Source organism: Diceros bicornis, assembly GCF_020826845.1.
Source record: "Diceros bicornis minor isolate mBicDic1 chromosome 30 unlocalized genomic scaffold, mDicBic1.mat.cur SUPER_30_unloc_1, whole genome shotgun sequence".
NCBI classification, from domain to species: Eukaryota; Metazoa; Chordata; class Mammalia; order Perissodactyla; family Rhinocerotidae; genus Diceros; species Diceros bicornis.
In genome coordinates this window covers 7416333-7993048 of record NW_026690899.1, presented here as the reverse complement: position 1 = coordinate 7993048, position 576716 = coordinate 7416333, and positions in this window count along the sequence as shown.

Sequence of the window (576716 nt, the reverse complement as noted above, 5' to 3'; positions counted from 1 at the left end):
AAACTTGTTCCTACATAGTAACTTGCAACTTTGAATGAGAATGTGCTTGCTTACAGCAACGTGCTATATGTTCTGAATGCCCGAATTGGGAATCTGTGTCAAAACTTTGTTAGGAATTATGTGATCCTTACTAGCTGGAAGTAAGGGAGTTGGGGCATGAAGTTATTTCTAGAGGTTGGACACATACTAAGTTTAGCTCAGTTCTGGGCATCTTTGAAATACCTATACAAACTTGTTACTACATAGTAACTTGCAACTTTAAATGAGAATGTGCTTTCTTACAGCAACGTGCTATATGTTCTGAATGCCCGAATTGGGAATCTGTGTCAAAACTTTGTTAGGAATTATGTGATCCTTACTTGCTGGAAGTAAGGGAGATGGGGCATGAAGTTATTTCTAGGAGTTGGAGACATACAACGGTTAGCTCAGTTCTGGGCATCTTCGAAATACCTATACAAACTTGTTCCTACATAGTAACTTGCAACTTTGAATGAGAATGTGCTTGCTTACAGCAACGTGATATATGTTCTGAATGCCCGAATTGGGAATCTGTGTCAAAACTTTGTTAGGAATTATGTGATCCTTACTAGCTGGAAGTAAGGGAGATGGGTCATGAAGTTATTTCTAGGAGTTGGAGACATACAACATTTAGCTCAGTTCTGGGCATCTTTGAAATACCTATACAAACTTGTTCCTACATAGTAACTTGCAACTTTGAATCAGAATGTGCTTGCTTACAGCAACGTGCTATATGTTCTGAATGCCCGAATTGGGAATCTGTGTCAAAACTTTGTTGGGAATTATGTGATCCTTACTAGCTGGAAGTAAGGGAGATGGGGCATGAAGTTATTTCTAGGAGTTGGAGACATACCAAGTTTAGCTCAGTTCTGGGCATCTTTGAAATACCTATACAAACTTGTTCCTACATAGTAACTTGCAACTTTGAATCAGAATGTGCTTGCTTACAGCAACGTGCTATATGTTCTGAATGCCCGAATTGGGAATCTGTGTCAAAACTTTGTTAGGAATTATGTGATCTTTACTAGCTGGAAGTAAGGGAGATGGGGCATGAAGTTATTTCTAGGAGTTGGAGACATACATCGGTTAGCTCAGTTCTGGGCATCTTTGAAATACCTATACAAACTTGTTCCTACATAGTAACTTGCAACTTTGAATGAGAATGTGCTTGCTTACAGCAACGTGCTATATGTTCTGAATGCCCGAATTGGGAATCTGTGTCAAAACTTTGTTAGGAATTATGTGATCCTTACTAGCTGGAAGTAAGGGAGTTGGGGCATGAAGTTATTTCTAGAGCTTGGACACATACCAAGTTTAGCTCAGTTCTGGGCATCTTTGAAATACCTATACAAACTTGTTCCTACATAGTAACTTGCAACTTTGAATGAGAATGTGCTTGCTTACAGCAACGTGCTATATGTTCTGAATGCCCGAATTGGGAATCTGTGTCAAAACTTTGTTAGGAATTATGTGATCCTTACTAGCTGGAAGTAAGGGAGATGGGGCATGAAGTTATTTCTAGGAGTTGGAGACATACAACGTTTAGCTCAGTTCTGGGCATCTTTGAAATACCTATACAAACTTGTTCCTACATAGTAACTTGCAACTTTGAATGAGAATGTGCTTGCTTACAGCAACGTGCTATATGTTCTGAATGCCCGAATTGGGAATCTGTGTCAAAACTTTGTTAGGAATTATGTGATCCTTACTAGCTGGAAGTAAGGGAGTTGGGGCATGAAGTTATTTCGAGGAGTTGGACACATACCAAGTTTAGCTCAGTTCTGGGCATCTTTGTAATACCTATACAAACTTGTTCCTACATAGTAACTTGCAACTTTGAATCAGAATGTGCTTGCTTACAGCAACGTGCTATATGTTCTGAATGCCCGAATTGGGAATCTGTGTCAAAACTTTGTTAGGAATTATGTGATCCTTACTAGCCGGAAGTAAGGGAGTTGGGGCATGAAGTTATTTTTAGAGGTTGGACACATACCAAGTTTAGCTCAGTTCTGGGCATCTTTGAATTACCTATACAAACTTGTTCCTACATAGTAACTTGCAACTTTGAATGAGAATGTGCTTGCTTACAGCAACGTACTATATGTTCTGAATGCCCGAATTGGGAATCTGTGTCAAAATTTTGTTAGGAATTATGTGATCCTTACTAGCTGGAAGTAAGGGAGATGGGGCATGAAGTTATTTCTAGGAGTTGGAGACATACCAAGTTTAGCTCAGTTCTGGGCATCTTTGAAATACCTATACAAACTTGTTCCTACATAGTAACTTGCAACTTTGAATGAGAATGTGCTTGCTTACAGCAACGTGCTATATGTTCTGAATGCCCGAATTGGGAATCTGTGTCAAAACTTTGTTAGGAATTATGTGATCCTTAGTAGCTGGAAGTAAGGGAGATGGGGCATGAAGTTATTTCTAGGAGTTGGAGACATACCAAGTTTAGCTCAATTCTGGGCATCTTTGAAATACCTATACAAACTTGTTCCTACATAGTAACTTGCAACTTTGAATGAGAATGTGCTTGCTTACAGCAACGTGCTATATGTTCTGAATGCCCGAATTGGCAATCTGTGTCAAAACTTTGTTAGGAATTATGTGATCCTTACTAGCTGGAAGTAAGGGAGATGGGGCATGAAGTTATTTCTAGGAGTTGGAGACATACAACGTTTAGCTCAGTTCTGGGCATCTTTGAAATACCTATACAAACTTGTTCCTACATGGTAACTTTCAACTTTGAATGAGAATGTGCTTGCTTACAGCAACTTGCTATATGTTCTGAATGCCCGAATTGGGAATCTGTGTCAAAACACTTTTAGGAATTATGTGATCCTTACTAGCTGGAAGTAAGGGAGTTGGGGCATGAAGTTATTTCTAGAGGTTGGACACATACCAAGTTTAGCTCAGTTCAGGGCATCTTTGAAATACCTATACAAACTTATTCCTACATAGTAACTTGCAACTTTGAATGAGAATGTGCTTGCTTACAGCAACGTGCTACATGTTCTGAATGCCCGAATTGCGAATCTGTGTCAAAACTTTGTTAGGAATTATGTGATCCTTATTAGCAGGAAGTAAGGGAGATGGGGCATGAAGTTATTTCTAGGAGTTGGACACATACCAAGTTTAGCTCAGTTCTGGGCATCTTTGAAATACCTATACAAACTTGTTCCTACATAGTAACTTGCAACTTTGAATGAGAATGTGCTTGCTTACAGCAACGTGCTATATGTTCTGAATGCCCGAATTGGGAATCTGTGTCAAAACTTTGTTAGGAATTATGGGATCCTTACCAGCTGGAAGTAAGGGAGTTGGGGCATGAAGTTATTTCGATGAGTTGGACACATACCAAGTTTAGCTCAGTTCTGGGCATCTTTGAAATACCTATACAAACTTGTTCCTACATAGTAACTTGCAACTTTGAAAGAGAATGTGCTTGCTTACATCAACGTGCTATATGTTCTGAATGCCCGAATTGGGAATCTGTGTCAAAATTTTGTTAGAAATTGTGTGATTCTTACTAGCTGAAAGTAAGGGAGATTGGGCATGAAGTTATTTCTAGAAGTTGGAGACATACAACGTTTAGGTCAGTTCTGGGCATCTTTGAAATACCTATACAAACTTGTTCCTACATAGTAACTTGCAACTTTGAATGAGAATGTGCTTGCTTACAGCAACGTGCTATATGTTCTGAATGCCCGATTTGGGAATCTGTGTCAAAACTTTGTTAGAAATTATGTGATCCTTACTAGCTGGAAGTAAGTGAGATGGGGCATGAAGTTATTTCTAGGAGTTGGAGACATACAACGTTTAGCTCAGTTCTGGGTATCTTTCAAATACCTATACAAACTTGTTCCTACATAGTAACTTGCAACATTGAATTGAATGTGCTTGCTTACAGCAACGTGCTACATGTTCTGAATGCCCGAATTGGGAATCTGTGTCAAAATTTTGTTAGGAATTATGTGATCCTTACTAGCTGGAAGTAAGGGAGATGGGGCATGAAGTTATTTCTAGGAGTTGGAGACATACCAAGTTTAGCTCAGTTCTGGGCATCTTTGAAATACCTATACAAACTTGTTCCTACATAGTAACTTGCAACTTTGAATGAGAATGTGCTTGCTTACAGCAACGTGCTATATGTTCTGAATGCCCGAATTGGGAATCTGTGTCAAAACTTTGTTAGGAATTATGTGATCCTTAGTAGCTGGAAGTAAGGGAGATGGGGCATGAAGTTATTTCTAGGAGTTGGAGACATACCAAGTTTAGCTCAGTTCTGGGCATCTTTGAAATACCTATACAAACTTGTTCCTACATAGTAACTTGCAACTTTGAATGAGAATGTGCTTGCTTACAGCAACGTGCTATATGTTCTGAATGCCCGAATTGGCAATCTGTGTCAAAACTTTGTTAGGAATTATGTGATCCTTACTAGCTGGAAGTAAGGGAGATGGGGCATGAAGTTATTTCTAGGAGTTGGAGACATACAACGTTTAGCTCAGTTTTGGGCATCTTTGAAAATCCTTTTCAAACTTGTTCCTACATAGTAACTTCCATCTTTGAATGAGAATGTGCTTGCTTACAGCAACGTGCTATATGTTCTGAATGCCCGAATTGGGAATCTGTGTCAAACTTTGTTAGGAATTATGTGATCCTTACTAGCTGGAAGTAAGGGAGTTGGGGCATGAAGTTATTTCAAGGAGTTGGAGACATACCAAGTTTAGCTCACTTCTGGGCATCTTTGAAATACCTATACAAACTTGTTCCTACATATTAACTTGCAACTTTGAATGAGAATGTGCTTGCTTACAGCAACGTGCTATATGTTCTGAATGCCCGAATTGGGAATCTGTGTCAAAACTTTGTTAGTAATTGTGTGATCCTTACTAGCTAGAAGTGAGGGACTTGGGGCATGAAGGTATTTCTAGGAGTTGAACACATACCAAGTTTAGCACAGTTCTGGGCATCTTTGAAATACCTTTACAAACTTGTTCCTACATAGTAACTTGCAAATTTGAATCAGAATGTGCTTTCTTAGAGCAACGTGCTATATGTTCTGAATGCCCGAATTGGGAATCTGTGTCAAAACTTTGTTAGAAATTATGTGATCCTTCCTAGATGGAAGTAAGGGAGATGGGGCATGAAGTTATTTCCAGGAGTTGGAGACATACAACGTTTAGCTCAGTTCTGGGCATCTTTGAAATACCTATACAAACTTGTTCCTACATAGTAACTTGCAACTTTGAATTGAATTTGCTTGCTTACAGCAACGTGCTACATGTTCTGAATGCCCGAATTGGGAATCTGTGTCAAAAATTTGTTAGGAATTATGTGATCCTTACTAGCTGGAAGTAAGGGTGATGGGGCATGAAGTTATTTCTAGGAGTTGCAGACATACAACGTTTAACTCAGTTCTGGGCATCTTTGAAAGTCCTATTCAAACTTGTTCCTACATAGTACCTTGCAACTGTGAATGAGAATGTGCTTGCTGACAGCAACGTGCTACATGTTCTGAATGCTTGAATTGGGAATCTGTGTCAAAACTTTGTTAGAAATTTTGTGATCCTTACTAGATGGAAGTAAAGGAGATTGGGCATGAAGTTATTTTCAGGAGTTGGAGACATACAACGTTTAGCTCAGTTCTGGACATCTTTGAAATACCTATACAAACTTGTTCCTACATAGTAACTTGCAACTTTCAATTGAATGTGCTTGCTTACAGCAACGTGCTACATGTTCTAAATGCCCGAAGTGGGAATCTGTGTCAAAACTTTGTTAGGAATTATGTGATCCTTACTAGCTGGAAGTAAGGGAGATGGGGCATGAAGTTATTTCTAGGAGTTGGAGACATACAACGTTTAGCTCAGTTCTGGGCATCTTTGAAATACCTATACAAACTTGTTCCTACATGGTAACTTTCAACTTTGAATGAGAATGTGCTTGCTTACAGCAACTTGCTATATGATCTGAATGCCCGAATTGGGAATCTGTGTCAAAACACTTTTAGGAATTATGTGATCCTTACTAGCTGGAAGTAAGGGAGTTGGGGCATGAAGTTATTTCTAGAGGTTGGACACATACCAAGTTTAGCTCAGTTCAGGGCATCTTTGAAATACCTATACAAACTTATTCCTACATAGTAACTTGCAACTTTGAATGAGAATGTGCTTGCTTACAGCAACGTGCTACATGTTCTGAATGCCCGAATTGCGAATCTGTGTCAAAACTTTTTTAGGAATTATGTGATCCTTACTAGCTGGAAGTAAGGGAGATGGGGCATGAAGTTATTTCTAGGAGTTGGACACATAGAAAGTTTAGCTCAGTTCTGGGCATCTTTGAAATACCTATACAAACTTGTTCCTACATGTTAACTTGCAACTTTGAATGAGAATGTGATTGCTTACAGCAACGTGCTATATGTTCTGAATGCCCGAATTGGGAATCTGTGGTAAATTTTGTTAGGAATTATGTGATCCTTAGTAGCTGGAAGTAAGGGAGTTGGGGCATGAAGTTTTGTCTAGGAGTTGGACACATACCAAGATTAGCTCAGTTCTGGGCATCTTTGAAATACCTATACAAACTTGTTCCTACATAGTAACTTGCAACTTTGAATGAGAATGTGCTTGCTTACAGCAACGTGCTATATGTTCTGAATGCCCGAATTGGGAATCTGTGTCAAAACTTTGTTAGGAATTATGTGATCCTTATTAGCAGGAAGTAAGGGAGATGGGGCATGAAGTTATTTCTAGGAGTTGGACACATACCAAGTTTAGCTCAGTTCTGGGCATCTTTGAAATACCTATACAAACTTGTTCCTACATAGTAACTTGCAACTTTGAATGAGAATGTGCTTGCTTACAGCAACGTGCTATATGTTCTGAATGCCCGAATTGGGAATCTGTGTCAAAACTTTGTTAGGAATTATGGGATCCTTACCAGCTGGAAGTAAGGGAGTTGGGGCATGAAGTTATTTCGAGGAGTTGGACACATACCAAGTTTAGCTCAGTTCTGGGCATCTTTGAAATACCTATACAAACTTGTTCCTACATAGTAACTTGCAACTTTGAAAGAGAATGTGCTTGCTTACATCAACGTGCTATGTGTTCTGAATGCCCGAATTGGGAATCTGTGTCAAAATTTTGTTAGAAATTGTGTGATTCTTACTAGCTGAAAGTAAGGGAGATTGGGCATGAAGTTATTTCTAGAAGTTGGAGACATACAACGTTTAGGTCAGTTCTGGGCATCTTTGAAATACCTATACAAACTTGTTCCTACATAGTAACTTGCAACTTTGAATGAGAATGTGCTTGCTTACAGCAACGTGCTATATGTTCTGAATGCCCGATTTGGGAATCTGTGTCAAAACTTTGTTAGAAATTATGTGATCCTTACTAGCTGGAAGTAAGTGAGATGGGGCATGAAGTTATTTCTAGGAGTTGGAGACATACAACGTTTAGCTCAGTTCTGGGCATCTTTGAAATACCTATACAAACTTGTTCCTACATAGTACTTGCAACTTTGAATGAGAATGTGCTTGCTTACAGCAACGTGCTATATGTTCTGAATGCCCGAATTGGGTATCTGTGTCAAAACTTTGTTAGGAATTATGTGATCCTTACTAGCTGGAAGTAAGTGTGATGGGGCATGAAGTTATTTCTAGGAGTTGGAGACATACAACGTTTAGCTTAGTTCTGGGCATCTTTGAAATACCTATACAAACTTGTTCCTACATAGTAACTTGCAACTTTGAATGAGAATGTGCTTGCTTACAGCAACGTGCTATATGATCTGAATGCCAGAATTGGGAATCTGTGTCAAAACTTTGTTAGAAATTATGTGATCCTTACTAGCTGGAAGTAAGGGAGATGGGGCATGAAGTTATTTCTAGGAGTTGGAGACATACATCGTTTAGCTCAGTTCTGGGCATCTTTGAAATACCTATACAAACTTGTTCCTACATAGTAACTTGCAACTTTGAATGAGAATGTGCTTGCTTACAGCAACGTGCTACATGTTCTGAATGCCCGAATTGGGAATCTGTGTCAAATCTTTGCTAGGAATTATGTGATCCTTACTAGCTGGAAGTAAGGGAGATGGGGCATGAAGTTATTTCTAGGAGTTGGACACATACCAAGTTTAGCTCAGTTCTGGGCATCTTTGAAATACCTATACAAACTTGTTCCTACATAGTAACTTGCAACTTTGAATGAGAATGTGCTTGCTTACAGCAACGTACTATATGTTCTGAATGCCCGAATTGGGAATCTGTGTCAAAACTTTGTGTGAATTATGTGATCCTTACTAGATGGAAGTAAGGGAGATGGCGCATGAAGTTATTTCTAGGAGTTGGAGACATACAACGTTTAGCTCAGTTCTGGGTATCTTTCAAATACCTATACAAACTTGTTCCTACATAGTAACTTGCAACATTGAATTGAATGTGCTTGCTTACAGCAACGTGCTACATGTTCTGAATGCCCGAATTGGGAATCTGTGTCAAAATTTTGTTAGGAATTATGTGATCCTTACTAGCTGGAAGTAAGGGAGATGGGGCATGAAGTTATTTCTAGGAGTTGGAGACATACCAAGTTTAGCTCAGTTCTGGGCATCTTTGAAATACCTATACAAACTTGTTCCTACATAGTAACTTGCAACTTTGAATGAGAATGTGCTTGCTTACAGCAACGTGCTATATGTTCTGAATGCCCGAATTGGGAATCTGTGTCAAAACTTTGTTAGGAATTATGTGATCCTTAGTAGCTGGAAGTAAGGGAGATGGGGCATGAAGTTATTTCTAGGAGTTGGAGACATACCAAGTTTAGCTCAGTTCTGGGCATCTTTGAAATACCTATACAAACTTGTTCCTACATAGTAACTTGCAACTTTGAATGAGAATGTGCTTGCTTACAGCAACGTGCTATATGTTCTGAATGCCCGAATTGGCAATCTGTGTCAAAACTTTGTTAGGAATTATGTGATCCTTACTAGCTGGAAGTAAGGGAGATGGGGCATGAAGTTATTTCTAGGAGTTGGAGACATACAACGTTTAGCTCAGTTTTGGGCATCTTTGAAAATCCTTTTCAAACTTGTTCCTACATAGTAACTTCCATCTTTGAATGAGAATGTGCTTGCTTACAGCAACGTGCTATATGTTCTGAATGCCCGAATTGGGAATCTGTGTCAAAACTTTGTTAGGAATTATGTGATCCTTACTAGCTGGAAGTAAGGGAGTTGGGGCATGAAGTTATTTCAAGGAGTTGGAGACATACCAAGTTTAGCTCACTTCTGGGCATCTTTGAAATACCTATACAAACTTGTTCCTACATATTAACTTGCAACTTTGAATGAGAATGTGCTTGCTTACAGCAACGTGCTATATGTTCTGAATGCCCGAATTGGGAATCTGTGTCAAAACTTTGTTAGTAATTATGTGATCCTTACTAGCTAGAAGTGAGGGACTTGGGGCATGAAGGTATTTCTAGGAGTTGAACACATACCAAGTTTAGCACAGTTCTGGGCATCTTTGAAATACCTTTACAAACTTGTTCCTACATAGTAACTTGCAAATTTGAATCAGAATGTGCTTTCTTAGAGCAACGTGCTATATGTTCTGAATGCCCGAATTGGGAATCTGTGTCAAAACTTTGTTAGAAATTATGTGATCCTTCCTAGATGGAAGTAAGGGAGATGGGGCATGAAGTTATTTCCAGGAGTTGGAGACATACAACGTTTAGCTCAGTTCTGGGCATCTTTGAAATACCTATACAAACTTGTTCCTACATAGTAACTTGCAACTTTGAATTGAATTTGCTTGCTTACAGCAACGTGCTACATGTTCTGAATGCCCGAATTGGGAATCTGTGTCAAAAATTTGTTAGGAATTATGTGATCCTTACTAGCTGGAAGTAAGGGTGATGGGGCATGAAGTTATTTCTAGGAGTTGCAGACATACAACGTTTAACTCAGTTCTGGGCATCTTTGAAAGTCCTATTCAAACTTGTTCCTACATAGTACCTTGCAACTGTGAATGAGAATGTGCTTGCTGACAGCAACGTGCTACATGTTCTGAATGCTTGAATTGGGAATCTGTGTCAAAACTTTGTTAGAAATTTTGTGATCCTTACTAGATGGAAGTAAGGGAGATTGGGCATGAAGTTATTTCCAGGAGTTGGAGACATACAACGTTTAGCTCAGTTCTGGACATCTTTGAAATACCTATACAAACTTGTTCCTACATAGTAACTTGCAACTTTCAATTGAATGTGCTTGCTTACAGCAACGTGCTACATGTTCTAAATGCCCGAAGTGGGAATCTGTGTCAAAACTTTGTTAGGAATTATGTGATCCTTACTAGCTGGAAGTAAGGGAGATGGGGCATGAAGTTATTTCTAGGAGTTGGAGACATACAACGTTTAGCTCAGTTCTGGGCATCTTTGAAATACCTATACAAACTTGTTCCTACATGGTAACTTTCAACTTTGAATGAGAATGTGCTTGCTTACAGCAACTTGCTATATGATCTGAATGCCCGAATTGGGAATCTGTGTCAAAACACTTTTAGGAATTATGTGATCCTTACTAGCTGGAAGTAAGGGAGTTGGGGCATGAAGTTATTTCTAGAGGTTGGACACATACCAAGTTTAGCTCAGTTCAGGGCATCTTTGAAATACCTATACAAACTTATTCCTACATAGTAACTTGCAACTTTGAATGAGAATGTGCTTGCTTACAGCAACGTGCTACATGTTCTGAATGCCCGAATTGCGAATCTGTGTCAAAACTTTTTTAGGAATTATGTGATCCTTACTAGCTGGAAGTAAGGGAGATGGGGCATGAAGTTATTTCTAGGAGTTGGACACATAGAAAGTTTAGCTCAGTTCTGGGCATCTTTGAAATACCTATACAAACTTGTTCCTACATGTTAACTTGCAACTTTGAATGAGAATGTGATTGCTTACAGCAACGTGCTATATGTTCTGAATGCCCGAATTGGGAATCTGTGTTAAATTTTGTTAGGAATTATGTGATCCTTAGTAGCTGGAAGTAAGGGAGTTGGGGCATGAAGTTTTGTCTAGGAGTTGGACACATACCAAGATTAGCTCAGTTCTGGGCATCTTTGAAATACCTATACAAACTTGTTCCTACATAGTAACTTGCAACTTTGAATGAGAATGTGCTTGCTTACAGCAACGTGCTATATGTTCTGAATGCCCGAATTGGGAATCTGTGTCAAAACTTTGTTAGGAATTATGTGATCCTTATTAGCAGGAAGTAAGGGAGATGGGGCATGAAGTTATTTCTAGGAGTTGGACACATACCAAGTTTAGCTCAGTTCTGGGCATCTTTGAAATACCTATACAAACTTGTTCCTACATAGTAACTTGCAACTTTGAATGAGAATGTGCTTGCTTACAGCAACGTGCTATATGTTCTGAATGCCCGAATTGGGAATCTGTGTCAAAACTTTGTTAGGAATTATGGGATCCTTACCAGCTGGAAGTAAGGGAGTTGGGGCATGAAGTTATTTCGAGGAGTTGGACACATACCAAGTTTAGCTCAGTTCTGGGCATCTTTGAAATACCTATACAAACTTGTTCCTACATAGTAACTTGCAACTTTGAAAGAGAATGTGCTTGCTTACATCAACGTGCTATATGTTCTGAATGCCCGAATTGGGAATCTGTGTCAAAATTTTGTTAGAAATTGTGTGATTCTTACTAGCTGAAAGTAAGGGAGATTGGGCATGAAGTTATTTCTAGAAGTTGGAGACATACAACGTTTAGGTCAGTTCTGGGCATCTTTGAAATACCTATACAAACTTGTTCCTACATAGTAACTTGCAACTTTGAATGAGAATGTGCTTGCTTACAGCAACGTGCTATATGTTCTGAATGCCCGATTTGGGAATCTGTGTCAAAACTTTGTTAGAAATTATGTGATCCTTACTAGCTGGAAGTAAGTGAGATGGGGCATGAAGTTATTTCTAGGAGTTGGAGACATACAACGTTTAGCTCAGTTCTGGGCATCTTTGAAATACCTATACAAACTTGTTCCTACATAGTACTTGCAACTTTGAATGAGAATGTGCTTGCTTACAGCAACGTGCTATATGTTCTGAATGCCCGAATTGGGTATCTGTGTCAAAACTTTGTTAGGAATTATGTGATCCTTACTAGCTGGAAGTAAGTGTGATGGGGCATGAAGTTATTTCTAGGAGTTGGAGACATACAACGTTTAGCTTAGTTCTGGGCATCTTTGAAATACCTATACAAACTTGTTCCTACATAGTAACTTGCAACTTTGAATGAGAATGTGCTTGCTTACAGCAACGTGCTATATGATCTGAATGCCAGAATTGGGAATCTGTGTCAAAACTTTGTTAGAAATTATGTGATCCTTACTAGCTGGAAGTAAGGGAGATGGGGCATGAAGTTATTTCTAGGAGTTGGAGACATACATCGTTTAGGTCAGTTCTGGGCATCTTTGAAATACCTATACAAACTTGTTCCTACATAGTAACTTGCAACTTTGAATGAGAATGTGCTTGCTTACAGCAACGTGCTATATGTTCTGAATGCCCGAATTGGGAATCTGTGTCAAAACTTTTTTAGGAATTATGTGATCCTTACTAGCTGGAAGTAAGGGAGATGGGGCATGAAGTTATTTCTAGGAGTTGGACACATACCAAGTTTAGCTCAGTTCTGGGCATCTTTGAAATACCTATACAAACTTGTTCCTACATATTAACTTGCAACTTTGAATGAGAATGTGATTGCTTACAGCAACGTGCTATATGTTCTGAATGCCCGAATTGGGAATCTGTGTTAAATTTTGTTAGGAATTATGTGATCCTTAGTAGCTGGAAGTAAGGGAGTTGGGGCATGAAGTTATGTCTAGGAGTTGGACACATACCAAGATTAGTTCAGTTCTGGGCATCTCTGAAATACCTATACAAACTTGTTCCTACATAGTAACTTGCAACTTTGAATGAGAATGTGCTTGCTTACAGCAACGTGCTATATGTTCTGAATGCCCGAATTGGGAATCTGTGTCAAAACTTTGTTAGGAATTATGTGATCCTTATTAGCAGGAAGTAAGGGTGATGGGGCATGAAGTTATTTCTAGGATTTGGAGACATACCAAGTTTAGCTCAGTTCTGGGCATCTTTGAAATACCTTTACAAACTTATTCCTACTTAGTAACTTGCAATTTTGAATGAGAATGTGCTAGCTTACAGCAACGTGCTATATGTTCTGAATGCCCGAATTGGGAATCTGTGTCAAAACTTTGTTAGGTATTATGTGATCCTTACTAGCAGGAAGTAAGGGAGATGGGGCATGAAGTTATTTCTAGGAGTTGGAGACATACAACGGTTAGCTCAGTTCTGGGCATCTTTGAAATACCTATACAAACTTGTTCCTAAATAGTAACTTGCAACTTTGAATTGAATGTGCTTGCTTACAGCAACGTGCTACATGTTCTGAACGTCCGAATTGGGAATCTGTGTCAAAACTTTGTTAGGAATTATGTGATCCTTACTAGCTGGAGGTAAGGGTGATGGGGCATGAAGTTATTTCTAGGAGTTGGAGACATACCAAGTTTAGCTCAGTTCTGGGCATCTTTGAAATACCTTTACAAACTTGTTCCTACATAGTAACTTGCAACTATGAATGAGAATGTGGTTGCTTACAGCAACGTGCTACAGGTTCTGAATGCCCGAATTGGGAATCTGTGTCAAAACACTTTTAGGAATTATGTGATCCTTACTAGCTGGAAGTAAGGGAGATGGGGCATGAAGTTATTTCTAGGAGTTGGAGACATACCAAGTTTAGCTCAGTTCTGGGCATCTTTGAAATACCTATACAAACTTGTTCCTACATAGTAACTTGCAACTTTGAATGAGAATGTGCTTGCTTAGAGCAACGTGCTATATGTTCTGAATGACCGAATTGGGAATCTGTGTCAAAACTTTGTTAGAAATTATGTGATCCTTACTAGCTGGAAGTAAGTGAGATGGGGCATGATGTTGTTTCTAGGAGTTGGAGACATACAACGTTTCGCTCAGTTCTGGCCATCTTTGAAATACCTATACAAACTTGTTCCTACATAGTAACTTGCAACTTTGAATGAGAATGTGCTTGCTTACAGCAACGTGCTATATGTTCTGAATGCCCGAATTGGGAATCTGTGTCAAAACTTTGTTAGGAATTATGGGATCCTTACTAGCTGGAAGTAAGGGAGTTGGGGCATGAAGTTATTTCGAGGAATTGGACACATACCAAGTTTAGCTCAGTTCTGGGCAACTTTGAAATACCTATACAAACTTGTTCCTGCATAGTAACTTGCAACTTTGAATGAGAATGTGCTTGCTTACAGCAACGTGCTATATGTTCTGAATGACTGAATTGGGAATCTGTGTCAAAACTTTGTTAGGAATTATGTGATCCTTACTAGCTAGAAGTAAGGGAGATGGGGCATGAAGTTATTTCTAGGAGTTGGAGACATACCAAGTTTAGCTCAGTTCTGTGCATCTTTGAAATATCTATACAAACTTGTTCCTACATAGTAACTTGCAACTTTGAATGAGAATGTGCTTGCTTACATCAACGTGCTATATGTTCTGAATGCCCGAATTGGGAATCTGTGTCAAAACTTTGTTAGAAATTGTGTGATTCTTACTAGCTGAAAGTAAGGGAGATTGGGCATGAAGTTATTTCTAGAAGTTGGGGACATACAACGTTTAGGTCAGTTCTGGGCATCTTTGAAATACCTATACAAACTTGTTCCTACATAGTAACTTGCAACTTTGAATGAGAATGTGCTTGCTTACAGCAACGTGCTATATGTTCTGAATGCCCGATTTATGAATCTGTGTCAAAACTTTGTTAGAAATTATGTGATCCTTACTAGCTGGAAGTAAGTGAGATGGGGCATGAAGTTATTTCTAGGAGTTGGAGACATACAACGTTTAGCTCAGTTCTGGGCATCTTTGAAATACCTATACAAACTTGTTCCTACATAGTACTTGCAACTTTGAATGAGAATGTGCTTGCTTACAGCAACGTGCTATATGTTCTGAAGGCCCGAATTGGGTATCTGTGTCAAAACTTTGTTAGGAATTATGTGATCCTTACTAGCTGGAAGTAAGGGTGATGGGGCATGAAGTTATTTCTAGGAGTTGGAGACATACAACGTTTAGCTCAGTTCTGGGCATCTTTGAAATACCTATACAAACTTGTTCCTACATAGTAACTTGCAACTTTGAATGAGAATGTGCTTGCTTACAGCAACGTGCTATATGTTCTGAATGCCAGAATTGGGAATCTGTGTCAAAACTTTGTTAGAAATTATGTGATCCTTACTAGCTGGAAGTAAGTGAGATGGGGCATGAAGTTATTTCTAGGAGTTGAAGACATACAACGTTTAGCTCAGTTCTGGGCATCTTTGAAATACCTATACAAACTTGTTCCTACATAGTACTTGCAACTTTGAATGAGAATGTGCTTGCTTACAGCAACGTGCTATATGTTCTGAATGCCCGAATTGGGAATCTGTGTCAAAACTTTGTTAGGAATTATGTGATCCTTACTAGCTGGAAGTAAGGGAGTTGGGGCATGAAATTATTTCTAGAGGTTGGACACATACCAAGTTTAGCTCAGTTCTGGGCATCTTTGAAATACCTATACAAACTTCTTCCTACATAGTAACTTGCAACTTTGAATGAGAATGTGCTTGCTTACAGCAACGTGCTATATGTTCTGAATGCCCGAATTGGGAATCTGTGTCAAAACTTTGTTAGGAATTATGTGATCCTTACTAGCTGGAAGTAAGGGAGTTGGGGCATGAAGTTATTTCTAGAGGTTGGACACATACCAAGTTTAGCTCAGTTCTGTGCATCTTTGAAATACCTATACAAACTTGTTCCTACATAGTAACTTGCAACTTTGAATGAGAACTTGCTTGCTTACAGCAACGTGCTACATATTCTGAATTCCCGAATTGGGAATCTGTGTCAAAATTTTGTTAGGAATTATGTGATCCTTACTAGCTGGAAGTAAGTGTGATGGGGCATGATGTTATTTCTAGGAGTTGGAGACATACCAAGTTTAGCTCAGTTCTGGGCATCTTTGAAATACCTTTACAAATTTGTTCCTACTTAGTAACTTGCAACTTTGAATGAGAATGTGATTGCTTACAGCAACGTGCTATATGTTCTGAATGCCCGAATTGGGAATCTGTGTCAAAACTTTGTTAGGAATTATGTGATCCTTACTAGATGGAAGTAAGGGAGATGGGGCATGAAGTTATTTCTAGGAGTTGGAGACATACCAAGTTTAGCTCAATTCTGGGCATCCTTGAAATACCTATACAAACTTGTTCCTACATAATAACTTGCAACTTTGAATTGAATGTGCTTGCTTACAGCAACTTGCTACATGTTCTGAATGCCCGAATTGGGAATCTGTGTCAAAACATAGTTAGGAATTATGTGATCCTTACTAGCTGGAAGTAAGGGTGATGGGGCATGAAGTTATTTCTAGGAGTTGGAGACATACCAAGTTTAGCTCAGTTGTGGGCATCTTTGAAATACCTTTACAAACTTGTTCCTACTTAGTAACTTGCAACTTTGAATGAGAATGTGCTTGCTTACAGCAACGTGCTATATGTTCTGAATGCCCGAACTGGGAATCTGTGTCAAAACTTTGTTAGAAATTATGTGATCCTTACTAGCTGGAAGTAAGTGAGATGGGGCATGAAGTTATTTCTAGGAGTTGGAGACATACAACGTTTAGCTCAGTTCTGGGCATCTTTGAAATACCTATACAAACTTGTTCCTACATAGTACTTGCAACTTTGAATGAGAATGTGCTTGCTTACAGCAACGTGCTATATGTTCTGAATGCCCGAATTGGGAATCTGTGTCAAAACATTGTTAGGAATTATGTGATCCTTACTAGCTGGAAGTAAGGGTGATGGGGCATGAAGTTATTTCTAGGAGTTGGAGACATACAACGTTTAGCTCAGTTCTGGGCATCTTTGAAATACCTATACAAACTTGTTCCTACATAGTAACTTGCAACTTTGAATGAGAATGTGATTGCTTACAGCAACGTGCTATATGTTCTGAATGCCCGAATTGGGAATCTGTGTCAAATTTTGTTAGGAATTATGTGATCCTTACTAGCTGGAAGTAAGGGAGAGGTGGTATGAAGGTATTTCTAGGAGTTGGACACATACCAAGTTTAGCTCAGTTCTGGGCATCTTTGAAATACCTATACAAACTTGTTCCTACATAGTAACTTGCAACTTTGAATGAGAATGTGCTTGCTTACAGCAACGTTCTATATGTTCTGAATGCCCGAATTGGGAATCTGTGTCAAAACTTTGTTAGGAATTATGGGATCCTTACTAGCTGGAAGTAAGGGAGTTGGGGCATGAAGTTATTTCGAGGAGTTGGACACATACCAAGTTTAGCTCAGTTCTGGGCAACTTTGAAATACCTATACAAACTTGTTCCTACATAGTAACTTGCAACTTTGAATGAGAATGTGCTTGCTTACAGCAACGTGCTATATGTTCTGAATGCCCGAATTGGGAATCTGTGTCAAAACTTTGTTAGGAATTATGTGATGCTTACTAGCTGGAAGTAAGGGAGATGGGGCATGAAGTTATTTCTAGGAGTTGGAGACATACCAAGTTTAGCTCAGTTCTGGGAATCTTTGAAATACCTATACAAACTTGTTCCTACATAGTAACTTGCAACTTTGAATGAGAATGTGCTTGCTTACATCAACGTGCTATATGTTCTGAATGCCCGAATTGTGAATCTGTGTCAAAACTTTGTTAGAAATTGTGTGATTCTTACTAGCTGAAAGTAAGGGAGATTGGGCATGAAGTTATTTCTAGAAGTTGGAGACATACAACGTTTAGGTCAGTTCTGGGCATCTTTGAAATACCTATACAAACTTGTTCCTACATAGTAACTTGCAACTTTGAATGAGAATGTGCTTGCTTACAGCAACGTGCTATATGTTCTGAATGCCCGATTTGGGAATCTGTGTCAAAACTTTGTTGGAAATTATGTGATCTTTACTAGCTGGAAGTAAGTGAGATGGGGCATGAAGTTATTTCTAGGATTTGGAGACATACAACGTTGAGCTCAGTTCTGGGCATCTTTGAAATACCTATACAAGCTTGTTCCTACATAGTACTTGCAACTTTGAATGAGGTTGTGCTTGCTTACAGCAACGTGCTATATGTTCTGAATGCCCGAATTGGGTATCTGTGTCAAAACTTTGTTAGGAATTATGTGATCCTTACTAGCTGGAAGTAAGGGTGATGGGGCATGAAGTTATTTCTAGGAGTTGGAGACATACAACGTTTAGCTCAGTTCTGGGCATCTTTGAAATACCTATACAAACTTGTTCCTACATAGTAACTTGCAACTTTGAATGAGAATGTGCTTGCTTACAGCAACGTGCTATATGTTCTGAATGCCCGAATTGGGAATCTGTGTCAAAACTTTGATAGAAATTATGTGATCCTTACTAGCTGGAAGTAAGTGAGATGGGGCATGAAGTTATTTCTAGGAGTTGGAGACATACAACGTTTAGCTCAGTTCTGGGCATCTTTGAAATACCTATACAAACATGTTCCTACATAGTACTTGCAACTTTGAATGAGAATGTGCTTGCTTACAGCAACGTGCTATATGTTCTGAATGCCAGAATTGGGAATCTGTGTCAAAATTTTGTTAGGAATTATGTGATCCTTACTAGCTGGAAGTAAGGGTGATGGGGCATGAAGTTATTTCTAGGAGTTGGAGACATACAACTTTTAGCTCAGTTCTGGGCATCTTTGAAATACCTATACAAACTTGTTCCTACATAGTAACTTGCAACTTTGAATGAGAATGTGATTGCTTACAGCAACGTGCTATATGTTCTGAATGCCCGATTTGGGAATCTGTGTCAAATTTTGTTAGGAATTATGTGATCCTTACTAGCTGGAAGTAAGGGAGAGGTGGTATGAAGGTATTTCTAGGAGTTGGACACATACCAAGTTTAGCTCAGTTCTGGGCATCTTTGAAATACCTATACAAACTTGTTCCTACACAGTAACTTGCAACTTTGAATGAGAATGTGCTTGCTTACAGCAACGTGCTATATGTTCTGAATGCCCGAATTGGGAATCTGTGTCAAAACTTTGTTAGGAATTATGGGATCCTTACTAGCTGGAAGTAAGGGAGTTGGGGCATGAAGTTATCTCGAGAAGTTGGACACATACCAAGTTTAGCTCAGTTCTGGGCAACTTTGAAATACCTATACAAACTTGTTCCTACATAGTAACTTGCAACTTTGAATGAGAATGTGCTTGCTTACAGCAACGTGCTATATGTTCTGAATGCCCGAATTGGGAATCTGTGTCAAAACTTTGTTAGGAATTATGTGATCCTTACTAGCTGGAAGTAAGGGAGATGGGGCATGAAGTTATTTCTAGGAGTTGGAGACATACCAAGTTTAGCTCAGTTCTGGGCATCTTTGAAATACCTATACAAACTTGTTCCTACATAGTAACTTGCAACTTTGAATGAGAATGTGCTTGCTTACATCAACGTGCTATATGTTCTGAATGCCCGATTTGGGAATCTGTGTCAAAACTTTGTTGGAAATTATGTGATCCTTACTAGCTGGAAGTAAGTGAGATGGGGCATGAAGTTATTTCTAGGAGTTGGAGACATACAACGTTTAGCTCAGTTCTGGGCATCTTTGAAATACCTATACAAGCTTGTTCCTACATAGTACTTGCAACTTTGAATGAGGTTGTGCTTGCTTACAGCAACGTGCTATAAGTTCTGAATGCCCGAATTGGGTATCTGTGTCAAAACTTTGTTAGGAATTATGTGATCCTTACTAGCTGGAAGTAAGGGTGATGGGGCATGAAGTTATTTCTAGGAGTTGGAGACATACAACGTTTAGCTCAGTTCTGGGCATCTTTGAAATACCTATACAAACTTGTTCCTACGTAGTAACTTGCAACTTTGAATGAGAATGTGCTTGCTTACAGCAACGTGCTATATGTTCTGAATGCAAGAATTGGGAATCTGTGTCAAAACTTTGTTAGAAATTATGTGATCCTTACTAGCTGGAAGTAAGTGAGATGGGGCATGAAGTTATTTCTAGGAGTTGGAGACATACAAGGTTTAGCTCAGTTCTGGGCATCTTTGAAATACCTATACAAACTTGTTCCTACATAGTAACTTGCAACTTTGAATGAGAATGTGCTTGCTTACAGCAACGTGCTATATGTTCTGAATGCCCGAATTGGGAATCTGTGTCAAAACTTTGTTAGGAATTATGTGATCCTTACTAGCAGGAAGTAAGGGAGTTGGGGCATGAAGTTATTTCTAGAGGTTGGACACATACCAAGTTTAGCTCACTTCTGGGCATCTTTGAAATACCTATACAAACTTGTTCCTACATAGTAACTTGCAACTTTGAATGAGAATGTGCTTGCTTACAGCAACGTGCTACATGTTCTGAATGCCCGAATTGGGAATCTGTGTCAAATCTTTGTTAGGAATTATGTGATCCTTACTAGCTGGAAGTAAGGGAGTTGGGGCATGAAGTTATTTCTAGGAGTTGGACACATACCAAGTTTAGCTCAGTTCTGGGCATCTTTGAAATACCTATACAAACTTGTTCCTACATATTAACTTACAACTTTGAATGAGAATGTGCTTGCTTACAGCAACGTGCTATATGTTCTGAATGCCCGAATTGGGAATCTGTGTCAAAACTTTGTTAGGAATTATGTGATCCTTACTAGCTGGAAGTAAGGGAGATGGGGCATAAAGTTATTTCTAGGAGTTGGAGACATACAACGTTTAGCTCAGTTCTGGGCATCTTTGAAATACCTATACAAACTTGTTCCTACATAGTAACTTGCAACTTTGAATGAGAACTTGCTTGCTTACAGCAACGTGCTACATGTTCTGAATTCCCGAATTGGGAATCTGTGTCAAAACTTTGTTAGGAATTATGTGATCCTTACTAGCTGGAAGAAAGTGTGATGGGGCATGATGTTATTTCTAGGAGTTGGAGACATACCAAGTTTAGCTCAGTTCTGGGCATTTTTGAAATACCTTTACAAATTTGTTCCTACTTAGTAACTTGCAACTTTGAATGAGAATGTCTTGCTTACAGCAACGTGCTATATGTTCTGAATGCCCGAATTGGGAATCTGTGTCAAAACTTTGTTAGGAATTATGTGATCCTTACTAGCTGGAAGTAAGGGTGATGGGGCATGAAGTTATTTCTAGGAGTTGGAGACATACAACGTTTAGCTCAGTTCTGGGCATCTTTGAAATACCTATACAAACTTGTTCCTACATAGTAACTTGCAACTTTGAATGAGAATGTGATTGCTTACAGCAACGTGCTATATGTTCTGAATGCCCGAATTGGGAATCTGTGTCAAATTTTGTTAGGAATTATGTGATCCTTACTAGCTGGAAGTAAGGGAGAGGTGGTATGAAGGTACTTCTAGGAGTTGGACACATACCAAGTTTAGCTCAGTTCTGGGCATCTTTGAAATACCTATACAAACTTGTTCCTACATAGTAACTTGCAACTTTGAATGAGAATGTGCTTGCTTACAGCAACTTGCTATATGTTCTGAATGCCCGAATTGGGAATCTGTGTCAAAACTTTGTTAGGAATTATGGGATCCTTACTAGCTGGATGTAAGGGAGTTGGGGCAAGAAGTTATTTCGAGGAGTTGGACACATACCAAGTTTAGCTCAGTTCTGGGCAACTTTGAAATACCTATACAAACTTGTTCCTACATAGTAACTTGCAACTTTGAATGAGAATGTGCTTGCTTACAGCAACGTGCTATATGTTCTGAATGCCCGAATTGGGAATCTGTGTCAAAACTTTGTTAGGAATTATGTGATCCTTACTAGCTGGAAGTAAGGGAGATGGGGCATTAAGTTATTTCTAGGAGTTGGAGACATACCAAGTTTAGCTCAGTTCTGGGCATCTTTGAAATACCTATACAAACTTGTTCCTACATAGTAACTTGCAACTTTGAATGAGAATGTGCTTGCTTACATCAACGTGCTATATGTTCTGAATGCCCGAATTGGGAATCTGTGTCAAAACTTTGTTAGAAATTGTGTGATTCTTACTAGCTGAAAGTAAGGGAGATTGGGCATGAAGTTATTTCTAGAAGTTGGAGACATACAACGTTTAGGTCAGTTCTGGGCATCTTTGAAATACCTATACAAACTTGTTCCTACATAGTAACTTGCAACTTTGAATGAGAATGTGCTTGCTTACAGCAACGTGCTATATGTTCTGAATGCCCGATTTGGGAATCTGTGTCAAAACTTTGTTGGAAATTATGTGATCATTACTAGCTGGAAGTAAGTGAGATGGGGCATGAAGTTATTTCTAGGAGTTGGAGACATACCAAGTTTAGCTCAGTTCTGGGCATCTTTGAAATACCTATACAAACTTGTTCCTACATGGTACTTGCAACTTTGAATGAGAATGTGCTTGCTTACAGCAACGTGCTATATGTTCTGAATGCCCGAATTGGGAATCTGTGTCAAAATTTTGTTAGGAATTATGTGATCCTTACTAGCTGGAAGTAAGGGAGATGGGGCATGAAGTTATTTCTAGGAGTTGGAGACATACAACGTTTAGCTCAGTTCTGGGCATCTTTGAAATACCTATACAAACTTGTTCCTACATAGTAACTTGCAACTTTGAATGAGAATGTGCTTGCTTACAGCAACGTGCTATATGTTCTGAATGCCCGAATTGGGAATCTGTGTCAAAACTTTGTTAGGAATTATGTGATCCTTACTAGCTGGTAGTAAGGGAGTTGGGGCATGAAGTTATTTCTAGAGGTTGGACACATACCAAGTTTAGCTCAGTTCTGTGCATCTTTGAAATACCTATACAAACTTGTTCCTACATAGTAACTTGCAACTTTGAATGAGAATGTGCTTGCTTACAGCAACGTGCTATATGTTCTGAAAGCCCGAATTGGGAATCTGTGTCAAAACTTTGTTACGAATTATGTGATCCTTACTAGCAGGAAGTAAGGGAGTTGGGGCATGAAGTTATTTCTAGAGGTTGGACACATACCAAGTTTAGCTCAGTTCTGGGCATCTTTGAAATACCTATACAAACTTGTTCCTACATAGTAACTTGCAACTTTGAATGAGAATGTGCTTGCTTACAGCAACGTGCTACATGTTCTGAATGCCCGAATTGGGAATCTGTGTCAAATCTTTGTTGGGAATTATGTGATCCTTACTAGCTGGAAGTAAGGGAGATGGGGCATGAAGTTATTTCTAGAGGTTGGACACATACCAAGTTTAGCTCAGTTCTGGGCATCTTTGAAATACCTATACAAACTTGTTCCTACATAGTAACTTGCAACTTTGAATGAGAATGTGCTTGCTTACAGCAACGTGCTACATGTTCTGAATGCCCGAATTGGGAATCTGTGTCAAATCTTTGTTAGGAATTATGTGATCCTTACTAGCTGGAAGTAAGGGAGATGGGGCATGAAGTTATTTCTAGGAGTTGGACACATACCAAGTTTAGCTCAGTTCTGGGCATCTTTGAAATACCTATACAAACTTGTTCCTACATATTAACTTACAACTTTGAATGAGAATGTGCTTGCTTACAGCAACGTGCTATATGTTCTGAATGACCGAATTGGGAATCTGTGTCAAAACTTTGTTAGGAATTATGTGATCCTTACTAGCTGGAAGTAAGGGAGATGGGGCATAAAGTTATTTCTAGGAGTTGGAGACATACAACTTTTAGCTCAGTTCTGGGCATCTTTGAAATACCTATACAAACTTGTTCCTACATAGTAACTTGCAACTTTGAATGAGAACTTGCTTGCTTACAGCAACGTGCTACATGTTCTGAATTCCCGAATTGGGAATCTGTGTCAAAACTTTGTTAGGAATTATGTGATCCTTACTAGCTGGAAGAAAGGGTGATGGGGCATGATGTTATTTCTAGGAGTTGGAGACATACCAAGTTTAGCTCAGTTCTGGGCATTTTTGAAATACCTTTACAAATTTGTTCCTACTTAGTAACTTGCAACTTTGAATGAGAATGTCTTGCTTACAGCAACGTGCTATATGTTCTGAATGCCCGAATTGGGAATCTGTGTCAAAACTTTGTTAGGAATTATGTGATCCTTACTAGCTGGAAGTAAGGGTGATGGGGCATGAAGTTATTTCTAGGAGTTGGAGACATACAACGTTTAGCTCAGTTCTGGGCATCTTTGAAATACCTATACAAACTTGTTCCTACATAGTAACTTGCAACTTTGAATGAGAATGTGATTGCTTACAGCAACGTGCTATATGTTCTGAATGCCCGAATTGGGAATCTGTGTCAAATTTTGTTAGGAATTATGTGATCCTTACTAGCTGGAAGTAAGGGAGAGGTGGTATGAAGGTACTTCTAGGAGTTGGACACATACCAAGTTTAGCTCAGTTCTGGGCATCTTTGAAATACCTATAAAACTTGTTCCTACATAGTAACTTGCAACTTTGAATGAGAATGTGCTTGCTTACAGCAACGTGCTATATGTTCTGAATGCCCGAATTGGGAATCTGTGTCAAAACTTTGTTAGGAATTATGGGATCCTTACTAGCTGGAAGTAAGGGAGTTGGGGCATGAAGTTATTTCGAGGAGTTGGACACATACCAAGTTTAGCTCAGTTCTGGGCAACTTTGAAATACCTATACAAACTTGTTCCTACATAGTAACTTGCAACTTTGAATGAGAATGTGCTTGCTTACAGCAACGTGCTATATGTTCTGAATGCCCGAATTGGGAATCTGTGTCAAAACTTTGTTAGGAATTATGTGATCCTTACTAGCTGGAAGTAAGGGAGATGGGGCATGAAGTTATTTCTAGGAGTTGGAGACATACCAAGTTTAGCTCAGTTCTGGGCATCTTTGAAATACCTATACAAACTTGTTCCTACATAGTAACTTGCAACTTTGAATGAGAATGTGCTTGCTTACATCAAAGGTGCTATATGTTCTGAATGCCCGAATTGGGAATCTGTGTCAAAACTTTGTTAGAAATTGTGTGATTCTTACTAGCTGAAAGTAAGGGAGATTGGGCATGAAGTTATTTCTAGAAGTTGGAGACATACAACGTTTAGGTCAGTTCTGGGCATCTTTGAAATACCTATACAAACTTGTTCCTACATAGTAACTTGCAACTTTGAATGAGAATGTGCTTGCTTACAGCAACGTGCTATATGTTTTGAATGCCCGATTTGGGAATCTGTGTCAAAACTTTGTTGGAAATTATGTGATCCTTACTAGCTGGAAGTAAGTGAGATGGGGCATGAAGTTATTTCTAGGAGTTGGAGACATACAACGTTTAGCTCAGTTCTGGGCATCTTTGAAATACCTATACAAACTTGTTCCTACATGGTACTTGCAACTTTGAATGAGAATGTGCTTGCTTACAGCAACGTGCTATATGTTCTGAATGCCCGAATTGGGAATCTGTGTCAAAATTTTGTTAGGAATTATGTGATCCTTACTAGCTGGAAGTAAGGGAGATGGGGCATGAAGTTATTTCTAGGAGTTGGAGACATACAACGTTTAGCTCAGTTCTGGGCATCTTTGAAATACCTTTACAAACTTGTTCCTACATAGTAACTTGCAACTTTGAATGAGAATGTGCTTGCTTACAGCAACGTGCTATATGTTCTGAATGCCCGAATTGGGAATCTGTGTCAAAACTTTGTTAGGAATTATGTGATCCTTACTAGCTGGTAGTAAGGGAGTTGGGGCATGAAGTTATTTCTAGAGGTTGGACACATACCAAGTTTAGCTCAGTTCTGTGCATCTTTGAAATACCTATACAAACTTGTTCCTACATAGTAACTTGCAACTTTGAATGAGAATGTGCTTGCTTACAGCAACGTGCTATATGTTCTGAAAGCCCGAATTGGGAATCTGTGTCAAAACTTTGTTACGAATTATGTGATCCTTACTAGCAGGAAGTAAGGGAGTTGGGGCATGAAGTTATTTCTAGAGGTTGGACACATACCAAGTTTAGCTCAGTTCTGGGCATCTTTGAAATACCTATACAAACTTGTTCCTACATAGTAACTTGCAACTTTGAATGAGAATGTGCTTGCTTACAGCAACGTGCTACATGTTCTGAATGCCCGAATTGGGAATCTGTGTCAAAACTTTGTTGGAAATTATGTGATCCTTACTAGCTGGAAGTAAGTGAGATGGGGCATTAAGTTATTTCTAGGAGTTGGAGACATACAACGTTTAGCTCAGTTCTGGGCATCTTTGAAATACCTATACAAACTTGTTCCTACATGGTACTTACATCTTTGAATGAGAATGTGCTTGCTTACAGCAACGTGCTATATGTTCTGAATGCCCGAATTGGGAATCTGTGTCAAAACTTTGTTAGGAATTATGTGATCCTTACTAGCTGGAAGTAAGGGAGATGGGGCATGAAGTTATTTCTAGGAGTTGGAGACATACAACGTTTAGCTCAGTTCTGGGCATCTTTGAAATACCTATACAAACTTGTTCCTACATAGTAACTTGCAACTTTGAATGAGAACTTGCTTGCTTACAGCAACGTGCTACATGTTCTGAATTCCCGAATTGGGAATCTGTGTCAAAACCTTGTTAGGAATTATGTGATCCTTACTAGCTGGAAGAAAGGGTGATGGGGCATGATGTTATTTCTAGGAGTTGGAGACATACCAAGTTTAGCTCAGTTCTGGGCATTTTTGAAATACCTTTACAAATTTGTTCCTACTTAGTAACTTGCAACTTTGAATGAGAATGTCTTGCTTACAGCAACGTGCTATATGTTCTGAATGCCCGAATTGGGAATCTGTGTCAAAACTTTGTTAGGAATTATGTGATCCTTACTAGCTGGAAGTAAGGGTGATGGGGCATGAAGTTATTTCTAGGAGTTGGAGACATACAACGTTTAGCTCAGTTCTGGGCATCTTTGAAATACCTATACAAACTTGTTCCTACATAGTAACTTGCAACTTTGAATAAGAATGTGATTGCTTACAGCAACGTGCTATATGTTCTGAATGCCCGAATTGGGAATCTGTGTCAAATTTTGTTAGGAATTATGTGATCCTTACTAGCTGGAAGTAAGGGAGAGGTGGTATGAAGGTACTTCTAGGAGTTGGACACATACCAAGTTTAGCTCAGTTCTGGGCATCTTTGAAATACCTATACAAACTTGTTCCTACATAGTAACTTGCAACTTTGAATGAGAATGTGCTTGCTTACAGCAACGTGCTATATGTTCTGAATGCCCGAATTGGGAATCTGTGTCAAAACTTTGTTAGGAATTATGGGATCCTTACTAGCTGGAAGTAAGGGAGTTGGGGTATGAAGTTATTTCGAGGAGTTGGACACATACCAAGTTTAGCTCAGTTCTGGGCAACTTTGAAATACCTATACAAACTTGTTCCTACATAGTAACTTGCAACTTTGAATGAGAATGTGCTTGCTTACAGCAACGTGCTATATGTTCTGAATGCCCGAATTGGGAATCTGTGTCAAAACTTTGTTAGGAATTATGTGATCCTTATTAGCTGGAAGTAAGGGAGATGGGGCATGAAGTTATTTCTAGGAGTTGGAGACATACCAAGTTTAGCTCAGTTCTGGGCATCTTTGAAATACCTATACAAACTTGTTCCTACATAGTAACTTGCAACTTTGAATGAGAATGTGCTTGCTTAGAGCAACGTGCTATATGTTCTGAATGCCCGAATTGGGAATCTGTGTCAAAACTTTGTTAGAAATTGTGTGATTCTTACTAGCTGAAAGTAAGGGAGATTGGGCATGAAGTTATTTCTAGAAGTTGGAGACATACAACGTTTAGGTCAGTTCTGGGCATCTTTGAAATACCTATACAAACTTGTTCCTACATAGTAACTTGCAACTTTGAATGAGAATGTGCTTGCTTACAGCAACGTGCTATATGTTCTGAATGCCCGATTTGGGAATCTGTGTCAAAACTTTGTTGGAAATTATGTGATCCTTACTAGCTGGAAGTAAGTGAGATGGGGCATGAAGTTATTTCTAGGAGTTGGAGACATACAACGTTTAGCTCAGTTCTGGGCATCTTTGAAATACCTATACAAACTTGTTCCTACATGGTACTTGCAACTTTGAATGAGAATGTGCTTGCTTACAGCAACGTGCTATATGTTCTGAATGCCCGAATTGGGAATCTGTGTCAAAACTTTGTTAGGAATTATGTGATCCTTACTAGCTGGAAGTAAGGGAGATGGGGCATGTAGTTATTTCTAGGAGTTGGAGACATACAACGTTTAGCTCAGTTCTGGGCATCTTTGAAATACCTATACAAACTTGTTCCTACATAGTAACTTGCAACTTTGAATGAGAATGTGCTTGCTTACAGCAACGTGCTATATGTTCTGAATGCCCGAATTGGGAATCTGTGTCAAAACTTTGTTAGGAATTTTGTGATCCTTACTAGCTGGAAGTAAGGGACATGGGGCATGAAGTTATTTCTAGGAGTTGGAGACATACAACGTTTAGCTCAGTTCTGGGCATCTTTGAAATACCTATGCAAACTTGTTCCTACATAGTAACTTGCAACTTTGAATGAGAATGTGCTTGCTTACAGCAACGTGCTATATGTTCTGAATGCCCGAATTGGGAATCTGTGTCAAAACTTTGTTAGGAATTATGTGATCCTTACTAGCTGGAAGTAAGGGAGATGGGGCATGAAGATATTTCTAGGAGTTGGAGACATACAACGTTTAGCTCAGTTCTGGGCATCTTTGAAATACCTATACAAACTTGTTCCTACATAGTAACTTGCAACTTTGAATGAGAATGTGCTTGCTTACAGCAACGTGCTATATGTTCTGAATGCCCGAATTGGGAATCTGTGTCAAAACTTTGTTAGGAATTATGTGATCCTTACTAGCTGGAAGTAAGGGAGATGGGGCATGAAGATATTTCTAGGAGTTGGAGACATACAACGTTTAGCTCAGTTCTGGGCATCTTTGAAATACCTATACAAATTGTTCCTACATAGTAACTTGCAACTTTGAATGAGAATGTCATTGCTTACAGGAACGTGCTATATGTTCTGAATGCCCCAATTGGGAATCTGTGTCAAATCTTTGTTAGGAATTATGTGATCCTTACTAGCTGGAAGTAAGGGAGTTGGGGCATAAAGTTATTTCTAGAGGTTGGACACATACCAAGTTTAGCTCAGTTCTGGGCATCTTTGAAATACCTATACAAACTTGTTCCTACATAGTAACTTGCAACTTTGAATGAGAATGTGCTTGCTTAAAGCAACGTGCTCTATGTTCTGAATGCCCGAATTGGGAATCTGTGTCAAAACTTTGTTAGGAATTATGTGATCCTTACTAGCTGGAAGTAAGGGAGATGGGGCATGAAGTTATTTCTAGGAGTTGGAGACATACAAAGTTTAGCTCAGTTCTGGGCATCTTTGAAATACCTATACAAACTTGTTCCTACATAGTAACTTGCAACTTTGAATGAGAATGTGCTTGCTTACAGCAACGTGCTATATGTTCTGAATGCCCGAATTGGGAATCTGTGTCAAAACTTTGTTAGGAATTATGTGATCCTTACTAGCTGGAAGTAAGGGAGATGGGGCATGAAGTTATTTCTTGAGTTGGAGTCATACAACGTTTAGCTCAGTTCTGGGCATCTTTGAAATACCTATACAAACTTGTTCCTACATAGTAACTTGTAACTTTGAATGAGAATGTGCTTGCTTACAGCAACTTGCTATATGTTCTGAATGCCCGAATTGGGAATCTGTGTCAAAACTTTGTTAGGAATTATGTGATCCTTACTAGCTGGAAGTAAGGGAGTTGGGGCATGAAGTTATTTCTAGAGGTTGGACACATACCAAGTTTAGCTCAGTTCTGGGCATCTTTGAAATACCTATACAAACTTGTTCCTACGTAGTAACTTGCAACTTTGAATGAGAATGTGCTTGCTTACAGCAACGTGCTATATGTTCTGAATGCCCGAATTGGGAATCTGTGTCAAAACTTTGTTAGGAATTTTGTGATCCTTACTAGCTGGAAGTAAGGGAGATGGGGCATGAAGTTATTTCGAGGATTTGGAGACATACAACGTTTAGCTCAGTTCTGGGCATCTTTGAAATACCTATACAAACTTGTTCCTACATAGTAACTTGCAACTTTGAATGAGAATGTGCTTGCTTACAGCAACGTGCTATATGTTCTGAATGCCCGAATTGGGAATCTGTGTCAAAACTTTTTTAGGAATTATGTGATCCTTACTAGCTGGAAGTAAGGGAGATTGGGCATGAAGTTATTTCTAGAGGTTGGACACATACCAAGTTTAGCTCAGTTCTGGGCATCTTTGAAATACCTATGCAAACTTGTTCCTACATAGTAACTTGCAACTTTGAATGAGAATGTGCTTGCTTACAGCAACGTGCTATATGTTCTGAATGCCCGAATTGGGAATCTGTGTCAAAACTTTGTTAGGAATTATGTGATCCTTACTAGCTGGAAGTAAGGGAGATGGGGCATGAAGATATTTCTAGGAGTTGGAGACATACAACTTTTAGCTCAGTTCTGGGCATCTTTGAAATACCTATACAAACTTGTTCCTACATAGTAACTTGCAACTTTGAATGAGAATGTGCTTGCTTACATCAACGTGCTATATGTTCTGAATGCCCGAATTGGGAATCTGTGTCAAAACTTTGTTAGGAATTATGTGATCCTTACTAGCTGGAAGTAAGGGTGATGGGGAATGAAGTTATTTCTAGGAGTTGGAGACATACAACGTTTAGCTCAGTTCTGAGCATCTTTGAAATTCCTATACAAACTTGTTCCTACATAGTAACTTGCAACTTTGAATGAGAATGTGCTTGCTTACAGCAACGTGCTATATGTTCTGAACGAACGAATTGGGAATCTGTGTCAAAACTTTTTTAGAAATTTTGTGATCCTTACTAGCTGGAAGTAAGGGAGATGGGGCATGTAGTTATTTCTAGGAGTTGGAGACATACAACGTTTAGCTCAGGTCTGGGCATCTTTGAAATACCTATACAAACTTGTTCCTACATAATAACTTGCAACTTTGAATGAGAATGTGCTTGCTTACAGCAATGTGCTATATGTTCTGAATGCCCGAATTGGGAATCTGTGTCAAATCTTTGTTAGGAATTATGTGATCCTTACTAGCTGGAAGTAAGGGTGATGGGGCATGAAGTTATTTCTAGGAGTTGGAGACATACCAAGTTTAGCTCAGTTCTGGGCATCTTTGAAATACCTTTACAAACTTGTTCCTACTTAGTAACTTGCAACTTTGAATGAGAATGTGCTTGCTTACATCAACGTGCTATATGTTCTGAATGCCCGAATTGGGAATCTGTGTCAAAACTTTGTTAGGAATTATGTGATCCTTACTAGATGGAAGTAAGGGAGATGGGCCATGAAGTTATTTCTAGGAGTTGGAGACATACCAAGTTTAGCTGAATTCTGGGCATCTTTGAAATACCTATACAAACTTGTTCCTACATAGTAACTTGCAACTTTGAATGAGAATGTGCTTGCTTACAGCAACGTGCTACATCTTCTGAATGCCCGAATTGGGAATCTGTGTCAAAACTTGTTAGGAATTATGTGATCCTTACTAGCTGGAAGTAAGGGTGATGGGGCATGAAGTAATTTCTAGGAGTTGGAGACATACAACTTTTAGCTCAGTTCTGGGCATCTTTGAAATACCTTTACAAACTTGTTCCTACATAGTAACTTGCAACTTTGAATGAGAATGTGCTTTCTTACAGCAACGTGCTATATGTTCTGAATGGCCAAATTGGGAATCTGTGTCAAAACTTTGTGAGGAATTATGTGATCCTTACTAGATGCAAGTAAGGGAGATGGGGCATGAACTTATTTCTATGAGTTGGAGACATACCAAGTTTAGCTCAATTCTGGGCATCTTTGAAATACCTATACAAACTTGTTCCTACATAGTAACTGCCAACTTTGAATGAGAATGTGCTTGCTTACAGCAACGTGCTATATGTTGTGAATGCCCGAATTGGGAATCTGTGTCAAAACTTTGTTAGGAATTATGTGATCCTTACTAGCTGGAAGTAAGGGAGTTGGGGCATGAAGTTATTTCTAGGAGTTGGAGACATACCAAGTTTAGGTCAGTTCTGGGCATCTTTGAAATACCTATACAAACTTGTTCCTACATAGTAACTTGCAACTTTGAATGAGAATGTGCTTGCTTACAGCAATGTGCTATATGTTCTGAATGCCCGAATTGGGAATCTGTGTCAAAACTTTGTTAGGAATTATGTGATCCTTACTAGCTGGAAGTAAGGGAGATGGGGCATGAAGATATTTCTAGGAGTTGGACACATACCAAGTTTAGCTCAGTTCTGGGCATCTTTGAAATACCTATACAAACTTATTCCTACATAGTAACTTGCAACTTTGAATGAGAATGTGCTTGCTTACAGCAACGTGCTATATGTTCTGAATGCCCGAATTGAGAATCTGTGTCAAAACTTTGTTAGGAATTATGTGATCCTTACTAGCTGGAAGTAAGGGAGATTGGGCATGAAGTTATTTCTAGGAGTTGGAGACCTACAAATTTTAGCTCTGTTCTGGGCATCTTTGAAATACCTATACAAACTAGTTCCTACATAGTAACTTGCAACTTTGAATGAGAATGTGCTTGCTTACAGCAATGTACTATATGTTCTGAATGCCCGAATTGGGAATCTGTGTCAAAACTTAGTTAGGAATTATGTGATCCTTACTAGCTGAAAGTAAGTGAGTTGGGGCATGAAGGTATTTCTAGGAGTTGACACATACCAAGTTTAGCACAGTTCTGGGCATCTTTGAAATACCTATACAAACTTGTTCCTACATAGTAACTTGCAACTTTGAATGAGAATGTGCTTGCTTATAGCAACGAGCTATATGTTCTGAATGCCCGAATTGGGAATCTGTGTCAAAACTTTGTTAGGAACTATGTGATCCTTACTAGCTGGAAGTAAGGGAGATGGGGCATGAAGTTATTTCTAGGAGTTGGAGACCTACAAATTTTAGCTCTGTTCTGGGCATCTTTGAAATACCTATACAAACTTGTTCCTACATAGTAACTTGCAACTTTGAATGAGAATGTGCTTGCTTACAGCAATGTACTATATGTTCTGAATGCCCGAATTGGGAATCTGTGTCAAAACTTTGTTAGGAATTTTGTGATCCTTACTAGCTGGAAGTAAGGGAAATGGGGCATGAAGTTATTTCTAGGAGTTGGAGACATACCAAGTTTAGCTCAGTTCTGGGCATCTTTGAAATACCTATACAAACTTGTTCCTACATAGTAACTTGCAACTTTGAATGAGAATGAGCTTGCTTACAGCAACGTGCTATATGTTCTGAATGCCCGAATTGGGAATCTGTGTCAAAACTTTGTTAGGAATTATGTGATCCTTACTAGCTGGAAGTAAGGGAGATGGGGCATGAAGTTATTTCTAGGAGATGGAGACATACCAAGTTTAGCTCAGTTCTGGGCATCTTTGAAATATCTATACAAACTTGTTCCTACATAGTAACTTGCAACTTTGAATGAGAATGAGCTTGCTTAGAGCAACGTGCTATATGTTCTGAATGCCCGAATTGGGAATCTGTGTCAAAACTTTGTTAGGAATTATGTGATCCTTACTAGCTGGAAGTAAGGGAGATGGGGCATGAAGGTATATCTAGGAGTTGGAGACATAACAAGTTTAGCTCAGTTCTGGGCATCTTTGAAATACCTATACAAACTTGTTCCTACATAGTAACTTGCAACTTTGAATGAGAATGAGCTTGCTTACAGCAACGTGCTATATGTTCTGAATGCCCGAATTGGGAATCTGTGTCAAATCTTTGTTAGGAATTATGTGATCCTTACTTGCTGGAAGTAAGTGAGATGGGGCATGAAGTTATTTCTAGAGGTTGGACACATACAACGTTTAGCTCAGTTCTGGGCATCTTTGAAATACCTATACAAACTTGTTCCTACATAGTAACTTGCAAATTTGAATGAGAATGTGCTTGCTTACAGCAACGTGCTATATGTTGTGAATGCCCGAATTGGGAATCTGTGTCAAAACTTTGTTAGGAAGTATGTGATCCTTAATAGCTGGAAGTAAGCGAGATGGGGCATGAAGTTATTTCTAGGAGTTGGACACATACCAAGTTTAGCTCAGTTCTGGGCATCTTTGAAATACCTATACAAACTTGTTCCTACATATTAACTTGCAACTTTGAATGAGAATGTGCTTGCTTAGAGCAACGTGCTATATGTTCTGAATGCCCGAATTGGGAATCTGTGTCAAAATTTGGTAGGAATTATGTGATCCTTACTAGCTGGAAGTAAGGGAGATGGGGCATGAAGTTATTTCTAGGAGTTGGAGACATACCAAGTTTAGCTCAGTTCTGGGCATCTTTGAAATACCTATACAAACTTGTTCCTACATAGTAACTTGCAACTTTGAATGAGAATGATCTTGCTTACAGCAACGTGCTATATGTTCTGAATGCCCGAATTGGGAATCAGTGTCAGAACTTTGTTAGGAATTATGTAATCCTTTCTAGCTGGAAGTAAGGGAGTTGGGGCATGAAGTTATTTCTAGGAGTTGGACACATACCAAGTTTAGCTCAGTTCTGGGCATCTTTGAAATACCTATACAAACTTGTTCCTACATAGTAACTGCCAACTTTGAATGAGAATGTGCTTGCTTACAGCAACGTGCTATATGTTGTGAATGCCCGAATTGGGAATCTGTGTCAAAACTTTGTTAGGAATTATGTGATCCTTACTAGCTGGAAGTAAGGGAGATGGGGCATGAAGTTATTTCTAGGAGTTGGAGACCTACAAATTTTAGCTCTGTTCTGGGCATCTTTGAAATACCTATACAAACTTGTTCCTACATAGTAACTTGCAACTTTGAATGAGAATGTGCTTGCTTACAGCAATGTACTATATGTTCTGAATGCCCGAATTGGGAATCTGTGTCAAAACTTTGTTAGGAATTATGTGATCCTTACTAGGTGAAAGTAAGTGAGTTGGGGCATGAAGGTATTTCTAGGAGTTGACACATACCAAGTTTAGCACAGTTCTGGGCATCTTTGAAATACCTATACAAACTTGTTCCTACATAGTAACTTGCAATTTTGAATGAGAATGTGCTTGCTTATAGCAACGTGCTATATGTTCTGAATGCCCGAATTGGGAATCTGTGTCAAAACTTTGTTAGGAATTATGTGATCCTTACTAGCTGGAAGTAAGGGAGATGGGGCATGAACTTATTTCTATGAGTTGGAGACATACCAAGTTTAGCTCAATTCTGGGCATCTTTGAAATACCTATACAAACTTGTTCCTACATAGTAACTGCCAACTTTGAATGAGAATGTGCTTGCTTACAGCAACGTGCTATATGTTGTGAATGCCCGAATTGGGAATCTGTGTCAAAACTTTGTTAGGAATTATGTGATCCTTACTAGCTGGAAGTAAGGGAGTTGGGGCATGAAGTTATTTCTAGGAGTTGGAGACATACCAAGTTTAGGTCAGTTCTGGGCATCTTTGAAATACCTATACAAACTTGTTCCTACATAGTAACTTGCAACTTTGAATGAGAATGTGCTTGCTTACAGCAATGTGCTATATGTTCTGAATGCCCGAATTGGGAATCTGTGTCAAAACTTTGTTAGGAATTATGTGATCCTTACTAGCTGGAAGTAAGGGAGATGGGGCATGAAGATATTTCTAGGAGTTGGACACATACCAAGTTTAGCTCAGTTCTGGGCATCTTTGAAATACCTATACAAACTTATTCCTACATAGTAACTTGCAACTTTGAATGAGAATGTGCTTGCTTACAGCAACGTGCTATATGTTCTGAATGCCCGAATTGAGAATCTGTGTCAAAACTTTGTTAGGAATTATGTGATCCTTACTAGCTGGAAGTAAGGGAGATTGGGCATGAAGTTATTTCTAGGAGTTGGAGACCTACAAATTTTAGCTCTGTTCTGGGCATCTTTGAAATACCTATACAAACTAGTTCCTACATAGTAACTTGCAACTTTGAATGAGAATGTGCTTGCTTACAGCAATGTACTATATGTTCTGAATGCCCGAATTGGGAATCTGTGTCAAAACTTAGTTAGGAATTATGTGATCCTTACTAGCTGAAAGTAAGTGAGTTGGGGCATGAAGGTATTTCTAGGAGTTGACAAATACCAAGTTTAGCACAGTTCTGGGCATCTTTGAAATACCTATACAAACTTGTTCCTACATAGTAACTTGCAACTTTGAATGAGAATGTGCTTGCTTATAGCAACGAGCTATATGTTCTGAATGCCCGAATTGGGAATCTGTGTCAAAACTTTGTTAGGAACTATGTGATCCTTACTAGCTGGAAGTAAGGGAGATGGGGCATGAAGTTATTTCTAGGAGTTGGAGACCTACAAATTTTAGCTCTGTTCTGGGCATCTTTGAAATACCTATACAAACTTGTTCCTACATAGTAACTTGCAACTTTGAATGAGAATGTGCTTGCTTACAGCAATGTACTATATGTTCTGAATGCCCGAATTGGGAATCTGTGTCAAAACTTTGTTAGGAATTTTGTGATCCTTACTAGCTGGAAGTAAGGGAAATGGGGCATGAAGTTATTTCTAGGAGTTGGAGACATACCAAGTTTAGCTCAGTTCTGGGCATCTTTGAAATACCTATACAAACTTGTTCCTACATAGTAACTTGCAACTTTGAATGAGAATGAGCTTGCTTACAGCAACGTGCTATATGTTCTGAATGCCCGAATTGGGAATCTGTGTCAAAACTTTGTTAGGAATTATGTGATCCTTACTAGCTGGAAGTAAGGGAGATGGGGCATGAAGTTATTTCTAGGAGATGGAGACATACCAAGTTTAGCTCAGTTCTGGGCATCTTTGAAATATCTATACAAACTTGTTCCTACATAGTAACTTGCAACTTTGAATGAGAATGAGCTTGCTTAGAGCAACGTGCTATATGTTCTGAATGCCCGAATTGGGAATCTGTGTCAAAACTTTGTTAGGAATTATGTGATCCTTACTAGCTGGAAGTAAGGGAGATGGGGCATGAAGGTATATCTAGGAGTTGGAGACATAACAAGTTTAGCTCAGTTCTGGGCATCTTTGAAATACCTATACAAACTTGTTCCTACATAGTAACTTGCAAATTTGAATGAGAATGTGCTTGCTTACAGCAACGTGCTATATGTTGTGAATGCCCGAATTGGGAATCTGTGTCAAAACTTTGTTAGGAAGTATGTGATCCTTAATAGCTGGAAGTAAGCGAGATGGGGCATGAAGTTATTTCGAGGAGTTGGACACATACCAAGTTTAGCTCAGTTCTGGGCATCTTTGAAATACCTATACAAACTTGTTCCTACATATTAACTTGCAACTTTGAATGAGAATGTGCTTGCTTAGAGCAACGTGCTATATGTTCTGAATGCCCGAATTGGGAATCTGTGTCAAAATTTGGTAGGAATTATGTGATCCTTACTAGCTGGAAGTAAGGGAGATGGGGCATGAAGTTATTTCTAGGAGTTGGAGACATACCAAGTTTAGCTCAGTTCTGGGCATCTTTGAAATACCTATACAAACTTGTTCCTACATAGTAACTTGCAACTTTGAATGAGAATGATCTTGCTTACAGCAACGTGCTATATGTTCTGAATGCCCGAATTGGGAATCAGTGTCAGAACTTTGTTAGGAATTATGTAATCCTTACTAGCTGGAAGTAAGGGAGTTGGGGCATGAAGTTATTTCTAGGAGTTGGACACATACCAAGTTTAGCTCAGTTCTGGGCATCTTTGAAATACCTATACAAACTTGTTCCTACATAGTAACTGCCAACTTTGAATGAGAATGTGCTTGCTTACAGCAACGTGCTATATGTTGTGAATGCCCGAATTGGGAATCTGTGTCAAAACTTTGTTAGGAATTATGTGATCCTTACTAGCTGGAAGTAAGGGAGATGGGGCATGAAGTTATTTCTAGGAGTTGGAGACCTACAAATTTTAGCTCTGTTCTGGGCATCTTTGAAATACCTATACAAACTTGTTCCTACATAGTAACTTGCAACTTTGAATGAGAATGTGCTTGCTTACAGCAATGTACTATATGTTCTGAATGCCCGAATTGGGAATCTGTGTCAAAACTTTGTTAGGAATTATGTGATCCTTACTAGGTGAAAGTAAGTGAGTTGGGGCATGAAGGTATTTCTAGGAGTTGACACATACCAAGTTTAGCACAGTTCTGGGCATCTTTGAAATACCTATACAAACTTGTTCCTACATAGTAACTTGCAATTTTGAATGAGAATGTGCTTGCTTATAGCAACGTGCTATATGTTCTGAATGCCCGAATTGGGAATCTGTGTCAAAACTTTGTTAGGAATTATGTGATCCTTACTAGCTGGAAGAAAGGGAAATGGGGCATGAAGTTATTTCTAGGAGTTGGAGACATACCAAGTTTAGCTCAGTTCTGGGCATCTTTGAAATACCTATAGAAACTTGTTCCTACATAGTAACTTGCAACTTTGAATGAGAATGAGCTTGCTTACAGCAACGTGCTATATGTTCTGAATGCCCGAATTGGGAATCTGTGTCAAAACTTTGTTAGGAATTATGTGATCCTTACTAGCTGGAAGTAAGGGAGATGGGGCATGAAGTTATTTCTAGGAGTTGGACACATACCAAGTTTAGCTCAGTTCTGGGCATCTTTGAAATACCTATACAAACTTGTTCCTACATATTAACTTGCAACTTTGAATGAGAATGTGCTTGCTTAGAGCAACGTGCTATATGTTCTGAATGCCCGAATTGGGAATCTGTGTCAAAATTTGGTAGGAATTATGTGATCCTTACTAGCAGGAAGTAAGGGAGATGGGGCATGAAGTTATTTCTAGGAGTTGGAGACATACCAAGTTTAGCTCAGTTCTGGGCATCTTTGAAATACCTATACAAACTTGTTCCTACATAGTAACTTGCAACTTTGAATGAGAATGTGCTTGCTTACTGCAACGTGCTACATGTTGTGAATGCCCGAATTGGGAATGTGTGTCAAAACTTTGTTAGGAAGTATGTGATCCTTACTAGCTGGAAGTAAGCGAGATGGGGCATGAAGATATTTCTAGGAGTTGGAGACATACAACGTTTAGCTCAGTTCTGGGCATCTTTGAAATACCTATACAAACTTGTTCCTACATGGTACTTGCAACTTTGAATGAGAATGTGCTTGCTTACAGCAACGTGCTATATGTTCTGAATGCCCGAATTGGGAATCTGTGTCAAAACTTTGTTAGGAATTATGTGATCCTTACTAGCTGGAAGTAAGGGAGATGGGGCATGTAGTTATTTCTAGGAGTTGGAGACATACAACGTTTAGCTCAGTTCTGGGCATCTTTGAAATACCTATACAAACTTGTTCCTACATAGTAACTTGCAACTTTGAATGAGAATGTGCTTGCTTACAGCAACGTGCTATATGTTCTGAATGCCCGAATTGGGAATCTGTGTCAAAACTTTGTTAGGAATTTTGTGATCCTTACTAGCTGGAAGTAAGGGACATGGGGCATGAAGTTATTTCTAGGAGTTGGAGACATACAACGTTTAGCTCAGTTCTGGGCATCTTTGAAATACCTATGCAAACTTGTTCCTACATAGTAACTTGCAACTTTGAATGAGAATGTGCTTGCTTACAGCAACGTGCTATATGTTCTGAATGCCCGAATTGGGAATCTGTGTCAAAACTTTGTTAGGAATTATGTGATCCTTACTAGCTGGAAGTAAGGGAGATGGGGCATGAAGATATTTCTAGGAGTTGGAGACATACAACGTTTAGCTCAGTTCTGGGCATCTTTGAAATACCTATACAAACTTGTTCCTACATAGTAACTTGCAACTTTGAATGAGAATGTGCTTGCTTACAGCAACGTGCTATATGTTCTGAATGCCCGAATTGGGAATCTGTGTCAAAACTTTGTTAGGAATTATGTGATCCTTACTAGCTGGAAGTAAGGGAGATGGGGCATGAAGATATTTCTAGGAGTTGGAGACATACAACGTTTAGCTCAGTTCTGGGCATCTTTGAAATACCTATACAAACTTGTTCCTACATAGTAACTTGCAACTTTGAATGAGAATGTCATTGCTTACAGGAACGTGCTATATGTTCTGAATGCCCCAATTGGGAATCTGTGTCAAATCTTTGTTAGGAATTATGTGATCCTTACTAGCTGGAAGTAAGGGAGTTGGGGCATGAAGTTATTTCTAGAGGTTGGACACATACCAAGTTTAGCTCAGTTCTGGGCATCTTTGAAATACCTATACAAACTTGTTCCTACATAGTAACTTGCAACTTTGAATGAGAATGTGCTTGCTTAAAGCAACGTGCTCTATGTTCTGAATGCCCGAATTGGGAATCTGTGTCAAAACTTTGTTAGGAATTATGTGATCCTTACTAGCTGGAAGTAAGGGAGATGGGGCATGAAGTTATTTCTAGGAGTTGGAGACATACAAAGTTTAGCTCAGTTCTGGGCATCTTTGAAATACCTATACAAACTTGTTCCTACATAGTAACTTGCAACTTTGAATGAGAATGTGCTTGCTTACAGCAACGTGCTATATGTTCTGAATGCCCGAATTGGGAATCTGTGTCAAAACTTTGTTAGGAATTATGTGATCCTTACTAGCTGGAAGTAAGGGAGATGGGGCATGAAGTTATTTCTGGAGTTGGAGTCATACAACGTTTAGCTCAGTTCTGGGCATCTTTGAAATACCTATACAAACTTGTTCCTACATAGTAACTTGTAACTTTGAATGAGAATGTGCTTGCTTACAGCAACTTGCTATATGTTCTGAATGCCCGAATTGGGAATCTGTGTCAAAACTTTGTTAGGAATTATGTGATCCTTACTAGCTGGAAGTAAGGGAGTTGGGGCATGAAGTTATTTCTAGAGGTTGGACACATACCAAGTTTAGCTCAGTTCTGGGCATCTTTGAAATACCTATACAAACTTGTTCCTACGTAGTAACTTGCAACTTTGAATGAGAATGTGTTTGCTTACAGCAACGTGCTATATGTTCTGAATGCCCGAATTGGGAATCTGTGTCAAAACTTTGTTAGGAATTTTGTGATCCTTACTAGCTGGAAGTAAGGGAGATGGGGCATGAAGTTATTTCGAGGATTTGGAGACATACAACGTTTAGCTCAGTTCTGGGCATCTTTGAAATACCTATACAAACTTGTTCCTACATAGTAACTTGCAACTTTGAATGAGAATGTGCTTGCTTACAGCAACGTGCTATATGTTCTGAATGCCCGAATTGGGAATCTGTGTCAAAACTTTTTTAGGAATTATGTGATCCTTACTAGCTGGAAGTAAGGGAGATTGGGCATGAAGTTATTTCTAGAGGTTGGACACATACCAAGTTTAGCTCAGTTCTGGGCATCTTTGAAATACCTATGCAAACTTGTTCCTACATAGTAACTTGCAACTTTGAATGAGAATGTGCTTGCTTACAGCAACGTGTTATATGTTCTGAATGCCCGAATTGGGAATCTGTGTCAAAACTTTGTTAGGAATTATGTGATCCTTACTAGCTGGAAGTAAGGGAGATGGGGCATGAAGATATTTCTAGGAGTTGGAGACATACAACTTTTAGCTCAGTTCTGGGCATCTTTGAAATACCTATACAAACTTGTTCCTACATAGTAACTTGCAACTTTGAATGAGAATGTGCTTGCTTACAGCAACGTGCTATATGTTCTGAATGCCCGAATTGGGAATCTGTGTCAAAACTTTGTTAGGAATTATGTGATCCTTACTAGCTGGAAGTAAGGGTGATGGGGAATGAAGTTATTTCTAGGAGTTGGAGACATACAACGTTTAGCCCAGTTCTGAGCATCTTTGAAATTCCTATACAAACTTGTTCCTACATAGTAACTTGCAACTTTGAATGAGAATGTGCTTGCTTACAGCAACGTGCTATATGTTCTGAACGAACGAATTGGGAATCTGTGTCAAAACTTTTTTAGAAATTTTGTGATCCTTACTAGCTGGAAGTAAGGGAGATGGGGCATGTAGTTATTTCTAGGAGTTGGAGACATACAACGTTTAGCTCAGGTCTGGGCATCTTTGAAATACCTATACAAACTTGTTCCTACATAATAACTTGCAACTTTGAATGAGAATGTGCTTGCTTACAGCAATGTGCTATATGTTCTGAATGCCCGAATTGGGAATCTGTGTCAAATCTTTGTTAGGAATTATGTGATCCTTACTAGCTGGAAGTAAGGGTGATGGGGCATGAAGTTATTTCTAGGAGTTGGAGACATACCAAGTTTAGCTCAGTTCTGGGCATCTTTGAAATACCTTTACAAACTTGTTCCTACTTAGTAACTTGCAACTTTGAATGAGAATGTGCTTGCTTACATCAACGTGCTATATGTTCTGAATGCCCGAATTGGGAATCTGTGTCAAAACTTTGTTAGGAATTATGTGATCCTTACTAGATGGAAGTAAGGGAGATGGGCCATGAAGTTATTTCTAGGAGTTGGAGACATACCAAGTTTAGCTGAATTCTGGGCATCTTTGAAATACCTATACAAACTTGTTCCTACATAGTAACTTGCAACTTTGAATGAGAATGTGCTTGCTTACAGCAACGTGCTACATCTTCTGAATGCCCGAATTGGGAATCTGTGTCAAAACTTGTTAGGAATTATGTGATCCTTACTAGCTGGAAGTAAGGGTGATGGGGCATGAAGTAATTTCTAGGAGTTGGAGACATACAACTTTTAGCTCAGTTCTGGGCATCTTTGAAATACCTTTACAAACTTGTTCCTACATAGTAACTTGCAACTTTGAATGAGAATGTGCTTTCTTACAGCAACGTGCTATATGTTCTGAATGGCCAAATTGGGAATCTGTGTCAAAACTTTGTGAGGAATTATGTGATCCTTACTAGATGCAAGTAAGGGAGATGGGGCATGAACTTATTTCTATGAGTTGGAGACATACCAAGTTTAGCTCAATTCTGGGCATCTTTGAAATACCTATACAAACTTGTTCCTACATAGTAACTGCCAACTTTGAATGAGAATGTGCTTGCTTACAGCAACGTGCTATATGTTGTGAATGCCCGAATTGGGAATCTGTGTCAAAACTTTGTTAGGAATTATGTGATCCTTACTAGCTGGAAGTAAGGGAGTTGGGGCATGAAGTTATTTCTAGGAGTTGGAGACATACCAAGTTTAGGTCAGTTCTGGGCATCTTTGAAATACCTATACAAACTTGTTCCTACATAGTAACTTGCAACTTTGAATGAGAATGTGCTTGCTTACAGCAATGTGCTATATGTTCTGAATGCCCGAATTGGGAATCTGTGTCAAAACTTTGTTAGGAATTATGTGATCCTTACTAGCTGGAAGTAAGGGAGATGGGGCATGAAGATATTTCTAGGAGTTGGAGACATACCAAGTTTAGCTCAGTTCTGGGCATCTTTGAAATACCTATACAAACTTGTTCCTACATAGTAACTTGCAACTTTGAATGAGAATGTGCTTGCTTACAGCAACGTGCTACATCTTCTGAATGCCCGAATTGGGAATCTGTGTCAAAACTTGTTAGGAATTATGTGATCCTTACTAGCTGGAAGTAAGGGTGATGGGGCATGAAGTAATTTCTAGGAGTTGGAGACATACAACTTTTAGCTCAGTTCTGGGCATCTTTGAAATACCTTTACAAACTTGTTCCTACATAGTAACTTGCAACTTTGAATGAGAATGTGCTTTCTTACAGCAACGTGCTATATGTTCTGAATGGCCAAATTGGGAATCTGTGTCAAAACTTTGTGAGGAATTATGTGATCCTTACTAGATGCAAGTAAGGGAGATGGGGCATGAACTTATTTCTATGAGTTGGAGACATACCAAGTTTAGCTCAATTCTGGGCATCTTTGAAATACCTATACAAACTTGTTCCTACATAGTAACTGCCAACTTTGAATGAGAATGTGCTTGCTTACAGCAACGTGCTATATGTTGTGAATGCCCGAATTGGGAATCTGTGTCAAAACTTTGTTAGGAATTATGTGATCCTTACTAGCTGGAAGTAAGGGAGTTGGGGCATGAAGTTATTTCTAGGAGTTGGAGACATACCAAGTTTAGGTCAGTTCTGGGCATCTTTGAAATACCTATACAAACTTGTTCCTACATAGTAACTTGCAACTTTGAATGAGAATGTGCTTGCTTACAGCAATGTGCTATATGTTCTGAATGCCCGAATTGGGAATCTGTGTCAAAACTTTGTTAGGAATTATGTGATCCTTACTAGCTGGAAGTAAGGGAGATGGGGCATGAAGATATTTCTAGGAGTTGGACACATACCAAGTTTAGCTCAGTTCTGGGCATCTTTGAAATACCTATACAAACTTATTCCTACATAGTAACTTGCAACTTTGAATGAGAATGTGCTTGCTTACAGCAACGTGCTATATGTTCTGAATGCCCGAATTGAGAATCTGTGTCAAAACTTTGTTAGGAATTATGTGATCCTTACTAGCTGGAAGTAAGGGAGATTGGGCATGAAGTTATTTCTAGGAGTTGGAGACCTACAAATTTTAGCTCTGTTCTGGGCATCTTTGAAATACCTATACAAACTAGTTCCTACATAGTAACTTGCAACTTTGAATGAGAATGTGCTTGCTTACAGCAATGTACTATATGTTCTGAATGCCCGAATTGGGAATCTGTGTCAAAACTTAGTTAGGAATTATGTGATCCTTACTAGCTGAAAGTAAGTGAGTTGGGGCATGAAGGTATTTCTAGGAGTTGACACATACCAAGTTTAGCACAGTTCTGGGCATCTTTGAAATACCTATACAAACTTGTTCCTACATAGTAACTTGCAACTTTGAATGAGAATGTGCTTGCTTATAGCAACGAGCTATATGTTCTGAATGCCCGAATTGGGAATCTGTGTCAAAACTTTGTTAGGAACTATGTGATCCTTACTAGCTGGAAGTAAGGGAGATGGGGCATGAAGTTATTTCTAGGAGTTGGAGACCTACAAATTTTAGCTCAGTTCTGGGCATCTTTGAAATACCTATACAAACTTGTTCCTACATAGTAACTTGCAACTTTGAATGAGAATGTGCTTGCTTACAGCAATGTACTATATGTTCTGAATGCCCGAATTGGGAATCTGTGTCAAAACTTTGTTAGGAATTTTGTGATCCTTACTAGCTGGAAGTAAGGGAAATGGGGCATGAAGTTATTTCTAGGAGTTGGAGACATACCAAGTTTAGCTCAGTTCTGGGCATCTTTGAAATACCTATACAAACTTGTTCCTACATAGTAACTTGCAACTTTGAATGAGAATGAGCTTGCTTACAGCAACGTGCTATATGTTCTGAATGCCCGAATTGGGAATCTGTGTCAAAACTTTGTTAGGAATTATGTGATCCTTACTAGCTGGAAGTAAGGGAGATGGGGCATGAAGTTATTTCTAGGAGATGGAGACATACCAAGTTTAGCTCAGTTCTGGGCATCTTTGAAATATCTATACAAACTTGTTCCTACATAGTAACTTGCAACTTTGAATGAGAATGAGCTTGCTTAGAGCAACGTGCTATATGTTCTGAATGCCCGAATTGGGAATCTGTGTCAAAACTTTGTTAGGAATTATGTGATCCTTACTAGCTGGAAGTAAGGGAGATGGGGCATGAAGGTATATCTAGGAGTTGGAGACATAACAAGTTTAGCTCAGTTCTGGGCATCTTTGAAATACCTATACAAACTTGTTCCTACATAGTAACTTGCAACTTTGAATGAGAATGAGCTTGCTTACAGCAACGTGCTATATGTTCTGAATGCCCGAATTGGGAATCTGTGTCAAATCTTTGTTAGGAATTATGTGATCCTTACTTGCTGGAAGTAAGTGAGATGGGGCATGAAGTTATTTCTAGAGGTTGGACACATACAACGTTTAGCTCAGTTCTGGGCATCTTTGAAATACCTATACAAACTTGTTCCTACATAGTAACTTGCAAATTTGAATGAGAATGTGCTTGCTTACAGCAACGTGCTATATGTTGTGAATGCCCGAATTGGGAATCTGTGTCAAAACTTTGTTAGGAAGTATGTGATCCTTAATAGCTGGAAGTAAGCGAGATGGGGCATGAAGTTATTTCTAGGAGTTGGACACATACCAAGTTTAGCTCAGTTCTGGGCATCTTTGAAATACCTATACAAACTTGTTCCTACATATTAACTTGCAACTTTGAATGAGAATGTGCTTGCTTAGAGCAACGTGCTATATGTTCTGAATGCCCGAATTGGGAATCTGTGTCAAAATTTGGTAGGAATTATGTGATCCTTACTAGCTGGAAGTAAGGGAGATGGGGCATGAAGTTATTTCTAGGAGTTGGAGACATACCAAGTTTAGCTCAGTTCTGGGCATCTTTGAAATACCTATACAAACTTGTTCCTACATAGTAACTTGCAACTTTGAATGAGAATGATCTTGCTTACAGCAACGTGCTATATGTTCTGAATGCCCGAATTGGGAATCAGTGTCAGAACTTTGTTAGGAATTATGTAATCCTTTCTAGCTGGAAGTAAGGGAGTTGGGGCATGAAGTTATTTCTAGGAGTTGGACACATACCAAGTTTAGCTCAGTTCTGGGCATCTTTGAAATACCTATACAAACTTGTTCCTACATAGTAACTGCCAACTTTGAATGAGAATGTGCTTGCTTACAGCAACGTGCTATATGTTGTGAATGCCCGAATTGGGAATCTGTGTCAAAACTTTGTTAGGAATTATGTGATCCTTACTAGCTGGAAGTAAGGGAGATGGGGCATGAAGTTATTTCTAGGAGTTGGAGACCTACAAATTTTAGCTCTGTTCTGGGCATCTTTGAAATACCTATACAAACTTGTTCCTACATAGTAACTTGCAACTTTGAATGAGAATGTGCTTGCTTACAGCAATGTACTATATGTTCTGAATGCCCGAATTGGGAATCTGTGTCAAAACTTTGTTAGGAATTATGTGATCCTTACTAGGTGAAAGTAAGTGAGTTGGGGCATGAAGGTATTTCTAGGAGTTGACACATACCAAGTTTAGCACAGTTCTGGGCATCTTTGAAATACCTATACAAACTTGTTCCTACATAGTAACTTGCAATTTTGAATGAGAATGTGCTTGCTTATAGCAACGTGCTATATGTTCTGAATGCCCGAATTGGGAATCTGTGTCAAAACTTTGTTAGGAATTATGTGATCCTTACTAGCTGGAAGTAAGGGAGATGGGGCATGAACTTATTTCTATGAGTTGGAGACATACCAAGTTTAGCTCAATTCTGGGCATCTTTGAAATACCTATACAAACTTGTTCCTACATAGTAACTGCCAACTTTGAATGAGAATGTGCTTGCTTACAGCAACGTGCTATATGTTGTGAATGCCCGAATTGGGAATCTGTGTCAAAACTTTGTTAGGAATTATGTGATCCTTACTAGCTGGAAGTAAGGGAGTTGGGGCATGAAGTTATTTCTAGGAGTTGGAGACATACCAAGTTTAGGTCAGTTCTGGGCATCTTTGAAATACCTATACAAACTTGTTCCTACATAGTAACTTGCAACTTTGAATGAGAATGTGCTTGCTTACAGCAATGTGCTATATGTTCTGAATGCCCGAATTGGGAATCTGTGTCAAAACTTTGTTAGGAATTATGTGATCCTTACTAGCTGGAAGTAAGGGAGATGGGGCATGAAGATATTTCTAGGAGTTGGACACATACCAAGTTTAGCTCAGTTCTGGGCATCTTTGAAATACCTATACAAACTTATTCCTACATAGTAACTTGCAACTTTGAATGAGAATGTGCTTGCTTACAGCAACGTGCTATATGTTCTGAATGCCCGAATTGAGAATCTGTGTCAAAACTTTGTTAGGAATTATGTGATCCTTACTAGCTGGAAGTAAGGGAGATTGGGCATGAAGTTATTTCTAGGAGTTGGAGACCTACAAATTTTAGCTCTGTTCTGGGCATCTTTGAAATACCTATACAAACTAGTTCCTACATAGTAACTTGCAACTTTGAATGAGAATGTGCTTGCTTACAGCAATGTACTATATGTTCTGAATGCCCGAATTGGGAATCTGTGTCAAAACTTAGTTAGGAATTATGTGATCCTTACTAGCTGAAAGTAAGTGAGTTGGGGCATGAAGGTATTTCTAGGAGTTGACAAATACCAAGTTTAGCACAGTTCTGGGCATCTTTGAAATACCTATACAAACTTGTTCCTACATAGTAACTTGCAACTTTGAATGAGAATGTGCTTGCTTATAGCAACGAGCTATATGTTCTGAATGCCCGAATTGGGAATCTGTGTCAAAACTTTGTTAGGAACTATGTGATCCTTACTAGCTGGAAGTAAGGGAGATGGGGCATGAAGTTATTTCTAGGAGTTGGAGACCTACAAATTTTAGCTCTGTTCTGGGCATCTTTGAAATACCTATACAAACTTGTTCCTACATAGTAACTTGCAACTTTGAATGAGAATGTGCTTGCTTACAGCAATGTACTATATGTTCTGAATGCCCGAATTGGGAATCTGTGTCAAAACTTTGTTAGGAATTTTGTGATCCTTACTAGCTGGAAGTAAGGGAAATGGGGCATGAAGTTATTTCTAGGAGTTGGAGACATACCAAGTTTAGCTCAGTTCTGGGCATCTTTGAAATACCTATACAAACTTGTTCCTACATAGTAACTTGCAACTTTGAATGAGAATGAGCTTGCTTACAGCAACGTGCTATATGTTCTGAATGCCCGAATTGGGAATCTGTGTCAAAACTTTGTTAGGAATTATGTGATCCTTACTAGCTGGAAGTAAGGGAGATGGGGCATGAAGTTATTTCTAGGAGATGGAGACATACCAAGTTTAGCTCAGTTCTGGGCATCTTTGAAATATCTATACAAACTTGTTCCTACATAGTAACTTGCAACTTTGAATGAGAATGAGCTTGCTTAGAGCAACGTGCTATATGTTCTGAATGCCCGAATTGGGAATCTGTGTCAAAACTTTGTTAGGAATTATGTGATCCTTACTAGCTGGAAGTAAGGGAGATGGGGCATGAAGGTATATCTAGGAGTTGGAGACATAACAAGTTTAGCTCAGTTCTGGGCATCTTTGAAATACCTATACAAACTTGTTCCTACATAGTAACTTGCAAATTTGAATGAGAATGTGCTTGCTTACAGCAACGTGCTATATGTTGTGAATGCCCGAATTGGGAATCTGTGTCAAAACTTTGTTAGGAAGTATGTGATCCTTAATAGCTGGAAGTAAGCGAGATGGGGCATGAAGTTATTTCTAGGAGTTGGACACATACCAAGTTTAGCTCAGTTCTGGGCATCTTTGAAATACCTATACAAACTTGTTCCTACATATTAACTTGCAACTTTGAATGAGAATGTGCTTGCTTAGAGCAACGTGCTATATGTTCTGAATGCCCGAATTGGGAATCTGTGTCAAAATTTGGTAGGAATTATGTGATCCTTACTAGCTGGAAGTAAGGGAGATGGGGCATGAAGTTATTTCTAGGAGTTGGAGACATACCAAGTTTAGCTCAGTTCTGGGCATCTTTGAAATACCTATACAAACTTGTTCCTACATAGTAACTTGCAACTTTGAATGAGAATGATCTTGCTTACAGCAACGTGCTATATGTTCTGAATGCCCGAATTGGGAATCAGTGTCAGAACTTTGTTAGGAATTATGTAATCCTTACTAGCTGGAAGTAAGGGAGTTGGGGCATGAAGTTATTTCTAGGAGTTGGACACATACCAAGTTTAGCTCAGTTCTGGGCATCTTTGAAATACCTATACAAACTTGTTCCTACATAGTAACTGCCAACTTTGAATGAGAATGTGCTTGCTTACAGCAACGTGCTATATGTTGTGAATGCCCGAATTGGGAATCTGTGTCAAAACTTTGTTAGGAATTATGTGATCCTTACTAGCTGGAAGTAAGGGAGATGGGGCATGAAGTTATTTCTAGGAGTTGGAGACCTACAAATTTTAGCTCTGTTCTGGGCATCTTTGAAATACCTATACAAACTTGTTCCTACATAGTAACTTGCAACTTTGAATGAGAATGTGCTTGCTTACAGCAATGTACTATATGTTCTGAATGCCCGAATTGGGAATCTGTGTCAAAACTTTGTTAGGAATTATGTGATCCTTACTAGGTGAAAGTAAGTGAGTTGGGGCATGAAGGTATTTCTAGGAGTTGACACATACCAAGTTTAGCACAGTTCTGGGCATCTTTGAAATACCTATACAAACTTGTTCCTACATAGTAACTTGCAATTTTGAATGAGAATGTGCTTGCTTATAGCAACGTGCTATATGTTCTGAATGCCCGAATTGGGAATCTGTGTCAAAACTTTGTTAGGAATTATGTGATCCTTACTAGCTGGAAGAAAGGGAAATGGGGCATGAAGTTATTTCTAGGAGTTGGAGACATACCAAGTTTAGCTCAGTTCTGGGCATCTTTGAAATACCTATAGAAACTTGTTCCTACATAGTAACTTGCAACTTTGAATGAGAATGAGCTTGCTTACAGCAACGTGCTATATGTTCTGAATGCCCGAATTGGGAATCTGTGTCAAAACTTTGTTAGGAATTATGTGATCCTTACTAGCTGGAAGTAAGGGAGATGGGGCATGAAGTTATTTCTAGGAGTTGGACACATACCAAGTTTAGCTCAGTTCTGGGCATCTTTGAAATACCTATACAAACTTGTTCCTACATATTAACTTGCAACTTTGAATGAGAATGTGCTTGCTTAGAGCAACGTGCTATATGTTCTGAATGCCCGAATTGGGAATCTGTGTCAAAATTTGGTAGGAATTATGTGATCCTTACTAGCAGGAAGTAAGGGAGATGGGGCATGAAGTTATTTCTAGGAGTTGGAGACATACCAAGTTTAGCTCAGTTCTGGGCATCTTTGAAATACCTATACAAACTTGTTCCTACATAGTAACTTGCAACTTTGAATGAGAATGTGCTTGCTTACTGCAACGTGCTACATGTTGTGAATGCCCGAATTGGGAATGTGTGTCAAAACTTTGTTAGGAAGTATGTGATCCTTACTAGCTGGAAGTAAGCGAGATGGGGCATGAAGATATTTCTAGGAGTTGGAGACATACAACGTTTAGCTCAGTTCTGGGCATCTTTGAAATACCTATACAAACTTGTTCCTACATGGTACTTGCAACTTTGAATGAGAATGTGCTTGCTTACAGCAACGTGCTATATGTTCTGAATGCCCGAATTGGGAATCTGTGTCAAAACTTTGTTAGGAATTATGTGATCCTTACTAGCTGGAAGTAAGGGAGATGGGGCATGTAGTTATTTCTAGGAGTTGGAGACATACAACGTTTAGCTCAGTTCTGGGCATCTTTGAAATACCTATACAAACTTGTTCCTACATAGTAACTTGCAACTTTGAATGAGAATGTGCTTGCTTACAGCAACGTGCTATATGTTCTGAATGCCCGAATTGGGAATCTGTGTCAAAACTTTGTTAGGAATTTTGTGATCCTTACTAGCTGGAAGTAAGGGACATGGGGCATGAAGTTATTTCTAGGAGTTGGAGACATACAACGTTTAGCTCAGTTCTGGGCATCTTTGAAATACCTATGCAAACTTGTTCCTACATAGTAACTTGCAACTTTGAATGAGAATGTGCTTGCTTACAGCAACGTGCTATATGTTCTGAATGCCCGAATTGGGAATCTGTGTCAAAACTTTGTTAGGAATTATGTGATCCTTACTAGCTGGAAGTAAGGGAGATGGGGCATGAAGATATTTCTAGGAGTTGGAGACATACAACGTTTAGCTCAGTTCTGGGCATCTTTGAAATACCTATACAAACTTGTTCCTACATAGTAACTTGCAACTTTGAATGAGAATGTGCTTGCTTACAGCAACGTGCTATATGTTCTGAATGCCCGAATTGGGAATCTGTGTCAAAACTTTGTTAGGAATTATGTGATCCTTACTAGCTGGAAGTAAGGGAGATGGGGCATGAAGATATTTCTAGGAGTTGGAGACATACAACGTTTAGCTCAGTTCTGGGCATCTTTGAAATACCTATACAAACTTGTTCCTACATAGTAACTTGCAACTTTGAATGAGAATGTCATTGCTTACAGGAACGTGCTATATGTTCTGAATGCCCCAATTGGGAATCTGTGTCAAATCTTTGTTAGGAATTATGTGATCCTTACTAGCTGGAAGTAAGGGAGTTGGGGCATGAAGTTATTTCTAGAGGTTGGACACATACCAAGTTTAGCTCAGTTCTGGGCATCTTTGAAATACCTATACAAACTTGTTCCTACATAGTAACTTGCAACTTTGAATGAGAATGTGCTTGCTTAAAGCAACGTGCTCTATGTTCTGAATGCCCGAATTGGGAATCTGTGTCAAAACTTTGTTAGGAATTATGTGATCCTTACTAGCTGGAAGTAAGGGAGATGGGGCATGAAGTTATTTCTAGGAGTTGGAGACATACAAAGTTTAGCTCAGTTCTGGGCATCTTTGAAATACCTATACAAACTTGTTCCTACATAGTAACTTGCAACTTTGAATGAGAATGTGCTTGCTTACAGCAACGTGCTATATGTTCTGAATGCCCGAATTGGGAATCTGTGTCAAAACTTTGTTAGGAATTATGTGATCCTTACTAGCTGGAAGTAAGGGAGATGGGGCATGAAGTTATTTCTGGAGTTGGAGTCATACAACGTTTAGCTCAGTTCTGGGCATCTTTGAAATACCTATACAAACTTGTTCCTACATAGTAACTTGTAACTTTGAATGAGAATGTGCTTGCTTACAGCAACTTGCTATATGTTCTGAATGCCCGAATTGGGAATCTGTGTCAAAACTTTGTTAGGAATTATGTGATCCTTACTAGCTGGAAGTAAGGGAGTTGGGGCATGAAGTTATTTCTAGAGGTTGGACACATACCAAGTTTAGCTCAGTTCTGGGCATCTTTGAAATACCTATACAAACTTGTTCCTACGTAGTAACTTGCAACTTTGAATGAGAATGTGCTTGCTTACAGCAACGTGCTATATGTTCTGAATGCCCGAATTGGGAATCTGTGTCAAAACTTTGTTAGGAATTTTGTGATCCTTACTAGCTGGAAGTAAGGGAGATGGGGCATGAAGTTATTTCGAGGATTTGGAGACATACAACGTTTAGCTCAGTTCTGGGCATCTTTGAAATACCTATACAAACTTGTTCCTACATAGTAACTTGCAACTTTGAATGAGAATGTGCTTGCTTACAGCAACGTGCTATATGTTCTGAATGCCCGAATTGGGAATCTGTGTCAAAACTTTTTTAGGAATTATGTGATCCTTACTAGCTGGAAGTAAGGGAGATTGGGCATGAAGTTATTTCTAGAGGTTGGACACATACCAAGTTTAGCTCAGTTCTGGGCATCTTTGAAATACCTATGCAAACTTGTTCCTACATAGTAACTTGCAACTTTGAATGAGAATGTGCTTGCTTACAGCAACGTGTTATATGTTCTGAATGCCCGAATTGGGAATCTGTGTCAAAACTTTGTTAGGAATTATGTGATCCTTACTAGCTGGAAGTAAGGGAGATGGGGCATGAAGATATTTCTAGGAGTTGGAGACATACAACTTTTAGCTCAGTTCTGGGCATCTTTGAAATACCTATACAAACTTGTTCCTACATAGTAACTTGCAACTTTGAATGAGAATGTGCTTGCTTACAGCAACGTGCTATATGTTCTGAATGCCCGAATTGGGAATCTGTGTCAAAACTTTGTTAGGAATTATGTGATCCTTACTAGCTGGAAGTAAGGGTGATGGGGAATGAAGTTATTTCTAGGAGTTGGAGACATACAACGTTTAGCCCAGTTCTGAGCATCTTTGAAATTCCTATACAAACTTGTTCCTACATAGTAACTTGCAACTTTGAATGAGAATGTGCTTGCTTACAGCAACGTGCTATATGTTCTGAACGAACGAATTGGGAATCTGTGTCAAAACTTTTTTAGAAATTTTGTGATCCTTACTAGCTGGAAGTAAGGGAGATGGGGCATGTAGTTATTTCTAGGAGTTGGAGACATACAACGTTTAGCTCAGGTCTGGGCATCTTTGAAATACCTATACAAACTTGTTCCTACATAATAACTTGCAACTTTGAATGAGAATGTGCTTGCTTACAGCAATGTGCTATATGTTCTGAATGCCCGAATTGGGAATCTGTGTCAAATCTTTGTTAGGAATTATGTGATCCTTACTAGCTGGAAGTAAGGGTGATGGGGCATGAAGTTATTTCTAGGAGTTGGAGACATACCAAGTTTAGCTCAGTTCTGGGCATCTTTGAAATACCTTTACAAACTTGTTCCTACTTAGTAACTTGCAACTTTGAATGAGAATGTGCTTGCTTACATCAACGTGCTATATGTTCTGAATGCCCGAATTGGGAATCTGTGTCAAAACTTTGTTAGGAATTATGTGATCCTTACTAGATGGAAGTAAGGGAGATGGGCCATGAAGTTATTTCTAGGAGTTGGAGACATACCAAGTTTAGCTGAATTCTGGGCATCTTTGAAATACCTATACAAACTTGTTCCTACATAGTAACTTGCAACTTTGAATGAGAATGTGCTTGCTTACAGCAACGTGCTACATCTTCTGAATGCCCGAATTGGGAATCTGTGTCAAAACTTGTTAGGAATTATGTGATCCTTACTAGCTGGAAGTAAGGGTGATGGGGCATGAAGTAATTTCTAGGAGTTGGAGACATACAACTTTTAGCTCAGTTCTGGGCATCTTTGAAATACCTTTACAAACTTGTTCCTACATAGTAACTTGCAACTTTGAATGAGAATGTGCTTTCTTACAGCAACGTGCTATATGTTCTGAATGGCCAAATTGGGAATCTGTGTCAAAACTTTGTGAGGAATTATGTGATCCTTACTAGATGCAAGTAAGGGAGATGGGGCATGAACTTATTTCTATGAGTTGGAGACATACCAAGTTTAGCTCAATTCTGGGCATCTTTGAAATACCTATACAAACTTGTTCCTACATAGTAACTGCCAACTTTGAATGAGAATGTGCTTGCTTACAGCAACGTGCTATATGTTGTGAATGCCCGAATTGGGAATCTGTGTCAAAACTTTGTTAGGAATTATGTGATCCTTACTAGCTGGAAGTAAGGGAGTTGGGGCATGAAGTTATTTCTAGGAGTTGGAGACATACCAAGTTTAGGTCAGTTCTGGGCATCTTTGAAATACCTATACAAACTTGTTCCTACATAGTAACTTGCAACTTTGAATGAGAATGTGCTTGCTTACAGCAATGTGCTATATGTTCTGAATGCCCGAATTGGGAATCTGTGTCAAAACTTTGTTAGGAATTATGTGATCCTTACTAGCTGGAAGTAAGGGAGATGGGGCATGAAGATATTTCTAGGAGTTGGACACATACCAAGTTTAGCTCAGTTCTGGGCATCTTTGAAATACCTATACAAACTTATTCCTACATAGTAACTTGCAACTTTGAATGAGAATGTGCTTGCTTACAGCAACGTGCTATATGTTCTGAATGCCCGAATTGAGAATCTGTGTCAAAACTTTGTTAGGAATTATGTGATCCTTACTAGCTGGAAGTAAGGGAGATTGGGCATGAAGTTATTTCTAGGAGTTGGAGACCTACAAATTTTAGCTCTGTTCTGGGCATCTTTGAAATACCTATACAAACTAGTTCCTACATAGTAACTTGCAACTTTGAATGAGAATGTGCTTGCTTACAGCAATGTACTATATGTTCTGAATGCCCGAATTGGGAATCTGTGTCAAAACTTAGTTAGGAATTATGTGATCCTTACTAGCTGAAAGTAAGTGAGTTGGGGCATGAAGGTATTTCTAGGAGTTGACACATACCAACTTTAGCACAGTTCTGGGCATCTTTGAAATACCTATACAAACTTGTTCCTACATAGTAACTTGCAACTTTGAATGAGAATGTGCTTGCTTATAGCAACGAGCTATATGTTCTGAATGCCCGAATTGGGAATCTGTGTCAAAACTTTGTTAGGAACTATGTGATCCTTACTAGCTGGAAGTAAGGGAGATGGGGCATGAAGTTATTTCTAGGAGTTGGAGACCTACAAATTTTAGCTCTGTTCTGGGCATCTTTGAAATACCTATACAAACTTGTTCCTACATAGTAACTTGCAACTTTGAATGAGAATGTGCTTGCTTACAGCAATGTACTATATGTTCTGAATGCCCGAATTGGGAATCTGTGTCAAAACTTTGTTAGGAATTTTGTGATCCTTACTAGCTGGAAGTAAGGGAAATGGGGCATGAAGTTATTTCTAGGAGTTGGAGACATACCAAGTTTAGCTCAGTTCTGGGCATCTTTGAAATACCTATACAAACTTGTTCCTACATAGTAACTTGCAACTTTGAATGAGAATGAGCTTGCTTACAGCAACGTGCTATATGTTCTGAATGCCCGAATTGGGAATCTGTGTCAAAACTTTGTTAGGAATTATGTGATCCTTACTAGCTGGAAGTAAGGGAGATGGGGCATGAAGTTATTTCTAGGAGATGGAGACATACCAAGTTTAGCTCAGTTCTGGGCATCTTTGAAATATCTATACAAACTTGTTCCTACATAGTAACTTGCAACTTTGAATGAGAATGAGCTTGCTTAGAGCAACGTGCTATATGTTCTGAATGCCCGAATTGGGAATCTGTGTCAAAACTTTGTTAGGAATTATGTGATCCTTACTAGCTGGAAGTAAGGGAGATGGGGCATGAAGGTATATCTAGGAGTTGGAGACATAACAAGTTTAGCTCAGTTCTGGGCATCTTTGAAATACCTATACAAACTTGTTCCTACATAGTAACTTGCAACTTTGAATGAGAATGAGCTTGCTTACAGCAACGTGCTATATGTTCTGAATGCCCGAATTGGGAATCTGTGTCAAATCTTTGTTAGGAATTATGTGATCCTTACTTGCTGGAAGTAAGTGAGATGGGGCATGAAGTTATTTCTAGAGGTTGGACACATACAACGTTTAGCTCAGTTCTGGGCATCTTTGAAATACCTATACAAACTTGTTCCTACATAGTAACTTGCAAATTTGAATGAGAATGTGCTTGCTTACAGCAACGTGCTATATGTTGTGAATGCCCGAATTGGGAATCTGTGTCAAAACTTTGTTAGGAAGTATGTGATCCTTAATAGCTGGAAGTAAGCGAGATGGGGCATGAAGTTATTTCTAGGAGTTGGACACATACCAAGTTTAGCTCAGTTCTGGGCATCTTTGAAATACCTATACAAACTTGTTCCTACATACTAACTTGCAACTTTGAATGAGAATGTGCTTGCTTAGAGCAACGTGCTATATGTTCTGAATGCCCGAATTGGGAATCTGTGTCAAAATTTGGTAGGAATTATGTGATCCTTACTAGCTGGAAGTAAGGGAGATGGGGCATGAAGTTATTTCTAGGAGTTGGAGACATACCAAGTTTAGCTCAGTTCTGGGCATCTTTGAAATACCTATACAAACTTGTTCCTACATAGTAACTTGCAACTTTGAATGAGAATGATCTTGCTTACAGCAACGTGCTATATGTTCTGAATGCCCGAATTGGGAATCAGTGTCAGAACTTTGTTAGGAATTATGTAATCCTTTCTAGCTGGAAGTAAGGGAGTTGGGGCATGAAGTTATTTCTAGGAGTTGGACACATACCAAGTTTAGCTCAGTTCTGGGCATCTTTGAAATACCTATACAAACTTGTTCCTACATAGTAACTGCCAACTTTGAATGAGAATGTGCTTGCTTACAGCAACGTGCTATATGTTGTGAATGCCCGAATTGGGAATCTGTGTCAAAACTTTGTTAGGAATTATGTGATCCTTACTAGCTGGAAGTAAGGGAGATGGGGCATGAAGTTATTTCTAGGAGTTGGAGACCTACAAATTTTAGCTCTGTTCTGGGCATCTTTGAAATACCTATACAAACTTGTTCCTACATAGTAACTTGCAACTTTGAATGAGAATGTGCTTGCTTACAGCAATGTACTATATGTTCTGAATGCCCGAATTGGGAATCTGTGTCAAAACTTTGTTAGGAATTATGTGATCCTTACTAGGTGAAAGTAAGTGAGTTGGGGCATGAAGGTATTTCTAGGAGTTGACACATACCAAGTTTAGCACAGTTCTGGGCATCTTTGAAATACCTATACAAACTTGTTCCTACATAGTAACTTGCAATTTTGAATGAGAATGTGCTTGCTTATAGCAACGTGCTATATGTTCTGAATGCCCGAATTGGGAATCTGTGTCAAAACTTTGTTAGGAATTATGTGATCCTTACTAGCTGGAAGTAAGGGAGATGGGGCATGAACTTATTTCTATGAGTTGGAGACATACCAAGTTTAGCTCAATTCTGGGCATCTTTGAAATACCTATACAAACTTGTTCCTACATAGTAACTGCCAACTTTGAATGAGAATGTGCTTGCTTACAGCAACGTGCTATATGTTGTGAATGCCCGAATTGGGAATCTGTGTCAAAACTTTGTTAGGAATTATGTGATCCTTACTAGCTGGAAGTAAGGGAGTTGGGGCATGAAGTTATTTCTAGGAGTTGGAGACATACCAAGTTTAGGTCAGTTCTGGGCATCTTTGAAATACCTATACAAACTTGTTCCTACATAGTAACTTGCAACTTTGAATGAGAATGTGCTTGCTTACAGCAATGTGCTATATGTTCTGAATGCCCGAATTGGGAATCTGTGTCAAAACTTTGTTAGGAATTATGTGATCCTTACTAGCTGGAAGTAAGGGAGATGGGGCATGAAGATATTTCTAGGAGTTGGACACATACCAAGTTTAGCTCAGTTCTGGGCATCTTTGAAATACCTATACAAACTTATTCCTACATAGTAACTTGCAACTTTGAATGAGAATGTGCTTGCTTACAGCAACGTGCTATATGTTCTGAATGCCCGAATTGAGAATCTGTGTCAAAACTTTGTTAGGAATTATGTGATCCTTACTAGCTGGAAGTAAGGGAGATTGGGCATGAAGTTATTTCTAGGAGTTGGAGACCTACAAATTTTAGCTCTGTTCTGGGCATCTTTGAAATACCTATACAAACTAGTTCCTACATAGTAACTTGCAACTTTGAATGAGAATGTGCTTGCTTACAGCAATGTACTATATGTTCTGAATGCCCGAATTGGGAATCTGTGTCAAAACTTAGTTAGGAATTATGTGATCCTTACTAGCTGAAAGTAAGTGAGTTGGGGCATGAAGGTATTTCTAGGAGTTGACAAATACCAAGTTTAGCACAGTTCTGGGCATCTTTGAAATACCTATACAAACTTGTTCCTACATAGTAACTTGCAACTTTGAATGAGAATGTGCTTGCTTATAGCAACGAGCTATATGTTCTGAATGCCCGAATTGGGAATCTGTGTCAAAACTTTGTTAGGAACTATGTGATCCTTACTAGCTGGAAGTAAGGGAGATGGGGCATGAAGTTATTTCTAGGAGTTGGAGACCTACAAATTTTAGCTCTGTTCTGGGCATCTTTGAAATACCTATACAAACTTGTTCCTACATAGTAACTTGCAACTTTGAATGAGAATGTGCTTGCTTACAGCAATGTACTATATGTTCTGAATGCCCGAATTGGGAATCTGTGTCAAAACTTTGTTAGGAATTTTGTGATCCTTACTAGCTGGAAGTAAGGGAAATGGGGCATGAAGTTATTTCTAGGAGTTGGAGACATACCAAGTTTAGCTCAGTTCTGGGCATCTTTGAAATACCTATACAAACTTGTTCCTACATAGTAACTTGCAACTTTGAATGAGAATGAGCTTGCTTACAGCAACGTGCTATATGTTCTGAATGCCCGAATTGGGAATCTGTGTCAAAACTTTGTTAGGAATTATGTGATCCTTACTAGCTGGAAGTAAGGGAGATGGGGCATGAAGTTATTTCTAGGAGATGGAGACATACCAAGTTTAGCTCAGTTCTGGGCATCTTTGAAATATCTATACAAACTTGTTCCTACATAGTAACTTGCAACTTTGAATGAGAATGAGCTTGCTTAGAGCAACGTGCTATATGTTCTGAATGCCCGAATTGGGAATCTGTGTCAAAACTTTGTTAGGAATTATGTGATCCTTACTAGCTGGAAGTAAGGGAGATGGGGCATGAAGGTATATCTAGGAGTTGGAGACATAACAAGTTTAGCTCAGTTCTGGGCATCTTTGAAATACCTATACAAACTTGTTCCTACATAGTAACTTGCAACTTTGAATGAGAATGAGCTTGCTTACAGCAACGTGCTATATGTTCTGAATGCCCGAATTGGGAATCTGTGTCAAATCTTTGTTAGGAATTATGTGATCCTTACTTGCTGGAAGTAAGTGAGATGGGGCATGAAGTTATTTCTAGAGGTTGGACACATACAACGTTTAGCTCAGTTCTGGGCATCTTTGAAATACCTATACAAACTTGTTCCTACATAGTAACTTGCAAATTTGAATGAGAATGTGCTTGCTTACAGCAACGTGCTATATGTTGTGAATGCCCGAATTGGGAATCTGTGTCAAAACTTTGTTAGGAAGTATGTGATCCTTAATAGCTGGAAGTAAGCGAGATGGGGCATGAAGTTATTTCTAGGAGTTGGAGACATACCAAGTTTAGCTCAGTTCTGGGCATCTTTGAAATACCTATACAAACTTGTTCCTACATATTAACTTGCAACTTTGAATGAGAATGTGCTTGCTTAGAGCAACGTGCTATATGTTCTGAATGCCCGAATTGGGAATCTGTGTCAAAATTTGGTAGGAATTATGTGATCCTTACTAGCTGGAAGTAAGGGAGATGGGGCATGAAGTTATTTCTAGGAGTTGGAGACATACCAAGTTTAGCTCAGTTCTGGGCATCTTTGAAATACCTATACAAACTTGTTCCTACATAGTAACTTGCAACTTTGAATGAGAATGATCTTGCTTACAGCAACGTGCTATATGTTCTGAATGCCCGAATTGGGAATCAGTGTCAGAACTTTGTTAGGAATTATGTAATCCTTACTAGCTGGAAGTAAGGGAGTTGGGGCATGAAGTTATTTCTAGGAGTTGGACACATACCAAGTTTAGCTCAGTTCTGGGCATCTTTGAAATACCTATACAAACTTGTTCCTACATAGTAACTGCCAACTTTGAATGAGAATGTGCTTGCTTACAGCAACGTGCTATATGTTGTGAATGCCCGAATTGGGAATCTGTGTCAAAACTTTGTTAGGAATTATGTGATCCTTACTAGCTGGAAGTAAGGGAGATGGGGCATGAAGTTATTTCTAGGAGTTGGAGACCTACAAATTTTAGCTCTGTTCTGGGCATCTTTGAAATACCTATACAAACTTGTTCCTACATAGTAACTTGCAACTTTGAATGAGAATGTGCTTGCTTACAGCAATGTACTATATGTTCTGAATGCCCGAATTGGGAATCTGTGTCAAAACTTTGTTAGGAATTATGTGATCCTTACTAGGTGAAAGTAAGTGAGTTGGGGCATGAAGGTATTTCTAGGAGTTGACACATACCAAGTTTAGCACAGTTCTGGGCATCTTTGAAATACCTATACAAACTTGTTCCTACATAGTAACTTGCAATTTTGAATGAGAATGTGCTTGCTTATAGCAACGTGCTATATGTTCTGAATGCCCGAATTGGGAATCTGTGTCAAAACTTTGTTAGGAATTATGTGATCCTTACTAGCTGGAAGAAAGGGAAATGGGGCATGAAGTTATTTCTAGGAGTTGGAGACATACCAAGTTTAGCTCAGTTCTGGGCATCTTTGAAATACCTATAGAAACTTGTTCCTACATAGTAACTTGCAACTTTGAATGAGAATGAGCTTGCTTACAGCAACGTGCTATATGTTCTGAATGCCCGAATTGGGAATCTGTGTCAAAACTTTGTTAGGAATTATGTGATCCTTACTAGCTGGAAGTAAGGGAGATGGGGCATGAAGTTATTTCTAGGAGTTGGACACATACCAAGTTTAGCTCAGTTCTGGGCATCTTTGAAATACCTATACAAACTTGTTCCTACATATTAACTTGCAACTTTGAATGAGAATGTGCTTGCTTAGAGCAACGTGCTATATGTTCTGAATGCCCGAATTGGGAATCTGTGTCAAAATTTGGTAGGAATTATGTGATCCTTACTAGCAGGAAGTAAGGGAGATGGGGCATGAAGTTATTTCTAGGAGTTGGAGACATACCAAGTTTAGCTCAGTTCTGGGCATCTTTGAAATACCTATACAAACTTGTTCCTACATAGTAACTTGCAACTTTGAATGAGAATGTGCTTGCTTACTGCAACGTGCTACATGTTGTGAATGCCCGAATTGGGAATGTGTGTCAAAACTTTGTTAGGAAGTATGTGATCCTTACTAGCTGGAAGTAAGCGAGATGGGGCATGAAGTTATTTCTAGGAGTTGGAGACATACCAAGTTTAGCTCAGTTGTGGGCATCTTTGAAATACCTATACAAACTTGTTCCTACATATTAACTTGCAACTTTGAATGAGAATGTGCTTACTTACAGCAACGTGCTATATGTTCTGAATGCCCGAATTGGGAATCTGTGTCAAAACTTTGTTAGGAATTATGTGATCCTTACTAGCTGGAAGTAAGGGAGATGGGGCATGAAGATATTTCTAGGATTTGGAGACATACCAAGTTTAGCTCAGTTCTGGACATCTTTGAAATACCTATACACACTTGTTCCTACATAGTAACTTGCATCTTTGAATGAGAATGTGCTTGCTTACAGCAACGTGCTTTATGTTCTGAATGCCCGAATTGGGAATCTGTGTCAAAACTTTGTTAGGAATTATGTGATCCTTACTAGCTGGAAGTAAGGGAGATGGGGCATGAAGTTATTTCTAGGAGTTGGACACATACCAAGTTTAGCTCAGTTCTGGGCATCTTTGAAATACCTATACAAACTTGTTCCTACATAGTAACTTGCAACTTTGAATGAGAATGTGCTTGCTTACAGCAATGTGCTATATGTTCTGAATGCCCGAATTGGGAATCTGTGTCAAAACTTTGTTAGGAATTATGTGATCCTTACTAGCTGGAAGTAAGGGAGATGGGGCATGAAGATATTTCTAGGAGTTGGACACATACCAAGTTTAGCTCAGTTCTGGGCATCTTTGAAATACCTATACAAACTTATTCCTACATAGTAACTTGCAACTTTGAATGAGAATGTGCTTGCTTACAGCAACGTGCTATATGTTCTGAATGCCCGAATTGAGAATCTGTGTCAAAACTTTGTTAGGAATTATGTGATCCTTACTAGCTGGAAGTAAGGGAGATTGGGCATGAAGTTATTTCTAGGAGTTGGAGACCTACAAATTTTAGCTCTGTTCTGGGCATCTTTGAAATACCTATACAAACTAGTTCCTACATAGTAACTTGCAACTTTGAATGAGAATGTGCTTGCTTACAGCAATGTACTATATGTTCTGAATGCCCGAATTGGGAATCTGTGTCAAAACTTAGTTAGGAATTATGTGATCCTTACTAGCTGAAAGTAAGTGAGTTGGGGCATGAAGGTATTTCTAGGAGTTGACAAATACCAAGTTTAGCACAGTTCTGGGCATCTTTGAAATACCTATACAAACTTGTTCCTACATAGTAACTTGCAACTTTGAATGAGAATGTGCTTGCTTATAGCAACGAGCTATATGTTCTGAATGCCCGAATTGGGAATCTGTGTCAAAACTTTGTTAGGAACTATGTGATCCTTACTAGCTGGAAGTAAGGGAGATGGGGCATGAAGTTATTTCTAGGAGTTGGAGACCTACAAATTTTAGCTCTGTTCTGGGCATCTTTGAAATACCTATACAAACTTGTTCCTACATAGTAACTTGCAACTTTGAATGAGAATGTGCTTGCTTACAGCAATGTACTATATGTTCTGAATGCCCGAATTGGGAATCTGTGTCAAAACTTTGTTAGGAATTTTGTGATCCTTACTAGCTGGAAGTAAGGGAAATGGGGCATGAAGTTATTTCTAGGAGTTGGAGACATACCAAGTTTAGCTCAGTTCTGGGCATCTTTGAAATACCTATACAAACTTGTTCCTACATAGTAACTTGCAACTTTGAATGAGAATGAGCTTGCTTACAGCAACGTGCTATATGTTCTGAATGCCCGAATTGGGAATCTGTGTCAAAACTTTGTTAGGAATTATGTGATCCTTACTAGCTGGAAGTAAGGGAGATGGGGCATGAAGTTATTTCTAGGAGATGGAGACATACCAAGTTTAGCTCAGTTCTGGGCATCTTTGAAATATCTATACAAACTTGTTCCTACATAGTAACTTGCAACTTTGAATGAGAATGAGCTTGCTTAGAGCAACGTGCTATATGTTCTGAATGCCCGAATTGGGAATCTGTGTCAAAACTTTGTTAGGAATTATGTGATCCTTACTAGCTGGAAGTAAGGGAGATGGGGCATGAAGTTATTTCTAGAGGTTGGACACATACAACGTTTAGCTCAGTTCTGGGCATCTTTGAAATACCTATACAAACTTGTTCCTACATAGTAACTTGCAAATTTGAATGAGAATGTGCTTGCTTACAGCAACGTGCTATATGTTGTGAATGCCCGAATTGGGAATCTGTGTCAAAACTTTGTTAGGAAGTATGTGATCCTTAATAGCTGGAAGTAAGCGAGATGGGGCATGAAGTTATTTCTAGGAGTTGGAGACATACCAAGTTTAGCTCAGTTCTGGGCATCTTTGAAATACCTATACAAACTTGTTCCTACATATTAACTTGCAACTTTGAATGAGAATGTGCTTGCTTAGAGCAACGTGCTATATGTTCTGAATGCCCGAATTGGGAATCTGTGTCAAAATTTGGTAGGAATTATGTGATCCTTACTAGCTGGAAGTAAGGGAGATGGGGCATGAAGTTATTTCTAGGAGTTGGAGACATACCAAGTTTAGCTCAGTTCTGGGCATCTTTGAAATACCTATACAAACTTGTTCCTACATAGTAACTTGCAACTTTGAATGAGAATGATCTTGCTTACAGCAACGTGCTATATGTTCTGAATGCCCGAATTGGGAATCAGTGTCAGAACTTTGTTAGGAATTATGTAATCCTTACTAGCTGGAAGTAAGGGAGTTGGGGCATGAAGTTATTTCTAGGAGTTGGACACATACCAAGTTTAGCTCAGTTCTGGGCATCTTTGAAATACCTATACAAACTTGTTCCTACATAGTAACTGCCAACTTTGAATGAGAATGTGCTTGCTTACAGCAACGTGCTATATGTTGTGAATGCCCGAATTGGGAATCTGTGTCAAAACTTTGTTAGGAATTATGTGATCCTTACTAGCTGGAAGTAAGGGAGATGGGGCATGAAGTTATTTCTAGGAGTTGGAGACCTACAAATTTTAGCTCTGTTCTGGGCATCTTTGAAATACCTATACAAACTTGTTCCTACATAGTAACTTGCAACTTTGAATGAGAATGTGCTTGCTTACAGCAATGTACTATATGTTCTGAATGCCCGAATTGGGAATCTGTGTCAAAACTTTGTTAGGAATTATGTGATCCTTACTAGGTGAAAGTAAGTGAGTTGGGGCATGAAGGTATTTCTAGGAGTTGACACATACCAAGTTTAGCACAGTTCTGGGCATCTTTGAAATACCTATACAAACTTGTTCCTACATAGTAACTTGCAATTTTGAATGAGAATGTGCTTGCTTATAGCAACGTGCTATATGTTCTGAATGCCCGAATTGGGAATCTGTGTCAAAACTTTGTTAGGAATTATGTGATCCTTACTAGCTGGAAGAAAGGGAAATGGGGCATGAAGTTATTTCTAGGAGTTGGAGACATACCAAGTTTAGCTCAGTTCTGGGCATCTTTGAAATACCTATAGAAACTTGTTCCTACATAGTAACTTGCAACTTTGAATGAGAATGAGCTTGCTTACAGCAACGTGCTATATGTTCTGAATGCCCGAATTGGGAATCTGTGTCAAAACTTTGTTAGGAATTATGTGATCCTTACTAGCTGGAAGTAAGGGAGATGGGGCATGAAGTTATTTCTAGGAGTTGGACACATACCAAGTTTAGCTCAGTTCTGGGCATCTTTGAAATACCTATACAAACTTGTTCCTACATATTAACTTGCAACTTTGAATGAGAATGTGCTTGCTTAGAGCAACGTGCTATATGTTCTGAATGCCCGAATTGGGAATCTGTGTCAAAATTTGGTAGGAATTATGTGATCCTTACTAGCAGGAAGTAAGGGAGATGGGGCATGAAGTTATTTCTAGGAGTTGGAGACATACCAAGTTTAGCTCAGTTCTGGGCATCTTTGAAATACCTATACAAACTTGTTCCTACATAGTAACTTGCAACTTTGAATGAGAATGTGCTTGCTTACTGCAACGTGCTACATGTTGTGAATGCCCGAATTGGGAATGTGTGTCAAAACTTTGTTAGGAAGTATGTGATCCTTACTAGCTGGAAGTAAGCGAGATGGGGCATGAAGTTATTTCTAGGAGTTGGAGACATACCAAGTTTAGCTCAGTTGTGGGCATCTTTGAAATACCTATACAAACTTGTTCCTACATATTAACTTGCAACTTTGAATGAGAATGTGCTTACTTACAGCAACGTGCTATATGTTCTGAATGCCCGAATTGGGAATCTGTGTCAAAACTTTGTTAGGAATTATGTGATCCTTACTAGCTGGAAGTAAGGGAGATGGGGCATGAAGATATTTCTAGGATTTGGAGACATACCAAGTTTAGCTCAGTTCTGGACATCTTTGAAATACCTATACACACTTGTTCCTACATAGTAACTTGCATCTTTGAATGAGAATGTGCTTGCTTACAGCAACGTGCTTTATGTTCTGAATGCCCGAATTGGGAATCTGTGTCAAAACTTTGTTAGGAATTATGTGATCCTTACTAGCTGGAAGTAAGGGAGATGGGGCATGAAGTTATTTCTAGGAGTTGGACACATACCAAGTTTAGCTCAGTTCTGGGCATCTTTGAAATACCTATACAAACTTGTTCCTACATAGTAACTTGCAACTTTGAATGAGAATGTGCTTGCTTACAGCAATGTGCTATATGTTCTGAATGCCCGAATTGGGAATCTGTGTCAAAACTTTGTTAGGAATTATGTGATCCTTACTAGCTGGAAGTAAGGGAGATGGTGCATGAAGTTATTTCCAGGAGTTGGAGACCTACAACTTTTAGCTCTGTTCTGGGCATCTTTGAAATACCTATACAAACTTGTTCCTACATAGTAACTTCCAACTTTGAATGAGAATGTGCTTGCTTACAGCAATGTACTATATGTTCTGAATACCCGAATTGGGAATCTGTGTCAAAACTTTGTTAGGAATTATGTGATCCTTACTAGATGGAAGTAAGTGAGTTGGGGCATGAATGTATTTCTTGGAGTTGGACACATACCAAGTTTAGCACAGTTCTGGGCATCTTTGAAATACCTATACAAACTTGTTCCTACACAGTAACTTGCAACTTTGAATGAGAATGTGCTTGCTTACAGCAACGTGCTATATGTTCTGAATTCCAGAATTGGGAATCTGTGTCAAAACTTTGTTAGGAATTATGTGATCCTTACTAGCTGGAAGTAAGGGAGATGGGGCATGAAGTTATTTCTAGGAGTTGGAGACATACCAAGTTTAGCTCAGTTCTGGGCATCTTTGAAATACCTATACAAACTTGTTCCTACATAGTAACTTCCAACTTTGAATGAGAATGTGCTTGCTTACAGCAATGTGCTATATGTTCTGAATGCCCAAATTGGGAATCTGTGTCAAAACTTTGTTAGGAATTATGTGATCCTTACTAGATGGAAGTAAGAGAGATGGGGCATGAAGTTATTTCTAGAGGTTGGACACATACAACGTTTAGCTCAGTTCTGGGCATCTTTGAAATACCTATACAAACTTGTTCCTACATAGTAACTTGCAACTTTGAATGAGAATGTGCTTGCTTACAGCAACGTGCTATATGTTGTGAATGCCCGAATTGGGAATCTGTGTCAAAACTTTGTTAGGAAGTATGTGATCCTTACTAGCTGGAAGTAAGCGAGATGGGGCATGAAGTTATTTCTAGGAGTTGGAGACATACAACGTTTAGCTCAGTTGTGGGCATCTTTGAAATACCTATACAAACTTGTTCCTAGATAGTAACTTGCAACTTTGAATTAGAATGTGCTTACTTACAGCAACGTGCTATATGTTCTGAATGCCCGAATTGGGAATCTGTGTCAAAACTTTGTTAGGAATTATGTGATCCTTACTAGATGGAAGTAAGGGAGATGGGGCATGAAGTTATTTCTAGGAGTTGGAGACATACCAAGTTTAGCTCAGTGTTGGGCATCTTTGAAATACCTATACAAACTTCTTCTTACATAGTAACTTGCAACTTTGAATGAGAATCAGCTTGCTTACAGCAACGTGCTATATGTTCTGAATGCCCGAATTGGGAATCTGTGTCAAAACTTTGTTAGGAATTATGTGATCCTTACTAGCTGAAAGTAAGGGAGTTGGGGCATGATGTTATTTCTAGGAGTTGGACACATACCAAGTTAGCTCAGTTCTGGGCATCTTTGAAATACCTATACAAACTTGTTCCTACATAGTAACTTGCAACTTTGAATGAGAATGTGCTTGCTTACAGCAACGTGCTATATGTTGTGAATGCCCGAATTGGGAATCTGTGTCAAAACTTTGTTAGGAATTATGTGATCCTTACTAGCTGGAAGTAAGGGAGTTGGGGCATGAAGTTATTTCTAGGAGTTGGACACATACCAAGATTAGCTCAGTTCTGGGCATCTTTGAAATACCTATACAAACTTGTTCCTACATAGTAACTTGCAACTTTGAATGAGAATGTGCTTGCTTGCAGCAACGTGCTATATGTTCTGAATGCCCGAATTGGGAATCTGTGTCAAAACTTTGTTAGGAATTATGTGATCCTTACTAGCTGGAAGTAAGGGAGATGGGGCATGAAGTTATTTCTAGGAGTTGGAGACCTACAACTTTTAGCTCTGTTCTGGGCATCTTTGAAATACCTATAGAAACTTGTTCCTACATAGTAACTTGCAACTTTGAATGAGAATGTGCTTGCTTACAGCAATGTGCTATATGTTCTGAATGCCCGAATAGGGAATCTGTGTCAAAACTTTGTTAGGAATTATGTGATCCTTACTAGCTGGAAGTAAGTGAGTTGGGGCATGAAGGTATTTCTAGGAGTTGGACACATACCAAGTTTAGCACAGTTCTGGGCATCTTTGAAATACCTATACAAACTTGTTCCTACATATTAACTTGCAACTTTGAATGAGAATGTGCTTGCTTAGAGCAACGTGCTATATGTTCTGAATGCCCGAATTGGGAATCTGTGTCAAAATTTGGTAGGAATTATGTGATCCTTACTAGCTGGAAGTAAGGGAGATGGGGCATGAAGTTATTTCTAGGAGTTGGAGACATACCAAGTTTAGCTCAGTTCTGGGCATCTTTGAAATACCTATACAAACTTGTTCCTACATAGTAACTTGCAACTTTGAATGAGAATGTGCTTGCTTACAGCAACGTGCTATATGTTGTGAATGCCCGAATTGGGAATGTGTGTCAAAACTTTGTTAGGAAGTATGTGATCCTTACTAGCTGGAAGTAAGCGAGATGGGGCATGAAGTTATTTCTAGTAGTTGGAGACATACCAAGTTTAGCTCAGTTGTGGGCATCTTTGATATACCTATACAAACTTGTTCCTACATATTAACTTGCAACTTTGAATGAGAATGTGCTTACTTACAGCAACGTGCTATATGTTCTGAATGCCCGAATTGGGAATCTGTGTCAAAACTTTGTTAGGAATTATGTGATCCTTACTAGCTGGAAGTAAGGGAGATGGGGCATGAAGATATTTCTAGGATTTGGAGACATACCAAGTTTAGCTCAGTTCTGGGCATCTTTGAAATACCTATACACACTTGTTCCTACATAGTAACTTGCATCTTTGAATGAGAATGTGCTTGCTTACAGCAACATGCTTTATGTTCTGAATGCCCGAATTGCGAATCTGTGTCAAAACTTTGTTAGGAATTATGTGATCCTTACTAGCTGGAAGTAAGGGAGATGGGGCATGAAGTTATTTCTAGGAGTTGGACACATACCAAGTTTAGCTCAGTTCTGGGCATCTTTGAAATACCTATACAAACTTGTTCCTACATAGTAATTGCCAACTTTGAATGAGAATGTGCTTGCTTACAGCAACGTGCTATATGTTGTGAATGCCCGAATTGGGAATCTGTGTCAAAACTTTGTTAGGAATTATGTGATCCTTACTAGCTGGAAGTAAGGGAGTTGGGGCATGAAGTTATTTCTAGGAGTTGGAGACATACCAAGTTTAGCTCAGTTCTGGGCATCTTTGAAATACCTATACAAACTTGTTCCTACATAGTAACTTGCAACTTTGAATGAGAATGTGCTTGCTTACAGCAATGTGCTATATGTTCTGAATGCCCGAATTGGGAATCTGTGTCAAAACTTTGTTAGGAATTATGTGTTCCTTACTAGCTGGAAGTAAGGGAGATGGGGCATGAAGATATTTTTAGGAGTTGGACACATACCAAGTTTAGCTCAGTTCTGGGCTTCTTTGAAATACCTATACAAACTTGTTCCTACATAGTAACTTGCAACTTTGAATGAGAATGTGCTTGCTTACAGCAACGTGCTATATGTTGTGAATGCCCGAATTGGGAATCTGTGTCAAAACTTTGTTAGGAAGTATGTGATCCTTACTAGCTGGAAGTAAGCGAGATGGGGCATGAAGTTATTTCTAGGAGTTGGAGACATACAACGTTTAGCTCAGTTGTGGGCATCTTTGAAATACCTATACAAACTTGTTCCTAGATAGTAACTTGCAACTTTGAATTAGAATGTGCTTACTTACAGCAACGTGCTATATGTTCTGAATGCCCGAATTGGGAATCTGTGTCAAAACTTTGTTAGGAATTATGTGATCCTTACTAGCTGGAAGTAAGGGAGATGGGGCATGAAGATATTTCTAGGATTTGGAGACATACCAAGTTTAGCTCAGTTCTGGGCATCTTTGAAATACCTATACACACTTGTTCCTACATAGTAACTTGCATCTTTGAATGAGAATGTGCTTGCTTACAGCAACGTGCTTTATGTTCTGAATGCCCGAATTGGGAATCTGTGTCAAAACTTTGTTAGGAATTATGTGATCCTTACTAGCTGGAAGTAAGGGAGATGGGGCATGAAGTTATTTCTAGGAGTTGGACACATACCAAGTTTAGCTCAGTTCTGGGCATCTTTGAAATACCTATACAAACTTGTTCCTACATAGTAATTGCCAACTTTGAATGAGAATGTGCTTGCTTACAGCAACGTGCTATATGTTGTGAATGCCCGAATTGGGAATCTGTGTCAAAACTTTGTTAGGAATTATGTGATCCTTACTAGCTGGAAGTAAGGGAGTTGGGGCATGAAGTTATTTCTAGGAGTTGGAGACATACCAAGTTTAGCTCAGTTCTGGGCATCTTTGAAATACCTATACAAACTTGTTCCTACATAGTAACTTGCAACTTTGAATGAGAATGTGCTTGCTTACAGCAACGTGCTATATGTTCTGAATGCCCGAATTGGGAATCTGTGTCAAAACTTTGTTAGGAATTATGTGATCCTTACTAGCTGGAAGTAAGGGAGTTGGGGCATGAAGTTATTTCTAGGAGTTGGACACATACCAAGTTTAGCTCAGTTCTGGGCATCTTTGAAATACCTATACAAACTTGTTCCTACATAGTAACTTGCAACTTTGAATGAGAATGTGCTTGCTTGCAGCAACGTGCTATATGTTCTGAATGCCCGAATTGGGAATCTGTGTCAAAACTTTGTTAGGAATTATGTGATCCTTACTAGCTGTAAGTAAGGAAGATGGGGCATGAAGTTATTTCTAGGAGTTGGAGACCTACAACTTTTAGCTCTGTTCTGGGCATCTTTGAAATACCTATACAAACTTGTTCCTACATAGTAACTTGCAACTTTGAATGAGAATGTGCTTGCTTACAGCAATGTGATATATGTTCTGAATGCCCGAATAGGGAATCTGTGTCAAAACTTTGTTAGGAATTATGTGATCCTTACTAGCTGGAAGTAAGTGAGTTGGGGCATGAAGGTATTTCTAGGAGTTGGACACATACCAAGTTTAGCACAGTTCTGGGCATCTTTGAAATACCTATACAAAATTGTTCCTACATAGTAACTTGCAACTTTGAATGAGAAAGTGCTTGCTTACAGCAACGTGCTATATGTTCTGAATGCCCGAATTGGGAATCTGTGTCAAAACTTTGTTAGGAATTATGTGATCCTTACTAGATGGAAGTAAGGGAGATGGGGCATGAAGTTCTTTCTAGGAGTTGGAGACATACCCACTTTAGCTCAGTTCTGGGCATCTTTGAAATACCTATACAAACTAGTTCCTACATAGTAACTTGCAACTTTGAATGAGAATGTGCTTGCTTACAGCAACGTGCTATATGTTCTGAATGCCCGAATTGGGAATCTGTGTCAAAACTTTGTTAGGAATTATGTGATCCTTACTAGCTGGAAGTAAGGGAGATGGGGCATGAAGTTATTCCTAGGAGTTGGACACATACCAAGTTTAGCTCAGTTCTGAGCATCTTTGAAATACCTATACAAACTTGTTCCTACATAGTAACTTGCAACTTTGAATGAGAATGTGCTTGCTTACAGCAACGTGCTATATGTTCTGAATGCCCGAATTGGGAATCTGTGTCAAAACTTTGTTAGGAATTATGTGATCCTTACTAGCTGGAAGTAAGGGAGATGGGGCATGAAGTTATTTCTAGGAGTTGGAGGCATACCAAGTTTAGCTCAGTTCTGGGCATCTTTGAAATACCTATACAAACTTGTTCCTACATAGTAACTTGCAACTTTGAATGAGAATGTGCTTGCTTACAGCAACGTGCTATATGTTCTGAATGCCCGAATTGGGAATCTGTGTCAAAACTTTGTTAGGAATTATTTGATCCTTACTAGCTGGAAGTAAGGGAGATGGGGCATGAAGTTATTCCTAGGAGTTGGACACATACCAAGTTTAGCTCAGTTCTGAGCATCTTTGAAATACCTATACAAACTTGTTCCTACATAGTAACTTGCAACTTTGAATGAGAATGTGCTTGCTTACAGCAACGTGCTATATGTTCTGAATGCCCGAATTGAGAATCTGTGTCAAAACTTTGTTAGGAATTATGTGATCCTTACTAGCTGGAAGTAAGCGAGATGGGGCATGAAGTTATTTCTAGGAGTTGGAGACATACAACGTTTAGCTCAGTTCTGGGCATCTTTGAAATACCTATACAAACTTGTTCCTACATAGTAACTGCCAACTTTGAATGAGAATGTGCTTGCTTACAGCAACGTGCTATATGTTGTGAATGCCCGAATTGGGAATCTGTGTCAAAACTTTGTTAGGAATTATGTGATCCTTACTAGCTGGAAGTAAGGGAGATGGGGCATGAAGTTATTTCTAGGAGTTGGAGACCTACAACTTTTAGCTCTGTTCTGGGCATCTTTGAAATACCTATACAAACTTGTTCCTACATAGTAACTTCCAACTTTGAATGAGAATGTGCTTGCTTACAGCAATGTACTATATGTTCTGAATGCCCGAATTGGGAATCTGTGTCAAAACTTTGTTAGGAATTATGTGATCCTTACTAGATGGAAGTAAGGGAGATGGGGCATGAAGTTATTTCTAGAGGTTGGACACATACAACGTTTAGCTCAGTTCTGGGCATCTTTGAAATACCTATACAAACTTGTTCCTACATAGTAACTTGCAACTTTGAATGAGAATGTGCTTGCTTACAGCAACGTGCTATATGTTCTGAATGCCCGAATTGGGAATCTGTGTCAAAACTTTGTTAGGAATTATGTGATCCTTACTAGCTGGAAGTAAGGGAGATGGGGCATGAAGTTATTTCTAGGAGTTGGACACATACCAAGTTTAGCTCAGTTCTGGGCATCTTTGAAATACCTATACAGACTTGTTCCTACATAGTAACTTGCAACTTTGAATGAGAATGTGCTTGCTTACAACAACGTGCTATATGTTCTGAATTCCTGAATTGGGAATCTGTGTCAAAACCTTGTTAGGAATTATGTGATCCTTACTAGATGGAAGTAAGGGAGATGGGGCATGAAGTTATTTCTAGGAGTTGGACACATACCAAGTTTAGCTCAGTGTTGGGCATCTTTGAAATACCTATACAAACTTCTTCCTACATAGTAACTTGCAACTTTGAATGAGAATGAGCTTGCTTACAGCAACGTGCTATATGTTCTGAATGCCCGAATTGGGAATCTGTGTCAAAACTTTGTTAGGAATTATGTGATCCTTACTAGCTGAAAGTAAGGGAGTTGGGGCATGAAGTTATTTCTAGGAGTTGGACACATACCAAGTTTAGCTCAGTTCTGGGCATCTTTGAAATACCTATACAAACTTGTTCCTACATAGTAACTTGCAACTTTGAATGAGAATGTGCTTGCTTACAGCAACGTGCTATATGTTGTGAATGCCCGAATTGGGAATCTGTGTCAAAACTTTGTTAGGAATTATGTGATCCTTACTAGCTGGAAGTAATGGAGTTGGGGCATGAAGTTATTTCTAGGAGTTGGACACATACCAAGTTTAGCTCAGTTCTGGGCATCTTTGAAATACCTATACAAACTTGTTCCTACATAGTAACTTGCAACTTTGAATGAGAATGTGCATGCTTACAGCAATGTGCTATATGTTCTGAATGCCCGAATTGGGAATCTGTGTCAAAACTTTGTTAGGAATTATGTGATCCTTACTAGCTGGAAGTAAGGGAGATGGGGCATGAAGTTATTTCTAGGAGTTGGACACATACCAAGTTTAGCTCAGTTCTGGGCATCTTTGAAATACCTATAAAAACTTGTTCCTACATAGTAACTTGCAACTTTGAATGAGAATGTGCTTGCTTGCAGCAACGTGCTATATGTTCTGAATGCCCGAATTGGGAATCTGTGTCAAAACTTTGTTAGGAATTATGTGATCCTTACTAGCTGGAAGTAAGGGAGATGGGGCATGAAGTTATTTCTAGGAGTTGGAGACCTACAACTTTTAGCTCTGTTCTGGGCATCTTTGAAATACCTATACAAACTTGTTCCTACATAGTAACTTGCAACTTTGAATGAGAATGTGCTTGCTTACAGCAACGTGCTATATGTTCTGAATGCCCGAATTGGGAATCTGTGTCAAAACTTTGTTAGGAATTATGTGATCCTTACTAGCTGGAAGTAAGGGAGATGGGGCATGAAGTTATTCCTAGGAGTTGGACACATACCAAGTTTAGCTCAGTTCTGAGCTTCTTTGAAATACCTATACAAACTTGTTCCTACATAGTAACTTGCAACTTTGAATGAGAATGTGCTTGCTTACAGCAACGTGCTATATGTTCTGAATGCCCGAATTGGGAATCTGTGTCAAAACTTTGTTAGGAATTATGTGATCCTTACTAGCTGGAAGTAAGGGAGATGGGGCATGAAGTTATTTCTAGGAGTTGGAGGCATACCAAGTTTAGCTCAGTTCTGGGCATCTTTGAAATACCTATACAAACTTGTAACTACATAGTAACTTGCAACTTTGAATGAGAATGTGCTTGCTTACAGCAACGTGCTATATGTTCTGAATGCCCGAATTGGGAATCTGTGTCAAAACTTTGTTAGGAATTATGTGATCCTTACTAGCTGGAAGTAAGGGAGATGGGGCATGAAGTTATTCCTAGGAGTTGGACACATACCAAGTTTAGCTCAGTTCTGAGCATCTTTGAAATACCTATACAAACTTGTTCCTACATAGTAACTTGCAACTTTGAATGAGAATGTGCTTGCTTACAGCAACGTGCTATATGTTCTGAATGCCCGAATTGGGAATCTGTGTCAAATCTTTGTTAGGAATTATGTGATCCTTACTAGCTGGAAGTAAGGGAGATGGGGCATGAAGTTATTTCTAGGAGTTGGAGACATACCAAGTTTAGCTCAGTTCTGGGCATCTTTGAAATACCTATACAAACTTGTTCCTACATAGTAACTTGCTACTTGGAATGAGAAAGTACTTGCTTACAAGTGCAGGCGTGGGGTGAGGCCATGCCTTCTCTTTCCAGGAAAAAGTGAGCCCCTGGCCGAAGAAGCAGGCCCAGACAGAGCCTTGAGCTTGAAGCCCAGTAGGTCTGTGGCCCTCAGGGCCAGAGCAATGCTTTCAAGGCAGGGAAGCGGCCTGCAAGCTGAGTGGGAGTGGGGGAGGGGAGGGAGACAGCTGAAGCCTAGTCCAGAAGGGCGGCGATGGAAGAGCTGCAGCTGGGTCAGAGCCTGGAGGGAGGGCGGGGCATTCACTGAGGACCCCCCCCCAGGCCAGACCTAGGCCCCGGCGGTCGCGCATGCGCCCTTGGACTTTGCGGTGTGTGGGGGCTTGAACCCAAGCCCGCAGGGCTCCCGGAGCGGCCAGAGAAAGAAGGGCCCATGGATAGGTAGGCTTGGTGGGTAGGGGGAGCCACCTTACTCTCCTCAGCTCCCTGAGGGAGAGAGAGAGAGACAGAGACAGAGAGAGAGATCCATGACCTCTGAGTCTCGGCCTCTACCGCTGGCTGGTGCCAAGTCACGCGCCATCCCACTTCCAGCCATCACCCCCACGCCTGCCTTGGTGCCAGCCCCACTATGGAGAGGCCGGTTGGTTCCTGGTCACCTCTGTGCCATACCTTCCCTACCTGACCCCAGTGCAGAGGACAAGCTTCAGACAAGTCTTTCCATGTCCCTCTGCATGACAATAGACTTCCTCCCCTCTCCCATTCCACAGGCCCACCCGGGACATCCACCTTGGTCATTAGCTCAGGAGAGGATGCAAGATGAGAATCTCTGCTATTGTGTGGGGAGACTCAGTTTCCCGGGTTTCCCCCATGGACACATGTTCTTCAGCTGGGTCTGATTTTCTCCAGACAAGCTGTCTTGGGAAGGATTTGGCCAGCCCTAAGAACCTGAAGGGAAAGGGCGGAGGGAGGTTCTCTCTCTGCCCCCGACAGCCCTGAGCTGGGTCGCTCCCTCAGACCTGGCCAGGGGCAGCCCATCCCCCGGCGCCCTTCCCCGGGGCATCCAAGGGCAGGCTCGGCGCCAGCCCCACCAGGCTCGCCACTGCCCGACCATCGTCCTCCCACGGGGGGCCTGGGCAGGACAGGGACCCGGCTGTGGGAGGCCTCCAGATCTCAGGCCTGGCACACCGTTTACCAGGCTGCTTCCTCCTCTGACGGGGGCCCAGCACACGCCCCAGGAGACTTGGCAGCCGCCCCCAGGGCTCTATCCTCTGGAACTCGTCCCCTTGGAAGGGGCCTGGCCCAGGTGCCAGGTTCGGCTGGTCGGCCAGCCTCCTTTGGAGAAAGCAGGGAAGCCGAGCCAGGCTTGCAGTGGCCCTGGCGTGACACCTGCCACCTCAGGCAGAGGGCCTCCCGCGTGCCCTCCATGGCGGATTTCTCCCCGGAGCCGTGGCCTGGGCACTAGGAAGGCCGGGCCTCCCCGACTCCCGGGAGGAGCGCTAGCCCAGTTACGCCCTGGCCCCCAAACCCTCTGGTGCCATCTGCCTGTCTCGGCACTTCTGACTCCACAGAGCCTTTCCTACACCTGGGCTGCCTGCCGTGGCAAAGTGCAGGCGTGGGGTGAGGCCATGGCTTTGTCTTTCCAGGAAGAAATGAGCCCCTGGCCGAATCAGCAGGCCCAGGCAGAGCCTTGAACTTGAAGCCCAGTAGGTCTGTGGCCCTCAGGGCCACAGCAATGCTTTCAAGGCAGGGAAGCGGCCTGCAAGCTGAGTGGGAGTGGGGGAGGGGAGGGAGACAGCTGAAGCCGAGTCCAGAAGGGCGGCAAAGGAACAGCTGCAGCTGGGTCAGAGCCTGGAGGGAGGGCGGGGCATTCACTGAGGACCCCCGAGGTCAGCCCTAGGCCCTGGCGGTCGCGCAGGCGCCCTTGGCCTGTGCGGTGGGTGGGGGGTTGAAGCCAAGCCTGCAGGGCTCCCGGAGCGGCCAGAGAAAGAAGGGCCCTTGGAGAGGTAGGCGAGGTGGGTAGGGGGAGCCACCTTACTCTCCTCAGCTCCCTGAGGGAGAGAGAGAGAGACAGAGACAGAGAGAGAGATCCATGACCTCTGAGTCTCGGCCTCTACCGCTGGCTGGTGCCAACTCACGCGCCATCCCACTTCCAGCCATCACCCCCACGCCTGCCCCGGAGCCAGCCCCACCACAGAGAGGCCGCTTCCTGCTCCCCTCTGTGCCTTCCCTTCCCGACCTGACTCCAGTGCAGGGGATAAGCTTCAGACAAGTCTTTCCATGTCCCTCTGCATGACAATAGACTTCCTCCCCTCTCCCATTCCACAGGCCCACCCGGGACATCCACCTTGGTCATTAGCTCAGGAGAGGATGCAAGATGAGAATCTCTGCTATTGTGTGGGGAGACTCAGTTTCCCGGGTTTCCCCCATGGACACATGTTCTTCAGCTGGGTCTGATTTTCTCCAGACAAGCTGTCTTGGGAAGGATTTGGCCAGCCCTAAGAACCTGAAGGGAAAGGGCGGAGGGGGGTTCTCTCTCTGCCCCCGACAGCCCCGAGCTGGGTCGCTCCCTCAGACCTGGCCAGGGGCAGCCCATCCCCCGGCGCCCTTCCCCGGGGCATCCAAGGGCAGGCTCGGCGCCAGCCCCACCACGCTCGCCACTGCCCGACCATCGTCCTCCCTCGGGGGGCCTGGGCAGGACAGGGACCCGGCTGTGGGAGGCCTCCAGATCTCAGGCCTGGCACACCGTTTACCAGGCTGCTTCCTCCTCTGACGGGGGCCCAGCACACGCCCCAGGAGACTTGGCAGCCGCCCCCAGGGCTCTATCCTCTGGAACTCGTCCCCTTGGAAGGGGCTGGCCCAGGTGCCTGGTTCGGCTGGTCGGCCAGCCTCCTTTGGAGAAAGCAGGCAAGCCGAGCCAGGCTTGCAGTGGCCCTGGCGTGACACCTGCCACCTCAGGCAGAGGGCCTCCCGCGTGCCCTCCATGGCAGATTTCTCCCCGGAGCCGTGGCCTGGGCACTAGGAAGGCCGGGCCTCCCCGACTTCCGGGAGGAGGGGCTAGCCCAGTTACGCCCTGGCCCCCAAACCCTCTGGTGCCATCTGCCTGTCTCGGCACTTCTGACTCCACAGAGCCTTTCCTACACCTGGGCTGCCTGCCGTGGCAAAGTGCAGGCGTGGGGTGAGGCCATGGCTTTGTCTTTCCAGGAAGAAATGAGCCCCTGGCCGAAGCAGCAGGCCCAGGCAGAGCCTTGAGCTTGAAGCCCAGTAGGTCTGTGGCCCTCAGGGCCAGAGCAATGCTTTCAAGGCAGGGAAGCGGCCTGCAAGCTGAGTGGGAGTGGGGGAGGGGAGGGAGACAGCTGAAGCCGAGTCCAGAAGGGCGGCGATGGAAGAGCTGCAGCTGGGTCAGAGCCTGGAGGGAGGGCGGGGACTTCTCTGAGGACCCCCCAGGTCCAGCCCTAGGCCCCGGCTGTCGCCCATGTGCCCTTGGCCTGTGCGATGTGTGGGGGGTTGAACCCAATCCCGCAGGGCTCCCGGAGCGGCCAGAGAAAGAAGGGCCCTTGGAGAGGTAGGCGAGGTGGGCACGGGGTGCCACCTTACTCTCCTCAGCTCCCTGAGGGAGAGAGAGAGAGACAGAGACAGAGAGAGAGATCCATGACCTCTGAGTCTCTGCCTCTACCGCTGGCTGGTGCCAACTCACGCGCCATCCCACTTCCAGCCATCACCCCCACGCCTGCCCCGGAGCCAGCCCCACCACAGAGAGGCCGCTTCCTGCTCCCCTCTGTGCCTTCCCTTCCCGACCTGACTCCAGTGCAGGGGATAAGCTTCAGACAAGTCTTTCCATGTCCCTCTGCATGACAATAGACTTCCTCCCCTCTCCCATTCCACAGGCCCACCCGGGACATCCACCTTGGTCATTAGCTCAGGAGAGGATGCAAGATGAGAATCTCTGCTATTGTGTGGGGAGACTCAGTTTCCCGGGTTTCCCCCATGGACACATGTTCTTCAGCTGGGTCTGATTTTCTCCAGACAAGCTGTCTTGGGAAGGATTTGGCCAGCCCTAAGAACCTGAAGGGAAAGGGCGGAGGGGGGTTCTCTCTCTGCCCCCGACAGCCCCGAGCTGGGTCGCTCCCTCAGACCTGGCCAGGGGCAGCCCATCCCCCGGCGCCCTTTCCCGGGGCATCCAAGGGCAGGCTCAGCGCCAGCCCCACCACGCTCGCCACTGCCCGACCATCGTCCTCCCTCGGGGGGCCTGGGCAGGACAGGGACCCGGCTGTGGGAGGCCTCCAGATCTCAGGCCTGGCACACCGTTTACCAGGCTGCTTCCTCCTCTGACGGGGGCCCAGCACACGCCCCAGGAGACTTGGCAGCCGCCCCCAGGGCTCTATCCTCTGGAACTCGTCCCCTTGGAAGGGGCTGGCCCAGGTGCCAGGTTCGGCTGGTCGGCCAGCCTCCTTTGGAGAAAGCAGGCAAGCCGAGCCAGGCTTGCAGTGGCCCTGGCGTGACACCTGCCACCTCAGGCAGAGGGCCTCCCGCGTGCCCTCCATGGCGGATTTCTCCCCGGAGCCGTGGCCTGGGCACTAGGAAGGCCGGGCCTCCCCGACTTCCGGGAGGAGGGGCTAGCCCAGTTACGCCCTGGCCCCCAAACCCTCTGGTGCCATCTGCCTGTCTCGGCACTTCTGACTCCACAGAGCCTTTCCTACACCTGGGCTGCCTGCCGTGGCAAAGTGCAGGCGTGGGGTGAGGCCATGGCTTTGTCTTTCCAGGAAGAAATGAGCCCCTGGCCGAAGCAGCAGGCCCAGGCAGAGCCTTGAGCTTGAAGCCCAGTAGGTCTGTGGCCCTCAGGGCCACAGCAATGCTTTCAAGGCAGGGAAGCGGCCTGCAAGCTGAGTGGGAGTGGGGGAGGGGAGGGAGACAGCTGAAGCCCAGTCCAGAAGGGCGGCAAAGGAACAGCTGCAGCTGGGTCAGAGCCTGGAGGGAGGGCGGGGCATTCACTGAGGACCCCCGAGGTCAGCCCTAGGCCCTGGAGGTCGCGCAGGCGCCCTTGGACTGTGCGGTGGGTGGGGGGTTGAAGCCAAGCCCGCAGGGCTCCCGGAGCGGCCAGAGAAAGAAGGGCCCTTGGAGAGGTAGGCGAGGAGGGTAGGGGGAGCCACCTTACTCTCCTCAGCTCCCTGAGGGCGAGAGAGAGAGACAGAGACAGAGAGAGAGATCCATGACCTACGAGTCTCTGCCTCCACCGCTGGCTGGTGCCAACTCACGAGCCATCCCAATTCCAGCCATCACCCCCACGCCTGCCTTGGTGCCAGCCCCACCACGGAGAGGCCGGTTGGTTCCTGGTCACCTCTGTGCCATCCCTTCCCTACCTGACCCCAGTGCAGAGGACAAGCTTCAGACAAGACTTTCCATGTCCCTCTGCATGACAATAGACTTCCTCCCCTCTCCCATTCCACAGGCCCACCCGGGACATCCACCTTGGTCATTAGCTCAGGAGAGGATGCAAGATGAGAATCTCTGCTATTGTGTGGGGAGACTCAGTTTCCCGGGTTTCCCCCATGGACACATGTTCTTCAGCTGGGTCTGATTTTCTCCAGACAAGCTGTCTTGGGAAGGATTTGGCCAGCCCTAAGAACCTGAAGGGAAAGGGCGGAGGGGGGTTCTCTCTCTGCCCCCGACAGCCCTGAGCTGGGTCGCTCCCTCAGACCTGGCCAGGGGCAGCCCATCCCCCGGCGCCCTTCCCCGGGGCATCCAAGGGCAGGCTCGGCGCCAGCCCCACCACGCTCGCCACTGCCCGACCATCGTCCTCCCTCGGGGGGCCTGGGCAGGACAGGGACCCGGCTGTGGGAGGCCTCCAGATCTCAGGCCTGGCACACCGTTTACCAGGCTGCTTCCTCCTCTGACGGGGGCCCAGCACACGCCCCAGGAGACTTGGCAGCCGCCCCAGGGCTCTATCCTCTGGAACTCGTCCCCTTGGAAGGGGCCTGGCCCAGGTGCCACCTTCGGCTGGTCGGCCAGCCTCCTTTGGAGAAAGCAGGCAAGCCGAGCCAGGCTTGCAGTGGCCCTGGCGTGACACCTGCCACCTCAGGCAGAGGGCCTCCCGCGTGCCCTCCATGGAGGATTTCTCCACGGAGCCGTGGCCTGGGCACTAGGAAGGCCGGGCCTCCCCGACTCCCGGGAGGAGGGGCTAGCCCAGTTGCGCCCTGGCCCCCAAACCCTCTGGTGCCATCTGCCTGTCTCGGCACTTCTGACTCCACAGAGCCTTTCCTACACCTGGGCTGCCTGCCGTGGCAAAGTGCAGGCGTGGGGTGAGGCCATGGCTTTGTCTTTCCAGGAAGAAATGAGCCCCTGGCCGAAGCAGCAGGCCCAGGCAGAGCCTTGAGCTTGAAGCCCAGTAGGTCTGTGGCCCTCAGGGCCAGAGCAATGCTTTCAAGGCAGGGAAGCGGCCTGCAAGCTGAGTGGGAGTGGGGGAGGGGAGGGAGACAGCTGAAGCCCAGTCCAGAAGGGCGGCAAAGGAACAGCTGCAGCTGGGTCAGAGCCTGGAGGGAGGGCGGGGCATTCACTGAGGACCCCCGAGGTCAGCCCTAGGCCCCGGCGGTCGCGCAGGCGCCCTTGGCCTGTGCGGTGGGTGGGGGTTTGAAGCCAAGCCCGCAGGGCTCCGGGAGCGGCCAGAGAAAGAAGGGCCCTTGGAGAGGTAGGCGAGGTGGGTAGGGGGAGCCACCTTACTCTCCTCAGCTCCCTGAGGGAGAGAGAGAGAGACAGAGACAGAGAGAGAGATCCATGACCTCTGAGTCTCGGCCTCTACCGCTGGCTGGTGCCAACTCACGCGCCATCCCACTTCCAGCCATCACCCCCACGCCTGCCCCGGAGCCAGCCCCACCACAGAGAGGCCGCTTCCTGCTCCCCTCTGTGCCTTCCCTTCCCGACCTGACTCCAGTGCAGGGGATAAGCTTCAGACAAGTCTTTCCATGTCCCTCTGCATGACAATAGACTTCCTCCCCTCTCCCATTCCACAGGCCCACCCGGGACATCCACCTTGGTCATTAGCTCAGGAGAGGATGCAAGATGAGAATCTCTGCTATTGTGTGGGGAGACTCAGTTTCCCGGGTTTCCCCCATGGACACATGTTCTTCAGCTGGGTCTGATTTTCTCCAGACAAGCTGTCTTGGGAAGGATTTGGCCAGCCCTAAGAACCTGAAGGGAAAGGGCGGAGGGGGGTTCTCTCTCTGCCCCCGACAGCCCCGAGCTGGGTCGCTCCCTCAGACCTGGCCAGGGGCAGCCCATCCCCCGGCGCCCTTCCCCGGGGCATCCAAGGGCAGGCTCGGCGCCAGCCCCACCACGCTCGCCACTGCCCGACCATCGTCCTCCCTCGGGGGGCCTGGGCAGGACAGGGACCCGGCTGTGGGAGGCCTCCAGATCTCAGGCCTGGCACACCGTTTACCAGGCTGCTTCCTCCTCTGACGGGGGCCCAGCACACGCCCCAGGAGACTTGGCAGCCGCCCCCAGGGCTCTATCCTCTGGAACTCGTCCCCTTGGAAGGGGCTGGCCCAGGTGCCAGGTTCGGCTGGTCGGCCAGCCTCCTTTGGAGAAAGCAGGCAAGCCGAGCCAGGCTTGCAGTGGCCCTGGCGTGACACCTGCCACCTCAGGCAGAGGGCCTCCCGTGTGCCCTCCATGGCGGATTTCTCCCCGGAGCCGTGGCCTGGGCACTAGGAAGGCCGGGCCTCCCCGACTTCCGGGAGGAGGGGCTAGCCCAGTTACGCCCTGGCCCAAAACCCTCTGGTGCCATCTGCCTGTCTCGGCACTTCTGACTCCACAGAGCCTTTCCTACACCTGGGCTGCCTGCCGTGGCAAAGTGCAGGCGTGGGGTGAGGCCATGGCTTTGTCTTTCCAGGAAGAAATGAGCCCCTGGCCGAAGCAGCAGGCCCAGGCAGAGCCTTGAGCTTGAAGCCCAGTAGGTCTGTGGCCCTCAGGGCCAGAGCAATGCTTTCAAGGCAGGGAAGCGGCCTGCAAGCTGAGTGGGAGTGGGGGAGGGGAGGGAGACAGCTGAAGCCGAGTCCAGAAGGGCGGCAAAGGAACAGCTGCAGCTGGGTCAGAGCCTGGAGGGAGGGCGGGGCATTCACTGAGGACCCCCGAGGTCAGCCCTAGGCCCCGGCGGTCGCGCAGGCGCCCTTGGCCTGTGCTGTGGGTGGAGGGTTGAAGCCAAGCCCGCAGGGCTCCCGGAGCGGCCAGAGAAAGAAGGGCCCATGGAGAGGTAGGCGAGGTGGGTAGGGGGAGCCACCTTACTCTCCTCAGCTCCCTGAGGGAGAGAGAGAGAGTCAGAGAAAGAGAGAGAGATCCATGACCTCTGAGTCTCTGCCTCTACCGCTGGCTGGTGCCAACTCACGCGCCATCCCACTTCCAGCCATCACCCCCACGCCTGCCCCGGAGCCAGCCCCACCACAGAGAGGCCGCTTCCTGCTCCCCTCTGTGCCTTCCCTTCCCGACCTGACTCCAGTGCAGGGGATAAGCTTCAGACAAGTCTTTCCATGTCCCTCTGCATGACAATAGACTTCCTCCCCTCTCCCATTCCACAGGCCCACCCGGGACATCCACCTTGGTCATTAGCTCAGGAGAGGATGCAAGATGAGAATCTCTGCTATTGTGTGGGGAGACTCAGTTTCCCGGGTTTCCCCCATGGACACATGTTCTTCAGCTGGGTCTGATTTTCTCCAGACAAGCTGTCTTGGGAAGGATTTGGCCAGCCCTAAGAACCTGAAGGGAAAGGGCGGAGGGGGGTTCTCTCTCTGCCCCCGACAGCCCCGAGCTGGGTCGCTCCCTCAGACCTGGCCAGGGGCAGCCCATCCCCCGGCGCCCTTCCCCGGGGCATCCAAGGGCAGGCTCGGCGCCAGCCCCACCACGCTCGCCACTGCCCGACCATCGTCCTCCCTCGGGGGGCCTGGGCAGGACAGGGACCCGGCTGTGGGAGGCCTCCAGATCTCAGGCCTGGCACACCGTTTACCAGGCTGCTTCCTCCTCTGACGGGGGCCCAGCACACGCCCCAGGAGACTTGGCAGCCGCCCCCAGGGCTCTATCCTCTGGAACTCGTCCCCTTGGAAGGGGCTGGCCCAGGTGCCAGGTTCCGCTGGTCGGCCAGCCTCCTTTGGAGAAAGCAGGCAAGCCGAGCCAGGCTTGCAGTGGCCCTGGCGTGACACCTGCCACCTCAGGCAGAGGGCCTCCCGCGTGCCCTCCATGGCGGATTTCTCCCCGGAGCCGTGGCCTGGGCACTAGGAAGGCCGGGCCTCCCCGACTTCCGGGAGGAGGGGCTAGCCCAGTTACGCCCTGGCCCCCAAACCCTCTGGTGCCATCTGCCTGTCTCGGCACTTCTGACTCCATAGAGCCTTTCCTACACCTGGGCTGCCTGCCGTGGCAAAGTGCAGGCGTGGGGTGAGGCCATGGCTTTGTCTTTCCAAGAAGAAATGAGCCCCTGGCCGAAGCAGCAGGCCCAGGCAGAGCCTTGAGCTTGAAGCCCAGTAGGTCTGTGGCCCTCAGGGCCAGAGCAATGTTTTCAAGGCAGGGAAGCGGCCTGCAAGCTGAGTGGGAGTGGGGGAGGGGAGGGAGACAGCTGAAGCTGAGTCCAGAAGGGCGGCAAAGGAACAGCTGCAGCTGGGTCAGAGCCTGGAGGGAGGGCGGGGCATTCACTGAGGACCCCCGAGGTCAGCCCTAGGCCCTGGCGGTCGCGCAGGCGCCCTTGGCCTGTGCGGTGGGTGGGGGGTTGAAGCCAAGCCCGCAGGGCTCCCGGAGCGGCCAGAGAAAGAAGGGCCCTTGGAGAGGTAGGCGAGGTGGGTAGGGGGAGCCACCTTACTCTCCTCAGCTCCCTGAGGGAGAGAGAGAGAGACAGAGACAGAGAGAGAGATCCATGACCTCTGAGTCTGGGCCTCTACCGCTGGCTGGTGCCAACTCACGCGCCATCCCACTTCCAGCCATCACCCCCACGCCTGCCCCGGAGCCAGCCCCACCACAGAGAGGCCGCTTCCTGCTCCCCTCTGTGCCTTCCCTTCCCGACCTGACTCCAGTGCAGGGGATAAGCTTCAGACAAGTCTTTCCATGTCCCTCTGCATGACAATAGACTTCCTCCCCTCTCCCATTCCACAGGCCCACCCGGGACATCCACCTTGGTCATTAGCTCAGGAGAGGATGCAAGATGAGAATCTCTGCTATTGTGTGGGGAGACTCAGTTTCCCGGGTTTCCCCCATGGACACATGTTCTTCAGCTGGGTCTGATTTTCTCCAGACAAGCTGTCTTGGGAAGGATTTGGCCAGCCCTAAGAACCTGAAGGGAAAGGGCGGAGGGGGGTTCTCTCTCTGCCCCCGACAGCCCCGAGCTGGGTCGCTCCCTCAGACCTGGCCAGGGGCAGCCCATCCCCCGGCGCCCTTCCCCGGGGCATCCAAGGGCAGGCTCGGCGCCAGCCCCACCACGCTCGCCACTGCCCGACCATCGTCCTCCCTCGGGGGGCCTGGGCAGGACAGGGACCCGGCTGTGGGAGGCCTCCAGATCTCAGGCCTGGCACACCGTTTACCAGGCTGCTTCCTCCTCTGACGGGGGCCCAGCACACGCCCCAGGAGACTTGGCAGCCGCCCCCAGGGCTCTATCCTCTGGAACTCGTCCCCTTGGAAGGGGCTGGCCCAGGTGCCAGGTTCGGCTGGTCGGCCAGCCTCCTTTGGAGAAAGCAGGCAAGCCGAGCCAGGCTTGCAGTGGCCCTGGCGTGACACCTGCCACCTCAGGCAGAGGGCCTCCCGCGTGCCCTCCATGGCGGATTTCTCCCCGGAGCCGTGGCCTGGGCACTAGGAAGGCCGGGCCTCCCCGACTTCTGGGAGGAGGGGCTAGCCCAGTTACGCCCTGACCCCCAAACCCTCTGGTGCCATCTGCCTGTCTCGGCACTTCTGACTCCACAGAGCCTTTCCTACACCTGGGCTGCCTGCCGTGGCAAAGTGCAGGCGTGGGGTGAGGCCATGGCTTTGTCTTTCCAGGAAGAAATGAGCCCCTGGCCGAAGCAGCAGGCCCAGGCAGAGCCTTGAGCTTGAAGCCCAGTAGGTCTGTGGCCCTCAGGGCCAGAGCAATGCTTTCAAGGCAGGGAAGCGGCCTGCAAGCTGAGTGGGAGTGGGGGAGGGGAGGGAGACAGCTGAAGCCGACTCCAGAAGGGCGGCAAAGGAACAGCTGCAGCTGGGTCAGAGCCTGGAGGGAGGGCGGGGCATTCACTGAGGACCCCCGAGGTCAGCCCTAGGCCCCGGCGGTCTCGCAGGCGCCCTTGGCCTGTGCTGTGGGTGGAGGGTTGAAGCCAAGCCCGCAGGGCTCCCGGAGCGGCCAGAGAAAGAAGGGCCCATGGAGAGGTAGGCGAGGTGGGTAGGGGGAGCCACCTTACTCTCCTCAGCTCCCTGAGGGAGAGAGAGAGAGACAGAGACAGAGAGAGAGATCCATGACCTCTGAGTCTCTGCCTCTACCGCTGGCTGGTGCCAACTCACGCGCCATCCCACTTCCAGCCATCACCCCCACGCCTGCCCCGGAGCCAGCCCCACCACAGAGAGGCCGCTTCCTGCTCCCCTCTGTGCCTTCCCTTCCCGACCTGACTCCAGTGCAGGGGATAAGCTTCAGACAAGTCTTTCCATGTCCCTCTGCATGACAATAGACTTCCTCCCCTCTCCCATTCCACAGGCCCACCCGGGACATCCACCTTGGTCATTAGCTCAGGAGAGGATGCAAGATGAGAATCTCTGCTATTGTGTGGGGAGACTCAGTTTCCCGGGTTTCCCCCATGGACACATGTTCTTCAGCTGGGTCTGATTTTCTCCAGACAAGCTGTCTTGGGAAGGATTTGGCCAGCCCTAAGAACCTGAAGGGAAAGGGCGGAGGGGGGTTCTCTCTCTGCCCCCGACAGCCCCGAGCTGGGTCGCTCCCTCAGACCTGGCCAGGGGCAGCCCATCCCCCGGCGCCCTTCCCCGGGGCATCCAAGGGCAGGCTCGGCGCCAGCTCCACCCCGCTCGCCACTGCCCGACCATCCTCCTCCCTCGGGGGGCCTGGGCAGGACAGGGACCCGGCTGTGGGAGGCCTCCAGATCTCAGGCCTGGCACACCGTTTACCAGGCTGCTTCCTCCTCTGACGGGGGCCCAGCACACGCCCCAGGAGACTTGGCAGCTGCCCCCAGGGCTCTATCCTCTGGAACTCGTCCCCTTGGAAGGGGCTGGCCCAGGTGCCAGGTTCGGCTGGTCGGCCAGCCTCCTTTGGAGAAAGCAGGCAAGCCGAGCCAGGCTTGCAGTGGCCCTGGCGTGACACCTGCCACCTCAGGCAGAGGGCCTCCCGCGTGCCCTCCATGGCGGATTTCTCCCCGGAGCCGTGGCCTGGGCACTAGGAAGGCCGGGCCTCCCCGACTTCCGGGAGGAGGGGCTAGCCCAGTTATGCCCTGGCCCCCAAACCCTCTGGTGCCATCTGCCTGTCTCGGCACTTCTGACTCCACAGAGCCTTTCCTACACCTGGGCTGCCTGCCGTGGCAAAGTGCAGGCGTGGGGTGAGGCCATGGCTTTGTCTTTCCAAGAAGAAATGAGCCCCTGGCCGAAGCAGCAGGCCCAGGCAGAACCTTGAGCTTGAAGCCCAGTAGGTCTGTGGCCCTCAGGGCCACAGCAATGCTTTCAAGGCAGGGAAGCGGCCTGCAAGCTGAGTGGGAGTGGGGGAGGGGAGGGAGACAGCTGAAGCCGAGTCCAGAAGGGCGGCAAAGGAACAGCTGCAGCTGGGTCAGAGCCTGGAGGGAGGGCGGGGCATTCACTGAGGACCCCCGAGGTCAGCCCTAGGCCCTGGCGGTCGCGCAGGCGCCCTTGGCCTGTGCGGTGGGTGGGGGGTTGAAGCCAAGCCCGCAGGGCTCCCGGAGCGGCCAGAGAAAGAAGGGCCCTTGGAGAGGTAGGCGAGGTGGGTAGGGGGAGCCACCTTACTCTCCTCAGGTCCCTGAGGGAGAGAGAGAGAGACAGAGACAGAGAGAGAGATCCATGACCTCTGAGTCTCTGCCTCTACCGCTGGCTGGTGCCAACTCACGCGCCATCCCACTTCCAGCCATCACCCCCACGCCTGCCCCGGAGCCAGCCCCACCACAGAGAGGCCGCTTCCTGCTCCCCTCTGTGCCTTCCCTTCCCGACCTGACTCCAGTGCAGGGGATAAGCTTCAGACAAGTCTTTCCATGTCCCTCTGCATGACAATAGACTTCCTCCCCTCTCCCATTCCACAGGCCCACCCGGGACATCCACCTTGGTCATTAGCTCAGGAGAGGATGCAAGATGAGAATCTCTGCTATTGTGTGGGGAGACTCAGTTTCCCGGGTTTCCCCCATGGACACATGTTCTTCAGCTGGGTCTGATTTTCTCCAGACAAGCTGTCTTGGGAAGGATTTGGCCAGCCCTAAGAACCTGAAGGGAAAGGGCGGAGGGGGGTTCTCTCTCTGCCCCCGACAGCCCCGAGCTGGGTCGCTCCCTCAGACCTGGCCAGGGGCAGCCCATCCCCCGGCGCCCTTCCCCGGGGCATCCAAGGGCAGGCTCGGCGCCAGCTCCACCCCGCTCGCCACTGCCCGACCATCGTCCTCCCTCGGGGGGCATGGGCAGGACAGGGACCCGGCTGTGGGAGGCCTCCAGATCTCAGGCCTGGCACACCGTTTACCAGGCTGCTTCCTCCTCTGACGGGGGCCCAGCACACGCCCCAGGAGACTTGGCAGCCGCCCCCAGGGCTCTATCCTCTGGAACTCGTCCCCTTGGAAGGGGCTGGCCCAGGTGCCAGGTTCGGCTGGTCGGCCAGCCTCCTTTGGAGAAAGCAGGCAAGCCGAGCCAGGCTTGCAGTGGCCCTGGCGTGACACCTGCCACCTCAGGCAGAGGGCCTCCCGCGTGCCCTCCATGGCGGATTTCTCCCCGGAGCCGTGGCCTGGGCACTAGGAAGGCCGGGCCTCCCCGACTTCCGGGAGGAGGGGCTAGCCCAGTTATGCCCTGGCCCCCAAACCCTCTGGTGCCATCTGCCTGTCTCGGCACTTCTGACTCCACAGAGCCTTTCCTACACCTGGGCTGCCTGCCGTGGCAAAGTGCAGGCGTGGGGTGAGGCCATGGCTTTGTCTTTCCAGGAAGAAATGAGCCCCTGGCCGAAGCAGCAGGCCCAGGCAGAGCCTTGAGCTTGAAGCCCAGTAGGTCTGTGGCCCTCAGGGCCAGAGCAATGCTTTCAAGGCAGGGAAGCGGCCTGCAAGCTGAGTGGGAGTGGGGGAGGGGAGGGAGACAGCTGAAGCCGACTCCAGAAGGGCGGCAAAGGAACAGCTGCAGCTGGGTCAGAGCCTGGAGGGAGGGCGGGGCATTCACTGAGGACCCCCGAGGTCAGCCCTAGGCCCCGGCGGTCGCGCAGGCGCCCTTGGCCTGTGCTGTGGGTGGAGGGTTGAAGCCAAGCCCGCAGGGCTCCCGGAGCGGCCAGAGAAAGAAGGGCCCATGGAGAGGTAGGCGAGGTGGGTAGGGGGAGCCACCTTACTCTCCTCAGCTCCCTGAGGGAGAGAGAGAGAGACAGAGACAGAGAGAGAGATCCATGACCTCTGAGTCTCTGCCTCTACCGCTGGCTGGTGCCAACTCACGCGCCATCCCACTTCCAGCCATCACCCCCACGCCTGCCCCGGAGCCAGCCCCACCACAGAGAGGCCGCTTCCTGCTCCCCTCTGTGCCTTCCCTTCCCGACCTGACTCCAGTGCAGGGGATAAGCTTCAGACAAGTCTTTCCATGTCCCTCTGCATGACAATAGACTTCCTCCCCTCTCCCATTCCACAGGCCCACCCGGGACATCCACCTTGGTCATTAGCTCAGGAGAGGATGCAAGATGAGAATCTCTGCTATTGTGTGGGGAGACTCAGTTTCCCGGGTTTCCCCCATGGACACATGTTCTTCAGCTGGGTCTGATTTTCTCCAGACAAGCTGTCTTGGGAAGGATTTGGCCAGCCCTAAGAACCTGAAGGGAAAGGGCGGAGGGGGGTTCTCTCTCTGCCCCCGACAGCCCCGAGCTGGGTCGCTCCCTCAGACCTGGCCAGGGGCAGCCCATCCCCCGGCGCCCTTCCCCGGGGCATCCAAGGGCAGACTCGGCGCCAGCCCCACCCCGCTCGCCACTGCCCGACCATCGTCCTCCCTCGGGGGGCCTGGGCAGGACAGGGACCCGGCTGTGGGAGGCCTCCAGATCTCAGGCCTGGCACACCGTTTACCAGGCTGCTTCCTCCTCTGACGGGGGCCCAGCACATGCCCCAGGAGACTTGGCAGCCGCCCCCAGGGCTCTATCCTCTGGAACTCGTCCCCTTGGAAGGGGCTGGCCCAGGTGCCAGGTTCGGCTGGTCGGCCAGCCTCCTTTGGAGAAAGCAGGCAAGCCGAGCCAGGCTTGCAGTGGCCCTGGCGTGACACCTGCCACCTCAGGCAGAGGGCCTCCCGCGTGCCCTCCATGGCGGATTTCTCCCCGGAGCCGTGGCCTGGGCACTAGGAAGGCCGGGCCTCCCCGACTTCCGGGAGGAGGGGCTAGCCCAGTTACGCCCTGGCCCCCAAACCCTCTGGTGCCATCTGCCTGTCTCGGCACTTCTGACTCCACAGAGCCTTTCCTACACCTGGGCTTCCTGCCGTGGCAAAGTGCAGGCGTGGGGTGAGGCCCTGGCTTTGTCTTTCCAGGAAGAAATGAGCCCCTGGCCGAAGCAGCAGGCCCAGGCAGAGCCTTGAGCTTGAAGCCCAGTAGGTCTGTGGCCCTCAGGGCCAGAGCAATGCTTTCAAGGCAGGGAAGCGGCCTGCAAGCTGAGTGGGAGTGGGGGAGGGGAGGGAGACAGCTGAAGCCGAGTCCAGAAGGGCGGCAAAGGAACAGCTGCAGCTGGGTCAGAGCCTGGAGGGAGGGCGGGGCATTCACTGAGGACCCCCGAGGTCAGCCCTAGGCCCTGGCGGTCGCGCAGGCGCCCTTGGCCTGTGCGGTGGGTGGGGGGTTGAAGCCAAGCCCGCAGGGCTCCCGGAGCGGCCAGAGAAAGAAGGGCCCTTGGAGAGGTAGGCGAGGTGGGTAGGGGGAGCCACCTTACTCTCCTCAGCTCCCTGAGGGAGAGAGAGAGAGAGACAGAGACAGAGAGAGAGATCCATGACCTCTGAGTCTCTGCCTCTACCGCTGGCTGGTGCCAACTCACGCGCCATCCCACTTCCAGCCATCAACCCCACGCCTGCCCCGGAGCCAGCCCCACCACAGAGAGGCCGCTTCCTGCTCCCCTCTGTGCCTTCCCTTCCCGACCTGACTCCAGTGCAGGGGATAAGCTTCAGACAAGTCTTTCCATGTCCCTCTGCATGACAATAGACTTCCTCCCCTCTCCCATTCCACAGGCCCACCCGGGACATCCACCTTGGTCATTAGCTCAGGAGAGGATGCAAGATGAGAATCTCTGCTATTGTGTGGGGAGACTCAGTTTCCCGGGTTTCCCCCATGGACACATGTTCTTCAGCTGGGTCTGATTTTCTCCAGACAAGCTGTCTTGGGAAGGATTTGGCCAGCCCTAAGAACCTGAAGGGAAAGGGCGGAGGGGGGTTCTCTCTCTGCCCCCGACAGCCCCGAGCTGGGTCGCTCCCTCAGACCTGGCCAGGGGCAGCCCATCCCCCGGCGCCCTTCCCCGGGGCGTCCAAGGGCAGGCTCGGCGCCAGCCCCACCACGTTCGCCACTGCCCGACCATCGTCCTCCCTCGGGGGCCTGGGCGGGACAGGGACCCGGCTGTGGGAGGCCTCCAGATCTCAGGCCAGGCACACCGTTTACCAGGCTGCTTCCTCCTCTGACGGGGGCCCAGCACACGCCCCAGGAGACTTGGCAGCCGCCCCCAGGGCTCTATCCTCTGGAACTCGTCCCCTTGGAAGGGGCTGGCCCAGGTGCCAGGTTCGGCTGGTCGGCCAGCCTCCTTTGGAGAAAGCAGGCAAGCCGAACCAGGCTTGCAGTGGCCCTGGCGTGACACCTGCCACCTCAGGCAGAGGGCCTCCCGCGTGCCCTCCATGGCGGATTTCTCCCCGGAGCCGAGGCCTGGGCACTAGGAAGGCCGGGCCTCCCCGACTTCCGGGAGGAGGGGCTAGCCCAGTTACGCCCTGGCCCCCAAACCCTCTGGTGCCATCTGCCTGTCTCAGCACTTCTGACTCCACAGAGCCTTTCCTACACCTGGGCTGCCTGCCGTGGCAAAGTGCAGGCGTGGGGTGAGGCCATGGCTTTGTCTTTCCAGGAAGAAATGAGCCCCTGGCCGAAGCAGCAGGCCCAGGCAGAGCCTTGAGCTTGAAGCCCAGTAGGTCTGTGGCCCTCAGGGCCAGAGCAATGCTTTCAAGGCAGGGAAGCGGCCTGCAAGCTGAGTGGGAGTGGGGGAGGGGAGGGAGACAGCTGAAGCCCAGTCCAGAAGGGCGGCAAAGGAACAGCTGCAGCTGGGTCAGAGCCTGGAGGGAGGGCGGGGCATTCACTGAGGACCCCCGAGGTCAGCCCTAGGCCCTGGCGGTCGCGCAGGCGCCCTTGGCCTGTGCGGTGGGTGGGGGGTTGAAGCCAAGCCCGCAGGGCTCCCGGAGCGGCCAGAGAAAGAAGGGCCCTTGGAGAGGTAGGCGAGGTGGGTAGGGGGAGCACCTTACTCTCCTCAGCTCCCTGAGGGAGAGAGAGAGAGACAGAGACAGAGAGAGAGATCCATGACCTCTGAGTCTCTGCCTCTACCGCTGGCTGGTGCCAACTCACGCGCCATCCCACTTCCAGCCATCACCCCCACGCCTGCCCCGGAGCCAGCCCCACCACAGAGAGGCCGCTTCCTGCTCCCCTCTGTGCCTTCCCTTCCCGACCTGACTCCAGTGCAGGGGATAAGCTTCAGACAAGTCTTTCCATGTCCCTCTGCATGACAATAGACTTCCTCCCCTCTCCCATTCCACAGGCCCACCCGGGACATCCACCTTGGTCATTAGCTCAGGAGAGGATGCAAGATGAGAATCTCTGCTATTGTGTGGGGAGACTCAGTTTCCCGGGTTTCCCCCATGGACACATGTTCTTCAGCTGGGTCTGATTTTCTCCAGACAAGCTGTCTTGGGAAGGATTTGGCCAGCCCTAAGAACCTGAAGGGAAAGGGCGGAGGGGGGTTCTCTCTCTGCCCCCGACAGCCCCGAGCTGGGTCGCTCCCTCAGACCTGGCCAGGGGCAGCCCATCCCCCGGCGCCCTTCCCCGGGGCATCCAAGGGCAGGCTCGGCGCCAGCCCCACCACGCTCGCCATTGCCCGACCATCGTCCTCCCTCGGGGGGCCTGGGCAGGACAGGGACCCGGCTGTGGGAGGCCTCCAGATCTCAGGCCTGGCACACCGTTTACCAGGCTGCTTCCTCCTCTGACGGGGGCCCAGCACACGCCCCAGGAGACTTGGCAGCCGCCCCCAGGGCTCTATCCTCTGGAACTCGTCCCCTTGGAAGGGGCTGGCCCAGGTGCCAGGTTCGGCTGGTCGGCCAGCCTCCTTTGGAGAAAGCAGGCAAGCCGAGCCAGGCTTGCAGTGGCCCTGGCGTGACACCTGCCACCTCAGGCAGAGGGCCTCCCGCGTGCCCTCCATGGCGGATTTCTCCCCGGAGCCGTGGCCTGGGCACTAGGAAGGCCGGGCCTCCCCGACTTCCGGGAGGAGGGGCTAGCCCAGTTACGCCCTGGCCCCCAAACCCTCTGGTGCCATCTGCCTGTCTCGGCACTTCTGACTCCACAGAGCCTTTCCTACACCTGGGCTGCCTGCCGTGGCAAAGTGCAGGCGTGGGGTGAGGCCCTGGCTTTGTCTTTCCAGGAAGAAATGAGCCCCTGGCCGAAGCAGCAGGCCCAGGCAGAGCCTTGAGCTTGAAGCCCAGTAGGTCTGTGGCCCTCAGGGCCAGAGCAATGCTTTCAAGGCAGGGAAGCGGCCTGCAAGCTGAGTGGGAGTGGGGGAGGGGAGGGAGACAGCTGAAGCCGAGTCCAGAAGGGCGGCAAAGGAACAGCTGCAGCTGGGTCAGAGCCTGGAGGGAGGGCGGGGCATTCACTGAGGACCCCCGAGGTCAGCCCTAGGCCCTGGCGGTCGCGCAGGCGCCCTTGGCCTGTGCGGTGGGTGGGGGCTTGAAGCCAAGCCCGCAGGGCTCCCGGAGCGGCCAGAGAAAGAAGGGCCCTTGGAGAGGTAGGCGAGGTGGGTAGGGGGAGCCACCTTACTCTCCTCAGCTCCCTGAGGGAGAGAGAGAGAGACAGAGACAGAGAGAGAGATCCATGACCTCTGAGTCTCTGCCTCTACCGCTGGCTGGTGCCAACTCACGCGCCATCCCACTTCCAGCCATCAACCCCACGCCTGCCCCGGAGCCAGCCCCACCACAGAGAGGCCGCTTCCTGCTCCCCTCTGTGCCTTCCCTTCCCGACCTGACTCCAGTGCAGGGGATAAGCTTCAGACAAGTCTTTCCATGTCCCTCTGCATGACAATAGACTTCCTCCCCTCTCCCATTCCACAGACCCACCCGGGACATCCACCTTGGTCATTAGCTCAGGAGAGGATGCAAGATGAGAATCTCTGCTATTGTGTGGGGAGACTCAGTTTCCCGGGTTTCCCCCATGGACACATGTTCTTCAGCTGGGTCTGATTTTCTCCAGACAAGCTGTCTTGGGAAGGATTTGGCCAGCCCTAAGAACCTGAAGGGAAAGGGCGGAGGGGGGTTCTCTCTCTGCCCCCGACAGCCCCGAGCTGGGTCGCTCCCTCAGACCTGGCCAGGGGCAGCCCATCCCCCGGCGCCCTTCCCCGGGGCGTCCAAGGGCAGGCTCGGCGCCAGCCCCACCACGTTCGCCACTGCCCGACCATCGTCCTCCCTCGGGGGGCCTGGGCAGGACAGGGACCCGGCTGTGGGAGGCCTCCAGATCTCAGGCCTGGCACACCGTTTACCAGGCTGCTTCCTCCTCTGACGGGGGCCCAGCACACGCCCCAGGAGACTTGGCAGCCGCCCCCAGGGCTCTATCCTCTGGAACTCGTCCCCTTGGAAGGTGCTGGCCCAGGTGCCTGGTTCGGCTGGTCGGCCAGCCTCCTTTGGAGAAAGCAGGCAAGCCGAGCCAGGCTTGCAGTGGCCCTGGCGTGACACCTGCCACCTCAGGCAGAGGGCCTCCCGCGTGCCCTCCATGGCGGATTTCTCCCCGGAGCCGTGGCCTGGGCACTAGGAAGGCCGGGCCTCCCCGACTTCCGGGAGGAGGGGCTAGCCCAGTTACGCCCTGGCCCCCAAACCCTCTGGTGCCATCTGCCTGTCTCGGCACTTCTGACTCCACAGAGCCTTTCCTACACCTGGGCTTCCTGCCGTGGCAAAGTGCAGGCGTGGGGTGAGGCCCTGGCTTTGTCTTTCCAGGAAGAAATGAGCCCCTGGCCGAAGCAGCAGGCCCAGGCAGAGCCTTGAGCTTGAAGCCCAGTAGGTCTGTGGCCCTCAGGGCCAGAGCAATGCTTTCAAGGCAGGGAAGCGGCCTGCAAGCTGAGTGGGAGTGGGGGAGGGGAGGGAGACAGCTGAAGCCGAGTCCAGAAGGGCGGCAAAGGAACAGCTGCAGCTGGGTCAGAGCCTGGAGGGAGGGCGGGGCATTCACTGAGGACCCCCGAGGTCAGCCCTAGGCCCTGGCGGTCGCGCAGGCGCCCTTGGCCTGTGCGGTGGGTGGGGGCTTGAAGCCAAGCCCGCAGGGCTCCCGGAGCGGCCAGAGAAAGAAGGGCCCTTGGAGAGGTAGGCGAGGTGGGTAGGGGGAGCCACCTTACTCTCCTCAGCTCCCTGAGGGAGAGAGAGAGAGACAGAGACAGAGAGAGAGATCCATGACCTCTGAGTCTCTGCCTCTACCGCTGGCTGGTGCCAACTCACGCGCCATCCCACTTCCAGCCATCAACCCCACGCCTGCCCCGGAGCCAGCCCCACCACAGAGAGGCCGCTTCCTGCTCCCCTCTGTGCCTTCCCTTCCCGACCTGACTCCAGTGCAGGGGATAAGCTTCAGACAAGTCTTTCCATGTCCCTCTGCATGACAATAGACTTCCTCCCCTCTCCCATTCCACAGACCCACCCGGGACATCCACCTTGGTCATTAGCTCAGGAGAGGATGCAAGATGAGAATCTCTGCTATTGTGTGGGGAGACTCAGTTTCCCGGGTTTCCCCCATGGACACATGTTCTTCAGCTGGGTCTGATTTTCTCCAGACAAGCTGTCTTGGGAAGGATTTGGCCAGCCCTAAGAACCTGAAGGGAAAGGGCGGAGGGGGGTTCTCTCTCTGCCCCCGACAGCCCCGAGCTGGGTCGCTCCCTCAGACCTGGCCAGGGGCAGCCCATCCCCCGGCGCCCTTCCCCGGGGCGTCCAAGGGCAGGCTCGGCGCCAGCCCCACCACGTTCGCCACTGCCCGACCATCGTCCTCCCTCGGGGGGCCTGGGCAGGACAGGGACCCGGCTGTGGGAGGCCTCCAGATCTCAGGCCTGGCACACCGTTTACCAGGCTGCTTCCTCCTCTGACGGGGGCCCAGCACACGCCCCAGGAGACTTGGCAGCCGCCCCCAGGGCTCTATCCTCTGGAACTCGTCCCCTTGGAAGGGGCTGGCCCAGGTGCCAGGTTCGGCTGGTCGGCCAGCCTCCTTTGGAGAAAGCAGGCAAGCCGAGCCAGGCTTGCAGTGGCCCTGGCGTGACACCTGCCACCTCAGGCAGAGGGCCTCCCGCGTGCCCTCCATGGCGGATTTCTCCCCGGAGCCTTGGCCTGGGCACTAGGAAGGCCGGGCCTCCCCGACTTCCGGGAGGAGGGGCTAGCCCAGTTACGCCCTGGCCCCCAAACCCTCTGGTGCCATCTGCCTGTCTCGGCACTTCTGACTCCACAGAGCCTTTCCTACACCTGGGCTGCCTGCCGTGGCAAAGTGCAGGCGTGGGGTGAGGCCATGGCTTTGTCTTTCCAGGAAGAAATGAGCCCCTGGCCGAAGCAGCAGGCCCAGGCAGAGCCTTGAGCTTGAAGCCCAGTAGGTCTGTGGCCCTCAGGGCCACAGCAATGCTTTCAAGGCAGGGAAGCGGCCTGCAAGCTGAGTGGGAGTGGGGGAGGGGAGGGAGACAGCTGAAGCCGAGTCCAGAAGGGCGGCAAAGGAACAGCTGCAGCTGTGTCAGAGCCTGGAGGGAGGGCGGGGCATTCACTGAGGACCCCCGAGGTCAGCCCTAGGCCCTGGCGGTCGCGCAGGCGCCCTTGGCTGTGCGGTGGGTGGGGGGTTGAAGCCAAGCCCGCAGGGCTCCCGGAGTGGCCAGAGAAAGAAGGGCCCTTGGAGAGGTAGGCGAGGTGGGTAGGGGGAGCCACCTTACTCTCCTCAGCTCCCTGAGGGAGAGAGAGAGAGACAGAGACAGAGAGAGAGATCCATGACCTCTGAGTCTCTGCCTCTACCGCTGGCTGGTGCCAACTCACGCGCCATCCCACTTCCAGCCATCACCCCCACGCCTGCCCCGGAGCCAGCCCCACCACAGAGAGGCCGCTTCCTGCTCCCCTCTGTGCCTTCCCTTCCCGACCTGACTCCAGTGCAGGGGATAAGCTTCAGACAAGTCTTTCCATGTCCCTCTGCATGACAATAGACTTCCTCCCCTCTCCCATTCCACAGGCCCACCCGGGACATCCACCTTGGTCATTAGCTCAGGAGAGGATGCAAGATGAGAATCTCTGCTATTGTGTGGGGAGACTCAGTTTCCCGGGTTTCCCCCATGGACACATGTTCTTCAGCTGGGTCTGATTTTCTCCAGACAAGCTGTCTTGGGAAGGATTTGGCCAGCCCTAAGAACCTGAAGGGAAAGGGCGGAGGGGGGTTCTCTCTCTGCCCCCGACAGCCCCGAGCTGGGTCGCTCCCTCAGACCTGGCCAGGGGCAGCCCATCCCCCGGCGCCCTTCCCCGGGGCGTCCAAGGGCAGGCTCGGCGCCAGCCCCACCACGCTCGCCACTGCCCGACCATCGTCCTCCCACGGGGGGCCTGGGCAGGACAGGGACCCGGCTGTGGGAGGCCTCCAGATCTCAGGCCTGGCACACCGTTTACCAGGCTGCTTCCTCCTCTGACGGGGGCCCAGCACACGCCCCAGGAGACTTGGCAGCCGCCCCCAGGGCTCTATCCTCTGGAACTCGTCCCCTTGGAAGGGGCTGGCCCAGGTGCCAGGTTCGGCTGGTCGGCCAGCCTCCTTTGGAGAAAGCAGGCAAGCCGAGCCAGGCTTGCAGTGGCCCTGGCGTGACACCTGCCACCTCAGGCAGAGGGCCTCCCGCGTGCCCTCCATGGCGGATTTCTCCCCGGAGCCGTGGCCTGGGCACTAGGAAGGCCGGGCCTCCCCGACTTCCGGGAGGAGGGGCTAGCCCAGTTACGCCCTGGCCCCCAAACCCTCTGGTGCCATCTGCCTGTCTCGGCACTTCTGACTCCACAGAGCCTTTCCTACACCTGGGCTGCCTGCCGTGGCAAAGTGCAGGCGTGGGGTGAGGCCATGGCTTTGTCTTTCCAGGAAGAAATGAGCCCCTGGCCGAAGCAGCAGGCCCAGGCAGAGCCTTGAGCTTGAAGCCCAGTAGGTCTGTGGCCCTCAGGGCCACAGCAATGCTTTCAAGGCAGGGAAGCGGCCTGCAAGCTGAGTGGGAGTGGGGGAGGGGAGGGAGACAGCTGAAGCCGAGTCCAGAAGGGCGGCAAAGGAACAGCTGCAGCTGTGTCAGAGCCTGGAGGGAGGGCAGGGCATTCACTGAGGACCCCCTAGGTCAGCCCTAGGCCCTGGCGGTCGCGCAGGCGTCCTTGGCCTGTGCGGTGGGTGGAGGGTTGAAGCCAAGCCCGCAGGGCTCCCGGAGCGGCCAGAGAAAGAAGGGCCCTTGGAGAGGTAGGCGAGGTGGGTAGGGGGAGCCACCTTACTCTCCTCAGCTCCCTGAGGGAGAGAGAGAGAGACAGAGACAGAGAGAGAGATCCATGACCTCTGAGTCTCTGCCTCTACCGCTGGCTGGTGCCAACTCACGCGCCATCCCACTTCCAGCCATCACCCCCACGCCTGCCCCGGAGCCAGCCCCACCACAGAGAGGCCGCTTCCTGCTCCCCTCTGTGCCTTCCCTTCCCGACCTGACTCCAGTGCAGGGGATAAGCTTCAGACAAGACTTTCCATGTCCCTCTGCATGACAATAGACTTCCTCCCCTCTCCCATTCCACAGGCCCACCCGGGACATCCACCTTGGTCATTAGCTCAGGAGAGGATGCAAGATGAGAATCTCTGCTATTGTGTGGGGAGACTCAGTTTCCCGGGTTTCCCCCATGGACACATGTTCTTCAGCTGGGTCTGATTTTCTCCAGACAAGCTGTCTTGGGAAGGATTTGGCCAGCCCTAAGAACCTGAAGGGAAAGGGCGGAGGGGGGTTCTCTCTCTGCCCCCGACAGCCCCGAGCTGGGTCGCTCCCTCAGACCTGGCCAGGGGCAGCCCATCCCCCGGCGCCCTTCCCCGGGGCATCCAAGGGCAGGCTCGGCGCCAGCCCCACCACGCTCGCCACTGCCCGACCATCGTCCTCCCTCGGGGGGCCTGGGCAGGACAGGGACCCGGCTGTGGGAGGCCTCCAGATCTCAGGCCTGGCACACCGTTTACCAGGCTGCTTCCTCCTCTGACGGGGGCCCAGCACACGCCCCAGGAGACTTGGCAGCCGCCCCCAGGGCTCTATCCTCTGGAACTCGTCCCCTTGGAAGGGGCTGGCCCAGGTGCCAGGTTCGGCTGGTCGGCCAGCCTCCTTTGGAGAAAGCAGGCAAGCCGAGCCAGGCTTGCAGTGGCCCTGGCGTGACACCTGCCACCTCAGGCAGAGGGCCTCCCGCGTGCCCTCCATGGCGGATTTCTCCCCGGAGCCGTGGCCTGGGCACTAGGAAGGCCGGGCCTCCCCGACTTCCGGGAGGAGGGGCTAGCCCAGTTACGCCCTGGCCCCCAAACCCTCTGGTGCCATCTGCCTGTCTCGGCACTTCTGACTCCACAGAGCCTTTCCTACACCTGGGCTGCCTGCCGTGGCAAAGTGCAGGCGTGGGGTGAGGCCATGGCTTTGTCTTTCCAGGAAGAAATGAGCCCCTGGCCGAAGCAGCAGGCCCAGGCAGAGCCTTGAGCTTGAAGCCCAGTAGGTCTGTGGCCCTCAGGGCCAGAGCAATGCTTTCAAGGCAGGGAAGCGGCCTGCAAGCTGAGTGGGAGTGGGGGAGGGGAGGGAGACAGCTGAAGCCGACTCCAGAAGGGCGGCAAAGGAACAGCTGCAGCTGGGTCAGAGCCTGGAGGGAGGGCGGGGCATTCACTGAGGACCCCCGAGGTCAGCCCTAGGCCCTGGCGGTCGCGCAGGCGCCCTTGGCCTGTGCGGTAGGCGGGGGGTTGAAGCCAAGCCCGCAGGGCTCCCGGAGCGGCCAGAGAAAGAAGGGCCCTTGGAGAGGTAGGCGAGGTGGGTAGGGGGAGCCACCTTACTCTCCTCAGCTCCCTGAGGGAGAGAGAGAGAGACAGAGACAGAGAGAGAGATCCATGACCTCTGAGTCTCTGCCTCTACCGCTGGCTGGTGCCAACTCACGCGCCATCCCACTTCCAGCCATCACCCCCACGCCTGCCCCGGAGCCAGCCCCACCACAGAGAGGCCGCTTCCTGCTCCCCTCTGTGCCTTCCCTTCCCGACCTGACTCCAGTGCAGGGGATAAGCTTCAGACAAGTCTTTCCATGTCCCTCTGCATGACAATAGACTTCCTCCCCTCTCCCATTCCACAGGCCCACCCGGGACATCCACCTTGGTCATTAGCTCAGGAGAGGATGCAAGATGAGAATCTCTGCTATTGTGTGGGGAGACTCAGTTTCCCGGGTTTCCCCCATGGACACATGTTCTTCAGCTGGGTCTGATTTTCTCCAGACAAGCTGTCTTGGGAAGGATTTGGCCAGCCCTAAGAACCTGAAGGGAAAGGGCGGAGGGGGGTTCTCTCTCTGCCCCCGACAGCCCCGAGCTGGGTCGCTCCCTCAGACCTGGCCAGGGGCAGCCCATCCCCCGGCGCCCTTCCCCGGGGCATCCAAGGGCAGGCTCGGCGCCAGCCCCACCACGCTCGCCACTGCCCGACCATCGTCCTCCCTCGGGGGGCCTGGGCAGGACAGGGACCCGGCTGTGGGAGGCCTCCAGATCTCAGGCCTGGCACACCGTTTACCAGGCTGCTTCCTCCTCTGACGGGGGCCCAGCACACGCCCCAGGAGACTTGGCAGCCGCCCCCAGGGCTCTATCCTGTGGAACTCGTCCCCTTGGAAGGGGCTGGCCCAGGTGCCAGGTTCGGCTGGTCGGCCAGCCTCCTTTGGAGAAAGCAGGCAAGCCGAGCCAGGCTTGCAGTGGCCCTGGCGTGACACCTGCCACCTCAGGCAGAGGGCCTCCCGCGTGCCCTCCATGGCGGATTTCTCCCCGGAGCCGTGGCCTGGGCACTAGGAAGGCCGGGCCTCCCCGACTTCCGGGAGGAGGGGCTAGCCCAGTTACGCCCTGGCCCCCAAACCCTCTGGTGCCATCTGCCTGTCTCGGCACTTCTGACTCCACAGAGCCTTTCCTACACCTGGGCTGCCTGCCGTGGCAAAGTGCAGGCGTGGGGTGAGGCCATGGCTTTGTCTTTCCAGGAAGAAATGAGCCCCTGGCCGAAGCAGCAGGCCCAGGCAGAGCCTTGAGCTTGAAGCCCAGTAGGTCTGTGGCCCTCAGGGCCAGAGCAATGCTTTCAAGGCAGGGAAGCGGCCTGCAAGCTGAGTGGGAGTGGGGGAGGGGAGGGAGACAGCTGAAGCCGAGTCCAGAAGGGCGGCAAAGGAACAGCTGCAGATGGGTCAGAGCCTGGAGGGAGGGCGGGGCATTCACTGAGGACCCCCGAGGTCAGCCCTAGGCCCTGGCGGTCGCGCAGGCGCCCTTGGCCTGTGCGGTGGGTGGGGGGTTGAAGCCAAGCCCGCAGGGCTCCCGGAGCGGCCAGAGAAAGAAGGGCCCTTGGAGAGGTAGGCGAGGTGGGTAGGGGGAGCCACCTTACTCTCCTCAGCTCCCTGAGGGAGAGAGAGAGAGACAGAGACAGAGAGAGAGATCCATGACCTCTGAGTCTCTGCCTCTACCGCTGGCTGGTGCCAACTCACGCGCCATCCCACTTCCAGCCATCACCCCCACGCCTGCCCCTGAGCCAGCCCCACCACAGAGAGGCCGCTTCCTGCTCCCCTCTGTGCCTTCCCTTCCCGACCTGACTCCAGTGCAGGGGATAAGCTTCAGACAAGTCTTTCCATGTCCCTCTGCATGACAATAGACTTCCTCCCCTCTCCCATTCCACAGGCCCACCCAGGACATCCACCTTGGTCATTAGCTCAGGAGAGGATGCAAGATGAGAATCTCTGCTATTGTGTGGGGAGACTCAGTTTCCCGGGTTTCCCCCATGGACACATGTTCTTCAGCTGGGTCTGATTTTCTCCAGACAAGCTGTCTTGGGAAGGATTTGGCCAGCCCTAAGAACCTGAAGGGAAAGGGCGGAGGGGGGTTCTCTCTCTGCCCCCGACAGCCCCGAGCTGGGTCGCTCCCTCAGACCTGGCCAGGGGCAGCCCATCCCCCGGCGCCCTTCCCCGGGGCATCCAAGGGCAGGCTCGGCGCCAGCCCCACCACGCTTGCCACTGCCCGACCATCGTCCTCCCTCGGGGGGCCTGGGCAGGACAGGGACCCGGCTGTGGGAGGCCTCCAGATCTCAGGCCTGGCACACCGTTTACCAGGCTGCTTCCTCCTCTGACGGGGGCCCAGCACACGCCCCAGGAGACTTGGCAGCCGCCCCCAGGGCTCTATCCTCTGGAACTCGTCCCCTTGGAAGGGGCTGGCCCAGGTGCCAGGTTCGGCTGGTCGGCCAGCCTCCTTTGGAGAAAGCAGGCAAGCCGAGCCAGGCTTGCAGTGGCCCTGGCGTGACACCTGCCACCTCAGGCAGAGGGCCTCCCGCGTGCCCTCCATGGCGGATTTCTCCCCGGAGCCGTGGCCTGGGCAGAAGGAAGGCCGGGCCTCCCCGACTTCCGGGAGGAGGGGCTAGCCCAGTTACGCCCTGGCCCCCAAACCCTCTGGTGCCATCTGCCTGTCTCGGCACTTCTGACTCCACAGAGCCTTTCCTACACCTGGGCTGCCTGCCGTGGCAAAGTGCAGGCGTGGGGTGAGGCCATGGCTTTGTCTTTCCAGGAAGAAATGAGCCCCTGGCCGAAGCAGCAGGCCCAGGCAGAGCCTTGAGCTTGAAGCCCAGTAGGTCTGTGGCCCTCAGGGCCACAGCAATGCTTTCAAGGCAGGGAAGCGGCCTGCAAGCTGAGTGGGAGTGGGGGAGGGGAGGGAGACAGCTGAAGCCGAGTCCAGAAGGGCGGCAAAGGAACAGCTGCAGCTGTGTCAGAGCCTGGAGGGAGGGCGGGGCATTCACTGAGGACCCCCGAGGTCAGCCCTAGGCCCTGGCGGTCGCGCAGGCGCCCTTGGCCTGTGCGGTGGGTGGGGGGTTGAAGCCAAGCCCGCAGGGCTCCCGGAGCGGCCAGAGAAAGAAGGGCCCTTGGAGAGGTAGGCGAGGTGGGTAGGGGGAGCCACCTTACTCTCCTCAGCTCCCTGAGGGAGAGAGAGAGAGACAGAGACAGAGAGAGAGATCCATGACCTCTGAGTCTCTGCCTCTACCGCTGGCTGGTGCCAACTCACGCGCCATCCCACTTCCAGCCATCACCCCCACGCCTGCCCCGGAGCCAGCCCCACCACAGAGAGGTCGCTTCCTGCTCCCCTCTGTGCCTTCCCTTCCTGACCTGACTCCAGTGCAGGGGATAAGCTTCAGACAAGTCTTTCCATGTCCCTCTGCATGACAATAGACTTCCTCCCCTCTCCCATTCCACAGGCCCACCCGGGACATCCACCTTGGTCATTAGCTCAGGAGAGGATGCAAGATGAGAATCTCTGCTATTGTGTGGGGAGACTCAGTTTCCCGGGTTTCCCCCATGGACACATGTTCTTCAGCTGGGTCTGATTTTCTCCAGACAAGCTGTCTTGGGAAGGATTTGGCCAGCCCTAAGAACCTGAAGGGAAAGGGCGGAGGGGGGTTCTCTCTCTGCCCCCGACAGCCCCGAGCTGGGTCGCTCCCTCAGACCTGGCCAGGGGCAGCCCATCCCCCGGCGCCCTTCCCCGGGGCATCCAAGGGCAGGCTCGGCGCCAGCCCCACCACGCTCGCCACTGCCCGACCATCGTCCTCCCTCGGGGGGCCTGGGCAGGACAGGGACCCGGCTGTGGGAGGCCTCCAGATCTCAGGCCTGGCACACCGTTTACCAGGCTGCTTCCTCCTCTGACGGGGGCCCAGCACACGCCCCAGGAGACTTGGCAGCCGCCCCCAGGGCTCTATCCTCTGGAACTCGTCCCCTTGGAAGGGGCTGGCCCAGGTGCCAGGTTCGGCTGGTCGGCCAGCCTCCTTTGGAGAAAGCAGGCAAGCCGAGCCAGGCTTGCAGTGGCCCTGGCGTGACACCTGCCACCTCAGGCAGAGGGCCTCCCGCGTGCCCTCCATGGCGGATTTCTCCCCGGAGCCGTGGCCTGGGCACTAGGAAGGCCGGGCCTCCCCGACTTCCGGGAGGAGGGGCTAGCCCAGTTACGCCCTGGCCCCCAAACCCTCTGGTGCCATCTGCCTGTCTCGGCACTTCTGACTCCACAGAGCCTTTCCTACACCTGGGCTGCCTGCCGTGGCAAATTGCAGGCGTGGGGTGAGGCCATGGCTTTGTCTTTCCAGGAAGAAATGAGCCCCTGGCCGAAGCAGCAGGCCCAGGCAGAGCCTTGAGCTTGAAGCCCAGTAGGTCTGTGGCCCTCAGGGCCACAGCAATGCTTTCAAGGCAGGGAAGCGGCCTGCAAGCTGAGTGGGAGTGGGGGAGGGGAGGGAGACAGCTGAAGCCGAGTCCAGAAGGGCGGCAAAGGAACAGCTGCAGCTGGGTCAGAGCCTGGAGGGAGGGCGGGGCATTCACTGAGGACCCCCGAGGTCAGCCCTAGGCCCTGGCGGTCGCGCAGGCGCCCTTGGCCTGTGCGGTGGGTGGGGGGTTGAAGCCAAGCCCGCAGGGCTCCCGGAGCGGCCCGAGAAAGAAGGGCCCTTGGAGAGGTAGGCGAGGTGGGTAGGGGGAGCCACCTTACTCTCCTCAGCTCCCTGAGGGAGAGAGAGAGAGACAGAGACAGAGAGAGAGATCCATGACCTCTGAGTCTCTGCCTCTACCGCTGGCTGGTGCCAACTCACGCGCCATCCCACTTCCAGCCATCACCCCCACGCCTGCCCCGGAGCCAGCCCCACCACAGAGAGGTCGCTTCCTGCTCCCCTCTGTGCCTTCCCTTCCTGACCTGACTCCAGTGCAGGGGATAAGCTTCAGACAAGTCTTTCCATGTCCCTCTGCATGACAATAGACTTCCTCCCCTCTCCCATTCCACAGGCCCACCCGGGACATCCACCTTGGTCATTAGCTCAGGAGAGGATGCAAGATGAGAATCTCTGCTATTGTGTGGGGAGACTCAGTTTCCCGGGTTTCCCCCATGGACACATGTTCTTCAGCTGGGTCTGATTTTCTCCAGACAAGCTGTCTTGGGAAGGATTTGGCCAGCCCTAAGAACCTGAAGGGAAAGGGCGGAGGGGGGTTCTCTCTCTGCCCCCGACAGCCCCGAGCTGGGTCGCTCCCTCAGACCTGGCCAGGGGCAGCCCATCCCCCGGCGCCCTTCCCCGGGGCATCCAAGGGCAGGCTCGGCGCCAGCCCCACCACGCTCGCCACTGCCCGACCATCGTCCTCCCTCGGGGGGCCTGGGCAGGACAGGGACCCGGCTGTGGGAGGCCTCCAGATCTCAGGCCTGGCACACCGTTTACCAGGCTGCTTCCTCCTCTGACGGGGGCCCAGCACACGCCCCAGGAGACTTGGCAGCCGCCCCCAGGGCTCTATCCTCTGGAACTCGTCCCCTTGGAAGGGGCTGGCCCAGGTGCCAGGTTCGGCTGGTCGGCCAGCCTCCTTTGGAGAAAGCAGGCAAGCCGAGCCAGGCTTGCAGTGGCCCTGGCGTGACACCTGCCACCTCAGGCAGAGGGCCTCCCGCGTGCCCTCCATGGCGGATTTCTCCCCGGAGCCGTGGCCTGGGCACTAGGAAGGCCGGGCCTCCCCGACTTCCGGGAGGAGGGGCTAGCCCAGTTACGCCCTGGCCCCCAAACCCTCTGGTGCCATCTGCCTGTCTCGGCACTTCTGACTCCACAGAGCCTTTCCTACACCTGGGCTGCCTGCCGTGGCAAATTGCAGGCGTGGGGTGAGGCCATGGCTTTGTCTTTCCAGGAAGAAATGAGCCCCTGGCCGAAGCAGCAGGCCCAGGCAGAGCCTTGAGCTTGAAGCCCAGTAGGTCTGTGGCCCTCAGGGCCACAGCAATGCTTTCAAGGCAGGGAAGCGGCCTGCAAGCTGAGTGGGAGTGGGGGAGGGGAGGGAGACAGCTGAAGCCGAGTCCAGAAGGGCGGCAAAGGAACAGCTGCAGCTGGGTCAGAGCCTGGAGGGAGGGCGGGGCATTCACTGAGGACCCCCGAGGTCAGCCCTAGGCCCTGGCGGTCGCGCAGGCGCCCTTGGCCTGTGCGGTGGGTGGGGGGTTGAAGCCAAGCCCGCAGGGCTCCCGGAGCGGCCCGAGAAAGAAGGGCCCTTGGAGAGGTAGGCGAGGTGGGTAGGGGGAGCCACCTTACTCTCCTCAGCTCCCTGAGGGAGAGAGAGAGAGACAGAGACAGAGAGAGAGATCCATGACCTCTGAGTCTCTGCCTCTACCGCTGGCTGGTGCCAACTCACGCGCCATCCCACTTCCAGCCATCACCCCCACGCCTGCCCCGGAGCCAGCCCCACCACAGAGAGGCCGCTTCCTGCTCCCCTCTGTGCCTTCCCTTCCCGACCTGACTCCAGTGCAGGGGATAAGCTTCAGACAAGTCTTTCCATGTCCCTCTGCATGACAATAGACTTCCTCCCCTCTCCCATTCCACAGGCCCACCCGGGACATCCACCTTGGTCATTAGCTCAGGAGAGGATGCAAGATGAGAATCTCTGCTATTGTGTGGGGAGACTCAGTTTCCCGGGTTTCCCCCATGGACACATGTTCTTCAGCTGGGTCTGATTTTCTCCAGACAAGCTGTCTTGGGAAGGATTTGGCCAGCCCTAAGAACCTGAAGGGAAAGGGCGGAGGGGGGTTCTCTCTCTGCCCCCGACAGCCCCGAGCTGGGTCGCTCCCTCAGACCTGGCCAGGGGCAGCCCATCCCCCGGCGCCCTTCCCCGGGGCATCCAAGGGCAGGCTCGGCGCCAGCCCCACCACGCTCGCCACTGCCCGACCATCGACCTCCCTCGGGGGGCCTGGGCAGGACAGGGACCCGGCTGTGGGAGGCCTCCAGATCTCAGGCCTGGCACACCGTTTACCAGGCTGCTTCCTCCTCTGACGGGGGCCCAGCACACGCCCCAGGAGACTTGGCAGCCGCCCCCAGGGCTCTATCCTCTGGAACTCGTCCCCTTGGAAGGGGCTGGCCCAGGTGCCAGGTTCGGCTGGTCGGCCAGCCTCCTTTGGAGAAAGCAGGCAAGCCGAGCCAGGTTTGCAGTGGCCCTGACGTGACACCTGCCACCTCAGGCAGAGGGCCTCCCGCGTGCCCTCCATGGCGGATTTCTCCCCGGAGCCGTGCCCTGGGCACTAGGAAGGCCGGGCCTCCCCGACTTCCGGGAGGAGGGGCTAGCCCAGTTACGCCCTGGCCCCCAAACCCTCTGGTGCCATCTGCCTGTCTCGGCACTTCTGACTCCACAGAGCCTTTCCTACACCTGGGCTGCCTGCCGTGGCAAAGTGCAGGCGTGGGGTGAGGCCATGGCTTTGTCTTTCCAGGAAGAAATGAGCCCCTGGCCGAAGCAGCAGGCCCAGGCAGAGCCTTGAGCTTGAAGCCCAGTAGGTCTGTGGCCCTCAGGGCCACAGCAATGCTTTCAAGGCAGGGAAGCGGCCTGCAAGCTGAGTGGGAGTGGGGGAGGGGAGGGAGACAGCTGAAGCCGAGTCCAGAAGGGTGGCAAAGGAACAGCTGCAGCTGTGTCAGAGCCTGGAGGGAGGGCGGGGCATTCACTGAGGACCCCCGAGGTCAGCCCTATGCCCTGGCGGTCGGGCAGGCGCCCTTGGCCTGTGCGGTGGGTGGGGGGTTGAAGCCAAGCCCGCAGGGCTCCCGGAGCGGCCAGAGAAAGAAGGGCCCTTGGAGAGGTAGGCGAGGTGGGTAGGGGGAGCCACCTTACTCTCCTCAGCTCCCTGAGGGAGAGAGAGAGAGACAGAGACAGAGAGAGAGATCCATGACCTCTGAGTCTCGGCCTCTACCGCTGGCTGGTGCCAACTCACGCGCCATCCCACTTCCAGCCATCACCCCCACGCCTGCCCCGGAGCCAGCCCCACCACAGAGAGGCCGCTTCCTGCTCCCCTCTGTGCCTTCCCTTCCCGACCTGACTCCAGTGCAGGGGATAAGCTTCAGACAAGTCTTTCCATGTCCCTCTGCATGACAATAGACTTCCTCCCCTCTCCCATTCCACAGGCCCACCCGGGACATCCACCTTGGTCATTAGCTCAGGAGAGGATGCAAGATGAGAATCTCTGCTATTGTGTGGGGAGACTCAGTTTCCCGGGTTTCCCCCATGGACACATGTTCTTCAGCTGGGTCTGATTTTCTCCAGACAAGCTGTCTTGGGAAGGATTTGGCCAGCCCTAAGAACCTGAATGGAAATGGCGGAGGGGGGTTCTCTCTCTGCCCCCGACAGCCCCGAGCTGGGTCGCTCCCTCAGACCTGGCCAGGGGCAGCCCATCCCCCGGCGCCCTTCCCCGGGGCATCCAAGGGCAGGCTCGGCGCCAGCCCCACCACGCTCGCCACTGCCCGACCATCGTCCTCCCTCGGGGGGCCTGGGCAGGACAGGGACCCGGCTGTGGGAGGCCTCCAGATCTCAGGCCTGGCACACCGTTTACCAGGCTGCTTCCTCCTCTGACGGGGGCCCAGCACACGCCCCAGGAGACTTGGCAGCCGCCCCCAGGGCTCTATCCTCTGGAACTCGTCCCCTTGGAAGGGGCTGGCCCAGGTGCCAGGTTCGGCTGGTCGGCCAGCCTCCTTTGGAGAAAGCAGGCAAGCCGAGCCAGGCTTGCAGTGGCCCTGGCGTGACACCTGCCACCTCAGGCAGAGGGCCTCCCGCGTGCCCTCCATGGCGGATTTCTCCCCGGAGCCGTGGCCTGGGCACTAGGAAGGCCGGGCCTCCCCGACTTCCGGGAGGAGGGGCTAGCCCAGTTACGCCCTGGCCCCCAAACCCTCTGGTGCCATCTGCCTGTCTCGGCACTTCTGACTCCACAGAGCCTTTCCTACACCTGGGCTGCCTGCCGTGGCAAAGTGCAGGCGTGGGGTGAGGCCATGGCTTTGTCTTTCCAGGAAGAAATGAGCCCCTGGCCGAAGCAGCAGGCCCAGGCAGAGCCTTGAGCTTGAAGCCCAGTAGGTCTGTGGCCCTCAGGGCCACAGCAATGCTTTCAAGGCAGGGAAGCGGCCTGCAAGCTGAGTGGGAGTGGGGGAGGGGAGGGAGACAGCTGAAGCCGAGTCCAGAAGGGCGGCAAAGGAACAGCTGCAGCTGGGTCAGAGCCTGGAGGGAGGGCGGGGCATTCACTGAGGACCCCCGAGGTCAGCCCTAGGCCCTGGCGGTCGCGCAGGCGCCCTTGGCCTGTGCGGTGGGTGGGGGGTTGAAGCCAAGCCCGCAGGGCTCCCGGAGCGGCCAGAGAAAGAAGGGCCCTTGGAGAGGTAGGCGAGGTGGGTAGGGGGAGCCACCTTACTCTCCTCAGCTCCCTGAGGGAGAGAGAGAGAGACAGAGACAGAGAGAGAGATCCATGACCTCTGAGTCTCGGCCTCTACCGCTGGCTGGTGCCAACTCACGCGCCATCCCACTTCCAGCCATCACCCCCACGCCTGCCCCGGAGCCAGCCCCACCACAGAGAGGCCGCTTCCTGCTCCCCTCTGTGCCTTCCCTTCCCGACCTGACTCCAGTGCAGGGGATAAGCTTCAGACAAGTCTTTCCATGTCCCTCTGCATGACAATAGACTTCCTCCCCTCTCCCATTCCACAGGCCCACCCGGGACATCCACCTTGGTCATTAGCTCAGGAGAGGATGCAAGATGAGAATCTCTGCTATTGTGTGGGGAGACTCAGTTTCCCGGGTTTCCCCCATGGACACATGTTCTTCAGCTGGGTCTGATTTTCTCCAGACAAGCTGTCTTGGGAAGGATTTGGCCAGCCCTAAGAACCTGAAGGGAAAGGGCGGAGGGGGGTTCTCTCTCTGCCCCCGACAGCCCCGAGCTGGGTCGCTCCCTCAGACCTGGCCAGGGGCAGCCCATCCCCCGGCGCCCTTCCCCGGGGCATCCAAGGGCAGGCTCGGCGCCAGCCCCACCACGCTCGCCACTGCCCGACCATCGTCCTCCCTCGGGGGGCCTGGGCAGGACAGGGACCCGGCTGTGGGAGGCCTCCAGATCTCAGGCCTGGCACACCGTTTACCAGGCTGCTTCCTCCTCTGACGGGGGCCCAGCACACGCCCCAGGAGACTTGGCAGCCGCCCCCAGGGCTCTATCCTCTGGAACTCGTCCCCTTGGAAGGGGCTGGCCCAGGTGCCAGGTTCGGCTGGTCGGCCAGCCTCCTTTGGAGAAAGCAGGCAAGCCGAGCCAGGCTTGCAGTGGCCCTGGCGTGACACCTGCCACCTCAGGCAGAGGGCCTCCCGCGTGCCCTCCATGGCGGATTTCTCCCCGGAGCCGTGGCCTGGGCACTAGGAAGGCCGGGCCTCCCCGACTTCCGGGAGGAGGGGCTAGCCCAGTTACGCCCTGGCCCCCAAACCCTCTGGTGCCATCTGCCTGTCTCGGCACTTCTGACTCCACAGAGCCTTTCCTACACCTGGGCTGCCTGCCGTGGCAAAGTGCAGGCGTGGGGTGAGGCCATGGCTTTGTCTTTCCAGGAAGAAATGAGCCCCTGGCCGAAGCAGCAGGCCCAGGCAGAGCCTTGAGCTTGAAGCCCAGTAGGTCTGTGGCCCTCAGGGCCACAGCAATGCTTTCAAGGCAGGGAAGCGGCCTGCAAGCTGAGTGGGAGTGGGGGAGGGGAGGGAGACAGCTGAAGCCGAGTCCAGAAGGGCGGCAAAGGAACAGCTGCAGCTGGGTCAGAGCCTGGAGGGAGGGCGGGGCACTCACTGAGGACCCCCGAGGTCAGCCCTAGGCCCTGGCGGTCGCGCAGGCGCCCTTGGCCTGTGCGGTGGGTGGGGAGTTGAAGCCAAGCCCGCAGGGCTCCCGGAGCGGCCAGAGAAAGAAGGGCCCTTGGAGAGGTAGGCGAGGTGGGTAGGGGGAGCCACCTTACTCTCCTCAGCTCCCTGAGGGAGAGAGAGAGAGACAGAGACAGAGAGAGAGATCCATGACCTCTGAGTCTCGGCCTCTACCGCTGGCTGGTGCCAACCCACGCGCCATCCCACTTCCAGCCATCACCCCCACGCCTGCCCCGGAGCCAGCCCCACCACAGAGAGGCCGCTTCCTGCTCCCCTCTGTGCCTTCCCTTCCCGACCTGACTCCAGTGCAGGGGATAAGCTTCAGACAAGTCTTTCCATGTCCCTCTGCATGACAATAGACTTCCTCCCCTCTCCCATTCCACAGGCCCACCCGGGACATCCACCTTGGTCATTAGCTCAGGAGAGGATGCAAGAAGAGAATCTCTGCTATTGTGTGGGGAGACTCAGTTTCCCGGGTTTCCCCCATGGACACATGTTCTTCAGCTGGGTCTGATTTTCTCCAGACAAGCTGTCTTGGGAAGGATTTGGCCAGCCCTAAGAACCTGAAGGGAAAGGGCGGAGGGGGGTTCTCTCTCTGCCCCCGACAGCCCCGAGCTGGGTCGCTCCCTCAGACCTGGCCAGGGGCAGCCCATCCCCCGGCGCCCTTCCCCGGGGCATCCAAGGGCAGGCTCGGCGCCAGCCCCACCACGCTCGCCACTGCCCGACCATCGTCCTCCCTCGGGGGGCCTGGGCAGGACAGGGACCCGGCTGTGGGAGGCCTCCAGATCTCAGGCCTGGCACACCGTTTACCAGGCTGCTTCCTCCTCTGACGGGGGCCCAGCACACGCCCCAGGAGACTTGGCAGCCGCCCCCAGGGCTCTATCCTCTGGAACTCGTCCCCTTGGAAGGGGCTGGCCCAGGTGCCAGGTTCGGCTGGTCGGCCAGCCTCCTTTGGAGAAAGCAGGCAAGCCGAGCCAGGCTTGCAGTGGCCCTGGCGTGACACCTGCCACCTCAGGCAGAGGGCCTCCCGCGTGCCCTCCATGGCGGATTTCTCCCCGGAGCCGTGGCCTGGGCACTAGGAAGGCCGGGCCTCCCCGACTTCCGGGAGGAGGGGCTAGCCCAGTTACGCCCTGGCCCCCAAACCCTCTGGTGCCATCTGCCTGTCTCGGCACTTCTGACTCCACAGAGCCTTTCCTACACCTGGGCTGCCTGCCGTGGCAAAGTGCAGGCGTGGGGTGAGGCCATGGCTTTGTCTTTCCAGGAAGAAATGAGCCCCTGGCCGAAGCAGCAGGCCCAGGCAGAGCCTTGAGCTTGAAGCCCAGTAGGTCTGTGGCCCTCAGGGCCAGAGCAATGCTTTCAAGGCAGGGAAGCGGCCTGCAAGCTGAGTGGGAATGGGGGAGGGGAGGGAGACAGCTGAAGCCGAGTCCAGAAGGGCGGCAAAGGAACAGCTGCAGCTGGGTCAGAGCCTGGAGGGAGGGCGGGGCATTCACTGAGGACCCCCGAGGTCAGCCCTATGCCCTGGCGGTCGCGCAGGCGCCTTTGGCCTGTGCGGTGGGTGGGGGGTTGAAGCCGAGCCAGCAGGGCTCCCGGAGCGGCCAGAGAAAGAAGGGCCCTTGGAGAGGTAGGCGAGGTGGGTAGGGGGAGCCACCTTACTCTCCTCAGCTCCCTGTGGGAGAGAGAGAGAGACAGAGACAGAGAGAGAGATCCATGACCTCTGAGTCTCTGCCTCTACCGCTGGCTGGTGCCAACTCACGCGCCATCCCACTTCCAGCCATCACCCCCACGCCTGCCCCGGAGCCAGCCCCACCACAGAGAGGCCGCTTCCTGCTCCCCTCTGTGCCTTCCCTTCCCGACCTGACTCCAGTGCAGGGGATAAGCTTCAGACAAGTCTTTCCATGTCCCTCTGCATGACAATAGACTTCCTCCCCTCTCCCATTCCACAGGCCCACCCGAGACATCCACCTTGGTCATTAACTCAGGAGAGGATGCAAGATGAGAATCTCTGCTATTGTGTGGGGAGACTCAGTTTCCCGGGTTTCCCCCATGGACACATGTTCTTCAGCTGGGTCTGATTTTCTCCAGACAAGCTGTCTTGGGAAGGATTTGGCCAGCCCTAAGAACCTGAAGGGAAAGGGCGGAGGGGGGTTCTCTCTCTGCCCCCGACAGCCCCGAGCTGGGTCGCTCCCTCAGACCTGGCCAGGGGCAGCCCATCCCCCGGCGCCCTTCCCCGGGGCATCCAAGGGCAGGCTCGGCGCCAGCCCCACCACGCTCGCCACTGCCCGACCATCGTCCTCCCTCGGGGGGCCTGGGCAGGACAGGGACCCGGCTGTGGGAGGCCTCCAGATCTCAGGCCTGGCACACCGTTTACCAGGCTGCTTCCTCCTCTGACGGGGGCCCAGCACACGCCCCAGGAGACTTGGCAGCCGCCCCCAGGGCTCTATCCTCTGGAACTCGTCCCCTTGGAAGGGGCTGGCCCAGGTGCCAGGTTCGGCTGGTCGGCCAGCCTCCTTTGGAGAAAGCAGGCAAGCCGAGCCAGGCTTGCAGTGGCCCTGGCGTGACACCTGCCACCTCAGGCAGAGGGCCTCCCGCGTGCCCTCCATGGCGGATTTCTCCCCGGAGCCGTGGCCTGGGCACTAGGAAGGCCGGGCCTCCCCGACTTCCGGGAGGAGGGGCTAGCCCAGTTACGCCCTGGCCCCCAAACCCTCTGGTGCCATCTGCCTGTCTCGGCACTTCTGACTCCACAGAGCCTTTCCTACACCTGGGCTGCCTGCCGTGGCAAAGTGCAGGCGTGGGGTGAGGCCATGGCTTTGTCTTTCCAGGAAGAAATGAGCCCCTGGCCGAAGCAGCAGGCCCAGGCAGAGCCTTGAGCTTGAAGCCCAGTAGATCTGTGGCCCTCAGGGCCACAGCAATGCTTTCAAGGCAGGGAAGCGGCCTGCAAGCTGAGTGGGAGTGGGGGAGGGGAGGGAGACAGCTGAAGCCGAGTCCAGAAGGGCGGCAAAGGAACAGCTGCAGCTGGGTCAGAGCCTGGAGGGAGGGCGGGGCATTCACTGAGGACCCCCGAGGTCAGCCCTAGGCCCTGGCGGTCGCGCAGGCGCCCTTGGCCTGTGCGGTGGGTGGGGGGTTGAAGCCAAGCCCGCAGGGCTCCCGGAGCGGCCAGAGAAAGAAGGGCCCTTGGAGAGGTAGGCGAGGTGGGTAGGGGGAGCCACCTTACTCTCCTCAGCTCCCTGAGGGAGAGAGAGAGAGACAGAGACAGAGAGAGAGATCCATGACCTCTGAGTCTCTGCCTCTACCGCTGGCTGGTGCCAACTCACGCGCCATCCCACTTCCAGCCATCACCCCCACGCCTGCCCCGGAGCCAGCCCCACCACAGAGAGGCCGCTTCCTGCTCCCCTCTGTGCCTTCCCTTCCCGACCTGACTCCAGTGCAAGGGATAAGCTTCAGACAAGTCTTTCCATGTCCCTCTGCATGACAATAGACTTCCTCCCCTCTCCCATTCCACAGGCCCACCCGGGACATCCACCTTGGTCATTAGCTCAGGAGAGGATGCAAGATGAGAATCTCTGCTATTGTGTGGGGAGACTCAGTTTCCCGGGTTTCCCCCATGGACACATGTTCTTCAGCTTGGTCTGATTTTCTCCAGACAAGCTGTCTTGGGAAGGATTTGGCCAGCCCTAAGAACCTGAAGGGAAAGGGCGGAGGGGGGTTCTCTCTCTGCCCCCGACAGCCCCGAGCTGGGTCGCTCCCTCAGACCTGGCCAGGGGCAGCCCATCCCCCGGCGCCCTTCCCCGGGGCATCCAAGGGCAGGCTCGGCGCCAGCCCCACCACGCTCGCCACTGCCCGACCATCGTCCTCCCTCGGGGGGCCTGGGCAGGACTGGGACCCGGCTGTGGGAGGCCTCCAGATCTCAGGCCTGGCACACCGCTTACCAGGCTGCTTCCTCCTCTGACGGGGGCCCAGCACACGCCCCAGGAGACTCGGCAGCCGCCCCCAGGGCTCTATCCTCTGGAACTCGTCCCCTTGGAAGGGGCTGGCCCAGGTGCCAGGTTCGGCTGGTCGGCCAGCCTCCTTTGGAGAAAGCAGGCAAGCCGAGCCAGGCTTGCAGTGGCCCTGGCGTGACACCTGCCACCTCAGGCAGAGGGCCTCCCGCGTGCCCTCCATGGCGGATTTCTCCCCGGAGCCGTGGCCTGGGCACTAGGAAGGCCGGGCCTCCCCGACTTCCGGGAGGAGGGGCTAGCCCAGTTACGCCCTGGCCCCCAAACCCTCTGGTGCCATCTGCCTGTCTCGGCACTTCTGACTCCACAGAGCCTTTCCTACACCTGGGCTGCCTGCCGTGGCAAAGTGCAGGCGTGGGGTGAGGCCATGGCTTTGTCTTTCCAGGAAGAAATGAGCCCCTGGCCGAATCAGCAGGCCCAGGCAGAGCCTTGAGCTTGAAGCCCAGTAGGTCTGTGGCCCTCAGGGCCACAGCAATGCTTTCAAGGCAGGGAAGCGGCCTGCAAGCTGAGTGGGAGTGGGGGAGGGGAGGGAGACAGCTGAAGCCGAGTCCAGAAGGGCGGCAAAGGAACAGCTGCAGCTGGGTCAGAGCCTGGAGGGAGGGCGGGGCATTCACTGAGGACCCCCGAGGTCAGCCCTAGGCCCTGGCGGTCGCGCAGGCGCCCTTGGCCTGTGCGGTGGGTGGGGGGTTGAAGCCAAGCCCGCAGGGCTCCCGGAGCGGCCAGAGAAAGAAGGGCCCTTGGAGAGGTAGGCGAGGTGGGTAGGGGGAGCCACCTTACTCTCCTCAGCTCCCTGAGGGAGAGAGAGAGAGACAGAGACAGAGAGAGAGATCCATGACCTCTGAGTCTCTGCCTCTACCGCTGGCTGGTGCCAACTCACGCGCCATCCCACTTCCAGCCATCACCCCCACGCCTGCCCAGGAGCCAGCCCCACCACAGAGAGGCCGCTTCCTGCTCCCCTCTGTGCCTTCCCTTCCCGACCTGACTCCAGTGCAGAGGATAAGCTTCAGACAAGTCTTTCCATGTCCCTCTGCATGACAATAGACTTCCTCCCCTCTCCCATTCCACAGGCCCACCCAGGACATCCACCTTGGTCATTAGCTCAGGAGAGGATGCAAGATGAGAATCTCTGCTATTGTGTGGGGAGACTCAGTTTCCCGGGTTTCCCCCATGGACACATGTTCTTCAGCTGGGTCTGATTTTCTCCAGACAAGCTGTCTTGGGAAGGATTTGGCCAGCCCTAAGAACCTGAAGGGAAAGGGCGGAGGGGGGTTCTCTCTCTGCCCCCGACAGCCCCGAGCTGGGTCGCTCCCTCAGACCTGGCCAGGGGCAGCCCATCCCCCGGCGCCCTTCCCCGGGGCATCCAAGGGCAGGCTCGGCGCCAGCCCCACCACGCTCGCCACTGCCCGACCATCGTCCTCCCTCGGGGGGCCTGGGCAGGACAGGGACCCGGCTGTGGGAGGCCTCCAGATCTCAGGCCTGGCACACCGTTTACCAGGCTGCTTCCTCCTCTGACGGGGGCCCAGCACACGCCCCAGGAGACTTGGCAGCCGCCCCCAGGGCTCTATCCTCTGGAACTCGTCCCCTTGGAAGGGGCTGGCCCAGGTGCCAGGTTCGGCTGGTCGGCCAGCCTCCTTTGGAGAAAGCAGGCAAGCCGAGCCAGGCTTGCAGTGGCCCTGGCGTGACACCTGCCACCTCAGGCAGAGGGCCTCCCGCGTGCCCTCCATGGCGGATTTCTCCCCGGAGCCGTGGCCTGGGCACTAGGAAGGCCGGGCCTCCCCGACTTCCGGGAGGAGGGTCTAGCCCAGTTACGCCCTGGCCCCCAAACCCTCTGGTGCCATCTGCCTGTCTCGGCACTTCTGACTCCACAGAGCCTTTCCTACACCTGGGCTGCCTGCCGTGGCAAAGTGCAGGCGTGGGGTGAGGCCATGGCTTTGTCTTTCCAGGAAGAAATGAGCCCCTGGCCGAAGCAGCAGGCCCAGGCAGAGCCTTGAGCTTGAAGCCCAGTAGGTCTGTGGCCCTCAGGGCCACAGCAATGCTTTCAAGGCAGGGAAGCGGCCTGCAAGCTGAGTGGGAGTGGGGGAGGGGAGGGAGACAGCTGAAGCCGAGTCCAGAAGGGCGGCAAAGGAACAGCTGCAGCTGGGTCAGAGCCTGGAGGGAGGGCGGGGCATTCACTGAGGACCCCCGAGGTCAGCCCTAGGCCCTGGCGGTCGCGCAGGCGCCCTTGGCCTGTGCGGTGGGTGGGGGGTTGAAGCCAAGCCCGCAGGGCTCCCGGAGCGGCCAGAGAAAGAAGGGCCCTTGGAGAGGTAGGCGAGGTGGGTAGGGGGAGCCACCTTACTCTCCTCAGCTCCCTGAGGGAGAGAGAGAGAGACAGAGACAGAGAGAGAGATCCATGACCTCTGAGTCTCTGCCTCTACCGCTGGCTGGTGCCAACTCACGCGCCATCCCACTTCCAGCCATCACCACCACGCCTGCCCCGGAGCCAGCCCCACCACAGAGAGGCCGCTTCCTGCTCCCCTCTGTGCCTTCCCTTCCCGACCTGACTCCAGTGCAGGGGATAAGCTTCAGACAAGTCTTTCCATGTCCCTCTGCATGACAATAGACTTCCTCCCCTCTCCCATTCCACAGGCCCACCCGGGACATCCACCTTGGTCATTAGCTCAGGAGAGGATGCAAGATGAGAATCTCTGCTATTGTGTGGGGAGACTCAGTTTCCCGGGTTTCCCCCATGGACACATGTTCTTCAGCTGGGTCTGATTTTCTCCAGACAAGCTGTCTTGGGAAGGATTTGGCCAGCCCTAAGAACCTGAAGGGAAAGGGCGGAGGGGGGTTCTCTCTCTGCCCCCGACAGCCCCGAGCTGGGTCGCTCCCTCAGACCTGGCCAGGGGCAGCCCATCCCCCGGCGCCCTTCCCCGGGGCATCCAAGGGCAGGCTCGGCGCCAGCCCCACCACGCTCGCCACTGCCCGACCATCGTCCTCCCTCGGGGGGCCTGGGCAGGACAGGGACCCGGCTGTGGGAGGCCTCCAGATCTCAGGCCTGGCACACCGTTTACCAGGCTGCTTCCTCCTCTGACGGGGGCCCAGCACACGCCCCAGGAGACTTGGCAGCCGCCCCCAGGGCTCTATCCTCTGGAACTCGTCCCCTTGGAAGGGGCTGGCCCAGGTGCCAGGTTCGGCTGGTCGGCCAGCCTCCTTTGGAGAAAGCAGGCAAGCCGAGCCAGGCTTGCAGTGGCCCTGGCGTGACACCTGCCACCTCAGGCAGAGGGCCTCCCGCGTGCCCTCCATGGCGGATTTCTCCCCGGAGCCGTGGCCTGGGCACTAGGAAGGCCGGGCCTCCCCGACTTCCGGGAGGAGGGGCTAGCCCAGTTACGCCCTGGCCCCCAAACCCTCTGGTGCCATCTGCCTGTCTCGGCACTTCTGACTCCACAGAGCCTTTCCTACACCTGGGCTGCCTGCCGTGGCAAAGTGCAGGCGTGGGGTGAGGCCATGGCTTTGTCTTTCCAGGAAGAAATGAGCCCCTGGCCGAAGCAGCAGGCCCAGGCAGAGCCTTGAGCTTGAAGCCCAGTAGGTCTGTGGCCCTCAGGGCCACAGCAATGCTTTCAAGGCAGGGAAGCGGCCTGCAAGCTGAGTGGGAGTGGGGGAGGGGAGGGAGACAGCTGAAGCCGAGTCCAGAAGGGCGGCAAAGGAACAGCTGCAGCTGGGTCAGAGCCTGGAGGGAGGGCGGGGCATTCACTGAGGACCCCCGAGGTCAGCCCTAGGCCCCGGCGGTCGCGCAGGCGCCATTGGCCTGTGCGGTGGGTGGAGGGTTGAAGCCAAGCCCGCAGGGCTCCCGGAGCGGCCAGAGAAAGAAGGGCCCTTGGAGAGGTAGGCGAGGTGGGTAGGGGGAGCCACCTTACTCTCCTCAGCTCCCTGAGGGAGAGAGAGAGAGACAGAGACAGAGAGAGAGATCCATGACCTCTGAGTCTCTGCCTCTACCGCTGGCTGGTGCCAACTCACGCGCCATCCCACTTCCAGCCATCACCCCCACGCCTGCCCCGGAGCCAGCCCCAACACAGAGAGGCCGCTTCCTGCTCCCCTCTGTGCCTTCCCTTCCCGACCTGACTCCAGTGCAGGGGATAAGCTTCAGACAAGTCTTTCCATGTCCCTCTGCATGACAATAGACTTCCTCCCCTCTCCCATTCCACAGGCCCACCCGGGACATCCACCTTGGTCATTAGCTCAGGAGAGGATGCAAGATGAGAATCTCTGCTATTGTGTGGGGAGACTCAGTTTCCCGGGTTTCCCCCATGGACACATGTTCTTCAGCTGGGTCTGATTTTCTCCAGACAAGCTGTCTTGGGAAGGATTTGGCCAGCCCTAAGAACCTGAAGTGAAAGGGCGGAGGGGGGTTCTCTCTCTGCCCCCGACAGCCCCGAGCTGGGTCGCTCCCTCAGACCTGGCCAGGGGCAGCCCATCCCCCGGCGCCCTTCCCCGGGGCATCCAAGGGCAGGCTCGGCGCCAGCCCCACCACGCTCGCCACTGCCCGACCATCGTCCTCCCTCGGGGGGCCTGGGCAGGACAGGGACCCGGCTGTGGGAGGCCTCCAGATCTCAGGCCTGGCACACCGTTTACCAGGCTGCTTCCTCCTCTGACGGGGGCCCAGCACACGCCCCAGGAGACTTGGCAGCCGCCCCCAGGGCTCTATCCTCTGGAACTCGTCCCCTTGGAAGGGGCTGGCCCAGGTGCCAGGTTCGGCTGGTCGGCCAGCCTCCTTTGGAGAAAGCAGGCAAGCCGAGCCAGGCTTGCAGTGGCCCTGGCGTGACACCTGCCACCTCAGGCAGAGGGCCTCCCGCGTGCCCTCCATGGCGGATTTCTCCCCGGAGCCGTGGCCTGGGCACTAGGAAGGCCGGGCCTCCCCGACTTCCGGGAGGAGGGGCTAGCCCAGTTACGCCCTGGCCCCCAAACCCTCTGGTGCCATCTGCCTGTCTCGGCACTTCTGACTCCACAGAGCCTTTCCTACACCTGGGCTGCCTGCCGTGGCAAAGTGCAGGCGTGGGGTGAGGCCATGGCTTTGTCTTTCCAGGAAGAAATGAGCCCCTGGCCGAAGCAGCAGGCCCAGGCAGAGCCTTGAGCTTGAAGCCCAGTAGGTCTGTGGCCCTCAGGGCCACAGCAATGCTTTCAAGGCAGGGAAGCGGCCTGCAAGCTGAGTGGGAGTGGGGGAGGGGAGGGAGACAGCTGAAGCCGAGTCCAGAAGGGCGGCAAAGGAACAGCTGCAGCTGGGTCAGAGCCTGGAGGGAGGGCGGGGCATTCACTGAGGACCCCCGAGGTCAGCCCTAGGCCCCGGCGGTCGCGCAGGCGCCATTGGCCTGTGCGGTGGGTGGAGGGTTGAAGCCAAGCCCGCAGGGCTCCCGGAGCGGCCAGAGAAAGAAGGGCCCTTGGAGAGGTAGGCGAGGTGGGTAGGGGGAGCCACCTTACTCTCCTCAGCTCCCTGAGGGAGAGAGAGAGAGACAGAGACAGAGAGAGAGATCCATGACCTCTGAGTCTCTGCCTCTACCGCTGGCTGGTGCCAACTCACGCGCCATCCCACTTCCAGCCATCACCCCCACGCCTGCCCCGGAGCCAGCCCCAACACAGAGAGGCCGCTTCCTGCTCCCCTCTGTGCCTTCCCTTCCCGACCTGACTCCAGTGCAGGGGATAAGCTTCAGACAAGTCTTTCCATGTCCCTCTGCATGACAATAGACTTCCTCCCCTCTCCCATTCCACAGGCCCACCCGGGACATCCACCTTGGTCATTAGCTCAGGAGAGGATGCAAGATGAGAATCTCTGCTATTGTGTGGGGAGACTCAGTTTCCCGGGTTTCCCCCATGGACACATGTTCTTCAGCTGGGTCTGATTTTCTCCAGACAAGCTGTCTTGGGAAGGATTTGGCCAGCCCTAAGAACCTGAAGGGAAAGGGCGGAGGGGGGTTCTCTCTCTGCCCCCGACAGCCCCGAGCTGGGTCGCTCCCTCAGACCTGGCCAGGGGCAGCCCATCCCCCGGCGCCCTTCCCCGGGGCATCCAAGGGCAGGCTCGGCGCCAGCCCCACCACGCTCGCCACTGCCCGACCATCGTCCTCCCTCGGGGGGCCTGGGCAGGACAGGGACCCGGCTGTGGGAGGCCTCCAGATCTCAGGCCTGGCACACCGTTTACCAGGCTGCTTCCTCCTCTGACGGGGGCCCAGCACACGCCCCAGGAGACTTGGCAGCCGCCCCCAGGGCTCTATCCTCTGGAACTCGTCCCCTTGGAAGGGGCTGGCCCAGGTGCCAGGTTCGGCTGGTCGGCCAGCCTCCTTTGGAGAAAGCAGGCAAGCCGAGCCAGGCTTGCAGTGGCCCTGGCGTGACACCTGCCACCTCAGGCAGAGGGCCTCCCGCGTGCCCTCCATGGCGGATTTCTCCCCGGAGCCGTGGCCTGGGCACTAGGAAGGCCGGGCCTCCCCGACTTCCGGGAGGAGGGGCTAGCCCAGTTACGCCCTGGCCCCCAAACCCTCTGGTGCCATCTGCCTGTCTCGGCACTTCTGACTCCACAGAGCCTTTCCTACACCTGGGCTGCCTGCCGTGGCAAAGTGCAGGCGTGGGGTGAGGCCATGGCTTTGTCTTTCCAGGAAGAAATGAGCCCCTGGCCGAAGCAGCAGGCCCAGGCAGAGCCTTGAGCTTGAAGCCCAGTAGGTCTGTGGCCCTCAGGGCCACAGCAATGCTTTCAAGGCAGGGAAGCGGCCTGCAAGCTGAGTGGGAGTGGGGGAGGGGAGGGAGACAGCTGAAGCCGAGTCCAGAAGGGCGGCAAAGGAACAGCTGCAGCTGGGTCTGAGCCTGGAGGGAGGGCAGGGCATTCACTGAGGACCCCCGAGGTCAGCCCTAGGCCCTGGCGGTCGCGCAGGCGCCCTTGGCCTGTGCGGTGGGTGGGGGGTTGAAGCCAAGCCCGCAGGGCTCCCGGAGCGGCCAGAGAAAGAAGGGCCCTTGGAGAGGTAGGCGAGGTGGGTAGGGGGAGCCACCTTACTCTCCTCAGCTCCCTGAGGGAGAGAGAGAGAGACAGAGACAGAGAGAGAGATCCATGACCTCTGAGTCTCTGCCTCTACCGCTGGCTGGTGCCAACTCACGCGCCATCCCACTTCCAGCCATCACCCCCACGCCTGCCCCGGAGCCAGCCCCACCACAGAGAGGCCGCTTCCTGCTCCCCTCTGTGCCTTCCCTTCCCGACCTGACTCCAGTGCAGGGGATAAGCTTCAGACAAGTCTTTCCATGTCCCTCTGCATGACAATAGACTTCCTCCCCTCTCCCATTCCACAGGCCCACCCGGGACATCCACCTTGGTCATTAGCTCAGGAGAGGATGCAAGATGAGAATCTCTGCTATTGTGTGGGGAGACTCAGTTTCCCGGGTTTCCCCCATGGACACATGTTCTTCAGCTGGGTCTGATTTTCTCCAGACAAGCTGTCTTGGGAAGGATTTGGCCAGCCCTAAGAACCTGAAGGGAAAGGGCGGAGGGGGGTTCTCTCTCTGCCCCCGACAGCCCCGAGCTGGGTCGCTCCCTCAGACCTGGCCAGGGGCAGCCCATCCCCCGGCGCCCTTCCCCGGGGCATCCAAGGGCAGGCTCGGCGCCAGCCCCACCACGCTCGCCACTGCCCGACCATCGTCCTCCCTCGGGGGGCCTGGGCAGGACAGGGACCCGGCTGTGGGAGGCCTCCAGATCTCAGGCCTGGCACACCGTTTACCAGGCTGCTTCCTCCTCTGACGGGGGCCCAGCACACGCCCCAGGAGACTTGGCAGCCGCCCCCAGGGCTCTATCCTCTGGAACTCGTCCCCTTGGAAGGGGCTGGCCCAGGTGCCAGGTTCGGCTGGTCGGCCAGCCTCCTTTGGAGAAAGCAGGCAAGCCGAGCCAGGCTTGCAGTGGCCCTGGCGTGACACCTGCCACCTCAGGCAGAGGGCCTCCCGCGTGCCCTCCATGGCGGATTTCTCCCCGGAGCCGTGGCCTGGGCACTAGGAAGGCCGGGCCTCCCCGACTTCCGGGAGGAGGGGCTAGCCCAGTTACGCCCTGGCCCCCAAACCCTCTGGTGCCATCTGCCTGTCTCGGCACTTCTGACTCCACAGAGCCTTTCCTACACCTGGGCTGCCTGCCGTGGCAAAGTGCAGGCGTGGGGTGAGGCCATGGCTTTGTCTTTCCAGGAAGAAATGAGCCCCTGGCCGAAGCAGCAGGCCCAGGCAGAGCCTTGAGCTTGAAGCCCAGTAGGTCTGTGGCCCTCAGGGCCACAGCAATGCTTTCAAGGCAGGGAAGCGGCCTGCAAGCTGAGTGGGAGTGGGGGAGGGGAGGGAGACAGCTGAAGCCGAGTCCAGAAGGGCGGCAAAGGAACAGCTGCAGCTGGGTCAGAGCCTGGAGGGAGGGCGGGGCATTCACTGAGGACCCCCGAGGTCAGCCCTAGGCCCTGGCGGTCGCGCAGGCGCCCTTGGCCTGTGCGGTGGGTGGGGGGTTGAAGCCAAGCCCGCAGGGCTCCCGGAGCGGCCAGAGAAAGAAGGGCCCTTGGAGAGGTAGGCGAGGTGGGTAGGGGGAGCCACCTTACTCTCCTCAGCTCCCTGAGGGAGAGAGAGAGAGACAGAGACAGAGAGAGAGATCCATGACCTCTGAGTCTCTGCCTCTACCGCTGGCTGGTGCCAACTCACGCGCCATCCCACTTCCAGCCATCACCCCCACGCATGCCCCGGAGCCAGCCCCACCACAGAGAGGCCGCTTCCTGCTCCCCTCTGTGCCTTCCCTTCCCGACCTGACTCCAGTGCAGGGGATAAGCTTCAGACAAGTCTTTCCATGTCCCTCTGCATGACAATAGACTTCCTCCCCTCTCCCATTCCACAGGCCCACCCGGGACATCCACCTTGGTCATTAGCTCAGGAGAGGATGCAAGATGAGAATCTCTGCTATTGTGTGGGGAGACTCAGTTTCCCGGGTTTCCCCCATGGACACATGTTCTTCAGCTGGGTCTGATTTTCTCCAGACAAGCTGTCTTGGGAAGGATTTGGCCAGCCCTAAGAACCTGAAGGGAAAGGGCGGAGGGGGGTTCTCTCTCTGCCCCCGACAGCCCCGAGCTGGGTCGCTCCCTCAGACCTGGCCAGGGGCAGCCCATCCCCCGGCGCCCTTCCCCGGGGCATCCAAGGGCAGGCTCGGCGCCAGCCCCACCACGCTCGCCACTGCCCGACCATCGTCCTCCCTCGGGGGGCCTGGGCAGGACAGGGACCCGGCTGTGGGAGGCCTCCAGATCTCAGGCCTGGCACACCGTTTACCAGGCTGCTTCCTCCTCTGACGGGGGCCCAGCACACGCCCCAGGAGACTTGGCAGCCGCCCCCAGGGCTCTATCCTCTGGAACTCGTCCCCTTGGAAGGGGCTGGCCCAGGTGCCAGGTTCGGCTGGTCGGCCAGCCTCCTTTGGAGAAAGCAGGCAAGCCGAGCCAGGCTTGCAGTGGCCCTGGCGTGACACCTGCCACCTCAGGCAGAGGGCCTCCCGCGTGCCCTCCATGGCGGATTTCTCCCCGGAGCCGTGGCCTGGGCACTAGGAAGGCCGGGCCTCCCCGACTTCCGGGAGGAGGGGCTAGCCCAGTTACGCCCTGGCCCCCAAACCCTCTGGTGCCATCTGCCTGTCTCGGCACTTCTGACTCCACAGAGCCTTTCCTACACCTGGGCTGCCTGCCGTGGCAAAGTGCAGGCGTGGGGTGAGGCCATGGCTTTGTCTTTCCAGGAAGAAATGAGCCCCTGGCCGAAGCAGCAGGCCCAGGCAGAGCCTTGAGCTTGAAGCCCAGTAGGTCTGTGGCCCTCAGGGCCACAGCAATGCTTTCAAGGCAGGGAAGCGGCCTGCAAGCTGAGTGGGAGTGGGGGAGGGGAGGGAGACAGCTGAAGCCGAGTCCAGAAGGGCGGCAAAGGAACAGCTGCAGCTGGGTCAGAGCCTGGAGGGAGGGCGGGGCATTCACTGAGGACCCCCGAGGTCAGCCCTAGGCCCTGGCGGTCGCGCAGGCGCCCTTGGCCTGTGCGGTGGGTGGGGGGTTGAAGCCAAGCCCGCAGGGCTCCCGGAGCGGCCAGAGAAAGAAGGGCCCTTGGAGAGGTAGGCGAGGTGGGTAGGGGGAGCCACCTTACTCTCCTCAGCTCCCTGAGGGAGAGAGAGAGAGACAGAGACAGAGAGAGAGATCCATGACCTCTGAGTCTCTGCCTCTACCGCTGGCTGGTGCCAACTCACGCGCCATCCCACTTCCAGCCATCACCCCCACGCATGCCCCGGAGCCAGCCCCACCACAGAGAGGCCGCTTCCTGCTCCCCTCTGTGCCTTCCCTTCCCGACCTGACTCCAGTGCAGGGGATAAGCTTCAGACAAGTCTTTCCATGTCCCTCTGCATGACAATAGACTTCCTCCCCTCTCCCATTCCACAGGCCCACCCGGGACATCCACCTTGGTCATTAGCTCAGGAGAGGATGCAAGATGAGAATCTCTGCTATTGTGTGGGGAGACTCAGTTTCCCGGGTTTCCCCCATGGACACATGTTCTTCAGCTGGGTCTGATTTTCTCCAGACAAGCTGTCTTGGGAAGGATTTGGCCAGCCCTAAGAACCTGAAGGGAAAGGGCGGAGGGGGGTTCTCTCTCTGCCCCCGACAGCCCCGAGCTGGGTCGCTCCCTCAGACCTGGCCAGGGGCAGCCCATCCCCCGGCGCCCTTCCCCGGGGCATCCAAGGGCAGGCTCGGCGCCAGCCCCACCACGCTCGCCACTGCCCGACCATCGTCCTCCCTCGGGGGGCCTGGGCAGGACAGGGACCCGGCTGTGGGAGGCCTCCAGATCTCAGGCCTGGCACACCGTTTACCAGGCTGCTTCCTCCTCTGACGGGGGCCCAGCACACGCCCCAGGAGACTTGGCAGCCGCCCCCAGGGCTCTATCCTCTGGAACTCGTCCCCTTGGAAGGGGCTGGCCCAGGTGCCAGGTTCGGCTGGTCGGCCAGCCTCCTTTGGAGAAAGCAGGCAAGCCGAGCCAGGCTTGCAGTGGCCCTGGCGTGACACCTGCCACCTCAGGCAGAGGGCCTCCCGCGTGCCCTCCATGGCGGATTTCTCCCCGGAGCCGTGGCCTGGGCACTAGGAAGGCCGGGCCTCCCCGACTTCCGGGAGGAGGGGCTAGCCCAGTTACGCCCTGGCCCCCAAACCCTCTGGTGCCATCTGCCTGTCTCGGCACTTCTGACTCCACAGAGCCTTTCCTACACCTGGGCTGCCTGCCGTGGCAAAGTGCAGGCGTGGGGTGAGGCCATGGCTTTGTCTTTCCAGGAAGAAATGAGCCCCTGGCCGAAGCAGCAGGCCCAGGCAGAGCCTTGAGCTTGAAGCCCAGTAGGTCTGTGGCCCTCAGGGCCACAGCAATGCTTTCAAGGCAGGGAAGCGGCCTGCAAGCTGAGTGGGAGTGGGGGAGGGGAGGGAGACAGCTGAAGCCCAGTCCAGAAGGGCGGCAAAGGAACAGCTGCAGCTGGGTCAGAGCCTGGAGGGAGGGCGGGGCATTCACTGAGGAACCCCGAGGTCAGCCCTAGGCCCTGGCGGTCGCGCAGGCGCCCTTGGCCTGTGCGGTGGGTGGGGGGTTGAAGCCAAGCCCGCAGGGCTCCCGGAGCGGCCAGAGAAAGAAGGGCCCTTGGAGAGGTAGGCGAGGTGGGTAGGGGGAGCCACCTTACTCTCCTCAGCTCCCTGAGGGAGAGAGAGAGAGACAGAGACAGAGAGAGAGATCCATGACCTCTGAGTCTCTGCCTCTACCGCTGGCTGGTGCCAACTCACGCGCCATCCCACTTCCAGCCATCACCCCCACGCCTGCCCCGGAGCCAGCCCCACCACAGAGAGGCCGCTTCCTGCTCCCCTCTGTGCCTTCCCTTCCCGACCTGACTCCAGTGCAGGGGATAAGCTTCAGACAAGTCTTTCCATGTCCCTCTGCATGACAATAGACTTCCTCCCCTCTCCCATTCCACAGGCCCACCCGGGACATCCACCTTGGTCATTAGCTCAGGAGAGGATGCAAGATGAGAATCTCTGCTATTGTGTGGGGAGACTCAGTCTCCCTGGTTTCCCCCATGGACACATGTTCTTCAGCTGGGTCTGATTTTCTCCAGACAAGCTGTCTTGGGAAGGATTTGGCCAGCCCTAAGAACCTGAAGGGAAAGGGCGGAGGGGGGTTCTCTCTCTGCCCCCGACAGCCCCGAGCTGGGTCGCTCCCTCAGACCTGGCCAGGGGCAGCCCATCCCCCGGCGCCCTTCCCCGGGGCATCCAAGGGCAGGCTCGGCGCCAGCCCCACCACGCTCGCCACTGCCCGACCATCGTCCTCCCTCGGGGGGCCTGGGCAGGACAGGGACCCGGCTGTGGGAGGCCTCCAGATCTCAGGCCTGGCACAGCATTTACCAGGCTGCTTCCTCCTCTGACGGGGGCCCAGCACACGCCCCAGGAGACTTGGCAGCCGCCCCCAGGGCTCTATCCTCTGGAACTCGTCCCCTTGGAAGGGGCTGGCCCAGGTGCCAGGTTCGGCTGGTCGGCCAGCCTCCTTTGGAGAAAGCAGGCAAGCCGAGCCAGGCTTGCAGTGGCCCTGGCGTGACACCTGCCACCTCAGGCAGAGGGCCTCCCGCGTGCCCTCCATGGCGGATTTCTCCCCGGAGCCGTGGCCTGGGCACTAGGAAGGCCGGGCCTCCCCGACTTCCGGGAGGAGGGGCTAGCCCAGTTACGCCCTGGCCCCCAAAGCCTCTGGTGCCATCTGCCTGTCTCGGCACTTCTGACTCCACAGAGCCTTTCCTACACCTGGGCTGCCTGCCGTGGCAAAGTGCAGGCGTGGGGTGAGGCCATGGCTTTGTCTTTCCAGGAAGAAATGAGCCCCTGGCCGAAGCAGCAGGCCCAGGCAGAGCCTTGAGCTTGAAGCCCAGTAGGTCTGTGGCCCTCAGGGCCACAGCAATGCTTTCAAGGCAGGGAAGCGGCCTGCAAGCTGAGTGGGAGTGGGGGAGGGGAGGGAGACAGCTGAAGCCGAGTCCAGAAGGGCGGCAAAGGAACAGCTGCAGCTGGGTCAGAGCCTGGAGGGAGGGCGGGGCATTCACTGAGGACCCCCGAGGTCAGCCCTAGGCCCTGGCGGTCGCGCAGGCGCCCTTGGCCTGTGCGGTGGGTGGGGGGTTGAAGCCAAGCCCGCAGGGCTCCCGGAGCGGCCAGAGAAAGAAGGGCCCTTGGAGAGGTAGGCGAGGTGGGTAGGGGGAGCCACCTTACTCTCCTCAGCTCCCTGAGGGAGAGAGAGAGAGACAGAGACAGAGAGAGAGATCCATGACCTCTGAGTCTCTGCCTCTACCGCTGGCTGGTGCCAACTCACGCGCCATCCCACTTCCAGCCATCACCCCCACGCCTGCCCCGGAGCCAGCCCCACCACAGAGAGGCCGCTTCCTGCTCCCCTCTGTGCCTTCCCTTCCCGACCTGACTCCAGTGCAGGGGATAAGCTTCAGACAAGTCTTTCCATGTCCCTCTGCATGACAATAGACTTCCTCCCCTCTCCCATTCCACAGGCCCACCCGGGACATCCACCTTGGTCATTAGCTCAGGAGAGGATGCAAGATGAGAATCTCTGCTATTGTGTGGGGAGACTCAGTTTCCCGGGTTTCCCCCATGGACACATGTTCTTCAGCTGGGTCTGATTTTCTCCAGACAAGCTGTCTTGGGAAGGATTTGGCCAGCCCTAAGAACCTGAAGGGAAAGGGCGGAGGGGGGTTCTCTCTCTGCCCCCGACAGCCCCGAGCTGGGTCGCTCCCTCAGACCTGGCCAGGGGCAGCCCATCCCCCGGCGCCCTTCCCCGGGGCATCCAAGGGCAGGCTCGGCGCCAGCCCCACCACGCTCGCCACTGCCCGACCATCGTCCTCACTCGGGGGGCCTGGGCAGGACAGGGACCCGGCTGTGGGAGGCCTCCAGATCTCAGGCCTGGCACACCGTTTACCAGGCTGCTTCCTCCTCTGACGGGGGCCCAGCACACGCCCCAGGAGACTTGGCAGCCGCCCCCAGGGCTCTATCCTCTGGAACTCGTCCCCTTGGAAGGGGCTGGCCCAGGTGCCAGGATCGGCTGGTCGGCCAGCCTCCTTTGGAGAAAGCAGGCAAGCCGAGCCAGGCTTGCAATGGCCCTGGCGTGACACCTGCCACCTCAGGCAGAGGGCCTCCCGCGTGCCCTCCATGGCGGATTTCTCCCCGGAGCCGTGGCCTGGGCACTAGGAAGGCCGGGCCTCCCCGACTTCCGGGAGGAGGGGCTAGCCCAGTTACGCCCTGGCCCCCAAACCCTCTGGTGCCATCTGCCTGTCTCGGCACTTCTGACTCCACAGAGCCTTTCCTACACCTGGGCTGCCTGCCGTGGCAAAGTGCAGGCGTGGGGTGAGGCCATGGCTTTGTCTTTCCAGGAAGAAATGAGCCCCTGGCCGAAGCAGCAGGCCCAGGCAGAGCCTTGAGCTTGAAGCCCAGTAGGTCTGTGGCCCTCAGGGCCACAGCAATGCTTTCAAGGCAGGGAAGCGGCCTGCAAGCTGAGTGGGAGTGGGGGAGGGGAGGGAGACAGCTGAAGCCGAGTCCAGAAGGGCGGCAAAGGAACAGCTGCAGCTGGGTCAGAGCCTGGAGGGAGGGCGGGGCATTCACTGAGGACCCCCGAGGTCAGCCCTAGGCCCCGGCGGTCGCGCAGGCGCCATTGGCCTGTGCGGTGGGTGGAGGGTTGAAGCCAAGCCCGCAGGGCTCCCGGAGCGGCCAGAGAAAGAAGGGCCCTTGGAGAGGTAGGCGAGGTGGGTAGGGGGAGCCACCTTACTCTCCTCAGCTCCCTGAGGGAGAGAGAGAGAGACAGAGACAGAGAGAGAGATCCATGACCTCTGAGTCTCTGCCTCTACCGCTGGCTGGTGCCAACTCACGCGCCATCCCACTTCCAGCCATCACCCCCACGCCTGCCCCGGAGCCAGCCCCACCACAGAGAGGCCGCTTCCTGCTCCCCTCTGTGCCTTCCCTTCCCGACCTGACTCCAGTGCAGGGGATAAGCTTCAGACAAGTCTTTCCATGTCCTTCTGCATGACAATAGACTTCCTCCCCTCTCCCATTCCACAGGCCCACCCGGGACATCCACCTTGGTCATTAGCTCAGGAGAGGATGCAAGATGAGAATCTCTGCTATTGTGTGGGGAGACTCAGTTTCCCGGGTTTCCCCCATGGACACATGTTCTTCAGCTGGGTCTGATTTTCTCCAGACAAGCTGTCTTGGGAAGGATTTGGCCAGCCCTAAGAACCTGAAGGGAAAGGGCGGAGGGGGGTTCTCTCTCTGCCCCCGACAGCCCCGAGCTGGGTCGCTCCCTCAGACCTGGCCAGGGGCAGCCCATCCCCCGGCGCCCTTCCCCGGGGCATCCAAGGGCAGGCTCGGCGCCAGCCCCACCACGCTCGCCACTGCCCGACCATCGTCCTCCCTCGGGGGGCCTGGGCAGGACAGGGACCCGGCTGTGGGAGGCCTCCAGATCTCAGGCCTGGCACACCGTTTACCAGGCTGCTTCCTCCTCTGACGGGGGCCCAGCACACGCCCCAGGAGACTTGGCAGCCGCCCCCAGGGCTCTATCCTCTGGAACTCGTCCCCTTGGAAGGGGCTGGCCCAGGTGCCAGGTTCGGCTGGTCGGCCAGCCTCCTTTGGAGAAAGCAGGCAAGCCGAGCCAGGCTTGCAGTGGCCCTGGCGTGACACCTGCCACCTCAGGCAGAGGGCCTCCCGCGTGCCCTCCATGGCGGATTTCTCCCCGGAGCCGTGGCCTGGGCACTAGGAAGGCCGGGCCTCCCCGACTTCCGGGAGGAGGGGCTAGCCCAGTTACGCCCTGGCCCCCAAACCCTCTGGTGCCATCTGCCTGTCTCGGCACTTCTGACTCCACAGAGCCTTTCCTACACCTGGGCTGCCTGCCGTGGCAAAGTGCAGGCATGGGGTGAGGCCATGGCTTTGTCTTTCCAGGAAGAAATGAGCCCCTGGCCGAAGCAGCAGGCCCAGGCAGAGCCTTGAGCTTGAAGCCCAGTAGGTCTGTGGCCCTCAGGGCCACAGCAATGCTTTCAAGGCAGGGAAGCGGCCTGCAAGCTGAGTGGGAGTGGGGGAGGGGAGGGAGACAGCTGAAGCCGAGTCCAGAAGGGCGGCAAAGGAACAGCTGCAGCTGGGTCAGAGCCTGGAGGGAGGGCGGGGCATTCACTGAGGACCCCCGAGGTCAGCCCTAGGCCCTGGCGGTCGCGCAGGCGCCCTTGGCCTGTGCGGTGGGTGGGGGGTTGAAGCCAAGCCCGCAGGGCTCCCGGAGCGGCCAGAGAAAGAAGGGCCCTTGGAGAGGTAGGCGAGGTGGGTAGGGGGAGCCACCTTACTCTCCTCAGCTCCCTGAGAGAGAGAGAGAGAGACAGAGACAGAGAGAGAGATCCATGACCTCTGAGTCTCTGCCTCTACCGCTGGCTGGTGCCAACTCACGCGCCATCCCACTTCCAGCCATCACCCCCACGCCTGCCCCGGAGCCAGCCCCACTACAGAGAGGCCGCTTCCTGCTCCCCTCTGTGCCTTCCCTTCCCGACCTGACTCCAGTGCAGGGGATAAGCTTCAGACAAGTCTTTCCATGTCCCTCTGCATGACAATAGACTTCCTCCCCTCTCCCATTCCACAGGCCCACCCGGGACATCCACCTTGGTCATTAGCTCAGGAGAGGATGCAAGATGAGAATCTCTGCTATTCTGTGGGGAGACTCAGTTTCCCGGGTTTCCCCCATGGACACATGTTCTTCAGCTGGGTCTGATTTTCTCCAGACAAGCTGTCTTGGGAAGGATTTGGCCAGCCCTAAGAACCTGAAGGGAAAGGGCGGAGGGGGGTTCTCTCTCTGCCCCCGACAGCCCCGAGCTGGGTCGCTCCCTCAGACCTGGCCAGGGGCAGCCCATCCCCCGGCGCCCTTCCCCGGGGCATCCAAGGGCAGGCTAGGCGCCAGCCCCACCCCGCTCGCCACTGCCCGACCATCGTCCTCCCTCGGGGGACCTGGGCAGGACAGGGACCCGGCTGTGGGAGGCCTCCAGATCTCAGGCCTGGCACACCGTTTACCAGGCTGCTTCCTCCTCTGACGGGGGCCCAGCACACGCCCCAGGAGACTTGGCAGCCGCCCCCAGGGCTCTATCCTCTGGAACTCGTCCCCTTGGAAGGGGCTGGCCCAGGTGCCAGGTTCGGCTGGTCGGCCAGCCTCCTTTGGAGAAAGCAGGCAAGCCGAGCCAGGCTTGCAGTGGCCCTGGCGTGACACCTGCCACCTCAGGCAGAGGGCCTCCCGCGTGCCCTCCATGGCGGATTTCTCCCCGGAGCCGTGGCCTGGGCACTAGGAAGGCCGGGCCTCCCCGACTTCCGGGAGGAGGGGCTAGCCCAGTTACGCCCTGGCCCCCAAACCCTCTGGTGCCATCTGCCTGTCTCGGCACTTCTGACTCCACAGAGCCTTTCCTACACCTGGGCTGCCTGCCGTGGCAAAGTGCAGGCGTGGGGTGAGGCCATGGCTTTGTCTTTCCAGGAAGAAATGAGCCCCTGGCCGAAGCAGCAGGCCCAGGCAGAGCCTTGAGCTTGAAGCCCAGTAGGTCTGTGGCCCTCAGGGCCAGAGCAATGCTTTCAAGGCAGGGAAGCGGCCTGCAAGCTGAGTGGGAGTGGGGGAGGGGAGGGAGACAGCTGAAGCCGAGTCCAGAAGGGCGGCAAAGGAACAGCTGCAGCTGGGTCAGAGCCTGGAGGGAGGGCGGGGCATTCACTGAGGACCCCCGAGGTCAGCCCTAGGCCCTGGCGGTCGCGCAGGCGCCCTTGGCCTGTGCGGTGGGTGGGGGGTTGAAGCCAAGCCCGCAGCGCTCCCGGAGCGGCCAGAGAAAGAAGGGCCCTTGGAGAGGTAGGCGAGGTGGGTAGGGGGAGCCACCTTACTCTCCTCAGCTCCCTGAGGGAGAGAGAGAGAGACAGAGACAGAGAGAGAGATCCATGACCTCTGAGTCTCTGCCTCTACCGCTGGCTGGTGCCAACTCACGCGCCATCCCACTTCCAGCCATCACCCCCACGCCTGCCCCGGAGCCAGCCCCACCACAGAGAGGCCGCTTCCTGCTCCCCTCTGTGCCTTCCCTTCCCGACCTGACTCCAGTGCAGGGGATAAGCTTCAGACAAGTCTTTCCATGTCCCTCTGCATGACAATAGACTTCCTCCCCTCTCCCATTCCACAGGCCCACCCGGGACATCCACCTTGGTCATTAGCTCAGGAGAGGATGCAAGATGAGAATCTCTGCTATTGTGTGGGGAGACTCAGTTTCCCGGGTTTCCCCCATGGACACATGTTCTTCAGCTGGGTCTGATTTTCTCCAGACAAGCTGTCTTGGGAAGGATTTGGCCAGCCCTAAGAACCTGAAGGGAAAGGGCGGAGGGGGGTTCTCTCTCTGCCCCCGACAGCCCCGAGCTGGGTCGCTCCCTCAGACCTGGCCAGGGGCAGCCCATCCCCCGGCGCCCTTCCCCGGGGCATCCAAGGGCAGGCTCGGCGCCAGCCCCACCACGCTCGCCACTGCCCGACCATCGTCCTCACTCGGGGGGCCTGGGCAGGACAGGGACCCGGCTGTGGGAGGCCTCCAGATCTCAGGCCTGGCACACCGTTTACCAGGCTGCTTCCTCCTCTGACGGGGGCCCAGCACACGCCCCAGGAGACTTGGCAGCCGCCCCCAGGGCTCTATCCTCTGGAACTCGTCCCCTTGGAAGGGGCTGGCCCAGGTGCCAGGTTCGGCTGGTCGGCCAGCCTCCTTTGGAGAAAGCAGGCAAGCCGAGCCAGGCTTGCAGTGGCCCTGGCGTGACACCTGCCACCTCAGGCAGAGGGCCTCCCGCGTGCCCTCCATGGCGGATTTCTCCCCGGAGCCGTGGCCTGGGCACTAGGAAGGCCGGGCCTCCCCGACTTCCGGGAGGAGGGGCTAGCCCAGTTACGCCCTGGCCCCCAAACCCTCTGGTGCCATCTGCCTGTCTCGGCACTTCTGACTCCACAGAGCCTTTCCTACACCTGGGCTGCCTGCCGTGGCAAAGTGCAGGCGTGGGGTGAGGCCATGGCTTTGTCTTTCCAGGAAGAAATGAGCCCCTGGCCGAAGCAGCAGGCCCAGGCAGAGCCTTGAGCTTGAAGCCCAGTAGGTCTGTGGCCCTCAGGGCCAGAGCAATGCTTTCAAGGCAGGGAAGCGGCCTGCAAGCTGAGTGGGAGTGGGGGAGGGGAGGGAGACAGCTGAAGCCGAGTCCAGAAGGGCGGCAAAGGAACAGCTGCAGCTGGGTCAGAGCCTGGAGGGAGGGCGGGGCATTCACTGAGGACCCCCGAGGTCAGCCCTAGGCCCTGGCGGTCGCGCAGGCGCCCTTGGCCTGTGCGGTGGGTGGGGGGTTGAAGCCAAGCCCGCAGCGCTCCCGGAGCGGCCAGAGAAAGAAGGGCCCTTGGAGAGGTAGGCGAGGTGGGTAGGGGGAGCCACCTTACTCTCCTCAGCTCCCTGAGGGAGAGAGAGAGAGACAGAGACAGAGAGAGAGATCCATGACCTCTGAGTCTCTGCCTCTACCGCTGGCTGGTGCCAACTCACGCGCCATCCCACTTCCAGCCATCACCCCCACGCCTGCCCTGGAGCCAGCCCCACCACAGAGAGGCCGCTTCCTGCTCCCCTCTGTGCCTTCCCTTCCCGACCTGACTCCAGTGCAGGGGATAAGCTTCAGACAAGTCTTTCCATGTCCCTCTGCATGACAATAGACTTCCTCCCCTCTCCCATTCCACAGGCCCACCCGGGACATCCACCTTGGTCATTAGCTCAGGAGAGGATGCAAGATGAGAATCTCTGCTATTGTGTGGGGAGACTCAGTTTCCCGGGTTTCCCCCATGGACACATGTTCTTCAGCTGGGTCTGATTTTCTCCAGACAAGCTGTCTTGGGAAGGATTTGGCCAGCCCTAAGAACCTGAAGGGAAAGGGCGGAGGGGGGTTCTCTCTCTGCCCCCGACAGCCCCGAGCTGGGTCGCTCCCTCAGACCTGGCCAGGGGCAGCCCATCCCCCGGCGCCCTTCCCCGGGGCATCCAAGGGCAGGCTCGGCGCCAGCCCCACCACGCTCGCCAGTGCCCGACCATCGTCCTCACTCGGGGGGCCTGGGCAGGACAGGGACCCGGCTGTGGGAGGCCTCCAGATCTCAGGCCTGGCACACCGTTTACCAGGCTGCTTCCTCCTCTGACGGGGGCCCAGCACACGCCCCAGGAGACTTGGCAGCCGCCCCCAGGGCTCTATCCTCTGGAACTCGTCCCCTTGGAAGGGGCTGGCCCAGGTGCCAGGTTCGGCTGGTCGGCCAGCCTCCTTTGGAGAAAGCAGGCAAGCCGAGCCAGGCTTGCAGTGGCCCTGGCGTGACACCTGCCACCTCAGGCAGAGGGCCTCCCGCGTGCCCTCCATGGCGGATTTCTCCCCGGAGCCGTGGCCTGGGCACTAGGAAGGCCGGGCCTCCCCGACTTCCGGGAGGAGGGGCTAGCCCAGTTACGCCCTGGCCCCCAAACCCTCTGGTGCCATCTGCCTGTCTCGGCACTTCTGACTCCACAGAGCCTTTCCTACACCTGGGCTGCCTGCCGTGGCAAAGTGCAGGCGTGGGGTGAGGCCATGGCTTTGTCTTTCCAGGAAGAAATGAGCCCCTGGCCGAAGCAGCAGGCCCAGGCAGAGCCTTGAGCTTGAAGCCCAGTAGGTCTGTGGCCCTCAGGGCCACAGCAATGCTTTCAAGGCAGGGAAGCGGCCTGCAAGCTGAGTGGGAGTGGGGGAGGGGAGGGAGACAGCTGAAGCCCAGTCCAGAAGGGCGGCAAAGGAACAGCTGCAGCTGGGTCAGAGCCTGGAGGGAGGGCGGGGCATTCACTGAGGACCCCCGAGGTCAGCCCTAGGCCCCGGCGGTCGCGCAGGCGCCCTTGGCCTGTGCGGTGGGTGGAGGGTTGAAGCCAAGCCCGCAGGGCTCCCGGAGCGGCCAGAGAAAGAAGGGCCCATGGAGAGGTAGGCGAGGTGGGTAGGGGGAGCCACCTTACTCTCCTCAGCTCCCTGAGGGAGAGAGAGAGAGACAGAGACAGAGAGAGAGATCCATGACCTCTGAGTCTCTGCCTCTACCGCTGGCTGGTGCCAACTCACGCGCCATCCCACTTCCAGCCATCACCCCCACGCCTGCCCCGGAGCCAGCCCCACCACAGAGAGGCCGCTTCCTGCTCCCCTCTGTGCCTTCCCTTCCCGACCTGACTCCAGTGCAGGGGATAAGCTTCAGACAAGTCTTTCCATGTCCCTCTGCATGACAATAGACTTCCTCCCCTCTCCCATTCCACAGGCCCACCCGGGACATCCACCTTGGTCATTAGCTCAGGAGAGGATGCAAGATGAGAATCTCTGCTATTGTGTGGGGAGACTCAGTTTCCCGGGTTTCCCCCATGGACACATGTTCTTCAGCTGGGTCTGATTTTCTCCAGACAAGCTGTCTTGGGAAGGATTTGGCCAGCCCTAAGAACCTGAAGGGAAAGGGCGGAGGGGGGTTCTCTCTCTGCCCCCGACAGCCCCGAGCTGGGTCGCTCCCTCAGACCTGGCCAGGGGCAGCCCATCCCCCGGCGCCCTTCCCCGGGGCATCCAAGGGCAGGCTCGGCGCCAGCCCCACCACGCTCGCCACTGCCCGACCATCGTCCTCCCTCGGGGGGCCTGGGCAGGACAGGGACCCGGCTGTGGGAGGCCTCCAGATCTCAGGCCTGGCACACCGTTTACCAGGCTGCTTCCTCCTCTGACGGGGGCCCAGCACACGCCCCAGGAGACTTGACAGCCGCCCCCAGGGCTCTATCCTCTGGAACTCGTCCCCTTGGAAGGGGCTGGCCCAGGTGCCAGGTTCGGCTGGTCGGCCAGCCTCCTTTGGAGAAAGCAGGCAAGCCGAGCCAGGCTTGCAGTGGCCCTGGCGTGACACCTGCCACCTCAGGCAGAGGGCCTCCCGCGTGCCCTCCATGGCGGATTTCTCCCCGGAGCCGTGGCCTGGGCACTAGGAAGGCCGGGCCTCCCCGACTTCCGGGAGGAGGGGCTAGCCCAGTTACGCCCTGGCCCCCAAACCCTCTGGTGCCATCTGCCTGTCTCGGCACTTCTGACTCCACAGAGCCTTTCCTACACCTGGGCTGCCTGCCGTGGCAAAGTGCAGGCGTGGGGTGAGGCCATGGCTTTGTCTTTCCAGGAAGAAATGAGCCCCTGGCCGAAGCAGCAGGCCCAGGCAGAGCCTTGAGCTTGAAGCCCAGTAGGTCTGTGGCCCTCAGGGCCACAGCAATGCTTTCAAGGCAGGGAAGCGGCCTGCAAGCTGAGTGGGAGTGGGGGAGGGGAGGGAGACAGCTGAAGCCGAGTCCAGAAGGGCGGCAAAGGAACAGCTGCAGATGGGTCAGAGCCTGGAGGGAGGGCGGGGCATTCACTGAGGACCCCCGAGGTCAGCCCTAGGCCCCGGCGGTCGCGCAGGCGCCCTTGGCCTGTGCGGTGGGTGGAGGGTTGAAGCCAAGCCCGCAGGGCTCCCGGAGCGGCCAGAGAAAGAAGGGCCCATGGAGAGGTAGGCGAGGTGGGTAGGGGGAGCCACCTTACTCTCCTCAGCTCCCTGAGGGAGAGAGAGAGAGACAGAGACAGAGAGAGAGATCCATGACCTCTGAGTCTAGGCCTCTACCGCTGGCTGGTGCCAACTCACGCGCCATCCCACTTCCAGCCATCACCCCCACGCCTGCCCCGGAGCCAGCCCCACCACAGAGAGGCCGCTTCCTGCTCCCCTCTGTGCCTTCCCTTCCCGACCTGACTCCAGTGCAGGGGATAAGCTTCAGACAAGTCTTTCCATGTCCCTCTGCATGACAATAGACTTCCTCCCCTCTCCCATTCCACAGGCCCACCCGGGACATCCACCTTGGTCATTAGCTCAGGAGAGGATGCAAGATGAGAATCTCTGCTATTGTGTGGGGAGACTCAGTTTCCCGGGTTTCCCCCATGGACACATGTTCTTCAGCTGGGTCTGATTTTCTCCAGACAAGCTGTCTTGGGAAGGATTTGGCCAGCCCTAAGAACCTGAAGGGAAAGGGCGGAGGGGGGTTCTCTCTCTGCCCCCGACAGCCCCGAGCTGGGTCGCTCCCTCAGACCTGGCCAGGGGCAGCCCATCCCCCGGCGCCCTTCCCCGGGGCATCCAAGGGCAGGCTCGGCGCCAGCCCCACCACGCTCGCCACTGCCCGACCATCGTCCTCCCTCGGGGGGCCTGGGCAGGACAGGGACCCGGCTGTGGGAGGCCTCCAGATCTCAGGCCTGGCACACCGTTTACCAGGCTGCTTCCTCCTCTGACGGGGGCCCAGCACACGCCCCAGGAGACTTGGCAGCCGCCCCCAGGGCTCTATCCTCTGGAACTCGTCCCCTTGGAAGGGGCTGGCCCAGGTGCCAGGTTCGGCTGGTCGGCCAGCCTCCTTTGGAGAAAGCAGGCAAGCCGAGCCAGGCTTGCAGTGGCCCTGGCGTGACACCTGCCACCTCAGGCAGAGGGCCTCCCGCGTGCCCTCCATGGCGGATTTCTCCCCGGAGCCGTGGCCTGGGCACTAGGAAGGCCGGGCCTCCCCGACTTCCGGGAGGAGGGGCTAGCCCAGTTACGCCCTGGCCCCCAAACCCTCTGGTGCCATCTGCCTGTCTCGGCACTTCTGACTCCACAGAGCCTTTCCTACACCTGGGCTGCCTGCCGTGGCAAAGTGCAGGCGTGGGGTGAGGCCATGGCTTTGTCTTTCCAGGAAGAAATGAGCCCCTGGCCGAAGCAGCAGGCCCAGGCAGAGCCTTGAGCTTGAAGCCCAGTAGGTCTGTGGCCCTCAGGGCCAGAGCAATGCTTTCAAGGCAGGGAAGCGGCCTGCAAGCTGAGTGGGAGTGGGGGAGGGGAGGGAGACAGCTGAAGCCGAGTCCAGAAGGGCGGCAAAGGAACAGCTGCAGCTGGGTCAGAGCCTGGAGGGAGGGCGGGGCATTCACTGAGGACCCCCGAGGTCAGCCCTAGGCCCCGGCGGTCGCGCAGGCGCCCTTGGCCTGTGCGGTGGGTGGAGGGTTGAAGCCAAGCCCGCAGGGCTCCCGGAGCGGCCAGAGAAAGAAGGGCCCATGGAGAGGTAGGCGAGGTGGGTAGGGGGAGCCACCTTACTCTCCTCAGCTCCCTGAGGGAGAGAGAGAGAGACAGAGACAGAGAGAGAGATCCATGACCTCTGAGTCTAGGCCTCTACCGCTGGCTGGTGCCAACTCACGCGCCCTCCCACTTCCAGCCATCACCCCCACGCCTGCCCCGGAGCCAGCCCCACCACAGAGAGGCCGCTTCCTGCTCCCCTCTGTGCCTTCCCTTCCCGAACTGACTCCAGTGCAGGGGATAAGCTTCAGACAAGTCTTTCCATGTCCCTCTGCATGACAATAGACATCTTCCCCTCTCCCATTCCACCGGCCCACCCGGGACATCCACCTTGGTCATTAGCTCAGGAGAGGATGCAAGATGTGAATCTCTGCTATTGTGTGGGGAGACTCAGTTTCCCGGGTTTCCCCCATGGACACATGTTCTTCAGCTGGGTCTGATTTTCTCCAGACAAGCTGTCTTGGGAAGGATTTGGCCAGCCCTAAGAACCTGAAGGGAAAGGGCGGAGGGGGGTTCTCTCTCTGCCCCCGACAGCCCCGAGCTGGGTCGCTCCCTCAGACCTGGCCAGGGGCAGCCCATCCCCCGGCGCCCTTCCCCGGGGCATCCAAGGGCAGGCTCGGCGCCAGCCCCACCACGCTCGCCACTGCCCGACCATCGTCCTCCCTCGGGGGGCCTGGGCAGGACAGGGACCCGGCTGTGGGAGGCCTCCAGATCTCAGGCCTGGCACACCGTTTACCAGGCTGCTTCCTGCTCTGACGGGGGCCCAGCACACGCCCCAGGAGACTTGGCAGCCGCCCCCAGGGCTCTATCCTCTGGAACTCGTCCCCTTGGAAGGGGCTGGCCCAGGTGCCAGGTTCGGCTGGTCGGCCAGCCTCCTTTGGAGAAAGCAGGCAAGCCGAGCCAGGCTTGCAGTGGCCCTGGCGTGACACCTGCCACCTCAGGCAGAGGGCCTCCCGCGTGCCCTCCATGGCGGATTTCTCCCCGGAGCCGTGGCCTGGGCACTAGGAAGGCCGGGCCTCCCCGACTTCCGGGAGGAGGGGCTAGCCCAGTTACGCCCTGGCCCCCAAACCCTCTGGTGCCATCTGCCTGTCTCGGCACTTCTGACTCCACAGAGCCTTTCCTACACCTGGGCTGCCTGCCGTGGCAAAGTGCAGGCGTGGGGTGAGGCCATGGCTTTGTCTTTCCAGGAAGAAATGAGCCCCTGGCCGAAGCAGCAGGCCCAGGCAGAGCCTTGAGCTTGAAGCCCAGTAGGTCTGTGGCCCTCAGGGCCACAGCAATGCTTTCAAGGCAGGGAAGCGGCCTGCAAGCTGAGTGGGAGTGGGGGAGGGGAGGGAGACAGCTGAAGCCGAGTCCAGAAGGGCGGCAAAGGAACAGCTGCAGCTGTGTCAGAGCCTGGAGGGAGGGCGGGGCATTCACTGAGGAACCCCGAGGTCAGCCCTAGGCCCCGGCGGTCGCGCAGGCGCCCTTGGCCTGTGCGGTGGGTGGAGGGTTGAAGCCAAGCCCGCAGGGCTCCCGGAGCGGCCAGAGAAAGAAGGGCCCATGGAGAGGTAGGCGAGGTGGGTAGGGGGAGCCACCTTACTCTCCTCAGCTCCCTGAGGGAGAGAGAGAGAGACAGAGACAGAGAGAGAGATCCATGACCTCTGAGTCTCTGCCTCTACCGCTGGCTGGTGCCAACTCACGCGCCATCCCACTTCCAGCCATCACCCCCAAGCCTGCCCAGGAGCCAGCCCCACCACAGAGAGGCCGCTTCCTGCTCCCCTCTGTGCCTTCCCTTCCCGACCTGACTCCAGTGCAGGGGATAAGCTTCAGACAAGTCTTTCCATGTCCCTCTGCATGACAATAGACTTCCTCCCCTCTCCCATTCCACAGGCCCACCCGGGACATCCACCTTGGTCATTAGCTCAGGAGAGGATGCAAGATGAGAATCTCTGCTATTGTGTGGGGAGACTCAGTTTCCCGGGTTTCCCCCATGGACACATGTTCTTCAGCTGGGTCTGATTTTCTCCAGACAAGCTGTCTTGGGAAGGATTTGGCCAGCCCTAAGAACCTGAAGGGAAAGGGCGGAGGGGGGTTCTCTCTCTGCCCCCGACAGCCCCGAGCTGGGTCGCTCCCTCAGACCTGGCCAGGGGCAGCCCATCCCCCGGCGCCCTTCCCCGGGGCATCCAAGGGCAGGCTCGGCGCCAGCCCCACCACGCTCGCCACTGCCCGACCATCGTCCTCCCTCGGGGGGGCCTGGGCAGGACAGGGACCCGGCTGTGGGAGGCCTCCAGATCTCAGGCCTGGCACACCGTTTACCAGGCTGCTTCCTCCTCTGACGGGGGCCCAGCACACGCCCCAGGAGACTTGGCAGCCGCCCCCAGGGCTCTATCCTCTGGAACTCGTCCCCTTGGAAGGGGCTGGCCCAGGTGCCAGGTTCGGCTGGTCGGCCAGCCTCCTTTGGAGAAAGCAGGCAAGCCGAGCCAGGCTTGCAGTGGCCCTGGCGTGACACCTGCCACCTCAGGCAGAGGGCCTCCCGCGTGCCCTCCATGGCGGATTTCTCCCCGGAGCCGTGGCCTGGGCACTAGGAAGGCCGGGCCTCCCCGACTTCCGGGAGGAGGGGCTAGCCCAGTTACGCCCTGGCCCCCAAACCCTCTGGTGCCATCTGCCTGTCTCGGCACTTCTGACTCCACAGAGCCTTTCCTACACCTGGGCTGCCTGCCGTGGCAAAGTGCAGGCGTGGGGTGAGGACATGGCTTTGTCTTTCCAGGAAGAAATGAGCCCCTGGCCGAAGCAGCAGGCCCAGGCAGAGCCTTGAGCTTGAAGCCCAGTAGGTCTGTGGCCCTCAGGGCCACAGCAATGCTTTCAAGGCAGGGAAGCGGCCTGCAAGCTGAGTGGGAGTGGGGGAGGGGAGGGAGACAGCTGAAGCCGAGTCCAGAAGGGCGGCAAAGGAACAGCTGCAGCTGGGTCAGAGCCTGGAGGGAGGGCGGGGCATTCACTGAGGACCCCCGAGGTCAGCCCTAGGCCCTGGCGGTCGCGCAGGCGCCCTTGGCCTGTGCGGTGGGTGGGGGGTTGAAGCCAAGCCCGCAGGGCTCCCGGAGCGGCCAGAGAAAGAAGGGCCCTTGGAGAGGTAGGCAAGGTGGGTAGGGGGAGCCACATTACTCTCCTCAGCTCCCTGAGGGAGAGAGAGAGAGACAGAGACAGAGAGAGAGATCCATGACCTCTGAGTCTCTGCCTCTACCGCTGGCTGGTGCCAACTCACGCGCCATCCCACTTCCAGCCATCACCCCCACGCCTGCCCCGGAGCCAGCCCCACCACAGAGAGGCCGCTTCCTGCTCCCCTCTGTGCCTTCCCTTCCCGACCTGACTCCAGTGCAGGGGATAAGCTTCAGACAAGTCTTTCCATGTCCCTCTGCATGACAATAGACTTCCTCCCCTCTCCCATTCCACAGGCCCACCCGGGACATCCACCTTGGTCATTAGCTCAGGAGAGGATGCAAGATGAGAATCTCTGCTATTGTGTGGGGAGACTCAGTTTCCCGGGTTTCCCCCATGGACACATGTTCTTCAGCTGGGTCTGATTTTCTCCAGACAAGCTGTCTTGGGAAGGATTTGGCCAGCCCTAAGAACCTGAAGGGAAAGGGCGGAGGGGGGTTCTCTCTCTGCCCCCGACAGCCCCGAGCTGGGTCGCTCCCTCAGACCTGGCCAGGGGCAGCCCATCCCCCGGCGCCCTTCCCCGGGGCATCCAAGGGCAGGCTCGGCGCCAGCCCCACCACGTTCGCCACTGCCCGACCATCGTCCTCCCTCGGGGGGCCTGGGCAGGACAGGGACCCCGGCTGTGGGAGGCCTCCAGATCTCAGGCCTGGCACACCGTTTACCAGGCTGCTTCCTCCTCTGACGGGGGCCCAGCACACGCCCCAGGAGACTTGGCAGCCGCCCCCAGGGCTCTATCCTCTGGAACTCGTCCCCTTGGAAGGGGCTGGCCCAGGTGCCAGGTTCGGCTGGTCGGCCAGCCTCCTTTGGAGAAAGCAGGCAAGCCGAGCCAGGCTTGCAGTGGCCCTGGCGTGACACCTGCCACCTCAGGCAGAGGGCCTCCCGCGTGCCCTCCATGGCGGATTTCTCCCCGGAGCCGTGGCCTGGGCACTAGGAAGGCCGGGCCTCCCCGACTTCCGGGAGGAGGGGCTAGCCCAGTTACGCCCTGGCCCCCAAACCCTCTGGTGCCATCTGCCTGTCTCGGCACTTCTGACTCCACAGAGCCTTTCCTACACCTGGGCTGCCTGCCGTGGCAAAGTGCAGGCGTGGGGTGAGGCCATGGCTTTGTCTTTCCAGGAAGAAATGAGCCCCTGGCCGAAGCAGCAGGCCCAGGCAGAGCCTTGAGCTTGAAGCCCAGTAGGTCTGTGGCCCTCAGGGCCACAGCAATGCTTTCAAGGCAGGGAAGCGGCCTGCAAGCTGAGTGGGAGTGGGGGAGGGGAGGGAGACAGCTGAAGCCCAGTCCAGAAGGGCGGCAAAGGAACAGCTGCAGCTGTGTCAGAGCCTGGAGGGAGGGCGGGGCATTCACTGAGGACCCCCGAGGTCAGCCCTAGGCCTCGGCTGCCGCGCAGGCGCCCTTGGCCTGTGCTGTCGGTGGAGGGTTGAAGCCAAGCCCGCAGGGCTCCCGGAGCGGCCAGAGAAAGAAGGGCCCTTGGAGAGGTAGGCGAGGTGGGTAGGGGGAGCCACCTTACTCTCCTCAGCTCCCTGAGGGAGAGAGAGAGAGACAGAGACAGAGAGAGAGATCCATGACCTCTGAGTCTCTGCCTCTACCGCTGGCTGGTGCCAACTCACGCGCCATCCCACTTCCAGCCATCACCCCCACGCCTGCCCCGGAGCCAGCCCCACCACAGAGAGGCCGCTTCCTGCTCCCCTCTGTGCCTTCCCTTCCCGACCTGACTCCAGTGCAGGGGATAAGCTTCAGACAAGTCTTTCCATGTCCCTCTGCATGACAATAGACTTCCTCCCCTCTCCCATTCCACAGGCCCACCCGGGACATCCACCTTGGTCATTAGCTCAGGAGAGGATGCAAGATGAGAATCTCTGCTATTGTGTGGGGAGACTCAGTTTCCCGGGTTTCCCCCATGGACACATGTTCTTCAGCTGGGTCTGATTTTCTCCAGACAAGCTGTCTTGGGAAGGATTTGGCCAGCCCTAAGAACCTGAAGGGAAAGGGCGGAGGGGGGTTCTCTCTCTGCCCCCGACAGCCCCGAGCTGGGTCGCTCCCTCAGACCTGGCCAGGGGCAGCCCATCCCCCGGCGCCCTTCCCCGGGGCATCCAAGGGCAGGCTCGGCGCCAGCCCCACCACGTTCGCCACTGCCCGACCATCGTCCTCCCTCGGGGGGCCTGGGCAGGACAGGGACCCGGCTGTGGGAGGCCTCCAGATCTCAGGCCTGGCACACCGTTTACCAGGCTGCTTCCTCCTCTGACGGGGGCCCAGCACACGCCCCAGGAGACTTGGCAGCCGCCCCCAGGGCTCTATCCTCTGGAACTCGTCCCCTTGGAAGGGGCTGGCCCAGGTGCCAGGTTCGGCTGGTCGGCCAGCCTCCTTTGGAGAAAGCAGGCAAGCCGAGCCAGGCTTGCAGTGGCCCTGGCGTGACACCTGCCACCTCAGGCAGAGGGCCTCCCGCGTGCCCTCCATGGCGGATTTCTCCCCGGAGCCGTGGCCTGGGCACTAGGAAGGCCGGGCCTCCCCGACTTCCGGGAGGAGGGGCTAGCCCAGTTACGCCCTGGCCCCCAAACCCTCTGGTGCCATCTGCCTGTCTCGGCACTTCTGACTCCACAGAGCCTTTCCTACACCTGGGCTGCCTGCCGTGGCAAAGTGCAGGCGTGGGGTGAGGCCATGGCTTTGTCTTTCCAGGAAGAAATGAGCCCCTGGCCGAAGCAGCAGGCCCAGGCAGAGCCTTGAGCTTGAAGCCCAGTAGGTCTGTGGCCCTCAGGGCCACAGCAATGCTTTCAAGGCAGGGAAGCGGCCTGCAAGCTGAGTGGGAGTGGGGGAGGGGAGGGAGACAGCTGAAGCCCAGTCCAGAAGGGCGGCAAAGGAACAGCTGCAGCTGTGTCAGAGCCTGGAGGGAGGGCGGGGCATTCACTGAGGAACCCCGAGGTCAGCCCTAGGCCTCGGCTGCCGCGCAGGCGCCCTTGGCCTGTGCTGTCGGTGGAGGGTTGAAGCCAAGCCCGCAGGGCTCCCGGAGCGGCCAGAGAAAGAAGGGCCCTTGGAGAGGTAGGCGAGGTGGGTAGGGGGAGCCACCTTACTCTCCTCAGCTCCCTGAGGGAGAGAGAGAGAGACAGAGACAGAGAGAGAGATCCATGACCTCTGAGTCTCTGCCTCTACCGCTGGCTGGTGCCAACTCACGCGCCATCCCACTTCCAGCCATCACCCCCACGCCTGCCCCGGAGCCAGCCCCACCACAGAGAGGCCGCTTCCTGCTCCCCTCTGTGCCTTCCCTTCCCGACCTGACTCCAGTGCAGGGGATAAGCTTCAGACAAGTCTTTCCATGTCCCTCTGCATGACAATAGACTTCCTCCCCTCTCCCATTCCACAGGCCCACCCGGGACATCCACCTTGGTCATTAGCTCAGGAGAGGATGCAAGATGAGAATCTCTGCTATTGTGTGGGGAGACTCAGTTTCCCGGGTTTCCCCCATGGACACATGTTCTTCAGCTGGGTCTGATTTTCTCCAGACAAGCTGTCTTGGGAAGGATTTGGCCAGCCCTAAGAACCTGAAGGGAAAGGGCGGAGGGGGGTTCTCTCTCTGCCCCCGACAGCCCCGAGCTGGGTCGCTCCCTCAGACCTGGCCAGGGGCAGCCCATCCCCCGGCGCCCTTCCCCGGGGCATCCAAGGGCAGGCTCGGCGCCAGCCCCACCACGCTCGCCACTGCCCGACCATCGTCCTCCCTCGGGGGGCCTGGGCAGGACAGGGACCCGGCTGTGGGAGGCCTCCAGATCTCAGGCCTGGCACACCGTTTACCAGGCTGCTTCCTCCTCTGACGGGGGCCCAGCACACGCCCCAGGAGACTTGGCAGCCGCCCCCAGGGCTCTATCCTCTGGAACTCGTCCCCTTGGAAGGGGCTGGCCCAGGTGCCAGGTTCGGCTGGTCGGCCAGCCTCCTTTGGAGAAAGCAGGCAAGCCGAGCCAGGCTTGCAGCGGCCCTGGCGTGACACCTGCCACCTCAGGCAGAGGGCCTCCCGCGTGCCCTCCATGGCGGATTTCTCCCCGGAGCCGTGGCCTGGGCACTAGGAAGGCCGGGCCTCCCCGACTTCCGGGAGGAGGGGCTAGCCCAGTTACGCCCTGGCCCCCAAACCCTCTGGTGCCATCTGCCTGTCTCGGCACTTCTGACTCCACAGAGCCTTTCCTACACCTGGGCTGCCTGCCGTGGCAAAGTGCAGGCGTGGGGTGAGGCCATGGCTTTGTCTTTCCAGGAAGAAATGAGCCCCTGGCCGAAGCAGCAGGCCCAGGCAGAGCCTTGAGCTTGAAGCCCAGTAGGTCTGTGGCCCTCAGGGCCACAGCAATGCTTTCAAGGCAGGGAAGCGGCCTGCAAGCTGAGTGGGAGTGGGGGAGGGGAGGGAGACAGCTGAAGCCGAGTCCAGAAGGGCGGCAAAGGAACAGCTGCAGCTGGGTCAGAGCCTGGAGGGAGGGCGGGGCATTCACTGAGGACCCCCGAGGTCAGCCCTAGGCCCTGGCGGTCGCGCAGGCGCCCTTGGCCTGTGCGGCGGGTGGGGGGTTGAAGCCAAGCCCGCAGGGCTCCCGGAGCGGCCAGAGAAAGAAGGGCCCTTGGAGAGGTAGGCGAGGTGGGTAGGGGGAGCCACCTTACTCTCCTCAGCTCCCTGAGGGAGAGAGAGAGAGACAGAGACAGAGAGAGAGATCCATGACCTCTGAGTCTCTGCCTCTACCGCTGGCTGGTGCCAACTCACGCGCCATCCCACTTCCAGCCATCACCCCCACGCCTGCCCCGGAGCCAGCCCCACCACAGAGAGGCCGCTTCCTGCTCCCCTCTGTGCCTTCCCTTCCCGACCTGACTCCAGTGCAGGGGATAAGCTTCAGACAAGTCTTTCCATGTCCCTCTGCATGACAATAGACTTCCTCCCCTCTCCCATTCCACAGGCCCACCCGGGACATCCACCTTGGTCATTAGCTCAGGAGAGGATGCAAGATGAGAATCTCTGCTATTGTGTGGGGAGACTCAGTTTCCCGGGTTTCCCCCATGGACACATGTTCTTCAGCTGGGTCTGATTTTCTCCAGACAAGCTGTCTTGGGAAGGATTTGGCCAGCCCTAAGAACCTGAAGGGAAAGGGCGGAGGGGGGTTCTCTCTCTGCCCCCGACAGCCCCGAGCTGGGTCGCTCCCTCAGACCTGGCCAGGGGCAGCCCATCCCCCGGCGCCCTTCCCCGGGGCATCCAAGGGCAGGCTCGGCGCCAGCCCCACCACGCTCGCCACTGCCCGACCATCGTCCTCCCTCGGGGGGCCTGGGCAGGACAGGGACCCGGCTGTGGGAGGCCTCCAGATCTCAGGCCTGGCACATCGTTTACCAGGCTGCTTCCTCCTCTGACGGGGGCCCAGCACACGCCCCTGGAGACTTGGCAGCCGCCCCCAGGGCTCTATCCTCTGGAACTCGTCCCCTTGGAAGGGGCTGGCCCAGGTGCCAGGTTCGGCTGGTCGGCCAGCCTCCTTTGGAGAAAGCAGGCAAGCCGAGCCAGGCTTGCAGTGGCCCTGGCGTGACACCTGCCACCTCAGGCAGAGGGCCTCCCGCGTGCCCTCCATGGCGGATTTCTCCCCAGAGCCGTGGCCTGGGCACTAGGAAGGCCGGGCCTCCCCGACTTCCGGGAGGAGGGGCTAGCCCAGTTACGCCCTGGACCCCAAACCCTCTGGTGCCATCTGCCTGTCTCGGCACTTCTGACTCCACAGAGCCTTTCCTACACCTGGGCTGCCTGCCGTGGCAAAGTGCAGGCGTGGGGTGAGGCCATGGCTTTGTCTTTCCAGGAAGAAATGAGCCCCTGGCCGAAGCAGCAGGCCCAGGCAGAGCCTTGAGCTTGAAGCCCAGTAGGTCTGTGGCCCTCAGGGCCACAGCAATGCTTTCAAGGCAGGGAAGCTGCCTGCAAGCTGAGTGGGAGTGGGGGAGGGGAGGGAGACAGCTGAAGCCGAGTCCAGAAGGGCGGCAAAGGAACAGCTGCAGCTGGGTCAGAGCCTGGAGGGAGGGCGGGGCATTCACTGAGGACCCCCGAGGTCAGCCCTAGGCCCTGGCGGTCGCGCAGGCGCCCTTGGCCTGTGCGGCGGGTGGGGGGTTGAAGCCAAGCCCGCAGGGCTCCCGGAGCGGCCAGAGAAAGAAGGGCCCTTGGAGAGGTAGGCGAGGTGGGTAGGGGGAGCCACCTTACTCTCCTCAGCTCCCTGAGGGAGAGAGAGAGAGACAGAGACAGAGAGAGAGATCCATGACCTCTGAGTCTCTGCCTCTACCGCTGGCTGGTGCCAACTCACGCGCCATCCCACTTCCAGCCATCACCCCCACGCCTGCCCCGGAGCCAGCCCCACCACAGAGAGGCCGCTTCCTGCTCCCCTCTGTGCCTTCCCTTCCCGACCTGACTCCAGTGCAGGGGATAAGCTTCAGACAAGTCTTTCCATGTCCCTCTGCATGACAATAGACTTCCTCCCCTCTCCCATTCCACAGGCCCACCCGGGACATCCACCTTGGTCATTAGCTCAGGAGAGGATGCAAGATGAGAATCTCTGCTATTGTGTGGGGAGACTCAGTTTCCCGGGTTTCCCCCATGGACACATGTTCTTCAGCTGGGTCTGATTTTCTCCAGACAAGCTGTCTTGGGAAGGATTTGGCCAGCCCTAAGAACCTGAAGGGAAAGGGCGGAGGGGGGTTCTCTCTCTCCCCCCGACAGCCCCGAGCTGGGTCGCTCCCTCAGACCTGGCCAGGGGCAGCCCATCCCCCGGCGCCCTTCCCCGGGGCATCCAAGGGCAGGCTCGGCGCCAGCCCCACCACGCTCGCCACTGCCCGACCATCGTCCTCCCTCGGGGGGCCTGGGCAGGACAGGGACCCGGCTGTGGGAGGCCTCCAGATCTCAGGCCTGGCACATCGTTTACCAGGCTGCTTCCTCCTCTGACGGGGGCCCAGCACACGCCCCTGGAGACTTGGCAGCCGCCCCCAGGGCTCTATCCTCTGGAACTCGTCCCCTTGGAAGGGGCTGGCCCAGGTGCCAGGTTCGGCTGGTCGGCCAGCCTCCTTTGGAGAAAGCAGGCAAGCCCAGCCAGGCTTGCAGTGGCCCTGGCGTGACACCTGCCACCTCAGGCAGAGGGCCTCCCGCGTGCCCTCCATGGCGGATTTCTCCCCGGAGCCGTGGCCTGGGCACTAGGAAGGCCGGGCCTCCCCGACTTCCGGGAGGAGGGGCTAGCCCAGTTACGCCCTGGCCCCCAAACCCTCTGGTGCCATCTGCCTGTCTCGGCACTTCTGACTCCACAGAGCCTTTCCTACACCTGGGCTGCCTGCCGTGGCAAAGTGCAGGCGTGGGGTGAGGCCATGGCTTTGTCTTTCCAGGAAGAAATGAGCCCCTGGCCGAAGCAGCAGGCCCAGGCAGAGCCTTGAGCTTGAAGCCCAGTAGGTCTGTGGCCCTCAGGGCCACAGCAATGCTTTCAAGGCAGGGAAGCTGCCTGCAAGCTGAGTGGGAGTGGGGGAGGGGAGGGAGACAGCTGAAGCCCAGTCCAGAAGGGCGGCAAAGGAACAGCTGCAGCTGGGTCAGAGCCTGGAGGGAGGGCGGGGCATTCACTGAGGACCCCCGAGGTCAGCCCTAGGCCCTGGCGGTCGCGCAGGCGCCCTTGGCCTGTGCGGTGGGTGGGGGGTTGAAGCCAAGCCCGCAGGGCTCCCGGAGCGGCCAGAGAAAGAAGGGCCCTTGGAGAGGTAGGCGAGGTGGGTAGGGGGAGCCACCTTACTCTCCTCAGCTCCCTGAGGGAGAGAGAGAGAGACAGAGACAGAGAGAGAGATCCATGACCTCTGAGTCTCGGCCTCTACCGCTGGCTGGTGCCAACTCACGCGCCATCCCACTTCCAGCCATCACCCCCACGCCTGCCCCGGAGCCAGCCCCACCACAGAGAGGCCGCTTCCTGCTCCCCTCTGTGCCTTCCCTTCCCGACCTGACTCCAGTGCAGGGGATAAGCTTCAGACAAGTCTTTCCATGTCCCTCTGCATGACAATAGACTTCCTCCCCTCTCCCATTCCACAGGCCCACCCGGGACATCCACCTTGGTCATTAGCTCAGGAGAGGATGCAAGATGAGAATCTCTGCTATTGTGTGGGGAGACTCAGTTTCCCGGGTTTCCCCCATGGACACATGTTCTTCAGCTGGGTCTGATTTTCTCCAGACAAGCTGTCTTGGGAAGGATTTGGCCAGCCCTAAGAACCTGAAGGGAAAGGGCGGAGGGGGGTTCTCTCTCTGCCCCCGACAGCCCCGAGCTGGGTCGCTCCCTCAGACCTGGCCAGGGGCAGCCCATCCCCCGGCGCCCTTCCCCGGGGCATCCAAGGGCAGGCTCGGCGCCAGCCCCACCACGCTCGCCACTGCCCGACCATCGTCCTCCCTCGGGGGGCCTGGGCAGGACAGGGACCCGGCTGTGGGAGGCCTCCAGATCTCAGGCCTGGCACACCGTTTACCAGGCTGCTTCCTCCTCTGACGGGGGCCCAGCACACGCCCCTGGAGACTTGGCAGCCGCCCCCAGGGCTCTATCCTCTGGAACTCGTCCCCTTGGAAGGGGCTGGCCCAGGTGCCAGGTTCGGCTGGTCGGCCAGCCTCCTTTGGAGAAAGCAGGCAAGCCCAGCCAGGCTTGCAGTGGCCCTGGCGTGACACCTGCCACCTCAGGCAGAGGGCCTCCCGCGTGCCCTCCATGGCGGATTTCTCCCCGGAGCCGTGGCCTGGGCACTAGGAAGGCCGGGCCTCCCCGACTTCCGGGAGGAGGGGCTAGCCCAGTTACGCCCTGGCCCCCAAACCCTCTGGTGCCATCTGCCTGTCTCGGCACTTCTGACTCCACAGAGCCTTTCCTACACCTGGGCTGCCTGCCGTGGCAAAGTGCAGGCGTGGGGTGAGGCCATGGCTTTGTCTTTCCAGGAAGAAATGAGCCCCTGGCCGAAGCAGCAGGCCCAGGCAGAGCCTTGAGCTTGAAGCCCAGTAGGTCTGTGGCCCTCAGGGCCACAGCAATGCTTTCAAGGCAGGGAAGCTGCCTGCAAGCTGAGTGGGAGTGGGGGAGGGGAGGGAGACAGCTGAAGCCCAGTCCAGAAGGGCGGCAAAGGAACAGCTGCAGCTGGGTCAGAGCCTGGAGGGAGGGCGGGGCATTCACTGAGGACCCCCGAGGTCAGCCCTAGGCCCTGGCGGTCGCGCAGGCGCCCTTGGCCTGTGCGGTGGGTGGGGGGTTGAAGCCAAGCCCGCAGGGCTCCCGGAGCGGCCAGAGAAAGAAGGGCACTTGGAGAGGTAGGCGAGGTGGGTAGGGGGAGCCACCTTACTCTCCTCAGCTCCCTGAGGGAGAGAGAGAGAGACAGAGACAGAGAGAGAGATCCATGACCTCTGAGTCTCGGCCTCTACCGCTGGCTGGTGCCAACTCACGCGCCATCCCACTTCCAGCCATCACCCCCACGCCTGCCCCGGAGCCAGCCCCACCACAGAGAGGCCGCTTCCTGCTCCCCTCTGTGCCTTCCCTTCCCGACCTGACTCCAGTGCAGGGGATAAGCTTCAGACAAGTCTTTCCATGTCCCTCTGCATGACAATAGACTTCCTCCCCTCTCCCATTCCACAGGCCCACCCGGGACATCCACCTTGGTCATTAGCTCAGGAGAGGATGCAAGATGAGAATCTCTGCTATTGTGTGGGGAGACTCAGTTTCCCGGGTTTCCCCCATGGACACATGTTCTTCAGCTGGGTCTGATTTTCTCCAGACAAGCTGTCTTGGGAAGGATTTGGCCAGCCCTAAGAACCTGAAGGGAAAGGGCGGAGGGGGGTTCTCTCTCTCCCCCCGACAGCCCCGAGCTGGGTCGCTCCCTCAGACCTGGCCAGGGGCAGCCCATCCCCCGGCGCCCTTCCCCGGGGCATCCAAGGGCAGGCTCGGCGCCAGCCCCACCACGCTCGCCACTGCCCGACCATCGTCCTCCCTCGGGGGGCCTGGGCAGGACAGGGACCCGGCTGTGGGAGGCCTCCAGATCTCAGGCCTGGCACATCGTTTACCAGGCTGCTTCCTCCTCTGACGGGGGCCCAGCACACGCCCCTGGAGACTTGGCAGCCGCCCCCAGGGCTCTATCCTCTGGAACTCGTCCCCTTGGAAGGGGCTGGCCCAGGTGCCAGGTTCGGCTGGTCGGCCAGCCTCCTTTGGAGAAAGCAGGCAAGCCCAGCCAGGCTTGCAGTGGCCCTGGCGTGACACCTGCCACCTCAGGCAGAGGGCCTCCCGCGTGCCCTCCATGGCGGATTTCTCCCCGGAGCCGTGGCCTGGGCACTAGGAAGGCCGGGCCTCCCCGACTTCCGGGAGGAGGGGCTAGCCCAGTTACGCCCTGGCCCCCAAACCCTCTGGTGCCATCTGCCTGTCTCGGCACTTCTGACTCCACAGAGCCTTTCCTACACCTGGGCTGCCTGCCGTGGCAAAGTGCAGGCGTGGGGTGAGGCCATGGCTTTGTCTTTCCAGGAAGAAATGAGCCCCTGGCCGAAGCAGCAGGCCCAGGCAGAGCCTTGAGCTTGAAGCCCAGTAGGTCTGTGGCCCTCAGGGCCACAGCAATGCTTTCAAGGCAGGGAAGCTGCCTGCAAGCTGAGTGGGAGTGGGGGAGGGGAGGGAGACAGCTGAAGCCCAGTCCAGAAGGGCGGCAAAGGAACAGCTGCAGCTGGGTCAGAGCCTGGAGGGAGGGCGGGGCATTCACTGAGGACCCCCGAGGTCAGCCCTAGGCCCTGGCGGTCGCGCAGGCGCCCTTGGCCTGTGCGGTGGGTGGGGGGTTGAAGCCAAGCCCGCAGGGCTCCCGGAGCGGCCAGAGAAAGAAGGGCCCTTGGAGAGGTAGGCGAGGTGGGTAGGGGGAGCCACCTTACTCTCCTCAGCTCCCTGAGGGAGAGAGAGAGAGACAGAGACAGAGAGAGAGATCCATGACCTCTGAGTCTCGGCCTCTACCGCTGGCTGGTGCCAACTCACGCGCCATCCCACTTCCAGCCATCACCCCCACGCCTGCCCCGGAGCCAGCCCCACCACAGAGAGGCCGCTTCCTGCTCCCCTCTGTGCCTTCCCTTCCCGACCTGACTCCAGTGCAGGGGATAAGCTTCAGACAAGTCTTTCCATGTCCCTCTGCATGACAATAGACTTCCTCCCCTCTCCCATTCCACAGGCCCACCCGGGACATCCACCTTGGTCATTAGCTCAGGAGAGGATGCAAGATGAGAATCTCTGCTATTGTGTGGGGAGACTCAGTTTCCCGGGTTTCCCCCATGGACACATGTTCTTCAGCTGGGTCTGATTTTCTCCAGACAAGCTGTCTTGGGAAGGATTTGGCCAGCCCTAAGAACCTGAAGGGAAAGGGCGGAGGGGGGTTCTCTCTCTGCCCCCGACAGCCCCGAGCTGGGTCGCTCCCTCAGACCTGGCCAGGGGCAGCCCATCCCCCGGCGCCCTTCCCCGGGGCATCCAAGGGCAGGCTCGGCGCCAGCCCCACCACGCTCGCCACTGCCCGACCATCGTCCTCCCTCGGGGGGCCTGGGCAGGACAGGGACCCGGCTGTGGGAGGCCTCCAGATCTCAGGCCTGGCACACCGTTTACCAGGCTGCTTCCTCCTCTGACGGGGGCCCAGCACACGCCCCTGGAGACTTGGCAGCCGCCCCCAGGGCTCTATCCTCTGGAACTCGTCCCCTTGGAAGGGGCTGGCCCAGGTGCCAGGTTCGGCTGGTCGGCCAGCCTCCTTTGGAGAAAGCAGGCAAGCCCAGCCAGGCTTGCAGTGGCCCTGGCGTGACACCTGCCACCTCAGGCAGAGGGCCTCCCGCGTGCCCTCCATGGCGGATTTCTCCCCGGAGCCGTGGCCTGGGCACTAGGAAGGCCGGGCCTCCCCGACTTCCGGGAGGAGGGGCTAGCCCAGTTACGCCCTGGCCCCCAAACCCTCTGGTGCCATCTGCCTGTCTCGGCACTTCTGACTCCACAGAGCCTTTCCTACACCTGGGCTGCCTGCCGTGGCAAAGTGCAGGCGTGGGGTGAGGCCATGGCTTTGTCTTTCCAGGAAGAAATGAGCCCCTGGCCGAAGCAGCAGGCCCAGGCAGAGCCTTGAGCTTGAAGCCCAGTAGGTCTGTGGCCCTCAGGGCCACAGCAATGCTTTCAAGGCAGGGAAGCTGCCTGCAAGCTGAGTGGGAGTGGGGGAGGGGAGGGAGACAGCTGAAGCCCAGTCCAGAAGGGCGGCAAAGGAACAGCTGCAGCTGGGTCAGAGCCTGGAGGGAGGGCGGGGCATTCACTGAGGACCCCCGAGGTCAGCCCTAGGCCCTGGCGGTCGCGCAGGCGCCCTTGGCCTGTGCGGTGGGTGGGGGGTTGAAGCCAAGCCCGCAGGGCTCCCGGAGCGGCCAGAGAAAGAAGGGCACTTGGAGAGGTAGGCGAGGTGGGTAGGGGGAGCCACCTTACTCTCCTCAGCTCTCTGAGGGAGAGAGAGAGAGACAGAGACAGAGAGAGAGATCCATGACCTCTGAGTCTCGGCCTCTACCGCTGGCTGGTGCCAACTCACGCGCCATCCCACTTCCAGCCATCACCCCCACGCCTGCCCCGGAGCCAGCCCCACCACAGAGAGGCCGCTTCCTGCTCCCCTCTGTGCCTTCCCTTCCCGACCTGACTCCAGTGCAGGGGATAAGCTTCAGACAAGTCTTTCCATGTCCCTCTGCATGACAATAGACTTCCTCCCCTCTCCCATTCCACAGGCCCACCCGGGACATCCACCTTGGTCATTAGCTCAGGAGAGGATGCAAGATGAGAATCTCTGCTATTGTGTGGGGAGACTCAGTTTCCCGGGTTTCCCCCATGGACACATGTTCTTCAGCTGGGTCTGATTTTCTCCAGACAAGCTGTCTTGGGAAGGATTTGGCCAGCCCTAAGAACCTGAAGGGAAAGGGCGGAGGGGGGTTCTCTCTCTGCCCCCGACAGCCCCGAGCTGGGTCGCTCCCTCAGACCTGGCCAGGGGCAGCCCATCCCCCGGCGCCCTTCCCCGGGGCATCCAAGGGCAGGCTCGGCGCCAGCCCCACCACGCTCGCCACTGCCCGACCATCGTCCTCCCTCGGGGGGCCTGGGCAGGACAGGGACCCGGCTGTGGGAGGCCTCCAGATCTCAGGCCTGGCACACCGTTTACCAGGCTGCTTCCTCCTCTGACGGGGGCCCAGCACACGCCCCTGGAGACTTGGCAGCCGCCCCCAGGGCTCTATCCTCTGGAACTCGTCCCCTTGGAAGGGGCTGGCCCAGGTGCCAGGTTCGGCTGGTCGGCCAGCCTCCTTTGGAGAAAGCAGGCAAGCCCAGCCAGGCTTGCAGTGGCCCTGGCGTGACACCTGCCACCTCAGGCAGAGGGCCTCCCGCGTGCCCTCCATGGCGGATTTCTCCCCGGAGCCGTGGCCTGGGCACTAGGAAGGCCGGGCCTCCCCGACTTCCGGGAGGAGGGACTAGCCCAGTTACGCCCTGGCCCCCAAACCCTCTGGTGCCATCTGCCTGTCTCGGCACTTCTGACTCCACAGAGCCTTTCCTACACCTGGGCTGCCTGCCGTGGCAAAGTGCAGGCGTGGGGTGAGGCCATGGCTTTGTCTTTCCAGGAAGAAATGAGCCCCTGGCCGAAGCAGCAGGCCCAGGCAGAGCCTTGAGCTTGAAGCCCAGTAGGTCTGTGGCCCTCAGGGCCACAGCAATGCTTTCAAGGCAGGGAAGCGGCCTGCAAGCTGAGTGGGAGTGGGGGAGGGGAGGGAGACAGCTGAAGCCGAGTCCAGAAGGGCGGCAAAGGAACAGCTGCAGCTGGGTCAGAGCCTGGAGGGAGGGCGGGGCATTCACTGAGGACCCCCGAGGTCAGCCCTAGGCCCTGGCGGTCGCGCAGGCGCCCTTGGCCTGTGCGGCGGGTGGGGGGTTGAAGCCAAGCCCGCAGGGCTCCCGGAGCGGCCAGAGAAAGAAGGGCCCTTGGAGAGGTAGGCGAGGTGGGTAGGGGGAGCCACCTTACTCTCCTCAGCTCCCTGAGGGAGAGAGAGAGAGACAGAGACAGAGAGAGAGATCCATGACCTCTGAGTCTCTGCCTCTACCGCTGGCTGGTGCCAACTCACGCGCCATCCCACTTCCAGCCATCACCCCCACGCCTGCCCCGGAGCCAGCCCCACCACAGAGAGGCCGCTTCCTGCTCCCCTCTGTGCCTTCCCTTCCCGACCTGACTCCAGTGCAGGGGATAAGCTTCAGACAAGTCTTTCCATGTCCCTCTGCATGACAATAGACTTCCTCCCCTCTCCCATTCCACAGGCCCACCCGGGACATCCACCTTGGTCATTAGCTCAGGAGAGGATGCAAGATGAGAATCTCTGCTATTGTGTGGGGAGACTCAGTTTCCCGGGTTTCCCCCATGGACACATGTTCTTCAGCTGGGTCTGATTTTCTCCAGACAAGCTGTCTTGGGAAGGATTTGGCCAGCCCTAAGAACCTGAAGGGAAAGGGCGGAGGGGGGTTCTCTCTCTGCCCCCGACAGCCCCGAGCTGGGTCGCTCCCTCAGACCTGGCCAGGGGCAGCCCATCCCCCGGCGCCCTTCCCCGGGGCATCCAAGGGCAGGCTCGGCGCCAGCCCCACCACGCTCGCCACTGCCCGACCATCGTCCTCCCTCGGGGGGCCTGGGCAGGACAGGGACCCGGCTGTGGGAGGCCTCCAGATCTCAGGCCTGGCACATCGTTTACCAGGCTGCTTCCTCCTCTGACGGGGGCCCAGCACACGCCCCTGGAGACTTGGCAGCCGCCCCCAGGGCTCTATCCTCTGGAACTCGTCCCCTTGGAAGGGGCTGGCCCAGGTGCCAGGTTCGGCTGGTCGGCCAGCCTCCTTTGGAGAAAGCAGGCAAGCCGAGCCAGGCTTGCAGTGGCCCTGGCGTGACACCTGCCACCTCAGGCAGAGGGCCTCCCGCGTGCCCTCCATGGCGGATTTCTCCCCGGAGCCGTGGCCTGGGCACTAGGAAGGCCGGGCCTCCCCGACTTCCGGGAGGAGGGGCTAGCCCAGTTACGCCCTGGCCCCCAAACCCTCTGGTGCCATCTGCCTGTCTCGGCACTTCTGACTCCACAGAGCCTTTCCTACACCTGGGCTGCCTGCCGTGGCAAAGTGCAGGCGTGGGGTGAGGCCATGGCTTTGTCTTTCCAGGAAGAAATGAGCCCCTGGCCGAAGCAGCAGGCCCAGGCAGAGCCTTGAGCTTGAAGCCCAGTAGGTCTGTGGCCCTCAGGGCCACAGCAATGCTTTCAAGGCAGGGAAGCTGCCTGCAAGCTGAGTGGGAGTGGGGGAGGGGAGGGAGACAGCTGAAGCCGAGTCCAGAAGGGCGGCAAAGGAACAGCTGCAGCTGGGTCAGAGCCTGGAGGGAGGGCGGGGCATTCACTGAGGACCCCCGAGGTCAGCCCTAGGCCCTGGCGGTCGCGCAGGCGCCCTTGGCCTGTGCGGTGGGTGGGGGGTTGAAGCCAAGCCCGCAGGGCTCCCGGAGCGGCCAGAGAAAGAAGGGCCCTTGGAGAGGTAGGCGAGGTGGGTAGGGGGAGCCACCTTACTCTCCTCAGCTCCCTGAGGGAGAGAGAGAGAGACAGAGACAGAGAGAGAGATCCATGACCTCTGAGTCTCGGCCTCTACCGCTGGCTGGTGCCAACTCACGCGCCATCCCACTTCCAGCCATCACCCCCACGCCTGCCCCGGAGCCAGCCCCACCACAGAGAGGCCGCTTCCTGCTCCCCTCTGTGCCTTCCCTTCCCGACCTGACTCCAGTGCAGGGGATAAGCTTCAGACAAGTCTTTCCATGTCCCTCTGCATGACAATAGACTTCCTCCCCTCTCCCATTCCACAGGCCCACCCGGGACATCCACCTTGGTCATTAGCTCAGGAGAGGATGCAAGATGAGAATCTCTGCTATTGTGTGGGGAGACTCAGTTTCCCGGGTTTCCCCCATGGACACATGTTCTTCAGCTGGGTCTGATTTTCTCCAGACAAGCTGTCTTGGGAAGGATTTGGCCAGCCCTAAGAACCTGAAGGGAAAGGGCGGAGGGGGGTTCTCTCTCTGCCCCCGACAGCCCCGAGCTGGGTCGCTCCCTCAGACCTGGCCAGGGGCAGCCCATCCCCCGGCGCCCTTCCCCGGGGCATCCAAGGGCAGGCTCGGCGCCAGCCCCACCACGCTCGCCACTGCCCGACCATCGTCCTCCCTCGGGGGGCCTGGGCAGGACAGGGACCCGGCTGTGGGAGGCCTCCAGATCTCAGGCCTGGCACACCGTTTACCAGGCTGCTTCCTCCTCTGACGGGGGCCCAGCACACGCCCCAGGAGACTTGGCAGCCGCCCCCAGGGCTCTATCCTCTGGAACTCGTCCCCTTGGAAGGGGCTGGCCCAGGTGCCAGGTTCGGCTGGTCGGCCAGCCTCCTTTGGAGAAAGCAGGCAAGCCGAGCCAGGCTTGCAGTGGCTCTGGCGTGACACCTGCCACCTCAGGCAGAGGGCCTCCCGCGTGCCCTCCATGGCGGATTTCTCCCCGGAGCCGTGGCCTGGGCACTAGGAAGGCCGGGCCTCCCCGACTTCCGGGAGGAGGGGCTAGCCCAGTTACGCCCTGGCCCCCAAACCCTCTGGTGCCATCTGCCTGTCTCGGCACTTCTGACTCCACAGAGCCTTTCCTACACCTGGGCTGCCTGCCGTGGCAAAGTGCAGGCGTGGGGTGAGGCCATGGCTTTGTCTTTCCAGGAAGAAATGAGCCCCTGGCCGAAGCAGCAGGCCCAGGCAGAGCCTTGAGCTTGAAGCCCAGTAGGTCTGTGGCCCTCAGGGCCACAGCAATGCTTTCAAGGCAGGGAAGCGGCCTGCAAGCTGAGTGGGAGTGGGGGAGGGGAGGGAGACAGCTGAAGCCGAGTCCAGAAGGGCGGCAAAGGAACAGCTGCAGATGGGTCAGAGCCTGGAGGGAGGGCGGGGCATTCACTGAGGACCCCCGAGGTCAGCCCTAGGCCCCGGCGGTCGCGCAGGCGCCCTTGGCCTGTGCGGTGGGTGGAGGGTTGAAGCCAAGCCCGCAGGGCTCCCGGAGCGGCCAGAGAAAGAAGGGCCCATGGAGAGGTAGGCGAGGTGGGTAGGGGGAGCCACCTTACTCTCCTCAGCTCCCTGAGGGAGAGAGAGAGAGACAGAGACAGAGAGAGAGATCCATGACCTCTGAGTCTAGGCCTCTACCGCTGGCTGGTGCCAACTCACGCGCCATCCCACTTCCAGCCATCACCCCCACGCCTGCCCCGGAGCCAGCCCCACCACAGAGAGGCCGCTTCCTGCTCCCCTCTGTGCCTTCCCTTCCCGACCTGACTCCAGTGCAGGGGATAAGCTTCAGACAAGTCTTTCCATGTCCCTCTGCATGACAATAGACTTCCTCCCCTCTCCCATTCCACAGGCCCACCCGGGACATCCACCTTGGTCATTAGCTCAGGAGAGGATGCAAGATGAGAATCTCTGCTATTGTGTGGGGAGACTCAGTTTCCCGGGTTTCCCCCATGGACACATGTTCTTCAGCTGGGTCTGATTTTCTCCAGACAAGCTGTCTTGGGAAGGATTTGGCCAGCCCTAAGAACCTGAAGGGAAAGGGCGGAGGGGGGTTCTCTCTCTGCCCCCGACAGCCCCGAGCTGGGTCGCTCCCTCAGACCTGGCCAGGGGCAGCCCATCCCCCGGCGCCCTTCCCCGGGGCATCCAAGGGCAGGCTCGGCGCCAGCCCCACCACGCTCGCCACTGCCCGACCATCGTCCTCCCTCGGGGGGCCTGGGCAGGACAGGGACCCGGCTGTGGGAGGCCTCCAGATCTCAGGCCTGGCACACCGTTTACCAGGCTGCTTCCTCCTCTGACGGGGGCCCAGCACACGCCCCAGGAGACTTGGCAGCCGCCCCCAGGGCTCTATCCTCTGGAACTCGTCCCCTTGGAAGGGGCTGGCCCAGGTGCCAGGTTCGGCTGGTCGGCCAGCCTCCTTTGGAGAAAGCAGGCAAGCCGAGCCAGGCTTGCAGCGGCCCTGGCGTGACACCTGCCACCTCAGGCAGAGGGCCTCCCGCGTGCCCTCCATGGCGGATTTCTCCCCGGAGCCGTGGCCTGGGCACTAGGAAGGCCGGGCCTCCCCGACTTCCGGGAGGAGGGGCTAGCCCAGTTACGCCCTGGCCCCCAAACCCTCTGGTGCCATCTGCCTGTCTCGGCACTTCTGACTCCACAGAGCCTTTCCTACACCTGGGCTGCCTGCCGTGGCAAAGTGCAGGCGTGGGGTGAGGCCATGGCTTTGTCTTTCCAGGAAGAAATGAGCCCCTGGCCGAAGCAGCAGGCCCAGGCAGAGCCTTGAGCTTGAAGCCCAGTAGGTCTGTGGCCCTCAGGGCCACAGCAATGCTTTCAAGGCAGGGAAGCGGCCTGCAAGCTGAGTGGGAGTGGGGGAGGGGAGGGAGACAGCTGAAGCCGAGTCCAGAAGGGCGGCAAAGGAACAGCTGCAGCTGGGTCAGAGCCTGGAGGGAGGGCGGGGCATTCACTGAGGACCCCAGAGGTCAGTCCTAGGCCCTGGCGGTCGCGCAGGCGCCCTTGGCCTGTGCGGCGGGTGGGGGGTTGAAGCCAAGCCCGCAGGGCTCCCGGAGCGGCCAGAGAAAGAAGGGCCCTTGGAGAGGTAGGCGAGGTGGGTAGGGGGAGCCACCTTACTCTCCTCAGCTCCCTGAGGGAGAGAGAGAGAGACAGAGACAGAGAGAGAGATCCATGACCTCTGAGTCTCTGCCTCTACCGCTGGCTGGTGCCAACTCACGCGCCATCCTACTTCCAGCCATCACCCCCACGCCTGCCCCGGAGCCAGCCCCACCACAGAGAGGCCGCTTCCTGCTCCCCTCTGTGCCTTCCCTTCCCGACCTGACTCCAGTGCAGGGGATAAGCTTCAGACAAGTCTTTCCATGTCCCTCTGCATGACAATAGACTTCCTCCCCTCTGCCATTCCACAGGCCCACCCGGGACATCCACCTTGGTCATTAGCTCAGGAGAGGATGCAAGATGAGAATCTCTGCTATTGTGTGGGGAGACTCAGTTTCCCGGGTTTCCCCCATGGACACATGTTCTTCAGCTGGGTCTGATTTACTCCAGACAAGCTGTCTTGGGAAGGATTTGGCCAGCCCTAAGAACCTGAAGGGAAAGGGCGGAGGGGGGTTCTCTCTCTGCCCCCGACAGCCCCGAGCTGGGTCGCTCCCTCAGACCTGGCCAGGGGCAGCCCATCCCCCGGCGCCCTTCCCCGGGGCATCCAAGGGCAGGCTCGGCGCCAGCCCCACCACGCTCGCCACTGCCCGACCATCGTCCTCCCTCGGGGAGCCTGGGCAGGACAGGGACCCGGCTGTGGGAGGCCTCCAGATCTCAGGCCTGGCACATCGTTTACCAGGCTGCTTCCTCCTCTGACGGGGGCCCAGCACACGCCCCTGGAGACTTGGCAGCCGCCCCCAGGGCTCTATCCTCTGGAACTCGTCCCCTTGGAAGGGGCTGGCCCAGGTGCCAGGTTCGGCTGGTCGGCCAGCCTCCTTTGGAGAAAGCAGGCAAGCCGAGCCAGGCTTGCAGTGGCCCTGGCGTGACACCTGCCACCTCAGGCAGAGGGCCTCCCGCGTGCCCTCCATGGCGGATTTCTCCCCGGAGCCGTGGCCTGGGCACTAGGAAGGCCGGGCCTCCCCGACTTCCGGGAGGAGGGGCTAGCCCAGTTACGCCCTGGCCCCCAAACCCTCTGGTGCCATCTGCCTGTCTCGGCACTTCTGACTCCACAGAGCCTTTCCTACACCTGGGCTGCCTGCCGTGGCAAAGTGCAGGCGTGGGGTGAGGCCATGGCTTTGTCTTTCCAGGAAGAAATGAGCCCCTGGCCGAAGCAGCAGGCCCAGGCAGAGCCTTGAGCTTGAAGCCCAGTAGGTCTGTGGCCCTCAGGGCCACAGCAATGCTTTCAAGGCAGGGAAGCGGCCTGCAAGCTGAGTGGGAGTGGGGGAGGGGAGGGAGACAGCTGAAGCCTAGTCCAGAAGGGCGGCAAAGGAACAGCTGCAGCTGGGTCAGAGCCTGGAGGGAGGGCGGGGCATTCACTGAGGACCCCCGAGGTCAGCCCTAGGCCCTGGCGGTCGCGCAGGCGCCCTTGGCCTGTGCGGTGGGTGGGGGGTTGAAGCCAAGCCCGCAGGGCTCCCGGAGCGGCCAGAGAAAGAAGGGCCCTTGGAGAGGTTGGCGATGTGGGTAGGGGGAGCCACCTTACTCTCCTCAGCTCCCTGAGGGAGAGAGAGAGAGACAGAGACAGAGAGAGAGATCCATGACCTCTGAGTCTCTGCCTCTACCGCTGGCTGGTGCCAACTCACGCGCCATCCCACTTCCAGCCATCACCCCCACGCCTGCCCCGGAGCCAGCCCCACCACAGAGAGGCCGCTTCCTGCTCCCCTCTGTGCCTTCCCTTCCCGACCTGACTCCAGTGCAGGGGATAAGCTTCAGACAAGTCTTTCCATGTCCCTCTGCATGACAATAGACTTCCTCCCCTCTCCCATTCCACAGGCCCACCCGGGACATCCACCTTGGTCATTAGCTCAGGAGAGGATGCAAGATGAGAATCTCTGCTATTGTGTGCGGAGACTCAGTTTCCCGGGTTTCCCCCATGGACACATGTTCTTCAGCTGGGTCTGATGTTCTCCAGACAAGCTGTCTTGGGAAGGATTTGGCCAGCCCTAAGAACCTGAAGGGAAAGGGCGGAGGGGGGTTCTCTCTCTGCCCCCGACAGCCCCGAGCTGGGTCGCTCCCTCAGACCTGGCCAGGGGCAGCCCATCCCCCGGCGCCCTTCCCCGGGGCATCCAAGGGCAGGCTCGGCGCCAGCCCCACCACGCTCGCCACTGCCCGACCATCGTCCTCCCTCGGGGGGCCTGGGCAGGACAGGGACCCGGCTGTGGGAGGCCTCCAGATCTCAGGCCTGGCACACCGTTTACCAGGCTGCTTCCTCCTCTGACGGGGGCCCAGCACACGCCCCAGGAGACTTGGCAGCTGCCCCCAGGGCTCTATCCTCTGGAACTCGTCCCCTTGGAAGGGGCTGGCCCAGGTGCCAGGTTCGGCTGGTCGGCCAGCCTCCTTTGGAGAAAGCAGGCAAGCCGAGCCAGGCTTGCAGTGGCCCTGGCGTGACACCTGCCACCTCAGGCAGAGGGCCTCCCGCGTGCCCTCCATGGCTGATTTCTCCCCGGAGCCGTGGCCTGGGCACTAGGAAGGCCGGGCCTCCCCGACTTCCGGGAGGAGGGGCTAGCCCAGTTACGCCCTGGCCCCCAAACCCTCTGGTGCCATCTGCCTGTCTCGGCACTTCTGACTCCACAGAGCCTTTCCTACACCTGGGCTGCCTGCCGTGGCAAAGTGCAGGCGTGGGGTGAGGCCATGGCTTTGTCTTTCCAGGAAGAAATGAGCCCCTGGCCGAAGCAGCAGGCCCAGGCAGAGCCTTGAGCTTGAAGCCCAGTAGGTCTGTGGCCCTCAGGGCAAGAGCAATGCTTTCAAGGCAGGGAAGCGGCCTGCAAGCTGAGTGGGAGTGGGGGAGGGGAGGGAGACAGCTGAAGCCGAGTCCAGAAGGGCGGCAAAGGAACAGCTGCAGCTGGGTCAGAGCCTGGAGGGAGGGCGGGGCATTCACTGAGGACCCCCGAGGTCAGCCCTAGGCCCCGGCGGTCGCGCAGGCGCCCTTGGCCTGTGCTGTGGGTGGAGGGTTGAAGCCAAGCCCGCAGGGCTCCCGGAGCGGCCAGAGAAAGAAGGGCCCTTGGAGAGGTAGGCGAGGTGGGTAGGGGGAGCCACCTTACTCTCCTCAGCTCCCTGAGGGAGAGAGAGAGACAGAGACAGAGAGAGAGATCCATGACCTCTGAGTCTCTGCCTCTACCGCTGGCTGGTGCCAACTCACGCGCCATCCCACTTCCAGCCATCACCCCCACGCCTGCCCCGGAGCCAGCCCCACCACAGAGAGGCCGCTTCCTGCTCCCCTCTGTGCCTTCCCTTCCCGACCTGACTCCAGTGCAGGGGATAAGCTTCAGACAAGTCTTTCCATGTCCCTCTGCATGACAATAGACTTCCTCCCCTCTCCCATTCCACAGGCCCACCCGGGACATCCACCTTGGTCATTAGCTCAGGAGAGGATGCAAGATGAGAATCTCTGCTATTGTGTGGGGAGACTCAGTTTCCCGGGTTTCCCCCATGGACACATGTTCTTCAGCTGGGTCTGATTTTCTCCAGACAAGCTGTCTTGGGAAGGATTTGGCCAGCCCTAAGAACCTGAAGGGAAAGGGCGGAGGGGGGTTCTCTCTCTGCCCCCGACAGCCCCGAGCTGGGTCGCTCCCTCAGACCTGGCCAGGGGCAGCCCATCCCCCGGCGCCCTTCCCCGGGGCATCCAAGGGCAGGCTCGGCGCCAGCCCCACCACGCTCGCCACTGCCCGACCATCGTCCTCCCTCGGGGGGCCTGGGCAGGACAGGGACCCGGCTGTGGGAGGCCTCCAGATCTCAGGCCTGGCACATCGTTTACCAGGCTGCTTCCTCCTCTGACGGGGGCCCAGCACACGCCCCTGGAGACTTGGCAGCCGCCCCCAGGGCTCTATCCTCTGGAACTCGTCCCCTTGGAAGGGGCTGGCCCAGGTGCCAGGTTCGGCTGGTCGGCCAGCCTCCTTTGGAGAAAGCAGGCAAGCCGAGCCAGGCTTGCAGTGGCCCTGGCGTGACACCTGCCACCTCAGGCAGAGGGCCTCCCGCGTGCCCTCCATGGCGGATTTCTCCCCGGAGCCGTGGCCTGGGCACTAGGAAGGCCGGGCCTCCCCGACTTCCGGGAGGAGGTGCTAGCCCAGTTACGCCCTGGCCCCCAAACCCTCTGGTGCCATCTGCCTGTCTCGGCACTTCTGACTCCACAGAGCCTTTCCTACACCTGGGCTGCCTGCCGTGGCAAAGTGCAGGCGTGGGGTGAGGCCATGGCTTTGTCTTTCCAGGAAGAAATGAGCCCCTGGCCGAAGCAGCAGGCCCAGGCAGAGCCTTGAGCTTGAAGCCCAGTAGGTCTGTGGCCCTCAGGGCCACAGCAATGCTTTCAAGGCAGGGAAGCGGCCTGCAAGCTGAGTGGGAGTGGGGGAGGGGAGGGAGACAGCTGAAGCCGAGTCCAGAAGGGCGGCAAAGGAACAGCTGCAGCTGGGTCAGAGCCTGGAGGGAGGGCGGGGCATTCACTGAGGACCCCCGAGGTCAGCCCTAGGCCCTGGCGGTCGCGCAGGCGCCCTTGGCCTGTGCGGTGGGTGGGGGGTTGAAGCCAAGCCCGCAGGGCTCCCGGAGCGGCCAGAGAAAGAAGGGCCCTTGGAGAGGTTGGCGATGTGGGTAGGGGGAGCCACCTTACTCTCCTCAGCTCCCTGAGGGAGAGAGAGAGAGACAGAGACAGAGAGAGAGATCCATGACCTCTGAGTCTCTGCCTCTACCGCTGGCTGGTGCCAACTCACGCGCCATCCCACTTCCAGCCATCACCCCCACGCCTGCCCCGGAGCCAGCCCCACCACAGAGAGGCCGCTTCCTGCTCCCCTCTGTGCCTTCCCTTCCCGACCTGACTCCAGTGCAGGGGATAAGCTTCAGACAAGTCTTTCCATGTCCCTCTGCATGACAATAGACTTCCTCCCCTCTCCCATTCCACAGGCCCACCCGGGACATCCACCTTGGTCATTAGCTCAGGAGAGGATGCAAGATGAGAATCTCTGCTATTGTGTGGGGAGACTCAGTTTCCCGGGTTTCCCCCATGGACACATGTTCTTCAGCTGGGTCTGATGTTCTCCAGACAAGCTGTCTTGGGAAGGATTTGGCCAGCCCTAAGAACCTGAAGGGAAAGGGCGGAGGGGGGTTCTCTCTCTGCCCCCGACAGCCCCGAGCTGGGTCGCTCCCTCAGACCTGGCCAGGGGCAGCCCATCCCCCGGCGCCCTTCCCCGGGGCATCCAAGGGCAGGCTCGGCGCCAGCCCCACCACGCTCGCCACTGCCCGACCATCGTCCTCCCTCGGGGGGCCTGGGCAGGACAGGGACCCGGCTGTGGGAGGCCTCCAGATCTCAGGCCTGGCACATCGTTTACCAGGCTGCTTCCTCCTCTGACGGGGGCCCAGCACACGCCCCTGGAGACTTGGCAGCCGCCCCCAGGGCTCTATCCTCTGGAACTCGTCCCCTTGGAAGGGGCTGGCCCAGGTGCCAGGTTCGGCTGGTCGGCCAGCCTCCTTTGGAGAAAGCAGGCAAGCCGAGCCAGGCTTGCAGTGGCCCTGGCGTGACACCTGCCACCTCAGGCAGAGGGCCTCCCGCGTGCCCTCCATGGCGGATTTCTCCCCGGAGCCGTGGCCTGGGCACTAGGAAGGCCGGGCCTCCCCGACTTCCGGGAGGAGGGGCTAGCCCAGTTACGCCCTGGCCCCCAAACCCTCTGGTGCCATCTGCCTGTCTCGGCACTTCTGACTCCACAGAGCCTTTCCTACACCTGGGCTGCCTGCCGTGGCAAAGTGCAGGCGTGGGGTGAGGCCATGGCTTTGTCTTTCCAGGAAGAAATGAGCCCCTGGCCGAAGCAGCAGGCCCAGGCAGAGCCTTGAGCTTGAAGCCCAGTAGGTCTGTGGCCCTCAGGGCCACAGCAATGCTTTCAAGGCAGGGAAGCGGCCTGCAAGCTGAGTGGGAGTGGGGGAGGGGAGGGAGACAGCTGAAGCCTAGTCCAGAAGGGCGGCAAAGGAACAGCTGCAGCTGGGTCAGAGCCTGGAGGGAGGGCGGGGCATTCACTGAGGACCCCCGAGGTCAGCCCTAGGCCCTGGCGGTCGCGCAGGCGCCCTTGGCCTGTGCGGTGGGTGGAGGGTTGAAGCCAAGTCCGCAGGGCTCCCGGAGCAGCCAGAGAAAGAAGGGCCCATGGAGAGGTAGGCGAGGTGGGTAGGGGGAGCCACCTTACTCTCCTCAGCTCCCTGAGGGAGAGAGAGAGAGACAGAGACAGAGAGAGAGATCCATGACCTCTGAGTCTCTGCCTCTACCGCTGGCTGGTGCCAACTCACGCGCCATCCCACTTCCAGCCATCACCCCCACGCCTGCCCCGGAGCCAGCCCCACCACAGAGAGGCCGCTTCCTGCTCCCCTCTGTGCCTTCCCTTCCCGACCTGACTCCAGTGCAGGGGATAAGCTTCAGACAAGTCTTTCCATGTCCCTCTGCATGACAATAGACTTCCTCCCCTCTCCCATTCCACAGGCCCACCCGGGACATCCACCTTGGTCATTAGCTCAGGAGAGGATGCAAGATGAGAATCTCTGCTATTGTGTGGGGAGACTCAGTTTCCCGGGTTTCCCCCATGGACACATGTTCTTCAGCTGGGTCTGATTTTCTCCAGACAAGCTGTCTTGGGAAGGATTTGGCCAGCCCTAAGAACCTGAAGGGAAAGGGCGGAGGGGGGTTCTCTCTCTGCCCCCGACAGCCCCGAGCTGGGTCGCTCCCTCAGACCTGGCCAGGGGCAGCCCATCCCCCGGCGCCCTTCCCCGGGGCATCCAAGGGCAGGCTCGGCGCCAGCCCCACCACGCTCGCCACTGCCCGACCATCGTCCTCCCTCGGGGGCCTGGGCAGGACAGGGACCCGGCTGTGGGAGGCCTCCAGATCTCAGGCCTGGCACACCGTTTACCAGGCTGCTTCCTCCTCTGACGGGGGCCCAGCACACGCCCCAGGAGACTTGGCAGCCGTCCCCAGGGCTCTATCCTCTGGAACTCGTCCCCTTGGAAGGGGCTGGCCCAGGTGCCAGGTTCGGCTGGTCGGCCAGCCTCCTTTGGAGAAAGCAGGCAAGCCGAGCCAGGCTTGCAGTGGCCCTGGCGTGACACCTGCCACCTCAGGCAGAGGGCCTCCCGCGTGCCCTCCATGACGGATTTCTCCCCGGAGCCGTGGCCTGGGCACTAGGAAGGCCGGGCCTCCCCGACTTCCGGGAGGAGGGGCTAGCCCAGTTACGCCCTGGCCCCCAAACCCTCTGGTGCCATCTGCCTGTCTCGGCACTTCTGACTCCACAGAGCCTTTCCTACACCTGGGCTGCCTGCCGTGGCAAAGTGCAGGCGTGGGGTGAGGCCATGGCTTTGTCTTTCCAGGAAGAAATGAGCCCCTGGCCGAAGCAGCAGGCCCAGGCAGAGCCTTGAGCTTGAAGCCCAGTAGGTCTGTGGCCCTCAGGGCCACAGCAATGCTTTCAAGGCAGGGAAGCGGCCTGCAAGCTGAGTGGGAGTGGGGGAGGGGAGGGAGACAGCTGAAGCCGAGTCCAGAAGGGCGGCAAAGGAACAGCTGCAGCTGGGTCAGAGCCTGGAGGGAGGGCGGGGCATTCACTGAGGACCCCCGAGGTCAGCCCTATGCCCTGGCGGTCGCGAAGGCTCCCTTGGCCTGTGCGGTGGGTGGGGGGTTGAAGCCAAGCCTGCAGGGCTCCCGGAGCGGCCAGAGAAATAAGGGCCCTTGGAGAGGTAGGCGAGGTGGGTAGGGGGAGCCACCTTACTCTCCTCAGCTCCCTGAGGGAGAGAGAGAGAGACAGAGACAGAGAGAGAGATCCATGACCTCTGAGTCTCTGCCTCTACCGCTGGCTGGTGCCAACTCACGCGCCATCCCACTTCCAGCCATCACCCCCACGCCTGCCCCGGAGCCAGCCCCACCACAGAGAGGCCGCTTCCTGCTCCCCTCTGTGCCTTCCCTTCCCGACCTGACTCCAGTGCAGGGGATAAGCTTCAGACAAGTCTTTCCATGTCCCTCTGCATGACAATAGACTTCCTCCCCTCTCCCATTCCACAGGCCCACCCGGGACATCCACCTTGGTCATTAGCTCAGGAGAGGATGCAAGATGAGAATCTCTGCTATTGTGTGGGGAGACTCAGTTTCCCGGGTTTCCCCCATGGACACATGTTCTTCAGCTGGGTCTGATTTTCTCCAGACAAGCTGTCTTGGGAAGGATTTGGCCAGCCCTAAGAACCTGAAGGGAAAGGGCGGAGGGGGGTTCTCTCTCTGCCCCCGACAGCCCCGAGCTGGGTCGCTCCCTCAGACCTGGCCAGGGGCAGCCCATCCCCCGGCGCCCTTCCCCGGGGCATCCAAGGGCAGGCTCGGTGCCAGCCCCACCACGCTCGCCACTGCCCGACCATCGTCCTCCCTCGGGGGGCCTGGGCAGGACAGGGACCCGGCTGTGGGAGGCCTCCAGATCTCAGGCCTGGCACACCGTTTACCAGGCTGCTTCCTCCTCTGACGGGGGCCCAGCACACGCCCCAGGAGACTTGGCAGCCGCCCCCAGGGCTCTATCCTCTGGAACTCGTCCCCTTGGAAGGGGCTGGCCCAGGTGCCAGGTTCCGCTGGTAGGCCAGCCTCCTTTGGAGAAAGCAGGCAAGCCGAGCCAGGCTTGCAGTGGCCCTGGCGTGACACCTGCCACCTCAGGCAGAGGGCCTCCCGCGTGCCCCCCATGGCGGATTTCTCCCCGGAGCCGTGGCCTGGGCACTAGGAAGGCCGGGCCTCCCCGACTTCCGGGAGGAGGGGCTAGCCCAGTTACGCCCTGGCCCCCAAACCCTCTGGTGCCATCTGCCTGTCTCGGCACTTCTGACTCCACAGAGCCTTTCCTACACCTGGGCTGCCTGCCGTGGCAAAGTGCAGGCGTGGGGTGAGGCCATGGCTTTGTCTTTCCAGGAAGAAATGAGCCCCTGGCCGAAGCAGCAGGCCCAGGCAGAGCCTTGAGCTTGAAGCCCAGTAGGTCTGTGGCCCTCAGGGCCAGAGCCATGCTTTCAGGGCAGGGAAGCGGCCTGCAAGCTGAGTGGGAGTGGGGGAGGGGAGGGAGACAGCTGAAGCTGTGTCCAGAAGGGCGGCAAAGGAACAGCTGTAGCTGGGTCAGAGCCTGGAGGGAGGGCGGGGCATTCACTGAGGTCCCCCGAGGTCAGCCCTATGCCCTGGCGGTGGCGCAGGCGCCCTTGGCCTGTGCGGTGGGTGGGGGGTTGAAGCCAAGCCCGCAGGGCTCCCGGAGCGGCCAGAGAAAGAAGGGCCCTTGGAGAGGTAGGCGAGGTGGGTAGGGGGAGCCACCTTACTCTCCTCAGCTCCCTGAGGGAGAGAGAGAGAGACAGAGACAGAGAGAGAGATCCATGCCCTCTGAGTCTCGGCCTCTACCGCTGGCTGGTGCCAACTCACGCGCCATCCCACTTCCAGCCATCACCCCCACGCCTGCCCCGGAGCCAGCCCCACCACAGAGAGGCCGCTTCCTGCTCCCCTCTGTGCCTTCCCTTCCCGACCTGACTCCAGTGCAGGGGATAAGCTTCAGACAAGTCTTTCCATGTCCCTCTGCATGACAATAGACTTCCTCCCCTCTCCCATTCCACAGGCCCACCCGGGACATCCACCTTGGTCATTAGCTCAGGAGAGGATGCAAGATGAGAATCTCTGCTATTGTGTGGGGAGACTCAGTTTCCCGGGTTTCCCCCATGGACACATGTTCTTCAGCTGGGTCTGATTTTCTCCAGACAAGCTGTCTTGGGAAGGATTTGGCCAGCCCTAAGAACCTGAAGGGAAAGGGCGGAGGGGGGTTCTCTCTCTGCCCCCGACAGCCCCGAGCTGGGTCGCTCCCTCAGACCTGGCCAGGGGCAGCCCATCCCCCGGCGCCCTTCCCCGGGGCATCCAAGGGCAGGCTCGGTGCCAGCCCCACCACGCTCGCCACTGCCCGACAATCGTCCTCCCTCGGGGGGCCTGGGCAGGACAGGGACCCGGCTGTTGGAGGCCTCCAGATCTCAGGCCTGGCACACCGTTTACCAGGCTGCTTCCTCCTCTGACGGGGGCCCAGCACACGCCCCAGGAGACTTGGCAGCCGCCCCCAGGGCTCTATCCTCTGGAACTCGTCCCCTTGGAAGGGGCTGGCCCAGGTGCCAGGTTCGGCTGGTCGGCCAGCCTCCTTTGGAGAAAGCAGGCAAGCCGAGCCAGGCTTGCAGTGGCCCTGGCGTGACACCTGCCACCTCAGGCAGAGGGCCTCCCGCGTGCCCTCCATGGCGGATTTCTCCCCGGAGCCGTGGCCTGGGCACTAGGAAGGCCGGGCCTCCCCGACTTCCGGGAGGAGGGGCTAGCCCAGTTACGCCCTGGCCCCCAAACCCTCTGGTGCCATCTGCCTGTCTCGGCACTTCTGACTCCACAGAGCCTTTCCTACACCTGGGCTGCCTGCCGTGGCAAAGTGCAGGCGTGGGGTGAGGCCATGGCTTTGTCTTTCCAGGAAGAAATGAGCCCCTGGCCGAAGCAGCAGGCCCGGGCAGAGCCTTGAGCTTGAAGCCCAGTAGGTCTGTGGCCCTCAGGGCCAGAGCAATGCTTTCAAGGCAGGGAAGCGGCCTGCAAGCTGAGTGGGAGTGGGGGAGGGGAGGGAGACAGCTGAAGCCGAGTCCAGAAGGGCGGCAAAGGAACAGCTGCAGCTGGGTCAGAGCCTGGAGGGAGGGCGGTGCATTCACTGAGGACCCCCGAGGTCAGCCCTAGGCCCCGGCGGTCGCGCAGGCGCCCTTGGCCTGTGCGGTGGGTGGGGGGTTGAAGCCAAGCCCGCAGGGCTCCCGGAGCGGCCAGAGAAAGAAGGGCCCTTGGAGAGGTAGGCGAGGTGGGTAGGGGGAGCCACCTTACTCTCCTCAGCTCCCTGAGGGAGAGAGAGAGAGACAGAGACAGAGAGAGAGATCCATGACCTCTGAGTCTCGGCCTCTACCGCCGGCTGGTGCCAACTCACGCGCCATCCCACTTCCAGCCATCACCCCCACGCCTGCCCCGGAGCCAGCCCCACCACAGAGAGGCCGCTTCCTGCTCCCCTCTGTGCCTTCCCTTCCCGACCTGACTCCAGTGCAGGGGATAAGCTTCAGACAAGTCTTTCCATGTCCCTCTGCATGACAATAGACTTCCTCCCCTCTCCCATTCCACAGGCCCACCCGGGACATCCACCTTGGTCATTAGCTCAGGAGAGGATGCAAGATGAGAATCTCTACTATTGTGTGGGGAGACTCAGTTTCCCGGGTTTCCCCCATGGACACATGTTCTTCAGCTGGGTCTGATTTTCTCCAGACAAGCTGTCTTGGGAAGGATTTGGCCAGCCCTAAGAACCTGAAGGGAAAGGGCGGAGGGGGGTTCTCTCTCTGCCCCCGACAGCCCCGAGCTGGGTCGCTCCCTCAGACCTTGCCAGGGGCAGCCCATCCCCCGGCGCCCTTCCCCGGGGCATCCAAGGGCAGGCTCGGCGCCAGCCCCACCACGCTCGCCACTGCCCGACCATCGTCCTCCCTCGGGGGGCCTGGGCAGGACAGGGACCCGGCTGTGGGAGGCCTCCAGATCTCAGGCCTGGCACACCGTTTACCAGGCTGCTTCCTCCTCTGACGGGGGCCCAGCACACGCCCCAGGAGACTTGGCAGCCGCCCCCAGGGCTCTATCCTCTGGAACTCGTCCCCTTGGAAGGGGCTGGCCCAGGTGCCAGGTTCGGCTGGTCGGCCAGCCTCCTTTGGAGAAAGCAGGCAAGCCGAGCCAGGCTTGCAGTGGCCCTGGCGTGACACCTGCCACCTCAGGCAGAGGGCCTCCCGCGTGCCCTCCATGGCGGATTTCTCCCCGGAGCCGTGGCCTGGGCACTAGGAAGGCCGGGCCTCCCCGACTTCCGGGAGGAGGGGCTAGCCCAGTTACGCCCTGGCCCCCAAACCCTCTGGTGCCATCTGCCTGTCTCGGCACTTCTGACTCCACAGAGCCTTTCCTACACCTGGGCTGCCTGCCGTGGCAAAGTGCAGGCGTGGGGTGAGGCCATGGCTTTGTCTTTCCAGGAAGAAATGAGCCCCTGGCCGAAGCAGCAGGCCCAGGCAGAGCCTTGAGCTTGAAGCCCAGTAGGTCTGTGGCCCTCAGGGCAAGAGCAATGCTTTCAAGGCAGGGAAGCGGCCTGCAAGCTGAGTGGGAGTGGGGGAGGGGAGGGAGACAGCTGAAGCCGAGTCCAGAAGGGCGGCAAAGGAACAGCTGCAGCTGGGTCAGAGCCTGGAGGGAGGGCGGGGCATTCACTGAGGACCCCCGAGGTCAGCCCTAGGCCCCGGCGGTCGCGCAGGCGCCCTTGGCCTGTGCTGTGGGTGGAGGGTTGAAGCCAAGCCCGCAGGGCTCCCGGAGCGGCCAGAGAAAGAAGGGCCCAAGGAGAGGTAGGCGAGGTGGGTAGGGGGAGCCACCTTACTCTCCTCAGCTCCCTGAGGGAGAGAGAGAGAAACAGACAGAGAGAGAGATCCATGACATCTGAGTCTCTGCCTCTACCGCTGGCTGGTGCCAACTCACGCGCCATCCCACTTCCAGCCATCACCCCCACGCCTGCCCCGGAGCCAGCCCCACCACAGAGAGGCCGCTTCCTGCTCCCCTCTGTGCCTTCCCTTCCCGACCTGACTCCAGTGCAGGGGATAAGCTTCAGACAAGTCTTTCCATGTCCCTCTGCATGACAATAGACTTCCTCCCCTCTCCCATTCCACAGGCCCACCCGGGACATCCACCTTGGTCATTAGCTCAGGAGAGGATGCAAGATGAGAATCTCTGCTATTGTGTGGGGAGACTCAGTTTCCCGGGTTTCCCCCATGGACACATGTTCTTCAGCTGGGTCTGATTTTCTCCAGACAAGCTGTCTTGGGAAGGATTTGGCCAGCCCTAAGAACCTGAAGGGAAAGGGCGGAGGGGGGTTCTCTCTCTGCCCCCGACAGCCCCGAGCTGGGTCGCTCCCTCAGACCTGGCCAGGGGCAGCCCATCCCCCGGCGCCCTTCCCCGGGGCATCCAAGGGCAGGCTCGGCGCCAGCCCCACCACGCTCGCCACTGCCCGACCATCGTCCTCCCTCGGGGGGCCTGGGCAGGACAGGGACCCGGCTGTGGGAGGCCTCCAGATCTCAGGCCTGGCACACCGTTTACCAGGCTGCTTCCTCCTCTGACGGGGACCCAGCACACGTTCCCAGGAGACTTGGCAGCCGCCCCCAGGGCTCTATCCTCTGGAACTCGTCCCCTTGGAAGGGGCTGGCCCAGGTGCCAGGTTCGGCTGGTCGGCCAGCCTCCTTTGGAGAAAGCAGGCAAGCCGAGCCAGGCTTGCAGTGGCCCTGGCGTGACACCTGCCACCTCAGGCAGAGGGCCTCCCGCGTGCCCTCCATGGCGGATTTCTCCCCGGAGCCGTGGCCTGGGCACTAGGAAGGCCGGGCCTCCCCGACTTCCGGGAGGAGGGGCTAGCCCAGTTACGCCCTGGCCCCCAAACCCTCTGGTGCCATCTGCCTGTCTCGGCACTTCTGACTCCACAGAGCCTTTCCTACACCTGGGCTGCCTGCCGTGGCAAAGTGCAGGCGTGGGGTGAGGCCATGGCTTTGTCTTTCCTGGAAGAAATGAGCCCCTGGCCGAAGCAGCAGGCCCAGGCAGAGCCTTGAGCTTGAAGCCCAGTAGGTCTGTGGCCCTCAGGGCCAGAGCAATGCTTTCAAGTCAGGGAAGCGGCCTGCAAGCTGAGTGGGAATGGGGGAGGGGAGGGAGACAGCTGAAGCCCTGTCCAGAAGGGCGGCAAAGGAACAGCTGCAGCTGGGTCAGAGCCTGGAGGGAGGGCGGGGCATTCACTGAGGACCCCCGAGGTCAGCCCTATGCCCTGGCGGTGGCGCAGGCGCCCTTGGCCTGTGCGGTGGGTGGGGGGTTGAAGCCAAGCCCGCAGGGCTCCCGGAGCGGCCAGAGAAAGAAGGGCCCTTGGAGAGGTAGGCGAGGTGGGTAGGGGGAGCCACCTTACTCTCCTCAGCTCCCTGAGGGAGAGAGAGAGAGACAGAGACAGAGAGAGAGATCCATGCCCTCTGAGTCTCGGCCTCTACCGCTGGCTGGTGCCAACTCACGCGCCATCCCACTTCCAGCCATCACCCCCACGCCTGCCCCGGAGCCAGCCCCACCACAGAGAGGCCGCTTCCTGCTCCCCTCTGTGCCTTCCCTTCCCGACCTGACTCCAGTGCAGGGGATAAGCTTCAGACAAGTCTTTCCATGTCCCTCTGCATGACAATAGACTTCCTCCCCTCTCCCATTCCACAGGCCCACCCGGGACATCCACCTTGGTCATTAGCTCAGGAGAGGATGCAAGATGAGAATCTCTGCTATTGTGTGGGGAGACTCAGTTTCCCGGGTTTCCCCCATGGACACATGTTCTTCAGCTGGGTCTGATTTTCTCCAGACAAGCTGTCTTGGGAAGGATTTGGCCAGCCCTAAGAACCTGAAGGGAAAGGGCGGAGGGGGGTTCTCTCTCTGCCCCCGACAGCCCCGAGCTGGGTCGCTCCCTCAGACCTGGCCAGGGGCAGCCCATCCCCCGGCGCCCTTCCCCGGGGCATCCAAGGGCAGGCTCGGTGCCAGCCCCACCACGCTCGCCACTGCCCGACAATCGTCCTCCCTCGGGGGGCCTGGGCAGGACAGGGACCCGGCTGTTGGAGGCCTCCAGATCTCAGGCCTGGCACACCGTTTACCAGGCTGCTTCCTCCTCTGACGGGGGCCCAGCACACGCCCCAGGAGACTTGGCAGCCGCCCCCAGGGCTCTATCCTCTGGAACTCGTCCCCTTGGAAGGGGCTGGCCCAGGTGCCAGGTTCGGCTGGTCGGCCAGCCTCCTTTGGAGAAAGCAGGCAAGCCGAGCCAGGCTTGCAGTGGCCCTGGCGTGACACCTGCCACCTCAGGCAGAGGGCCTCCCGCGTGCCCTCCATGGCGGATTTCTCCCCGGAGCCGTGGCCTGGGCACTAGGAAGGCCGGGCCTCCCCGACTTCCGGGAGGAGGGGCTAGCCCAGTTACGCCCTGGCCCCCAAACCCTCTGGTGCCATCTGCCTGTCTCGGCACTTCTGACTCCACAGAGCCTTTCCTACACCTGGGCTGCCTGCCGTGGCAAAGTGCAGGCGTGGGGTGAGGCCATGGCTTTGTCTTTCCAGGAAGAAATGAGCCCCTGGCCGAAGCAGCAGGCCCAGGCAGAGCCTTGAGCTTGAAGCCCAGTAGGTCTGTGGCCCTCAGGGCCACAGCAATGCTTTCAAGGCAGGGAAGCGGCCTGCAAGCTGAGTGGGAGTGGGGGAGGGGAGGGAGACAGCTGAAGCCGAGTCCAGAAGGGCGGCAAAGGAACAGCTGCAGCTGGGTCAGAGCCTGGAGGGAGGGCGGGGCATTCACTGAGGACCCCCGAGGTCAGCCCTAGGCCCCGGCGGTCGCGCAGGCGCCCTTGGCCTGTGCTGTGGGTGGAGGGTTGAAGCCAAGCCCGCAGGGCTCCCGGAGCGGCCAGAGAAAGAAGGGCCCAAGGAGAGGTAGGCGAGGTGGGTAGGGGGAGCCACCTTACTCTCCTCAGCTCCCTGAGGGAGAGAGAGAGAAACAGACAGAGAGAGAGATCCATGACATCTGAGTCTCTGCCTCTACCGCTGGCTGGTGCCAACTCACGCGCCATCCCACTTCCAGCCATCACCCCCACGCCTGCCCCGGAGCCAGCCCCACCACAGAGAGGCCGCTTCCTGCTCCCCTCTGTGCCTTCCCTTCCCGACCTGACTCCAGTGCAGGGGATAAGCTTCAGACAAGTCTTTCCATGTCCCTCTGCATGACAATAGACTTCCTCCCCTCTCCCATTCCACAGGCCCACCCGGGACATCCACCTTGGTCATTAGCTCAGGAGAGGATGCAAGATGAGAATCTCTGCTATTGTGTGGGGAGACTCAGTTTCCAGGGTTTCCCCCATGGACACATGTTCTTCAGCTGGGTCTGATTTTCTCCAGACAAGCTGTCTTGGGAAGGATTTGGCCAGCCCTAAGAACCTGAAGGGAAAGGGCGGAGGGGGGTTCTCTCTCTGCCCCCGACAGCCCCGAGCTGGGTCGCTCCCTCAGACCTGGCCAGGGGCAGCCCATCCCCCGGCGCCCTTCCCCGGGGCATCCAAGGGCAGGCTCGGCGCCAGCCCCACCACGCTCGCCACTGCCCGACCATCGTCCTCCCTCGGGGGGCCTGGGCAGGACAGGGACCCGGCTGTGGGAGGCCTCCAGATCTCAGGCCTGGCACACCGTTTACCAGGCTGCTTCCTCCTCTGACGGGGGCCCAGCACACGCCCCAGGAGACTTGGCAGCCGCCCCCAGGCCTCTATCCTCTGGAACTCGTCCCCTTGGAAGGGGCTGGCCCAGGTGCCAGGTTCGGCTGGTCGGCCAGCCTCCTTTGGAGAAAGCAGGCAAGCCGAGCCAGGCTTGCAGTGGCCCTGGCGTGACACCTGCCACCTCAGGCAGAGGGCCTCCCGCGTGCCCTCCATGGCGGATTTCTCCCCGGAGCCGTGGCCTGGGCACTAGGAAGGCCGGGCCTCCCCGACTTCCGGGAGGAGGGGCTAGCCCAGTTACGCCCTGGCCCCCAAACCCTCTGGTGCCATCTGCCTGTCTCGGCACTTCTGACTCCACAGAGCCTTTCCTACACCTGGGCTGCCTGCCGTGGCAAAGTGCAGGCGTGGGGTGAGGCCATGGCTTTGTCTTTCCAGGAAGAAATGAGCCCCTGCCCGAAGCAGCAGGCCCAGGCAGAGCCTTGAGCTTGAAGCCCAGTAGGTCTGTGGCCCTCAGGGCAAGAGCAATGCTTTAAGGCAGGGAAGCGGCCTGCAAGCTGAGTGGGAGTGGGGGAGGGGAGGGAGACAGCTGAAGCCGAGTACAGAAGGGCGGCAAAGGAACAGCTGCAGCTGGGTCAGAGCCTGGAGGGAGGGCGGGGCATTCACTGAGGACCCCCGAGGTCAGCCCTAGGCCCTGGCGGTCGCGCAGGCGCCCTTGGCCTGTGCTGTGGGTGGAGGGTTGAAGCCAAGCCCGCAGGGCTCCCGGAGCGGCCAGAGAAAGAAGGGCCCAAGGAGAGGTAGGCGAGGTGGGTAGGGGGAGCCACCTTACTCTCCTCAGCTCCCTGAGGGAGAGAGAGAGAAACAGAGACAGAGAGAGAGATCCATGACATCTGAGTCTCTGCCTCTACCGCTGGCTGGTGCCAACTCACGCGCCATCCCACTTCCAGCCATCACCCCCACGCCTGCCCCGGAGCCAGCCCCACCACAGAGAGGCCGCTTCCTGCTCCCCTCTGTGCCTTCCCTTCCCGACCTGACTCCAGTGCAGGGGATAAGCTTCAGACAAGTCTTTCCATGTCCCTCTGCATGACAATAGACTTCCTCCCCTCTCCCATTCCACAGGCCCACCCGGGACATCCACCTTGGTCATTAGCTCAGGAGAGGATGCAAGATGAGAATCTCTGCTATTGTGTGGGGAGACTCAGTTTCCCGGGTTTCCCCCATGGACACATGTTCTTCAGCTGGGTCTGATTTTCTCCAGACAAGCTGTCTTGGGAAGGATTTGGCCAGCCCTAAGAACCTGAAGGGAAAGGGCGGAGGGGGGTTCTCTCTCTGCCCCCGACAGCCCCGAGCTGGGTCGCTCCCTCAGACCTGGCCAGGGGCAGCCCATCCCCCGGCGCCCTTCCCCGGGGCATCCAAGGGCAGGCTCGGCGCCAGCCCCACCACGCTCGCCACTGCCCGACCATCGTCCTCCCTCGGGGGGCCTGGGCAGGACAGGGACCCGGCTGTGGGAGGCCTCCAGATCTCAGGCCTGGCACACCGTTTACCAGGCTGCTTCCTCCTCTGACGGGGGCCCAGCACACGCCCCAGGAGACTTGGCAGCCGCCCCCAGGGCTCTATCCTCTGGAACTCGTCCCCTTGGAAGGGGCTGGCCCAGGTGCCAGGTTCGGCTGGTCGGCCAGCCTCCTTTGGAGAAAGCAGGCAAGCCGAGCCAGGCTTGCAGTGGCCCTGGCGTGACACCTGCCACCTCAGGCAGAGGGCCTCCCGCGTGCCCTCCATGGCGGATTTCTCCCCGGAGCCGTGGCCTGGGCACTAGGAAGGCCGGGCCTCCCCGACTTCCGGGAGGAGGGGCTAGCCCAGTTACGCCCTGGCCCCCAAACCCTCTGGTGCCATCTGCCTGTCTCGGCACTTCTGACTCCACAGAGCCTTTCCTACACCTGGGCTGCCTGCCGTGGCAAAGTGCAGGCGTGGGGTGAGGCCATGGCTTTGTCTTTCCAGGAAGAAATGAGCCCCTGGCCTAAGCAGCAGGCCCAGGCAGAGCCTTGAGCTTGAAGCCCAGTAGGTCTGTGGCCCTCAGGGCCAGAGCAATGCTTTCAAGTCAGGGAAGCGGCCTGCAAGCTGAGTGGGAGTGGGGGAGGGGAAGGAGACAGCTGAAGCCCAGTCCAGAAGGGCAGCAAAGGAACAGCTGCAGCTGTGTCAGAGCCTGGAGGGAGGGCGGGGCATTCACTGAGGACCCCCGAGGTCAGCCCTAGGCCCTGGCGGTCGCGCAGGCGCCCTTGGCCTGTGCTGTGGGTGGAGGGTTGAAGCCAAGCCCGCAGGGCTCCCGGAGCGGCCAGAGAAAGAAGGGCCCTTGGAGAGGTAGGCGAGGTGGGTAGGGGGAGCCACCTTACTCTCCTCAGCTCCCTGAGGGAGAGAGAGAGACAGAGACAGAGAGAGAGATCCATGACCTCTGAGTCTCTGCCTCTACCGCTGGCTGGTGCCAACTCACGCGCCATCCCACTTCCAGCCATCACCCCCACGCCTGCCCCGGAGCCAGCCCCACCACAGAGAGGCCGCTTCCTGCTCCCCTCTGTGCCTTCCCTTCCCGACCTGACTCCAGTGCAGGGGATAAGCTTCAGACAAGTCTTTCCATGTCCCTCTGCATGACAATAGACTTCCTCCCCTCTCCCATTCCACAGGCCCACCCGGGACATCCACCTTGGTCATTAGCTCAGGAGAGGATGCAAGATGAGAATCTCTGCTATTGTGTGGGGAGACTCAGTTTCCCGGGTTTCCCCCATGGACACATGTTCTTCAGCTGGGTCTGATTTTCTCCAGACAAGCTGTCTTGGGAAGGATTTGGCCAGCCCTAAGAACCTGAAGGGAAAGGGCGGAGGGGGGTTCTCTCTCTGCCCCCGACAGCCCCGAGCTGGGTCGCTCCCTCAGACCTGGCCAGGGGCAGCCCATCCCCCGGCGCCCTTCCCCGGGGCATCCAAGGGCAGGCTCGGCGCCAGCCCCACCACGCTCGCCACTGCCCGACCATCGTCCTCCCTCGGGGGGCCTGGGCAGGACAGGGACCCGGCTGTGGGAGGCCTCCAGATCTCAGGCCTGGCACACCGTTTACCAGGCTGCTTCCTCCTCTGACGGGGGCCCAGCACACGCCCCAGGAGACTTGGCAGCCGCCCCCAGGGCTCTATCCTCTGGAACTCGTCCCCTTGGAAGGGGCTGGCCCAGGTGCCAGGTTCGGCTGGTCGGCCAGCCTCCTTTTGGGAAAGCAGGCAAGCCGAGCCAGGCTTGCAGTGGCCCTGGCGTGACACCTGCCACCTCAGGCAGAGGGCCTCCCGCGTGCCCTCCATGGCGGATTTCTCCCCGGAGCCGTGGCCTGGGCACTAGGAAGGCCGGGCCTCCCCGACTTCCGGGAGGAGGGGCTAGCCCAGTTACGCCCTGGCCCCCAAACCCTCTGGTGCCATCTGCCTGTCTCGGCACTTCTGACTCCACAGAGCCTTTCCTACACCTGGGCTGCCTGCCGTGGCAAAGTGCAGGCGTGGGGTGAGGCCATGGCTTTGTCTTTCCAGGAAGAAATGAGCCCCTGGCCGAAGCAGCAGGCCCGGGCAGAGCCTTGAGCTTGAAGCCCAGTAGGTCTGTGGCCCTCAGGGCCAGAGCAATGCTTTCAAGGCAGGGAAGCGGCCTGCAAGCTGAGTGGGAGTGGGGGAGGGGAGGGAGACAGCTGAAGCCGTGTCCAGAAGGGCGGCAAAGGAACAGCTGCAGCTGGGTCAGAGCCTGGAGGGAGGGCGGTGCATTCACTGAGGACCCCCGAGGTCAGCCCTAGGCCCCGGCGGTCGCGCAGGCGCCCTTGGCCTGTGCGGTGGGTGGGGGGTTGAAGCCAAGCCCGCAGGGCTCCCGGAGCGGCCAGAGAAAGAAGGGCCCTTGGAGAGGTAGGCGAGGTGGGTAGGGGGAGCCACCTTACTCTCCTCAGCTCCCTGAGGGAGTGAGAGAGACAGAGACAGAGAGAGAGATCCATGACCTCTGAGTCTCTGCCTCTACCGCTGGCTGGTGCCAACTCACGCGCCATCCCACTTCCAGCCATCACCCCCACGCCTGCCCCGGAGCCAGCCCCACCACAGAGAGGCCACTTCCTGCTCCCCTCTGTGCCTTCCCTTCCCGACCTGACTCCAGTGCAGGGGATAAGCTTCAGACAAGTCTTTCCATGTCCCTCTGCATGACAATAGACTTCCTCCCCTCTCCCATTCCACAGGCCCACCCGGGACATCCACCTTGGTCATTAGCTCAGGAGAGGATGCAAGATGAGAATCTCTGCTATTGTGTGGGGAGACTCAGTTTCCCGGGTTTCCCCCATGGACACATGTTCTTCAGCTGGGTCTGATTTTCTCCAGACAAGCTGTCTTGGGAAGGATTTGGCCAGCCCTAAGAACCTGAAGGGAAAGGGCGGAGGGGGGTTCTCTCTCTGCCCCCGACAGCCCCGAGCTGGGTCGCTCCCTCAGACCTGGCCAGGGGCAGCCCATCCCCCGGCGCCCTTCCCCGGGGCATCCAAGGGCAGGCTCGGCGCCAGCCCCACCACGCTCGCCACTGCCCGACCATCGTCCTCCCTCGGGGGGCCTGGGCAGGACAGGGACCCGGCTGTGGGAGGCCTCCAGATCTCAGGCCTGGCACACCGTTTACCAGGCTGCTTCCTCCTCTGACGGGGGCCCAGCACACGCCCCAGGAGACTTGGCAGCCGACCCCAGGGCTCTATCCTCTGGAACTCGTCCCCTTGGAAGGGGCTGGCCCTGGTGCCAGGTACGGCTGGTCGGCCAGCCTCCTTTGGAGAAAGCAGGCAAGCCGAGCCATTCTTGCAGTGGCCCTGGTGTGACACCTGCCACCTTAGGCAGAGGGCCTCCCGCGTGCCCTCCATGGCGGATTTCTCCCCGGAGCCGTGGCCTGGGCACTAGGAAGGCCGGGCCTCCCCGACTTCCGGGAGGAGGGGCTAGCCCAGTTACGCCCTGGCCCCCAAACCCTCTGGTGCCATCTGCCTGTCTCGGCACTTCTGACTCCACAGAGCCTTTCCTACACCTGGGCTGCCTGCCGTGGCAAAGTGCAGGCGTGGGGTGAGGCCATGGCTTTGTCTTTCCAGGAAGAAATGAGCCCCTGGCCTAAGCAGCAGGCCCAGGCAGAGCCTTGAGCTTGAAGCCCAGTAGGTCTGTGGCCCTCAGGGCCAGAGCAATGCTTTCAAGGCAGGGAAGCGGCCTGCAAGCTGAGTGGGAGTGGGGGAGGGGAGGGAGACAGCTGAAGCCCAGTCCAGAAGGGCGGCAAAGGAACAGCTGCAGCTGGGTCAGAGCCTGGAGGGAGGGCGGGGCATTCACTGAGGACCCCCGAGGTCAGCCCTAGGCCCTGGCGGTCGCGCAGGCGCCCTTGGCCTGTGCGGTGGGTGGGGGGTTGAAGCCAAGCCCGCAGGGCTCCCGGAGCGGCCAGAGAAAGAAGGGCCCTTGGAGAGGTAGGCGAGGTGGGTAGGGGGAGCCACCTTACTCTCCTCAGCTCCCTGAGGGAGAGAGAGAGAGACAGAGACAGAGAGAGAGATCCATGACCTCTGAGTCTCTGCCTCTACTGCTGGCTGGTGCCAACTCACGCGCCATCCCACTTCCAGCCATCACCCCCACGCCTGCCCCGGAGCCAGCCCCACCACAGAGAGGCCGCTTCCTGCTCCCCTCTGTGCCTTCCCTTCCCGACCTGACTCCAGTGCAGGGGATAAGCTTCAGACAAGTCTTTCCATGTCCCTCTGCATGACAATAGACTTCCTCCCCTCTCCCATTCCACAGGCCCACCCGGGACATCCACCTTGGTCATTAGCTCAGGAGAGGATGCAAGATGAGAATCTCTGCTATTGTGTGGGGAGACTCAGTTTCCCGGGTTTCCCCCATGGACACATGTTCTTCAGCTGGGTCTGATTTTCTCCAGACAAGCTGTCTTGGGAAGGATTTGGCCAGCCCTAAGAACCTGAAGGGAAAGGGCGGAGGGGGGTTCTCTCTCTGCCCCCGACAGCCCCGAGCTGGGTCGCTCCCTCAGACCTGGCCAGGGGCAGCCCATCCCCCGGCGCCCTTCCCCGGGGCATCCAAGGGCAGGCTCGGCGCCAGCCCCACCACGCTCGCCACTGCCCGACCATCGTCCTCCCTCGGGGGGCCTGGGCAGGACAGGGACCCGGCTGTGGGAGGCCTCCAGATCTCAGGCCTGGCACACCGTTTACCAGGCTGCTTCCTCCTCTGACGGGGGCCCAGCACACGCCCCAGGAGACTTGGCAGCCGCCCCCAGGGCTCTATCCTCTGGAACTCGTCCCCTTGGAAGGGGCTGGCCCAGGTGCCAGGTTCGGCTGGTCGGCCAGCCTCCTTTGGAGAAAGCAGGCAAGCCGAGCCAGGCTTGCAGTGGCCCTGGCGTGACACCTGCCACCTCAGGCAGAGGGCCTCCCGCGTGCCCTCCATGGCGGATTTCTCCCCGGAGCCGTGGCCTGGGCACTAGGAAGGCCGGGCCTCCCCGACTTCCGGGAGGAGGGGCTAGCCCAGTTACGCCCTGGCCCCCAAACCCTCTGGTGCCATCTGCCTGTCTCGGCACTTCTGACTCCACAGAGCCTTTCCTACACCTGGGCTGCCTGCCGTGGCAAAGTGCAGGCGTGGGGTGAGGCCATGGCTTTGTCTTTCCAGGAAGAAATGAGCCCCTGGCCGAAGCAGCAGGCCCGGGCAGAGCCTTGAGCTTGAAGCCCAGTAGGTCTGTGGCCCTAGGGCCAGAGCAATGCTTTCAAGGCAGGGAAGCGGCCTGCAAGCTGAGTGGGAGTGGGGGAGGGGAGGGAGACAGCTGAAGCCCAGTCCAGAAGGGCGGCAAAGGAACAGCTGCAGCTGGGTCAGAGCCTGGAGGGAGGGCGGTGCATTCACTGAGGACCCCCGAGGTCAGCCCTAGGCCCCGGCGGTCGCGCAGGCGCCCTTGGCCTGTGCGGTGGGTGGGGGGTTGAAGCCAAGCCCGCAGGGCTCCGGGAGCGGCCAGAGAAAGAAGGGCCCTTGGAGAGGTAGGCGAGGTGGGTAGGGGGAGCCACCTTACTCTCCTCAGCTCCCTGAGGGAGAGAGAGAGACAGAGACAGAGAGAGAGATCCATGACCTCTGAGTCTCTGCCTCTACCGCTGGCTGGTGCCAACTCACGCGCCATCCCACTTCCAGCCATCACCCCCACGCCTGCCCCGGAGCCAGCCCCACCACAGAGAGGCCGCTTCCTGCTCCCCTCTGTGCCTTCCCTTCCCGACCTGACTCCAGTGCAGGGGATAAGCTTCAGACAAGTCTTTCCATGTCCCTCTGCATGACAATAGACTTCCTCCCCTCTCCCATTCCACAGGCCCACCCGGGACATCCACCTTGGTCATTAGCTCAGGAGAGGATGCAAGATGAGAATCTCTGCTATTGTGTGGGGAGACTCAGTTTCCCGGGTTTCCCCCATGGACACATGTTCTTCAGCTGGGTCTGATTTTCTCCAGACAAGCTGTCTTGGGAAGGATTTGGCCAGCCCTAAGAACCTGAAGGGAAAGGGCGGAGGGGGGTTCTCTCTCTGCCCCCGACAGCCCCGAGCTGGGTCGCTCCCTCAGACCTGGCCAGGGGCAGCCCATCCCCCGGCGCCCTTCCCCGGGGCATCCAAGGGCAGGCTCGGCGCCAGCCCCACCACGCTCGCCACTGCCCGACCATCGTCCTCCCTCGGGGGGCCTGGGAAGGACAGGGACCCGGCTGTGGGAGGCCTCCAGATCTCAGGCCTGGCACATCGTTTACCAGGATGCTTCCTCCTCTGACGGGGGCCCAGCACACGCCCCAGGAGACTTGGCAGCCGCCCCCAGGGCTCTATCCTCTGGAACTCGTCCCCTTGGAAGGGGCTGGCCCAGGTGCCAGGTTCGGCTGGTCGGCCAGCCTCCTTTGGAGAAAGCAGGCAAGCCGAGCCAGGCTTGCAGTGGCCCTGGCGTGACACCTGCCACCTCAGGCAGAGGGCCTCCCGCGTGCCCTCCATGGCGGATTTCTCCCCGGAGCCGTGGCCTGGGCACTAGGAAGGCCGGGCCTCCCCGACTTCCGGGAGGAGGGGCTAGCCCAGTTACGCCCTGGCCCCCAAACCCTCTGGTGCCATCTGCCTGTCTCGGCACTTCTGACTCCACAGAGCCTTTCCTACACCTGGGCTGCCTGCCGTGGCAAAGTGCAGGCGTGGGGTGAGGCCATGGCTTTGTCTTTCCAGGAAGAAATGAGCCCCTGGCCGAAGCAGCAGGCCCAGGCAGAGCCTTGAGCTTGAAGCCCAGTAGGTCTGTGGCCCTCAGGGCCACAGCAATGCTTTCAAGGCAGGGAAGCGGCCTGCAAGCTGAGTGGGAGTGGGGGAGGGGAGGGAGACAGCTGAAGCCGAGTCCAGAAGGGCGGCAAAGGAACAGCTGCAGCTGGGTCAGAGCCTGGAGGGAGGGCGGGGCATTCACTGAGGACCCCCGAGGTCAGCCCTAGGCCCTGGCGGTCGCGCAGGCGCCCTTGGCCTGTGCGGTGGGTGGGGGGTTGAAGCCAAGCCCGCAGGGCTCCCGGAGCGGCCAGAGAAAGAAGGGCCCTTGGAGAGGTTGGCGAGGTGGGTAGGGGGAGCCACCTTACTCTCCTCAGCTCCCTGAGGGAGAGAGAGAGAGACAGAGACAGAGAGAGAGATCCATGACCTCTGAGTCTCTGCCTCTACCGCTGGCTGGTGCCAACTCACGCGCCATCCCACTTCCAGCCATCACCCCCACGCCTGCCCCGGAGCCAGCCCCACCACAGAGAGGCCGCTTCCTGCTCCCCTCTGTGCCTTCCCTTCCCGACCTGACTCCAGTGCAGGGGATAAGCTTCAGACAAGTCTTTCCATGTCCCTCTGCATGACAATAGACTTCCTCCCCTCTCCCATTCCACAGGCCCACCGGGGACATCCACCTTGGTCATTAGCTCAGGAGAGGATGCAAGATGAGAATCTCTGCTATTGTGTGGGGAGACTCAGTTTCCCGGGTTTCCCCCATGGACACATGTTCTTCAGCTGGGTCTGATTTTCTCCAGACAAGCTGTCTTGGGAAGGATTTGGCCAGCCCTAAGAACCTGAAGGGAAAGGGCGGAGGGGGGTTCTCTCTCTGCCCCCGACAGCCCCGAGCTGGGTCGCTCCCTCAGACCTGGCCAGGGGCAGCCCATCCCCCGGCGCCCTTCCCCGGGGCATCCAAGGGCAGGCTCGGCGCCAGCCCCACCACGCTCGCCACTGCCCGACCATTGTCCTCCCTCGGGGGGCCTGGGCAGGACAGGGACCCGGCTGTGGGAGGCCTCCAGATCTCAGGCCTGGCACACCGTTTACCAGGCTGCTTCCTCCTCTGACGGGGGCCCAGCACACGCCCCAGGAGACTTGGCAGCCGCCCCCAGGGCTCTATCCTCTGGAACTCGTCCCCTTGGAAGGGGCTGGCCCAGGTGCCAGGTTCGGCTGGTCGGCCAGCCTCCTTTGGAGAAAGCAGGCAAGCCGAGCCAGGCTTGCAGTGGCCCTGGCGTGACACCTGCCACCTCAGGCAGAGGGCCTCCCGCGTGCCCTCCATGGCGGATTTCTCCCCGGAGCCGTGGCCTGGGCACTAGGAAGGCCGGGCCTCCCCGACTTCCGGGAGGAGGGGCTAGCCCAGTTACGCCCTGGCCCCCAAACCCTCTGGTGCCATCTGCCTGTCTCGGCACTTCTGACTCCACAGAGCCTTTCCTACACCTGGGCTGCCTGCCGTGGCAAAGTGCAGGCGTGGGGTGAGGCCATGGCTTTGTCTTTCCAGGAAGAAATGAGCCCCTGGCCGAAGCAGCAGGCCCGGGCAGAGCCTTGAGCTTGAAGCCCAGTAGGTCTGTGGCCCTAGGGCCAGAGCAATGCTTTCAAGGCAGGGAAGCGGCCTGCAAGCTGAGTGGGAGTGGGGGAGGGGAGGGAGACAGCTGAAGCCCAGTCCAGAAGGGCGGCAAAGGAACAGCTGCAGCTGGGTCAGAGCCTGGAGGGAGGGCGGTGCATTCACTGAGGACCCCCGAGGTCAGCCCTAGGCCCCGGCGGTCGCGCAGGCGCCCTTGGCCTGTGCGGTGGGTGGGGGGTTGAAGCCAAGCCCGCAGGGCTCCGGGAGCGGCCAGAGAAAGAAGGGCCCTTGGAGAGGTAGGCGAGGTGGGTAGGGGGAGCCACCTTACTCTCCTCAGCTCCCTGAGGGAGAGAGAGAGACAGAGACAGAGAGAGAGATCCATGACCTCTGAGTCTCTGCCTCTACCGCTGGCTGGTGCCAACTCACGCGCCATCCCACTTCCAGCCATCACCCCCACGCCTGCCCCGGAGCCAGCCCCACCACAGAGAGGCCGCTTCCTGCTCCCCTCTGTGCCTTCCCTTCCCGACCTGACTCCAGTGCAGGGGATAAGCTTCAGACAAGTCTTTCCATGTCCCTCTGCATGACAATAGACTTCCTCCCCTCTCCCATTCCACAGGCCCACCCGGGACATCCACCTTGGTCATTAGCTCAGGAGAGGATGCAAGATGAGAATCTCTGCTATTGTGTGGGGAGACTCAGTTTCCCGGGTTTCCCCCATGGACACATGTTCTTCAGCTGGGTCTGATTTTCTCCAGACAAGCTGTCTTGGGAAGGATTTGGCCAGCCCTAAGAACCTGAAGGGAAAGGGCGGAGGGGGGTTCTCTCTCTGCCCCCGACAGCCCCGAGCTGGGTCGCTCCCTCAGACCTGGCCAGGGGCAGCCCATCCCCCGGCGCCCTTCCCCGGGGCATCCAAGGGCAGGCTCGGCGCCAGCCCCACCACGCTCGCCACTGCCCGACCATCGTCCTCCCTCGGGGGGCCTGGGAAGGACAGGGACCCGGCTGTGGGAGGCCTCCAGATCTCAGGCCTGGCACATCGTTTACCAGGATGCTTCCTCCTCTGACGGGGGCCCAGCACACGCCCCAGGAGACTTGGCAGCCGCCCCCAGGGCTCTATCCTCTGGAACTCGTCCCCTTGGAAGGGGCTGGCCCAGGTGCCAGGTTCGGCTGGTCGGCCAGCCTCCTTTGGAGAAAGCAGGCAAGCCGAGCCAGGCTTGCAGTGGCCCTGGCGTGACACCTGCCACCTCAGGCAGAGGGCCTCCCGCGTGCCCTCCATGGCGGATTTCTCCCCGGAGCCGTGGCCTGGGCACTAGGAAGGCCGGGCCTCCCCGACTTCCGGGAGGAGGGGCTAGCCCAGTTACGCCCTGGCCCCCAAACCCTCTGGTGCCATCTGCCTGTCTCGGCACTTCTGACTCCACAGAGCCTTTCCTACACCTGGGCTGCCTGCCGTGGCAAAGTGCAGGCGTGGGGTGAGGCCATGGCTTTGTCTTTCCAGGAAGAAATGAGCCCCTGGCCGAAGCAGCAGGCCCAGGCAGAGCCTTGAGCTTGAAGCCCAGTAGGTCTGTGGCCCTCAGGGCCACAGCAATGCTTTCAAGGCAGGGAAGCGGCCTGCAAGCTGAGTGGGAGTGGGGGAGGGGAGGGAGACAGCTGAAGCCGAGTCCAGAAGGGCGGCAAAGGAACAGCTGCAGCTGGGTCAGAGCCTGGAGGGAGGGCGGGGCATTCACTGAGGACCCCCGAGGTCAGCCCTAGGCCCTGGCGGTCGCGCAGGCGCCCTTGGCCTGTGCGGTGGGTGGGGGGTTGAAGCCAAGCCCGCAGGGCTCCCGGAGCGGCCAGAGAAAGAAGGGCCCTTGGAGAGGTTGGCGAGGTGGGTAGGGGGAGCCACCTTACTCTCCTCAGCTCCCTGAGGGAGAGAGAGAGAGACAGAGACAGAGAGAGAGATCCATGACCTCTGAGTCTCTGCCTCTACCGCTGGCTGGTGCCAACTCACGCGCCATCCCACTTCCAGCCATCACCCCCACGCCTGCCCCGGAGCCAGCCCCACCACAGAGAGGCCGCTTCCTGCTCCCCTCTGTGCCTTCCCTTCCCGACCTGACTCCAGTGCAGGGGATAAGCTTCAGACAAGTCTTTCCATGTCCCTCTGCATGACAATAGACTTCCTCCCCTCTCCCATTCCACAGGCCCACCCGGGACATCCACCTTGGTCTTTAGCTCAGGAGAGGATGCAAGATGAGAATCTCTGCTATTGTGTGGGGAGACTCAGTTTCCCGGGTTTCCCCCATGGACACATGTTCTTCAGCTGGGTCTGATTTTCTCCAGACAAGCTGTCTTGGGAAGGATTTGGCCAGCCCTAAGAACCTGAAGGGAAAGGGCGGAGGGGGGTTCTCTCTCTGCCCCCGACAGCCCCGAGCTGGGTCGCTCCCTCAGACCTGGCCAGGGGCAGCCCATCCCCCGGCGCCCTTCCCCGGGGCATCCAAGGGCAGGCTCGGCGCCAGCCCCACCACGCTCGCCACTGCCCGACCATCGTCCTCCCTCGGGGGGCCTGGGCAGGACAGGGACCCGGCTGTGGGAGGCCTCCAGATCTCAGGCCTGGCACACCGTTTACCAGGCTGCTTCCTCCTCTGACGGGGGCCCAGCACACGCCCCAGGAGACTTGGCAGCCGCCCCCAGGGCTCTATCCTCTGGAACTCGTCCCCTTGGAAGGGGCTGGCCCAGGTGCCAGGTTCGGCTGGTCGGCCAGCCTCCTTTGGAGAAAGCAGGCAAGCCGAGCCAGGCTTGCAGTGGCCCTGGCGTGACACCTGCCACCTCAGGCAGAGGGCCTCCCGCGTGCCCTCCATGGCGGATTTCTCCCCGGAGCCGTGGCCTGGGCACTAGGAAGGCCGGGCCTCCCCGACTTCCGGGAGGAGGGGCTAGCCCAGTTACGCCCTGGCCCCCAAACCCTCTGGTGCCATCTGCCTGTCTCGGCACTTCTGACTCCACAGAGCCTTTCCTACACCTGGGCTGCCTGCCGTGGCAAAGTGCAGGCGTGGGGTGAGGCCATGGCTTTGTCTTTCCAGGAAGAAATGAGCCCCTGGCCGAAGCAGCAGGCCCAGGCAGAGCCTTGAGCTTGAAGCCCAGTAGGTCTGTGGCCCTCAGGGCCACAGCAATGCTTTCAAGGCAGGGAAGCGGCCTGCAAGCTGAGTGGGAGTGGGGGAGGGGAGGGAGACAGCTGAAGCCCAGTCCAGAAGGGCGGCAAAGGAACAGCTGCAGCTGGGTCAGAGCCTGGAGGGAGGGCGGGGCATTCACTGAGGACCCCCGAGGTCAGCCCTAGGCCCCGGCGGTCGCGCAGGCGCCCTTGGCCTGTGCTGTGGGTGGAGGGTTGAAGCCAAGTCCGCAGGGCTCCCGGAGCAGCCAGAGAAAGAAGGGCCCATGGAGAGGTAGGCGAGGTGGGTAGGGGGAGCCACCTTACTCTCCTCAGCTCCCTGAGGGAGAGAGAGAGAGACAGAGACAGAGAGAGAGATCCATGACCTCTGAGTCTCTGCCTCTACCGCTGGCTGGTGCCAACTCACGCGCCATCCCACTTCCAGCCATCACCCCCACGCCTGCCCCGGAGCCAGCCCCACCACAGAGAGGCCGCTTCCTGCTCCCCTCTGTGCCTTCCCTTCCCGACCTGACTCCAGTGCAGGGGATAAGCTTCAGACAAGTCTTTCCATGTCCCTCTGCATGACAATAGACTTCCTCCCCTCTCCCATTCCACAGGCCCACCCGGGACATCCACCTTGGTCATTAGCTCAGGAGAGGATGCAAGATGAGAATCTCTGCTATTGTGTGGGGAGACTCAGTTTCCCGGGTTTCCCCCATGGACACATGTTCTTCAGCTGGGTCTGATTTTCTCCAGACAAGCTGTCTTGGGAAGGATTTGGCCAGCCCTAAGAACCTGAAGGGAAAGGGCGGAGGGGGGTTCTCTCTCTGCCCCCGACAGCCCCGAGCTGGGTCGCTCCCTCAGACCTGGCCAGGGGCAGCCCATCCCCCGGCGCCCTTCCCCGGGGCATCCAAGGGCAGGCTCGGCGCCAGCCCCACCACGCTCGCCACTGCCCGACCATCGTCCTCCCTCGGGGGGCCTGGGCAGGACAGGGACCCGGCTGTGGGAGGCCTCCAGATCTCAGGCCTGGCACACCGTTTACCAGGCTGCTTCCTCCTCTGACGGGGGCCCAGCACACGCCCCAGGAGACTTGGCAGCCGCCCCCAGGGCTCTATCCTCTGGAACTCGTCCCCTTGGAAGGGGCTGGCCCAGGTGCCAGGTTCGGCTGGTCGGCCAGCCTCCTTTGGAGAAAGCAGGCAAGCCGAGCCAGGCTTGCAGTGGCCCTGGCGTGACACCTGCCACCTCAGGCAGAGGGCCTCCCGCGTGCCCTCCATGGCGGATTTCTCCCCGGAGCCGTGGCCTGGGCACTAGGAAGGCCGGGCCTCCCCGACTTCCGGGAGGAGGGGCTAGCCCAGTTACGCCCTGGCCCCCAAACCCTCTGGTGCCATCTGCCTGTCTCGGCACTTCTGACTCCACAGAGCCTTTCCTACACCTGGGCTGCCTGCCGTGGCAAAGTGCAGGCGTGGGGTGAGGCCATGGCTTTGTCTTTCCAGGAAGAAATGAGCCCCTGGCCGAAGCAGCAGGCCCAGGCAGAGCCTTGAGCTTGAAGCCCAGTAGGTCTGTGGCCCTCAGGGCCACAGCAATGCTTTCAAGGCAGGGAAGCGGCCTGCAAGCTGAGTGGGAGTGGGGGAGGGGAGGGAAACAGCTGAAGCCGAGTCCAGAAGGGCGGCAAAGGAACAGCTGCAGCTGGGTCAGAGCCTGGAGGGAGGGCGGGGCATTCACTGAGGACCCCCGAGGTCAGCCCTAGGCCCTGGCGGTCGCGCAGGCGCCCTTGGCCTGTGCGGTGGGTGGGGGGTTGAAGCCAAGCCCGCAGGGCTCCCGGAGCGGCCAGAGAAAGAAGGGCCCTTGGAGAGGTTGGCGAGGTGGGTAGGGGGAGCCACCTTACTCTCCTCAGCTCCCTGAGGGAGAGAGAGAGAGACAGAGACAGAGAGAGAGATCCATGACCTCTGAGTCTCTGCCTCTACCGCTGGCTGGTGCCAACTCACGCGCCATCCCACTTCCAGCCATCACCCCCACGCCTGCCCCGGAGCCAGCCCCACCACAGAGAGGCCGCTTCCTGCTCCCCTCTGTGCCTTCCCTTCCCGACCTGACTCCAGTGCAGGGGATAAGCTTCAGACAAGTCTTTCCATGTCCCTCTGCATGACAATAGACTTCCTCCCCTCTCCCATTCCACAGGCCCACCCGGGACATCCACCTTGGTCTTTAGCTCAGGAGAGGATGCAAGATGAGAATCTCTGCTATTGTGTGGGGAGACTCAGTTTCCCGGGTTTCCCCCATGGACACATGTTCTTCAGCTGGGTCTGATTTTCTCCAGACAAGCTGTCTTGGGAAGGATTTGGCCAGCCCTAAGAACCTGAAGGGAAAGGGCGGAGGGGGGTTCTCTCTCTGCCCCCGACAGCCCCGAGCTGGGTCGCTCCCTCAGACCTGGCCAGGGGCAGCCCATCCCCCGGCGCCCTTCCCCGGGGCATCCAAGGGCAGGCTCGGCGCCAGCCCCACCACGCTCGCCACTGCCCGACCATCGTCCTCCCTCGGGGGGCCTGGGCAGGACAGGGACCCGGCTGTGGGAGGCCTCCAGATCTCAGGCCTGGCACACCGTTTACCAGGCTGCTTCCTCCTCTGACGGGGGCCCAGCACACGCCCCAGGAGACTTGGCAGCCGCCCCCAGGGCTCTATCCTCTGGAACTCGTCCCCTTGGAAGGGGCTGGCCCAGGTGCCAGGTTCGGCTGGTCGGCCAGCCTCCTTTGGAGAAAGCAGGCAAGCCGAGCCAGGCTTGCAGTGGCCCTGGCGTGACACCTGCCACCTCAGGCAGAGGGCCTCCCGCGTGCCCTCCATGGCGGATTTCTCCCCGGAGCCGTGGCCTGGGCACTAGGAAGGCCGGGCCTCCCCGACTTCCGGGAGGAGGGGCTAGCCCAGTTACGCCCTGGCCCCCAAACCCTCTGGTGCCATCTGCCTGTCTCGGCACTTCTGACTCCACAGAGCCTTTCCTACACCTGGGCTGCCTGCCGTGGCAAAGTGCAGGCGTGGGGTGAGGCCATGGCTTTGTCTTTCCAGGAAGAAATGAGCCCCTGGCCGAAGCAGCAGGCCCAGGCAGAGCCTTGAGCTTGAAGCCCAGTAGGTCTGTGGCCCTCAGGGCCACAGCAATGCTTTCAAGGCAGGGAAGCGGCCTGCAAGCTGAGTGGGAGTGGGGGAGGGGAGGGAGACAGCTGAAGCCCAGTCCAGAAGGGCGGCAAAGGAACAGCTGCAGCTGGGTCAGAGCCTGGAGGGAGGGCGGGGCATTCACTGAGGACCCCCGAGGTCAGCCCTAGGCCCCGGCGGTCGCGCAGGCGCCCTTGGCCTGTGCTGTGGGTGGAGGGTTGAAGCCAAGTCCGCAGGGCTCCCGGAGCAGCCAGAGAAAGAAGGGCCCATGGAGAGGTAGGCGAGGTGGGTAGGGGGAGCCACCTTACTCTCCTCAGCTCCCTGAGGGAGAGAGAGAGAGACAGAGACAGAGAGAGAGATCCATGACCTCTGAGTCTCTGCCTCTACCGCTGGCTGGTGCCAACTCACGCGCCATCCCACTTCCAGCCATCACCCCCACGCCTGCCCCGGAGCCAGCCCCACCACAGAGAGGCCGCTTCCTGCTCCCCTCTGTGCCTTCCCTTCCCGACCTGACTCCAGTGCAGGGGATAAGCTTCAGACAAGTCTTTCCATGTCCCTCTGCATGACAATAGACTTCCTCCCCTCTCCCATTCCACAGGCCCACCCGGGACATCCACCTTGGTCATTAGCTCAGGAGAGGATGCAAGATGAGAATCTCTGCTATTGTGTGGGGAGACTCAGTTTCCCGGGTTTCCCCCATGGACACATGTTCTTCAGCTGGGTCTGATTTTCTCCAGACAAGCTGTCTTGGGAAGGATTTGGCCAGCCCTAAGAACCTGAAGGGAAAGGGCGGAGGGGGGTTCTCTCTCTGCCCCCGACAGCCCCGAGCTGGGTCGCTCCCTCAGACCTGGCCAGGGGCAGCCCATCCCCCGGCGCCCTTCCCCGGGGCATCCAAGGGCAGGCTCGGCGCCAGCCCCACCACGCTCGCCACTGCCCGACCATCGTCCTCCCTCGGGGGGCCTGGGCAGGACAGGGACCCGGCTGTGGGAGGCCTCCAGATCTCAGGCCTGGCACACCGTTTACCAGGCTGCTTCCTCCTCTGACGGGGGCCCAGCACACGCCCCAGGAGACTTGGCAGCCGCCCCCAGGGCTCTATCCTCTGGAACTCGTCCCCTTGGAAGGGGCTGGCCCAGGTGCCAGGTTCGGCTGGTCGGCCAGCCTCCTTTGGAGAAAGCAGGCAAGCCGAGCCAGGCTTGCAGTGGCCCTGGCGTGACACCTGCCACCTCAGGCAGAGGGCCTCCCGCGTGCCCTCCATGGCGGATTTCTCCCCGGAGCCGTGGCCTGGGCACTAGGAAGGCCGGGCCTCCCCGACTTCCGGGAGGAGGGGCTAGCCCAGTTACGCCCTGGCCCCCAAACCCTCTGGTGCCATCTGCCTGTCTCGGCACTTCTGACTCCACAGAGCCTTTCCTACACCTGGGCTGCCTGCCGTGGCAAAGTGCAGGCGTGGGGTGAGGCCATGGCTTTGTCTTTCCAGGAAGAAATGAGCCCCTGGCCGAAGCAGCAGGCCCAGGCAGAGCCTTGAGCTTGAAGCCCAGTAGGTCTGTGGCCCTCAGGGCCAGAGAAATGCTTTCAAGGCAGGGAAGCGGCCTGCAAGCTGAGTGGGAGTGGGGGAGGGGAGGGAGACAGCTGAAGCCCAGTCCAGAAGGGCGGCAAAGGAACAGCTGCAGCTGGGTCAGAGCCTGGAGGGAGGGCGGGGCATTCACTGAGGACCCCCGAGGTCAGCCCTAGGCCCCGGCGGTCGCGCAGGCGCCCTTGGCCTGTGCTGTGGGTGGAGGGTTGAAGCCAAGTCCGCAGGGCTCCCGGAGCAGCCAGAGAAAGAAGGGCCCATGGAGAGGTAGGCGAGGTGCGTAGGGGGAGCCACCTTACTCTCCTCAGCTCCCTGAGGGAGAGAGAGAGAGACAGAGACAGAGAGAGAGATCCATGACCTCTGAGTCTCTGCCTCTACCGCTGGCTGGTGCCAACTCACGCGCCATCCCACTTCCAGCCATCACCCCCATGCCTGCCCCGGAGCCAGCCCCACCACAGAGAGGCCGCTTCCTGCTCCCCTCTGTGCCTTCCCTTCCCGACCTGACTCCAGTGCAGGGGATAAGCTTCAGACAAGTCTTTCCATGTCCCTCTGCATGACAATAGACTTCCTCCCCTCTCCCATTCCACAGGCCCACCCGGGACATCCACCTTGGTCATTAGCTCAGGAGAGGATGCAAGATGAGAATCTCTGCTATTGTGTGGGGAGACTCAGTTTCCCGGGTTTCCCCCATGGACACATGTTCTTCAGCTGGGTCTGATTTTCTCCAGACAAGCTGTCTTGGGAAGGATTTGGCCAGCCCTAAGAACCTGAAGGGAAAGGGCGGAGGGGGGTTCTCTCTCTGCCCCCGACAGCCCCGAGCTGGGTCGCTCCCTCAGACCTGGCCAGGGGCAGCCCATCCCCCGGCGCCCTTCCCCGGGGCATCCAAGGGCAGGCTCGGCGCCAGCCCCACCACGCTCGCCACTGCCCGACCATCGTCCTCCCTCGGGGGGCCTGGGCAGGACAGGGACCCGGCTGTGGGAGGCCTCCAGATCTCAGGCCTGGCACACCGTTTACCAGGCTGCTTCCTCCTCTGACGGGGGCCCAGCACACGCCCCAGGAGACTTGGCAGCCGCCCCCAGGGCTCTATCCTCTGGAACTCGTCCCCTTGGAAGGGGCTGGCCCAGGTGCCAGGTTCGGCTGGTCGGCCAGCCTCCTTTGGAGAAAGCAGGCAAGCCGAGCCAGGCTTGCAGTGGCCCTGGCGTGACACCTGCCACCTCAGGCAGAGGGCCTCCCGCGTGCCCTCCATGGCGGATTTCTCCCCGGAGCCGTGGCCTGGGCACTAGGAAGGCCGGGCCTCCCCGACTTCCGGGAGGAGGGGCTAGCCCAGTTACGCCCTGGCCCCCAAACCCTCTGGTGCCATCTGCCTGTCTCGGCACTTCTGACTCCACAGAGCCTTTCCTACACCTGGGCTGCCTGCCGTGGCAAAGTGCAGGCGTGGGGTGAGGCCATGGCTTTGTCTTTCCAGGAAGAAATGAGCCCCTGGCCGAAGCAGCAGGCCCAGGCAGAGCCTTGAGCTTGAAGCCCAGTAGGTCTGTGGCCCTCAGGGCCACAGCAATGCTTTCAAGGCAGGGAAGCGGCCTGCAAGCTGAGTGGGAGTGGGGGAGGGGAGGGAGACAGCTGAAGCCGAGTCCAGAAGGGCGGCAAAGGAACAGCTGCAGCTGGGTCAGAGCCTGGAGGGAGGGCGGGGCATTCACTGAGGACCCCGGAGGTCAGCCCTAGGCCCCGGCGGTCGCGCAGGCGCCCTTGGCCTGTGCTGTGGGTGGAGGGTTGAAGCCAAGTCCGCAGGGCTCCCGGAGCAGCCAGAGAAAGAAGGGCCCATGGAGAGGTAGGCGAGGTGGGTAGGGGGAGCCACCTTACTCTCCTCAGCTCCCTGAGGGAGAGAGAGAGAGACAGAGACAGAGAGAGAGATCCATGACCTCTGAGTCTCTGCCTCTACCGCTGGCTGGTGCCAACTCACGCGCCATCCCACTTCCAGCCATCACCCCCACGCCTGCCCCGGAGCCAGCCCCACCACAGAGAGGCCGCTTCCTGCTCCCCTCTGTGCCTTCCCTTCCCGACCTGACTCCAGTGCAGGGGATAAGCTTCAGACAAGTCTTTCCATGTCCCTCTGCATGACAATAGACTTCCTCCCCTCTCCCATTCCACAGGCCCACCCGGGACATCCACCTTGGTCATTAGCTCAGGAGAGGATGCAAGATGAGAATCTCTGCTATTGTGTGGGGAGACTCAGTTTCCCGGGTTTCCCCCATGGACACATGTTCTTCAGCTGGGTCTGATTTTCTCCAGACAAGCTGTCTTGGGAAGGATTTGGCCAGCCCTAAGAACCTGAAGGGAAAGGGCGGAGGGGGGTTCTCTCTCTGCCCCCGACAGCCCCGAGCTGGGTCGCTCCCTCAGACCTGGCCAGGGGCAGCCCATCCCCCGGCGCCCTTCCCCGGGGCATCCAAGGGCAGGCTCGGCGCCAGCCCCACCACGCTCGCCACTGCCCGACCATCGTCCTCCCTCGGGGGGCCTGGGCAGGACAGGGACCCGGCTGTGGGAGGCCTCCAGATCTCAGGCCTGGCACACCGTTTACCAGGCTGCTTCCTCCTCTGACGGGGGCCCAGCACACGCCCCAGGAGACTTGGCAGCCGCCCCCAGGGCTCTATCCTCTGGAACTCGTCCCCTTGGAAGGGGCTGGCCCAGGTGCCAGGTTCGGCTGGTCGGCCAGCCTCCTTTGGAGAAAGCAGGCAAGCCGAGCCAGGCTTGCAGTGGCCCTGGCGTGACACCTGCCACCTCAGGCAGAGGGCCTCCCGCGTGCCCTCCATGGCGGATTTCTCCCCGGAGCCGTGGCCTGGGCACTAGGAAGGCCGGGCCTCCCCGACTTCCGGGAGGAGGGGCTAGCCCAGTTACGCCCTGGCCCCCAAACCCTCTGGTGCCATCTGCCTGTCTCGGCACTTCTGACTCCACAGAGCCTTTCCTACACCTGGGCTGCCTGCCGTGGCAAAGTGCAGGCGTGGGGTGAGGCCATGGCTTTGTCTTTCCAGGAAGAAATGAGCCCCTGGCCGAAGCAGCAGGCCCAGGCAGAGCCTTGAGCTTGAAGCCCAGTAGGTCTGTGGCCCTCAGGGCCACAGCAATGCTTTCAAGGCAGGGAAGCGGCCTGCAAGCTGAGTGGGAGTGGGGGAGGGGAGGGAGACAGCTGAAGCCGAGTCCAGAAGGGCGGCAAAGGAACAGCTGCAGCTGGGTCAGAGCCTGGAGGGAGGGCGGGGCATTCACTGAGGACCCCCGAGGTCAGCCCTAGGCCCTGGCGGTCGCGCAGGCGCCCTTGGCCTGTGCGGTGGGTGGGGGGTTGAAGCCAAGCCCGCAGGGCTCCCGGAGCGGCCAGAGAAAGAAGGGCCCTTGGAGAGGTTGGCGAGGTGGGTAGGGGGAGCCACCTTACTCTCCTCAGCTCCCTGAGGGAGAGAGAGAGAGACAGAGACAGAGAGAGAGATCCATGACCTCTGAGTCTCTGCCTCTACCGCTGGCTGGTGCCAACTCACGCGCCATCCCACTTCCAGCCATCACCCCCATGCCTGCCCCGGAGCCAGCCCCACCACAGAGAGGCCGCTTCCTGCTCCCCTCTGTGCCTTCCCTTCCCGACCTGACTCCAGTGCAGGGGATAAGCTTCAGACAAGTCTTTCCATGTCCCTCTGCATGACAATAGACTTCCTCCCCTCTCCCATTCCACAGGCCCACCGGGGACATCCACCTTGGTCATTAGCTCAGGAGAGGATGCAAGATGAGAATCTCTGCTATTGTGTGGGGAGACTCAGTTTCCCGGGTTTCCCCCATGGACACATGTTCTTCAGCTGGGTCTGATTTTCTCCAGACAAGCTGTCTTGGGAAGGATTTGGCCAGCCCTAAGAACCTGAAGGGAAAGGGCGGAGGGGGGTTCTCTCTCTGCCCCCGACAGCCCCGAGCTGGGTCGCTCCCTCAGACCTGGCCAGGGGCAGCCCATCCCCCGGCGCCCTTCCCCGGGGCATCCAAGGGCAGGCTCGGCGCCAGCCCCACCACGCTCGCCACTGCCCGACCATCGTCCTCCCTCGGGGGGCCTGGGCAGGACAGGGACCCGGCTGTGGGAGGCCTCCAGATCTCAGGCCTGGCACACCGTTTACCAGGCTGCTTCCTCCTCTGACGGGGGCCCAGCACACGCCCCAGGAGACTTGGCAGCCGCCCCCAGGGCTCTATCCTCTGGAACTCGTCCCCTTGGAAGGGGCTGGCCCAGGTGCCAGGTTCGGCTGGTCGGCCAGCCTCCTTTGGAGAAAGCAGGCAAGCCGAGCCAGGCTTGCAGTGGCCCTGGCGTGACACCTGCCACCTCAGGCAGAGGGCCTCCCGCGTGCCCTCCATGGCGGATTTCTCCCCGGAGCCGTGGCCTGGGCACTAGGAAGGCCGGGCCTCCCCGACTTCCGGGAGGAGGGGCTAGCCCAGTTACGCCCTGGCCCCCAAACCCTCTGGTGCCATCTGCCTGTCTCGGCACTTCTGACTCCACAGAGCCTTTCCTACACCTGGGCTGCCTGCCGTGGCAAAGTGCAGGCGTGGGGTGAGGCCATGGCTTTGTCTTTCCAGGAAGAAATGAGCCCCTGGCCGAAGCAGCAGGCCCAGGCAGAGCCTTGAGCTTGAAGCCCAGTAGGTCTGTGGCCCTCAGGGCCACAGCAATGCTTTCAAGGCAGGGAAGCGGCCTGCAAGCTGAGTGGGAGTGGGGGAGGGGAGGGAGACAGCTGAAGCCGAGTCCAGAAGGGCGGCAAAGGAACAGCTGCAGCTGGGTCAGAGCCTGGATGGAGGGCGGGGCATTCACTGAGGACCCCCTAGGTCAGCCCTATGCCCTGGCGGTCGCGCAGGCGCCCTTGGCCTGTGCGGTGGGTGGGGGGTTGAAGCCAAGCCCGCAGGGCTCCCGGAGCGGCCAGAGAAAGGGCCCATGGAGAGATAGGTGAGGTGTGCAGGGGGCGCCATCTTACTCTCCTCAGCTCCCCACCACAGAGAGGCCTGTTCCTGCTCACCTCTGTGCCAGTCCCTCCCCTCTCCCATTCCACAGGCCCACCCAGGACATCCACATTTGTCATTAGCTGGGTCGCTCCCTCAGACCTGGCCAGGGGCAGCCCATCCCTAGACGCCCTTCCCCGGGGCATCTAAGGGCAGGCTGGGCCCCAGCCCGCTCGCCACTGCCACGACCATCGTCCTCCCTCGGGGGGCCTGGGCAGGACAGGACCTGGGTGTGGGAGGCCCCTCCGCCTCTTCCCTGAAGCTTCTTATGGCTGGCCAAATACTTCACAAGACAGGTTCGCTGGAGAAAATAATACCCAGCTTAAGAACACTTGTACAGGGGAGAAACCCGCGAAACTGAGTCTCTCAACACAATGGCAGAGATTCTCCTCCTATCTCCAGCTGCAGACAAAGGAGGATGTTGGGGGTGCGGTTTGGGCATGTGAGACTGGACAAGACAATTGTCATGGAGAGGGACATGTAGACGATTGGATTGTCTGAACCGGTTCCCCTGCAGTGGGGTCAGGCCCGGAAGGGACAGCACGGAGGTGACCATGAAGGGGCCTCTCTGTGGTGTGGCTGGCCCCGGGGGGCCTCGCCTGGGGATGGGGATGGAGGGGGGGAAGTGGGATGGCCTGTGAGTTGGCAGCAGTGGTGGATGCAGATACTCAGAGGTCAGGGATCTGTCACTCTTTCCCTGCCTGTCTGTCTGTCTGTCTCTCACTCTCTCTCTCTCTCTCTCTCTTTCTCTCTCGGGGACCTGAGGAGAAGAGGTGGGCGAGCCCTGCCCGCCTCGCCTACATGCCTTCCTCTCCCCTGGCCCCTTCTTTCTCCAGCTGCTTTGAGTGCCCTGTGGGCTTGGGTTCAACCCCTGAGGCCAAGGGCGCATGGGCCACCCGCCACCGCCAGGGCCTAGGGCGGGCCTCGGGGGTCCTCAGTGAAGGCCCCGCCCACCCGCCAGGCCAGGCCATGCCAGTCCCAGCTGAAGAAGGAACGCCAACGCCCTGCTGGACTTGGCTTCAGCCGTTGTCTCCCTCCCATCCCCCACTTGCAATCAGCTGGCCGGCCGCTTCCCTTCTTTGGAAGCGGTGGTCTGCACCTGGTGGCCAAAGGCCGACTGGGGTGCCAAGTCAAGGCTCTGCCTCGGCCAGCTGCTTTTGCCCGGGCCTCATTTCTTCCTGGAAAGGCAAAACCACGGCCTCACCCCACGCCCGCACTTGTCGACTCCAGCCAGGTGGAGGAAAGGCTCTGTGGAATCCGAAGGGCCGAGACAGGCTTATGGCCAAGCAGTGAGTGAGGCCCCAGCAGGCCGCCGGCTTGGGGAGCCGCTGCCACACGGGCAGGCCCTTCCGGCGACGGGTCCCAGCATCATCTCTGGAGTCGGGAGGGCCTGGCCTTCCTAGTGCCCAGGCCACGGCTCTGAGGAGAAATCCGCGTTGGAGGGCACGCGTGAGGCCCTCGGCCTGAGGGCGCTGGTGCCACGCCGGGGGCGCTTGGAAGGCTGGCTGGGCTCGCCTGCTTTGTCCAAAGGAGGCTGGCCAACCAGCCCAACCGGCCACCTGGGCCAGGCCCCTTTCAAGTGGACAAGATCCGGGGGAAAGGGCCCTGGGGCCTGCCGCCAAGTCCCCTGGGGCGTGTGCTGGGCCCCCTCAGAGGAGGGAGCCTCCTGGCAACCTGTGTGCCAGACCTTAGATCTGGCGGCCTGCCACACCCGGCTCCCTGCTCTGCCCACGCCTGCCTCCATCCACTCCACGGAGGACGATGGTGTTGGCAGTGCGAGCGGAGATAGCCGTTAGAGACTTCACTTGGAGTTGTAGTCCAAGAGCATCACAGAAGAGCACTGAGCCTGGGCTCGGCCATTTATCCGCTTTGTAACCTGGCTGAGTTTTCTAGCCACTGTACCCAGTCTCTTCATCTAGCAAATGGTGCAAAGAACAACATTGACTACGTCGGGATGTTTTCAGGGTCATGTGAGTTAAGATATGTTCCAGCACAGCGTTTACATTCAGGGTGCAGTCCTTGGCTCAGTAGAAGTGTTCGCTGCTGTTCTTATAATTTTCATTATTTCACGTCCTTATCTTCCTCGTGAGTTCCCTGTCAAACCAACCACGATCCACGGTGTCAGCAGTTTGATTCCAGGTCCCTGCTTCAAGGGCTGCAGAGGGAACCTCGTGCTCATAACCTCCTGTTTTTCTCCCAGTCTCTGGAGGGATGCATTGACCTCTAGCTTGTCTGCACTGAGGCACGGAATGGGGTCCCACACCCAACCCCGCGTCTCCTCCTTTTCATATCTGATGCTTTGGGAAGACTGCTTACTGTTCACTCGGTGGACTATACTCCCTGACATGAGCAACGCACGGGAGAGAGGCGGTAGGAAACACTGATCCATGTAGGGCTCTGAGTTGACCATAACACAGAGTACAGTTGATCAAGGGCCGAGGTAGAGTTCCTTAAGGCAAAGATCTGCCGAGATGAGGGTGTTCTGATGTGACGCCGCCTGAAAATAAAGCAAACACATAAAAGCATATGTAGTGGTCAAAGGGAAAGCACGCCGCTAAAAGAATTGATCCCATGAAATACACTATTCTATTTGTTTATGTATCAAATGACTGATAGGAAAGAGCCAGGCGTAGAGATAGTAGACTTGATCAATGTCATAGAGAATTCTTTTCACAGTTGTTCATGCCTTGTGTTTTACATCATTGATTAGGGGAGTATTTTCGTCTTTTCCTTTCCTAGTGTCTCCATCTTTCTCAACTTTTCCAGGAGACATATTTACATTATCCTCTAAAATGTTAGGGAAATTTTAAAAAAGTTATGACACATTGGAAGTTGTTGATTTTGTATATGGGAGGAGCACTAGATTGCAAGTGAATTAGTGATCATTAGAGTTTTAGTTTGGTAAAAGACGGTAGTTGGAGTTGATACCAGGATGTTTGTAACCCAGTTTTTACTTCATTATTTGATGTAGTTTTCCAAATGCCAGAGCCGGTCATTTTTAATGTAATAACTTGTCTCATTTTAGAATATGTGTTCTTGGAGAGGGTGATGCAGGTAAGTAGAAAATAATTTAATGTAGTGACTTGTTTTTCTCCAATGGATCTCTTATAAACCCAACAGCCATATAGCATTCTTTTGTCCAAATGACCTGATGGCACTTTCTTAACTTTTCTTGCTGTGACTCTAGCAATCTAGGGTCACACCACCTTCTCTCTCCTAGTCATGCTTTCAGTTGTAAGAGTGATATTGTCAATAGTACAGTGAGCAATTGGCACACACTCTACTCTTTTCTTACATGTATATATATGTATATGTGTGTGTGTCTATATTTCTCAACTGCGAACTTTGGTAACATAATTGTTAAGGTGTGAACTATTTGCAGTGCACTTAACAACTGATGGCTACACATGATTGTGTAGTGACATCACGGTTAAAACCCTTCTTTGCAACATGTGGCCCCTTTCAGTTTTATTTTCAAGGAAAGGGTTCAATGACTTTTTTCTTTTGGAAGAAGAAAGACTTGCATTTCCATCTTAGAAAATCGAGAACTGGTTTCTTGCCTTTTTTCTTTTTTTGTCTTCAGCTCCTCGTCCTACTGGTTACTAATTCACATGTCCAGTCACTTCAGATTCATGGTGCTAACCCTTTGCCTTGTTCAAGGCTCTGACTTTAATTATTCCATAATCCCTTCTGTGAAGGAGGTTTCTCTCCACGCTCATCTAGCGAGGAAGGAACCGACCCTCCTTTATGTGAACTTGGAGACAGAGGCCAAGGTGAAGCCTCGGTGCCCCTCCACACCAGTGAGCTGCAGAAGGGCTGCAGAGTCCTGTGAATCTTTGGCTCCCCTCCTGGCTCCCTCCGGAGTTGGCATTGCCTGCACGGAGGAGCCCAGCTCCTTACAATCGAATTGGTGAAGTCTCCTGAAGCCGGCTGAAGGATAAGACTGGCCGGAAAGGACATCAGCAAGCAGTGTGCTCCAAAAGTGGGTGGCAGAAACACTCAGAAGAAGAAAACCTTTCCGTTTCTCTTGTTTTCTCTTTATCTTCTCTCCCTTCCTTTTCCTTTCCTTAGATGGTACAGAGCCTGTCCACCCCCCATGGTGGCTGTTTTTCTCCTCAGAGCCCCAGGACAGAGCTGTATCTCTTAGTTGTAGGTCAACCCATGGGGGTTCTTTGCCTGGAGTCCCACGGCAGTTTATTCACATCTCTTTCATTCAAATGATTTCAGTAGTGTAATTTATCTGTTTAGGCATATCTGTCTTCCTTGCAGACCCCCAACATTTCAAGACCTTTGGGCACATAGTAGATACTTAAGTACTTGAGTGAATCCGTGAAGATCTTTTGTTGAATACGATCTAAATAAATACAATACCTACTCAGCACAAGAATGCAGGCACTTGAGAGAGAGTTTGGTGTCTGCTGAAGCAGGCTGTGGACCAGCTTAGGGGCTCAGTGCCAAAGTGACCCAATAGATTTAGACAAAATGAACGAGATAATTAACTTCAATTTTACAATTCATGGAGAACAGGAGCAGGATATCTAGGTGTGAATCGAGACTTGATCATTCTTGTTACATCTTTGGAAAACCCAGCCCTTTTTCTTTCTATGGATATTTGACTCATCCCAAGCAGCTGCCTTATTGGTATTTATGGGTAGATCAAATTGAAAAGAAAACCCAGAATAGTATTATGGCTAGCCTTAGGGAATATCTTTATAATATAAAAGAACAAAAGTCGGAGTTAGAGCAAAGATTGAAAGTCAAATTTACTGAAAATTCCCTGTCTCCTCCCTCCTACACTCCCTTATATCCCCAACTCCCTGTCCCTGACTCCCAAGAATATCTTTTGGATTTCTGGGTCCCTGGCCCAAATCCTCCCCTTCAAGACTTATCTCCTCAGTCACCTCCTCAGCCAGTTCCCTTAGGTCCCAGGACTCCAACTTCTCCGCAGTTCATCCAGCTGCCTGTTTTATCTTCTCTCACTGTTGAAGATTTACAGGGGGCGCTTAGGCCTGACCTCCAAGCAAGGGGCATACAGGTTACTTGTGTAAATGTTATAAACCAAGAAATAAATTTAGTAGAAACACCCAGGAAGGGCAAGAAGGTTCGTTTTGCTGTGTCTTACAACTCCTCCTACTTTCCAGGGCTCTGTAATCAGGGTCTGTCAGCTTCAGACATTCCTATGCAGTATCCACTGAAGATGTATCCTGGACCTCTGCTGTAGAGAATTCATGTCCCCTGGACAGCAGCTGATCTTTTAAATTATGAAACTCTCCTGCCTCCATTGCCAGAAGACCCTACTAAATTTAGAGAAGTATTAGAAAGATTAGTGGCTATTCATAGCCCCACCCACCGAGACCTTGACTGGCTGCTAAGGGGCGTTCTTCCATCCCATGACTACACTGTAGTTATCAGACAGGCCAGACGGCCCCCTAGCAAAAACCCCCCTCATAGAGGAAATACATGGCCAGACCCTCTCCCAGACCCTCCTGCAGATGACCAGGAAGTGGCACAGCTACAGGCTGATATTCAAGGTTTAATAGGAGCGATTCTAGAGGCGTTTCCTCCTAAAGTTAATCGGTCAAAAATTGAATTATGCACTCAGAACGAGGGGGAACAACATAAAGCTTTTGTTGAACGGTTTACTCAGACTTTCCAAAGGCACACTGCATTGAATCTGGAAGCTCCAGAGCATAAGAATCTCCTAATTTCTGCTTTAGTTGGAAATTTTCTTCCTGATATAAAGAAACAAATTCAAAACAGTGTGGTTGTTTGGGCAGGGCAACCATTAAGTGTAATAATGGAGGCTGCTACACAATTCTTTGAAAATTGTCAGAAAGAAAGCAAAAAAAATAAAAATAATTAAAGACAACTCTTCTTGCTTTGCAAATTTAATCTTTTGAAAAGCAAAAATTCAACCCTGAAAGTAAACTAAAGCCCACTCAGAGGTCTCCCTATTTGCCTTCAGACAATTATAGGTATTGCAAGAAACCAAGGCATTGGAAAAGGGCGTGTGCCGCTCTTAAGAGAAGGGAAAGTTTTGTGGGAGATCGGGATTTGGCCACCCTGAAATCTATCTCTTTACCTTGGTTGTTTTTTCTAGGGACATTTGACTTCCCCCACTAACTTCCTAAAGAATTTGACATGGTGGCTCCTTCCTGGAACAGATCTATCATGATGGCTGTAAAGATAACGTAAGGTAAATGTTACAATAGGAAAGGCACCAACAAGCCCCTCTTATCAGAAGTTCTGTCTCTCTGGCCACATTCTCTGGATGACCCTGTGAAGAGTTGCCAGACAATCATTTACATTTACAAGGGAAATCTCCATTTGTAAAGGTATCTCCCTCTCTGTTTGGAGAAGAGAGGGGGATGAGCTCATTTCAAGTGACTTATCAATGTAGAAGATGAGGCCTTGAGCTACATAATAAACCTTACTCTTGTTTACTGTGCTTTAGTGGTAATCTCCTGTAACTGACTCCCCCCACCCCCAAAATCCTCCTTTGTCATTGGCTGAAAATGATATTTAAGATGAGAATTTCTGCTATTGTGTTGAGAAACGCAGTGTCCCTGCTTTCTACCATGTATACATGTTATTAAACTTGGTATTATTTTCTCCTGCTAACCTGTCTTGTTGATTATTTGGCCAGCCAGAAGAACCTTAATGGAAAGGGCAGAGGGAGATTCTCTCTCTTCCCCTGACAGTTTAAAAAATGTTCCCGCTTGACCCCAGCACCACCAAAAGGCTCATTTTTCTCTACCTGAGGGGCATTTCTTCCTCAAATGATGGGGTCAGCCGATCCTTAGTCGCACTCCTGAGCCTACAGTTAAACTTAAAATAGAGGTTCGAAAACTGGATTTCTTAATTGACACTGGTGCGACATTCTCTACTATCTGTTCAAAGGATTTATCTCTACCTGTTACCTCTGATTCTATCAAGCTGTTTGAGTCTCTAGACAGCCTATTTCACTGCCTATATCTAAGCCCACTCCAATATATTTAGGCCCCCTTAACACTCATCATGCTTTTTTAGTTTCTGACTGTTCACCAGCAAACCTCTTTGGCCGAGATTTGTTATGTAAATTCAATGCCACTATAAATTGTAATGAAAAAGGTGTTTTTATCGCCTTGCCTTCTGACCAAGCCCCAAGTCTCCTACTTTCCATGATGGAAACTTGTCCTGATTTAAATCCTTCTGAGGAAGATGAGTCTTTAAAGAATGTCCCAACCAGTCTTTGGGCTACACATGCAAATGAGGTACGATTGTTGCTTAGTGCTGAGCCCGTGCATGTTACTTGGAAAAAAAATAAACCGTTTCCATCAGTAGCCCAATACCCGCTCTCCAGAGATGCCGAGCGAGGAATTCAACCCATAATAGACTCCCTTTTGCAACAGGGTGTACTAGCTTTTACTTCCTTGCCCTGTAACACTCCAATCTTGCCAGTAAAAAAGGAAGGCAAATTTGACTCAGACGGGAACCAAATCTATAGATTTGTACAAGACCTCAGAGCCATAAACTCTTTTGTAATTCCTCGGCATCCTGTGGTCCCTAATCCAGCTGTCTTCCTGACCTCAATACCTGCTGATGCAGCCTGCTTTACAGTAGTTGACCTCTGCTCAGCTTTCTTTTCAATCCCATTACACCCTGACTCACAATTTCTTTTCACATTTACATTTAAAGGGAGACAATTTACATGGACTCGAATACCTCAGGGATATTGTGAGTCCCCCTCAATATTTTCCCAGGTCCTTAAAGCTGACTTGGATTCTGTAGTCTTTACTCAAAGCTCCACTCTTGTTTAATATGTTGATGACCTTTTACTCTGTAATCCAACTAAGCAGGGGGCTCTTACAGATTCGCTCATTCTCCTGAAAGCCCTAGCTGAACGAGGCCATAAAGCCTCCAGGTTTAAACTTCAGTGGGTGCAAATGACTGTTACCTACTTAGGGCATGAGATATCTCAAGGCATTCAAAAGCTAACCCCTAAACGCCTTGAGTCAATTTTATCCATCCATCTCCCCAAAACAAAGAAACAGCTACGTCAATTTCTAGGAGCTGCTGGTTACTGCTGCCAATGGATTCCTAATTTTGCAGCCCTTGCTAAACCTCTGTATTCTCTTCTCCCAGATATCACCCCAGAGCCTATTTCCTGGCCCTCAGAGGCATTAAACTCCTTAGAGGCCTTAAAAATATCTTTGTCCATGCCTCCAGCTCTTGGCTTACCTAATTTTGACAAGCCTTTTCATCTATACTGTCATGAAAATAATGAAATTGCTACAGGCATTCTAGGGCAATCTTTTGCCTCTCAAATACGTCCTATAGCATATTTCTCATGCCAACTAGACCCTGTGGCATCAGGCATGCCCCCATGCTTACGTGCGGTGGCTGCAGCTGCCACCCTGATTGATAAGGCCAGTACTCTTACATTAGGCTCTCCCATTCACCTCTATGTCCCACATTCTGTGTCAGCTATTTTGCAAGTTCATAGGACACAACACGTCTCTACACGGCGACAGACCACCTATGAGCAGGCTCTTTTAACTAACCCTTCCATCATCTTACATCGTTGCAACACTTTAAATCCAGCTACTTTACTGCCCCTTCCTGATGATGGAGAGCCCCACTCCATTCCATATGATTGCCTTGCAACTATAGAAATGGTCTCAAAGCCATGAGAGGATCTCTCAGACATCCCTTTAGACAATCCAGACTTACTTCTGTTTTGTGACGGCTCCTGTAAACGGAATTCCTGGGGAACCATAATAACTGGTTATGCCACAGTTTCCCCACATGAAACTCTTGAAGCTTATTCTTGGCCCACCATAAGATCAGCCCAAGCTGCTGAAGTCATAGCTCTTACTAGGGCCTGCACATTAACAAAAGAAAAAACTGCCACTATTTACACAGACTCCAAATAGGCTTTTGGAGTCTGCCATGTTGTTGGCACAATTTGGAAATCCCGTAGATTCTTAACCTCTGCAAGAACTCCTATTGCTAATGGACACTTAATTACAGCCTTATTACAAGCTATTCACTTTCCTTCAAAAATTGCCATTGTTCCTTGTTCAGCCCATACTAAGGAGACTGATGTCATATCTTTAGGGAATGACAGGGCTGACAGAGCTGCTAAACATGCAGCTCACTATATACCCCCTTATCCGTTTTCCACCCAATTTTTAAACCTGCCTTTATCCCTGACTGATGTTATTAACTATCAGACAAATGCCCCACAATCTGAAAAAGACAATTGGATACAAAAGGGTGCCACACAATTATCAGATGGATTATACATTGGACCAAATGGACTTCCAGCAGCTCCTTTTCTTTTGACTTTTTGGCTTGCACTTATCTCCCACCAAATGGGACATATGTGCAAACGGGGGATAGCTAAAGAACTAAAAGACAATTGGTTTTACCCTGGCATCCATAAAATTTCTGACCAAATCACCTCCCAGTGCACAACTTGCAAATCTTACCAAGTTTCTGGGAGAAATCGGTGTGATCCAGGAAGTCCTCCCAGGCCCATGCTGCCTTTTGCGGCACTCCAAATGGATTTTATGGACTTGCCCTCAGCTTTAGGTTACTCTCACTGTTTGGTTATTGTCTGCATGTTTAGTAGATGGACTGAATGCTATCCGACCAGACATGCCGATGCCACAACAGTGGTAAAGAAATTAATATCTGAAGTTATTCCTCGCTTTGGCATTCCTTTATAGATTGAACCAGACCAAGGAACTTACAGCAGAGATAAACCACTTGCTTGCAAAAACTCTGGGATATTCATTAAAATTTCATACCCCATATCACCCTCAGTCATCAGGGCAAGTGGAACATAAAAATCTAGATATAAAAAGAACTCTAGGAAAAGTCTGTCAAGAAACTGGACTTAAATGGCCAGAATCTCTGCCCTTGGCCCTTATGAAGATTCAAAATACTCCAAACAAAAAGCATGAACTGACTCATTTGAAATAGTTTTTGGATGTCTGATGCCTACTGGCGTCTCTAAACCTTCAATTCCTGGATTAAATGACTATTATGGGAACTTAAGTGAACAATTTGATGCTATGACTAGTTATATACAAAAATTAACTAGTATACTTGAAGCATATCGTCAACAGGTAAAAGAGGCGTGGCCCCCACCTTCTGACAAGCCTTGCCATCCCTTTCGACCAGGAGACCGGGTGTACATCAAGGTCTTTAGAAGAAAACACGCACTGTCACCTCGCTGGGAAGGACCTTATGAAGCCTTACTGACGACCTGCACTGCCATCAAAATAAAAAAAAAATCTTCCTGGATCCATGCAAGCCACACCAAAATCACCCAGAACATCACTCTCAAGACAACTGAGAGATAATCCCCACAAGTGACCTTAAACTAAGGATTTCGAAGGTCAAAACCCAGGCCCCAGAAGCAGCCGACATCATGAAGTAGACAGCTCTTCCCAAGATCACGGATCAAGAAAACCTACTTTGACCCATTTCCTCTCCCTTGCTTTAAAACTCAGGATATATATACACACTCACACACACAAACTATTAGTGGATATATATATATATATTTTTTTTTTAATTGATATTTTAATGGTTTCTAACATTGTGAAATTTTGGGTTGTACATTTTTGTTTGTCCATCACCCCATATATGACTCCCTTCACCCCTTGTGCCCACCCCCCACCCCCACTTCCCGGGTAACCACAGTCCAGTTTTCTCTGTCCATGTGTTGGTTTATATTCCACATATGAGTGAGATCATACAGTGTTTGTCTTTCTCTTTCTGGCTTATTTCACTTAACATAATACGCTCCAGGCCCATCCATGTTGTTGCAAATGGGACGATTTTGTCTTTTTTTATGGCTGAGTAGTATTCCATTGTATATATATACCACATTTTCTTAATCCAATCGTCAGTCGAGGGACACTTAGGTTGCTTCCACTTCTTGGCTATGGTTAATAATGCTGCAATGAACATAGGGGTGCATAAGCCTCTTTGGATTGTTGATTTCAGGTGCGTTGGATAGATTCCCAGTAGTGGGATGGCTGGATCATAGGGCATCTCTATTTTTAATTCTTTGAGGAATCTCCATACCATTTTCCATAGAGGCTGTACCAATTCGCATTCCCACCAGCTGTGTATGAGGGTTCCTGTTTCTCCACATCCTCTCCAACATTTGTTGTTTTTTGTCTTGGTGATTATAGCCATTCTAACGGGCGTGAGGTGGTATCTTAGTGTTGTTTTGATTTGCATTTCCCTGATGATTAGTGATGTTGAGCATCTTTTCATGTGCCTATTGGCCATCTGTATATCTTCCTTGGAGAAGTGTCTGTTCATTTCCTCTGCCCATTTTTTGATGGGGTTGTTTGTTTTTTTTGTTGTTCAATTGTGTGAGTTCTTTATATATTATGGAGATCAACCCCTTGTCAGATGTATGTTTTGCAAATATTCTCTCCCAGCTGGTTGGTTGTTTGTTCATCTTGATTCTGGTTTCATTTGTCTTATAAAAGCTCTTTAGTCTGATAAAGTCCCACTTGTTTATTTTTTCTTTAGTTTCCCTAGTCTGGGTAGGCATGTCATCCGAAAAGATTCCTTTAAACCCAATGTCAAATAGCGTGTTGCCTATATTTTCTTCTATGAATTTTATAGTTTCAGGTCTCATCTTCAGGTCTTTGATCCATTTTGAGTTAATTTTTGTGAATGGCGATAGCACATAGTCCACTTTCATTCTTTTGCATGTGGATGTCCAGTTTTCCCAACACCATTTATTGAAGAAACTTTCCTTTCTCCATTGCATGTCCTTAGCACCTTTGTCGAAAATTAGCTGTCCGTATGTGTGTGGTTTTATTTCTGGGCTTTCAATTCTGTTCCATTGATCTGTGTGTCTGTTTTTGTACCAGTACCATGCTGTTTTGATTACTATTGCTTTGTAGTATGTTTTGAAGTCAGGAATTGTGATGCCTCCTGCTTTGTTCGTTTTCTTTAGGATTTCTTTAGCTATTCGGGGTCTTTTGTTGCCCCATATAAATTTCAGTATTCTTTTTTCTATTTCTGTGAAGAATGTCATTGGGATTCTGATTGGGATTGCATTGAATCTGTAGATTGCTTTAGGTAATATAGACATTTTAACTATGTTTATTCTTCCAATCCACGTGCATGGGATATCTTTCCATTTCTTTATGTCATCGTAGATTTCCCTCAATAATGTCTTGTAGTTCTCATTGTATAGGTCCTTCACCTCCTTGGTAAGATTTATTCCTAGGTATTTTATTCTTTTTGATGCAATTGTAAATGGTATTATCTTTTTGAGCTCTCTTTCTGTTAGTTCATTATTAGCGTATAGAAATGCAACTGATTTTTGTAGATTGATTTTGTACCCTGCAACTTTGCTGTAGTTGTTGATTGTTTCTAACAGTTTTCCAACAGATTCTGTAGGGTTTTCTATATATACAATCATGTCATCTGCAAATAGTGAGAGTTTCACTTCTTCGTTACCTATTTGGATTCCTTTTATTCCTTTTTCTTGCCTAATTGCTCTGGCCAAAACCTCCAGTACTATGTTGAACAGGAGTGGTGAGAGTGGGCAGCCCTGCCTCGTTCCTGTTCTCAGAGGAATGGCTTTCAGTCTTTCCCCGTTGAGTATGATGTTAGCTGTGGGTTTGTCATATATGGCCTTTATTATGTTGAGGTACTTTCCTTCTATTCCCATTTTATTGAGAGTTTTTATCATAAATGGATGTTGTATCTTGTCAAATGCCTTCTCTGCGTCTATTGAGATGATCATGTGGTTTTTATTCTTTGTTTTGTTGATGTGATGTATCACGTTGATTGATTTGCGGATGTTGAACCATCCCTGCGTCTCTGGTATAAATCCCACTTGATCATGGTGTATGATCTTTTTAATATATTGTTGTATTCGGTTTGCCAATATTTTGTTGAGGATTTTTGCATCAATGTTCATCAGCGATATTGGCCTGTAATTTTCTTTCTTTGTATTGTCTTTGTCTGGTTTTGGTATCAGGGTGATGTTGGCCTCATAGAATGATTCAGGAAGTGTTCCATCTTCCTCTATTTTTTGGAATAGTTTGAGGAGGATGGGTATTAAATCTTCTTTGAATGTTTGGTAAAATTCACTGGAGAAGCCATCTGGTCCTGGACTTTTATTTTTTGGGAGGTTTTTGATTACTATTTCAATCTCTTTACTTGTGATTGGTCTATTCAGATTCTCCATTTCTTCTTGGTTCAATTTTGGGAGGTTGTATAAGTCTAAGAATTTATCCATTTCTTCTAGATTGTCCAATTTGTTGGCATATAATTTCTCATAGTATTCTCTTATAATCCTCTGTATTTCCATGGTATCCGTTGTAATTTCTCCTCTTTCATTTCTAATTTTATTTACTTGAGCCTTTTCTCTTTTTTTCTTAGTTAGCCTGGCTAAGGGTTTGTCTATTTTGTTTATCTTCTCGAAGAACCAACTCTTTGTTTCATTAATACTTTCTACTGTTTTTTTGGTCTCAATATCATTTATTTCTGCTCTGATTTTTATTATTTCTCTCCTTCTGCTGGCTTTGGGCTTTGTTTGTTCTTCTTTTTCTAGTTCTGTTAGCTGTAATTTAAGGTTGCCTATTAGGGCTTTTTCTTGTTTGTTAAGGTGGGCTTGTATTGCTATGAGTTTCCCTCTCAGGACCGCTTTTGCTGCGTCCCATATGGTTTGATATGGCATGTTATCATTTTCGTTTGTTTCCAGATAGTTTTTGATTTCTCCTTTAATTTCATCAATGATCCATTGGTTGTTCAGTAGCATGTTGTTTAATCTCCACATTTTTGTCACTTTCCCAGTTTTTTTTTCCTGGTTCATTTCCAGTTTCATAGCCTTATGGTCTGAAAAGATGCTTGTTATGATTTCAATCTTCTTAAATTTATTGAGGCTTGCTTTGTTTCCCAACATATGGTCTATCCTAGAGAATGTTCCATGCGCGCTTGAGAAGAATGTGTAGTCAGCTGTTTTTGGGTGGAGTGCTCTGTATATGTCTACTAGGTCCATCTCGTCCAGTTTTTCATTTAAGTCTAATATTTCTTTATTAACTTTTTGTCTGGATGATCTATCCATTGCTGTAAGTGGGGTGTTAAGATCCCCTACTATTATTGTGTTGTTGTTGATTTCTCCTTTTAGGTTTGTTAATAGTTGTTTTATGTACATTGGTGCTCCTATGTTGGGTGCATATATATTTATAAGTGATATGTCTTCTTGATGGAGTGTCCCTTTTATCATTATATATTTCCCTTCTTTGTCTTTCTTAACCTGTTTTATCTTGAAGTCTACTTTGTCTGATATGAGTATGGCAACACCTGCTTTCTTTTGTTTGCCATTAGCTTGGAGTATTGTCTTCCATCCTTTCACTCTGAGCCTGTGCTTGTCTTTAGTGCTAAGATGTGTTTCCTGAAGGCAGCATATTGTTGGGTCTTGCTTTTTAATCCATCCTGCCACTCTGTATCTTTTGATTGGAGAGTTCAATCCATTTACATTTAGGGTAATTATTGAAATATGAGGGTTGAATGTTGCTGTTTTGTCACTTATTTTCTGGTTCTTTTGCATTTCCTTTGTTTCTTGTCCCATTTGTTTTGGACTGCCAATTCAGTTTGGTTGTTCTGTCTTATGACTCTTCTACTTTTCTCTTTGTTTATCATATGTGGTTTTAATTTGATTATTTGTTTAGTGGTTACCTTGAGGTTTGGGCGAAAAATCTTCTGTATGAGATAGTCCATTATCTGATAGCCTCCTATTTCCTTATACTAAGTCAATTCAGTCACTTTCCTCTTCCCCTTCTAAGTTGCTCTTGTTATACCTTATTCTATCTTGTGTTGTGGCTGTGTGTTTACAGTGATGAGGTTAAATTTATTTTTGGTGAATTTCTTCCTTTGATCTTTGAGTTTAGTATTTAAGTGGTTGCTAACCTATTCCGGTAAAGATCTACTATTTCTCTGATTTTGTCTACCTACTTTTCTCCTTACTCCAAGCTTTGTGTTCCCTTTCTCTTCTTGTTTTCAGGCCTGAGGGCCTTCTTGAGTATTTCTTGTAGTGGTGGTCTCGTGGCCATGAACTCCCTTAGCTTTTGTTTATCTGGGAGAGTTACTATTTCTCCATCATATTTGAAGGATATTTTTGCTGGATAGAGTATTCTTGGCTGAAAGTTTTTGTCTTTTAGTATTTTGAATATATCATTCCAGTCTCTTCTAGCCTGAAAAGTTTCTGTTGAGAAATCCGCTGAGAGCCTGATGGGAGTTCCTTTGTACGTAATTTTTTGTTTTTGTCTAGCTGCCCTTAATATTGTTTCTTTGTCGTTGACCCTGGCTAGCCTTACCACTAGGTGTCGTGGTGAAGGCCTTTGTCTGTTAATATATATAGGAGTCCTGTTGGCTTCACTTACTGGTATTTCCTGCTCCTTCCCCAGATTTGGGAAATTTTCAGCTATTATTTCCTTGAATAGGCTCTCTGTTCCTCTTTCCCTCTCCTCTCCCTCAGGAATACCTATAATTCTTATGTTACATTTTCTAATAGAGTCCGATATTTCTCGGAGTCTTTCTTCATTTCTTTTTAGTCTTAGTTCTCTCTCTTCTTCCATCTGGAGTATATCTGTATTCCTATCCTCTAAAGTACTAATTCTTTCCTCCATATTGTCAGCTCTGTTCTTTAAAGATTCCAGATTCTCCTTTATCTCCTCCATTGTGTTCTTCATCTCCATCAGCCCTGATAGGTTTTTCTTTATGATTTCAATCTCTTTTGTGAAGAAACTCCTAATCTCATTTAATTGTTTGTCTGTGTTGTCTCGTATTTCGTTGAGTGTTTTTATGATAGCTATTTTGAAATCTCTGTCATTTAGTTTATGGATTTCTGTGTCTTCGGGGTTGATTTCTGGGTGCTTGTCATTTTGTTTCTGGTCTGGTGATTTCATATATTTTTGCATTGTGGTTCCTGTGTTGGTTTTGATTTTCCTCATCCTGGAAGTCTCTGGTTGCAATTTCCACCTGCCGCCACTGTCTGGTGGTAAAGGGCTGTGTAGTCTAAGCCCCCTGCACTCTGCCCCAGTTTTTCTGCTGCGATCCGCAGTTTTGTTTTGTTTTGTTTTGTTTCTTTTCCCCACTGCGATCCACGGGTCCAGTCCAGTTTATTCAGGTCTGCCTCGGACCGCTAGATCTGGTCGAGCTGCAGACTCCGGGTTGCGGGGAGGGGGGAGCTCTCTCTTTTGCCCTCTGGGTCCCTGACGTGGGAGGCTTCTCGTTTGCCCCTCTTTATCCGCTCTCTGGGTTGCTCAGATGTTGATGGTAGCCCTGTGGCTCCTCTAAGCCCTCTGTGCGGGAGTTTCCCACTGGCTGAGAGAGCCCGAAGAGCTACAGTTTCCCGCCGAGGGCCGCCACTCCCCCCTGTCTGGGAGCCGCGCGGACCGGATCGCTGATCTGATGGGGAGGGAGCAGAGTTCTCCTTACCTCTCCCCACTTCCTCCGGGGGCCCAGCACGTTCCGCTCTCAGATGTGCGGCAGTGTGGATCCCTCCGCTCCAGCTTTTCACTGTCTGGGATTCCGTTGTTGGTCTGTGGCTGTTACTTTTGTTGTATTTTGTGGGGGAAGAATTCACGGGAAAGCTCACTCCGCCATGATGCTGACGTCACTCCCTATATATATATTTTTAATCATTTATTAGAAAGCTGACTGGAGAGTGCTGGTCTCTATCTGTCACTCTTCCCCTCTCTAAGTCTCTGCTATGGGCTCTTTTCCAATATGTGTCTTGCTTTTACTAACCCTCTCTTTTTCAACAGGTCGGGCACAGACCAAACATCCCCTTATGCCAGTTTACCAAGCCCTAGTAACGCTAACTAATCAATCTGACTGTTGGTTATGTCAACAGCTAGATAGTGCAAAAGAACCTGAACTAGTCTTTGTTCCTGCTGATATGAACACCTGGTGGACTAAGTATGGAAAATGGATGAATAACAGAGTATGATATCCGCAACAAGGGAAACTTCACTCTGCTTCGTCTCCTGGTGAGTCACTTGGGCCCCAGAAAGACTACTTAAAAAGTCAAAGACTGTCCCTTGCCCAAGTACAAACAATAAGTGAAAGTTTTTCCCTCTGCATTGAAAGTAAACATGGCGCTGGACCTTTCCTGGGTGACATACCGAGACAATATTGCAGTCAAACTCTGTGGTTTGATTCCGCAGGTGGCATCTTCAGAACTCTCAAGGGAATTGTAAGTGACTCTATCACTACTCCCTCTGGCACAAACATTTGCCAAATCACCAAGTGCTCTGGATGGCTTACGAGCCACCCGTGTGCAACTTGGGGTATCGCAGCTATCCGCATGGTTAAGGTGCCCAATGCCACAGACTATATACGGGTGGATCAAAGATCTGGACTCACCTGGTCAGGTGACAAGACCAGGCTTTATAGCTGCCAAAATCAGACTGCAGGCCTCCTCTACCAGCTATTCTGCAATCTGTTCTGTTCTCGCAGACTGACAGGAGCTCATGGGAAATGGAGATGTTTAGGTAGTAACAGTGCAAGTGGCACAGATCATGAAATAGTCCAGATCCTGGGAACTACAGACTCAATTCTAACTTTGTCTTTAAACTACACTGGTCTTTTCATTTTATGCGGCAACAAAGTGTATAAAGGATTCCCATCTAATTGGTCAGGACGATGCGGACTTGGATACCTGGCTCCTTCTGTCACCAAACACTCCACCTGAAATGCCAGCCAAATTACAAACCTGGGTTCGTTTGTTAATAAGATTGTGCCACATAAACGTGCCAGTTGAGAAATCGTGGAAAATCCACTTGTATATCGCAACTCCAAGTTCTTTTCAGCCTTGAGAGTCCTATTCCGCAGCTTTGGAGACTGTGAGTTGGAAAAGGCAACCTTAAATCTCTCTATGGTAATGGAGCAAGAGTTCAACACCACCATGCAAACCTTGAACATACTCCAGTCAGGTATTAACAGCCTAGCATCTGTGGTGCCCCAAAATTGACGTGCTCTGGATGTACTCACTGCCCAGCAAGGAGGAGCATGTGCAATCATTGGAGAAAAATGTTGCTTTTATGTGAATCAAACAGGTCAAGTAATATCTAACTTAAATCTATTAAAAGAGAAGATTGACATTTTTCATCAGATAAACGAAGCTCACACATTTTATTGGACTGACTTATTTCCAGGATTGGGGGACTGGTTTAATGGGGTGTGGGGAAATGTGCTCCGATTTGTTCTTTTCTGCTTGTTCATCCTCATCCTAATCTGCGTTCTTTTCTCTCTTTGCAGACTTCTTATCACTCAGATACTAAAACGATTTCTCTCTCCACAGTTACCAGCTCAGCTTTTAATATGTGAAACTTCTAGGGAAGTTTCAGAGGAGGGAACTGATGGTGCTCAGGGCAAGCTACCCCAGGAAGCACCGCTCTGGTATACGGATTATTTCCAGCTGAAGACAATAAGGACTCAGAGAACTCAGGAAGAATATTTGAGTTTCCCCTCCCAAACTGCCTTAAGAATTTAAAACAAAAGATCTGTTTCAGGAAGGAGTTATTATCATGACTGCTATAAAGATAATGTAGGATAGAGGTTACAATAGAAAAGGCACTATCAAGCCCATCTTATCGGAAGTTCTGTCTCTCTGGCCACAGGCTCTGGATGGCCCTGTGAGGAGTTACCAGACAATCATTTACAAGGGAAGTCTCCATTTGTAAAAGTATCTTCCTCTCTGTATTGGGAAGAGGGGGGACGACCTCATTTCTAGAGACTTATCAATGTAGAAGGTGAGGCCTTATAACGGCATAATAAATCTTACTCTTGTTTACAGTGCTTTAGTGATAATCTCCTGTAACTAACACTCCCACCCCCAACATCCTCCTTGTCTTTGGTTGGACATGGTATTTAAGACGAGAATCTGCTATTGTGTTGAGAAACGCAGTGTCCCTGCTTTCTCCCATGTATACATGTTATTAAACTTGGTATTATTTTCTCCTGCTACCCTGTCTTGTTAATTATTTAGCCAGTCATAAGAACCTTAAGGAAAAGGGCAGAAGGAGATTCGCCCTCTTCCCCTGACAGTGGTGATGCAGGTGGGCTCTCAAGGTTATGCCTATATTGTGGAAGCAAGCAATCAAGTATTTAATGGAAGCATTTCTATGTAAACGAAAGAAAAAGAAGGTTAATGGTTGGAGCAATTTGTAAAGCAGTTTCTGAGTATAGGGGACAGCTAGTTAAGAAGATTTTTAGATGTCAGCATCAAAGCATCTTTTGCAGTTTAAAATGTCTCTGATGATTTCATCGGGTAACCTCTTAAGTTTATATCAAGTCCATCAGCTTCAGTTTGTAAGGCTTCAGGAAAAAGGGGAGGTTCAGTTTTCAGTGATTTCAAATGAAAATGATGGAAAAAATCAAAAACGTTAGTTTGGACATCTGTAGGCAGATATTTTAGACTAGAAGAAATCAGGATCCAGTCCAGTCAACAGATATAAAACAAAAACCTTAACAGACAATTAACAAAACTAGGATCTAATATCCGCAAATGTACACTATAGTTTTTACTGAAATATAATTTTTCTTTCTAAGATCACCCTCATTTTTATCAAAGATAGACAAATTAAAACTAACTAGTTTGCAAAATAAGTCTAGTTCCAATAGTGTTGGCCCAATTATTTACATAAGTACAGCAAGAATAGCAATTGATCACATAGGCTCTTTTAAATCTGCTTTGCTGGAACTTTTTATAAGGAATCTCAGATTGAACTTTAAAGGCCTCTCCAGGCCAGAAAAGTCAAGCCAAGGATTTTGTCATCAGACTTTGCCTGTAATACCTACAGATTTGGGTGAATTCCTCTGTTCCTAGGTTCCCCCAAAATATTTCGAGGTTCCTTGTGTTTGCCAGATAAGTGACATTCTTTACTTATCCTGGTAAGTGCTGCTTGGAACATAAGGTACCAGGCCAATATTTCCACGTGGCTTTATTCCATAAAGTCCAATCTTCATTCCTCAAAAGCTGTATGGTTATATCGCAAATATGATCTTCCAGTCACAGCCTTGGTAATATAACCAGTGTTTCCAATTATGTCCTGTTATAAGGAGAACAGATTCTTATTGAACTTATGCAAATAACTATATTGCCATGAAAACAACAATACTCACTTACTAAGAGTTTCCAAATTCGAGGGATCAGATCTAAGAAATAGAGAAATATTTCAATTTTACTTATAAAAATATCATTTGCCAAATTGTTATAAGTCATAGCTAGCTCAGGAGAAAAGAGAAAAAGTTTTCCTTAACTCTGAAAAAACAAAACATTAAAAATTCAGCAATACTTCAAAGGAAAAATCATAAAAATTATAATCATCCTTATCAGTTCATTCAGTCCTGTGTAATCCATTCTTGATCCCAATCTTTCTGTTAGCAGCTTCATGAAGTTATCAGTCTTTCCATCAGGTTTCTGTAATTTCTTACCAAGGTCAGTTTTATGATCAGAAAGTTTGTCAGAAACCTGTACTCCAGTGTAAATGCCAGAGTCCTTTCCATGAATTTTTCTGAAGTTGAAATATTTTGCAAAAGCATTAGAGCAAAGAAATAAGTCTGTAAACAACAAGACCTCAAAATGGCAATTGACAGAGAAATTTGATTAATTTTGTGACATACAACACTTTAAAATAATAATAACCAGAAATATGACTGATAATCAGGACAGATCAGAATTTCAGTAATGTTATACAATTTTAAAACACCTATGTCGATAACATTTGCTCACATAATAGCACCTAAGCAGACTTATCATCACTTGTCTGACAATGCTTCCCATGCAATTTAACATACTGAATAAGCCTAATAAACTTAGTATCTTTCCCATTATAGGAAGAGAGCAAATTTCTTTAAGAAGTTCTAGGGCCCTTTGAAAATTCTCAAAGAAAAAAAGTAAAAAAAAAGACTTTATTTAAGATATGAATTTTGGGGAGCTTGTCAAAAATAGAAAACGTTAAAGCAAAGAGATCATTAACAGCCCAAAAACCTTAATAGAGAAACCTCAGTCTTTTGAACACAGGAAATTATTTTAACAGTTTTTTTTTTTTCTGTCTTTCAGGTAGACTTATCCAAAGGTAAAGAAAAATCTTTTATAACCTCTTTATCAAGTTCAAGAAAATTATCCTTTTAAGAGAAAGAAGACCAAATTATAATTTTGTACCAGCTTCCTTCTGATATTAAAATTCATTAACTTAATTAAATTCATTTCAATCTGAGCCAACTTCACCATACAAAAACTCCTTTTCCACAATTCCTCTTCCACAAACCTATAACTTTCATTTTACATTCAGAATTTGTCCCATGTCTTTCTTTTCCCTCCTAGTACTTGAAGACAAATTTATCTTTCTTAATCAATCAAACAAAATATTTCCATTCTTTGTTCCTTCTTTATACATCTTACTTTCCTTGTACACAGACATATTTTTTCTTAATATTTAGTAGCTTCAATCACATACACTAATTAGAAATTTTAACTCTTAGAAACCCCAATTTGTAAGTAAAAACTAAGTAAACCATGATAAACTTTCTTTTACATTAGTATATTGTGGCTTGGAAAATTTATAAACACTTCATAACTTCTAGAAATATGTTACTTTATAGTACAATCTTTTAATAAAACACATGTTTACCAATAGACCCAAAACACCTTTTAGTTTTCCTGTAATGAAAAGCCAAATGTAGACAATCGTGACTTTCGCAATCAATGTCTAATATCTTATCTTATTTGGAAATGATGATACTCAGTGAATTTTTATCACAAAATTTAGCAAAACTCTAAAGTTTTAAGTCACCAAAAAGATTTTGGAAGCTGTAAACACCATAACACATAATTATTATTTAAAGTTCACCCAACATTCATCTTTTTCACAACTATTTAGTTACTTGTTGCCAATAATTATTTAGATTGTCTAAAAGACTTCATAAGACATTAGATAAAATTAGCCATCATTTAAATTACTATTTTTGTTAACCAGTACTGTAATAGAAATAACATCAGTTTTTTTTACAAAAGTTCATGTAAATTTCATCACCTCTTATACCTTTAAACATAGTTATCATTAAGATTTTTATCAATAGGTGTTGGTCTTCTAATTTTGGACAAGGGAAGCATTCCCAGTCAGACATTTTAAAACATACACAGGCAAAGTTGATGTAACCTCTTTATATAAAATTAGCTCAAACATTCCAACCTTTATAATCTTATCAACACTTACACTTTTACATGTTCTCAATTCAATTGTAACCTGAGTCAAGCTCTTAAGGCTATTTAAATTTTTCCCTTCCTTTTTATGGCCCTTTTTTAGGTACCAATTAAACAATTGTGTGAGAGCTCTCAAAACATATTTTTTTTCCTCAATTTAGAAGTTTTCCCAATTCAAAGGATCTGTTGTCTGGCCATTGACGAGTAGGATTTTCATTTGTATATTTATTCCAATAGTGACTCGATCCAATAAGCCTTTTTAAGGAAAGACCCGGTGGTAAATTTCCCATGCTTAGAGTAAATTTTTACCATGGACGCAAGAGGCGTCCCTGGTGAGGGCGCAGATGATGTAGCCCCCATGATCCACAGAATTCACTCCCAAAGATATTCAGAGAAAGTAAAGACCTTCGTTACACAGGCGGTAAGGATGGTGTAGTGAAAACGGTGTCTCCAGTCTCCTACAATAGTGTGGGACGCCTCCAGTCACAGACCCGCTAATCTGTGACACCAGGCAGGCAATATTCGAGTGGGATTTTTCCAGCACTAACAAGCAACGAAGGTTAAGACGACAAAAGCCCTTATGGACTGGGTCCTTTATGACAAACTCCCCTGAGAGCTTGGCACAGCCGGACAAAGAGACAGTTCAGAATCCCAGTCTACTCGACTGGCCACCAAGGGGCACCCCGGTAAATGCACCTTCCGTATGGTGGAGACCAAGGAGAATATTCTCACTGGTCACAAAGCCAAGTTTTCTCAGGACACAGAACAAGACAGAAGGAAAAACCTCATCCGGTTCTTTTCTTATGTGCACAATGACAGCTTTAGCCACGCCTTAGGTCTCTTGGAGTCAGAATAATACCTGGTGGGGAGGTGCCACGGGGTTGGGGATTGTGTGCTTTACAGAGTACCTCGTCATTGCATGGACATTTTCTTGCAGTTGGCGGGGGACATGTGTCTTCTACCCCGTTCCGTGACACAACTTATCCTGTCACGGGAGTCTTCTGAAAGTGGCGAGCGCCCTAATGGCTCTTAACTTCTCGACCTGTGCCCACCAAATTTGCAGCCTTTTTGGCTTCCAAGATGCCCTTGGCAATGGCCTTCACTTCATGTGCATATTAACCCACAGCAAAGTTTGTGTAAATAGACGCCAGTCTGGTGAGACCCGCAAACTCACCAGTCTGTGGGGCCGGCCCGGACAGTAGGCTTATAGGTTCTATGCCTGCGTCCTACCCTATGGTATTTCCTTCTTATGACACACGATACAAAAGACAGAGACAAAAGAGAAAAACAGAGACTATTTCTGGGAGGAAAACGATCAAGATCAAAACCAAGAGTACTCTACCAAATTTACCAGCGTCACTAAAATCACAAGAAACTAGTTTCCCAAATATTTTCTCCTGCCAATCTAAATTTCGAAAGAGAAAAAATTTCTCACCACCTCCTTCCACCGGACTCCACAGGTAGAGATTCCGGGAGGCTGACGTGGTAAGAAGTCTTACATTTTACCGGCTATCGTCAGGGGTTCCCGTATTTCATCCCCTGCAGTAATCTAGGGAGAAGGCATTTCTTCCAGCCAGAGAATGCAACTTGCCAGCCAGCGTAGCCCCACGTTGGGCGCAAAAACTGTTGAGGGAGTGAGAGAATCTTCCTTTTCCCTTTTCTTAAGGTTCTCATGGCTGGCCAAATAGTTAACAAGACAGGTTAGCAGGAGAAAATAATACCAAGTTTAATAACATGTATACATGGGAGAAACTCAGAAATGAGCAACTCATCCCTCTGTCTAAGCTACCCACTTAAGTATTGTAGCTAAAGAGGAGGAAGGTGTTGGGGGTGGGTAGTGGTCTAAGACCACAGAGGGCAAGAAGACAACTCACATGGAGATAGAAATGCAAATGTTTGCCTGACAACTCTTCTCATGGTCATCTATAGATAATGTGGTCAGTGAGAGAGAGAGTTTTTGATAAAAGTGGCTTGGTGCCTTTCCTATTGTAACCTCTATCCTACGTTATCTTTACAACCATCATGATAATAACTCCTTCCTGAAACAGATTTTTTGTTTTAAATTCTTTAGGCAGTTTGGGAGGGGAAATTCAAATATTCTTCCTGAGTTCTCTGAGTCCTTATTGTCTTCAGCTCGAAACAATACACACACCAGGGTGGTGACTAATGGGGTAGCTTGCCCTGATCACCATTACCTCCATTTATAAGGATGCCCCCTTTATGTAGATTCTGTACAAAATTGCAAAGATCACTTTTTCCTTTTCAAAATTTATTTCTTTTAACTTTTAATAGTGAGAACCTTAGTGTTGGGTAAACTGCTGCAAAATTACTGGAAATGCTGAGAGTCTTTTTGAAAAGTGTAGAAGTCTAAAGATAATGAAAAGTACATTTCTCCAAGGTCAAGTCCCTTGATGATCTGATAGGCGTCTGTCTAGGTGTACCCGGAAGAGATGGAAGATTGAACACCAGCACAGCACACAAGGAAACAGGCTGCCAACTTGAGGGCTTCCCATGGACCACAGAGTGCCTAGCAGACTCTTGGAGACTAAATCTGGGCTTTGTCCATGGGTTGGCCCTGAGAGGAAGATTTTGCTTAAATGACCAGAGAATAGATAACGGATTTTGTTGATAATAATTCTTACCATGTAAATTTCTTTATAAATCTCTGAATAAAATAAAAAAATATAATCCCCATAGAAATCAACTCTTACTGACAAGCTCCACAGCCTTCTCTAGAGAGCTCAACAGAAAATGTCTCCACTGACTGTGAATTGCTCTTCTCTGAAAGCCAGCCAGCACTTCACTGATAGCCCTGGATAAGGAAGGCCAGATACAATTCTTTGAAGATATTTAGCTGAATTCAGAACCAAAAATCCTACCTCCAGTTGGCTCCTCTGTGAGAATGGATGGCCGGCCTTGTTTCACAGCCTGAGCTGTTGAGGTTTCATATGAGAAAAATTGCTCTGTTCTCCAGGGATGGAAAAGCTGGACTGTGACATCGATTCAGGGCTGATATTTTGCAGGTAAAGATAGGGTCATAGAGGGGAATAAAGATTTCAGCAAATTGGTTTGTTGTTCTCTACAGTGGAAATAATTTAAGAAGCAGATAGTCTCTCACTCAAACTTCTCTTCCCTGTTCTCTATCTGTCATATCACTGTAAAAATTCTCTCTATGAAAATTTCAGTCTTTTTTCTTTGTAGTGTGTTTATTATCATCTTTATGAATTCTTTGACTTCACCACCTTCTTGGCACCACAACTCTAGCCATTGAGATATTATTATAGATTCACTTTTGCAACTTCATCCCCTTATCTCTATTTCCTCCGCCAATTCGTAGTTTTAGTTCTTATTGTATCTTATGCTTGAAAACATTTGAAGCTTACAGTGTGTATCAGTTCCTTATTTTCTCAAATTTTTATTATCTAAGTGCCCTCAACTATCACTTTTTTTTAGAAAAGAAGTGAAATACATAACAGAACAGTACACTGTAATAAATTGACCACTTATAAAATTAAGTTCAACCTGAAATCCCTCCCCACTTAACAGAGACCATATTTTATAATTCACAATGCTTTAGTCTGGGCAGGGTCAGTTTATCAAAGATTTTTGGATGTTTTAAACCACATGAGATATATACATTGTAAGATAAAATCGTTAATCTTGCAGAAGTTGTAGAATTTCCTGATGCTTGGGGAAGTTGGTGGTGGAGAGCCTGAATCATATGAAAAGTAGTTGATTAATTAGCACCTGAGTTTGTTAAGTTGATAAGGATGATGATGAGACATACATGTTGAAAAGATAACTTTGCATATCAGAGTATTGTCAGAGGCCACTGGGAAAATTCATAATATTCTCAAATACTACAAAAAATGACCATTTTTTCATAAAAGATGTCATACATGATGGCATCATATACTTCTGTCAGAAAACTTGCAATGAAGAAAATGAACACTTCAGTCATTTTAATTCTAACAATTTGTTCATGCTTACTAGTAGGTTAAAAAACTTTTTAGAAATAAAGTGATAAGTGATGTACTAGCTTAATTTTTAAATTTTTTTAGTAAAAAACTTTTTCATATTTTTAAAAAATATTTATTTGTATTTATTTTATGCTGAATTTATTCCTGGGCCCAAAGACTTTTTTTTTAATTTACTAACACCAATTATTTTCAATCTCTTTCAAAAAGTTGAAGAGGAGAAAATACCTCTAAAGTCATCCTATGGGATTAGCACTACCCTGATATCAAAGCCAAAGACACTAAGAGAAAAGAAAACTATAGGTCAATATCTTTGATGAATATTGATATAAAAATCCTCCATAAAATAGTAATAAACTAAATTCATCAGCATATTAAAAGGATTATACAGCATTTTTAAGTGGGATTTATTCCTGGAATACAAGGATGTTCCAATATATGAAAATGAATTAATGTAATAAACCACATTAACAGAATGAAGGAAGAAAACACATGATCATCTCAATGGATGCAGAAAAAGCATTTAACAAAACTCAACATGCTTTCATGCTAAAATCACTAAAAAAACACTCAGGGTAAAAGGAAACTACTTCAACATAATAAAAGCCATATACAGAAATCCACAGAGAACATCATATTCAAGGGTGAAAGACTGAAAGCTTTTTCTCTAAGATCAGGAACAAGACAAGACGGCCCATTTTCACCACTTCTATTCAACATGGTATTAGAAGTTCTAGCCAAAGCAATTAGGCAAGAAAAAGAAAGAAATAGCATCCAAATTTGAAAAGAAGAAGTAATATTATATTTGTTTACAAAGAGTATCTTATATGTTGAAACCCCTAAAACTTCCACCAAAAATTTGTTAGAACTAGTAAATTCTGCAGAGTAGTGAGACACAAAATCAACACGCAAAAACTATTGTTCTTCTATACATTAATAATAAGTAATCTGAAAAAGAAATTTAAAAACTTTACATTTTTATTTACAATAGCAACAAAAGAATAAAATACTTAAGAATCAACTTACTCAAAGAGGTAAAAATTCCAATGATGGTTTTGCAAAATTAGAAAAATCTATCCTAAAATTCATATGGACTCTCAAGGGACATTGACTAGCCAAAACAATCTAGAAAAAGAAGAACAAAGTTAGAGAACTCACACTTCCTGATTTCAAAACTTACTATAAAGTAATCAAAACAGTGTGGTACTGGCATAAATACACACACTATACTAATGAAATAGCACAGAGAGCCCAGAAATAAAACTTTGCATATATGGTCCAATGATTTTTGACAAAGGTACAAAGATCATTCATTGGAGAAAAGAACAGTTTTTCAACAAATGTTGTTGGGAAAACTGAATACCCACATGCAAAAGAATGAGTTTGGACCCTTACTTTACACTATATACAAAAATTAACTCAAAATGGATCAAAGATATAAATATTAGAGTTGAAGCTATAAAATCCTTAGAAGAAAACACATGGTAAAAGCTGTATGTCATTGGGTCCAAATGCCATTGCAAAAATGATTTCTTTAATATGACATCAAAGACATAAGTAACAAAAAAATAAAAAATTGGACTTCATCAAAACGAAAAAGTTTTCTGTATCACAAGACACTATCAACAGAGTAAAAAGGCAAACCATGGAATGGTTGAAAATATTTGCAAATCACAAATCTGATAAGGGATTAATATATAGAATAAATAAAGAACATCTACAACTCAACAATAAAAAAAAAACCTCAATTTAAAAATGCACAAAATACTTGAATAGACATTTCTCCAAAGAAAATATAAAATGAACAAGAAACACAAGAAAAGATGCTCAACATCACTAAGTATCAGGAAAAAGTGAAATAAAAGCACAATGAGCTACCTTTTCACACCCGTTAGGATAGTTACTATCACAAAATCAGAACATAACAAGTGTTGACAAGGATGTTGAGAAATTGGAACCCTTGTGCTCTGAGTGTGAGAATATAAAACTGTGGAAAACAGTATGGCAGTTCCTTCAAAAATTAAAAATAGAATTACTATATGATCTAGAAATTTCTCTTATGGATTCTGAAATAATAAAAAACATATTTATCGGCCTCTGCGTCCAGTTCTTGGCACAGAGCTCCTAAAACCTTTGTAATTTCCCCAGTGATAAGAACACTAAGAGAATCTTTTGTCCTATTGAGGCAATTCTGGGTGGGCTCCTGGATGGCTCCTGGATGGGGGTTGGTCACCAGAAAGACCAAGCCCTGATTAGAAGCTTCGAATTTTTAGCCCTACCCCTTATCCTTCAGAGAAAGGAGAGGGGCTGGAAACTGAGTTAATAATTGATCACGCCTATGTGAGAGAGCCTCCATAAAAATCCCAATAGAAGGCGGTTCAGAGAGCTTCCAGGTTGGCAATGACAAGGACTGCTTGGAGAGTGGTGCACCTGGAGATGGCATGAAATCTTTGTGTATTATCTCCATACCTTTCCCTATGCACCACTTCCAACAGGCTCTCCTTGAATTATATCCTTTTATAATAAACTGGTGATCTAGTAAATGTTTCTCTGAGTTTTGTGAGCCACTCTAGCAAATTAATTAAACCCAAGGAGGAGGTTGTGGGAACCTCTGGTTTATAGCCAGTAAGTCAGAAGTACAGGTAACAACCTGGGCTTGTAACTGGCATCTGAAGTAAAGGTGAGGTTGGGTGGGTGTGCAGAATTATAGGATGGAGCCATCAACCTGTACAATCTGATGTATCTCTGGGTTGTCAGCATCAAATTGAGTTGAATTATCTGGTAACCAGCTGGCATTACAAGAATTGCTTCTTGGAGGTGTGGGGAACCCTGTTATATGTGAAAAAGTGAATCTGAGAACACCATTTATGGGTATACACCCAAAAGAACTGAACGCAGAGGTATAAAGACATATATGTACACCCATGTTCTTAAAAGCATTATTCAAAATAGCCGGAAGCTGGAATCAAGCCAGGTGTCCATAAGTGGATGAACTGACAAAAAAATGTGGTGTATACACAGAGTGGAATACTATTCACCCTTAAAAAGGAAGGAATTCTGACACATGTTATAACATGGATGAACCTTGAGGAATTTATCCTAAGTGAAATAAAGCCAGTCACAAAAGGAAAAATGCTGTATGATTCCACTCATATAAGGTAATTAAAGTAGTCAAATTTATAGGAATAGAAAGGAGAATGGTGGTTCCCATGGGCAAGAGGGAGGGATAACAGGGAGTTGTTGCTTAATGGGCACAAAGTTTCAGTGCAATGTGAAAATAGTTCTGTGGATGGTTGGAGGTTATGGCTACACAATTATTTGAAGGTATTGAATGTCACTGAACTGTACACTTAAAAATGGTTACAATTTTATGTTCTGCATATTTTATGACCATTAAAAAATTAATTATTTTCAACAAATGAACAAACACTAGCTACATGCGATAGCATGGATGAATATCACAAACATAATGCTGTATAAAAGAAATTATATTCAAAAGGCTATATATTTTATAATTCCATTTATATAAAATCCAATAAAGAAACAAAACCGAGGTCTGGCTTCTACTAATAGTGGAGTAGCTTGTTGAACTAACACTCTCACAGATAACAAAGATAAAATCTGCACAAAATATTATATATATTTATACAGACTCGTGTAGCTATATGTAAAACACATTTAATAAATGTGTATATGTGTATATGTTTAAATCAGTTCCAAAAGCAAGCTGAACTGAGAGGGAATCTTCCCTTAAATGATGGGAATTGCACCAGGAGATATTTGCAAGCTTGAATCTTTTGCCTCAAAGCATTCCAAAATCTGTTCATGGCCTAGACAGGGGAAAAACTACAGTCTTACTTGTAATGTTAGAGGATGTATTTTTGGGCTGGCAGAGTAGCTGGAAAGTTAGGGGAGAAATTCTGGAAGGGAGGGAGACACAAAGAGGAAAATCGCAAAATATATATGTAAGTCTCTCCCCCACACACACCAAATTGGCAGATCTTTGAACAACACACATACAGGGTAGGCCCCAGAAGGCCTAGTGTAAAAACAGCAGTTGGAAGATGAAAGAACTGACTGAGGATTTCAGCTATGGCCACTGTAAAGGAGATAGGATTGGAATTTCAGTCCAGCCAAGTTGATTCCCTGCTAGAAAAGTAACAACACACTTCAAAGAAATACAATAGAATCCGGAGCCTCTATACCTATCTTTCATGATTTCCAGTACACAATTTAAAAGAATCATGAGATTTGAAGAAACAGGAAAATGTAATCCATATGTGACCAAAAGCAGGCAGTAGAAACTCTCCCTAATGTGTTGCAATTAGCAGTCAAGAATACGAAAGCAGCTATTATAAAGATGATCATGGTGGTAAAGAAAAATATTCCCATAATGAATGAACAGATGTGGGAACTCAGCAGAGAAGTGGAAATTACACAAAAGCACCAAATAGGAAGATGAAATGAAATAAATACTTTTGAGTTTACCAGTAGATGAGAAACAGTAGAAAAAACATGAAGATACAGCAATAGAAATTATCCAGTCTGAAGAAAAGAATGTAAAAATTTTGAAGAAAAATGAAGAGAGCCTTATGACCTGTGAGATGATTGAGTCCCCAGCAGAGAGGAGAAAGACAGAAAAATTAAAGGAGGCAGAAAGGCAAATCAATAAGTAATAGCATAAAACTTCCAAAATTTCTTGGAAAATCTAAAATTTTAGATCCTAGAAAGTCAGCAAACCCACAAAGTAAAATATAAAATAAAAGCATACTTAGGTACATGATAGTCAAGCTACTAAAATCCAAAGATAAAAAGAAAATCTTGAAAGCAGTCAGGGAAATACATATATACAGGGGAAGACATTACATACAGGGAGAAATAAGGTGAATGATGGATAATATATTATCAAAAACAAAAGAGACAACTCAACACCAAAATGACATCTTTCAAGTGCAGAAAGAAAACCCAAAAGTCAACACAAGATTCTATATTTAGCAGAACTCACTTTCAAAAATGAAGCAGAAGCCACAATAAGATACTGCACGCCTATTAGGTGCCTGAAATAAAAAATAAAATTGCAAATACCACATGAGGAGGTGGGTGAGGAGTAGGAGCAATTAGAACTGGGAATGCAACATGATAGTTGCATTCAGAAAACAGTTGAGCAGGTTCTTATAAAGCTAAACATACACTTATTATATGACTCAGATATCCTACTCCTAGGTATTTACTGAAGAAAATTGAAAACTAATGTTTAAACAAAAATCTTTGTGGGAATCTTTATAGCCATTTTATTCATAATTGCCAAAAGCTGGAAATAAACTAAATGTTCTTCGTCAGGTGAATGGAGAAAGAAACTGTGATGCATCAGTACATTAGAATACTACTTGACAGTAAAAAGGATAAACTCTTTTTTTTGTGTGTGTGAGAAAGATAAGCCCTGAGCTAACATCCATTGCCAATCCTCCTCCTTTTTTCCGCCCAAAGCCCCAATAGATAGATGTATGTCATAATTGCACACCCTTCTAGTTGCTGTATGTGGGACACGGCCTCAGCATGGCCAGAGAAGCGATGTGTGAGTGCGTGCCCTGGATCCGAACCTGGGCCGCCAGTAGGGGAGCGCATGCACTCAACTGCAAGGCCACGGGCCCGGCCCCAGGATAAACTCTTGATTCACACAACAACATGGATGAACCTTGGATGCATTTCTCCAAGTAAAGGAAGTCAGATTCAAAAGGCTGTACAGTATATGATTCCATTTATATGACTTTCTAGAAAAGGCAGAATTACAAGGATGGAAAATGATCAGTGGTTGCCAAGGGATGGAGTAGGGGAAGGGGTTGAATACAAAGGGATAGCATGAGAGAACTTTGGGGGTGAAAAACACAGCTCTGTATGGTACTGTGGGTATGGATGCATGACCATAAAGTCAAAACCCATAGAACTGTACACCACAAAGAGTGAATTTTACTCTGCAAATTTTAAAAATCAATCAGGATGCTGGGGAACTCAGATGGAATGCAGTGAAAAATGAATCTCACTGTATTACAAACATGTGACCTAACCATACAGAAGGGGTGGGGATGAAAGGTCCTGACCTAAGTTACTTTGGAAGACAGTGATTTGACGGGATACTGTAGAACTAAAGTACTGGACACAAACACTGTACTCTAGGTGGTAAATTTGTTTTTCATAAGGGTATGGATTAGCAATTCTGAAGCTAGTTGACACAGTAAATATATTGTAGCTAACTGGAGTTAAGTTTCTCACTGTTGGTGAAAGAAGTTACAAATAAACAAAAGGAGAATGCTAGAATAAACTCTGTGGTGCTGGATTGGAGTTTGAAGTATCAGTATGAATCCATGTCTCTTTTAATATATCTATCCAAATAGATAGATAGACTGATATATAGATGGATAGATCGATAGACAGATGTGTCTACCTGAGTTTATATTCATGCATACATTTCCAAGCTCTGCTGAGAGGGTCCAGAAGCAATGATACTCTGGTATTAATGAGCACACCTAGCTCCCAGATCTTGTTTTCTAAATATCATTCTCCAATAAAATAAAGCAGATTTTCTTGGAGAAATGGCTAATTCTAGGGCTGGAGATGGAAAATACAAGATGAGCCTGGATCATCTTGTAGTGCCAGAAAGTAGGAAAGTGCTTTCAAAAAAAAACACACAGAAAATGATGGGACGTGTCAAAAGGAATCAATCTGAAAGACTTTCCAATGACTCAAGCTGGAAAACTCTGAGCAACAAAATAAATAATGGTAGCATTGGATAATTACTCAGAGAATAAAAGAAATATCCACGAGGCTATACTGATATAAAAAAGATTAAACAAGAAAGGAAGGGAAGGAAGAAAGAAAAAAGGGGAAAAAAAATGAATGAGAGAATGAGAAAAAGAAAGGAAGAAGGAAGGGGGGGAGAAATCTTGCTCACAGAATTCCAAATAATAAAAGCGCTAGATAGCATGAAATAGAAAATCGCCACTTTAACACTACAGTAATAATTATTGTTGGAAAGAATGACTGATGAACGCAAAAACTGTGGATGAAACTTAAAGAAGAAACAGTACATTTGCAGAGTCTCAAAGCATTTCCTTTCCAAACACTTAACTTGTTTCTCTTATTTCTTTTTTTTATGATTTTATTTATTTATTTATTTTCCCCCCAAAGCCCCAGTAGATAGTTGTATGTCATAGCTGCATATCCTTCTAGCTGCTGTATGTGGGACACGGCCTCAGCATGGCTGGAGAAGTGGTGCATCGGTGTGTGCCAGGGATCCGAACCCAGGCCGCGAGCAGCGGAGCGCATGCACTTAACCTCTAAGCCACGGGGCCGGCCCCTCTTATTTCTTTAAAATATCTATGACTACCTAAAGCAAAAACTATAACACTGTGTTGTGGGATTTATAACACGAGTAGATGTAAAATTTATGACAGCAATAGCACAAAGGACAGAGGTAAATGGAACTGTTCTGTAGCAAGGCTTCCATATTTTACATTGATTAAACTGGTGAACTATTAAGTCTAGGTAGGATGTGATATCTTAAAGATGCATATTGTAATCTGGACCACCCAGTAAGAATGCAAAGGTGTGTCATTTAAATGCTAATAAAGGAATTAAACAGCATGCCAAAAAACGTTTTTTGTTTTTTTTTTAAAGATTTTATTTATTTATATTTTCCCCCTAAAGCCCCAGTAGATAGTTGTATGTCACAGCTGCACATCCTTTATTTGCTGTATGTGGGACGCGGCCTCAGCATAGCCGGAGAAGCAGCGCATCGGTGCGCGCCCGGGAGCCGAACCCGGGCTGCCAGTAGCGGAGCGCGAGCACTCAACCGCTAAGGAACAGGAAGGAGTTTTCTGGGGGTGATGGAAATATCCTATTCTTAAAGGGATGAAAGTTATATGGGCATGTTTATTTGCCAAAACTGTACGGTTGAGATTTGTGCCTTTCAGTGTGCATACATCTTACTCACCACACATGCACAAAGGCTTAAAAGAATAATAAAGTGAGGTGGGAATGGGATGGAGTGTGGATGAAACAAAAATGGCAGATGATTAGTAGTTGTTGAAACTGGGTGACGGGCCTACTGTGCTATTTTGTTTATTTTGTATATTGTTTAAATTGTTCTGTAATAAAACACTTGTATAAGAAGACAAACTTGACATACAGTGTTCGCTGGTAAGATATCAGTTACCTTTGGGGAGGAAATAGGGAGAAAGGGATTGTCGGGGCCTGAGTAAAGCTGGTGCTAGTTCTTGGTCACACAAGTGTGTTCACTTTTTAATAATTCTTTGTGATTTACGTGGATGACTCCTGCATATATTTCTGTACGCATGTTATATGTCAATAATCATTTTAAATCCTGCATATTTGCACAAAGATACTAACTCAATATCTCAGAATAACAGCAGTGTTTTGTTTTAAAGTGGAACACATTCACTCATGACACCATTAGATGGATTTTAATACTTCCAAGTATCTATTAATGCCCTCATCCTTGCATGGTCCCTTGGGTCTTTCCATTTTTGCCTCAGTTTTGTAAGTGGCATGGATTTGAGATTTCATGATGTCATCTTTCTCCAGCAAGGTCCACCCCCACCACGATGCTCACCAAGGCCTCGAGACCTAGCACAGTGCCGTGTTCACAGCATGCACTCAAGACCTGTGGGACTGGGTTGGAAGGAACAAAATGAGGAGCACATGATGTTCGTAACTTAAGTCTAGGTGTCATATTGTGACTTAGGAAATTGGTATAGTTTTTCGATAGATTTGCTATGCCTTCTAGATTTTCCTATTTAAAACAATGGGAAATAGGGTCTCAGAGTTCTTTCTCAGAGAAAGTCTGACATTTCAGGCACAGATTACTGACAATTATTAATGGCATATGACTTTCCCACCTCATCTTAGTGTTAAGTTTTTAATTCCTTACCTTGGAAATGACCTAACTTTGCTTCTTCCAAATCTTGTAGTAATACTGGTGCCCCAGAAAGTCAGGCCACGGATATTCTGCTGTTGTGCTTTCTCCCTGGAAAGAAGTGGAGCTGTGCATCCACCAGTCTAAGAAGCGTGTGGTGCTGTAGTATTTGGAGTCAATCAGAAAAGCTAAATGGAAAAACGACTTCAGAGAATTATCACCATAACCCTCCACAGCAACAAATTATTTTGCTTAATTATTTTGTGATTCTGCAGGTATATTTAAACAGGAATATTAAAACTAGTTCCCAAGGAGCCAGCCCTATATTAGAGCAGAAATTGCATATTACCTTCCTGCACAAACTTGCCTAACACTGTGGGAAGGATCAATGAGAAGTTTCGGTGTTGTTGCCTATGTTAACGAGGCCAGGAGGTCCACACTCGGATAAGAAAGTCCAGTGAACCAGCCTGTGTGCAGCGTGGAAATAGGGGCATGCATGTGTTCCCCTGAAGTGGCTTAGGGGTCACTTACCAGTGCACCTGAGTTTCCTGTCTGTATAATGCAGGTATTGGGGCTGTCCAATGTGATGTTTTCTCCTTTTTATGACATGGCTCAGGGCAGTCCTTCTAAGACTCCTGACCAAGGTATGGGCCCTTCAGGCAGATTGGGTCCAAAGGGAGGATCTCTGCAGCGACCCTGACCACGGGTTCCAGAGGGAGGATCATGGCAGCTTGGAGAGATAGGGGGGATGGTAGGACAGGTGGCATTGAAAAGGCAAATTCCAGGATCCCAGGCACCCGATATTTCCATTTTAGATATTGAATTTACATTTCAAATACTGGCCAGGGGGCTTCCACCAGGGCTGCAGGCAACCTCAGCAATAGCCAGGCTGGTGAGCCCCACCCCTATCTGAGTCCCGGCCTCAAGGGATGCAGCCCAACCACACTGCGCATACTCTGGGGGGTGGGCAGGTCATGGAGATTGGGCGTGGTATACAGAACAGGTGGGGAAGAGGGTGGGATGGAGAAGCAGAGGGGTGGGGCCCAGGGGCCGAAGGACAAGGCAAGAGTTGGGGCCAGGAGCTGTGCATGCTGGGAGCTTTTCTCTCTTAACCGCTCCCAGCTGGCAACCTGTAGGGCTGCAGGACTAGAACGCCCAGGATGCTCTGGGCACAGGGCGGTGCCTGGCCCTGGGGGGAGGAGCAGGGTGGTGTGAGCTTGGCCGAGGGCCAAACCATTGACTCAGGACTCAGGTCCTGCACCCGCTCCATGTGGACTGATTCCCAGAGGGATGTGACGAGACGAAAAGTACCAGGGAGTCAGGAGGGTGTGGCGGCTGCATGGGAAGCCGCGGGCCTGCAGCGTGTAACTGCTTTTGTCCAAAATTGAAGCCCAGACTGGCGCCTCTTCCCCACCGCCTCCCTCCTTTGCTTGATTCCTCCTCCCCCCTGTGTACCTGTGGGTCCTTCCACAGCCTCCTACCTAATCCAAGGCCAGGTGTTTCTCTAAACTGCTTATGGGAACTGGTTAGACATTCCAGAAACTTTCCACTTTGCCTGCTGCCCTCTGCCTTCTCCAGCCAAAGTGCCATCATTTCATCAGCTTTTGGGAGAAATTCACCCTTGTGTTCCCTCTTGGATGCACAACTTTGGAGTTTTGCAAAGTGGTAACATTGGCTGTTGCTTGCCTTTTTCACAGATGTGGAAGTTAAAGCATCCGTGAGGTTAATCATTGGTTTCCCCAGGATCTGCTAAGGGCAGAGGAGAACAACACAATTCCCAGGCAAGTATCTAGTAGGCCGTTTTCACTAACCTATTCCAGTGCAGAGGCCTCCAAAACAGCATCGTTAGGATGAGAATAGCTTAAGCATTTTGCCCTTCAGATTGATCACCTAATCTCAGCTCAGGCCTGAGTGGCCAGTCTCTCAGGGACATAAGTGATGACTCTGATCCCTCAGGAAGAGACCGGTAGTCCTGCTTTGGGAGAGGCATGTTCATGGTAGACAACACCTGGGCAGCATTTGAAACCCGTCAGCTTTAACATCTCTGCTTTGGATTCCGGCAAGGTTCCAGGATAAACATGCCCAGGGATAGTCAGATGTAACGTATTCTTTAAAAATTGATTACAGCAGTGAAAGGAACAGAGCATAAAATATCCTGATTATTTGCAAAAGATGAAATGCAAGCAAGACCTTCTTGTTAATTTTTTAATGCTCATTCTCTTGGCTGTATTGTACGCTTGAATGCATAAAAAAAAATTTGAATTGAAAAGTTATCTTTTCCTGAGATTGGTAAATTAACTTAAAAGTCTTATTGAAACCTGTGGAGGAATGGTTAGCAGCTTTCACGATTTATGTCCTCCCTAAAACTTTGGGTGTTGATCTCCATGAAAAAAAGTCCTTGTTTATATTACACATCCCAATAGGTTACATTTCCAATTCCTGAATGTGGGGTATTATCAAAACAACTGAATAAGCTGGTCATGGAAACTGGACCCTGTCAGTATGTGAAGAATTTGCCTCGCTATGAATTAATGACATGAATTCTTTAACATTTTTTTAAAGAACGGACGAGAAACTCTGCAGTATCTCTGAATGTGGCAAGACAGGGAATTCTCGTTGGACCACATACTCGGGTCCTTCTCTCGTGTTCAATAGACCCGGGTGATAGTCCGTGTTGTCAGGTGCAACGCCGCTCCCCCAGCCCCCAGTGTTCCATCCTACTCTGGCCTGTGACCTCTTCAGGGGGTTCTGATGACACTCCTCCACAAGGGTTGGAAGGAGACATTGTAACATGAGGATATTCATCATCTTGAAACAAGGATTAATGGAGAGGAATGTCTCGGGGTCTGTGTGCCCCGATGCAACTGCTGTTGGGTTGTGGCTGCAGTGACCACTGTGCTCCCAGCAGTCCCCACAATGGCTCTCTCAGACGTTTGATCTCCTGGTGCAACCACAGAAGCTGTTGACAGAGCTGAGCGCTCGTGGTTCAGTGTCTTCCGTCAGATTTTGTGGCTCTGACCCTCCTATGCTCGCCCCCTTCCCATTCCTATCTGCTGAGTTGATTGCTTTGTAGTTGTTTCCTAGGAGCCACTGTGTGTAACTGGATTTCACAGTGTCTTTAGGGACCCACCCTCACTACACGAGTCACTGTACAACAGCGACTTATCCTGGTGTAGCCCGTGTTCATCGTCTCCAGTGGAGCTGTGAAGAACCCTGCTTTCTCGGAGCTCCTCTCATTCTCATGCTGCTGGGGCTGCTTACGAAGTTGAGCATCCCGTCTTTGGTCTCATTAACATTATTCTTTTCATCGATTATTTTGAAGTCAGATATGACTTTGTTAATAATGTGACACTGGCTGTCACAGGAACTTTTATGTATCTTCCCCAACAGCTCTGTGAAGTAGACCTGTGATCCACACATTACAGGGGGGACACTGAAGCTCAGAGAGATGGAGTAGCTTCCTTCACTTCACAGTTTCTTGGTACATTTTGTGTCTCCACCTGGAGCTCCGCCTCTCAGGTGTGTGCACTTAGCTGGTGTTCCACTTTATGCCTCTCTGCCAGCCTCCCCAAAGGCACACGCTCCATCCTGAGTCCATTGTCTGCTTGATGGCAGTCACCCTGCACAAACAGGCTCCGGGCAGGGAGTGGACTAGCGGGCATGGTCCTCCGGCTTACCCTGGGCAGGTTCTAGGTTCATGGCGAGAGCTGAAGCAGTGGAAGATACTGACCGTCACTCACCTGGAAGGTATCTTATGGAGAAATACTCCACTGACTTTTTGCAGGTGTCATGTCTTCTTTGTCTTCATTGCTCCTCTGGGCTTTCTCCTACAGTCCATGCTGTGCAGTAACATAGAGAACAGAGACTGGTGAACATCATAGTGTTGCCCTGCACCAAACGGTCACATCACTCATTTTTCTAACTATGAAACAAGTACACACTGTAAAAAAAGTCAAATTGCACTGATCTATGTAAAGTGAAACATTCCCCTTTCATCCCCTTCCCTGAAAACTCACTATCCTACTCAGAAGGAACTATTGTTAAGAGGTTGTGACTTCTTCTGGAAATTTCCTATGAATTTGTAAATACACAAAGTTTTTTTTTAAACATAAATTACATAACTACATCGTTTTTCAATTTGTTGTTTCCCAAGCCATATATCATAGACCTCTCTCCTTATCAGTGCACATCATTTTAACTTACCTTTTTAGAAGTTTTAGAGGTATTCCAAAGAATAGGCATACCATGATCTGTTTATATCTTCTTTGATAGCAAAGGGATTACATCCAGTTTCACTATTATACATAATGCTGCTATAAGATCCTTGTGTGGAATTTATTACACTGCTTTCAACTCCTCGATTTGCTTTGTTTCCTTTTAGTCAGAGACTATGATATATTTGTAACAATTTTGTGGTAATTATTTTATAGGGAAATTAATTTTATCACTGAATAACGACATGTATGGGGAAGCTGCACTTCAAGGTCATCCATCTCAGTATTCTGGAGAAAAATCATGAAACTTAGAAGGTATTATGGTTGCTCCATCACATTCTAACAAGTCATGTTAACAATTTAAAGTTGAATCTTTGAATAGCCTCTACTCTTTCTGTTCAAATGAAGGATGACGTTTTCTTGTCTTGAAAACTTCTGACTCCAGGGGCTCTCAGTTGTGCTTCAGAGAGTGTAAGATATTGGTGTTGTATTTATTTCTCTTCACCTATAGGCTGCATCTTCTAAAGATCATAGAATTGAACATGGTCCAATCGATATATATGATTTGGTTCAAAAATTCAAAGTAATGAACCCAAGATAGGAATCTATAACTTTGGTTCTTAATAAAGAATTTCCTTTGATATCCTTCAGTACCTGTCATTACTTGTAAAACCTCACCTATGGGTGAAGAGATGTGGTTCTGCTGGCAATGTCTGGCTTGAACATCCATAGTTAATCCTGCCACATCTGTAGGTAGATTAGACTTGACCTCTTGATGACCTCTGCCCTTGGTCTTTGAGCTGGGAAAAATAAGAATTTAAAAAAGTTGCAGTTATTAGCACTCAATACTAGAAACGCCCATTAAAGAGTGTGTTTGGTTTGGTAAACCAAAGGGAGTATAAGCAGAACAAAGTCTTTAATATCTATACAATTTCAAAAAATTCTAATTTTTAAAAATATAACTCTAGTTTTGCCACACTGCAAACTGTGTATATATGAATGAAGTATCCCTCTGTCCATTTCTTCAGTTGTTTCCATTGATTTGATGGATTTATCTTCTAACCCGGATTCCAAATGTGAAAGAACATCTTGGTCCTTCAAAGAAAAGAAACCATTGAAATATAATTTTCTTTTAGCTCGGCATCCCACAGGTTTGAGGAATAAATGATCATGTAATGATACAATGATTTTGAAACCTAATTGTTAATTAGGGGGGTGTAAGAGATGATTGAATGGTGGTTCATCCCTATGGTCAGGGGTATTGTACACATGGACGTGTAAACACGATTCAGGAAGCTGCTTCAGCTCCGTGACATCCCTAAGAACCACAGTGCAGGAGGATCTAGGTACACAGCCGTCTGCCTCGATCTCCTGGGTTACATGTAGATCCAGGGGTCTTGACAGTGGCTTCAGAGCAGCTAACTTTTATCTATTTCTCCCTTTCCTTATCTCCAGTTTATCTCAAACAGTCCTGACTACCATATTTTAAAGTAAGACCAATTGTAGTTATCTACATGAGTTTCTTGTTCATTATTGCAGAGTAATAATCAAGGATACCGTTAAATATCATTTAATTGACCTTATTAAATATGTTTTACCTTATAATTGATTAGAACACTGCGTTTAGTTCGGCGTTTGATATTCCCCAAGCGTGTTAATCTGCTTACAACTGCTATGTGCCTCATTCCTCTTAGAAGTGTATCTTTGGCCCATCACAAGATTTCAATGACTCAAATCATCATAAATTAAGATAATGTACTGTCTTTTGGATGATAGGGAGGCATATGGGTCCATTTTGGAAATATGCCCATCTGTCTTTGCTCCCCATGGGAAGTTTCTGGTCACTACGTCTCCAGGTGGCTTGCACAAGCCCTAGGTCTGTAATAGCTTGGTGCCTCTCCTTCTAATTGGGGTAGAAATAAAGGAGATTAGAGAGACTTATTAAAGTTTTGGTTGCATGAAGTCTTCTATGAAGACCATCCATGCATATTGTTCTGGATAGCTCTCTGTTCCTAAGACTACTAGTTATTTTAAGGGCTTGTCGGGAACTGTGAAAGGTCTGATATTTTACCTTACCTGCAAGCTAATAAGTTAGCCTACAATGGTTTAGCAGATGCTGACAAAAGACACAAGACCCATGGGTCAGAGACAAAGGACTCAATGACACAGCAATAGCAGTGGCCAGAGTATCATCATCTGCACCGGCTCACTAAATCTCACTTCCTACAGGGTGATACACAGTGGGCCAGGTGACATGCAGAGGGTTGCAAGATCTCAGAGCCTAAGGAACTCAAATCTTTGATAAGGGGCAGGATGTCTGCTAACCTTTGTCCTGGAGGGTGTTATTTTTATTATACTGGGCAGTAAGCAAGCCTGCCCTTTGTTCCAGAGTAGGCCACTATTTCTATCTCCCAGGGCTGACAGCTCTACACACATCCTTGAAAAGATAACCTGGTCTTACTGACTTTCAAAGATAAGCTTGAATGAGACTTGATCATCATTCGGTTCTTCTGTTTCCTTTATTGAGATTGTGCAAACATGCTCTTTTCTCTGTAAAGTTCACTAACTTTATTCATACATAAGGGATGCTGTTGGTTTTATTTATTAAGTTGAAATTGTCTTATTAGAGCAAATGATGAAACTGTTATGGGTTGGATCTGAAAGTATGATTTCCAGGAAAAATGTGAAAGAAGATTAGTGCGCACAGAACTTTGCCACAAAGAGCTGATAGCAACTTAAATGATTTTAATTTGAATACTGTTTTATACAACTTTCTTCCATTTACTTCATCCTCTCTGCTTCCTTTAACTCTCATATGGGAATGGGGCACTTTCAGGGATTCACTGAACTCATTTACAATATTCAAATGGTTTTGTCTGTTGTGTTTTTTTTTATTGAGGTAAAGTTGACATACAACATTATCTCAGTTTCATGGGTACAACGTAATGATTCAATGTTTGAGTATATATTGAAATGATCACCACAATAAGTCCAGTTAACATTCGTCTATACATAGTTACAAATATTTTTCTCTTGTTATGAGGACATGGCATATTTCAAGGTGCAGAAGAATCAACGATGGTGTCATATTTTTCTATATACAGCTTGATGAATTTGGACATAAGTATACACCCTTGAGACTGTCATCACCATCAAGACCACAAACAAATTCATCACCTTCCAAAGTTTTCTCTCACCTCCTTTATTACTATCATTCTGTGGTAAGAACTCTTAGTATCTACTCAAGTAGCAAATGTGATGTATGCAATAGAGTTTTGTTAGCTGAAGGCACTACGCAATATCCTACATCTCCAGAACTTATTTATCTTGATAACTGAAACTTTGTATCCTTTGATAATCAGCTCCCCATTTCCCCATCCCTCCAGCCCCTGGCAACCACCATTCTAGCCTCTGCTTGTATGAGTTTGACAATTTTACATTCCACATATAAGTATTTGCCTTTCTCTGTCTGTCTTATTTCACTTAGCATAATATCTTCTAGGTCCCTCATGTTGTCAAAAATGGCAGGAATTCCTTCTTTTTTCAAGGTTGACGAATATTCCATTTCTTTATCCATTCATCCATCAATGACGTTTAGGTTACTTCCATATCTTCGCTATTGTGAATTAGCTGCAATGAACATTAGAGTACAGATATCTCTTTGAGACCCTGATTTCAATTCCTGTGGGTATACACCAGAAGTGGGATTGCTGGATCATATGCTAGTTTTCTTTTGTGCAGGAACCTCCATACTGTTTTCCATAATGGCTGTACTAGTTTATATTCCCACAAGGTTTCCTTTTCTCCACATCTTCACCAATATTTGTCATCTTTAGTTTTTTTGATTATCGCCATCTTAACAAGTGTGAAGTGATACCTCATTGTGGTTTTGATTTGCATTCCCTGATGATTAACGATGCCAAACACCTTTTCATACACCTGTTGGCCACTTGTATATCTTCATTGGAAAAAGTCTATTATGATCTCTTGCCCACATTTTAAATTGACTTGTCTTTTTGTTATTGAGCCAACAGAAAAAAAGGAGAACAAAATTTCCAGGCGTTATGGGTGCTTCCCAGTTGATGCAGACGGTTTTGTGTTTACAGTGGTACCAAAAGGTCATGTTTCGTGCTTTTTCTTCAGCTTGTTATAAGACCAGCAGTAGCTGCGGCATGGCAGATAATCGGGATCTTCTGGGTTTGGAGGTTTACAAAATAAATAAGTGGTAAGGAATTTTTTATATTTCCAAGGAAATTATTGTGATCGTAGTCCATGGAATCCAGGATTAGATAGGTGTAGGAGGAAATTAAGGTGAGGATTGGTGATCTGGCATTACTTCTGATCTTGAGGGACAGGTATCTACTGTATGAGTGTTTGAATAAAAATATTAGGGAACAGGAATTTGTGGTGGGTGAATATGTTTTCTGAATTATTTACTTTTGAACATAACCACTAGGATTATGTGAACATCTGGGAGATTGGAGGAAGTCGATAACAGGGGGTGGTTGATAATATCACTATTGATTTAACCTCTATGAACAACAAGTGGTCAATGGATTAAGCAAATGAGTAGACAGAAAACACAGAAATGGTAAGATTTGGGTTTTAGTAAGGACTGGGGACTGACTGTCCTGAATGGGAGTGCCAGGACTTGTGCGGTTGAGAGTGACAAGGACAAGAAGAGAATAGAATCACACTCAAACAAGGAGGGGGTGTTAACAGGATGGAGGGGGAGAAATGATCTGGAGTAGCCTTGAATTTTGACCTTGAGCTTTCTGTTCTTGATGCAAATCTGCCTGATGACATCCCAGGACACAGGTCAGATCTATCCCCAGAGGATAGAGAGGGGGTGGAAGTACAAAACAGCCAGGATAATTGTCCTAAAAAGGCAGGCTTCTTTTATCATTTGACCCACTTTCATGATTGGTTTTTGTAGGATAAGAGGAAAAGAAGGATGATAAGAAGGATGACAGTCATGTCTTCGCAGAGGAAGGAGCATAACTGTGAAAACCAGTCCAAACCATAGCCTGGTTTAAGCATCTCCATGCCTTTGAGGATGTCCAGTGACATATTCAAGAGGACGATGACTAGAATGCCATCACATGCTGGCAATGACGGGTCTCTGGGAGGATTCCTTGGACCAGCCCCACCAAGTCTGCTGGGCCGAGAGACCGCAAGGACTCCAGGCCTGCAGTAGTGCAGGACAACTCGTAAGTCCTTTCAATCTGGCCAAAGCATTGCAAAAACTTGCACCTAGTCACACAGGTGAATCCCTGCCAGGTGTGCTCGCAGGTGGTCTGCATTCCAGGTCCCTTGAGCACTCCTGCTGGTCTTCAGATTTGGCAGAGATGATTCCAGGAGCTGCTATGGGCATTCCACAGCTCGACTGCCAACAATTTCTGACGACTGAAGAAGGTATCAGGAAGGAGGAAAGGGCAGTGAAGAGCACAGGAGCGATACTGGTGATAGCACTGATGGCGGACAGACTTGCTAGTGAGGCAGAGAAAGTGAGGGGCCAAGAAGGCCATCCTGACAGCAGATGAAATGGAGCAGGTACCTCAGTGAGGTCTCATGGCTGCGTCCCTAATGTTTCCTTGCTTTGAGCTCTTGAACTTTTAAAATATACCAATACTTTTCTTGTATTAAACTCTGCTGCGTGACATAGAAAATATAGATAGAGGTTTCTTTCTGAGGTGAGAGGTTGAGTTTCAGGTGAAGAGAGAAAGATCTTCCTTTTTCATGCTGTTTTCTCATTTTCCTTTACTATGTACAATATTTATTTGTATTTTAAAGTCAGCAGCCAGTTATCAACGTCACGGGATGATTCAGCTTTTCCCATCACAGTCACAGTAAAACCTACATAAAGTGGATTATTCTTTTTGTGTAATATTCCAATAGACTCCAAAATATTATTTCAAATCACTTTTGTGTCTACGTTCTCAAATTAGATATTTACTTCTAGGTCTCCATTTTTCTGTTCTCTGTTGCATGCCAATTCAGAGTTGCATCTAAGGAAATACCAGATTTCCCACAGTTTTTTAGATCCATATGTGTTGGAAATGTGATTCATGGAAATGGACATGGCAGTTGGGGGATCGTGCTATTACCGAAAGAGAACTTTTCAGCATCAGTAATGCTGAAAGAAACCACTGCTTGTTGGGATTTAGTTGTCTATTTGAGGGATCAAGCTTTCACTGTTGGCACTTCTCTTTCTCTTTGGAGGGAAAGTACGGCCTTCCCAGTATTTCCATTACCAAATCACTTTCCTGGGTGGCTGTGCCATGTCAGGAAGGTCTTGAGATGACGGGAACCAGGGTTCATCCTCAAATTCTGGCTGTTCTGACAAGGCTTCCCTGGCAGAGTGCAGCCTGTGTGTCTGGGTGACACTTGCAGCCATCAGAAAGGAGGGGATACCTCACAAGTGCCAAGCGATTCATCTGTCCCTTGTCTTACAGGGTGTTCCCAAGTGATGAGGTTCAAAATGCCACTTGGTAACCATTTGAAATCTCCTAGTCATGGGGTGGGTTCTCTGTGTGAGCTCAGAGCAGTGTCTGTTCAGCACCAGATGGGAAGCATTTCAGTATTTTAATTGATAAGGCTGTGTTCATGCACGTCCATGGACCATCAGTTCAGTGGCATTCCCTGCTGGAGCCCCCCACACCCCTGTCATACCTCGTCTTTCAAAGCTCCAAACAGTCTTCACACCCAGGAGGTTGTGATAATGTAACCACAGCACAGGATTGGGGAAAAAAACACAACCACCCAGGGGTGACACATTTTAAGGGCTTGGGCCCAATTGCCCCATTTGGACGAGTTGGTAACACCAACACTTAGTATGTTAACTGGAGGATTGTCCAAGATCACGGACCTAAGAATGACACGGGCTCAGATGTCACCTTGGACAGCAAGGGCCAGTGTAGAGTCACTCACTGGCCAGGATTATGGTCCCTTATACTGTCAAAGTAGAGCTCACCGGGGATCCTCTGGCCAAGCCAGAGAGGAGGCTTGGGACCTTCTAGGGAATTTCTGCCCTAAAGGGAATTGCTTAAGGAAGGCAGGGGTGCTGAAAATCCTAGTTCACAGGGAGCAGTCATGTTTATGGAACGAGGCCCAGCAGTAGCCTTAAAAGCTGCATCACAAATCTTTCCGCCTGGATACAAAACAAGCAGGAAAAGGAATTCAGAGTCTTGGACAAGGATCACAGCAGGATTCAAATCCAGGTCAGGGGTGAACAGGGAGCCCCTAGAGGGGCCTCAGGAGCTAGATCCTTCCTGTCTTTAGTCCATTTGCAAATGAGCTTCCTTGGGCCTTGTCCTCTCCAAGTGCACGTTTTGATCTTTTTACATTGTTTTCCCCACTTAGAGCTGATGCAATTCCAGAGATTGAACTAGAAAACTACAAGTTCCTAAAATTTAGTCAAAAGAAATCTCAACAAGAGAAGCAGAAAATGTTCCCTGTTCCTCAAGAATGTAGAAAGGCAGCCCCTGCCTGTGGCACGACATGGTCCTGGGTAGTGCTGTTTTAAAGACACCCACATTTCAGTGGTTGTTGCTCTGCCTGTGAAAGTACCTTCAACATTTAAATCCCAAGAGAACGGGCGGGGGGCCATGTCTGCTCCTGGAGGAGTTGAATGATACTGAAATTAACTGGTCTTCGGAATTAGGGGGATTTGGGGGTGTCCCCACTAGCCAGGGAAGGGGCTGGCCCTTCTCCCTTCTCCCACATACAATAAGCTGATGACCCGGAAGAGTTCGTGATTCAAGGAGAAATGTGAGATTCAGTGTCTCACTTACATGCCTACAGAAAGCGAGAGAACCACACCACAACTCCCAGACTGTAAAGGGAACAGGACTTTAATATAATATTCAAATATGGCATTTATTGTTTACAACAAATAACTTCTGTGCCTCCCCAGTGGGTGAATAGTTGCTGGGGTAGAGATATCAGGGAGCTAAGGTGGGTGTGTCCCCTCTCTCTTGGGCGTCAGGGGTCGCAGGAATCAGCTTACAATGCTCCCCTTCCCATCAGGTGGGAGGAGCTGGCCCAGTGTATCCCAAGCCTCCCAGCTGTGTCCCCGCTGCTGAGGATGGGGCTGTGATCGGCCACTGGTATGGGGCTCACTGTTGGGGCCTGGGGACTGAGTAGAAGAGTCGGGTTATCATGGTGGCCTGGAAGAATCATGGCCCCCACCCTGTCCCCACTGCACTGGGTGCTCCAGACCCTGTGCTCAGTGCTGTCAGCCACCAGTACCCCATTTGTCCCTGCCACTCGAGCGATCATTTAGTATCACCTATTTCACAGAGGGGGAAATGGAGTCTCAGGAAGCTGAAGAGAGTCACCCCAATCACAGGACTGCTCAGTAGTGCAGCTGGGATCCCAGTGCCAGCTGTTCGACTACCCAAGGCCATGCTTAGCCCGAAGCCTAACTGAACCTATAGAAGTCAGTCACCCCGGCCCAGACACTCACTCACCCCTGACCTTGATGATGGCGGGTTCTTCTTCGCCTTGAGTATTCTGCTGGCCAACTAGGTCTGGGGGTCCAGCTCGCAGGACAGGCTGTAGCTCCAGGACAGAGAGGCTCCTGTGAACCTAAGAGAAACCACACCTCAGGTGTCCCCTCACTGCCTGCCCAGCAGCTGGAGTCTGAGTGTCCCAGAGGTCGCCATGCAATAAGGCCTGGGGCTGAGTGGGGGGCCATGGAGACAGGATCTCTGGACTGGCCAACAGGGAGAGTCCACCCCTGCCCTTATCCAACTCCTGTCCGGCCTCACCTATCATTCTCCTTGAGCAGCTCCATGTCCTGGAACCAGGCCCCAAATCGCTCCTCGGGCTCTAGGTTGTAATTCTTTGTGGCCACCTGGAGCAGCAGGATCTCCCTCATGACTGGGTATTCCTGGGACCAGAGGAAATGAGAGGCTGAAGTTAGGGCCTGGGTGAGGGATGCTGCATGGGCCTTGTCGGGTGTCAGGGGTGGGGCAGGGACCAGTCCTGGGAACTGTCCTTCCCTCCAGTTCCTACCAGGTTTTACCTGTTCTCAGAATGGGAATAAGCAGCGCCTCCTCCAGGATTTTCTCCTTGATGCCATCCTCCTCTCAACCCACCTGCCAACTGGATGGGTCTCCCACTTCTCTGTTATCAAACTCGTCCACTCAATGTAAGATACAGGGGGTGGAGCCAGGGACTGTTCTGTCCAGAGGGTCTCTGAATTCCTCCTCCTTCCCCTCCCCTGAAGGGGGTGCGGCAGCTGTTCACTTCAGTCCTCTTGTCAGGTTGATCTCATTCTCCTGGAAGGCAGACAGCCAGAGTCCATCAGACAGAGCCCCCTAGCCTGACTAGCCCCCTATGCCCACCCCTTCTCATGTTGCACTACTGCCAGGTCCCCAGAGGGGGCCGGGCATGCAGAGAAAACAGGACTTGGACCTAGGCCTGGCTCTGGGATCCAGAGAAGGGGGACATGGGGGAGAGGCTAAGGGACGTGGCAGCACAACCCTCTCTGATGACAGACTTGGAGGCTGAGGCCTCAGGCAGAGGGGACTGCTCAGCCACTTATGTGCTGCCTGACTTGGAGGGGCCCGAATCCTCTCTCCCTCCACGGGCAGCATGGGAGGGAGAGGCTGAGTCCAGCTCAGATAAAACCTCACGCAGCTGTGCCATCAGGCAGCTCTGAGCTTCCCCAGCCTGGGGAACCGGAATGGGTGTCTCAGGTGGAACCTCTGTTCACTCATCCCTAAGATGTGCCTGATGCCCCAGCTCCCAGAGGCAGCTGTGAGGCTCTCAGGAGAGATGTACCAAGTGCTGAGAGCTCAGAGCTCAGTTCAGGGGCTCCCACATCCCAATGCTCAGGATCCTGGGCCTCAATGCTTGGTCCTCAGGTGCACCCACCTCGAGATTATCACCCATCAGCAGGTGCAGCATCAGCAGGTGACCAAGGAAAGTGCCAATATAGGGGATGACACTCTGTGACATCAGAGTGTGGGTGGGATGAGTCCTTGCTCTCAAGTCGGCCCCCTGCAGACCCTCCCCTGAAAAGTCCTCACCCTCAGCCTCCTGGCCCACCCCAGGGTTCCCACGGGGAGCAGCCTAGGACCCTTAGCAGCCTCCCCTCAATTCCTCCTCCCTTCACACCCCAAGAACACCACACTCCTCCTCCTCACCTCCCAGGGGAGGCTTCTGGCAAATCACAGGGTATGCGGTCCCTGGTCCTCCCCACAACAACCATCCTGCACCAGATCTCCCAGGCCCTCCTCCTGGTCACTTCTACTGGGGGATTCAGGCACTGTGGCAGCAAGAGGAAGGACCGTCCTCTCTTGATTTGAGGCCTCCAGCTGGGAGGGCAGAGCCCCTCCCCCACAGGCACACTCACCTGCTGCTGCTGCTGCTTCTCCTGCACTCTATTGGGGCTGATCTGCGGGGGGGTAAACGTGGAGGGCCCCTCCTGCCAGGGTCGAGGAGAGTGTCAACGGGCCATACTCCCCTCACCCCATTTCTCTCCAGCACCACTGGCCTCCGAACCTGGACATCTGACTCGAGTCAACTGGTACCAATGCCAATACATCCTCCAAGATGTTGTGATTCTAGAACAAGCCCAGCTCCAACTTTCACTCTGGGTGTGAGCTTGGGCTTTCTGTCTGGCCTCCCTGAGCCTGTTTTCTCATATGGAAGGTGTGAGAACTCCAGCTACCTCACAAGTACTCCTGATGACTCAGTGTCACATGACTGTCATCATTGTGCTCGCCCTCACCCCTCCAGGTGGAGCAGGCAGAAAGCTCCCACAGTCCTGTCCACCCTCTTAACTCATCACCACCCTGTGAGGCCTGCACCACACAATCACCATCCCTCCCTTCCCTGATGAGGAGACAGAGACCCAAACAGGGGCAGTGAGTTGCTCAGGGGCCCAAAGAGGAGAGGCCGCTTGCCCCTCCCAGCCAGATGCCCTGTTCCCACATCCTCACCGAACCCGCAGCCCCACCACTGACAACAGTCCTGTCCTCTGAGCTCTCACAGCTTGGTCCTGGGCCGAGCAGTGGAGAGGACGGGGTGTCTTGGGCGTCTGGTTGCATGGCTCCTGCCTGCCCCAGTCTCGTGGAGTGTCTGGCCCCCAGGCTTGGCCAGAGGCCATGCCAAAGCCTTCTCCTCCCAAAGGAACCCCTCAGGACATTCCCCTGCCCTGAACTCTTTCTTTATCCACTCAGGAACTGAACCCCCAATGTGCCACCTCTGATCCACAGGGAAGGTGGTGACAGGACGCTTTGCTTCCTCATTTACGTGAAGCTCCTAACGTCCTTTCAGCAGGATCCACTAAGAATCCATGAGTTGTCTAGATGCTTCTCATAAGCCCCTGGGGGCATATGTCATTGCCAACCAGGCACTCAGATGAGACTCTTGTGGTTGACTCCAGTGACTGCTCTAAGGGTCCGGGGGTGGTCCCCGAAAGCACACACATCTGTCTCTGGTCTAGCCGTTCAGGCCCAAGGATGAGCAGCCTGTTTGTCCACCTGGACCATGGGAATCCTCTGCCATGCATGTCCCTGGGACAGGCAGGGTGTCCTCCCCTTGGAGACGTGGTGAAGACAGAAGGAGCAGCAGGGGCCTGGCTTCCTGAGGACAGGTTAAGGCTGAGGGCTAAACCCACCGCAACAGCTTGGAAGAAGCTACATCCAGCAGGATGGACGTGCATGGAAGCCAGAGACCTGCTGATGGCACCAGCTCAGCCACTCCTCCTGGAACAGCCCAACCAACACCACTGTGTCCCATGACCAGGGCCTCCTGCCCAAAAATGGCACCCTGCTGCCCATGAGCTGAACAGATCCCTCTGCTTGTTAACCTGGACAAGATAGACTGTAATGTTTCAGAGAAAGTTCAAGTGAGAAACTATCAAAACCACAGCCTGCCCAGTAACCCTGCCCCTCTCCCCCTTCCTCTTTTTCCAGACTCGTAGCCTCCACTCTATCTTGGTCATCAGTTCTCTGCTCAAGGACTCATCTTGGCTATAGAGCTCCTTAAGTTTTTCAGAGCTTTACCTTAGGGGAGGGGAAAGAGGGAAGGATAAATTTAGGGATAATGTGAGGGGTCTGAGTGCAAATCCCTTTTCTTTGACAACCCAAGAGATTCAACCTGCCTGGAGGAGTGTTCTCACTGGGCTCCTCTGAGCACTAAGGTCTCATGGGACTGGGAGGGGGCTCTCCTGTTAGTCACTGGGGTCTCCACTCTCCAGCTCTACAGAGCAGCTCTGTTTTGACCACTATGAATTTCAACTGACCATAGAGTTCTGTTGCTATAAACACTTGAAAATCTCCAATGTGGCTCAACCCAATAGCTGACATTTAGGGAAACCGAGTCCTGAAGCAGAACTGGTTCACTAAGGACACCAGGAGACTTAGAGACCAACTACCCACTCCCAGGCCCTGTCCCCATCATTTGCTGCCTCCCAGGAATTCCCGGCTGACTGAGGCACCAATGGCAGACATACAGGAGATCCCCCATCCATCCTGGTCCTCCTATGCAGAGAGGCCTACCCACAGGGAAACTTACCCCCATGTGTTCTTCAGGTGGCTTGTGGAGGTTTTCTGCAGAGCAGAGATGAAAGTGCGGGACGAGGAGAAGTTCTTCCAGATCTCACACTCCTGGGGAAGGGAAGAGAATGAGGTGTGAGGTTGGGCACTGGAGCCCCGCTTGCTCTAGCTTCAGTCCCCTTCTATTTACATCTCCCCTCCTGGATGAGACAGATTCTCAGGGAGCCCCAGAAGGACATTTAGGACCCAGAAAGTAACACTCACAAGGAGGAGGAGTTTAGCTCAACCCAGGGAAGGAGCCAGGTAGGAAGTGAGCATCCTCCCACTGGGACCTGGAATCAAGGTCAGCAAGGCCTCTGGCAGGAAGGGCCTAGGGACTTGCAGGAGCTTAGACCACACACTTCAATCCTAGGAGCTGATAAAGGTGGAGAGGCAGTTCCCAAGTCTCCAGAGAGGGGCTCCACTGGGCCTCCCACGGTACACCTGGGCCACCTGGACCCAGTGCTCTACCACCCTCGCCCTGTACTGGGCTGTCATGCTCGCATCACCGAGGCAGGTGGTGATGACGAGGCTGGCCACCCTTCTGAACTGGTCGATGGTGGCCTGGATGGTGGGTGTCTAGTGCTCACTGCCAGGCTTATTCTTCTTGTGCCAGGTGGATCCCAGGCACTGAGAGGGCACCACCTTCCAGAAGAGCTCCTGGGGGACAGGGGAAGTGTCATCCAGCCCTGCCACAGGCCACCTCTGTGTCCACAGCCACTAAAGTCCCACACAGTTTTCACAGTTTACAGCTAGAGCTCAGGAAGCTCAGGATGTGGCCTGAGCCTTGTGAGAGTCCCTGGGTTTTCTTCTCTGTCCACCGAGGGTACCCAACACAGGATGACCCAGGGCCCAATCACGGTAGGGAAGGGAGAGGGGTATTTGCACCCAGCCCGTCCTGGCTAACTCCAAGCTCCAGATGATGGCTCAACTCTGCTCATCCCAAGGGGGCATCTGCCACCACCCTGATCTCCACTCTGGTCCCACTCTCCATTCTGATGCACATTCCCCCGTGGCAGCTACAACCACTGGCCTTGTCTGTCACCCTTGTAGTGAAGCACACATCAGGTGTCAAGTCCTGAGGCTGTTGAGCCTCCTGAGGAGACGGCTGGGCCACCGTAGACCTGGCTGCACACACTGAGCTCCCCTCCACCACTGATGGGCCAGGCCCTGCCCAGCTTTCCATCTCTTCTACCTCATGGAGCCAGCACAGGCACTCTGTGGAGCAGGTCCTGTTAGTGTCCACCTCTACGGTCTGCATGTGGACAGCAAAGGCTTGAGGGTTCCGGGAGTTGCCCAGGTCATATGGTTGGTAAAGGGTGGAGCTGGGATTTGGGCCCAGATCATGGGAGTCTGGATCAGAACTGGGGCAACGATGGCAGAGGGAAGGCCTGTTCCACCCCGCCCTGAGAGCCCAGCTGCTCACTGCATCCATCACGGTCAACTGCTCTACCACCTGCTTAGGAGAGAAGGCCGTGAGGTTGGGCTTCTTCTCATGCTCCTTAACAGCCACAGGTGGAGACGGACTTCCCACTAGAAATGATGATCCAGGTGACTCCAGCTCAGCAGCTCCCACTCCTGCTGGAGCCAATGTTGGCCCTTGCTTTAGCTCCAACACTGCTGATGGAGGTGACTCTGGCTCCAACGCTAGAAGGGGTGTTGTCAACAGAGCTGGAGCCAGCTCTACCTCCACCACTGCCCACTGCTCTGCTTCTGCCACTGACTGGAGCTCTGCAGCTGGCGCTACAGTGGGATAAAGAGAAAGATTCACCCACATAGCTGACTTTCCATGTGTCCTTCTGAACAAAGGAAAAATCCCACTTCCCTTCCAGGAATATCCAGCCTGCAGTCCCCCTTACCCTCTGCCTCTGCCTCAGTGGTCTCCAGAAGCTCACATCAGGCAAGGGTAAGAGGGTCATGGCAGCTCAGCTCCGAAACAGGCAAGGTTACCTGCATGTACATCCCCTTTAGCTTGAAAAAGGGACAGCCCCAGTCTGGTCACTCCCTAGTTCTGGTCCAACCTGGTCATCTCAAGGTCCTGAGTGTGGAGACCCTCTGTTCCTGTTCTCATCTCAGAGCAGCACTGGATGGTGTTTGTGGCCTCAGGCACCTTCCCCTTGCCTAGTGAGTTGGTGAAATTGAAACCATTGGGCAGCTCCTCGATGATCTTCTTACTGGAGATCTGCAAAGACTGCTCCGGAGCTGGGCCTGAAGGAATCAGGGGCTGCCTGCACACTGCCACTGGGGTCATCCCCCAAGAGAAAGTCTGCTCCTCAGTTCAGGCACAGAGGGACATCCCTGCAAAGAACTATGGTCAGGCAGGAAAAGAGATGAAACCTCTATGGCTCAGTAACATAAGAGTAGAGGAGCTCACCTTCTCATGCTGCCAGCCATGACCTGGGCTATGAACATGACAGGCCCACCACACTTCCGACACCTAACAAGCAGCTCCTGCCCAGGAATGGCCTGCCCCTCATACCCTGCCTTCTCCCCTCCACACAAACACACACAGACACACACACACACAAGATGAGGGACAAGGGGTGTGGGGCTGATCAGGTGGGATCACAGTTGTGACCTGGCCTGCACTAGCCTTTCCTGGGCTGCCCCGTGTTACCCTTCACTGCCTCCTGCCAGACACCCAGAGGCGTCGGGGATGAGGGCTGAGCCAACGTCAGCAACGACCAAAAAGTTTCTCTTTCTGGGTTTTTTTGTGCCTAGATCCTCCAAAAGTTGGGATACAACAACAAAATATTTTTTCCTGTTGACTGTCTCCAGTCAAGTGAGCTGGATGGGGGGCTGTGGGTGCCTGGTTACCAGAGTTCTAAGATCTTTTGAGGTCTATGACCAAGGAAGTGAGGTCTTTTTTCAAGACTCCTTTACCTAGGCCCCTTCTCTCAATCAGACTTGTCCAGAGCTGCCCCCTGTGCCCTGGCTGCTAACCCTCCTCCCCCATGTCATCTCCTGAGCTGTACACAAGGAGCCTACACAGCCCTAGCCACAGCTCCCTGGAACCCTAAGTCGGGTCCTAGCTTTGAGGAGACAGAGATGAATGCAGACCTCCTTTTTCTTACCAGTTCTTCATCCTGAGAAAGTCCCTGTACCTCTCAGGTCCTCCCCAGTCTCTAAACCTGCACCATGGGGATCAGGCTAGAATCTACTTCCTAGAGATGTCGCCCAGTGTATATGACATAATATCTATTACCTCTGTGGGCTGGTGTCACATGAACCTAAGGCACAAACTTAGAGATGGAAGAATAACAAGAAGGGGTGACAGGTAGCACAGACCACCACTCAAAACAGGCCTGGATGAGTGACGTCAGCATGACGTTGTAAGGAGCTGGGCTCCTCTGTGCAGGCAATGCCAACTCGGGAGGGAGCCAGGAGGGGCGCCAAAGATTCACAGGACTCTGCAGCCCTTCTGCAGCTCACTAGTGTGGAGGGGCACCAAGGCTTCACCTTGGCCTCTGTCTCCAAGTTCACATAAGGAGGGTCGGTTTCTTCCAAGAGTTTATAGTTAATAGTCAAAGATTAATAATGTAACAAAGGCACAACCACTTGAGTATTCGTTTATATTGAGACATTAAAATATCAAGCAGGGAGGATTAAAAGAAAGACCAAAAGTATATTCTTAGTTACTGCTATTTCTTTAAATGAATCATTCTGGATAAAAAGTACTTTATTATATTTTTTTCAAGTCCCAATAATCAAGCTGAATATATCAACCAAATACTTACCACGAAGAAGAGACTGTTGCCACGCTAAAGCAGCACAAAGTAAGACTAAGCTTTTCCCACTTTCTGTAGGGCTCTCCAACAAACAATGCTGCTTACTTTTTAATCCTCGGACAATCTATTGACACAAAAACAATAAAAAAAATCAGTAAACAATTTACTTCATTAGGGTCTGTCTCCATCACAAGTACAAACACAACAAGAAGTAAGGTTGTACTTGAGGGAACATAGCAATAGCAGAAGGGAGAATTAGTATTTAGTTCAATCTAGACCTTATTCCTTTATCTTTCTCCCTAAAATTATGTTGGACTTAAAAGCATATAGGCATAAAAGAAATGAACAAAGCAATTTGTGCCTTAATGATGCAAGCACCGTCATTTCTTTAAAACTAGAGTACACTAATATCTTGGATGAAAACTTAATGGAGGATACTGCTAGGGGGAGTGTAAATCGCTACAACCACTTTGGACAGATATTAACAATTTCTAGCAAAGTTGAAGATACCCAACACCAGGAAGTCCAGTCCTATGTATATATCCAAAAGCTTTCCCACAGGAACATAAGGAAACATGCATAAGAAAGTTAATAGTAGCATTGTTTAGAATTGCAAAAGAATGTAAACAACTTAAATGTCTGTCAAAAGGAAAATGGATAAAAAAATTCTGGTATATTCATACAATGGAATACTACACAGCAATTAAAATAGATGAACAATCAATAAGGCTACTTCTTAAAAATAATGTTAAGCAACTAAAAACACTTCCGAACAAATATGGGTACAGTATCATATCATTGTACAAAGTTTAAAAACAGGTAAAGTAATGCTCTATATTGTTTACGGATACATACATATGTAACAAAAGTATAACAACACGTCTAGGAAAGAAAAAGAATAAATTCAGCATACTAGTAATGTTACTTGCAAAGAAGGTATAAAGTAAATATGGCAAAATATTAAGATTGAACAACTCTGGAAAGTTGGCTTACCCATTGGTCTATTAATTTTCTATATGATTGAAACATCTCAAAAAATATGGTGAGAAATATAGTATTCTGTGTAAAAGACAGTAAATACTTTGTAGAAGGTAGTAATTCCGTAAAGTAAATAGAAGTGCCAAATGAGCTGAGAATAGTTTTCAGAATACTCTCCTTTGCCTCCTAACCATATACAGTTCATAGCGATTAGGATTATTTTTTGAAAGGTTACATGTTCTTCCATGAACCCAGCAAATATTTTCAATCCATTTACTATCTGAGAAAATGAATGTAGTCACAGATTCAGTATACGTTATGAATTATCGGCATCTTTATCTTAATGAAGACTTAACTGCTGAAAAATACTTGCAGAATTCATTATGGCAAGCTATGATGGACAAGCTTTACAAGGAAAGTTCATCTTCACCCCACCAACTGTACATTCAGACCATATTGAAGAGTCATGCTTTCCTGTTTACTTAGATTCCTAACTGCAGCAGAAATGAAAATCAAGACTGAAACAATGCCATTCAAAGAAAACCAGATACCCAACTAGACTAGGACAGAAGTCTAGAAATAAAAAGGGGATTCCTAAATGTATCAACAAAACAAATGCAAGTAAAAGAATTTCCTAGTCTTAACCATCACAGTGGTTGAGAACATGTCTCGGAATCTGACAAATCCGGATTTGTATCCCTACTCTGCCAAAGCTGTGGACCAGGAGGTAGAAGTACGAGTTCTAGATCAGGTTCCCACAACTCAGATGTGTTTCCTTGATCATGTCTTCACTTCTCTAGACTAAGATCCTCATCTGTAATAATCCCTAATTGAAAAACTGTTGTAAGGGAGAAAATGCCTTGGCACACAGTAGGTGCTTGATAATTCTGATTTAAAGGTCAGAAGGGTATAATGAAAAGAAGATGGGCTTTGGAGTAAAGCAAGCCTAAGTGTGAGTCCCACTGTGTGAATCACTGAACCTCAGTCTGTTTCTTCATCTGTGCAATGGAGATAAGATTATCTACCCGATAGAGTTTTGACGAAAATTAGCCAGGCATTGAGTTAAGAATTAAGTAAGTTAATGGATAGAACTTGCCTAAACTCCAGTATTTGACACAGAGGAGGTGATCTACATTAATCCCCACCTCTTCTAAACCACCTATGCTTAATCTAGGATCCAGAGACAGAAGTCAGAGACTGTGCTCTCTTGCTATTGCGTGCAGAAGTCTTGGTACATGACTGCGTTTCTCTGAAGAGAAAGTCCGTGGATTTCTCATTCCCAGAACTATATCCTAATAAAATAACTGAAAACAGAGGGGAGACTGATATGCACTGTTATCAACTGAGGACTTCCTTGCAATAGTGGAAAAAAACGGCAAATTCGACCTGGGGATGGAGGGATGGTTAAAAGAGTAATTCAACAGCTTATGAAGCCAATTATACCCTGACCCCTAGCCTATGTGTTCCAAAACAAGCTAAGAACCACTATTCTGAGGCATTTCCCAGTTCTACTATTCTGTGATTCTATCTGTGCAACTCTTGAGTAGAGATTTGGTGGACTCTAACCCCTTCACCCCAGCCAATAACACAACGCCGGCTAGTTCCTCAGATACAGCCTAGGAATCCATCCCGCCTGCATTCACCACAACCCCCCAGGGGATAAAGGACGAGCCCCGATCCGCCTCCCGCCATCGTCCCCGCTGCCACGAGTCAGCGGAGGTTCAAGGGGGCCCGGGGCCTCTCCTCGGGGTTCAGGACAGGATCCCTCTGGCCTCCGCGTGTTCAGAACCCCGAGGCCCGTGGACGCGGTCACCCCGACTGCCCGCATGGCGGCCAGGCGAGAGCAGAAGGCTCTCTTCGGGCAGGCTGCGCGCCACCCCAGGAGAGACAGGCTGGCCTGTTCTGAGGAAAACCGAGGCAGCGCTGCCTGGGCTCCGAGTCCCGGGAGAAAAGGAAATGGTATCTGCGAGCACACACTGCGGAGCCTGGCAGAGAGGAGAAGCCCCAAACCTCTCGCCTCCTCACCCTGGCCGAGTGGGGACTCCGGCGCCTCACCCGCTCCTTCCTCCGCTCTCTCCAGGCCGCGCGCAAGCGCTCTTGCGGACGAATTCCTGCCTCCCGCCCCCTCGACTCCCAGCATCCAATCACCCGCCAGAGCAGAAACCAAGAAACCAGTCCAGGCATGAGGTTAGGGGGCGAGAACGCTGGCCCCCGAGAGAAGCCTCCGCAATGAAAACCAACGCAAAGTATTTCGTGGCCCGGAGGCGAACGCTTGAACAGCGAAGGATGGGAGCAGAGCGCAGCGTTTAAAGGAAAAGTCTTCTCCATTTTGAGATTTTGAAACCGGCGACTTAACCCATGTATCCGTTTCCTTGAAAACTCGCAGTCTCATTCTTCAGGTCTGTAGACCAAGCGAAAGGAAAACCTTGCCGAGTTCTTCCCAGAGCGCCCGTCAGTGCCGCTCAGCTCACGTTTCCGAACTTCACGTCGGCCCGGGTGTCGCACAGACGGAGGCGGGAACTGCCAGAAGCCTGAGCCCGGCCAGGCGACAAGGCTGGTTGACGAGTGGCCGCAGACCCTCAGGATGTTCCAGGCTTCCCCGGATAGCGACTTCAACCAGAGCAACGCTCTAGAGTGCTCCCGCCCCGGTCACTTCTGCTCCATCAAGGCTCATCCGCCTTCTGTCCCTCCTAAAACCGGGTTATTATTCTTTGCCACGAAGTACACTTCAGTTTCCTCAAAGGTAGGGAGTTAATCGTGATCTCTCCAAAGTGTGATTTTGTCAATTTCTGAATAGCCTAAGCTTGGCTCCGATACTAGTGTCTCAAAAAAGTAAAACGTGAGACAGTTTCTCAAGTTTGAGCAACTAGTTTGGGGAGATGTTTTATGCAGGCGGAGCAGCGGGAGGAGAGTGGATTTGTTTGCTTCCCTTTCAGTTTTACTGCATCTTCCCCAATTGCAAAATGTACAGTGCTAAAAATAAATTCTACCTTTTAATTTAGTAATCTCAGGCTCAAAAATTCATCCTAAAAGAGTAATCCAAAAGAAAGAAAAAGTAAAAATACCTAAATTGATAACATTGCCTATTGTAATCCTGAAAAAAGTCATCAACCTCCCGGTCTAGTAATAGCACCCTATACGGTTATGATACATCAGTTTGATCATTAGGAAGCCAATAAAATAATTATCAAAAGTAAACAACTTGCAAAAAAGATTTCATATAAATTTAAATGAAAGAAAGCAGACTCCCTACTGGGTATTATGAATTCCATTATGTGAAAATATATATGCATAAGCAAAGATGGAGGGAAAGTATAAAAAATGTAACTTACTGTTAAAACAGTGGAATGAAGGATAATTTATCAATACTTAAAAATATCTTCAAATTTTTATTCTGCTTTTACAATTTTTTTAAATATCAAATCCTTTAAGTAACTGCTCCAGGGAAACTACTACGATTTTCGATTTTCCTCCACTCAATTCCTAAGGCTCCCAACCGACTCTAGCCTTGTATGGCCATTTGACGTGTGTGGCGTTAACAGAAGTGGATACACGTAGGCTCTGGAGCCAGACAGTCCTGGATTCCAGTCCCTTGAACTGTTCCTTTCAGGTGAACAGTAGTGAAAGAAAACATAAATAAACTACAAGTTCATTTGATAAAGAATATGCATGTTTATAAACCAATATTCAAAATAGCTGCACACATCTGTTTTCACTGGAATAAAAAAATCACATTGTGACAAATTTTGTAACCTTAACTTAAAATACATGAATATTAACATTTACTAATATAGTTACACATTTTGTTTACATCATCAACGGATGTGATGAAAAACAGCATGTTGTTATTTAAACACAGGAGGTTTTGATCAGCCTTTGAAAACTGATCCAAGAATGTGCGCTGCATTTAGTTAGAAACCATTTATTTCAACCTTTTTTGAACTCCTAGAGGTTTCCTACTCACATAAAATATTCCAAAGCCTCAGTTTAAAATAAAACAAAACAAAAGAACACAGAACCGCTGTATTTAATCTTAGAAGACTACAAAACAGCCTTGTTTAAAAATATGAAAATTCTTACAGTATTTTTTAAGTGTATGCTTTTATTTTTCACATCGAACTTACTTGATTGAACATTAAGCATCTGATATCTCAGGGAAGGCCAGCCCAGTATCCTGGTTTTCAGAGCTGACCAGGTGTTTCTGATGCAATCTATGGACCAGCAGAGACCCATTTGACTAAAGAAATAATTAATCAAGTGTTCTCTAAACATTGCTGCATAATGGAATCAACTGGGGAATCTTAAAAAAAGAAAATACTAATGCTTGACTCCCAACCGCAGACATTCTGATTTAATTGGCATGGGTTACAATTGGGGAACAAGAGTTTTAACAGCTGTCCAGGTGATTTTAATGTGCAGCAAAATTTGGAGCCACCACAATGATGCAAGACACAGTGATTTAAATCACAATTAGCCACAAATGACAGATGCCTATAGAGGAGAACTCACTTTTAAGGAAGTTTCTCAAGTTGGAAATACTTTATAGTTTCTCTCTGTTTCTTAAGATCAAATTTATGCTTTTTCTGAAAGTTATAATGACTCTTTAATTAGTAGTCTTCAGAGGGGATTTATATTGTTAAACACTCAACAATTTTTTTCAACCATTAAGTTTAGGTTACTGTATATAATCACTGCTATACACTTATCTATTACGTGTAACAATACACTGAAATTACCTTCTAGGCATCACAGTATTAAGAACCATCCATAGTTTATTGACTGTTTGAAGCATTCTCCACAGAACCCCTGAATTCAATAGCTGGCTCATATTGGATGTTAATACTTCTGCCTATGGTATAAGTTCACTGGCAGAGAGTAGAGTCAAGCGTTCTAGAATCTGTATCGTTTCCATATGTCTTACTGGGACAGCTGAAAATGCTAAAGGGGAAACTTAGCAGTCATAATCTAAATTCTATACAGCTTAGCAAATAAGAAGTAACATTGCTCTATCAGACTACAGGCCAAACAAATCAAGAAAACAACGTTGCTCTAAACGTAAAACTTTCAATCCTAGCCATAGTTTTGGTCATACTTAAAATAAGGACCTTAAGAAAAATTCATTTAGGTGTAGTTATTTCACAAAGAACAAAACATATCTCATTTAAGAAATCACATTAGTGACCCAAAGACAAGGTTCATTTCCTTGGTGATTCAGAAAGATTTTAAAAATTGATTGAAATATGAAAATATACACAAGTATTGCCTTTGGTAGTCACATTCATTTGAAAGATGGGAGTTTGTTGATACCTATAAAGGTGGCCCCCTTTATAGGTTATAAGCACTCAGCAGATTGCTGTTATTCAATAATATCAATCCTGTGCTCTTCAATAGAACAGACACTAACCACATCTGGCTGTTGAGCACTTGAAATGTAGCTAGTCCAAAATGAGACGTGCAGTAAGTATAAAATATACACTGGATTCCTAAGACTTAGTATGGAACAACAGTAAAATATCTCATTAATCGTTGTTTATATCGAGCACCTGATGAAATAATATATTAGATATATTGGGTTAAATGAAACAATTATTAAAATTAATTTTGCCTTTCTTTTTACTTTAATGTGGCTATAGAAAGTTTCAAATTATATGTTAAAATTATATGTGTGTCTTGCGTCTTATTTCTATTTGACAGTGGTGATCTAGAACGCTATCCAGTAACCGCAAGTCCGTTGCTCTATTCCATGGCACTTATTTCTGACTTCTTTCTATCGACCTTTCACACAACCTGTTCAGTGATATAACGTAGGACCTATGAGGTAACAGATACAAGCATATCAGAAATAAATGGTTAAAACTCCTTAAACTCAAAGAGAATTATTAAAATTATATTCACGAAAACATTATTATATCCCCAGGGAAATTCTGCATGATTTTAAGATTTCAATGAGCCTAACATCTCTTTGCACTACTAAAGGAGAAAAAGGAGTATCAATCTACTATACCTTCTTGGAGTTGTTTAGGAGAGTGGTTTTTGGCATTATTAGTCAGGAGCATTTCCCTTAACAGGGCGTCAGTCCCTGTGATTTTTTCTTCACAGATCCAATCTTTCACAATGCATAAATGTGAGTAGTTAGTTACAAGGAGACATAGTAAAGCAGAATGCGACCCTTAAAAATTTACAGAAAGTCAACTGGATTCTTCATTCTTAAAGACAAAACTCATCTCTCTCCTCTCTCCCCCTCCCTTCTCCCTTTCACTCTCAGCAATCCAAAGGAAGTTGCACTTCTTGTGCATGCATACTACAGTTTGAGAATTTCTGTTAGGTAGTTCAGCCAGGGAATCTGCTTAGATAAAAATCCCCAAGTGATCTGATACAGGGAAGTTGGAAACTACTACTTTTATCAAAAGTTCTCAAGCTTTCTTCCACTCTATCCCAACATAAAAGTCTTTCATCAGGAAAAGTTGTTTGACATAGCCATAGTTCAAGAGTTGAGAGGGGGAGGAAAGAAAAAGAGGAGAAAAGAATGTCCATTTGGGGGAGATCATATATGATTTTAAAAAGGCCTCACTCAGAAATTCTGATTACTAGTGGTGTAGTGATTTGCATGCTCTGCTGCAGTGGCCCCAGGTTTGCAGGTTCGGATCCCGGGCACAGATCCACACACCATTCATCAAGCCATGCTGTGGCAGCATTCCACATACAAAATAGAGGAAGATGGGCACAGATGTTAGCTCAGGGCCAATTTTCCTCAAGCAAAAAAAAGAGAGGAAGGTTGGCAAAGGATGTTAGCTCATGGCCGATCTTCCTCACCAAAAAAATTAAAAAAAAAGAAATTCTGATAGGTTTCTATAGGAGAACATGTCCTCTCCTCCAACCCAGTTGACAATCATTGCTATACATGGGTAAAATTCAAGTTGCTCACTTTAAATACCTAAAAGTTCTCAGGCACTTTATGTATATTTTCTCATTTCACCCTAACATTCCTACAAGGTAAGCAATATTGTCTCCATTCTACTGTAAGGAAACAGGCTGAAAGACATTTATTAATATCCCAAAGCCACACAGCTAATTATGTCAGCCAGTCGAAGCAGTACTGGTGATACCCACAAGAGGATGCATTTGTCTTCCTTCAAGAAGGGTTAAGGAAGCCCCAAAGGAATGGGAAAGCTTCCTTTTTGTAAATCTAATGCTTGTTTTTAACCTTTTGCTTATACCATGGTTTGACTATTCATGACTATTATTGTGTAATATCAATAATGAGAAAGTAAATGATGATATTGTAAAAATGCCTATTTAGATATATGAGATACCACTATGCTAAGTGCTTGGCACATAAATACTTAACAAATATTTTTGTTACTATACTACTAGTATCGTTATCAGAGTTGTAAGTATACTAGTAATAATATTAGTAGCAACAATGGTACTTTAGATACAATCATCAACTTCTCATGCAACTTAAATCAAATGTTACCAGTGCTTAGTCCCAGTAGAGATGGTATCTGCTTCCTTTCTCATAGAAACTGCTTAAAATTGATGTTTCTGTTTGAAAAGACACAGTAACAATCAAAAGTGGTATAATTTTAAAGTTCGAAAGTCTCAATGCACAAGTACGTGTACAGTGAAGACTATCCCAGGGCCGGCACCGCAGCATAGTGGTTAAGTGCGTGCGCTGCGCTGCTGGCGGCCTGGGTTCGGATCCCGGATGTACACTGAGGCACCACTTCTGAGGCCGTGCTGTGGCAGCGTCCCACATAAAGTGGAGGAAGATGGGCATGGATGTTAGCTCAGGGCCAGTCTTCCTCAGCAAAAAGAGGAGGATTAGCATGGATGTTAGCTCACAGCTGATCATCCTCATAAAAAAACAAAACAAAACAAAAAAAATTTCCAAAAACAGTCATACAAGTGACTGCTTACAATAGTACAAATCAATCTACATTTCATAATCTCTTCAATAAAACAGTTCCCAAATGCTGCCAAATACAACATAATTTCTTTGCAATTAGATTATGCAAAGATACGAGTAAATAAATGAAGACACCTGGCTGAAGATGAGCAAAGAAGCTTCATGTTCCTCCTTGAAACCAACCATAACACAGAAAGAAAAAGAAAATTCCAACTTCCAGGAAACAAACCAAAAAAAACACACTCAAACGTTATTAAAAAAAAGAAAATATTATTAAAAAAATTAAATTTCAAAAATATCACTATTTCTATGACAGTTTTACACTAAAACTATTATAGTAATTCTATGCTGTGGAATATTATAGAGCAATTAGAAACAATAAGGTAGATCCACATGTACTGACATGAAAAGATTTCCAAGAAATATATTAAATCTCCAGACCAAAAGGAAAACGACAAGCACCCAGAAATCAACCCTGAAAGCACAGAAATGTATAACCTTAATGACAGAGAATTCAAAATAGCTATCATAAAAAAGCTCAATGAAATATAAGAAAACAGACAATTCAATGAAATCAGGAATTTTTTCACAAAAGAGATTGAAACTATAAAGAAAAATCCATCAGAAATCTTAGAGCAGTTAGTTAGTCTTCACTAAGTGATTTCAGAGATTTGATCAGTTTTAGAACAAGTAGAAGGGATCTTCCTAATGCACACCCCCTCTTTTCCCAGAGTGTGTGTGGCCTGAGGGTGGAGGCTGCACGTGCAAGCCGGTCATGGCAAATATCACTTCAGCACTGGTTTCTGGGCAGAACTGCAAGATTTAGGGTGGAGTTATTTCCTTCTTTCCTCCTTCTGGGGTGCCTCCCTCTCCCCACAGTCCCCCAGCTGGGCTCAAGCACCCAGGATGGCAGCTATGATGATGGGTGACCCGAGTTCACTTTTGGTTGGAGAGGCCTACAAAAGGCCAGCAGCAGCCTTTTGTAGGCCACATTTCACATGTGGTGCCTCAGAGAGTCTTTGGAGCCGCAGCAGCACAGAACATCTGATTTCGCTTGTTTTAGTCTCAGAGAAACTGATACATGTTGTTTTGCATGTAGTAGCATCAAAGGGAATTTGTCCTGCAGTTCTGAGTGTGCCCTGCCCTGCCTGGCTCTCGACTCTTCATTTTTCTTGCCACATCTGCGTCTGTGGGTGCCATCCACCTGTCTTTCTCAGCACCTGAAGCTCAATGAGAAGCGAACACTGGCCTTGCCTCCCTGGAGTCTTCAAGGGCGCCCTGCTCTATGATCACGTACATTGGGGCATTAGCTCTAAGCAGCCTGTCCATGGTGGCTATCTGGCTGGTGGCTCACCCTGCCTGGATGCCAACCTGGTTTCCACCCTTCTCCTTGAGCGAGTAGTGGACACCCACCCCAGCCTGCAGAGACTCCTGCCTGGGCTCTGCCAGTGAGCCTGGGGACCACCAATGTGAGTTTTGCAGGAGGAAGAGAGGAAGAAGTCTAAGCTCATACCCAACTATGTCTGGCCGTTAGTCCCTTCCAACCTCTTCAGATACTTAACCTGGTCATTTACTGGGAAAGTAACAGGTTTAAAACATGATTCCAGTCCGATGCCCACACCAGGGAGCAGAAGAACAGAGTCTGTCCCCATTAGTCCTGTTACCAGAGAGGCAGGAGCTGGGCAGGGAGCAGGACAGAAGGAAAGACCAGTGCTGCTGCAGCTGCTGTACTTGTCCCTCACCCACGCGTACCAGGTTTCCAAATGAGCCTGTGGGGCCAACACAGGCCACAGAGGAAAGGCTAGAGAGAAGCAAAATCCTTCTTGACTCTTCTTTTGGGTGTCCACTGGGCTCAGTGGAGGTCCAAATGCTTACCCCATTTCTAAGGAAGTGCTTTTGTGGGTCTTCAGACCTCCCCCCAGCTGATGGTCTCTGTCCTCAAGCCCCGGACAGAGGTGATGGTGCTCTGAGCTGACAGCTTGTGACAGCCCTTCAGGCCTGGCCTCTGAGGTCCACTCTCATCATAGGCAGAGTCCCCCTGAAGACAGCTCAGCCTGGGCCTCCTCCCAGCATTCACGCCTAGTGCCTGGGAAGCATGCACAGCCTCACACAGCTCGCTGTGGCCCTGAGGACCTGGGAGTTGGCCAGTCTCTGCCTTTAGAGCCTTGGGACAGGTGTCGGGTACCAGTCTCTGTGAACTTTGAGCCCCAGGGATGCTCCACATGCCTCAGCTCAACCTCACCCAGGGAAGACAGAGGCATAATGCAGAGACACTGACAACTCACTCAAAAAACAATCTCTCTTTTGGACTTCTGAACCCATAGGCAATGTGGGACCCCACAGCAGAGGAATCTCTCCTGGAAGAAGGAAACACACTACTATGGTCTGGTAGCTTGACAACACAAGAGTTATCTGGAGGGGAGAAAAACGTGGAAAGATCAGATGAGAGTGACTAAAAGCTGGTGTCTAATGCACAGCTCATACACGTTTACAAAATTAACATGTCAGAACAAAAATAAGCCTTGGTTCTTACAGCTCCTCACCTCCTTCTGAGATTTACTTGCTGCTGTGGGATCCAGGTGACCATCCAGAGCCCAAACGCAGCCCTGCAGGCTGTAGACATCAGACTGGAAAACCCTGCACCCTGGCATGGGAGGGCCACCGGGGGAAGATTTGAGCCCCTGGAGCCATTTAAAATTTAGGAGAAACCAGCCATGAAGACTTGGACACCATCCTCAAGGGCAGTTCCTTGCCTTGGTCTGTGTGGATGCACGGTGAAGGAGGGTGCTCCTAGGCCCCAGTGGGTGTCAGAGTCCCTAGCCCACACCAGGTGTTGTCCAGCCTGTCCCCAACACCTCCACTCGGCCTGATGGAAGAGGAGACCAGCAACCAGTAGGGTGCTTACCTGCTCCCCAAACCTGCTGGTCCAAGTTGCACTGCAGGGATTCCAAAAGAACAGAGGATGTTTTGGGGGGGAAAATAACATCTTCCATCTGTCATTCATTGCTCCTGACTAGACACATTTCATCTTTACAACTGAGACCAAATGGACGGTGAAGGAGTCCTGAGAGGAGAGGGGATGTTGGAGATGCATGACAGCTATTGCTGGGTTAGCCGGTGTGAGCAACACCAGAGCACACTTCCTGTGACCCCATTCACTCCCATTCAGCTCTGGGCTCTCTGAAGTCCCAGGGAGCAGGGGCCAAGGCTGGGGCCTTAGGTGTCAGATGGGTCCGACCAGCTATGTGACCATGGGCCCAGTGCCTCCTGGATAGGGGGACTCAGGGAGACATAGTATGTGCCGATGCTCACTTATTATTATTCTGATTGCTGTTGTCTTTCCCCACCCCAGACGAGACGCTGGGCTGGATTCAGTGCACCTGCATCTATGGAGTGTCTGCCTGTGGCAGGTGCCAGAGGGGCAATGATGAAAAGGATGCTAAGGAATACTTTAGACCCATCGCAGGCATCACTCAAGAGGCGTGGAAAAGTAGAGGGTGGAGTTCTCAGGAATGGATTGAGTCTTTACAATATTTGTCCCCAAATGTCCTTAAATAAGACAGACTTTTGGTGCTAACGTGCCGCATTATTAAAACAATATGACAAAATAACCCTGTAGGAATTGTGTTCACGGGTTTCCATATCTGAAGGTCTCATCTTTGCAGGGCCTTGATCGAGTGCCAGGCCTGAGAAATACCAGACTTGCTGCCAGTGGCTGAGGACCCAGATGCCAAGATGTGGGGCTCTGAGCCTGCTGGCTGGGCAGGACACACTGCTAGCACGTGCTGTCTATGGGCATCCGATCCTTTCTTGACCTACTTGGTGTCAACGCCCATACTCTCTATTTTTGGGGTGGGACTTTTTCTAGCAGCGACAACTTGGCCCTCAGCTTCAAAAAGTATGAACCAAAGCATATGCTTGCCTTTTGAAATGCTGGGGCCGAGGGCTCTGTGGCCGCCCCATTTGGCCGCACTCTTCATTCCCATACTGGAACATTCACGCTATGTCTGCAAGAACAAGTTACTCCCTACACATGCAATACAGCAAAGCCTTTTTTCCAGGCACACACATGACATCCAGAGAGCTCATCATGGAGACACTGGGACCCCAAGGGGTTTGACCATGTAGAGTTCATCTTTCCTGCAGACACAACATTTCTATTTCTCCCTTTCTACCCCTGGCGCCTTTTTTTGGTTTCTTACTCAGTTGGGTCCTTTGGGAAGTGGGTGCTGAGCTGTGTAGGAGAGCAAGAGGGGTGTGGGGGCTGATGCCTGATATGAAGGAGAAGGAAGCCCAAAGAGGCAGGAGACCCTCCCAGGAGCCTCACTGGCCCAGCAGGGAGGTGGGAGCCATGGTTGCCCCTGGAGGAGCCTGCAGATTGGAAAGCCCAGCCCAGCGCCCTCCTCCCCAAATCTCCCCATGTGCTCCATCCTGGGGCACTGCCACTGGTGGCTTTCAGCTAGCTGCTGGTCTTGCAGCTCAGTGGCGAGCTCTCTTGTGAAGAGGCTCTGAGCGGTGCTCTGTGAGGACAACACAGCCCATCTGCCGTGTCATGTGTGCAGGTAAATGCCCCTGCTCACCTTTGGGGAGCAGATTCTCCGGGTCCAGGAAATGTCCCTCCTGAGGGGACACTCAGAAGAGGGAGGTCAGTGGTCAAACCACAGCCCCGACCTGCTGCAGCTGGTCCTGGGGCCAATCTGACTGTCATTGCCTCCCCTCAGCTGTCCCTTCTCAATGCTACTCACCCTGAGACCCCCTCATCTCAGTCGTTCCCCGGGTGGGTGATGCCAGACTTCCTTCTGCTCACACGCTGGTCAAGAGGGCGGTGCATGTCCACTCATGATCACTATGCCTAGGAGCAACTGGTCTGCACATAAGAGCTGCCTGCCCACTGAAGTCTAGTTACGAAAGTGTTGGGAAGAACCATCTGGAGCAGGAGTCACGCTGGTCTCCTCCCAGAGGAACTCAGTTTGAGTCTGCCCAGCACTTCAAAGGCCCTGCCATCCAACTCAGCAGAAGGAAATGACCCACAGCCAAGAAGCTGGCACTGTGGGGGCTCGCTGACCTCAACCCTAACCTTGCTGGGGTCAGCCTTGAGAGGTCCCAGCCATAGGTGGGGGTTGCAAAGGCCACTAGGCCAGCTAAGGTCACTGATCACTGCACTTTGGCTCCACATCAAGTCCAGAAACTCCACTCAACTCCTCCACTGCCCCTTCTGAGAGGCACAGCCCCAGGCCACACCTCCTCCATCCACTGTCTTAATCTAGAATACTTTCATCATCCTATAAAGCTTCCTCATGCCTATTAGCGGTCACTTCTCACTCCTCCCTCCCTTCCCCACCCCCTGACAAACACTAATCTACTCCCTATCTCTATGGATTTGCTGACTTGGGACATTTCTTATAAACGGAATCCTACAATATGAAAATACCTAGCATGATGTTGTCAAGGTTCATCCATGTTATAAGTGTGTGTCAGAACTTCATTCCTCTTTATGGCTAAATGATATTCCATTGCATGGAGAGACCACTTTGGTTATCCATTCTTCCGTTGGTGGACAGTTGGGTTGTTCCCACCCTTTGGCTATTGTGAATAATGCTGCAATGAACATGCTCATTCATGGACTTGTCTGAGTCCCTGTCGCAATTCTTTGGATCACACAAGTTTTGTAGGCTCTCAATGCACCTTCCAGGAGTTTTCTATTTCCCTTCACAAGCTGTACGTTTCATTGTCCTACTGTCTGGCAGACCCAGTCCAAGGACACTGGAAAGCTAGTTTTGCCATCGATCTCAAAGTGCAAGGGTCACAGGGGTGAATTTTTTCTTTATGAGCATCTGGACCAATGAGGGTAATTGACTACAAATACCAGAGGAAACTCTAGCTAATTTAAGCAGAAATATACTACAAGGAGATGATCCTGTAGTTCACAGAATTCACAAATGTCTGGACAATCGGCCTGGAGAATGTGCAGCAAGCAGGGGGCCATGGGACACCCCAGCCCCACCCTAGGAAGAGCCCAGTCAGTAGGCGACCCTAGGCCTTCAGACATGGGGCTGAGGCCACAGGTATCACTCATTGGGATCTGCGCTGTGTTAACACAGCTCCCTGACAACACCTTGATTTCAGACACCTGGTCTCAGAACCGTGAGAGAATGTTTCTGTTATTTTAAACCACCAACATTGTGGTGATTTGTTACAACAGTCCTAAGAAACTTACACACACACACACACTCACACAGGCCAATCTCATGCCCAGGGGTAGTGCTCTCCACCTCAGGCTGAATCACAACCCATTGAAACGCCCACTTGAAGACTGGAGAACAACTTCTGCCTGTGGTCCTGCAGGGGCTGGGCCAGGTATCTTCACATAGACACACCTCCTGTACCTTTTCTGTGGAGACCACCCCTGCCTCCTTGTCTACTGGACAACAGGACGCCTTCTTGACTCAGCTGAAGTGGTGCTGCTCAAATCACCAATTTCAACAGACCAGTGTTGTTTTTCTAATTCATGCAGGTTCCCTCTGGAGGCTCTGGGGAGGATCCATTTTCTCACGTTTTCCAACCTCTAGAGGTCACTGCATCCCTTAGCTCCTGGGTTCTTCCTTCAACTTCAAGGCCGGCAGTGTCCAGCAGAGTCCTCCTCACATCACATCACTCTGACTCTGCCTCCGTCCTCACGTCTTCTCTCCTCTGACCTTCCTGACTCCCTCTTCCACTTGTAAGAAATATGATTACTCCGGGCCCACCTGGACAATCGAGGATGTCTCCCATCTCAAGGTGAGCTGACCAGCCCCTTAATCCATGAGCACTTTCATGTCTCTTTGCCTTGAAACCTAACATATTCAGAGGTTCTGGCCCTTGACTGGATGGGAAGGGCATTGCATGTAGTGTTGTTAGAGAATCAGTGAGGATCCGTCACTCTGACATGAACAATTCCAAGGGCCTCTGGGTGGGGCAGTGAACACAGAATGCAAATATACCTTCCTGCCTACAGCAGCCATTGATGGAGTCATTGGTGTGTGAGGAGCCATGAAAGGGGAACACAACAGGGTGGCTGACCCTCCTCAGGAGCAGCTGGAAGAAGTCTCAAAAAAGAGAGTCCTGAGCTTTGTGGTTCCCATATGCGTGATGCACCCCAGCAGGGGTGCAGCATGGTTGGGGCTAGAGGGTTCACAGAAGGTTATGGGGCCTGGTAAAGTTGGATTCACCCACCCCTTGGAGCAAGAACTTGGTAGCAGTGGGAATGTTCTGGAGCCTTCCCCCTGCCATGCACTGGCACACACACATACACATGCACTCACACACAGACACATATGCAGCACAATATGCACACACAGAGACACATACACAACTCTGCATATGCACACAAAAAACACACATGCACACATGCGTCTACGCACATACACATGGATATGTGTGGGCACAAAAGACATATATGCACGTGTACACATGCTGCATACAAATAGAAAGAAACATATGCACAGAGAGACATGTGTACACAGGCATACCCACATGCACACAAACACACAAATGCACCCACACATGCACAGGAGCAAGATGATGCCATTTGCATTTGGTAGAAAGTTCTGGGAGCAGAATGGAGTAGGAACGAGGGGCAGGGAAAGCAGAGACCACTCAGGGTGTGTCAGTCAGTGCAGTCACCCCAGTACTCACAAGTCTGGAACGGGGGAAGAGCAGCAGTAATAGAGGGAGGAGGTGGATTAGGGGCGTGTGTGGGGCCAGCAGACCTGGTGGTATGGGTAGCAGACATGAAGGTCAATGTGGTCTCCCAGGGTCACTGGGGGCACTGATGGGAGTACAGAACACAGGAGCCAGGGTACATTTGAGGGAAAGGAGATCAATTCAGCCTGCAAGGGGTGAGGGGGCTGCAATGGGAGCCATGGGCATCCTGGTGGGGGCATTTAGAGCAGGCTGGACACTTTGCTTGTAGTTCAAGAGGTCTGGTAGGAAAGGGCGGGGTGGCGACATCAGCTCCAAGGCTGGAGCTGGAGCCTGGACTAGGACCAGCTCTCTCAGGGGAGCTTGGAGTGACCAGGGCTGGTCCAGGATCCCTGGGGCTAGGGCAGCAAACACCATGGGAGTAGGGGGTACATACGAGGAAGCCATTGCTTTATCTTGCTAGCTCTTAATGCAGAGGTGTACTGCTTCCCATTCTGATAACATTCTCCCTTCCAGATAAGCTTTCTCAGAAGAAATCAAACCCAAGAGTAATGATGGCTAATTATGCAAAATTAAGAACATAAATTCACAGGATCCCCCCCAAAAATGATTTAATCACCACCTACAAGTCAAAATGAGGGGCCTTTATGAAGATGAGGGAGGGGCAGGATCCTGTCTCCAGGTCAGCCCAGGGCCAGACAGGTGAGCAGGGAGGAGGTGTAGGGTCCCCCACCCAGCCCTGCAGCTGTCCCTTGTGACTGCTGGACTGAGTCTGCTCTTCGTGCTGTGAGCTGAGGGACCCAGTTTATTCCTACCCACCCTGTGGAGGTCATTTGAGAGTCTCTGGGAGGGCTGGGCAGTGGGCACGTGTGTGTCCCAGGTCAGCCACCTGCACTGGGTTAGGGTCTCAGTCCTGTTGTTCAGAACCCCAGGTGGACTTGGGCCAGAATTTGCTCTCTTGTGTCTTTGATGGTGTCTCCCAGGCAGAGCGGGACATCTTCCTGCCCAGCATGGGAGAGGGGAACTCAGTGAGGCCTTGGACAGATTTCCATCCACAATGGGTCCCTGCTAACCCCTTACTCCTGGTGAAGTTATAAGCAAGTCAGGTAGCTTTTCCAAGACATAGTTTCCTCAGAGGCTAATGTCATGTTTTGGAAGAAACTTTACATATTATAAGCCCATCTATAAATGTGAGGACTGTTGTCCCTATTATGTGTTTATATTTTGCAAGACTACTGCGCTGGGGTTGCCATTAAAAATCAAACACATTGTTACAAAACGTGTTGTCAACTTCAAAAATCCATGGTGCTGTTGGAACAATATTTGAGGTCTGCAAATATCTAAGTGCCACCCAGTCCCTAGTCACCACCCTCCCACAGGGACCGTCACAGCCTCACCTCTTTGTGAGCCCTCTGTGCCTCTTGTTGGTACTTATGTGACCTGGACATCCCTGACACTCAGGCCTGGGCTCCAGGCATCCCCAACTGTACAGTACAAGGTTCCTGCCCCCTGTCTGCCAATTTGCCTCCCTATGCCCACTGTCCCTCTCTCGGAGCTGGTCAACATGCCGGCCTCAGTCTTGTCCACCCGGGCCTGAGGACCCAAGTTCCCCTCTCTTTGCCTTTTCCTTCTTAAATGCCCATGTCTAGGTCCTCCCTCTCCCCTACCCCTGAAAAGACTGGTCTCATTCAGTTCTGAGAGTTGTCCTTAGCCTCTCAAGGAAAGTGATTCCCAGCAGACCCAGGAGTGAGGTGGGAGCTGGTGCTGGGAAACCAGATCCTGGTGGTTGGTCACACCCAAAACCTGGGGAATATCATGCAATGTGTGCTCATCATCAGAATGAAACTGTACTTGATTTCAGGGGAAACGGTTTGGCAATAGTAATGGTTAGAGGACCTGAGGCCTTCAACGGTGTCAGGACAAAGGAAGGTCTGGACACATAATCATTATAATTTTCATCCCATGTTCCTCAATTAAATGAATGGTCGGATGGATGCTGGATGGATGGATGATGAATGGTTGGATGAAAGGGTAGTTGATGCAAGGATAGTGAGTGGATGGGTGAATGGGTGGATGGAGGGGTGGGTGGATGTGTGGTTTACCGTTGGATGGATGAATGAGGGATAGATGAATGGATGAATGAATGGTGGATGGATGGATCATGGGTGGATGCATGATGGATGGATGGATAGATGGATCGATGGATACCTATGAGGCCAGGATTACTAAAGCACACATGGACACCTCTAAGGTAATGGGGTCTAGATCCACTTGACCATCACTGTGAGCTCCATGCACACTTGCTCCATCCTCTCCTCTTGCTTGCTCACACCTTCCTTGATCTGGATTGGGGGCATGTTCAGTTCTGAGAGGGATCCAATTTCTTTTGGAGTTCTCCTCTTAAAGGGCCCATTAACTGCCCCTCCTCTTCAGGATCTTAGGGCCATGGCAGCTCCTATGGAAATCTTACAGGACGTTTCCTATTAGTGTAAGCTTCCTATGCTGATCAGATGGGAGGGTGAACCCAAGTGTGGGGACACATGGCTGTTTGTCTCCCACAGCTCCCTCAACCATTTGATCTCTCTTTCTCTATTTCATCCAACTTCACAGTCCATATTCCTTGAGCTATGCACATCTGCTCCGATGTTAGTCATTTGAGAGACATCTGGGCTCAGTTCTATCAGCTTTTTGCATTTTTCTCCCTAAAGCTCTTATTACAGACATCCTTTTATTCCAGCTTTGAGGAAAATGGTATAGAAAGCCCTGGGCTAGACCAGTAACCTCGAGGAAAAGTGGTATCAGCCCTGCTGCCCTTCAGCTTCACAATGAACTTCAAGGTCATTTGGTTTTCAAGATGCTCATCATGTGGGTGTTCTTCCCTCCCCTCCTACTTCCAAGCTCCCCAATCCTGAGCCTGGGGTCCTGGAAACAGACCTCACCCCCCACCTGTGCTCTGGAGCCAGGCCGCAGCCTGCCAAGTTGATCCAACATCCTCTACATTATTAATGTGCTGGTTTTTCTAGCAGACTCAACACAATAAAGATGGTGGTGATGGTAACGAACGTAACCGTGAGTCACCATTGTGTACTGAGAACTAATTCTGGGGTGGTTCTCTGAAAAATGCTTTACCCACCTTACCTCATTCACATCTTGCAAAAGCCCTGTGCTGCGGGTGCTTGAGGAAGGGGAGTCTTTGTACTTCTCATGTGAGCTAGAAATTCGATAGATTGATAGTTATTGGTGATCTCTGAGCCTGGAATATAAGCTTCGGACTGGCTTCTGTTGAGACAAGGAACAGAGGTCTCTTGTCTACAGGACAGGTGGGCAAATGGGCAAGGGGAAGACAGTACCACTGTCATCCTGCTATAGCCGGTGCGGCCCAGGTAGGCTCACCTGTCGGCTCAGCACTGTAAGTGGGATGGGCGGGGGCGATGGGCGGGATATTCCCCACAGTAGGCTGACAGCCTCTTCAGGATCCTGTTGGGCGCTGTCAGCAAGATGAGCTTTATAAGTCCTTAGAATAGGCTTGAGGGGGCAATTCTGAAATCTGTTAATGAGAGGCCAAAATTCCCATCCTTCAGGGACAAGAGGAATTAGTCAGGAGGTTGAATGTTCCGTAGATCATTCTCTCCGCCCACCACACTTGCTGGGTGTTGTTTTATAACATCCTGGTCTCTGGAGACACAAAGAGAAATCAGATGGAGTCTTCAGCCCAACCTTCACCGTCTCCTTGAGCAGCAGATGGACAAGCTTGTCCCAAGAGGAATGACAGTCCTGCCACCTGCAGCCCGCAGCCTCATCATGCTTGAGATGCGAGGACTTCACCAAGGAGTGTGTTTCTGGCTGAGATTGGGGGAGGAGGAGTTTGCAAGATTCATTGGACAATCTCCTGACCGTTCATTCTATGTGGCCACATTGGTACTTCCTGGGGACATTGGTGGGGGAGGTCATGGGGGTCCGTGAGCTCAGAAGATAATGGTAGTGGAGGCTGATGAGAGGTGATGGAAGGGGCTACAGGATTGACCCTATCCTTTAATTTTGTTTGAGTAAAGATGGTTCAGAACCCCAGGCCAGGCAGGGGCTGGGCCGAATGGATAGGCTAGTGGCGCTTCCCTGGGTTGGGGGAGGCGGGATGGGCGTTGAGTGAAGAATGAGGAGGGTGCCTTTTGGTTTCAACAGTCGGGGCTCACCCCCTGGAGACCTTGGGATGCTTCCATCACCAGAACAGGGCTCCAAGGTGGCTTCTGTTGTCCAGGAAGCCCAGTGGATTGAAAGTACTTAAAGTGCCCTTTGTGGAATCATCACCTCGAAATTCAAAACCTGTAAGTGGCCACTGGCTCAGCTGCATGGAGGGCCTGGGCTTCCAGGGGGCAGCATTTCTGCAGGAATGTGCCAGGTGACCACCTAGACTGTGAATTTGGATGAGGACTCATGTGATAGAGCCCCCCTCGCCTGTCCCTTGAAAACCTCAGATCATCACCTCGGGAGACAGTTTTCCCTCTACTGCTCAGAGCCATCAGTTATTCCGGCTGGTCCCCACACGCAGCTCGTGTTCTTTCCACACCATATCCACGAACCGACTTTCTCCAGTTTCCCAGAGCCCAGACACACTCTGCTGGGCACCCCTCCACCTGTGAGCCTTTCTCACTGAAACTGGCCCCATCCCCAGGGACAGGACACCTGTGCTTCCTCTACCTCACAGAGTCATCACCCTCAGGGGACATGACACCATGCTGATACAGTTCCATCATCTTCTCTTATTCCATCCAGAGACCCAGTAAAGAAGTTTGGGGTTCAGGTCAGCTGCTCCTAAGCTCCCTGCAACATATGGGAATACTTGTCCAAACAAGCCTCAGGAAGCCTTGGCTGATGGCAGTGATCTGAGGCCAGCAGAGAGACCTGGGGTGGACAGCATCCCTGCCAGCCACCAGACACGTCTACTCTGTACTGCTGGGGATCTGAGCTTGCATCCCTCCTGACCTCGCAGCTCCCTGCACTGGGGCCTCCCCCACTCTGTTCTCCCGCCTTCAGGCATTAAGACCCTCCCCAACTGCATGAACCCCAACAAGTCCAAATGGCCCTAACCCATATTGCTTCCAGGGTGGAGACCCATCATCAACACCTAGTTCATCCTGGAGAGGGACCATGGCATTGCTTACTTCCAAGACAAGATGAATAACCAGGACATGCAGATGATGAAGCTCTTCAGTGGGGGTCTCCACAGGGCAGGAGGGGCCTTAAAAGCAGTGGTGTGGCCACACAGAGTGGGATACCTACCTGGGCCAGCACATCTAGCAGCTGCACTGAGCCTATGGGCCAAACTGCACCCTGTGCACTGATGGGGAGTGTGTGTCTGTGTGTTCACCTGTGTGTGCACTTCAAGGTGTGGGTGTAAGGCCGCACTGTCTGTCTCTCCACCACCACTGTGAATCGACCCCTTTTGTCACCCTGCATCCACCCAGATGATCTTTCTGACATCCTGGACCCTCAGGCCCTGTCCTCCGCCCACCTTCACTCAACTCCCACCACCCACTGCCTTGGCATCACTCTGAGCATTTAACCATCTCCACCATGACCGACACCCCCATTTATGGCCAGCCCATTCTAGCTAGTACCCACCAGTGTCTCTCCAGACCACCCACTGGAGGTTCCCTCCCCTGATGAGTCCTCAGCCCACTGGGTCTCCGTCTGCCAACCTTGTTCCACGTTCGCTTTCCTTCCCCTACGTCACGTCCTTCCTTCCTCTGCACACACTGAGTTCCAGGACAGCCCCACGCTCCTGTCCTGCAGCTCTGTCCTGTTCCTTCCATGGTCCTGGCCAGGTGAAATCCACCCTGGGACCCAGCTCTGCACCTTCTCTGCACCTGCCCCAGCTGTGAGAGGGGCAGAGGCTGGTGCAGAGCCAGGGCTGGTCCCACCGTCACATCATGACGGCAGACCACAAGGTCCCACGGTGCTGCCCACACCCCTCCCAGTGTCCCTAGGTCACCTCACTCCTCCCCGCTCTAGGTGCATTTCACATGTCCCTTCTCTCCTCACCATCCACCCCTGCTTCCCTGTGCAGGACAAACCTTTACCGCTAACAAGGCTCAGTGCATGGATTGTGGACACTGCAGTGTGCACGGTTCGGTGGAGCAGGTTGTGGGCATGGTGTGCACACATGTTGCCAGCTGGGAGAGGGCTGAGGTGCAGCTTCTGAGACTCAGACTCCCCCAGGGAGAGGCCAGGCCCAGGCGGCAGGGAGGGGAAGACACCCTGGAAGGGACAAGGGCCACACCAAGAGACTGTCCCCTCTCCAAGATGAACATCTCAGAGGGCTTCAGGTTCTAATGGGCCAAGCTGGGAAGATGGGACTCCACTCAGGAGTGGAGGCTGGGGGCTGATTCAGGTGAGGGGGAAGAGAGTGTAAGGTCACTGGCTCCTGGAGGCCGGGCACTGACAGCCTGAACCCCCTCCTCTTGGTGTGGACCCCCTGCAAGACGTCAAATGCAGGGATGTCCCTCATGGAGGGGCTGTAGCAGGGTGGACAGAGCAACCCCTGAGCCCAGGGAGTTCCACACCATCCCATCCACAGAGGGCAAGTCTCTGCTCTCCCGGGCCAAGGGACCCCCTTTCATGTGGTGTCTTCAGATAAGGGGAGCACCCCTGGGCCCTCAGCCACCCAGGTGGCTCCTTGTTTCAGGTGGCTCCTGTCCCAAATAGAAAAAAGTACAATGAAGAGTATAGACAAGACCCATAATCCCACCACTATATCCACCTCCCCTAACTCCCAGGTCTGTTTCCTTGGGTTTGAGTGTGGATCAAACTGGGAAATTTGATTTTGGCTTTTCATGGCATTTCCATCACCCTTCCGACTCTCCAATGTCCACGCTGGAAGGACTAACCAGCTAGAGATCACCCGATTAGTTAACCTCCTGTATTTATAGAGGGGCAGGAACCGAGATGGGGAAGGAAGGAGGAGCCCCAGGCCTTTGGCCCTTCCTCCTGCACCTCAGCATCAGCTCTGCTCTGTCCCCTCACCCTCACCTGGAGCATGTGTCTTGACTGGATCCCCATCCTGCACCACCCTCCACCACAGGCCATCGCTCACCAGCTCCCCAGCCCAAAGAGTTAAGGATGGCAAGAACAACTACAAGAGCCATTAGTTATGGAGTTCTTGCCCTGTGCCAGCAAGGAGTTAATTATCTCACCGAGTAAGAGAGAGGTTCCAAAAGTCACCCATTTTACAAATGAAGAAACTGAAGCCCAGAGAGTTAATCTCATGGCCAGGGTCTCTGAGGTAGGAAGAGGTTACATCCAGGATATGAATGTAGACCCATAAGTCTGGAGTCTCGCACTAACACGTGTGCTTTGGGACTAATCAGTAAAAAAGTTTATAATCATGAGACTGGATTTGCAAGTTGGAGCATAGCATACATACCAGCAAGTACAGAAATCATACTTGCATTGATCCGTGAATTATCCAAAGGGAACAAAACCGCTAACCAGTACCCACAAAAAATAGAACATGACTAGCCCTCCAACGGCCCTCTTATGCGCCCCTCCCAGGTCACTTCCCTCTCTCTCCCAAGGGGAACCAATATTCTAACTTCTGAATTTGTATTTCTTGTCTTTGAACTTTATTTAAATGGAGTCATACAGAGTGTCTTCTTTGGTGTCTGGCTTCTTTCATTTTGCTTGTAAGATTCATCAATATTCTTGAATGTGGTTGTAGTTAATTTTTATTTCTGTATAGTATTCCACTATAAAACATATAACCCATTTTATTTATCCATTCCACTACTGATGCAGAATGGGTTGTCTACAATTTGATGATATGCCAAAAAATGCTGCTCTGGACATCTTGTACATCTTTTGGTGAACATATGAACATATCTGTGTTGGGTATATACCTAAGCGTGGAATTGTTGGGTCATGGAGTATGTGTACGTCCACCTTTAGGAGATACTATCAAACAGTATCAAAGCGGATTAAACAGTTTGCACTCCCAGCTGTGTACAAAAGTTCCAGTTGCTCCGCATTTCCACCAACGCTTGGTGCCTTCAGAGGTTTGATTTTAACTGTGCTGGTGTATGTGTAGTGGTAGCTCATTGTGGTTTTAATTTGCATTTTCCTCCTGATAAATGACATGGAGCCCTTTCCCATTTCATTGTTCCCATTTGGTTATCTTTTTTTTGAAGTGCCTAGTGAAATCTCCCCTTTTATTCTCGTGGATTGTCTGTAAAATTTTAATAAATTTATGCAAGTTAGTTAAATATCCTATATGAGAGTCTTGTGTCAGATAAATACATGGAAAGTGTTTATCCCCTTTGTGCCTGCCCTTTTTCCTCTCTTAAAAGTTTCTTTTCACTGACAGTTCTCATTTTTAATAATTTCCTGTTTATCTTTTGGTTCCTTATGTTTACTGTTCTTTGTGTTCTGCGAAATCTTTGGCTGCCCCAAGATCTTGAAACTGTTTTTCTAAGGTACTTACTAGAGAAGTTGTTGTAGAAACCCCCGTTTAGATTTAAAATCCACCTGGAATTGATTTTTGTTGGTACAGCCGGTATGGAAAACAGTGTTTTCTCAAAGATTAAAGATCAGAGTTTTCTCAAAAGATTACAAATGGAACTCTCATATGATGCAGCAATCCCACTACGGGGTATAGTTCCAAAGGAAATGAAATCAGTATCTTCAAGTGATATCTGCCCTCCCATATTCACTGCAGCACTTGTCACAATGTTACCGAACCAAAATGAGTTCCCTATTTGGTGAGTTGAAATCAAAGCCTTTACTAGAAGTTGTTCTCACACAAAGTACAATTCATTTGCCGCAAATAAGGGGACCATAGGGAATCACTTCCAAAGCTGTGGCTCTCTCAGCAAGGGAAAACAAGTGCCTTTTATTTTTGGTAGGGAATAAATATTCAAAAGGAAAGTTTCGTCCTCACGTATAGAGGTGGGTATAAGCCAGCCCAGGCGTAGTTTGAAAACGTGCTTTTCCCTACCTTTCATGTTATGCTAATAAGGCTTAAGCTCCTCCTGGGGTGGAGATCTTAACATTAAAATGAAGCAAAAGTAACTTTGGAGACTTCTTGGCCCATCTGTGCAGGCGTTGCTTTTGCAGTGCAGTTTGGACTGGTTCAGGGTGGTTGGTGATTGCGTCTCTTAACGTAACAGAGAAACAACTTTGAGAAAGAGTTAAGGGCCCGGCCTGGTGGCGTAGTGGTTGGGTTTGGGCGCACCGCTTCAACAGCCTGTGGTTCGCAGGTTCGGATCCCTGGTGCCGACCTATGCACCGCTCATCAAGCCATGCCATGACAGGCGTCCCGCATATCAAACGGAGGAAGATGGGCACAGATGTTAGCTCAAGGCAAATCTTCCTCAGCATAAAGAGGAAGATTGGCAACAGATGCTAGGTCAGGGCTAATTTCCTCACCAAAACAACAAAAAAGAAACAGTTAAGTGCTTTCGAAATTGCCTTTGAATTACTCGGGGCAGTTAGTTGGTGACAACAATAGCCAAGATATGGACACAACTTAAGTGTCTGTTGATGGATGATTGGATTAAGAAACATTACATGTGTCTACAATTAAATATTATCCAGCTTTCAATATGAGAGAAATCCTGCCTTTTCTGACAACACAGTTGAACCTGGAGGACATTATGCTAAGCATAATAAGCCAGACACTGAAAGACAATCACTACATGATCTCATTTACACGTGGAATCTAAAAACGTCAAACTCGTGGAAACAGAGAGTGGAATGTGCCTACAAGGGATGGAGGTTGGTGGGTGCGAGGGGAATGAGAGATGTTGGTCAAAGGGTACAAACTTTCAGTTATAACATGAGGATGTTTTCAAGATCTAATATAGAACGAGGTGACCAGAGTTAATAATAATGCATTGTATACACAAGAGAATTGATCTTAAGAGTTCTTAGCATTAAAAGAAGGGGGAGTTATTACAGGAGGTGACGGAACTCTTCATTAGCTTGATTGTGGTATTCATTTCACAATGTGCACATACATGAAATCATCACATTGTACACCTTCAATATATACAACTTTTCTTTGTTAATCGTACCTCAATACAGCTGGAAAATATTTGTGCTGACTTCAGAAAATGCTTACGAATTAATGTGAATGAGGAAAACAAGAAGTGAAAGCACAAATGCAGCAGGGCCTAGGAGAAAATTTGCCAAATGTTACCCGTGGGTGATACTGGCCTAGAGCAAGTTGACTCGAGGGAAGCCGTGTTGTAACTTAGAGTAACGTCTGACTAGCTCACTCAAGCTCTGTGTGTTTTACCTTGCACTTAGCCTAGCAGATAAACAGGTCTGGGAAATAATCCTGGCTGACACACGTACATCCCAAGAGTGATCGATGATTACTTTATTCTTTTGAGTTTCTTAGGAACATGACGACCTCCTCAGGAAGATCGTCTATGCCGGCATCCATCATCGATGACAACTGAAAGACCTGGTGTGATGTCTCCAGTCTCCGATGCCAGATGGTCAATGTTCCTGAGCCCCCTTCACAGCCCACTAGTCCCTACAGAACTGCCTCAGATTATGTGCTTGTTTAAGATGGTCTCTGGGACATGAGTCCATCATCTTCCGATTTTGCTAGCTAATCGAGTAAATCCCTTTCCTCACCACCGACTCATCTTGTGATTGATTGGCTTCAAGGTTGCAGCAAGCAGAAGGAGCCTTTGCTCGGTTACACGGGCAGGGATTAGCAGCGATTATTAATTTCTTCTTTACACCTTTCTCAATTTCTCACATTTTTTAAAAGCACATTCACTTCACCAGGAGAAAACCAGCAGCAATTGTGAGTCACAACAAAAGGTGGAGAGATGAGATTGTGCACCCCTATCCCTCCTGGCCCCAGGAGGGCTGGAGGGAGAACAGTGGGCAGTGCAGGCAGCCCTGACCCTGCTTGGCCCAGGTTCTCCTTCCCCAGAGCCTTTCAGGTGTCCACCAGGCCCCACCAGTGTGGCTGCAGAGCTCCTGCTGCAGGTGGCCCCCATCAGGGTGAAGCCCAGCTGAGTGGTGGCCTCTGACTGACCAGCAGGACCTAGTTTGTGATCTTGGTCACAGGTGGGCAGGACCGAGGAGGGTTGGTAGCTCAGTTGGAGAGTGGTGGTGGGAGGCTGGACAGGGGCTAGGGCAAAGAAGAGCAGGGGCCTGGGAGGGAGTCCCAGCAAATTAACCAAGGGTTGACACGGGGCGGGGCTATGTCTGAGAGATGCTAAGGAGCACAGTGGGGTCAGTGGGGCTCAAGGAAGCTTCCCAGGGCTGCCCTTGACAAGAGTCTCCCTCAAGGTCACACAAGGCCCCTGACCCTGTGGCCTTCAACCCAGCTCCAAGGCCAAGGGGATCCTTCCTTACAGAAGGTGAAAGGACCAGAGCACTCTGGGGCTCTAAGTGTTTCAAAGTCTTTGTTAATATGCTCCAAGTGCAGAGTGCCCATGCCTTCAGTGACCAGCCACCTGTGCTGATTAGGAGCACCTTCTTTATCCCCAGTGACTAAGCGAGGTCAGAGCTAGAATGTCCTTCCCCAGTTTTCCCAGGGGTTCTTACCTGGGCACCCTGGGTGTGGGTTGGGGGTGGCGACAATTCTTCAGTCTGTGGCATGTTCTGCCTCCTTAAATGACAGTGGTCTCCCCCGTTCGCTGGCACAGCCCAAAGAGCCTCCACACATTTCCCAAAACCCGGGAGACACGGTGCCGCCCAGGGCAGTGTGAGAACCCGGCCAAGCTCAGCAGGTAGAAACTCCAGGAACACTTTTCCTGACCGTCAGTTCCACACCAGGTGTACTTGCTAGCTGAAGGAGGGCATTGGTGACACTTTTTGCACCTCCAATTCCCCATATGACATGGGGACAATGCTGCTCCCAGGGTGGGGATTCTGTGCCGTTGAATGAGATCAGTGCATGTGGAGCAGGCAGTGCAGCGGTAGTTGTCAAGGTGAGTAGAATCAACGCAGGGAGGGCAGATATGGAGACACGACTGCACCTGCTCCCCCAACACTCCTAAGGATAAAATGTGGTAAAATTCATGCCTTCCCACTCATCTAAAATACCAGCGCCCACCTTGAGCCCCTATCCTGTCCTCCCCACAGCCCTGTGAACTCTACTCTGGGCCATTCATGGGACCAGGGATTTCTGGGACTCAGGGCCAAGGTTTTCCCGGAGATTTCTCATCTGGGTGGTGGTTAGGGAGGTCCCCAGTCCCTTCTGCTCTGTGCTTGGTGCAGGACACCTGGGGTAGCCCTGAGCTGGACCATCAGTGATCTGAGGCTGTTCTCCTTCACTCTGCTGGGCTGACAAGGGGACTTACATCTGGCAAGCTCAGCCATCTGCGCAGGGGTGGAAATCCCACATCAGCAAAATGCCAGGGCTGCCAGTGCCATTCTCTGCTTCATGCCTCAGCTCTCCTGGGCACCGCCATCTTGCATGACCTTTGCCCTCACTCCCCAGTGGAAGGGCCCATGGCCACGTTTCCTACTGGCTGAAGGCAAAGGCAGTGAGGGCAGCCAATGGCTCAGGGAGGCCTGAGGAGTGTGTCCTGTTGGTGTTGAGCATCTCTGGGCCCTGGCTGGACAGACACGTGCACGGGACGACAATGGTGTTCCTGGGCCAGGCTGCCGAGAGGCGGGGTGGGTCAGTGACTGGAGCCCCCACCTGGGCTCCCGGGTGTGTCTTTGCCTCTGTGCTTCTCCCTGTGAGGAAAGCTCAGACCCTCTGCAAAACACTCACGCCTCGCCCATCCCTACACCATCCCTGTACATTCCAGAGTGGTGAGAGCTCAAGGAGGAGAGAGTGAGGGATGAGGGAGCCCTGACCACCCCTTGTCCCTCACCCCCAATTAGAAAAATGTGCTCTGGCTCAACCGTCAGCATGGCCTCCCCTGGTTCCCAAGAAACCCCTTTCTCCCTCAGCCCCCAAAGCTAATCCATTAGAGACATGCAGTGCCACCTCTGCACCTCCTTACTCCACGGGGGTCTCCAAAGCCGCCAAGCAGGTGTTGCCCATGCCACTGCCCTCAGCCCAGGGCACACATCTGAGCTGGAGAGGCATGTAGAACTCTCCTCCCCAAGATTCAGGGGGTCCAGAGCCCCTCAAGAACCAGCATTCTCCCCCTCCCACCAACTCCAGGGCACAGGCCCCTTGAGGAGAAGGAGGGAGCCTGGTGACCCAGAGCTGCCCACTGTGGTCTCCCACACCAGGCAACACTGCCTCGGGGACCAGTGTAGTGTCCAGAAGAATACGACTGGTCTTGTGGGGCTTGTCCCCTCTGAGAGGACAGAGGAGGCCATGGAGGTCAGAAGAGAAGGCTCTGGGGAGATAGGAAGGGCCAGGATCCCACCCCAAGCCAGGGCACCATTTGCCTGATAATCAAAGATGAACCGGCTCACCCACCTGGCAGCATTTCCCTGGAAGAACTTTAGGAGTCCCACGACCACCCTGGGCCGCCTATCTGAGCCTCTGGATCTGGAGGTGGGGACAACTAGGGCCCTTGCCAGCCCCAGCAAAGAGAGGAGCCTTGCGGAGAACCCACATGAGAGCAGACCACTACAGCCCTGTGACTGAGGAATTTCTGATGCCACTCTCTGAGTGGACACTGGGCAGGGGTAGGAAGAAAATACCCCCAATATATCTGTGCCTACTGTATGCCAGGGCAGGGAGCAGCCAGTCACTGCTGTCACCTACATGGAGAAATGAAGTAGGTGTGGCTTCGTGAGTGGAACCTGGGGGAGGATGATGGAGTCTCCCAGCAATGGAAAGACATGAGCTTTGGCCTTTCAGGTTCCTGGATACTGTGCTGAGGGAGGGGCAGCAGCCCTCCATTCACAGAGGCCTCCTGGGAGGGGAGAAACCAGGGTGGTGGACCATGGTCAGCCCAGCAGAGGGCAGGCTTGGGAAGAGTGGCGGGGCTGTCCTGAGGGGAGTGGAGCCCCGCTGAAGGAGAGACCTCTTCCTACCTCTCAGAGCTCATCTGGTTCTTTTCTTTCTTTCATTTTCAAATTAGAGGCAGCAAAAGGACAAGCTTAACTGTCTCTCATTCCCTTTCCATACCTTCAGCTTTGATGTCCACCCCTCTTATGACGCCTGCTCTCTTGGGAAGGTAAAGGCAGGAGCTGGTGGCTGAGGCAGCCTCTGGCCTTGAGGCAGGCGGCACCAGGAGTGGCTGGAGTGGAGGTAGGAGCCTGCGGCCTGGCCCCTGGCGTCTGTGGGCAGCCTGGTGATGAGGGAGTTTGTGGCTCTTGCTTCAAGAAGGTGGGAGGCTGAGAGAGCCAGGAGTGCAGGTGGCCCCTGCCCTCGGGTCAGGACAGTGTTCTGTGGACAGCCACACGTGTGTTAACACACACATGTTAGGTGTGAACATGTGCCGTGTCATCCACATTAGTGTCTGTGTGAGCACACGTGTGCAGAGCCCAAATCCTAGCTGAGGGACTGACTCATCCCGTATTTTGAGGCCTCGGTAGCATTCTTACCAGGGGGCCACATGTGGAGTTGATGGTGGTGTGGCAGGCCTTGCATGCAGGACTGCCTCAGCCCACTTGACTGTGTAAATCTGCTCTGTGGAGGGGCCAGAGGTGTCCCCAGCAGGGGCTCTGCTGTGCAGCGCGAGGCCTGGCAGTCCATGCAGCCCAAAGGGGCAAGACCTGCTGAGCCGGCTCTTCAGAAGCATCCAGTCCTGAGGATACTGTTCACAGGGAGAGGTTTTGGGTGCTGGTGCCCCCTCGCCTACTGGGGCTCATCCCTGAAGAGGGTCCAGCAAGTTGGAGAAGGGGTGGGAAGTGGGTTTGAAAAATAGGCCAAATTCATGTCCCAAGTCACAGGCCAAGCCCAGTGAATGTCCCTGTCCCCTGCCTCAGTTTAGCTATTCAGAAAATGGTCCAGGGAAGAACTGAGCAGGGTTGGCTCCAAAACTGGGGTCAGACGGTAACAAACAAAAGATCCTGCTCTATGCCAAGATCATTTCTGTTACCCTGAGATGGGGTGAGGGGATGTTGGGGGTATACTGGGATTCTGCGGAGCCTTACCCTGCCCAGGACCTCATCTTCGGGGGTCTAGCCCTCACCTGGCCTTCCCTAGGTCTCCAGCAGTAGCAGTGGCACTTACATCTGTCCCAAGGTCTGGAGAGGGGAGAACTGGGCAAACTTACACCCTGGTGGGGAACCTCACGCTTTCTTTCTTTCTTGAAGAAACATGAAACCCTCAAGATTCATGTACTATGTGATGGAGAGAAAAAATACCAACTGTTTCTCCAAAAAGACAATGTATTTTGTACTTTGTAAAGTATTAATTAAAACGGAGAAAAATATCATGTTGGCTGAGGGCGTCTGATTTTGTGCTGCTCCAGGGCCACATCTCATCTCTTTCCTTCTCCATTTCATGGTCAAGGAACATGGCCAGGGGCTTGGAGGAAGGCAGAACAACCTTCCCATCCACACCCAGCATCTGAGAGAGGGCACATCCCCAGAGCGAGAGGGGCTGTATTAGTTACCTGATGCAGGGTAACAAGTTGCCCCAAATGCAATGGATTAAATTGATTGTTTACGTGTCACCGTTTCTGTGGGTTAGGAATTCAGGAGCAGTTTGAGCAGCTGGCTCAGGGTCCCTCAGGATGCTGCGATCATCTGAAGTCCTGGCTGGGACTGCAGGATCTACTTCCCAGGTGGTTTATTCACAGGGCTGGCAAGTTGGGCTCAGCTGTTGGCAGGGAGCCTCTTCCTCTCCACGTGGGTCTCCCCATGGGGCTGCTTGAGTGTCCTCACAATACGGTGCCCGGATTCCCACAGGGCAAGGGATTCAAGGGCCAGTACAGGAGCCAAAATGGTTTTATGGCCCCGAACCTCAGAATTCACACCCCTCTGCCTCCACCATACTCTGTCACCATACAGCCCTGCTCTGATTTGACACAGGAGGAGAACACACAAGGGTGTGAAACCAAGAGGCCAAGGTCACTGCTGCCATCTTGGAGACTGTCTACTGTGCCCACCATTCCTCCTAAACCTCTGGCAGAGGTGGCCCTGGGGGTTAGGGGGCTTGCGGAGCAGGACAGGGCCTTGCTGGTGGCAGGGGGAGGATCAGGGGCTGGATCCCGGGCCACAGGGCTTCTGGCACAAGCCTGGAGCCCTGCTGTGGATGTCACACCCCCAGGAAGGTCCTTGGTGCTAGAAGCCCAGGAGCTGATGCCTCCCGACAAGATACCCTAGGGGCACGAGGGAGGGCTCCATGCCCAGCGTCCCTAACACAGGGCTCTGGCATTTGGTTCCTGCCCTTTTAGCAGGCAGGCACTTGGGATGCCCAGGCAGGACAGAGGTCTTGGACCTTGGACACCCTTCACTGCCCCTCTCTGACATTTTCCATGGAAGGCTGGTGTGAGCAGGGCAGCGCTGAAGACCTGAGCCTGCACTGAACCCCACCAACCTCCATCCTCACCCGCCTTACCCCTGCCCGCAGGAAAAGCAGACCTGGTGATTGAAGGGAGTGACAATGGCTCTGAAGCTTTCTCACCACCCTGAGTCCAAGAAAGTTCTGGATGCTGTGAATGCTTTCCTTTCTGGGGTCTTCAGACTATGTCCCCCTCATTCCTTCAGAGACCCCATTGGAGCTAGGACATCCACGGGGACTCTTGATGTCCCCCAAAATCTCAAAAGTTACAAAGGCCTCCAGAGCCCAACCTCCCTTTCCCGCCGCTCATTCACAGTCACTGTCACTCAGGTGGTGCTGGACCTTGTGCCAGGTGCTGGGGACCCCGAGGAACCTGCTGTGGCCCCTGCACCTGAGTCTCTCTAGGAGGTGAGAAGACAGGGAAAGGATCTATTCCAGGGAGTGCAGGGCCAGGCTAGACCACAAGGGTGTGCTGTGCCCAGGGGGAGGGAATGACCACTGTCCAGCAGCAGGGGGCAGACCAAGAAGCCAGGACGTTAGGGTTGAACTTGGTAAGATGGGGACCCAGCAGAGGGAGGAGCAAAGTCATAGAGGGCCAGAGGGAACCTTGGCTGGAATGGAGGAGTGCGGAGGGGGAGGCAGGAGTGGATGGGGCAGGTAGGGGATGAGGCTGAAATGCAAGGTGGGTGCTCGGGTCCGCCAGGGGCCTCACCCTCCTACAGGCCATGGGGAGCCACTGAGGACTTCCACGCAGGGGACCAAACTTAGCATCTGAGTGGTGATCTGGGTTATGAAGAGGGCTGATAGGAGGAGGAAAGGGGGACTGCCAGGGTCCTGGCCTCAGTTCTCAGGAGGGGTCCCTGGTGGTTCAAGTGTCTTCTTTGTGCAGATTTGGGGTGGTGGGGGCAGTGGCGCATGCAGGGGACCAGCAGATATCCAGCCAACCCTCAGAATCATGAATTTGCCCCACGCTCAACCAGGGTATAATTGCTCCTGGAGCAGCTCTGGCTGGTTCTTGGCAGGTTCTGACTGCAGCTCACATTCAGATCCCTGGGGGGGTTACCCATGCCAGGACTCCACCCCCAAGAATCTGATTCAGTTTCTCTTCGATGAAATATCGGTTTAAAACCTCCCCCACCCTCTTTCAAAAGGTAACATAAAGAACTCAGCCACAGGAGGAAAGAGCAGCTTCTGTGGTCACATGGTCCCCCTGGTTTTATCATGTGACGTTCCTCTGAGGTGGCAGGGGGCTCATGATGGTGAAAACGAGCTCTCCAAAGGGAATGCGTGGGATGGGATCGTGGGGGTGGTTGCACCACATAGACAATACGCTAAAACCACTGAATTGTACACTTTAAAATGGTCTTACATCATGTGACTCACATGTCAATGTTTTAAAAATATCGATGTGGTAGAAAAAGCAACAGGAATGGATGCTGGGCGTGAAGGATGGCCAAGAAAGAATGTGAGTTATTCTGACAATCTTGAGGGTTACAGGAAGTCCCTATCAACATGGTGGAGGCAGCACAGAGAAGGAGGAAGAGGACGGAGGCAAGAATCCGGAGCTCCCACCTCGCAAAGGTTGATGGGGGAGCATCTCATTTGAGCTGTTTTTCCAGGAGCTCTGGACCTGAGCTGATCCAGCGGGAAGCTGTGCAGCGTCAGCGAGACCCAGGCCCATCTCCCACCCTGATGAGCATGGGGCACCGGGAGGGTCCTGATGTCCAGGGAGAACCTCGGAGAAGCAGGCAGAGCCTCTGAGGAGCCTGTAGGTAATAGCCCGAGGTGTCTTCAGGGAAATCAATACTCGGTGTCTTGGACTCAGGGTCACTGAGCGTGTCATGAATTACGTGGTAAAAGTGTCCAAACTTAAAAAATTAAATGAAGGCACCAGTGATCCCACTCCTTATGTATACACTCGAGAACACTGAGATCACGTTCACACAGACACTTGTATGCGAATGATCCAAAAAATAAAATGCTGGGCCAAGTAAAACTCATACATGAAGTTCTCGCATTATTCATAATAGCCAAAATGTGGAACCAGCCAAATGTCCACCAAATGTTGAATACGGTACATCAAAACAATCAATCAGTAACCTCCCAGATGATTCTATCATACAGGCAAGGTTGAGAAGATCAGGGGGAGGGGTTGAATCTGCCCAAAGGAATCCCCTCATGAACACGGCCTCCTTCGGCTGCTCTGGGGGCAGGCGGCCTCATCTTGATTTCCTAGTTTGAGGCCAGACTCATGAGAGGCAGCCAGCCCCGAGATGCGCCAGCTGGAATGAATGCATGCTTCTCACCACCGCATCCCCAGCACCTGGCAGCTCCTGGCGTACAGTCGGTCAGGAACAGGGACTTTATCAGGCCTTTGCTTCATCTTCAGTGGTCTCTCGCTGTAATGAAGGTGGATGACTGCACCTGAGGAACAGCTTCGGGTCACAAGCCTGAGCCTGTTCACTTTCCATCTCTGAGGGTAGATGCACACATGGCATTTTTCTGATGGGCACAGATTCCTGTTCTCTTCTCTGGCAATTCAGCTGGCACCACCCTACCAGAGCGACAGCAAGACCAAGTCTCTCTGCTCCTCATGGGCAGCTCCCCCACCAGCTACATCCCACCTGTTTGCCTCCCTAGCAAGGCAATGGACTCCTGGTTTGAGAAGGTGACCACAATCTCTGGATTATTCCTTTTAAACTTGACTGCTCAGCATGCCCTCAGTGTGGCCCCTGAGAAAAGCACAGCGAGAGGGACTCCAAGCACTGTCTCCAGCTCAAGCTGAATCTGGGCTGCTCCGTGTGAAATATCAAGGTTTGTGTGGAAGAAAGGCTGGGTTTCTTGGTCGCCACAGCATGAGCGTCTGAGGGTAGCTGGGTAATGCACCCTGGGAGAGAGAAAGGCAAGTGTGGGATCCTTTGGGGAGGGGATACATTCCTGGGGCTCAACCATGGGGCAGGACAGGCCCCAGGACAATGGCTGCCACACAGATCCACCCCAGTGCTGAGGCCGCCAAGGCCATCTGAAGTGGTCTGTGGGAACGTCAGGCTGCACGGTAGGCCGAGGCACCTGAGCAGCTCCCATGCAGCCCCTGCGGAGAGAATGACCCTCAGAAGGTGTGAGTAACTCTGCTGCTGGTCAGGAGGTGCTGGGACCTGAGCGTAATCTGCGAGAGAACAGTGTGGATCTTCAGAAATGCAGCCTGAGTGTCTACCCTGTGCCAGGTGCTCAACGAGACTGTCACCTGCTGTGCCAAGTCAGAGCACTCTTCCTGCAGCGTGGTTCTCAGCGTCTGACTGTCACATGAACACAGTGAGTGCACAGTAGGTGTTTCCTGACCTCCTGAAAATGTGAGCCAACCACATATTCAAGAAACAAACGTGGTCAGGACAGGACTCTCCTGAGTGAGTCAGGGGCGGACCTGACGAGAACGGCAGGCCAAGTGTCTTTTATTCACTCATGTCAGGGTCTGTGTGCTAGCAAGAGCCCCTTCTCCAGAAGTCATCATGGAGTGGCAGCCTGCACGTCCGGCGGGGCCTCAGGGGATGGAAGACAGAGACCCAGGCCCCTGGCAACGACCGTCCACTGAGGGAGACAGTGGTGGCCACCGTGTGACAAGAGTCCCTCCACCTTCTCAGGCTGTGCCTGCCACTCGGGCTCTGCACTGGCCTCGCTTCTTCCCCAATATAGGTGGAATGACAGAGTCTGAGTGTAAGAAGACAGAACGGCCAGGTGACACGTCACAGTGGCCCGTGGTCACTGCATTCAGGGTGTCCTCACACACTTGCTGAAGTGACAGGAGCCTGGAGCCTGCCAACACTGACTTTTCACAGCAAAAAAGGATAAATCACACAACCAACGTACTGTAGAAGCTTTCTGTCCATGTGTGTCAAATGTTGGATGTGTCAGAGGCCTTGTTGCGAATTTCTCTGAAGATGAAATGTATTTGTAAAACCACTGGAGTAAAATAGTGACGATCTGGCAATGACAAAAGACTTAACATGATAATGTAATTACAAGGAAATTTGGTTATTTTATAAGCCACATTTTAAGATAACGACTAGAATTATACCAAGACATATCAGATTTTTAGGAATTTTATATAATTTTTAGAATACTGAAAACATGCTTATTTTCATCAAACCAACAAACTTAAATAAGCTTTCATTTACTAAAGATGATATCATGTTAACTTGAAAAACATTTGGGTTAGTTTCCATTACATTTAGAAACAATTTATATAAATGCTTACTTTAAGCCTGCTAATGGAGCTCTTTTAGAAATTACATCATCCAGAGGTAGAAAAATATCACATATATATAACACGTACACATAGACATACATAGATACACAGACAGACACAAGCAGAGACCTTAAATGGTTTTCGTTAAATGTTTCCTATGAATCGGGTACAATACAAAACTCACTAATTTAAAAAAGAATAGTTGGATCCAAACTGTGTTTTTGGCAGTATTAAACAACTCTATTAATTTTTAATTTAAGTTTCCCATTGACTGTTTAAGGGAATAACGTTAAGTTTCCCAGAAAATCTCTTATGATCTCATTAACTCTGAGAGAGGCTCATACTGGGCCCCTCTTTGAATGTCGATTATGGGGGTGTCTGTAAAGCAATAATTTAATAGACTTTTAGGTACCTTTTATAGCTTAATTTTTTATTAGCTTTTTGCAACCAAACTTTCAGTAGGGCTCTTTTGGAATTTTGAAGGCTTTGCTTTTAAGTGCACATCTTAAGCAATCTTATCTAATTAGATCATTCCTTCTAATGGCCAATGTAACACCCTTGAAGCTGGTGGCATTTTGGTAGGACCCTAGCCACAAATGGAGTTCAACCCATATTTCTGTCCAACCATACCTGACTGCAAATTGGGTGCAACCCGCAATTCTGTCTGACCATATTTTGGGGCGCCCAACCTGATGGTTACTAAGCCAAGCTCTCAGGACACAATACAAGCGTAGCAAGATTTTGCTGTTGTTTTAAATATTTACAACTTCTGCAACCTTTAGTTTTCGAGCAGGTGTGCTGGAAGGTGGCATGCTTAACTCTTTAGAGATTAAAGATTGCATTTAATCTGTCTGTTCCACGGTTGTCAAATCTAGTGCACAAAAAGACAAGTTTTGGAAGCTCAAAGGATCCCCAAAGGTGGCCAGTGTAATTTTAAATTATCCCAGGTTATCCTGATCCAAAGATTCAGCCAATTACAGCTATCCCCATTTGGTTAAGTACTTGCAAGTAAAGGCTCCATACATATTGTACACAGAGCCAGCCAGAGTTCCAGTGGGTGGGTGCCCATCTGGCATTGTTGGCTTTGAAAGTGTGGTTTCTCATTTTCTTTTAGTTTCATTTTAATATCAAGTCTGAACAATTTCTAAGGACAGTGTAGCTGGTCAAAACTGTGCTGCTTGTGAGTGTCACTTCCTAAAAGGTGATGAACACTCTCTCACGTGTCTTAGCTTCTCCTGTGGGCAGTCTACAACTACCGTAGGGGTGCAGAGCACTGGATGAACAATCCTTGTGTGCGGGCCCCTCGACAAGACATTAATTATTTAAAGTGAATGATGGTGACTGAGTTCCCTATGGGACTGCCGCTTGTCATGGAGATTGTCCTCAGACACTTACACCAGGTTCTCAGTCACCTGAGAACAACTTGTGGCTGGAAAGAGCAAGTGCCCCTTTTCTTCAGAACAAAACAAATTCAGTCTCTCATTTTGCTGTCAGTTTGTTCAGACTTTATCAACATGTCTCTTTTTCAATTGAAAGCCAAATTAAAGAGGTCAGCTAACCCAGTTCACTCCAAACTTCCCCCTTGGTTCCCCTTACCTAGGAAATGTCTCCCTGTTGGCTCCCCTCACCTAGGAAATGTCCCCCCCAGGTTCCTCTTACCTAGGAAGAGTACCAACACACCCTTAAGATGTTGAAGTCTTCAGACCCAAAACAGCTGGAATAACAAGTCAGGACTGTCAACTTAAATAAGGAGGTCCAGATTTCGGGATCACTCCCCAGACCACCTGAAGAGTGCAGTGAACCCGGGGGGGAGGAGGGCTAGTGGAGCTCAACGGTCCCCTGTGGTACCAGTGTTGGTTGAAAGTAGGCTCCACCTGGTCTCAGGTGGGTGTCTCAGAAGTCCCTTCGTGGTTGCCAGGAAAAGGTGCCGCAAATAATCAATAATCGTTCTGTAGCACAAAGTTTTATTTGAGCCCAATTTCATTTGAGGACTCTAGCCCGGAGCACATCTTTGCAAGGGAAGAAAGCGCTGTGAAGAAGAGTGGTTTTCAGCAGAGTTACATCCCGTTTCCAAAGACAGAGACACACATCAAGCATGACAGGTGCACATTCTCTCAAGCATTCAAGGAGATATTTTGCTATTGATGAGCACATAGCAAGTCACCATGGCCTCGGCGCTGGAGGAAATGAGGCATTCAGTCTTATCTTGAAAGGGTGCTGGCATCAAAGAAAGGGAGGAATGCTTTTTTATCTTCAAAGAGTACATTCTTTACTTTAGGGTAATGATTAAAGTACACAGACAATGCATGTCTGACAAGCCATGAGTCAGGTTTCTTTGCTTCAAATAAATTTCAGGCCAAATCAGGTTCCAACCAGAATGGTTTCCACATATACTTGAAAACATAAAATATCTTATATCGCACCTGATGACATCCCGAGGGAGTAGATGTTAGAATGACCCCCACTGCACAGATGAGGACACTGGGGAGGCCCTGAGAGGCACGTGGTTGTCCAGGGTGACATCACTGGCAAGAAGCAGGAGCGGGACTGCATTCAACACTGTGTCCTCAAAGCTGGGGCCCTGCTTGCGTTCAGACATCCCCAGAGGCTGTGGGGTGGACTCTGTTGGTGTGACTGTGTCTGGACGTGGTGTGGAGATGGAGAGTGAGCAGTCAGCAGCCCCGGGGGCCCTTAGGGAGGTCTTGTGTAAGGAGGGAGCTTAGGTAAGGTGACCCCAGGAAGTACCCTCATGGAGCCCAAGAGTACTCGGAACCCTGGTAACTAGGCACCCACATCCTAGAGACAGCCCCCAAGCCAGCTCACTTGTCTAGCACTTGTCTAGGAGGAGCAACGTGTTTAGTTGCTTCTTCTCGATGGTCAGGGGCCAGAGCCCCAGGAAAGCTCCCAAAGACCACCCGCAATGCAGATGCTGGTTCCTTTCTCATGGCCGACAATTGTGGCCGTTTAACCGGAGGGACAGAAAGGTAACACAGGGAGTCCTAGGGAAGGCCAATCCAGACCAGACCAGCACTGTGGTCCCATCTGGGCAGCCCTACATCCCCTCCCCATGTGTGTGTGTGGAAGGGCGGTTTCATGAGGGTGGACCACCGTGAGCAGGAGCAGGTCGCTGAGGTGTTAGAAGCCTGGTGGGCTTCTAACATGACCCTGGTGGGTCATGTTCACAGCCCAGGTCAAGGCCGGCTGGGTGGGATGTGGAGTGCTAGAGTGGCACCCTTCTGCCTGAGGTGTATGTCTTTCATCCGGGGTGGAATTCTGTGGAGACACAGGTATGTGCCTGATCTGGGAGAATTAGGTCCCGAGGACAGAAGCAGCACAAGGACAGCTGGGCAGCTGGCAGGGCTCGGATGCCTCTGGGTCGGCTGCCGGTCACTGCCGTTGCAGAGCTCCATACAGGAGATCAGCGAGGAGCTGGTAGAAGGGGACATCCAATCCCTCACCCCCAGGGGTGAGCAGCTGTGACACAAGACTGCATCAGCAGCTGTGGGGAGAACGTCTGCACTGACTGTTGGACAAGCCTCAGAGCTACCTCAGTACCCATCATCCATCCCGGACAACTATCATTACCACCAACTCCTGCAGGAAACCAGGAGGCAGCTGCGGCCCCAGCGTCCGTGCAGGGAGAGCCATCCCCTGCACAGGCTCCAGCAGGAGACCAGGAGGCAGCTGAGGCCCCAGCCACCGTGCAGGGAGAGCCATCCCCTGCACAGGCTCCAGCAGGAGACCAGGAGGCAGCTGAGGCTCCAGCCACCGTGCAGGGAGAACCATCCCATGCACGGGCTCCGGCAGAAGACCAGGAGGCAACTGAGGCCCCACCATGCAAGCAGGGAGACACATCCCCTGAAGAGGGTCCTGCAGGAGACCAAGAGGCACCTGAAGCCAAACCATCTGGCCTGGGAGAGCTGGCTCTGCAATGTCTCTCATCAGCAGCTCCTGTACCACCCATTCAAACTGCTCCCTCACCAGAAATTTCCTTCCCTACCCTCATTAATGTGTTTGTTTCCTTCTTAGTTGCTCTTTTTGATTTTTCTTTATTGTTTAGTTCTTAATAATTATTTAAATTAAATGTTTCGATTTTTTAAAATTTATGTTTTCTCATTTTAAATTGTACACTTTATGAGCATTAAGGACATTCACATTGCTGTGCATCCATCACCGCTATCTGGGCTCAGACAATTTCACACTCCAAAAGGAAATCCTGTTCTAAAAGCACTCACTCCCCGTTTATTCCTCAGGCCCTGGCCCGCTCTAATCTGTTTTCTGTCACTGTTTTTTGTTAAATCTATTCTGGATGTTTCCTATAAGTGGAATCATGCCATAACTGGCCATTTGTGTCTGCCTTCTTATTTTCACAGGGCCTGATAGGTTTTCCTTTTCTGTTTTTATTTGAAATAGAATTTCTCTAATTTGATAGGAAAATCCCAGGTGGATTCTAGATTTGATGTATCAAATAAAGCCCTTTCGGTAAATATGTGCATAATCTTGGGGTACAGACTGCTGTTCTAAGTGGGACACCAGAGCCAGAAGCCAGGCATGAAACGCCTGTGGCCAAAACAAAAACAAGACAAGGGTAAAAAGCTGGAAAGGCAAACCACAAACCGGAAAGCATTCCTCATAACCCAAGGCCAGGGAAAGGCTACACATCCCTCGCTTCCAAAAAATGCTTGAAATTCAGTATTTTAAAAAGAGATAAAGAGCAAACACACTCAACGCCAATGAGAGGTGATACACAGGGGCAGCATGTGTCAGAGACGCTCGAGCTCCACGAGGGGGACACGCGTACATGGAGACACTGTGGAGAGGGCACTGGGCCCCATCAGATGGGCAGGGTTCCAGTGTGGTGACAACCAGCCCTGGTGACAATGTGAGGAAGCAGAGGCCCCAGCAGACTCCTAGAGACAAGTGTGAAAGGACACTCCTCTCTGGAGACCAGCCTGCAGGACCCATCACAGCCCCCAGGGGCACGCCTGTGTTGGCGGTGCTGATCCCAGGACTTCATCCCACAGAAAGTCTGTACAGTGTGTGCACGTGTGTGCACATGCGTGCGTATGTGTGTGTGCGCTTGTGGGTGTCAGGAACGGAGCATTCCAGGGTGTGTGCTCTTCTAGAGCCTGATTTGTCCAGGCATGGCCACCGCCAGGCAATCCTATTCCACTTGGTATTTTCTCTGTCCTGGCATCAGAATTTATGAAGACCCCCTGCTTGGACCAGGGGCCATTTCCAGTTTTTCACTCTCTGAATCGTGCTGAAGGGAACACCTGCAACCACAAATCTCTGTTTAGGACAGAATCCATGACGTGGAGTTTCTGGGTCAAAATGTATACTCTTTTTAATGAACTGGCCCCAGTTTCCAACACCAGAGGGCTCTTTGTCAGCTTTGAGCCTTCTTTGGGAAAGCAGGGCCACAGAGACCCCGGGGCTGGGACCTCATGGAGTGAGGGAGGACGAGGAGCTGGCAGTGGATGTGATCACGGTACTTGGGAGTGAGCTCTCTGGCAGAAAATGTCCCACCCCTCAGCCCAACACCTGGCCCCACCCATCGTGGTGATGTCATGGGCTAGTCCTCTCGCTGGTGCTAGAGCTGGTGCTGGAGCTTGCTTTAGCTCAAAACATGGCTCTGATTCTAGAACTGGAGCTGAAGCTGGAGCTGGTTCAATCTCAGCAGCTCATGCGAGAGCCTGTGTTAGAGTTGCGCTATCTCTATAGCCGCCAGTATCTCTAGCTCTGGGGAAGGCACTGGAGCTGGAACTACCTCCAGAGATAATCTAGACCTGCTTCTGCAGTTTGATAAAGCTCTTGAGCTGGCTCCAACTCTTGCACTGGAGCTGGTGTAGAGTTATTGCTGTAAGTGGCTCTAACTGTGGTTCTCATTCTAGACCTGGTTCTTGTGGCTCTAGTTGTATAACCAGTCCTAGCTCTAGCTCTGTAGCTGGTGCTAAAACTGGTGGTGGATTGGTTTGTAGCTCTGGCACCGGCTCCACCTCTGGAATTGGTGTTGGGGCAGATTCTGGTACTAGAGCAGCACAGGCTCCGGCTGGGGGGTTGGTGATAGAGATGCCTCCATCTCTGAAATCGGTGGTAGAGCTGGTAGCACAGCATGATCTAGTTCTGATGTTGGTGCTAGAGCTGTTGCCAGAGCTGGTTCTTTCTCTTGAGCTGGCATTGGCTCTAAGTCTGCTACTGGTACCCAAGCCAGCTCTTGCTCCAGCACTTGTGGGAGATCTAGCTCTGCAGCTGGTACTAGATCTGTTGCTGGAGCAGGCTCTGCCTCTGAACTTGGTGCTGACTCTAGCTCTCGAGCTGGTGCCAGAAATGGCTCTAACTCTGGAGCCAGTGTTAGAGCTGATGCTGGAGCTCGCTCTTCCTTGGAACCTGGCACTGACTGTAAACTAGCTTCAACCTGGTTCTCACTCTAAAGTGAGCACTAGAACCATCACTGGGACTGGCACAGGAGTTGGTGATAGAGCTGCCTCTATCTCCAGCGTTGATGCTACAGCTAGTGTTCAAGCCAGCTCTAGCTCATGAGAGAACCCCGGCCCTGACCTGCAACTAGCACTGGAGCTGAAGGTGGAGCTTGCTCTATCTCAGGAGTTTGTGCAACTGTGGGAGCTGAGGTTAGCTCTAGCTATGGAGCTGGCCCCAACTCTGGTGCTAGAGCTGTTGGTAGAGCTGGTGTTGGGGCTAGCTCTGGCTATAGACCTATCACTGGCTCTAGTTCTGGAGCTTGTAATAGAACTGGTTCGTGCAGTGGCTTGGGTGTTGAAGCTGGTCCTGAAAATGGCTCTGAGTCAGGATTCTAGCTAGAGCTGGCTCCAGAGAACACTCAAGCTCTTGAGCTGCTGCTGGAGCTGGTGTTGGACCTGGCCCCAGCTTTTGACCGTTTTCTGGAGTTGGCACTAGCTCTGTGGCTGGTACTACATCTAGCTCTTGGACATGGGCAAGAAATGGCTCGAACTTCAGATTTGGTACTAGAGCTAGTGTGATGTCTGACACTGAAGGCGGTGCTAGCTGTGGAGCTGGTGGTGGAGCTGGCACTAGCTCTGAAGCTTGTTTTAGAGCGGACACTGGTGCTTCGAGAGGACAAATGTTCAGCAACATGACTGCCTTTCCACGTGCCTTTCCAAAAACAGAAAACACCCCGCTGCCCTCCAGAGAAGCCCCAGCCCAAGGATCCAAGAAGCCTTCCAGGAAGCCTTCCCAGACTGTAGACAGTGTGCATGTATCAAATAAATTTTTTTCTTCTGTTCCTTATCTTCTTATCACAGAACATCATATGTAACTAGATGTATCAATAACAGTTAACTTCACATGATAGTATTTAAGTCATAGGATATCAAGGAAAGGAGTGCACATCACCCAAGAACTTTGTATCCTCCTTGGGGAGAGTATTTGTGTTTTGAGTTGTCCACAGGAGAGGGGTACCATGTTAGAGGGAAGAATGACTTTCTTCCTGTCCTTATTTGGAGATTAAATGCGGCTAAAGGAGATGTGAGTGGGCGCCAAGTTGAGGGAGCGTGGGCTCTGATGGTTAGTCTTGTGTGTCAACCCGACCAGGCCATAGTATGCAGCTGTTTAATCAAACTGGATATTTAATCGTGTCTTGCTGTGAAGGCATTCTGTAGATGTGGTTAACACGTACAATTAGTTGACCTCAAGAAAAAGAGATTACTGTCAATAATTTGGGTGGGCCTCATCAGCTGAGGGCCTTCAGAGCAAACACTGAGGTTTCCCAAAGAAGAAAATCTGCCTCGAGACTCCAGCATCTAGACACCTGCCTGACTTTCTAGTCTGCAAGCCTGGTCTACAGATTTTGGACTTGCCAGCCCTCATGAGCACATGAGCCAATATATTAGAATCAGTCTCTCTCTCTCTACACATACATATACACACATCTGTGTGTGTGTGTGTGTGTGTGTGTGTGTGTGTATGTGTGCACGTGCATATGTATCCTGTTGGTTGTTTTCTGGAGAACTCTGACAAACACAATGCTGAAATGCCTTTGTCCTTCCTTTTTCCACTTTAGAATCACTGTTCTTTAAGGGCTTCGGAAACTCAGTGCCATAGGAAGTTTGCAGACGAAGTGTCTGTCCAATCCAGACCTCGTACTGCATGTCGGGCTCTGCCGGCACTGCCTGGTAATTCTGAGAAAGCGTGGCTGACGCTTTCCTGCTGAGGACATGCAAATGACCCCAAAGGCCTCTTACTTGAAACCGGGCAAAATGTGGAACAGAAATCTCACCCTCGTGAGGCCGGCCGACAACAGGGTCAGCACCCAGACTCCTGCAAGAGAAAAGTGATACACGAGGCCTCAGAAAATTAACCAGACACCATATTTTCAGAATGTGGGCTTCCATGCCAGGAAGGTCTGTAGAGAATATGTCATATTTCCTTTAACACATTTCTTGAAGAAGTCAAGTTTTTTGCCTATTTATTGTTACCTTTCAGCACACACACTTGATATATGCTCTTTCCTGCACAATCCTCTCCCTTCATGCTAAATATTTTCACTCTACAGTCAGTAAAGAGAAGAGAACACGACGGAGAACGCAATCCAGAGGGAGCCACCATCCTCGGAATCACCATGAGTATGTGAATATCTGTCGTCACCTGTTTGGAGTGGGCCCACCCCCCAGTTACACAGCAGCCAGGGCAGGGATGACGGGATCAAGAGGTCTAGACTAGTCATTCGACTGGCTTTCAGCAAGTATTTAATATGTGGGTTCTGGTTTGCCTCCAGAGAGGTTCTGTGTGTTTGTGTGAGGGAGAAAGATGGAGGAAGAGGGGAGGGAAGATGATTTCATGGTTTAAAAGCTGCTGCAAAAGCTAATATCCACTAGGTGCAGAAAAACCATATGACAAAATCCAACACCATTTCGTGATAGAAACACTCAAGAAACTAGAAACAGAAGGGAATATCTTGAGCCTCGTCCAGGGCATCTGTGAACAGTCCACAGCTCACCGACGTCATAGTCAGTGGGGAAAGACTGGAAACGCCACCCCTGAGGTCAAGAACAAGATGAGCATTGGCCACTCTTGCCAATTCTATGCTACATTTTGCTGGAAGTTTTAGCCAGGTCAATTAGGCAAGAAAATGAAGTAAAAGGTATCTAGATTGGAGGAGATGAAGTAAAATTATCTCAATTCTCAAATGATGTGACCACATATAGAGGAAATCACAGAGAATACATGGAAAAACTATTGGAACTAAGAAATGAGATTAGCAAAGCTGCTGGATACAAGATTAATTTAAAAAATCCATTGTATAGGAATATAAATTGGTGCAGCCACTATGAGAAAGAATATGCAGATTCCTCAAAAAATTAAAAATAGAACTACCATATGATCCAGCAATTCCACTTATGAATATTTATCCAAAGGAAATAAAAACACTAACACAAAAAGATATCTGCACCCCACTGTTCATTGCAGCATTTATTTACAATAGTGAAGACACGGTAAGCAACCTAAGTGTCCTTTGATGGATGAACCGGTAAAGAAATGTGGTGTAAGTATATATATATATAACAGAATCTTATTCAGCCATAAAAAGGAAAGAAATCCTGCCACTTGCAACAACATAGACGGACATTATGCTAAGTGAAATAAGTCAGACAGAGAAAGACAAATACCATATGATCTCACTTAAATGGCGAATCTAAAATTAAAAAAAAAAGCAAAAACTGAGCTAACAGATACAGGGAACAGCTTGGTGGTCGCCAGAGGCAGGGGGTGGGGGTTGGGCAAATGAATGAAGGGGTCAAAAGGTATAAACTTCCACTTAGAAAATAAATGAGTCCTGGAAATGTAACAAAAAACATGGTGACTATAGTTAGCAATAGTGTATTGTACATCTGTTAGATGCTAAGAGAACAGATTTTAAAAGTCCTGATAACAAGAAAAATATCTGTAACTATGTGAGGTGATGGATGTTAACCAGACTTATTGTGTTGATCTTTGGTAATATATACATATATAGAATCATTATGTTATATGCCTGAAACTAATATAATATCATATGTCAAGTTTTAAAATATCAATTTTATTTCTATATACTAGCAAAGGAAAATCTGACAATAAAAGTAAGAAGATATGTTAATTTACAATAGCATCCAAAACAATGAAATAATTAGAAATAAATTTATCATAAGAAGTACAAGAGTTGTACAATGAAAGATACAAAACATTATTGGAAGCAATTAATGAAGACCAAAATAAATGGAAAGACATTTCATCTTCATGTATGCGAAGACTTGATACTATTAAGGTGGCAATACTCCACAAATAGAACTAGAGATTCAGTGGAATTCCAAGCAAACTCCCAGCTGCCTGTTTTTGCAGAAACTGACAAGCCAAGGCTAAAATTCATATGGAAATGCAAGGGAGCCACAAGAGCCAAAACAATCTTGAGAAAGAAGTTCAAAGATGGAGTATTCACACTTCCCAATTTCAAAAATTATTACAAAGCTACCATAATGAATACAGTGTGGTGCTGTCATAAAAAATAGACATACAGACCAATGGAATAGAATTGAGAGTCCAGAAATCAACCTACATATTTACAGTCAATTGATTTTTGATGAGTGAAAAGACAATTCAATGGGGAAAGAACAATGTTGTCCACAAATGTTATTGAAACAACTGGATTTTCACACGCAAAGAAGTTGGACTCCTTGCTTACAGTACTTACAAAAATGAACTCAAAATAGATCCAACAGCTAAATATGAGGCAAAACTATACAACTCTTACAAGAAAACACATGGGAATTGTCTTGACATGAGTACAGCCATGTTTGGCCGCTCCATTGACCTATAGCCACCAGCACACAAAGAAATACAAAGCTGCTTTCTGTGTGGTGGGAACTGGCCTTTCTCCCATGGAGGGAGTTGCAAGTTGTAAGAGTTCAAGGCTCTTGGAGCGTGGTAGCACGGGATGGACTGGCCATCTGTGCCGGGCTAAGATGATAACCAAAGAAAACAATGCACGTACACAACCACTGGGCTGGGACGTTAGCCAAGGGGCTCAGTGCACGTATGCCACTGATAACTGTTTTGGGCATGGGAACACTAGATGCTTGCTCTGTAAACTCTGTAACTGCTTATATAAACTGCAGGAAGCTGAGACCTGGTGAGAGTTCCACCTGTGGAAGGGACACCTTGCCCAGGACGTGTGATCCTTGCACAGCCGCGTCGATTGACAGGGCTCTCCCGGCAGTGGGGCGTGGATGTTGTGAGTAACTGATTTGATATGAAGTAATTGATTTGATATGAAGTAATTGATTTGATATGAAGTAATTGATTTGATGTGTTCTCTTTTCGGTCAACCTGGTGTTTCTCTTTCCGGTTGATTTGTGTCATTTCTCTTCAGCCGATGTGGGTGTTTTCCCTTTCCAATCGAGCTGATGTTTTTTCCCTCTTAATATTTGACCTATTTGATCTGTTTGCAGACTGTCACCTTTACTATCCTCTATATAATAAAATATACCTTCAGTCCATTTGTTTGGAGTGGAAAGTGTCTTTTACATCTCCGATCGAATCCCCGAACCTCTCATAACAGGAATAAAACTTTTATTTTATTTATTTTTTTTTGTGAGGAGGACCAGCCCTGAGCTAACACCCAATGCCAATCCTCCTCTTTTTTGCTAAGGAAGACTGGCCCTGGGCTAACATCCATTATCTTCCTCTACTTTATGTGGGACGCCGCCACAGCATGGCTTAACAAGCGGTGCGTCGGTGCCCGCCCGGGATCCGAACCAGCGAACCCTGGGCTGCCGCAGCAGAGCACGGGCACTTAACCGCTTGCGCCACTGGGCCGGCCCTAGGAATATAACTTTTGACCTTGAGTTAGGTGATGATTTCTTAGATAGGACATCAAAAACACATGAATAAAAAATAAACAAATTGGACTTCGTCAAAATTAAAAATTTGTGTGTATCAAAAGGCAGTATCAAGAAAGTGAGAAGACAGCCTGCTGAATGGGACACAATACCAGCTCACCATATATATAACAAGCTACTTGCAAATAGAAGATAGAGTGAATGCTTACAACTCAATAATAAAGAAACTAATAACCCAATTTAAAAATGGGGAAAGGAGCTGAGCAGATATTTCTCCAAAGAAGATATACAAATGGCCAATAAAGACATGAAAAACGTTCAACACCATTATCCAGGAAGAAAATGCAATCAAAACCACAATCAATAAGTATCATTTCCCATCCACTAGGATGGTTGTAAATTAAAAATATAGATATTAAGACGTCTTGTCAAGGATAGGTAGAAACTGGGATCCTCATACATTGTTGGCAGGAATAAAGATGGAAAATAGTCTAGCAATTCTTCAAAATTTAGAGAGTTTTCATATGACCCAGCAGTTCCACTCTAGGTGTGTACCCAACAGACATGAAAACATGAAAGCTTGTACGTGAATGTTCATAGCATCATTATTATAATAGCCAAAAGGTGGAGACAACTCCAATGTCCCTCAACCGATGAATGGATCAATAAAATACAGTATATCTATGCAACGGAAAATCATTTGGCACAAAACAGAAAGAATTACCGATACACTACAATCAAGGATGAACCTTGAAAACATGACATATTAAAGGAGCTATCACAAAAGAACACACATTGTACTATTCTGTGTATATAAGAGGTCCAAAATAGACAGATCGAGAGAGAGAAAAAGTAGAGGAGTGGTTGTCTAGGGCTGTGGCGATGGGGGAAGGGGGAGTGACTGCTAATGGGTCCAGGGTTTCATTCTGAGGTGATGAAAATGTTCCACTGTTGTGGTGATGGTTGCCCAACTCTGTGACTCTACTACAAGCCATTGATTTGTACACTTTAAATGGGTGGCTTACACGGCATGTGAGCGATATCTCAATACAGCTGTTTTACGAAAATACAGAGAAAGATAATTTGTTTCAACTTGGAGATGTGTCTTGGTCCCAGAAGCAGCCGGACTAGGCACTTGCTATAACACCAAGACCCAACCCATCCAAACGATATGGGTCACAACCCCACAAAACCCACCTTCACAAAGCCCACCCCCAGGGAAATGGGGAAAGACGTCCTCAGAAGGAATGGATGGAGGGGTTGGCCACTGGAGGAGGGGGTGCAGACTTGGTCCAGCCAGCAGCATGGGCACGAGCAGCCCTAACCCTAACCTTCACACTGATGAAATTTTACCTTGAATTTACGCCTTGATCTTCCCAAGGTGAAGCACGTGCAGCTTAGAGTGTCTCTCTTGGCAGGAGGGTAGCTGGCAGAGGACAGAGAGGAAATTTTATCTTTTGATTTTCAAAGCAGCTATTCCATGTGGGAAATACATCAAAGGGGAGAAAACATGAGTGTACACGGGGATATTTTCACTACAATTCAATTGGACCAAGACACTGAGGTTTGCTTAGACAACTTGCCCAGAATAGGGCTGGAGATGGGATTTTAAAAAATAGGACTTGGAATTAATGAGTAATATTGGGAGTGATTCACTGGGTACGATATTCAGGAACTCATCAAGTTGAACAGAAATCCTCCCAAAAGACCAATGAAAGTGCCCAAGGTCAACGATGAACTCTGGCAATAGGTAAGGAGCAGGACCTGCGCAGGGAGCATGTAAAGGAGAACTTTCCATGACACACAAGGTGTGAAGGAGTCACTGGAATCATGCATCTGCGAGCTGGGCCCCTCTCATTTTTATATTTACTAGCTTATGACTGTTAAGCGGTAACAACACCATTTGTGACCCCTCCTTCATGGCTTCAGGAACATTTGGTAGCTTAAGGCATCACTCTCAGAGCTGCAAGAACTTCTGGAAACCACTTACGACCTCCACACTAGCCCTATTTTACAGATGAGGAAACTGACGCCCAGGGAGGGTTCAAGGACACACTGGGAGTGTCTCTGACTTCTGGTCCAGGGCACTCTCTCATTGGGGAGCCACGAAGAACTCTCCTCTCTATGCCAGAAATGGGCTGATCCTTAAGACATTTTCAAAGAAAGCTGCCTTTTTTTAAATTTTTAAAAATTTTTCCCCCAAAGCCCCAGCAGATAGTTGTATGTCATAGCTGCACATCCCTCTAGTTGCTGTATGTGGGACGCGGCCTCAGCATGGTCCGAGAAGCGGTGCGTCGGGCCGCGCCCGGGATCCGAACCCGAGCCGCCAGTAGCGGAGCGCGCGCACTCAAGCTCTGAGCCACGGGGCCGGCCCTATAGGATCATTTTAGTTCTTTCCCTGACACAGAAACAAAACAGGCTACTGGACAAGAGAAAACTCTAGGGCAAGTTGCCATTTTTAGTTCATCCCCACAGAGATTGGAACAAATTGACTGGAGTCCTGACCCCTCAGTCCACATAGTCGACCCACAATAAATGTATCAGCTCATCATGAATGAACATCAATGAGCCGAAACACGTTTGTCTCCTCGGCCAAGTAGCATCAACCTTCGCGACAGATGTGCTCCTGCCACCAGGTCCCGTCTCTCCCACAGGTGCCCAGACAGCGGGCGGGCACAGTGGGTGGGACGGTGCTGCCTCTGGGGACTGGGACCAGCTCTCTCACCTGCAGGCTGGCGGGGTCAGGGCCCATCTCCCTCACCGAGGCGATGGAGGTCTCCAGCTGTCCCTGCACACACGAACAAGCAGGCCTCCGTGACAAAGGCCCGGGACACAGAGCAAAGGGTTCATCGTCCCCCCGCGTGCAGCCCGGAGGCAGAACCAAAGGCGGGTCTCTCTCGGGCTCGGAGGCCAGTCTCTCCAGGAGCCGCAGCCTCTTCTGAAACCTCTCCCTGGGCGCCGGCTGTACCAAGACGCGGGGCTGGGAGTTCTGGGGAGACAGGAGTCCCCACACGCTGTCCTCCACCCCACAGCGCCCACGACCCGGCCCCACACGGGATCCAGGGCCTCTTCCAACGCCCCACCCGATGTGGGGGAAACAGAGCAGTCAGCGGAGTGGGGGCCCTCGGGACCAGCCCTGTGGCAGCTGTTGGTGTTGTGCGTGCGCGCGGAGGAGCGGGGTCACGTGCATGTGCTGTGGGTGGGCCCCGAGCGCGCGCCCGGCTGGGGACGTGAGGCCCGGCTGCCCCGCGCGGGTCCACCCGCGACCGCCCATTGGAGGAAGGCCCGTGCGCCCCGAGCGCGTCCCTACCGCCCCCACGCTGGGGAGAGCACGAGCCGCGTCCACACTGAGCTGGCTGATGCAGTTCCAAGAGCAGGCTCTCAGGCGACAGTTGGGAAACTGAGGCCAGGAGAGACAGGGACTGGTCCGGGCCCATGAGATGGGCAGAGTCTAGAGGGGAAGAAACAAAGGCTGCTCCTGTTTAGATCACACCTGCTTCTGTGTTTTCATTCACTCACCCATTCACTCATTGTTTCGTTTACTCTCTCATTCCTTCAATCACTCACTCAGTCATTCTCTCATTCATTCCTACACTCATTCATTCAGTCATTACTCATTCATTCACTCATTCGTTCATTCACTGGTTCATTTATTCAATCATTCAGCCAACATCCTCCAGTCCTTGCTGTGTACCAAGCACTGTGACTTCACCAGGGAGCACAACCTGATGTGGTCCCTGCTCACGTGGAGCTCACGTCCACTGTGTGACATAAAAGAGGGCAGTCCCTGGGGGTACCAGGGGTGATGAGCACCAGAAATCCACACCTGAAAATAGAGGCCAGTCATGCAGAGAAAAGTTCAGAGAAAACCCATGCTGGGCACTGCCGTCTTGCATGATCCTTGACCCCATGCCCCAGCAGAAGAGCTGGGGGCCACATTTCCCAACGGCTGAAGGTGAAGGTGGGTGCTAAGGGCAGCCAATGGCTCAGGGAGACCTGAGGATGATGCCCCATGGGGGCTGAGGATCTCTGGGCACTGACTGGGGAGGCAGGTGGCGCAGGAGGGAAATGGGGCTCCTGGGCCAGGCTACCAAAAGGCAGGGTGAGTGGGCACTCAGATCCACCACCTGGACTCCCGTGTGTGTCTTTGCCTCCGTGCCTCCCCCTGGTGAGAAAAGCTCAAACCCTCTACACCACCCTCGCTCCTCCCTGCCCCATCCAGAGTGGTGAGAGCTCCAGGAGAGGAGAGTGAGGGGCAAGGGGAGCCCTGACCACCCCTTTCCCTCCCCCACCAAGTAGAAAAATCTGCTCTGGCTCAACCTTTGGCATTGGTTCCCCTGGTTCCCAAGAAACATCTTTCTCCCTCAGACCTCAGTCCTGACCCAGGAGAGAGATGGACAGTGCCAACTCTGCACCTCCTTCCTCCATGGGCGTCTCCAAAGCCCCCAAGAGGTGTTACCCATGCCACTGTCCTCAGCCCAGGGCACTCATCCAAGATGGAGAGGTGTGCAGAACTAACTCCCAAAGATTCAGAGGGTCCAGAGCCCCCCAAGCACCAGCATTCTCCCCCTCCCACCAACCCCAGGCCACAGACCCCTGGAGGGAAGGGAGGGAGCCAGGTGACTCAGAGCTGCCCACTGTGACCTCCCCCCACCAGTCACCATGGCCTCAGAGACCAGTGTGGTGTCCAGAAGATGATGCACGCTCTGGTGGAGCCTGGCCCTTTTTGGTGACAGAGGAGGCTATGGAGGTCAGGAGAGAAGGCTCTGGGGAGATAGGAAGGGCCAGGCCCCCACCCCATGCCAAGGCACCAGTTGCCTGATCATTGAATATGAACCTGTTCACCCACCACCAACCCCTCCTGGCAGTATTTCCCAGGAAGAGTTTTAGGAGTCTCACAGCTACCCTGGTCCACCTCTCTGAGCTTCTGGATCTGGAGGTGGGGACAACTAGGGCCCTTGCCAACCCCGGCTAAGAGAGGGAACCTTGAGGAGCTCCCATATGATAACAGAACACTCCAGCCCTGGGACTGAGAAATTTTTGATGCCACTCTCTGAGTGAACACTGGGAAGGGTTAGGAAGAAAATACCCCCAATATATGTGTGCCCACTGTAAGCCAGGGCAGGGAGCAGCCAGTCACTGCTGTCACATCCACTGAGAAATGGAGTTGGTGATTGGCTTAGTTAGAAGAGCCTGGGGGAGGATGATGGAGTCTCCCAGCAGTGGAAAGACATGAGCTTTGGCCTTTCAGGTTCCTGGATACCGTGTTGAGGGAGGGGCAGCAGCCCTCCATTCACAGAGACCTCCTGGGAGGGGAGAAACTAGGGTGGTGGACGGTGGTCGGCCCAGCAGAGGGCAGGCTTGGGAAGAGTGGCGGGGCTGTCCTGAGGGGAGTGGAGCCCTGCTGTAGGAGAGACCTTTCCCTACCTCTCAGAGCTCATCTGGCTCTTTTCTTTCTTTCATTTTCAAATTAGAGGCAGCAAAAGGACAAGCTTACCTGTCTCTCATCCCCTTTCCATACTTTCAGCTTTGATGTCCACCCCTCCTATGACGCCTGCTCTCTTGGGAAGGTAAAGGCAGTAGCTGGTGGCTGAGGCAGCTTCTGGCCTTGAGGCAGGCGGCACCAGGAGCGGCTGGATGGGAGGTAGGAGCCTGCGGCCCGGCCCCTGGCGTCTGTGGGCAGCCTGGTGGTGAGGGAGTTTGTGGCTCTTGCTTCAAGGAGGTGGGAGGCTGTGAGAGTCAGGAGTGCAAGGTGGACCTTGCCCTGGGGGCAGGACAGTGTTCTGTACACGGCAAACGTGTGTTCATACACACACATGTAAGTGTGAGCATGTGCTGTGTCATCCACAATAGGGTGTGTGCCAGCAACGTGTGCAGAGCCCAAATCCTAGCTGAGGGACTGGCTCATCCTGTATTTTGAGGCCTCAGTAGCATTCTTACCCAGAGGCCACATGTGGAGTTGATGGGGGTGTGGCAGGCCTTGCATGCAGGACAGCCCCAGCCCACTTGACTGTGTAAATCTGCTCTGTGGAGGGGGCAGAGGTGTCTCCAGCAGGGGCTCTGCTGTGCAGCGCGAGGCCTGGCAGTCCATGCAGCCCAAAGGGGCTAGACCTGCTGAGCCGGCACTTCAGAAGCATCCAGTCCTTGAGGACATTGTTCACAGGGAGAGGTTTTGGGTGCTGGTGCCCCCTCGCCTACTGGGGCTCGTCCCTGATGAGGGTCCAGCAAGTTGGAGAGGGGGCGGAAAGGGGGGATGAAACATAGGCCAAATTCATGTCCCAAGTCACAGGCCAAGCCCAGTGAATTTCCCTGTTCCCTGCCTCAGTTTACCTATTCAGGAAATGTTCTAGAGTACTGGGCAGGGTTGGCTCCAAAGCTGGGGTCAGGCGGTAACAAACAAAATTCCAAGCCAACCTCCTCCTCTATGCAAAGATCATTTCCATTACCCTGAGATGGGGTGAGTGGATGTTGGGGGTACAATGGTATTCTGGGTGGCCTTGCCCTGCCCAGGACCTCGTCTTCGGGGGTCTGGCCCACACCCGGCCTGCCCAAGGTCACCAGCAGTAGCAGTGGCACTTACATCTGTCCCAAGGTCTGGAGAGGGGAGAAGTGGGCAGCCTTACACCCTGGTGGGGACACTCACGATTTCTTTCTTTCTTGAAGAAACACGAGACCCTCAAGATTCATGTACTGTGTGATGGAGAGAAACAAATACCAACTGTTCCTCCAAAAATGCAATGTATTTTGTACTTTGTAAAGTATTAATTAAAACGGAGAAAAATATCATGTTGGCTGAGGGCGTCTGATTTTGTGCTGCTCCAGGGCCACATCTCATCTCTTTCCTTCTCCATTCCATGGTCGGGGAACATGGCCAGGGGCTGAGAGGAAGGCAGAACAACCTCCCCGTCCACACCCAGTGGCTGAGAGAGGACACATCCCCAGAGCGAGAGGGGCTTTATTAGTTACCTGATGCAGAGTAACGAGTTGCCCCAAATGCAATGGATTAAAATGATTGTTTACGTGTCACGGTTTCTGTGGGTTAGGAATTCGGGAGCAGTTTGAGCAGTCCACTCAGGGTCCCTCGGGAGGCTGCAATCATCTGAAGTCCTGGCTGGGAAGGGAGGATCTACTTCCCAGGTGGTTTATTCACAGGGCTGGCAAGTTGGGCTCAGCTGTTTGCAGGGAGCCTGTTCCTCTCCACATGGGTCTCCCCATGGGGCTGATTGAGTGTCCTCACAATACGGTGCCCGGATTCCCCCAGGGCAAGGGATTCAAGGACCAGTGTAGGAACCAAAATGGTTTTTTGGCCCCGAGCCTCAGAATTCACACGCCTCTGCCTCCACCATACTCTGTCACCATATAGCCCCGCTCTGATTTGACACAGGAGGAGAACACACAAGGGTGTGAAACCAAGAGGGCAAGGTCATTGGGGTCATCTTGGAGACCGGCTACTGTGCCCATCATTCCTCCCAAACCTCTGGCAGAGGCAGGCTTGGGGGTGAGGGGGCCTGCGGAGCAGAACAGGGCCTTGCTGGTGCATGGGGAGGATCCGGGGCTGGATTCCGGGCCACAAGGCCTCTGGCACAAGCCTGGAGCCCTGTTGTGGATGTCACACCACCAGGAAGGTCCTTGGTGCTAGAAGCGCAGGAGCTGATGTCTCCTGACAAGATACCCTAGGGGCACGAGGGAGGGCTTTGTGCCCAGCGTCCCTCCCACAAGGGCTCTGGCATTTGGTTCCTGCCCTTTTGACAGGTAGGCATGGGGGATGCCCAGGCAGGACAGAGGTCTTGGACCTTGGACACCCTTCACTGCCCCTCTCTGACGTTTTCCATAGAGGGCCGGTGTGACCAAGGCAGTGCTGAAGACCTGAGCTTGCACTGAACCCCACCAACCTCCATTCCCACCTGTCTCACCCCTGCTCGCAGGAAAAGCTGACCTGGGGATTGAAGGGAGTGACAATGAGGATGAAGTTCACTCACTACCCTGAGCCCAAGAAAGTTCTGGATGCTGTGAATGCTTTCCTTTCTGGGGTCTTCAGACTACGCCCCCCTCATTCCTTCAGAGACCCCATTGGAGCTGGGACATCCACGGGGACTCTTGATTTCCCCCAAAATCTCAAAAGTTACAAAGACCTCCAGGGCCCGATCTCCCTTTCCCACCACTCACTCACAGTCACTGTCACTCGGGCGGTGCTGGACCTTGTGCCAGGTGCTGGGGACCCCGAGGAACAGGCTGTGGCCCCTGGACCTGCGTCTCTCTAGGAGGTGAGAAGACAGGGAAAGGAGCTATTCCAAGGAGTGCAAGGCCAGGCTAGACCACAAGGGTGTGCTGTGCCCAGGGGGAGGGAATGACCACTGTCCAGTAGTAGGGGGCAGACCAAGAAACCAGGACATTAGGGTTGAGCTTGGTAAGATGGGGACCCAGCAGAGGGAGGAGCAAAGGCGGAGAGGGCCAGAGGGAACCTTGGCTGGAATGGACGAGTGCGGCGGGTGAGGGAGGAGTTGATGCGGCAGGTAGGGGATGAGGCTGAAATGGAAGGTGGGTGATCAGGTCCGCCAGGGGCCTCACCCTCCTATAGGCCATGGGGAGCCACTGAGGACTTCCACGCTGGGGACCCAACTTAGCATCTGAGTGGGAGTCTTGGTTATGAAGAGGGCTGATAGGAGCAGGAAAGGGGAACTGCCAGGGTCCTGGCCTCAGTTCTCAGGAGGAGGCCCCTGGCTGGTTCTAGAGTCGTCCCTGTGCAGAGTTGGGGTGGTGGGGGCAGCGGAGTATCAGGGGACCAGCAGATGTCCAGCCAGCCCTCAGAACCATGACTGTGCCTCTCGCCTAACCAGGGCATAATTCCTCCTGGAGCAGCTCTGGCTGCTTGTGGCAGGTTCTCACCACTGCTCACATTCAGACCCCCACGGGGGTTACCCATGCCAGGACTCCACCCCCAAGTGTCTGATTCAGTTTCTCTTGGATAAAATATCGGTGTAAAACGTCCCCCACCCTCTCTCAAAAGGTAATGTAAAGAACTGGGCCACAGAACAGCAGCAACTGTGGTCACATGGCCCCCCGGGTTTATCATGTGATATTCCTCTGGGGGAGCAGGGGGCTCATGATGGTCAAAACGAGCTCTCCAAAGGGAATGTGCGGGATGAGATCGTGGGGGTGGTTGCACCACATAGACAATACGCTAAAACCACTTAATTGTACACTTTAAAATGGTCCTACATCATGTGACTCACATGTCAATGTTTTAAAAATATCGATGTGGTAGAAAAAGCAACAGGAATGGATGCTGGGCGTGAAGGATGGCCAAGAAAGAATGTGAGTTATTCTGACACTCTTGCGGGTTAAAGGAAGTCCCTATCAACATGGTGGAGGCAGCACAGAGAAGGAGGATGAGGACGGATGCAAGAACCGGGAGCTCCCACCTCGCAAATGTTGGTGGGGGAGCATCTCATTTGAGCTGTTTTTCCAGGAGCTCTGGACCTGAGCTGATCCAGCGGGAAGCTGTGCAGCGTCAGCGAGACCCAGGCCCATCTCTCACCCTGATGAGCATGCGGCACCGGGAGGGTCCTGTTGTCCCGGGAGAACCTCGGAGTGCAGGCAGAGCCTCTGAGGATCCTGTAGGGAACAGCCCCGCGTTGTTTTCAGGGCAATTAATACTCGGTGTCTTGGACTCAAGATCACTGAGCGTGTCATGAAATACGTGGTAAAAGTGTCCAAACTTAAAAAATTAAATGAAGGCACCAGTGATCCCACTCCTTAGGTATACACTTGAGAAAACTGAGAACACGTTCACACAGACACTTGTACCGAATTCAACAGTTGGTGGACATTTGGGTGGTTCCGCTTTTTGGTTATTATGAATAATGCCAGAACATCATGTACGAGTTTTACATTGGCCCAGCGTTTTATTTTTTTTGGATCATTCGCATACATCAAAACAATCAATCAGTAACCTCCCAGATGATTCTATCATACAGGCAAGGTTGTGAGGCCCAGGGTGAGGGATTGAATCTGCCCAAAGGAATCCCCTCATGATCATGGCCCCCAGAGCAGGCGGCCTCATCTTGATTTCCTAGTTTGAGGGCAGACTCATTAGAGGCAGCCTGCACCCAGATGCGCCAGCTGGAATGAACGCGTCCTTCTCACCACTGCATCCCCTGCACCTGGCAGCTCCTGGCGTACAGTCAGACAGGAACAGGGACCCTATCAGGCCTTTGCTTCATCTTCAGTGTTCTCCCGCTGTAATGAGGGTGGATGACTTAGCTGTAGAACAGCTTCCGGTCATGAGCCTGAGCCTGTTCAGTTTCCGTCTCTGAGGGTGGACTCACAAGGGCTATTTTTCTGATGGGCACAGATTCCTGTGCTTTTCTCTGGCAATTCAGCTGGCACCACCCTACCAGAGCGACAGCAAGACCAAGTCTCTCCGCTCCTCATGGGCAACCCCCACACCAGCTACATCCCACCTGATTGCCTCCCTAGCAAGACAATGGACTCCTGGTTCGAGGAGGTGACCACACTCTCGGGATTTTTCCTTTTAAACTTGACTGCTCAGCATGCCCTCAGTGTGGCCCCGAGAAAATCACAGCAAGAGGGACTCCAAGCACTGTCTCCAGCTCAAGCTCAATCTGGGCTGTTCCATGAGAAATATCAAGGTTGGTGTGGAAGAAAGGTTGGGTTTCTTGGTCGCCACAGCATGAGCGTCTGAGGGTAGCTGGGTGATGCACCCTGGGAGAGAGAAAGGCAAGTGTGGGCTCCTTGGGGGAGGGGATACATTCCTGGGGCTCAATCCTGGGGCAGGGCAGGCCCCAGGAGAATGGAGACCTCACAGAGCCACCCCAGTGCTGGGGGCCACCCCCAAGGCCATCTGAAGTGGTCTCTGGGAAGGTCAGGCTGCATGGTTAGGCCGAGGCAATGAGCAGCTCCCATGCTGCCCCTGCGGGGAGAACGGCCCTCAGAGTTGTGAGTAACTCTGCTGCTGGTCAGGAGGTGCTGGGACCTGACCAGGGCTGCCCATGAGGAGAGAGAACAGTGTGGATCTTCAGAAACGCAGCCCGAGTGTCTACCCTGTGCCAGGTGCTCAGCGAGATTGTCACCCGCTGTGCCAAGTCAGAGCACTCTTCCTGCCGCGTGGTTCTCAGCGTCTGACTGTGTCACATGAACACAGTGAGTGCACAGTAGGTGTTTCCTGACCTCGTGAAAATGCGAGCCAACTACATATTCAAGAAACAAGCATGATCAGGACAAGACTCTCCTGAGTGAGTCAGGGGTGGACCTGACGAGAATGGCAGGCCAAGTGTTTTGGATTCACTGATGTCAGGGTCTGTGTGCCAGCAAGAGACCCCCGTCCCCGCCAGAAATCATCATGGACTGGCAGCATGTACACCTGGCGGGTGCTCAGGGAACAGAAGACTGAGACCTATGCCCCTGGGAACGGCTATCCACTGAGGGAGATAATGGTGGCCACCGTGTGATGAGAGTCCCTCCACCTTCTCAGGCCACACCTGCCACTCGGGCTGTGCACTGGCCTCCTCTACAGACCCCAATACATGCAGAAGGACAGAGCCTGAGTGTAAGAAGTCAGGACAGCCAGAAGACACGTCGGAGTGGCCCATGGTCACTGCATTCAGGGTGTCCTCACACACTCGCTGAACTGACAGGAGCCCGGAGCCTGCAGACAGACTTTTCGCAGGGAAAAAAAGGATAAATTATAGCAACGAAGCTAATGGTGGAAACAGTTTCTGTGTCTGTGGGCCTGCCGAGGTCACAGGGAACCAACAGAGCCAGCGGCAGAGGGAAGGCCCGATGGAAACAGCCCCTGAAACACCAAAGTGCCTCGAAACACTCTGCAGTGGGTTTTTGAAAGATAAATCCTTATTGTATTTAAATTATACATTTTTTTTTGCATTTTTACAAGTGTTTTTTAAAAATGCTTCTCACAATTTCAAAAGACATTATTAGAATCCAGCCTTCAAAGGAAATACTTAGGCCTGTGCGTGCATACGGTCGCGCGCAGGCACACACACGCTCTCTCCGCAGTCTGTCTCTGGAGGCAACATGAGAACCAGAACCGGTGGTGCCTCTGGGACAAGAGACGGGAGACTTAGTTTTCATAAGACACTTTGTACCAAGTACGTATGTTCCGTGTTCAAAAACATCAATAGCTTTGTTTAGAAGAACTGATTTAGTAAACAGTAATATAAACTACAATTTAAGAAAGAACACTTTAACACTGAAATGAGCCTTTTGGTCTAATTGCATTCTCCCCGGTATGAAAAACATTATTTTTCACTTTGGTGGCTGTGGTAAGGCACTCTAAATATTAAATATCCTGCTTTCTTTTAAATGCATGTAAAACATTCCTCCAAACGGGCCTCTGCAAACAGCTCCTGGCACGCCAGCTTTGTCATTTCAAATCTTTCCCCCTTGGGAGCCCCTCTGGGCCTTGTGGAGCCTGGCCTGTAGCTTCTGCCTCTCTGAGGCCCCGGGGGGCCTCTGTTTCTCTGCTCCACGTGCCCGTGGACAGCCTCTGACAGGGCCTCTTCCAGGGCACAGGGGGACTGGAACCCTTGGTCAGGCTGCCCCCTGCTTGCACAGGCTGCTCACTCACAGCCCCAGGAAGGAGCGCAGCGCCAGGGAGCCTGCAGCCTGAGAAGCCGCTGCTGGGCGCTCGCTCTGGCTCCTCACCACTACGCGCTCTCTCCTGATGCCCTGGCAGAGGGTGCGCTGGGGCAGGAGGAGGCCAGCTGGGACCTGGGAGGGGAAGCAGTGCCCAGGGAACTGGTCCTGGCCCAGCCGCACACTGGACGCTGCTGCCACATCAGGTAGTCTGCTCTGTGGGCACGCACTCACGCCCGTCCAGTCCAGCCTTACGCTCCATGGCAAATACCGGTCTTCCAGGCAACCGATTCCCAGGCACCCTCGGATGTGCTTGCCTCACACAAACAGCTCTCCTTTGTCTGCACAGAAAGGAAAAGGGTGGCTTGGCTGGGCTAGGCCAGAGGCAAGTCACCAAGAAGAGGAAGGGTCATGAGAATACGCTTTCTAGAACCAGGTACAAACAGAGCCCAATGTTAAACTTCAATTTCTACCAGGCATTAATGCCTCCTTTTGAAGGGAAAGGTATACTATCCCCAAACCAAAGACATGTGCAAGCCCAGAATGACGGTGTGTCCGTCGCATGGAGAAGAGTACATGCACAGAGCTGTAGGCCCAGGAGGCTCCTGGACACGGCCCACTCTGCTCGCCCCTTATGCACACCCCTCACCCACAGTCACATCCGACCACACCCTGCCCTCCACACGTCCTGAAGTCTGAGCACCCTCCAGTCCTGGTCATGCCCTAATAGAGGGAGACCTCCATCCGTCATCCCTTGTCTGGGTTTCCACATCTCGGGAGCATTTGGTCAAGGGACACAGGGTGACTGGGCACCTCTTTGGGCCGGGTCGATGTCTGTGTGCTGGGAGCTGGGACACGACAGTGAGTGAACACGTACGGTTCCTGTCCTCATGGGACAAGAGCTAGTCAAACAGTTAGAAAGAAACAAACGATCAAACCAATATATACGTGTTTACAAACTGTAAAAAGTGCCACGAGGGACAAGAACGGACTAAGTGCTCTAGAGGACAGTCCAGGAGAACAAATCTAGACTGGGCTCGGGAATGCCCACCTCTGGACGGGACCCCAGACCTGGTGGGGCAGCCTCCTGCTACCCAGCCTTCAGACCCCACTTCTGTCCACATCAGCTCTGGGCACTCCTTGGCACAGAGGCCCCATTTTACCACCTCCACCTGAGAAGCAGAAGAAGTAGACAAGACATGGAGAAGCCAGGACTAAAATAATCTGGCTGATTAATAAGGAATCCTTTTGTTCCCATCCATCAGAGCCCCTCTGGTCTGACCACCACCCTGGGGACTCCACCCTCAGATTTTACGTGTTTAATAGAACAATTCAGTCTGGCCCCCAAAAGGTTAGCAGATCTCAGGGGAAACCAACCAAGTCCAACTCCCAGCTGACCACATGCAAACGCTGGGCACAGAAGGAGAAATACCCAAGCTCTGATGCTCCCTCTACTTAGGACAGTCACGGCACCTGGAGGGTGGCTGTGGGGTCTCGGGGGAAATCTAGAAGCGGATTTCATTTCGGTGTGACCCAAAACGTCCACATGGCATGACAGCAAACAGAAAACAGTGTACTCTAGTTGAATATTTTGCACATTTCATATGGATTTCCAAGGATGTGACTCTGCACAGTTTAAGCCATAGATCATTGATACCTCCAGATTGAGTCCATAATGACTCTTAGTTTTTAAATCAAAATAGCTTTAGAAGAGTCTGGCATCCTCAAGACATTAGCATATGGAAGTGCTGACTCCGAGTGACGGTGCTGAGGGACTACCCCGGTCATCACTGCGACCGAGGGTGCTGTGCACACAGTCACCCCCCCACAGTCCACGCCACAGCCCGTGTGTGTTACAGGCCTGAGATCTGAACCTCAGACGACAACTGAAGGGCAGTCAGGACTCTGGGTCGGGGGGGCCTCTGGATAGTCCTCACAGTAGCGTAGGGCCAGAGAACACTAACGAGGATGACCCCACTCTGTCCCGGCCCAGACGCCTAAATAGAAAACAATGACTCACCAGAGATGAGTAATTGAGATTTACAAATTAACATTCTTAGGTGCAAGGAAATAGCGAATTTACGTGAGGATCCCCACAAAATGAAATTAATTTTCTTCAGTCTTACCAGTCAGGTCAACTAAAGAGCAGCAGACTGACCTGACAGTTACTGTGGTGGAACGGGAGAGGCAATCAAGGAAAGCACACATCCGAGGGCGGGAGGCACTTGGGTGTCTGACGGCTTTGTAACTGGGCAAACCTTCAAGAACAGCTCCATTCCAGCCTTGGCTTTGATCATTCTGTCCTGGCACTTTGGAGAAATGGGGCATATTTCCCTCCACAAAACCCCAGGGTATCTGACAAATCAGCGTCCTGCCGTCCCTCATTCCTGGGTTGGGTCAGGGTTTGGGCTTGGCCAGGAGCGGGATGAGCCCCACACTTTCATTTCCCGATGGCTCTCCCGGGGATTCATCAAACCTCTGCTGGGTTCCCCAGCACCCTGACATTCTCGAGGGTCCACCTCCTACCACCGACTGGCATCCTCTTGAGAAAATTCACTTTCACATGAGCCCAACCACAAACCAAAGGAACCAAAAACAAAACTCCAGGATGAAAAAAGACACACATTATACAACTTCAAGCCAAACAACATCTGGATGAGCTGCTCACTGTAATTATCCACGCGGGGCGCCCCTCCACTGGATGGATGGACACTGAAAGCTGCCCACGGCTTAGGGTGAACCCAAGAGAGTGCAGCTCGGCCCGTCACTGGGGCCACACAGGCTTCGCCAATTACTGGTAAGGGGAGCAAAGTGGCTGAGTCCACAGCAAATGCAGGAAACCTGGACTTCTGGGTTGAACTCCATCAAGCTGAAGAGAGTGGGTGGAATCATTTCCGGAAGAGCGGTTTCCACTAGGTTTGTTCCGTTGCCAAGAATTCCGTAGCCTCAGACAAAAACATGTCCTTCTACATGACAGTAAAAACAGCGGTCAGTAAGTCAAACCAAGTGCAGCTCTCCTCACCAGGAATTCAAACTGCACCGCTCGGATGCTTTCGATACACAGGGATTGTTTTCTCCTCCTTGGTTGGCAAAATCACGTTAATGACACTTGGAAAAGAATCAGTTTCTTTTCTCCTCTTTTAAATTCTTACTCTTGGCGTATGTCAAGCAAACAAACCAAGCTCAGAATACAAACTTCCCACACCTGGAGGGCAACCTGGAGGGGCCTAGTCAACAAATCACCCAGAAACCCCATGTGAACACAGGAGAGCCTCAGAAGGGCAGTTATCCCCCTACTAACAGCTCTAAGTTTCACACTGACCAGGAGAGCAAGCCAAATATAAAACAACTTCTGGCCAGATGCTGAAAACTCTCAGAAATGATGTTTTGCTTATAAAAAGTGGAATACTCATCAGTGGTGCCAGATGTTTCATCCCAGGGGCATGGACCTCAGCGTCGAAACCCTAAGGCTCTTCTCCCTCTGTCTCTGTTTCTTGGTGCAGCCTCTCTGGAGAAGGCAGGGCCAGAGTCTCTGGCCCAGGCGACAGGAGGGGAGAAAGCAGTTCCTTCTCCACTCCAGAGGTTTACTACAGAATTACTAAGCTCTGGGCTAGTTATTTGTCTACAGAGAAACCAGGGCTACTATCGTTCTGTCAGGAACGTCACCCTCACCCTCTATTAACTGAACTCACTCTAACTAGGTCTTCCCACAGCCACGTTCCCTCCCTCAGGCTGAGGTCTGTGCCTGTGAATCCAACAGACACCGACCCTTCGCCATCGACCCCTCTACACCTTGCCAATGACCTGCCTGCAAGAGGCTCTCACCATTTCATACAGCACAGCCTGTGCCCCTACACGCCACATGCTTAACCGTCCCCACTCCTGAGAAGGGCAAGTATCGGGGGACATTCACCCGAGTCACAGGAAGGGTCCATACTGTTAGGAAGACAAACTTGTGAGAACTTGGAAGGATTCTGGTGAACGGAAAGAGCAGATAAGTGCCAGGTCATTCATTCACCCCACAAATATGTCCCAAACAGTAAACATAAGCTAAACATCTAACTGGTGATGGGAACATGAGGGGAAGGAAGAGACCCGGTCCCTCTCTCTGAGTTCAGTCTAGTGGAGGAGGCAGAGGTCAGCCAAAATTAACACCCAGTTAATCTGTGCTGACTGCAAGGATGGCAGGACAGGGGCCTCCGTGAGGGAACGTCAGGGAGCCTGATGTAGTTCATGGGCAGGAGCGGTCGGGAGGCTTCACTCTATCCACGTAGTCTGAGGGATGAGTAGGAGTGTGGAGGGGAGGGGAGAGCACGGTATTCCACGTAGGGGAGACAGCACCTGCACAGGGAGGGAAGGGCCATGGCCCACTGAGGGAGTTTAAACAAGGGCCGAGTGGATGAAGCCAGGGGACGAGGGGGAATATTTGCAAGACGCCAGTGGGGAGCAGGGAGGGCAGGTCATGCAGGATGCTGTAGACCACGGAAGGGTCTGGTCTTTATTCTAAGCACAATGGGGAGACGGTAAGGGTTCTAAGTAGGGAAGGGACATGATTCCTAGAGGGGAACGTGAGTGGACGTGGCAAACAGTGGAGAAGGAGCGGGGGGGGGTGACGAGCAGGGGTTCACTTTTGGACCCACTGAACTCACAGTGCTTAGAGACGGCCAGGGGAAAACGTCAAGTGGCACTGAGAGATGTTCGCACCTCCGAACAGCAGGCTTGGCCTCACCAGCCAGCTGGAGAGTCCTGAGCACACAGACGGTGACTGCAACCACGGTGAGGGTGAGACCTTCTGAAGGAGAAGGCAGAGGAAAGGAGGAGAGCACAGTCCCGCCTCGGGGACCTCCGACATGGGAGGGCCTGGCCCAGGAGGAGAGCCAGGAAATGAGTCCAGAAGGAACGAGAAACGAAGAGAGCCCTCGGAGAGCCCAGTCACAGGGACGAAAGGAAGACCGCTCTTCACCAAGATGCTCAGCACGTCACGGCCAATGTCAAACGCTGCTGAGAGATCAAGAAAGGGAAAGATTGGACAATGGTCTCCAGGTTCTTTATTATTGTTTTCAGCAACATGGAGGTCACCGTAACCCTAGCAAGAGCCATTCAGCAAACTGATCAGTGTGGAAGCTGAGTGGAACGGACAGAGGAATGAGAAGGAGACGAAGAAATGGGGACAGTAAGTCAATGCAGCTCCTGAGAACTCTCGCCTAGAAGGGGAGGCAGGAGGTGAAGCGAAGGGGTGGGACTTGGGGGAATGGGAGGATGTGGAGGGCTCCACACAGGGCCTCTTAAGATGGAAGACACCTGAGTCAGGTGTCAAGACTGATGGCGAGGGACGAGTAGAGAGGGAGAGGCTGAAGTTGTGGGGAAGAAGGCCCAGCAGATGGAGTGAGGCTTCTGAGGAACGGGGGGAGAAGGGATCCAGGGCACAGAGAGAATCATCAGCTTCAGCAGGAAGAGACACGCTTCCCCCACCACTATAAAGGGAAGGGACCCAGGGCGGGGACAGGTAGAGGCAAGTGTGCAGGAGTCCGAGTGGGAAACTGAGGGCTTTCTCAGCTGACGGCATCTGTTTCCCCTATGAAACAGGAGGCAGGTTCTTCTGCTGAGAGTGAAAGATGGGAGGGTCAGCGGTCTGGAGGACGAAGTGTGGCCAACTTAGCTTTCCAGCAGGATTTGATCTTGGTGCCTCTGCTGAGGGATAACTTTGGAAAGACAGATTCTAAGTGCTTTGGTGAAGACCGCGGCACACCAACGGTCCCTAAGTTGACTCAAAAGGAAAAGAGGGGTTTACTGACCCAGAAAGTGTACACCTAGGTGAGCGAGGCTGGCAGAGCTGGGGCCTGGCCTCTGCTGCCTGGCTCGCAGAGAGCTTCTTTACCTAACTGTGCTCTGGCAAGGGCCACTGGAAAGAAATCACTGTTGTCACTGACAGAGGGAGGCTCAGGCCACAGTCAAGATCATGGTTTTGGCAGGCTACTTCTATAATGGCCCCTAGTGAGCCCTGTCTCCTGCTGTTCACACCCACGTGTACTCCCCACCCTTGTGTGGGGGCTGGACCCAGTGACTTGCTTCTCACAAGCAGAAGGCCAGCAAAAGTGAAGGTGAGGTCACTGCCCAGATTAAATGAGAGGACACTGGCTTCTGTCTCACTGGCACTCCGTCTTACCCTCTCATTTGGTCACTCTGACGAAGCCAGCTGCCATGTTGGGAGCTGCCACATGGAGAAGCCTACATGGCAAGGAACCGAGGAAGGCTTGGCCAGCAACCATTTGCTGGACAACTACCAGCAAGGAATTGGGGCCCCTGCATCCTGCCAACAACCATCGGTGTGCTCCTGGAAGCAGAGCCTTCCCAGTGGAACCCTACGATGACTGCAGCCTTTGAGAGACTCAGAGCCAAAGACCCAGCTAAGCCCCCCCACGATGCCTCACCCACAAAATTCAAGTGGTACTTCTACCCACTGCTGCTGGCAGTATCAACTGATAAAACTTCTGGAAAGCAATTTAACAATACATACTGACAAGAATAAAAATATCCTACTCCTTTGACACTCCTGGGATTTATTCTAGAGCAATAATCCAAACGAAAGAAAAAGTCACGTATGCACACAAGATAAATGTCATAATATCTCCAACGGCCACCGCACTCCGTCTCCAAAGAAGTATGCCACCTGACAACAGGGAAATGCTCATGTAATTTTATAATAAAATGGTTAAATTAATTATTAATTATGATAAATTAAATTGATGCTATATCATACAAATATCAAAAACTGTAACTGTGAAAATATTACCACCATGGAAAAATGCTTTATGTAAGTATAAATGATAAAACAAGCATATAAAACCACACCTATGCTGTGATTACTGTATACTAATGTGCACAAATGGGGGCCGGCCCTGTGGCGGAGCGGTCAAGTGTGCACGCTCCGTTGCGGCGACCTGGGACTCCCAGGTACTGATCCCGGGCGTGCACCGATGCACCACTTGTCAAGCCATGCTGTGGCGGCATCCCATGTGGAGTAGAGGAAGATGGGCACAGATGTTAGCCCAGGGGCAATCTTCGTTAGACAAAAGAGAGGGATTGGCATCGGATGGTAACTCAGGGCGAATCTTTCTCATCAAAAAAAAGGGCCGGCCCCGTGGCTTAGCCCTTAAATGTGCGCGCTCTGCTGCTGGCGGCCCGGGTTCGGATCCTGGGCACGCACCGACGCACCGTTTCTACGGCCATGCTGAAGCCGTGTCCCACATACAGCAACTAGAAGGATGTGCAGCTATGACATACAACTATCTACTGTGGCTTTGGGGGAAAAAATGTGCACATATGAACGAGGATTGGAAGAAAACAGTAGACAATGAACAAAGATGATTTCATCTGCTGGTAGGATTACTGAGGATTTCTACAAGATTTAGTCTTATATTAATGGCCCTCTCTTCAGACCAATATCAGAAACAAAAAGGTTAAATATACAAGCTTGAGAAAATGTGTCAATCATTCCTCCCTGCATTAATCACATTCTTCTCAAATCAGTGAACATCAAGCTCCTTTTAGGGGACACTTGTTTTCTCTTTGAAAGCCTCACACAGTTTCCTGTCTCTGCTGAGAGAAAGGCTCACAGCTCCTCTGCTGAGGGGTGGCTCTAATCCTCCACCCAATCCTTTATTGATTCCTTTCCATGGGAGCTGGGGATGAGGGAACTGGGAAGGGACAAACAGAACAGTGTCCCCAGGAAGTGATAAGAGAGGTAAGAGTCAAATGAAGGCAGGTGGTTCTAGCCCATGAGAGCCCCACTGCTCACAGCTCCAGACTGCACCATCCCAAGGAGGTGTAAGGTCCACTACCTGTTTGCCCAGCTGGGCCCCATCCATCAGAATAGACTTCTCCTTTATCCGTTAGGAACAGACTATGGTCCTGACCACAAGCGATCTATCAGACAAACAGAGGGAAGGTTGATGAGAAGAAATCTTTGGCAGCCCAGTGTCCTGCTCAAAGGACCCAAAGCACGGGAGCATTCCCTACTGCTCCTGAACCTGAGGGGGCCAAGTCCAGGCAGGCTGCCCCACACAACCTCTACTTCTTATTCTTTCTCACTCCACTGCAGCCTGGTTTCTGCCTGCCCCTCCACTGATGCGGCTCTTGCTAAAGGAAAGGGCCAGATGTCCTAAGGAGAAGACCCAAGAGCTCCTCCATCCCAGTCCATCCCTGAAGAACCACTCCCTTCTCCACAAGCCTTTCTCTTCCCCATCTCTCTCTTCTGCCTCTCCCATAGCTTCCAGTCTTGCTCCCTAGCTCAGCCTTACTCCTTACCCTTCAGTGTTGGAATCCTTCTCCAAGGTCTGTCTTCTGCCCTCTTCTCTCCTCCTCTTCACACTCCCCTGGGAGGCTGCATCCGTTTCCAAGGCTTTCTCTGTCACCTGTACACTGCTATCTCCATTCCCAACAACTTTACTGAGTTCCAGACCTGCTTTTCTAACTGCCTAATGAAAAGCACCGTTTACTAAATGCTTATTATGCCAGGCACTGTGCTAAGTCAATAACCAAGAACACCTACGAAGAAACTGAATCTCAGAGAAGGTTGGTAACTTGACCAAAGTCATCCAGTTAATATGTGGGGAAGCAGGGACTTGAATTCGCATCCATGGGACTTTCAAGTCTGTGCAAGACGCACTATACTCTACTGCATACTAAAAACAATTTCACTCTCTACCTCCTCCTTGCTTCTCTCTCCCACTCAACACGAGCCTCCTCCTCTAGGACTTCCCCATCCGGGTTGAGAACATCAGCAGCCACTCATTTGCCAGTGGAGTCAGGCTCCATTCCCTCTAGCTCACTCCCTGGACCTCTTATCAAGCCCCAAATCTGGTCAATCCTCCTTACATGTCTCTCCACATGTCCCTTCTCCCCACGCCTTCCCAAGTGGCCTTCATCACCTCCTCCCCCAACCCTAGAAAACCCTGCATCGCTCACTCTCCACCTGTCTTCCAGCCTATGCCACAGCACTCCCCTGTAAGCATACCAAACTCCAGCCACCCCACATGCTCTCAGCAGTTAAAGGCTCCACCTGCCACCTCCCCTCTGCCATGAAACCTTTCCCACCACCCATTCCTGGTCTATCTGGTAAATTCCTCTGTCACCTCCTCCACGATGCCTTCTGTGCCTTCCATTCCATCCCCGGAAGACTTAATGACTCCCCTTTGCTACTCTTATAGCACTTTCGGTATGCATTCATTTATGTATTTAAGTATTGATTATAGATATCTACCATGTGCCAGGAACTGCCCCAAACATGGGAATAAATGGTGAACAAGATAAAGCCAGCCTGAAACACACACAGAGCCTGGGCACACTCAGGTACAGCTAGTTTTTTCAACTTGTCTCTCCCACTAGAGTGTTTTCCCCCCAAACCTTATTCAAGTTGGTACCCCATGTTCCAGTACTGAACATCCTGGCCTACAGTAGCCAGGCGACCATTTGTATAAAATAATTTATTAATTCAGAAAATCCGCCTAAAAATTTCCCATCACCCCCCCCTAGTTTCCCCCTTTCAAAAGTGCCCCAAGGGGCAGAATGAGTAGCTCTCAGCCCACGCCTCTTACCTGGACCACCTGTCCATCGAAGGCCTGCGTTCTATGGACTTTGTGACTTCCGCTAATGGCTGAGGGCCATCTGGGGAGAAGCAAGACATATGGTCACGGTAAGCATTGTGGGGTTCTGGCCTCTCCTCTGTCATTCCTCACTGGCGGCCCCATACACACACATAGTAACTGTTAGGGAAACTCTCTAGGTCAAAAAGAAGGCAGAGTTAGACACAGGTGCAAAGGTAAAATAATACAAACTAAATCGCTTGGTGATTTTAATATGCTGCCAGAGCTGAGACTGGTGTTTAAACCCACCAGCATAACGCGAGGAACTAGAGGGAAATTTTTTTAAAGACCAACAGAAATAGAACTGAAACAGAGGAATTTTTGAAGTTAATCAATTTGGCTAAAAATAAAGAAGGAATCCAAAGAAGGTCTAGCCATCCCAATCAATGCTCATGCACCTGCCCTCCCACCAGGCTGATGCACGGAGCTCCCCCTGAGATGGAACAACACTCTCCACAGCTCTCCGTGGAGCGCTCACTGCTCCTCTCAGGCCTGAGGAACCTTGCTTGGTACTGCTCTGTGACTCTATCACACAGTAATCACTCCAGAGATGTTTAATGCTCAACACAACTTGGGGAGGGGTAGTCCTTGTGGGAACTCACCTGTAAGGTTCATTTTCCACCACCTTCCTTCCACATTGTCCGTAATAGCTGTTTGCCAGGCTGAAGACTAAAGAATACCACCACCAATGAAATCAGTTCTACAGGTGTGTGGAACCCAAGAATGTCAGGACTGGAAGGGGGTCTGGAAAGTGGTCCTAGTCCAACTGCTCACCCAACTGCCACTGGGTTTCCTTCTCCAATATTCCCAGCCAGTGCAGGCACACCTCCAGGCATGCTGGGGTCCAGACATGCTGCAACAGGCTGGGCCACCTGTACTTTCCCTCTGCTTCTCCTCTGGGCCCTCGTTCTGCCTCTCAGGAATTCCATGAGAGGCGAGCACCTCCTGTGAAAGGACTCAGCACCCCCTTGTCTTGACATGAGTACAGCCATGTTTGGCCACTCCATTGACCTACAGCCACCAGCACAAAAAGAAATATAAAAGCTGCTTTCTGAGTGGTGGGAACTGGCCCTTCTCCCATGAACATAGTTGCAATGTGTAAAAATTTCAAGGCCCTCGGGCGCCGCAGCCTGGGCCTGACTGACCATCTGTGCTGGGCTGGGACGATAACCACAAACCAATGCACGTACACAACTACTGGGCTGCGACAACAGCCAGGGTGCTCAGTGCATGTACGCCACTGATAACCTTTTGTGCATGGAAACACTGAATGCTTGCTCTGTAAACTCTGTAACTGCTTATATAAACTGCTGGAAAGCGAGGCCTGGTGAGAGTTCCACTTGTGGAAGGGACGCCTTGCCCAGGACGTGTGATTCCCACACACCCATGTCGATTGACAGGACTCTCTCGGTACTGGGGCGTGGATGTTGTGAGTAATGGATTTATTGTGAAGTAATTGATCTGATGTGTTCTCTTTTCGGTCAACCTGGTGTTTCTCTTTCCGGTTGCCTTGTGTCATTTCCCTTCAGTCGATCTGGTCGAGCCAATGTTTTTCCATTTCTGATCGAGCCAATGTTTTTCCCTCTTATTATATGACCTATTCGAATCTGCCGCTATCTCAGCTGATCAGGGGTTTCCCATTCTGATGGAGCTGGTGTTTTTCCCTCTTATTATTTGACCTATTCTGATCTGTTGGAGGACTACCGCCTTTACTATCCTCTGTATAATAAAATATACCTTCAGTCCATTTGTTTGGAGTGGAGTTTCTTTTACGTCTCCAATCGAATCCCCCGAACCGCTCATAACACCCCATTCCTTGCACCTGTCACCAGGTTGCCCTCAAGGCCAAGTCCCCTCTGGAAAGAGTTCCTAAACACCACCTTCGGCTTTTCCTACAAAGAACCCTAGCCAGAAAATGAAATGTGATGAATTTCATCAAGTTGGCCTTCCCTGGAATAACCACTTTTTTGGAGACGGTCGGGGTTACCCAGGAGCCTGGACTCTGAAAGCCCCGCGTCTTGGAGGAAGTGTTAGCAAACAGGCTTCTCTCAGTACAAGGGAAAAGCCGTTTACACACGTAGCCCAGCTCAGTGACTTCACAACAAAGGCAGGCGTTGATGAGGCTGCCTGGTGTGCACTGTCATGTTTACATATACCTCAGATTTCCCAAGAACCACAGAGAGCAGAGAACAGAAAAGAGTCAGCCAAGTCTGCCCAACATAGTCTCTTGAGCCATGCTCCTGATTTGCTCGGGAAATTCCAACAGCCTCACAATCAGATGTGGGTCAATCAAATGGGCCACTTCAGGCCCTAGGGCAAGAAAGTGGTCCCCCCACCATCCATCAATCTTGAACAGGTCAATTCACGTCCTTCACCGTCTTGTCAGGACGACAGTGGGCGCTGCCAAAGGAGACCTGTAGCACCTGTGTCTCCTGAGGTCTGTCCAGAGGCAGTGGGACGGGTGAGAGCTCCAAAACACACGCGTCTCCCCTCGCTGAAACAAACACAACCAGGGCGAGTGCACTGACGCAGAGTCAGAGCACTTCTAACATGAGAGATGACACTGCCCCACCCCTACATTGTTACACAGTGAGATCGGAATGACTTACTCAAGCCACATAAGTTAGTGGCACAGCAAGGACCAGAACCCTGGCCCCCAAGTCCAACCCACTGCACCACACTGCCTCCATGACACATGGGGTTACTGAAAAGCATCCTTAGTCTTATTAAAGAAAGCTCTTCACATGTCATTTCACACCATTTGAATTTTTCAGGAAAGTAAAAGCAATAGCCACTTTCTGCAATAGCCACTAGGATTTCTCAGTACGGTGAAAAACAGCACATGTTATATGACACCACTTCTAATAAAGGAAGCAAAAAGAATACATTTGTAGATGCATTTGCTCGCACATGCATTACATCTCTCCAGAAGGATAAACAGGAAACTGTTAACACAGGTTGTCGACAGGGAGAAAAATCATGATCCTGGGAGGACAGAGGTGGAAAGCAGACTCTTCATCATATGTTCTATGGCGCCATTACGATTCTAAATTATGCAAATATGTTACCTATTCAAAATAGAAAATTTTAATTTTTAAATAAGCATGTAAGATGAAATGTTGTCTAGAAGTCACTCTAAAGAGAAACTTGGGGCCGGCCAGGTGGCGCAAGCGGTTAAGTGTGCGCGCTGTGCTTCGGCGGCCCGGGATTCGCTGGCTTGGATCCTGGGCGTGCGCCGACGCCCCACTTGTCACGCCATGCTGTGGTGGCGTCCCATATAAAGTAGAGGAAGATGGGCACAGATGTTAGCTCAGGGCCGATCTTTCTCGGCAAAAAGGAGGAGGATCGGCATCGGATGTTAGCTCAGGGCTGATCTTCCTCACAAAAAATAAATAATAAAAAATAAAGGAATTAAAGCAGAAACTTATTGTTCTTTATAATCCTACTGGAGAGGCCAGATTGGTCTATGTATGGAATTCCTCTGACAGGTTTTAAACAATGAACTTTTGACTATTTACAGTGGAGTCTGGAGTTGAGGAGAAGATCTGCAAACGCACTGGTTCTCAACATACTCCTCACTAATGACCCCCTATCTTCTCCTATAATCCTCATCTTTAAAAACATCTCATCCACCAAATAAATGGCATTATGAATGTTATAATAATATACTTGCCCATCCATATTCATCAGTGACTGATATAATTTGCAGACAGAGCTTTTGATCTGCATGAAATAACTGGTTTATCACAATGAGATGATGTGATTCTAGGCAAAATCAAAGAAAATGGACAATGTTGTTAGCTCATATTAGTAGCTGAAAATATGAAGTACTTTAAAATACTGACAAGTGATTCACATCCCCCATTACTATCTGCATGGACCCCTAAGGGCCTGGGAAAAGTTAATATATAACATTGAAAGGGAAACTGGCTCTAGGTCCAACTACCTATTGACAGGAAATACAGAGGACAGAGGATCATGTCAACCAGCACCACAGGGATGCATTCAACAAACTGAAGACTGGAAAATTCTATAGAATAAACAATGAGATTTCTTCGTTAAATGCATTTCAAGGATAAAAGATTCAAACAGACTTAAAAGACTATAAAAGTCTTCTCAACCACTTGCAATGTCTAGACCTTATCCAGCTTTTGATTCAAATAAATTTTTAAAAATAAAATAAAAATCTATTGACACTTATAAGACAACTGTCAGTTTGAACACTGACAAACTATTTGATATTAAGGGATTACATTGTTAATTATTTTTAGGTGTGATGCTATACTTACCACTCTTTTCAGTCCTTATGTTTTTAGATATGTACTGAAATATTTATGAATGAAATCAATTTTCTTATGATTTGCTCTAAATTTGCTGAGGGAGAACATGGGGGAAATGTGTAAAACAAGATCGTCATGAGCTGATGATGGTGGAAGCTGGTGATGGCCCATGCGGTGCATTATCTTATTCCATCCACTTTTGCATATGTCTACAATCATTCTTAACAAAAGGTAAAAAGAAATGTCATTTGGCATCGTACAGCCAATAAAGACTTCAATACTAAGGGTAAAAGGATTCTGATATGAAATTCAGTGAAAAAAGGCAGAAAACAAAATATACGCTGTGATCAAAATTCTATAAACAGACATTTGCATACAAATGAGGGAAGAGGGAAAAAAATGAAAAGAAAGATTTGTCCAGTATGTATTTCTGGGTAATTCCCCTTTATTTTAAAAAATGTTTCATATTGTCCTCATCATATTGATTGACTCGTGTCTACTTTTGCAAATATCATAAATCATTTCTAACATTTTATAATCCAATTTCAAATATCTGGAATAAAGCCTCCATCTTAAGGCTTTCATTGAATTTTTTGCCCAGACCACATTCTAGGCACTGTAGAGTGCCTCAGGATATCTCAAGCTAGGAAACAAAGGTCATCACTCTGGGGCCAAAAAATAACATCCCTACTTATCAGCAAAGGACCTTTACCAAACAGGCTGAAAATAATCTAGTCCAGATAGTTCCAAACAATGTGCATTTCAAGACTCCATCTATGTTGTTGTTACAGTTTGCTTTATGTCATCAGATTCTTGAAAATCAGAGGGAGCTTCCTCAGCAAATCACAGCAGAAAAAGCCAAGGCGAGAGCCTCAATTTTCTCTTTTCGGCTCCTGTGAAATCCAAACTGAGAATCTCTGTTGAGTTACATCTACCAAACTTTCGTCCCATCCTTAGCTTTAGAGGACAGCAGTGTGAATCCATGGCCACAGGCGGCAGGTGAAATCTGAAAAAAAGTTCCCATAAAGCATTCACTGATCTGGGACGTCCAGTTTTTCCAGCAATAAATGGCAGCTTGTTTACCCATTCCAAGAACACACACTATTAACACAGCAACCAACACTTATGGAATGTTTGCTACATGCTAAGTGCTTGAGATGCACTATCTCATTTCATCTTCACACTCACCCAAGGATCTAGTTATCAGATCCTCCCCATTCACCAAGACACAGTCTCGCAAAGCACTAAAGTTGAACATTACCTTAGTTTGAATCTTGGCAACACCAGAGGGTCTACAGCTGGTAGACCCTGACCAGTTGTGTGATCTGAAACAGACTGCTTGACCTCTCTGTGTCTGTTTCCCTCTATGTGAACTGGAGTTGAGAACAATATCTCTCTTATTGGGTTGTTGTCAGGACTAAATGAGTTAATAGAGCTAAAGCCCCTACAGTGAATAGTACTTGACTTAATGTGTAAGAGCGACGGCACGTACTCACTATCATTACTGGTGGTAGTAAGAGGAGTAGTCGATAGAGGAGAAAATCGAGGCTCCTAGAGATTAAGTAACTTGTCTAATACAGTCACGCGGCTAAGATGTGGAGGCTGTCTGATTCCAGAATGCACCCTCTTGACCCTGATACTGCACTGTGACATTCTCAAAGCCCTGCCATGAAGAAGCATTCATACCACAGCCACAGCGAAAGTGACACATTCACAGCCCAGTGACTCTGTTGGGTGTTTCACCCAAACGCGATGTGATGTTATCAATCCTCACTTTCACTGGCCACATGAGGAAACGGAGGATTTGGTAGGGCTGAAGCCAAGGGCAGCCTGGCTTTAGAATCGGCTCCTTTCCCATAAAACCCAGAGTGAGCACCTTCCCGGGTGGCCTGGGATAGTCCTAGCTTACACCTGATGTCCCAACGTTCACTCTCGAACAAACTGGACAACAAATTCTACAGTGACCCAAATGACGCCCCACTGTCCCTTGGCTGTTTACAGTTTATCACAGGCCTCTGTAGTCAATCTCAGAGACTATATATAAACATAATCCTTAGGAAAAGCCAGCTGACCAATAACGAGCAAATGTGAAGAATTTTCTTGGCGGGGGTGCCGGCCATGTGGACTAGTTCCCAGTGAGTGAGTTCGGCGCGCTCTGCTAGGGTGGCCTGGGTTTGGTTCCAGGATGCAAACCTACACCACTTTTGGTGGCCAGGCTGGGGCTGCGACCCACATACAAAATAGAGGATGACTGGCACATGTGTTAGCTCAGGGTGACTCTTCCTCAGCAAAAGAAAGATTTTCTTTTTACTTGCAGCATGGCCTGAGGAAAGCTAGCTAAATATTTCCTTTAAATTTGACGTGTTGGTGACTTGTTTAATCAAGTCATCCCAAAGTGACATATCCCTCCTTTTTCCCTGTGATATTTTCTCTCCTCACATTCACAGGGAACATATACACATGCACCCCTGTGTGAGTCAAAAAGCTCAGTTCCCTGGCCTTTGGGAATGGCTTGGGTCCACAGAAACGACCCACTGGGGAGGCAGGAGCCAGCCCCTGACCACACGGCAGGAAACATAGAAAAGAAGCGAGTCCACAGAGGATGCCCAGCACTCTATGCTTTCTCTCATTGCTTGTGGTAGCTGTTGATTCAACACTCAACAAATACTTGGTGAGCACCTACTGTGTTATTAAATCTGCTAGTATGGGAAAAGGCTTCGAACAACACCTGACACAGAGTCAGCATTCGGTAATGTGTGTTATAATAATGTGCCAGCAGAGCACTTCCAACTATGGTGGAGTGAAGAAGTTAGTGAAGCTCTCACCAAAAAAGAACTGCAAAACTGGACAAAATTATTTAAAAAACACCACTTCACGGCCTGGGAAATCAATAAAACACAAAGAAACTGAGGAATTATTCACAGAAGACTGTGAGAACTACAGGTAAGAACAGCTGGAGACTTCAGACTTCCTGTCTTGTGTTGTTCCTTCCGCCCCAGCTCAGTTAGCACAGAAGTTTGAACAGGACAGGGCTGGCCATGAAAACCTTCAGCTTTGTTGCCAGAATGCACAGACCTTCATTGGATGCTGAAACTGGAGGGTGCAAACTCATGCCCATCAGCAAACTAGTAGGAAACAAACAAGTAAAATGCACAACTCGACGAGCCTGATTGCAATGGTGATTGGGGCAAGAGGAGAGGCAGACCAGCCAAAAATTTCATGGGAAAATGCTAGAAAGGAGAGAGCGACAGAAGCCTCTGCCCACATCCACGGCTTTCTGAGAAACTGCACAAATGGACAGATGAGACCTGAGCACCGGTGGAAAGTAAAGATGAGGAGACTGGAGAACAGGCTGAACTTTGATGTGGTTCCAACCTACAGACAATCAAAGGTAGAGGGTAGAAACCTTAGAAGCTCAAGTTGTTTGAGCACAACCTCTGCCCAAATCATTGGCTGACCACAAAGGGATGCAGACTGGGGGCAACCCTCAGGAAGTCAGGCTAAAAAAATAAGAGGAACCGAGCAAAGACATCAGTGGCCACGCACAGCCCAGGAGGCTGAGGCTATAGATCAAGTCCATAAAAATTAAAAAACAAAACAAAAGAAAAAATCCTCAGCATGAAAAATATCAGAATCCAAAATTGTTATAATATATCATGAAAAACTCCAGTTTTTAACAACAAAAAAAAAATACAAGAGTTAAGAAAGAGTGACATATACCAGGGGGAAAAAAGCAGCCAACAGAAACTGACACGCAGTTGACCCAGATGTTAGATTTATCAAAGATATCAATGAACTGTTTTTCAAAGACTATTTTAAGACCATGTTAAAAAACCATATGAATACATGATGACAATGACTTGACAAATACGGACGCTGAATACAGAAAAACAAACACAAAAATCCTAAATAGAAATTTTAAAGTTGTAAAGCAAAATAACAAAATAAAGAATTCACTATATAGGCTCAACAGCAGATTTGAGATGGCAGAAGAATCAGTGAACTTGAAGAAATAGCAATAGAAAGTATTCATTCTGAAAAATAGAGAAAAAAAAGACTGAAAAAGAAAACGAATGGTGCTGCAGAGACCTGTGGCACAACATCAATTGTATTAACAGTCAGGAAATGGGAGTCTCAGAAGGGCAAGAGAGAAAGAAAGTAGAACAAAACACTTATAGAAAGAATGGCAGAAAACCCACCAAATTTTATGAAAAAACATAAATCTAAGATCAAAGATGCTCAACAAAACACAGTTAACCTGTTAAAAAACAAACTCTGGAAAGCACCCAAAGAAAATGGACTCATCAGGTACAAGGCAACAACAATCAGATTCACGGCTCACTTCTCATCAGAAACTACGGAGACCAGAAACGAATAGAATGACATATTCAAAGTCTGAAAGACAAAAACTGTCAACCAAGCATTAATTCTATATCCAGCAAAATTACACTTTAAAAAAAATTGAAGCTGGAATAAAGACATGACCAAACAAAGACTGACAGAATTCACTGAGAGCAGACGCGTCTGAACAAGAACTAAAGAAGTCCTTCAGGCTGACAGGAAATGACAGCAGATGGTCAGTAACAATCACAAGAAGAAATGAAGAACATCAGTCAAAGTAATTATAAAGGTAAATATAAAACACTGCACAAATATATTTTGTCTATCTTCATCACTTAAGAGATTTAAAGGACAATCGCACAAAATCATAATTATAAATTGCTTTGCTGGGCTTCAAATGTAGAAAGATGTGGTATAGATCACAACAACCACACAAACGAGAGAGGAGGAAATGGAGCAATGTTGAAACAAAGTTAGTTTCCTCAGGATTAGGTCACTATTAACCTGAAGTAGATTGTGATAAATTAGGACACATATTTTAATCCCAAGAGCAACTACTAAAAAAACAAACAAAATATAGTAAAACACCAAACAAAGGAATTTAAAAAGTCCGCTAGAAAAATAACTATTAACCACAAAAGAGGGCCTCAAAGGAAGAGCAGAGAGAAAAAAATGACATAAAGAAACAGAGCAAAATGGCAGATGTGATCCGACCACATCCGTAACTACATTCAAAGGACATGGATTGAGCAATGTCGGTGAAAATAGTGGAGCAACAAAAACACTGGGAAACTGTCAGAATCCACTTTTCAAAACTCTGACAAAGAACCAAAGACTTCAAGCAATCTGGGGGATGTTTACTCCAGGAAAGCAGCTGACTCTCAGTCAGAACAGCAAGCTTGGTCGCATTTTAATCTGACCTATTCCCATCCACCTCTCCTCAGCTCTGCAGGAGCCCTCAACACAAACAGCTCACAATTTCAGTGGAAATCAGCAATCTGGCCGCCATGGGGGGAGGCAGAAAAGGATTGGAACAACTGCAAAGCCCCACTCCCAGAGAACTCGCGTTTCATCTGTCTGGTAGTGCCCTGCAAGACCCCATTAACAAGGCTCTATTTTTCTGACCTGATGCAGATATCACCCAAAACAAACAGCCTTTCCTCCTGGAGTGTCTGTTGAAAACAATGAGAGGCTAATAACGAACATTAAAGCTGCCTGGGTGGTGCATAATAGTAGGAGCAAACAATATAGATTAACCCAGAAACTATCAACCAACTTGACCTGACATCTCTAGAACACTGCACCCAAACAACAGCAGAATACACATCCTTTTAGAACACACAGGGAACATTCTCCAGGATAGACCATATTCTAGGCGAAAAAAGAAAGTCTCAATACATGTAAAAGGACTGAAATTAAAGTATGTTCTCTAACCACAACAGAATGAAATTGGAAATCCACAAATAAAGAAATTAGGAAAACCATCAATATTTGGAAAGTAAACACTTCTAAATGACTCCAGGGTCAAAGAAGAAATTCCAAAGAAAACTGAAAACTACTTGAAGGTAAATGAAGACAGAAGAAATACAACATATCCGAATTTATGGGCTGTAGCTAAATAGTGCCTAGAGACAAAATTATAATTTTAGCTTTAAACTTTAGTTTAAAGCTTGTAATGTAGCTTTCAATACCTACATGACAAAAGAAAAAAGATCTCGACAATAGCCAAACCTTCCACCTTAAGAAACTAGAAAGAGCAAACTAAACCGAAAGCAAGCAAAGAAGGGAAATACTAAAAATACAACTAGAAATCAATCAAACAGAAATCAGAAAATCAATAGTGAAAATCAATTCAACAAAAATTTGGTTCTCTCAAAACATTAATAAAGTTGACAATTCTTTAGCTAGACTGACAAAGGAAAAAAGAGAAAATACAAATTACCAAAATCGGGAACTAAAGAAAGAAGATTACTACCAACGTACAGAACTGTGGGAGATCAGAAGTGAATACTAGAAACAACTTTATGCCAACAAATTAGATAACTAACAAGAAAAAACACATTCCTAGGAAGACACAAATTACCCAAGCTGACTCAAGAAGAAATCGAAAATTTTAATGTGCCTATAACAAGCTTAAAAAAATTAAATTAGTAATAAAACAAGCTCTTCTTACCAAGGAAAGTCCAGACCCAGATAACTTACTTCACTGGTAAATTAACCCAACATTTACCTAAGGAATAACACCAATTCTTCACAAACTTTTCCAGAAACTCATTCTATGAGGCCAGGAATATCCTGATACCAAAACCAGTCAAAGACATCACAAGAAAAAAATCCTCAATAAGATGTTAGCATAACCAACCCAGTGGAAAAAGGATTATTGTCCAAGAACAAGAGGAATTTCTCCCAGGAATGCAAGCTGGTTTAACATCCAACAATCAACTAACGTAATATATCCTACTCACAGAATAAAGGACAAACATCACATGATCACCTCAACAGATATACAAAAAGCATTTGACAGAATCTAGTCCCTATTCAGGATTTTAAAAAAGAAAAGAAACTCCGCATAAGGTAGGACAAGAAGGGAACTTCCTCAACTTGAGGAAAGACATCTGTGAAAACCTTACAGCTCGCATCACCCGCAATGGTCAAAGACTGAATGCTGTCTCCCTAAGATCAGGAACAGAACACGGACAGCACTTCAATTCAACACTGTACTGAAGGCTCTACCCAGTGCAATTAGGCAAGAGAAAGAAACAAAGGCATGCAAATTGGAAATGAAGACGTGAAACTGTCTTGATTCACAGACAACCAGACAACACCATCCTGTATGTAGAAAATCCTAAGGAATACACAACAACATATAAAACTAATATACAAGTTCAGCAAACTCAAAAGATAGAAGGTCAATGTACAAAAACCAAAGGTATTTCTATATACTAACAAGGAAAGCTCCAAGAATTAAGTTGAGAATACAATTCTATTCAAAATACCATCAAAAAGGATAAAATGCTTAGGAATAACTGTAACAAAAGAAATGCAAGAGTTGTATACTGAAAACTACAAAACATACTTGAGAGAAATTAAAGACCTACTTAAATGAGAGATTCTACGTTCATGGATTGGAAGACAAAAGAATGTTAGAGGGCATTTGTGCCCAAATCAATCTACAAATTCAACATAATCCCTACCAAAATCCCAGCAAGTACTTCTGCAAAAACTGACAAGCTAATCCTAACATTTATGTGGAAAATCAAAAGACTCAGAATAGACAAAACAATTTTTAAAAACAAGAACAAGCTGGAGGACTTACATTTCCCAATTTCAAAATTTATTATAAAGCTACAGTAATCAAAAGAGCATAATTTTAGCATACGGTTAGACATATAGATCAACGGAACAGAACTGACAGTTCAGAAATAAACCCTGACTGTTTACAGGCAACTGACTTGGACAAAGGTGCCAAACAATTCAATAAGGAAAGGATAGTCTTTCAACTAATGATCCTAGGACAATGGGATATCCACATGGAAAAAGGCCCCTACCCCACACCATACACAAATACCAGGTCAAATGGCTGGCTCATAGACCTAAACAGAAGAACTAAAACTATGACGCTCCTACAAGAAAATATAGGAAAACTATCTTTGTGATCTTGGGTTAGGCAAAGACTTCTTACACATACCAAAAACACAATCCACAGCAGAAAAACTGATCAACTGAATTTCATTAAAATTTAAATATTTGTCTCTTCAAAGGACACTTAAGAAAATCAAAAGAAAAGCCGTGGGCTGGCAGAAAATATCCGCACATATCATGTATATGATAAAGGACCTCTATCCAGCACACATAAATAACTCTTACAACTCAATATTAAGGAAAAAACAACGCAACTTGTCATTCCTCTGGAGCTTCAATGCCCCGTTTCTCTTGATCTCCCCTTTTCAGTTCAAGATCACTTGTTACCCTTGACAGACAAGTCAGAAGCCAAACTGGTCCAATCTGCTGCTTTTTCATCCCGCATCGAGATTCCCACAAGCATCCCCAACAAGAACCTATCCCAAGCACCTCGTTTTGCTCTTCTAACTGTTGGCTCCAAGAGAAGCTGCCGCAGGTCGCCCTCTGCTGCCATCTTTTCAAACCTGAGTCAAGGCAGACGCCTCCTGTGCAAACACCCTAGTGTGTGCGGACCTCCGCTCCTCCTCGCTCATCCCTGTACCTGCTCCAGTTAACGCTTCCTTTCCCTCTGGCCCACCGACTCCAGCCGGCCCGCAAGGTCCCAGAGCTTTTGCAGCCATCTGTCCTAACATCAGAACTTCCGGGGCCAACCGCCCGAGTGCTGATCCCACTGTACCTCCCCCTACCAGCTGTGGGGTCTGGGGCCTGTCCTTTGACCTGTCTGAGCCTCCCTCTGCTCCCTGATATGTGGGGACAACCCCGACCCGCCGGGGAGGTGTGGCTCCCACGGGCCGCCACAACCCCGCCGTTTCCGCGCCTCCATCAAGGCAGGCAGCGCCCCTGTCGCCTCCCCCTCCTGTGCCTGTGGCCGCTCGAGGGGCGCCCTCCCGGAGTCTCACCCTCCAGCGTGGCAGCTTCTCAAGAGGCCGAGGGCACGGGGAGGAGCAGCGGCGGCAGTGGCCGGAACGCGCCGAGGGAGGGGCCGCCCGCTCCTTCCGCTCCAGCTCCAGGAGGGATGGCAGCGGCTCGACCCGGCGGCGCGGACGCGAGCTGGCGCGGGGCTCCGCCCGGAGCTGGGCAGCACGAAGGGGGGGCGCCCTGCGCCCCGAAAAGCTGCAGCCTCCCACGAGGATGCGGTCGGCGCCGGCCGCGCGCTCGCCAACCTACAGGCCCACAGGCGCGCCCCCGGCCTCCGCCGCCTCCTGCCGACTCGGTGAGCACACGGCCGCCGTTCAGAGCCCTCGCCCCGCCCCCGGGGCAGCCCAGCCGGCGCCCCAGCCGGGCCCTCGCCGCCGGCGCCATCGCCGCTTCACCCCTCCAGGCCACCCAGCGAGGCCAATTTGTGTGACCCTTGACCCCACGCCCTGGCGAATGCGCTCGCCTCCAGGTTTCCTATTGGCTGAAGGCAGAGGTGCTGAGGGACCCCAGTGGCGCATCCAGGGGGGGTGGCTGGGCTGGGCGGAGCCGGGGACCTGCGATCCTCAGGGTGGTGGATGGGGCCCAGGTCCTGGCCCTGCCACCTGGTGCGCGACCTTCCTCTGAGCTCCAGCTCCGCCTGAGCGCCGTCCCCTTCCCGCGGAGCACACGTTTCCCGAGCATCTGCCCGGCTCCTCAGGGCGCAGGGCGCTTTCCTGTCGCCAGGTCCTTTGCTTCTTGGCATCAGCCTGGGAAACGCTGGAGGGGTGGCGCCCTCCGCGCATCTCCAGGTAAGTCCTTCCCCTGCCCTGTGTAGTCCCTTTGCCACTGTCCGTTGTCATCTCTTCCCTGGCCTTGTCGTGGGCGTTCCCCACCCTCATCAGCTACTAGGCAACTCAGTCCCTGCTCCAGCCACAGTGAGCTAGAGGGTAGCTCTTCCTATTGGCATTCGCTGCCAAAACCCCTGCAGGCATTCCCCACTGTCTTCCACAGTGCATCCTCCTCCCCGGCTCACCTCACTCCTCAGCGCTTCATCCACTTGAGCAGAGGGCTCCACTTGTGCCTTCTGATCCCACCGCTGTTTCAGGCCTCCCTACTTTGCACGCACTGCCTCCAATGCCCTTCAGATGTCTGGCAAACTCCTAGTCATCTTCTAAGATCCAGCTCAAGCACCTCCTTTGAACTTCTGTGAAAGCAAGTACTTCAGTTCCTTCAGGTTGTCCTCACCAATGTTGTCCTCCTACAGGTTGGGAGGCGGCCAGGAACAAGGGGTGTCCTCCTGAATGAATGACCAGGAGTCTGGGGCCCTTGTTTCTAGTCCTGCTTCGGCTACTGACTAGTTGTCTCCCTTTTCTGGATCTCCTGTCTGAAATGAGGGGACGGGTTAAAACAAAAATCAATACATGAAATGATATTTTTAAAATGAATGAGGTGTTTTGACTTTATGGCTTGTAGGATGTCTTGCAGCCGGTTATGATCCCTGGTGGGCATGCCCAAATACTAGCCCCAAATGCTGAGGGCCAACGCCCTCTGTCTTCCCTCCCTTGCTTCCTTCTCTCTCTTTCTCTTGATATTGCTTGATCCCTAGAAGTAATCCAGTTTTAATCTACTCCCAACACCAGTTCAGATTACCTTGTTGTCCTGGAATGTGCCTTGTATCCAGTCTGAAATGTGTTTTTACTGTTTCCTGGTGAAATGTGGTGGATGTTTTACTGTTCTGTGGGGCTGTTTTGCAGAGAGTGATCAGGGAAAACTGACTGATAAGATATGGTATCCAGGAGACTGCTCCTCGAAGGCCTCCACCTGCAGCAAACGTAATTAACCAAAGCTATGAAGTCAGTAGTCTGCTGGGCTATGAGATCTATCCTCTGTTTGCACTGAGGTCGTGCTTCCCTTGGACTGCTCTGAATCAGTGAGTGAGGCAGGGATAGACACTCAGGCAGACCTGTTCCTGGGAGGCATGGACTCCTCTGCTGATCTGCTTGTGCTCAAGGACTCCCCAGTGGCATTCCTAAGCCTTCCTTAGACTATACAGCAGTGTAGGACACTTGGACCCATCCTTCCCTCTATCTCCCCCTCATTTAGAGTCAGACTTGCATCATGGCCTGATGGCTCTCCCACTTTGCCAGGCTCCCCCACCCCATTTTCTGTTACAGAAGCATTTCCCCTCATAAAATCCTTGCCCGTTTAATCCTGTCTTGGTGTCCACCTCTCAGAGGACATTTGAGCCAAGCCATGATAAATGAAGAGTGAGCCATTTACACATCCTGGGTAGAGGTTCTAGGCAGAGGCTACCTCAAGTACAGAGGCCCAGAGGTGAGAGACTTCTTGGGGGTGTGTGCTGCAAACCAGCCCAAATAACACCAGATACACCAAAATAGTCCTGCCCAACTTTAGGTTGCTTTTGGTAGAGAGGAGAGCCAGCAAAACTTTGCCTTGGTAATGGTTAGCTAAGGCCCACAACCTCATTACCAGGTTATAATGCAAGCGAGTCTCACGTGAAATGTTGTCACACAAGCAGACATTTACTTAAAAATATTCCTTAGGAATCAGGGAATGAAAGAACTCGTAAATCCTATTCTGTAAGCTCAGCAAAGTCTCAGCTCTCTGTCCTTTTAGATGAACCTACCAGCCACATGCTTGCAAGATTTTCTTTAGGCAAATAGCACATTCCAGAAACAGAATTTTTGTTTCCTTTTTCACAGCAGTTGGCATTAGGCTGGATAGAGCTGCTTGGAGATCAAACCTCAGGCAGACCTGTTCCTGTGAGGCATGGACCTGGTTCTGCAACCTCCTCTTTTCACTCAAAACTACATTGGAGATATTTTTGTAACAATTTGCTTGGACCTATGCCATTCTTTTTCACTGTTACATGTTAGTATGAGTAAACGACATCTCCTTTGACTGTTCTTCTTTTGGTGCACATTTGGGTTGTTTCCAGTTTTTGCTATTACAGTATTAAAACTCTTGTTTTAATTCTCACGTCAACAAATGTCCTTTTTCTAATCTATGGAATGCTACGTTTGTCACCTTTTGTGCTTCTCCTTGGTGCTTTAGCTCTTTAGAATGGCCCTCAAACGTAGTACTGAAGTGTTGTGTAGTGTTCGTAAGCACAAGGAGCCTGTGATGGGCCTTTCGTAGAAAATGGTTGTGTTAGATGAGCTTCCTTCAGGCATGAGTTACAGATAGTGCTGTTGGCCGAGAGTTCAACTAATGAATCAACAATCTATATGAAATAAGGTGTCTTTCAAGAGACACACATAAGACAAGGTTGTGCATTGAGAGGTTCCCAAACATGTCACGACCAGAGGCTACAGAAACCTCACCTTGTCCTTCCCCTGGGAGCACTGATTCAGTCTCGCTCATGCAGTGTCAGCGAAGAATTGACAGAACATAACTCTTCCAAATAAGGAGGGTCAATGGTAACATAATGGAGATATTTTCAAACCTCTCTTTTATAAACGTTATCTACAAAGCAGGTACCTTCGCAACTAACTGTTGAACTGTTGTCTTTACTTTGAAAGGACAGAGTTTTTAACAGTATCCACTAGGACGCATATCTTTGATGGCCACTTATAACAAAAATCTCAGCAAATTTGGGACGATTGTCTTTTTGCAAAAGACAACGTGTAAAGAATACATATATTAACGTCAAGACGGTAGTTACCTCTGGGGAGGAAAGAGAGAGGAAGGAGAATGGTGTCTTCCACTGTGTAATATTTCTTAAAAAACGACATCAATAAGGTGTGCTCTGTTAATTCTCAGCAAAGAGTAAATGGTTTCTGTTATCCTATTCTCCTTCTAAGTATATTTAAAATAAATATGTAACTAGAACTGAGATGAAATAACACTAATCTAATAGATCCTATTTGCTGGAGTGCTCCCACCATCTGATGGACAGCTCATGATGGGTTGGTGATGTCACTGACCCCATCTAAAGGTCAGGACACGTTCTTTACCAGCTGTGGAGCTAGAGAAGGCTCGGTCACCTGCAGCGGAGCCAGAGTTACCTCAACCTACAAAGTTAGAGCCACATGGCCCCAGATCCTGCTCCAGCTGTGGACTAGTGAGAGCTCTGGTGTCAACTCTAGAGCTCAGTTGCGGCCAGCTCCAGAATGAGAGCTCTCTCCAGCTCCCACAGTTGACCAGCTCCAGAGCAGCAGCCATTTCCATCACTAGCTGCCGCACCAAATCTGTCAACAATGCAGAGCTAGAGTCAGTCTCAGGACTGGAGCCAATTCTAGAAGCAGGTCAGGCACCATCGCCTGAGACAGACCGAGCTCCAGCCCCACATCAGGTCCAGCTCCTGGACCAGTTGCACAGCCAGAGCTGGTGGGATCTCTAGCATCAGCCACAGCAGTGGCTCCAGTGCTAGAGCAGCTGCAGCACCGCCAGCAACTAAGGCACGGCCGGCTCCAGCTCCACCCTAGAGCTGTCCTTCACCTTGCCTGTGAGGGCAGGATGTCTTTTCCCTTTTCTATGTTTTATGACTTTTTATGTTTTATGTGTTCAAATTTAGATTCAATAAAGTTTAATGTTTTCATCACTTAAAGTTGTACAATTCAGGGCCGGCCATTAACTACATCCTCTGCGCTGTGTACCGTCGCCGTTATCTAGTTCCAGATCATTGCTTCACCCCACCAGAACCCCTGTACCCACGAAGCAGCCATGCCCCCATATCCACTCTCCCACCCCATGACAAGCACTGATCTGCTTACTGTCTCTGTGCATTACCCTGTCCCTGGTGTGGCTGTCCTGAGCATAGGCAACACTTCCTTGGCCCCTCCCTCCCATGCTGAAGACCCCTGAGGATGGCAATGTGTTCAGTACCCGAAGCCTAGTATGACTTGGACCTGAAGAAGCCCATCGTCACCAAGGGGGTGAGGTCAGGCATGGAGCCAGCTCAACCGGCCTCACATGAAGAGGAGGGACTTGATATTGCCAAGGGCACCTTCTCCTCAGTCCCTAGTGCTGTTCAGCCACAGGGCCACCCTTCCCAGGGTCTGGCTAGCTGGGGAGACGAGCATGTACAGACTAGAGTGACAAAAACCAGGTGGCCATCTTTTCTGTCCAACCCGCTGTCCCAGGCTATCCAGGAGCAGTTTCACCCTGAACCTCTCCTGCTGCAGGCCTGATGCCTGCCAGTCAGCAGGCTGTCCTGGCCTCCTGTGGACCACTGGCATCCTTAGGTGCCTTCTGCCCTCTAGGGTCCAAAGGACTAGCTGACCTTTGCCAAGGAGTGCTGCCCATGGGCATGAAGCCCTGCCTGCCACTGAGGCACTGCCCTCTGTGCACCTCAGTCACACCTTCCCAGGTGCTGGTCACTTGCATCTGTGACATCAGGTGTCCCAGAGTCCCCACTCACCCAGGGGGCCTGACCTCTGCAAATGCAACCCTTCCATCCAGCCTCCAATCCTCCAGGCCCCAACACAGGCTTCAGGACCAGGGACAGCTCCCAATCCAACTGCTGGGACACCTCAGATGGGGCTAGGACCTCAGTGGCAGGGACATTGTCCAATGCTCAGCGAGCCCTTGGCTGGTTCCTCCAGCTCCAAAGTGGAGGAGAGCAACATGAGTTTTGACCCAGAGTCCCCTGATTTCAAGGAAAAGAAGGTGGCTGCCCTACCCATTCTCCCTGACAGCGCATTCCCAGTCCCTTCTTGCCTGGGACCAGTGTTCCACATCCATATCCACAAAAGGGCCAAGAAGCCCAGGAGCTGGATGCCGGCCTGGGGTGTCCTGTCGGGGTGTCCAGAGAATCTGCAGATCATGCCATTCCCCGCAGTTATGGAAATCAACCGCCCCCTGGTCCCCTATGGTCTCTGGTTTCATCTTGGTCTCCAGCAGCACCTCTTCCTGGTCAGCCTCCACCACACCCATGGCAGCTTTGGTCACACACCAGCGTTGTCTCTCAGGCTCTTCAACAATAGCTCCTCGCTGGCCCTCTCCATCCACCCGGTGGGAGATGCTGCATCATCCCTGTCCACCTGGAATAAACAACAGCAACGTGGACAGGAGCATCTTGTTTAGCCCACTGGTGGGACATGCCCTTGGTCCCATCACTCAGAGCTCTCTGAGCACAGACCTGTCCTGAATGGCTACTTTGACAAGAAGCCCTCTCTGGGCCCTCCACGCAGCATGCCCAGCCCTGGGAGCAGGTAGGCGACCGCCACAGTCCCCACTGTACATGGGAGGAAATGGAAGCAGCCTTCTCATCCTGTTGGTTCTTGGGGATCTGGGCTTGAGTGGAGGTGGATAAGTTGCCCACCAAGCTCCCTCCAAATCTAGGATCTAAGCGCCTGAGACTCTGATGAGACTGCTCGTTCACGTCCAACCAACCTGTAGTGAGACCCGACTCCTTGCCTGAGTCACGGCCCTGTGTGATCTGGTCCAGACATCGTCCCCAAGTGCACCCCCGCACCGCACCCCACCATCCCTAGAGCCTTCCTCCCCAAGGACCCTGCCAAGCACCTGCCCCCTTCAGAGCTCCTAGCCTACAGTGCCCCTCCCCTATGCCCCTATCCAGGATGCACTCACCTCCGTGCTGGTCTCACAGGCCACCTCCTCAGGCTCCTGTGCTAGCAGAGCCTTTAGGGTCAGATTGACCTGGGGTCAAACACACAGCTAGGTCACCTCACAGCCCTGTGACAGGCAAGTTCATGTGGTGTCTTCTCGGAGCCTCAGTTTACTCCATGAAAATTGGAGTCAGTGACTCTGACCTCAGGAGGGTGTGTTGGGATTCAAGCAGGGAGAAGAAGGTGCCTAAAGTGCTTGGACTCAGGAGGTCGCCTGGCTGGGGGAGCCCCAATGCACGACAAGGACTCGATGGTCAAAGCTGGGCTCAAAGCTGGTGAAAAGCAAGGAATTCTAGTCCCCTGTTCACGTCTGGATTGGTCACTTAGAGTAGAGTGACCTTGAATGCTGGGACCACTGGTCATCTGTAAAATGGGGTGCAATCACTCAGGACGCAGAGGGCTCCCTAATAACAGTAACTCCCTCCAATAGTTGCCCAGCTGGGTTTCCTTCAGCTCCTCCTAAACCCACCAGGGCCGCAGGCAGGAACTGGCTGGACATCATGTGGCCGGTAGGGGGTGTAGAGGAGGAGGGAAAAGGGCAGACTGGCCTTCTCCCTGCCCAAGGTCTGTGTCCACCACAGTCTTCATGTCCACAAGACCAGCCAGTCATGGAGCTGGGCCCTGGGATGCAATCTTTGGACCAGGACAGTGAGGTCGGTGTATATTCAGTGACCCTCACCTCCCCAGGTGTCCAACCTACCCAACTGCGCACCGTTGGCCCACCTGCCTTGTGTGGTCTGTTCCCAGGACGTAGTGGATGTGAGGGTCACCGAGCAGTTGGCTAGGGAGGGGACAGACGAAAGCAGCCATCTCAGGGGACCGTTGTGTTACACATGTGTGCTGCGGGCCTTGTCACCCAGAAGTGCTGTACGCATGGCCCCTCTGTGTGCCTGACCATGGACAGGAGGCCTGGTTGCCCCACAGGAGAGAGGCTTGTGAGACCGTGAGGGTATCCCTGCCACACACATGCGGACTGAGATCCCGGGCCATGTCCATGCTCATCGGGGCTGATGTTGTTCCGTGTCCAACCCTCACAGGAGAGTTGGGAAACTGAGGCCAGGAGAAGTAGGGACAGGCCCTGGGCCCACGAGGTGGGCAGAGTCCAGAGGAGAAGAGAGCATTCCAAGCTCTTAGGCCAGCCTCAACACTTCCAAGGGGTTTGCTTTGGGAATGAGAGCCCCTAAGATCCTGCGGCACCCCTGCCAACACCCCCCCATGTAGGGCCCTTTCCTCTACGCATCCCCACGTGGACACACTCACACACACAAGCATACACACACACTTTGACTGCCCAGTCCTGTGTCAGAAGGGAAGTGCACACTGGGGAGGTGACAGGAGGAAGGAAGAAAGAGGTTGGAGGCAGCTCTGCCATAGGGCAGGGGCATCCGGTCCCCTAGCCACATGCCCAGGCCCATAGCATGAAGGGGAGAGATGCCAGACTGGTGTGCAGGGGGTCCCCAAGTTGCACAGGGAGATGCAGGGGTTGGGGCCATCCCTAGAGCAGCCTGCAGAGAACCAGGTCTGGCGTCCTGTGTCCACCACTCTGGGCACCGGGAACTAGGATGTGACCCCCTAGGGGGGAGGGGCTACAGGAGAGAAGGCCTGATCTTCGGCCTCTGTAATTGGGGTGCATAGATGGGGTGACTCTCAGGGTCCCACAGGCTTGTAGACGAGTCTATTGACCTTCTTTCTCCATCCATGACCCACTGTTCTCTGAGTCGTTGTAAAATGCATTCCATTCCCTCGAGGTCTTGCTTTGCAGAGGGCAGCCTGAGAGCTTGGGGACTGGGGACCCAGGCAGTGCAGAACATGGTAGAGCACTGGTCGACTTGTCTGGGGACCAGGAACAAGGCTATCCTTGTCGGAGCCTCGGGGTCCTCCTTTGGAAGTGAGGTGGAGTCATTGCCCTGGCTGGGGTGAGGAGGCCTTGTGAGTCAACTGGACACACCAGGGCCAGTGGAGTGAAAGCGGGGAGCAAGAGAGGATTCTGAGGTCCCTCACGTCACTCCTGGAGCCTGCAGGTCCTGCTGCTTTGCACCCTCGTGCCTGGTGGAACCACTGCCTTGAGGACCCCAAACAAAGAAAGGTGTGTGTTTTGCTTTCTGCTTTCCTGCGTGGGGCTGCAAGGCTGGGGCTGACCACCAGGGGTGTCCTGTGTCCACTCGTGCTCAATGGAGCAAGTGGAGCAGGGAAGGGATGCCCAGGGCTCGTTCTGGGTGTTCCCCTGTCTAAAGCAACAGGCACCTTTGATTACTGACATCCACGTCCACAATGGGAGCTGATCAGAGGCGGGAGGGGACTCTGAGATCCTCTCATGATTCTTTCAGCTACTGTGGCCCCAGCACTCACTCTGAGCAGGGCCCATGTTAGTCCTGAGGGCAGTGCTGAAAGCACCCACATGGTCCCTGTCCTCCAGGAGCTCACAGCCTGGAGGTGGAAGGGACAAAATCATGATCAAATCCATGCGAAAAAGAAGAGCAGGTGATACAGGGCAATGAAGCAGGGTGCTGGAGGGAGGGAGGGCCTGGAGCCCCTAGGTGGGTGTAAAGGGCCCCCCTGGGGACATTTGTGCCCTGAGCAGAAGGACAAGAGGAACCAGCCCTGCATCTGTCTGCAAACATCGTGCTGGGGGGAAGCTCAAAAGCACAGAGACTTGGAGGCAGAAGAGAATTTGACGAGAGAGGAGGTGAGAAAAGAGCCAGTGTGGCTAGAGTGAGCTGAGGAGGAGAGAAGTGAGGGAGAGACGATGGTAGGGCCAGACACAGGCTTGGAAGGAGGTACTAGCTGTCTATGCTGGGTGACAGCTTTAGCCTCACTTAGCACTTACGAGACCTGTCATTGAGCATCTGACAGTGTCTCTACCAGGGTCCAGGCTCAGGTCAGCTGGGAGGCTCCCTGTCAAGGTCTAGCAGGAGGCTGGGGCTGTGTTCTCAACTGAAGCTCGATAGAGGCAGGAGCCATCTCGGAGATCATTCACAAGTATCGGGGCAGTGGTAGGATTCAGTTTGGATGGGGGGTTTCAGGCCTTTTCTGTCTGTGGGCCGGGACCCTCTGCCAGTTCTTTGCATTAGGGGGTGCCATAGGGAAGCAAGCTCATAATATCTGATCTGTCTTCTCCTGAATAGTGGATCAGAGAGACAGAAAGTGAGAGAGAAAGAGAGACAGAGACACACAGAGATAGAAAGATGGGTAGGAGAGACAAAGAGAGGAGACTCAGACAGAGACAGGGATACAGAGAGGAGAGACAAAGAGATAGACGGAGAGACAGGGAGAGACCAAGAGATATACAGACAGCCAGAGACACAGAGACAGGGAGACAGAGACAGAGAGACAGAGACAGAGAGATAGAATGAACACAGGAGAGACAGAACCAGGCATAAGTCACAGACTTTTCATAAAGCCGACCGTGGAAGTGACATCCCATCATTCGGCCCTATTCTGTTGGTTAGAAGCCAGCCGCAAAGTCCATTCTCATTGAGGAGCGGGGATTACATAGGATGTGTGCCTAGGAAGTGGGAACGCTGGGGCCACTGTGTGGGCTGCCCACCACATAGGCTGAGATGACCGCCACTCAGGTACTTGGACCTGAGTCTAAACATAACAGGAGGCCCTGGAGGGTTGCGAGCCAGAAGGAGATGATGTCTGAACGTCATTTCATTTCAACCCTCCCTAGGGACACTGGGAAACAGGCAAGAGGGGAAGTGCCTCTCCCAGACGCCCAGCAGACCCAAGCCTCTTTGCATTGTATTCTCTGCCACAGCCAGCCCTTTCTGTAATCCTTGCACTGCCAAGTCTGTGCAGGAGCTACGTGTGGGAGCAGCCCACGGGATTCACAGATTCTGAAGGGATCTCTAGGTCTATACACCTGATGACATCCCTAGGAAGTAGATGCTAGAATGACCCCCACTACACAGAGAGGGACATGAACACAGGAGAGATCCTGAGAAGGGAGGCCCTGAACGGCGCAGGGTTGTCCAGGGTGACATCACTGGCAAGAAGCAGGAGCGGGACTGAATTCAACTCTGTGTCCTCAAAGCTGGGGCCCTGGTTGTGTCCAGACCTCCCCAGAGGCTGTGGGGTGGACTGTGTTGGTGTGACTGTGTCTGGACAGGGTATGGAGATGGAGAGTGAGCAGTCAGCAGCCCGGGGGGCCCTTAGGAAGGTCTTGTGTGAGGAGGAAGCTTAGGTAAGGGGATCCCAGGAAGTGACCTCACAGAGCCCAACAGAACTTGGAACCCTGGTAACTAGGCACCCACATCCTAAACACAGCCCCCAAGCGAGCTCACTTCTCTAGCACTTGTCTAGAAGGAGCAACATGTTTAGTTGCTGCTTCCCAATGACCAGGGGCCAGAGCCCCAGGAAAGCCCCCAAAGACTGATGCAGATGCTGGTGCCCCTCTCACGGCCGACTGCTCTGGCCGTTTAGCCGGAGGGACGGAAAGGTAACACCGGGAGGCCCAGGGAAGGCCATTCCAAACCAGGCTACCACTGTGGTTCCATCTGAGCAGCCCTACATCACCTCCCCATGTGTGCCTGGAAGGGCGGGTTCATGTGGGTGGACCACCGTGACCAGGAGCAGTCGGTGAGGTGTTAGAAGCCTGGGGGGGTCAGTCAGGTTCAAAGCCCAGGTCAAGGCCAGCTGGGTGGGACGTGGAGTGTGGGGGTGGCGCCCTTCTGCCTGAGGTTTATTCCAAGCCCCTGAGGTGTAGGTCTTTCCTCAGCGGTGGAATACTGTGCAGACACAGGTGTTTGCCTGATCTGGGAGAATTAGGTCCAGAGGGCAGAAGCAGCAGCAAGGACAGCTGGGCAGGGCTCTGATGCCTCTGGGACAGAGCCAGTCACTGTCTTTGCAGAGCTCCAGACAGGAGATCAGCGTGGAGCTGGTGGAAGGGGATATCCCATCCATCTCCCCGATGGAGGCGCCGGAGTCCCACAGGACTGGATCAGCAGCTACCGGGAGAGGGTCTGTAGTGACAGTGATAAAACCGACAGAACCACCAGAGGACCCAGCTTAAATCCCGGGAGAACAATCATATCCACCATGTCCTGCAGCAGACCAGGAGGCAGCTGAGTCCCCAGCCTCCGTGCAGGGAGCACCATCCCCTGCACAGGCTCCTGTAGGATACCAGGAGGCAGAAGAGGCCCAAACCTCTGTGCAGGGAGAGCCATCGCCTGCACAGCCTCCTGAAGGAGACGAGGAGGCAGCTGAGATCCCTGCCTCCGTGCTGGGGCAGACATCTCCTGCACAGCCTCCTGCAGGACTCCAAGAGGCAACTGAGGGCTCAGCATCCAAGCAGTGAGAGCCATCCCATGTACAGGCTCCTGCAGGAAAAAAAGGAGGCAGCTGAGGCCCCAACCTCCGTGCAGGGAGAGCCATCCCCTGCACAGTCTCCTGCAGGAGACCAGGAGGCAGCTGAGGCTCCAGCCTCTGTGCTGGGAGAGCCATCCCCTGCACAGTCTTCTGCAGGACACTGGGAGGCACCTGAGGCCCAAACCTCTGTGCAGGGAGAGCCATCCCCTGCCTGGGCGCCTGCAGGAGACATTGAGTTAGCTGAGGCCCCAGCCTCTGTGCAGGGAAAGCCATCCCCTGCACAGGCTCCTGCAGGAGAAGAGGAGTCAGCTGATGGTCCAGCCTCCGTGCAGTTAGAGCCATGCCTTGCACAGGCTCCTGCAGGAGACGAGGAGGCAGCTGAGGCCCCGGCCTCTGTACAGGGAGAGCCATGCCCTGCACAGGCTCCTGCAGGAGAATGAGAGGCAGCTGAGGCCCCAGCCTCCGTGCAGGGAGAGCCATCCCCTGCACAAGCTCCTGCAGGAGAACCGGAGGCAGCTGAGGCCAATCTCTGCAGCCTGGGAGAGCTGGCCTGGGAACCTCCCTCATTAGAACCTCCAGTCCCACCTGTTCCACCTACTCCCTTACCACAAATTTCCTTCGCCACCCTCCTAATTGTTTCTCTATTTCATGTTTCCTTTCATTGATTTTTTTTATTGTTTATATCTTGATTATTTAAAATAAATTTCACTTTCGTCGTTTAACACTTTACTGTTTTACATTTTAAATTGTACACTTCATGATCATTAAGTACATTCACAATGCTGTGCATCCATCACCGCTGTATGGGTTTAGAATATTTCATTCTCCAGAAGAACACCCTGTTCTAAAAGCACTCACTCCCACTTTCTCCCTCAGGCCCTGGCAACCCCTAATCTGTTTTCTGTCACTGTTTTTTTTTTTTAATCTGTTCTGCATGTTTCCTATAAGTGAAATCATGCCGTAGGTAGCCATGTCTGTCTGCCCATTTATTTTCACACGGCCTGATAGGTTTTCCTTTTGTTTTTATTTGAAATAGAATTTCTCTAATTTGATAGGAAAATCCCAGATGGAGTCTAGACTTGATGTATCAAAGAAAGACCTTTTGGTACATATGTGCATAATCTTGGGGTACAGACTGCTGTTCTAAGTGGGACACCAGAGCCAGAAGCCACACACGAAACACGTTGCGCTTCCTGCTGCCAAAACTAAAACAAGAAAGGGTAGAAAGCTGGAAAGACAAAACACAAACCAGCAAGTATTCCTCATAACACAAGACCAGGGAAAGGTTATGCATCCTTGTGGTCCAAAAAAATGCTCGAAAGTCAGAGTTCTAAAAAGAGATAAAGAGCAAACACATTGAACGCCAACGAGACGTGATACACAGGGGCAGCATGTGTCAGAGAAGCTCGAGCTCCCCAAGGAGGAGACGCGCACATGGAGAGGGCACTGGGCCCCATCAGACGGGCAGGGTTCCAGTGTCGCGCACACTGTGGAGAGGGCACAGGGCCCCATCAGACGGGCAGGGTTCCAGTGTGGTGATGACAAGCCCTGGTGACAATGTGAGGAAGCAGAGGCCCCAGTAGACCCCTAGTGACAAGTGTTAAAGGACACTCCTCTCTGGAGACCAGCCTGCAGGACACATCGCAGTCCCCAGGGGCACTCCTGTGGCGGCGGTGCTGATCCCTGGACTTCATCCCACAGAAATTCCTGCCCAACTTTTCAAAGATGTATTTTCCAGAATATTCATCACAGCACTGGTTGCAATAGCAAGCAATTGGAAGGAGTGCTACTGTCCATGGCGAGGCGATGGGATCCATTTGTCCCATCTGTAAGACCACGTATATGTGATATCAGCCGGGAGACACGCATCTACGAAAATGAATCTGTGTGTGAGAGAGAGACAGAGATAGACAGACACAAAGAGAGAGACAGAGCCAGAGAGATATGCACCAAATAGTCCATGGGGTTCACCTCTGGGGATGGGAATTGCCACTCACTTCTCTTCTCCTTTAGGGGCCTGCGTGATGTTTCAACTTGATAAAATGTGCCTCTATTCCTCTTATAATTCTAACAAGATTAAAATCACATGGTTAATGTTATCCATTTATCACTCATCTTTGGACTGAAGTACATTATTTAGTTTTTCTTTGTAAAGGTTTTTATTACAAAGACAGTAAACGTTTATTAGAATAAAAGAATGAATTCTAAGGGAATTAAGAATTAAGTGGAAACTGAGGAGTGCCCTTAACAGGCAGTGTTCACCGTTTCAGTCCTTTGCCTTTGTATGCACGTGTGTGTGCACGTGTGTGCATGTGCCCATTCAGCTGTGTGCATCTGTATGCACATAGGTATGTCTATGTGCAAGTGTGTGTGTGTGTGTGCACTTGCGGCTATCTTGTGGGAAGGACTTCAGGGAGTGTGCTCTTCTGGAACCTGATTTCCCCAGGGCTGGACCCTGGCCAGTGAATCCTCTTCCTCCTCTGCGTCGGCCTCAGAATTTCCTAAGAGCCTCTGCTGGGCAACACGGATCATTTCTGATTTTTCACTCCCGTCAGCATGCTGAAAGGAACACCTGTATCCATAAATCTCTACTTCTTTAGGACCGATCCCTAGAGGTGGAGATTCTGGCTCATAATGTAAACATGATGTTAAGGTGTTGGGCACAGTCTCTGACACCCAAGGTCTCCTTCTACGCTGTGATCATCTTTGGGAACAGGGAGTTCAGAGACCCTGAAGCAGAGACCTGAGGGAGGGAGGGAGAAGGAGGAGCAGCTAGGATGCAGGGGATGAAGGTACCTGGGGTGACCTGCCCAGCTGGAAGGCCCCGCTCCTGTTGCTTCTGTCCCTACCACTCCCCTCACCCCTGGCCCCGCACCTAGCACACCTGACTCCGCTTTGGCCTTGCCCATGCCCCTCCTGCTCCCTAACTCACCTGAGCTGAGCAGCCTGGCCTGCCATCCAGGACAGATGATGATGAGGGTCTGGACACTCCTGCCTGCTCCCTCTCCCTCCAAGCAGAGAGCCCCATCCTCAGTAGGGAAAGCACATCTAGGGCAGTGCAGTGAGTCACAGGGACCTCCTTGAACATGCTCCCTCCACGGGGAGTTCTCAGTTGCAACAGCAGGACCCACTGGAGCTTGTGTGAGCAGAAGTGACTTTGACAAGACACAGTGGAGGTGTCATAGAAGGTGCCAGAAGGTCAGAGCACAGGGCTGGAGGCTTTGGAGAAGGTCATTGTGCCCAAAGCACACCTCAGGGTCTTCCAGGAGTGATGGCTGCCTCAGGCACTGTGCCAGCCCCAGCCCACATATCCAGCACATTCAGCCTCTGCGATGGAGGGGCCCTGCTCAGTGGGGATGAGCGAGAGAGCCCTGGTGACCTCAGAGAGGCACTGCCATTGGAGCCTCGGTTTCCTCACCTGTGAAGTGGGGTGGCAGCCGAGCTTTCACGGTGGTGTCAGACAAGTTCGCTGAGGCTGCACCTGGAGTGCCCTGCACCTTCTCAGATCTCAACAGCTACTAGCTCTACTGAAGAGGAATCACGGGAGGAGAGATGGGGCTGGGTCCTGGATCCCCACCTGGCTGGCTGACTGCCGTGGGACGAGATGGGGTGGAGAAAGGCATTCCAGAGGAACAGCGGAGTCAGAGCGAGTAGGGCATGCCTGGTGGGAGATCAGAGTGGGCAGAAGAGAAGGGCCCCAGGGGGCTCTCAGTGGGGTGACATCAGCAGGAACAGCTCACGGTGATGAGCACTTACCGGGGCCTCTGTTCTCCTCTTCAGCTATCTCCATGAATCCTCCCCACAACTCTTTGGGGGAGGAGCAATTATTGTCTTCATTTCACTGATGAGGAAACTGAGGCTTAAAGAGACTTGCTCCCTCTGTGCCCTGCAGAGTGGCAGAGCCGGGATTTGAACCCAGTGCCTCTTAGACCCCATGGGGCCTGCCTGAGAAGGGCTCCCCCATGCTGAGGGAGGGACCTCTTTTCCCTAAAGTTCTGACAAGTTTTGGTCCTGATGCCCACAGAGACCTTACTCTGCGGGGGGATAGGCTGGTCCTTGGTACTGGGAGAGCCCACAGCGCCCACGGCTGGCCATTCCCCGGCCACCATACCCAGCCCCAGGCAGACGGAGTGGCCCTGTCCGTTTAGTTCAGTGATGGCTGGAGGCCAGAAGGGTGCAGGCCCCAGGGAGGCCAGGACCCCGGAGCCCGAGGAGGCCGCAGTGCAGGACAGTGGTTTGGAATGATCCAAAGTCAGAGAAACAGGGGTACTAGTCCCTGCTCAGCCTCTTTCTAGCTGGTAATGCAGGTAAGGCTCTCAGCCTCAGTTTCCTTATCTGTACAATGAGGAAATAACTTGGCCTCCTGATGGGCTGTTGGGAGACTTCCCTGCGGAATGGCTTGAGCATCTCTAGCCTGGTGCCTGGAGCGTGTTAAGAGCCCCCTGCCAGGCTGTCACAGTGGTCCTCCAGGGCGCAGGGTCTGGGAAGTCCCTCCTCAGGTTCCCTTCCTGCTGCCCTGCTCGCGGGAACATTCAGCAATTTTTGAGGAGGAGCTGAAGAAGATCCAGGACCACACTGTGTTGCAGGTGACGGAGTCTCAACGCTGGAAGGACAACTGGACATGCTCCATGCGACGGTGCAGGGCTTGTGCTGTGACACCCTGTGAGCCCGACACAGATAAAGGCTCCTCTTGTGTGGATCCAGCTTCTGTGGTTTATTCACTTACTGCTTCATTCACCCAGTCATTCCTTCACTCATTCCTTCACTCACTCACTCCTGCACTCATGTACTCATTCATGCATTCGTTCATTGTTTCCCTCACTCATTCAGCCAATACGATCTGGTCCCTGCCATGGGCTGAGCACTGTAACTTCACCAGTGAGTATGACCCGACGTGGTCCCTGCCCACCTGGAGCTCACATCCACTGTGTGACCTGAAAGAGGGCTGTCCCTCGGGTTAGCAGGGGTGATGAGCACCAGGAATCCACTTCTGAAAGTAGAGGCCACCCATGCAAAGAGAAGAACGGAGAAAACCCATGCTTGGCACTTCATCGACAAAAAAAATAATTAAAAGTTAAGAAAAATAAAGATATCCTATATTTAACAAAATGTGGGTTCTAATCACAAGTGTGCACTCATTCCTACAACCAACGAGAAGTAATCCAGAGTGGACTGGGTATTTGTAACACATTTTTCTGGCCAATAATAGTATTTCAGTAAACCTGTTCCAGGGCCTCACGATTTTTCTAAGGCCTCTGTGATCCTCCAACGCTTAAATCTTTCTCCTTGGAAGCCTCTGTCCTGTCAGCCTCCTTGTCGAATGGCTCTTCCACTGTTTGGGGGCCTACCCTGCACGCCCACACTCGTCAGTGACTCTCCAAGTTTTTTGGACAGGCTGCCCGCATTTCTCCCTCAGCCTCAAGAGCTTCTGTTTCTTTGGCAAGGTTGGTGTTTTCACTGGGTGATCATCTGACATCCTTCTTTGCAGCGGTTTGCATCTTCCCACGCTGTGTCTCCTCTGACGACTCCGGGAGGCAGGCCTTTTGTCCCCATCTTACAGATGAGGAAGCTCAAGTCCTGAAGGCTGGACGACCTGCTCCAAGTCGCTTCCAGTGTGGAATCTCGGCAGGGTTTGGGCACAAAGTAGACAAGGATGTAGGGCAAGTGGTTTGTTTGCAGGTGATGGAGGAGGCCCGAGGGAGGCCAAGGGGAAGGGAGCATGGAGGAGGTGAGCCAGTGCGGGGCCTGACGAGGGAGCACTGAGGTGAGCATCCATCCTAGTCCTGTTGGGAGACGAGATCCCACCCGGACTGGCTCTGTCCCCGTGGGTGGAGGGTTTACCCCGGGTCATGAAGGCTTCTGTGCTACAGGCTGGCACAGGCTTGCAGGAGAGGAAGCTCCCGGTGCAGGAGAGTGCCCTCAGGCAGAGAGTGGATGCAGGTGCTCCAGGGGGACACTGTGGACCTGCTGGGGACTGGCTCCCAGGGACTGCAGGGACTCAAGTGGGCTGAGGGAACTGAAGGGCAGCAGCAGCAATGTCTGCAGGGGGGATCTGCACACATGTCCCACACTTATGCCCCCAGAAAGGCTGCTCTGCATGACATTTCTCCTCCCAGATGCGTAGTTGGCCCAAACCGCCCCTCCACTCCACACTCCCAATTCCTTTCCACTCATCTCAGGTTACTAGAAATTCAGAATATTTTAGTTGCTGTTGGAGCCCAGAGACTTTTGTTTGTCCTGCCCATGTTCTAACATTGCTGGCTTTTTAAAGATCTCAGGGCTTTGACTCCAAAACAGCAAGATGCTGAGGATCCCAGACAGCTTTCTGGAAGCAAGACTTTATGCTTTGCAATACTGCAATCCCACCAGCTCTTCTCAAAATCCCTCCAGGACACAGACTCACAATCTTGGGTCCTCAGATTGCTGAAAGGATGCGCCTTCAGAAAGTGATCGGTGTGAGGTGGCAGGACACACCGAATGGTGGAGTGAGGAATTCAGCCAATCCTCTTTCCGGAAGCCATGGTCACACTGGAAGCGCTGTCAGAAAACAACCTCTGGGAAGAGACCAAAGACATACAACCAACTGAGGAGCATTTGAAGCTGAGGGAAGAACAGTGAGAGTCGTGGTGTTTTTGCCCGGGGCAGGTCCTGTCCCCACCCCCTCAGTGTGACGGCCCTGTGAGCAGCGCAAGCTTGAAGGGGGGTGGTTTCACTGTCAGAGGTTGTCCACTTGATGTCGCCATGGGTGGACAAAGCCCGGCCCCTAAGCATTTCTGGAAACAGTAGCCATCTCAGTGGCAAGCTGACGTGGCAAGTCAACTTTGCAGCCGCCTGAGGTTGGATCTAGAACAGAGCAGCGAATCAGCCAGGAAAGTGAGACGGACAACCACACAATGAGACAGACACAGCGGCCTTGATGGGCTGCACATGACCCCAGGGGGTCTGAAATGTTGTGTGCTTGTGCAGGCCTGTGCCCAATCAGGAGAGACCAGGAAGATGGGCATTGTGGGGAAGCTTAGAGACCTTCCACCAGCCTAGGCCCTGCCCCCAGGTGTTGCTGCCTCCCAGGAAGTCCAAGTTGACTGAGGGGACAATGCCCAGCCCTGTCGAAGTTCCCTGTCCACTCTGGGGCTCCCATGGAGAGAGGCCTGCCCACCTGCAAACTTCTCCCCAGGTCTTCTTCAGAGGCTGAAACGAGGTGCTCTCAGAGCAGAGAAGATGGTGAGCAGTGAGGAGAGGCTCCTGAGGAGTTGGCCCACCTGGAGAAGGAAGCAAATGAGCTGGGAGGGTAGAGTGATCCCTGCTTGCTCTGGCCTCAGCCCCCTCAGTGTACATCTCCCTCCTGGAGGGAACAGGAGCCCAGGGAACCCGGGAGAGCACACACCCGGGCCCCGACGAGCAACACTCCCAAGGAGGAAGATCTGAGCTCAACGTAGGATGAGCCCAGGTAGGAAGGGAGCCTTTCACCACCAGGACAATCGAGTCAAGGTCAGCGTGCCCCTGCAGGGATGATCTCCCTGCCTGTTCTATACGTCCCTGTGGACCAATGACAGCTTAGGTATTGGCTTCTGACGAGCAGACTCAGCACAAGTGACAAGACGACCCTTCCCAGATTCCACCACCGAGGCTGTCATTCTCTCTCACTCGCTCTCTTGTGTTCCCTCGACCCTCACCCTTTGCTCCCCTCTCTCAGTCTGTCTGACCCCTGGACCTGGGGAAATACATGGATGTCCTGAGCTCCCCTATGCAGAGGCCCACACAGAAGAAACCAAGGGAGTGCCCTGGCCAACAGACAGAAAGGAGCCGGGCTCTCAGTGAAGCTGCACCTGATCGAGCCCACAGGAGTTAGCTTGACAGCACATCTCATCATGGTCCAGCCTCAGTGGAGGCCACATCCCCAACCTGGAAGTCACCACGAGCAGAGGCTCCAGCTCAGTTGTGCAGGATTTCTGGTCCACAGAGATGGAGAGAGAGCGAATATTTGCGGTTTAAAGATGCAGGGTGGGGAGCCGTGTTGTCAGAGAGGAGGAGACACCCCACACCATCTCCCAGTTCTCGGGTCTGGCCTGCCCTTCTCCCTCCTCTCCCCTCCAGGCTCTCTGCAGCCACAGTGCCCACCTCTCTAACCTCCTCTGGCCAAACTCACTTCTGCCTGGCTGTCTCCACACCAGCAGTGCCTTCTCCTTGGCATGCTGATCACAGGTGAGTGCAGCGCTGGGTCCTCCTGTCATTCTGGTCACAGCTAATGTCACCTCAGTCAGGCCTTTCAGACACTCCTACCCAGTGAGACCTCAGCTCTCCCTGCAGGACACTCTTTATTTTCATTCCAGTTCATGCTCTTCTCTTTCACGTGTCTCTGATTTTGTGCTTTTGTCAATCTGTCTCCAGACTGAGCTCCTGGTGGGCAGGGACAGCTGGGTAGATTTCAGCACCACACTTGGGTCCACCAGAGCTCCTGGCCCAGGGTGAGGGCTTGGCACCTGGCTGCTGAATGAACAAATAGGGGCATCTTGGATCCGTCCTTCCTGCTTTTGCTCCACTCAGATGATGAAGAGGAACACTAGTAATAGGAAGTGCAAGTGGGTCCTGAGGCAGGAGGAGGGTCAGCATGACTTCTGCATGACTCCTCCTTTCTCCAATTGCTCCAGCAAAGCTCAGTGGGCACCACTGACACAGGAGGCTGCCACTTGATGGCCAGCACAGGAACTGCAGCCTCAGGCAGGGACAGCACAGCACAGCACCAGGCAGGCATATATTTCTTGTGGAGAAATGCCTATCCACATGCATTGCCCATTTTTCATTGTGCTATTTGTATTTTATTGTCGAAAGGCGAGAATGTATTATATATTCTCAATAGTAGACCCTTATCAGATATGTAAAGATCTGTAAACATATTCTCCCCTTCTGTGAGTCGTCTTTTCACTTTCTTGATCCTGTCTTTCAACGCACTCAAGTTTTAATTTGATGAAGTTGAATTGATCTGTTTTCCCTTTGGTTGCTTTTGTGTTGGGTGCCATAATTACAAAAACATTGCCTAATCCAGGGCCATGTTTTCTTCCAAGAGTTTTATAGTTTTAGGTCTTACATTTACATCTTTGATGGTAAGAAGATGTAACATTTTTCTATATGGTGTGAGGTAGGGGTTCACCTTTATTCTTTCACATGTGGATATCCACCTGTCCCAGCACTACTTGTTGAAACGATTATTCCCTCCTCATTGTCTTGGCATCTCAAATAATTCTAGAATCTGTGGTTGTTGCAGGTGGTGTGACTCACAGTTCCTCAGAATTTTTCTTTACACGAAGGTTGCTTTTCTCTGGCCTTGTGGACTTTCACCCACTGCATTTGTAGACTGATCATTAGCGAAATAATCATATCACGTATTTTGACTAGTTTTTTCTTTGCTTGCAGTGGGTATGTAAGTCCACACCCTGTTACTCCCTGATGGCTGGGTGGACCACATTGCACCATTGTTCTGGCCTGGATTATCGCTGTATCCTTCTAACTGGGTTCTCTGCCTCTATATTTGACCCACAATCTATCCCCAATGCACCAATTGGAGTGACCCTTTAAAACCAGATGTCACACCCTGACATTGTGAAATCTCTCAAGGGGCTCTCCATTTCTCTCAGGAGGAAAGTTCAAGTCCTTATGCTGGACCTCAAGCACCATACAGTTGGTCCCACACTCTCTCTGACATCATCTTTGGCCAGTCATCCCCTGTACCTCTGCACTCCATTATGCTCCTGGTACATGCCAGACACTCTCCCACCTGTAGACTTGCACTCTATGTTCCTTCCATTTGGAATCCTCTTCCACATGATGATTTCATGCCTCATCTTCTTCACTATCTATAATTCTGTGTTCAAATGTCATCTTGGTGAGGCTGTATTGACCATGTCATTTAAAATATGAACTATCCTCTTGTCCTGACACTCCCTATCCAACTTGTCCCCCTTTTATTTTTCCCCTTAGCACTAACATCCTATAAAATAATATATAATGATAAGAATCAGTGTTCACTCAGGACAGGGAAACCAACAAATAGATTGAGCAGGGACAGTTTATATAATGAACAATTAACCATAAACCTTTAAAGGGAACTATAGAGAATAGCCCAGAATTACAGTAGAGTAGTTAAGAAAGAAACAAATATGGGAGAGGACCCCTTCACCAAGGCTGCCTTCAGGTCTTGTTGGAGAAGGAATGATTGCAACACAGGGATGGTGGAGAAGATTGTCATGTTTCCCAAGGCCAGTACCAGTCCCTGATCAGGGCAGAGCTCAGCAGGTAGGGAACAGCAGGCTGAGACTGGCAAACAGGAAAGCCCTGTCCCATCCCGGGGGAAGGTAGGCTTAGGCTGGGATGTCTACTGGATTCACTGGGATTCCACTTGCAGGGGTGCCACTCATTCTCCTTATTAAGCCATCCAAGGGGATCCACTGAATCCACTGTGGATCACCCACTGTGGGTGAGTCCCTGTAGACACCCTTGAATTGTGCCACTGCTGGTTGTACTGCAGGAGAAAGAAAAAGGAAAGAATGGAAGCACCTTGGAATTAGGAAGGAAGGCCCTTTGTCCTAAACTTTCTCTGACAAAGCTTAACCCCTGCCAGGTGCAAAAGAGAAATGTCTACTGGGTGCAGCTCCATTATTGCAGAACAGACAATAGAGGGCAACACTCTGATGTTGTTACACAGGGGCAATCCATTGATAACTGGCACCATAATTCCCTTATTATTTTGTTTATGTATTCCATGCTTTTACTTCCAACTTGCCTCTATTGCTTTATTTGAAGTAAGATTTTGAAGACAGCATATGGTTGTATCAAGGTTTCTAAAAAAAGTTATTTTGACCCCCCAAAATGCCATTATTAGATCAAAACAACAGAAGAATTAAAAGTACAAAGTAGCTATACTATCAGTATATGCCTTAAGTAAATAGTTTACTGTCAAATTCCTCTTATATAAGAAAGCACCATGCAGTTTCATTTTAATGATGTTAGCCTCAATAATCTAGTATAATAATAAACTCCTTTGTAATGAGTAACTATATAAAATGAAGTTACAATAATTTACAATTCACGTCTGTGACATGACCCAACTACTCTCTACAAGCACCACTGAAATCTTGAGTGATGCTTGGCTACCTTGTTCTACTAGAAATAACGGGAATATTTCACTGCCAACAAATTCTGTTTACCTGCCGTGTAGTTTATAAGGGTTGAATTCTTCTCTACTTGAAAATCACCATTTTCTTCTCTCCATATGGATACCTGTTTAATGGCAGATAGCTTTGCAGCCAGTATAGTTTTTTTCGGGAGAGTCTTATATAAGAAGTCATAAAAAATGGGTATAAATAACTTACACTTAGGCAATTTTTCTTTTTCTTTTTTTTTCCCTGCTTGGAAAGATTTGTTCTGAGCTAACATCTGTTGCCAATCTGCCTCTCTTCTTTCTCCCTTCCCAAAGCCCCAGTACATAGTTCTATATTCTACGTGTAAGTCCTTCTAGTTCTTCTACATGAGTCACCGCCACAGCATAGTCAATGAGAGACGAGTGGTGTGGCTCGCGCCTGGGAACTGAACCTGGGACGCCGAAGCGGAGCGTGCCAAACTTTAACCGCTAGGCCATCAGGGGTTGCTCCAGGAAATTTTTCTAGAAAAATATTGGAATCAAGATGTATGATTTATTTCTAAAAATTTCATAACATACTTTAAAACATGAAATGCTCAACATGTTTAAAAGCACTTTACCACTCAGTTTACCTTAACAAAGATATAGCAAACATTTTGAGAAATATACTTTCAACAGGAAAGTCCAATTGTAGCTTTATGCTTTTGTAGACCACTCCCAATAATGTGGCTTAAAAAATATAACTGTAAGATTCTCTCAAGAAAATGTATTTCATTTCTATAAAAATCGTTCTTTACAGCGTCTCAATGTTTGTTTCCTACTGAGCTTCTCAATGTTCTTTAGGCTTAACAATATAGTAGAGTCAAGCTCCTATAATCTAGCTTTTAATCCCACAATCCGGAAAGCTCTATCTCAAGGTCATCAATGACCTCTTAAATCACCGAATAATATTATTCCCATTTTATAAGTGCGAATACTAGGTTTGAAAGAAGTCAAGTTCATGCCCAATATTGTTTAGCTAGTAAGAGGCAGAGCCTAGATATGACTGACTCCTGCTGTCTGATTCTAAAATCCATAAGCATAACCTCTAGGTATACAGCCAAACGTAACACTCTGTATTCTTGCAACAGAATAAATGCATTTGCTTTTTCCTTAATGTCTGTAACACGGTTCTTAACTATTGCAATGCAGTGGTTTCTCGCTTCCTGTAAATGAGAGTGTTCTTCAAAGTACCTTCCTTCCTCTCTGCTCTTCTCTATACATTCCCTCCACTCCCAGTGCTTGAATTCATTTAACAAGCATTTATTTTATTGAGTCCATACAATTCCAGACCCCATGGAAAAACAATGAAAAAAAACCAGTCCCTGGCCTTGAAGGATTTACAGACTACTAGGGGAGAAAGCACTATAAGCAAGTCCAATACTATTTTCAAAAAAAAAATAAGGTTTGAGTCTGCAAAAACACAGAAGGCATTCTATGCCACACAGCACAGGTTTTCAAGCCTTTTCTGAGGAGGACTACAGTTTTTTAAGAAATAGCGTTTAAAATTTCCAAAAGAGCACTCAAGACCTAGAACTTCCCTGATCCACTGTCCCCTTCCCACTACAAGCCATGTTTTTTCTAAGACTCTTAAGAACATCGTTTGAAAACCACTATATTCTAACATCTTAGTAGTTTTGCCTTTCATGCTTAGGTCTTTAATCTACCTGGAATGGATTTTTGTGTACGGAGTAAAGTAGGATACCAATTTGAATTTTTTCCATACTGATATCTAATAGTCCCAGGACCACTTATAGAAACGCCCCTTCTTTGCCCTCTGCTCTGTAAGAGCACTACTATTAAAAGAAATCAAGTTTCTGGATACACACGGAACTGGATTTGGGTTCTCTACTGTTTTCCACTGGTCTAATACTGTGCTAATACCAAAGTGCTTTAGTTATTATAGCTTTATATATAATAAATCAGGATATCTCATAGAACAAGTCTTCTCACCTTGACCTGCTGCTTAAAAAATATCTTGACTATTCTTAGTCCTTTGTATTTCCATATGTATTTTAGAAAACACACGTAATTTTGAGCTCCCTAATTTCCTGGCAAACTGGTAAAATACCCACAAAACAAATCTAGATCAGTGGTTCTCGACCAGGGCAATTTTAACACCCCCACCTCCCACCCCAGGGACATTCAGCAACGTCTGGAAACATTTTTGGTTGTCACAAAGTGGGGGGTAGGTACTACTGGCCTCTAGTGGGTTGAGGCCTGGGAGATGCTGCTAAGCACCCCACAGTGCACAGGACAGCTGCCACAACAAAGAATTATCCCATTCAAATTTTAATAGTGCCACTTTTGAGAAACCCTGTCCCAAATAAATCAAGGGGCAAATTTGCATGTGCCCATTAAAGGCCAGGGAATGTCTACCAAAAACAATAATTTAATTTTAGAAAAACTGAACTGCCATATGCCAATGAGATTTACCCCAATTCATTAAAAAAAAATCATATTATTTGCATTGACCAAAAGGCTTATCTTCCTGTTCTCTATAGCAGTGACGTTGGCAGGAAGCTTATTGGAGGGGTTAAGTCTTTAAAATACAAAGTTATAAAGAAACAAGACATAGCCAGAAGATATTAAAAAAAAAAAACTCATAGAAATCAGTAATAAACAACTCAATAGAAATATGAACAATCTGAATAGACAATTCACTACAAGGAATATTCAAATGACCAATAAACATATATAAAGATTCTCAACCTCATTAGTCACCAGAGAAATATCAATTCAAACTCACGAGAACACCATCCATGCACCAGAATGGCTAAAATTTTAGAAGACTGGACATATCAAGTGTTAACAAGAATGCTGAACAACATAATACCCATATACAACTGGATGTAGTGAAGGGGTTGCATAAACTGGTTCAACCACTTTGGAAAATGTTGGCAGTCTCTACTATAGCTGAACATATCCATACACTATGACCAGCAATGCCATTCCTAGGGATATATCCAACAGAAAATACTTACCTATTTGCAAAAAAATGAACAAGAATGTTCATAAAAGCATTAAAAGCCCAAAGGAGAAACCATCCAAATGTCTAATAACTGCAGAATGGATTAATAAACTGTGATATGTTCATAGAAGGAAATAATATACCACAAGAAGAACTACTACTATATGCAACAACACAAATGAATCCCCAAAATACAATGTTAAGCAAAAGTACGCAGACTCAAGAGTACAGATATCACTCCATTTCTATAAAGAGGCAAAACTCATCAATGGTGACAGAAGGGAGGAGAGCAAATACCTGCGCAGAGAAAGGATAGTGACTAGAAAGAAGCATGAGAAGGGGCTGTAGGGTGTTGGGAATGTCCTATTTTTATCTAGGTGGTAGATACACGAGTGTGTTTACTTTGTGAAAATTCATCAAGCTATACACTTAGGATTTGTATACTTTTCTGTATTTAGCTTATATCTTATTAAAGAATTTGCTTAAAAATGTAAAGAATACAACCCTGATTTACCGCATCTGATGCTTCAAGAGACTATTCTAAACCCTATTCTAGCTCTAACTCACAATGATGTTAAAATGCAAGTTTTGTATATATTGACAACTGATTTTTTACCAAGGCACAAAGGCAATGCAGTGGATAAAGGGTAGCCGTTTCAATAAATGGTGCTGAACAATGAGCTATCCATAGGCAAAATAAATGAACTTGGATCCATACCTCACACCATATACCAAAAATAACTCGAAATGGATTTTAGACTTAATGGTAAAACCTAAAACTATATTTGATAGAAAAACACTTGTATTCAAAATATATAAAGAACTCTCAAAACTTAACAATAAGAAAAAAAAAACAGGCAAAAGATTCGAACAGACATTTTATCAGAGAAGATACACAGATGGCTAATAAGCACACAAAAAGATGCTCAACATCATAAGTTATCAGAGAAATGCTGATTAAAACCACAATGAGATACAACACTACATGCCTATTAGAATGGCTGACAAGACTGACCATACCAAGTGTAAGCAAAGATGTAGAGAAATGGGAACTCTTGGACATTGCTGGTGGGAATGTAAAATGGTGTAATGAATAAACCTTTTGGGAAACAGTTTGGAAATTTCTTAAAGAGTTCAACATAAGTGATCCACTCACTCCACTCTTAGGTATTTGCCCATAAAAAGGAAAGCACATGTCCATAACAAAGACTTACATACAAATGTTCATAGCAGCTTTATTTGCAATAGCCCAAAACTAGAAACAACTCACATATATATCAACACGTGACTGGATAAACAATTTGTAGTATATCCACAGAACAGAACATTACTCAGCAACACAAAGGAACAAACTGTTGATACACACAACATGGGTGAATTTCAAAAGAATTATGTTAAGTGACAGAAGCTAGACAAAATCAGTGTACAAATTGTCTGATTCCATTTATATAAACTCTCGAAAATGCAAACTAATCTCTAGTGATAGAAAACAAATCAGTGGTTCTTTGGGGAGAGTAAGTCACAGAGGGGTGGGAAGGAGGGATAACAAAGGTGCATGAGAAAACTTTTGAAGGTAATGGATATGTTCACTATCTTGACACTGACTGAAAGTTTCATAGAGGTACACCTTATGGTGGAGGTCATAACTTATCAAAGCATACCATTTAAATAAATGCAGTTTGTTTTCTCAAGTATATTTCAATAAAGCTTTTCTAAAAATAATACAGGTTGTATATAAATATTGTGAACCAGACATCCTATAATTAGCTCAAAATCAACTCCATTCATTCACACAACAAATATTTTTCTAGCACCTACTATATGCCAAGCACTCTGCTAGGTTCCAGGGTTCCAATGGTGAGCAAACTGACATGGTTCCTGACCTCATGGAGAACACAGTCTGCTAGGGGAAGCAGAGATTAATAAAAGATGCACACAGACACATGGATAATAAAAACTTCACAGACAAGTGCTGTCAAGGAGACAAGCACAGTGAGATGACACAAAATAACAGGGAAACCAAATCTGATCTAACGGAAAGGTCAGTATGGCTCCCTCAAAGAAGCGACATTTAAGCAACACCTAATGGAAGAGGAAGATAACAAGTTGAAGATGTAACTTTCCTCCGAAGAGACACTAACACAAGCAAAGGCTCTGAGGCAGAAGAAAGCATGACCCTTTGAAGGAATGGAAAGAAAGTCAAAAGGGCTAAGGGTCAAAAGAGTGTAGACAACACTATTGGTCACCTCTCTAGTAACTATTCCATCTCCTCTTCCTCACTCCTAACAGAATCACAGTTGGGTTCCAGCAGCCACCCTCCTCCACACATAGTCATGTGCTTTAGAGAAAGATGACTCCATTCTTGATTTTAGGAAGTGGATACTGTTGAGACTTAAGTCAGTCATGGCCACCTCTTTTCTCCCTGCCAGTGATTAGTTAAAGAATGGCATGAGTGAAAGCAGGAAAAGAAGTTATTGCATGCTCTAAACAAGAGATGGTAGTTTGGACCAGGGAGTTGTCAATGGAGATAGAGATTTGCACGGAGAAATAAGGTAGAGCAACGTGTACACGATGTCTCCTAGGTTTCTGGCTTAGGCAAATAACGATCAATCTTTTCCATATAGTCAAAGCCAGAGAAATATTTTTTAAAAATGAATAGTCTTATGTTATTCTTAATATATTTCTCTTAAATAAACCTAATTAGAACTAGTCAAGGATCATACCTAAAACATATCTCATCCTCATGCAGGATACTGGCTTCAGAAGTTCATGCAGACTTATCAAGAATGAATGAGGCTAACTAGATTTTGTCTTACAATACAAATCAATGTTTTCTAAAATTCTAACCTATAATTAACAATCCTGCCTACAAATAACATCAATTTCTGAATATCATTTATTTTGTCTTGCCTGCTTCAAAAAATGATTTAAGCTAGCAAAATGTCCAAATCAATTAAAAGCCAAACCAAGAATAAAGTAGTCCAAGGATTTCTGACCACTCTTGTGTTACCTAAAATTAATTTCAGAGAAATTAGATGGAGGTACCTAATCAATTATGCTCATCAAATTTATCAAATTAGGTCTCATAACAACAGTAATGAAGGTTCCTGTTACACATACCAACAGACCCAGGCAAAACTATAACCTACCTTGACAAGTTGATGAAGTGCCATTTCTTTCAGAAGGTGGTGTACTTGGACTGTTGAAATGAGGTGAAGTTTTTCGGTCCTCGCCATTGTTTGTAAAATTCTTTGAATGTCACGTACAACGACGTGACAATGGTACTTCAGCTTTTTTGCTTAAGCTTTCATCCGCTGGCTTCCCTAAAAGTGAAAGAACCTCTATTTATAATATTTCTAATTCAAAAAACATTAATCATCCTTTGCAGCTACAGTGAGCAAATTCGATGAGCAACCACTCGAATTTGCCCAGGATTAGGAGGTTTCCCAGGCTGTAAGATTTTCAGTGCTAAACCTGAGAAAGTACCTGGCAAATCTAGACAAGTTGGTCACCCTATCTGTAGCATCAAATTAGGACAGGAGAGAAAGACTTATGATGTCAGAGACATTTATAGAGAAATTATCATCAATTTGCATAACTTACAAAAAGATAATAGTGAAAGATTAATAATGTAATAAAGGCACAACCTCTTGAGTATTCGTTTATATTGAGACTTATTAAAATATCAAGCAGAGAGGATTAAAAGAAAGACCAAAAGTATATTCTTAGTTACTGCTATTTCTTTAAATGAATCATTCTGGATAAAAAGCACTTTATTATATTTTTTTCAAGTCCCAATAATCAAGCTGAATATATCAACCAAATACTCACCACGAAGAAGAGACTGTTGCCACGCTAAAGCAGCACAAAGTAAGACTAAGCTTTTCCCACTTTCTGTAGGGCTCTCCAACAAACAATGCTGCTTACTTTTTAATACTTGGACAATCTATTGACACAAAAACAATAAAAAAAATCAGTAAACAATTTACTTCATTAGGGTCTGTCTCCATCACAAGTACAAACACAACAAGAAGTAAGGTTGTACTTGAGGGAACATAGCAATAGCAGAAGGGAGAATTAGTATTAAGTTCAATCTAGACCTTATGCCTTTATCTTTCTCCCTAAAATTATGTTGGACTTAAAAGCATATAGGCATAAAAGAAATGAACAAAGCAATTTGTGCCTTAATGATGCAAACACCGTCATTTCTGTAAAACAAGAGTACACTAATATCTTGGATGAAAACTTTATGGAGGATACTGTTAGGGGGAGTATAAATCGCTACAACCACTTTGGACAGAAATTAACAATTACTAGCAAAGTTGAAGTTACCCAACACCGGGAAGTCCAGTCCTATGTATATATCCAAAACCTGTCCCACAGGAACATAAGGAAACATGCATAAGAAAGTTCATAGCAGCATTGTTTAGAATTGCAAAAGAATGTAAACAACTTAAATGTCTGTCAAAAGGAAAGTGGATAAAAAAATTCTGGTATATTCATACAATGGAATACTACATAGCAATTAAAATAGATTAACAATCAATAAGGCTACTTCTTAAAAATAATGTTAAGCAACTAAAAACACTTCTGAACAAATATAGGTACAGTATCATATCATTGTACAAAGTTTAAAAACAGGTAAAGTAATGCTCTATATTGTTTACGGATACATACGTATGTAACAAAAGTATAACAACACGTCTAGGAAAGAAAAAGAATAAATTCAGCATACTAGTAATGTTACTTGCAAACAAGGTATAAAGTAAATATGGCAAAATATTAAGATTGAACAACTCTGGAAAGTTGGCTTACTCATTGGTCTATTAATTTTCTAAATGATTGAAACATCTCAAAAAATATGGTGAGAAATATAGTATTCTGTGTAAAAGACAGTAAATACTTTGTAGAAGGTAGTAATTCTGTAAATAGAAGTGCCAAATGAGCTGAGAATAGTTTTCAGAATATTCTCCTTTGCCTACAAACCATATACAGTTTATAGCAATCAGGATTATTTTTCGAAAAGTTACATGTTCTTCCATGAACCCAGCAAATATTTTCAATCCATTTACTATCTGAGAAAATGAATGTAGTCACAGATTCAGTATACGTTATGAATAATCAGCATCTTTATCTTAATGAAGACTTAACTGCTGAAAAATACTTGCAGAATTCATTATAGCAAGCTATGATGGACAAGCTTTACAAGGAAAGTTCATCTTCACCCCACCAACTGTACATTCAGACCATATTGAAGAGTCATGCTTTCCTGTTTACTTAGATTGCTAACTGCATCAGAAACGAAAATCAAGACTGAAACAATGCCATTCAAAGAAAACCAGATACCCAACTAGACTAGGACAGAAGTCTAGAAATAAAAAGGGGATTCCTAAATGTATCAACAAAACAAATGCAAGTAAAAGAATTTCCTAGTCTTAACCATCACAGTGGTTGAGAACATGTCTCGGAATCTGACAAATCCGGATTTGTATCCCTACTCTGCCAAAGCTGTGGACCAGGAGGTAGAAGTACGAGTTCTAGATCAGGTTCCCACAACTCAGATGTGTTTCCTTGATCATGTCTTCACTTCTCTAGACTAAGATCCTCATCTGTAATAATCCCTAATTGAAAAACTGTTGTAAGGGATAATATGCCTTGGCACACAGTAGGTGTTTGATAATTCTGATTTAAAGGTGAGAAGGGTATAATGAAAAGAAGATGGGCTTTGGAGTAAAGCAAGCCTAAGTGTGAGTCCCACTGTGTGAATCACTGAACCTCAGTCTGTTTCTTCATCTGTGCAATGGAGATAAGATTATCTACCCGATAGAGTTTTGATGAAAATTAGCCAGGCATTGAGTTAAGAATTAAATAAGGTAATGGATAGAACTTGCCTAAACTCCAGTATTTGACACAGAGGAGGTGATCTACTTTAATCTCCACCTCTTCTAAACCACCTATGCTTAATCTAGGATCCAGAGACGTAAGTCAGAGACTGTGCTCTCTTGCTATTGCGTGCAGAAGTCTTGGTACATGACTGCGTTTCTCTGAAGAGAAAGTCCGTGGATTTCTCATTCCCAGAACTATATCCTAATAAAATAACTGAAAACAGAGGGGAGACTGATATGCACTGTTATCAACTGAGGACTTCCTTGCAATAGTGAAAAAAAATGGCAAATTCGACCTGGGAATGGAGGGATGGTTAAAAGAGTAATTCAACAGCTTATGAAGCCAATTATACCCTGACCCCTAGCCTATGTGTTCCAAAACAAGCTAAGAACCACTATTCTGAGGTATTTCCCAGTTCTACTATTCTGTGATTCCATCTGTGCAACTCTTGTGTAGAGATTTGGTGGACTCTAACCCCTTCACCCCAGCCAATAACGCAACGCCGGCTAGTTCCTCAGATACAGCCTAGAAATCCATCCCGCCCACAGTTGCCGCAATCCCCCAGGGGATAAAGCACGAGCCCCCGATCCGCCTCCCGCCTTAGTCCCCGCCGCCACGAGTCAGCGGGGGTCAGAGGGGGCCCGGGGCCTCTCCCTGGGGGTTAGGACAGGCTCCCTCCGGCCTCCGCACGTTCAGAACCCGGAGGCCCAGGGACGTGGTCACCCCGAAGGCCCGCATGCGGCCAGGCGAGAGCAGAATGCTCTCTTCGGGCAGGCTGCACACCACCCCAGGAGAGACAGGCTGGCCTGTTCTGAGGAAAACCGAGGCAGCGCTGCCTGGGCTCCGAGTCCCGGGAGAAAAGGAAATGGTATCTACGAGTACACACTGTGGAGCCTGGCAGAGAGGAGAGGCCCCAAACCTCTCGCCTCCTCACCGGGCTGCCACTCCCTGGCCGAGCGCGGACTCCGGCACCTCACCCGCTCCCTCCTCCGCTCTCTCCAGGCCTCGCGACAGCGCTCTCCCGGACGAATACCCGCCTCCCGCCCCCTCGACTCCCAGCACCCAATCACCCGCCAGAGCAGAAACCAAGCAACCAATCCTGGCGTGAGGTTAGGGGGCGAGAACCCTGGCCCCCGAGGGAAGCCTCCGAAATAAAAACCAACGCAAAGTATTTCGTGGCCCGGAGGCGAACGCTTGAAGAGCGAAGGATGGGAACACAGCGCAGGGTTTAAAGGAAATTCTTCTCCGTTTTGAGATTTTGAAACTGGTGACTTAACCCGTGCATCCGTTTCCTTGGAAACTCGCAGTCTCATTCTTCAGGTCTGTAGACCAAGCGAAAGGAAAGCCTTGCCGAGTTCTTCCCAGAGCGCCCGTCAGTGCCGCTCAGCTCACGTTTCCGAACTTCACGGTGGCCCGGGTGTCGCACAGACGGAGGCGGGAACTGCCAAACGCCTGAGCCCGGCCAGGCGAGAAGGCTGGTTGATGAGTGGCCGCAGACCCTCAGGATGTTCCAGGCTTCCCCGGATAGCGAGTTCAACCAGATCAACGCCCTAGAGCGCTCCCGCCCCGGTCACTTCTGCTCCTTCAAGGCTCACCCGCCTTCTGTCCCTCCTAAAACCGGGTTGTTATTCTTTGCCACGAAGTACACTTCAGTTTCCTCAAAGGTAGGGAGTTAATCGTGATCTCTCCAAAGTGTGATTTTGTCAATTTCTGAATAGCCTAAGCTTGGCTCCGATACTAGTGTCTCAAAAAAGTAAAACGTGAGACAGTTTCTCAAGTTTGAGCAACTAGTTTGGGGAGATGTTTTATGCAGGCGGAGCAGCGGGAGGAGAGTGGATTTGTTTGCTTCCCTTTCAGTTTTACTGCATCTTCCCCAATTGCAAAATGTACAGCGCTAAAAATAAATTCTACCTTTTAATTTAGTAATCTCAGGCTCAAAAATTTATCCTAAAAGAGTAATCCAAAAGAAAGAAAAAGTAAAAATATCTAAATTGATAACATTGCCTATTGTAATCCTGAAAAAAGTCATCAACCTCCCGGTCTAGTAATAGCACCCTATACGGTTATGATACATCAGTTTGATCATTAGGAAGCCAATAAAATAATTATCAAAAGTAAACAACTTGCAAAAAAAATTTCATATAAAGTTAAATGAAAGAAAGCAGACTCCCTACAGGGTATTATGAATTCCATTATGTGAAAATATATATGCATAAGCAAAGATGGAGGGAAAGTATAAAAAATGTAACTTACTGTTAAAACAGTGGAATGAAGGACAATTTATCTATACTTAAAAATATCTTCAAATTTTTATTCTGCTTTTACAATTTTTTTAAATATCAAATCCTTTAAGTAACTGCTCCAGGGAAACTACTACGATTTTCTATTTTCCTCCGCTCAATTCCTAAGGCTCTCAACCGACTCTAGCCTTGTATGGCCATTTGACGTGTGTGGCGTTAACAGAAATGGATACACGTAGGCTCTGGAGCCAGACAATCCTGGATTCCAGTCCCTTGAACTGTTCCTTTCAAGTGAACGTTACTGAAAGAAAACACAAAAAACTACAAGTTCATTTGATAAAGAATATGAATGTTTATAAACCAATATTCAAAATAGCTGCACACATCTGTTTTCACTTGAATAAAAAAAATCACATTGTGACAAATTTTGTAACCTTAACTTAAAATACATGAATATTAACATTTACTAATATAGTTACACATTTTGTTTACATCATCAACGAATGTGATGAAAAACAGCATGCTGTTATTTAAACACAGCAGGTTTTGACCAGCCTTTGAAAACTGATCCAAGAATGTGCGCTGCATTTAGTTAGAAACCATTTATTTCAACATTTTGAACTCCTAGAGGTTTCCTACTCACATAAAATATTCCAAAGCCTCAGTTTAAAATAAAACAAAACAAAAGAACACAGGACCGCTGTATTTAATCTTAGAAGACTACAAAACTGCCTTGTTTAAAAATATGAAAATTCTTACAGTATTTTTTAAGTGTATGCTTTTATTTTTCACATCGAACTTACTTGATTGAACATTAAGCATCTGATATCTCAGGGAAGGCCAGCCCAGTATCCTGTTTTTCAGAGCTGACCAGGTGTTTCTGATACAATCTATGGACCAGCAGAGACCCATTTGACTAAAGAAGAAATAATTAATGAAGTGTTCTCTAAACATTGTTGCATAATGGAATCAACTGGGAAATCTTAAAAAAAAAATACTAACGCCTGACTCCCAACCGCAGACATTCTGATTTAATTGACATGGGTTCCAATTGGGGATCAAGAGTTTTAACAGCTGTCCAGGTGATTTTAATGTGCAGCAAAATTTGGAGCCACCACAATGATGCAAGACACAACAGTGATCTAAATCACAATTAGCCACAAATGACAGATGTCTATAGAGGAGAACTCACTTTTAAAGAAGTTTCTCAAGTTGAAAATACTTGATAGTTTCTCTCTGTTTCTTAAGATCAAATTTATGCTTTCTCTGGAAGTTATAATGACTCTTTAATTAGTAGTCTTCAGAGGGGATTTATATTGTTAAACACTCAACAATTTTTTTTAACCATTAAGTTTAGGTTATTGTATATAATCACTGCTATACACTTATCTATTACGTGTAACAATACACTGAAATTACCTTCTAGGCATCACAGTATTAAGAACCATCCATAGTTTATTGACTGTTTGAAGCATTCTCCACAGAACCCCTGAATTCAATAGCTGGTTCATATTGGATGTTAATACTTCTGCCTATGGTATAAGTTCACTGGCAGAGAGTAGAGTCAAGCGTTCTAGAATCTGTGTCGTTTCCATATGTCTTACTGGGACAGCTGAAAATGCTAAAGGGGAAACTTAGCAGTCATAATCTAAATTCTATACAGCTTAGCAAATAAGAAGTAACATTGCTCTATCAGACTACAGGCCAAACAAATCAAGAAAACAGTGTTGCTCTAAACGTAAAACTTTCAATCCTAGCCATAGTTTTGGCCATACTTAAAATAAGGACCTTAAGAAAAATTCATTTAGGTGTATTTATTTCACAAAGAACAAAACATATCTCATTTAAGAAATCACATTAGTGACCCAAAGAGAAGGCCCTCAACCTGTGGAATCTGATGTATCTCTGGGTTGACAGCATCAAATTGAGTTGAATTATCTGACGACTAGCTGGTATTCCAAGAATTGCTTGTTGGAGGTGTGGGGAACCCCCCACGTGTGAAAAAATGAATCTCAGAACACCATTTATGGGCATACACCCAAAATGATTGAATGCAGAGGTATAAAGACATAAATGTACACTTGTGTTCTTAACAGGATTATTCAAAATAGCCAGAAGCTGGAAGCAAACCTGGTGTCCATCAACAGATGAAGTGACAAAAAAAAAGTGGTGTATACAGACTGTGGAATACCATTCACCCTTAGAAAGGAAAAAATTCTGACACATGCTATGACAAGGACGAACCTTGAGGACTTTAATGCTAAGTGAAATAAAGCCAGCCACAAAAGGAAAAATACTGTATGATTCCACTCATATATGGTACTTAGAGTACTCAAATTCATAGGAATAGAAAGGAGAATGGTGTTTCCCAAGAGCAAGAGGGAGGGACAACAGGGAGTTGTTGCTTAATGAGCACAGAATTTCAGTGCAAGGTGAAAATGGTTCTGTGCATGGTTGGAGGTTATGGCTACACAATAATGTGAATGTACTGCATGTCACTGAACTGTACACTTAAAAATGGTTAAAATGGTCAATTTTAGGTTATGCATATTTTATGACCATTTAAAAAAATTAATTATTTTCAACAAATGAACAAACACTAGCTACATGCAATAGCATGGATGAATATCACAACCAAAATGCTGCATAAAAGAAATTATATTCAAAAGGCTATATATTTTTTAATTCCATTTATATAAAATCCAAAAAAGAAACAAAACCGAGGTCTGGCTTCCAGTAATGGTGGAGTGGCTTGTTGAACTAACACTCTCACAGATAACAATGATAAAATCTGCACAAAATATTATATGTCTATATATAGAATCATGTATTTATATGTAATACACATATAATAAATGTGTATATGTGTGTATGCATAAATATCTTCCGAAAGCAAGCAGAACTGAGAGAGAGTCTTCCCTTAAATGATGGGAATTGCACCAGGAGATATTTGCAAGCTTGAGTCTTTTGCCTCAAAGCATTCTAAAATCTGTACATGGCACAGACGGGAAAAACTACAGTCTTACTTGTAATGTTAGAGGATGTATTTTGGGGCTAACAAAGTAGCTGGAAAGTTAAGGGAGAAATTCTGGAAGGGAGGGAGACACAAAGAGGAAAATCTCAAAATATGTATGTAAGTCTCCCCCCCACACACACACCAAATTGGCAGATCTTTGAACAACACCCATGCAGGGTAGGCCCCAGAAGGCCTAGTGTAAAAACAGCAGTTGGAAGATGAGAGAAGTGAATGAGGATTTCAGCTATGCCCACTGTAAAGGAGAGAAGATTGGAGTTTCAGTCCAGCCAAGTTAACTCCCTGCTAGAAAAATAACAACACTCTTCAAAGGAATACAATAGAATCCAGAGTCTCTATAACTATCATTCATGGTTTCCAGTACACAGTTTAAAAAGTCATGAGATTTGAAGAGATGGGAAAATGTAATCCATATATGACCAAAAGCAGGGAGTAGAAACTCTCCCCAAGGTGTTGCAATTATCTGACAAGGATAAGAAAGCAGCTATTATAAAGATGATCAAGGTGGCATGAAAAATATTCTCATAATGAATGAACATATCTGGAAACTCAGCAGAGAAATGGAAATTACAAAAAAGAACCAAAAAGGAAGATTAAAAAAATGCTTTTGAGTTTACATGTACATTAGAAACAGTAAAAGAGGGCCGGCCCCGAGGCTTAGCGGTCAAGTATGTGTGCTCCACTGCTGGTGGCCCGGGGTTCGGATCCCGGACGCACACTGATGCACCGCTTCTCTTGCCATGCTGAGGCTGCATCCCACATACAGGAACTAGAAGGATGTGCAGCTATGACATGGAACTATCTATTGGGGCTTTGGGGTGAAAAATAAATAATTAATTTAATTAAAAATAAAAAGGAACAGTAGAAGAAACATGAAGATAGAGCAATAGAAATTATCCAGTCTGAACCAAAGAATGTAAAAATTTTGAAGAAAAATGAAGAGAGCCTTACTTGTGAGATGATTGAGTTCCCAGCAATGAGGGGAGAGACAGAAAAAATTAAATGAGGTAGAAAGGCAAATCAATAAGTAATAGCATACAACTTCCAAAATTTGGTAGAAAATCTAAAATTTTAGATCCAGGGAAGTCAGCAAACCCAGAAAATAAAATACAAAATAAAACCAGACCTGGGCACATGATAGTCAAGCTGCTAAAATCCAAAGATAAAAAGAAAATCTTGAAAGCAGTCAGGAAAATACATATATAAAGGGGAAGACAATACATACAGGGAGAAATAATGTCAATGATGGATGATATATTATCAAAAACAAAAGAGACAAATCAACAACAAAATTACATCTTTCAAGTGTAGAAAGAAAACCCAAAAGTCAACACAGGATTCTATATTTAGCAGATCTCACTTTCAAAAAGGAGGCAGAAGCCACAATAGTATTCTGCACACCTATTAGGTGGCTGAAATAAAAAATAAAATTGCAAATATCAAGTGCTGGTGAGGACAAGGAGCAACTAGAACTGGGAATGCAACATGATAGTTGCATTCGGATAACGGTTTAGCAGGTTCTTATAAAGTTAAACATACACTTATTATATGACTCAGATATCCCACTCCTAGGGATTTACTCAAGCAAATTGAAACTAATGTTTAAACAAGAATCTTTGGGTGAATCTTCATAACCATGTTATTCATAATTGCCACAAGCTGGAAATAAATTAAATGTCCTTCATCAGGTGAATGGAGAAAGAAACTGTGGTGAATTGGGACATTAGAATACTACTTGGCAATAAAAAGGATAAACTCTTGATTCACACAACAACATGGATGAATCTTGGCTGCATTTCTCTAAGTGAAGGAAGCACAATTCAAAAGGCTGTACAGTATATGATTTCATTTGTATGACTTTCTAGAATAGTCAGCATTACAGACATGAAAAATGATCAGTGGTTGCCAAGGGATGGAATGGGGGAAGGGGTTGACTACACAAGGACTGTATGAGAGAATTTTGAGGGGTGAGAAAAACAGCTCTGTATGCTACTGTGGAGGTGGATATATGACCATAAAGTTGTCAAAACCCACAGAACTGTACACTACAAAGAGTGAATTTTACTCTGCAAATTTTAAAAATCAGGATGCTGGGGAACTCAGATGAAATGCAGTGACAAATGAATCTCACTGTATTACAAGCATGTGACATAGCCACACATAATGGGTGGGGATGAAAGGTCCTGACCTAAGTTACTTGGGAAGACAGTGTTTTGATGGGATACTGTAAAACTAAAGTACTGTACACAAACACTGTACTCTAGGTGGTAAATTTGTTTTTCATAAGGGTATGGATTAGCAATTCTGAAACTGGTTGACACATTAGTAAATATATTGTAGCTAACTGGAGTTAAGTTTCTCACTGTTGGTGAAAGAAGTTAAAAATAAACAAAAGGAGAATGCTAGAATAAACTCTGTGGTGTTGGATAGGAGTTGGAAGTATCAGTATGAAACCGTGTCTCTTCTAATATATCTATCCAGATAGATGGATAGATTGATATGTTGGTAGATTGATAGATAGATGTGTATACCTGAGTTTATATTCATACATACATTTCCAGGCTCTGCTGAGAGGGTCCAGAAGCAGTGACACCCTAGTATCAATGAGCACACTTAGCTCCCAGATCTTGGTTTCTAAATATCATTCTCCAATAAAAAGAACCAGGTTTCCTTGGAGAAATGGCTAATTCTAGGGCTGGAGATGGGAAATACAATATGAACCTGGACCATCTTGTAGTGCCAGAAAGTAGAAAAGTGCTTTAAATAAAACACAGCAAATGATGAGATGTGTCAAAAGGAATCAATCTGAAAGATTTCTCAATGGCTCAAGCTGGAAAACTGTGAGCAACATAATAAATAATGGTAGCATTGGATTATTACACAGAGAATAAAATAAATATCCATGAGTCTATACTGACATAAAATAGATTAAATAAGAAAGGAAGAAAGAAACAGGAATAAAAAAGAATAAGAGAAAGAAAGGAAGAAGGACAGGAGAAGGAGGGAGGGAATCTTCCTCACAGAATTCCAAATAATAAATGTGGCTGGATAGCATGAAATAGAAAATCGCCACTAGAACACCACAGTAATAATTATTGTGGGTTAGGCTGACTGATGAATGCAAAAACTGTGGGTGAAACTTAAAAAAAAAAAAAATTTGCAGAGCCTCAAATCATCTGCCTCAAACTACATAATGTTTTTCTGTTAATTACTTTAAAAGACCTATGACTATTGAAAGCAAAAATTATAACACTGTATTGTGGGATTTATAACATGGGATGATGTAAAATTTATGACAACAATAGCACAAAGGACAGACAGAGGTAAATGGAACTGTTCTATAGCAAGTCTTCCATATTTTACGTTGATTAAACTGGTGCACTATTAAGTCTAGGTAGGCTGTGATATGTTAAAGATGCATATTATAATGTGGACCAACCACCAAAAATGCAAAGGTGTGTCACTTAAATGCTAATAAAGGAATTAAACAGCATACAAAAATGGTTTGTACAAAAATGTTTGCAGGAGATGACCTGCACGTCCCCAGGAGGAAGAAGAGCCCACTGCGGGGCATCCTCAGAGCAGAACGCCCTCAGCTGTGCCGAGGAGCAAACGCTGACACACACATGTTGGGAGAGACTCATCAACCTCATGCTGAGGGAAGCAAGCTGGACAGAAAACAATACAAGTGGGATGATTTCAGCCAAGATGAACCTATGCTGAAAAAACCAGAACAGTGGTTGCCTCGGGGGAAGGAAAAAATTGCCTAGGAAGGAAGAGGAAGGGGTTTTCTGGGGGTGATGGAAATATCCTAGTCTTAAAGGGGTGAAGGTTATATGGGTATGTTTATTTGCCAAAAATGTAAGGTAGAGATTTGTGCCTTTCAGTGTGCGTACTTCTTACACCCCCACACACACAAAGGACTAAAAGAATAATAAAGTGAGGTGGGAATGGGATGGAGTGTGGAAGAAACAAAAATGCCAGATGATTAGTAGTTGTTGAAGCTGGGTGACAAGCCTACTATGCTGTTTTGTTTATTTTGTATATTGTTTAAATTGTTCTGTAATAAAACACTTGTATAAGAAGACAAACTCAATATATAGTGTTCGCTGGTAAGATGTCAGCTACCTTTGGGGAGGAAGGAGGGAGAAAGGGATTGTTGGGACCTGAGTGAAGCTGGTGTTAGTTCTTGGTCACACGAGTGTGTTCACTTTGTAATAATTCTTTGAGGTTTACATGGATGACTTCTGCATATATTTCTACACGCATGTTATACATCAATAAACATTTTAAATCTGGCATGTTTGCAAAAAGATCCTAACTCAATATCTCAGGATAACAGCAGTGTTTTGTTTTAAAGTGGAACACGTTCACTCATGACATCATCAGATGGATTTTAATACTCCCAAGTATCTAGTAATGCCCTCACCCTTGAGTGGCCCCCCGGGTCGTTCCATTTTTGCTTCAATTTGGCAAGTGGTATGGCTTTGAGTTTTTATGATGGGTATGGACCCTTAAGGTGGGTGGGTTCCAAGGGGAGGATCTCTGCAGCGACCCTGATCACGGGGTCCAGAGGGAAGATCATGGCAGGCTGGATGGATGCAGGGGATGGTAGGACAGATGGCCTTGAAAAGGCAAATTCCAGGATCCCATGCACCCGGTATTTCCATTTTAGATATTGAATTTACATTTCAAATACTGGCCAGGGAGCGTCCACCAGGGCTGCAAGCATTCTCAGCAATAGCCAGGCTGGTGATCCCCACTCCTACCTGAGTACTGGCCTCAAAGGATGCAGCCCAACCACACAGCAAATACTCTGGGGGGTGGGCAAGGCATGTAGAGTTGGCATCGTACAGAGAAGAGGCGGGGTAGAAGGTGGGGTGTAGAAGCATAGGGGCGTGGGCCAGGGGTGGAGGGAGAGGTGGGAGTTGGGTCCCCTAGCTGTGCATGCTGAGTGCTTTTGTCTCTTAACCATTCCTGGCTGGGAGCTTGAAGGACTGCATAACTACAACTCCCAAGTTGCTCTGGGCACGGGGCTGTGCCTAGCCCTGGGGGGAGGAGCAGGGCGGTGAAGGCTTGCCTGAGGGCCAAACAGCCATTGACTCAGGACTCTGGTCCTGCACCGGCTCCAACTGGACTGAGTACCGGAGGGATGTGACGGGAAGAGAGGGACCAGGGAGTCTGGGTGTGGCAGCTGCATGGGCAGCCGCGGGCCTGCAGCGTGCAACTGCTTTTGTCCAAAATTGAAGCTGGACTCGTGCCTCTTCCCCACCGCCTCCCTCCTTTGCTTGATTCCTCCTCCCCCCTGTGTGCCTGTGGGTCTTTCCACAGCCTCCTACCTAGTCCAGGGCCAGGTGCTTCTCTAAACTGCTTATGGGAGCTGGTTTGACATCCCAGAAACTTTCCAGTTTGCCTGCTGCCCTCTGCCTTCTCCAGCCAAAGTGCCATCATTTCATCAGCTTTTGGGAGACATTCGCCCTTGTGGCCCCTCTTGAAAGCACAACTTAAGAGCTTTGTAGGGTGGTAACATTGGCTGTTGCTTGCCTTTTTTGCAGATGTGGAAGTTGAGGCATCTGTGAGGTTAATCACTGTTTTCCCCAGGATCCGCTAAGAGCAGAGGAGAACAAATCAATTCCCAGGCAAGTATCTAGTAGGCCATTTTCACCAACCCATTCCAGTGCAGAGGCCTCCTAAACAGCACCGTTAAGATGAGAATAGCTTAAGTATTTTGCTCTTTAGATTAATCACCTAATCTCAGCTCAGTCCTGAGTGGCCAGTCTCTCAGGGACAGGGCTGGCGACTCTGATCCCTCAGGAAGAGATTGGTGGTCCAGCTTTGGGAGAGGGATGTTCATGGTAGACAGCACCTGGGCAACATTTGAAACCCGTCAGCTTTAACATCTCTGCTTTGGATTCAGGCAAGGTTCCCGGATAAACATGCCTAGGGACAGTCAGATGTACCGTATTCTTTAAAAATTGATTACAGCAGTGAAAAGAACAGAACATTAGATATCCTGCTCATTTGCAAAAGATAAAATGCAAGCAAGACTTTCTTGTTAATTTTTTTCTGCTCATTCTCTTGGCTGTACTGTACGCTTGAATGCAGAAACAAAAAACTTGAATTGTCATATTCTCTTTTCCTGAGATTGGTAAATTAACTTAAAAGTCTTATTGAAACCTATGGAGGGATGATTAGCTGTTTTCCTGATTTATGTCATCCTTAAAAGTCTGGGCATTGAGCTAAATGAAAACAAGTCCTTGTTTATATTACACATCCCAATAGGTTACATTTCTGATTACTGAATGTGGAATATTATCAAAACAACTGGAAAACCTGATCATGGAAACTAGACCCTGTCACTTTGTCAAGAATTTGCCTCTTTATGAATTAATGACACATGAATTCTTTAACGTTTTTGTAAAGAAAGGATGAGAAACTCTGCAGTGTCTCTGAATGTGGCAAGATGGGGAATTATCATTAGACCACATCCTCGGGTTCTTCTCTCCTGTTCAACAGGCCCGGGTGATAGTCCGTGTTGTCAGGTGCAACGCCGCTCCCCCAGCCCCCAGTGTTCCATCCTACTCTGGCCTGTGACCTCTTCAGGGGGTTCTGATGACACTCGTCCACAAGTGTTGGAAGGCGACATTGTAACATGAGGATATTCCTTATCTTGAAACAAGGATTAATGGAGAGGAAAGTCTCTGGGTCTGTGTGCTCCAAAGCACTGCTGTTGGAGTGTGGCTTCAGTCACCACTGTGCTCCCAGCAGTCCCCACAATGGCTGCCTCAGACATTTGATCTCCTGGTGCAACCACAGAAGCTGTTGACAGAGCTGGGCGCTCGTCGTGGTGAAGTGTCTTCCATCAGATTTTGTGGCTCTGACCCTCCTCTGCTCACCCCCTTCCCATTCCTAACTGCTGCATTGATTGCTTTGTAGTTGTTTCCTAGGAGCCACTGTGTGTAACTGGATTTCACAGTGTCTTTAGGGACCCACCCTCACTACACGAGTCACTGTACAACAGCCACTTATCCTGGTGTAGCCCATGTTCATCCTCTAAAGTGGAGCTGTGAAGAACCCTGCTTACTCGGAGCTCCTTTCTTTCTCATGCTGCTGGGGCTGCTTACGAAGCTGGGCATCTCGTCTTTGGTCTCATCACATTATTCTTTTCATCGATTATTCTGAAGTAGGATACGACTTTGTTAATAATGTGACACTGGCTGTCACAGGCACTTCTATGTATCTTCCCCAACAGCTCTGTGAAGTAGACCTGTGATCCCCATTTTACAGGGGGGACACTGAGACAGTTTCTTGGTGCATTTTGAGTCTCCACCTGGAGCTCCGCCTCTCAGGTGTGTGCACTTAGCAGGTGTTCCACTTTGTCCCTCTCTGCCAGCCGCCCCAAAGGCACACGGCCCATCCTGAGTCCATTGTCTGATTGTTGGCAGTCACCCTGCACAAACAGGCCCTGGGTGGGGAGTGGACTAGCAGGGCGTGGTTGTCCGGACTACCCTGGGCAGATTCTATGTTTATTGCGAGAGCTGGAGCAGTGGAAGATACTGACCGTCACTCGCCTGGAAGGTTTCTTATGGAGAAATACTCCACTGACTTTCTGCAGGTGTCGTGTCTTCTTTGTCTTCCTTGCTCCTCTGGGCTTTCTCCTACAGCCCATGCTGTGCAGTAACATAGAGAACAGAGACTGGTGAACATCATACTGTTGCCCTGCACCAAACAGTCACATCACTCATTTTTCTAATTATGAAAGAATTACATACTTTGTAAAAAAAGTCAAATTATACAGATCTATGTAGAGTAAAGTGAAACCTTCCCCTTCCATCCCCTTCCCTGCAAACTCACTCCCCTACTCAGAAGGAACTATTGTTAAGAGGTTGCAGCTTATTCTTCTGGACATTTCCAATGAATTTATAAATACACATAAAGTTTTTTTAACATAAATTACATAACTACATCGTTTTTCAACTTGCTGTTTCCCAAACCATATATCATAGATGTCTCTCCTTATCAGTGTACGTCACTCTAACTTAGCTGTTTAGAAGTTTTGGAGCTACTCCAAAGAACAGGAATACCACGATCTGTTTATTTCTTCTTTGATAGAGATGGGGTTATTTCCAGTTTCACTATTATACATAATGCTGCAGTAAGATCCTTGTATGGAATTTATTACACTGCTACTCAACTGCTCAATTTGCTTTGTTCCCTTTTAGTCAGAGACTATGATATATTTGTAACAATTTTATGGGAATTATTTTATAGGGAAATTAATTTTATCTCTGAATAAAGACATTTATGGGGAATCTTGACTTCAAGGTCAACCATCTCAGTATTCTGGAGAAAAATCATGAAACTTAGAAGGTATTATGCTTGCTGCATCACATTCTAACAAGTCAGATTAACAATTTAAAGTTGAATGTTTGAGCTGGCCCGGTGGCGCAAGCGGTTAATTGCGCGGGCTCCGCTGCGGCGGCCCGGGGTTCGCGGAGGCCCGAGGTTTGCAGGTTCGGATCCCGGGCACTCACCGACGCACTGCTTGTCAAGCCATGCTGTGGCGGCATCCCATATAAAGTGGAGGAAGATGGGCATGGATGTTAGCCCACGGCTAGTCTTCCTCAGCAAAAAGAGGAGGATTGTCATATGTTAGCTCAGGGCAGATCTTCCTCACAAAACAAAAATAAAACAAAATAAATAAAGTTGAATGTTTGTATAGCCTCTACAGTCTTTGTTCAGAAGAAGGATGACTTTATCTTGTCTTGAAAACTTCTGACTCCAGGGGCTCTCAGTTGGGCTTCAGAGAGGATAAGATGTTGGTGTTGTATCTGTTTCTCTTCAGCTGTAGGCTGCATCATCTAAAGATCATAGAATTGAACATGGTCCAATCGATATATACGATTTGGGTCAAAAATTCAAAGTAATGAACCCAAGATAAGAATCTATAGCTTTGGATCTTAATGAAGAATTTCCTTTGATATCCTCAAGTCTCTGTGATTACTAGTAAAAACTCACCTATGGATGAAGAGATGTGGTTCTGCTGGCAATGTCTGGCTTGAACATCCATAGTTAAGGCTGCCACATCCCTAGGTAGATTAGACTTGACCTCTCTACGACCTCTGCCCTTGTTCCTTGACCTGGGAAAAATAAGAATTAAAAAAAACTGTTGTTACTAGCACTGAATGCTAGAAATGCCCATTAAAGAGTGAGTTTGATTTGGTAAACCAAAGGGAGTACATGCAGAACAAAGTCTTTAATATCTATGAAATTTCAAAAAGTTCTAATTTTTTTAAATGTAACTTTATTTTTGCAACAATGCAAAATGTATATATACGAATGAAATATCCCTCTGTCCATTTCTTAAGTTGTTTCCATTGATTTGATGGATTTATCCTCTAATCAGGATTCCAAGTGTGAAAGAACATCTTGGTCTTGCAAAGAAAAGAAGCCATTGATATTTGATTTTCTTTTAGCTCGGCATCCTACAGGTTTGAGGAATAAATTATCATGTAATGATACAATGATTCTGAAAGCTAATTGTTAATTAGAGGGGTGTAAGGGATGATTGAATGGTGGTTCATCCCCACGGTCAAGGGTATTGTACACATGGATATGTAAACACGATTTAGGAGGCTGCTTCAGCCCTGTGACATCCCAGAGAAACACAGTGCAGGAGGATATAGGGGCATAGCCGTCTGCCTCGATCTCCTGGGTTACATGCAGATCCAGAGGTCTTGACAGTGGCTTCAGAGCAGCTAACTTTTGTGTATTTCTCCCCTTCCTTCTCTCCACCTTATCTCAAACAGTCCTGACTATCATGTTTTAAAGTAAGACCAATTATAGTTATTTACATGAGCCTCTTGTTCATTATTGCAGAGTAATAATCAGGGATACCATTAAATATCATTTAATCTACCTAATTAAATTTGTTGTACCTTTTAATTGATTAGAACACTAAAGTTAGTTCAGAGATTGATATTCACCAAGTGTGTTAATCTGCTTACAACTGCCATGTGCCTCACTCCTCTTAGAAGTGTATCTTTGGCCCATCACAAGATTTTAATGACTCAAATCACCATAAATTAAGATAATGCACTGTCTTTTTGATGACCGGGAGGCACATGGGTCCATTTTGGAAATATGCCCATCTGTCTTTTCTCCCCATGGGAAGTTTCTGGTCACTAGGTCTCCAGGTGGCTTGCACAAGCCCTAGGCCTGTAATAGCTTGGTGCCTCTCCTTCTACTTGGGGTAGAAATAAAAGAGATTAGAGAGACTTATTAAAGTTTTGGTTGCATGAAGTCTTCTATGAAGACCATCCATGCATATTGTTCTGGATAGCTCTCTGTTCCTAAGACTACTAGTTATTTTAAGGGCTTGTCGGGAACTGTGAAAGGTTTGATGTTTTACCTTACGTGCAAACCAATTAGTTAGCCTACAATGGTCTTACAGATGCTGGCAAAAGTCAGGAGTCCCATGCCTCAGAGACAAAGGACTTAATGACACAACAATAGCAGTGGCCAGAGTATCAGCATTTGCACCGGTTCACTAAATCTCACTTCCTACAGGGTGATACACAGTGGGCCAGGTGACATGCAGAGGGTTGCAAGATCTCAGAGCCTAAGGAATTCAAATCTTTGATAACGGGCAGGATGTCTGCTAACCTTTGCCCTGGGGGGTGTTATTTTTATTATACTGGACAGTAAGCAAGCCTGCCCTTTGCTCCAGAGTAGGCCACTATTTCTATCTTCCAAGGCTGACAGCTCTACACACATCCTTGAAAAGATAGCCTGGTTTTACTGGCTTTCAAAGATAAACTTGAATGAGACTTGATCATCATTCAGTTCTTCTGTTTACTTTATTGGGATTGTGCAAATATGCTATTTTCTCTATAAAGTTCACTAACTTTATGCATACATAAGAGATGCTTTTCTTTTTATTTATTAAGTTGAAATTTTCTTATTAGAGAAAATGATGAAACTATTATGGGTTGGATGTGAAAGTATGTTTTTCCAGGAAAAATGTGAGAGTAGATCGGTGCTCGCAGAACTTTGCCAAAAGGAGCTGATAGCAACTTAAATGATTTTAATTTGAATACTGTTTTATACAACTTTCTTCCATTTACTTCATCCTCTCTGCTTCCTGTAATTCCCATATGAGAATGGGGCAGTTTCAGGGATTCACTGAATTCATATACAGTATTCAAATGGTTTTGTCTGTTGTGTTTTTTTAATTGAGATAAAGTTGACATACAACATTAAATTAGTTTCAGCGGTATGACATAATGATTCAATGTTTGTATATATGTTGAAATGATGACCACAATAAGTCCAGTTAACATCTGTCCCCATATAGAGTTACAAATTTTTTCTCTTGTGATGAGGATATGGCATATTTCAAGGTGCAGAAGAATCAACGATTATGTCATACTTTTCCATATACAGCTTGATGAATTTGGACATAAGCATACACCCTTGAGACTGTCACCACCATCAAGGCTACAAACATACCCATCATCTCCCAAAGTTTTCTCTCACCTCCTTTATTACTATTATTCTCTGGTAAGAACTCTTAATATCTACTCTATTAGCAAATGTAGCTAATATGTATGCATGTAGCGCGTGCAATACAGTCTTGTTAGCTGTAGGCACTATGCCTTATCCTAGATTTCCAGAACTTATTTATCTTGATAACTGAATCTTTGTATCTTTGAACATTAGCTCCCCATTTCTCCATCTCCCCAGCCCCTGGCAACCACCATTCTAACCTCTGCTTGTGTGAGTTTGACTATTCTAGATTCCACAAATAAGGAAATATTTGCCTTTCTCTGTCTGCCTTATTTCACTTAGCACAATGTCTTCTAGGTGCATTCATGTTGTCAAAAATAGCAGCAATTTCTTCTTTTTTCAATGTTGACGAATATTCTATTTCTTTATCCATTCATCCATCAGTGACGTTTAGGTTACTTCCACATCTTGGCTATTGCGAATTTGCTGCAATGAACATTAGAGGGCAGGTATCTCTTTGAGACCCTGATTTCAATTCCTGTGGCTGTATACCAGAAGTGGGATTGCTGGATAATAGGCTAGTTTTCATTTTTGGAGGAAATTCCATACTGTTTTCCATAATGGCTGTATTAGTTTACATTCCGACGAGGTTTCCTTTTCTCCACATCCTCACCAACATTTGTCATCTTTAGTTATTTTGATAATCGCCATCATAACAGGTGTGAAATGATAGTTCATTGTGGTTTTCATTTGCATTCCCTGATTTGTGATGCTGAACACCGTTTCATACACCTGTTGGCCACCTGTATGTCTTCACTGGAAAAATTTTACTCTGGTGCCTTGACCATTTTTTAAATTGATTTGTCTTTTTGTTTTTGAGCCAAACAAAAAAAGAGAACAAAATTTCCAGGCATTATGGGTGCTTTCCTGTTGATGCAGATGGCTTTGTATTTACAGTGGTACAAAAAGATCATGTTTCGTGCTTTTTCTTCAGCTTGTCATAAGACCAGCAGTAGCTGTGGCATGGCAGATAATCGAGATCTTCTGGGTTTGAAGGTTTGCAAAATAAATGAGTGGTAAGGAATTTTTTATTTTTCCAAGGAAATTATTGTGATCATAGTCCATGGAATCTAGGATTGATAGGTGTAGGAGAAAATTAAGGTGAGAATCGTTGATCTGGCATTACTACTGATATTGAGGGACAGCTATCTACTGTATGACTGTTTGAATAAAAATATTAAAGATCAGGAATTTGTGGTGAGTGAATATGTTTTCTGAATTATTTACTTTTGAACATAACCATTTGGATTATGTGAACATCTGGGATATGGGAGTAAGTTGCTAACAGGGGGTGGTTGATAACGTCACTATTGATTTAATCTCTATGAACACCAAGTGGTCAATGGATTAAGCAAATGAGTAGACAGAAAACACAGAAATGGTAAGATTTGGGATTTAGTAAAGGACTGGGGACCGACTGTCCTGAGAGGGAGTGCCAGGACTTGTGCGGTTGATAGTGACAAGGAAAAGAAGAGAATAGAATTACACTCAAAAAAGGAGGGCGTGTTAACGGGATGGAGGGGGAAATGATCTGGAGGAGCCTGGAGTTTGACCTTGAGCTTTCTCTTCTTGATGCAAATCTGCCTGATGACATCCCAGGAAACAGGTCAGATCTATCCGCAGAGGATAGAGGGAGGGTGGAAGTACAAAACAGCCAGGATAATTGTCCTAAAAAGGCAGGCCTCCTTTATCATTTGGCCCAGTTTCATGATTTGTTTTTATAGGGTAAGAGGAAAAGAAGAATGATAAGTCACGTCTTCACAGGAGAAGCAGCGTAACTGTGGGAACCAGTCCAAACCAAAGCCAGGTTTAAGCATTTCCATTCTTTTGAGGATGTCCAGTGACATATTCAAGAGGCCTGTTACTAGAATCCCATCCCATCCTGGCAATGACTAGTGTCTGAGGGGACAACTTGGACCAGCCCCACCAGATCTGCTGGCCCGAGAGACCGCAAGGACTCCAGGCCTGGAGCAGCGCAGGACAACTCGTAAGTCCTTTCAATCTTGCCAAAACGTTGCAAAAACTTGCACCTAGTCACACAGGTGAATCCCTGCCAGGTGTGCTCGCAGATGGTCTGCATTCCAGGTCCCATGCCCACTCCTGCTGGAATTCAGATTTGGCAGAGATGATTCCAGGAACTGATCTGTGCATTCCACAGCTCCACTGTGGAGGTATCAGGAAGGAGGAAAGGGCAGTGAAGAGCACAGGAGCGAGACTGGTGATAGCACTGATGGCGGACAGACTTGCTAGCGAGGCAGAGAAAGTGAGGGTCTAAGAAGGCCGTCCTGACAGCAGATGAAATGGAACAGGCACCTCAGTGAGGTCTCTTGGCAGCATCCCTAAAGTTTCCTTGCTTTGAGCTCTTGAAACTTTAAAATATATCGATACTTTTCTTTTATTAAACTCTGCTTCGAGACATAGAAAATATAGACAACAGTTTCTTTCTGAGGTGAGAGGTTGAGTTTCAGGTGAGGAGAGAAAGATCTTCCTTTTTCATGCTGTTCTCTCATTTTCCTTTACTATGTATGTTATTTATTTGTACTTTAATGTCAGCAGCGAATTATCAACGTCACGGGGTGATTCAGTTTTTCCCCTCACAATCACAGTAAAACCTACTAAAAGTGGATTCTTCTTTTTGTATAATATTCCAATAGATTCCAAAATATTATTTCAAACGCACTTTTATGTCTATGTTCTCAAATTAGATATTTACTTCTAGGTCTCCATTTTTCTGTTCTCTGTTGCATGCCAATTCAGAGTTGCATCTAAGGAAATACCAGATTTCCCTCAGTTTTTTAGATCCATATGTGTTGGAAATTTGATTCATGGAAATGGACATGGCAGTTGGGGGATCGTGCTATTAACAAAAGAAATCTTTTCAGCATCAGTAATGCTGAAAGAAACCACTGCTTGTTGGGATTTAATTGTCTATTTGAGGGATCAAGCTTTCACTGTTGGTACTTCTCTTTCCCTTTGGAGGGAAAATACAGCCTTCCCAGTCTTTCCATTACCAAATCACATTCCCTGGTGGCTGTGCCGTGTCAGGAAGGGCTTGGGATGCCGGGAACCAAGATTCATCTTCAGCTTCTGGTTGTCCTGAGAAGGCTTCCCTGGCAGAGTGCAGCCTGTGTGTCTGGGTGAAACTTGCAGCCATCAGAAAGAAGGGGACAATTCACAAGTGCGAAGCGATTCATCTGTCCCTTGTCTTACAGGGTGTTCCCAAGTGATGAGGTTCAAAATGCCACTTGGTATCCCTTTGAAAGCTGCTAGTCATGGGGTGGGTTCTCTGTGCGAGGTCAGAGCAGTGTCTGTTCACCACCAGATAGGAAGCATTTTAGTATTTTAATTGGTAAGTCTGTGTTCATGCATGTCCATAGACCATCAGTTCAGTGGCATTCCCTGCTGGAGCCCCCCACACCCCTATCATGCTTCATCTTTCAAAGCTTCAAACAGTGTTCACACCCCAGCAGGTGGTGGTAATGTAACCACAGCACAGGACTGGGGACAAGAACACAACCACCGAAGGGCGACACAGTTTAAGGGCTTGGGCCCAATTGCCCCATTTGGACGAGTTAGTAACACCAACACTTAGTGTGTAAACTGGAGGATTGTCCAACTTCATGGACCTCAGAATGACACGGGCTCAGAAGTCACCTTGGACAGCAAGGGACAGTGTGAGGTCACTCACTGGCTAGGATTATAGTCGCTTATACTGGCAAAGTGGAGCTCACCGGGGATCCATCAGGACAAACGAGGCAGGAGGCTTGGGGCCTTCTGGGGAATGTCTGCCCTAAAGGGAATTGCATAAGGAAGGCAGGGGTGCTGAGAATCCTAGTTGACAGGGAGCAGTCATGTTTATGGAACGAGGCCCAGCAGTAGCCTTAAAAGCTGCATCACAAATCTTTCCACCTGGATACAAAACAAGCAGGAAAAGGAATTCAGAGTCTTGGACAAGGATCACAGCAGGATTCAAATCCAGGTCAGGGGTGAACAGGGAGCCCCTAGAGGGGCCTCAGGAGCTAGATCCTGCCTGCCTTTAGTCCATTTGCTAATGAGCTTCCTTGGGCCTTGTCCTCTCCAAGTGCACGTTTTGATCATTTTACATTGTTTTCCCCACTTAGAACTGATGCAATTCCAGAGATTGAACTAGAAAACTACAAGTTCCTAAAATTTAGTCAAAAGAAATCTCAACAAGAGAAACAGAAAACGTTCCCTGTTCCTCAAGAATGTAGAAAGGCAGCCCCTGCCTGTGGCACGACATGGTCCTGATAGTGCTGTTTTAAAGACACCCACATTTCAGTGGTTGTTGCTCTGCCTGTGAAAGTACCTTCAACCTTAAAATCCCAAGAGAACGGGCGGGGGGCCATGTCTGCTCCTGGAGGAGCTGAATGATACTGAAATGAACTGGTCTTCGGAATTAGGGGGACTTGGGGGTTTTCCCACTAGCCAGCTAAGGGCTGGCCCTTCTCCCTTCTCCCACATACAATAAGCTGATGACCCGGAAGAGTTCGTGATTCAAGGAGAAATGTGAGATTCAGTGTCTCACTTACATGCCTACAGAAAGCGACAGAACCACACCACAACTCCCAGACTGTAAAGGGAACAGGACTTTAATATAATATTCAAATATGGCATTTATTGTTTACAACAAATAACTACTGCCCCTCCACAATGTGTGAATTGGTCCTGGGGTAGAGACATCGGGGAGCTGGGGTGGGGTCGTCCCCTCTCTCTTGGGTTTAAGGGGACCTCAGAGATCAGCTTACAATGCTCCCCTTCCCGTCAGGAGGGAGGAGCTGGCCCAGTGCATCCCGAGCCTCCCAGATGTGTCCCCGTTGCTGAGGATGGGGCTGTGATCGGACACTGGTACGGGGGTTGGTGTTGGGGCCTGGGGACTGAGTAGAAGAGCCGGGTTATCCTGGGGGGCCTCCCTCAGAATCGTGGCCCCCACCATGTCCCCACTGCACTGAGCGCTCCAGGCTCTGTGCTCAGTGCTGTCAGTAACCAGTACCCCATTTGTCCCTGACACGCAAGAGATCATTTAGTATCACCTATTTCACAGAGGAGGAAATGGAGTCTCAGGAAGCTGAAGAGAGTCACCCCAGTCACAGGACTGCTCAGTAGTGGAGCTGGGATCCCAGTGCCAGTTGTCCCACTCCCTAAGGGCACGTTTAGCCCGAAGTTTTACTGAACCAATAGGAGTCAGTCACCACAGGCCAGACAATCACTCACCCCTGACCTTGATGATGGCAGATTCTTCTTGTCCTTGAGTATTCTGCTGGCCAACTAGGTCTGGGTGTCCAGCTGGCAGGACAGGCTGTAGCTCCAGGACAGAGAGGCACCTGTGAGTCTAACAGGAGCCGCACCTCAGGTTTCCCCCCACTGCCTGCCCAGCAGCTGGAGTCTGGGTGTCCCAGAGGTCGCCATGCAATAAGGCTTGGGGCTGAGTGGGGGGCCACGGAGACAGGCATTGTGGACTGGTCAACAGGGAGAGTCCACCCCTGCCCTCACCCAACTCCTGCCCGGCCTCACCTATCACTCTCGTTGAGCAGCTCCATGTCCTGGAACCAGGCCCCAAATCGCTCCTCAGGCTCTTGGTTGTAATTCTTTGTGGCCACCTGGAGGAGCAGGATCTCCCTCATGACTGGCTATTCCTGAGACCAGAGGGAAAGAGAGGCTGCAGATAGGGCCTAAGTGGGGGATGCTGCATGGACCTTATTGGGGGTGAGGAGTGGGGCAGGCAACCAGTCCTGGGAACTGTCCTTCCCTCCAGTTCCATCCAGGCTCTACCTGTTCTCAGAATGGGAATAATCAGCCCCTCCTCCAGGAAATTTTCCTTGATGCCATCCTCCCCTCAACCCACCGCCAATAGGATGGGTCTCCCACTTCTCTGTTATCAAACTCTTCTACTCAATGTAAGATACAGAGGGTGGAGCCAGGGACTGTTCTGCCCAGAGGGTCTCTGAATTTCTCCTCCTTCCCCTCCCCTGAAGGGGGTGCGGCAGCTGTTCACTTCAGTCCTCTTCTCAGGTTGATCTCGTTCTCCTGGAAGGCAGACAGCCAGAGTCCATCAGACAGAGCCCTCTAGTCTGACTAGACCCCCTAGGACCACACCTTCTCAAGTTGCACTACTGCTAGGTCCCCAGAGGGGGCCGGGCATGCAGAGAAAACAGGACTTGGACCTAGGCCTGGCTCTGAGCTCCAGAGAAGGAGGACATGGGGGAGAGGCTAAGGGACCTGGCAGCATAACCCTCTCTGATGACAGACTTGGAGGCTGAGGCCTCAGGCAGAGGGGACTGCTCAGCCACTTATGTGCTGCCTTGACTTGGAGGGGCCCGAATCCTCTCTCCCTCCACGGGCAGCATGGGAGGGAGAGGCTGAGTCCAGCTCAGATAAAACCTCACGCAGCTGTGCCGTCAGGCAGCTCTGAGCTTCCCCAGCCTGGGGAACCGGAATGGGTGTCTCAGGTGGAACCTCTGTTCACTCATCCCTAAGATGTGCCTGATGCCCTAGCTCCCAGAGGCGGCTGTGAGGCTCTCAGGAGAGATGTGCCAAGTGCTGAGAGTTCAGAGCTCAGTTCGGGGGCTCCCGCAGCCCAAGGCTCAGGATCCTCCCTGCCTGGTCCTCAGGTGCACCCACCTCGAGATTATCACCCATCAGCAGGTGCAGCATCAGCAGGTGACCAAGGAAAGTGCCAATATAGGGGATGACACTCTGTGACATCAGAGTGTGGATGGAATGAGCCCTTGCTCTCAAGTCGGGCCCCTGCAGACCCTCCCCTGAAAAGGCCTCACCCTCAGCCTCCTGGCCCACCCCAGGGTTCCCACGGGGAGCAGCCTAGGACCCTTAGCAGCCTCCCCTCAATTCCTCCTCCCTTCACACCCCAAGAACACCACACTCCTCCTCCTCACCTCCCAGGGCAGGATTCTGGAAAATCACAGGGTATGCGGTCCCTAGCCCTCCCCACAACAACCCATCCTGCACCAGATCTCCCAGGCCCTTCTCCTGGTCACTTCTACTGGGGGATTCAGGCACTGTGGCAGCAAGAGGAAGGGCCATCCTCTCTTGATTTGAGGCCTCCAGCTGGGAGGGCAGAGCCCCTCCCCCACAGGCACACTCACCTGCTGCTGCTGCTGTTTCTCCTGCACTCTATGGGGGCTGATCTGCGGGGGGGTAAACGTGGCAGGCCCCTCCTGTCAGGGTCGAGGAGAGTGTCAGTAAGGCCATAGTCCCCTCACCCCATTTCTCTCCAGCACCACTGTCCTCTGACCTTGGACATCTGACTCCAGGCAACTGGTACCAATAGCACTCCATCCTCCAAGATGTTGTAATTCTAGAACAAGCCCAGCTCCAACTCTCACTCTCGATGTGAGCTTGGGCTTTGGGCCAGGCCTCCTCGAGCCTGTTTCCTCATCTGGAAGGTGTGAGAACTCCAGCTACCTCACAGGTTCTCCTGAGGACTCAGTGTCACATGACATTGTTCTCGCCCTCATCCTTCCAGGTGGAGCAGGCAGAAAGCTCCCACATTCCTTTCCTCCCTCTTACCTCATCACTACCCTGTGTGGCCTGCAACTGAGGCTCAACTGGGGGAGGACTGGCCCCCAAGTTCACTCTCAGCTTTTAGGGTTCAGTTTGGACTGAGAGCCTGAGTTTCTTTCTGTCTGTTGGCCTGGGCAATCTCGTGCTTCTCTCCTATCTAGGCGTCCACGTTGGGCAGCCCAAAAACACTGGTATTTGATTCCTCAGTTACAGGGATTCGACAGAGTGAGAGAGAGAGATGGAACATGAAAGAGGGAGTAAGAGGAAGTGAGAGACTTTTTTAGTTAAAACTTAGACAAGACATCCCATCACTTTGGCTGTTATTATGTTAAGAAACCAGTTACTAACTACTTAGTGGTTCCACGGGGATGGCTGTACCATGGGTGGGGCTTACTGGGTACCACTGTGAAGGCTGCTCACCTCATAGGCCAAGACGAGACACTTGGGTCTCATTCTCCATTAAACAGGAAACAATTGAATGGTTTTATGCCGCAGGATGGCAGTATGTAAATTTCCATTAGGTTCAACCCCCTCATGATGCTGACCTGAAAATGAGGCCAAGTTGGAAGCGACTGTTCCAATATCACATTGCTAGAACCCAGGCCTGTTTTGAGTGGTGTTCTGTGCTACCTGTCACCCCTTCTTGTTATTCTTCCATCTTTAAGTTTGTGCCTTAGGTACATGTGACACCAGCTCACAGAGGTAAGAGATATTATGTCATATACACCGCCTGACATCCCTAGGAAGTAGATTCTAGCCTGATCCCCATGGTGCAGGTTTAGAGACTGGGGAGGACCTGAGAGGTACAGGGACTTTCTCGGGATGAAGAACTGGTAAGAAAAAGGAGGTCTGCATTCATCTCTGTCTCCTCAAAGCTAAGACCCGACTTAGGTTTCCAGGGAGTTGTGGCTAGGGCTGTGTAGGCTCCTTGTGTACAGCTCAGGAGATGACATGGGGGAGGAGGGTTAGCAGCCAGGGCACAGGGGGCAGCTCTGGATAAGTCTAATTGAGGGAAGGGGCCTAGGTAAAGGAGTCTTGAAAAAAGACTTCACTTCCTTGGTCATAGACCTCAAAAGATCTTAGAACTCTGGTAACCAGGCACCCACAGCCCCCCATCCAGCTCACTTGACTGGAGACAGTCAACAGGAAAAAATATTTTGTTGTTGTATCCCAACTTTTGGAGGATCTAGGCACAAAAAAACCCAGAAAGAGAAACTTTTTGGTCGTTGCCGACGTTGGCTCAGCCCTCATCCCCGACGCCTCTGGGCGTCTGGCAGGAGGCAGTGAAGGGTAACACGGGGCAGCCCAGGATAGGCTACTGCAGGCCAGGACACAACTGTGATCCCACCTGATCAGCCCCACACCCCTGGTCCCTCATCTTGTGTGTGTGTGTGTCTGTATGTGTTTGTGTGGAGGGGAGAAGGCAGGGTATGAGGGGCAGACCATTCCTGGGCAGGAGCTGGTTGTTAGGTGTCGGAAGCATGGTGGGCCTGTCATGTTCATAGCCCAGGTCATGGCTGGCAGCATGAGAATGTGAGCTCCTCTACTCTTATGTTACTGAGCCATAGAGGTTTCATCTCTTTTCCTGCCTGACCACAGTTCTCTGCAGGGATGTACCTCTGTGCCTGAACTGAGGAGCAGACTTTCTCTTGGGGGATGACCCCAGTGGCAGTGTGCAGGCAGCCCCTGATTCCTTCAGGCCCAGCTCCAGAGCAGTCTTTGCAGAACTCCAGTAAGAAGGTCATCGAGGAGCTGCCCAATGGTTTCAATTTCACCAACTCACTAGGCAAGGGGAAGGTGCCTGAGGCCACAAACACCATCCAGTGCTGCTCTGAGATGAGAACAGGAACAGAGGGTCTCCACACTCAGGACCTTGAGATGACCAGGTTGACCAGAACTAGGGAGTGACCAGACTGGGGCTGTCCCTTTTTCAAGCTAAAGGAGATGTACACGCAGGTAACTTTGCCTGTTTCGGAGCTGAGCTGCCATGACCCTCTTACCCTTGTCCAGTGTGAGCTTCTGGAGGCCACTGAGGCAGAGGCAGAGGGTAAGGGGGACTGCAGGCTGGATATTCCTGGAAGGGAAGTGGGATCTTTCCTGTGTTTAGAAGGACACATGGAAAGTCAGCTATGTGGGTGAATCTTTCTCTTTATCCCACTGTAGCGCCAGCTGCAGAGCTCCAGCCAGTGGCAGAAGCAGAGCAGTGGGCAGTGGTGGAGGTAGAGCTGGCTCCAGCTCCGTTCACAACACCGCTACTAGTGCTGAGGCCAGCGTCCCCTCCATCAGCAGTGTTGGAGCTGGAGCAAGGGCCGACATCGGCTCCAGGAGGAGTGAGTGCTGCTGAGCTGGAGTCACCTCCACCATCATTTTTAGTGGGAAGTCCATCTCCACCTGTGGCTGTTAAGGAGCGTGAGAAGAAGCCCAACCTCACGGCCTTCTCTCCTAAGCTGGTGGTGGAGCGGTTGACCGTGATAGATGTGGTGAACAGCTGGGATCTCAGGGCGGGGTGGAGCAGGCCGTCCCTCTGCCATTGTTGCCCCAGACCTGATCCAAACTCCCATGATCTGGGCCCAAATCCCAGCTCCACCCCTTACCAACCATATGACCTGGGCAACTTCTGGAACCCCCAAGCCTTTGCTGTCCACCTGCAGACCGTAGAGGTGGACACTAACAGGACCTGCTGCACAGAGTGGCTGTGCCGGCTCCATGAGGTAGAAGAGATGGAAAGCTTGGCAGGGCTTGGCCCATCAGTGGTGGAGGGGAACTCACTGTGTGCAGCCAGGTCTACGGTGGCCCAGCCGTCTCCTCAGGAGGCTCAACAGCCTCAGGACTTGACACTTGAAGTGTGCTTCACTACAAGGGTGACAGACAAGGCCAGTGGTTGTAGCTGCCACGGAGGAATGTGCATCAGAATGGAGAGTGGGACCAGAGCGGAGATCAGGGTGGTGGCAGATGCCCCCTTGGCATGAGCAGAGTTGAGCCACCGTCTGGAGCTTGGAGTTAGCCAGGACGGGCTGGATGCAAATGCCCCTCTCCCTTCCCTGCCGGGATTGGGTCCTGGGACATCCTGTGTTGGGTACCCTCGGTGGACAGAGAAGAAAACCTAGGGACTCTCACAAGGCTCAGGCCACATCCTGAGCTTCCTGAGCTCTAGCTCTAAACTGTGACAACTGTGTGGAACTTTAGTGGCTGTGGACACAGAGGTGGCCTGTGGCAGGGCTGGATGACACTCCCCCTGTCCCCCAGGAGCTCTTCTGGAAGGTGGTGCCCTCTCAGTGCCTGGGATCCACCTGGCACAAGAAGAATAAGCCTGGCAGTGAACACTAGACACCCACCATCCAGGCCACCATCGACCAGTTCAGAAGGGTGGCCAGCCTCGTCATCACCACCTGCCTCGGGGATGCGAGCATGACAGCCCAGGACAGGGCGAGGGTGGTAGACCGCTGGGTCCAGGTGGCCCAGGTGTGCCGTGGGAGGCCCAGTAGAGCCCCTCTCTGGAGACTTGGGAACTGCCTCTCCACCTTTATCAGCTCCCAGGATTGAAGTGTGTGGTCTAAGCTCCTGCAAGTCCCTAGGCCTTTCCTGCCAGGGGGCCCGCTGACCTTGACTCCAGGTCCCAGTGGGAGGATGCTCACTTCCTACCTGGCTCCTTCCCTGGGTTGAGCTAAACTCCTCCTCCTTGTGAGTGTTACTTTCTGGGTCCTAAATGTCTTTCTGGGGCTCCCTGAGCATCTGTCTCATCCAGGAGGGGAGATGTAAATAGAAGGAGACTGAAGCTAGAGCAAGCGGGGCTCCAGTGCCCAACCTCACACCTCATTCTCTTCCCTTCCCCAGGAGTGCGACATCTGGAAGAACTTCTCCTCACCCCGCACTTTCATCTCTGCTCTGCAGAAAACCTCCACAAGCCACCTGAAGAACACACGGGGGTAAGTTTCCCTGTGGGTAGGCCTCTCTGCATAGGAGGACCAGGATGGATGGGGGATCTCCTTATGTCTGCCATTGGCGCCTCAGTCAACCAGGAACTCCTGGGAGGCAGCAAATGCTGGGGACAGGGCCTGGGAGTGGGTAGTTGGTCTCTAAGTCTCCTGGTGTCCTTGTGAACCAGTTCTGCTTCAGGACTCGGTTTCCCTAAATGTCAGCTATTGGGTTGGGCCACATTGGAGATTTCCAAGTGTTTATAGCAACAGAACTCTATGGCCAGTTGAAACTCATAGTGGTCAAAACAGAGCTGCTCTGTAGAGCTGGGGAGTGGAGACCCCAGTGACCAACAGGAGAGCCCCCTCCCAGTCCCATGAGACCTTAGTGCTCAGAGGAGCCCAGTGAGAACACTCCTCCAGGCAGGTTGAATCTCTTGGGTTGTCAAAGAAAAGGGATTTGCACTCAGACCCCTCACATTATCCCTAAATTTATCCTTCCCTCTTTCCCCTCCCCTCGGGTAAAGCTCTGAAAAACTTAAGGAGCTCTATAGCCAAGATGAGTCCTTGAGCAGAGAACTGATGACCAAGATAGAGTGGAGGCTGCGGGTCTGGAAAGAGAGGAGGGGGGAGAGGGGCAGGGGTACTGGGCAGGCTGTGGTTTTGATAGTTTCTCACTTGAACTTTCTCTGAAACATTCCAGTCTATCTTGTCCAGGTTAACAAGCAGAGGGATCTGTTCAGCTAATGGGAAGCAGGGTGCCATTTTTGGGCAGGAGGCCCTGGCCATGGGACACAGTGGTATTGGTTGGGCTGTTCCAGGAAGAGTTGCTGAGCTGGTGCCATCAGCAGGTCTCTGGCTTCCATGCACGTCCATCCTGCTGGATGTAGCTTCTTCCAAGCTGTTGCGGTGGGTTTACCCCTCAGCCTAAACCTGTCCTCAGGAAGCCAGGCCCCTGCTGCTCCTTCTGTCTTCACCATGTCTCCAAGGGGAGGACACCCTGCCTGTCCCAGGGACATGCATGGCAGAGGATTCCCATGGTCCAGGTGGACAAACAGGCTGCTCATCCTTGGGCCTGAACGGCTGGACCAGAAACAGATGTGTGTGCTTTCGGGGCCCCCCCCCGACCCCTAGAGCAGTCACTCGAGTCAACCACAAGAGTCTCATCTGAGTGCCTGGTTGGCAATGACATATGCCCCCAGGGGCTTATGAGAAGCGTCTAGGCAACTCATGGATTCTTAGTGGATCCTGCTGAAAGGACGTTAGGAGCTTCACGTAAATGAGGAAGCAAAGCATCCTGTCACCACCTTCCCTGTGGATCAGAGGTGGCACATTGAGAGTTCAGTTCCTGAGTGGATAAAGAAAGAGTTCAGGGCAGGGGAACGTCCTGAGGGGTTCCTTGGGGAGGAGAAGCCTTTGGCATGGCCTCTGACCCAGCCTGGGGGCCAGACACTCCACGAGACTGGGGCAGGCAGGAGCCATGCAACCAGACTCCCAAGACACACCGTCCTCTCCACTGCTCGGCCCAGGACCAAGCTTTGAGAGCTCAGAGGACAGGACTGTTGTCAGTGGTGGGGCTGCGGGTTAGGTGAGGATGTGGGAACAGGGCATCTGGCTGGGAGGGGCAAGCGGCCTCTCCTCTTTGGTCCCCTGAGCAACTCACTGTCCCTGTTTGGGCCTCTGTCTCCTCATCTGGGAAGGGAGGGATGGTGATTGTGTGGTGCAGGCCTCACAGGGTGGTGATGAGTTAAGAGGGTGGACAGGACTGTGGGAGCTTTCTGCCTGCTCCACCTGGAGGGGTGAGGGCGAGCACAATGATGACAGTCATGTGACACTGAATCCTCAGGAGTACTTGTGAGGTAGCTGGAGTTCTCACACCTTCCATATGAGCAAACAGGCTCAGGGAGGCCAGACAGAAAGCCCAAGCTCACACACAGAGTGAGAGTTGGAGCTGGGCTTGTTCTAGAATCACAACACCTTGGATGATGTATTGGCATTGGTACCAGTTGACTCGAGTCAGATGTCCAGGTTCGGAGGCCAGTGGTGCTAGAGAGAAATGGGGTGAGGGTGGTATGGCCCGTTGACACTCTCCTCGATCCTGGCAGGAGGGACCCTCCACGTTTGCCCCCCCCCGGCAGATCAGCCCCCATAGAGTGCAGGAGAAACAGCAGCAGCAGCAGGTGAGTGTGCCTGTGGGGGGGGGGCTCTGCCCTCCCAGCTGGAGGCCTCAAATCAAGAGAGGATGGCCATTCCTCTTGCTGCCACAGTGCCTGAATCCCCCAGTAGAAGTGACCAGGAGGAGGGCCTGGGAGATCTGGTGCAGGATGGGTTGTTGTGGGGAGGACCAGGGACCGCATACCCTGTGATTTTCCAGAATCCTGCCCTGGGAGGTGAGGAGGAGGAGTGTGGTGTTCTTGGGGTGTGAAGGGAGGAGGAATTGAGGGGAGGCTGCTAAGGGTCCTAGGCTGCTCCCAGTGCGAACTCTGGTGTGGGCCAGGAGGCTGAGAGTGAGGACTTTTCAGGGGAGGGTTTGCAGGGGGCCGGCTTGGGAGCAAAGCTTCATCCCACCCACACTCTGATGTCACAGAGTGTCATCTCCTATATTGGCACTTTCGTTGGTCACCTGCTGATGCTGCACCTGCTGATGGGTGATAATCTCGAGGTGGGTGCACCTGAGGACCAGGCATTGAGGCCCAGGATCCTGAGCATTGGGATGTGGGAGCCCCCGAACTGTGCTCTGAGCTCTCAGCACTTGGCACATCTCTCCTGAGAGCCTCACAGCCGCGTCCGGGAGCTGGGGCATCAGGCACATCTTAGGGCTGAGTGAACAGAGGTTCCACCTGAGACACCCATTCCGGTTCCCCAGGCTGGGGAAGCTCAGAGCTGCCTGACGGCACAGCTGCGTGAGGTTTTATCTGAGCTGGACTCAGCCTCTCCCTCCCATGCTGCCCGTGGAGGGAGAGAGGATTCGGGCCCCTCCAAGTCAAGGCAGCACATAAGTGGCTGAGCAGTCCCCTCTGCCTGAGGCCTCAGCCTCCAAGTCTGTCATCAGAGAGGGTTATGCTGCCAGGTCCCTCAGCCTCTCCCCCATGTCCTCCTTCTCTGGAGCTCAGAGCCAGGCCTAGGTCCAAGTCCAGTTTTCTCTGCATGCCCGGCCCCCTCTGGGGACCTGGCAGTAGTGCAACATGAGAAGGTGTGGGCATAGGGGGCTATTCAGGCTAGGGAGCTCTGTCTGATGGACTCTGGTTATCTGCCTTCCAGGAGAATGAGATCAACCTGAGAAGATGACTGAAGTGAACAGCTGCCGCACCCCCTTCAGGGGAGGGGAAGGAGGAGGAATTCAGAGACCCTCTGGGCAGAACAGTCCCTGGCTCCACCCCCTGTATCTTACATTGAGTAGAAGAGTTTGATAACAAAGAGGTGGGAGACCCATCCAGTTGGCAGGTGGGTTGAGGGGAGGATGGCATCAATGAAAAAATCCTGGAGGAGGCGCTGCTTATTCCCATTCTGAGAACAGGTAAAACCTGGTAGGAACTGGAGGGAAGGACAGTTCCCAGGACTGGTCCCTGCCCCACCCCTGACACCCGACAAGGCCCATGCAGCATCCCTCACCCAGGCCCTAATTGCAGCCTCTCCTTCCCTCTGGTCCCAGGAATAGCCAGTCATGAGGGAGATCCTGCTGCTCCAGGTGGCCACAAAGAATTACAACCTAGAGCCCGAGGAGCGATTTGGGGCCTGGTTCCAGGACATGGAGCTGCTCAACGAGAGTGATAGGTGAGGCCGGGCAGGAGTTGGGTGAGGGCAGGGGTAGACTCTCCCTGTTGGCCAGTCCAGAGATCCTGTCTCCGTGGCCCCCCACTCAGCCCCAGGCCTTGTTGCATGGCAACCTCTGGGACACTCAGACTCCAGCTGCTGGGCAGGCAGTGAGGGGACACTTGAGGTGTGGTTCTCTTAGGTTCACAGGAGCCTCTCTGTCCTGGAGCTACAGCCTGTCCTGCCAGCTGAACCCCCAGACCTAGTTGGCCAGCAGAATACTCAAGGCCAAGAAGAACCCGCCATCATCAAGGTAAGGGGTGAGTGAGTGTCTGGGCCGGGGTGACTGACTCCTATGGGTTCAGTTAGGCTTCGAGCTAAGCATGGCCTTGGGTAGTCGAACAGCTGGCAATGGGATCCCAACTCCACTACTGAGCAGTCCTGTGATTGGGGTGACTCTCTTCAGCTTCCTGAGACTCCATTTCCCCCTCTGTGAAATAGGTGATACTAAATGATCGCTCGCGTGGCAGGGACAAATGGGGTACTGGTGGCTGACAGCACTGAGCACAGGGTCAGGAGCACCGAGTGCAGTGGGGACAGGGTGGGGGCCATGATTCTTCCAGGCCACCAAGATAACCCGACTCTTCTACTCATCCCCAGGCCCCAACACCAACCCTCATACCAGTGGCCGATCACAGCCCCATCCTCAGCAGCGGGGACACAGCTGGGAGGCTTGGGATGCACTGGGCCAGCTCCTCCCTCCTGAGGGGAAGGGGAGCATTGTAGGCTGATTCCTGCGACCCCTGATGCCCAAGAGAGAGGGGACACACCCACCTCAGCTCCCTGACATCTCTACCCCAGCAACTATTCACCAAATGGGGAGGCACAGAAGTTATTTGTTGTAAACAATAAATGCCATATTTGAATATTGTATTAAAGTCCTGTTCCCTTTACAGTCTGGGAGTTGTGATGTGGTTCTGTAGCTTTCTGTAGGCATGTAAGTGAGACACTGAATCTCACATTTCTCCTTGAATCACGAACTCTTCCGGGTCATCAGCTTATTGTTGGTGGGAGAAGGGAGAAAGGCCAGCCCCTACCCTGGCTAGTGGGGACACCCCCAAATTCCCCTAATTCCGAAGACCAGTTCATTTCAGTATCATTCAACTCCTCCAGGAGCAGACGTGTCCCCCCGCCCTTTCTCTTGGGATTTAAATGTTGAAGGTACTTTCACAGGCAGAGCAACAACCACTGAAATGTGGGTGTCTTTAAAACAGCACTACCCAGGACCATGTCGTGCCACAGGCAGGGGCTGCCTTTCTCCATTCTTGAGGAACAGGGAACATTTTCTGCTTCTCTTGTTGAGATTTCTTTTGACTAAATTTTAGGAACTTGTAGTTTTCTAGTTCAATCTCTGGAATTGCATCAGCTCTAAGTGGGGAAAACAATGTAAAAAGATCAAAACGTGCACTTGGAGAGGACAAGGCCCAAGGAAGCTCATTTGCAAATGGACTAAAGGCAGGAAGGACCTCGCTCCTGAGGCCCCTCTAGGGGCTCCCTGTTCCCCCCTGACCTGGATTTGAATCCTGCTGTGATCCTTGTCCAAGACTCTGAATTCCTTTTCCTGCTTGTTTTGTATCCAGGCGGAAAGATTTGTGATGCAGCTTTTAAGGCTACTGCTGGGCCTCGTTCCATAAACATGACTGCTCCCTGTGAACTAGGATTTTCAGCACCCCTGCCTTCCTTAAGCAATTCCCTTTAGGGCAGAAATTCCCTAGAAGGTCCCAAGCCTCCTCTCTGGCTTGGCCAGAGGATCCCCGGTGAGCTCTACTTTGACAGTATAAGAGACCATAATCCTGGCCAGTGAGTGACCCCACACTGTCCCTTGCTGTCCAAGGTGACATCTGAGCCCGTGTCGTTCTTAAGTCCATGATCTTGGACAATCCTCCAGTTTACACACTAAGTGTTGGTGTTACCAACTCGTCCAAATGGGGCAATTGGGCCCGAGCCCTTAAACTATGTCACCCCTGGGTGGTTGTGTTTTTTTCCCCAATCCTGTGCTGTGGTTACATTACCACAACCTCCTGGGTGTGAAGACTGTTTGGAGCTTTGAAAGATGAGGTATGACAGGGGTGTTGGGGCTCCAGCAGAGAATGCCACTGAACTGGTGGTCCATGAACGTGCATGAACACAGCCTTACCAATTAAAATACTGAAATGCTTCCCATCTGGTGGTGAACAGACACTGCTCTGAGCTCACACAGAGAACCCACCCCATGACTATGAGATTTCAAATGGTTACCAAGTGGCATTTTGAACCTCATCACTTGGGAACACCCTGTAAGACAAGGGACAGATGAATCGCTTGGCACTTGTGAGGTATCCCCTCCTTTCTGATGGCTGCAAGTGTCACCCAGACACACAGGCTACACTCTGCCAGGGAAGCCTTGTCAGAACAGCCAGAAGTTGAGGATGAACCCTGGTTCCCGTCATCTCAAGACCTTCCTGACATGGCACAGCCACCCAGGAAAGTGATTTGGTAATGGAAATACTGGGAAGGCCATACTTTCCCTCCAAAGAGAAAGAGAAGTGCCAACAGTGAATGCTTGATCCCTCAAATAGACAATTAAATCCCAACAAGCAGTGGTTTATTTCAGCATTACTGATGCTGAAAAGTTCTCTTTCGATAATAGCACGATCCCCTAACTGCCATGTCCATTTCCATGAATCACGTTTCCAACACATATGGATCTAAAAAACTGTGGAATATCTGGTATTTCCTTAGATGCAACTCTGAATTGGCATGCAACAGAGAACAGAAAAATGGAGACCTAGAAGTAAATATCTAATTTGAGAACATAGACACAAAAGTGATTTGAAATAATATTTTGGAGTCTATTGGAATATTACACAAAAAGAATAATCCACTTTATGTAGGTTTTACTGTGACTGTGATGGGAAAAGCTGAATCATCCCGTGACGTTGATAACTGGCTGCTGACTTTAAAGTACAAATAAATATTGTAAATAGTAAAGGAAAATGAGAAAACAGCATGAAAAAGGAAGATCTTTCTCTCCTCACCTGAAACTCAACCTCTCACCTCAGAAAGAAACCGCTATCTCTATTTTCTATGTCACGCAAGAGAGTTTAATAAAAGAAAAGTATTGGTATATTTTAAAAGTTCAAGAGCTCAAAGCAAGGAACATTAGGGACGCAGCCATGAGACCTCACTGAGGTGCCTGCTCCATTTCATCTGCTGTCAGGACGGCCTTCTTGGCCCCTCACTTTCTCTGCCTCACTAGCAAGTCTGTCCGCCATCAGTGCTATCACCAGTATCGCTCCTGTGCTCTTCACTGCCCTTTCCTCCTTCCTGATACCTTCCTCAGTCGTCAGAAATTGTTGGCAGTCGAGCTGTGGAATGCCCATATCAGCTCCTGGAATCATCTCTGCCAAATCTGAAGGCCAGCAGGAGTGCTCAAGGGACCTGGAATGCAGACCACCTGCGAGCACACCTGGCAGGGATTCACCTGTGTGACTAGGTGCAAGTTTTTGCAATGCTTTGGCCAGATTGAAAGGACTTACAAGTTGTCCTGCGCTGCTCCAGGCCTGGAGTCCTTGCGGTCTCTCGGCCCAGCAGACTTGGTGCAGCTGGTCCAAGGAATCCTCCCAGAGACCCGTCATTGCCAGGATGTGATGGGATTCTAGTCACCGTCCTCTTGAATATGTCACTGGACATCCTCAAAGGGATGGAGATGTTTAAACCAGGCTTTGGTTTGGACTGGTTTTCACAGTTATGCTGCTTCCTCTGCGAACACGTGACTGTCATCCTTCTTATCATCCTTCTTTTCCTCTTACCCTACAAAAACCAATCATGAAAGTGGGTCAAATGATAAAAGAAGCCTGCCTTTTTAGGACAATTATCCTGGCTGTTTTGTACTTCCACCCCCCCCTCTATCCTCTGGGGATAGATCTGACCTGTGTCCTGGGATGTCATCAGGCAGATTTGCATCAAGAACAGAAAGCTCAAGGTCAAAATTCAAGGCTACTCCAGATCATTTCTCCCCCTCCATCCTGTTAACATCCTCTCCTTGTTTGAGTGTGATTCTATTCTCTTCTTGTCCTTGTCACTCTCAACTGCACAAGTCCTGGCACTCCCACTCAAGACAGTCAGTCCCCAGTCCTTACTAAAACCCAAATCTCACCATTTCTGTGTTTTCTGTCTACTCATTTGCTTAATCCATTGACCACTTGGTGTTCATAGAGGTTAAATCAATAGTGATATTATCAACCACCCCCTGTTAACGACTTCCTCCAATCTCCCAGATGTTCACATAATCCTAGTGGTTATGTTCAAAAGTAAATAATTCAGAAAACATATTCACCCACCACAAATTCCTGATCTCTAATATTTTTATTCAAACACTCATACAGTAGATACCTGTCCCTCAAGATCAGAAGTAATGCCAGATCACCAATCCTCACCTTAATTTCCTCCTACACCTATCTAATCTTGGATTCCATGGACTACGATCACAATAATTTCCTTGGAAATATAAAAAATTCCTTACCACTCATTTATTTTGTAAACCTCCAAACCCAGAAGATCCCGATTATCTGCCATGCCGCAGCTACTGCTGGTCTTATAACAAGCTGAAGAAAAAGCATGAAACATGACCTTTTGGTAACACTGTAAACACAAAACCGTCTGCATCAACTGGGAAGCACCCATAACGCCTGGAAATTTTGTTCTCCTTTTTTGCTGTTGGCTCAATAACAAAAAGACAAATCAATTTAAAATATGGGCAAGAGACCACAATAGACTTTTTCCAATGAAGACATACAAGTGGCCAATAGGTGTATGAAAAGGTGTTTGGCATCGTTAATCATCAGGGAATGCAAATCAAAACCGCAATGATGTATCACTTCACACTTGTTAAGATGGCGATTATCAAAAAAACTAAAGATGACAAATATTGGTGAAGATGTGGAGAAAAGGAACCCTTGTGGGAATGTAAACTAGTACAGCCATTATGGAAAACAGTATGGAGGTTCCTCCAAAAAAGAAAACTAGCATATGATCCAGCAATCCTACTTCTGGTGTATACCCACAGGAATTAAAATCAAGGTCTCAAAGAGATACCTGTACTCTAATGTTCATTGCAGCTAATTCACAATAGCGAAGATATGGAAGTAACCTAAACGTCATTGATGGATGAATGGATAAAGAAATGGAATATTTGTCAACCTTGAAAAAAGAAGGAATTCCTGCCATTTTTGACAACACGAGGGACCTAGAAGATATTATGCTAAGTGAAATAAGGCAGACAGAGAAAAGCAAATACTTATATGTGGAATGTAAAATTGTCAAATTCATACAAGCAGAGGTTAGAATGGTGGTTGCCAGGGGCTGGAGGGATGGGGAAATGGGGAGCTGATTATCAAAGGATACAAAGTTTCAGTTATCAAGATAAATGAGTTCTGGACATGTAGGATATGGCGTAGTGCCTTCAGCTAACAAAACTCTATTGCATACGTCACATTTGCTACTTGAGTAGATACTAAGAGTTCTTACCACAGAATGATAGTAATAAAGGAGGTGAGAGAAAACTTTGGAAAGTGATGATATGTTTGTGGTCTTGATGGTGATGACAGTCTCAAGGGTGTATACTTATGTCCAAATTCATCAAGCTGTATATAGAAAAGTATGACACCATCGTTGATTATTCTGCACCTTGAAATATGCCATGTCCTCATGACAAGAGAAAAATATTTGTAACTATGTATAGATGGATGTTAACTGGACTTATTGTGGTGATCATTTCAATATATACTCAAACATTGAATCATTACGTTGTACCCATGAAAGTGATATAATGTTGTATGTCAACTTTACCTCAATAAAAAAAACCACAACAGACAAAACCATTTGAATATTGTAAATGAGTTCAGTGAATCCCTGAAAGTGCCCCATTCCCATATGAGAGTTAAAGGAAGCAGAGAGGATGAAGTAAATGGAAGAAAGTTGTATAAAACAGTATACAAATTAAAATCTTTTAAGTTGCTATCAGCTCCTTGTGGCAAAGTTCTGTGCGCACTAATCTTCTTTCACATTTTTCCTGGAAATCATACTTTCAGATCCAACCCATAACAGTTTCATCATTTGCTCTAATAAGACAATTTCAACTTAATAAATAAAACCAACAGCATCCCTTATGTATGAATAAAGTTAATGAACTTTACAGAGAAAAGATCATATTTGCACAATCTCAATAAAGGAAACAGAAGAACTGAATGATGATCAAGTCTCATTCAAGCTTATCTTTGAAAGTCAGTAAGACCAGGTTATCTTTTCAAGGATGTGTGTAGAGCTGTCAGCCTTGGAAGATAGAAATAGTGACCTCCTCTGGAGCAAAGGGCAGGCTTGCTTACTGCCCAGTATAATAAAAATAACAACCACCCAGGGCAAAGGTTAGCAGACATCCTGCCCGTTATCAAAGATTTGAGTTCCTTAGGCTCTGAGATCTTGCAACACTCTGCATGTCACCTGGCCCACTGTGTATCACCCTGTAGGAAGTGAGATTTAGTGAGCCGGTGCAGATGATGATACTCTGGCCACTGCTATTGCTGTGTCATTGAGTCCTTTGTCTCTGACCCATGGGTCTTGTGTCTTTTGTCAGCATCTGCTAAACCATTGTAGGCTAACTTATTAGCTTGCAGGTAAGGTAAAATATCAGACCTTTCACAGTTCCTGACAAGCCCTTAAAATAACTAGTAGTCTTAGGAACAGAGAGCTATCCAGAACAATATGCATGGATGGTCTTCATAGAAGACTTCATGCAACCAAAACTTCAATAAGTATCTCTAATCTCTTTTATTTCTACCCCAAGTAGAAGGAGAGGCACCAAGCTATTACAGACCTAGGGCTTGTGCAAGCCACCTGGAGACGTAGTGACCAGAAACTTCCCATGGGGAGCAAAGACAGATGGGCATATTTCCAAAATGGACCCATATGCCTCCCTATCATCCAAAAGACAGTACATTATCTTAATTTATGATGATTTGAGCCATTAAAATCTTGTGATGGGCCAAAGATACACTTCTAAGAGGAATGAGGCACATAGCAGTTGTAAGCAGATTAACACGATTGGTAAATATCAAACGCCGAACTAAACGCAGTGTTCTAATCAATTATAAGGTACAACAAATTTAATAAGGTCAATTAAATGATATATAATGGTATCCTTGATTATTACTCTGCAATAATGAACAAGAAACTCATGTAGATAACTACAATTGGTCTTACTTTAAAATATGGTAGTCAGGACTGTTTGAGATAAACTGGAGCTAAGGAAGGGGAGAAATAAATAAAAGTTAGCTGCTCTGAAGCCACTGTCAAGAACCCTGGATCTACATGTAACCCAGGAGATCGAGGCAGATGGCTGTGTACCTAGATCCTCCTGCACTGTGGTTCTTAGGGATCTCACGGAGCTGAAGCAGCTTCCTGAATCGTGTTTACACGTCCATGTGTACAATACCCCTGACCATGGGGATGAACCACCATTCAATCATCCCTTACACCCCCCTAATTAAGAATTAGATTTCAAAATCATTGTATCATTACGTGATCATTTATTCCTCACACCTGTGGGATGCCGAGCTAAAAGAAAATTAAATTTCAATGGTTTCTTTTCTTTGAAGGACCAAGATGTTCTTTCACACTTGGAATCCGGGTTCGAAGATAAATCCATCAAATCAATGGAAACAACTTAAGAAATGGACAGAGGGATACTTCATTCATATATACACAGTTTGCACTGTGGCAAAACTAGAGTTATATTTTTAAAAATTAGAATTTTTTGAAATTTTATAAATATTAAAGACTTTGTTCTGCTTATACTCCCTTTGGTTTACCAAACCAAACTCACTCTTTAATGGTCGTTTCTGGCATTGAGTGCTAATAACTGCAACTTTTTTAAATTCTTATTTTTCCCAGCTCAAAGACCAAGGGCAGAGGTCATCAAGAGGTCAAGTCTAATCTGCCTACAGATGTGGCAGGATCAACTATGGATGTTCAAGCCAGACATTGCCAGCAGAACCACATCTCTTTACCCATAGGTGAGGTTTTACAAGTAATGACAGGGACTTAAGGATATCAAAGGAAATTCTTTATTAAGAACCAAAGTTATAGATTCCTATCTTGGGTTCATTACTTTGAATTTTTGAACCAAATCATATACATCGATTGGACCATGTTCAATTCTATGATCTTTAGAAGACGCAGCCTATAGCTGAAGAGAAATAAATACAACACCAATATCTTACACTCTCTGAAGCACAACTGAGAGCCCCTGGAGTCAGAAGTTTTCAAGACAAGAAAACGTCATCCTTCATTTGAACAGAAAGAGTAGAGGCTATTCAAAGATTCAACTTTAAATTGTTAACATGACTTGTTAGAATGTGATGGAGCAACCATAATACCTTCTAAGTTTCATGATTTTTCTCCAGAATACTGAGATGGATGACCTTGAAGTGCAGCTTCCCCATACATGTCGTTATTCAGCGATAAAATTAATTTCCCTATAAAATAATTACCATAAAATTGTTACAAATATATCATAGTCTCTGACTAAAAGGAAACAAAGCAAATCGAGCAGTTGAAAGCAGTGTAATAAATTCCACACAAGGATCTTATAGCAGCATTATGTATAATAGTGAAACTGGATGTAATCCCTTTGCTATCAAAGAAGATATAAACAGATCATGGTATGCCTATTCTTTGGAATACCTCTAAAACTTCTAAAAAGGTAAGTTAGAATGATGTGCACTGATAAGGAGAGAGGTCTATGATATAAGGTTTGGGAAACAACAAATTGAAAAACGATGTAGTTATGTAATTTATGTTTAAAAAAAACTTTGTGTATTTACAAATTCATAGGAAATTTCCAGAAGAATAAGTCACAACCTCTTAACAATAGTTCCTTCTGAGTAGGAGAGTGAGTTTTCAGGGAAGGGGATGAAAGGGGAATGTTTCACTTTACTCTACATAGATCAGTGCAATTTGACTTTTTTTACAGTGTGTACTTGTTTCATAATTAGAAAAATGAGTGATGTGACCATTTGGTGCAGGGCAACAGTATGATGTTCACCAGTCTCTGTTCTCTATGTTACTGCACAGCATGGACTGTAGCAGAAAGCCCAGAGGAGCAATGAAGACAAAGAAGACATGACACCTGCAAAAAGTCAGTGGAGTATTTCTCCATAAGAAACCTTCCAGGTGAGTGACTGTCAGTATCTTCCACTGCTCCAGCTCTCGCCATGAACCTAGAATCTGCCCAGGGTAAGCCGGAGGACCATGCCCGCTAGTCCACTCCCTGCCCGGAGCCTGTTTGTGCAGGGTGACTGCCATCAAGCAGACAATGGACTCAGGATGGAGCGTGTGCCTTTGGGGAGGCTGGAAGAGAGGCATAAAGTGGAACACCAGCTAAGTGCACACACCTGAGAGGCGGAGCTCCAGGTGGAGACACAAAATGTACCAAGAAACTGTGAAGTGAAGGAAGCTACTCCATCTCTCTGAGCTTCAGTGTCCCCCCTGTAATGTGTGGATCACAGGTCTACTTCACAGAGCTGTTGGGGAAGATACATAAAAGTGCCTGTGACAGCCAGTGTCCACATTATTAACAAAGTCATATCCGACTTCAAAATAATCGATGAAAAGAATAATGTTAATGAGACCAAAGACGGGATGCTCAACTTCGTAAGCAGCCCCAGCAGCATGAGAATGAGAGGAGCTCCAAGAAAGCAGGGTTCTTCACAGCTCCACTGGAGACGATGAACACGGGCTACACCAGGATAAGTCGTTGTTGTACAGTGACTCGTGTAGTGAGAGTGGGTCCCAAAGACACTGTGAAATCCAGTTACACACAGTGGCTCCTAGGAAACAACTACAAAGCAATCAACGCAGCAGTTTGGAATGGGAAGGGGGTGAGCAGAGGAGGGTCAGAGCCACAAAATCTGACGGAAGACACTGAACCACGAGCGCTCAGCTCTGTCAACAGCTTCTGTGGTTGCACCAGGAGATCAAACGTCTGAGACAGCCATTGTGGAGACTGCTGGGAGCATAATGGTCACTGCAGCCACACCCCAACAGCAGTTGCATCGGAGCACACAGACCCCGAGACTTTCCTCTCCATTAATCTTTGTTTCAAGATGATGAATATCCTCATGTTACAATGTCTCCTTTCAACCCTTGTGGAGGAGTGTCATCAGAACCCCCTGAAGAGGTCACAGGCCAGAGTAGGATGGAACACTGGGGGCTGGGGAGCGGCGTTGCACCTGACAACACAGACTATCACCCGGGTCTATTGAACATGAGAGAAGAACCCGAGGATGTGGTCCAACGAGAATTCCCTGTCTTGCCACATTCAGAGATACTGCAGAGTTTCTCATCCATTCTTTAAAAAAATGTTAAAGAATTCGTGTCATTAATTCACAGCGAGGCAAATTCTTCACATAGTGACAGGGTCCAGTTTCCATGACCAGCTTATTCAGTTGTTTTGATAATACCCCACATTCAGGAATTGGAAATGTAACCTATTGGGATGTGTAATATAAACAAGGACTTTTTTTCATGGAGATCAACACCCAAAGTTTTAGGGAGGACATAAATCGTGAAAGCTGCTAACCATTCCTCCACAGGTTTCAATAAGACTTTTAAGTTAATTTACCAATCTCAGGAAAAGATAACTTTTCAATTCAAATTTTTTTATGCATTCAAGCGTACAATACAGCCAAGAGAATGAGCATTAAAAAATTAACAAGAAGGTCTTGCTTGCATTTCATCTTTTGCAAATAATCAGGATATTTTATGCTCTGTTCCTTTCACTGCTGTAATCAATTTTTAAAGAATACGTTACATCTGACTATCCCTGGGCATGTTTATCCTGGAACCTTGCCGGAATCCAAAGCAGAGATGTTAAAGCTGACGGGTTTCAAATGCTGCCCAGGTGTTGTCTACCATGAACATGCCTCTCCCAAAGCCGGACCACCGGTCTCTTCCTGAGGGATCAGAGTCATCACTTATGTCCCTGAGAGACTGGCCACTCAGGCCTGAGCTGAGATTAGGTGATCAATCTGAAGGGCAAAATGCTTAAGCTATTCTCATCCTAACGATGCTGTTTTGGAGGCCTCTGCACTGGAATAGGTTAGTGAAAACGGCCTACTAGATACTTGCCTGGGAATTGTGTTGTTCTCCTCTGCCCTTAGCAGATCCTGGGGAAACCAATGATTAACCTCACGGATGCTTTAACTTCCACATCTGTGAAAAAGGCAAGCAACAGCCAATGTTACCACTTTGCAAAACTCCAAAGTTGTGCATCCAAGAGGGACCACAAGGGTGAATTTCTCCCAAAAGCTGATGAAATGATGGCACTTTGGCTGGAGAAGGCAGAGGGCAGCAGGCAAAGTGGAAAGTTTCTGGAATGTCTAACCAGTTCCCATAAGCAGTTTAGAGAAACACCTGGCCCTGGATTAGGTAGGAGGCTGTGGAAGGACCCACAGGTACACAGGGGGGAAGAGGAATCAAGCAAAGGAGGGAGGCGGTGGGGAAGAGGCGCCAGTCTGGGCTTCAATTTTGGACAAAAGCAGTTGCACGCTGCAGGCCCGCGGCTTCCCATGCAGCCGCCACACCCTCCTAACTCCCTGGTACTTTTCGTCTCGTCACATCCCTCTGGGAATCAGTCCACATGGAGCGGGTGCAGGACCTGAGTCCTGAGTCAATGGTTTGGCCCTCGGCCAAGCTCACACCGCCCTGCTCCTCCCCCCAGGGCCAGGCACCGCCCTGTGCCCAGAGCATCCTGGGCGTTCTAGTCCTGCAGCCCTACAGGTTGCCAGCTGGGAGCGGTTAAGAGAGAAAAGCTCCCAGCATGCACAGCTCGTGGCCCCAACTCTTGCCTTGTCCTTCGGCCCCTCGGCCCCACCCCTCTGCTTCTCCATCCCACCCTCTTCCCCACCTGTTCTGTATACCACGCCCAATCTCCAAGACCTGCCCACCCCCCCAGAGTATGCGCAGTGTGGTTGGGCTGCATCCCTTGAGGCCGGGACTCAGGTAGGGGTGGGGCTCACCAGCCTGGCTATTGCTGAGGTTGCCTGCAGCCCTGGTGGAAGCCCCCTGGCCAGTATTTGAAATGTAAATTCAATATCTAAAATGGAAATATCGGGTGCCTGGGATCCTGGAATTTGCCTTTTCAATGCCACCTGTCCTACCATCCCCCCTATCTCTCCAAGCTGCCATGATCCTCCCTCTGGAACCCGTGGTCAGGGTCGCTGCAGAGATCCTCCCTTTGGACCCAATCTGCCTGAAGGGCCCATACCTTGGTCAGGAGTCTTAGAAGGACTGCCCTGAGCCATGTCATAAAAAGGAGAAAACATCACATTGGACAGCCCCAATACCTGCATTATACAGACAGGAAACTCAGGTGCACTGGTAAGTGACCCCTAAGCCACTTCAGGGGAACACATGCATGCCCCTATTTCCACGCTGCACACAGGCTGGTTCACTGGACTTTCTTATCCGAGTGTGGACCTCCTGGCCTCGTTAACATAGGCAACAACCACCGAAACTTCCCATTGGTCCTTCCCACAGTGTTAGGCAAGTTTGTGCAGGAAGGTAATATGCAATTTCTGCTCTAGTATAGGGCTGGCTCCTTGGGAACTAGTTTTAATATTCCTGTTTAAATATACCTGCAGAATCACAAAATAATTAAGCAAAATAATTTGTTGCTGTGGAGGGTTATGGTGATAATTCTCTGAAGTCGTTTTTCCATTTAGCTTTTCTGATTGACTCCAAATACTACAGCACCACACGCTTCTTAGACTGGTGGATGCACAGCTCCACTTCTTTCCAGGGAGAACGCACAACAGCAGAATATCCGTGGCCTGACTTTCTGGGGCACCAGTATTACTACAAGATTTGGAAGAAGCAAAGTTAGGTCATTTCCAAGGTAAGGAATTAAAAACTTAACACTAAGATGAGGTGGGAAAGTCATATGCCATTAATAATTGTCAGTAATCTGTGCCTGAAATGTCAGACTTTCTCTGAGAAAGAACTCTGAGACCCTATTTCCCATTGTTTTAAATAGGAAAATCTAGAAGGCATAGCAAATCTATCGAAAAACTATACCAATTTCCTAAGTCACAATATGACACCTAGACTTAAGTTACGAACATCGTGTGCTCCTCATTTTGTTCCTTCCAACCCAGTCCCACAGGTCTTGAGTGCATGCTGTGAACACGGCACTGTGCTAGGTCTCGAGGCCTTGGTGAGCATCGTGGTGGGGGTGGACCTTGCTGTAGAAAGATGACATCATGAAATCTCAAATCCATGCCGCTTACAAAACTGAGGCAAAAATGGAAATACCCAGGCATCCATGCAAGGATGAGGGCATTAATAGATACTTGGGAGTATTAAAATCCATCTAATGGTGTCATGAGTGAATGTGTTCCACTTCAAAACAAAACACTGCTGTTATTCTGAGATATTGAGTTAGTATCTTTGTGCAAATATGCAGGATTTAAAATGACTATTGACATATAACATGCGTACAGAAATATATGCAGAAGTCATCCACGTAAATCACAAAGAATTATTAAAAAGTGAACACACTTGTGTGACCAAGAACTAGCACCAGCTTTACTCAGGCCCCGACAATCCCTTTCTCCCTATTTCCTCCCCAAAGGTAACTGATATCTTACCAGCGAACACTGTATGTCAAGTTTGTCTTCTTATACAAGTGTTTTATTACAGAACAATTTAAACAATATACAAAATAAACAAAATAGCACAGTAGGCCCGTCACCCAGTTTCAACAACTACTAATCATCTGCTATTTTTGTTTCATCCACACTCCATCCCATTCCCACCTCACTTTATTATTCTTTTAAGCCTTTGTGCATGTGTGGTGAGTAAGATGTATGCACACAGAAAGGCACAAATCTCAACCGTACAGTTTTGGCAAATAAACATGCCCATATAACTTTCATCCCTTTAAGAATAGGATATTTCCATCACCCCCAGAAAACTCCTTCCTGTTCCTTCCCAGGCTATTTTTTCCTTGCCCCGATGCAACCCCTGTTCTGGTTTATTCAGCATAGGTTCATCTTGGCTGAAATCATCCCATGTGTGTTGTTTTCTGTCCAGCTTGCCTCCCTCAGCACGAGGTTGATGAGTCTCTCTCAGCATGTGTGTGTCAGCATTTGCTCCTCGGCACAGCTGAGGGCGTTCTGCTCTGTGGAGGTCCCAAAGTGCACTCATCTTCCTCCTGGGGACGTGCAGGTCATCTCCTGCGAACAGTCTTGTAAAAACGTTTTTTGGCATGCTGTTTAATTCTTTTATTAACATTTAAGTGACCCACCTTTGTATTCTTACTGGGTGGTCCAGATTACAATATGCACCTTTAAGATATCACATCCTACCTAGACTTAATAGTGCACCAGTTTAATCAATGTAAAATATGGAATCCTTGCTACAGAACAGTTCCATTTACCTCTGTCTGTCCTTTGTGCTATTGCTGTCATAAATTTCATATCTACTTATGTTATAAATCCCACAATACAGTGTTATAATTTTTGCTTTAGACAGTCATAGGTATTTTAAAGAAATAAGAGGGGCCGGCCCCGTGGCTTAGCGGTTAAGTGCATGCGCTCCGCTGCTCGCGGCCTGGGTTCGGATCCCTGGCGCACACCGATGCACCACTTCTCCAGCCATGCTGAGGCTGTGTCCCACATACAGCAACTAGAAGGATAGGCAGCTATGACATACAACTATCTACTGGGGCTTTGGGGGAAAAATAAATAAATAAATAAAATCATAAAAAGAAATAAGAGAAATAAGTGTTTGGAAAGGAAATGCTTTGAGACTCTGCAAATGTACTGTTTCTTCTTTAAGTTTCATCCACAGTTTTTGCGTTCATCAGTCATTCTTTCCAACAATAATTATTACTGTAGTGTTAAAGTGGCAATTTTCTATTTCATGCTATCTAGCGCTTTTATTATTTGGAATTCTGTGAGCAAGATTTCTCCCCCCCCTTCCTTCTTCCTTTCTTTCTCTCATTCTCTCATTCTTTTTTTTCCCCTTTTTTCTTTCTTCCTTCCCTTCCTTTCTTGTTTAATCTTTTTTATATCAGTATAGCCTCGTGGATATTTATTTTATTCTCTGAGTAATTATCCAATGCTACCATTATTTATTTTGTTGCTCAGAGTTTTCCAGCTTGAGTCATTGGAAAGTCTTTCAGATTGATTCCTTTTGACATGTCCCATCATTTTCTGTGTGCTTTTTTTTTGAAAGCACTTTCCTACTTTCTGGCACTACAAGATGATCCAGGCTCATCTTGTATTTTCCATCTCCAGCCCTAGAATTAGCCATTTCTCCAAGAAAATCTGCTTTATTTTATTGGAGAATGATATTTAAAAAACAAGATCTGGGAGCTAGGTGTGCTCATTAATACTAGAGTGTCACTGCTTCTGGACCCTCTCAGCAGAGCTTGGAAATGTATGTATGAATATAAACTCAGGTAGACAAATCTGTCTATCGATCTATCCATCTATATATCAGTCTATCTATCTATTTGGATAGATATATTAAAAGAGACATGGATTCATACTGATACTTCGAACTCCAATCCAGCACCACAGAGTTTATTCTAGCATTCTCCTTTTGTTTATTTGTAACTTCTTTCACCAACAGTGAGAAACTTAACTCCAGTTAGCTACAATATATTTACTGTGTCAACTAGTTTCAGAATTGCTAATCCATACCCTTATGAAAAACAAATTGACCACCTAGAGTACAGTGTTTGTGTCCAGTACTTAAGTTCTACAGTATCCCGTCAAATCACTATCTTCCAAAGTAACTTAGGTTAGGACCTTTCATCCCCACCCCTTCTGTATGGTTAGGTCACATGCTTGTAATACAGTGAGATTCATTTGTCACTGCATTCCATCTGAGTTCCCCAGCATCCTGATTGATTTTTAAAATTTGCAGAGTAAAATTCACTCTTTGTGGTGTACAGTTCTATGGGTTTTGACTTTACGGTCATGCATCCATACCCACAGTACCATACAGAGCTGTGTTTTTCACCACCAAAGTTCTCTCATGCTATCCCTTTGTATTCAACCCCTTCCCCTACTCCATCCCTTGGCAACCACTGATCATTTTCCATCCCTGTAATTCTGCCTTTTCTAGAAAGTCATATAAATGGAATCATATACTATACAGCCTTTTGAATCTGACTTCCTTTACTTAGAGAAATGCATCCAAGGTTCATCCATGTTGTTGTGTGAATCAAGAGTTTATCCTGGGGCTGGCCCCGTGGCCTAGCGGTTGAGTGCATGCGCTCCCCTACTGGCAGCCCAGGTTCGGATCCAGGGCACGCACTGACGCATCGCTTCTCTGGCGATGCTGAGGCAGTGTCCCACATACAGCAACTAGAAGGGTGTGCAATTATGACATACATCTATCTATTGGGGCTTTGGGGGGAAAAAAGGAGGAGGATTGGCAATGGATGTTAGCTCAGGGCTTATCTTTCTCACACACACACAAAAAAAGAGTTTATCCTTTTTATTGCCAAGTAGTATTATAATGTACCAATGCAACACAGTTTCTTTCTCCATTCACCTGATGAAGGACATTTAGCTTATTTCCAGCTTTTGGCAATTATGAATAAAATGGCTATAAAGATTCCCACAAAGATTTTTGTTTAAACATTAGTTTTCAATTTTCTTCAGTAAATACCTAGGAGTGGGATATCTGAGTCATATAATAAGTATATGTTTAGCTTTATAAGAACCTGCTCAACTGTTTTCTGAATGCAACTATCATGTTGCATCCCCAGTTCTAATTGCTCCTACTCCTGACCCACCTCCTCATGTGGTATTTGCAATTTTATTTTTTATTTCAGGCACCTAATAGGCGTGCAGCATCTTATTGTGGCTTCTGCTTCATTTTTGAAAGTGAGTTCTGCTAAATATAGAATCTTGTGTTGACTTTTGGGTTTTCTTTCTGCACTTGAAAGATGTCATTTTGTTGTTGAGTTGTCTCTTTTGTTTTTGATAATATATTATCCATCATTCACCTTATTTCTCCCTGTATGTAATGTCTTCCCCTGTATATATGTATTTCCCTGACTGCTTTCAAGATTTTCTTTTTATCTTTGGATTTTAGTAGCTTGACTATCATGTACCTAAGTATGCTTTTAATTTATATTTTATTTTGTGAGTTTGCTGACTTTCTTGGATCTAAAATTTTAGATTTTCCAAGAAATTTTGGAAGTTTTATGCTATTACTTATTGATTTGCCTTTCTGCCTCCTTTAATTTTTCTGTCTTTCTCCTCTCTGCTGGGGACTCAATCATCTCACAGGTCATAAGGCTCTCTTCGTTTTTCTTCAAAATTTTTACATTCTTTTCTTCAGACTGGAAAATTTCTATTGCTGTATCTCCATGTTTTTTCTACTGTTTCTCATCTACTTGTAAACTCAAATGTATTTATTTTATTTCATCTTCCTATTTGGTTCTTTTGTGTAATTTCCACTTCTCTGCTGAGTTCCCACATCTGTTCATTCATTATGGGAATATTTTTCTTTACCACCATGATCATCTTTATAATAGCTGCTTTCGTATTCTTGACTGCTAATTGCAACACATTGGAGGGAGTTTCTACTGCCTGCTTTTGGTCACATATGGATTACATTTTCCTGTTTCTTCAAATCTCATGATTCTTTTAAATTGTGTACTGGAAATCATGAAAGATAGGTATAGAGGCTCCGGATTCTGTTGTATTACTTTGAAGAGTGTTGTTACTTTTCTAGCAGGGAATCAACTTGGCTGGACTGAAATTCCAATCCTATCTCCTTTACAGTGGCCATAGCTGAAATCCTCAGTCAGTTCTTTCATCTTCCAACTGCTGTTTTTACACTAGGCCTTCTGGGGCCTACCCTGTATGTGTGTTGTTCAAAGATCTGCCAATTTGGTGTGTGTGGGGGAGAGACTTACATATATATTTTGAGATTTTCCTCTTTGTGTCTCCCTCCCTTCCAGAATTTCTCCCCTAACTTTCCAGCTACTCTGCCAGCCCAAAAATACATCCTGTAACATTACAAGTAAGACTGTAGTTTTTCCCCTGTCTAGGCCATGTACAGATTTTGGAATGCTTTGAGGCAAAAGATTCAAGCTTGCAAATATCTCCTGGTGCAATTCCCATCATTTAAGGGAAGATTCCCTCTCAATTCAGCTTGCTTTTGGAAGTGATTTAAACATACACACATATACACATTTATTAAATGTGTTTTATATATAGCTACACGAGTCTGTATAAATATATATAATATTTTGTGCAGATTTTATCATTGTTATCTGTGAGAGTGTTAGTTCAACAAGCTACTCCACCATTAGTAGAAGCCAGACCTCGGTTTTGTTTCTTTCTTGGATTTTATATAAATGGAATTATAAAATATATAGCCTTTTGAATATAATTTCTTTTATGCAGCATTATGGTTGTGATATTCATCCATGCTATTGCATGTAGCTAGTGTTTGTTCATTTGTTGAAAATAAGTAATTTTTTAATGGTCATAAAATATGCAGAACATAAAATTGTAACCGTTTTTAAGTGTACAGTTCAGCGACATTCAATACCTTCACATAATTGTGTAGCCATAACCTCCAACCATCCACAGAACTATTTTCACCTTGCACTGAAACTTTGTGCCCATTAAGCAACAACTCCCTGTTATCCCTCCCTCTTGCCCCTAGGAACCACCATTCTCCTTTCTATTCCTATAAATTTGACTACTCTAATTACCTTATATGAGTGGAATCATACAGTATTTTTCTTTTTGTGACTGGCTTTATTTCACTTAGCATAAATTCCTCATGGTTCATCCATGTCATAACATGTGTCAGAATTCCTTCCTTTTTAAGGGTGAATAGTATTCCACTATGTGTATACACCACATTTTTTTGGCAGCTCATCCACTGATGGACACCTGGCTTGATTCCAGCTTCCAGCTATTTTAAATAATGCTGTTAAGAACATGGGTGTACATATATGTCTTTATACCTCTGCGTTCAGTTCTTTTGGGTGTATACCCATAAATGGTGTTCTCAGATTCACTTTTTCACATATAACAGGGTTCCCTACACCTCCAAGAAGCAATTCTTGGAATGCCAGCTGGTTGCCAGATAATTCTACTCAATTTGATGCTGACAACCCAGAGATACATCAGATTCTACAGGTTGATGGCTCCGTCCTATAATTCTGCGCACCCATCCAACCTCACCTTTACTTCAGATGCCAGTTACAAGCCCAGGTTGTTACCTGTACTTCTGACTTACTGGCTATAAACCAGAGGTTCCCACAACCTCCTCCTTGGGTTTGATTAATTTGCTAAAGTGGCTCACAAAACTCAGAGAAACATTTACTAGATCACCAGTTTATTATAAAAGGATATAATTCAAGAAGAGCCTGTTGGAAGTGGTGCATAGGGAAAGCTATGGAGATAGTACACAAAGCTTTCATGCCATCTCCAGGTGCACCACTCTCCAAGCAGTCCTTGTCATTGCCAACCTGGAAGCTCTCTGAACCGCCTTCTATTGGGATTTTTATGGAGGCTCTCTCACATAGGCATGATCAATTATTAACTCAGTTTCCAGCCCCTCTCCTTTCTCTGGAGGATAAGAGGTAGGGCTAAAAATTCGAAGCTTCTAATCAGGGCTTGGTCTTTCTGGTGACCAACCCCCATCCAGGAGCCATCCAGGAGCCCACCCAGAATTGCCTCAATAGAAAAAAAGATTCTCTTAGTGTTCTTATCACTGGGGAAATTACAAAGGTTTTAGGAGCTCTGTGCCAAGAACTGGATGCAGAGGCCGATAAATATGTTTTTTATTATTTCAGAACCCATAAGTGGAAATTCTAGATCATATAGTAATGTTATTTTCAATTTTTGAAGGAACTGCCATACTGTTTTCCACAGTTTTATATTCTCACACTCAGAGCACAAGGGTTCCAATTTCTCAACATCCTTGCCAACACTTGTTATGTTCTGATTTTGTGATAGTAACTCTCCTAATGGGTGTGAAAAGGTAGCTCATTGTGCTTTTATTTCACATTTTCTTGATACTTAGTGATGTTGAGCATCTTTTCTTGTGTTTCCTGTTCATTTTATATTTTCTTTGGAGAAATGTCTATTCAAGTATTTTGTGCATTTTTAAATTGAGGTTTTTTTTATTGTTGAGTTGTAGAAGTTCTTTATTTATTCTAGATATTAATCCCCTATCAGATTTGTGATTTGCAAATATTTTCAACCATTCCATGGTTTGCCTTTTTACTCTGTTGATAGTATCTTGTGATACAGAAAACTTTTTCGTTTTGATGAAGTCCAATTTGTTATTTTTTTGTTACTTATGTCTTTGATGTCATATTAAAGAAATCATTTTTGCAATGGCATTTGGACCCAATGACATACAGGTTTTACCATGTGTTTTCTTCTAAGGATTTTATAGCTTCAACTCTAACATTTATATCTTTGATCCATTTTGAGTTAATTTTTGTATATAGTGTAAAGTAAGGGTCCAACCTCATTCTTTTGCATGTGGGTATCCAGTTTTCCCAACAACATTTGTTGAAAAATTGATCTTTTCTCCAATGAATGATCTTTGTACCTTTGTCAAAAATCATTGGACCATATATGCAAAGTTTTATTCCTGGGCTCTCTGTGCTATTTCATTAGTATAGTGTGTGTATTTATGCCAGTACCACACTGTTTTGATTACTTTATAGTAAGTTTTGAAATCAGGAAGTGTGAGTTCTCTAACTTTGTTCTTCTATTTCTAGATTGTTTTGGCTATTCAGTGTCCCTTGAGAGTCCATATGAATTTTAGGATAGATTTTTCTATTTTTGCAAAACCATCATTTGGAATTTTTACCTCTTTGAGTAAGTTGATTCTTAAGTATTTTACTCTTTTGTTGCTATTGTAAATAAAAATGTAAAGTTTTTAAATTTCTTTTTCAGATTACTTATTATTAATGTATAGAAGAACAACTAGTTTTTGCATGTTGATTTTGTGTTGCACTACTCTGCAGAATTTACTAGTTCTAACAAATTTTTGGTGGAAGTTTTAGGGGTTTCAACATATAAGATACTCTTTGTAAACAAATATAATATTACTTCTTCTTTTCAAATTTGGATGCTATTTCTTTCTTTTTCTTGCCTAATTGCTTTGGCTAGAACTTCTAATACCATGTTGAATAGAAGTGGTGAAAATGGGCCTTCTTGTCTTGTTCCTGATCTTAGAGAAAAAGCTTTCAGTCTTTCACCCTTGAATATGGTGTTCTCTGTGGATTTCTATATATGGCTTTTATTATGTTGAAGTAGTTTCCTTTTACTCTGAGTGTTTTTTTAGTGATTTTAGCATGAAAACATGTTGAGTTTTGTTAAATGCTTTTTCTGCATCCATTGAGATGATCATGTGTTTTCTTCCTTCATTCTGTTAATGTAGTTTATTACATTAAATCATTTTCATATATTGAAACATCCTTGTATTCCAGGAATAAATCCCACTTAAAAATGCTGTATAATCCTTTTAATATGCTGATGAATTTAGTTTATTACTATTTTATGGAGGATTTTTATATCAATATTCATCAAAGATATTGACCTATAGTTTTCTTTTCTCTTAGTGTCTTTGGCTTTGATATCAAGGTAGTGCTAATCCCATAGGATGACTTTAGAGGTATTTTCTCCTCTTCAACTTTTTGAAAGAGTTTGAAAAGAATTGGTGTTAGTTAATTAAAAAAAAAGTCTTTGGCCCAGGAATAAATTCAGCATAAAATAAATACAAATAAATATTTTTTAAAAATATGAAAAAGTTTTTTACTAAAAAAATTTAAAAATTAAGCAAGTACATCACTTATCACTTTATTTCTAAACAGTTTTTTAACCTACTAGTAAGCATGAACAAATTGTTAGAATTAAAATGACTCAAGTGTTAATTTTCTTCATTGCAAGTTTTCTGACAGAAGTATATGATGCCGTCATGTATGACATCTTTTATGAAAAAATGGTCATTTTTTGTAGTATTTGAGAATATTGTGAATTTTCCCAGTGGCCTCTGACAATACTCTGATATGCAAAGTTATCTTTTCAACATGTATGTCTCATCATCATCCTTACCAAATTAACAAACTCAGGTGCTAATTAATCAACTACTTTTCATATGATTCAGGTTCTCCACCACCAATATCCCTAAGCATCAGGAAATTCTACAACTTCTGCAAGATTAACGATTTTACCTTACACTGTATATATCTCACGTGGTTTAAAACATCCAAAATCCTTGATAAACTGACCCTGCCCACACTAAAGTATTGTGAATTATAAAATATGGTCTCTGTTAAGTGGGGAGGGATTTCAGGTTGAACTTAATTTTATAAGTGGTCAATTTATTACAGTGTACTGTTCTGTTACGTATTTCACTTCTTTTCTAAAAAAAAGTGATAGTTGAGGGCACTTAGATAATAAAAATTTGAGAAAATAAGGAACTGATACACACTGTAAGCTTCAAGTGTTTTCAAGCATAAGATACAATAGGAACTAAAACTATGAAATGGCAGAGGAAATAGAGATAAAGGGATGAAGTTGCAAAACTGAATCTATAATAATATCTCAATGGCTAACGTTGTGGTGCCAAGAAGGTGGTGAAGTCAAAGAATTCATAAAGATGATAATAAAGACACTACAAAGAAAAAAACTGAAATTTTCATAGAGAGAATTTTTACAGTGATATGACAGATAGAGAACAGGGAAGAGAAGTTTGAGTGAGAGACTATCTGCTTCTTAAATTATTTCCATTGTAGAGAACAACAAACCAATTTGCTGAAATCTTTATTCCCCTCTATGACCCTATCTTTACCTGCAAAATCTAAGCCCTGAATCTATGTCACAGTCCAATTTTTCCATCCCTGGAGAACAGAGCAATTTATCTCATATGAAACCTCAACAGCTCAGGCTGTGAAACAAGGCCGGCCATCCATTCTCACAGAGGAGCCAACTGGAGGTAGGATTTTTGGTTCTGAATTCAGCTAAATATCTTCAAAGAATTGTATCTGGCCTTCCTTATCCAGGGCTATCAGTGAAGTGCTGGCTGGCTTTCAGAGAAGAGCAAGTCACAGTCAGTGGAGACATTTTCTGTTGAGCTCTCTAGAGAAGGCTGTGGGGCTTGTCAGTAAGAGTTGATTTCTATGAGGATTAAATTTTTTTATTTTATTCAGAGATTTATAAAGAAATTTACATGGTAAGAATTATTATCAACAAAATACGTTGTCTATTCTCTGGTCATTTAAGCAAAATCTTCCTCTCAGGGACAACCCATGGACAAAGCCCAGATTTAATCTCCAAGAGTCTGCTAGGCACTCTGTGGTCCATGGGAAGCCCTCAAGTTGGCAGCCTGTTTCCTTGTGTGCTGTGCTGGTGTTCAATCTTCCATCTCTTCCGGGTACACCTAGACAGACGCCTATCAGATCATCAAGGGACTTGACATTGGAGAAATGTACTTTTCATTATCTTTAGACTTCTACACTTTTCAAAAAGACTCTCAGCATTTCCAGTAATTGTGCAGCAGTTTACCCAACACTAAAGTTCTCACTATTAAAAGTTAAAACAAATAAATTTTAAAAAGGAAAAAGTGATCTTTGCAATTTTGTACAGAATCTATATAAAGGGGGCATCCTTATAAATGGAGGTAATGGTGCTCAGGGCAAGCTACCCCATTAGGCACCACCCTGGTGTGTGTATTGTTTCCAGCTGAAGACAATAAGGACTCAGAGAACTCAGGAAGTATATTTGAATTTCCCCTCCCAAACTGCCTAAAGAATTTAAAACAAAAAATCTGTTTCAGGAAGGAGTTATTATCATGATGGTTGTAAAGATAACGTAGGATAGAGGTTACAATAGGAAAGGCACCAAGCCCCTTTTATCAAAAACTGTATCTCTCACTGACCACATTATCTATAGATGACCCTGGGAAGAGTTGTCAGGCAAACATTTGCATTTCTATCTCCATGTGAGTTGTCTTCTTGCCCTCTGTGGTCCTAGACCACTACCCACCCCCAAGACCTTCCTCCTCTTTAGCTACAACACTTAATCGGGCAGCTTAGACAGAGGGACGAGTTGCTCATTTCTGAGTTTCTCCCATTTATACATGTTATTAAACTTGGTATTATTTTCTCCTGCTAACCTGTCTTGTTAACTATTTGGCCAGCCATGAGAACCTTAAGAAAAGGGAAAAGGGAGATTCTCTCACTCCCTCAACAGTTTTTGCACCCAACGTGGGGCTACACTGCATGGCAAGTTACGTTCTTTGGCTGGAAGAAATGCCTTCTCCCTAGATTACTGCAGGGGATGAAATACGGGACCCCCTGACGATAGCCGGCAAAATGTAAGATTCTTACCACGTCAGCCTCCCGGAATCTCTACCTGTGGAGTCCGGTGGAAGGAGGTGGTGAGAAATTTTTTCTCTTTCAAAATTTAGATTGGCAGGAGCAAATATTTGGGAAACTAGTTTCTTGTGCTTTTAGTGACACTGGTAAATTTGGTAGAGTACTCTTGGTTTTGATCTTGATCCCTTTTCCTCCCAGAGATAGTCTCTGTTTTTCTCTTTTGTCTCTGTCTTTTGTATCGTGTGTCATAAGAAGGAAATACCATAGGGTAGGACGCAGGCATAGACCCTATAAGCCTAATGTCCGGGCCGGCCCCACAGACTGATGAGTTTGCGGGTCTCACCAGACTGGCGTCTATTTAGACAAACTTTGCTGTGGGTTAATATGCACATGAAGTGAAGGCCATTGCCAAGGGCATCTTGGAAGCCAAAAAGGTCGCAAATTTGGTGGGCACAGGTCGAGCAGTTAAGAGCCATTAGGGCACTCGCCACTTTCAGAAGACTCCCGTGACAGGATAAGTTGGGTCACGGAACGGGGTAGATGACAGAGGTCCCCCGCCAACTGCAAGAAAATGTCCATGCAATGACGAGGTACTCTGTAAAGCACACAGTCCCCAACCCCGTGGCATCTCCCCCCCCAGGTATTATTCTGACTCAAAGAGACCTAAGGCGTGGCTAAAGCTGTCATTGTGCACATAAGAAAAGAACCGGATGAGGTTTTTCCTTCTGTCTTGTTCTGTGTCCTGAGAAAACTTGGCTTTGTGACCAGTGAGAATATTCTCCTTGGTCTCCACCATACGGAAGGTGCATTTACCGGGGTGCCCCTTGGTGGCCAGTCGAATAGACTGGGGTTCTGAACTGTCTCTTTGTCTGGCTGTGCCAAGCTCTCAGGGGAGTTTGTCATAAAGGACCTAGTCCATAAGGGCTTTTGTCGTCTTAACCTTAGTTGCTTGTTAGTGCTGGAAAAATCCCATTCCAATATTGCCTGCCCGGTGTCACAGATTAGCGGGTCTGTGACTGGAGGCGTCCCACACTATTGTAGGAGACCGGAGACACCGTTTTCACTACACTATCCTTACCGCCTGTGTAACGAAGGTCTTTACTTTCTCTGAATATCTTTGGGAATGAATTCTTTGGATCATGGGGGCTACATCATCTGCGCCCTCACCAGGGACGCCTCTTGCGTCCATGGTAAAGATTTATTCTAAGCATGGGAAAGTTACCACCGGGTCTTTCCTTAAAAAGGCTTATTGGATCGAGTCACTATTGGAATAAATAGACAAATGAAGATCCTACTCGTCAATGGCCCGACGACAGATCCTTTGAATTGGGAAAACTTCTAAATTGGGGAAAAAAAATATGTTTTGAGAGCTCTCACACAATTGTTTAATTGGTACCTAAAAAAGGGCCAGAAAAAGGAAGGGAAAAATTTAAATAGCCTTAAGAGCTTGACTCAGGTTACAATTGAATTGAGAACATGTAAAAGTGTAAGTGTTGATAAGATTATAAAGGTTGGAATGTTTGAGCTAATTTTATATAAAGAGGTTACATCAACTTTGCCTGTGTATGTTTTAAAATGTCTGACTGGGAATGCTTCCCTTGTCCAAAATTAGAAGACCAACACCTATTGATAAAAATCTTAATGATAACTATATTTAAAGGTATAAGAGGTGATGAAATTTACATGAACTTTTGTACAAAAAACTGATGTTATTTCTATTACAGAACTGGTTAACAAAAATAATAGTTTAAATGATGGCTAATTTTATCTAATGTCTTATGAAGTCTTTTAGACAATCTAAATAATTATTGGGAACAAGTAACTAAATAGTTGTGAAAAAGATGAATGTTGGGTGAACTTTAAATAATAATTATGTGTTATGGTGGTTACATCTTCCAAAATCTTTTTGGTGACTTAAAACTTTAGAGTTTTGCTAAATTTTGTGATAAAAATTCACTGAGTATCATCATTTCCAAATAAGATGAGATATTAGACATTGATTGCTAAACTCACGATTGTCTACTTTGGGCTTTTCATTACAGGAAAACTAAAAGGTGTTTTGGGTCTATTGGTAAACATGTGTTTTATTAAAAGATTGTACTATAAAGTAACATATTTCTAGAAGTTATGAAGTGTTTATAAATTTTCCAAGCCACAATATACTAATGTAAAAGAAAGTTTATAATGGTTTACTTAGTTTTTACTTACAAATTGGGGTTTCTAAGAGTTAAAATTTCTAATTAGTATATGTGATTGAAGCTACTAAATATTAAGAAAAAATATGTCTGTGTACAAGGAAAATAAGATGTATAAAGAATGAACAAAGAATGGAAATATTTTGTTTGATTAAGAAAGATAAATTTGTCTTCAAGTAGTAGGAGGGAAAAGAAAGACATGGGACAAATTCTGAATGTAAAAAGAAAGTTATAGGTTTGTGGAAGAGGAATTCTGGAAAAGGAGTTTTTGTATGGTCAAGTTTGCTCAGATTGAAATGAATTTAATTAAGTAAATGAATTTTAATATCAGAAGGAAGCTGGTACAAAATTATAATTTGGTCTTATTTCTCTTAAAAGGATAATTTTCTTGAACTTGATAAAGAGGTTATAAAAGATTTTTCTTTACCTTTGGGTAAGTCTACCTAAAAGACAGAAAAAAAAAACTGTTAAAATAATTTCCTGTGTTCAAAAGACTGAGGTTTCTCTATTAAGGTTTTTGGACTGTTAATGCTCTCTTTGCTTTAACGTTTTCTATTTTTGACAAGCTCCCCAAAATTCATATCTTAAATAAAGTGTTTTTTTTACTTTTTTTCTTTGAGAATTTTCAAAGGGCCCTGCAACTTCTTAAAGAAATTTGCTCTCTTCCTCTCAGGGGAAAGATACTAAACTTATTAGGCTTATTCCGTATGTTAAATTACATGGAAAGCATTGTCAGACAAGTGATGATAAGTCTGCTTAGGTGCTATTATGTGGGCAAATGTTATCGACATAGGTGTTTTAAAATTGTATAACATTACTGAAATTCTGATCTGTCCTGATTATCAGTCATAATTCTGGTTATTATTATTTTAAAGTGTTGTGTGTCACAAAATTAATCAAATTTCTCTGTCAATTGCCATTTTGAGGTCTTGTTGTTTACAGACTTATTTCTTTGCTCTAATGCTTTTGCAAAATATTTCAACTTCAGAAAAATTCATGGAAAGGACTCTGGCATTTACACTGGAGTACAGGTTTCTGACAAACTTTCTGATCATAAAACTGACCTTGGTAAGAAATTACAGAAACCTGATGGAAAGACTGATAACTTCATGAAGCTGCTAACAGAAAGATTGGGATCAAGAATGGATTACACAGGACTGAATGAACTGATAAGGATGATTATAATTTTTATGATTTTTCATTTGAAGTATTGCTGAATTTTTAATGTTTTGATTTTTCAGAGTTAAGGAAAACTTTTTCTCTTTTCTCCTGAGCTAGCTATGACTTATAACAATCTGGTAAATGATATTTTTGTAAGTAAAATTGAAATATTTCTCTATTTCTTAGATCTGATCTCTCGAATTTGGAAACTCTTAGTAAGTGAGTATTGTTGTTTTCATGGCAATATAGTTATCTGCATAAGTTCAATAAGAATCTGTTCTCCTTATAACAGGACATAATTGGAAACACTGGTTATATTACCAAGGCTGTGACTGGAAGATCATATTTGCGATATAACCATACAGCTTTTGAGGAATGAAGATTGGACTTTATGGAATAAAGCCACGTGGAAATATTGGCCTGGTACCTTATGTTCCAAGCAGCACTTACCAGGATAAGTAAAGAATGTCACTTATCTGGCAAACACAAGGAACCTCGAAATATTTTGGGGGAACCTAGGAACAGAGGAATTCACCCAAATCTGTAGGTATTACAGGCAAAGTCTGATGACAAAATCTTTGGCTTGGCTTTTCTGGCCTGGAGAGGCCTTTAAAGTTCAATCTGAGATTCCTTATAAAAAGTTCCAGCAAAGCAGACTTAAAAGAGCCTATGTGATCAATTGCTATTCTTGCTGTACTTATGTAAATAATTGGGCCAACACTATTGGAACTAGACTTATTTTGCAAACTAGTTAGTTTTAATTTGTCTATCTTTGATAAAAATGAGGGTGATCTTAGAAAGAAAAATTATATTTCAGTAAAAACTGTAGTGTACATTTGCGAATATTAGATCCTAGTTTTGTTAATTGTCTGTTAAGGTTTTTGTTTTATATCTGTTGACTGGACTGGATCCTGATTTCTTCTAGTCTCCTAAAATATCTGGCTACAGGTGTCCAAACTAACGTTTTTCATTTTTTCCATCATTTTCATTTGGAATCACTAAAAACTGAACCTGCCCTTTTTCCTGAAGCCTTACAAACTGAAGCTCATGGACTTGATATAAACTTAAGAGATTACCCGATGACATCATCAGAGACATTTTAAACTGCAAAAGATGCTTTGATGCTGACATCTAAAAATCTTCTTAACTAGCTGTCCCCTATACTCAGAAACTGCTTTACAACTTGCTCCAACCATTAACCTTGCTTTTATTTCGTTTACATAAAAATGCTTCCATTAAATACTTGATTGCTTGCTTCCACAATATAGGCGTAACCTTGAGAGCCCACCTGCATCACCACTGTCAGGGGAAGAGGGGGAATCTCCCTCCGCCCTTTTCCTTAAGGTTCTTATGACTGGCCAAATAATTAACAAGACAGGGTAGCAGGAGAAAATAATACCAAGTTTAATAACACTTATACATGGGAGAAGGCAGGGACACTGCGTTTCTCAACACAATAGCAGATTCTCGTCTTAAATACCATGTCCAACCAAAGACAAGGAGGATGTTGGGGGTGGGAGTGTTAGTTACAGGAGATTATCACTAAAACACTGTAAACAAGAGTAAGATTTATTATGCGGTTTTAAGTCTTCACCTTCTACATTGATAAGTCTCTAGAAATGAGGTCGTCCCCCCTCTTCCCAATACAGAGAGGGAGATACTTTTACAAATGGAGACTTCCCTTGTAAATGATTGTCTGGTAACTCCTCTCAGGGCCATCCAGAGCCTGTGGCCAGAGAGACAGAACTTCCAATAAGATGGGCTTGTTGGTGCTTTTTCTATTGTAACCTCTATCCTACATTATCTTTATAGCAGTCATGATAATAACTCCTTCCTGAAACAGATCTTTTGTTTTAAATTCATTAGGCAGTTTGGGAAGGGAAACTCAAATATTCTTCCTGAGTTCTCTGAGTCCTTATTGTCTTCAGCTTGAAATAATCCGCATACCAGAGTGGTGCGTCCTGGGGTAGCTTGCCCTGAGCACCAACAGTTCCCTCCTCTGAAACTTCCCTAAAAGTTTCACATATTAAAAGCTGAGCTGGTAACTGTGGAGAGAGAAATCGTGTTAGTATCCGAGTGATAAGAAGTCTGCAAAGAGAGAAAAGAAAGCAGATTAGAATGAGGATGAACAAACAGAAAAGAACAAATCGGAGCACATTTCCCCACACTCCATTAAACCAGTCCCCCAGTCCTGGAAATAAGTCAGTCCAATAAAATGTGTGAGCTTCGTTTATCTGATGAAAAATGTCAATCTTCTCTTTTAATAGATTTAAGTTAGATATTACTTGACCTGTTTGATTCACATAAAAGCAACATTTTTCTCCAATGATTGCACATGCTCCTCCTTGCTGGGCAGTGAGTACATCCAGAGCACGTCAATTTTGGAGCACCACAGATGCTAGGCTGTTAATTTCTGACTGGAGTATGTTCAAGGTTTGCATGGTGGTGTTGAACTCTTGCTCCATTACCATAAAGAGATTTAAGATTGCCTTTTCCAACTCATAATCTCCAAAGCTGGGGAATAGGACTCTCAAGGCTGAAAAGAACTTGGAGTTGTGATATACAAGTGGATTTTCCACGATTTCTCGACTGACACGTTTATGTGGCACAATCTTATGAACAAACGAACCCAAGTTTGTAATTTGGCTGGCATTTAAGGTGGAGTGTTTGGTGACAGATGGAGCCAGGTATCCAAGTCTGCATCGTCCTGACCAATTAGGTGGGAATCCTTTATACACTTTGTTGCCGCATAAAATGAAAAGACCAGTGTAGTTTAAAGACCAGTGTAGTTTAAAGACAAGGTTAGAATTGAGTCTGTAGTTCCCAGGATCTGGACTATTTCATGATCTGTGCCACTTGCACTGTTACTACCTAAACATCTCCATTTCCCAAGAGCTCCTGTCAGTCTGCGAGAACAGAACAGATTGCAGAACAGCTGATACAGGAGGCCTGCAGTCTGATTTTGGCAGCTATAAAGCCTGGTCTTTTCACCTGACCAGGTGAGTCCAGATCTTTGATCCACCCATATATAGTCTGTGGCATTGGGCAGCTTAACCATGTGGATAGCTGCTATACCCCAAGTTGCACACGGGTGGCTCGTAAGCCATCCAGAGCACTTGGTGATTTGGCAAATGTTTGTGCCAGAGGGAGTAGTGATAGAGTCACTTACAATTCCCTTGAGAGTTCTGAAGATGCCACCTGCGGAATCAAACCACAGAGTTTGACTGCAATATTGTCTCGGTATGTCACCCAGGAAAGGTCCAGCGCCATGTTTACTTTCAATGAAGAGGGAAAAACTTTCACTTATTGCTTGTACTTGGGCAAGGGACAGTCTTTGACCTTTTAAGTAGTCTTTCTGGGGCCCAGGTGACTCACCAGGAGATGAAGCAGAGTGAAGTTTCCCTTGCTGCGGATATCATACTCTGTTATTCATCCATTTTCCGTACTTAGTCCACCAGGTGTTCATATCAGCAGGAACAAAGACTAGTTCAGGTTCTTTTGCACTATCTAGCTGTTGACATAACCAACAGTCAGATTGATTAGTTAGCGTGGCTAGGGCTTGGTAAACTGGCATAAGGGGGTGTTTGGTCTGTGCCCGCCTGACCTGTTGAAAAGGAGAGGGTTAGTAAAAGCAAGACACAGATCGGAAAAGAGCCCATAGCAGAGACTTAGAGAGGGGAAGAGGGACAGATAGAGACCAGCACTCTCCAGTCAGCTTTCTAATAAATGATTAAAAAAAATATATAGGGGCCGGCCCGGTGGCGCAAGCGGTTAAGTGCGTGCGCTCCACTGCGGCGGCCCGAGGTTCGCTGGTTCGGATCCCGGGCACGCACGGACGCACTGCTTGGCAAGCCATGCTGTGGCGGCGTCCCATATAAAGTGGAGGAAGATGAGCACAGATGTTAGCCCAGGGCCGTCTTCCTCAGCAAAAAAAGAGGAGGATTGGCGGATGTTAGCACAGGGCTGATCTCCTCACAAAAAAAAATATATATATATATATGTATATATATATATATACATATATATATATCCACTAATAGTTTGTGTGTGTGAGTGTGTATATATATCCTGAGTTTTAAAGCAAGGTGGAGGAAATGGGTCAAAGAAGGTTTTCTTGATCCGTGATCTTGGGAAAAGCTGTCTACTTCGTGATGTCGGCTGCTTCTGGGGTCTGGGTTTTGGCCCTCGAAATCCTTAGTTTAAGGTCACCTGTGGGGATTATCTCTCAGCTGTCTTGAGAGCGACGTTCTGGGTCTATTTTGGTGTGGCTTGCATGGATCCAGGAATATTTCTTTTTATTTTGATGGCAGTGCAGGTCGTCAGTAAGACTTCATAAAGTCCTTCTCAGCGAGGTTACAGTGCGTGTTTTCTTCTAAAGGCCTTGATGTACACCCGGTCTCCTGGTCGAAAGGGATGGCAAGCCTTGTCAGAAGGTGGGGGCCACGCCTCTTTTACCTGTTGACGATATGCTTCAAGTATACTAGTTAATTTTTGTATATAACTAGTCATAGCATCAAATTGTTCACTTAAGTTCCCATAATATTCATTTAATCCAGGAATTGAAGGTTTAGAGACGCCAGTAGGCATCGGACATCCAAAAACTATTTCAAAAGGAGTCAGTCCATGCCTTTTGTTTGGAGTATTTTGAATCTTCATAAGGGCCAAGGGCAGAGCTTCTGACCATTTAAGTCCAGTTTCTTGACAGACTTTTCCTAGAGTTCTTTTTATATCTAGATTTTTATGTTCCACTTGCCCTGATGACTGAGGGTGATATGGGGTATGAAATTTTAATGAATACCCCAGAGTTTTTGCAAGCAAGTGGTTTATCTCTGCTGTAAAATGAGTTCCTTGGTCTGGTTCAATCTATAAAGGAATGCCAAAGCCAGGAATAACTTCAGTTATTAATTTCTTTACCACTGTTGTGGCATCTGCATGTCTGGTCGGATAGCATTCAGTCCATCTACTAAACATACAGACAATAACCAAACAGTGAGAGTAACCTAAAGCTGAGGGCACGTCCATAAAATCCATTTGGAGTGCTGCAAAAGGCAGCGTAGGCCTGGGAGGACTTCCTGGATCACACCGATTTCTCCCAGAAACTTGGTAAGATTTGCAAGTTGTGCACTGGGAGGTGATTTGGTCAGAAATTTTATGGATGCCAGGGCAAAACCAATTGTTTTTTAGTTCTTTAGCTATCCCCCGTTTGCACATATGTCCCATTTGGTGGGAGATAAGTGCAAGCCAAAAAGTCAAAAGAAAAGGAGCTACTGGAAGTCCATTTGGTCCAATGTATAATCCATCTGATAACTGTTTGGCACCCTTTTGTATCCAATTGTCTTTTTCAGATTGTGGGGCATTTGTCTGATAGTTAATAACATCAGTCAGGGATAAAGGCAGGTTTAAAAATTGGGTGGAAAACGGATAAGGGGGTATATAGTGAGCTGCATGTTTAGCAGCTCTGTCAGCCCTGTCATTCCCTAAAGATATGACATCAGTCTCCTTAGTATGGGCTGAACAAGGAACAATGGCAATTTTTGAAGGAAAGTGAATAGCTTGTAATGAAGGATGTAAATTATGTTAAAAATTTAATATGTTAACACCTTAAGGGGCAGTTGGGGCGAGTCTTCTATGAATAGAGTCTATCGATCCCAACTGACTCTGTTCGCGGAAGACTCACCCTAAACTGTTCAGAGAAAATTGAGAACAAGGGAGTGCTACAGAGGGATAAGTTTGGGAGGGTCGGGGTGGAGGGGGGCCAGATGGGGACATGTGTGTGCACCTTGATAGCTGTTTCGCGCCGTAGCAATTCGCGCCATAAAATGTAACTGTCTGAATGTTTTGAATTAACCAATCATGTAAAACCGCGCCAACCTTTTCCCGCTTTATGCTCCCAAATCCTATAAAAGAACTTGCCCCCTAAGGCTCGGGGTCGACCCCTCTGTCTCCTGCGAGGGACACGAGTCGACCCGGAGCTCCGTTCAATAAACCTCTTGCGTTTGCATCAAGTTCGGTCTTCTGTGTCTGTGGGCCCGCGTCATCCCGAGACCTGGTGAGTTGGGATTTCCCTCCCCTTCCCCTTGGGAATCCAACATTTGGGGGCTCGTCCGGGATCCACGCGGTAACCCCAGACTCCGAAGACCCCTTGGAGGTAGGCCTGAGTGACTGAGTGTGTGAGTGTGTGCGGCGCCGCAAAGTATTGTTTTATTGTTTTGGTTTCAGTATCGGGCAGCCGCCGCTTCGGGCCATGAGGACCGAACGGCTGCAGTGGCAGACGTGCTAGGGACTGCAGGCTGCAACCCTGGGGGACGCCCCAAGGGATAAGGGGAGTCAGGAAAGCCTGACCAACCCCCCTTCCAGGTGGGAAAAGGAGCGATACCTTTTCCCGGGGAGGACTCGAAAACCCCTCCCGTCTGAAACCGCCTTCGGTTGGCTTGTACAGACACCAACCGGGCAAAGTTGTTTTTGTCTTGCTGTGTTTTTGATGTTCATTGTTCTGTTTTTGTTCGTTACGTGGACCTCATTTGACGGGATGGGACAGACTATGACGACCCCCCTCTCTTTGACCTTAGACCACTGGACTGAAGTGAGAGCGAGAGCGCACGAATTGGCGGTAGAAATAAAAAAAGGGCGTTGGCAGACTTTTTGCACCTCTGAGTGGCCCTCCCTCAATGTGGGTTGGCCCCCTGAGGGGACGTTTAATCTAACTGTTATCCTCGCGGTGAGGGCTATTGTTTTCCAGGAGAGACCGGGGTCCCATCCTGACCAACGACCATATATTACAGTGTGGCAGGATCTGGTGCAGAACCCACTCCCGTGGGTTAAGCCATGGGTAAAAGCAGAAAAACTAAGCCCCCGAGTCCTGGCGCTGCAGGATGCGGAGACACGGCAAAAATCGAAATCAACTCGAACAGCAGAGTCGGAGACCCCTTCGGCCGCCCCCCCCGGGGTCTACCCTGAGATTGAGCCTCCTCCCGAATGGCCCCCTTTCTCGCCTCCTCCTTACCCCTCCCCCGCTCCAGGATCGCAATCAGGACGGAGGGCGACTGGCTCGGGTCCCTCCGCTGGAACCCGAAGCCGCCGCGGAGCCACTCCGGACGGGCCTGATACCACGGTGGCGCTCCCGCTAAGAGAGTATGGAGCTCCTGCGGGGCCCAACCAGCTGTCACCCCTCCAGTACTGGCCTTTCTCTTCCTCAGACCTGTATAACTGGAAAAATAACCATCCCCCCTTTTCAGAAAACCCCGCCGGATTAACTGCCCTGATAGAGTCCCTAATGTTTTCCCATCAGCCCACTTGGGATGATTGTCAACAGCTCTTACAGGCACTCTTTACCACGGAGGAGAGAGAAAGAATCACACAGGAAGCAAGAAAGAATATCCGAGGCACCAACGGGCAGCCGGCAACGATAGCGGAAGCGGAAGAAGGGTTTCCGCACAACCGGCCCAATTGGGACTATAACACGGCTGAAGGTAGGGAGGCGCTGTCCGTTTATCGCCGGGCTCTAGTGGCGGGTCTCCGAGGGGCCGCAAGGCGGCCCACCAATTTGGCTAAGGTAAGAGAGATCCAGCAGGGGCCCACTGAACCTCCCTCCGTTTTCCTAGAACGATTGATGGAGGCTTACCGCAGGTATACGCCCTTCGACCCATCCTCGGAAGGGCAAAAGGCCTCTGTCATTATGGCCTTTATTGGACAGTCTGCCCCAGATATAAAAAGGAGATTACAAAGGCTAGAAGGGCTGCAGGACTACGACTTGCGGGACGTGGTAAAGGAGGCTGAAAAGGTGTATCATAAAAGAGAGAGTGAGGAGGAAAAGCGAGAGAGAGAGAGAAGGGAGGCTGAAGAGAGGGAAGATAAGAGAGATAGGAGACAAGAGAAGAAACTGACCAAAATACTGGCCGCAGTGATAAAGGCGACAGGGCCAGATCATAGGCAGTCAGGGAACCTGGGCAACGCCCCACGACCAGGCTCGCGCAGACGACAGCCCTAAGACAAGGACCAATGTGCCTATTGTAAGGAGAGAGGACACTGGGCAAGAGAATGCCTGGTTCCTTGCCGGTCTCCTTGGAACACCCCTCTCCTGCCTGTAAAAAAAGCCTGGAACTGCTGATTATAGGCCGGTCCAGGATTTGAGGGAAGTGAACAAGAGAGTGCAGGACTTACACCCTACTGTGCCAAACCCATATAGCCTACTCAGCTCCCTCCCCCCATCACGGAAATGGTATACTGTCCTGGACCTGAAAGATGCATTCTTCTGTCTGCGGCTGCACCCAAAGAGCCAATTACTTTTTGCTTTTGAGTGGCGCGACCCTGATATGGGGATCGCTGGACAACTGACTTGGACAAGACTGCCTCAAGGGTTTAAAAACTCCCCCACCCTGTTCGATGAGGCCCTCCACAGGGATTTGACTGACAATAGGGTTAAAAACCCTCAAGTGACTCTTTTACAGTATGTAGATGATCTACTGTTGGCGGCGGAAACCCCGGGAGACTGTGAGGAAGGAACCAAGCGCCTCCTGGCCGAGTTGGGTGAGTTGGGGTACCGGACGTCAAAGAAGAAGGCACAATTGTGCCAGGAGAAAGTAGTCTACTTAGGCTACACACTAAAAGACGGCCAAAGGTGGTTAACCGACGCCCGGAAAAAGACTGTGACTCAGATCCCGGCCCCAACCTCCGCTCGCCAGGTAAGGGAATTCCTGGGGACAGCCGGCTTCTGCCGATTGTGGATCCCAGGGTTTGCTACCCTGGCTGCTCCACTGTACCCATTGACTAAGGAAAGTGGGAACTTTGTCTGGACTCTAGAGCACCAGAAGGCTTTTGAGACTCTAAAACGGGCATTATTAGAGGCACCCGCGTTGGCCCTACCAGATTTGACCAAGCCCTTCACCTTGTATGTAGATGAAAGAAAGGGAATCGCCCGGGGAGTCCTAACTCAAGCCCTTGGGCCCTGGAAGCGCCCAGTCGCATATCTATCAAAAAACTGGATCCGGTAGCCAGTGGATGGCCCTCCTGCTTAAGGGCAATCGCCGCCACTGCCCAGCTGGTAAAAGATGCAGATAAGTTAACTCTGGGCCAACAGATAACCGTAGTAGCCCCCCATGCCTTAGAAAGCATTATCAGACAGCCTCCAGATCGATGGATGACTAACGCCCGGATGACTCACTACCAAAGTCTGCTCCTAACTGAAGAGAATTACCTTCGCCCCACCGGCCATCTTAAACCCGGCCACACTACTGCCCGAAGCAGATGACCCGACCCGATCTGCCAGATGAGCCATGGGCTGGAGCCCCTAATTGGTACACCGGCGGCAGCAGCTTCATGGCAGAAGGTAAGAGGATGGCTGGGGCGGCTGTGGTAGACGGGAAAAAGACTCTGTGGGCAAGCCGCTTGCCGGAAGGGACTTCTGCACAAAAGGCTGAGCTTATCGCCCTGACACAGGCGTTAAGGTTAGCTGAAAATAAGACTGTGGCCCAGGTCATCAGAAAGGCACCGACCCCATAGCTCAAGGGAACCGCCTAGCCAAGCGGGCGGCACTAGGACCTATGGTCCTGACTCTCCAGGGAGCTAAGGTCAGCAAAGCTGCCTCCGGTGGGGAACTAACTAAAGAAGAGAATGTCCTTTCCGTTGCAGAAGGGCGAGAATATCTATCACATCTACACCGGCTAACCCACTTGAGCCCTCAGAAACTAATTAAAATTATTGAGGCCTCCCCGTACCAGGTACCAGATTTGAGAAAGGCGGCTGAGGAAATTTATAAGGATTGTAGAGCTTGCGCTCTCACAAATGCTGCAGTTACCAAATACCGCACTGGACATAGACTCCGGGGAGATAGGCCTGAAACCTTTTGGGAGATAGACTTTACTGAAATCAAACCGGCCCGGTATGGAAATAAATATCTTCTAGTATTTGTAGATACCTTCTCGGGATGGGTAGAGGCTTTCCCCACCCGAAAAGAGACTGCCTCTGTAGTAGCCAAGAAGATATTGGAAGAAATCCTCCCGAGATTCGGGATCCCAAAGGTAATTGGATCTGACAACGGTCCTGCATTCGTTGCCCAGGTAAGTCAGGGACTGGCCAGTCAACTGGGGGTCAATTGGAAATTACATTGTGCTTATAGACCCCAGAGTTCAGGCCAGGTAGAGAGGATGAATAGAACAATTAAAGAGACCCTAACTAAATTGTCTATGGAGACCGGCGATAGTGACTGGACAGCCCTCCTGCCCTTTGCCCTGTTCCGCGTCCGGAACACCCCACAGGGACCCTTAAAACTTACACCCTTTGAGATCCTCTATGGAACCCCTCCCCCTTTGGCACAAATAGGGATACATGACCCTGACATTGTACCTTCTATACCTTTGTCAGCCCGCTTGAAAGCACTCGAGGCTGTCAGGCGCGACATCTGGAACCAGCTAAAAGAGGCTTACCAGCCTGGTGATCTGCTCATACCGCACCAGTTCCAGGTTGGGGACTCTGTCCTTGTGAGACGACATCGGACGGGGTCGCTAGAACCACGTTGGAAGGGGCCCTACGTGGTGCTCCTCACTACACCCACAGCAGTCAAGGTGGACGGTATAACTTCTTGGGTTCACGCCACACACGTGAAGAAGGCACCCCAGAATGCAGCAGATCTTTGGAAGGTGGAAAAGACTGATAACCCTCTTAAGCTGCGTTTGCGTCGTGGGGACGGCAGACAGACCGTCCAATCCTAACCCCCACGCTCCTCAACTGCTCACGTGGCAAGTCGTCTCCCAGGTAGGAGATATAACCTGGTCAATCCAAAAAACTGCTTCCCCTTGGACATGGTGGCCGGACTTACACCCTGACCTTTGTAAACTGGCTATAGGAACCCCCGACTGGGAATTCATGGGTCGACGAGGGGGGGGCAAAACAAGCCGGAGGATGCCACTCCCCCCATCGCAAGGGTAAACTAAAGGCATACCCCTATTTTTGCGTGCTTGTGCAGTTAGTGCCTAGAATTTACTATCATACTGCCAATAGTTTCGAAGATGAGTTTGATCAGAAATCTATACTAAGGAAAAGAGAACCAGTATCCCTCACCCTAGCTGTGCTCCTGGGACTGGGAGTTGCCGCGGGCGTAGGAACCGGCACTGCAGCCTTAGTTGCAGGGGAGAGAAGATTAACTGCCCTGAGCAATGCTATAGATGAAGACCTCAGGACTTTAGAGCAGTCTATCTCTAAGCTAGAAGAGTCCCTCACCTCCCTGTCTGATGTAGTGCTCCAGAATAGAAGGGGATTAGATCTGTTGTTTTTAAGGGAGGGAGGGCTTTGTGCAGCTCTTAAAGAAGACTGCTGTTTCTATGCAGATCACACAGGGGTAGTCCGAGACTCAATGCAAAAATTAAAGAAAAGATTAGACATGAGGCAGCAAAGTAGGGAGGCGCAACAAAGCTGGTTTGAATCCTGGTTCGCTAAGTCCCCCTGGGTGACGTCCTTACTATCCTCCCTAGCAGGGCCTTTGTTAATTCTTTTTCTACTTTTGGTTTTTGGACCGTGTGTTTTCAATAGAATTACTGCTTTCATAAGAAAAAGAGTCAATGCAGTGCATGCTATGATGCTCCAACGCCATTACCAAGCTCTCCCACGCCATGAGCCACTTAGTAGACACCGAAAACTAAGTTCTAAGATTAGAACTAGGGACAAAAGAAGAAGTGGGGAATGAAGGATGTAAATTATGTTAAAAATTTAATATGTTAACACCTTAAGGGGCAGTTGGGGCGAGTCTTCTATGAATAGAGTCTATCGATCCCAACTGACTCTGTTCGCGGAAGACTCACCCTAAACTGTTCAGAGAAAATTGAGAACAAGGGAGTGCTACAGAGGGATAAGTTTGGGAGGGTCGGGGTGGAGGGGGGCCAGATGGGGACATGTGTGTGCACCTTGATAGCTGTTTCGCGCCGTAGCAATTCGCGCCATAAAATGTAACTGTCTGAATGTTTTGAATTAACCAATCATGTAAAACCGCGCCAACCTTTTCCCGCTTTATGCTCCCAAATCCTATAAAAGAACTTGCCCCCTAAGGCTCGGGGTCGACCCCTCTGTCTCCTGCGAGGGACACGAGTCGACCCGGAGCTCCGTTCAATAAACCTCTTGCGTTTGCATCAAGTTCGGTCTTCTGTGTCTGTGGGCCCGCGTCATCCCGAGACCTGGTGAGTTGGGATTTCCCTCCCCTTCCCCTTGGGAATCCAACAGTAATAAGGCTGTAATTAAGTGTCCATTAGCAATAGGAGTTCTTGCAGAGGTTAAGAATCTACGGGATTTCCAAATTGTGCCAACAACATGGCAGACTCCAAAAGCCTATTTGGAGTCTGTGTAAATAGTGGCAGTTTTTTCTTTTGTTAATGTGCAGGCCCTAGTAAGAGCTATGACTTCAGCAGCTTGGGCTGATCTTATGGTGGGCCAAGAATAAGCTTCAAGAGTTTCATGTGGGGAAACTATGGCATAACCAGTTATTATGCTTCCCCGGGAATTTCGTTTACAGGAGCCGTCACAAAACAGAAGTAAGTCTGGATTGTCTAAAGGGATGTCTGAGAGATCCTCTCATGGCTTTGAGACCATTTCTATAGTTGCAAGGCAATCATGTGGAATGGAGTGGGGCTCTCCATCATCAGGAAGGGGCAGTAAAGTAGCTGGATTTAAAGTGTTGCAACGATGTAAGATGATGGAAGGGTTAGTTAAAATAGCCTGCTCATAGGTGGTCTGTCGCCGTGTAGAGACGTGTTGTGTCCTATGAACTTGCAAAATAGCTGACACAGAATGTGGGACATAGAGGTGAATGGGAGAGCCTAATGTAAGAGTACTGGCCTTATCAATCAGGGTGGCAGCTGCAGCCACCGCACGTAAGCATGGGGGCATGCCTGATGCCACAGGGTCTAGTTGGCATGAGAAATATGCTATAGGATGTATTTGAGAGGCAAAAGATTGCCCTAGAATGCCTATAGCAATTTCATTATTTTCATGACAGTATAGATGAAAAGGCTTGTCAAAATTAGGTAAGCCAAGAGCCAGAGGCATGGACAAAGCTATTTTTAAGGCCTCAAAGGAGTTTAATGCTTCTGAGGGCCAGGAAATAGGCTCTGGGGTGATATCTGGGAGAAGAGAATACAGAGGTTTAGCAAGGGCTGCAAAATTAAGAATCCATTGGCAGCAGTAACCAGCAGCTCCTAGAAATTTACGTAGCTGTTTCTTTGTTTTGGGGAGACGGATGGATAAAATTGACTCAAGGCTTTTGGAGGTTAGCTTTTGAATGCCTTGAGATATCTCATGCCCTAAGTAGGTAACAGTCATTTGCACCCACTGAAGTTTAAACCTGGAGGCTTTATGGCCTCGTTCAGCTAGGGCTTTCAGGAGAATAAGAGAATCTGTAAGAGCCCCCTGCTTAGTTGGATTACAGAGTAAAAGGTCATCAACATATTAAACAAGAGTGGAGCTTTGAGTAAAGACTACAGAATCCAAGTCAGCTTTAAGGACCTGGGAAAATATTGAGGGGGACTCACAATATCCCTGAGGTATTCGAGTCCATGTAAATTGTCTCCCTTTAAATGTAAATGTGAAAAGAAATTGTGAGTCAGGGTGTAATGGGATTGAAAAGAAAGCTGAGCAGAGGTCAACTACTGTAAAGCAGGCTGCATCAGCAGGTATTGAGGTCAGGATGACAGTTGGATTAGGGACCACAGGATGCCGAGGAATTACAAAAGAGTTTATGGCTCTGAGGTCTTGTACAAATCTATAGATTTGGTTCCCGTCTGAGTCAAATTTGCCTTCCTTTTTTACTGGCAAGATTGGAGTGTTACAGGGCAAGGAAGTAAAAGCTAGTACACCCTGTTGCAAAAGGGAGTCTATTATGGGTTGAATTCCTCGCTCGGCATCTCTGGAGAGCGGGTATTGGGCTACTGATGGAAACGGTTTATTTTTTTTCCAAGTAACATGCACGGGCTCAGCACTAAGCAACAATCGTACCTCATTTGCATGTGTAGCCCAAAGACTGGTTGGGACATTCTTTAAAGACTCATCTTCCTCAGAAGGATTTAAATCAGGACAAGTTTCCATCATGGAAAGTAGGAGACTTGGGGCTTGGTCAGAAGGCAAGGAGATAAAAACATCTTTTTCATTACAATTTATAGTGACATTGAATTTACATAACAAATCTCGGCCAAAAAGGTTTGCTGGTGAACAGTCAGAAACTAAAAAAGCATGATGAGTGTTAAGGGGGCCTAAATATATTGGAGTGGGCTTAGATATGGGCAGTGAAATAGGCTGTCCAGAGACTCTAACAGCTTGATAGAATCAGAGGTAACAGGTAGAGATAAATCTTTGAATGGATAGTAGAGAATGTCGCACCAGTGTCAATTAAGAAATCCAGTTTCCGATCCTCTATTTTAAGTTTAACTGTAGGCTCAGGAGTGCAACTAAGGATCGGCTGACCCTATCATTTGAGGGAGAAATGTCCCTCAGGTGGAGAAAAATGAGCCTTTTGGTGGTGCTGGGGTCAAGCGGGAACATTTTTTAAACTGCCGGGGGAAGAGAGAGAATCTCCCTCTGCCCTTTCCCTTAAGGTTCTTCTGGCTGGCCAAATAATCAACAAGACAGGTTAGCAGGAGAAAATAATACCAAGTTTAATCACATGTATACATGGGAGAAAGCAGGGACACTGCGTTTCTCAACACAATAGCAGAAATTCTCGTCTTAAATATCATTTTCAGCCAATGACAAAGGAGGATTTTGGGGGTGGGGGGAGTCAGTTACAGGAGATTACCACTAAAGTACAGTAAACAAGAGTAAGGTTTATTATGTAGCTCAAGGCCTCATCTTCTACATTGATAAGTCACTCGAAATGAGCTCATCCCCCTCTCTTCTCCAAACAGAGAGGGAGATACCTTTACACATGGAGATTTCCCTTATAAATATAAATGATTGTCTGGCAACTCTTCGCAGGGTCATCCAGAGAATGTGGCCAGAGAGACAGAACTTCTGATAAGAGGGGCTTGTTGGTGCCTTTCCTATTGTAACATTTACCCTACATTATCTTTACAGCCATCATGATAGATCTGTTCCAGGAAGGAGCCACCATGTCAAATTCTTTAGGCAGTTAGTGGGGGAGGTCAAATGTCCCTAGAAAAAACAACCAAGGTAAAGAGATAGATTTCAGGGTGGCCAAATCCCAATCTCCCACAAAACTTTCCCTTCTCTTAAGAGCGGCACATGCCCTTTTCCAATGCCCTGGTTTCTTGCAATACCTACAATTGTCGGAAGGCAAATAGGGAGCCCTCTGAGTGGGCTTTAGTTTACTTTCAGGGTTGAATTTTTGCTTTTCAAAAGATTCAATTTGCAAAGCAAGAAGAGTTGTCTTTAATTCTTTTTTTTTGTTTGTTTTCTTGCTGACAATTTTCAAAGAATTGTGTAGCAGCCACCATTATTACACTTAATGGTTGTCCTGTCCAAACAACTACACGGTTTTGAATTTGTTTCTTTATATCAGGAAGAAAATTTCCAACTAAAGCAGAAATTAGGAGATTCTTATGCTCTAAAGCTTACAGATTCAATGCAGTGTGTCTTTGGAAAGTCTGAATAAACCGTTCAACAAAAGCTTTATGTTGTTCCCCCTCGTTCTGAGTGCATAATTCAATTTTTGACCGATTAACTTTAGGAGGAAACGCCTCTAGAATCGCTCCTATTAAACCTTGAATATCAGCCCGTAGCTGTGCCACTTCCTGGTTATCTGCAGGAGGGTCTGGGAGAGGGTCTGGCCATCTATTTCCTCTATGAGGGGGGTTTTTGCTAGGGGGCCGTCTGGCCTGTCTGATAACTACAGTGTAGTCATGGGATGGAAGAACGCCCCTTAGCAGCCAGTCAAGGTCTCGGTGGGTGGGGCTATGAATAGCCACTAATCTTTCTAATTCTTCTCTAAATTTAGTAGGGTCTTCTGACAATGGAAGCAGGAGAGTTTTATAATTTAAAAGATCAGCTGCTGTCCAGGGGACATGAATTCTCCGCAGCGGAGGTCCAGGATACATCCTCAGTGGATACTGCATAGGAATGTCTGAAGCTGACAGAGCCTGATTACAAAGCCCTGGAAAGTAGGAGGAGTTGTAAGACACAGCAAAACGAACCTTCTTGCCCTTCCTGGGTGTTTCTACTAAATTTATTTCCTGGTTTTCAACATTTACACAAATAACCTGGATGCCCCTTGCTTGGAGGTCAGGCCTAAGTGCCCCCTGTAAGTCTTCAACAGTGAGAGAAGTTAAAACAGGCAGCTGAAAGAACGTCGGAGAAGTTGGAGTTCTGGGACCTAAGGGAACTGTTTGAGGAGGTGGCTGAGGAGATAAGTCTTGATGGGGAGGATTTGGGCCAGGGGCCCAGAAATCCAAAAGATGTTCTGGGGAGTCAGGGACAGAGAGTTGGGGATATAGGGAGTGTAGGAGGAAGGAGACAGGGAATTTCCAGTAAATTTGACATTCAATCTTTGTTCTAACTCCGAATTTGTTCTTTTATTTTATTAAGACATTCCCTAAGGCTACCCGTTATACTTTTCTGGGTTTTCTTTTCAATTTGATTTTCCCATAAATACCAATAAGGCAGCTGCTTGGGATGAGTCAAATATCGATAGAAAGAAAAAGGACTGGGTTTTCCAAAGATGCAACAAGAATGATCAAGTCCTGATTCACACCTAGATAGCCTGCTCCTCTTCTCCATGAATTGTAAAATTGAAGTTAATTATCTCGTTCATTTTGTCTAAATCTATTGGGTCACATTGGCACTGAGCCCCTAAACTGGTCCACAGCCTGCTTCAGCAGACACCAAACTCTCTCTCAAATGCTTGCATTCGGGCGCTGAGTAGGTATTGTATTTAGATCTTTTCCAACAAAAGATCTTCACTGATTCACTCAAGTCCTTACGTATCTACTAGGTGCCAAATGGTCTTGAAATGTTGGGGGTCTGCAAGGAAGACAGATATGTCTAAACAGATAAATTACACGACAGAAATAATGTGAACGAAAGCAATATGAACAAACTACCGTGGGACTCCAGGGAAAGAACCCCCATGGGTTGACCTACAACTAAGAGATACAGCTCTGTCCTGGGGCTCTGAGGAGAAAAACAACCACCATGGGGGGGGGTGGACAGGCTTTGTACCATCTAAGGAAAGGAAAAGGAAGGGAGAGAAGATAAAGAGAACACAAGAGAAACGGAAAGGTTTTCTTCTTCTGAGTGTTTCTGCCACCCACTTTCGGAGCACATTGCTTGCTGATGTCCTTTCTGGCCAGTCTTCTCCTTCAGCCGGCTTCTAGAGACTTCAACAATTCGAGTGTACCGAGCCGGGCTCCTCCGTGCAGACAATGCCAAGTCTGGAGGGAGCCAGGAGGGGAGCCAAAGATTCACAGGACTCTGCAGCCCTTTTGCAGCTCACTGGTGTGGAGGGGCACCGAGGCTTCACCTTGGCCTCTGTCTCCAAGTTCACAGAAAGGAGGATCGGTGCCTTCCTCGCTAAATGAGCGTGGAGAGAAACCTCGTTCACAGAAGGGATTATGGAAAAATTAATGTCAGAGCCATGAAAAAGGCAAAGGGGGTAGCACCATAAATCTGAAGTAACTGGACGTGTGAGTTAGTAACCAGTAGGACGAGGAGCTGAAGACAAAAAAAGAAAAAAGGCAAAAAACCAGTTCTCAATTTTCTAAGATGGAAAGGCAAGTCTTTCTATTCCAAAAGAAAAAAGTCATTGAACCCTCTCCTTTACAATAAAATTGAAAGGGGCCACATGTTGCAAAGAAGGGTTTTAACCATGATGTCACTACACGATCATGTGTAGCCATCAGTCGTTAAGGGCACTGCAGATAGTTCACACCTTAACAGTTATGTTACCAAAGTTTGCAGTTGAGATATATATATGTATACATATATTAGAAAAGAGTAGAGTGTGTGCCAATTGCTCACTATACTATTGACACTGTCACTCTTACAACTGAAAGCATGACTAGGAGAGAGAAGGTGGTGTGACCCTAGACTGCTAGAGTCACAGCAAGAAAAGTTAAGAAAGTGACATCAGGTCATTCGGACAAAAGAATGCTATATGGCTGTTGGGTTTGTAAGAGATCCATTGGAGAAAAACAAGTCACTACATTAAATTATTTTCTACTTACCTGCATCACCCTCTCCAAGAACACATATTCTAAAATGAGACAAGTTATTACATTAAAAATGACCGGCTCTGGCATTTGGATATCTACATCAAATAATGAAGTAAAAACTGGGTTAAGAACAACCTGGTATCAATTCCAACTACCATCCTTTACCAAACTACAACTCTAATGATCGCTTATTCACTTGCAATCTAGTGCTCCTCCCATATACAACATCAACAACTTAAAACGTGTCATAACTTTTTTAAAATTTCCCTAAAATTTTAGAGGATAACGTAAATATAGCTCTTGGAAAAGTTGAGAACGATGGAGACACTAGGAAAGGAAAAGATGAAAATAGTACCCCAATCAATGATGTAAAACAAAAGGCTTGAACTACTGTTAAAAGAATTCTCTATGACATTGATCCATTCTACCATCTCTACACCTGGCTATTTCCTATCATTCGTTTGATACATAAACCAATAGAATAGTGTATTTCATGGGATCAGTTCTTTTAGTTGTGTGCTTTCCCTTTGACCACTACATATGCTTTTACGTGTTTGCTTTATTGTCAGGTGGTGTCACATCAGAACACCCTCATCTCGGCAGATCTCTGCGTTAAGGAACTCTACCTTGGCCCTTGATCAACTGTACTCTGTGTTATGGTCAACTCAGAGCCCTACATGGATCAGTGTTTCCTCCCTCCTCCCTCCCGTGCGTTGTTCATGTCAAGGAGTATAGTCCACCGAGTGAACAGTAAACAGTCTTTCCAAAGCATCAGATATTTAAGAGGAGGAGACGCAGGGTTGGGTGTGGGACCCCATTCCGTGCCTCAGTGCAGACAAGATAGAGGTCAAGACATCCCTCCAGAGACTGGGATCAAAACAGGAGGTTATGAGCACGAGGTTCCCTCTGCAGGCCTTGAAGCAGGGACCTGGAATCAATCTGCTGACACCGTGGATCATGGTTGGTTTGACAGGGAACTCACGAGGAATATAAGGACATGAAATAATGATAATTATAAGAACAGCAACGAAAACTTCTACTGAGCCAAAGACTGCACCCTGAATGTAAACTCTGTGCTTGAACATATCTTAACTCACATGACCCTGAAAACATCCTGCCATAGTCAGTGTTGTTCTTTTCACCATTTGCTAGATGAAGAGACCGGGTACAGAGGCTAGAAAACTCAGCCAGGTTACAAAGCGGAGAAATGGCAGAGCCCAAGCTCAGTGCTCTTCTGTGATGCTCTTGGACTACAACTCCAAGTGAAGTCTCTAACGACTATCTCCGCTCGCACTGCCAACACCATCGTCCTCCGTGGAGTGGATGGAGGCAGGCGTGGGCAGAGCAGGGAGCCGGGTGTGGCAGGCCGCCAGATCTAAGGTCTGGCACACAGGTTGCCAGGTGGCTCCCTCCTCTGAGGGGACCCAGCACACGCCCCAGGGGACTTGGCGGCAGGCCCCAGGGCCCTTTCCCCCGGATCTTGTCCACTTGAAAGGGGCCTGGCCCAGGTGGCCGGTTGGGCTGGTTGGCCAGCCTCCTTTGGACAAAGCAGGCGAGCCCAGCCAGCCTTCCAGTCGCCCCCGGCGTGGCACCAGCGCCCTCAGGCCGAGGGCCTCACGCGTGCCCTCCAACGCGGATTTCTCCTCAGAGCCGTGGCCTGGGCACTAGGAAGGCCAGGCCCTCCCGACTCCAGAGATGATGCTGGGACCCGTCGCCGGAAGGGCCTGCCCGTGTGGCAGCGGCTCCCCAAGCCGGCGGCCTGCTGGGGCCTCACTCACTGCTTGGCCATAAGCCTGTCTCGGCCCTTCGGATTCCACAGAGACTTTCCTCCACCTGGCTGGACTCGACAAGTGCGGGCATGGGGTGAGGCCGTGGTTTTGCCTTTCCAGGAAGAAATGAGGCCCGGGCAAAAGCAGCTGGCCGAGGCAGAGCCTTGACCTGGCACCCCAGTCGGCCTTTGGCCACCAGGTCCAGACCACCGCTTCCAAAGAAGGGAAGCGGCCGGCCAGCTGATTGCAAGTGGGGGATGGGAGGGAGACAACAGCTGAAGCCAAGTCCAGCAGGGCGTTGGCGTTGCTTCTTCAGCTGGGACTGGCCTGGCCTAGCGGGCAGGCGGGGCCTTCACTGAGGACCCCCGAGGCCCGCCCTAGGCCCCGGTGGTGGCGGGTGGCGCATGCGCCCTTGGCCTCAGGGTTTAACCCAAGCCCACAGGGCACTCAAAGCAGCCGGAGAAAGAAGGGGCCAGGGGAGAGGAAGGCATGTAGGCGAGGCGGGCAGGGCTCGCCCACCTCTTCTCCTCAGGTCCCCGAGAGAGAAAGAGAGAGAGAGAGAGAGTGAGAGACAGACAGACAGACAGGCAGGGAAAGAGTGAGAGATCCCTGACCTCTGAGTATCTGCATCCACCACTGCTGCCAACTCACAGGCCATCCCACTTCCCCCCCTCCATCCCCATCCCCAGGCGCGGCCCCTCGGGGCCAGCCACACCACAGAGAGGCCCCTTCATGGTCACCTCCGTGCTGTCCCTTCCGGGCCTGACCCCACTGCAGGGGAACCGGTTCAGACAATCCAATCGTCTACATGTCCCTCTCCATGACAATTGCCTTCTCCAGTCTCACATGCCCAAACCGCACCCCCAACATCCTCCTTTGTCTGCAGCTGGAGATAGGAGGAGAATCTCTGCCATTGTGTTGAGAGACTCAGTTTCGCGGGTTTCTCCCCTGTACACGTGTTCTTAAGCTGGGTATTATTTTCTCCAGCGAACCTGTCTTGTGAAGGATTTGGCCAGCCATAAGAAGCTTCAGGGAAGAGGCGGAGGGGCTTCTCTCTCCGCCCCCGACAGCCCTGAGCTGGGTCAGTGCCTCAGACCTGGCCAGGGGCAGCCCATCCCCCGGCGCCCTCTCCCGGGGCATCCCAGGAAAGCTTCACAGCCAGCCCCACCCCACTCGCCACTGCCAGGACCATCGGCCTCCCTCGGGAGGACGGGGCAGGACAGGGAACCGGGTGTGGGAGGCCGCCAGATCTCAGCTCTGGCACACAGGCTGCCAGGCTGCCTGGTCCTCTGAGGGGGCCCAGCACACGCCCCAGGAAACTTGGCGGCAGGCCCTGGGGCTCTCTCCTCTGAAACTCGTCCACTTGAAAGGGGCCTAGCCCAGGTGGCTGGTTCGACCGGTTGGAAAGAAATCTTTTTCTTCTCTGAGAGACTGTTGCTTGTCATCTCCTGGACATGAGATGACAGACAATTGTTCCCATTTCCCTTTCTACTTGAAACCTGATGGATACATTGCCCACTGCCTTTAGAGACTGCAGGTCTTTCTGAAACTCTTTTCAGTGCGCTGGCTTACTTCAGCATCATTTCATTGTTCCATCCGAAATTCCTTTCAGTTGGATCTATTTTCCTTTCTAATCCTTTTGTATACCTAGATATTTAAAAGCTGCTCAAATCTGTAGTGGAGAAAAGTTGGGTTACAACTCTTTCAGACAGCATGTAAACCCACATTTTAGGGTTTCTACACAAAACGTCTCTGCCATGTTTCTAGCAGCTCTCCTTCCATATATTTTCCTCCAGGACTTCCTGTGACAAAATTGCCTTTCTAAAAGCCAGTCCTCCGTTCACTCTCTTGGCCAGTCACATTTCCATAGAAAGAAAAAGGACTGGATTTTCCAAAGATGCAACAAGAATGATCAAGTCCCGATTCACACCTAGATATCCTGCTCCTGTTCTCCATGAATTGTAAAATTGAAGTTAATTATCTCGTTCATTTTGTCTAAATCTATTGGGTCACTTTGGCACTGAGCCCCTAAGCTGGTCCACAACCTGCTTCAGCAGACACCAAACTCTCTCTCAAGTGCCTGCATTCGTGTGCTGAGTAGGTATTGTATTTATTTAGATCGTATTCAACAAAAGATCTTCACGGATTCACTCAAGTACTTAAGCATCTACTATGTGCCCAAAGGTCTTGAAATGTTGGGGGTCTGCAAGGAAGACAGATATGCCTAAACAGATAAATTACACTACTGAAATCATTTGAATGAAAGAGATGTGAATAAACTGCCGTGGGACTCCAGGCAAAGAACCCCCATGGGTTGACCTACAACTAAGAGATACAGCTCTGTCCTGGGGCTCTGAGGAGAAAAACAGCCACCATGGGGGGTGGACAGGCTCTGTACCATCTAAGGAAAGGAAAAGGAAGGGAGAGAAGATAAAGAGAAAACAAGAGAAACGGAAAGGTTTTCTTCTTCTGAGTGTTTCTGCCACCCACTTTTGGAGCACACTGCTTGCTGATGTCCTTTCCGGCCAGTCTTATCCTTCAGCCGGCTTCAGGAGACTTCAACAATTCGATTGGAAGAAAACATGGCCCTGGATTAGGCAATGTGTTTGTAATTATGGCACCCAACACATAAGCAACCAAAGGGAAAACAGATCAATTCAACTTCATCAAATTAAAACTTGAGTGCTTTGAAAGACATGATCAAGAAAGTGAAAAGACGACTCACAGAAGGGGAGAATATGTTTACAGATCTTTACATATCTGATAAGGGTCTACTATTGAGAATATATAATACATTCTCCCCTCTCAACAATAAAATACAAATAGCACAATGAAAAATGGGCAATGTATTTGGATAGGCATTTCTCCATAAGAAATACATGCCTGCCTGGTGCTGTGCTGTCCCTGCCCGAGGCTGCGGTTTCTGTGCTGGCCATCAGGTGGCAGCCTCCTGTGTCAGTGGTGCCCACTGAGCTTTGTTGGAGCAATTGGAGAAAGGAGGAGTCATGCAGAAGTCATGCTGACCCTCCGCCTGCCTCAGGACCCACTTGCACTTCCTATTACTAGTGTTCCTCTTCACCGACTGAGTGGAGCAAAAGCAGGAAGGAGGGATCCAAGATGCCCCTATTTGTTCATTCGGCAGCTATGTGCCAAGCCCTCACCCTGGGCCGGGAGCCCTGGTGGTCCCAAGGGTGGTACTGAAATCTACCCAGTGGTCCCTGCCCACCAGGAGCTCAGTCTGGAGGCAGATGGACAAAAGCACAAAATCAGAGACACGTGAAAGAGAAGAGCATGAACTGGAATGAAAATAAAGAGTGTCCTGCAGGGAGGGCTGGGGTCTCACTGGGTAGGAGGGTCTGAAAGGCCTGACTGAGGTGACATTTGCTGTGACCAGAATGACAGGAGGACCCAGTGCTGCACTCATCTGTGATCAGCGTGCCAGGGAGAAGGCACTGCTGGTGTGGAGACACCCAGGTAGAAGTGAGTTTGGCCAGAGGAGGTTAGAGAGGTGGGCACTGTGGCTGCAGATAGCCTGGAGGGGAGAGGAGGGAGAAGGGCAGGCCAGACCCAGGAACTGGGAGATGGTGTGAGGTGTCTCCTCCTCTCTGAGAACACTGCTCCCCACCCTGCATCTTTAAACTGCAAATATTCTCTGTCTCTCCATCTCTGTGGACCAGGAATCCTGCACAACTGAGCTGGAGCCTCTGCTCATGACGACTTCCAGGTTGGGGCTGTGGCCTCCACTGAGGCTGGAACAGGGTGAGATGTGCTGTCAAGCTTACTCTTGTGGGCTCGGTCAGGAGCAGCTTCACTGAGAGCCCGGCTCCTTTCTGTCTGTTGGCCAGGGCACTCCCTTGGTTTTCTTCTGTGTGGGCCTCTGCATAGGGGAGCTCAGGACGTCCATGTATGTCCCCAGGTCCAGGGGTTAGACAGACTGAGAGAGGGGAACAAGGGAAGAGGGAAGAGGGAACACAAGAGAGCGAGTGAGAGAGAATGACAGCCTCGGTGATGGAATCTGAGAAGGGTCGTCCTGTCACTTGTGCTGGGTCTGTTGGTCCGAAGCCAGTGCCTAAGCAGTCAGTGGTCCACAGGGACGTGTAGAACAGGCAGGGAGATCATCCCTGCAGGGGCACGCTGACCTTGACTCGAGTGTCCTGGTTGCGAAAGGCTCCCTTCCTACCTGGGCTGATCCTGCGTTGAGCTCAGATCCTCCTCCTTGGGAGTGTTGCTCATCGTGACCCGGGTGTGCTCTCCCGGGTTCCCTGGGCTCCTGTCTCCTCCAGGAGGGAGATGTACACTGAAGAGGCTGAGGCCAGAGCAAGCAGGGACCACTCCACCCTCCCAGCTCATTTGCTTCCTTCCCCAGGAGGGCCGACTCCTCAGGAGCCTCTCCTCACTGCTCACCATCTTCTCTGCTCTGAGAGCACCTCGTTTCAGCCTCTGAAGAAGACCTGGGGAGAAGTTTGCAGGTGGGAAGGCCTCTCTCCATGGGAGCCTCAGAGTGGACAGGGACCTTCGACAGGGCTGGGCATTGTCCCCTCAGTCAACTTGGACTTCCTGGGAGGCAGCAACACCTGGGGGCAGGGCCTAGGCTGGTGGAAGGTCTCTAAGCTTCCCCACAATGCCCATCTTCCTGGTCTCTCCTGATTGGGCACAGGCCTGCACAAGCACACAACATTTCAGACCCCCTGGGGTCATGTGCAGCCCATCAAGGCTGCTGTGTCTGTCTCATTGTGTGGTTGTCCGTCTCACCTTCCTGGCTGATTCGCTGCTCTGTTCTAGATCCAACCTCAGGCGGCTGCAAAGTTGACCTTCCACGTCAGCTTGCCACTGAGATGGTTACTGTTTCCAGAAATGCTTAGGGGCCGGGCTTTGCCCAACCATGGCGACATCAAGTGGGCAAACTCTGACAATGAAGCCACCCTCTTTCAGGCTTGCGCCGCTCACAGGGCCGTCACACTGAGGGGGTGGGGACGGGACCTGCCCTGGGCAAAAACACCACGACTCTCACTGTTCTTCCCTCAGCTTCAAATGCTCCTCAGTTGGTTGTATGTCTTTGGTCTCTTCCCAGAAGTTGTTTTCTGACAGCGCGTCCAGTGTGATCATGGCTTTCCGGGAAGAGGATTGGCTGAATTCCTCACTCAACCATTTGGTGTGTCCTGCCGCCCCACCCCGATCACTTTCTAAAGGCTCATCCTTTCAGCAATCTGAGGACCCAAGATTGTGAGTCTGTGTCCCGGAGGGATTTTGAGAAGAGCTGGTGGGATGGCAGTATTGCAAAGCATAAAGTCTTGTTTCCAGAAAGCTCTCTGGGATCCTCATCATCTTGCTGTTTTGGAGTCAAAGCCCTGAGGTCTTTAAAAAGCCAGCAATGTTAGAACATGGGCAGGACAAACAAAAGTCTCTGGGCTCCAACACCAACTAAAATATTCTGAATTTCTAGTAAACTGAGACGAGTGGAAAGGAATTGAGAGTGTGGAGTGGAGGGGCGGTTTGGGCCAACTACGCATCTGGGAGGAGAAATGCCATGCAGAGCAGCCTTTCTGGGGGCATAAGTGTGGGACATGTGTGCAGACCCCCGCTGCAGACATTGCTGCTGCTGCCCTTCAGTTCCCTCAGCCCACTTGAGTCCCTGCAGTCCCTGGGAACCAGTCCCCAGCAGGCCCACAGTGTCCCCCTGGAGCACCTGCATCCACTCTCTGTCTGAGGGCTCTCTCCTGCACCGGGAGCTTCCTCTCCTGCAAGCCTGTGCCAGCCTGTAGCACAGAAGCCTTCATGACCCGGGGTAAACCCTCCACTGACGGGGACAGAGCCAGTCCGGGTGGGATCTCGTCTCCCAACAGGACTAGGATGGATGCTCACCTCAGTGCTCCCTCGTCAGGCCCCGCACTGGCTCTCCTCCGCCAGGCTCCCTTCCCCCATGGTCTCCCTCGGGCCTCCTCCATCACCTGAAAACAAACCACTTGCGATACAACCTTGTCTGCTTTGGGGCCCCAAACCCTGCCGAGGCTCCACGCTGGCTGTGACTTGGAGCAGGTCGTCCAGCCTTCTGGACTTGAGCTTCCTCACCTGTAAGATGGGGACAAAAGGCCTGCCTCCCGGAGTCTTCGGAGGAGACACAGCATGGGAAGATGCAAACCGCTGCAAAGAAGGATGCCAGGTGATCACCCAGTAAAACACCAACCTTGCCAAAGCAACAGGAGCTCGTGAGGCTGAGGGAGGAACGCGGGCAGCCTGTCCCAACAACGTGGAGATTCACTGACGAGTGTGGCCGCGCAGGGTAAGCCCCCGAGCAGTGGAAGAGCCATTAACAAGGAGGGTGAAAGGACAGAGGCCTCCAAGGAGAAAGATTTAAGTGTTAGAGGATCACAGAGGCCTTAGGAAAATCGTGAGGTCCTGGAACATGTTACTGAAATGCTATTATTGGCCGTAAAAATGTGTTACAAATACCCAGTCCACTCTGGATTACTTCTCTTTGGTTGTAGGAATGAGTGCACACTTGTGATTAGAACCCACATTTTGTTAAATATAGGATATCTTTATTTTTCTTAACTTTTAATTATTTTTTTTGTCGATGAAGTGCCAAGCATGGGTTTTCTCCGTTCTTCTCTTTGCATGGGTGGCCTCTACTTTCAGAAGTGGATTCATGGTGCTCATCACCACTACTATCCCGAGGGACAGCCCTCTTTCAGGTCATACAGTGGATGTGAGCTCCAGGTGGGCAGGGACCACGTCGGGTCATACTGGTGATGATACAGTGCTCGGCCCACGGCAGGGACCAGAGCTTATTGGGTGAATGAGTGAGTGAAACAATGAACGAATGCATGAATGAGTACATGAGTGCAGGAGTGAGTGAGTGAGGGAATGAGTGAAGGAATGACTGGGTGAATGAAGCAATAAGTGAATAAACCACAGCAGCTGGATCCATACAGGAGGAGGCTTTATCTGTGGCGGGCTCACAGGGTGTCACAGCACAAGGCCTAGACGGTGGCATGGAGCATGTCCAGCTCTCCTTCCAGCACTGAGCCTCCGTCACCTGCAACACAGTGTGGTCCTGGTTCTTCTTCAGCTCCACCTCAAACAATGCTGAATGTTCCCGGGAGCAGGGCAGCAGGAAGGAAACCTGAGGAGGGACTTCCCAGACCCTGCGCCCTGGAAGACCACTGTGACAGCCTGGCAGGGGGCTCTTAACACGCTCCAGGCACCAGGCTAGAGATACTCAAGCCATTCCTCAGGGAAGTCTCCCAACAGCCCATCAGGAGGCCAAGTCATTTCCTCATTGTACAGATGGGGAAACTGAGGCTGAGAGCCTCACCTGCATCACCAGCTAGAAAGAGGCTGAGCAGGCACTAGGACCCCTGTTTCTCTGACTTTGGATCATTCCAAACCACTGTCCTGCACTGCGGCCTCCTCGGGCCCAGGGGTCCTGGCCTCCCTGGGGCCTGCACCCTTCTGGCCTCCAGCCATCACTGAACTAAACGGACAGGGTCACTCTGTCGGCCTGGGGCTGGGTATGGTGGCCGGGGAATGGCCAGCCATGGGCGCTGTGGGCTCTCCCAGTACCAAGGACCAGCCTATCCCCCCACAGAGTGAGGTCTCTCTGGGCATCAGGACCAAAAGTTGTCAGAACTTTAGGGAAAAGAGGTCCCTCCCTCAGCATGGGGGAGCCCTTCTCAGGCAGGCCCCATGGGGTCTAAGAGGCACTGGGTTCAAATCCCGGCTCTGCCACTCTGCAGGGCACAGAGGGGGCAAGTCTCTTTGAGCCTCAGTTTCCTCATCAGTGAAATGAAGACAATAATTGCTCCTCCCCCAAGGAGTTGTGGGGAGGATTCAAGGAGATAGCTCAAGAGGAGAACAGAGGCCCCAGTAAGTGCTCATCACCGTGAGCTGTTCCTGCTGATGTCACCCCACTGAGAGCCCCTTGGGGTCCTTCGCCTCTGCCCACTCTGATCTCCCACCAGGCATGCCCTACTCGCTCTGACTCCGCTGTTCCTCTGGAATGCCTTTCTCCACCCCATCTCGTCCCACGGCAGTCAGCCAGCCAGGTGGGGATCCAGGACCCAGCCCCATCTCTCCTCCCGTGATTCCTCTTCAGTAGAGCTAGTAGCTGTTGTGATCTGAGAAGGTGCAGGGCACTCCAGGTGCAGCCTCAGCGAACTTGTCTGACACCACCATGAAATGTCGGCTGCCACCCCACTTCACAGGTGAGGAAACCGAGGCTCCAATGGCAGTGCCTCTCTGAGGTCACCAGGGCTCTCTCGCTCATCCCCACTGAGCAGGGCCCCTCCATCGCAGAGGCTGAATGTGCTGGATATGTGGGCTGGGGCTGGCACAGTGCCTGAGGCAGCCATCACTCCTGGAAGACCCTGAGGTGTGCTTTGGGCACAATGACCTTCTCCAAAGCCTCCAGCTCCGTGCTCTGACCTTCTGGCACCTTCTATGACACCTCCACTGTGTCTTGTCAAAGTCACTTCTGCTCACACAAGCTCAAGTGGGTCCTGCTGTTGCAACTGAGAACTCCCCCTGGAGGGGGCATGTTCAAGGAGGTCCCTGTGACTCACTGCACTGCCCTAGATGTGCTTTCCCTACTGAGGATAGGGCTCTCTGCTTGGAGGGAGAGGGAGCAGGCAGGAGTGTCCAGACTCTCATCATCATCAGTCCTGGATGGCAGGCCAGGCTGCTCAGCTCAGGTGTGTTAGGGAGCAGGAGGGGCATGGGCAAGGCCAAAGTGAAGTCAGGTGTGGTAGGGGCGGGGCCAGGGGTGAGCGGAGTGGTAGGGACAGAAGCAACAGGAGCGGGGCCTTCCAGCTGGGCAGGTCACCCCAGGAACCTTCATCCCCTGCATCCTAGCTGCTCCTCCTTCTCCCTCCCTCCCTCAGGTCTCTGCTTCAGGGTCTCTGGACTCCCTGTTCCCAAATAAGATCACAGGGTAGAAGGAGACCTTGGGTGTCAGAGACTGTGACCAAACCTTAACATCATGTTTACATTATGAGCCAGAATCTCCACCTCTAGGGATCGGTCCTAAAGAAGTAGAGATTTATGGATGCAGGTGTCCCTTTCAGCACGCTGACGGGAGTGAAAAATCAGAAATGATCCGTGTTGCCCAGCAGAGGCTCTTAGGAAATTCTGAGGCCGACGCAGAGGAGGAAGAGGATTGACTGGCCAGGGTCCAGCCCTGGGGAAATCAGGTTCCAGAAGAGCACACTCCCTGCAGTCCTTCCCACACGATAGCCGCAAGTGCACACTCACACACATTTGCACATAGACATACCCATGTGCATACAGATGCACATAGCTGAATGGGCACATGCACACACGTGCACACACACGTGCATACAAAGACAAAGGACTGAAACGGTAAACACTGCCTATTAAGGGCACTCCTCAGTTTCCACTTAATTCTTAATTCCCTTAGAATTCATTCTTTTATTCTAATAAACGTTCATTGTCTTTGTAATAAAAACCTTTACAAAGAAAAACTAAATAATGTACGTCAGTCCAAAGATGAGTGATAAATGGATAACATTAACCATGTGATTTTAATCTTGTTAGAATTATAAGAGGAATAGAGGCATATTCTATCAAGTTGAAACATCACGCAGGCCCCTAAAGGAGAAGAGAAGCGAGTGGTAATTCCCATCCCCAGTGGTGAACCCCATGGAAGATTTGGTGCATATCTCTCTGGCTCTGTCTCTCTCTTTCTGTCTGTCTGTCTCTGTCTCTCTCTCACACACAGATTCATTTTCATAGATGCGTGTCTCCCGGCTGATATCACATATACGTGGTCTTACAGATGGGACGGATGGATCCCATCGCCTCGCCATGGACAGTAGCGTTCCTTCCAATTGCTTGCTATTGCAACCAGTGCTGTGATGAATAGTCTGGAAAATACATCTTTGAAAAGTTGGGCAGGAATTTCTGTGGGATGAAGTCTTGGGATCAGCACCGCCAGCACAGGCGTGCCCCTGGGGACAACGATGGGTCCTGCAGGCTGGTCTCCAGAGAGGAGTGTCCATTCATACATGTCACTAGGGGTCTACTGGGGCCTCTGCTTCCTCACATTGTCACCAGGGCTTGTCATCACCACACTGGAACCTTGCCCGTCTGATGGGGCCCAGTGCCCTCTCCACAGTGTCTCCATGTGCGCATCTCCTCCTCGGGGAGCTCGCGCATCTCTGACACGTGCTGCCTCTGTGTAGCGCCTCTCGTTGGTGTTGAATGTGTTTGCTCTTTATCTCTTTTTAAAACTCTGACTTTCGACCGTTTTTGTAGACCACAAGGATGCGTAACCTTTCCCTGGCCTTGTGTTATGAGGAATACATTCTGGTTTATGGTTTGTCTTTCCAGCTTTAACTCTTTTCGTGTTTTTGTTTCTGCTGCACGAAGAGCAACGCATTTCGTGTGTGGCTTCTGGCTCTGGTGTTCCACTTAGAACAACAGTCTGTACCCCAAGATTGTGCACATATGTAGCAAAAGGGCTTTCTTGGATACATGAAATCTAGACTCATCTGGGATTTTCCTATTAAATTAGAGAAATTCTATTTCAAATAAAAACAGAAAAGGAAAACCTATCAGGCCTTGTGAAAATGAGTGGGCAGATACAAATGTCCACCTACGGCATGATTTCACTTATAGGAAACATCCAGAACAGATTAAAAATAAAAAAAACCGTGACAGATAACAGATTAGGGGTTGCCAGGGCCTGAGGGAGAAATGAGGAGTGAGTGCTTTTAGAACAGGGTTTCCTTTTGGAGAATGAAATATTCTGAACCCAGACAACGGTGATGGATGCACAGCATTGTGAATGTACTTGATGCTCATGAGGTGTACAATTTAAAATGAAAAACAATAAATTGTTAAAAGATGAAAGTTAAATTTATTTTAAATATTCAAGATATAAACAATAAAAACAAAGCAATGAAAGGAACCAGGAAGGAAACAAATATAATAAACAGAGTAGGGAAGGATATTTGTGGTAAGGGAGCAGGTGGAACAGGTGGGACTGGAGGTGCTAATGAGGGAGGTTCCCGAGCCAGCTCTCCCAGGGCGCAGAGATTGGCCTCAGCTGCCTCCCTGTATCCTGCAGGCGCCTGTGCAGGGGATGGCTCTCCCTGCACGGAGGCTGTGGCCTCAGCTGCCTCCCAGTGTCCTGCAGGAGCCTGTGCAGGGGATGGCTCTCCCTGCACAGAGCCTGGTGCCTCAGCTGCCTCCCTGTATCCTACAGGAGACTGTGCACGTGATGGCTCTCCCTGCACAGAGGCTGAGGCCTCAGGTGACTCCTGGTGTCCTGCAGGAGCCTGTGCAAGGGATGGCTCTCCCTGCACGGAGGCAGGGGCCTCAGCAGCCTCCCTGTCTCCTGCAGGAGCCTGTGCAGGGGATGGCTCTCCCTGCACAGAGGCTGGGGCCTCAGCTGCCTCCTGGTCTCCTGCAGGAGACTATGCAGGGGATGACTCTCCCTGCACGGAGATTGGGGCATCAGCTGCCTCCTGTTATCCTGCAGGAGCCTGTGCAGGGGATGGCTCTCCCTGCACAGAGCCTGGTGCCTCAGCTGCCTCCCTGTATCCTACAGGAGACTGTGCGGGGGATGGCTCTCCCTGCACAGAGGCTGAGGCCTCAGGTGACTCCTGGTGTCCTGCAGGAGCCTGTGCAGGGGATGGCGCTCCCTGCATGGACTCTGGGGCCTCAGCTTCCTCCTGGTCTGCTGCAGGACATGGTGGATATAATTTTTCTCCCGGGATTGAAGCTGGGTCATCTGGAGGCTCTGAAGGTTTTATCACTGTCACTGCAGACCCTCTCCCAGTAGCTGCTGATTCAGTCCTGTGGGACACCGGCGCTCGATCGGGGAGATGGATGGAATATCCCCTTCCACCAGTTCCACGCTGTCTCCTGTCTGGAGCTCTGCAAAGACAGTGACTGGCTCTGTCCCAGAGGCATCAGAGCCCTGCCCAGCTGTCCTTGCTGCTGCTTCTGCCCTCTGGACCTAATTCTCCCAGATCAGGCACACACCTGTGTCTGCACAGTATTCCACCCCTGAGGAAAGACCTACACCTCAGGGGCTTGGGATAAACCTCAGGCAGAAGGGTGCCATCCCCTCACTCCACATCCCACCCAGCCGGCCTTGACCTGGGCTTTGAATCTGACCGACACCCCCCAGGCTTCTAACACCTCACCGACTGCTCCTGCTCACGGTGGTCTACCCACATGAACCCGCCCTTCCAGGTACACATGGGGAGGTGATGTAGGGCTGCCCAGATGGGACCATAGTGGTAGCCTGGTTTGGAATGGCCTTCCCTGGGCCTCCCGGTGTTACCTTTCCGTCCCTCCGGGTAAACGGCAAGAGCTGTCGGCCGTGAGAGGGGCACCAGCATCTGCATGGGTGTTTGGGGGCTTTCCTGGGGCTCCGGCCCCTGGTCATTGGGAAGCAGCAACTAAACATGTTGCTCCTTCTAGACAAGTGCTAGACAAGTGAGCTCGCTTGGGGGCTGTGTTTAGGATGTGTGTGCCTAGTTAGCAGGGTTTCCAAGTTCTGTTTGGCTCTGTGAGGTCACTTCCTGGGATCCCCTTACCTAAGCTTCCTCCTCACACAAGACCTTCCTAAGGGCCCCCCGGGTTGCTGACTGCTCACTCTCCATCTCCGTACCCTGTCCAGACACAGTCACACCAACACAGTCCACCCCACAGCCTCTGGGGAGGTCTGGACGCAACCGGGGCCCCAGCTTTGAGGACACAGAGTTGAATTCAGTCCCGCTCCTGCTTCTTGCCAGTGATGTCACCCTGGACAACCCTGCGTCTCTCACTGCCTCCCCTCTCAGGGTCTCTCCTCTGTTCATGTCCCTCTCTGTGTAGTGGGGGTCATTCTAGCATCTACTTCCTAAGGATGTCATCAGGTGTATAGACCTAGAGATCCCTTCAGAATCTGTGAATCCCGTGGGCTGCTCCCACACGTAGCTCCTGCACAGACTTGGCAGTGCCAGGATTACAGAAAGGGCTGGCTGTAGCAGAGAATACAACGCAAAGAGGCTTGGGTCTGCTGGGCGTCTGGGAGAGGCACTTCCCCTCTTGCCTGTTTCCCAGTGTCCCTACGGAGGGTTGAAATGAAATGAGGTTCAGACATCATCTCCTTCGGGCTCGCAACCCTCCAGGGCCTACTATTATATTTAGACTCAGGTCCAAGTGCCTGAGTGGCTGTCATCTCAGCCTATGTGGTGGGCAGCCCCCACAATGGCTCCCAGGGTTCCCACTTTCTAGGCACACATCCTATGTAATCCCCGCTCCTCAATGAGAATGGACTTTGCGGCTGGCTTCTAACCAATAGAATAGGGCCGAGTGATGGGTGGTCACTTCCACGGTCGGCTTAATGAAAAGTCTGTGACTTCTGCCTGGTTCTGTCTCTCCTGTGTTCATTCTATCTCTCTGTCTCTGTCTCTCTCTCTGTCTCTGTCTCCCTGTCTCTGTGTCTCTGGCTGTCTCTATCTCTCTTGCTCTCTCCCTGTCTCTCTGTCTTTCTCTTTCTCTCTCCTCTCTGTCTCCCTGTCTCTGTCTGAGTCTCCTCTCTTTGTCTCTCCTACCCATCTTTCTATCTCTGTGTGTCTCTGTCTCTCTTTCTCTCTCTCTTTCTGTCTCTCTGATCCACTATTCAGGAGAAGCCAGATCAGATATTATGAGCTTTCTTCCCTATGGCACCCCCTAATGCAAAGAACTGGCAGAGGGTCCAGGGCCACAGACAGAAAAGGCCTGAAACCCCCCATCCAAACTGAATCCTACCACTGCCCCGATACTCGTGAATGATCTCCGAGATGGCTCCTGCCTCTATCGAGCTTCAGTTGAGAACACAGCCCCAGCCTCCTGCTAGACCTTGATGGGGAGCCTCCCAGCTGACCTGAGCCTGGACCCTGGTACAGACACTGTCAGATGCTCAATGATAGGTCTCGTAAGTGCTAAGTGAGGCTAATGCTGTCACCCAGCGTAGACAGCTAGTACCTCCTTCCAAGCCTGGGTCTGGCCCTACCATCCTCTCTCCCTCACTTCTCTCCTCCTCAGCTCACTCTAGCCACACTGGCTCTTTTCTCACCTCCTCTCTCGTCAAATTCTCTTCTGCCTCCAAGTCTCTGTGCCTTTGAGCTTCCCCCCAGCACGCTGTTTGCAGACAGATGCAGGGCTGGTTCCTCTTGTCCTTCTGCTCAGGGCACAATTGTTCCCAGGGGGGCCCTTTACACCCACCTAGGGGCTCCAGGCCCTCCCTCCTCCAGCACCCTGCTTCATTGCCCTGTATCACCTGCTCTTCTTTTTCGCATGGATTTGTTCATGATTTTGTCCCTTCTACCTCCAGGCTGTGAGCTCCTGGAGGACAGGGACCATGTGGGTGCTTTCAGCACTGCCCTCAGGACAAACACGGGCCGTGCTCAGGGTGAGTGCTGGGGCCACAGTAGCTGACAGAATCATGAGAGGATCTCAGAGTCCCCTCCCGCCTCTGATCAGCTCCCATTGTGGACGTGGATGCCAGTAATGAAAGGTGCCTGTTGCTTTAGACAGGGGAACACCCAGAACGAGCCCTGGGCGTCCCTTCCCTGCTCCACTTGCTCCATTGAGCACGAAAGGACACAGGACACCACTGGTGGTCAGCCCTAGCCTTGCAGCCCTAAGCAGGAAAGCAGAAAGCAAAACACACACCTTTCTTTGTTTGGGGTCCTCAAGGTAGTTGTTCCACCAGGGCCGAGGGTGCAAAGGAGCAGGACCTGTGGGCTCCAGGAGGGACGTGAGGGACCTCAGAAGCCTCTCTTGCTCCCTGCTTTCCTTACACTGGCCCTGGCGTGTCCCGTTGACTCACAAGGCCTCCTCACCCCAGCCAGGCCAATGACTCCACCTCACTTCCAAAGGAGGACCCCGAGGCTCCGACACGGATGGCCTTGTCCCTGGTCCCCAGACAAGTCGACAGAACTTGTAGAACATGGCAGTTCTGCACTGCCTTACTGTTATTAGGGAGCCCCCTGGGTGCTGAGTGATTGCACCCCATTTTACAGATGACCAGTGGTCCCAGCATTCAAGGTCACTCTGCTCTAAGTGACCAAGTTCAGACGTGAACAGGGGACTAGATATCCTTGCTTTTCACCAGCTTTGAGCCCAGCATTGACCATCGAGGCCTTGTCGTGTGTTGGGGCTCCCCCAGCCAGGCGACCTCCTGAGTCCAAGCACTTTGGGCACCTTCTTCTCCCTGCTTGAATCCCAACACACCTTCTTGAGGTCAGAGTCACTGACCCCAATTTTCATGGAGGAAACTGAGTCTCCGAGAAGACACCGCATTACCTTGTCTGTCACAGGGCTGTGAGGTGACCCAGCTATGGGTTTGACCCCAGGTCAATCTGACCCTACAGGCTCTGCTAGCACAGGAGCCTGAGGAGGTGGCCTGTGAGCCCAGCACAGAGGTGAGTCCATCCTGGATGGGGGCTCGGGAGAGGGGCACTGCAGGCTAGGAGCTCTGAAGGGGGCAGGGGCTTGGCAGGGTCCTTGGGGAGGAAGGCTCTAGGGAGGGTGGGGTGCGGTGAGGGGTACACTCTGGGCACGGTGTCTGGACCAGATCACACAGGGCTGTGACTCAGGCAAGGAGTCGGGCCTCACTACAGGTTGGTTGGACGTGAACGAGCAGTCTCATCAGAGCCTCTGGCAGTTAGATCCTAGATTTGGAGGGAGCTTGGTGTGGGCACCTTATCCACGTCCAACCAAGCCCTGTGGCTGAACAGCACTAGGGACTGAGGAGAAGGTGCCCTTGGCAATATCGAGTCCCTCCTCTTCATGTGAGGCTGGGTTGAGCTGGCTCCATGCCTGACCTCACCCCCTTGGTGACGGTGGGCTTCTTCAGGTCAAAGTCATACTAGGCTTCGGGTTCATTGCATTGAACACATTGGCATCCTCAGGGGTATTCAGCATGGGGGGGTGGGGCCAAAGGAGGGTTGGCTGTGCTCAGGACAGCCATACCAGGGACAAGGAAATGCACAGAGACAGGAAGCAGATCAGTGCTTGTCAGGGTGTGGGGAAGTGGATATGGGGGCATGGCTGCTTCATGAGTACAGGGGTTCTGGTGGGGTGAAGCAATGATCTGGAACTAGATAATGGTGACGGTACACAGCATAGAAGATGTAGTTAATGGCCGGCCCTGAATTGTACAACTTTAAGTGATGAAAACATTACACTTTATTGAATCTAAATTTGAACACATAAAACATAAAAAATCATAAAACATAGAAAAGGGAAAAGACATCCTGCCCTCACAGGCAAGGTGAAGGACAGCTCTAGGGTGGAGCTGGAGCCGGCTGGGCCTTAGTTGCTGACGATGAGGGTGGTGCTGCAGCTGCTCTAGCGCTGGAGCCACTGCTGTGGCTGATGCTAGAGATACCACCAGCTCTGGCTGTGCCACTGGCCCAGGAGTTGGACTTGATCTGGGGCTGGAGCTCGGACTGTCTCAGGCGATGGTGCCTGACCTGCTTCTAGAATTGGCTCCGGTCCTGAGACTGACTCTAGCTCTGCATTGTTGACAGATTTGGTGCGGGAGCCAGTGATGGAAATGGCTGCTGCTCTGGAGCTGGTCAAGTGTGGGAGCTGGAGGAGCTCTAGTTCTGGAGCTGGCCGCAACTGAGCTCTAGAGCTGGCACCAGAGCTCTCACTAGTCCACAGCTGGAGCAGGATCTGGTGCTATGTGGCTCTAACTTTGTAGGTTGAGGTAACTCTGGCTCTGCTGCTGGTGACCGAGCCTTCTCTAGCGCCTCAGCTGGTAAACAACGTGTCCTGACCTTTAGATCGGGTCAGTGACATCACCAACCCATCATGAGCTGTCCATCAGATGGTGGGAGCACTCCAGCAAATAGGATCTATTACATTAGTGTTATTTCATCTCAGTTTCAGTTACATATTTATTTTAAATATACTTAGAAGGAGAATAGGATAACAGAAACCATTACTCTTTGCTGAGATTTAACAGAGCACACCTTATTGATGTCGTTTTTTAAGAAATATTACACAGTGGAAGACATCATTCTCCTTCCTCTCTCTTTCCTCCCCAGAGGTAAGTACCGTCTTGACGTTAATATATGTATTTTGTACACATTGTCTTTTGCAAAAAGACAATCGTCCCAAATTTGCTGAGGTTTTTGTTATAAGTGGCCATCAAAGATATGCGTCCTAGTGGATACTGTTAAAAACTCTGTCCTTTCAAAGTAAAGACAACAGTTCAACAGTTAGTTGAGAAGCTACCTGCTTTGTAGATATGGTTTTTAAAAGAGAGGTTTGAAAATATCTCCATTATGTTACCATTGACCCTCCTTATTTGGAAGAGTTATGTTCTGTCAATTCTTTGCTGACACTGCATGAGCAAGAATGAACCAGTGCTCCCAGGGGAAGGACAAGGTGAGGTTTCTGTAGCCTCTGGTCGTGACATGTTTGGGAACCTCTCAATGCACAACCTTGTCTTATGTGTGTCTCTTGAAAGACACCTTATTTCATATAGATTGTTGATTCATTAGTTGAACTCTCGGCCAACAGCACTATCTGTAACTCATGCCTGAAGGAAGCTCATCTAACACAACCATTTTCTACGAAAGGCCCATCACAGGCTCCTTGTGCTTACGAACACTACACAACACTTCAGTACTACGTTTGAGGGCCATTCTAAAGAGCTAAAGCACCAAGGAGAAGCACAAAAGGTGACAAACGTAGCATTCCATAGATTAGAAAAAGGACATTTGTTGACGTGAGAATTAAAACAAGAGTTTTAATACTGTAATAGCAAAAACTGGAAACAACCCAAATGTGCACCAAAAGAAGAACAGTCAAAGGAGATGTCGTTTACTCATACTAACATGTAACAGTGAAAAAGAATGGCATAGGTCCAAGCAAATTGTTACAAAAATATCTCCAATGTAGTTTTGAGTGAAAAGAGGAGGTTGCAGAACCAGGTCCATGCCTCACAGGAACAGGTCTGCCTGAGGTTTGATCTCCAAGCAGCTCTATCCAGCCTAATGCCAACTGCTGTGAAAAAGGAAACAAAAATTCTGTTTCTGGAATGTGCTATTTGCCTAAAGAAAATCTTGCAAGCATGTGGCTGGTAGGTTCATCTAAAAGGACAGAGAGCTGAGACTTTGCTGAGCTTACAGAATAGGATTTACGAGTTCTTTCATTCCCTGATTCCTAAGGAATATTTTTAAGTAAATGTCTGCTTGTGTGACAACATTTCACGTGAGACTCGCTTGCATTATAACCTGGTAATGAGGTTGTGGGCCTTAGCTAACCATTACCAAGGCAAAGTTTTGCTGGCTCTCCTCTCTACCAAAAGCAACCTAAAGTTGGGCAGGACTATTTTGGTGTATCTGGTGTTATTTGGGCTGGTTTGCAGCACACACCCCCAAGAAGTCTCTCACCTCTGGGCCTCTGTACTTGAGGTAGCCTCTGCCTAGAACCTCTACCCAGGATGTGTAAATGGCTCACTCTTCATTTATCATGGCTTGGCTCAAATGTCCTCTGAGAGGTGGACACCAAGACAGGATTAAACGGGCAAGGATTTTATGAGGGGAAATGCTTCTGTAACAGAAAATGGGGTGGGGGAGCCTGGCAAAGTGGGAGAGCCATCAGGCCATGATGCAAGTCTGACTCTAAATGAGGGGGAGATAGAGGGAAGGATGGGTCCAAGTGTCCTACACTGCTGTATAGTCTAAGGAAGGCTTAGGAATGCCACTGGGGAGTCCTTGAGCACAAGCAGATCAGCAGAGGAGTCCATGCCTCCCAGGAACAGGTCTGCCTGAGTGTCTATCCCTGCCTCACTCACTGATTCAGAGCAGTCCAAGGGAAGCACGACCTCAGTGCAAACAGAGGATAGATCTCATAGCCCAGCAGACTACTGACTTCATAGCTTTGGTTAATTACGTTTGCTGCAGGTGGAGGCCTTCGAGGAGCAGTCTCCTGGATACCATATCTTATCAGTCAGTTTTCCCTGATCACTCTCTGCAAAACAGCCCCACAGAACAGTAAAACATCCACCACATTTCACCAGGAAACAGTAAAAACACATTTCAGACTGGATACAAGGCACATTCCAGGACAACAAGGTAATCTGAACTGGTGTTGGGAGTAGATTAAAACTGGATTACTTCTAGGGATCAAGCAATATCAAGAGAAAGAGAGAGAAGGAAGCAAGGGAGGGAAGACAGAGGGCGTTGGCCCTCAGCATTTGGGGCTAGTATTTGGGCATGCCCACCAGGGATCATAACCGGCTGCAAGACATCCTACAAGCCATAAAGTCAAAACACCTCATTCATTTTAAAAATATCATTTCATGTATTGACTTTTGTTTTAACCCGTCCCCTCATTTCAGACAGGAGATCCAGAAAAGGGAGACAACTAGTCAGTAGCCGAAGCAGGACTAGAAACAAGGGCCCCAGACTCCTGGTCATTCATTCAGGAGGACACCCCTTGTTCCTGGCCGCCTCCCAACCTGTAGGAGGACAACATTGGTGAGGACAACCTGAAGGAACTGAAGTACTTGCTTTCACAGAAGTTCAAAGGAGGTGCTTGAGCTGGATCTTAGAAGATGACTAGGAGTTTGCCAGACATCTGAAGGGCATTGGAGGCAGTGCGTGCAAAGTAGGGAGGCCTGAAACAGCGGTGGGATCAGAAGGCACAAGTGGAGCCCTCTGCTCAAGTGGATGAAGCGCTGAGGAGTGAGGTGAGCCGGGGAGGAGGATGCACTGTGGAAGACAGTGGGGAATGCCTGCAGGGGTTTTGGCAGCGAATGCCAATAGGAAGAGCTACCCTCTAGCTCACTGTGGCTGGAGCAGGGACTGAGTTGCCTAGTAGCTGATGAGGGTGGGGAACGCCCACGACAAGGCCAGGGAAGAGATGACAACGGACAGTGGCAAAGGGACTACACAGGGCAGGGGAAGGACTTACCTGGAGATGCGCGGAGGGCGCCACCCCTCCAGCGTTTCCCAGGCTGATGCCAAGAAGCAAAGGACCTGGCGACAGGAAAGCGCCCTGCGCCCTGAGGAGCCGGGCAGATGCTCGGGAAACGTGTGCTCCGCGGGAAGGGGACGGCGCTCAGGCGGAGCTGGAGCTCAGAGGAAGGTCGCGCACCAGGTGGCAGGGCCAGGACCTGGGCCCCATCCACCACCCTGAGGATCGCAGGTCCCCGGCTCCGCCCAGCCCAGCCACCCCCCCTGGATGCGCCACTGGGGTCCCTCAGCACCTCTGCCTTCAGCCAATAGGAAACCTGGAGGCGAGCGCATTCGCCAGGGCGTGGGGTCAAGGGTCACACAAATTGGCCTCGCTGGGTGGCCTGGAGGGGTGAAGCGGCGATGGCGCCGGCGGCGAGGGCCCGGCTGGGGCGCCGGCTGGGCTGCCCCGGGGGCGGGGCGAGGGCTCTGAACGGCGGCCGTGTGCTCACCGAGTCGGCAGGAGGCGGCGGAGGCCGGGGGCGCGCCTGTGGGCCTGTAGGTTGGCGAGCGCGCGGCCGGCGCCGACCGCATCCTCGTGGGAGGCTGCAGCTTTTCGGGGCGCAGGGCGCCCCCCCTTCGTGCTGCCCAGCTCCGGGCGGAGCCCCGCGCCAGCTCGCGTCCGCGCCGCCGGGTCGAGCCGCTGCCATCCCTCCTGGAGCTGGAGCGGAAGGAGCGGGCGGCCCCTCCCTCGGCGCGTTCCGGCCACTGCCGCCGCTGCTCCTCCCCGTGCCCTCGGCCTCTTGAGAAGCTGCCACGCTGGAGGGTGAGACTCCGGGAGGGCGCCCCTCGAGCGGCCACAGGCACAGGAGGGGGAGGCGACAGGGGCGCTGCCTGCCTTGATGGAGGCGCGGAAACGGCGGGGTTGTGGCGGCCCGTGGGAGCCACACCTCCCCGGCGGGTCGGGGTTGTCCCCACATATCAGGGAGCAGAGGGAGGCTCAGACAGGTCAAAGGACAGGCCCCAGACCCCACAGCTGGTAGGGGGAGGTACAGTGGGATCAGCACTCGGGCGGTTGGCCCCGGAAGTTCTGATGTTAGGACAGATGGCTGCAAAAGCTCTGGGACCTTGCGGGCCGGCTGGAGTCGGTGGGCCAGAGGGAAAGGAAGCGTTAACTGGAGCAGGTACAGGGATGAGCGAGGAGGAGCGGAGGTCCGCACACACTAGGGTGTTTGCACAGGAGGCGTCTGCCTTGACTCAGGTTTGAAAAGATGGCAGCAGAGGGCGACCTGCGGCAGCTTCTCTTGGAGCCAACAGTTAGAAGAGCAAAACGAGGTGCTTGGGATAGGTTCTTGTTGGGGATGCTTGTGGGAATCTCGATGCGGGATGAAAAAGCAGCAGATTGGACCAGTTTGGCTTCTGACTTGTCTGTCAAGGGTAACAAGTGATCTTGAACTGAAAAGGGGAGATCAAGAGAAACGGGGCATTGAAGCTCCAGAGGAATGACAAGTTGCGTTGTTTTTTCCTTAATATTGAGTTGTAAGAGTTATTTATGTGTGCTGGATAGAGGTCCTTTATCATATACATGATATGTGCGGATATTTTCTGCCAGCCCACGGCTTTTCTTTTGATTTTCTTAAGTGTCCTTTGAAGAGACAAATATTTAAATTTTAATGAAATTCAGTTGATCAGTTTTTCTGCTGTGGATTGTGTTTTTGGTATGTGTAAGAAGTCTTTGCCTAACCCAAGATCACAAAGATAGTTTTCCTATATTTTCTTGTAGGAGCGTCATAGTTTTAGTTCTTCTGTTTAGGTCTATGAGCCAGCCATTTGACCTGGTATTTGTGTATGGTGTGGGGTAGGGGCCTTTTTCCATGTGGATATCCCATTGTCCTAGGATCATTAGTTGAAAGACTATCCTTTCCTTATTGAATTGTTTGGCACCTTTGTCCAAGTCAGTTGCCTGTAAACAGTCAGGGTTTATTTCTGAACTGTCAGTTCTGTTCCGTTGATCTATATGTCTAACCGTATGCTAAAATTATGCTCTTTTGATTACTGTAGCTTTATAATAAATTTTGAAATTGGGAAATGTAAGTCCTCCAGCTTGTTCTTGTTTTTAAAAATTGTTTTGTCTATTCTGAGTCTTTTGATTTTCCACATAAATGTTAGGATTAGCTTGTCAGTTTTTGCAGAAGTACTTGCTGGGATTTTGGTAGGGATTATGTTGAATTTGTAGATTGATTTGGGCACAAATGCCCTCTAACATTCTTTTGTCTTCCAATCCATGAACGTAGAATCTCTCATTTAAGTAGGTCTTTAATTTCTCTCAAGTATGTTTTGTAGTTTTCAGTATACAACTCTTGCATTTCTTTTGTTACAGTTATTCCTAAGCATTTTATCCTTTTTGATGGTATTTTGAATAGAATTGTATTCTCAACTTAATTCTTGGAGCTTTCCTTGTTAGTATATAGAAATACCTTTGGTTTTTGTACATTGACCTTCTATCTTTTGAGTTTGCTGAACTTGTATATTAGTTTTATATGTTGTTGTGTATTCCTTAGGATTTTCTACATACAGGATGGTGTTGTCTGGTTGTCTGTGAATCAAGACAGTTTCACGTCTTCATTTCCAATTTGCATGCCTTTGTTTCTTTCTCTTGCCTAATTGCACTGGGTAGAGCCTTCAGTACAGTGTTGAATTGAAGTGCTGTCCGTGTTCTGTTCCTGATCTTAGGGAGACAGCATTCAGTCTTTGACCATTGCGGGTGATGCGAGCTGTAAGGTTTTCACAGATGTCTTTCCTCAAGTTGAGGAAGTTCCCTTCTTGTCCTACCTTATGCGGAGTTTCTTTTCTTTTTTAAAATCCTGAATAGGGACTAGATTCTGTCAAATGCTTTTTGTATATCTGTTGAGGTGATCATGTGATGTTTGTCCTTTATTCTGTGAGTAGGATATATTACGTTAGTTGATTGTTGGATGTTAAACCAGCTTGCATTCCTGGGAGAAATTCCTCTTGTTCTTGGACAATAATCCTTTTTCCACTGGGTTGGTTATGCTAACATCTTATTGAGGATTTTTTTCTTGTGATGTCTTTGACTGGTTTTGGTATCAGGATATTCCTGGCCTCATAGAATGAGTTTCTGGAAAAGTTTGTGAAGAATTGGTGTTATTCCTTAGGTAAATGTTGGGTTAATTTACCAGTGAAGTAAGTTATCTGGGTCTGGACTTTCCTTGGTAAGAAGAGCTTGTTTTATTACTAATTTAATTTTTTTAAGCTTGTTATAGGCACATTAAAATTTTCGATTTCTTCTTGAGTCAGCTTGGGTAATTTGTGTCTTCCTAGGAATGTGTTTTTTCTTGTTAGTTATCTAATTTGTTGGCATAAAGTTGTTTCTAGTATTCACTTCTGATCTCCCACAGTTCTGTACGTTGGTAGTAATCTTCTTTCTTTAGTTCCCGATTTTGGTAATTTGTATTTTCTCTTTTTTCCTTTGTCAGTCTAGCTAAAGAATTGTCAACTTTATTAATGTTTTGAGAGAACCAAATTTTTGTTGAATTGATTTTCACTATTGATTTTCTGATTTCTGTTTGATTGATTTCTAGTTGTATTTTTAGTATTTCCCTTCTTTGCTTGCTTTCGGTTTAGTTTGCTCTTTCTAGTTTCTTAAGGTGGAAGGTTTGGCTATTGTCGAGATCTTTTTTCTTTTGTCATGTAGGTATTGAAAGCTACATTACAAGCTTTAAACTAAAGTTTAAAGCTAAAATTATAATTTTGTCTCTAGGCACTATTTAGCTACAGCCCATAAATTCGGATATGCTGTATTTCTTCTGTCTTCATTTACCTTCAAGTAGTTTTCAGTTTTCTTTGGAATTTCTTCTTTGACCCTGGAGTCATTTAGAAGTGTTTACTTTCCAAATATTGATGGTTTTCCTAATTTCTTTATTTGTGGATTTCCAATTTCATTCTGTTGTGGTTAGAGAACATACTTTAATTTCAGTCCTTTTACATGTATTGAGACTTTCTTTTTTCGCCTAGAATATGGTCTATCCTGGAGAATGTTCCCTGTGTGTTCTAAAAGGATGTGTATTCTGCTGTTGTTTGGGTGCAGTGTTCTAGAGATGTCAGGTCAAGTTGGTTGATAGTTTCTGGGTTAATCTATATTGTTTGCTCCTACTATTATGCACCACCCAGGCAGCTTTAATGTTCGTTATTAGCCTCTCATTGTTTTCAACAGACACTCCAGGAGGAAAGGCTGTTTGTTTTGGGTGATATCTGCATCAGGTCAGAAAAATAGAGCCTTGTTAATGGGGTCTTGCAGGGCACTACCAGACAGATGAAACGCGAGTTCTCTGGGAGTGGGGCTTTGCAGTTGTTCCAATCCTTTTCTGCCTCCCCCCATGGCGGCCAGATTGCTGATTTCCACTGAAATTGTGAGCTGTTTGTGTTGAGGGCTCCTGCAGAGCTGAGGAGAGGTGGATGGGAATAGGTCAGATTAAAATGCGACCAAGCTTGCTGTTCTGACTGAGAGTCAGCTGCTTTCCTGGAGTAAACATCCCCCAGATTGCTTGAAGTCTTTGGTTCTTTGTCAGAGTTTTGAAAAGTGGATTCTGACAGTTTCCCAGTGTTTTTGTTGCTCCACTATTTTCACCGACATTGCTCAATCCATGTCCTTTGAATGTAGTTACGGATGTGGTCGGATCACATCTGCCATTTTGCTCTGTTTCTTTATGTCATTTTTTTCTCTCTGCTCTTCCTTTGAGGCCCTCTTTTGTGGTTAATAGTTATTTTTCTAGCGGACTTTTTAAATTCCTTTGTTTGGTGTTTTACTATATTTTGTTTGTTTTTTTAGTAGTTGCTCTTGGGATTAAAATATGTGTCCTAATTTATCACAATCTACTTCAGGTTAATAGTGACCTAATCCTGAGGAAACTAACTTTGTTTCAACATTGCTCCATTTCCTCCTCTCTCGTTTGTGTGGTTGTTGTGATATATACCACATCTTTCTACATTTGAAGCCCAGCAAAGCAATTTATAATTATGATTTTGTGCGATTGTCCTTTAAATCTCTTAAGTGATGAAGATAGACAAAATATATTTGTGCAGTGTTTTATATTTACCTTTATAATTACTTTGACTGACGTTCTTCATTTATTCTTGTGATTGTTACTGACCATCTGCTGTCATTTCCTGTCAGCCTGAAGGACTTCTTTAGTTCTTGTTCAGACGCGTCTGCTCTCAGTGAATTCTGTCAGTCTTTGTTTGGTCATGTCTTTATTTCAGCTTCAATTTTTTTTAAAGTGTAATTTTGCTGGATATAGAATTAATGCTTGGTTGACAGTTTTTGTCTTTCAGACTTTGAATATGTCATTCTATTCGTTTCTGGTCTCCGTAGTTTCTGATGAGAAGTGAGCCGTGAATCTGATTGTTGTTGCCTTGTACCTGATGAGTCCATTTTCTTTGGGTGCTTTCCAGAGTTTGTTTTTTAACAGGTTAACTGTGTTTTGTTGAGCATCTTTGATCGTAGATTTATGTTTTTTCATAAAATTTGGTGGGTTTTCTGCCATTCTTTCTATAAGTGTTTTGTTCTACTTTCTTTCTCTCTTGCCCTTCTGAGACTCCCATTTCCTGACTGTTAATACAATTGATGTTGTGCCACAGGTCTCTGCAGCACCATTCGTTTTCTTTTTCAGTCTTTTTTTTTCTCTATTTTTCAGAATGAATACTTTCTATTGCTATTTCTTCAAGTTCACTGATTCTTCTGCCATCTCAAATCTGCTGTTGAGCCTATATAGTGAATTCTTTATTTTGTTATTTTGCTTTACAACTTTAAAATTTCTATTTAGGATTTTTGTGTTTGTTTTTCTGTATTCAGCGTCCGTATTTGTCAAGTCATTGTCATCATGTATTCATATGGTTTTTTAACATGGTCTTAAAATAGTCTTTGAAAAACAGTTCATTGATATCTTTGATAAATCTAACATCTGGGTCAACTGCGTGTCAGTTTCTGTTGGCTGCTTTTTTCCCCCTGGTATATGTCACTCTTTCTTAATTCTTGTATTTTTTTTGTTGTTAAAAACTGGAGTTTTTCATGATATATTATAACAATTTTGGATTCTGATATTTTTCATGCTGAGGATTTTTTCTTTTGTTTTGTTTTTTAATTTTTATGGACTTGATCTATAGCCTCAGCCTCCTGGGCTGTGCGTGGCCACTGATGTCTTTGCTCGGTTCCTCTTATTTTTTTAGCCTGACTTCCTGAGGGTTGCCCCCGGTCTGCATCCCTTTGTGGTCAGCCAATGATTTGGGCAGAGGTTGTGCTCAAACAACTTGAGCTTCTAAGGTTTCTACCCTCTACCTTTGATTGTCTGTAGGTTGGAACCACATCAAAGTTCAGCCTGTTCTCCAGTCTCCTCATCTTTACTTTCCACCGGTGCTCAGGTCTCATCTGTCCATTCGTGCAGTTTCTCAGAAAGCCGTGGATGTGGGCAGAGGCTTCTGTCGCTCTCTCCTTTCTAGCATTTTCCCATGAAATTTCTGGCTGGTCTGCCTCTCCTCTTGCCCCAATCACCATTGCAATCAGGCTCGTCGAGTTGTGCATTTTACTTGTTTGTTTCCTACTAGTTTGCTGATGGGCATGAGTTTGCACCCTCCAGTTTCAGCATCCAATGAAGGTCTGTGCATTCTGGCAACAAAGCTGAAGGTTTTCATGGCCAGCCCTGTCCTGTTCAAACTTCTGTGCTAACTGAGCTGGGGCGGAAGGAACAACACAAGACAGGAAGTCTGAAGTCTCCAGCTGTTCTTACCTGTAGTTCTCACAGTCTTCTGTGAATAATTCCTCAGTTTCTTTGTGTTTTATTGATTTCCCAGGCCGTGAAGTGGTGTTTTTTAAATAATTTTGTCCAGTTTTGCAGTTCTTTTTTGGTGAGAGCTTCACTAACTTCTTCACTCCACCATAGTTGGAAGTGCTCTGCTGGCACATTATTATAACACACATTACCGAATGCTGACTCTGTGTCAGGTGTTGTTCGAAGCCTTTTCCCATACTAGCAGATTTAATAACACAGTAGGTGCTCACCAAGTATTTATTGAGTGTTGAATCAACAGCTACCACAAGCAATGAGAGAAAGCATAGAGTGCTGGGCATCCTCTGTGGACTCGCTTCTTTTCTATGTTTCCTGCCGTGTGGTCAGGGGCTGGCTCCTGCCTCCCCAGTGGGTCGTTTCTGTGGACCCAAGCCATTCCCAAAGGCCAGGGAACTGAGCTTTTTGACTCACACAGGGGTGCATGTGTATATGTTCCCTGTGAATGTGAGGAGAGAAAATATCACAGGGAAAAAGGAGGGATATGTCACTTTGGGATGACTTGATTAAACAAGTCACCAACACGTCAAATTTAAAGGAAATATTTAGCTAGCTTTCCTCAGGCCATGCTGCAAGTAAAAAGAAAATCTTTCTTTTGCTGAGGAAGAGTCACCCTGAGCTAACACATGTGCCAGTCATCCTCTATTTTGTATGTGGGTCGCAGCCCCAGCCTGGCCACCAAAAGTGGTGTAGGTTTGCATCCTGGAACCAAACCCAGGCCACCCTAGCAGAGCGCGCCGAACTCACTCACTGGGAACTAGTCCACATGGCCGGCACCCCCGCCAAGAAAATTCTTCACATTTGCTCGTTATTGGTCAGCTGGCTTTTCCTAAGGATTAGGTTTATATATAGTCTCTGAGATTGACTACAGAGGCCTGTGATAAACTGTAAACAGCCAAGGGACAGTGGGGCGTCATTTGGGTCACTGTAGATTTTGTTGTCCAGTTTGTTCGAGAGTGAACGTTGGGACATCAGGTGTAAGCTAGGACTATCCCAGGCCACCCGGGAAGGTGCTCACTCTGGGTTTTATGGGAAAGGAGCCGATTCTAAAGCCAGGCTGCCCTTGGCTTCAGCCCTACCAAATCCTCCGTTTCCTCATGTGGCCAGTGAAAGTGAGGATTGATAACATCACATCGCGTTTGGGTGAAACACCCAACAGAGTCACTGGGCTGTGAATGTGTCACTTTCGCTGTGGCTGTGGTATGAATGCTTCTTCATGGCAGGGCTTTGAGAATGTCACAGTGCAGTATCAGGGTCAAGAGGGTGCATTCTGGAATCAGACAGCCTCCACATCTTAGCCGCGTGACTGTATTAGACAAGTTACTTAATCTCTAGGAGCCTCGATTTTCTCCTCTATCGACTACTCCTCTTACTACCACCAGTAATGATAGTGAGTACGTGCCGTCGCTCTTACACATTAAGTCAAGTACTATTCACTGTAGGGGCTTTAGCTCTATTAACTCATTTAGTCCTGACAACAACCCAATAAGAGAGATATTGTTCTCAACTCCAGTTCACATAGAGGGAAACAGACACAGAGAGGTCAAGCAGTCTGTTTCAGATCACACAACTGGTCAGGGTCTACCAGCTGTAGACCCTCTGGTGTTGCCAAGATTCAAACTAAGGTAATGTTCAACTTTACTGCTTTGCGAGACTGTGTCTTGGTGAATGGGGAGGATCTGATAACTAGATCCTTGGGTGAGTGTGAAGATGAAATGAGATAGTGCATCTCAAGCACTTAGCATGTAGCAAACATTCCATAAGTGTTGGTTGCTGTGTTAATAGTGTGTGTTCTTGGAATGGGTAAACAAGCTGCCATTTATTGCTGGAAAAACTGGACGTCCCAGATCAGTGAATGCTTTATGGGAACTTTTTTTCAGATTTCACCTGCCGCCTGTGGCCATGGATTCACACTGCTGTCCTCTAAAGCTAAGGATGGGACGAAAGTTTGGTAGATGGAACTCAACAGAGATTCTCAGTTTGGATTTCACAGGAGCCGAAAAGAGAAAATTGAGGCTCTCGCCTTGGCTTTTTCTGCTGTGATTTGCTGAGGAAGCTCCCTCTGATTTTCAAGAATCTGATGACATAAAGCAAACCGTAACAACAACATAGATGGAGTCTTGAAATGCACATTGTTTGGAACTATCTGGACTAGATTATTTTCAGCCTGTTTGGTAAAGGTCCTTTGCTGATAAGTAGGGATGTTATTTTTTGGCCCCAGAGTGATGACCTTTGTTTCCTAGCTTGAGATATCCTGAGGCACTCTACAGTGCCTAGAATGTGGTCTGGGCAAAAAATTCAATGAAAGCCTTAAGATGGAGGCTTTATTCCAGATATTTGAAATTGGATTATAAAATGTTAGAAATGATTTATGATATTTGCAAAAGTAGACACGAGTCAATCAATATGATGAGGACAATATGAAACATTTTTTAAAATAAAGGGGAATTACCCAGAAATACATACTGGACAAATCTTTCTTTTCATTTTTTTCCCTCTTCCCTCATTTGTATGCAAATGTCTGTTTATAGAATTTTGATCACAGCGTATATTTTGTTTTCTGCCTTTTTTCACTGAATTTCATATCAGAATCCTTTTACCCTTAGTATTGAAGTCTTTATTGGCTGTACGATGCCAAATGACATTTCTTTTTACCTTTTGTTAAGAATGATTGTAGACATATGCAAAAGTGGATGGAATAAGATAATGCACCGCATGGGCCATCACCAGCTTCCACCATCATCAGCTCATGACGATCTTGTTTTACACATTTCCCCCATGTTCTCCCTCAGCAAATTTAGAGCAAATCATAAGAAAATTGATTTCATTCATAAATATTTCAGTACATATCTAAAAACATAAGGACTGAAAAGAGTGGTAAGTATAGCATCACACCTAAAAATAATTAACAATGTAATCCCTTAATATCAAATAGTTTGTCAGTGTTCAAACTGACAGTTGTCTTATAAGTGTCAATAGATTTTTATTTTATTTTTAAAAATTTATTTGAATCAAAAGCTGGATAAGGTCTAGACATTGCAAGTGGTTGAGAAGACTTTTATAGTCTTTTAAGTCTGTTTGAATCTTTTATCCTTGAAATACATTTAACGAAGAAATCTCATTGTTTATTCTATAGAATTTTCCAGTCTTCAGTTTGTTGAATGCATCCCTGTGGTGCTGGTTGACATGATCCTCTGTCCTCTGTATTTCCTGTCAATAGGTAGTTGGACCTAGAGCCAGTTTCCCTTTCAATGTTATATATTAACTTTTCCCAGGCCCTTAGGGGTCCATGCAGATAGTAATGGGGGATGTGAATCACTTGTCAGTATTTTAAAGTACTTCATATTTTCAGCTACTAATATGAGCTAACAACATTGTCCATTTTCTTTGATTTTGCCTAGAATCACATCATCTCATTGTGATAAACCAGTTATTTCATGCAGATCAAAAGCTCTGTCTGCAAATTATATCAGTCACTGATGAATATGGATGGGCAAGTATATTATTATAACATTCATAATGCCATTTATTTGGTGGATGAGATGTTTTTAAAGATGAGGATTATAGGAGAAGATAGGGGGTCATTAGTGAGGAGTATGTTGAGAACCAGTGCGTTTGCAGATCTTCTCCTCAACTCCAGACTCCACTGTAAATAGTCAAAAGTTCATTGTTTAAAACCTGTCAGAGGAATTCCATACATAGACCAATCTGGCCTCTCCAGTAGGATTATAAAGAACAATAAGTTTCTGCTTTAATTCCTTTATTTTTTATTATTTATTTTTTGTGAGGAAGATCAGCCCTGAGCTAACATCCGATGCCGATCCTCCTCCTTTTTGCCGAGAAAGATCGGCCCTGAGCTAACATCTGTGCCCATCTTCCTCTACTTTATATGGGACGCCACCACAGCATGGCGTGACAAGTGGGGCGTCGGCGCACGCCCAGGATCCAAGCCAGCGAATCCCGGGCCGCCGAAGCACAGCGCGCACACTTAACCGCTTGCGCCACCTGGCCGGCCCCAAGTTTCTCTTTAGAGTGACTTCTAGACAACATTTCATCTTACATGCTTATTTAAAAATTAAAATTTTCTATTTTGAATAGGTAACATATTTGCATAATTTAGAATCGTAATGGCGCCATAGAACATATGATGAAGAGTCTGCTTTCCACCTCTGTCCTCCCAGGATCATGATTTTTCTCCCTGTCGACAACCTGTGTTAACAGTTTCCTGTTTATCCTTCTGGAGAGATGTAATGCATGTGCGAGCAAATGCATCTACAAATGTATTCTTTTTGCTTCCTTTATTAGAAGTGGTGTCATATAACATGTGCTGTTTTTCACCGTACTGAGAAATCCTAGTGGCTATTGCAGAAAGTGGCTATTGCTTTTACTTTCCTGAAAAATTCAAATGGTGTGAAATGACATGTGAAGAGCTTTCTTTAATAAGACTAAGGATGCTTTTCAGTAACCCCATGTGTCATGGAGGCAGTGTGGTGCAGTGGGTTGGACTTGGGGGCCAGGGTTCTGGTCCTTGCTGTGCCACTAACTTATGTGGCTTGAGTAAGTCATTCCGATCTCACTGTGTAACAATGTAGGGGTGGGGCAGTGTCATCTCTCATGTTAGAAGTGCTCTGACTCTGCGTCAGTGCACTCGCCCTGGTTGTGTTTGTTTCAGCGAGGGGAGACGCGTGTGTTTTGGAGCTCTCACCCGTCCCACTGCCTCTGGACAGACCTCAGGAGACACAGGTGCTACAGGTCTCCTTTGGCAGCGCCCACTGTCGTCCTGACAAGACGGTGAAGGACGTGAATTGACCTGTTCAAGATTGATGGATGGTGGGGGGACCACTTTCTTGCCCTAGGGCCTGAAGTGGCCCATTTGATTGACCCACATCTGATTGTGAGGCTGTTGGAATTTCCCGAGCAAATCAGGAGCATGGCTCAAGAGACTATGTTGGGCAGACTTGGCTGACTCTTTTCTGTTCTCTGCTCTCTGTGGTTCTTGGGAAATCTGAGGTATATGTAAACATGACAGTGCACACCAGGCAGCCTCATCAACGCCTGCCTTTGTTGTGAAGTCACTGAGCTGGGCTACGTGTGTAAACGGCTTTTCCCTTGTACTGAGAGAAGCCTGTTTGCTAACACTTCCTCCAAGACGCGGGGCTTTCAGAGTCCAGGCTCCTGGGTAACCCCGACCGTCTCCAAAAAAGTGGTTATTCCAGGGAAGGCCAACTTGATGAAATTCATCACATTTCATTTTCTGGCTAGGGTTCTTTGTAGGAAAAGCCGAAGGTGGTGTTTAGGAACTCTTTCCAGAGGGGACTTGGCCTTGAGGGCAACCTGGTGACAGGTGCAAGGAATGGGGTGTTATGAGCGGTTCGGGGGATTCGATTGGAGACGTAAAAGAAACTCCACTCCAAACAAATGGACTGAAGGTATATTTTATTATACAGAGGATAGTAAAGGCGGTAGTCCTCCAACAGATCAGAATAGGTCAAATAATAAGAGGGAAAAACACCAGCTCCATCAGAATGGGAAACCCCTGATCAGCTGAGATAGCGGCAGATTCGAATAGGTCATATAATAAGAGGGAAAAACATTGGCTCGATCAGAAATGGAAAAACATTGGCTCGACCAGATCGACTGAAGGGAAATGACACAAGGCAACCGGAAAGAGAAACACCAGGTTGACCGAAAAGAGAACACATCAGATCAATTACTTCACAATAAATCCATTACTCACAACATCCACGCCCCAGTACCGAGAGAGTCCTGTCAATCGACATGGGTGTGTGGGAATCACACGTCCTGGGCAAGGCGTCCCTTCCACAAGTGGAACTCTCACCAGGCCTCGCTTTCCAGCAGTTTATATAAGCAGTTACAGAGTTTACAGAGCAAGCATTCAGTGTTTCCATGCACAAAAGGTTATCAGTGGTGTACATGCACTGAGCACCCTGGCTGTTGTCGCAGCCCAGTAGTTGTGTACGTGCATTGGTTTGTGGTTATCGTCCCAGCCCAGCACAGATGGTCAGTCAGGCCCAGGCTGCGGCGCCCGAGGGCCTTGAAATTTTTACACATTGCAACTATGTTCATGGGAGAAGGGCCAGTTCCCACCACTCAGAAAGCAGCTTTTATATTTCTTTTTGTGCTGGTGGCTGTAGGTCAATGGAGTGGCCAAACATGGCTGTACTCATGTCAAGACAAGGGGGTGCTGAGTCCTTTCACAGGAGGTGCTCGCCTCTCATGGAATTCCTGAGAGGCAGAACGAGGGCCCAGAGGAGAAGCAGAGGGAAAGTACAGGTGGCCCAGCCTGTTGCAGCATGTCTGGACCCCAGCATGCCTGGAGGTGTGCCTGCACTGGCTGGGAATATTGGAGAAGGAAACCCAGTGGCAGTTGGGTGAGCAGTTGGACTAGGACCACTTTCCAGACCCCCTTCCAGTCCTGACATTCTTGGGTTCCACACACCTGTAGAACTGATTTCATTGGTGGTGGTATTCTTTAGTCTTCAGCCTGGCAAACAGCTATTACGGACAATGTGGAAGGAAGGTGGTGGAAAATGAACCTTACAGGTGAGTTCCCACAAGGACTACCCCTCCCCAAGTTGTGTTGAGCATTAAACATCTCTGGAGTGATTACTGTGTGATAGAGTCACAGAGCAGTACCAAGCAAGGTTCCTCAGGCCTGAGAGGAGCAGTGAGCGCTCCACGGAGAGCTGTGGAGAGTGTTGTTCCATCTCAGGGGGAGCTCCGTGCATCAGCCTGGTGGGAGGGCAGGTGCATGAGCATTGATTGGGATGGCTAGACCTTCTTTGGATTCCTTCTTTATTTTTAGCCAAATTGATTAACTTCAAAAATTCCTCTGTTTCAGTTCTATTTCTGTTGGTCTTTAAAAAAATTTCCCTCTAGTTCCTCGCGTTATGCTGGTGGGTTTAAACACCAGTCTCAGCTCTGGCAGCATATTAAAATCACCAAGCGATTTAGTTTGTATTATTTTACCTTTGCACCTGTGTCTAACTCTGCCTTCTTTTTGACCTAGAGAGTTTCCCTAACAGTTACTATGTGTGTGTATGGGGCCGCCAGTGAGGAATGACAGAGGAGAGGCCAGAACCCCACAATGCTTACCGTGACCATATGTCTTGCTTCTCCCCAGATGGCCCTCAGCCATTAGCGGAAGTCACAAAGTCCATAGAACGCAGGCCTTCGATGGACAGGTGGTCCAGGTAAGAGGCGTGGGCTGAGAGCTACTCATTCTGCCCCTTGGGGCACTTTTGAAAGGGGGAAACTAGGGGGGGGTGATGGGAAATTTTTAGGCGGATTTTCTGAATTAATAAATTATTTTATACAAATGGTCGCCTGGCTACTGTAGGCCAGGATGTTCAGTACTGGAACATGGGGTACCAACTTGAATAAGGTTTGGGGGGAAAACACTCTAGTGGGAGAGACAAGTTGAAAAAACTAGCTGTACCTGAGTGTGCCCAGGCTCTGTGTGTGTTTCAGGCTGGCTTTATCTTGTTCACCATTTATTCCCATGTTTGGGGCAGTTCCTGGCACATGGTAGATATCTATAATCAATACTTAAATACATAAATGAATGCATACCGAAAGTGCTATAAGAGTAGCAAAGGGGAGTCATTAAGTCTTCCGGGGATGGAATGGAAGGCACAGAAGGCATCGTGGAGGAGGTGACAGAGGAATTTACCAGATAGACCAGGAATGGGTGGTGGGAAAGGTTTCATGGCAGAGGGGAGGTGGCAGGTGGAGCCTTTAACTGCTGAGAGCATGTGGGGTGGCTGGAGTTTGGTATGCTTACAGGGGAGTGCTGTGGCATAGGCTGGAAGACAGGTGGAGAGTGAGCGATGCAGGGTTTTCTAGGGTTGGGGGAGGAGGTGATGAAGGCCACTTGGGAAGGCGTGGGGAGAAGGGACATGTGGAGAGACATGTAAGGAGGATTGACCAGATTTGGGGCTTGATAAGAGGTCCAGGGAGTGAGCTAGAGGGAATGGAGCCTGACTCCACTGGCAAATGAGTGGCTGCTGATGTTCTCAACCCGGATGGGGAAGTCCTAGAGGAGGAGGCTCGTGTTGAGTGGGAGAGAGAAGCAAGGAGGAGGTAGAGAGTGAAATTGTTTTTAGTATGCAGTAGAGTATAGTGCGTCTTGCACAGACTTGAAAGTCCCATGGATGCGAATTCAAGTCCCTGCTTCCCCACATATTAACTGGATGACTTTGGTCAAGTTACCAACCTTCTCTGAGATTCAGTTTCTTCGTAGGTGTTCTTGGTTATTGACTTAGCACAGTGCCTGGCATAATAAGCATTTAGTAAACGGTGCTTTTCATTAGGCAGTTAGAAAAGCAGGTCTGGAACTCAGTAAAGTTGTTGGGAATGGAGATAGCAGTGTACAGGTGACAGAGAAAGCCTTGGAAACGGATGCAGCCTCCCAGCGGAGTGTGAAGAGGAGGAGAGAAGAGGGCAGAAGACAGACCTTGGAGAAGGATTCCAACACTGAAGGGTAAGGAGTAAGGCTGAGCTAGGGAGCAAGACTGGAAGCTATGGGAGAGGCAGAAGAGAGAGATGGGGAAGAGAAAGGCTTGTGGAGAAGGGAGTGGTTCTTCAGGGATGGACTGGGATGGAGGAGCTCTTGGGTCTTCTCCTTAGGACATCTGGCCCTTTCCTTTAGCAAGAGCCGCATCAGTGGAGGGGCAGGCAGAAACCAGGCTGCAGTGGAGTGAGAAAGAATAAGAAGTAGAGGTTGTGTGGGGCAGCCTGCCTGGACTTGGCCCCCTCAGGTTCAGGAGCAGTAGGGAATGCTCCCGTGCTTTGGGTCCTTTGAGCAGGACACTGGGCTGCCAAAGATTTCTTCTCATCAACCTTCCCTCTGTTTGTCTGATAGATCGCTTGTGGTCAGGACCATAGTCTGTTCCTAACGGATAAAGGAGAAGTCTATTCTGATGGATGGGGCCCAGCTGGGCAAACAGGTAGTGGACCTTACACCTCCTTGGGATGGTGCAGTCTGGAGCTGTGAGCAGTGGGGCTCTCATGGGCTAGAACCACCTGCCTTCATTTGACTCTTACCTCTCTTATCACTTCCTGGGGACACTGTTCTGTTTGTCCCTTCCCAGTTCCCTCATCCCCAGCTCCCATGGAAAGGAATCAATAAAGGATTGGGTGGAGGATTAGAGCCACCCCTCAGCAGAGGAGCTGTGAGCCTTTCTCTCAGCAGAGACAGGAAACTGTGTGAGGCTTTCAAAGAGAAAACAAGTGTCCCCTAAAAGGAGCTTGATGTTCACTGATTTGAGAAGAATGTGATTAATGCAGGGAGGAATGATTGACACATTTTCTCAAGCTTGTATATTTAACCTTTTTGTTTCTGATATTGGTCTGAAGAGAGGGCCATTAATATAAGACTAAATCTTGTAGAAATCCTCAGTAATCCTACCAGCAGATGAAATCATCTTTGTTCATTGTCTACTGTTTTCTTCCAATCCTCGTTCATATGTGCACATTTTTTCCCCCAAAGCCACAGTAGATAGTTGTATGTCATAGCTGCACATCCTTCTAGTTGCTGTATGTGGGACACGGCTTCAGCATGGCCGTAGAAACGGTGCGTCGGTGCGTGCCCAGGATCCGAACCCGGGCCGCCAGCAGCAGAGCGCGCACATTTAAGGGCTAAGCCACGGGGCCGGCCCTTTTTTTTGATGAGAAAGATTCGCCCTGAGTTACCATCCGATGCCAATCCCTCTCTTTTGTCTAACGAAGATTGCCCCTGGGCTAACATCTGTGCCCATCTTCCTCTACTCCACATGGGATGCCGCCACAGCATGGCTTGACAAGTGGTGCATCGGTGCACGCCCGGGATCAGTACCTGGGAGTCCCAGGTCGCCGCAACGGAGCGTGCACACTTGACCGCTCCGCCACAGGGCCGGCCCCCATTTGTGCACATTAGTATACAGTAATCACAGCATAGGTGTGGTTTTATATGCTTGTTTTATCATTTATACTTACATAAAGCATTTTTCCATGGTGGTAATATTTTCACAGTTACAGTTTTTAATATTTGTATGATATAGCATCAATTTAATTTATCATAATTAATAATTAATTTAACCATTTTATTATAAAATTACATGAGCATTTCCCTGTTGTCAGGTGGCATACTTCTTTGGAGACGGAGTGCGGTGGCCGTTGGAGATATTATGACATTTATCTTGTGTGCATACGTGACTTTTTCTTTCGTTTGGATTATTGCTCTAGAATAAATCCCAGGAGTGTCAAAGGAGTAGGATATTTTTATTCTTGTCAGTATGTATTGTTAAATTGCTTTCCAGAAGTTTTATCAGTTGATACTGCCAGCAGCAGTGGGTAGAAGTACCACTTGAATTTTGTGGGTGAGGCATCGTGGGGGGGCTTAGCTGGGTCTTTGGCTCTGAGTCTCTCAAAGGCTGCAGTCATCGTAGGGTTCCACTGGGAAGGCTCTGCTTCCAGGAGCACACCGATGGTTGTTGGCAGGATGCAGGGGCCCCAATTCCTTGCTGGTAGTTGTCCAGCAAATGGTTGCTGGCCAAGCCTTCCTCGGTTCCTTGCCATGTAGGCTTCTCCATGTGGCAGCTCCCAACATGGCAGCTGGCTTCGTCAGAGTGACCAAATGAGAGGGTAAGACGGAGTGCCAGTGAGACAGAAGCCAGTGTCCTCTCATTTAATCTGGGCAGTGACCTCACCTTCACTTTTGCTGGCCTTCTGCTTGTGAGAAGCAAGTCACTAGGTCCAGCCCCCACACAAGGGTGGGGAGTACACGTGGGTGTGAACAGCAGGAGACAGGGCTCACTAGGGGCCATTATAGAAGTAGCCTGCCACAACCATGATCTTGACTGTGGCCTGAGCCTCCCTCTGTCAGTGACAACAGTGATTTCTTTCCAGTGGCCCTTGCCAGAGCACAGTTAGGTAAAGAAGCTCTCTGCGAGCCAGGCAGCAGAGGCCAGGCCCCAGCTCTGCCAGCCTCGCTCACCTAGGTGTACACTTTCTGGGTCAGTAAACCCCTCTTTTCCTTTTGAGTCAACTTAGGGACCGTTGGTGTGCCGCGGTCTTCACCAAAGCACTTAGAATCTGTCTTTCCAAAGTTATCCCTCAGCAGAGGCACCAAGATCAAATCCTGCTGGAAAGCTAAGTTGGCCACACTTCGTCCTCCAGACCGCTGACCCTCCCATCTTTCACTCTCAGCAGAAGAACCTGCCTCCTGTTTCATAGGGGAAACAGATGCCGTCAGCTGAGAAAGCCCTCAGTTTCCCACTCGGACTCCTGCACACTTGCCTCTACCTGTCCCCGCCCTGGGTCCCTTCCCTTTATAGTGGTGGGGGAAGCGTGTCTCTTCCTGCTGAAGCTGATGATTCTCTCTGTGCCCTGGATCCCTTCTCCCCCCGTTCCTCAGAAGCCTCACTCCATCTGCTGGGCCTTCTTCCCCACAACTTCAGCCTCTCCCTCTCTACTCGTCCCTCGCCATCAGTCTTGACACCTGACTCAGGTGTCTTCCATCTTAAGAGGCCCTGTGTGGAGCCCTCCACATCCTCCCATTCCCCCAAGTCCCACCCCTTCGCTTCACCTCCTGCCTCCCCTTCTAGGCGAGAGTTCTCAGGAGCTGCATTGACTTACTGTCCCCATTTCTTCGTCTCCTTCTCATTCCTCTGTCCGTTCCACTCAGCTTCCACACTGATCAGTTTGCTGAGTGGCTCTTGCTAGGGTTACGGTGACCTCCATGTTGCTGAAAACAATAATAAAGAACCTGGAGACCATTGTCCAATCTTTCCCTTTCTTGATCTCTCAGCAGCGTTTGACATTGGCCGTGACGTGCTGAGCATCTTGGTGAAGAGCGGTCTTCCTTTCGCCCCTGTGACTGGGCTCTCCGAGGGCTCTCTTCGTTTCTCGTTCCTTCTGGACTCATTTCCTGGCTCTCCTCCTGGGCCAGGCCCTCCCATGTCGGAGGTCCCCGAGGCGGGACTGTGCTCTCCTCCTTTCCTCTGCCTTCTCCTTCAGAAGGTCTCACCCTCACCGTGGTTGCAGTCACCGTCTGTGTGCTCAGGACTCTCCAGCTGGCTGGTGAGGCCAAGCCTGCTGTTCGGAGGTGCGAACATCTCTCAGTGCCACTTGACGTTTTCCCCTGGCCGTCTCTAAGCACTGTGAGTTCAGTGGGTCCAAAAGTGAACCCCTGCTCGTCACCCCCCCCCCGCTCCTTCTCCACTGTTTGCCACGTCCACTCACGTTCCCCTCTAGGAATCATGTCCCTTCCCTACTTAGAACCCTTACCGTCTCCCCATTGTGCTTAGAATAAAGACCAGACCCTTCCGTGGTCTACAGCATCCTGCATGACCTGCCCTCCCTGCTCCCCACTGGCGTCTTGCAAATATTCCCCCTCGTCCCCTGGCTTCATCCACTCGGCCCTTGTTTAAACTCCCTCAGTGGGCCATGGCCCTTCCCTCCCTGTGCAGGTGCTGTCTCCCCTACGTGGAATACCGTGCTCTCCCCTCCCCTCCACACTCCTACTCATCCCTCAGACTACGTGGATAGAGTGAAGCCTCCCGACCGCTCCTGCCCATGAACTACATCAGGCTCCCTGACGTTCCCTCACGGAGGCCCCTGTCCTGCCATCCTTGCAGTCAGCACAGATTAACTGGGTGTTAATTTTGGCTGACCTCTGCCTCCTCCACTAGACTGAACTCAGAGAGAGGGACCGGGTCTCTTCCTTCCCCTCATGTTCCCATCACCAGTTAGATGTTTAGCTTATGTTTACTGTTTGGGACATATTTGTGGGGTGAATGAATGACCTGGCACTTATCTGCTCTTTCCGTTCACCAGAATCCTTCCAAGTTCTCACAAGTTTGTCTTCCTAACAGTATGGACCCTTCCTGTGACTAAGGTGAATGTCCCCCGATACTTGCCCTTCTCAGGAGTGGGGACGGTTAAGCATGTGGCGTGTAGGGGCACAGGCTGTGCTGTATGAAATGGTGAGAGCCTCTTGCAGGCAGGTCATTGGCAAGGTGTAGAGGGGTCGATGGCGAAGGGTCGGTGTCTGTTGGATTCACAGGCACAGACCTCAGCCTGAGGGAGGGAACGTGGCTGTGGGAAGACCTAGTTAGAGTGAGTTCAGTTAATAGAGGGTGAGGGTGACGTTCCTGACAGAACGATAGTAGCCCTGGTTTCTCTGTAGACAAATAACTAGCCCAGAGCTTAGTAATTCTGTAGTAAACCTCTGGAGTGGAGAAGGAACTGCTTTCTCCCCTCCTGTCGCCTGGGCCAGAGACTCTGGCCCTGCCTTCTCCAGAGAGGCTGCACCAAGAAACAGAGACAGAGGGAGAAGAGCCTTAGGGTTTCGACGCTGAGGTCCATGCCCCTGGGATGAAACATCTGGCACCACTGATGAGTATTCCACTTTTTATAAGCAAAACATCATTTCTGAGAGTTTTCAGCATCTGGCCAGAAGTTGTTTTATATTTGGCTTGCTCTCCTGGTCAGTGTGAAACTTAGAGCTGTTAGTAGGGGGATAACTGCCCTTCTGAGGCTCTCCTGTGTTCACATGGGGTTTCTGGGTGATTTGTTGACTAGGCCCCTCCAGGTTGCCCTCCAGGTGTGGGAAGTTTGTATTCTGAGCTTGGTTTGTTTGCTTGACATACGCCAAGAGTAAGAATTTAAAAGAGGAGAAAAGAAACTGATTCTTTTCCAAGTGTCATTAACGTGATTTTGCCAACCAAGGAGGAGAAAACAATCCCTGTGTATCGAAAGCATCCGAGCGGTGCAGTTTGAATTCCTGGTGAGGAGAGCTGCACTTGGTTTGACTTACTGACCGCTGTTTTTACTGTCATGTAGAAGGACATGTTTTTGTCTGAGGCTACGGAATTCTTGGCAACGGAACAAACCTAGTGGAAACCGCTCTTCCGGAAATGATTCCACCCACTCTCTTCAGCTTGATGGAGTTCAACCCAGAAGTCCAGGTTTCCTGCATTTGCTGTGGACTCAGCCACTTTGCTCCCCTTACCAGTAAGTGGCGAAGCCTGTGTGGCCCCAGTGACGGGCCGAGCTGCACTCTCTTGGGTTCACCCTAAGCCGTGGGCAGCTTTCAGTGTCCATCCATCCAGTGGAGGGGCGCCCCGCGTGGATAATTACAGTGAGCAGCTCATCCAGATGTTGTTTGGCTTGAAGTTGTATAATGTGTGTCTTTTTTCATCCTGGAGTTTTGTTTTTGGTTCCTTTGGTTTGTGGTTGGGCTCATGTGAAAGTGAATTTTCTCAAGAGGATGCCAGTTGGTGGTAGGAGGTGGACCCTCGAGAATGTCAGGGTGCTGGGGAACCCAGCAGAGGTTTGATGAATCCCCGGGAGAGCCATCGGGAAATGAAAGTGTGGGGCTCATCCCGCTCCTGGCCAAGCCCAAACCCTGACCCAACCCAGGAATGAGGGACGGCAGGACGCTGATTTGTCAGATACCCTGGGGTTTTGTGGAGGGAAATATGCCCCATTTCTCCAAAGTGCCAGGACAGAATGATCAAAGCCAAGGCTGGAATGGAGCTGTTCTTGAAGGTTTGCCCAGTTACAAAGCCGTCAGACACCCAAGTGCCTCCCGCCCTCGGATGTGTGCTTTCCTTGATTGCCTCTCCCGTTCCACCACAGTAACTGTCAGGTCAGTCTGCTGCTCTTTAGTTGACCTGACTGGTAAGACTGAAGAAAATTAATTTCATTTTGTGGGGATCCTCACGTAAATTCGCTATTTCCTTGCACCTAAGAATGTTAATTTGTAAATCTCAATTACTCATCTCTGGTGAGTCATTGTTTTCTATTTAGGCGTCTGGGCCGGGACAGAGTGGGGTCATCCTCGTTAATGTTCTCTGGCCCTACGCTACTGTGAGGACTATCCAGAGGCCCCCCCGACCCAGAGTCCTGACTGCCCTTCAGTTGTCGTCTGAGGTTCAGATCTCAGGCCTGTAACACACACGGGCTGTGGCGTGGACTGTGGGGGGGTGACTGTGTGCACAGCACCCTCGGTCGCAGTGATGACCGGGGTAGTCCCTCAGCACCGTCACTCGGAGTCAGCACTTCCATATGCTAATGTCTTGAGGATGCCAGACTCTTCTAAAGCTATTTTGATTTAAAAACTAAGAGTCATTATGGACTCAATCTGGAGGTATCAATGATCTATGGCTTAAACTGTGCAGAGTCACATCCTTGGAAATCCATATGAAATGTGCAAAATATTCAACTAGAGTACACTGTTTTCTGTTTGCTGTCATGCCATGTGGACGTTTTGGGTCACACCGAAATGAAATCCGCTTCTAGATTTCCCCCGAGACCCCACAGCCACCCTCCAGGTGCCGTGACTGTCCTAAGTAGAGGGAGCATCAGAGCTTGGGTATTTCTCCTTCTGTGCCCAGCGTTTGCATGTGGTCAGCTGGGAGTTGGACTTGGTTGGTTTCCCCTGAGATCTGCTAACCTTTTGGGGGCCAGACTGAATTGTTCTATTAAACACGTAAAATCTGAGGGTGGAGTCCCCAGGGTGGTGGTCAGACCAGAGGGGCTCTGATGGATGGGAACAAAAGGATTCCTTATTAATCAGCCAGATTATTTTAGTCCTGGCTTCTCCATGTCTTGTCTACTTCTTCTGCTTCTCAGGTGGAGGTGGTAAAATGGGGCCTCTGTGCCAAGGAGTGCCCAGAGCTGATGTGGACAGAAGTGGGGTCTGAAGGCTGGGTAGCAGGAGGCTGCCCCACCAGGTCTGGGGTCCCGTCCAGAGGTGGGCATTCCCGAGCCCAGTCTAGATTTGTTCTCCTGGACTGTCCTCTAGAGCACTTAGTCCGTTCTTGTCCCTCGTGGCACTTTTTACAGTTTGTAAACACGTATATATTGGTTTGATCGTTTGTTTCTTTCTAACTGTTTGACTAGCTCTTGTCCCATGAGGACAGGAACCGTACGTGTTCACTCACTGTCGTGTCCCAGCTCCCAGCACACAGACATCGACCCGGCCCAAAGAGGTGCCCAGTCACCCTGTGTCCCTTGACCAAATGCTCCCGAGATGTGGAAACCCAGACAAGGGATGACGGATGGAGGTCTCCCTCTATTAGGGCATGACCAGGACTGGAGGGTGCTCAGACTTCAGGACGTGTGGAGGGCAGGGTGTGGTCGGATGTGACTGTGGGTGAGGGGTGTGCATAAGGGACGAGCAGAGTGGGCCATGACTGTGGGTGAGGGGCGTGCATATGGGGCGAGCAGAGTGGGCCGTGTCCAGGAGCCTCCTGGGCCTACAGCTCTGTGCATGTACTCTTCTCCATGCGACGGACACACCGTCATTCTGGGCTTGCACATGTCTTTGGTTTGGGGATAGTATACCTTTCCCTTCAAAAGGAGGCATTAATGCCTGGTAGAAATTGAAGTTTAACATTGGGCTCTGTTTGTACCTGGTTCTAGAAAGCGTATTCTCATGACCCTTCCTCTTCTTGGTGACTTGCCTCTGGCCTAGCCCAGCCAAGCCACCCTTTTCCTTTCTGTGCAGACAAAGGAGAGCTGTTTGTGTGAGGCAAGAACATCCGAGGGTGCCTGGGAATCGGTTGCCTGGAAGACCGGTATTTGCCATGGAACGTAAGGCTGGACTGGACGGGCGTGAGTGCGTGCCCACAGAGCAGACTACCTGATGTGGCAGCAGCGTCCAGTGTGCGGCTGGGCCAGGACCAGTTCCCTGGGCACTGCTTCCCCTCCCAGGTCCCAGCTGGCCTCCTCCTGCCCCAGCGCACCCTCTGCCAGGGCATCAGGAGAGAGCGCGTAGTGGTGAGGAGCCAGAGCGAGCGCCCAGCAGCGGCTTCTCAGGCTGCAGGCTCCCTGGCGCTGCGCTCCTTCCTGGGGCTGTGAGTGAGCAGCCTGTGCAAGCAGGGGGCAGCCTGACCAAGGGTTCCAGTCCCCCTGTGCCCTGGAAGAGGCCCTGTCAGAGGCTGTCCACGGGCACGTGGAGCAGAGAAACAGAGGCCCCCCGGGGCCTCAGAGAGGCAGAAGCTACAGGCCAGGCTCCACAAGGCCCAGAGGGGCTCCCAAGGGGGAAAGATTTGAAATGACAAAGCTGGCGTGCCAGGAGCTGTTTGCAGAGGCCCGTTTGGAGGAATGTTTTACATGCATTTAAAAGAAAGCAGGATATTTAATATTTAGAGTGCCTTACCACAGCCACCAAAGTGAAAAATAATGTTTTTCATACCGGGGAGAATGCAATTAGACCAAAAGGCTCATTTCAGTGTTAAAGTGTTCTTTCTTAAATTGTAGTTTATATTACTGTTTACTAAATCAGTTCTTCTAAACAAAGCTATTGATGTTTTTGAACACGGAACATACGTACTTGGTACAAAGTGTCTTATGAAAACTAAGTCTCCCGTCTCTTGTCCCAGAGGCACCACCGGTTCTGGTTCTCATGTTGCCTCCAGAGACAGACTGCGGAGAGAGCGTGTGTGTGCCTGCGCGCGACCGTATGCACGCACAGGCCTAAGTATTTCCTTTGAAGGCTGGATTCTAATAATGTCTTTTGAAATTGTGAGAAGCATTTTTAAAAAACACTTGTAAAAATGCAAAAAAAAATGTATAATTTAAATACAATAAGGATTTATCTTTCAAAAACCCACTGCAGAGTGTTTCGAGGCACTTTGGTGTTTCAGGGGCTGTTTCCATCGGGCCTTCCCTCTGCCGCTGGCTCTGTTGGTTCCCTGTGACCTCGGCAGGCCCACAGACACAGAAACTGTTTCCACCATTAGCTTCGTTGCTATAATTTATCCTTTTTTTCCCTGCGAAAAGTCTGTCTGCAGGCTCCGGGCTCCTGTCAGTTCAGCGAGTGTGTGAGGACACCCTGAATGCAGTGACCATGGGCCACTCCGACGTGTCTTCTGGCTGTCCTGACTTCTTACACTCAGGCTCTGTCCTTCTGCATGTATTGGGGTCTGTAGAGGAGGCCAGTGCACAGCCCGAGTGGCAGGTGTGGCCTGAGAAGGTGGAGGGACTCTCATCACACGGTGGCCACCATTATCTCCCTCAGTGGATAGCCGTTCCCAGGGGCATAGGTCTCAGTCTTCTGTTCCCTGAGCACCCGCCAGGTGTACATGCTGCCAGTCCATGATGATTTCTGGCGGGGACGGGGGTCTCTTGCTGGCACACAGACCCTGACATCAGTGAATCCAAAACACTTGGCCTGCCATTCTCGTCAGGTCCACCCCTGACTCACTCAGGAGAGTCTTGTCCTGATCATGCTTGTTTCTTGAATATGTAGTTGGCTCGCATTTTCACGAGGTCAGGAAACACCTACTGTGCACTCACTGTGTTCATGTGACACAGTCAGACGCTGAGAACCACGCGGCAGGAAGAGTGCTCTGACTTGGCACAGCGGGTGACAATCTCGCTGAGCACCTGGCACAGGGTAGACACTCGGGCTGCGTTTCTGAAGATCCACACTGTTCTCTCTCCTCATGGGCAGCCCTGGTCAGGTCCCAGCACCTCCTGACCAGCAGCAGAGTTACTCACAACTCTGAGGGCCGTTCTCCCCGCAGGGGCAGCATGGGAGCTGCTCATTGCCTCGGCCTAACCATGCAGCCTGACCTTCCCAGAGACCACTTCAGATGGCCTTGGGGGTGGCCCCCAGCACTGGGGTGGCTCTGTGAGGTCTCCATTCTCCTGGGGCCTGCCCTGCCCCAGGATTGAGCCCCAGGAATGTATCCCCTCCCCCAAGGAGCCCACACTTGCCTTTCTCTCTCCCAGGGTGCATCACCCAGCTACCCTCAGACGCTCATGCTGTGGCGACCAAGAAACCCAACCTTTCTTCCACACCAACCTTGATATTTCTCATGGAACAGCCCAGATTGAGCTTGAGCTGGAGACAGTGCTTGGAGTCCCTCTTGCTGTGATTTTCTCGGGGCCACACTGAGGGCATGCTGAGCAGTCAAGTTTAAAAGGAAAAATCCCGAGAGTGTGGTCACCTCCTCGAACCAGGAGTCCATTGTCTTGCTAGGGAGGCAATCAGGTGGGATGTAGCTGGTGTGGGGGTTGCCCATGAGGAGCGGAGAGACTTGGTCTTGCTGTCGCTCTGGTAGGGTGGTGCCAGCTGAATTGCCAGAGAAAAGCACAGGAATCTGTGCCCATCAGAAAAATAGCCCTTGTGAGTCCACCCTCAGAGACGGAAACTGAACAGGCTCAGGCTCATGACCGGAAGCTGTTCTACAGCTAAGTCATCCACCCTCATTACAGCGGGAGAACACTGAAGATGAAGCAAAGGCCTGATAGGGTCCCTGTTCCTGTCTGACTGTACGCCAGGAGCTGCCAGGTGCAGGGGATGCAGTGGTGAGAAGGACGCGTTCATTCCAGCTGGCGCATCTGGGTGCAGGCTGCCTCTAATGAGTCTGCCCTCAAACTAGGAAATCAAGATGAGGCCGCCTGCTCTGGGGGCCATGTTCATGAGGGGATTCCTTTGGGCAGATTCAATCCCTCACCCTGGGCCTCACAACCTTGCCTGTATGATAGAATCATCTGGGAGGTTACTGATTGATTGTTTTGATGTATGCGAATGATCCAAAAAAAATAAAACGCTGGGCCAATGTAAAACTCGTACATGATGTTCTGGCATTATTCATAATAACCAAAAAGTGGAACCACCCAAATGTCCACCAACTGTTGAATTCGGTACAAGTGTCTGTGTGAACGTGTTCTCAGTTTTCTCAAGTGTATACCTAAGGAGTGGGATCACTGGTGCCTTCATTTAATTTTTTAAGTTTGGACACTTTTACCACGTATTTCATGACACGCTCAGTGATCTTGAGTCCAAGACACCGAGTATTAATTGCCCTGAAAACAACGCGGGGCTGTTCCCTACAGAATCCTCAGAGGCTCTGCCTGCACTCCGAGGTTCTCCCGGGACAACAGGACCCTCCCGGTGCCGCATGCTCATCAGGGTGAGAGATGGGCCTGGGTCTCGCTGACGCTGCACAGCTTCCCGCTGGATCAGCTCAGGTCCAGAGCTCCTGGAAAAACAGCTCAAATGAGATGCTCCCCCACCAACATTTGCGAGGTGGGAGCTCCCGGTTCTTGCATCCGTCCTCATCCTCCTTCTCTGTGCTGCCTCCACCATGTTGATAGGGACTTCCTTTAACCCGCAAGAGTGTCAGAATAACTCACATTCTTTCTTGGCCATCCTTCACGCCCAGCATCCATTCCTGTTGCTTTTTCTACCACATCGATATTTTTAAAACATTGACATGTGAGTCACATGATGTAGGACCATTTTAAAGTGTACAATTAAGTGGTTTTAGCGTATTGTCTATGTGGTGCAACCACCCCCACGATCTCATCCCGCACATTCCCTTTGGAGAGCTCGTTTTGACCATCATGAGCCCCCTGCTCCCCCAGAGGAATATCACATGATAAACCCGGGGGGCCATGTGACCACAGTTGCTGCTGTTCTGTGGCCCAGTTCTTTACATTACCTTTTGAGAGAGGGTGGGGGACGTTTTACACCGATATTTTATCCAAGAGAAACTGAATCAGACACTTGGGGGTGGAGTCCTGGCATGGGTAACCCCCGTGGGGGTCTGAATGTGAGCAGTGGTGAGAACCTGCCACAAGCAGCCAGAGCTGCTCCAGGAGGAATTATGCCCTGGTTAGGCGAGAGGCACAGTCATGGTTCTGAGGGCTGGCTGGACATCTGCTGGTCCCCTGATACTCCGCTGCCCCCACCACCCCAACTCTGCACAGGGACGACTCTAGAACCAGCCAGGGGCCTCCTCCTGAGAACTGAGGCCAGGACCCTGGCAGTTCCCCTTTCCTGCTCCTATCAGCCCTCTTCATAACCAAGACTCCCACTCAGATGCTAAGTTGGGTCCCCAGCGTGGAAGTCCTCAGTGGCTCCCCATGGCCTATAGGAGGGTGAGGCCCCTGGCGGACCTGATCACCCACCTTCCATTTCAGCCTCATCCCCTACCTGCCGCATCAACTCCTCCCTCACCCGCCGCACTCGTCCATTCCAGCCAAGGTTCCCTCTGGCCCTCTCCGCCTTTGCTCCTCCCTCTGCTGGGTCCCCATCTTACCAAGCTCAACCCTAATGTCCTGGTTTCTTGGTCTGCCCCCTACTACTGGACAGTGGTCATTCCCTCCCCCTGGGCACAGCACACCCTTGTGGTCTAGCCTGGCCTTGCACTCCTTGGAATAGCTCCTTTCCCTGTCTTCTCACCTCCTAGAGAGACGCAGGTCCAGGGGCCACAGCCTGTTCCTCGGGGTCCCCAGCACCTGGCACAAGGTCCAGCACCGCCCGAGTGACAGTGACTGTGAGTGAGTGGTGGGAAAGGGAGATCGGGCCCTGGAGGTCTTTGTAACTTTTGAGATTTTGGGGGAAATCAAGAGTCCCCGTGGATGTCCCAGCTCCAATGGGGTCTCTGAAGGAATGAGGGGGGCGTAGTCTGAAGACCCCAGAAAGGAAAGCATTCACAGCATCCAGAACTTTCTTGGGCTCAGGGTAGTGAGTGAACTTCATCCTCATTGTCACTCCCTTCAATCCCCAGGTCAGCTTTTCCTGCGAGCAGGGGTGAGACAGGTGGGAATGGAGGTTGGTGGGGTTCAGTGCAAGCTCAGGTCTTCAGCACTGCCTTGGTCACACCGGCCCTCTATGGAAAACGTCAGAGAGGGGCAGTGAAGGGTGTCCAAGGTCCAAGACCTCTGTCCTGCCTGGGCATCCCCCATGCCTACCTGTCAAAAGGGCAGGAACCAAATGCCAGAGCCCTTGTGGGAGGGACGCTGGGCACAAAGCCCTCCCTCGTGCCCCTAGGGTATCTTGTCAGGAGACATCAGCTCCTGCGCTTCTAGCACCAAGGACCTTCCTGGTGGTGTGACATCCACAACAGGGCTCCAGGCTTGTGCCAGAGGCCTTGTGGCCCGGAATCCAGCCCCGGATCCTCCCCATGCACCAGCAAGGCCCTGTTCTGCTCCGCAGGCCCCCTCACCCCCAAGCCTGCCTCTGCCAGAGGTTTGGGAGGAATGATGGGCACAGTAGCCGGTCTCCAAGATGACCCCAATGACCTTGCCCTCTTGGTTTCACACCCTTGTGTGTTCTCCTCCTGTGTCAAATCAGAGCGGGGCTATATGGTGACAGAGTATGGTGGAGGCAGAGGCGTGTGAATTCTGAGGCTCGGGGCCAAAAAAACCATTTTGGTTCCTACACTGGTCCTTGAATCCCTTGCCCTGGGGGAATCCGGGCACCGTATTGTGAGGACACTCAATCAGCCCCATGGGGAGACCCATGTGGAGAGGAACAGGCTCCCTGCAAACAGCTGAGCCCAACTTGCCAGCCCTGTGAATAAACCACCTGGGAAGTAGATCCTCCCTTCCCAGCCAGGACTTCAGATGATTGCAGCCTCCCGAGGGACCCTGAGTGGACTGCTCAAACTGCTCCCGAATTCCTAACCCACAGAAACCGTGACACGTAAACAATCATTTTAATCCATTGCATTTGGGGCAACTCGTTACTCTGCATCAGGTAACTAATAAAGCCCCTCTCGCTCTGGGGATGTGTCCTCTCTCAGCCACTGGGTGTGGACGGGGAGGTTGTTCTGCCTTCCTCTCAGCCCCTGGCCATGTTCCCCGACCATGGAATGGAGAAGGAAAGAGATGAGATGTGGCCCTGGAGCAGCACAAAATCAGACGCCCTCAGCCAACATGATATTTTTCTCCGTTTTAATTAATACTTTACAAAGTACAAAATACATTGCATTTTTGGAGGAACAGTTGGTATTTGTTTCTCTCCATCACACAGTACATGAATCTTGAGGGTCTCGTGTTTCTTCAAGAAAGAAAGAAATCGTGAGTGTCCCCACCAGGGTGTAAGGCTGCCCACTTCTCCCCTCTCCAGACCTTGGGACAGATGTAAGTGCCACTGCTACTGCTGGTGACCTTGGGCAGGCCGGGTGTGGGCCAGACCCCCGAAGACGAGGTCCTGGGCAGGGCAAGGCCACCCAGAATACCATTGTACCCCCAACATCCACTCACCCCATCTCAGGGTAATGGAAATGATCTTTGCATAGAGGAGGAGGTTGGCTTGGAATTTTGTTTGTTACCGCCTGACCCCAGCTTTGGAGCCAACCCTGCCCAGTACTCTAGAACATTTCCTGAATAGGTAAACTGAGGCAGGGAACAGGGAAATTCACTGGGCTTGGCCTGTGACTTGGGACATGAATTTGGCCTATGTTTCATCCCCCCTTTCCGCCCCCTCTCCAACTTGCTGGACCCTCATCAGGGACGAGCCCCAGTAGGCGAGGGGGCACCAGCACCCAAAACCTCTCCCTGTGAACAATGTCCTCAAGGACTGGATGCTTCTGAAGTGCCGGCTCAGCAGGTCTAGCCCCTTTGGGCTGCATGGACTGCCAGGCCTCGCGCTGCACAGCAGAGCCCCTGCTGGAGACACCTCTGCCCCCTCCACAGAGCAGATTTACACAGTCAAGTGGGTTGGGGCTGTCCTGCATGCAAGGCCTGCCACACCCCCATCAACTCCACATGTGGCCTCTGGGTAAGAATGCTACTGAGGCCTCAAAATACAGGATGAGCCAGTCCCTCAGCTAGGATTTGGGCTCTGCACACGTTGCTGGCACACACCCTATTGTGGATGACACAGCACATGCTCACACTTACATGTGTGTGTATGAACACACGTTTGCCGTGTACAGAACACTGTCCTGCCCCCAGGGCAAGGTCCACCTTGCACTCCTGACTCTCACAGCCTCCCACCTCCTTGAAGCAAGAGCCACAAACTCCCTCACCACCAGGCTGCCCACAGACGCCAGGGGCCGGGCCGCAGGCTCCTACCTCCCATCCAGCCGCTCCTGGTGCCGCCTGCCTCAAGGCCAGAAGCTGCCTCAGCCACCAGCTACTGCCTTTACCTTCCCAAGAGAGCAGGCGTCATAGGAGGGGTGGACATCAAAGCTGAAAGTATGGAAAGGGGATGAGAGACAGGTAAGCTTGTCCTTTTGCTGCCTCTAATTTGAAAATGAAAGAAAGAAAAGAGCCAGATGAGCTCTGAGAGGTAGGGAAAGGTCTCTCCTACAGCAGGGCTCCACTCCCCTCAGGACAGCCCCGCCACTCTTCCCAAGCCTGCCCTCTGCTGGGCCGACCACCGTCCACCACCCTAGTTTCTCCCCTCCCAGGAGGTCTCTGTGAATGGAGGGCTGCTGCCCCTCCCTCAACACGGTATCCAGGAACCTGAAAGGCCAAAGCTCATGTCTTTCCACTGCTGGGAGACTCCATCATCCTCCCCCAGGCTCTTCTAACTAAGCCAATCACCAACTCCATTTCTCAGTGGATGTGACAGCAGTGACTGGCTGCTCCCTGCCCTGGCTTACAGTGGGCACACATATATTGGGGGTATTTTCTTCCTAACCCTTCCCAGTGTTCACTCAGAGAGTGGCATCAAAAATTTCTCAGTCCCAGGGCTGGAGTGCTCTGTTATCATATGGGAGCTCCTCAAGGTTCCCTCTCTTAGCCGGGGTTGGCAAGGGCCCTAGTTGTCCCCACCTCCAGATCCAGAAGCTCAGAGAGGTGGACCAGGGTAGCTGTGAGACTCCTAAAACTCTTCCTGGGAAATACTGCCAGGAGGGGTTGGTGGTGGGTGAACAGGTTCATATTCAATGATCAGGCAACTGGTGCCTTGGCATGGGGTGGGGGCCTGGCCCTTCCTATCTCCCCAGAGCCTTCTCTCCTGACCTCCATAGCCTCCTCTGTCACCAAAAAGGGCCAGGCTCCACCAGAGCGTGCATCATCTTCTGGACACCACACTGGTCTCTGAGGCCATGGTGACTGGTGGGGGGAGGTCACAGTGGGCAGCTCTGAGTCACCTGGCTCCCTCCCTTCCCTCCAGGGGTCTGTGGCCTGGGGTTGGTGGGAGGGGGAGAATGCTGGTGCTTGGGGGGCTCTGGACCCTCTGAATCTTTGGGAGTTAGTTCTGCACACCTCTCCATCTTGGATGAGTGCCCTGGGCTGAGGACAGTGGCATGGGTAACACCTCTTGGGGGCTTTGGAGACGCCCATGGAGGAAGGAGGTGCAGAGTTGGCACTGTCCATCTCTCTCCTGGGTCAGGACTGAGGTCTGAGGGAGAAAGATGTTTCTTGGGAACCAGGGGAACCAATGCCAAAGGTTGAGCCAGAGCAGATTTTTCTACTTGGTGGGGGAGGGAAAGGGGTGGTCAGGGCTCCCCTTGCCCCTCACTCTCCTCTCCTGGAGCTCTCACCACTCTGGATGGGGCAGGGAGGAGCGAGGGTGGTGTAGAGGGTTTGAGCTTTTCTCACCAGGGGGAGGCACGGAGGCAAAGACACACACGGGAGTCCAGGTGGTGGATCTGAGTGCCCACTCACCCTGCCTTTTGGTAGCCTGGCCCAGGAGCCCCATTTCCCTCCTGCGCCACCTGCCTCCCCAGTCAGTGCCCAGAGATCCTCAGCCCCCATGGGGCATCATCCTCAGGTCTCCCTGAGCCATTGGCTGCCCTTAGCACCCACCTTCACCTTCAGCCGTTGGGAAATGTGGCCCCCAGCTCTTCTGCTGGGGCATGGGGTCAAGGATCATGCAAGACGGCAGTGCCCAGCATGGGTTTTCTCTGAACTTTTCTCTGCATGACTGGCCTCTATTTTCAGGTGTGGATTTCTGGTGCTCATCACCCCTGGTACCCCCAGGGACTGCCCTCTTTTATGTCACACAGTGGACGTGAGCTCCACGTGAGCAGGGACCACATCAGGTTGTGCTCCCTGGTGAAGTCACAGTGCTTGGTACACAGCAAGGACTGGAGGATGTTGGCTGAATGATTGAATAAATGAACCAGTGAATGAACGAATGAGTGAATGAATGAGTAATGACTGAATGAATGAGTGTAGGAATGAATGAGAGAATGACTGAGTGAGTGATTGAAGGAATGAGAGAGTAAACGAAACAATGAGTGAATGGGTGAGTGAATGAAAACACAGAAGCAGGTGTGATCTAAACAGGAGCAGCCTTTGTTTCTTCCCCTCTAGACTCTGCCCATCTCATGGGCCCGGACCAGTCCCTGTCTCTCCTGGCCTCAGTTTCCCAACTGTCGCCTGAGAGCCTGCTCTTGGAACTGCATCAGCCAGCTCAGTGTGGACGCGGCTCGTGCTCTCCCCAGCGTGGGGGCGGTAGGGACGCGCTCGGGGCGCACGGGCCTTCCTCCAATGGGCGGTCGCGGGTGGACCCGCGCGGGGCAGCCGGGCCTCACGTCCCCAGCCGGGCGCGCGCTCGGGGCCCACCCACAGCACATGCACGTGACCCCGCTCCTCCGCGCGCACGCACAACACCAACAGCTGCCACAGGGCTGGTCCCGAGGGCCCCCACTCCGCTGACTGCTCTGTTTCCCCCACATCGGGTGGGGCGTTGGAAGAGGCCCTGGATCCCGTGTGGGGCCGGGTCGTGGGCGCTGTGGGGTGGAGGACAGCGTGTGGGGACTCCTGTCTCCCCAGAACTCCCAGCCCCGCGTCTTGGTACAGCCGGCGCCCAGGGAGAGGTTTCAGAAGAGGCTGCGGCTCCTGGAGAGACTGGCCTCCGAGCCCGAGAGAGACCCGCCTTTGGTTCTGCCTCCGGGCTGCACGCGGGGGGACGATGAACCCTTTGCTCTGTGTCCCGGGCCTTTGTCACGGAGGCCTGCTTGTTCGTGTGTGCAGGGACAGCTGGAGACCTCCATCGCCTCGGTGAGGGAGATGGGCCCTGACCCCGCCAGCCTGCAGGTGAGAGAGCTGGTCCCAGTCCCCAGAGGCAGCACCGTCCCACCCACTGTGCCCGCCCGCTGTCTGGGCACCTGTGGGAGAGACGGGACCTGGTGGCAGGAGCACATCTGTCGCGAAGGTTGATGCTACTTGGCCGAGGAGACAAACGTGTTTCGGCTCATTGATGTTCATTCATGATGAGCTGATACATTTATTGTGGGTCGACTATGTGGACTGAGGGGTCAGGACTCCAGTCAATTTGTTCCAATCTCTGTGGGGATGAACTAAAAATGGCAACTTGCCCTAGAGTTTTCTCTTGTCCAGTAGCCTGTTTTGTTTCTGTGTCAGGGAAAGAACTAAAATGATCCTATAGGGCCGGCCCCGTGGCTCAGAGCTTGAGTGCGCGCGCTCCGCTACTGGCGGCTCGGGTTCGGATCCCGGGCGCGGCCCGACGCACCGCTTCTCGGACCATGCTGAGGCCGCGTCCCACATACAGCAACTAGAGGGATGTGCAGCTATGACATACAACTATCTGCTGGGGCTTTGGGGGAAAAATTTTTAAAAATTTAAAAAAAGGCAGCTTTCTTTGAAAATGTCTTAAGGATCAGCCCATTTCTGGCATAGAGAGGAGAGTTCTTCGTGGCTCCCCAATGAGAGAGTGCCCTGGACCAGAAGTCAGAGACACTCCCAGTGTGTCCTTGAACCCTCCCTGGGCGTCAGTTTCCTCATCTGTAAAATAGGGCTAGTGTGGAGGTCGTAAGTGGTTTCCAGAAGTTCTTGCAGCTCTGAGAGTGATGCCTTAAGCTACCAAATGTTCCTGAAGCCATGAAGGAGGGGTCACAAATGGTGTTGTTACCGCTTAACAGTCATAAGCTAGTAAATATAAAAATGAGAGGGGCCCAGCTCGCAGATGCATGATTCCAGTGACTCCTTCACACCTTGTGTGTCATGGAAAGTTCTCCTTTACACGCTCCCTGCGCAGGTCCTGCTCCTTACCTATTGCCAGAGTTCATCGTTGACCTTGGGCACTTTCATTGGTCTTTTGGGAGGATTTCTGTTCAACTTGATGAGTTCCTGAATATCGTACCCAGTGAATCACTCCCAATATTACTCATTAATTCCAAGTCCTATTTTTTAAAATCCCATCTCCAGCCCTATTCTGGGCAAGTTGTCTAAGCAAACCTCAGTGTCTTGGTCCAATTGAATTGTAGTGAAAATATCCCCGTGTACACTCATGTTTTCTCCCCTTTGATGTATTTCCCACATGGAATAGCTGCTTTGAAAATCAAAAGATAAAATTTCCTCTCTGTCCTCTGCCAGCTACCCTCCTGCCAAGAGAGACACTCTAAGCTGCACGTGCTTCACCTTGGGAAGATCAAGGCGTAAATTCAAGGTAAAATTTCATCAGTGTGAAGGTTAGGGTTAGGGCTGCTCGTGCCCATGCTGCTGGCTGGACCAAGTCTGCACCCCCTCCTCCAGTGGCCAACCCCTCCATCCATTCCTTCTGAGGACGTCTTTCCCCATTTCCCTGGGGGTGGGCTTTGTGAAGGTGGGTTTTGTGGGGTTGTGACCCATATCGTTTGGATGGGTTGGGTCTTGGTGTTATAGCAAGTGCCTAGTCCGGCTGCTCCTGGGACCAAGACACATCTCCAAGTTGAAACAAATTATCTTTCTCTGTATTTTCGTAAAACAGCTGTATTGAGATATCGCTCACATGCCGTGTAAGCCACCCATTTAAAGTGTACAAATCAATGGCTTGTAGTAGAGTCACAGAGTTGGGCAACCATCACCACAACAGTGGAACATTTTCATCACCTCAGAATGAAACCCTGGACCCATTAGCAGTCACTCCCCCTTCCCCCATCGCCACAGCCCTAGACAACCACTCCTCTACTTTTTCTCTCTCTCGATCTGTCTATTTTGGACCTCTTATATACACAGAATAGTACAATGTGTGTTCTTTTGTGATAGCTCCTTTAATATGTCATGTTTTCAAGGTTCATCCTTGATTGTAGTGTATCGGTAATTCTTTCTGTTTTGTGCCAAATGATTTTCCGTTGCATAGATATACTGTATTTTATTGATCCATTCATCGGTTGAGGGACATTGGAGTTGTCTCCACCTTTTGGCTATTATAATAATGATGCTATGAACATTCACGTACAAGCTTTCATGTTTTCATGTCTGTTGGGTACACACCTAGAGTGGAACTGCTGGGTCATATGAAAACTCTCTAAATTTTGAAGAATTGCTAGACTATTTTCCATCTTTATTCCTGCCAACAATGTATGAGGATCCCAGTTTCTACCTATCCTTGACAAGACGTCTTAATATCTATATTTTTAATTTACAACCATCCTAGTGGATGGGAAATGATACTTATTGATTGTGGTTTTGATTGCATTTTCTTCCTGGATAATGGTGTTGAACGTTTTTCATGTCTTTATTGGCCATTTGTATATCTTCTTTGGAGAAATATCTGCTCAGCTCCTTTCCCCATTTTTAAATTGGGTTATTAGTTTCTTTATTATTGAGTTGTAAGCATTCACTCTATCTTCTATTTGCAAGTAGCTTGTTATATATATGGTGAGCTGGTATTGTGTCCCATTCAGCAGGCTGTCTTCTCACTTTCTTGATACTGCCTTTTGATACACACAAATTTTTAATTTTGACGAAGTCCAATTTGTTTATTTTTTATTCATGTGTTTTTGATGTCCTATCTAAGAAATCATCACCTAACTCAAGGTCAAAAGTTATATTCCTAGGGCCGGCCCAGTGGCGCAAGCGGTTAAGTGCCCGTGCTCTGCTGCGGCAGCCCAGGGTTCGCTGGTTCGGATCCCGGGCGGGCACCGACGCACCGCTTGTTAAGCCATGCTGTGGCGGCGTCCCACATAAAGTAGAGGAAGATAATGGATGTTAGCCCAGGGCCAGTCTTCCTTAGCAAAAAAGAGGAGGATTGGCATTGGGTGTTAGCTCAGGGCTGGTCCTCCTCACAAAAAAAAATAAATAAAATAAAAGTTTTATTCCTGTTATGAGAGGTTCGGGGATTCGATCGGAGATGTAAAAGACACTTTCCACTCCAAACAAATGGACTGAAGGTATATTTTATTATATAGAGGATAGTAAAGGTGACAGTCTGCAAACAGATCAAATAGGTCAAATATTAAGAGGGAAAAAACATCAGCTCGATTGGAAAGGGAAAACACCCACATCGGCTGAAGAGAAATGACACAAATCAACCGGAAAGAGAAACACCAGGTTGACCGAAAAGAGAACACATCAAATCAATTACTTCATATCAAATCAATTACTTCATATCAAATCAATTACTTCATATCAAATCAGTTACTCACAACATCCACGCCCCACTGCCGGGAGAGCCCTGTCAATCGACGCGGCTGTGCAAGGATCACACGTCCTGGGCAAGGTGTCCCTTCCACAGGTGGAACTCTCACCAGGTCTCAGCTTCCTGCAGTTTATATAAGCAGTTACAGAGTTTACAGAGCAAGCATCTAGTGTTCCCATGCCCAAAACAGTTATCAGTGGCATACGTGCACTGAGCCCCTTGGCTAAGGTCCCAGCCCAGTGGTTGTGTACGTGCATTGTTTTCTTTGGTTATCATCTTAGCCCGGCACAGATGGCCAGTCCATCCCGTGCTACCACGCTCCAAGAGCCTTGAACTCTTACAACTTGCAACTCCCTCCATGGGAGAAAGGCCAGTTCCCACCACACAGAACGCAGCTTTGTATTTCTTTGTGTGCTGGTGGCTATAGGTCAATGGAGCGGCCAAACATGGCTGTACTCATGTCAAGACAATTCCCATGTGTTTTCTTGTAAGAGTTGTATAGTTTTGCCTCATATTTAGCTGTTGGATCTATTTTGAGTTCATTTTTGTAAGTACTGTAAGCAAGGAGTCCAACTTCTTTGCGTGTGAAAATCCAGTTGTTTCAATAACATTTGTGGACAACATTGTTCTTTCCCCATTGAATTGTCTTTTCACTCATCAAAAATCAATTGACTGTAAATATGTAGGTTGATTTCTGGACTCTCAATTCTATTCCATTGGTCTGTATGTCTATTTTTTATGACAGCACCACACTGTATTCATTATGGTAGCTTTGTAATAATTTTTGAAATTGGGAAGTGTGAATACTCCATCTTTGAACTTCTTTCTCAAGATTGTTTTGGCTCTTGTGGCTCCCTTGCATTTCCATATGAATTTTAGCCTTGGCTTGTCAGTTTCTGCAAAAACAGGCAGCTGGGAGTTTGCTTGGAATTCCACTGAATCTCTAGTTCTATTTGTGGAGTATTGCCACCTTAATAGTATCAAGTCTTCGCATACATGAAGATGAAATGTCTTTCCATTTATTTTGGTCTTCATTAATTGCTTCCAATAATGTTTTGTATCTTTCATTGTACAACTCTTGTACTTCTTATGATAAATTTATTTCTAATTATTTCATTGTTTTGGATGCTATTGTAAATTAACATATCTTCTTACTTTTATTGTCAGATTTTCCTTTGCTAGTATATAGAAATAAAATTGATATTTTAAAACTTGACATATGATATTATATTAGTTTCAGGCATATAACATAATGATTCTATATATGTATATATTACCAAAGATCAACACAATAAGTCTGGTTAACATCCATCACCTCACATAGTTACAGATATTTTTCTTGTTATCAGGACTTTTAAAATCTGTTCTCTTAGCATCTAACAGATGTACAATACACTATTGCTAACTATAGTCACCATGTTTTTTGTTACATTTCCAGGACTCATTTATTTTCTAAGTGGAAGTTTATACCTTTTGACCCCTTCATTCATTTGCCCAACCCCCACCCCCTGCCTCTGGCGACCACCAAGCTGTTCCCTGTATCTGTTAGCTCAGTTTTTGCTTTTTTTTTTAATTTTAGATTCGCCATTTAAGTGAGATCATATGGTATTTGTCTTTCTCTGTCTGACTTATTTCACTTAGCATAATGTCCGTCTATGTTGTTGCAAGTGGCAGGATTTCTTTCCTTTTTATGGCTGAATAAGATTCCGTTATATATATATATACTTACACCACATTTCTTTACCGGTTCATCCATCAAAGGACACTTAGGTTGCTTACCGTGTCTTCACTATTGTAAATAAATGCTGCAATGAACAGTGGGGTGCAGATATCTTTTTGTTAGTGTTTTTATTTCCTTTGGATAAATATTCATAAGTGGAATTGCTGGATCATATGGTAGTTCTATTTTTAATTTTTTGAGGAATCTGCATATTCTTTCTCATAGTGGCTGCATCAATTTATATTCCTATACAATGGATTTTTTAAATTAATCTTGTATCCAGCAGCTTTGCTAATCTCATTTCTTAGTTCCAATAGTTTTTCCATGTATTCTCTGTGATTTCCTCTATATGTGGTCACATCATTTGAGAATTGAGATAATTTTACTTCATCTCCTCCAATCTAGATACCTTTTACTTCATTTTCTTGCCTAATTGACCTGGCTAAAACCTCCAGCAAAATGTAGCATAGAATTGGCAAGAGTGGCCAATGCTCATCTTGTTCTTGACCTCAGGGGTGGCGTTTCCAGTCTTTCCCCACTGACTATGACGTCGGTGAGCTGTGGACTGTTCACAGATGCCCTGGACGAGGCTCAAGATATTCCCTTCTGTTTCTAGTTTCTTGAGTGTTTCTATCACGAAATGGTGTTGGATTTTGTCATATGGTTTTTCTGCACCTAGTGGATATTAGCTTTTGCAGCAGCTTTTAAACCATGAAATCGTCTTCCCTCCCCTCTTCCTCCATCTTTCTCCCTCACACAAACACACAGAACCTCTCTGGAGGCAAACCAGAACCCACATATTAAATACTTGCTGAAAGCCAGTCGAATGACTAGTCTAGACCTCTTGATCCCGTCATCCCTGCCCTGGCTGCTGTGTAACTGGGGGGTGGGCCCACTCCAAACAGGTGACGACAGATATTCACATACTCATGGTGATTCCGAGGATGGTGGCTCCCTCTGGATTGCGTTCTCCGTCGTGTTCTCTTCTCTTTACTGACTGTAGAGTGAAAATATTTAGCATGAAGGGAGAGGATTGTGCAGGAAAGAGCATATATCAAGTGTGTGTGCTGAAAGGTAACAATAAATAGGCAAAAAACTTGACTTCTTCAAGAAATGTGTTAAAGGAAATATGACATATTCTCTACAGACCTTCCTGGCATGGAAGCCCACATTCTGAAAATATGGTGTCTGGTTAATTTTCTGAGGCCTCGTGTATCACTTTTCTCTTGCAGGAGTCTGGGTGCTGACCCTGTTGTCGGCCGGCCTCACGAGGGTGAGATTTCTGTTCCACATTTTGCCCGGTTTCAAGTAAGAGGCCTTTGGGGTCATTTGCATGTCCTCAGCAGGAAAGCGTCAGCCACGCTTTCTCAGAATTACCAGGCAGTGCCGGCAGAGCCCGACATGCAGTACGAGGTCTGGATTGGACAGACACTTCGTCTGCAAACTTCCTATGGCACTGAGTTTCCGAAGCCCTTAAAGAACAGTGATTCTAAAGTGGAAAAAGGAAGGACAAAGGCATTTCAGCATTGTGTTTGTCAGAGTTCTCCAGAAAACAACCAACAGGATACATATGCACGTGCACACATACACACACACACACACACACACACACACACACAGATGTGTGTATATGTATGTGTAGAGAGAGAGAGACTGATTCTAATATATTGGCTCATGTGCTCATGAGGGCTGGCAAGTCCAAAATCTGTAGACCAGGCTTGCAGACTAGAAACTCAGGCAGATGTCTAGATGCTGGAGTCTCGAGGCAGATTTTCTTCTTTGGGAAACCTCAGTGTTTGCTCTGAAGGCCCTCAGCTGATGAGGCCCACCCAAATTATTGACAGTAATCTCTTTTTCTTGAGGTCAACTAATTGTACGTGTTAACCACATCTACAGAATACCTTCACAGCAAGACACGATTAAATATCCAGTTTGATTAAACAGCTGCATACTATGGCCTGGTCGGGTTGACACACAAGACTAACCATCAGAGCCCACGCTCCCTCAACTTGGCGCCCACTCACATCTCCTTTAGCCGCATTTAATCTCCAAATAAGGACAGGAAGAAAGTCATTCTTCCCTCTAACATGGTACCCCTCTCCTGTGGACAACTCAAAACACAAATACTCTCCCCAAGGAGGATGCAAAGTTCTTGGGTGATGTGCACTCCTTTCCTTGATATCCTATGACTTAAATACTATCATGTGAAGTTAACTGTTATTGATACATCTAGTTACATATGATGTTCTGTGATAAGAAGATAAGGAACAGAAGAAAAAAATTTATTTGATACATGCACACTGTCTACAGTCTGGGAAGGCATCCTAGAAGGCTTCTTGGATCCTTGGGCTGGGGCTTCTCTGGAGGGCAGCGGGGTGTTTTCTGTTTTTGGAAAGGCACGTGAAAAGGCAGTCATGTTGCTGAACATTTGTCCTCTTGAAGCACCAGTGCCCGCTCTAAAACAAGCTTCAGAGCTAGTGCCAGCTCCACCACCAGCTCCACAGCTAGCACCGCCTTCAGTGTCAGACATCACACCAGCTCTAGTACCAAATCTTAAGTTCGAGCCATTTCTTGCCCATGCCCAAGAGCTAGATGTAGTACCAGCCACAGAGCTAGTGCCAACTCCAGAAAATGGTCAAAAGCTGGGGCCTGGTCCAAGACCAGCTCCAGCAGCAGCTCAAGAGCTTGAGTGTTCTCTGGAGCCAGCTCGAGCCAGGCTCCTGACTCAGAGCCATTTTCAGGACCAGCTTCAGCACCCAAGCCACTGCACGAACCAGTTCTATTACCAGCTCCAGAACTAGAGCCAGTGATAGGTCTATAGCCAGAGCTAGCCCGAACACCAGCTCTACCAACAGCTCTAGCACCAGAGTTGGGGCCAGCTCCATAGCTAGAGCTAACCCCAGCTCCCACAGTTGCACAAACTCCTGAGATAGAGCAAGCTCCACCTTCAGCTCCAGTGCTAGTTGCAGGGTCAGGGCCGGGGTTCTCTCATGAGCTAGAGCTGGCTTGAACACTAGCTGTAGCATCAACGCTGGAGATAGAGGCAGCTCTATCACCAACTCCTGTGCCAGTCCCAGTGATGGTTCTAGTGCTCACTTTAGAGTGAGAACCAGGTTGAAGCTAGTTTACAGCCAGTGCCAGGTTCCAAGGAAGAGCGAGCTCCAGCATCAGCTCTAACACTGGCTCCAGAGTTAGAGCCATTTCTGGCACCAGCTCGAGAGCTAGAGTCAGCACCAAGTTCAGAGGCAGAGCCTGCTCCAGCAACAGATCTAGTACCAGCTGCAGAGCTAGATCCCCCACAAGTGCTGGAGCAAGAGCTGGCTTGGGTACCAGTAGCAGACTTAGAGCCAATGCCAGCTCAAGAGAAAGAACCAGCTCTGGCAACAGCTCTAGCACCAACATCAGAGCTAGATCATGCTGTGCTACCAGCTCTACCACCGATTTCAGAGATGGAGGCAGCTCTATCACCAACCCCCCAGGCAGAGCCTGTGCTGCTCTAGTACCAGAATCTGCCCCAACACCAATTCCAGAGGTGGAGCCGGTGCCAGAGCTACAAACCAATCCACCACCAGTTTTAGCACCAGCTACAGAGCTAGAGCTAAGACTGGTTATACAACTAGAGCCACAAGAACCAGGTCTAGAATGAGAACCACAGTTAGAGCCACTTACAGCAATAACTCTACACCAGCTCCAGTGCAAGAGTTGGAGCCAGCTCAAGAGCTTTATCAAACTGCAGAAGCAGGTCTAGATTATCTCTGGAGGTAGTTCCAGCTCCAGTGCCTTCCCCAGAGCTAGAGATACTGGCGGCTATAGAGATAGCGCAACTCTAACACAGGCTCTCGCATGAGCTGCTGAGATTGAACCAGCTCCAGCTTCAGCTCCAGTTCTAGAATCAGAGCCATGTTTTGAGCTAAAGCAAGCTCCAGCACCAGCTCTAGCACCAGCGAGAGAACTAGCCCATGACATCACCATGATGGGTGGGGCCAGGTGTTGGGCTGAGGGGTGGGACATTTTCTGCCAGGCAGCTCACTCCCAAGTACCTTGATCACATCCACTGCCAGCTCCTCGTCCTCCCTCACTCCATGAGGTCCCAGACCCGGGGTCTCTGTGGCCCTGCTTTCCCAAAGAAGGCTCAAAGCTGACAAAGAGCCCTCTGGTGTTGGAAACTGGGGCCAGATCATTAAAAACAGTATACATTTTGACCCAGAAACTCCACGTCATGGATTCTGTCCTAAACAGAGATTTGTGGTTGCAGGTGTTCCCTTCAGCACGATTCAGAGAGTGAAAAACTGGAAATGGCCCCTGGTCCAAGCAGGGGGTCTTCATAAATTCTGATGCCAGGACAGAGAAAATACCAAGTGGAAGAGGATTGCCTGGCGGTGGCCATGCCTGGACAAATCAGGCTCTAGAAGAGCACACACCCTGGAATGCTCCGTTCCTGACACCCACAAGCGCACACACACATACGCACGCATGTGCACACACGTGCACACACTGTACAGACTTTCTGTGGGATGAAGTCCTGGGATCAGCACCGCCAACACAGGCGTGCCCCTGGGGGCTGTGATGGGTCCTGCAGGCTGGTCTCCAGAGAGGAGTGTCCTTTCACACTTGTCTCTAGGAGTCTGCTGGGGCCTCTGCTTCCTCACATTGTCACCAGGGCTGGTTGTCACCACACTGGAACCCTGCCCATCTGATGGGGCCCAGTGCCCTCTCCACAGTGTCTCCATGTACGCGTGTCCCCCTCGTGGAGCTCGAGCGTCTCTGACACATGCTGCCCCTGTGTATCACCTCTCATTGGCGTTGAGTGTGTTTGCTCTTTATCTCTTTTTAAAATACTGAATTTCAAGCATTTTTTGGAAGCGAGGGATGTGTAGCCTTTCCCTGGCCTTGGGTTATGAGGAATGCTTTCCGGTTTGTGGTTTGTCTTTCCAGCATTCTACCCTTGTCTTGTTTTTGTTTTGGCCACAGGCGTTTCATGCCTGGCTTCTGGCTCTGGTGTCCCACTTAGAACAGCAGTCTGTACCCCAAGATTATGCACATATTTACCGAAAGGGCTTTATTTGATACATCAAATCTAGAATCCACCTGGGATTTTCCTATCAAATTAGAGAAATTCTATTTCAAATAAAAACAGAAAAGGAAAACCTATAAGGCTCTGTGAAAATAAGAAGGCAGACACAAATGGCCAGTTATGGCATGATTTCACTTATAGGAAACATCCAGAATAGATTTAACAAAAAACAGTGACAGAAAACAGATTAGGGCTGGCCAGGGCCTGAGGGATAAATGGGGAGTGAGTGCTTTTAGAACAGGGTTTCCTTTTGGGGTGTGAAACTGTCTGAGCCCAGATAGCGGTGATGGATGCACAGCATTGTGAATGTACTTAATGCTCATAAAGTGTACAATTTAAAATGAGAAAACATAAATTTTAAAAAATCGAAACATTTAATTTAAATAATTATTAAGAACTAAACAATAAAGAAAAATCAAATAGAGCAACTAAGAAGGAAACAAACACATTAATGAGAGTAGGGAAGGAAATTTCTGGTGAGGGAGCAGTTTGAATGGGTGGTACAGGAGCTGCTGATGAGAGACATTGCAGAGCCAGCTCTCCCAGGCCAGATGGTTTGGCTTCAGGTGCCTCTTGGTCTCCTGCAGGACCCTCTTCAGGGGATGTGTCTCCCTGCTTGCATGGTGGGGCCTCAGTTGTCTCCTGGTCTCCTGCTGGAGCCTGTGCAGGGGATGGGTCTCCCTGCACGGAGGCTGGGGCCCCAGCTGCCTCCTGGTTTCCTGCAGGAGTTGGTGGTAATGATATTTGTCCGGGATGGATGATGGGTACTGAGGTAGCTCTGAGGCTTGTCCAACAGTCAGTGCAGACGTTCTCCCCACAGCTGCTGATGCAGTCTTGTGTCACAGCTGCTCATCCCTGGCGGTGAGGGATTGGATGTCCCCTTCTACCAGCTCCTCGCTGATCTCCTGCATGGAGCTCTGCAACGGCAGTGACCGGCAGCCGACCCAGAGGCATCCGAGCCCTGCCAGCTGCCCAGCTGTCCTTGTGCTGCTTCTGTCCTCGGGATCTAATTCTCCCAGATCAGGCACATACCTGTGTCTCCACAGAATTCCACCCCGGATGAAAGACATACACCTCAGGCAGAAGGGTGCCACTCTAGCACTCCACATCCCACCCAGCCGACCTTGACCTGGGCTGTGAACATGACCCACCAGGGTCATGTTAGAAGCCCACCAGGCTTCTAACACCTCAGCAACCTGCTCCTGCTCACGGTGGTCCACCCTCATGAAACCGCCCTTCCACACACACACATGGGGAGGGGATGTAGGGCTGCCCAGATGGGACCACAGTGCTGGTCTGGTCTGGATTGGCCTGCCCTAGGACTCCCTGTGTTACCTTTCTGTCCCTCCGGTTAAATGGCCACAATTGTCGGCCATGAGAAAGGAACCAGCATCTGCATTGCGGGTGGTCTTTGGGAGCTTTCCTGGGGCTCTGGTCCCTGACCATCGAGAAGAAGCAACTAAACACTTTGCTCCCACTAGACAAGTGCTAGACAAGTGAGCTGGCTTGGGGGCTGTCTCTAGGATGTGGGTGCCTAGTTACCAGGGTTCCAAGTACTCTTGGGCTCCATGAGGGTACTTCCTGGGGTCAACTTACCTAAGCTCCCTCCTCACACAAGACCTCCCTAAGGGCCCCCGGGGCTGCTGACTGCTCACTCTCCATCTCCACACCACGTCCAGACACAGTCACACCAACACAGTCCACCCCACAGCCTCTGGGGAGGTCTGAACGCAAGCAGGGCCCCAGCTTTGAGGACACAGAGTTGAATGCAGTCCCGCTCCTGCTTCTTGCCAGTGATGTCACCCTGGACAACCACGTGCCTCTCAGGGCCTCCTCAGTGTCCCCATCTGTGCAGTGGGGGTCATTCTAGCGTCTACTCCCTCGGGATGTCATCAGGTGCGATATAAGATATTTTATGTTTTCAAGTATATGTGGAAACCATTCTGGTTGGAACCTGATTTGGCCCGAAATGTATTTGAACCAAAGAAACCTGACTCGTGGCTTGTCAGACATGCATTGTCTGTGTGCTTTAATCATTACCCTAAAGTAAAGAATGTACTCTTTGAAGATAAAAAAGCATCCCTCCCTTCCTTTGATGTCAGCACCCTTTCAAGATAAGACTGAATGCCTCATTTCCCCCAGCGCCGAGGCCATGGTGACTTGCTGTCTATGTGCTCATCAATAGCAAAATATCTCCTTGAATCCTTGAGAGAATGTGCACCTGTCATGCTTGATGTGTGTCTCTGTCTTTGGAAACAGGATGTAACTCTGCTGAAAAGCACTCTTCTTCACAGCGCTTTCTTCCCTTGCAAAGATGTGCTCCGGGCTAGAGTCCTCAAATGAAATTGGGCTCAAATAAAACTTTGTGCTACAGAACGATTATTGATTATTTGCGGCACCTTTTCCTGGCAACCACGAAGGGACTTCTGAGACACCCACATGAGACCAGGTGGAGCCTACTTTCAACCAACACTGGTACCACAGGGGACCGTTGCGTTCCACTACCCCTCCTCCCCTCGGCTTCACTGCACTTTTCAGGTGCTTTGGTGAGTTCTCCCGAAATCTGGACCTCCTTATTTAAGTTGACAGTCCTGACTTGTTATTCCAGCTGTTAAAACAGTCTGAAGACTTCAACATCTTAAGGGTGTGTTGGTACTCTTCCTAGGTAAGAGGAACCTGGGGGGGACATTTCCTAGGTGAGGGGAGCCAACAGGGAGACATTTCCTGGGTAAGAGGAACCAAGGGGGAAGTTTGGAGTGAATTGGGTTAGCTGACCTCTTTAATTTGGCTTTCAATTGAAAAAGAGACATGTTGATAAAGTCTGAACAAACTGACAGCAAAATGAGAGACTGAATTTTTTTCGTTCTGAAGAAAAGGGGCACTTGCTCTTTCCAGCCACAAGTTGTTCTCAGGTGACTGAGAACCTGGTGTAAGTGTCTGAGGACAATCTCCATGACATGTGGCAGTCCCATAGGGAACTCAGTCACCATCATTCACTTTAAATAATTAATGTCTTGTCGAGGGGCCCGCACACAAGGATTGTTCATCCAGTGCTCTGCACCCCTACGGTAGTTGTAGACTGCCCGCAGGAGAAGCTAAGACACGTGAGAGAGTGTTCATCACCTTTTAGGAAGTGACACTCACAAGCAGCACAGTTTTGACCAGCTACACTGTCCTTAGAAATTGTTCAGACTTGATATTAAAATGAAACTAAAAGAAAATGAGAAACCACACTTTCAAAGCCAACAATGCCAGATGGGCACCCACCCACTGGAACTCTGGCTGGCTCTGTGTACAATATGTATGGAGCCTTTACTTGCAAGTACTTAACCAAATGGGGATAGCTGTAATTGGCTGAATCTTTGGATCAGGATAACCTGGGATAATTTAAAATTATACTGGCCACTTTGGGGCTCCTTTGAGCTTCCGAAACTTGTCTTTTTGTGCACTAGATTTGAGAACCGTGGAACAGACAGATTAAATGCAATCTTTAATCTCTAAAGAGTTAAGCATGCCACCTTCCAGCACACCTGCTCGAAAACTAAAGGTTGCAGAAGTTGTAAATATTTAAAACAACAGCAAAATCTTGCTACGCTTGTATTGTGTCCTGAGAGCTTGGCTTAGTAACCATCAGGTTGGGCGCCCCAAAATATGGTCAGACAGAATTGCGGGTTGCACCCAATTTGCAGTCAGGTATGGTTGGACAGAAATATGGGTTGAACTCCATTTGTGGCTAGGGTCCTACAAAATGCCACCAGCTTCAAGGGTGTTACATTGGCCATTAGAAGGAATGATCTAATTAGATAAGATTGCTTAAGATGTGCACTTAAAAGCAAAGCCTTCAAAATTCCAAAAGAGCCCTACTGAAAGTTTGGTTGCAAAAAGCTAATAAAAATTAAGCTGTAAAAGTTACCTAAAAGTCTATTAAATTATGGCTTTACAGACACCCCCATAATCGACCTTCAAAGAAGGGCCCAGTATGAGCCCCTCTCAGAGTTAATGAGATCATGAGAGATTTTCTGGGAAACTTAACGTTATTCCCTTAATCAGTCAATGGGAAACTTAAATTAAAAATTAATAGAGTTGTTTAATACTGCCAAAAACACAGTTTGGATCCAACTATTCTTTTTTAAATTAGTGAGTTTTGTATTGTACCTGATTCATAGGAAACATTTAATGAAAACTATTTAAGGTGTCTGCTTGTGTCTGTCTGTGTATCTATGTATGTCTATGTGTACGCGTTATATATATGTGATATTTTTCTACCTCTGGATGATGTAATTTCTAAAAGAGCTCCACTAGTAGGCTTAAAGTAAGCATTTATATAAATTGTTTCTAAATGTAATGGAAACTAACCCAAATGTTTTTCAAGTTAACATGATATCATCTTTAGTAAATGAAAGCTTATTTAAGTTTGTTGGTTTGATGAAAATAAGCATGTTTTCAGTATTCTAAAAATTATATAAAATTCCTAAAAATCTGATATGTCCTGGTATAATTCTAGTCGTTATCTTAAAATGTGGCTTATAAAATAACCAAATTTCCTTGTAATTACATTATCATGTTAAGTCTTTTGCCATTGCCAGATCGTCATTATTTTACTCCAGTGGTTTTACAAATACATTTCATCTTCAGAGAAATTCGCAACAAGGCCTCTGACACTCCCAACATTTGACACACATGGAGAGAAAGCTTCTACAGTACGTTGGTTGTGTGATTTATCCTTTTTTCCTGTGAAAAGTCAGTGTTGGCAGGCTCCGGGCTCCTGTCACTTCAGCAAGTGTGTGAGGACACCCTGAATGCAGTGACCACGGGCCACTGTGACGTGTCACCTGGCCGTCATGTCTTCTTACACTCAGACTCTGTCATTCCACCTATATTGGGGAAGAAGCGAGGCCAGTGCAGAGCCCGAGTGGCAGGCACAGCCTGAGAAGGTGGAGGGACTCTTGTCACACGGTGGCCACCACCGTCTCCCTCAGTGGACAGTCGTTGCCAGGGGCCTGTGTCTCCGTCTTCCATCCCCTGAGCCCCCGCCGGACGTGCAGGCTGCCACTCCATGATGACTTCTGGAGAAGGGGCTCTTGCTAGTACACAGACCCTGACATCAGTGAATAAAAGACACTTGGCCTGCCGTTCTCGTCAGGTCCGCCCCTGACACACTCAGGAGAGTCCTGTCCTGACCACGCTTGTTTCTTGAATATGTGGTTGGCTCACATTTTCAGGAGGTCAGGAAACACCTACTGTGCACTCACTGTGTTCATGTGACAGTCAGACGCTGAGAACCACGCTGCAGGAAGAGTGCTCTGACTTGGCACAGCAGGTGACAGTCTCGTTGAGCACCTGGCACAGGGTAGACACTCAGGCTGCATTTCTGAAGATCCACACTGTTCTCTCACAGATTACGCTCAGGTCCCAGCACCTCCTGACCAGCAGCAGAGTTACTCACACCTTCTGAGGGTCATTCTCCCCGCAGGGGCTGCATGGGAGCTGCTCAGGTGCCTCGGCCTACCGTGCAGCCTGACGTTCCCACAGACCACTTCAGATGGCCTTGGCGGCCTCAGCACTGGGGTGGATCTGTGAGGCAGCCATTGTCCTGGGGCCTGTCCTGCCCCGTGGTTGAGCCCCAGGAATGTATCCCCTCCCCAAAGGATCCCACACTTGCCTTTCTCTCTCCCAGGGTGCATCACCCAGCTACCCTCAGACGCTCATGCTGTGGCGACCAAGAAACCCAGCCTTTCTTCCACACAAACCTTGATATTTCACACGGAGCAGCCCAGATTCAGCTTGAGCTGGAGACAGTGCTTGGAGTCCCTCTCGCTGTGCTTTTCTCAGGGGCCACACTGAGGGCATGCTGAGCAGTCAAGTTTAAAAAGAGTAATCCAGAGATTGTGGTCACCTTCTCAAACCAGGAGTCCATTGTCTTGCTAGGGAGGCAAACAGGTGGGATGTAGCTGGTGGGGGAGCTGCCCATGAGGAGCGGAGAGACTTGCTCTTGCTGTCGCTCTGGTAGGGTAGTGCCAGCTGAATTGCCAGAGAAGAGCACCGGAATCTGTGCCCATCAGAAAAATGCCATGTGTGCATCCACCCTCAGAGATGGAAAGTGAACAGGCTCAGGCTTGTGACCCGAAGCTGTTCCTCAGCTGCAGTCATCCACCTTCATTACAGCGAGAGAACACTGAAGATGAAGCAAAGGCCTGATTGAGTCCCTGTTCCTGACCGACTGTACGCCAGGAGCTGCCAGGTGCTGGGGATGTGGTGGTGAGAAGCATGCATTCATTCCAGCTGGCGCATTTCGGGGCTGGCTGCCTCTCATGAGTCTGGCCTCAAACTAGGAAATCAAGATGAGGTCACCTGCCCCCAGAGCAGCCGAAGGAGGCCGTGTTCATGAGGGGATTCCTTTGGGCAGATTCAACCCCCCCCCCTGAGCTTCTCAACCTTGCCTGTATGATAGAATCATCTGGGAGGTTACTGATTGATTGTTTTGATGTACCGTATTCAACATTTGGTGGACATTTGGCTGGTTCCACATTTTGGCTATTATGAATAATGCAAGAACTTCATGTATGAGTTTTACTTGGTCCAGCATTTTATTTTTTGGATCATTCGCATACAAGTGTCTGTGTGAACGTGTTCTCAGTGTTCTCGAGTGTATACCTAAGGAGTGAGATCACTGGTGCCTTCATTTAATTTTTTAAGTTTGGACACTTTTACCACGTAATTCATGACACGCTCGGTGACCCTGAGTCCAAGACACCGAGTATTGATTTCCCTGAAGACACCTCGGGCTATTACCTACAGGCTCCTCAGAGGCTCTGCCTGCTTCTCTGAGGTTCTCCCTGGACATCAGGACCCTCCCGGTGCCCCATGCTCATCAGGGTGGGAGATGGGCCTGGGTCTCGCTGATGCTGCACAGCTTCCCGCTGGGTCAGCTCAGGTCCAGAGCTCCTGGAAAAACAGCTCAAATGAGATGCTCCCCCATCAACCTTTGCGAGGTGGGAGCTCCGGTTTCTTGCCTCCGTCCTCTTCCTCCTTCTCTGTGCTGCCTCCACCATGTTGATAGGGACTTCCTTTAAGCCTCAAGAGTGTCAGAATAACTTACATTTTTTCTTGGCCATCCTTCACACCCAGCATCCATTCCTGTTGGTTTTTCTACCACATTGATATTTTTAAAACATTGACATGTGAGTCACATGATGTAAGACCATTTTAAAGTGTACAATTCAGTGGTTTTAGCGTATTGTCTATGTGGTGCAACCACCCCCATGATCTCATCCCACACATTCCCTTTGGAGAGCTCGTTTTCACCATCATGAGCCCCCGTCCCCGCAGTGGAATGTCACATGATAAAACCAGGGGGGCCATGTGACCACAGAAGCTGCTCTTTCCTCCTGTAGCCGAGTTCTTTATGTTACCTTTTGAAAGAGGGTGGGGGAGGTTTTAAACAGATAGTTCATCGACGAGAAACTGAATCAGATTCTTGGGGGTGGAGTCCTGGCATGGGTAACCCCCCCACGGATCTGAATGTGAGCTGCAGTCAGAACCTGCCAAGAACCAGCCAGAGCTGCTCCAGGAAGAATTATACCCTGGTTGGGCGTGGGGCAAATTCATGATTCTGAGGGTTGGCTGGATATCTGCTGGTCCCCTGCATGCGCCACTGCCCCCACCACCCCAACTCTGCACACAGAAGACACTTGAACCACCAGGGACCCCTCCTGAGAACTGAGGCCAGGACCCTGGCAGTGCCCCTTTCCTCCACCTATCGGCCCTCTTCATAACCCAGATCACCACTCAGATGCTAAGTTTGGTCCCCTGCGTGGAAGTCCTCAGTGGCTCCCCATGGCCTGTAGGAGGGTGAGGCCCCTGGCAGACCTGAGCACCCACCTTGCATTTCAGCCTCAACCCCTACCTGCCCCATCCACTCCTCCCTCACCCGCCGCACTCGTCCATTCCAGCCAAGGTTCCCTCTGGCCCTCTATGACTTTGCTCCTCCCTCTGCTGGGTCCCCATCTTACCAAGCTCAACCCTAATGTCCTGGCTTCTTGGTCTGCCCCCTACTACTGGACAGTGGTCATTCCCTCCCCCTGGGCACAGCACACCTTTGTGGTCTAGCCTGGCCCTGCACTCCCTGGAATAGATCCTTTCCCTGTCTTCTCACCTCCTAGAGAGACTCAGGTGTAGGGGCCACAGCAGGTTCCTCGGGGTCCCCAGCACCTGGCACAAGGTCCAGCACCGCCCGAGTGACAGTGACTGTGAATGAGTGGCGGGAAAGGGAGGTCGGGCTCTGGAGGCCTTTGTAACTTTTGAGATTTTGGGGGAAATCAAGAGTCCCCGTAGATGTCCTAGCTCCAAGGGGGTCTCTGAAGGAATGAGGGGGGGCGTAGTCTGAAGACCCCAGATGGGAAAGCATTCACAGAGTCCAGAACTTTCTTGGGCTCAGGGTGGTGAGAAAGCTTCAGCGCCATTGTCACTCCCTTCAATCACCAGGTCTGCTTTTCCTGCGGACAAGGGTGAGGCGGGTGAGGATGGAGGTTGGGGGGTTCAGTGCAGGCTCAGGCCTTCAGCGCTGCCCTGCTCACACCAGCCATCCGTGGGAAATGTCAGAGAGGGGCAGTGAAGGGTGTCCAAGGTCCAAGACCTCTGTCCTGCCTGGGCATCCCAAGTGCCTGCCTGCCAAAAGGGCAGGAACCAAATGCCAGAGCCCTTGTGGGAGGGACGCTGGGCATGGAGCCCTCCCTCGTGCCCCTAGAGTATCTTGTTGGGAGGCATCAGCTCCTGGGCTTCTAGCACCAAGGACCTTCCTGGGGGTGTGACATCCACAGCAGGGCTCCAGGCTTGTGCCAGAAGCCCTGTGGCCCGGGATCCAGCCCCTGATCCTCCCCCTGCCACCAGCAAGGCCCTGTCCTGCTCCGCAGGCCCCCTAACCCCCAGGCCCACCTCTGCCAGAGGTTTAGGAGGAATGGTGGGCACAGTAGACAGTCTCCAAGATGGCAGCAGTGACCTTGGCCTCTTGGTTTCACACCCTTGTGTGTTCTGCTTCTGTGTCAAATCAGAGCAGGGCTGTATGGTGACAGAGTATGGTGGAGGCAGAGGGGTGTGAATTCTGAGGTTCGGGGCCAAAAAACCATTTTGGCTCCTATACTGGCCCTTGAATCACTTGCCCTGGGGGAATCCGGGCACCGTATTGTGAGGACACTCAAGCAGCCCCATGGGGAGACCCATGTGGAGAGGAACAGACTCCCTGCAAACAGCTGAGCCCAACTTGCCAGCCCTGTGAATAAACCACCTGGGAAGTAGATCCTGCAGTCCCAGCCAGGACTTCAGATGATCGCAGCATCCTGAGGGACCCTGAGCCAGCTGCTCAAACTGCTCCTGAATTCCTGACCCACAGAAACCGTGACAGGTATACAATCAATTTAATCCATTGCATTTGGGACAACTTGTTACCCTGCATCAGGTAACTAATACAGCCCCTCTCGCTCTGGGGATGTGTCCTCTCTCAGATGCTGGGTGTGGACGGGAAGGTTGTTCTGCCTTCCTCCCAGCCCCTGGCCATGTTCCTCGACCATGGAATGGAGAAGGAAAGAGATGAGATGTGGTCCTGGAGCAGCACAAAATCAGATGCCCTCAGCCAACATGATATTTTTCTCCGTTTTAATTAATACTTTACAAAGTACAAAATACATTGTCTTTTTGGAGAAACAGTTTGTATTTGTTTCTCTCCATCACACAGTACATGAATCTTGAGGGTTTCATGTTTCTTCAAGAAAGAAAGAAATCGTGAGTGTCCCCACCAGGGTGTAAGGCTGCCCACTTCTCCCCTCTCCAGACCTTGGGACAGATGTAAGTGCCACTGCTACTGCTGGTGACCTAGGGCAGGCCAGGTGAGGGCCAGACCCCCGAAGATGAGGTCCTGGGCAGCGTAAGGCTCCGCAGAATCCCACTATACCCCCAACTTCCCCTCACCCCATCTCAGGATAACAGAAATGATCTTGGCATAGAGCAGGATCTTTTGTTTGTTACCCCCTGACCCCAGTTTTGGTGCCAACCCTGCTCAGTTCTTCCCTGGACCATTTCCTGAATAGCTAAACTGAGGCAGGGGACAGGGACACTCACTGGGCTTGGCCTGTGACTTGGGACATGAATTTGGCCTATTTTTCAAACCCCCTTCCCACCCCTTCTCCAACTTGCTGGACCCTCTCCAGGGACGATCCCCAGTAGGCGAGGGGGCACCAGCACCCAAAACCTCTCCCTGTGAACAGTATCCTCAGGACTGGACGCTTCTGAAGAGCCGGCTCAGCAGGTCTTGCCCCTTTGGGCTGCATGGACTGCCAGGCCTCGCGCTGCACAGCAGAGCCCCTGCTGGGGACACCTCTGCCCCCTCCACAGAGCAGATTTACACAGTCAAGTAGGCTGGGGCAGTCCTGCATGCAAGGCCTGCCACACCACCATCAACTCCATATGTGGCCCCCTGGTAAGAGTGCTACCGAGGCCTCAAAATACTGGATGAGTCAGTCCCTCAGCTAGGATTTGGGCTCTGCACACGTGTGCTCACACACACACTAATGTGGATGACATGGCACATGCTCACACCTAACATGTGTGTGTTAACACACGTGTGGCTGTCCACAGAACACTGTCCTGACCCGAGGGCAGGGGCCACCTGCACTCCTGACTCTCTCAGCCTCCCACCCTCTTGAAGCAAGAGCCACAAACTCCCTCATCACCAGGCTGCCCACAGACGCCAGGGGCCGGGCCGCAGGCTCCTACCTCCACTCCAGCCACTCCTGGTGCCGCCTGCCTCAAGGCCAGAGGCTGCCTCAGCCACCAGCCCCTGCCTTTACCTTCCCAAGAGAGCAGGCTTCATAGGAGGGGTGGACATCAAAGCTGAAAATATGGAAAGGGGATGAGAGACAGGTAAGCTTGTCCTTTTGCTGCCTCTAATTTGAAAATGAAAGAAAGAAAAGAACCAGATGAGCTCTGAGAGGTAGGAAGAGGTCTCTCTTTCAGCAGGGCTCCACTCCCCTCAGGACAGCCCCGCCACTCTTCCCAAGCCTGCCCTCTGCTGGGCCGATCACCATCCACCACCCTGGTTTCTCCCCTCCCAGGAGGCCTCTGTGAATGGAGGGCTGCTGTCCCTCCCTCAGCACAGTATCCAGGAACCTGAAAGGCCAAAGCTCATGTCTTTCCACTGCTGGGAGACTCCATCATCCTCCCCCAGGTTACACTCACGAAGCCACACCTACTTCATTTCTCCATGGATGTGACAGCAGTGGCTGGCTGCTCCCCGCCCTGGCATACAGTAGGCACAGATATATTGGGGGTATTTTCTTCCTACCCCTGCCCAGTGTCCACTCAGAGAGTGGCATCAAAAATTCCTCAGTCACGGGGCTGGAGTGCTCCGCTCTCATGTGGGTGCTCCCCAAGTCTCCTCTCTTCGTTGGGGCCGGCAAGGGCCCTAGTTGTCCCCACCTCCAGATCCAGAGGCTCAGATAGGCGGCCCAGGGTGGCCGTGGGACTCCTATACTTCTTCCAGGGAAATGCTGCCAGTTGGGTGGGCCAGTTCATCTTTGATTATCAGGCAAATGGTGCCTTGGCTTGGGGTGGGAGCCTGGCCCTTCCTATCTCCCCAGAGCCTTCTCTCCTGACCTCCATGGCCTCCTCTGTCCTCTCAGAGGGGACAAGCCCCACAAGACCAGTCATCTTCTTCTGGACACTACACTGGTCCCCGAGGCCGTGTTGCCTGGTGTGGGAGGCCACAGTGGGCAGCTCTGGGTCACCAGGCTCCCTCCTTCTCAAGGGGCCTGTGGCCTAGAGTTGGTGGGAGGGGGAGAATGCTGGTTCTTGAGGGGCTCTGGACCCCCTGAATCTTGTGGAGGAGAGTTCTACATGCCTCTCCAGCTCAGATGTGTGCCCTGGGCTGAGGACAGTGGCATGGGCAACACCTGCTTGGCGGCTTTGGAGAGCCCCGTGGAGTAAGGAGGTGCAGAGGTGGCACTGCCCGTCTCTAATGGATTAGCGTTGGGGGCTGAGGGAGAAAGGGGTTTCTTGGGAACCAGGGGAGGCCATGCTGACGGTTGAGCCAGAGCACATTTTTCTAATTGGGGGTGAGGGACAAGGGGTGGTCAGGGCTCCCTCGTCCCTCACTCTCCCCTCCTTGAGCTCTTATCACTCTGGAATGTACAGGGATGGTGCAGGGACGAGCGAGGCGTGAGGGTTGTGCAGAGGGTCTGAGCTTTCTTCACCAGGGAGAAGCACAGAGGCAAAGACACACCCGGGAGCCCAGGTGGGGGCTCCAGTCACTGGCCCACCCCGCCTCTCGGCAGCCGGACACAGGAACACCATTGCCCTCCCATGCACGTGTCTGTCCAGCCATGGCCCAGAGATGCTCAACACCAACAGGACACACTCCTCAGGCCTCCCTGAGCCATTGGCTGCCCTCACTGCCTTTGCCTTCAGCCAGTAGGAAATGTGGCCATGGGCTCTTCCACTGGGGAGTGAGGGCAAAGGTCATGCAAGATGGCGGTGCCCAGGAGAACTGAGGCATGAAGTAGAGAATGGCACTGGCAGTCCTGGCATTTTGCTGATGTGGGATTTCCACCCCTGCGCAGATGGCTGAGCTTGCCAGATGCAGGTCCCCTTGTCAGCCCAGCAGAGTGAAGGAGAACAGCCTCAGATCACTGATGGTCCAGCTCAGGGCTGCCCCAGGTGTCCTGCACCAAGCACAGAGCAGAAGGGACTGGGGACCTCCCTAACCACCACCCAGATGAGAAATCTCCGGGAAAACCTTGGCCCTGAGTCTCAGAACTCCCTGGTCCCATGAATGGCCCAGAGTAGAGTTCACAGGGCTGTGGGGAGGACAGGATAGGGGCTCAAGGTGGGCGCTGGTATTTTAGATGAGTGGGAAGGCATGAATTTTACCACATTTTATCCTTAGGAGAGTTGGAGGAGCAGGTGCAGTCGTGTCTACATATCTGCCCTCCCTGCGTTGATTCTACTCATCTTGACAACTACCGCTGCACTGCCTGCTCCACGTGCACTGATCTCATTCAACGGCACAGAATCCCCACCCTGGGAGCAGCATTGTCCCCATGTCATATGGGGAATTGGAGGTGCAAAAAGTGTCACCAATGCCCTCCTTCAGCTAGCAAGTACACCTGGTGTGGAACTGACGGTAAGGAAAAGTGTTCCTGGAGTTTCTACCTGCTGAGTTTGGCCGGGTTCTCACACTGCCCTGGGCGGCACCGTGTCTCCCGAGTTTTGGGAAATGTGTGGAGGCTCTTTGGGCTGTGCCAGTGAACGGGGGAGACCACTGTCATTTAAGGAGGCAGAACATGCCACAGACTGAAGAATTGTCGCCACCCCCAACCCACACCCAGGGTGCCCAGGTAAGAACCCCTGGGAAAACTGGGGAAGGACATTCTAGCTCTGGCCTCGCTTGGTCACTGGGGATAAAGAAGGTGCTCCTAATCAGCACAGGGGGCTGGTCCCTGAGGGCATGGGCACTCTGCACTTGGAGCATATTAATAAAGACTTTGAAACACTTAGAACCCCAGGGTGTTCTGATCCTTTCACCTTCTGTAAGGAAGGATCCCCTTGGCCTTGGAGCTGGGTTGAAGGCCACAGGGCCAGGGGCCTTGTGTGACCTTGAGGGAGACTCTTGTCAAGGGCAGCCCTGGGAAGTTTCCTTGAGCCCCACTGACCCCACTGTGCTCCTCAGCATCTCTCAGACATAGCCCTGCCCCTTGGCCAACCCTTGGTTCCTTTGCTGGGACTCCCTCCCAGGCCCCTGCTCTACTTTGCCCCAGCCCCTGTCCAGCCTCCCACCACCACTCTCCAACTGAGCTACCAACCCTCCTCGGTCCTGCCCACCTGTGACCAAGATCACAAACTAGGTCCTGCTGGTCAGTCAGAGGCCACCACTCAGCTGGGTTTCACCCTGATGGGGGCCACCTGCAGCAGGAGCCCCACACTGGTGGGGCCTGATGGACACCAGAAAGGCTCTGGGGAAGGAGACCCTGGGCCAAGCAGGGTCAGGGCTGCCTGCACTGCCCACTGTTCTCCCTCCAGCCCTCCTGGGGCCAGGAGGGATAGGGGTGCACAATCTCATCTCTCCACCTTTTGTTGTGACTCACAATTGCTGCTGGTTTTCTCCTGGTGAAGTGAATGTGCTTTTAAAAAATGTGAGAAATTGAGAAAGGTGTAAAGAAGAAATTAATAATCGCTGCTAATCCCTGCCCGTGTAACTGGGCAAAGGCTCCTTCTGCTTGCTGCAACCTTGAAGCCAATCAATCACAAGATGAGTCGGTGGTGAGGAAAGGGAATTACTCGATTAGCTAGCAAAGTTGGAAGATGATGGACTCATGTCCCAGAGACCATCTTAAACAAGCACATAATCTGAGGCAGTTCTGTAGGGACTAGTGGGCTGTGAAGGGGGCTCAGGAACATTGACCATCTGGCATCGGAGACTGGAGACATCACACCAGGTCTTTCAGTTGTCATCGATGATGGATGCCGGTATAGATGATCTTCCTGAGGAGGTCGTCATGTTCCTAAGAAATTCAAAAGAATAAAGTTATCATCTATCACTCTTGGGATGTACGTGTGTCAGCCAGGATTATTTCCCAGACCTGTTTATCTCCTAGGCTAAGTGCAAGGTAAAACACACAGAGCTTGAGTGAGCTAGTCAGAGGTTACTCTAAGTTACAACACGGCTTCCCTCGAGTCAACTTGCTCTAGGCCAGTATCACCCACGGGTAACATTTGGCAAATTTTCTCCCAGGCCCTGCTGCATTTGTGCTTTCACTTCTTGTTTTCCTCATTCACATTAATTCGTAAGCATTTTCTGAAGTCAGCACAAATATTTTTCCAGCTGTATTGAGGTACGATTAACAAAGAAAAGTTGTATATATTGAAGGTGTACAATGTGATGATTTCATGTATGTGCACATTGTGAAATGAATACCACAATCAAGCTAATGAAGAGTTCCGTCACCTCCTGTAATAACTCCCCCTTTTTTTAATGCTGAGAACTCTTAAGATCAATTCTCTTGTGTATACAATGCATTATTATTAACTCTGGTCACCTCGTTCTATATTAGATCTTGAAAACATCCTCATGTTATAACTGAAAGTTTGTACCCTTTGACCAACATCTCTCATTCCCCTCGCACCCACCAACCTCCATCCCTTGTAGGCACATTCCACTCTCTGTTTCCACGAGTTTGACGTTTTTAGATTCCACGTGTAAATGAGATCATGTAGTGATTGTCTTTCAGTGTCTGGCTTATTATGCTTAGCATAATGTCCTCCAAGTTCAACTGTGTTGTCAGAAAAGGCAGGATTTCTCTCATATTTAAAGCTGGATAATATTTAATTGTAGATACATGCAATGTTTCTTAATCTAATCATCCATCAACAGACACTTAAGTTGTGTCCATATCTTGGCTATTGTTGTCACCAACTAACTGCCCCGAGTAATTCAAAGGCAATTTCGAAAGCACTTAACTGTTTCTTTTTTGTTGTTTTGGTGAGGAAGATTAGCCCTTACTTAGCATCTGTTGCCAATCTTCCTCTTTATGCTGAGGAAGATTTGCCTTGAGCTAACATATGTGCCCATCTTCCTCCGTTTGATATGCGGGACGCCTGTCATGGCATGGCTTGATGAGCGGTGCATAGTTTGGCACCATGGATCCGAACCTGCGAACCACAGGCTGTTGAAGCGGTGCGCCCAAACCCAACCACTACGCCACCAGGCCGGCCCCTTAACTCTTTCTCAAAGTTGTTTCTCTGTTACTTTAAGAGACGCAATCACCAACCACCCTGAACCAGTCCAAACCGCACTGCAAAAGCAACGCCTGCACAGATGGGCCAAGAAGTCTCCAAAGTTACTTTTGCTTCATTTTAATGTTAAGATCTCCACCCCAGGAGGAGCTTAAGCCTTATTAGCATAACATGAAAGGTAGGGGAAAGCACGTTTTCAAACTACGCCTGGGCTGGCTTATACCCACCTCTATACGTGATGACGAAACTTTCCTTTTGAATATTTATTCCCTACCAAAAATAAAAGGCACTTGTTTTCCCTTGCTGAGAGGGCCACAGCTTTGGAAGTGATTCCCTATGGTCCCCTTATTTGCGGCAAATGAATTGTACTTTGTGTGAGAACAACTTCTAGTAAAGGCTTTGATTTCAACTCACCAAATAGGGAACTCATTTTGGTTCGGTAACATTGTGACAAGTGCTGCAGTGAATATGGGAGGGCAGATATCACTTGAAGATACTGATTTCATTTCCTTTGGAACTATACCCCGTAGTGGGATTGCTGCATCATATGAGAGTTCCATTTGTAATCTTTTGAGAAAACTCTGATCTTTAATCTTTGAGAAAACACTGTTTTCCATACCGGCTGTACCAACAAAAATCAATTCCAGGTGGATTTTAAATCTAAACGGGGGTTTTTACAACAACTTCTCTAGTAAGTACCTTAGAAAAACAGTTTCAAGATCTTGGGGCAGCCAAAGATTTCGCAGAACACAAAGAACAGTAAACATAAGGAACCAAAAGATAAACAGGAAATTATTAAAAATGAGAACTGTCAGTGAAAAGAAACTTTTAAGAGAGGAAAAAGGGCAGGCACAAAGGGGATAAACACTTGCCATGTATTTATCTGACACAAGACTCTCATATAGGATATTTGACTAACTGGCATAAATTTATAAAAATATTACAGACAATCCACGAGAATAAAAGGGGAGATTTCACTAGGCACTTCAAAAAAAAGATAACCAAATGGGAACAATGAAATGGAAAAGGGCTCCACGTAATTACTCAGGAGGAAAATGCAAATTAAAACCACAATGAGCTACCACTACACATACACCACCACGGTTAAAATCAAACCTCTGACGGCACCAAGGGTTGGTGGAGATGCGGAGCAACTGGAACTTTTATACACAGCTGGGAGTGCAAACTATTTAATCTGCTTTGATACTCTTTGATAGTATCTCCTAAAGGTGGATGTACACATACTCCATGACCCAACAATTCCACGCTTAGGTATATACCCAACACAGATATGTTCATATGTTCACCAAAAGATGTACAAGATGTCCAGAGCAGCATTTTTTGGCATATCATCAAATTGTAGACAACCCATTCCGCATCAGTAGTGGAATGGATAAATAAAATGGGTTATATGTTTTATAGTGGAATACTATACAGAAATAAAAATTAACTACAGCCACATTCAAGAATATTGATGAATCTTACAAGCAAAATGAAAGAAGCCAGACACCAAAGAAGACACTCTGTATGATTCCATTTAAATCAAGTTCAAAGACAAGAAAAACAAATTCAGAAGTTAGAATATTGGCCCTCTCTCTCTTGGGAGAGAGAGGGAAGTGACCTGGGAGGGGCACATAAGAGGGCCGTTGGAGGGCTAGTCATATTCTATTTTTTTGTGGGTACTGGTTAGCGGTTTTGTTCCCTTTGGATAACTCACGGATCAATGCAAGTATGAATTCTGTACTTGCTGGTATGTATGCTATGCTCCAGTACATTAGTTCTCAGTACACGATGGTGACTCACGGTTACGTTCGTTACCATCACCACCATCTTTATTGTGTTGAGTCTGCTAGAAAAAACAGCACATTAATAATGTAGAGGATGTTGGATCAACTTGGCAGGCTGCGGCCTGGCTCCAGAGCACAGGTAGGGGGTGAGGCCTGTTTCCAGGACCCCAGGCTCAGGATTGGGGAGCTTGGAAGTAGGAGGGGAGGGAAGAACACCCACATGATGAGCATCTTGAAAACCAAATGACCTTGAAGTTCATTGTGAAGCTGAAGGGCAGCAGGGCTGATGCCACTTTTCCTCGAGGTTACTGGTCTAGCCCAGGGCTTTCTATACCATTTTCCTCAAAGCTGGAATAAAGGGATGTCTGTAATAAGGGCTTTAGGGAGAAAAATGCAAAAAGCTGATAGAACTGAGCCCAGATGTCTCTCAAATGACTAACATCGGAGCAGATGTGCATAGCTCAAGGAATATGGACTGTGAAGTTGGATGAAATAGGGAAAGAGAGATCAAATGGTTGAGGGAGCTGTGGGAGGCAAACAGCCATGTGTCCCCACACTTGGGTTCACCCTCCCATCTGATCAGCATAGGAAGCTGACACTAATAGGAAACGTCCTGTAAGATTTCCATAGGAGCTGCCGTGGCCCTAAGATCCTGAAGAGGAGGGGCAGTTAATGGGCCCTTTGAGAGGAGAACTCCAAAAGAAATTGGATACCTCTCAGAACTGGACATGCCCCCAATCCAGATCAAGGAAGGTGTGAGCAAGCAAGAGGAGAAGATGGAGCAAATGTGCATGGAGCTCACAGTGATGGTCAAGTGGTTCTGGACCCCATTACTTTAGAGGTGTCCATGTGTGCTTTATTTATCCTGGCCTCATAGGTATCCATCGATCCATCTATCCATCCATCCATCATGCATCCATCCATGATCCATTCATCCACCATTCATTCATCCATTCATCTATCCCTCATTCATCCATCCAACGGTAAACCACACATCCACCCACCCATCCATCCATCCATTCACCCATCCACTCACTATCCTTGCATCAACTACCCTTTCATCCAACCATTCATCATCCATCCATCCAGCATCCATCCGACCATTCATTTAATTGAGGAACATGGGATGAAAATTATTATGATAATGTGTCCAGACCTTCCTTTGTCCTGACAGGGTTGAAGGCCTCAGGTCCTCTAACCATTACTATTGCCAAACCGTTTCCCCTGAAATCAAGTACAGTTTCATTCTGATGATGAGCACACATTGCATGATATTCCCCAGGTTTTGGGTGTGACCAACCACCAGGATCTGGTTTCCCAGCACCAGCTCCCACCTCACTCCTGGGTCTGCTGGGAATCACTTTCTTTGAGAGGCTGAGGACAACTCTCAGAACTGAATGAGACCAGTTTTTTCAGGGGTAGGGGAGATGGAGGACCTAGACATGGGCATTTAAGAAGGAAAAGGCAAAGAGACGGGAATTTGGGTCCTCAGGCCCGGGTGGACAAGACTGAGGCCGGCATGTTGACCAGCTCCGAGAGAGGGACAGTGGGCATAGGGAGGCAAATGGGCAGACAGGGGGCAGGAACCTTGCACTGTACAGTTGGGGATGCCTGGAGCCCAGTACTGAGTGTCAGGGATGTCCAGGTCACATGAGTACCAACAAGAGGCACAGAGGGCTCACAAAGAGGTGAGGCTGTGACGGTCCCTGTGGGAGGGTAGTGACTAGGGACTGGGTGGCACCTAGACATTTGCAGACCTCAAATATTGTTCCAACAGCACCATGGATTTTTGAAGTTGATAACACGTTTTGTAACAATGTGTTTGATTTTTAATGGCAACCCCAGCGCAGTAGTCTTGCAAAATATAAACACATAATAGGGACAACAGTCCTCACATTTATAGATGGGCTTATAATATGTAAAGTTTCTTCCAAAACATGACTTTAGCCTCTGAGGGAACTATGTCTTAGAAAAGCTACCTGACTTGCCTATAACTTCACCAGGAGTAAGGGGTTAGCAGTGACCCATTGTGGATGGAAATCTGTCCAAGGCCTCACTGAGTTCCCCTCTCCCATGCTGGGCAGGAAGATGTCCCGCTCTGCCTGGGAGACACCATCAAAGACACAAGAGAGCAAATTCTGGCCCAAGTCCACCTGGGGTTCTGAACAACAGGACTGAGACCCTAACCCAGTGCAGGTGGCTGACCTGGGACACACACGTGCCCACTGCCCAGCCCACCCAGAGACTCTCAAATGACCTTCACAGTGTGGTTAGGAATAAACTGGGTCCCTCAGCTCACAGCACGAAGAGCAGACTCAGTCCAGCAGTCACAAGGGACAGCTGCAGGGCTGGGTGGGGGACCCTACACCTCCTCCCTGCTCACCTGTCTGGCCCTGGGCTGACCTGGAGACAGGATCCTGCCCCTCCCTCATCTTCATAAAGGCCCCTCATTTTGACTTGTAGGTGGTGATTAAATCATTTTTGGGGGGGATCCTGTGAATTTATGTTCTTAATTTTGCATAATTAGCCATCATTACTCTTGGGTTTGATTTCTTCTGAGAAAGCTTATCTGGAAGGGAGAATGTTATCAGAATGGGAAGCAGTACATCTCTGCATTAAGAGCTAGCAAGATAAAGCAATGGCTTCCTCGTATGTACCCCCTACTCCCATGGTCTTTGCTGCCCCAGCCCCAGGGATCCTGGACCAGCCCTGGTCACTCCAAGCTCCCCTGAGAGAGCTGGTCCTAGTCCAGGCTCCAGCTCCAGCCTTGGAGCTGATGTCGCCACCCCCGCCCTTTCCTACCAGACCTCTTGAACTACAAGCAAAGTGTCCAGCCTGCTCTAAATGCCCCCACCAGGATGTCCATGGCTCCCATTGCAGCCCCCTCACCCCTTGCAGGCTGAATTGATCTCCTTTCCCTCAAATGTACCCTGGCTCCTGTGTTCTGTACTCCCATCAGTGCCCTCAGTGACCCTGGGGGGGGACCACATTGACCTTCATGTCTGCTACCCATACCACCAGGTCTGCTGGCCCCACACACGCCCCTAATCCACCTCCTCCCTCTATTACTGCTGCTCTTCCCCCGTTCCAGACTTGTGAGTACTGGGGTGACTGCACTGACTGACACACCCTGAGTGGTCTCTGCTTTCCCTGCCCCTCGTTCCTACTCCATTCTGCTCCCAGAACTTTCTACCAAATGCAAATGGCATCATCTTGCTCCTGTGCATGTGTGGGTGCATTTGTGTGTTTGTGTGCATGTGGGTATGCCTGTGTACACATGTCTTTCTGTGCATATGTTTCTTTCTATTTGTATGCAGCATGTGTACACGTGCATATGTCTTTTGTGCCTACACATATCCACGTGTATGTGCATAGACGCATGTGTGCATGTGTGTTTTCTGAGTGTGTGCATATGCAGAGTTGTGTATGTGTCTCTGTGTGTGCATATTGTGCTGCATATGTGTCTGTGTGTGAGTGCATGTGTATGTGTGTGTGCTAGTGCATGGCAGGGGGAAGGTTCCAGAACATTCCCACTGCTACCAAGTTCTTGCTCCAAGGGGTGGGTGAATCCAACTTTACCAGGCCCCATAACCTTCTGTGAACCCTCTAACCCCAACCATGCTGCACCCCTACTGGGGTGCATCACGCATATGGTAATCACAAAGCTCAGGGCTCTCTTTTATGAGACTTCTTCCAGCTGCTCCTGAGGAGGGTCAGCCACCCTGTTGTGTTCCCCTTTCATGGCTCCTCACACACCAATGACTCCATCCATGGGTGCTGTAGGCAGGAAGGTATATTTGCATTCTGTGTGCACTGCCCTATCCAGAGGCCCTTGGAATTGTTCATGTCAGAGAGACGGATCCTCACTGATTCTCTAACAACACTACATGCAATGCCCTTCCCATCCAGCCAAGGGCCAGAACCTCTGAATATGTTAGGTTTCAAGGCAAAGAGACATGAAAGTTCTCATGGATTAAGGGGCTGGTCAGCTCACCTTGAGATGGGAGACATCCTCGATTGTCCAGGTGGGCCCGGAGTAATCATATTTCTTACAAGTGGAAGAGGGAGTCAGGAGGGTCAGAGGAGAGAAGACGTGAGGACGGAGGCAGAGTCAGAGTGATGTGATGTGAGGAGAACTCTGCTGGACACTGCCGGCCTTGAAGTTGAAGGAAGAGCCCAGGAGCTAAGGGATGCAGTGACCTCTAGAGGCTGGAAAAGGTGAGAAAATGGATCCTCCCCAGAGCCTCCAGAGGGAACCTGCATGAATTAGAAAAACAACACTGGTCTGTTGAAATTGGTGATTTGAGCAGCACCACTTCAGCTGAGTCAAGAAGGCGTCCCGTTGTCCAGCAGACAACGAGGCAGGGGTGGTCTGCACAGAAAAGGTACAGGAGGTGTGTCTATGTGAAGATACCTGGCCCAGCCCCTGCAGGACCACAGGCAGTAGTTGTTCTCCAGTCTTCAAGTGGGCGTTTCAATGGGTTGTGATTCAGCCTGAGGTGGAGAGCACTACCCCTGGGCATGAGATTGGCTTGTGTGAGTGTGTGTGTGTGTGTGTGTGTAAGTTTCTTAGGACTGTTGTAACAAATCACCACAATGTTGGTGGTTTAAAATAACAGAAACATTCTCTCACGGTTCTGAGACCAGGTGTCTGAAATCAAGGTGTTGTCAAGGAGCTGTGTTAACACAGCACACATCCCAATGAGTGATACCTGTGGCCTCAGCCCCATGTCTGAAGGCCCAGGGTGGCCTACTGACTGAGCTCTTCCTAGGGTGGGGCTGGGGTGTCCCACGGCCCCCTGCTTCCTGCACATTCTCCAGGCCGATTGTCCAGATATTTGTGAATTCTGTGAACTACAGGATCATCTCCTTGTAGTTTATTTCTGCTTAAATTAGCTAGAGTTTCCTCTGGTATTTGTAGTCAATTACCCTCATTGGTCCAGATGCTCATAAAGAAAAAATTCACCCCTGTGACCCTTGCACTTTGAGATCGATGGCAAAACTAGCTTTCCAGTGTCCTTGGACTGGGTCTGCCAGACAGTAGGACAATGAAACGTACAGCTTGTGAAGGGAAATAGAAAACTCCTAGAAGGTGCATTGAGAGCCTACAAAACTTGTGTGATCCAAAGAATTGCGACAGGGACTCAGACAAGTCCATGAATGAGCATGTTCATTGTAGCATTATTCACAATAGCCAAAGGGTGGGAACAACCCAACTGTCCACCAACGGAAGAATGGATAACCAAAGGTGGTCTCTCCAAGCAATGGAATATCATTCAGCCATAAAGAGGAATGAAGTTCTGACACACACTTATAACATGGATGAACCTTGACAACATCATGCTAGGTATTTTCATATTGTAGGATTCCATTTATAAGAAATGTCCAGAGTCAGCAAATCCATAGAGATAGGGAGTAGATTAGTGTTTGTCAGGGGGTGGGGAAGGGAGGGAGGAGTGAGAAGTGACCGCTAATAGGCATGAGGAAGCTTTATAGGATGATGAAAGTATTCTGGATTAAGACAGTGGGTGGAGGAGGTGTGGCCGGGGGCTGTGCATCTCAGAAGGGGCAGTGGAGGAGTTGAGTGGACTTTCTGAACTTGATGTGGAGCAAAAGTGCAGTGATCAGCGACCTTAGCTGGCCTAGTGGCCTTTGCAACCCCCATCTATGGCTGGGACCTCTCAAGGTTGACCCCAGCAAGGTTAGGGTTGAGGTCAGTGAGCCCCCACAGGGCCAGCTTCTTGGCTGTGGGTCATTTCCTTCTGTTGAGTTGGATGGCAGGGCCTTTGAAGTGCTGGGCAGACTCAAACTGAGTTCCTCTGGGAGGAGACCAACGTGACTCCTGCTCCAGATGGTTCTTCCCAACACTTTCGTAACTAGACTTCAGTGGGCAGGCAGCTCGTATGTGCAGACCAGTTGCTCCTAGGCATAGTGACCATGAGTGGACATGCACCGCCCTCTTGACCAGCGTGTGAGCAGGAGGAAGTCTGGCATCACCTACCCGGGGAACGACTGAGATGAGGGGGTCTCAGGGTGAGTAGCATTGAGAAGGGACAGCTAAGGGGAGGCAGTGACAGTCAGATTGGCCCCAGGACCAGCTGCAGCAGGTCGGGGCTGTGGTTTGACCACTGACCTCCCTCTTCTGAGTGTCCCCTCAGGAGGGACATTTCCTGGACCCGGAGAATCTGCTCCCCAAAGGTGAGCAGGGGCATTTACCTGCACACATGACACGGCAGATGGGCTGTGTTGTCCTCACAGAGCACCGCTCAGAGCCTCTTCACAAGAGAGCTCGCCACTGAGCTGCAAGACCAGCAGCAGGCTGAAGGCCACCAGTGGCAGTGCCCCAGGATGGAGCACATGGGGAGATTTGGGGAGGAGGGCGCTGGGCTGGCCTTTCCACTCTGCAGGCTCCTCCAGGGGCAGCCATGGCCCCCACCTCCCTGCTGGGCCAGTGAGGCTCCTGGGAGGGTCTCCTGCCTCTTTGGGCTTCCTTCTCCTTCATATCAGGCCTCAGCCCCCACACCCCTCTCGCTCTCCTACACAGCTCAGCAGCCACTTTCCAAATGACCCAACTGAGTAAGAAACCAAAAAAAGGCGCCAGGGGTAGAAAGGGAGAAATAGAAATGTTGTGTCTGCAGGAAAGATGAACTCTACATAGTCAAACCCCTTGGGGTCCCAGTGTCTCCATGATGAGCTCTCTGGATGTCATGTGTGTTCCTGGAAAAAAGGCTTTGCTGTATTGCATGTGTAGGGAGTAACTTGTTCTTGCAGACATAGCGTGAATGTTCCAGTGTGAGAATGAAGAGTGCGGCCAAATGGGGCGGCCACAGAGCCTTCGGCCCCAGGATTTCAAAAGGCAAGCATATGCTTTGGTTCGTACTTTTTGAAGCTGAGGGCCAAGTTGTCACTGCTAGAAAAAGCCCCACCCCAAAACTTGAGAGTATGGGCGTTGACACCAAGTAGGTCAAGAAAGGATCGGATGCCCATAGACAGCACGTGCTAGCAGTGTGTCCTGCCCAACCAGCAGGCTCAGAACCCCACATCTTGGCATCTGGGTCCTCAGCCACTGGCAGCAAGTCTGGTATTTCTCAGGCCTGGCACTCGATCAAGGCCCTGCAAAGATGAGACCCTCAGATATGGAAACCCGTGAACACAATTCCTACAGGGTTATTTTGTCATATTGTTTTAATAATGCGGCACATTAGCACCAAAAGTCTGTCTTATTTAAGGACATTTGGGGACATATATTCTAAAGACTCAATCCATTCCTGAGAACTCCACCCTCTACTTTTCCACGCCTCCTGAGTAGTGCCTGCGATGGGTCTAAAGTATTCCTTAGCATCCTTTTCATCATTGCCCCTCTGGCACCTGCCACAGGCAGACACTCCAGAGACGCAGTTGCACTGAATCCAGCCCAGCATCTCGTCTGGGGTGGGGAAAGACAACAGCAATCAGAAGAATAATAATAAGTGAGCATCGGCACATACTATGTCTCCCTGAGTCCCCCTATCCAGGAGGCACTTGGCCCATGGTCACATAGCTGGTCGGGCCCGTCTGACTCCTAAGGTCCCAGCCTTGGCCTCTGCTCCCTGGGACTTCAGAGAGCCCAGAGCTGAATGGGAGTGAATGGGGTCACAGGAAGTGTGCTCTGGTGTTGCTCACACCGGCTAACCCAGCAATAGCTGTCATGCATCTCCAACTTCCCCTCTCCTCTCAGGACTCCTTCACCGTCCATTTGGTCTCAGTTGTAAAGATGAAATGTGTCTAGTCAGGAGCAATGAATGACAGATGGAAGACGTTATTTTCCCCCCCCAAAACATCCTCTGTTCTTTTGGAATCCCTGCAGTGCAACTTGGACCAGCAGGTTTGGGGAGCAGGTAAGCACCCTACTGGTTGCTGGTCTCCTCTTCCATCAGGCCGAGTGGAGGTGTTGGGGACAGACTGGACAACACCTGGTGTGGGCCAGGGACTCTGACACCCACTGGGGCCTAGGAGCACCCTCCTTCACCGTGCATCCACACAGACCAAGGCAAGGAACTGCCCTTGAGGATGGTGTCCAAGTCTTCATGGCTGGTTTCTCCTAAATTTTAAATGGCTCCAGGGGCTCAAATCTTCCCCCGGTGGCCCTCCCATGCCAGGGTGCAGGGTTTTCCAGTCTGATGTCTACAGCCTGCAGGGCTGCGTTTGGGCTCTGGATGGTCACCTGGATCCCACAGCAGCAAGTAAATCTCAGAAGGAGGTGAGGAGCTGTAAGAACAAAGGCTTATTTTTGTTCTGACATGTTAATTTTGTAAACGTGTATGAGCTGTGCATTAGACACCAGCTTTTAGTCACTCTCATCTGATCTTTCCACGTTTTTCTCCCCTCCAGATAACTCTTGTGTTGTCAAGCTACCAGACCATAGTAGTGTGTTTCCTCCTTCCAGGAGAGGTTCCTCTGCTGTGGGATCCCACCTTGCCTATGGGTTCAGAAGTCCAAAAGAGAGATTGTTTTTTGAGTGAGTTGTCAGTGTCTCTGCATTCTGCCTCTGTCTTCCCTGGGTGAGGTTGAGCTGAGGCATGTGGAGCATCCCTGGGGCTCAAAGTTCACAGAGACTGGTACCCGACACCTGTCCCAAGGCTCTAAAGGCAGAGACTGGCCAACTCCCAGGTCCTCAGGGCCACAGGGAGCTATGTGAGGCTGTGCATGCTTCCCAAGCACCAGGCGTGAATGCTGGGAGGAGGCCTAGGCTGAGCTGTCTTCAGGGGGACTCTGCCTATGATGAGAGTGGACCTCAGAGGCCAGGCCTGAAGGGCTGTCACAAGCTGTCAGCTCAGAGCACCATCACCTCTGTCCGGGGCTTGAGGACAGAGACCATCAGCTGGGGGGAGGTCTGAAGACCCACAAAAGCACTTCCTTAGAAATGGGGTAAGCATTGGACCTCCACTGAGCCCAGTGGGCACCCAAAAGAAGAGTCAAGAAGGATTTTGCTTCTCTCTAGCCTTTCCTCTGTGGCCTGTGCTGGCCCCACAGGCTCATTTGGAAACCTGGTACGCGTGGGTGAGGGACAAGTACAGCAGCTGCAGCAGCACTGGTCTTTCCTTCTGTCCTGCTCCCTGCCCAGCTCCTGCCCCTCTGGTAACAGGACTAATGGGAGCAGACTCTGTTCTTCTGCTCCCTGGTGTGGGCATCGGCCTGGAATCATGTTTTAAACCTGTTACTTTCCCAGTAAATGACCAGGTTAAGTATCTGAAGAGGTTGGAAGGGACTAACGGCCAGACATAGTTGGGTATGAGATTGGACTTCTTCCTCTCTTCCTCCTGCAAAACTCACAGTGGTGGTCCCCAGGCTCACTGGCAGAGCCCAGGCAGGAGTCTCTGCAGGCTGGGGTGGGTGTCCACTACTCGCTCAAGGAGAAGGGTGGAAACCAGGTTGGCATCCAGGCAGGGTGAGCCACCAGCCAGATAGCCACCATGGACAGGCTGCTTAGAGCTAATGTCCCAAAGTACGTGATCATAGAGCAGGGCGCCCTTGAAGACTCCAGGGAGGCAAGGCCAGTGTGCGCTTCTCATTGAGCTTCAGGTGCTGAGAAAGACAGGTGGATGGCACCCACAGACGCAGATGTGGCAAGAAAAATGAAGAGTCGAGAGCCAGGCAGGGCAGGGCACACTCAGAACTGCAGGACAAATTCCCTTTGATTCTACTATATGCAAAACATCATGTATCAGTTTCTCTGAGACTAAAACAAGCGAAATCAGATGTCCTGTGCTGCTGCGGCTCCAAAGACTCTCTGAGGCACCACATGTGAAATGTGGCCTACAAAAGGCTGCTGCTGGCCTTTTGTAGGCCTCTCCAACCAAAAGTGGACTCGGGTCACCCATCACCATAGCTGCCATCCTGGGTGCTTGAGCCCACCTGGGGGACTGTGGGGAGAGGGAGGCACCCCAGAAGGAGGAAAGAAGGAAATAACACCACCCTAAATCTTGCAGTTCTGCCCAGAAACCAGTGCTGAAGTGACATTTCCCATGACCGGCTTGCACGTGCAGCCTCCACCCTCATGCCACACACACTCTGGGAAAAGAGGGGGTGTGCATTAGGAAGATCCTTGCTACTTGTTCTAAAACTGATCAAATCTCTGAAATCACTTAGTGAAGACTAACTAACTGCTCTAAGATTTCTGATGGATTTTTCTTTATAGTTTCAATCTCTTTTGTGAAAAAATTCCTGATTTCATTGAATTGTCTGTTTTCTTATATTTCATTGAGCTTTTTTATGATAGCTATTTTGAATTCTCTGTCATTAAGGTTATACATTTCTGTGCTTTCAGGGTTGATTTCTGGGTGCTTGTCGTTTTCCTTTTGGTCTGGAGATTTAATATATTTCTTGGAAATCTTTTCATGTCAGTACATGTGGATCTACCTTATTGTTTCTAATTGCTCTATAATATTCCACAGCATAGAATTACTATAATAGTTTGTGTAAAACTGTCATAGAAATAGTGATATTTTTGAAATTTAATTTTTTTAATAATATTTTCTTTTTTTTAATAACGTTTGAGTGTGGTTTTTTTGGTTTGTTTCCTGGAAGTTGGAATTTTCTTTTTCTTTCTGTGTTATGGTTGGTTTCAAGGAGGAACATGAAGCTTCTTTGGTCATCTTCAGCCAGGTGTCTTCATTTATTTACTCGTATCTTTGCATAATCTAATTGCAAAGAAATTATGTTGTATTTGGCAGCATTTGGGAACTGTTTTATTGAAGAGATTATGAAATGTAGATTGATTTGTACTATTGTAAGCAGTCACTTGTATGACTGTTTTTGGAAATTTTTTTTGTTTTGTTTTGTTTTTTTGTGAGGATGCTCAGCTGTGAGCTAACATCCATGCTAATCCTCCTCTTTTTGCTGAGGAAGACTGGCCCTGAGCTAACATCCATGCCCATCTTCCTCCACTTTATGTGGGACGCTGCCACAGCACGGCCTCAGAAGTGGTGCCTCAGTGTACATCCGGGATCCGAACCCAGGCCGCCAGCAGCGCAGCGCACGCACTTAACCACTATGCTGCGGTGCCGGCCCTGGGATAGTCTTCACTGTACACGTACTTGTGCATTGAGACTTTCGAACTTTAAAATTATACCACTTTTGATTGTTACTGTGTCTTTTCAAACAGAAACATCAATTTTAAGCAGTTTCTATGAGAAAGGAAGCAGATACCATCTCTACTGGGACTAAGCACTGGTAACATTTGATTTAAGTTGCATGAGAAGTTGATGATTGTATCTAAAGTACCATTGTTGCTACTAATATTATTACTAGTATACTTACAACTCTGATAACGATACTAGTAGTATAGTAACAAAAATATTTGTTAAGTATTTATGTGCCAAGCACTTAGCATAGTGGTATCTCATATATCTAAATAGGCATTTTTACAATATCATCATTTACTTTCTCAATATTGATATTACACAATAATAGTCATGAATAGTCAAACCATGGTATAAGCAAAAGGTTAAAAACAAGCATTAGATTTACAAAAAGGAAGCTTTCCCATTCCTTTGGGGCTTCCTTAACCCTTCTTGAAGGAAGACAAATGCATCCTCTTGTGGGTATCACCAGTACTGCTTCGACTGGCTGACATAATTAGCTGTGTGGCTTTGGGATATTAATAAATGTCTTTCAGCCTGTTTCCTTACAGTAGAATGGAGACAATATTGCTTACCTTGTAGGAATGTTAGGGTGAAATGAGAAAATATACATAAAGTGCCTGAGAACTTTTAGGTATTTAAAGTGAGCAACTTGAATTTTACCCATGTATAGCAATGATTGTCAACTGGGTTGGAGGAGAGGACATGTTCTCCTATAGAAACCTATCAGAATTTCTTTTTTTTAAATTTTTTTGGTGAGGAAGATCGGCCATGAGCTAACATCCTTTGCCAACCTTCCTCTCTTTTTTTTGCTTGAGGAAAATTGGCCCTGAGCTAACATCTGTGCCCATCTTCCTCTATTTTGTATGTGGAATGCTGCCACAGCATGGCTTGATGAATGGTGTGTGGATCTGTGCCCGGGATCCGAACCTGCAAACCTGGGGCCACTGCAGCAGAGCATGCAAATCACTACACCACTAGTAATCAGAATTTCTGAGTGAGGCCTTTTTAAAATCATATATGATCTCCCCCAAATGGACATTCTTTTCTCCTCTTTTTCTTTCCTCCCCCTCTCAACTCTTGAACTATGGCTATGTCAAACAACTTTTCCTGATGAAAGACTTTTATGTTGGGATAGAGTGGAAGAAAGCTTGAGAACTTTTGATAAAAGTAGTAGTTTCCAACTTCCCTGTATCAGATCACTTGGGGATTTTTATCTAAGCAGATTCCCTGGCTGAACTACCTAACAGAAATTCTCAAACTGTAGTATGCATGCACAAGAAGTGCAACTTCCTTTGGATTGCTGAGAGTGAAAGGGAGAAGGGAGGGGGAGAGAGGAGAGAGATGAGTTTTGTCTTTAAGAATGAAGAATCCAGTTGACTTTCTGTAAATTTTTAAGGGTCGCATTCTGCTTTACTATGTCTCCTTGTAACTAACTACTCACATTTATGCATTGTGAAAGATTGGATCTGTGAAGAAAAAATCACAGGGACTGACGCCCTGTTAAGGGAAATGCTCCTGACTAATAATGCCAAAAACCACTCTCCTAAACAACTCCAAGAAGGTATAGTAGATTGATACTCCTTTTTCCCCTTTAGTAGTGCAAAGAGATGTTAGGCTCATTGAAATCTTAAAATCATGCAGAATTTCCCTGGGGATATAATAATGTTTTCGTGAATATAATTTTAATAATTCTCTTTGAGTTTAAGGAGTTTTAACCATTTATTTCTGATATGCTTGTATCTGTTACCTCATAGGTCCTACGTTATATCACTGAACAGGTTGTGTGAAAGGTCGATAGAAAGAAGTCAGAAATAAGTGCCATGGAATAGAGCAACGGACTTGCGGTTACTGGATAGCGTTCTAGATCACCACTGTCAAATAGAAATAAGACGCAAGACACACATATAATTTTAACATATAATTTGAAACTTTCTATAGCCACATTAAAGTAAAAAGAAAGGCAAAATTAATTTTAATAATTGTTTCATTTAACCCAATATATCTAATATATTATTTCATCAGGTGCTCGATATAAACAACGATTAATGAGATATTTTACTGTTGTTCCATACTAAGTCTTAGGAATCCAGTGTATATTTTATACTTACTGCACATCTCATTTTGGACTAGCTACATTTCAAGTGCTCAACAGCCAGATGTGGTTAGTGTCTGTTCTATTGAAGAGCACAGGATTGATATTATTGAATAACAGCAATCTGCTGAGTGCTTATAACCTATAAAGGGGGCCACCTTTATAGGTATCAACAAACTCCCATCTTTCAAATGAATGTGACTACCAAAGGCAATACTTGTGTATATTTTCATATTTCAATCAATTTTTAAAATCTTTCTGAATCACCAAGGAAATGAACCTTGTCTTTGGGTCACTAATGTGATTTCTTAAATGAGATATGTTTTGTTCTTTGTGAAATAACTACACCTAAATGAATTTTTCTTAAGGTCCTTATTTTAAGTATGACCAAAACTATGGCTAGGATTGAAAGTTTTACGTTTAGAGCAACGTTGTTTTCTTGATTTGTTTGGCCTGTAGTCTGATAGAGCAATGTTACTTCTTATTTGCTAAGCTGTATAGAATTTAGATTATGACTGCTAAGTTTCCCCTTTAGCATTTTCAGCTGTCCCAGTAAGACATATGGAAACGATACAGATTCTAGAACGCTTGACTCTACTCTCTGCCAGTGAACTTATACCATAGGCAGAAGTATTAACATCCAATATGAGCCAGCTATTGAATTCAGGGGTTCTGTGGAGAATGCTTCAAACAGTCAATAAACTATGGATGGTTCTTAATACTGTGATGCCTAGAAGGTAATTTCAGTGTATTGTTACACGTAATAGATAAGTGTATAGCAGTGATTATATACAGTAACCTAAACTTAATGGTTGAAAAAAATTGTTGAGTGTTTAACAATATAAATCCCCTCTGAAGACTACTAATTAAAGAGTCATTATAACTTTCAGAAAAAGCATAAATTTGATCTTAAGAAACAGAGAGAAACTATAAAGTATTTCCAACTTGAGAAACTTCCTTAAAAGTGAGTTCTCCTCTATAGGCATCTGTCATTTGTGGCTAATTGTGATTTAAATCACTGTGTCTTGCATCATTGTGGTGGCTCCAAATTTTGCTGCACATTAAAATCACCTGGACAGCTGTTAAAACTCTTGTTCCCCAATTGTAACCCATGCCAATTAAATCAGAATGTCTGCGGTTGGGAGTCAAGCATTAGTATTTTCTTTTTTTAAGATTCCCCAGTTGATTCCATTATGCAGCAATGTTTAGAGAACACTTGATTAATTATTTCTTTAGTCAAATGGGTCTCTGCTGGTCCATAGATTGCATCAGAAACACCTGGTCAGCTCTGAAAACCAGGATACTGGGCTGGCCTTCCCTGAGATATCAGATGCTTAATGTTCAATCAAGTAAGTTCGATGTGAAAAATAAAAGCATACACTTAAAAAATACTGTAAGAATTTTCATATTTTTAAACAAGGCTGTTTTGTAGTCTTCTAAGATTAAATACAGCGGTTCTGTGTTCTTTTGTTTTGTTTTATTTTAAACTGAGGCTTTGGAATATTTTATGTGAGTAGGAAACCTCTAGGAGTTCAAAAAAGGTTGAAATAAATGGTTTCTAACTAAATGCAGTGCACATTCTTGGATCAGTTTTCAAAGGCTGATCAAAACCTCCTGTGTTTAAATAACAACATGCTGTTTTTCATCACATCCGTTGATGATGTAAACAAAATGTGTAACTATATTAGTAAATGTTAATATTCATGTATTTTAAGTTAAGGTTACAAAATTTGTCACAATGTGATTTTTTTATTCCAGTGAAAACAGATGTGTGCAGCTATTTTGAATATTGGTTTATAAACATGCATATTCTTTATCAAATGAACTTGTAGTTTATTTATGTTTTCTTTCACTACTGTTCACCTGAAAGGAACAGTTCAAGGGACTGGAATCCAGGACTGTCTGGCTCCAGAGCCTACGTGTATCCACTTCTGTTAACGCCACACACGTCAAATGGCCATACAAGGCTAGAGTCGGTTGGGAGCCTTAGGAATTGAGTGGAGGAAAATCGAAAATCGTAGTAGTTTCCCTGGAGCAGTTACTTAAAGGATTTGATATTTAAAAAAATTGTAAAAGCAGAATAAAAATTTGAAGATATTTTTAAGTATTGATAAATTATCCTTCATTCCACTGTTTTAACAGTAAGTTACATTTTTTATACTTTCCCTCCATCTTTGCTTATGCATATATATTTTCACATAATGGAATTCATAATACCCAGTAGGGAGTCTGCTTTCTTTCATTTAAATTTATATGAAATCTTTTTTGCAAGTTGTTTACTTTTGATAATTATTTTATTGGCTTCCTAATGATCAAACTGATGTATCATAACCGTATAGGGTGCTATTACTAGACCGGGAGGTTGATGACTTTTTTCAGGATTACAATAGGCAATGTTATCAATTTAGGTATTTTTACTTTTTCTTTCTTTTGGATTACTCTTTTAGGATGAATTTTTGAGCCTGAGATTACTAAATTAAAAGGTAGAATTTATTTTTAGCACTGTACATTTTGCAATTGGGGAAGATGCAGTAAAACTGAAAGGGAAGCAAACAAATCCACTCTCCTCCCGCTGCTCCGCCTGCATAAAACATCTCCCCAAACTAGTTGCTCAAACTTGAGAAACTGTCTCACGTTTTACTTTTTTGAGACACTAGTATCGGAGCCAAGCTTAGGCTATTCAGAAATTGACAAAATCACACTTTGGAGAGATCACGATTAACTCCCTACCTTTGAGGAAACTGAAGTGTACTTCGTGGCAAAGAATAACAACCCGGTTTTAGGAGGGACAGAAGGCGGGTGAGCCTTGATGGAGCAGAAGTGACCGGGGCGGGAGCACTCTAGAGCGTTGCTCTGGTTGAAGTCGCTATCCGGGGAAGCCTGGAACATCCTGAGGGTCTGCGGCCACTCGTCAACCAGCCTTGTCGCCTGGCCGGGCTCAGGCGTTTGGCAGTTCCCGCCTCCGTTTGTGCGACACCCGGGCCGCCGTGAAGTTCGGAAACGTGAGCTGAGCGGCACTGACGGGCGCTCTGGGAAGAACTTGGCAAGGCTTTCCTTTCGCTTGGTCTACAGACCTGAAGAATGAGAATGCGAGTTTCCAAGGAAACGGATACATGGGTTAAGTCGCCGGTTTCAAAATCTCAAAATGGAGAAGACTTTTCCTTTAAACGCTGCGCTCTGCTCCCATCCTTCGCTGTTCAAGCGTTCGCCTCCGGGCCACGAAATACTTTGCGTTGGTTTTTATTGCGGAGGCTTCTCTCGGGGGCCAGCGTTCTCGCCCCCTAACCTCATGCCGGGGCTGGTTTCTTGGTTTCTGCTCTGGCGGGTGATTGGGTGCTGGGAGTCGAGGGGGCGGGAGGCAGGAATTCGTCCGCAAGAGCGCTTGCGCGCGGCCTGGAGAGAGCGGAGGAGGGAGTGGGTGAGGCGCCGGGAGTCCGCACTCGGCCAGGGTGAGGAGGCGAGAGGTTTGGGGCTTCTCCTCTCTGCCAGGCTCCGCAGTGTGTGCTCGCAGATACCATTTCCTTTTCTCCCGGGACTCGGAGCCCAGGCAGCGCTGCCTCGGTTTTCCTCAGAACAGGCCAGCCTGTCTCTCCTGGGGTGGCGCGCAGCCTGCCCGAAGAGAGCCTTCTGCTCTCGCCTGGCCGCCGTGCGGGCTGTCGGGGTGACCGCGTCCCCGGGCCTCGGGGTTCTGAACACGCGGAGGCCAGAGGGATCCTGTCCTGAACCCCGAGGAGAGGCTCCGGACCCCCTTGACCCTCCGCTGACTCGTGGCAGCGGGGACGATGGCAGGAGGCAGATCGTGGCTCGTCCTTTATCCCCTGGGGGGTTGTGGTGACTGCAGGCGGGATGGATTTCTATGCTGTATCTGAGGAACTAGCTGGCGTTGCGTTATTGGCTGGGGTGAAGGGGTTAGAGACCACCAAATCTCTACTCAAGAGTTGCACAGATAGAATCACAGAATAGTAGAACTGGGAAATACCTCAGAATAGTGGTTCTCAGCTTGTTTTGGAACACGTAGGCTAGGGGTCAGGGTATAATTGGCTTCATAAGCTGTTGAATTACTCTTTTAACCATCCCTCCATCCCCAGGTCGAATTTGCCGTTTTTTTTCACTATTGCAAGGAAGTCCTCAGTTGATAACAGTGCATATCAGTCTCCCCTCTGTTTTCAGTTATTTTATTAGGATATAGTTTTGGGAATGAGAAATCCACGGACTTTCTCTTCAGAGAAACGCAGTCATGTACCAAGACTTCTGCATGCAATAGCAAGAGAGCACAGTCTCTGACTTCCGTCTCTGGATCCTAGATTAAGCATAGGTGGTTTAGAAGAGGTGGGGATTAATGTAGATCACCTCCTCTGTGTCAAATACTGGAGTTTAGGCACGTTCTATCCATTAACTTACTTAATTCTTAACTCAATGCCTGGCTAATTTTCGTCAAAACTCTATCGGGTAGATAATCTTATCTCCATTGCACAGATGAAGAAACAGACTGAGGTTCAGTGATTCACACAGTGGGACTCACACTTAGGCTTGCTTTACTCCAAAGCCCATCTTCTTTTCATTATACCCTTCTGACCTTTAAATCAGAATTATCAAGCACCTACTGTGTGCCAAGGCATTTTCTCCCTTACAACAGTTTTTCAATTAGGGATTATTACAGATGAGGATCCTAGTCTAGAGAAGTGAAGACATGATCAAGGAAACACATCTGAGTTGTGGGAACCTGATCTAGACCTCATACTTCTACCTCCTGGTCCACAGCTTTGGCAGAGTAGGGATACAAATCCGGATTTGTCAGATTCCGAGACATGTTCTCAACCACTGTGATGGTTAAGACTAGGAAATTCTTTTACTTGCATTTGTTTTGTTGATACATTTAGAAATCCCCTTTTTATTTCTAGACTTCTGTCCTAGTCTAGTTGGGTATCTGGTTTTCTTTGAATGGCATTGTTTCAGTCTTGATTTTCATTTCTGCTGCAGTTAGGAATCTAAGTAAACAGGAAAGCATGACTCTTCAATATGGTCTGAATGTACAGTTGGTGGGGTGAAGATGAACTTTCCTTGTAAAGCTTGTCCATCATAGCTTGCTATAATGAATTCTGCAAGTATTTTTCAGCAGTTAAGTCTTCATTAAGATAAAGATGCTGATAATTCATAACGTATACTGAATCTGTGACTACATTCATTTTCTCAGATAGTAAATGGATTGAAAATATTTGCTGGGTTCATGGAAGAACATGTAACCTTTCAAAAAATAATCCTGATCGCTATGAACTGTATGTGGCTAGGAGGCAAAGGAGAATATTCTGAAAACTATTCTCAACTCATTTGGCACTTCTATTTACTTTACGGAATTACTACCTTCTACAAAGTATTTACTGTCTTTTACACAGAATACTATATTTCTCACCATATTTTTTGAGATGTTTCAATCATTTAGAAAATTAATAGACCAATGAGTAAGCCAACTTTCCAGAGTTGTTCAATCTTAATATTTTGCCATATTTACTTTATACCTTCTTTGCAAGTAACATTACTAGTATGCTGAATTTATTCTTTTTCTTTCCTAGACGTGTTGTTATACTTTTGTTACATATGTATGTATCCGTAAACAATATAGAGCATTACTTTACCTGTTTTTAAACTTTGTACAATGATATGATACTGTACCCATATTTGTTCGGAAGTGTTTTTAGTTGCTTAACATTATTTTTAAGAAGTAGCCTTATTGATTGTTCATCTATTTTAATTGCTGTGTAGTATTCCATTGTATGAATATACCAGAATTTTTTTATCCATTTTCCTTTTGACAGACATTTAAGTTGTTTACATTCTTTTGCAATTCTAAACAATGCTGCTATGAACTTTCTTATGCATGTTTCCTTATGTTCCTGTGGGAAAGCTTTTGGATATATACATAGGACTGGACTTCCTGGTGTTGGGTATCTTCAACTTTGCTAGAAATTGTTAATTTCTGTCCAAAGTGGTTGTAGCGATTTACACTCCCCTTAGCAGTATCCTCCATTAAGTTTTCATCCAAGATATTAGTGTACTCTAGTTTTAAAGAAATGACGGTGCTTGCATCATTAAGGCACAAATTGCTTTGTTCTTTTCTTTTATGCCTATATGCTTTTAAGTCCAACATAATTTTAGGGAGAAAGATAAAGGAATAAGGTCTAGATTGAACTAAATACTAATTCTCCCTTCTGCTGTTGTACAACCTTACTTCTTGTTGTGTTTGTACTTGTGATGGAGACAGACCCTAATGAAGTAAATTGTTTACTGAGTTTTTTTTATTGTTTTTGTGTCAATAGATTGTCCAAGGATTAAAAAGTAAGCAGCATTGTTTGTTGGAGAGCCCTACAGAAAGTGGGAAAAGCTTAGTCTTACTTTGTGCTGCTTTAGCGTGGCAACAGTCTCTTCTTCGTGGTAAGTATTTGGTTGATATATTCAGCTTGATTATTGGGACTTGAAAAAAATATAATAAAGTACTTTTTATCCAGAATGATTCATTTAAAGAAATAGCAGTAACTAAGAATATACTTTTGGTCTTTCTTTTAATCCTCCCTGCTTGATATTTTAATAAGTCTCAATATAAACGAATACTCAAGTGGTTGTGCCTTTATTACATTATTAATCTTTGACTATTATCTTTTTGTAAATTAGGCAAATTGATGATAATTTCTCTATAAATGTCTCTGACACCATAAGTGTTTCTCTCCTGTCCTAATTTGATGTTACAGATGGGGTGACCAACTTGTCCAGATTTGCCAAGTACTTTCCCATGGTTAGCACTGAAAATCTTACAGCCTGGGAAATCTACCAATCCTGGGCAAATTCGAGTAGTTGCTCACTGTATCTGCAGAGGATGATTAATGTTTTTTGAATTAGAAATATTATAAATAGAGGTTCTTTCACTTTTAGGGAAGCCAGTGGATGAAAGCTTAAGCAAAATAGCTGAAGTACCGTTGTCGAGTCGTTGTATGTGCCATTCAAAGAATTTTACAAATGATGGCGAGGACCGAGGAACTTCACGTCATTTCAACAGTCCAAGTACGCCACCTTCTGAAAGAAATGGCACTTCATCAACTTGTCAAGGTAGGTTATAGTTTTGCCTGGGTCTGTTGGTATCTGTAACAGGAACCTTCATTACTGTTGTTATGAGACCTAATTTGATAAATTTGATGAGCATAATTAATTAGGTACCTCCATCTAATTTCTCTGGAATTATTTTTAGATAACACAAGAGTGGTCAGAAATCCTTGGACTACTTTATTCTTGGTTTGGCTTTTAATTGATTTGGACATTTTGCTAGCTTAAATCATTTTTTGAAGCAGGCAAGACAAAACAAATGATATTCAGAAATTGATGTTATTTGTAGGCAGGATTGTTAATTATAGGTTAGAATTTTAGAAAACATTGATTTGTATTGTAAGACAAAATCTAGTTAGCCTCATTCATTCTTGATAAGTCTGCATGAACTTCTGAAGCCAGTATCCTGCATGAGGATGAGATATGTTTTAGGTATGATCCTTGACTAGTTCTAATTAGGTTTATTTAAGAGAAATATATTAAGAATAACATAAGACTATTCATTTTTAAAAAATATTTCTCTGGCTTTGACTATATGGAAAAGATTGATCTTTATTTGCCTAAGCCAGAAACCTAGGAGACATCGTGTACATGTTACTCTACCTTATTTCTCCGGGCAAATCTCTATCTCCATTGACAACTCCCTGGTCCAAACTACCATCTCTTGTTTAGAGCATGCAATAACTTCTTTTCCTGCTTTCACTCATGCCATTCTTTAACTAATCACTGGCAGGGAGAAAAGAGGTGGCCATGACTGACTTAAGTCGCAACAGTATCCACTTCCTAAAATCAAGAATGGAGTCATCTTCCTCTAAAGCACGTGACTATGTGTGGAGGAGGGTGGCTGCTGGAACCTAAGTGTGATTCTGTTAGGAGTGAGAAAGAGGAGATGGGATAGTACTGGAGAGGTGACCAATAGTGTTGTCTACACTGTTTTGACCCTTAGCCCTTTTGACTTTCTTTCCATTCCTTCAAAGGGTCATGCTTTCTTCTGCCTCAGAGCCTTTGCTTGTGTTAGTGTCTCTTCAGAGGAAAGTTACATCTTCAACTTGTTATCCTCCTCTTCCATTAGGTGTTGCTTAAATGTCGCTTCCTTGAGGGAGCCATACTGACCTTTCCGTTAGATCAGATTTGGTTTCCCTGTTATTTTGTGTCATCTCACTGTGCTTGTCTCCTTGACAGCACTTGTCTGTGAAGTTTTTATTATCCATGTGTCTGTGTGCATCTTTTATTAATCTCTGCTTCCCCTAGCAGACTGTGTTCTCCATGAGGTCAGGAACCATGTCAGTTTGCTCACCATTGTAACCCTGGAACCTAGCAGAGTGCTTGGCATATAGTAGGTGCTAGATAAATATTTGTTGTGTGAATGAATGGAGTTGATTTTGAGCTAATTATAAGAACTCTGGTTTACAATATTTATATACAACCTGTATTATTTTTAGAAAAGCTTTATTGTAATATACTTGAGAAAACAAACTGCATTTATTTAAATGGTATGCTTTGATAAGTTATGACCTCCACCATAAGGTGTACCTCTATGAAAATTTCAGTCAGTGTCAAGATAGTGAACATATCCATTACCTTCAAAAGTTTTCTCATGCACCTTTGTTATCCCTCCTTCCCACCCCTCTGTGACTTCCTCTCCCCCAAGAACCACTGATTTGCTTTCTATCACTGGAGATTAGTTTGCATTTTCGAGAGTTTATATAAATGGAATCAGACAATTTGTACACTGATTTTGTCTAGCTTCTGTCACTTAACATAATTCTTTTGAAATTCACCCATGTTGTGTGTATCAACAATTTGTTCCATTGTGTTGCTGAGTAATGTTCTGTTCTGTGGATATACTACAAATTGTTTATCCAGTCACGTGTTGATGTATATGTGAGTTGTTTCTAGTTTTGGGTTATTGCAAATAAAGCTGCTATGAACATTTGTATGTAAGTCTTTGTTATGGACATGTGCTTTCCTTTTTATGGGCAAATACCTAAGAGTGGAGTGAGTGGATCACTTATGTTGAACTCTTTAAGAAACTTCCAAACTGTTTCCCAAAGTGTTTATACATTATACCATTTTACATTCCCACCAGCAGTGTCCAAGAGTTCCCATTTCTCTACATCTTTGCTTACACTTGGTATGGTCAGTCTTGTCAGCCATTCTAATAGGCATGTAGTGTTGTATCTCATTGTGGTTTTAATCAGCATTTCTCTGATAACTTATGATGTTGAGCGTCTTTTTGTGTGCTTATTAGCCATCTGTGTATCTTCTCTGATAAAATGTCTGTTCGAATCTTTTGCCTGTTTTTTTTTTCTTATTGTTAAGTTTTGAGAGTTCTTTATATATTTTGAATACAAGTGTTTTTCTATCAAATATAGTTTTAGGTTTTACCATTAAGTCTAAAATCCATTTCGAGTTATTTTTGGTATATGGTGTGAGGTATGGATCCAAGTTCATTTATTTTGCCTATGGATAGCTCATTGTTCAGCACCATTTATTGAAACGGCTACCCTTTATCCACTGCATTGCCTTTGTGCCTTGGTAAAAAATCAGTTGTCAATATATACAAAACTTGCATTTTAACATCATTGTGAGTTAGGGCTAGAATAGGGTTTAGAATAGTCTCTTGAAGCATCAGATGCGGTAAATCAGGGTTGTATTCTTTATATTTTTAAGCAAATTCTTTAATAAGATATAAGCTAAATACAGAAAAGCATACAAATCCTAAGTGTATAGCTTGATGAATTTTCACAAAATAAACACACTCGTGTATCTACCACCTAGATAAAAATAGGACATTCCCAACACCCTACAGCCCCTTCTGATGCTCTTTTCTAGTCACTGTCCTTTCTCTGCGCAGGTATTTGCTCTCCTCCTTTCTGTCACCATTGATGAGTTTTGCCTCTTTATAGAAATGGAGTGATATCTGTACTCTTGAGTCTGCGTACTTTTGCTTAACATTGTATTTTGGGGATTCATTTGTGTTGTTGCATATAGTAGTAGTTCTTGTTGTGGTATATTATTTCCTTCTATGAACATATCACAGTTTATTAATCCATTCTGCAGTTATTAGACATTTGGGTGGTTTCTCCTTTGGGCTTTTAATGCTTTTATGAACATTCTTGTTCATTCTTTTGCAAATAGGTAAGTATTTTCTGTTGGATATATCCCTAGGAATGGCATTGCTGGTCATAGTGTATGGATATGTTCAGCTATAGTAGAGACTGCCAACATTTTCCAAAGTGGTTGAACCAGTTTATGCAACCCCTTCACTACATCCAGTTGTATATGGGTATTATGTTGTTCAGCATTCTTGTTAACACTTGATATGTCCAGTCTTCTAAAATTTTAGCCATTCTGGTGCATGGATGGTGTTCTCGTGAGTTTGAATTGATATTTCTCTGGTGACTAATGAGGTTGAGAATCTTTATATATGTTTATTGGTCATTTGAATATTCCTTGTAGTGAATTGTCTATTCAGATTGTTCATATTTCTATTGAGTTGTTTATTACTGATTTCTATGAGTTTTTTTTTTTAATAACTTCTGGCTATGTCTTGTTTCTTTATAACTTTGTATTTTAAAGACTTAACCCCTCCAATAAGCTTCCTGCCAACGTCACTGCTATAGAGAACAGGAAGATAAGACTTTTGGTCAATGCAAATAATATGATTTTTTTTTTAATGAATTGGGGTAAATCTCATTGGCATATGGCAGTTCAGTTTTTCTAAAATTAAATTATTGTTTTTGGTACACATTCCCTGGCCTTTAATGGGCACATGCAAATTTGCCCCTTGATTTATTTGGGACAGGGTTTCTCAAAAGTGGCACTATTAAAATTTGAATGGGATAATTCTTTGTTGTGGCAGCTGTCCTGTGCACTGTGGGGTGCTTAGCAGCATCTCCCAGGCCTCAACCCACTAGAGGCCAGTAGTACCTACCCCCCACTTTGTGACAACCAAAAATGTTTCCAGACGTTGCTGAATGTCCCTGGGGTGGGAGGTGGGGGTGTTAAAATTGCCCTGGTCGAGAACCACTGATCTAGATTTGTTTTGTGGGTATTTTACCAGTTTGCCAGGAAATTAGGGAGCTCAAAATTACGTGTGTTTTCTAAAATACATATGGAAATACAAAGGACTAAGAATAGTCAAGATATTTTTTAAGCAGCAGGTCAAGGTGAGAAGACTTGTTCTATGAGATATCCTGATTTATTATATATAAAGCTATAATAACTAAAGCACTTTGGTATTAGCACAGTATTAGACCAGTGGAAAACAGTAGAGAACCCAAATCCAGTTCCGTGTGTATCCAGAAACTTGATTTCTTTTAATAGTAGTGCTCTTACAGAGCAGAGGGCAAAGAAGGGGCGTTTCTATAAGTGGTCCTGGGACTATTAGATATCAGTATGGAAAAAATTCAAATTGGTATCCTACTTTACTCCGTACACAAAAATCCATTCCAGGTAGATTAAAGACCTAAGCATGAAAGGCAAAACTACTAAGATGTTAGAATATAGTGGTTTTCAAACGATGTTCTTAAGAGTCTTAGAAAAAACATGGCTTGTAGTGGGAAGGGGACAGTGGATCAGGGAAGTTCTAGGTCTTGAGTGCTCTTTTGGAAATTTTAAACGCTATTTCTTAAAAAACTGTAGTCCTCCTCAGAAAAGGCTTGAAAACCTGTGCTGTGTGGCATAGAATGCCTTCTGTGTTTTTGCAGACTCAAACCTTATTTTTTTTTTGAAAATAGTATTGGACTTGCTTATAGTGCTTTCTCCCCTAGTAGTCTGTAAATCCTTCAAGGCCAGGGACTGGTTTTTTTTCATTGTTTTTCCATGGGGTCTGGAATTGTATGGACTCAATAAAATAAATGCTTGTTAAATGAATTCAAGCACTGGGAGTGGAGGGAATATATAGAGAAGAGCAGAGAGGAAGGAAGGTACTTTGAAGAACACTCTCATTTACAGGAAGCGAGAAACCACTGCATTGCAATAGTTAAGAACCGTGTTACAGACATTAAGGAAAAAGCAAATGCATTTATTCTGTTGCAAGAATACAGAGTGTTACGTTTGGCTGTATACCTAGAGGTTATGCTTATGGATTTTAGAATCAGACAGCAGGAGTCAGTCATATCTAGGCTCTGCCTCTTACTAGCTAAACAATATTGGGCATGAACTTGACTTCTTTCAAACCTAGTATTCGCACTTATAAAATGGGAATAATATTATTCGGTGATGTAAGAGGTCATTGATGACCTTGAGATAGAGCTTTCCGGATTGTGGGATTAAAAGCTAGATTATAGGAGCTTGATTCTACTATATTGTTAAGCCTAAAGAACATTGAGAAGCTCAGTAGGAAACAAACATTGAGACACTGTAAAGAACGATTTTTATAGAAATGAAATACATTTTCTTGAGAGAATCTTACAGTTATATTTTTTAAGCCACGTTATTGGGAGTGGTCTACAAAAGCATAAAGCTACAATTGGACTTTCCTGTTGAAAGTATATTTCTCAAAATGTTTGCTATATCTTTGTTAAGGTAAATTGAGTGGTAAAGTGCTTTTAAACATGTTGAGCATTTCATGTTTTAAAGTATGTTATGAAATTTTTAGAAATAAATCATACATCTTGATTCCAATTTTTTTCTAGAAAAATTTCCTGGAGCAACCCCTGATGGCCTAGTGGTTAAAGTTTGGCACGCTCCGCTTCGGCGTCCCAGGTTCAGTTCCCAGGTGTGAACCACACCACTCGTCTCTCATTGACTATGCTGTGGTGGTGGCTCATATAGAAGAACTAGAAGGACTTACACGTAGAATATAGAACTATGTACTGGGGCTTTGGGAAGGGAGAAAGAAGAGAGGCAGATTGGCAACAGATGTTAGCTCAAGGCAAATCTTTCCAAGCAGGGAAACGAAAAAGAAAAAGAAAAATTTCCTAAGTGTAAGTTATTTATACCCATTTTTTATGACTTCTTATATAAGACTCTCCCGAAAAAAACTATACTGGCTGCAAAGCTATCTGCCATTAAACAGGTATCCATATGGAGAGATAAAAATGGTGATTTTCAAGTAGAGAAGAATTCAACCCTTATAAACTACACAGCAGGTAAACAGAATTTGTTGGCAGTGAAATATTCCCGTTAGTTCTAGTAGAACAAGGTAGCCAAGCATCAATCAAGATTTCAGTGGTGCTTGTAGAGAGTAGTTGGTTCATGTCACAGACATAAATTGTAAATTATTGTAACTTCATTTTATATAGTTACTCATTACAAAGGAGTTTATTATTATACTAGATTATTGAGGCTAACATCATTAAAATGTAACTGCATGGTGCTTTCTTATATAAGAGGAATTTGACAATAAACTATTTACTTAAGGCATATACTGATAGTATAGCTACTTTCTACTTTTAATTCTTCTGTTGTTTTGATCTAATAATGGCATTTGGGGGGTCAAAATACCTTTTTTTAGAAACCTTGATACAACCATATGTTGTCTTCAAAATCTTACTTCAAATAAAGCAATAGAGGCAAGTTGGAAGTAAAAGCATGGAATACATAAACAAAATAATAAGGGAATTATGGTGCCAGTTATCAATGGGTTGCCCCTGTGTAACAACATCAGAGTGTTGACCTCTATTGTCTGTTCTGCAATAATGGAGCTGCACCCAGTAGACATTTCTCTTTTGCACCTGGCAGGGGTTAAGCTTTGTCAGAGAAGGTTTAGGACAAAGGGCCTTCCTTCCTAATTCCAGGGTGCTTCCATTCTTTTCTTTTTCTTTCTCCTGCAGTACAACCAACAGTGGCACAATTCAGGGGTGTCTACAGGGACTCACCCACAGTGGGTGATCCACAGTGGATTCAGTGGATCCCCTTGGATGGCTTAATAAGGAGAATGAGTGGCACCCCTGCAAGTGGAATCCCAGTGAATCCAGTAGGCATCCCAGCCTCAGCCTACCTGCACCTGGGAGGGGACAGGGCTTTCCTGTTTGCCAGTCTCAGCCTGCTGTTCCCTACCTGCTGAGCTCTGCCCTGACCAGGGACCGGTACTGGCCTTGGGAAACATGACAATCTTCTCTACCATCCCTGTGCTGCAATCATTCCTTCTCCAACAAGCCCTGAAGGCAGCCTTGGCGAGGGGGGTCCTCTCCCAAAATTGTTTCTTTCTTAACTACTCTACTGTAATTCTGGGCTATTCTCTATAGTTCCCTTTAAAGGTTTATGGTTAATTGTTCATTATATAAACTGTCCCTGCTCAATCTATTGGTTGGTTTCCGTGTCCTGATTGAACCCTGATTCTTATCATTATATATTATTTTATAGGGTGTTAGTGCTAAGGGGAAAAATGAAAGGAGAACAAGTTGGATAGGGAGTGTCAGGACAAGAGGATAGTTTATATTTTAAATGACATGGTCAATACAGCCTCAGCAAGATGACATTTGAACACAGAATTAAAGATAGTGAAGAAGATGAGGCATGAAATCATCATGTGGAAGAGGATTCCAAGTGGATGGAACATAGAGTGCAAGTCTACAGGTGGGAGAGTGCCTGGCATGTACCAGGAGCATAATGGAGTGCAGAGGTACAGGGGATGACTGGCCAAAGATGATGTCAGAGAGAGTGTGGGACCAACTGTATGGTGCTTGAGGTCCAGCATAAGGACTTGAACTTTCCCCCTGAGAGAAATGGAGAGCCCCTGGAGAGATTTCACAATGTCAGGGTGTGACATCTGGTTTTAAAGGGTCACTCCAATTGGTGCATTGGAGATAGATTGTGGGTCAAATATAGAGGCAGAGAACCCAGTTAGAAGGATACAGTGATAATCCAGGCCAGAACAATGGTGCAATGTGGTCCACCCAGCCATCAGGGAGTAACAGGGTGTTGACTTACATACTCACCGCAAGCAAAGAAAAAACTAGTCAAAATACGTGATATGATTATTTTGCTAATGATCAGTCTACAAATGCAGTGGGTGAAAGTCCACAAGGCCAGAGAAAAGCAACCTTCGTGTAAAGAAAAATTCTGAGGAACTGTGAGTCACACCACCTGCAACAACCACAGATTCTAGAATTATTTGAGATGCCAGGACAATGAGGAGGGAATAATCTTTTCAACAAGTAGTGCTGGGACAGGTGGATATCCACATGTGAAAGAATAAAGGTGAACCCCTACCTACACCATATACAAAAATGTTACATCTTCTTACCATCAAAGATGTAAATGTAAGACCTAAAACTATAAAACTCTTGGAAGAAAACATGGCCCTGGATTAGGCAGTGTTTTTATAATTATGGCACCCAACACATAAGCAACCAAAGGGAAAACAGATCAATTCAACTTCATCAAATTAAAACTTGAGTGCTTTGAAAGACATGATCAAGAAAGTGAAAAGACGACTCACAGAAGGGGAGAACATGTTTACAGATCTTTACATATCTGATAAGGGTCTACTATTGACAATATATAATACATTCTCCCCTCTCAACAATAAAATACAAATAGCACAATGAAAAATGGGCAATGCATTTGGATAGGCATTTCTCCATAAGAAATACATGCCTGCCTGGTGCTGTGCTGTCACTGCCCGAGGCTGCAGTTCCTGTGCTGGCCATCAGGTGGCAGCCTTCTGTGTCAGTGGTGCCCACTGAGCTTTGTTGGAGCAATTGGAGAAAGGAGGAGTCATGCAGAAGTCATGCTGACCCTCCGCCTGCCTCAGGACCCACTTGCACTTCCTATTACTAGTGTTCCTCTTCACCGACTGAGTGGAGCAAAAGCAGGAAGGAGGGATCCAAGATGCCCCTATTTGTTCATTCGGCAGCTATGTGCCAAGCCCTCACCCTGGGCCGGGAGCCCTGGTGGTCCCAAGGGTGGTACTGAAATCTACCCAGTGGTCCCTGCCCACCAGGAGCTCAGTCTGGAGGCAGATGGACAAAAGCACAAAATCAGAGACACGTGAAAGAGAAGACCATGAACTGGAATGAAAATAAAGAGTGTCCTGCAGGGAGGGTTGGGGTCTCACTGGGTAGGAGGGTCTGAAAGGCCTGACTGAGGTGACATTTGCTGTGACCAGAATGACAGGAGGACCCAGCGCTGCACTCACCTGTGATCAGCGTGCCAGGGAGAAGGCACTGCTGGTGTGGAGACACCCAGGCAGAAGTGAGTTTGGCCAGAGGAGGTTAGAGAGGTGGGCACTGTGGCTGCAGATAGCCTGGAGGGGAGAGGAGGGAGAAGGGCAGGCCAGACCCAGGAACTGGGAGATGGTGTGAGGTGTCTCCTCCTCTCTGAGAACACTGCTCCCCACCCTGCATCTTTAAACCGCAAATATTCTCTCTCTCTCCATCTCTGTGGACCAGGAATCCTGCACAACTGAGCTGGAGCCTCTGCTCATGACGACTTCCAGGTTGGGGCTGTGGCCTCCACTGAGGCTGGAACAGGGTGAGATGTGCTGTCAAGCTTACTCTTGTGGGCTCGGTCAGGAGCAGCTTCACTGAGAGCCCGGCTCCTTTCTGTCTGTTGGCCAGGGCACTCCCTTGGTTTTCTTCTATGTGGGCCTCTGCATAGGGGAGCTCAGGACGTCCATGTATGTCCCCAGGTCCAGGGGTTAGACAGACTGAGAGAGGGGAACAAGGGAAGAGGGAAGAGGGAACACAAGAGAGCGAGTGAGAGAGAATGACAGCCTCGGTGATGGAATCTGAGAAGGGTCGTCCTGTCACTTGTGCTGGGTCTGTTGGTCAGAAGCCAGTGCCTAAGCAGTCAGTGGTCCACAGGGACGTGTAGAACAGGCAGGGAGATCATCCCTGCAGGGGCACGCTGACCTTGACTCGAGTGTCCTGGTTGCGAAAGGCTTCCTTCCTACCTGGGCTGATCCTGCGTTGAGCTTAGATCCTCCTCCTTGGGAGTGTTGCTCATCGTGACCCGGGTGTGCTCTCCCGGGTTCCCTGGGCTCCTGTCTCCTCCAGGAGGGAGATGTACACTGAAGAGGCTGAGGCCAGAGCAAGCAGGGACCACTCCACCCTCCCAGCTCATTTGCTTCCTTCTCCAGGTGGGCCAACTCCTCAGGAGCCTCTCCTCACTGCTCACCATCTTCTCTGCTCTGAGAGCACCTCGTTTCAGCCTCTGAAGAAGACCTGGGGAGAAGTTTGCAGGTGGGAAGGCCTCTCTCCATGGGAGCCCCAGAGTGGACAGGGACCTTCGACAGGGCTGGGCATTGTCCCCTCAGTCAACTTGGACTTCCTGGGAGGCAGCAACACCTGGGGGCAGGGCCTAGGCTGGTGGAAGGTCTCTAAGCATCCCCACAATGCCCATCTTCCTGGTCTCACCTGATTGGGCACAGGCCTGCACAAGCACACAACATTTCAGACCCCCTGGGGTCATGTGCAGCCCATCAAGGCCGCTGTGTCTGTCTCATTGTGTGGTTGTCCGTCTCACTTTCCTGGCTGATTCGCTGCTCTGTTCTAGATCCAACCTCAGGCGGCTGCAAAGTTGACCTTCCACGTCAGCTTGCCACTGAGATGGTTACTGTTTCCAGAAATGCTTAGGGGCCGGGCTTTGCCCAACCATGGCGACATCAAGTGGGCAACCTCTGACAGTGAAGCCACCCCCTTCAGTCTTGCGCCGCTCACAGGGCCATCACACTGAGGGGGTGGGGACGGGACCTGCCCTGGGCCAAAACACCACGACTCTCACTGTTCTTCCCTCAGCTTCAAATGCTCCTCAGTTGGTTGTATGTCTTTGGTCTCTTCCCAGAAGTTGTTTTCTGACAGCGCGTCCAGTGTGATCATGGCTTTCCGGGAAGAGGATTGGCTGAATTCCTCACTCAACCATTTGGTGTGTCCTGCCGCCCCACCCCGATCACTTTCTAAAGGCTCATCCTTTCAGCAATCTGAGGACCCAAGATTGTGAGTCTGTGTCCCGGAGGGATTTTGAGAAGAGCTGGTGGGATGGCAGTATTGCAAAGCATAAAGTCTTGCTTCCAGAAAGCTCTCTGGGATCCTCATCATCTTGCTGTTTTGGAGTGAAGCCCTGAGGTCTTTAAAAAGCCAGCAATGTTAGAACATGGGCAGGACAAACAAAAGTCTCTGGACTCCAACACCAACTAAAATATTCTGAATTTCTAGTAACCTGAGACGAGTGGAAAGGAATTGGGAGTATGGAGTGGAGGGGCGGTTTGGGCCAACTACGCATCTGGGAGGAGAAATGCCATGCAGAGCAGCCTTTCTGGGGGCATAAGTGTGGGACATGTGTGCAGACCCCCGCTGCAGACATTGCTGCTGCTGCCCTTCAGTTCCCTCAGCCCACTTGAGTCCCTGCAGTCCCTGGGAGCCAGTCCCCAGCAGGCCCACAGTGTTCCCCTGGAGCACCTGCATCCACTCTCTGTCTGAGGGCTCTCTCCTGCACCGGGAGCTTTCTCTCCTGCAAGCCTGTGCCAGCCTGTAGCACAGAAACCTTCATGACCCGGGGTAAACCCTCCACCCACAGGGACAGAGCCAGTCCGGGTGGGATCTCGTCTCCCAACAGGACTAGGATGGATGCTCACCTCAGTGCTCCCTCGTCAGGCCCGCACTGGCTCTCCTCCGCCAGGCTCCCTTCCCACATGGTCTCCCTCGGGCCTCCTCCATCACCTGCAAACAAACCACTTGCCCTACAACCTTGTCTGCTTTGGGGGCCCAAACCCTGCCGAGGCTCCACGCTGGCTGTGACTTGGAGCAGGTCGTCCAGCCTTCTGGACTTGAGCTTCCTCACCTGTAAGATGGGGACAAAAGGCCTGCCTCCCGGAGTCTTCGGAGGAGACACAGCATGGGAAGATGCAAACCGCTGCAACGAAAGATGCCAGGTGATCACCCAGTAAAACATCAACCTTGCCAAAGCAACAGGAGCTCGTGAGGCTGAGGGAGGAACGCGGGCAGCCTGTCCCAACAACGTGGAGATTCACTGACGAGTGTGGCCGTGCAGGGTAGGCCCCTGAACAGTGGAAGAGCCATTAACAAGGAGGGTGACAGGACAGAGGCTTCCAAGGAGAAAGATTTAAGTGTTAGAGGATCACAGAGGCCTTAGGAAAATCGTGAGGCCCTGGAACATGTTACTGAAATGCTATTATTGGCCGTAAAAATGTGTTACAAATACCCAGTCCACTCTGGATTACTTCTCATTGGTTGTAGGAATGAGTGCACACTTGTGATTAGAACCCACATTTTGTTAAATATAGGATATCTTTATTTTACTTAACTTTTAATTTTTTTTTTGTCGATGAAGTGCCAAGCATGGGTTTTCTCCGTTCTTTTCTTTGCATGGGTGACCTCTACTTTCAGAAGTGGATTCCTGGTGCTCATCACCACTACTATCCCAAAGGACAGCCCTCTTTCAGGTCACACCGTGGATGTGAGCTCCAGGTGGACAGGGACCACATCGGGTCATACTGGTGAAGTTACAGTGCTCGGCCCATGGCAGGGACCAGAGCGTATTGGGTGAATGAGTGAGTAAACAATGAACGAATGCATGAATGAGTACATGAGTGCAGGAGTGAGTGAGTGAGGGAATGAGTGAAGGAATGACTGGGTGAATGAAGCAATAAGTGAATAAACCACAGCAGCTGGATCCACACAGGAGGAGGCTTTATCTGTGTCGGGCTCACAGGGTGTCACAGCACAAGGCCTAGACGGTGGCATGGAGCATGTCCAGCTCTCCTTCCAGCACTGAGCCTCCGTCACCTGCAACACAGTGTGGTCCTGGTTCTTCTTCAGCTCCACCTCAAACAATGTTGAATGTTCCCGGGAGCAGAGCAGCAGGAAGGGAACCTGAGGAGGGACTTCCCAGACCCTGCGCCCTGGAAGACCACTGTGACAGCCTGGCAGGGGGCTCTTAACATGCTCCAGGCACCAGGCTAGAAATACTCAAGCCATTCCTCAGGGAAGTCTCCCAACAGCCCATCAGGAGGCCAAGTCATTTCCTCATTGTACAGATGGGGAAGCTGAGGCTGAGAGCATCACCTGCATCACCAGCTAGAAAGAGGCTGAGCAGGCACTAGGACCCCTGTTTCTCTGACTTTGGATCATTCCAAACCACTGTCCTGCACTGCGGCCTCCTCGGGCTCAAGGGTCCTGGCCTCCCTGGGACCTGCACCCTTCTGGCCTCCAGCCATCACTGAACTAAAGGGACAGGGCCACTCCGTCTGCCTGGGGCTGGGTATGGTGGCCGGGGAATGGCCAGCCGTGGGCGCTGTGGGATCTCCCAGTACCAAGGACCAGCCTATCCCCCCGCAGAGTGAGGTCTTTCTGGGCATCAGGACCAAAAGTTGTCAGAACTTTAGGGAAAAGAGGTCCCTCCCTCAGCATGGGGGAGCCCTTCTCAGGCAGGCCCCATGGGGTCTAAGAGGCACTGGGTTCAAATCCCGGCTCTGCCACTCTGCAGGGCACAGAGGGGGCAAGTCTCTTTGAGCCTCAGTTTCCTCATCAGTGAAATGAAGACAATAATTGCTCCTCCCCCAAGGAGTTGTGGGGAGGATTCAAGGAAATAGCTCAAGAGGAGAACAGAGGCCCCGGTAAGTGCTCATCACCGTGAGCTGTTCCTGCTGATGTCACCCCACTGAGAGGCCCCTGGGGCCCTTCGCCTCTGCCCACTCTGATCTCCCACCAGGCATGCCCTACTCGCTCTGACTCCGCTGTTCCTCTGGAATGCCTTTCTCCACCCCATCTTGTCCCACGGGAGTCAGCCAGCCAGCTGGGGATCCAGGACCCAGCCCCATCTCTCCTCCCGTGATTCCTCTTCATTACAGCTAGTAGCTGTTGAGCTCTGAAAAGGTGCAGGACACTCCAGGTGCAGCCTGAGCAAACTTGTCTGACACCACCATGAAAGGTCGGCTGCCACCCCACTTCACAGTTGAGGAAACCAAGGCTCCAATGGCAGTTCCTCTCCGAGGTCACCAGGGCTCTCTCGCTCATCCCCACTGAGCAGGGGCCCTCCATCGCAGAGGCTGAATGTGCTGGATATGTGGGCTGGGGCTGGCACAGTGCCTGAGGCAGCCATCACTCCTGGAAGACCCTGAGGTGTGCTTTGGCACAATGACCTTCTCCAAAGCCTCCAGCCCCATGCTCTGACCTTCTGGCACCTTCTATGACACCTCCACTGTGTCTTGTCAAAGTCACTTCTGCTCACACAAGCTCAAGTGGGTCCTGCTGTTACAACTGAGAACTCCCCCTGGAGGGAGTATGTTCAAGGAGGTCCCTGTGACTCACTGCTCTGTCCTAGATGTGCTTTCCCTACTGAGGATGGAGCTCTCTGCTTGGAGGGAGAGGGAGCAGGCAGGAGTGTCCAGACCCTCATCATCATCTGTCCTGGATGGCCGGCCAGGCTGCTCAGCTCAGGTGAGTTAGGGAGCAGGAGGGGCATGGGCAAGGCCAAAGCGGAGTCAGGTGTGGTAGGGGCGGGGCCAGGGGTGAGGGGAGTGGTAGGGCCAGAAGGAACAGGAGCGGGGCCTTCCAGCTGGGCAGGTCACCCCAGGTACCTTCATCCCCTTCATCCTAGCTGCTCCTCCTTCTCCCTCCCCCCCTCAGGTCTCTGCTTCAGGGTTTCTGGAATCCCCGTTCCCAAACAAGATCACAGCGTAGAAGGAGACCTTGGGTGTCAGACTGTGACCAACACCTTAACATCACGTTTACATTATGAGCCAGAATCTCCACCTCTAGGGATCGGTCCTAAAGAAGTAGAGATTTATGGATGCAGGTGTTCCTTTCAGCATGCTGACGGGAGTGAAAAATCAGAAATGATCCGTGTTGCCCAGCAGAGGCTCTTAGGAAATTCTGAGGCCGACGCAGGGGAGGAAGAGGATTGACTGGCCAGGGTCCAGCCCTGGGGAAATCAGGTTCCAGAAGAGCACACTCCCTGCAGTCCTTCCCACACGATAGCCGCAAGTGCACACCCACACACACTTGCACATAGACATACCCATGTGCATACAGATGCACACAGCTGAATGTGCACATGCACACACGTGCACACACACGTGCATACAAATGCAAAGGACTGAAACGGTGAACACTGCCTATTAAGGGCACTCCTCAGTTTCCACTTAATTCTTAATTCCCTTAGAATTCATTCTTTTACTATAATAAAAGTTCATTGTCTTTGTAATAAAAACTTTTACAAAGAAAAACTAAATAATGTACTTCAGTCCAAAGATGAGTGATAAATGGATAACATTAACCATGTGATTTTATTCTTGTTAGAATTATAAGAGGAATAGAGGCACATTCTATCAAGTTGAAACATCACGCAGGCCCCTAAAGGAGAAGAGAAGCGAGTGGGAATTCCCATCCCCAGAGGTGAACCCCGTGGATGATTTGGTGCGTATCTCTCTGGCTTTGTCTCTCTCTTTCTGTCTGTCTCTCTCTGTCTCTTGCTCACACACAGATTCATTTTCATAGATGCGTGTCTCCCGGCTGATATCACATATACGTGGTCTTACAGATGGGACAGATGGATCCCATCTCCTCGCCATGGACAGTAGCATTCCTTCCAATTGCTTGCTATTGCAACCAGTGCTGTGATGAATAGTCTGGAAAATACATCTTTGAAAAGTTGGGCAGGAATTTCTGTGGGATGAAGTCCTGGGATCAGCACCGCCAGTACAGGCGTGCCCCTGGGGACAGCGATGGGTCCTGCAGGCTGGTCCCCAGAGAGGAGTGTCCTTTCACACTTGTCTCTAGGGGTCTACTGGGGCCTCTGCTTCCTCACATTGTCACCAGGGCTTGTCGTCACCACATTGGACCCCTGCTCATCTGATGGGGCCCAGTGCCCTCTCCACAGTGTCTCCATGTGCGCCTCTCCTCCTCGGGGAGCTCAAGCATCTCTGACACATGCTGTCCCTGTGTAGCGCCTCTTGTTGGCGTTGAATGTGTTTGCTCTTTATCTCTTTTTAAAACTCTGACTTTTGAGCATTTTTTTGGACCACAAGGAGGCGTAACCTTTCCCTGGCCTTGTGTTATGAGGATACGTTCCAGTTTATGGTTTGACTTTCCAGCTTTCAATCCTTTTCTTGTTTTTGTTTTGGCCGCACGAAGAGCAACGCGTTTCGTGTGTGGCTTCTGGCTCTGGTGTCCCACTTAAAACAACAGTCTGTACCCCAAGATTATGCACATATTTACCAAAAGGGCTTTCTTTGATACATCAAGTCTAGACTCCATCTGGGATTTTCCTATCAATTTAGAGAAATTCTATTTCAAATAAAAACAGAAAAGGAAAAGCTATCAGGCCGTGTGAAAATGAGTGGGCAGACACAATGGCCACCTACGGCATGATTTCACTTATAGGAAACATCCAGAACAGATTAAAAAAAAAAAAAGTGACAGAAAACAGATCAGGGGTTGCCAGGGCCCGAGCGAGAAATGGGGAGTGACTGCTTTTAGAATAGGGTTTCCTTTTGGAGAATGAAATATTCTGAACCCAGACAACGGTGATGGATGCACAGCATTGTGAATGTACTTGATGCTCATGAAGTGTACAATTTAAAATGAAAAACAGTAAATTGTTAAAAGATGAAAGTTAAATTTATTTTAAATATTCAAGATATAAACAATAAAAACAAAGCAATGAAAGGAACCAAGAAAGAAACAAATACAATAAGCAGGGTGGGGAAGGAAATGTGTGGTAATGGAGCAGGTGGAACAGGTGTGATTGGAGGTGCTAATGAGGGAGGTTCGCGAGCCAGATCTCCCAGGCCGCAGAATTTGGCCTCAGCTGCCTCCCTGTCTCCTGCAGGCGCCTGTGCAGGGGATGGCTCTCCCTGCACGGAGGCTGGGGCCTCAGCTGCCTCCTGTTCTCCTGCAGGAGTCTGTGCAGTGGATGGCACTCCCTGCACAGAGGCTGGGGCCTCAGCTGCCTCCTGTTCTCCTGCATGAGCCTGTGCAGGGAATGGCTCTGCCTGAGTGGAGGCTGGGGCCTCAGCTGCCTCTCATTCTCCTGCAGGAGGCTGTGCAGGAGATGTCTGTCCCTGCACGGAGGTTCGGGCCACAGCTGCCTCCCTGTCTCCTGCAGGAGCCTGTGCAGGGGATGGCGCTACCTGCACGGAGGCAGGGACCTCAGATGCCTCCTCGTCTCCTGCAGGAGGCTGTGCAGGAGATGGCTCTCCCTGCACAGAGGCTTGGGCCTCTTCTGCCTCCTGGTATCCTACAGGATCCAGGGTGCGCCATCCCCCTGTACAGGGGTTGGCGCACCCTGCTTGGAGGCTGGGCCCTCAACTACCTCCTCTTCTCCTGCAGGAGCCTGTGCAGGGGATGGCTCTCCCTGCACAGAGGCTGGGGCCTCAGTTGCCTCCTGGTCTCCTGCAGGAGACTGTGCAGGGGATGACTCTCCCTGCACGGAGGTTGGGGCCTCAGCTGCCTCTTGGAGTCCTGCAGGCGGCTGTGCAGGAGATCTCTGTCCCAGCATGGAGGCAGAGATCTCAGCTGCCTCCTCATCTCCTGCAGAAGGCTGTGCAGGGGATGGCTCTCCCTGCACAGAGGTTTGGGCCTCTTCTGCCTCCTTGTATCCTACAGGAGCCAGTGCAGGAGATGGCGCACCCTGCTTGGAGCCTGGGCTCTCAGCTGCCTCCTGGTCTGCTGCAGCACATGGTGGATATGATTGTTCTCCCGGGATTGAAGCTGGGTCCTCTGGTGGCTCTGAGGGTTTTATCACTGCCACTGCAGACCCTCTCCCTGTAGCTGCTGATCCAGTCCTGTGGGACACCGGCGCCTCCATCGGGGAGATGGATGGAATATCCCCTTCCACCAGCTCCACGCTGATCTCCTGTCTGGAGCTCTGCAAAGACAGTGACTGGCTCTGTCCCAGAGGCATCAGAGCCCTGCCCAGCTGTCTTTGCTGCTGCTTCTGCCCTCTGGACCTAATTCTCCCAGATCAGGCACATACCTGTGTCTGCACAGTATTCCACCCCTGAGGAAAAACATACACATCAGGGGCTTGTGATAAACCTCAGGCAGAAGGGCGCCACCCCAGCACTCCACGTCCCACCCAGCCGGCCTTGACCTGGGCTTTGAACCTGACCGACCCCCCCCCCCAGGCTTCTAACACCTCACCGACTGCTCCTGCTCACGGTGGTCCACCCACATGAACCCGCCCTTCCAGGCACACATGAGGAGGGGATGTAGGGCTGCCGTGATGGGACCACAGTGGTAGCCTGGTTTGGAATGGCCTTCCCTGAGCCTCCCGATGTTACCTTTCCATCCTTCCGGGGAAATGGCCACAGCCGTCGACCGTGAGAGGGGCACCAGCATCTGCATCGGTGTTTGGGGGCTTTCCTGGGGCTCCGGCCCCTGGGCATCGGGAAGCAGCAACTAAACATGTTGCTCCTTCTAGACAAGTGCTAGACAAGTGAGCTCACTTGGGGGCTGTGTTTAGGATGTGGGTGCCTAGTTACCAGGGTTCCAAGTTCTGTTGGGCTCTGTGAGGTCACTTCCTGGGATCCCCTTACCTAAGCTTCCTCCTCACACAAGACCTTCCTAAGGGTCCCCCGGGCTGCTGACTGCTCACTCTCCATCTCCACACCCTGTCCAGACACAGTCACACCAACACAGTCCACCCCACAGCCTCTGGGGAGGTCTGGACACAACCAGGGCCCCAGCTTTGAGGACACAGAGTTGAATTCAGTCCCGCTCCTGCTTCTTGCCAGTGATGTCACCCTGGACAACCCTGTGCCTCTCAGGGCCTCCCCCGTGTCCCTGTCTGTGTAGTGGGGGTCATTCTAACATCTATTTCCTAGGGATGTCATCAGGTGCATAGACCTAGAGATCCCTTCAGAGCCTGTGAAACCATGGGCTGCTCCCACACGTAGCTCCTGCACAGACTTTGCAGTGCAAGGATGACAGAAAGGGCTGGCTGTGGCAGAGAATACAATGCAAAGAGGCTTGGGTCTGCTGGGCGTCTGGGAGAGGCACTTCCCCTCTTGCCTGTTTCCCAGTGTCCCTAGGGAGGGTTGAAATGAAATGACGTTCAGACATCATCTCCTTCTGGCTTGCAACCCTCCAGGGCCTCCTGTTCTGTTTAGACTCAGGTCCAAGTTCCTGAGTGGCTGTCATCTCAGCCTATGTGGTGGGCAGCCCCCACAATGGCTCCCAGCGTTCCCACTTCCTAGGCACACATCCTTGGTAATCCCCGCTCCTCGAGGAGAATGGACTTTGCGGCTGGCTTCTAACCAACAGAATAGGACCGAGTGATGGGATGTCACTTCCATGGTCGGTTTAATGAAAAGTCTGTGACTTCTGCCTGCTTCTGTCTTTCCTGTGTTCATTCTATCTCTCTGTCTCTATCTCTCTCCCTGTCTTTGTCTCTCTCTGTCTCTGTGTCTCTGGCTTTCTGTATCTCTCTTGGTCTCTCCCTGTCTCTCTGTCTCTCTCTTTGTCTCTCCTCTCTGTCTCACTGTGTCTGTCTGTGTCTCCTCTTTTTGTCTCTCCTACCCATCTTTCTATCTCTGTGTGTCTCTGTCTCTCTTTCTCGCTCTCTTTCTGTCTCTCGGATCCACTATTCAGGAGAAGCCAGATCAGATATTATGAGCTTCCGTCCCTATGACACCCCCAAGTGCAAAGAACTGGCAGAGGGCCCCGGCCCACAGACAGAAAAGGCCTGAAACCCCCCATCCAAACTGAATCCTACCACTGCTCCGATACTTCCGAATGATCTCCGAGATGGCTCCTGCCTCTATCGACCTTCAGTTGAGAACACAGCCCCAGCCTCCTGCTAGACCTTGACAGGGAGCCTCCCAGCTGACCTGAGCCTGGACCCTGGTAGAGACATTGTCAGATGCTCAATGACAGGTCTTGTAAATGCTAAGTGAGGCTAATGCTGTCACCCAGCATAGACAGCTAGTACCTCCTTCCAGGCCTGGGTCTGGCCCTGCCATCCTCTCTCTCTCTTCTCTCCTCCCCAGCTCACTCTAGCCACACTGGCTCTTTTCTCACCTCCTCTCTCGTCAAATTCTCTTCTCCCTCCAAGTCTCTGTGCCTTTGAGCTTCCCCCCAGCACGCTGTTGGCAGACAGATGCAGGGCTGGTTCCTCTTGTCCTTCTGCTCAGGGCACAAATGTCCCCAGGGAGGCCCTTTACACCCACCTAGGGGCTCCAGGCCCTCCCTCCTCCAGCACCCTGCTTCATTGCCCTGTAGCACCTGCTCTTCTTTTTCGCATGGATTTGTTCATGATTTTGTCCCTTCCACCTCCAGGGTGTGAGCTCCTGGAGGGCAGGGACCATGTAGGTGCTTTCAGCACTACCCTCAGGACTAACATGGGCCCTGCTCAGAGTGAGTGCTGGGGCCACAGTAGCTGAAAGAATCATGAGAGGATCTCAGAACCCTCCCACCTCTGAGCAGCTCCCATTGTGAACGTGGATGCCAGTAATCAAAGGTTGCTTTGGACAGGGGAACACCCAGAACGAGGCCTGGGCGTCCCTTCCCTGCTCCACTTGCTCCATTGAGCACGAGTGGACACAGAACACCTCTGGTGGTCAGCCCTAGCCTTTCAGCCCCAGGCAGGAAAGCAGAAAGCAAAACACACACATTTCTTTGTTTGGGGTCCTCAAGGTAGTGGTTCCCCCAGGGCCGAGGGTGCAAAGGATCAGGACCCGTGGGCTCCAGGAGAGATGTGAGGGACCTCAGAATCCTCTCTTGCTCCCCACTTTCCTTACACTGGCCCTGGCGTGTCCCGTTGACTCACAAGGCATCCTCATCCCAGCCAGGAAAATGACTCCACCTCACTTCCAAAGGAGGACCCCGAGGCTCCAACAAGGATGACCTTGTCCCTGGTCCCCGGACAAGTCGACCAGTGCTCTGCCATGTTCTGCACTGCCTGGGTCCCCAGTCCCCAAGCTCTCAGGCTGCCCTCTGCAAAGCAAGACCTCGAGGGAATGGAATGCATTTTACAACGACTCAGAGAACAGTGGGTCATGGATGGAGAATGAAGGTCAAGAGACTCTTCTACAAGCCTGTGAGACCCTTAGAGTCACCCCATCTATGCATCCCAATTTACAGAGGCCGAAGATCAGGCCTTCTCTCATGTAGCCCCTCCCCCCTAGGGGGGGGTCATATCCTAGTTCCCGGTGCACAGAGTGGTGGACACAGGACGCCAGACCTGGTTCTCTGCAGGCTGCTCTAGGGATGGCCCGAACCCCTGCATCCCCCTGTGCACCTTGGGGACCCCCTGCCCACCAGTCTGGCATCTCTCCCCTTCATGCTATGGGCCTGGGCATGTGGCTAGGGGACCGGATGCCCCTGCCCTATGGCAGAGCTGCCTCCAACCTCTTTCTTCCTTCCTCCTGTCACCTCCCCAGTGTGCACTTCCCTTCTGACACAGGGCTGGGCAGTCAGAGTGTGTGTGTATGCTTGTGTGTGTGAGTGCGTCCACGTGGGGATGCATAGAGGAAAGGGCCCTACATGGGGGACGTTGGCAGGGGTCCCCCAGGATCTTAGGAGCTCTCATTCCCAAAGCAAACCCCTTGGAAGTGTTGAGGCTGGCCTAAGAGCTTGGAATGCTCTCTTCTCCTCTGGACTTTGCCCACCTCGTGGGCCCAGGGCCTGTCCCTGCTCCTCCTGGCCTCAGTTTCCCAACTATACTGTGAGGGTTGGACATGGAGCAACATCAGCCCCGATGAACATGGACATGACCCAGGATCTCTGC